Source organism: Hemitrygon akajei, chromosome 6 (genome assembly GCF_048418815.1).
Source record: "Hemitrygon akajei chromosome 6, sHemAka1.3, whole genome shotgun sequence".
Classification (NCBI taxonomy): Eukaryota; Metazoa; Chordata; class Chondrichthyes; order Myliobatiformes; family Dasyatidae; genus Hemitrygon; species Hemitrygon akajei.
Genome location: NC_133129.1, coordinates 96,671,860 through 97,203,412, shown reverse-complemented (window position 1 = coordinate 97,203,412; position 531,553 = coordinate 96,671,860). Strand labels below are relative to the sequence as shown.

Sequence of the window (531,553 nt, the reverse complement as noted above, 5' to 3'; positions counted from 1 at the left end):
ACTGAAGAGATGGCCATGGTACGTTGGTATTGGAAGGTTACTGAAGAGATGGCCATGGTACGTTGGTGTTGGAAGTTTACTGGTTAGGGTTACTGAAGAGGTGGCCATGGTTCATCGGTGTTGGAAGGTTACTGGTTAGGGTTACTGAAGAGATTGCCATGGTACGTTGGTGTTGGAAGGTTACTGGTTAGGGTTACTTAAGAGATTGCCGTGCTACATTGGTGTTGGTAGGTTATTGGTCAGGGTTACTGAAGAGATGGCCATGGTACGTTGGTGTTGGAAGGTTACTGGTTAGGGTTACTGACGAGGGCCTTGGTTTGTTGGTGTTGGAAGGTTACTGAAGAGTTGGCCATGGTACGTTGGTGTTGGAAGGTTACTGTAGTGATGGCCATGGTACGTTGGTGTAGGAAGGTTACTGAAGAGATGGCCATGGTACGTTGGTGTTGGAAGGTTACTGGTTAGGGTTACTGTAGAGATGGCCATGGTACTTTGGTGTTGGAACGTTATTGGTTAGGTTTCCTGAAGAGATGGCAATGTTACGTTGGTGTTGGAAGGTTACTGGTTAGGGTTATTGAAGAGATGGCCATGGTAAGTTGGTATTGGAAGGTTACTGAAGAGATGGCCATGGTACGTTGGTGTTGGAAGTTTACTGGTTAGGGTTACTGAAGAGGTGGCCATGGTTCATCGGTGTTGGAAGGTTACTGGTTAGGGTTACTGAAGAGATTGCCATGGTACGTTGGTGTTGGAAGGTTACTGGTTAGGGTTACTTAAGAGATTGCCGTGCTACATTGGTGTTGGTAGGTTATTGGTCAGGGTTACTGAAGAGATGGCCATGGTACGTTGGTGTTGGAAGGTTACTGGTTAGGGTTACTGACGAGGGCCTTGGTTTGTTGGTGTTGGAAGGTTACTGAAGAGTTGGCCATGGTACGTTGGTGTAGGAAGGTTACTGAAGCGATGGCCCTGGTACGTTGGTGTAGGAAGGTTACTGAAGAGATGGCCATGGTACGTTGGTGTTGGAAGGTTACTGGTTAGGGTTACTGTAGAGATGGCCATGGTACTTTGGTGTTGGAACGTTATTGGTTAGGTTTACTGAAGAGATGGCAATGTTACGTTGGTGTTGGAAGGTTACTGGTTAGGGTTATTGAAGAGATGGCCATGGTAAGTTGGTGTTGGAAGGTTACTGGTCAGGGTTACTGAAGTGATGGCCATGGTACGTTGGTGTTGGAAGGTTACTGGTCAGGGCTACAGAAGAGGTGGCCATGGTACATTGGTGTTGGAAGGTTACTGAAGAGTTGGCCATGGTACGTTGGTGTTGGAAGGTTACTGTAGTGATGGCCATGGTACGTTGGTGTTAGAAGGTTACTGAAGAGATGGCTATGGTACGTTGGTGTAGGAAGGTTACTGAAGAGATGGCCATGGTACGTTGGTGTAGGAAGGTTACTGAAGAGATGGCCATGGTACGTTGGTGTAGAAAGGTTACTGAAGAGATGACCATGGTACGATGGTGTTGGAAGGTTACTGGTTAGGGTTACTGAAGAGATGGCCATGGTAAGTTGGTGTTGGAAGGTTACTGGTTAGGGTTACTGAAGAGATGGCTATGGTACGTTGGTGTTGGATCGTTATTGGTTAGGGTTACTGAAGAGATGGCAATGTTACGTTGGTGTTGGAAGGTTACTGGTTAGGGTTACGGAAGAGATGGCCATGGTACATTGTTGTTGGAAGGTTATTGAAGAGATGGCCATGGTACGTTGGTGTTGGAAGGTTACTGGTTAGGGTTACTGTAGAGATGGCCATGGTACATTGGTGTTTGGAAGGTTACTGGTTAGGGTTACTAAAGGGATGGCCATGGTATGTTGGTGTTGGAAGGTTACTGGTTAGGGTTACTGTAGAGATGGCCATGGTACTTTGGTGTTTGGAAGGTTACTGGTTAGGGTTACTAAAGAGATGACCATGGTATGTTCGTGCTGGAAGGTTACTGGTTAGGGTTACAGAAGAGATGGTCATGCTACGTTTGTGATGGAAGGTTACTGAAGAGATGGGCACGGTACGCTGGTGTTGGAAGGTTACTGAAGAGATGGCCATGGGACGTTGGTGTTGGAAGGTTACTGAAGAGATGGCCATGGTATGTTGGTGTTGGAAGGTTACTGGTTAGGGTTACTGAAGAGATGGCCAAGGTATGTTTGTGTTGGAAGGTTACTGGTAAGGGTTCCTGAAGAGAGCCAGGGTTTGTTGGTGTTGGAAGGTTACTGGTTAGGGTTACTGAAGAGATGGCCATGGTATGTTGGTGTTGGATGGTTACTGGTTAGGGTTACTGAAGAGATGGCCATGGTACGTTGGTATTGGAAGGTTACCGGTTAGGGTTACCGAAGAGATTGCCATGGTATGTTGGTGTTGGAAGGTTACTGAAGAGATGGCCATGGTACATTGGTGTTGGAAGGTTACTGGTTAGGGTTACTGAAGAGATGGCCATGGTACGTTGGTGTTGGAACCTTACTGAAAAGATGGCCATGGTACGTTGGCTTTGGAAGGTTACTGGTTAGGCTTCTTGAAGAGATGGCCATGGTACATTGGTGTTGGAAGGTTACTGGTCAGCGTTACTGAAGAGGGCCATGGTATGTTGGTGTTGGAAGGTTACTGGTTAGGGTTACTGAAGAGATGGCCATGGTACGTTGGTGTTGGAAGGTTACTGAAGAGATGGCCATGGTACGTTGGTTTTGGAAGGTTACTGGATAGGGTTACTGAAGAGATGGCCATAGTATGTTGGTGTTGGAAGGTTACTGTTTAGGGTTACTGAAGAGATGGCCATGGTACGTTGGTGTTGGATCGTTATAGGTTAGGATTACTGAAGAGATGGCAATGTTACGTTGGTGTTGGAAGGTTACTGGTTAGGGTTACTGAAGAGATGGCCATGGTACGTTGGTGTTGGAAGGTTACTGGTTAGGGTTACTGTAGAGATGGCCATGATACTTTGGTGTTTGGAAATTTACTGGTTAGGGTAACTAAAGAGATGGCCTTGGTATGTTGGTGTTGGAAGGTTACTGGTTAGGGTTACTGTAGAGATGGCCATGGTACTTTGGTGTTTGGAAGGTTACTGGTTAGGGTAACTAAAGAGATGGCCATGGTATGTTGGTGTTGGAAGGTTACTGGTTAGGGTTACTGTAGAGATGGCCATGGTACTTTGGTGTTTGGAAGGTTACTGGTTAGGGTTACTAAAGAGATGGCCATGGTATGTTGGTGTTGGCAGGTTACTGGTTAGGGTTACAGAAGAGATGGTCATGCTACGTTTGTGATGGAAGGTTACTGAAGAGATGGCCATGGTACGTTGGTGTAGGAAGGTTACTGAAGAGATGGCCATGGTACGTTGGTGTAGGAAGGTTACTGAAGAGATGGCCATGGTACGTTGGTGTTGGAACGTTATTGGTTAGGGTTACTGAAGAGATGGCAATGTTCCGTTGGTGTTGGAAGGTTACTGATTAGGGTTATTGAAGAGATGGCCATGGTAAGTTGGTGTTGGAAGGTTACTGGTTAGGGTTACTGAAGAGATGGCCATGGTACGTTGGTGTTGGATCGTTATTGGTTAGGGTTACTGAAGAGATGGCCATGGTACGTTGGTGTTGGAAGGTTACTGGTTAGGGTTACTGTAGAGATGGCCATGGTACTTTGGTGTTTGGAAGGTTACTGGTTAGGGTTACTAAAGAGATGGCCATGGTATGTTGGTGTTGGAAAGTTATGGTTAGGGTTACTGTAGAGATGGCCATGGTACTTTGGTGTTTGGAAGGTTACTGGTTAGGGTTACTAAAGAGATGGCCATGGTATGTTGGAGTTGGAAGGTTACTGAAGAGATGGCCATGGTACGTTGGTGTTGGAAGGTTACTGGTTAGGGTTACTGAAGAGATGGCCATGGTACGTTGGTGTTGGAACTTTACTGAAGAGATGGCCATGGTACGTAGGTTTTGGAAGGTTACTGGTCAGCGTTACTGAAGAGGGCCATGGTATGTTGGTGTTGGAAGGTTACTGGTTAGGGTTACTGAAGAGATGGCCATGGTACGTTGGTGTTGGAAGGTTACTGGTTAGGGTTACTGAAGAGATGGCCATGGTCCGTTGGTGCTGGAAGGTTACTGAAGAGATGGCCATGGTACGTTAGTTTTGGAAGGTTACTGGTTAGGGTTACTGAAGAGATTGCCATGGTATGTTGGTGTTGGAAGGTTACTGGTTAGGTTTACTGAAGAGATTGCCATGGTATGTTGTTGTTGAAAGGTTACTTGTTAGGGTTACTGAAGAGATGGCCATGGTACGTTGGTGTTGGAAGGTTACTGGTTAGGGTTACTGAAGAGATGGCCATGTTACGTTGGTGTTGGAAGGTTACTGGTTAGGGTTACTGAAGAGATGGCCATAGTACATTGTTGTTGGATAGTTACTGAAGAGATGGCCATGGTACGTTGGTGTTGGAAGGTTACTGGTTAGGGTTACTGAAGAGATGGTCATGGTACGTTGGTGTTGCAATGTTACTGAAGAGATGGCTATGGTTCGTTGGTGTTGGAAGGTTACTGGTTAGAGTTACTTAAGAGATGGCCATGGTAAGTTGGTGTTGGAAGGTTACTGAAGAGATGGCCATGGTACGTTGGTGTTGGAAGGTTACTGGTTAGGGTTACTGAAGAGGGCCATGGTTCGTTGGTGTTGGAAGGTTACTGGTCAGGGTTACTGAAGAGATGGCCATGGTACGTTGGTATTGGAAGGTTACTGAAGAGATGGCCATGGTACGTTGGTGTTGGAAGTTTACTGGTTAGGGTTACTGAAGAGGTGGCCATGGTTCATCGGTGTTGGAAGGTTACTGGTTAGGGTTACTGAAGAGATTGCCATGGTACGTTGGTGTTGGAAGGTTACTGGTTAGGGTTACTTAAGAGATTGCCGTGCTACATTGGTGTTGGTAGGTTATTGGTCAGGGTTACTGAAGAGATGGCCATGGTACGTTGGTGTTGGAAGGTTACTGGTTAGGGTTACTGACGAGGGCCTTGGTTTGTTGGTGTTGGAAGGTTACTGAAGAGTTGGCCATGGTACGTTGGTGTTGGAAGGTTACTGTAGTGATGGCCATGGTACGTTGGTGTAGGAAGGTTACTGAAGCGATGGCCCTGGTACGTTGGTGTAGGAAGGTTACTGAAGAGATGGCCATGGTACGTTGGTGTTGGAAGGTTACTGGTTAGGGTTACTGTAGAGATGGCCATGGTACTGTGGTGTTGGAACGTTATTGGTTAGGTTTACTGAAGTGTTGGCAATGTTACGTTGGTGTTGGAAGGTTACTGGTTAGGGTTATTGAAGAGATGGCCATGGTAAGTTGGTGTTGGAAGGTTACTGGTTAGGGTTACTGAAGAGATGGCCATGGTACGTTGGTGTTGGATCGTTATTGGTTAGGGTTACTGAAGAGATGGCAATGTTACGTTGGTGTTGGAAGGTTACTGGTTAGGGTTTCTGAAGAGATGGCCATGGTACATTGTTGTTGGAAGGTTACTGAAGAGATGGCCATGGTACTTTGGTGTTTGGAAGGTTACTGGTTAGGGTTACTAAAGAGATGGCCATGGCATGTTGGTGTTGGAAGGTTACTGGTTAGGGTTACAGAAGAGATGGTCATGGTACCTTTGTGATGGAAGGTTACTGAAGAGATGGTCACGGTACGTTGGTGTTGGAAGGTTACTGAAGAGGTGGCCATGGTACGTTCGTGTTGGAAGGTTACTGAACAGATGGCCATGGTATGTTGGTGTTGGAAGGTTACTGGTTAGGGTTACTGAAGAGATGGCCATGGTACGTTGGTGTTGGAAGGTTACTGGTTAGGGTTACTGAAGAGTTGGCCATGGTACGTTGGTGTTGGAAGGTTACTGAAGAGATGGCCATGGTACATTGTTTTTGGAAGGTTACTGAAGAGATGGCCATGGTACGTTGGTGTTGGAAGGTTACTGAAGAGATGGCGATGGTACGTTGGTTTTGGAAGGTTACTGAAGAGATGGCCATGGTACATAGTTTTTGGAAGGTTACTGAAGAGATGGCCATGGTACGTTGGTGTTGGAAGGTTACTGAAGAGATGGCGATGGTACGTTGGTTTTGGAAGGTTACTGAAGAGATGGCCATGGCACGTTGGTGTTGGAAGGTTACTGAAGACATGGCCATGGTACGTTGGTGTTGGAAGGTTACTGAAGACATGGCCATGGTACGTTGGTGTTGGATGGTTACTGGTTAGGGTTACTGAAGAGATGGCCATGGTACGTTGGTGTTGGAAGGTTACTGGTTAGGGTTACTGAAGAGTTGGTCATGGTACATTGGTGTTGGAAGGTTACTGAAGACATGGCCATGGTACGTTGGTGTTGGAAGGTTACTGGTTAGGGTTACTGAAGAGATGGCCATGGTATGTTGGTATTGGAAGGTTTCTGGTTAGGGTTACTGAAGAGATGGCCATGGTACGTTGGTGTTGTAAGGTTATTGGTTAGGGTTACTGAAGAGATGGCAATGTTACGTTGGTGTTGCAAGGTTACTGGTTAGGGTTACTGAAGAGATGGCCATGGTACGTTGGTGTTGGAAGGTTACTGGTTAGGGTTACTGAAGCGATGGCCATGGTACGTTGGTGTTGTAAGGTTATTGGTTAGTGTTACTGAAGAGATGGCCATGGTTCGTTGGTGTTGGAAGGTTACTGAAGAGATAGCCATGGTACGTTGGTGTTGGAAGGTTACTGAAGAGATTGCCATGGTACGTTGGTGTTGGAAGGTTACTGGTTAGGGTTACTGAAGAGATGGCCATGGTACGTTGGTGTTGGAAAGTTACTGGTTAGGGTTACTGAAGAGGGCCGTGGTATGTTGGTGTTGGAAGCTTACTGGTTAGGGTTACTGAAGAAATGGCCATGGTACGTTGGTGTTGGAAGGTTACTTGTTATGGTTACTGAAGAGATGGTCATGGTACATTGGTGTTGGAAGGTTACTGGTCAGGGTTACTGAAGAGATGGCCATGGTACATTGGTGTTGGAAGGTTACTGGTTAGGGTTACTGAAGAGATGGCCATGGTACGTTGGTGTTGGAAGGTTACTGGTTAGGGTTACTGAAGAGATTGCCCATGGTACGTTGGTGTTGTAAGGTTACTGGTTAGGGTTACTGAAGAGATGGCCATGGTACGTTGGTGTTGGAAGGTTACTGGTTAGGGTTACTGAAGCGATGGCCATGGTACGTTGGTGTTGTAAGGTTATTGGTTGGTGTTACTGAAAAGATGGCCATACTTGTTTCGATGTGCATGTGATTACTAAAGCCAAGCTTTAATCTTTAAGAAGCGTATTCACCTGAAACATTGTCTATTTATCTAATGTTTATTTCCCACAGGTGCTAGAGTGACAGGGTGGAGATGTGAACCTACGAAAGGAGGTGTAAGGCACTCCTTCCCTCCGCTAGCCCTCAGGTGACCCTTGGGCAAGGTGTAGCACCTGCCTACCCCCTCCCACCCAACCCGATCAGGGTCACGTGAAGCCAATGGGAGCAGGTGGTAGATGGTCGTATGACATGTCCTGGTTATGTGACCACTGAGGCCAGGCAGACAATCTCTGAAGAGTGTTGATAATGGCTGGGGTCACCCATCTTGTAAAGTCACTGTCCAGAAGAAGACAATGGCAAACCACTTCTGTGGAAAAGTTTGCCAAGAACAATTATGGTGACATGACACATAATGAATAAACAAACGATAAATGCTGCCTGACCCGCTGAGGTCCTCCAACATTTTGTGTGTGAACCTGCCTCTGGTTCCCCACCTCTTTCCCCTTCTCCACCATCCTCTCCTATCTGATTCTTACTTCTTCACCCCTTTATCTCTCTCCCCCATCCCCTCCCAACTTCTCACAGCATCCAACTCTACCCACCCACCCCCTCACCTATCACCTGCCAGCTCTTCCCTCTACCTATCTTTCTATTCTGTCTTCCGCCTCCCTTCCTTTCCAATCCTGATGAAGGGTCTCAGCCCCAAACGTCGTGTGTCCATTCCCCTACAGATGCTGCCTGACCCGCTGAGCGTTTTGCGTGTGTTGCTCTGGATTTGCCAGCGTCTGCGGAATCTCTTGCGTGACGCCGTCGCGGGGAACTGGGAGCGGCGGGGCTAGCGAAGGGTTAAAGGAGGGCGGGTGGAGTTTCGCGCTAGTAATTGGAGTAGAGTCGTCAGTCGGGGCTGGAGCGAAGTGGTTGACGGCGGATCCTTGGTGCGTGGAATCGCCCCTGCAAATGTAGTCACCTGGGTGGAGGGCGTTTGCTGGAGGTAGGTTGACCGGAGGGTCACCAGGAGTCTGAGGGGTTAATTCCGGGGCTCAGTCGGTAACTCGATAAGTAGGGGGCTGTGCATTCACCGGTAAGGACTGGGGTGTTTCTCTGTGGGTTAACTAGAGGACGGCGGGATAAACTAGCGGTGCTGACTACAGGGTTCCATGACGTCTGTGGGATCACTTGTTGAGGACAAGTTTTGTGTTGTGAGGGTTCATTTCAGGGTAACCGGTGTTACTGAAGGGTCCCTGGTTTTACCGAGGGAGGTGTTGGTTAACCATCAACGTCTGACCTTCTGGAACGAGGGAGGGGCTGTCCCGGGAGGGTCCCTACCTGGGAAGGACTTGCCGCGACCTCGAGTGAGACATCAACTTCCGAAGCCCATTGCAAACTACCCCTCCGAACTGTTTAATCAACTCTCCCCCATCCCTCCCCTCCCCCCACGTCCACACGGACCTGTTTGTGGAAGTTCAGGTGCAGGCTGATGCTTTGCTGATACGGGCTGTTTCTCCTTGCACAGAATGGAGCCGGGTTGTTATCTTCACCTTGTGCTGGAGGGCAACGCGGGCAGGTCTGGAGGAGTGCCAGGGAGAGAGAGAGACGGAGGGAGGGGGAGATGAATGCAGTGAGTGGGGAGAGGAACAAACAAAGGAAGAGTGAGAGGGAAGATAAGTGAGTGATTTATGGAGGAGAGGGTGAAGGACAGGAAGAGACAATGAGAAGGTGGGGAGAGTTAGAAAGAGGGAGGGGTGGGAGAGGTGGAAATGGAGGGAGGGGGAAAGGAAGGCAGGGGAGGGTGAGAGGGAGGAGGCAGAAGAGGGGGAAGGGGAGGAGAGGTAAGGGGAATGGGAGAGGGGTGGAAGGGGGAGGGAGGGGGAGAGGGCAAGAAGAGAGAGGGACAGAAATAAGGGGAGAGGGAGTGAGAGGAAGAAAGAGACAGACAGACACGTGGTGCTAGAAAGTTTGTGAACCCCAATGAAAATTCTCTATTTCTGCATATAAATATGATCGAAAATGTCATGTGTCTTAAAACTAGATAAAGAGAACCCAATTAAATAAATAACACAAAAGATTATACTTGTTCATTTATTTATTGAGAAAATTGATCCAATATTACATGTCTTTGTTGGAAAAAGTACGTGAACCTCTGGGGTAATGCCTTCTACAAAAGCTATTTGGAGTCAGGTGTTCCAGTCAAAGAGATGAGATTGGAGCTCTGGGTTGTAGAGATGCCCTGCCCTTTAAAAACACACACAAAGTCAGGTTACTGATGGAGACTGCACTTCTCAAGAAAGATCTGTTTATGTGCACCATGCCTCGATCAAAACAACTTTCAGAGGACCTTAGAAGAAGAATTGTAGAGATGCATGAAACTGGAAAAGGCTACAAAAGCATTTCTAAATACCAGACTGTTCATCAGTCCACAGCAAGAGAAATTGTCTACAGATGGAGAAAATTCAGTACCGTTGCTACTCTCCCTGGGAGTGGGCATCCTGCAAAGATCACACCGAGAGCACAACGTGCAACGCTGAAGGAAGTGAAAAGGAACCCAAGGGTAACAGCAGAAGACCTACAGAAATCTCTAGAACTTGCTAAATCTGTTCATGTGTCCACTATAAGAAAAACACTGAACAAGAATGGTGTTCATGGAAGGACACCGCGAAGGAAACTATTGGTCTCCAAAATGAAAATGTTGCTGCATGCCTCAAGTTTGCAAAAGACCATCTGGATGTTCTATAATGCTTCTGAGACAATGTTCTGTGGACAGATGAGACAAAAGTTGAATTTTTCAGCAAAAATGTACACTGCTATGTTTGGAGGAAAAAGGGCACTGACTGCGCACCAACACCAAAACCACATCCCAACTGTGAAGCATGGTGGAAGGAGCATCATGGTTGGGGCTGCTTTGCTGCCTCAGGGCCTGGACAGTTTACAATCATTGAGGGAACAATGGATTCAAAATTGTTTCAAGACATTTTACAGGAGAACGTCAGGGTAGTGGTCCGTCACCTGAAGCTTAACAGAAGTTAGATAACACTCCAAGACAATGATCTGAAAGACAGGAGTAAATCAACAACAGAACTTAAAAAAAGAAAATTTGTGTTTTGGAATGGCCAAGTCAAAGTCCTGACTTTAATCCCACAGAAATATTGTGGAAGTACTTGAAGCAAGCAGTTCATACAAGGAAGCCCACCACCATCCCAGAGTTGAAGCAGTTTTGTGAGGAGGAATAGCCTGAAATATCCCAAAGTCAATGTGCAGGACTGATCAACAGTTACCAGAAATGTCTTGTTGAAGTTGTTGCTGTAGAAGGGGGTCACACCAGTTACTAGAAGCAAAGGTTCACATACTTTTTCTAACAAAGACAAGTAATATTGAATCATTTTTCTGGATAAATAAATGAACAAGTATATATTTTTTGCATTATTTACTTGGGTTCTTTTTAACTAGTTTTAGGACAGGCAAAGATCTGATCACATTTTAGGTCATATTTATGCAGAAATAGAGAAGATTCTATAGGGTTCACAAAGTTTCTAGCACCACCGTATCGAGGAGAGGGAAATGTACAGGAAGAGGAAAAATAGAGGGAGGGGAAGAATATACAGAGAGAAAGGGGTGGGGGAGGGAGAACACGGAGAGAGAGAGGTACAGGGAGAGATGAGACGTGTGAGAGGCAGAACTCCAGAATAACAGGAAGAGTGAGTGAGGGAAGGTAAAGGAGTAATTTACAGAGGAGGAAGAGAAAACGAAAATGAAAAGGTGGGGAGGAGGGAGGGAGGGTGAGGATACACAGTCACCCAAGTCTGAATGAGTTGCTGTCTCCCAGTGGCTGCACTGGGCTGGTGCTGTGTTTTTGAGTGAGGTCCGGAACACTGTCCGAGAGGGATCTGGAACAACCCTCTCTCCCTCTCTGGGGATGGGGAGAGTGTGAGGGTTTATAATTGCTGAAATGCAGGAGGTGTGGGAAGGAGGTCCAGTGGATTGGGTGATTCAGTGGGATGGGCTGGATGAAGGAATGTGGTGGGATTAACTCAGGGATCTGTATACTGTCACTCCCTCTCCTTTATTTATTTTCTCCCTCCCTCTCCCCTTATTTCTCCTCCTGGCTTTTTGTTTCGCCGTCTCTCCCTATATTTTTCATCCCTCTTATTCCCCTCGCTCTCTTTCCTTCTGTCTCTGTAATTCTCCTCTCCCCCTCTAGCTTACCTCCCTATCGCTCGGTTTGTATTTCCCTCTCACTTTCCTCTCCCCTCCCATATCTCAGCATTTCTCCCCCTCCTCTCTCCTTTCCCTATCTGTATTTTCTCTCTCTCACCATCCTTTCACTCTCCTTTCCATCTCTGTATCTCTCCCCTCCACCCATCTGTCCAAATTTCAACCCCTCTCATCGTGCTCTCTCCCCCCTCCCTGCATTGTCCTGTCGTCGTCCCCCCTCCCCCAAATAATGTGGGAATGAAATGCTTATTGTATGAAGAGCAGTTGATGGCTCTGGGCCTGTACTCACTGGAATTCAGAGGAATGAAGGGGGGAATCTCCTTGAAACCTATCAAATGTTGAAAGGCCTCAATAGAGTTGATGTGAAGAGGATGTTTCCTGTGGTGGACATGTCTAGGACCATAAGGCATAGTTCTAGAATAGAGGGAGGTCTCTTTAGAATGGAGATGAGTAGAAATTTCTTTAACCAGGTGGTGGTGAATCTGTGGAATTTGTTGCCACTGGTGGCAGTGGAGGTCAGGTCATTGGGTGTACTTAAGGCGGAGATCCATTTTTGATTACAAAGGCGTGAAAGGTTATGGGGAGAATGGGGATGAGTGGAGAATGGATCAGCCATGACAAAATGTTGCAGAAGAATTGATGGGCCAAATGGTCTAATTCTGCTCTTGTGTCTTACAGTCTCCACCTCAAATCTGCTAGAATCAGACATTTAAATCCAGGAAGAAGATGTCAATCAATGCCTCTCATGACCTTATAAAGCTCTATCCGGTCTCCACTCGGCCTCCAGAAAAAACAACTCAAGTTTGTCCAGCCTCTCCTTATAGCACATACCCTCTAATCCAGGCAGTATCCCGATCAGCCTCTTCTGCACCATCTCTAACACCCACACACAGAGCCGGTGTTCCTCGAGCAGACTGGGAGTTGTTCCAGATGATAAACAACCCAGACTGGACTGACTCTCTGCATAACTATGACCTGCCCATCTTACCTACTGGACATACACTGAGATCAGGGTTATTAGCTCCGGGATGGTGAGGTGGGAGGACTGTGGGAGGGGCTGTGAGGAAGGAGCTCCACTCTGTGGGAAGGGTGGTGAGGGAGCTCCACTCTGTAGGAAGGGTGGTGAGGGAGCTCCACTCTGTGGGAGGGGTAGTGATGAATCTCTGCACTGTGGGAGTTTCTTGCTGTTGGTGGGGCACTGTGAGAGGGGCTGTGAGGGAGTGCCACGCCGTGGGAGGGACAGTGATGAAGGAGTGCCGAGTGGCGGGATGGGTGGTGATGAGGGAGTGCTGTGCTCTGGGAGTAGTGGCGAGGACGGAGCGCCAAACTTTAGGAGGGGGAGGTGCTGTGGAAAGGTGGGAGCAAGGGAGCGTTATGCTGTCAGTGAGTGCAGAGGGAGCAACAGCATCTGCTGAATGCAAAAACCACAGCGATTGTCCTCAGGCTGTTCCTGATCACTGTTAATTCACATTAAACCAACATCGGTTTAAGCAAATCATCAGGGCTGACAGCTAATTGCTGTGCCTGAGACAACAATCTGCAAATTAAGACTGCCGACAGCCCTCGGGCACAGAAACAAACCAGATGTCCCCAGCATTCCACGTTGGCAATTCCCTCTCTCGATCTTCCCCACCCAAACCGTGCAGAACCTGGGCTGTTCAGACTGCCTTGGCCATGGTGGAGTTCAGTTCCGCCGTGACCTCATTCAGGCTGGAACAGAGCACTGGAGGATCTCAGCAGGTCGGGCAGCGTCCGTGGAAAAGAACGAACAGACAACGTTTTGGGCCGAGACCCTTCTTCAGGTCTGGTGGTGTTGGGCACCCGTTCCTTCCATTTAAACCTCACAAACACCCTTAAATCCTTCACCACATCCTGCTCTCTCAGGGGGAAGGGGGCTGGTGTGAAGGACCCTTCCTATCCCAGTCACTACCTTATACCCCTGGGTCTCCCCCGTCACATATCCTTAGCCTGCCAGCTTCCTCTAGTAACTAAAGATTTTCAGTTTCCAGATGTACCTCAAAATATACAGTGAAGTGTGTAGTCTGCGTCAAATCTAATCAACAAGGATTGTGCTGGGCAGCCTGCAAGTGTCCCCATCCTTTTAGTATGTCAGGAGCCCTAACGTAAACATTTTTGGACTGTGGGAGGAAACCGGAGCTACCGGAGAAAACGCAGGCGGTCATGGGTAGAATGTACAAACTCCTTACGGGCAGTGGTGAGAATTGAACCCCGATCGCTGGTGCTGTGAAGCGTTGCGCTAACTGCTACGCTCATGTTCAGAAACAACGTTTAAAAGACACTTGGCCGGGTACGTGGATAGCGAGGGATAAGAAAATGATGGCACAATACAGGCAAATAGGCCTAGCATGAGCCACACGCACAAAGTGGAAGATAGTGTGGCACTTTAGCACAACGCTTTACACTGCCAGTGCTTCTGCCTGTGAGGAGTTTGTACGTTCTCCCCGTGACTGTGTGGGTTTCCTCCGGGTGCTCCGGTTTCCTCCCACAGTCCAAAGATGTACCAGTTAGTAGGTTAATTGTTCATTGTAAATTGTCCCGTGATTAGGCTACGGTCAAATGCTGGGTGGTGTGTCTCGCCTACACTGTATCTCAATAAAATTAAAACCAGCAGGTCAGGCAGCATCTATGAAGGGAAATAAACAGTCAGTGGTATTGGCCAAAACCCTTTTGCTACCAGATTCTTCCTTCTTCAGCCCTTTGCCTTCCACCTATCACCTGCCAGCTTACTGCATCCCTCCCTCCCTCACCCACTCACCTCCCAGCTTCTTACTGCATCTCCCCCCTCACCCATTCACCTGCCAGCTTGTACTCCTCCTCCCCCCACCACTTCCTTATTCAGGCTCTGCCCCCTTCCTCTCCACTCCTGATGAAGGGTCTCGACCCAAAGCATTGACTGTTCATTGCCTGACCCGTTGAGTTCCTCCAGCACTTTGTGAGCGTCGAAGGCAATTTAGAGTGCACCATGCTGCCAGGGGTTGAAATTACACCCATCTTCAGGCTGGGTGAGGTTGTCTGAATTGATCTTGGCAAACGATTTAGTCTGATGGCTAGTGAACTATTCTGTGAATGTCTTCATCCTATAATCGCTCCTTAACCCAATTACTGAAAAATTAGAGGTTCCTACAGGTGGAATTTCTTCTCCATAGGGACAAGAACCTTTGAAGTTCTTTGAAAGCTGGGGAGGATTATGGGATGAAAAGGAAGGAATGTCCTGAGATCAAAAACATCCACGGTGTTATCAGTGGATCTGACAACCTGTCTTTCTGCCCTTTTAGATAGCTCTTCATGCCAAGCTGTCCTTTACGTCTGTATCTGAGATGTTATTCTGCCACCTTCCTTTCCAGTCCTGAAGTAGGATCTCCGCCCAAAACGTTGACTGTTTATTAATTTCCATAGATGCTGACTGACCTGCGGAGTTCCTCCAGTATTTTGTGTGTGTTGCTCAGGATTTCCAGTCTCTGCAGAATCTCTTGTGTTTATGCTACACTGATTTTCACAATGTCTAAATGAGAGGTGTTTTAGGAGTCATTGGAGCAGAATTAGACCATTTGGTTCATCAAATCTGCTCTGCCATTCCATCATGGCCAATTTGTTACCCCTCTCAACCCCGTACCCCTCATCCACATACCTATCTAAAACTTAAACATTGAAATCAATATTATATCCACCAATTCCACTGGTAGCTCGTTCTACACACTCACCACTCTCTGAGTGAAGTTCCCCTTAAACATTCCACCTTTCAACCTTAACCCATGACCTCTTGTAGTCTCACCCAAACTCAGTCGAAGAATAAGGCCATAAGACATAGGAGCAGTCAGGCCATTTGGCCCATTGAATCTGCTCTGTCATTCCATCATGGCTGATTTATTCTCCCCCTCAACCCCACTCTCCTATCCAAATTTCTCTTAAACGATGAAATCAAACCCACATCCCCTTCACCGTAATCTTTGACACTCTGATGAATCAAGAACCTATCAGCCTCCATTTCAAATGTACCAAATTACTTTGTCGCCACAGCTGTCTGTGGCAATGAATTCCACAGATTCACCACCCTCTTTTTTTGTTAAAACACACATATATTACTTAGCAGGTCAGCCAATTCCTAATTTCAAATCCGGAACTTGCCACTGGGGCGGACTGGATGCAACGTGTAGAGTGGTGACATGGGAGGGAGTTTTATTCTTTAACACAATGTATGTTTATATTTTGTTTGATTTTATCTTGAGATCTATCATAATGCAGCAGGTTGATACTAGTTAGTTGTTACTACCGTGGCAGACAGAAGTGAGGGTGTGTCTCTAAACTGCCTGCTGATTTGAGGCCGAGATCATTTGATCTATGGGTCTGTTCTAGGCCCCCAGCAGATCATTTCCTTCAGCCCCACACTCCTCACAACTTATCCCCCTCAAACATATATCTCAGAAACAGGCCCTTCAGCCCATCTAGCCTGTTCCGAACTGGTTAGCACCACGCTTTACCACGCAGGTGACCCAGGTTCAATTCCCGCAGCTGCCTGTGAGGAGTTTGTATGATCTCCCTGTGACTGCGTGGGTTTCCTCCAGGTGCTCCGGGTCCCACAGTTCAAAGACGTACCGGTTGGTAGGTTAGTTGGTCTTTGTAAGTTGTCCTGTGATTAGGCTAGGGTTACATCGGGTGATTACTGGGTGGTACGGTTTGAAGGGCTGGAAGGTCCTGTTCTGTGGTGTATCTCACTAAATGAATAAAGTAATCTGACCAGTTCCATCAACCCACACCTGTTCCATAGCCCTCCAAACCCATTCAAGATTCAGGATTGTTTAATGTCACTTCCAGTATAGAAGTGTAAAGAAGAATGAAATAATTGTTGTTCTGGATCCAATTCTGCACATAAAAAACACACTAAGATAAAGAACACAATTAAAAACACAATACAGATACATAAGATAGCTCATCTACATAGATTGATTAAATGTACATAAAGTGATGCTAGGTACCTATCCAAATTTCTCTTAAACGTTGAAATCAAACCCACATCCCCTTCTCTGCTGGCAGCTCATTCCACACTCGCACCTCTCTCAGCAAAGTCCCCCCAAACATTTCATCTCTCACCCTTAACCTATGACCTCGAGTTGTAGTTTCACCCAACCTCCATGGAAAAAGCCTGCTTGCATTTACCCTATCTGTACCCCTCATAACTTTGTATACCTCTATCAAATTTCCCCTCAGCCTTTTACATTCCAAGGAATAATTCCTAAACTATTCAACCTGGCAACATCCTCATAAATTCTCTCAGTACTCTCCCAGGATGCCATTCACTTTTGTTCTTCTGCCACCTATTCAAATCGAAGGGCAAATAACAGCAGGAAATAATACCCCTGGGATGTAGAAGCGCTGGGCGGGTGGGGGATGTGAGAGCATACAAACTCTACACACCCTGTCAGAGTGAACCTAGGTACCTGGTGCTGTCGTGAAGCGGCAGCCCTGCCCACTGTGCCACTATCATTCAAAAGTATATTTATTATACTTGTACTGTATGCATGCAGTATACAACACCAAAGTTCGACTTCCCGCAGACAGCCACAAAACCATGGAACCCATTCAAAGCAAACACCAAACACCTAATGCACAAAACAAAGAACAAATTGCACAAACAAGCGAATGACACACAGAATATTAAACATCAAACTGGAATAGTGCAGGAATGTTCAGTTCAGTTCAATTTAGCGCTGTGTCACACATTGACTGCAGGCCGCAGAGCCAGTCTGCCCCGATCAAAATAGCGATTTAAAAAAAGAGAGACCAGAACCCAGAAACACATCATGACGTGAACTATAGAGTCCGATCCTCAAACCGCATCGATTCAACCTTGCTCAAGACTGTAGCAGCAATGAGAGAGAGACCGTTCAAACGCAGGCCGATGGCGCTGAACACCCGCTCGCCTTAGCTCTTGTTGCTTTCTTTCATCTCAAAGTCAGGCTATTGTCATCTGCAAAAGTACACATATGCACAGGTGCAATGAATGACTTGCAGCAGCAATGCATCTGATAAGCAGCATTCACAAGAAAAAAGCAAATTAAATAAATATTATTCATAAATTTTTAAAAGAAAGAACTCAATTAGAACAAAATGAAAACAAAGTCCATTCTAGTGCAAAGTGTTGCTGTACTGAGGTGGTGATTTGGGTTGTGCCGGTTGGTTCAACAACTGAATGCTTGAAGGGCAGTAGCTGTTGCTGAAGCTGGCTTCTGTACCCCCTGCCCGATAGTGCCTGTGAGAAGATGGCATGGCCCGGATGATAGGGATCTGTGTTGATGGATGTTGCCTTCTTGATGCAGAGCCTCCTGGAGATACGACCGATAGTGGGGAGGGGTGTGCCTGTGATGTATTGGGCAGAGTCCACTACTCTCTGCTGTTACTGTGTTTCTGACCCCCACCCATCCCAGATATTCTTTCTTCTCCGTGCTCCCACTGGGCAGAAGATACAAAAGTCTGAAAACACGTACCACCATACTCAGGGATATCTTCTATCCCACTGGTATCAGACTCTTGTATGATAAGATGAACTCTTGGCCTCACTATCCACCTCGTTTTGACCTGGCCCTTTATCATTGAACTGCACTGCACTTTCTCTGGAGCTGTTACACTTAATTCTGCATTCGGTTATTGATTTACCTTGCTCTACAATACTCTGTGTAATGATTTGATCTGTATGAACAGTCTACAAGACAAGATTTTCAATGTATCTCGGGACATGCGATAATAATTAACCAGTTCCAAATTGGGAATAGTCAGACAAGACAAAAAGTTTCTAAGATGGTAACACGAGAATCTGCAGATGCTGGAATTCCGGAGTTACACACACAAAATACTGGAGGAACTCAGCAGGTCAGGCAACATCTACGGAAAGAAATAAAGAGTCAACGTTCTGGGCTGAGGCCCCTCATCAGAACCCAAATCGTCGACTCTTTATCCTTTTCTGTAGATGCTGCCTGACCTGCATTTTGTGTGAGCCACCAATACGGTGACATAATTGGAAGACAAGATGGCTTCCCCAGTGTACCAGATAAAACCCCTTGGGGGTGGGGGGGGTTTAGTTCCCTGTTGCCATGGCGCTGACCCCAGGGCCCATCTCCATTGGTAACACAGTTGCTAGGGAGAGATTAACCTCTGCAAATTAGTGGAAAGTGAGTTAATAATTTAGGGTTTAATTAGGCAGTGAGCCGTTGTGTGTGAACTCTGGGATTAAAAATCTTCTTCCACTGGGATCAACCTTAGTCACAAGAGCCGGCTGAAGACGGTCTCTGTCCAAAGGGTGTCTATGCCTTGTTAACACAGAATCTCTTTCTTTCTGATCTCTGCACTTTACCTTCCTGCAAATCATTTTTATGCATCGTGCATGTTTAAATCATCCGGGAGGGTGGAAAGACAGAACACCGGAGGACATGCTTAAGGCTGGGGGAGGGGTGGGTCAGGACAAGGAGAGAGATGAGCTCTTTTTGATGTAGAGGGTGGTGGATGTTTCGAACGGATTAGCATGGGTTCTGGTGAAAGTAGGAAGTTTAAGTAGCTTTTAGATGTACCCAGGAATATGAAGGGGATGTATCGATGCGACAAGGCCTGGATCTTAGAGTGCAGAATGACCCGATGTTTGGTCGATTTAAATGTCGGGCCGGATGGATGGAAAAGGCAAGGTGTCAGGACCAGAGGCTAGGGTCGGCCGGTTCTGTCTGGTGCTCTGCGACATTTACTCCGCTAGGTGATGAACTGAGGCTGATTTTCGCTCTCAAAGCTACTTGCTAACTTCTATTGTCTGCACGATTTGATTTTTTAAAAGTCTCTCTGCACATTGGTTATTTGTCTTTTTTTTAATAGGTTCTTTTGGGATTCTTTGTTTCGTGGCTGTTTGTAAGGAGACGAATCTCAAGGTTGTATAACGTATAAATATTTTGATAATAAATGTACTTTGAACTTTGGTGCACAGGAGGAGATTTAGTATAAGTCAGCAGCAAATAGGCACAACATTGTGGGCTGAATGGCCTGTCCCATGCAATCCGTGTTGGAGCTGGTTAACCTGTAGCAGGAGTATTGACACCAGCTACAGTCACTGCAATTAGCACAGCAGGTCGAGCAACACCAGAGACCTGGGTTTGTTGTCTGAGGTCAGTTTGTCTGCCGTGGGGTCAGTGAGTTAATTAGCTGCTGTAAATTACCCCTGAACAACACACACAAAATACTGGAGGAACTCAGCATGTCAGGCAGCATCAACGGAAATTAATAAATAGCTGACATTTCGGGTGGAGACCCAACTTCAGGACTCTGTGGGGAGGGGGGGGGTAGAATCTGAGGGTGGGTGGGTGGGGGGAATGGGGAGAACAAGATGGCGATGAGTGTGATGGTCAGCAAAGGGCAAAAGGCTGAAGGACTTGGTTTTCCTGCTGTGTGGCACCACGATTCAGTGAGAGGTGTGGGGGGGGGGGGGGTAGTCTTACGGAGAGGAGCGGAGGAGATTCGGGTGCGAGGGATCTCATCTCCAGCGTTGGCTGGGAGGAGATAGGCCCATCTTCCCGAGAGGAGAACTGACTGAAAATGCCAGAAATATACTCACCACGTTGGGCAGCGTGCGTGGTGAGAGGGAGAGAGCGAGATGGGCCGCAGAGACTCAGGTTTCTGGTTGAAGTCCCGTCATCAAACAGAGACACAAGGGGTAACTGAGGGGCAGGTTTTTACATGGAGGATGAGACTGGATGTGTGAAGAGGGTGCATGGAAAGGAAGTTGTTGAGTCATAGAGTTGAGCATTTCAGCCCATTGAGTCCATGCCACACACAGACATGCGAACACATACACATAGACATATATACACACACATGGACACACACATACATGCACAGAGACGTACAGATACACACATACACGTAGACCTACACACACAGGCACAAAGCCTGAGATCAGGATTGAAACTGGGTCCCTAACCACAGTGCCTTAGTCAATCGAGGTCTTCAAAAGGGAAATGAAGAAATGGGATGGTCCTATGGGAGTGGCTTTCATTGACTGGATGGGCTGAACGGCCCCTTTCGCGTACTAACCTCTGAGACCTTTCCCTCTCTGCTTTGATCCAGGACGAAGCTGGGGGGAAGGTAGCCAGGGAATTCCCTCAGCGGGAGGGGAGAGACAGCATGGCGCTCAGCAACCTGCCCTTCCTCGACACCCTGAGGAACTCCCCTGCCATCCTCCGCCAGAGGCTGCAGCGGGGCCGCGCACGGAGCCTGTCGCACGGGGACCCGGCCTTCACGGTGCACTACGCCGGCACGGAGCAGATCTACTCGCTGGGGCTGGAGCAGGCGTCCGAGGTTGTGCAGAGGCTGGTCGGGCCCGGACCGGGGCCTGCGGGGGCAGGCCGGGCCTGCAAGGACCACGTGCTGGTGGTCCGGCCCCGCTACCTGGAGGTGAAGGATATAGCCAGCGGGCGGCAGCTCACCAAGACCTACCTGCACGACGTCGCCTACTGCGGGCCGGACCGGGAGCAGCCCAGCGTCTTCCTCTACATCTGCAAGCACAGGAAGCAGCTGCAGTGCCGGGTGTTCCGCTGCAACCGCGAGGAGAAGGTGCGGGCCATCACCGTCTGCCTGGCGCAGGTCTTCGAGGCCGCCTTCCGCCAATGGCGGGCTGCCTGCAGCGAGGAGCCACCGCCTCTGCCGCTGCCGGCCCTCCCCCCGGACGCCCAGCCAGAACCAGGGACCGCAGCCCTGGGTGCAGGTGAGTCAGAGAGGGGCTGGTGGGGTGGGTGGTGAGGGGACCCTGCAAACGCTCAGCAGGCCGGGCAGCGCCCGTGGGGATAGGAAACAATTGCATTCTTGTGTCGGGCTGGCATTGGGAGCCCCACTATCCCATCCTCTTCCTCTCTTTCTAAACCCTCCCCTTCCCTCTACCCCTCTCTCCCTCCTATCCTATCCCCAGCTCTCCTCTCAGGAGTGAATCCTCAGCCCCCTTCCTCTCTTCAGACTTGATCTTCACAAGTAACTCGAGGGCAGGATTGTTCCATGGGAGTTCCGCACTAAAACTCTGTCTCTGACTTTGGAGGGGTGGTGTAGGTGCTCCTGTACTGTCAACAGTGTAGAGGTTGGAGGAGTAAACATCACCGACAGCCTGTCCTGGTCCATCCACATTGATGTCTCGGCCAAGGAAGTTCACCAGTGTCCCTGCTTCCTCAGGAGGCTAAAGAAATTCACCGAGTCCCATTTGACCCTCACCAATTTTTATTAGTGCACGGTTCAGTAAGTGACGGTGGGAAACAGCAGCGAGCCCAGCTCATCACGGAAGCCAGCCTCCCCTCCATGGACAGTATACGCTTCTCGCAGCCTCAGTAAACCGCCACCCACCTCACCCACTCTCTGCTGTCTCTCTCCCATCGGACAGGAGATACAAAAGCCTGAAAGCACATAGCACCAGCTCAGAGACATTGAATACGATAAGGTGAACTTGGTAATTATCTGAAACAGTGTAAACCAATAGCAACACCATCTGACCCCGTCTATGTATTGGAATTGGTTTATTATCGTCACATGTACCGAGATACAGTGAACAGTTTGTCTTGCACGCTGTTCATACAGATCAGAGCATTGCGCAGAGCACTGAGGTAGAACCAGGCACAACAATAACAGTGTAACAGCCGCTGGGGAAGGGCAGTGCAGAAAGACAGTAAGCTCCAACATCATAACGAGGTAGGTTGTTAGGTCAGGACCCACCACTTTGCACTAGGGAAATAGTTAATAGTGTTAGAAGCTGTCTCTGAGCCTGGTTTGACATACTTTAGGGTTTTTGTATCTTCCTGATGGGCAAGGAGAGAAGTGTAAATGTCTGCGATGCTTGGGGTCTTTGATTATATTGGCCGCTTTACTTCGAGAAGTGTAGATCTGCATCTATATGTATCTCCCCCCGATCTGCCCCGTCTATATGTAACTCCCCCCGATCTGCCCCGTCTATATGTAACTCCCCCCGATCTGCCCTGTCTATATGTAACTCCCCCCCATCTGTCCCGTCTATATGTAACTTGTCCTGATCTGCCGTCTATGTAACTCCCCCCCGATCTGCCCCCGTCTATATGTAACTCCCCCCGATCTGCCCCCGTCTATATGTAACTTCCCCCCATCTGTCCCGTCTATATGTAACTCCCCCAATCTGCCCCGTCTATATGTAACTCCCCCCGATCTGCCCCGTCTATATGTAACTCCCCCCGATCTGCCCCCGTCTATATGTAACTCCCCCCGATCTGCCCCCGTCTATATGTAACTTGTCCTGATCTGCCGTCTATGTAACTCCCCCCCGATCTGCCCCCGTCTATATGTAACTCCCCCCCAATCTGCCCCGTCTATATGTAACTCCCCCCAATCTGCCCCGTCTATATGTAACTCCCCCCAATCTGCCCCGTCTATATGTAAATCCCCCCCATCTGTCCCGTCTATATGTAACTCCCCCCGATCTGCCCCGTCTATATGTAACTCCCCCCAATCTGCCCCGTCTATATGTAACTCCCCCCATCTGTCCCGTCTATATGTAACTCCCCCCGATCTGCCCCCGTCTATATGTAACTCCCCCCCATCTGTCCCGTCTATATGTAACTCCCCCAATCTGCCCCGTCTATATGTAACTCCCCCCGATCTGCCCCGTCTATATGTAACTCCCCCCGATCTGCCCCCGTCTATATGTAACTCCCCCCGATCTGCCCCCGTCTATATGTAACTTGTCCTGATCTGCCGTCTATGTAACTCCCCCCCGATCTGCCCCCGTCTATATGTAACTCCCCCCCAATCTGCCCCGTCTATATGTAACTCCCCCCAATCTGCCCCGTCTATATGTAACTCCCCCCGATCTGCCCCGTCTATATGTAACTCCCCCCGATCTGCCCCCGTCTATATGTAACTGCCCCCGTCTATATGTAACTCCCCCCCAATCTGCCCCGTCTATATGTAACTCCCCCCGATCTGCCCCGTCTATATGTAACTCCCCCCATCTGTCCCGTCTATATGTAACTCCCCCCGATCTGCCCCGTCTATATGTAACTCCCCCCGATCTGCCCCGTCTATATGTAATTCCCCCCGATCTGCCCCCGTCTATATGTAACTCCCCCCGATCTGCCCCGTCTATATGTAACTCCCCCCGATCTGCCCCGTCTATATGTAACTCCCCCCGATCTGCCCCGTCTATATGTAACTCCCCCCGATCTGCCCCCGTCTATATGTAACTCCCCCCGATCTGCCCCCGTCTATATGTAACTCCCCCCGATCTGCCCCCGTCTATATGTAACTCCCCCCGATCTGCCCCCGTCTATATGTAACTCCCCCTGATCTGCCCCGTCTATATGTAACTCCCCCCGATCTGCCCCCGTCTATATGTAACTCCCCCTGATCTGCCCCGTCTATATGTAACTCGTCCTGATCTGCCGTCTATGTAACTCCCCCCCGATCTGCCCCCGTCTATATGTAACTCCCCCCGATCTGCCCCCGTCTATATGTAACTCCCCCGATCTGCCCCATCTATATGTAACTCCCCCCGATCTGCCCCGTCTATATGTAACTCCCCCGATCTGCCCCGTCTATATGTAACTCCCCCCCGATCTGCCCCCGTCTATATGTAACTCCCCCGATCTGCCCCCGTCTATATGTAACTCCCCCGATCTGCCCCCGTCTATATGTAACTCCCCCGATCTGCCCCCGTCTATATGTAACCCCCCCGATCTGCTCATCTATATGTAACTCCCCCGATCTGCCCCGTCTATATGTAACTCCCGATCAGCCCATCTATATGTAACCCCCCGATCAGCCCATCTATATGTAACTCCCCCCGATCTGCCCCCCGTCTATATGTAACTCCCGATCAGCTCCCATCTATCGATCTACACCCCAATCTGCCCCAGTCCAAATTCAACAGTGAAGTGGGAGTGAGACCACCCGTGGAAATGCTGATAACCTCTCACCCTGGCAGGGAGCCCGCAGTGCGGGGACGGTGAGGAGGACCACACGCTTGACAGCGACGAGGAGGTGGAGCAGAGGATGCACAGGGAGTTCCTGCGCAGGGCCACCTCGTTCCGCGCTCCGGAATGGCTGGACACGGGCTACGGCGACCTGGAGGAGCTGACCGCTGTCTCGCTGGTGCAGGAACTGGTTGAGGACGAGCAGCAAGAAGATTAACAATAAAGATGAACTTTATTTGTCACATGTACATCGAAACATACAGTGAAATACGAGGTTTCTGGCACCGACTAACACAGTCTGAGGATGCAAATACCGCTATGATTCCGGCACCAACGTCGCATGCTCACCGTTTTAAAACGTACGTCTGTGGGAGGAAACCCACTTGGTCATGGGGAGAACAAACTCCTTACAGTCAGTATCGGGAACTCAACCCAGACCAAAGCGTTTTGCAAACCGCTACACTATACCCCTTCCCTCAAGAACTCCACCCACCAACCTTCCCGAGAGCCCTTTTATTGTGGAAACTAACTAATGTCTCGATCGGGAGGAAATTGAGCTCGTCCACGCTGATGTCTGAGATACAGGGTTTAGCGTACTCGCAAGACGTTTTTAAGCACTGGGATTTTTAAAGCCCAGTTATCAAATAAACCTCCTGTGCTCCAATGTGTGACAGTGGCTCCTTTGAAAAATACACAACTGTCTGAGCCAATAGAACCCAGCGACTGGCACAGCCCAACCTCAGAATGCCAGGAAATTGGACCCCAGCCTGGATGTAATCCGGGTGCTTTAAGTGATCTTGCTGGGAAGGATGAGAAGGACGTGACAAGGGAATTGAGTCCCGGGGCCAACACCGCACAAACCGGCCCTTCAGCCCATACCTCCCAGGAGCCAATCTAAGCTCGTCCTATTGGCCTGCATCGCTTCAATCCTTAAATGTTTTTTAGATGTTGTAAGATTATGAAAGCTTAGCTTTATTTGTCACGTAAAATACTGCGCAAAGGTCTTAAACACATATAGCTAGTGTGCCTAAGACATTTGCACAGTATTGTAATTTTATGTATTGCTCTGTACTGCTGCCGCGAAACAAAAATCAAATTTCACAACATGTGTGAGTGATGATAAACCTGATTCTGATATGGGTCTCTATTGTGCTTTGGGAGAGGGGAATCGTGGTTGGGAAAAGGGGAGGGAGTAGGAAACACCAGAGACATTCTGTAATGATCAATAAACCAATTGTTTGGAACCAAATGACCTTGCCCAGTGTCTCAGGGCTGGGTGTGTCTGCACCCGCACCACCCCCACTATCACTCTTCCTCTGCCCCCGCCCCACACCCCTCCCTTGGCGATCCACCCTCACCATTCCCCACATCCCACCAGATTTATAAATGCTGTCTGCTGCACGTTAACAAAAGCAGTACTTCAGCACCCTGCCATTCCAAGTAGGGAGAATTCTGATCATCCTGGGTGGTGTCCGGCTGCGGGCTTTTCCAGACTGTAGGATGCTACTTGTCAGTACATTTTTTAATTCAAGAACCAAACCGTGGAGGAACTCAGTAGGTCAGGCAAAGTTTATAAAAGGAAATGGACAGTCGACATTTCAGGCTGAGACTGTTTGTCAGGACTCACTCTTTCGTTCAAATTTATGGTCACAGCGATAAATACCACGAGAATTCGCTTTCGACACCAGAAACCTGCGTTCCTCCCTCAGCGCGGTTCTCTCTTGTCAGTTCACACACAGTGCAGTACCCCCTCCTCACTGGCTCTCATACAGTGCAGTGCCCCCTCCTCACTGGCTCTCATACAGTGCAGTGCCCCCTCCTCACTGGCTCTCATACAGTGCAGTGCCCCCTCCTCACTGGCTCTCATACAGTGCAGTGCCCCCTCCTCACTGGCCCAGACACAGTGCAGTGCCCCCTCCTCACTGGCCCAGACACAGTGCAGTGCCCCCTCCTCACTGGCCCAGACACAGTGCAGTGCCCCCTCCTCACTGGCTCTCACAGTGCAGTACCCCCTCCTCACTGGCTCTCACACAGTGCAGTGCCCCCTCCTCACTGGCTCTCACAGTGCAGGGCCCCCTCACTGGCCCGCGCGCAATGCAGCCCCTCCTCACTGGCCCGCGCACAGTGCAGCCCCCTCCTCACTGGCCCACGCGCAGTGCGGTGCCCCCTCCTCACTGGCCCACGCGCAGTGCGGTATCCCCCCTCCTCACTGGCCCACACACAGTGCGGTATCCCCCCTCCTCACTGGCCCACACACAGTGCGGTACCCCCTCCTCACTGGCCCACACACAGTGCAGTACCCCCTCCTCACTGGCTCTCACACAGTGCAGTGCCCCCTCCTCACTGGCTCTCACAGTGCAGGGCCCCCTCACTGGCCCACGCGCAGTGCGGTATCCCCCCTCCTCACTGGCCCACGCGCAGTGCGGTATCCCCCCTCCTCACTGGCCCACACACAGTGCGGTACCCCCTCCTCACTGGCCCACACACAGTGTGGTGCCCCCCTCACTGGCTCACACACAGTGCAGTTCTCCCTTCTCACTGCCCCTCTCTGCTTCACTCTTACCTCCTCCTCTCCTCTATCCCTCATTCCTCTCCTCTTTCTCCCTACCTTTTCAATTTTCTTTTTCTTCCTTTACTCCTCCATAAATCACTCACTTATCCTCCTTCCCTGTCTCATTCCAGTTTGCAGCTCCCTCCAGCCCCTCTGTAACGTGCTGCCAGGACAAGCCTCGAGTAACTCATCCAATACACTGACAGTTCTGAAGGTTACCAAGCACACAGATCCCTTGTATCTATTTATTCAGTGCTTACCGTAGCACAGGAACACAACGGTGCAGTTCTTCATAACATACGTTTTCAAAACCTGACACGCTCACCGCCATACAGAATGCACTCAAGCCTCCGGAAATCCCCCATTGTGCCATGTGCTCCTTCTCCAGGGAACACCCGTGGGTGTTGCTGTGACCCTGGAAGAGAGGCAGGCCACTGGCACGGGCAGAACCGGCGACTGCCCACCGCTGTTCTCACCCTTTGACCATATTTACATTCAGAATTCAGTCTCAGGTTTAGATTTATCTGTCACATACAGTGAAATGCGTTAACATCCAACGCGACCCCGGGATGAGCTGGGGGCAGCTCTCAGGTGTCACCACACATTCTGGAACCAACGTAGCATACTCATAACGTTCGGCAGAACAGGACAAGCAGCAGAACAAACCACTCTCCCACCCACCCCACACACAGTCCGACCTCCAACCCGCATAAGAGAGGATCTCACTGAATCCTATCAAATTTCAAAATTTCCTATAGTGGGGAAGTCTAGGACGAAGGAGCACAGCCTCAGAGTTGAGGAACATCCACTTAGAACAGAGATGAGGAGGAATTCCTTTAGCCAGATGGTGGTGAATCTGTGGAATTCATCGCCACAGGCAACTGGGGTGGACAAGTCACTGGGTAGATTTAAAGTGGGGGTTGATAGGTTCTTGATTGCCACGGCATCAAAGGTTACGGGGAGAAGGCAGGAGGGAGAATAAGTCAGCCGTGATGGAATGGTGGAACAAGCTCAATGGGCTGAATGGCCTAATTCTGCTTCTATGTCTTATGGTCTAACCCTAGGACAGGCCACCTCTAGGCCTCGGTCCCGGACTCTCAGATATCGGGCCTTCAACCTACAGTCCCTGGCCCAAACCCGCAGACTCAACCTTCGGCATCTTTATCTCCACACCCTCTGAGCTTCGGACTTCAACCTTCAGCTTTTTCCTCCAGACTTCTGTGTCCAAGCTTCTGGTCCCCGAGCACCTCCCACACACGGGGATTGCCTGTGAGGAGATACTGAGTCACCTGACACCTGAGAGCGGATAGAAACATTAAATTACGAAAGGCTTAGATAAGACAGAGGCAGGAAAGCTGTTTCAACTGGTGAGACTAGAATCAGGGGACAAAGCCTCAAGATTTGGGGGAATAGACATGAGGAGAAACTGCTTTTCCTAGAAAGAAATGTACCTGTGGAATTCTTTGCCCAGATAGCAGTAGAGGCAAACTGATCAAATATTTTAAGACAAAGTGAGATAGGTTTTTGCAAAGCAGGGTAATTCAGGGTTCTGGGGAACAGGCAGGTGGGTCCACGGACAGATCAGCCATGATCTTATTGAATGGCGAAGCAGCTCGGACTGGCCATGTGGCACGGTCGTGCAGTGTTTACATAATGCTTTGTAGTGCCACCAGTTGGGGTTTAATTCCTGCTGCTATTGGAAGGGAGTTCGTATGGTAGGGTTAGTAAGTTGTGGGCAGCTATGTTGGTTGGAAACACTGGCTGCCCCAGCACATGATCAGACCGTGTCGGTTGTTGATGCCAATAACTCATTTCACTGTATGCTTCAATATACATGTGACAAATAAAGCAGGTCTTTATTTCTTATGTTCCTGCCGGAGGGCCGTTGTCCGCTCACTCGCTGCAGGGTAAGGCGCTGCCTTTCTCCTGTTCGCCTCCTGCCTCCTCTTCGCCCTCCCCTCAGCCTCTGCATCTCGAGCAGGGCCTTGACGTGAAGCCTGTTTAGAGTCTCCAGGTCCTCCAGCACTGAAAGACAGCAAACATCCTCCAATCAGCGGCAAAGAGGCCAAGGGACCATCCACTCCCAGGAGAAGAAACCACCCCCCACCCCCCACCTGAGCAATGGAAGAAACCCACCGCGCGTTGCCAACTACTGGTACGAGCGCGCAACTGCACCTGTGACGGAAACTTCAAAGTAAATTTATTATCAATGGAAGATCAAGTAGAGTATACAAAACAAAAAAACTGCAAATGCAAATGTAAGTAAATAGCAAGAACATGAGATAACAAGATGTAGTGTTGTTAAAGTGAGATCATTGGTTGTGGGGACATCTCAGGTGAGTGAAGTTACCCCCTTTGGTTCAAGAGCCTGATGGTTAAGGGGTAATAACTGTTCTTGAACCTGGTGGTGTGAGTCCTGAGGCTCTTGTACCTTCTTCCCGATGGCAGAAGTGAGAAAAGAGCATGGCCTGGGTGGTGAGGATCTTTGATGATGGGTGCTGCTTTCCCACATCAGCATTTCATGCAGATGTACGCAATGGTTGGGAGGGATACTTATAGTGCTGGCCTTTCGGCCCTCTGTGCTGTGCTAACCCTTTAAGCTACTCTAATTCCAATCTACCTCTCCTGCACAGCCCTCCATGTGCCTATCTAGGAGTCTATTAAATATCCCTGATGTATCTGCCTCTACCATCACCTCTGGCAGTGAGTTTTGCTTCCTCAGCACTCCGTGCCTAAAAACCTATCTCTGACATCCCCCCACTGTACTTTACTCCACTCACCTTGAAATGTAGCCCCCTCGTATTAACCATTTCTGCTCTGGGAAAATGTATCTGGCTGTCCACTCGAACTATGTGTATTGATAGTTAATACAAATTACACCTTTCACTGTATAATTGACGTCCACGTGGCAGGGTCATTACAAGACTGGTGACTCCAGTCATTATAAATACTCTTCAGAGATTGTCTGCCTGGTGTCAGTGGTCGCATAACCAGGACTTGTGACATCCACCAGCTGCTCAAACAACCATCCACCACCTGATCCCATGGCTTCAAATGACACTGATCGGTGGTGGGATGAGGGGTAAGCAGGTGCTACACCTTGCCCAAGGGTGACCTACAGACTAGCGGAGGGAAGGAGCACTTTACATCCATTTGATAGAGACGTATCTCTACCTCACCACAGGTGATACCTTCCCCAATGATCCCCAGATTTGAAACCCTTCCCCTTGCACCAATTCTTCAACCACCATTCATCTAAAGGGTGCCAAAAAGATTCATGATAGTGCTGGGATTAGAGGCCGCAAGTTATAAAGAGAGACAGGGAGAGATAGCTGAGTTATTTTTTTCCCTGGAGCGAAGGAGGCTGAGGGATGACCTGATAGAACTTTATAAATTAGGGCGGCACAGTAGCATAGTGATTAGCACAACACTTTACAGTACCAGTGACCCAGGTTCAATTCCCACCGATGCCTGTAAGGAGTTTGCACGGGTTTTCTCCCCCAGTCCAAAGATGTACCGGTTGGGAGGTTAATTGGTCATTGTACGTTGCTACATGGATAAAATCGGGGGATTGTTGGGTGGTACAACTCAAAGGGCCAGATGGGTCTAATCAGTGTTGTACCTCAATAAATAAACAGTAAGAATCAAGGGGGAGTAGATAATGTGGATGGTCACGGTCTTTTCCCCAGGTCAGGGGAGTGTAAAACTGGAGGGCATAGGCTTTAGGTGAGAAGGGAGAGGAGAGAGATGAAAAGAGGATCTGACTGGCACAGATGGTAGTGGATGTGTGAAATGGGTGATCAGAAGAAGTAGTTGAGGCAGATGCTATGAGACTTAAAAAATATTTGGACAGGAACGGGATAGGAAAGATTTTGAGGGATATGTGATGAGCTCATGTAGGCAGCATGGACAGCATGGATGAGATGGGCCAAAGGGTCTGGTTCAATGCTGTATCTGTGCCAAGGGGTTTCCATTGTGGTTCAAATAATTCTACAATCCCAGGGAGAAACCTGGTATATCTGTCACCAAAAGACCAAAGGCAAGTAGATTCATTGAAGCAACATTGTCACTCTCTGGGTGTCTCGGGGGGGGGGGGGGGGGGGCTATGTCAGTCGTACTATCAGCACCCACCACCACATGCACTGGGACAAGAAGGGATTTCAAAGGACTTCCCCAGACCCACCTTTGCTGTGGTACGGCTGCTCCCAATCTCCATGTATCACGAGTTTCTGTAGAAAGCTGGTCAGGGCACCTGTAGCGAGGAACCTCTCAGTCAGAGGAAGCGACTCCAAGTGGCGCAAGTCCAGGGTGAACGGGTTAGAGGGAGGAGGCCACGTGCAGAGGGACACCAGCTCGGACACTATCTCCCAGATCTGCACAGCTGAGGCAAAGACAGAGTGAGGAGGTGACAGGGAGAGGGGGATGGTGGGGCAGGAAGCGAGAGGCAAGGCGAGGGGGCGGGAGGCAGATGAGACGTGGTGTGAGACACGCTGGTGAGAGGTGAGGTACAGGGGTGAGACACGGTGATGAGGCATCGTGCTGTGACAGGACGGTCAAACAAGGTGGTGAGAGGCGAGATATGGCCGGGAGGCACCGCGAGTGAGACACAGTGGGCAGTTACCATTTCGATGCCAGCCAGCAGTGGACTCCAGCCGTAGCGGGATGTCGTTGTCAGCCCCATCGCCGGCTGCAGACCTGAGCAGGTGTGGGTGGTGAGAGCGGAGCCAGACCAACGGCTGCTGGTATGTGGTGTACCCGGTCAGCAGGAAGAGGGTGCAGTCTGGGCCCTGCAGGGGCAAACATGGAGCTGGTGGGCTTCACACAGACACCGACCATGGATCCGAGAATGGGTCACCCGGGGGGGGGGGGGGGGGGGTGACAGGGTAAACACTGTCATGGGGGGGTGAATGCACTGGGACAGAGGATGCAAACACGGGTTAAACTGGGATAGAGGTTTTAAACACACTGGGACATAGGTAAACACACTGGAATACGTGGGTGGATCACGGAGTTACTCACGGGGACGACTACCTCATGATCACAGGGCGAGGCTGGGGGGAGACCCACATCCCCCTGTCCATTTCCAGAGGTCCTGAGAGCAGAGAACAGACCGTTAAATGCAGTAGAAGGAGAGAAGGAACGGGGAGGAAGAGTGGAGAGCAGGAGAAAAACGGGTGTAAAGGAGGGCAGAGGGAGGCAGGAAGGCTCAGGGTTGGAAGGTTACCATCATTACGTTAGACCATCGCCATCGTGAGACCTGAAACCAGAGTGTGCGGCCAGTTGAGCCAATGATGCCAGCAAAGGGCCACTGTCCCTCTTCCCATGGTGCCCCTCTGCCCAGAGTACTTCTTCCCATGATGCTCCTCCACCCAGAGTACTTCTTCCCATGGTGCCTCTCTGCCTAGAGTACTTCTTCCCATGATGGCTCTCTATCCATGATGTCCCTTTGTTTACAGAGCCCTTCTTCTCATCGACCCTCTCTGCCCACAGTGCCCTTCTCATGGTGCCTCTCTACCCACAGTGCCGTGCTTCTCATGGTGCCTCACCTAGACAGGGCAATGGCTTAGCAGTGGAAGAGAAGGCGGGGGTCAAAGGAGGGACATGGTGGCCCACATGGTGGGAACAGGCAGTCATGGATCAGTGCTGGGGGTGTGGGGGTCTGTGATGCTCACAAGAGAAGTTGGCTGCAGAAATGTGACCTTCACAAACTGGGGAGGGCTGTGGATCAGTATGCCTTGACGGTGGCCACACACGTTGCCTGGGTGGGAAAAGTAGAGGGGACATGGAGAGGATGTTTTCAAGAGTTGAAGAGATTAAGACCTGAGGGCATAGCCCTCTATAACAGAGATGAGGAGGAATTTCTTTCGCCAGAGGGTGGTAGATCTGCAGAATTTGTAGATACAGACAGCTATGGAGGCCAAAACAGAGGTTGATAGGTTCTTGATTAGAAAGGGTATCAAAGGTTGGGATTGAGAAATACTTCCTCATCTCTGTTCTAGAGGGCTGTGCCTTCTGATTTCAGACTCTTTGCCATGTCCCTCCTGCCCTTCTCAGCCCGGTGATGTGTGTGGCCACTGTCAAGGCATACTCTCGATCAGATGGTGGTGTAGACTCAATGAACCAAATGGCCTAATTTCACTCCTGTGTCTTCTGGGTTTAATGGAAAGGCTGCTGTGCCTTCGTAGCTCCAGCACCAGATTGGGCACCACAGTAGCGTAGTGCTTAGCACAATGCTTGGGGCATTCTGGAGGTTGGAGTTCAATTCCAGCGCTGTCATTAAGAGGTCCGTACGTCCTCCCCACGGAGCGCGTGGACTTTCCTCCAGGTGCTCCAGTTTCCTCCCAAAATCCAAAGAAGGGTAATTGGTCCTTATAAATTGTCCCGTGATTAGTTTATCGGGTTTGTCGGGGATTACTGGGGCAGCTTGGCTTGAAGCCTGGAAGGGCCAACTCCGCCTATATCGCAAAATAAAATGAACAGATCATCCTGTAGCAGTATAGAACCGAGAGGCAGACCACACTTGTGTACAGCTCTGGTCACACCATTACAGGAAGGGTGTGGGGGCTCTGGAGAGGGCGCAGAACAGGGTCGCCTGGATGAGAGAGAGCAAGAGCTAAAAGGAGAGATTGCGCAAACTTGGTTGTTTTCTATGGAGCGGCAGAGGCCTGACAAGAGTTTAATAAAACTATGAGAGGCATCGATAGGGGCTGACAGTCAGATTCTTGTTCTCGAGTAGAAATATCAATTACTAGAGGGCACAGCTTTAAGGTGAGAGGGGGAAACTTTAAAGGGGATGTGTGGGGTAAGTATTTTATTTTACAGAGAGCTGGGTGCCCGGAATAGGCAACCCGAAGAGGTTGTGGCACCAGATACATTATGTAGGAGGTACTTGGACAGGTATGCAAACAAAATGGAGGGAGTGGACTGTATGCAGACTGATGGGATTACTTTGGATTGGTGTCATGGCTGGCAAAGATAGGGTGGGCTGAAGGGCCTGTTCATTGGTGGAATTACAATCAGATCTTTCAGAACAGTCGAACAGGCTTGAGGTACATTGCTAACCTGTTCTCCTGCTCTCTCTGGATGCTGAACCTGACCTCTCCCATTCTAAATCTCAGTTCTCCAGAGTCCACGGGGGGTGGGGGGGGGGTCATTGGTGTGAAATTTGCTCCTTCTGGTTTGGGCTGTTTTTGCCCCCCACACCCCCGTCCAGCTCATGAGATTCCCAGCATAGATGTTTGGGGGGGGGGGGGGGGGGGGGAGAAGCTGGGGAGTTGACGTTACCTCTTCTGCAACCGCAGGGGCATCAGCGGAGAGGGGTCACCTGGCGGCGTCTGTCCGAATCCATGGCTCTCGGTGGGAGAGGTGATGGGGACCCTGGCACCACGAGCTATTTTCCAGCTCTGTCACAGAGAGGGAGGACAGTTACTATGATTCACAGTAAGACAAAAATCACAGCACCAACAGCATGTCCTGAACCAATCACGTGGACACCATGGCTCACCAGCTCCTCTACTTCCTCCGGAGGCTAAAGAAATCTGGCAAGTCCCCATCGAACCTCACCAACGTTTATCGACGCACCATAGAAAGCATCCTATTTGATGCCTCACAGTTCGGGATGCCTATTGTTCTGCTTACTGCCCATTACACCACTGGTGAGTAGGGCAGCAATGAAGGTCCTCCATCTCTGGTGGTGTTCAGGGCCTCCTTTGTCGTGACTCGGGTGGAGACTCGGGAATACTGTCACACTCAGATGTAGAAGGGTTCTTCGCTGCTGGTCCTGTAACAATTTTGTTTTACCAGTCAGGATTGTTAGCCCTGAGCTGAACCCCCGATCCTGAAGGACCGGTGGACCACTCTTGGTCTGACCTCTACCCTTTGACCTGTTTGGCATGGGTGACTCTACCAAGAGTCGAAGCATAAAGCCCGGACCGCAGTCAACATAGCTCCGGGTTAATGAGGCGTACAAGCCTCCAAACCCTATGACAAGGTTGTGGTCGTTTTGGCTGAATAGCTCTGCTTGTGACCATAAAAACTGCTGAGAACTGAAGACACCGCTCAGCACATCACAGAAACAACCCTCCCCTCCATGGCCTCCATCTATACTCCTTGCTGCCTCAGTCTAGTCTTGATGGTCTGAATGTCCTCCTTCACAAGGGGAGGATGAGGACAGGATGGGCAACGTAAGGCTTGGACTGGCCGCAGTCAGCTGCTATACCCCTTGGGCTGTCCTGAGGTGGTGAGAAGGTGCTTTAGAAACCGGCTGGACTTGAGCAGCGAGGAGGATGGGAGGAGTAGGCGACCCCCATTGAAATACTTACGAGATCCTTGTTTACCACAGACAGCAGCAGTTCCTCGCGGCCACGTAGCCAAGGCTGGAAGTATCGGAAACCCTGGGGGCAGAAGAAACCAAAATAGTTGGCTAGGTGGATGCAGCCAGCCAAATTCAAATCCAGAGCATCCGGAGGAAACCCACGTGGTCGTGGGGAGGATGTACAAACTCCTCACAGACAGCCACGGGAATTAAACCCTGATCAATGATCATTGGCTCTGTAAGGCGACTGATATGCGACTGCGCTGCCTTATCCCACCATTATCAGACTCTAGGATGGACCTATCATACAATGAACCCTTGATCTCCCAAGGCAACACACACAAAGCACTGGAGGAACTCAGCAGGTCAGGCAGCATCTATGGAACTGTTTCGGGCAGACCCTTCTTCAGGACTTGATCTCCCAATCTATCTATCGAGGCCCTTACACTTTCTGTGTCAGCCTGCACTGCATTTTCTCAGTACCAGTAACAATTAATTCTGAATTCCTTTTTATCACCTCGATGAACAGTACTGTGCAAAAGTCTTAGGCACAGCTAGGGTGCTCAAGACTTTTGCACATATTTTATGACATATATGAGTGATGATAAACCTGATTCTGATCTGGGTGTCTATTGTGGACTGAGAGTGGGAAGGGGGCAGGGAGAGGGGAATCATGGTTGGGAAAACGGGAAGTGAGAGGGCAGAGGAGGGAGTACCAGAAAGGCATTCTGTAGTGATCAATAAATCAATTGTTCGGAATCAAATGATCTTGCCTGGCATCTCAGGGCTGGGTGTGTCTGCACCCACATAACCCCATCCCTGGCACACCCCTAACGTGGCGCTCCACCATCACCGTTCCCAACATACTCTGCTCCCGCCAGATTTACAAACTTGTTCTCCGCTCCACGTTAACAAACACAGTAACAAAAACAATGTCTTAGGCACCCTAGCTAAATATACAGTATGTGCCAAAGACTTTTGCTCAATACCACACTTTTGTTTATTTAGAGATACAGCACAGTAACAGGCCCGTCCAGCCCAACGGGCTCGTACTGCCCATTTACACCCATCTGACCAATTAACCTACCAACCCATACGTATTTGGGAGGAAACCAGAGCACTTGGAAGAAACCATGGGGAGAACTTACAAAGTCCTTACAGACAGTGGCGGGATTGGACCTGACAATATAACAGTGTCAGGCTAACCACTATGTTACCGTGACGCCCCAAAAGTACGGAATGATTAGTCTGGATGGCGTACAAACCAAAAGCTTTTTGCTGTATATCGGGACACGTGACAATATAAATAGTTACCAATAGGTTATCTTCATTCTTCTCAACCAGAATTGGCCTCAGCTTTATTATCACTGTCTTAAGACCATAAAACCATAAGATAGAGGAGAATTAGGCCATTTGGCTCATCAAATCTGCTCCACCATTTCTTCATGGCTTATCCATCTTCCCTCTCAACCCCAATCTCCTGCTTCCTTCCATATCCCTTTGTGCCCTGACTAATCAAGAACCTATCAACCTCCACCTTATATATCCCCTATGACTTGGCCTCCAAAGCTGCCTGTGGCAATGCATTCCACAGATTCACCACTCTCTGACTAAAGAAATTCCTCATCTCCATTCTAGATGGACGTCCCTCTATTCTGAGGCTGTGTCCTCTGGTCTTAGACTCTCCCACCACAGGAAACATCCTCTCCACATCCACTCTATCGAGGCCTTTCCCCATTCGATAGGTCTCAATGAGGTCCCCCTTCATTCTTCAGAATTCCAGTCAGTACAGCTTATATGACGTGAGCCGCGTTTTGCAACAGCAGTATTGTGCAAAGACACAAAATCACATTAAAGTACAAAATAAATAAATCGTCTAAAAGAGGAACAGTGAGGTAGTGCTCACGGGTTCTGGTCTGTTCAGAAATCGGATGACAGAGGGGAAGAAGCTGTTCCTGAATCATTGAGAGTGTGTCTTCTGGCTCCTGCACCTCCCCCACGATGGAAATATAGTAATAGAACAGCACGATACAGGCCCTTCAGCCCATAATGTTGTGCCATCCTTTTAACCTAGTCAATTTAACCCTTCCCTCCCACATAGCCTTTCACTTCAGCATGCAAGTACAATAGCGACGAGAGCACGGTAGCCCCTCTACTTCCTTAGGAGTCTGCGGAGATTTGGCATAACATTTAAAACTTTGACAAACTTCTATAGATGTGTACTGGAGAGAAAATTGACTGACTCCATACTCCTAGTATGGGAACACTAAATGCCTTTGAATATTAAATCCTTAGCAGGTAATGGATTTGGCCCAGTACATCACATACAAAGCCCTCCCAACCATTGAGCACATCTACATGAAACACTGTCATAGGAAAGCAGCATCCATCATCAAAGATTGCCACCACCCAGGCCATGCTCTTTTCTCACTGCTGCCATCAGGTTGAAGGCACAAGCGCCTCAGGACTCGCACCACCAGGTTCAAGAACAGTTATTACCCACCCCTCAACCATCAGGTTCTTCAACCAAAGGAGGATAACTATGTTTACTTGCCCCATCATTGAAATGCTCCCAAAACAAATTACCTCACTTTAAGGATTCACTATCTCATTTTCTCATTATTTATTGCCATTTAATTATATTTGCATTTGCACAGTTTGCACTCTGGTTGATCTTTCATTGATCCTGTAATAGTTACCATTCTATGGATTTGCTGAGTATGCTCACAGGAAAATGAATCTCAGCGTTGTATATGGTGACATAAATGTACTTTGATAATAAAATTTACTTCGAACTTTTATTTCCAGGTAATTCCCAGTAATGTCTGATACTTAGGAGACTCCCTTCCTGGGTCTTAAACAAGCGTAACATTAATTCTCACCCAGCTTAGCTCACTAATTACAGACCCTCTTTACCTGGAGTGATCCCAGGATCAACAAATCTCCAAGAAAGTCCTTAAGTTGCTGCACCGATCTTGTCGAGTCCTAGAGAGACAACAAAAGAGCCCAATCAGCTCTGGAGCAGAGAAGGAATGGTGAACAGGGGACACCCTAAAATCATGTACAGGCATTGGGTCAGACAATAAAAAGTAACAGGCCCTTCAGCCCACAATATCTGTGCTGAAAGGTCAGGCATGGGCTGAATCGAGATAGCAGGGCCCGGGCCTGAGAGCAAGGAATGACCCATGGTTTGGATGATTTAATCGCTGGGCAAGATTGAAAAGATCAGGGTGTTTGTAAACTTGCGTTCTGAATGCTTTTTACTTTCTTTTATTGTTTGCACCACTTGCTTTTTTTCCCTCTCTGCACATTGGGTGCTAGTGGAGCTTTATTAAATGGGTTCTATTGGGCTTCTTTGTTTTGTGGCTGCCTGTAAAGGAGATGAATCTCAAGGTTGAACTTAAATCTCTCCTGCCTGTGGATAAACCATACTCCTCCATTCCCTGCATATTCTTGTGTCTAGCCAGCAGCCTCAAACACCATTGAACAGCACAGGCCCTTCAGCCCATAATACTATGATTACCTTTTAAATTACTCTAAGATCAATCTGACCCTTCGGTCCCACCATCCCCTCAATTTTGCCCACCTAACAGTCTTTTAAATGTTTTGCAATGTATCTGCCCCATTGGTACCCCTGGCAGCAAGTTCCACACACCTACCTCATGGTCATTAATATCTGCTTCCATCACAACTCCTGGCAGCCTCTTCCAGGCCTTGCCCCTCAAGTCACCTTTTAAACTTTCCCCTTCTCACCTTAAAAGTTATTGGCTTATTATTGTCACGTGCATTGAGGTACTGTGAAAACGTCGCTTTGTAGGCTATCAATAAAGATCACCATCATCATTATGAGTCATGGTCTTTGGCCATGACTGTTCTTGGCAATTTTACAACAGAAGTGGTTTGCCTTCTTCTGGGCAGTGTCTTTATAAGACGGGTGACCCCAGCCGTTATCAACACTCTTCAGAGATTGTCTGCCTGGTGTCAGTGGTCGCATAACCAGGACTTGTGATCTGCACCAGCTGCTCATACGACCATCCACCACCTGCTCCCATGGCTTCATGTGCCCCGATCAGGGGGAGCTAAGCAGGTGCTACACCTTGCCCATGGATGACCTGCAGGCTAGCGGAGGGAAGGAGTGCCCTACACCTTCTTTGGTAGATGTATTTCCACCCCACCAACCAGCTATATGACCTCTAGAATTGAATATTTCTACTATTGGAATGTACTTGTAGTAACAAAATGGAACCTGTATTGTCCCAGAGTGCTTTGCCAACAGTGTTCGTGCAACATTATGCCGATAGAAGCCAAGACCTGACAAACTTCAGACTAGCAGATTTGATTACTGGAAGAATGCCAAGTACACTGATTAAGCAGATGTAAAGAACGTCCTTGCACTGAAGCTATATAAAGGATAAAGGAGTGACTATGTTGTCTGTTTTATCAAATCTATCACCAGCTCATGTGCTGTGCTAGTCTTCCCCTGCAGCAAGAAAAATAAATGCACTTATGATTGATACACTCAGTTAATTGTTGTTATAAGACGCAGTGCTCGATACTACCCTGGGAGAAAGCCCTCTCACAATTTCACAAACTTCTATCAAGTCCTCCCTCAGCCTCTGCCGCATTAGAGAAACCCACCCAAGTTTATCTGACCTTACTCCTAAAAGCACATACCCTCTTGATGCACCATCAATAACTCTCTGAGACGTGAGGCGAGATATAGGCTTTTATTGACTGGAAGAAAGACCACGTAACAAGCAGCAATTGACCACCATACTACATCCTGGAGACTGAGAGGCTGGGGCTCAGGCCCCAATCGCCTTTATACCGGGCTAAGTGGGAGGAGCCACAGGAGCAGTCAGCGGGGCGGCGTGTCCAGACAGGTATATGTAGTTCACCACACCTCTAATCTGGGGTCCCCTCCAATGACTGAACTGCAGTGGGAGCCAAATGCGGCTTCACCAAAGGTTTGTACAGCCACAGCACAATTTCCCAACTTCTCTACCCGAAGCCCGGCCGATGAAGCCAAGCACATCGATTACCACCACCCGCATGCTCTCTGTGGGATCTTACCATGCCCAAAGGGGCAATTACCACGGCCATTGCACTTCAACCCAATTTCATTCGCTTCCTCGGAATTTGTTACTAAATCTCCGGCGCAGAAGTGGGAGGACTTTAAAAAAATCAACATGTTAAAGCAAAAATTTTAAAAAAGACTTACCTCTGCGGTTGAGTTCATTCTAATCGCCGGCTCCCAAATCAACGCAGTAAATTAGACTGCAATCAGTTTGAAGGAGTGGAATAAATGCATCTGTCATTGCATTATTGCATTACTTTTAAACAAAGTGTGCTTTATCGGGATTTTTTTTTGTTGTCCTTATTGCAAATGGGGCATTTTCTTTCATTTAAATCTCTTTCCTTTCATATAATATTTATAAATATATTATATTTGCAAGTGATTTGACTCATGATTATACAATTTCCTTCTAATGTTTCGCACTGCACAATAGTTTTCGCCGGATGTTATTTGCAAAGAGATAATCCGCCGGGCAATAAGGAATGACGTTGCTCCTAGCAACCGAATCCCGACCGACGAGGTAACGCTGGAGAGGCGACACCCTGACTCTGTAGCGTGGCTGCCACCAAAAATTACTGACGATTGTCTGCAATATCGCCCCCTACGGGCTGGGAGGACTGCATCGAAATACTGGCAATATAAATCAAGACACACCTTTCGACCCAGTCCTGCCGATCACGATGCTGATTTAAACTGCACGTAATTTGGCAAATCGGTTAATTATTGTCACACGTAGCGAGGTACAGTGGAAGACTTGTCTTGCATACTGTTCATACAGATCAAATCGTTGCAGGCAAAATTAAAAGAGGAAGGTAGAATTAAGTATTGCAGAAAAAATGCAGTGCAGCCTGGTAAGAGTCCATCTGATTGCACCAGGGAACCGTTTAATAGTTATAACAGTAGAGTGGACTGTCCTTGAGTCTGGAGGTACTTTCAGGCTTCTGTATCTTCTGCCTGATTGGGAGGGGAAGGGGTGGGGTGCAGGGGAAGAGAAAAAAGTCTGGAGTGGCTGGGGTGTTTGGTTTTTACCAAAGCAGTGAGAAGTGTAGACAGAATCCATGGGGGGGGGGGGGGGGAGAGGCTGGTTTCTGTGATGAGCTGGACTGTGTCCACACCCCTCTGCAGTTTTTTGCAGTATCTACACATCCGTCCATTCCCTGCCTGTCTGAATGCCTCTCAAATATTGAGACTCTATCTGTTTCCATCATTGCCCCCTAGATAGATAGATACTTTATTCATCCCCATGGGGAAATTCAACTTTTTTCCAATGTCCCATACACTTGTTGTAGCAAAACTAATTACATACAATACTTAACTCAGTAAAAAATATGATATACATCTAAATCACTATCTCAAAAAGCATTAATAATAGCTTTTAAAAAGTTCTTAAGTCCTGGCGGTAGAATTGTAAAGCCTAATGGCATTGGGGAGTATTGACCTCTTCATCCTGTCTGAGGAGCATTGCATCGATAGTAACCTGTCGCTGAAACTGCTTCTCTGTCTCTGGATGGTGCTATGTAGAGGATGTTCAGAGTTATCCATAATTGACCGTAGCCTACTCAGCGCCCTTCGCTCAGCTACCGATGTTAAACTCTCCAGTACTTTGCCCACGACAGAGCCCGCCTTCCTTACCAGCTTATTAAGACGTGAGGCGTCCCTCTTCTTAATGCTTCCTCCCCAACACGCCACCACAAAGAAGAGGGCGCTCTCCACAACTGACCTATAGAACATCTTCAGCATCTCACTACAGACATTGAATGACGCCAACCTTCTTAGGAAGTACAGTCGACTCTGTGCCTTCCTGCACAAGGCATCTGTGTTGGCAGTCCAGTCTAGCTTCTCGTCTAACTGTACTCCCAGATACTTGTAGGTCTTAACCTGCTCCACACATTCTCCATTAATGATCACTGGCTCCATATGAGGCCTAGATCTCCTAAAGTCCACCACCATCTCCTACCACACACGCCGGGCTCCCTGTGTAAAGGAAATGTTCGGCATTTTGGTTTGCAAGATTTCAACAGTATTTATTTATCGAGATACAGTGTGGAATAGGCCTTTCTGGCCCTTTGAGCTATGCCGCCCTACAACCCCGGATTTAATCTGAGCCTAATCACAGGACAATTTACAATGACCAGTTAACCTACCGACCGGTCTGTCTTTGGGCTGTGGGAGGAAACTGGAGCTCCCAGAAGAAACAACGAGAGTCACGGGGAGAATGTACAGAGTCCTTACAGACAGTGGCGGGAATTGAACCCAAGTCACTGGTACTGTAAAGCATGCTAACCACTACAGTAGAACTATAGAACATTACAGCACAGAAACAGGCCTTTTGGCCCTTCTTGGCTGTGCCAAACCATTTTTCTGCCTAGTACCACTGATCTGCACCTGGGCCATATCCCTCCAAACCCCTCTCATCCACATACCTGTCCAAGTTTTTCTTAAATGTTAAAAGTGAGCCCACATTTACCACTTCATCTGGCAGCTCATTCCACATTCCCACCACTGCCTGTGTGAAGCCCCCGAATGTTCCATTTAAACTTTTCTCCCTCACCCTTAACCCATGTCCTGTTTTTTTTTTCCCTCCCCTAGCCTCAGTGAAAAAAGCCTGTTTGCATTCACTCTATCTATACCCATCATAATTTTATCACCTCTATCAAATCTCCCCTCATTCTTCTATGCTCCAGGGAATAAAGTCCTTACCTATTCAACCTTTCTCTGTAACTCAGTTTCTCAAGTCCCAGCAACATCCTTGTAAACCTTCTGTGCACTCTTTCAAACTTATTAATATCCTTCACTGTGAAGCTTGAGCATGTAGATATTAAGAAAGAGGATGTGCTGAGCTTTTGGAAAGCATCATTGGATAAGTCACCGGGAGCAGACTGGATTACCCCAGCTACTGTGGAAAGCGAGGGAGATTGCTGAATCGCTGGCAATCTCAATGGAACCTCCGGAAGAGGTTCCGGAGGATTGGAGGTTTGTGGATGTTGCTCCCTTATTTAAGAAAGGGAGTAGAGATAGCCCAAGAAATTATAGACTAGTGAGTCTTACTTCAGTGGTTGGTAAGTTGATGGAGAAGATCCTGAGAGGCAGGATTTATGAACATTTGGAGAGGCATAAGATGATTAGGAATAGTCAGCATGGCTTTGTCAAAGGCAGCCTTACGAGCCTGATTGAATTTTTTGAGGATGTGACTAAACACATTGATAAAGGTAGAGCTGTAGATGCAATGTATATGGATTTCAGTAAGGCATTTGACAAGGTACCCCATACAAGGCTTATTGAGAAAGTAAGGAGGCATGGGATCCAAGGGGACATTGCTTTGTGGATCCAGAACTGGCTTGCCCGCAGAAGGCAAAGAGTGGTTGTAGACGGGTCATATTCTGCATGGAGGTCGGTGACCAGTGGAGTGCCTCAGGGATCTGTTCTGGGACCCCTACTCTTTGTGATTTTTATAAATGACTTAGATGAGGAAGTGGAGTGATGGGCTGGTAAATTTGCTGATGACACAAAGGTTGGGGGTGTTGTGGATAGTGTGGAGGGCTGTCAGAGGTTACAGCGGGGCATTGATAGGATGCAAAACTGGTCTGTGAAGTGGCAGATGGAGTTCAACCCAGATAAGTGTGAGGTGGTTCATTTTGTTAGGTCAAATATGATGGCAGAATATGGTATTAATGGTAAGGCTCTTGGCAGTGTGGAGGATCAGAGGGATCTTGGGGTCCAAGTCCATAGGACACTCAAAGCTGCTGTGCAACTTGACTCTGTGGTTAAGAAAGCATACGGTGCATTGGCCTTCATTAATTGTGTGATTGAGTTTAGGAGCTGAGAGGTAATGTTGCAGCTAGGACCCTGGTCAGACCCTGGGACCCTGGTCAGACCCCACTTGGAGTACTGTGCTCATTTCTGATTGCCTCACTATAGCAAGGATGTGGAAACCATAGAAAGAGTGCAGAGGAGATTTACAAGGATGTTGCCTGGATTGGGGAGCATGCCTTATGAGAATAGGTTGAGTGAACTCGGCCTTTTTTCCCCAGAGCGATGGAGAATGAGAGGTGACCTGATTGAGGCGTATAAGATGATGAGGGGCATTGATCATGTGGATAGTGGAGGCTTTTTACTAGGGCTGAAATGGCTAGCATGAGAGGGCACAGTTTTAAGGTACTTGGAAATAGGTACAGAAATGTCATTTTTTAAGCAGAGAGTGATGAGTGCGTGGAATGGGCTGCCGGCGATGGTGGTGGAGGCGGATACGATAGGGTCTTTTAAGAGATTCCTGGACAGGTACAAGGAGCTCAGAAAAATAAGAGGGCTATGAGTAACCCTAGGTAATTTCTAAGGTAAGGACATGTTCGGCACAGCTTAGTGGGCCAGAGTCTGGATTGTGCTGTAGGTTTTCTGTTTCTTTGTTACACTGCTTCCACAGGTGGGCCACACCAGGTGAAGGTAGCCAGTGGGTCTCATTCCCTGGTAAGATAGGGACAAGCCTGTCCTAGCATGCGAAGTCCGCTCCAGCAGACTGGGTGGATGAGACTTACAGTGAGATCCAACAGCCAGGAAAGTGGTTCTACAATGTGACATGGAGAGGGAAGGGCACGACAAGGCACAGGAGATGTCAAGGTTATCCACTGCAACCAAGGAAGATCCGAGTTGTGACAACTGCTCGTACCACTGGACTCAGACTTCTGAGGTCCAGGGAGTGGATCTGTCCCAGTGCAATGGCTTTTCCAATTTAAAAACGCTCCCACACAGGTTTCCTGTCCTCATCAGACACGATGGACAACCAACACCTCAATGGACTTTGTAATAATCAGATCTGTATGAACAGTATGCAAGACAAGTCCTGCATCTTGGTACAGGTGACAATAATAAACCAATTCCAATACTCTCAGTCTGCCCAGTCTCTCCCTATAACTGAGGCCCTCGAGACCTTCTTTGATATGTGTCCACCAGCTGGAGAACTGGGATAAAGAGATCAAATTGAGGAGGAAAACTGCTCCTGAGGCTTGGGAATTGTTGGGAATTCTCTACCCTGAACAGTGTGGGTGTCCACTCACTGCGAGGACGTTGCGAGTTAGTTACACCATTGGTGCTCAAGGTTGACAAAGACACTTCCCCTTTAAATACCTTTGTCAGATTTATTTAATTTAAAGGTGGCAGGGAAGTGACAGAAGCCAGTGCTTGAGTTCAGCAAACAAAGACAAGTGGATTCCTTCACCGAGAACAAGCTTTTTGTAACACCACGTAGACATGAAGGGAACAAAAAGCAAAGGGAATTCCGAATGGGAAAGTGATGTAAGTCCAGTACAAGTGCAGATTCTCCGACAGGATCTTCTGTCGAAGCACCAGAGTGTCCTGAGGTGACTTCATTTCATGCATCTTGGCAAACAAGGCTGTGAAGTGGAGTCAGGCCTGGGCTCAGCCTGCACGCGCCGAGAAGAAGGGCAGCCCACGCACAAAACTGTCCAGTTTGGAGCGGAACAGCTCGCTCTGGATTGGCTCATTCAGACTGCACAGTGGGTTCTTCACCACCAACTCTACGAAGATCTACAGGAGACAGAAAATTTCAGATAGAACTGCTGGTTTACTGTTTTTCTGCATATACAAACCCCAAACCCCTTGATTACTTTTCAGCCAGTAATTCACTCCCAGCGTGACATACAGAGCAAACTCAGCAGGTCAGGCAGCATCTTTGGAGGAGAAGAACAGTGGACTTTTCAGGCCAAGGCCCTTCATCATGAATATCTGGTGTTCCACACATGTAAACCACTTCAACACCAGACTGAAACTGACTCATGACTATCTCTTGTTCTTTGTACACTGCACAAATCCCAGGATTAGATTCCATTTTGTAATTCATTCCTATATCTAAACCCCTCAATTAAATCACAGCCTTTAACTCACTCCTGGGGATCTGTAGTTTTATATATAACCCCCTACGCCCCACTGAATTCAGCCCAAAACCCAGTGGGTATTTGTCTTATACAAATGCCATGAATCCTGGGTTAGTTCCAGCCTGTAAGTTATTGAGATTATTGATTAGATTACAGTCTAATCATTCACAGGGATCTGTTATTCTATATATAAATTCCCTCTCCCTGAAATCCTTGATTTGATTCCAATCTGCAACCAACTCCTAGCTATCTATTATTCTAAAATAACCCAGTGATAAAATAGATAACCAAAGTTCCAAAGTAAATATAAGTCACCATAAGACATAGGAGAAGTAGGCCATTCAGCCCTTCAAGTCTACTCCGCCATTCAATCATGGCTGATCCAATTCTTCCAGTCACCCCCACTCCCCTGCCTTCTCCCCATACCTTTGATGCCCTGGCTAATCAAGCCTTATCTATCTTTACCTTAAGTGCACCCAATGACTTCACCTCCACAGCCACTCATTGCAACAAGTTCCACAGATTTACCACCCTCTGACTAATTTCTCCACATCTCTGTTCTAAATGGATGTTCTTCAATCTTGAAGTCGTGCCCTCTTGTCCTAGATTCCCCTATCATGGGAAATAACTTTGCCATATCTAATCTGTTCAGGTCTTTTAACATTCAGAATATTTCAATGAGATTCCCCCCTCCCCCCATACTCCTGAACTCCAGGGAATACAGCCCAAGAGCTGCCAGACTTTCCTCATACAGTAACCCTTTCATTCCTGGAATCATTCTCATGAATCTTCTCTGAACCCTCTCCAATGTCAGTATATCTCTTCTAAAATAAGGAGCCCAAAACTGCACACAATACTCCAAGTGTGGTCTCACAAGTGCCTTATACAGCCTCAACATCACATCCCTGCTCTTATATTCTATACCGCTAGAAATGAATGCCAACATTGCATTCGCCTTCTTAAACAACGACTCATCCTGGAGGTTAACCTTTAGGGTATTCTGCACAAGGACTCCCAAGACCCTTTGCATCTCTGCAGTTTGAATTTTCTCCCCATCTAAATAAAAGTCTGCCCATTATTTTTCCAGTAAAGTACATAACCATACACTTTCCAACATTGTATTTCATTTGCCCATTCCCCTAAACTATTTAAGTCTCTGAAGGCTCGGTTTCCTCAACGTTACCCGCTCCTCCACCTATCTTTGTATTACTGGCAAATTTAGCCACAAATCCATTAATCCCATAGTCCAAATCACTGACATACATCGTAAAAAGCAGTGGTCCCAACACCGACCCCTGTGGAACTCCACTGATAATCAGCAGCCAGCCAGAATAGGATCCCTTTATTCCCACTCTGCTTTCTGCTGACCAGCCAATGCTCCACCCATGCTAATAACTCCCCTGTAATTCCTGGGCTCTTATCTTGCAAAGCAGCCTCATGTGTGGCGCCTTGTCAAAGGCCTTCTGAAAATCCAAGTACACAACATCCACTGATTCTCCTTTGTCTTTCTGCTTCTAATTTCCTCAAAAAATTGCAGTAGGTTAATCAGGCAGGATTTTCCTTTCAGGAAACCATGCTGGCTTTGGCCTGTCTTGTCAGGTGCCTCCAGGTACTCCCTAACCTCATCCCTAACAATCGATTCCAACAACTCCCCAATCACTGATGTCAGGCTACAGGTCTATAGTGTCTCACGGCTGGGTGTGTCTACATCCACACCACCCACTACCCTTGGCACTGCTCTGCCACCCATCCCACACCCCTCCCATGGCACTCCACCCTCACCACTCCCAAAGTCCTTTGCTCCTGTCAGATTTACAAATTTGCTCTTTCCTCTGCGTTGACAAATACAGTACTGTGTAAAAGTCTTAGACACAGCTTTATACGTGTGCCTGAAACTTTTTGCTCAATAATATAGATAGAGTGGACGTGGAGCGGGTCTTTCCTATAGTGGGGGTGCCTAGGACCAGGGACCACAGCCTCAGAATAGAAGGAAGTCTCTTTAGAACACAGATAAGGAGGGTTTTTTTGAGCCAGAGGGTGGTGAATCTGTGGACTTTGTTGTCACAGACGGCAGAGGAAGCCAAGCTGTAATGGGTGTATTTAAGTGGAGGCTGATAGGTTCTTGATTAGAAAGGGTGTCAAAGGTTTCAGGCAGAAGGCTGAGAATAGGGATGAAAGGTATAATAAATTGGCCATGATCAAATGGCGTAACAGACTCAATGGGCCTAATTCTACTCTATGTTTTATGGCCTTGTATACTGAATAAGAGATAACTGGGAGTTACAGGGAACTTCTGGATTTGATGTAAAGCTGCAATTCGCAACTGGAAATCTGAATCAGAACCAGAATCAGGTTTAATATCACCTGCATATGTCGTGAAGATTGTTATTTTGCAACAATAATACCTTGCAGCACATAATAATAAAAATAATAACTATAAATTACAATAAGCATATATTCAATCAAATTTAAAGTGCAAAAAGAGAGCAAAAAAAATAATGAGGTAGTGTTCATGGGTTCAATGTGCATTCAGAAATCTGATGGTGGACTGAAAGAAGCTGTTGTTGAAAATTTGAATGTCTCCCTTCAGGCTCCTGTACCTCCTTGATGGTAGCAATGAGAAGAGGGCATGTCCTAGGTGATGGAGGTCCTTAATGATAGCATTTTTGAGGCATCACCTTTTGAAGGTGTCCTCGATGCTGGGGGGAGGCTAGTGGCCAGGATGGAGTTGGCAGAGTTCACAACTTCCTGTGGATTTTGCCAATCCTGTGTAGTGGCACCCCCATACCAGACAGTGATGGAAGCAATTAAGTCTCCTCAGACTCCTAAAGAATATAACTGCTGTCATGCCTTCTTTGTAGCTTCATTGATATGTTGGGCCCAGGATGATCCTTAGAGATGTTGACACCCAGGAACTTGAAATTGCTCACCCTTTCCACTTCTGATCCCTCTACGAGGACGGCGTGTATTCCCTTTTCTGAAGCATAATCAATTCTTTGGTCTTACTGATGTTCAGTGCAAGGTTGTTGCTGTGACTCCGTTCAACTAGCTGGTATATCTTGCTCCTGTACACCCTCCCATCACCATCTGAAATTCTGCCAGCTACAGTTGTATTGTCAACAAATTTATAGATGGCGTATGAGTTGTGTCTAGCCACAGAGTTGTGAGTGTAGAGCTAAGCATGCATCCTGGATGTGCACCACTGTTGACCATCAACGAGGAGGAGATGTTATTTCTGATCTACACTGACTGCAGTCTCCTGGTGAGGAAGGATCTAGTTGCAGAGGGAGGTACAGAAGCCCAGGCTTTGGAGCTTGTTGATTAGAACTGAGGGAATGATTGTGGTGGATGGTCATATGATCAGCCGGTGCATATCACAGATCCTGGTCATGTGACCACTGGCGCCAGGCAGACAATCTCTGAAGAGTGTTGATAATGGCTGGGGTCACCCGTCTTGTAAAGACACTGCCCAGAGGAAGGCAATGGCAAAACACTTCTGTAGAAAAATTTGCCAAGAACAATCATGGTCATGTACCACATCATTTGATATGGCATGTAATAATAAACAATTAACAACAGAGAACAGTATAGTACAGCTCAGGCCCTTCGTACCACAACATTGTGACAACCCTTTGACCTAATCCATGATCAATCTACTCCCAATCCCTGTGGGACACCACTGGTCACTGAACTATAGGCAGAATACAGAACATCTACTAGATCAGGACCGAGTCACTGTAGGGAACTGCTCAGATGGTCCTCCCATAATGACCGTTGAGACACAAGAGACTGCTGGAATCTAGAGACACACACACACACACACACACACACACACACACACACACACACACACACACACACACACACACACACACACACACACACACACACACACACACACACACACACACACACACACACACACAAAGTGCTGGAAATATAGTTGATTCAGATGAAGGTTCTCAGTCCGGAACACTGGCTGTCCAATACCCTCTGTAGATGTTGCCTGAGCTGCTGAGCACTCTTCGTGTATCGCCATGGGATCTTTGCCCTTTATCTGACAGTGTGGCACTCCCTTGGTGGGAATGTCAACCTAGATCAGGGTTCCCAACCATGCACTGCTACCACTGACCGAGGGGTCTGTGGAACCCTTGCTCTGGAAGGTCTACTAGACCTTCAGGAGTGGGACTTGAACAAAGACTGTTTAGAAGCAGGGGGCGATGATCGGAGACCATAGAGCATTAACCTGCAGTCCAGATGCTGGGATGAGCGAACTGGAGATTTGAAAGGACTTACCGTGCTGTATATCTGGCTGAGAACGTCCCTGATATTTCCTACACCTAGGTCAGTGTTCATGACAATCTTCAGTCCCGTTGCCGTCTCGTAGTAATGCAACTTGTACTTGCTCGTTTGGAATGACAGGAAACCATCTTTACTGATCAGTGATGTTAAAGATCTAGAATATAGAATAGCTCGGCACAGTACGAACCCTTCAGTTCATGTTGCTTAGCTAACTTTTTATCCTACCCACAACAATCTAACTCTTCCCTCCTACACAGTCCATAACATTCCAATTTACTTTCATCCACATGCCTCTGTAAGATCCCTAAATGGCTCTTAAATATCAGCCTTGGCCACCACCCCCAGCAGTGCGTTCCAGGCACGTGTTACTCTGTAAAAAACCTAGATGACAACTCATCCTTATAATTCCACCACTCACCTTAAACAGATGTTAGTCATTGCCGCCCTGGGAATAAGAAACTGGTTCTCCACTTTATCTATGCCCCTTATCATGTTGGACACCTCTATCAAGTCACTTCTCAAAGCAGAGGGAGCTTCCATCAGCCATGGGAAGTGTGTGAAGGGACAGTGTAGACGGGTCTTCACTCTGTGTCTGACTCTGGGAATGTGTGAAGAGACGGTGTAGAGGGAGCTTCAGTCTGTGCCTGACCCTAGGAGTGTGTGATGGGACGGTGTGGAGGGAGCTTCACTCTGTGTCTGACCCCGGGAATATGTGATGGGACAGTGTAGACAGATCTTCAGTCTGTGTCTGACCCTGGGAGTGTGTGATGGGACAGTGTAGAGGGAGCTTCTCTCTGTGTCTGACCCCGGGAGTGTGTGATGGGACAGTGTAGAGGGAGCTTCTCTCTGTGTCTGACCCCGGGAGTGTGTGATGGGACAGTGTGGAGGGAGCTTCAGTCTGTGCTGACCCTGGGAGTGTGTGATGGGATGGTGTGGAGGGAGCTTTTCTCTGTGTCTGACCCTGGGAGTGTGTGATGGGACGGTGTGGAGGGAGCTTCTCTCTGTGTCTGACTTTATACCTGGCCCAACAGTGAGACAGGAGATCTGTGGATGATTTGTCATTGCTGAACTCTGCCAATATTAGATGAGCCAAATGGTTTGGCCCAGAATGGAAGGAGATCAGTGAAGGATACAGATCAACAGGAGACATCTTGTTGACAAAGGACCGGATAGAGAACAGCATCCCATACATCAGCTGATATTCCTGGAAGGCACAAACATAGCCAATTAATGGAATAGGGTGGACATGCAGAGTATTCTTCCAATAATGTGTGGTCAAGGAACAAAGGACATAGCCTCTGAATACAAGGACATCCCTTTCAAACAGAGATGAGGAATTTCTTTAGCCAGAGGATAGTGAATCTGTGGAATTCATTGCCACGGGTGGCTGTGGAGACCAAGTCATTGGGTATATTTAAAGCAGAGGTTAATAGGTTCTTGATTAGTACGGGTGTCAAAGGTTATGTGGAGAATGGGATTGAGAGGGATAATATATCAGCCATGATGGAGCAGACTCAATGGGCCAAATGGCCTAATTTGCTCCTATGTTTTATGGTCTAAGTTACAGAGTCTTAAAAGCATAGATTAGCTTCATTTGTCACATGTACATCGAAATGTACAGTGCAATGCATCAGGGCTTGTTCAGAAAGGGAAGTGGTTCCACTGAAGTATCAGAGGGTTCTGTAGGGCGAGTACCAGAAGACTGTTTTCTCAGGATAGACAGATTGGAAGCAGGGCTCAGATGAATTTCTTTAGCCAGAGGGTGATGAATCTATGGAATTCATTGCCACAGGCGGCTGGGGAGGCCACATGACTGGGTGCATTAAAGATGGAGATTGATAGGTTCTTGATTAGTCAGGGCGTAAAACCTTATGGGGAGAAGGCAGCAAAACGGGGTTGAAAGATCCTATGGTCTTATGAGAGGAAATGTCTTTGGCCTTGAAGGTTGTGAGTGTCTCCATTCCAGGGACATTGAAGAACATCCAAGCCTAAAACCTGTGGATGTTGGAAACGATATGGGCCTCAGGCGGGAGAGTGGAGGAAGTGCAGAATGGCTTTCCTGCTTCCTGTGAACAGTCTTATCCTCAGCCATGGGCGAAGAGATGCTGAGGAACTTCACGATGCTCACTCTCCAGCTGTTCTGCTTGTGTCCAGTGTAAACAGAGCTGATGATGAGTACAGCTGACTAGCTGGTAGAGATTCGCTTTATAGTGGTTAGAGATTAGCTTAATTTGTCACATGTACACTAAAACACAGAAACATATGTAGTTTTGTGTCAATGACCAACACAGTATAAAGACCATGCTGGGGGCAGCCAGGAACCATTGCCACACCTCTATCATGGTTATTCTTTCTCTCCATGCCTTTGTGGCACAACAGGTGGCAACTGTGCCATTTCTTTGGCATTTGAACTGGTTGTTTTTACGAGGTTGAGTTGCTAGCTAAATGATCAACCCAGCATGGAAGGAAGGCCTGCAAGGAGCCGGCCGGTTTCGAACCCAGGACCACTCACCTCGAAGTCCAGTGCAGATGCCACTACACCACCAGCTGAGTAGCACCAACGTAGCATGCCCACAAAAAGCAGCAGGATGCAAAATCTGAAGCCAACCTGTGCGCCATTTACTGACGTTAGCAACCATCTCGGGGTTGAGGAGGTCTAGTCACCTGCTACCTTCTCCATCCCTAGAATCACTCCTCACCAATACACAACAGAAACTCGACAACCACAGGTACTCACTCCAGTGATCTACAGCCACAGGTCAAACTACGATTCTTGCGAGCGGTGGGTTCTCGGACTGGCCATGCAGCCTGGAGTTTCAATATAAGACCATATAGGAGCAAAATTAGGCCATATGGCCCATCGCACCTGCTCCACCATTTCATCATGGCTGATCCAATTTTCTTCTCAGCACCAATCCCCTTGTATCCCTTCATGCCCTGACCAATCAAGAATCTATCAACCTCTGCCTTAAATATACATAAAGACCTGGCTTCCTCAGCTGCCTTGACAAATTCCACAGATTAACCACTCTCTGCCATCTCTATTCTCAAAGGATGCCGCTCTATTCTGAGGCTGTGTCCTCTAGTCTTCAACTCTCTCACCATAAGAAACATCCTCTCCACATCCACTCAATCAACGTCTTTCACCATTCGATAGATTTCAATGAGGTCAGACCTCATTCTTCAGAATTCTAGTGAGTACAGGCCCAGAGCCATCAAACACTCTTCGTATGACAAGCCATTCAATCCTGGAATCATTTTAGATACCTCCAGGAGCAGCCTGAAAGACATGCGGCCGGTGGAGGATCCAATTCTTCGCTGGTTTAATCGACTGAAGTGTTGTGGGAGACTGAAAGATTGGGACAGCTAGTGGGGTTGGACGAAGGTCTTGGTACCGAGATCTCGCTCTCTCTCTTGATGGTGAGTGAGAGCCTGTTAGTCCTTGAGTCGGGGTTGGGAGGGAGGGTCTCAGAGAAGCGACGCAGCAGACTGAACATCGGAACAGAGAGCTGCTGGTCTCAGTGCTCGTTGTTGGTGCAGGAGCGACCTCTCTCTCTCTCTCTGTCGCTGGGGAGAGAGAGCCTATCTAAGATACCCAAGTGTTGGAATATGGACAACAAGATCAAGGTCTCGTTGGGGTTTTTGCCATTGCTTGAATAGTAAGGGGGGGCGTGGTGTTAGTGCTTCAGCTGGTGGACATGGGGAAGGGGGGGAGTTGATTCTTCTGCTGCTTGTGTGAGGGAGGGAGGGGCTTTAGGATTTTTCATATTAGTATCATCAAATTATTACTATCAAATTCACAGATGAAATGACTTTGATTGGCCTTATTTCTAGCAGTGATGAGACAGCCTGCTGAGGACAGGTTAACACCCTGACACAATGGTGCCAGGATAACCTCTCCCTCAGTGTCCTAAAAACAAGAGCGGATTGTGGATTACAGGAGGAATGGAGACAGGCTTGGCCCGATCAACATCAATGGATCTGCAGTTAAGAGGGTGAATAGTTTAATGTTCCTTGGTATACACATCACTGATGATCTCACCTGGACTGTACACACCAGCTCACCAGCACAACAGTCTCTTCCACTGAAGAAGCTCACCATGAGCCCCCAAGTCATTACGACCTTCTACCGGGGCACCATTGAGAGCATCCTGACTGGCTGTATCACCATCTGGTACAGGAACTGCAACAACCTTGATGGCTGGGCACTGCAGAGAGTGGTACAGACAGCCCAGCACATCTGTGGGTGTCACCTTCCCTCCATTGAGGACATTTACAGCAGCAGGTGTGTAAAGAAGGCCTGGAAGATTATCGGGGACACCAGTCACCCCAACCATAAACTGTTTCAGCTGCTTCCGTCTGGTAAATGGTTCTGCAGCATTAAAGTCAGAACCAACAGGCTATGGGACAGCTTCTTTCGACAAGCCATTAGACTTATAAACTCACATGTCCGTACATTTTGACAGCGTCACAATGCAAAGTTTTTTACTCCCTCACATTGTGGAATGGATGTAAGATTAAAATAAATTTATTCAATCCAATCATTTTTTGGGGTTTTATGTATGCATTCTCTGATATTAAATGGAACCACCGCAGCTTTAGAAGATCAGAGGAGATTGAATAAACCATCACGCTACCTCCAGAGGACTCCACCCATGTGTTTGGTGGAGTACGTACCGGCACAAACAACGTGCTGCAATAATTGGAGGAGCCGGCATGGTATGTAGTGCTAGCACAGCACCAGCGACCTGAGTTCAATCCTGCTGCTGTCTGAAAAGCGGTCAGTACTTTCGGCCCCTGTGCTCTGATTGCCTCCTACTTTCCAAAGATGTCCAGGTCAGTAGGTAAATTGGTCACAAGGGTGTAACAGAGAGTGTTGGCTCTTTGGGTCCAAAAGGTCTGTTTCCCTATATAAAATTAAAATTAAAACTCAGTAGATTGAGCAACTTCTGTGGGAGGAAAGAAACTGCTGGAATATGTAATTCTGTAAATCTGCTTGACTACATTCAAAAGGTAGTTAATGATTTATTGTTATTTTTGTGTTGAAGATGTTACAAGAGTGAGATTCTCTTCGACTTCCTCTGCTGAAAAGATTGAAATTAGATTAGCTTTATTTGTCACTGGGTGACAGGGTGGAGATACGTGTCTACCAAAGGAGGTGTAAGGTGCTTCTTTTCTCTGCTACCCTGCAGGTCACCCTTGGGCAAGGTGTAGCACCCACTTAGCCCCCTGATCAGGGTCATGTGAAGCCATGGGAGCAGGTGGTGGTTGGTCATTTGAGCAGCTGGTTCATATTGCAAGTCCTGGTTATGCGACCACTGATGCCAGGCAGACAATCTCTGAAGAGTATTGATAATGGCTGGGGTCACCCGTCTTGTAAAGACACTGCCCAGAAGAAGGCAATGGCAAACTATTCCTGTAGAAAAGTTTGCCAAGAACAATCGTGGTTATGGACCATGACTGTCATGTCATATAACATGACATAAGGATGATTTGTCTCGTGTACAGTCGGCCCTCCTTATCCGCGAATTCCACATGTGCGAATTCAACCAACTGCGGATCGAGAAAACACAGAAGTGCTCTTCAAGCACTTGTTCGAGCATTATTCGCCTCGCGTCTCATTCATGCGCTACTTTGTTCCTGTGAAAAAATGACTCCTAAAAAGCAATTCGGACGCTTGATCCTCCTTAGATGGAGAGATGTTGCCCCGCCCACTCATGCGCAATGGCTTAACGACATTATGGCCTGCTTGGACCTCGAAAAAATTCATTATTCAGTTCTTAATTCGGATCTAAAGTTCCATAAGGTCTGGGGACCTTTTATCGAGTACTTTCATAACCTTCCTCTTGACTAAGGTTTTTTTTCTTTTCGGTCCCTTGCTTTCAGCTCCCTTTTTTTTTCTGGTAGTAGGCATTATTATCCTCTGTTGCTAAGTGTATTCACAGTCTGGGAGTTTGACTGTCCTGACTTATACTCTCTATATTGTGTGGTGGTTGGTCTGGAGTTGTTTTTTTCTTGTGTTGTGGGGCTTGGGGAGGACACTAAGCTCACTTGTCTTTAATTTAGGTGCTTTTTTGTTAAATTCTCTTCCTTTGTAGCATATTGTTATTGTATGCTTAATTTTGCACTGTATTAATGCTCCTCATTGGGATTTGGGGTTTTTAATTTTGTAAAATGTTTTGAAAAACTAATAAAAAAAATTTTTTTTAAAGCAATTCGGTGGTCAAAGCAATTCCTCAAAGGTGCTATTAAGGTGCTATCTCTCGCCGAGAAGGTAGAAATATTAGATCTTTTGAAAAGTGGCATGTCGCTTTCCGAAGTGGGCCGTAAGGTCAGTAAGAACGAATCGAGCATTCGCACAATAAAGCAGAAAGAAGCTGAAATTCGTGGAAGTGTCAGTGCCGCCCCTACAACGGCAAAAAATGGTCTCTGGTTTGTGATAAGGTACTTGCGAAGACTGAGAAATCATTAAGTGTGTGGCTAGAGGACATGTCACAGAAGCATAACCCTGTCGATGGCCAAATTATACAAGAAAAAGCTCTTAGTCCCTATGAGCACTACTGTGATGAGGTTGACGAGAGCGAGAGAAAAGAACTTAAGGCTAGTAAGGGTTGGCTGGCTGGCTACATAAAGCGCTACAGCCTCAAGAACGTAAAGATCACGGGAGAATCGGCATCGGCTGATGCTGAGGTTGCAGCAGCGTTCCCAGAGGAGCTCCAGAATCTCATAGAAGAGAAAGGCTACCTTCCAGAGCAATTGTGATGAAACGGCCTTGAACTGGAAGAAGATGCCCAATTGTACCTACATCCATAAGAGTGCCCAGCAGGCCCCGGGGTTCAAGGCCTGGAAAGATCGCCTTACTCTGGTGCTGTGCAGCAACGCAGCCGGTCACATGATCAAGCCAGGACTTGTCTACTAAGCAAACAACCCCCGGGCCCTTAAGAACAAAAACAAAAATTGCCTACCCGTATTCTGGCAACACAACAAGAAGGCTTGGGTGACAGCGATCTTGTCCTTCAAAGAGAAGGGGCTGCCATTCAACGATCTCCTCATAATTGACAATGCTCCGGCCATCCCCAATCTCTCTGCATCGCCGACGATGTTCCTGCCTCCTAACACTACGTCACTGCTGCAGCCACTTGATCAAGGCATCATCAAGTGCATTCAGGCGACTTACATCCGCCTCACCTTTGGGAGGATTCGTGCTGTCCTTGATGTAACCCTGATTGCAGTATCATGGATTTATGGAAGAAATTCACAATTGCAGATGCAATTGTGCTTATTGCAGAGGCTGTAGACGCTGTAAAGCCCGAGACAGTGAATGCATGTTGGAACCTATTATGGAGTGAGGCAGTCAATGATTTCAGGGGCTTCCCCACTATTAATGCTGAAGTCAGGGATATCCTGAATGTTGCAAGGGAAGTTGGCGGGGAAGGCTTCTCTGACATGATCGAGAACGACGTCGAGGAACACATAGAAGAGCATAAGAGAAACCCTTACCAATGAGGAACTCGAAGATCTGCTGAAAGCCTCTACAGAAGAAGATGATGATGATGATGATGATGAAGTAGATTTAGAGGAGGCAGAGCCATTAATTTGGACGGGTGAAAAATTTGCAGCAGTTTTTCACCAGGCGCAAGTGTTAAAGGATATGATCCTCGACTATAATCCTTTGATGGAACAAAGCCTCCGTGTCACCCGAGGGATAACAACATGCCTACAACCACTGCAAGATTTGTTTGATGATGCAAAGAAAAAGAGACAGCTTCCTATAAAAATATTTCTAACTAAAGCATCTGCAATACTGAATTCTCGACGTTCAACGCTTGAAGATTCTCAGCCCTCAGCCTCCACAGTTCCTGACTTAGTATTATTCAGCCTCCTCCAAAGCGTCCTCATTCCATAAACAAGACGGTGTAACAACTACTGTACAGATATTAAAAGTTTTACTCGTTGCTTGATCATTGTTCACCTCGCGTATCGTTCGTTCGCTGCTTGTGTTGTGAGCGGGAGGAACATGCAGTCTTTTTTTCTTGTCAATAAGACAGTGTAACAACTACTTATATGGCATTTCCATTGTATTAGGTGTTACAAGTAATCTAGAGACGATTTAAAGTATATGGGAGGACGTGCGTAGGTTATATGCAAATAATACGCCTCCTTATATAACGGACTTCAGCATCCGTGAATTTTGGTATCTACAGTGTTCCTGGAACCAATTCCCCCGCGGATAAGGAGGACCGACTGTATATTGAAACACACAGTAAAATCCATCCAGTCCGAATGTGGGTGCTGGGAGCAGCCCACAAGTTTAGCCTTACCAGGTGGTGATATACTCAATCAGAATGCTCCCCATGGCACGTCTGTAGAAATTTGCCAGTGTCCTTGGTGACATTCAAGTCAAGTCAAGTCACTTTTATTGTCATTTCGACCATAACTGCTGGTACAGTACATAGTAAAAATGAGACAATGTTTTTCAGGACCATGGTGTTACATGACACAGTACAAAAACTGGACTGAACTCTGTAAAAAAAAAACACAGAGAAGGCTACACTAGACTACAGACCTACACAGGACTGCGTAAAAGTGCACAAAAACAGTGCAGGCATTACAATAAATAATAAACAGGACAATAGGGCAAGGTGTCAGTCCAGGCTCTGGGTATTGAGGAGTCTGATAGCTTGGGGGAAGAAACTGTTACATAGTCTGGTCGTGAGAGCCCGAATGCTTCGGAGCCTTTTCCCAGACGGCAGGAGGGAGAAGAGTTTGTGTGAGGGGTGCGTGGGGTCCTTCATAATGCTGTTTCCTTTGCGGATGCAGTGTGTAGTGTAAATGTCTGCAATGGCGGGAAGAGAGACCCCGATGATCTTCTCAGCTGACCTCACTATCTGCTGCAGGGTTTTGCGATCCGAGATGGTGTAATTTCCAAACCAGGCAGTGATGCAGCTGCTCAGGATGCTCTCAATACAACCCCTGTAGAATGTGATGAGGATGGGGCGTGGGAGATGGACTTTCCTCAACCTTCACAGAAAGTAGAGACGCTGCTGGGCTTCCTTTGCTATGGAGTTGGTGTTGAGGGACCAGGTGAGATTCTCCGCCAGGTGAACACCAAGAAATTTGGTGCTCTTAACAATCTCTACCGAGGAGCCGTCGATGTTCAGCGGGGAGTGGTCGCTTTGTGCCCTCCTGAAGTCAACAACCATCTCTTTTGTTTTAAAGAAATTCCAAATTTCCTCAAACTCCTAATAAAACGACTCACTTTCATAGAGTCACAGAAACAGTCCCGTCGGCTGTCTAGTTTGTGCCAGCCATTGTAAACTACCTACTCCCATCAATCTGCAGCAGGACCATAGCCTCCCCTCCCCTCCCCGCATACCTGTACCATCCATGTGCCTATCCAAACTTCTCTTAAACGTTGAAATTGAGCTCACATGCACCACTTGCGCTGGCAGCTCATTCCACACTCTCAACACCCTGAGTGAAGAAGTTTCCTCTCATGTTCTCCTTCAATTTTTCACCTTTCCACGTTAACCCAAGACTTCTAGTTGTTGTCTAACCCAAAAAAGCCTGCTTGCATTTACCCTATCTATAGACCCTCATAATTTTGTACACCTCTATTAACTCTGCCCTCAAACTTCTATATTCCAAGGAATAAAGTCCTAATGTCATCAATTTTTCCATATAACACAGGTCCTTCGGATCCAGCAACATCCTTGTAAATTTTCTCTGTACTCTTCCAATCTTATTTACATCTTTCCTGTATGTAGGTAACCAAAACTGCACACAATACTCCAAATTAGGCCTCACACATCAACATCCCATCTCCTATACTTAATACTTTGATTTATGAAGGCCAATGTGCCAAAAGCTTTATGACCCTACTTTCAATGAATTATGGACCTGTGTTTCCAGATCCCTTTGTTCTACTGCACTCCTCAGTGCCCTACCGTTCACTGTGTAAGACCTACCCTGGTTGGTCCTACCGAAACCTCGCACTTGTCTGCATTAAATTCCATCTGCCATTTTTTCGCTTATTTTTTCAGCTGGTCCGAATCCTGCTACAAGCCATTATAGTCTTCCTACACCCCAATTTTGGTGTTATCTGCAAATCTGTTTATCAGTTAATCACATTATCATCCATAGTATTGAAACAGATGACAAACAGCAACGGACCCAGCATCAATCCCTGCAGCACTCTAGTCACAGGCCTCCAATCAAAGAGGCAACCATCTACACTACTCTCTGGCTTTTTCCACAAAGCCAACATCTAATCCAATTTATTAACCCATCTTGAACCTTCTTGACCAATCTCCCATGCAGGACTTCGTCAAATGCCACTGCCTTGCTTTCATCAACTTTCTTGGTAGCTTCCTCAAAAAACATTATAAAATTGGGTCAGACATGACTTACCCCACATGAAGCCATGCTGACTATCCTTAATCAGTCCATGTCTATCCAAATACACATATATCCCTTAGAATACCTTCCAATGACTTTCTCACCGCTAATGGCAAGCTCACTGGCTGATAATTTTCTGGTTTATTTTTAAAGTATTTCTGAAACAGTGGAACAGCATTGGCTCTCCTCCAATCCTCCAGCACTTGCTTCCCACAGTATCCAAGGGAACACCTTATCAGGCCCTAGGGATTTATTATCCTAGGCATTAATATGGGAGTCCCTGTCAATATGTGGAAAGTTAAAATCACCTTCTATAATAACCTGTAAGAGTCTGCGATCTCTCTACAAATTTGTTCCTCTAAATCCCAGTGGTCTGTAATGTAGCCCCATTAAAGTAGTCATACCTTTACTATTACTCAGTTCCTATTGCTCCATCTCAACATTTTTATTCCTGACTTTGAGGCCTGAGCAACATCTGTCTCCACAACCTCTCCACTATCTGTACTGCCACGCTGGTTCCCGTATCCCTAGTCAAGGACTTCTCATGTTCTTGATATTTATTGCTTACTGATTTATTATTTTTGCTTCTTCTTTTTGTATTTACAGAGTTTGTGTGGGCACTCTGGTTGAATGCCCTAGTTGGGAGGTCATTTATTGATTCCGTTATAGTTATTCTTCTGTAGGTTTATTGAGTACATCCACAAGAAAATGAATCTCAGAGTTGTATATGGTAACATAACAAATTTACTTTGAACTTTAATAAAATATAGCAGCTATCGTGCCTTCTTTGTCATTGCATCACTATGTTGGGCCACGGATAGATCATCAGAGATGTTGACACCCAGGAACTTGAAACTGCTCACCTTTTCCCAGCTGACCCCTCAATAAGGACTGGTGTGTGTTCCCTCCATTTCCCCTTCCTTTATCCCACAAGGTAGTTATGTCTGTATCCTAAAGCTTAATTAATCTCCAACACTGTGTGAATCTGGTTTCCTCCCGCATCCCAAAGATGTACAGGTTAGGGTTGGTATGCTGCAGGCATGGCAACACACGCGGGCTGCCCCAGCATATCCTCGGACGGTGTTTGTCGCTGACACAAGACGAAGTGTTTCCTTGTAGCTTTGATGCACATACGACAGACAGATAAAGCAAATCTCTTGATGAAGGATATAGAAGAGGATCAGGATTTTTGTAGGGGGTGTGGGGAGTAAACCAACAGGTACATTAATATCACTCACTTGTTCCCTTGAGATGCCGGCGTGTTTCTTCCGATTCCATTCACTGTAGTGCAGGCAGACTCCATTCCGATCAAAGATGTACAGATTGTGAACTGTCATCTGGTGGTAGATGAGAGAGTGAAAGAGATGAGAGAGAGAGTGTGAAAGAGATAAGAGAGAGAGTGAAAGAGATTTGGTTTAATTAAAAAAAGGCTTGTGGAAACTTTCACTTCCTTTTTAGACCTTCATTGGTAATGTTTACATGGAACACTCCAACAAGAAAGCAGTACAGGTGTCCCCCGTTTTTCGAACGTTCGCTTTATGACACGTCGCTGTTACGAAAGACCTACATCAGTTACCCGTTTTCGCTAACAGAAGGTGTTTTCACTGTTACGAAAAAGGCAGCGCGAGAAAAGGCAGTCCGCGCACCGAGCAGCCAAGCTCCTCCCCCGGAACTGCATTCTAGCCTGCATTGCTTAAATACGTGCCTGTGAGCATCTGTGCTTTATGTCGATTTATTTTGTGCATCCGTTAGCAATATGAGTTCTAAGGTATCGGAAAAGCCTAAACGGGTGCATAAAGGTGTTACACAGCGTAAAACTAGACATAATTAATCGTTTCGATAGTGGTGAACAAAGTAAGGATATAGTAAGTTTGGCTAAGGGTTTGTGGACATTGACGAAGGTGATGTTGAAGAGGTTTTGGCATCCCATGACCAAGAACTGAGAGATGAAGAGCTGATGAAGAGGAAAGGATAACAATTGAAGCCGAACGCAGTAGCGAACGGCCCAAAAGTGAAGTCCTCCAGGAACTGAACGTGAAGCACTTGTGTGAGATTTTTGCTGTGATTGACAATGCTGCAATGATTGCAGAAAAGTATGACTTTAATTTTGAAAGGGTACATAGGTTTAGGGCATATTTGCAGGATGGTTTGAGTGCTTACAAAGAAGTGTATGATAGAAAAATGTGCGAGGCTAAGCAGTCAAGCGTACTGTCATTTTTCAAGCCTTCCACATCAGAAGGTGATATTTGATCTTCAACACTGAGGCAGACAGACATAGAAGATGACCTGCCTGTCCTGATGGAAACAGACAACGATGAGATGACACCCCAGTCTCCTTTACCTTCCACCACCCCAACCTCCGACGACTCAGTCTAACACACCATCATCAGTGTGCTCGCTCTCTTCTCGATTCTGGTAAGTCAAACTACACTGTACATACATTATTTCTACTTTATATAGGCTGTGTATTTTTATGTGTTATTTGGCAGCTTCATAGCTTAAAGGTTGCTGGAGAGAGTGCTTCTGCCGAGAGCGCTTGCGCCGAGTGTTTCTGCCGGGAGTGCTTTGCGCTGCGAATTTCTGCCGAGAGCGCTTGCGCCGAGTGTTTCTGCCGGGAGTGCTGCTGAGAGTGCTTGTGTGAGATTTTCGCTGTGGTGGACAGTGCTGCAATAATTGTAGAAAAGTATTCCTACATTATATAGGCTGTGTATTTATCAGATCAATCCTGCTTTTATTATGTGTACTGTTATTTTAGGTTTTATGTGTTATTTGGCATGATTTGGTAGGTTATTTTTTGGGTCTGCAAACGCTCACAAATTTTTCCCATATAAATAAATGGTAATTGCTTCTTCACTTTACGACATTCCGGCTTATGAACCATTTCATAGGAACGCTCTACCTTCGAATAGCGGGGGGAAACCTGTATCCATCATCAAAGACTCTCAACATTCAGGCCATGCTCTCTTCTCGCTGCCACCATCAGGCAGGAGGTATTGTTTGTTTCAATGTATAGTGGCATGCAAAAGTTTGGGCACCCCGGTCAAAATTTCTGTTACTGTGAATAGTTAAGTGAGTAGAAGATGAACTGATCTCCAAAAGACATAAAGTTAAAGATGAAACATTCTTTTCATCATTTGAAGCAAGTATATTATTTTTATTTTGTACGATTTTAGAGTGAAAAAAGGAAAGGAGCACCATGCAAAAGTTTGGGCACCCCAAGAGATTTGAGCTCTCAGATATCTTTTACCAAGTTCTCAGACCTTAAATGTCTTGTTAGGGCTATGGCTTATTCACAGTCATTGTTAGGAAAGACCAGGTGATGCAAATTTCAAAGCTTTACAAATACCCTGACTCCTCAACCTTGTCCCAACAATCAGCAGCCATGGGCTCCTCTAAGCAGTTGCCTAGCACTCTGAAAATTAAAATAAATGATACCCACAAAGCAGGAGAAGGCTATAAGAAGATAGCAAAGCGTTTTCAGGTAGCCGTTTCCTCAGTTTGTAATGTAATTAAGAAATGACAGTTAACAGGAACAGTGGAGGTCAAGTTGAGGTCTGGAAGATGAAGAGAACTTTCCGAGAGAACTGCTTACAGGATTGCTAGAAAGGCAAATCAAAACCCCCGGTTGACTGCAAAAGACCTTCAGGAAGATTTAGTAGACTCTGGAGTGGTGGTGCACTGTTCTACTGTGCAGTGACACCTGCACAAATATGACCTTCATGGAGAGTCATCAGAAGAAAATCTTTCCTGCATCCTCACCACAAAATTCAGCATCAGAAGTTTGCAAAGGAACATCTAAACAAGCCTGATGCATTTTGGAAACAAGTCCTGTGGACTGATGAAGTTAAAATAGAACTTTATGCCCGCAATGAGCAAAGGTATGTTTGGAGAAAAAAGGGCGCAGAATTTCATGAAAAGAACACATCTCCAACTGTTAAGCATGGAGGTGGATCGATCATGCTTTGGGCTTGTGTTGCAGCCAGTGGCACAGGGAACATTTAACTGGTAGAGGGAAGAATGAATTCAATTAAATACCAGCAAATTCTGGTAGCAAACATCACACCGTCTGTAAAAAGGCTGAAGATGAAAAGAGGATGGCTTCTATAACAGGATAGTGGTTTTAAACACACCTCAAAATCCACAATGGACTACCTCAAGAGGCGCAAGCTGAAGGTTTTTGCATGGCCCTCACAGTCCCCCGACCTAAACATCATCGAAAATCTGTGGATAGACCTCAAGAGAACAGTGCATGCAAGACGGCCCAAGAATCTCACAGAACTAGAAGCCTTTTGCAAGGAAGAATGGGTGAAAATCCCCCAAACAACAATTGAAAGACTCTTAGCTGGCTACAGAAAGCGTTTACAAGCTGTGAGACTTACCAAAGGGGGTGTTACTGACCATGCAGGGTGCCCAAACTTTTGCTTCGGGCCCTTTTCCTTTTTTGTTATTTTGAAACTTAAAAGATGGAAATAAAAAAGTAATCTTGCTTAAAATATTAAAGAAATGTGTCATCTTTAACTTTATGCCTTTTGGAAATCAGGTCATCTTTTCCTCACTTAGCTATTCATAGAAATTTTGACCAGGGGTGCCCAAACTTTTGCATGCCACTGTATATGTGATAAGTAAATCTGAGGGCAGCTCACTCACTCACTCCTTTACAACAGCAACAGCATAGCCAGCAATGTTCGCAGCCCAAAAAAACAGTAAATAAACACCCAATAGTGTCCTCGATTACCTCCAACCCTGAGACCTTTACCTTCCCCTGGTTCCAGACTCACAGCCTTGTATTGACTTCCACCACTGATGCCTATGTCTTTAAATGCCCGGGCACCCTCCCGCTCTGTGCCCCTGACCAAGAGTAGGGTCAGATGCATTCATACATCGTGAATACTGACACAGTGCCAGTGTTTTATGCAAGGGGGATCGCCAGCCCTAGGAATACATCACTGTCAACAACAAATATTGTGAAGAGGAACAATGGAAGAATCTGACAATGTCCCAAGACTGTCTCCACTGCTTCATCTATCCCCTCATTGGCTCCCTTCACCCTCTACTTCCACCGTTTACCCTCTACCCCTCAAACTATTACTCCCTTCCCCCTCATTCCCCTGTACTCTCTTCCCCATCTGCACCTCTCAATTCACTCCTCATCCTCTGCCCCTTCCCAGCTTACCCCTCCTCCCTCTTCCCCATCAGCCCCTCACACTTTACACCTTCCCCCTCCATTACTCCTCCCTGAGCATTCCATTTTCCCTATTTTCATTACCTCAACGTACTTGTGTAGGCTATGATCTGTCTGCAGGACACCCAAATCACGTGACAATATAAGCATCTACCCCCTTCCCTTCTAGTTCTGATGAAGGATGCAGTCCGAAACGTCGATTGTTTATTCCCCTCATAGATGCTGCCTGACTTGCTGAGGTCCTCCAGCAATTCATCTGGGTTTCCAACATCTTCCATTCCGTTCTCCAGCCGCCTGACACAACCCTGATCGCTACCGCAGGAAAGCAACACTATGACTACCTTGAACTTTATCTATTGCCTAGTTATGTTTTTGTATAATCTCGCATTAACAAGAAACTACCAGTCTGTTTTTACGCTTTCCCGTCTCCCACACCGTCACCTGTTAACACTCTCTACCCTCCAGCCCCAGCTTCCCTCATCCTCTCCTTACCACCCCACAACTCCCCCCCCCCCCCCCCACCAACCCTACCGCTAACCCTCTCTACCATTCACTTCTCATTCCCCACCCACCCCCGGACCCGACCAACGATCACTTCTGGTGGGATCTTGCTGTGTCGGGGAGGGGTAGGGCAGCAACTACGGCGACAACAGCGTAGGAACGTTCCTGGGACGGAGGCGGCCGACATTACCTACCCTCGCCCCTCCGGATACCCTCCCAACCCTCCCCGCCCCGGATACCCTCTCCATCCTCCCTCCGTACCTCAGTAACCCCGCTGTCGTTCCGGACTCCGGCGCAGCGCAGGACAGCCTGTGCCGGGGACCTTCCTGCGCCCACCATGTCGCTCACCCACCGCGGAACCCCCTGCAGTATGTCCTGGGTGGTGCTCCATTGCGGCAAGCAGGGGAAAGGTGCGGACTGGGAGGACAGCGAGAGATGGACAGCCTTGGTTTGGCCAGAGCGGCCGCAGGCAGTACAGCGGGCAGCCGCGGGGTTAGCAGTTGGGGTCCTACATGGCCAGCGGTCGCAGGAGACGGGATAGACGGTTGCTATGGAGAGGGAGCGGGAGCCTGAGCGGGGGATCGAAGAAGAGAGGGAGAGGTAACGGAGTGAAGGGAGTAATGGGGAAAGCTTGGAGGGTGGGGGTCAGGTGTGAGAGGTAAGGATAAGAGGGATGTGTGTGAGGGTCAGGAGCGGGAGGAAAGGATGGAGGGAGAGAGAGGGGTATGTGTGGGTTTCAGGAGCGGGAGGAAAGGATGGAAGGGAAGGGAGAAAGAGTGAGGGACTGGAAGAGAACATGAGGAAGGCCGAGGGAGGGAGATGTGTGTGGTGACGGGGGCATTAAAGTTTGGAGGGAGCAGGAGATGTCAGTGGAAGAGGGAGGAAGGGTGAGAAGGTAAGGGGGCAGGAAGGTAACGGTTCGGGAGAGATGTCGGGGGAAAGGGGTCCAGGAACGGGAGATGTCGGGGGGATATGGTTCCAGGAACAGGAGATGTCGGGTGGATAGGGTTCAAGGAACGGGAGATGTCTGCGCGGATAGAGTTTAAGGAACGGGAAATGTCAGGAGGTGGAGGGGGAGGAAGGTTCCAGGAACGGGAGATGTCCGGGGGGTGGGGGGATTGAGGGGAAGGAGTCCAGGAAAGGGAGATGTCCCAGCCTCCCGGAAGGCCACATCTGCACCAGGTGTGTCGAGCTGCCGCTCCTTAGGGACCTGGATGCAGCTCGATGACCTTTGCCTGATCAGAGAAAGTGAGGAGGTGATAGAGAGGATCTATAGGCAAGTAATCACACCGGAGCCTACCTGGGGGAAGCAACAGTCTCTGGCTCTGTGTCTCAGAAGGGTAGGGAAAGGAAGAAAGCAGCAGTAAAAGGGGATTCTATAGTTAGAGGGTTAGACAGGCGATTCTGTGGACACAGGAAATAAACGCAAATAAGGTGCCAGAGTCCGGGATGTTTCTGATTGCGTCCATGATATCCTAAAGTGGGAAGGAGAACAGCTAGAGGTCGTGGTACATATTGGTACCAATGACATAAGTAGGAAAATGGAGGAGGTCCTGAAAACAGACTACAGGGAGTTAGGAAGGAAGTTGTGAAGCAGGACCTCAAAGGTAGTAATCTCGGGATTACTGCCTACGCCAATTGATAGTGACTATAGGAGTAGAATGAGGTGGAGGATAAATGCGTGGCGGAGGGATTGGAGCGGGGGGCAGGGATTCAGATTTCTGGATCATTGGGAGCTCTTCTGGTCCAGGTGTGACCTGTACAATAAGGACGGGTTGCACTTAAATCCGAGGGGGACCAATATCCTGGTGGGGAGGTTTGCTAAAGCTATTGGGAAGAGTTTAAACTAGAATTGCTGGGGGGGGGGGGGGGGGAACCGAACTGAAGAGACAGAGGAAGAGGCGGTTGGCTCAGAAATAGAGAAAGCTTGTAGACAGTGCGAAAGGGAGGATAGGCAGGTGATAGAGAAGGGACACACTGAGACCAATGGTTTGAGATGTGTCTATTTTAATGCAAGGAGTATCATGACCAGAGCGGGTGAGTTTAGAGCGTGGATCAGTACTTGGAGCTATGATATTGTGGCCATTACAGAGACTTGGATGGTTCGGGGCAGGAATGGCTACTTAGAGTGCCAGGCTTTAGATGTTTCAGAAAGGATAAGGAGGGAGGAAAAAGAGGTGGGGGCGTGACACTGCTGATCAGAGATAGTGTCACGGCTGCAGAAAAGGAGGAAGTCATGGTGGGATTGTCTACAGAGTCTCTGTGGGTGGAAGTTAGACCACCCAATAGTAAGAGGGACATTGAGGAGCAGATAGGGAAACAGATTCTGTAAAGTTGTAATAATAACAGGGTTTTTGTGGTGGGAGATTTTAATTTCCCAAATATTGATTGGCATCTCCCTAGAGCAAGGGGTTTAGATGGGGTGGAGTTTGTTAGGTGTGTTCAGGAAGGTTTCCTGACACGATAGGTAGATAAGCCTAGAAGAGGAGAGGCTGTGCTTGATCTGGTATTGGGAAATGAACCTGGTCAGGTGTCAGGTCTCTCAGTTTGAGAGCATTTTTGAGATAGTGATCACAGTTCTATCTCCTTTACCATACCATTGGAGAGGGATAGGAATAGACAAGTTGGGAAAGCTATCAGGCTGGAACTTGGAAGCATTAATTGGGAACAGATGTTCTCAGGGAAATGTGGCAAATGCTCAGGGGATATTTGCGTGGAGTTCTGCCTAGGTACGTTCCAATGAGACGGGGAAAGGATGGTAGGGTATAGCAACTGTGCTGTACAAAGGCTGTTGAAAATCTAGTCAAGAAGAAAAGAAAAGCTTAGGAAAGATTCAAAAGACTAGGTAATGATAGAGATCTAGAAGATTATAAGCTAGCAGGAAGGAGCTTAAGAATGAAATTAGGAGAGCCAGAAAGGGCCATGAGAAGGCCTTGGCGAGGAGGATTAAGGAAAACCCCAAGGCATTCTACAAGTATGTGAAGAGCAAGAAGATTGGATGTGAGAGAATAGGACCAATCAAGTGTGACAGTGAAAAAGTGTGTATGGAACCGGAGGAGATAGCAGAGGTACTTAATGAATACTTTGCTTCAGTATTCACTAAGGAAAAGAACCTTGACAATTGTAGGGATGACTTACAGCGGACTGAAAAGCTTGAGCATATAGACATTAAGAAAGAGGATGTGCTGGAGCTTTTGGAAAGCATCAAGTTGGGGCCGGATGAGATGTACCCCAGGTGACTGTGGGAGGCGAGGGAGGAGATTGCTGAGCCTCTGGCGATGATCTTTTTGCATCATCAATGGGGACGAGAGACGTTCCGGATGATTGGAGGGTTGCAGATGTTGTTCCATTATTCAAAAAAGGGAGTAGAGATTGCCCAGTAAATTATCGACCAGTGAGCCTTACCTCAGTGGTTGGTAAGCTGATGGAAAAGATCCTGAGATGCAGGATTTATGTACATTTGAAGATGCAGAATATGGTTAGGAATATCAGCATGGCTTTGTCAAAGGCAGGTCATGCCTTACGAGCCTGTTTGAATTTTTTGAGGATGTGACTAAACACATTGATGAAGGAAGAGCAGTAGATGTAGTGTATATGGATTTCAGTAAGGCATTTGATAAGGTACCCCATGCAAGGCTTATTGAGAAAGTAAGGAGGCATGGGATCCAAGGGGACATTGCTTTGTGGATCCAGAACTGGCTTGCCCACAGAAGGGAAAGAGTGGTTGTAGGTGGGTCATATTCTGCATGGAGGTCAGTCACCAGTGGGGTGCCTCAGGGATCTGTTCTGGGACCCTTACTCTTTGTGATTTTTATAAATGACTTGGATGAAGAAGTGGATGGATGGGTTAGTAAATTTACTGATGACACAAAGGTTGGGGGTGTTGTGGATAGCGTGGAGGGCTGTCAGAGGTTAAAATGGGACATTGATAGGATGCAAAACTGGGCTGAGAGGTGGGAGATGGAGTTCAACCCAGATAAGTGTGAGGTGGTTCATTTTGGTAGGTCAAGTATGATGGCAGAATGAAGTATTAATGATAAGACTCTTGGCAGTGTGGAGGATCAGAGGGATCTTGCGGTCACTCAAAGCTGCTGCACAGGTTGACTCTGTGGTTAAGAAGGCATTGGCCTTCATCAATCGTGGGATTGAGTTTAGGAGCCGAGAGGTAATGTTGCAGCTATATAGGACCCTGGTCAGACCCCACTTGGAGTACTGTGCTCAGTTCTGGACGCCTCACTATAGGAAGGATGTAGAAACCATAGAAAGGGTGCAGAGGAGATTTACAAGGATGTTGCCTGGATTGGGGAGCATGCCTTATGAGAATCGGTTGAGTGAACTCGGCCTTGTTTCCATGGAGCGACTGAGGATGAGAGGTGACCTGATAAAGGTGTATAAGATGATGAGAGGCATGTGGATAGTCGAACGCTTTTTCCCAGGGCTGAAATGGCCAACGTGAGAGGGCACAGTTTTAAGGTGCTTGGAAGTAGGTACAGAGGAGATGTCGGGTAAGTTTTTTACGCAGAGTGGTGAGTGCATGGAATAGGCTGCCGGCAACGATGGTGGAGGTGGAATCGATAGGGTCTTTTGAGAGCTCCTGGTCAGGTACATGGAGCTTAGAAAAATAGAGGGTATGGGTAACTCGAGGTAATTTCTAAAGTAAGTATATGGTTGGCACGGCTTTGTGGGCTGAAGGCCTACATTGTGCTGTAGGTTTTCTATGTTTCTACGTCGGGGGCGATAGGAGTCCAGGAATGGGAGATGTCGGGGCAAAGGAGTCCAGGAATAGGAAGTGTTGGGGGGAGGGGACCAAGAATGGGATATGGGGGTGTAAATGGAGATTAGGGGGAGGTGAGAGGGTCAGGAGAGGGAATGGGTCTCTCATTGGAAGAGTTGTGAGGAAGGGAAGTAGAAATGGGAGTGTTGAGGTAAGGGGGAGGGAGGAGGGGATAGGAGAAATGAAAGGGAGGTAAGGAATCAGTGGTGGGGAGGGAGAAGAAATGGGAGGCTCACTGGTGGTAGTGTGGAGGGAGAGGACAGTACTTGAGGATAAGGAGGCTGTGTCAGAGAGACAGATTTGACAGGGAATGTGGGGTTATGGTAAGCGGGAAGGGTTACAGGAGGTGAGGGGTGACGATACCGTTGTGTAGGTAAAAGAGGAGGATTTGGAGGGAGTGGATTTAGATGAATTGGGGTAGTGTCAGAAGGAAGGGGAAGAGGCTTACATAACTCTGCCTCCCCCGCTCCTTCCCTCCCCCCATGAATCTATCCTTCCCCCTCACCTCACTCCAGCTCCCCTCACTTCTTTCCATTCTGCCACTCCCCCTACACACCTCAAGAACCCTCAGCAGATGAGCCTCCCATCCCTTGTCCCTTCCCACCACTCTGACCCCTTACCTTCCTCTCCTTCCCTGGGTTAGTTTGAAGGCAGTAGGGAGGTATTACTTTTGGGCTGAAGAGTGTGTGGCAGAGACCCACACAGCTCAGTACCTCTTGGGGGTGGGATTGGATGAGGTGGGGAGGGATGTTCCAATGTCACTCTGATCCCATGAATGTTAAAAGCAAACAAAGCAGCTTCCGATCTTCCCTTTGGTTCCATTGACAGGAGTGAGACAGAGATCAGTCTGTGCTGTGGAGAGGATCACGCCCGGTTTTGAGCAGACGGCACAAAGTGATGGACTGCCCCATCCTAGCCGAGGATCTGCTGAGTGACGTGGAACCCCTGTCCCTTTCTGTGCCAAGCTCTGCCCCAGTCAGCCCCAGCCCCAGCGGAGCCGCACCCTCTGTCACCCACTCCGTTACCATTGCCTCGGCCCGTTCGCTTCCTGCTAGCCCGAGCACCGTGCTTGCCTCCTCCTCGGAGGTCACCACCAGACTCTACACTTCGCTGCAGACAAACCATCAGTTTGAACTCTGGCCTGCTCCTGGAGGGGGAGAGGAGCCCTCAGGCAAGCATTCCATCAGTGGAAGCTTGACAAAGGATGCCACTCGCCCCAACTGCACCGTGGCATTGTCGAGGAGACAAACCTCAGCTTCAGCACAAGGAGAGATGGCAGAGCATGGTGGTGCATCTGTCTGCACTGACAGGCCCTGTGCCAAGATTCCTGGGTCTCGGCCCTTCATCGGACTGCAGGACGGCATCCTGGGCACCTCATTGGCACCCAAGGAGCTCATTGTCAACCAACACCCAAAGCCGACTCGCCTCACCAGGGACAAGGGCTCTGCTGGTCACTTGGCACTGCCTGACCTGGAGGAGCTGGCTGTGGAGATGACCCAGAGACTGTCCAAGAGGGCGGAGACCAGCAGTGGACCAAAGGTAAGCCTGAACCTCTCTCAACAGTGAACACAAGAGATGATTGCTGCTTTATACTGCTGCTGTGTGTCTGTTCTTGTTCATTTACACAGGCAGGTACCAGGGTATCCAGGGTATACATTGATAGGTTCTTGATTGGAAAGGGCATCAAAGGTTATGGGGAGAAGGCAGGAGAATGGGATTGACAGGGATAATAAATCAGCCATGTTGAAATGATGGAACAGACTTGATGGGCAAATGGCCAAATTCTGCTCCTAGATATGATGATCTTATCCCATGAAAATTAGCTTCTTGCTGCAGCAGCACAGTACGTTCATTTGTTTTGTGCCGTGTTGTATGAAATAGACCATGATTGTTCTTGGCAAGTTTTATCTACAGAAGTGGTTTGCCATTGCCACCTTCTGGGCAGTGTCTTTACAAGACAGGTGACCCCATCCATTATCAATACTCTTCAGAGATTGCTTGGCGTCAGTGGTCACATAACCAGGACTTATGATCTGCACCACCTGCTCCCATGGCATCATGTGACCCAGGTACTGTACTACACCTTGCCAAGGGTGACCTGAGGCTAGCGGAGGGAAGGAACGCCTTGCACTCCTTTGGTATAAGCGTCTCCACCCCGCCTCCCAACACCCCAGTATGTGACCCACAAAAGTTAACATAAACTTGTGGAAGGGGGCGGCATTGTGGTTAGTGTAAAGCTATTACAGCACCAGCTTCTCGGGTTCAGTTCAGCCACTCTCTGTAAGGAGGTTGTGGTTTCCTCTGGGTGCCTCAATTTCCTTCCACATCCAAAGACATACCGATTAGTAGGTTAATTGATCACATGGATGTAATTTGGCTTGTTGAATCAGAAATGCCTGTTACCTTGCTGTAGCTCTAAATTTAAAAAAAACTTAATTTAACATAAATTATACCGACACATGCGCAAAGTTAAGCAACAAAATAAACATAACTCCATTGCAAGTTGAGAGGAAAAGGAAAGTGTGTCAGGTTGGTTGAACAACCCGATGGCAGTGGACATGAAGCTGCTGTTGAATCTTGAGGGTGGGCTTTTGGGCTGCTGTACCTCCTGCCTGATCAGCATAGAGAGCATGGCCTGGGTGGTAGGGGTCCTGGATGATGGATATCCTCAGTGGTGGGGAGACCAGTACACTTCACAGGACTGGCTGAGTCCCACCGCTCTGAGTGCCTACTGTACTATTGCAACATAGCTGTTTACCAAGGAATCCAGGGGCAGTTCCAGTGAGCCAAGGGAATATTCACAGTAAATTTATTATCAAAGTGTGTATGCTTTGGCCTGTACTCAATCGAATTTAGAAGGGGGTAAATCTTATTGGTACCTACCGAATGTTGAATGGACTAGACAAGTTGGATGTGGAGGGGATGTTTCCGATGGTGGGGGGTGTCCAGAACTAGATGGCACAGCCTCAAAATTGAGGGGCAACCCTTTAGAACAGAGGTAAGAAGGAATTTTTTTTTAGCCAGAGGGTGGTGAATCTGTGGAGTGCTCTGCCACAGACACCTGTAGAGGACAAGACCATGGATATATTTAAAGCGAAAATTGATAGTTTCCTGATTGGTCAGGTTATCAAAGGATAAGTTGAGAGGACAGGTATATGGGGTTGAGTGGGATTGAGGATCAGCCATGTTGGAATGGCGGAGCAGACTCGATGGGCTGAATGGCCTAATTCTGCTCCTGTGTCTTATCATCTTTCTGTGTAAAAGTCTTAGGAACCCTAGTTATATATATGCTCCTAATAGACTTTTGCGGTTCTGTACGTCTATGTACAGTTGAGGGTAGTGACTGGGAAAGACTTGGGGCTGACACGATGAAAAGCGTTTATTTTATGCAGTGTCTAATCACTGTAGCTCCAGTCCAGATGAAGGGTCTTGACCTGAAACGTTGAATGTCCTTTTCCCTCCACAGACGCTTCCCAACCTGCTGAGTTCCTCCAGCAGTTTGTTTTTCTTTTGTTCTGGAAATCACTGCCTGTAGGTGCAGTGGAAACAGTATCATCAGTTCCTTCAGCGTGAGTGAAGCCAGGCACTTCAGAATGACTAGCAAGTACACAGGCATAAGTGTGGTAGCTCTTTAGAGTTGGCAGGTATTCAGCTGAATGGCCTTCCTCTGCAAAGATTCTGTGACTGGAGGTAAAAGACAGTTCAGAGTTCATGCTGGTTCATTTACTGAATGTACCTAGACCAAACCAAGATAAGAACATAAGGTATAGGAGGAGAATTAGGCCATTTGATCCATTGAGTCTGCTCTGCTATTCCATCGTTGCTGATTTATTATCCCTCTCAAACTCATTTTCCTACTTCTCACCGTAACCTTTGGCATCCTGACTAATCCAGATAGCAAGATTCCCTCTTCAAATAAAATCGTTGAAATTGCTGGATGTTTAACTACAATCTATCAGTTTTATGTTCACTTTTTACTGAGGCCAGTTTCTATTTCCAACAAAGGTTATGTTTATTTAAATTTAGGATTTACCTTGGTTGGTTTGAATGTATTCTCCTGATATTTAGTCCAGTCTATAGTTACAGTAATTGCCTTGAAAGGTGATTCCATGTATTCTAGAATGGTTCTGACAGACTGGAAGTTTCATTTGTAACCCTGTTGTTTACAAATGGAGGGAGAGAGAAAGTGGGCAGTTCTAGATCAATTAGATTCACATTGTAAGTGTTGGAGTCTGTTCTAAGGGAAATGGTAAAAGACCACTGAAAAGAATAATTGGACTGGACAAATTCAAAAGAATAACATATTTGAGAAATCCGTAAGTTTTTAAGGTTGTAACTTGTAGAATAGATGAGGGTGAAGTGGTTTACATGATGTATTTGTACTTTCAGTAAGCACTTGGTAAGATACTGCTCGAAACATTATTAAGCACAATCAGAGGGGAATCTACTGGCATGGGTTGAGGATTGGCTAACAGACATAGAACAGTCTTTCACACAGAGAGTGTTGAGTATCTGTAATAAGCTGCCAGAGGAACTTTTAGAAGTGTTTACAATGATAATTGAACTGGATTTCAGTAATCTCATTGAAACCCATTGATTGTTGAAAGGTCTCGATAAAGTAGATGTTTCCTAAGCGGAGAGGTCTAGGACCAGAGGGCGCAGCCTCAGAATAGAGCAGGAGTTCTCAACCATTTTTTGGATGCTATGGATGCCTACTATTAACTGAGGGTTTGGTGGATCCCAGGTTGGGAACCCTTGCTATAGAAGGACGTCCATTTAGAATGGAGATGAGGAGGAATTTCTTCAGCCAGAGGGTGGTGAATATGGAATTCATTGCCCCAGGTGGCTGTGGAGGTCAAGTCATCGGGTATATTTAAGATAGGGGTTGACAGATTCTTCATTAGTCAGGACACGAAGGGGTACAGGGAGAAGGCAGGAGATTGGGGTTGAGAGGGAAATAGATCAGCCATGATGAAATGGCGGAACAGACCAAATGGCCTAATTCTGCCCCTATACATTTAGACAGTGCATGAGTAGGAAAAATTCCAAGGTAAACGTGATTAACACAGGCAAACTGGACTAGCTTGGAAATGAATTGAGTCAAAGGGCTTGTTTTCATGCTATATAACTCTTTTCTGAGGGTTGAGAGGCAGTGGATAATGGGTTGTTGTTACTGAGTTTCCAGCTGTTCACAACTGATTCATGTGAGGGGATCAGAGGTTGTTGAAGGTACTTAGCTGGGTTTTGGTGTGTGGTGTGGGGAGGGGGGGGGGATACAGACTTCAGAGGGATATGGACAGGTCAAGTGAATGGGTATGTAGATAAACAGTAAAATATATGTGGAAAATGTGAGCTCATCTACCTTTAGAACGTAGGCCAATGCAGTTCAGTACGGGTCCTTCGGCCCATGGTGTTGTTTTGACCTATGTAAACCTACTCCACAGCAATCTAACCTTCCTTCCGACACAGCCCATAGCCCTCCATTTTTCTTATATCCATGTGTCTATATAAGAGTGTCTTAAATGTCCCTATTATATCAGCCTCTACAACCGTTCCTGGCAGTATATTCCAGGCACCCACCACTCTGTGTTTAAAAAAAAGTTTCCAAAAAAAGTTCACTCCCTACTTGTACATAGTTTTTTCCTTTTGCTTGTTTTTTCTTTCCACTCTTTTCTATAAGTGTATACCTCAGATAAATATTTCGTGGAGATTTGTGATATATATGATTATATCATATATATGTACAATGTCTGAAATACATCTTATGGAAATGTTTGTTTATGATGAACTTCAATAAAAAAATAAAATACAAAGAAAAAAGTTTCCTCTGAAATCTTCCCCTAAACTTTGCTCCACTCACCTTAAACAGATGTCCTCTGGTATTGGCAATTGCTGCCCTGGTGGAAAAAGCTGACTGTCTACTTTATTTATGTCTCTCATTATCTATCAAGTCATCTCTCATTCTTCTTTGCTCCAAGGAGAAAAGCACTAGTTTGCTCAACCTATTTTCTTATCCAGGCAGTAACCTGTTAAATCTCGTCACCCTTTCTATAGCTTCCAAATTCTTTCGATAATGAGGTGACCAGAGCTGACCACGGTACTCTCTGTGTGGTTTAACCAGGGTTTTATAAACCTGCAACATTACTGAACTCGGCTCCTAACTAATGAAGGTTAACACACTATATGCCTTCTTAACCACCCTGTCAACTTGGGAGGCAACTTTGAGGGCTGTGGACCTCAAGATCCCTCTGTTCATCCCCACTTCTCTGAATCCTGCCAAAGCCTTGTACTCGGCTTTCAAGTTTGATCTTTGTGTAGTAAAAAAGCAGCTTGGTGTGTTTTTTCAGTTAAAAGATTGAAAAGTGTTGGTGTACAGAGAGACTCGAGTGTTTTTGTACATAAAACACTCAATTTTAGTGTAGATTTGGCAAATAATCAGCAAGATAAACAGAGAAGATCCTCCACCCTGGCAGTGTTCAGTGCCTTTTTCATTGTGTCAGGAGCTATCATTCGTTTTCACTGCCGTCAGTCATGCAAGTCCCAGGTGGAGACTCGGGAATACCGTCACACTCAGATGTAGAAGGATTCTTCATTGCTGTTTCCGTAAAAATTTTGTTTTACCAGTCAGGGTTGTTAGCCCTGAGCTGAACCCCAGAACCCAGAGGTCCGGTGGACCACTCCTTGTCTGGCCTCAACCCTTTAACCTGTTTGGCATGAATAACCCTACCAAGAACCCAAAACATAAAGCACTAACTCCAGCCAACATAGCTCTCCGGGTCCATCAAGGCACGCAAGCCTCCAAACCATGACAAGATTGTGGTCCTCTTGGAGGTTCCTGTACTGTGATTCATCATTATTTGAGATGTAGCCCACTGCAGTGGTGTCACCTGCAGACTTGTAGATCCCAACATGGGGTCCACAGACTTCACAGTTAATGGTATTGGTGCATGGCATAAAAAAGGTTTAGAACCCCTGTTGGAGTTGGAGCTGAAAGATCAGGGATTAGGGAGATGCAAGATCAGTCACGACCTCTTGGAATAGCATAGCAAATGTGAGGAGTTGAATGGCTTATTCCTGTGTTTATTTCTTATGCTTTATATAACCACAGCATTGCTGTAAGCGTTGAACACAGTTCTATTCCCCTGATCGGCGTATATTTCTCTCTGCCTCAGGCTGGATCCAGGCACATCTCTGAGATGGAGTCGGTGCGATCCCACCTTCACAGCATGTTGAAATTCTCTCAGGATCTCACCCATAGTGAGTATCTAGCTGCTTCTCCACAACGGTAGGGGGGATAGGGAAAGGTGAGTACAGGGTAAATGTTGTGTCACACATACACACAGTAGGCTATCCATTCTGATCTTGGCCAGCTCAGTGAACCCGAGGCTAGTTCTTGTGCTGCTAACAGGTAGCGTAATGGTTAGCATAATGCTATAACAGCACCAGTGACTCAGGTTCAATTCTCAATGCTGTCCGTAAGAAGTTTATACAGTCTTCTCATGGCCGCAATGCTTATTACCGTACTGTGTCTTTAAATAAATAAAATATAGTACTGTGCAATAGTCTTAGGCACATATATATACTATAGCTAGGTTGTCTAAGACTTCAACACAGTACTGTATTTGTCAACGTGAAGCGGAGAGCGAGCTTGTAAATCTGGCGGGAGCAAAGGATGTTAGGAATGGCGGGGGGTGGAGAGCCATAGGAGGGGTGTGGGTCAGGTGGCAGAGGAGGAGTGCCAGGGTTGGGAGCGGTGCGGGTGCAGACGCACCTAGCCCTGAGACACCAGTTAAGATCACATGATTCCAAACAACTATTGATCATTACTGAATATCTCTCTGGTGCTTCCTGCTCCTTCCCTTCTCCCTTCTCCTTTTCCCAACCATGATTCCCCTCTCCCTGCCCCCTTCCCACTCTCAGTCCACAATAGAGACCCAGATCGGAATCAGGTCTATCATCACTCACATGTCATTATTTATTTTTGCGGCAGCAGTACAGTACAATACATAAAATGACTACAGACATAGGTTTTAGGTACCCTAGCTATGTATGTAGGCCTAAGACTTTTGGATAGTACTGTAAATAAATAAGATTAAAAGAAGTCTTTAAAATTGCCAAGACTAGTGATTGTGAAGAAACTATCTTTTCTGAACAGGAGCTTGGGATGAATGGCGAGGATGGAGGGAGGGGCAGGGATTGTTAATTGTTGGAAAAATTTAATGGGAAGGGAGGGGAGAAATAAAAATTTGACCCAAATGGTAGAGGTCTTGGACCTGCTGAGTGATGGAGCCAGGAACCTTCATCATAGTTAACAAGTAGTTGGAGATAGACAAGGCATGGTCCAATTCAGCAGCAACAAAGACCTGCAAGGTTTTGGATACGTGGCAAGGGAGGTGAGGCTGGATAGATCTGTTTGGCCACCATCATGCATGAGATTACAGGAAGGATATAGAGGCTTTGATTCAGAGGTTCAGTCAGGATAGAAGTGTCAAGTACAAGAGGGGATGTATTTAAGTTTTGAGGGAGAAAGTTGACAGGACAAGTTTTATTTTTACACAGGGTGGTGGATGTCTGGAACAGCTGCCAAGGGAGGTGGTGGAAACATGTATGATGGTGTTTAAAAGGCATTTATACAGGCAAATGAATGTGCAGGGAATGGACCAAGTGAAGATGAACGAGGTTAGTATAAATTGGCATTGTGGCCATAGGGTCTTTCCTGTGCTGTACTGTTCAACATTTGGCTGATTTGGTAACCCTTGAGACCAGAGAAACAGGAGGACATGGGTGAAAGCAGTTTATTTGAACTCTCTGCTTGGTAGCACCCTCAGGTCTAATCGTGTGCCTTCCCCGCAGGGAGTGATACCGTCAGTCCGGCTGACGAGCAGCGGAGAGATGACGACCCATATGAAAGTGAATGCACCAGCTCCCTGCTGAGGTGGGTGAGGGTCAGGGGTTGGCAGGCATTGTGAGTGCCCCCCTACTTTAGGTTGGGGAGGGGTTTTGGGGACCACAGAGGATCACTGCCTCTCAGCTCCAGAGACCCAGGTTTGATCCCAACCTCCTGCACTGTCTGACTCTGTGGAGTTTGCATGTTCTCCCTCTGACTGTGTGGGTCATGGAAATTGCTAGTGTGTGGGAAAAGGGTAGGATCTGGGAAGGAGCTGATGGAAGTTAGGGGCGAATGAAATGGGATCAGCGTCAATGGATGGTTGATGGGTGGCATATACGATGGCCCGAATGGCCTGTTTCATTGCTATATGATGCAAATTTCTGTATAGATGAGTGGACAGCCAGAGAGACTTTTTCCCAAGGTACACAGCCAAACACTCAAGTAATCACTTTGTCATGTTGGCTTCAATTACACTTGTACACTGGAGATGACATCTTGAAGGTGGGAATAGCTCACACAAGAGAGCATAACTTTAAGGTCTTGTCTTTACCTACCACCCCATGAGCCTCTTCATCCAACACATCATCCCCTGCAACTTTTGCCATCTCCAAAGGGATCCTACCACTAAACTTATCTTCACCTCCTCTGACTCTCTGCTTTCCAGAGGGATCACTCCCTCCGTGATTCCCTTGTCCATTTGTCCCTGTGCACTAATCTCCATCAGGCCTACACATTTACCTCCTCTCTCACCTCCATTCAGGGGCCCAAACAGTCCTTCCAGGTGAGGCAGCACTTTACCTGCAAATCTGCTGGGGTCATCTATTGTGTCCAGTGCTCCTGATGCGGCCTCTTCTACATCGATGAGACCCATCATAAATTGGAGGACTGCTTAGTCAAGCACCTCTGCTGCATCCCCCAAAAGTGTAACTTCCCAATGACCAAACATTTTAATTCTTATTTCTATTACTGTAGCGGCATGTTGGTCTATGGCCTCCTCTTGTACCAAGATGAGGCAATCCTTGGTGGAGAAGCATCACCTTATATTCTGTCTGGGTAGCCTCCAGCTTAATGGTAGGAATATTGATTTCTCCTTCCTGTAAAAAGAAAAAATTATTTTCCCTCTCACTCCCTTCTTCTTCTGTTCCCCACTCTGGCCTTTGACCTCTCCTCCCTTGCCTATCACCTCCCCCTGGATCCCCTCCTTCTTCCCTTTCTTGTGTAATCCACCCTCTTCTCCTATTAGATTCCTTCCTCTCTAGCCCTTTACCTTTCCCAACCATCTGGCTTCACCTACCACCTGGCTATCTTCTTTCCCCATCCCCGCACCTTTTTATTCTTGTCTCTTCCCCATTCCATTTCAGTCCTGAAGAAGGATCTCAGCCCAAAACCTCAACTGTTTATTCATTTACATAGAGGCCGCCTGACCTGCTGAGTTCCTCTAGCTTTTCTTTTAACTCTCTGTGTTGCTTATAATTTTATGGTAGTTGGAGGAAAATATGGGGTTGAATATCAGAGGTAAGTTTTTGTTACACAGTGTTTTGGGTGCATGAAATGCAATGCTGTGGGTGGTGGTAAAGGCAGATGCATTTAGGACAATTAAGGAAATCTTGGGTAGGCATGTGGGAGGGCAGGGTTATATTGATCCTAGAGTAGATTATAAGATCAGCACAACATTGTAGACCAAAGGGCCTCTGCCACCTGGAACTCCCATGTGTGACTCGGACTGGCCTCCAGCAGAGGGTTCCTGAACCTTTTTGATGCTTCTGCACCAGGGAGAGGGTGAGACGAGGAGGCAGCTGCCCCACTGGCTGGTGCAGCCTTGCATTTGCCCACCGAGGTTAGGAGCACTGTGTGGCAGTGAAGCCTTTTGGAAATTATAGAAGTTCTGGCAGCCAGCATGTACAGCAAGCTCTTACTGCCAGCAAAGTGATATTGACCTGATTGTTGTTGTGGCTATCCCTCAAGGTCGAGGATGATGGTCTTTGTTCTGTTGATCTATTTATGGGCTCTCAAGTGGCTTATGAGTCCAAACTTGGCTTTGAAAGTCCTTCCGCATTCAGGACAGGTAGTTCCAGATGGCAGATTGAGTTTTGGTTGTTGCTGCCTCTCTTTCCATTTTCTTTTCTTTTCTTCTAATTTTGCACATCTGTTGGCTTCAAAAGTTGCTGTTCCTTCTCGGATGATGGTCTGCCAGAGTTTCCTGTCCTTGGCATTGGTTTCCCAGTTGTTGATATCGATGTTACATTTCTTCATGTTGGCTTTTAAGACGACTTTGAATCTCTTCTGTTGTCCGCCTCTTTTACGTTTGCCTTCTTTAAGCTGGGAGTCGAAGATTTATTTCGGCAGACGTTCATCTTTCATCCGAACAACATGACCGCTCCATCTTAGTTGGTTCTTGATGACGTAGGCTTCAATGCTGCTTGTTTTTGCTTCATTTAGCATGCTGACGTTGGTTCTTCTATCATCCCAGCTGGTATTTAAGATGTTTCAAAGACAGCAATGATGGAACTTTTCAAGTGCCTTCAGATGTCGTCGATATGTTGTCCAGGTTTCTGATGCATACAGGAGTGTTGGGATCACCACTGCTTTGTACACTAACATTTTGGTGTCTGTTCAGATGTCACGATCATGGGGACGTCACTTGATGACGTAGGATCGAGACGCTGGAACCCAGCTCTCACGTAAAAAATCAGTAAATTAATGTTTAAGTGAAGAAAAGTTAGTCAATACTTTCTAAAAGTTACTTATAAACTACTCCGGATTGTTTCAAGTTATGCCTCACAAACAGAAGATGAAGAAAACTACTACCGTGAAGACAACGCAAGTTGGAACAGAATCAAGGCCCACTTCTGTCAAAGAACCGCGGACTCAGGTACATTATACCACCGGCAATACAGAACAGGAAACTGCGACAACATCGACCATTTCTAAAGAAAAAGACCAACGAGAACTGCGCAAACGTGAAGGAAGGAGCATGCGCAAACGAGAGCAACCTGAACTACAAATCCCAGTTACGATTGAAACCGAAAGTGAAAGTGAATCTGAGGTAGTTTCAGATTCTCTGGAAAAATCAGACGAAGATGGAGGTAAAAGTTTTTCTGGAAATATAGAAAAGACTTTGATGCAGATAATGCGTGAATTAGAAAAATCAAACGCATTAAAAGTAATCCCAAAAAAAGATAAATATGGAGATTATGTTTGATAAAATGACAAAAAGACAGGATAAAATGGAAAAGAGAATTATAGATTTGGAAACTACAACGGAAGACATGGTTGAAAGAATGAATAAAATGGAAGATGATATTACTGCCTGGACATCAGAAAGAAAACAATTGTTGGAAAAAATTGATAAGCTTGAACATTTTAGTAGACAAAACAATATTAAAATTGTTGGACTTAAAGAAGATATAGAAGGAGAAGACCCAATAAATTTTTTCAAAAATGGATCCCTGAAAAATTGGAAATGGAAGGAGAAACTCTAATTGAAATTGAAAGGGCTCATAGAGCCTTAAGGTCAAGACCTCAAGCTGATCAAAATCCATGATCAATTTTGATAAAATGCTTAAGATACCAAGATAAAGAAAAGATCCTGAAGGCGGCTCCCAATGTGCCAAAAAGAGAAACGGGCCATTGATGATAGCAGGGAAGGCAGTTCTTTTCTATCCTGATATAAGTTATAACCTTTTGAAGAGAAAGAAGGAATTTAACCCAGCGAAAAAAGTTTTATGGGAAAAGGGTTATAAATTTATAATGCGTCTCCCAGCAACACTGATAATTTTTTTGGAGGAGGGAAAAAGAAGATTTTTTACCGATTATCGAGATGCGGAGGAGTTCGCACAAAAATTCCCAACTATTCACTAATTACACAGAGATTTCCAAGCGTAATGGATTAAAGATGAAGACAGAGACAGTGAATGGAAGTGATGGACATTTAAGTATGAAACAGGGGAGAAAAGCAAAATTTCAGAAATACTAATTGAGAATAGTATTTTTTTCTTCTTATATATATACTTTTTTATGTTGCGGGGGGGGCTGGGGAGCTTTGGATCGATTACTGCGGGATTCACGTGTGTAATCATGGCGATTGCCATGACCCGTACAACAGAGGGGGGTAATGTTGTGTTCTTTTTATTTCACAACATTAGTAGGGGGGTATTTTGTTTTTTTCTTTATACTCTATTTTTCTTCTATCTTTCTGCCTGGATGATCGGTGAGGACACACATAGCAACATGGAGAATTTTAGAAAGATTTCCCAAGATACCACAAAAGTTGAAAGATTAGGTGTTATCATAGATTGGAGTAACATAATTAAAAATAATGACTAATTTACTGAATTTTTAAAGTTTTAATGTTAATGGGCTTAATGGACCGGTGAAAAGAAAAAGAATCTTAACATACATTAAAAAAATGAAAATAGATGTAGCTTTTTTACAAGAAACACACTTAACAGAGATAGAACATCAGAAATTAATAAGAGACTGGGTTGGAAATGTTATTGCAGCTTCATTTAATTCAAAGGCGAGAGGAGTTGCAATTTTGGTTAATAAAAATTTACCAATTAAAATACAAAACGTATTAATTGATTCGGCGGGGAGATATGTAATTATACATTGTCAAATTTTTTCAGAACTATGGACTCTTATGAATATTTATGCACCAAATGAAAATGATGTAAAATTTATACAAGAGGTCTTTCTGAATTTGGCTAACGCATATGACAAAATATTAATAGGTGGAGATTTTAACTTTTGTCTAGATCCAGTTTTAGATAGATCAACAAAGGTTGTCACAAAATCAAAAGTAGCAAAATTAACTCTATCATTGATGAAAGACTTCAATTTGATTGATATATGGAGAAGAATTAACCCAAAAGAAAGAGATTATTCATTTTATTCAAATAGACATAAAACATATTCAAGGATAGATTTTTTCCTATTATCAACGAATATTCAAGATAGAGTGAAAAATATGGAATATAGAGGGAGAATATTGTCAGATCATTCTCCTTTGATAATGACAATGATAATGATAGATAAAGAGGGATCAATTTATAGATGGAGATTTAATTCAATATTACTAAAACGTCAAGATTTTTGTGATTTTATGAAAAAGCAGATTCAGTTCTTTTTAGATACAAATTCACATTCAGTTGATAATAAATTTATATTGTGGGAAGCAATGAAGGCATATTTGAGAGGTCAGATAATAAGTTATACTTCTAAAATTAAGAAGGAATATATGATGGAAATAGATCAATTGGAAAAAGAGATTACAAAATTAGAAAAAATCTCAAAGATGTATGACAGAAGAAAAACGAAGACAACTTATTAATAAGAAGTTACAATATAGTACACTTCAGACATATCGAACAGAAAAAGCAATTATGAGAATTAAACAGAGATATTATGAACTAGGTGAAAGATCACATAAGGTCCTTGCATGGCAGTTAAAAACAGACCAGACTTCTAAAACGATAAATGCAATTCGAACAAGAGTAAATAAAATTACTTATAAACCTTTAGAAATTAATGAAACTTTCAAGAATTTTTATTCTGAATTGTATAAATCAGAATCACAAAATGATAATGTCAAGATAGAAAGGTTTTTATCACAAATAACTCTTCCAAAATTGAATACGGAAGAACAGAAGGGATTAGATATGTCTTTTACATTAAAAGAGGTCGAAGAAGCTCTAGGATCATTTCAAAGTAATAAATCTCCAGGAGAAGATGGTTTTCTGCCTGAATTTTATAAAAAGTTTAAAGATTTATTAATTCCTCCTTTTATGGAGTTAATACATCAAGCGGAAAGAATGCATAAACTTCCAGAATCTTTTTCGACAGCTATTTTAATAGTATTGCCAAAAAAAGATAGAGATCTTTTAAAGCCAACATCATATAGACCTATTTCTTTGTTAAACACTGATTATAAAATAATAGCAAAAATCTTATCTAACAGATTATCTAAATACTTACCAAAATTAATACATATGGATCAAACAGGATTTATTAAAAATAGACAATTGGCAGATAATGTAACTCGGTTATTTAGTATAATTCATTTGGCTCAAAAGAGGGAGGAAATGAGTGTGGTAGTTGCTTTAGATGCAGAAAAAGCATTTGATAGATTGGAATGGGAGTTTTTATTTAAGGTATTGGAAAAATATGGATTAGGAGTATCTTTTATAAAATGGATTAAAACCTTAAATACTAATCCCAAAGCTAAAGTAGTGACAAATGGTCAAATTTCAACACCATTTCAGTTAACAAGGTCAACTAGGCAAGGTTGTCCATTATCACCTGCTTTGTTTGTGTTGGCGATAGAACCATTAGCTGAATTAATTAGAATGGACCCAGATATTAAGGGTTTCAGAGTTAATCAGGAAGAATACAAGATTAACTTATTTGCTGATGATGTTCTGCTTTATTTAACAAACCCATTGCACTCGTTGCGTAAATTATCCTATAGATTAGAAGAATATGGGAAAATATCAGGTTACAAAATAAATTGGGATAAAAGTGAAATTTTACCTCTTACTAAAGGAGATTATAGTCAATGTCGATTAATAACTCAATTTAGATGGCCGGCAAATGGTATAAAATATTTAGGTATAAGAGTTGATAATGATATAAAGAACTTACATAAATTAAATTACTTATCATTATTGGAAAAAAATTCAAGAAGATCTTGATAAATGGATGATATTACCGATAAATACCGTAGAATAAATACCGTAAAAATGAATATATTCCCTAGACTACAATACTTATTTCAATCACTACCAATACAACTACCTCAGAAGTTTTTTCAAGAGTTAAATAAATATGTGAGGAAGTTTCTTTGGAAAGGTAAGATGTCAAGAATATCGTTGGAAAAATTGACATGGAAATTTGATCTAGGAGGGTTACAACTTCCAAATTTTAAGAATTATTATAAAGCAAATCAACTTAGATTTATTGCATCTTTTTTTGAGAAAGACAGACCGGCATGGATTAGAATAGAACTAGATAAAATAGGAGAAAATACACCAGAAGATTTTATATATAAATGGGAATCTAAATGGATATGGGAAAAGAAAGAATCTCCTATATTAAAACATCTGATTGACTTATGGAATAAGATAAATGTTGATGATGAGACAAAGAAATTTTTATTAGCAAAGAGATCTTTAATTCAAAATAGACTTATTCCTGTTACAATGGATAATAAACTTTTATATAATTGGATTCAAAAAGGGATTAGATATATAGGAGATTGTTTTGAAGGAGGTATATTAATGTCATTTGATCAATTAAAGAATAAATATAAAGTATCAAACAACACTTTTTTGTTACTTCCAATTAAGGGCTTATTTAAGAGAAAAATTAGGTCAAACAGTGTTATTGCTGAAATCTAATGAAATAGAAACTTTAATTCAAAAAGGAAAAACTAAAAAATTTATTTCTTGTATGTATAGCTTGATTCAAAAACAGGCAATTAAACAAGGAGTCCATAAGTCAAGACAAAAATGGGAAAGTGACTTGAATATTAAAATTGAAGAAACAAATTGGTCAAGATTATGTCTTGATAGTATGACAAATACAATAAATGTCCGGTTAAGATTAGTGCAATATAATTTTTTACATCAATTATATATTACACCACAAAAAATAAATAAATTAAATCCAAATTTATCTGATCAGTGTTTCCGATGTAACCAAGAAATCGGTACTTTCTTATATTCTACTTGGTCTTGTTCTAAAATTCAACCTTTTTGGACAAATTTAAGAGTTTTATTGGAACACATCGTCCACATAATCCAATATTATTTTTATTAGGCGATATTGAAGGGATAAAATCGAAACCCAAATTGAATAAATATCAGAAAGAATTCATAAAAATTGCACTGGCAGTAGCCAAAAAGGCTATTGCAGTTACTTGGAAATCGGATGCATACTTAAGTATAGATCGTTGGAAGAATGAAATTTCCAGCTGTATTCCACTTGAAAAAATTACTCATAATTTAAGAGATAAATATGAAACATTTTTGAAAATTTGGCGCCCTTATTTACAAAAGACAGGATTAAATATATAGGTGCTCTGAAGATAAAATAATTGGTTATTTGGGGAAAGAAATAAATATATATACTAAAGTTATTACGAACTCCGTGGAGTATGTGGGGATCTTCTGATATCCAGGCACTCTTTCTTTCTTTCTTTCTTTTTTTTCTGTAGGGATGTTAGGGGGAGGGGCTAAGGGGAGGGGGAAGGGTATTTTTTTTTTCTTTCTGTAATTATAGAAAAGTTTTTTTTAAAAAGATGTCATGATCATGAAAGACTGTTGTTCGGAGATGTCCAAAAGCTGTTCCAGCGCATTTAAGACGGTGTTGGATCTCGTCATTAAGGTTGACTTTGGAGGAGAGGTGACTTCCAAGATATGTAAAGTGGTCCACGTTTTCCAGGGTTATTTCGCCAAGTTGAATTGATGGTTCAATCCGATTTGTCTCAGTTGGTGACGGTTGGTAGATGATCTGAGTCTTCTTGGAATTGATGGTAAGTCCAAGTATCTGTTGTAGGTGGTTTTCTGAAAGAGCTGCAACACTGTTGTCATCTGCGTATTGGAACTCGATGAGGGAACTCGTGGATGTATTGTTTTTGGACTTGAGACGGGCAAGATTGAAAAGTCTGCCATCTGTTCTGTAGACAATTTTGATTCCTGGGGGTAGGTTGTCCTTGATAATGTGGATGATTGTCGCAGTGAAGATGGTGAACAAAGCTGGGGCAATCACGCATCCCTGTTTTACTCCTGATCTAACTTGAAAAGGCTCACAGTTACTGTTGCTGACCATGACTGTGGCAAGCATGCCTTCGTGGAGGAGTCTCAGGATTCGAATGTACTTTTCAGGGCATCGATAGGTGGATAGAACATCCCACAGGAGTTCCCTCAATACCGAGTCAAAGGCTTTGGTGAGGTTGATAAATGCCATGTACAAAGGTTGAAGTTGTTCACGACATTTTTCTTGTAGTTGTCGCATTGTGAAGATCATGTCGATTGCTCCATGTGATGGTCTAAAACCGGCTTGTGTCTCCGGAAGGATCTTCTCGGCTAAAGACTTGAGCCGGTTGTTCATGATGTGGGTGAGGATCTTTCCTGCTGTTGCTAACAGGGAAATTCCATGATAGTTTCTGTATTTGGATCGATCACCTTTCCTTTTGTAGATGGTAACAATTGTTGAGTCTTTAAAGTCTGCTGGTACGTCTTCATTTATCCAGATCTTGATGAGAAGTTGATGCAGTTGATAATGAAGCAGGTTACCTCCAATTTTGTAGACCTCGGCTGCTATTACATCGAGTCCAATGGCCTTGTTGTTTTTCGAGGTTTTGATGGCTTCCTTGACTTCTTCAAGTGTTGGTATTTTACTTAGGGAGTTGTCAATGGGCTGTTTTGGAATGTTGTTAATCACATTCCTGTCAAATGAGACGGTTTGATTTAGAAGATCTTCAAAGTGCTCCCTCCGTCTAGAATTGATGTCAGCATTGTTCTTCAGGATGGGTGAACCATCTTTGCTTTTGAGAAGGGCTTGACGATGAATGGATGGGCCAAAACTAGCTTTGTTGCGTTGAAGAAGCCTGTGGAGTGTTGTTGGATTCTGCTAGTTGTTGGATTTCCTGATCTTTCTTCCTCCACCGTTGTTTTTTCAGGTTTCCAGTGCTCTTCTGGACTGCAGCCTTGCATTCCTGATAGTGTTTCCTTTTGGTAGCCGATTGTTGGTCATTTTGTAAGGTAGTGAAAGCTTTTCTCTTTTTGTCGATGAGTTGTTGGAGTAGTTTCTCGTTATCATCGAACCAATCCTGATGTTTTATCATCTTGAACCCAATTGTTTCTTTGCAGGATGTGATGATAGCGTTCTTCAATTGTTTCCAGTGTTCTACAGATGGTGGGATTTGTTGAGGCAGTTGTTCTTGAAGATTTTGTTGGAACTTCTGTACATGGTTGATGTCTTGAGAGATGTCAACATTGAATTTCTTAATAGTGTTCTGATTTTGGTGTTTCCTTTTGGGCCGAATCTTCATTCTCATGGTGGACGAGATGAGTTGATGGTCTGTCCAGCACTCGTTGGCACCAGTAACAGCTCTTGTTATCAGTACATCTTGTTGGTCCCGAGATCGTATGATGATGTAGTCAATGAGGTGCCAGTGTTTGGAGTGTGTATGTTATCAGGAGGCTTTGTGCCTGTTTTTCTGGCCAAATAGGGTGTTTGTAATCACCAGGTTGTGTTCAGCACATTTGGTGAGAAGGAGTGTTCCATTGGCGTTGACCTTGCCAACTCCTTCCTTGCTTATTATTCCAGTCCAGAGACTATGATCTTTCCCAACTCTGGCATTGAAGTCTGTAGCCCCCCTGGTAAGCCTCAGGCTCGCACAGCTTGCTTCTGTCTAGGGGGAGCAGCCTTCGGCCCCACCAAACTGGGTAATCAGCTTGTGTAGATGCTGTGTGATGTCCCCACCACGCCAAATAACAGACAGTACACTATATGCGATTAAATGATTACACTTTGTAGATCTTATATGTACTTAATAGAGATAAAATATAAAAGGAAAAATAAAAGGCGCCAAACTTATCAAAGTTCAACCACTTCATGCACAACTGTTGGAGCTCGGTTAACAAAGTCTTCTTGCAACTATTCGATCCCCTCTGACCTCCTCAACCCGCTGCCTGGGACCAACAATGGTGGTCAACCAGATGCTCCACACAAATCTGTCCTCGTCTCCTCTCCTTGCCGAAGATCCTGGGCCTCGGACTCCCACCTGGGGTCTGTTCTGTCGCCCAGCTTACTGTATCGTGTCTCCTCTCTCTCACCTCATTGTGCCTTTTCCCCAAAGCCTGCGAAACAATAGCTTACAGACCCACAAGAAAGAATAACATCTATCCCAATTGGTTAACAAATGAATACAATTCTCATTATCAGTAATTATAACCCAACCAAGTACGAGAGAAAGCACTCTCTCACCAGTTACCATAATAAAGAAGCCTTAACAGTAACATAAAAGTAGAAACCCCTTACACACTCCACCCACCAAATTTAGTCATGTCCTCATGACTGCTAAATAACTCGCCAACCCTTCCTGCAGACAAAACCCAATCCAGGCACAACAGTGACATTGCTCCTCAAACAGTAGGCCTGGTTCCTCAGACCAGTAGTTCCTCAGGTGCTACATAAGCCAACCTATCTGGGAGTTTCCTAACCCTCCGAGACCTCCATACCCCCTCACCTAAACCCTTCAGGCTTGGACACAACTGAGGATACCTCGGGTCTGCTTGCCAACTCCTCTCTCACTCATGCCCCCACTGCAACTCGGAGGCCCCTGTCTCATGTCCAGGGCCCCGCTTCTTTCCTTCAGAGTCCTGCACTAACCCAGGCTGCCCACAACACCTGACCTAGTGGGAGAAGGGCCAAAGGTCTCTTCCTCAATCAAGGGGAAGTTAGCAAAAGGCAACAGGTACCACACATCCAGTCATCCTTCGAATCCGTATTCTTCCTCATTTCCGCAATCGGTAGCTGCTGTTTGATTTTCTCCAAACTGAAGCACTTGGCCTGGACTGCCTCTGCAGCCTCTTCAGCCTCCTGCAATCGAGACATCAGATTCTTCTCTGACTTCTCCAACTCTCACCACAGTCTCAGCAGTTCTGACTTCTGCTTCATGTTCATCTCCATCTGGAACGCAGTTACTCCACCAGCTTCTTGCACCCTGACCTGAAAAGCAGCCGTTAAAGATTGGTCAGCCTCCAGTTTAGTGTTCACTGAACTTATCTCCAGCTTTTTCTTCCTAATGACTTCTTCCAGGTCAACTTTCAGGTTTTCCACTTCATTAATTCTTTGTCGCCCGGGCTCCGGCACTCGCCTCGCATTATAGTCCCCCAAGGTGAATCCAAACCATTGGCGATCATCCACATACGCCAAAACTCCAAACACCTCCACATTCCCCCATGGTCTTCCCCATGCCCCGCGGGAAGGTTGCAAGGGCTCCAGATGTGCCCTGTGGCATCTTTTCGGACCGGAAGAATCCTAGAGGACCTATAACGGCCATCTTCTCCTTGTTGGCCTCACTCATTGGGATCTGGCAACATCCACTCCTCAGATCCAGCACCTTAAACCACTTTGCACCACTCAGACAGACCATTGCCTCTTCGGCCCTCAGGACTGTATTCTGGTCAATGACAGTGCGCCTGTTCAGAGCCCTATAACCACACACACGCTGCCTATGTCTTCCACGACTGCAGGGGCCAGTCGCCGCGACCTCTCTCTCACCGAGGTGTCTTCAGCGGTCAACTCCCCTCCCTTGTGGTATTTTGGAGTGTCCACTAGGAGGGACTCACCCTCAGATACTTCCCCCAGGCCATACCACCACTGGCTCTTGTTTAAATTGAGTACCAGCCCAATGCTGCTACACACGTCCTCACAAGCAGCTTGAAACACTGGGTGCACAGACACTGCCGCCAAACAGCTCTCACACGCCTCCTCCTGGCAGGCCCCCATGTGCCTCCTGTATGTGTTGGTCCCCTCCAGAATCAAAATGCTGCCCGTCTCGACAGTATCCGGACACATCAGCATTAACGATTCACGAACCTCAGTCACCCCCAAATTGGCCTCCAAGGACTCCAGTTTCACTGACCAATAACCGTCGTCTGGATAATCACTAGCACTGGTAACCTAAATCTCCAGTTGCCCTCAATGTTGATGAGGGTAAATGCTTCAAATACTGGTTGTAAAACGAACTGTATAGCAACTTGACCTGTGCCCCGGTGTCGAGGAGGGCTTTAGCGTAGCTACCATCTATCCGTAATGACACCCGAGTGCGTGGTCCCTCTAAGCCTTCAGGAATAGGGTCTGTTCCTTTCAGGAGTTCCTTGATACATTGCTGGGAACTTGCTCCCAGAGACCCCAAGCAGTTCCCCCACTGGGCCTCCTCTAAGTTTCCTGACACCTCTCTGATCAGCTGAACAACTGAGGGAGGGGCTGATCCCCTTGACTGAACTCCCTGGCACCGCAAACAATTTATCTGACCCTCCCTAGCCAGAGAGGATACCCTGAAAACTTCCCACCAATCTCCTGCCACAGATATGGTAAGCCCTCCAGCTATGGCATTTGACTTCCAGTCAAACCAAACGCATTTTCCCCTGCTTTCAGATAACTGGCAGCTGTCACTTCGAGGTAATTGGATCTGACAGTTCTGACAACGTCACCAGCCTGCCTACTCAAACTTCCTACCAATCCCTGTTGCTTTCCCACAGCCAAACATTGTCACTCACCAAACAACTGAGAGGTCCGCTCTGCCCATGCCTCTGCCCCTTTAGGGCTGGACATTATTCCAACAACCAGGCAGAGTCTACCATAGCTGGAACATTCCGACCTGTCTTTCCTCTCTCTTCTAACAGTATGGACAGCCTATGGTCCCACTATCATGTCGTCAGCGCTAGTCTGAACTTGAACAACGACCCCCAGGGTACCAACTGCCACCCCACCCAACACGCATGCAGTGATAACCAGCAATTCCACAGAGGCACACCAGCTTTCCGTCCCTGCAGCATGCATAATTTAAAGAGGGCGATCACACAGCTTCCACAGAATTCAATCCCGGATGAGACTCCACAATGTAGCCCCCGGTAAGCCTCAGGCTCGCTCAGCATGCTGCCGTCTAGGGGGAGCAGCCTTTAGCCCCGCCAAACTGAGTAATCAGCTTGTGTAGATGCTGTGTGATGTCCCCACCTCGCCAAATAACAGACAGTACACCATATGCCATTAAATGATTACACTTTATAGATCTTACTGGAACTATGTACTTAATAGAGATATAATATAAAAGGAAAAGTAAAAAGCGCCAAACTTATCAAAGTCCAACTACTTCATGCACTACCATTGGAGCTCAGTTAATGAAGTCTTCTTGCCACCATTCGATACCCTCAGACCTCCTCGACCCGCCACCTCGGACCAACAACGGTGGTCGACCAGACGCTCCACACAAATCTGTCCTCGTCCTCATCTCCTCTCCTCACCAAAGACCCTGGGCCTTGGACTTCCGCCCAGGGTCTGTTCCATCACCCATCTTACAGTATAGTGTCTCCTCTCTCTCACCCCATCGTGCCTTTTCCCCAAAGCCCACGAAACAATAGCTTACAGACCCACCAGAAAGAATAACATCTATCCCAATTGGTTAACAAATGAATACAATTCTCGTTATCAGTAATTATAACCCAAACAAGCTGCGAGAGAAAAGCACTTTCTCTGCAGTTAACATAACAAAGAAGCATTTTTAATTTTAACATAACAAAGAAGCCATTTTATTAGCCTTAACATTAACATAAAAGAACAAACCCTTACAAGTCTCCCAAGAGAATGATCTTGTCGTTGTTGGGAACAGAGGAAAGGACTTCGTCAAGTTGGGCGTAGAAGTTCATCTTTACTTCATCTTCACATTCCAGAGTTGGAGCATAGGCGCTGATGATGGTGGTGTGTCGGTTCTTGATGAGCTGGATTCTCAGAGTCATGAGACATCCATTGATTCCCAGTGGTTGCTCTGTCAGCTTCTGAAGTAGGCTGTTTCAGATGGCAAAACCTACTCCGTGGATCCACGGTTGTTCAGGATCAAGTCCTTTCCAGAAAAGGTGTATTGACCTTGCTTTTCCTTTAGTTGCCCTTCTCCAGCTCTGCGGATCTCACTCAGAGCAACAATGTCAAAGTTGAATTTTTGGAGTTCCCGGGCAACAAAGGCAGTTCTCCGCTCTGGTCGGTCTGAGTTTGGGTTATCCATCAGAGTTCGTATATTCCAAGTTCCAAATTTCATAGTTTCACTTCTCGATGTTTTTCGACTGCATGATGGTGATCCCTTTGGATGCGGCTTTCCAGACAGGATGGGGTAAAGCAGACTATTTTTAGGGCACCTTTTCTAGCCCCTTCCCAGTTCAGGGTGAGCAGAGTGGATCCTGAATAGAGCTGCTCAGATGTGACTACTGCTGCTGAACAACTTCCCTGCTTCTGTCCAAAAGTTGAGTGACTGAATAAAGTATTCACCACTTTTGTGTAGGTTCTTGACTAGGAGCTTTGAGCCATCAAATTGCATTCTCCCGTTGCCCTCTCCCAATCGCCAAAAGACTTGAAATGGCCCACAGAGTGAAGTCGCCTGTGCGTGTATTTGTTTAACTTGATGTTGCACTCCAAGAAGCACACGATACTTAACAAAGCAACGAACTGATTGTAGTGGGATGGAAACCACGATGATTGGAGCTGATGGATTTGTTGCAGCCTTCATCCGCTTTCACAGCTGTTGAGTTTGAAGTAACTTCATCCGCCTGTTCCACCGTTGAGGTTGTGGTTGGATTGTTCTTTGTCAGGGACCTCACCTTTGATCTTACCACCATGGGTGACCCTACCAGGAGCATAGCTCCAGACGGCAACGCTCTTGGGATCTCAAGACCACACAAGCTTCTCCACCGCAACGTGACAATCCATGGAGGAGATTGACCTGATCATCTGGATACTGGAGAGGCAGGCAAGGTGTTGAGCTCCCTGTTTTCCCCGCTGTGTCTTTAAGACATTCTCCACCCACCTGGAGTCAGTATACTCTGATGGAGTTGCTGATAGTACTGCCCTGAGTCACTGCTGTCCTCCAGAGTCAGCCTGGAATAGGACTCAAACCCATTATTTTTGTCCCAAAGGACAGTGGTGTCTGCTTAAAGTTCTCGTGAATGTCTGCGGGTGGCATAAACACGGGGAGGTACCTAGTGAGGAAAATGGCTAACAGTTGACCCAGTCATCCATGTAAGCTACTTTTCCCATGGGCTACCTGAGGAGTGGCCTTGGTGGAAGACCCAAGGGAACCACTAATATACGAAGCCTGTGAGGTCCACGTTGAAATCATAGAACTGTTTAGCATAGTGGCAAACCCTCTGGCCCACCTTGTCCATACTGACTGTGAAGTCCATTGTTGGATTAATTTGTAGAATTGTTATTTTCCTTGTATTTTAACTTTCCTATATTTTCTTATATTTTTATTTCATCACCAATATCCATGTAATTGCTCAGTGAATTTTCCAGTCATTATGGTACAGTGTTTTCTGTATTTTTAACATAGACGTGGAAGAGTGCAGCACAGGAACAGGCCCACAATGAACTAGCTGAAAAGCAAATCAAACACACCCAAACACTAATCCTTCCTACCTACACCATGTCCATATCCCTCTGTCGTCCTCACATCCGTGTGGCTATCCAAACGTCTCCTAAAAGCTGCTAATATATTTTCCTCTACCACCATACCAGGCAACGCATTCCAGGCATCCACCACTCTCTGAGTTAAAGGCATCCCCTTTGAGTCTATCCCTTCTCATCTTCAATGGATGCCCTCTGATATTATACATTTCAACCCTGGGAAACAGATACTGTTCATCCACTCTTCTCTGAATCTCATAATCTTATAAACCTCTTTCAGATCTGCCCTCAGCCTGGCTAGGCACTTCCTTTTCTAGAAACTTCTTAGTTTTCAGTGGCAGGTGTCACACCACCAGGATCTGGTTATTTGGTAGGTTAATTGTTGTAACTGGAATTTGTGTTATCTCTAGTCTGAGTATGAGATGACCTTGGCTGCTTTTTCCTTCGTCTTTTCCTTGTTCTCTCTGCTCCTTTAGCTTTGTTTTCCATTCTTGTAACATTTAATAAAATTGCTAAGCAATAACTTTTATGCCTCCTTGACTTCCAAATAGCCTTTGGATGGCAAAAGCATCAGGGTCCAGCAGTGCACATACTAATCCTAGTTGTCTAAATTATGACTGTATCTCTCCACACTTTTCCTATCCAAATGCCTTTTAAGCATTGCAATTGTTTCTGTCTTTTTAACTTAATATACCTTCTTTCTCTATCTTCCTTTGGCAGCTTATTTCAGACATTCTCTGTGTGAAAACTTACACCTCTGATCCCATTTCACCTTTATCTTCTAGTCCCTGCACTTGGAAAAAGAACTCTTTGACTATCTCTGTCCCTCAAAATTTTATGAACCTCCATAAGGTTATGTTCGGTGTCGAGGTACAGTGGGAAACTCCTTTGTAATTTACCTCTCAATCCAATCTTTGGTTCGGCTGGTTTATAGTCAGTGACCTTGACCCACCTGTTTTGCCACTGCAGTGCCAAACCGTTTCAGGAGATATCAGTGTCCCCGCCGGGACCCATGCTGGGATTGGACGAAGCTACTCTCTTTCCCCGGTATTCCCGGATGCGGCTTGGGGCAGGGCCAGTGGCTGAGTCTTCACTCTATGAGTATCAGATCCTGAAGGACACCCTTGACAAAGAGCGCACGAGGAGAAAGGTAAGGAATGGTGCCCCCTTGTACCCAAAAAGCCTGATTTCTAATTCACAGCACTTTTCACTTCAACAGCTCATCCGATCTGGCGAAACAACCCAAAACAAGTTAGGATACTGTCCACTGTGCCTCTATGGAAGTTCGTCAAAGCAGACACAAATGACATCAAACATCGACCATTTGGATGAAGGGACCAAGTGTGGTGTATCTAAGTTTGCTGATGATACTAAATTGAGTGGAAAAACAAACTGGAGAGAGTTTGCAGAGAGATATAGATAGCTTAAGTGAGTGGGCAGGGGTTTGGCAGATGGAGATCATCCACTTTTAAGGAAATATGAAAGGTCAGATTATTATTTATAGAAACATAGAAAACCTACAGCACAATACAGGCCCTTTGGCCCACAATGTTCTACCGAACATGTACTTACTTTAGAAATTACCTAGGGTTACCCATAGCCCTCTATTTTTCTAAGCTCCACGTACCTATCCAGGAGTCACTGAAAAAACCCTATTGTATCTGCCTCCACCACCGTTGCCGGTAGCCCATTTCATGCACTCACCACTCTCTGCATAAAAAACTTACCCCTGACATCTCCACTGTATCTATTCCAAGCACACTAAAACTGTGCCCTCTTGTGTTAGCCATTTACCCCTGCGGAAAAAGTCTCTGACTATCCATATGATCAATGCCTCTCATCATCTTATACACCTCTATCAGGTCACCTCTCATCCTCCGTCACTCCAAGGAGAAAAGGCCAAGTTCACTCAACCTATTCTCGTAAGGCATGCTCCCCAATCCAGGCAACATCCCTGTAAATCTCCTCTGCACCCTTTCTATGGTTTCCACATTCTTCCTGTAGTGAGGCAACCAGAACTGAGCACAGTACTCCAAGTGGGGTCTGACCAGGATCCTACATAGCTGTAATATTACCTCCTGGCTCCTAAACTCAATCCCACGGTTGATGAAGGCCAATACACTGTATGCCTTCTTAAGCACACAGTCAACCTGCGCAGCATCTTTGAGTGTGCTATGGACTCGGACCCCAAGATCACTCTGATCCTCCACACTACCAAGTTTTACCATTTATACTATATTCTGCCATCATATTTGACCTACCAAAATGAACCACCTCACACTTATCTGGGTTGAACTCCATCTGCCACTTCTCAGTCCACTTTTGCATCCTATCGATGTTCTGCTGTAACCTCTGATGTCCCTCCACACTATCCACAACACCTCCAACCTTTGTGTCATAGTAAATTTACTAACCCATCCCTCCACTTCTTCATCCAAGTCATTTATAAAAATCACAAAGAGAAAGGGTTCCAGAACAGATCCCCAAGGCACTGTGCAGAGGAACTTGGGAGTGCGCAAAAGATTTGCTTGTAGGTGCAACAAAATATCAGCAGGCAAATGGGATGTTGGCTTTCATTGCTGGAGGAATTTAATTTAAGACCGGGGAGGTTATGATGCAATTGTATTAATGAGGCCGTATCTGGAGTATTGTGTGCAGTTCTGGTCTCCTTCCTGAAGAGAGACATACTGGCTTTGGAGGCATTGTACAGAAGGTTCACTAGGCTGATTCCAGATATGAGGAGGCTAACTATGAAGAACAATTGGGGCTATACTCACTGGAGTTCGTGAGAGAGGGTATCTTATAGAAACATGTAAAATTATGAAAGGGATAAATAAGATGGGGACAGGAAAGTTGGTTTCACTGGTAGATGAGACTAGAGCTAGGGAACATAGCCTCAAGATTCAGTGGAATAGATTTAGAACAGATGAGGAGTAACTGCTTTTTCCAGAGAGTAGTGAATCTGTGGAATTCTATACCCTGGGAAGCAGTAGAGGGTACTTCATTACATATAGTTTAGATACAATTAGATTGATTTTTTTGCATAGCAGGGGAATTAAGGGTGAGGGGGAAAAGGCGGGTAGATAGAGCTGAGTCCACAGCCAGATCAGACATGGAATGGCAGAGCAGTTTCGATCTGCCAGATGGCCGACTCCTGCTCCTTTTTCTAATGTTCTTAAGACTACAGTTGCTGAAATCTGGAGTAAAAAAAGAACAAACTGCTGGAAGAACCATGTTATGTTTATTTAATTGTTTACTTTGTAGACTTATAAGTTTAGTGTAATTTATGTCTATTTAAATTTATGTGCACTTGGGTTTGTCTTGCAACATACTGCACTGTTGTGGCTACAAAAAGCTAATTTTCATTGCATTTATACCTGTGACAACAATAAATTCCTTCCCCAAACCTCTTTTTCCTCCTCTGAGACTCTGCTTAAAGCCTGGACTCCTGATATCTCCATGCACATTGATGAACGTTTGATGATGAACTGCTGGAGGAACTCAGTAGGTTAGGCAGCATCTGTGGAGGGAAATGGACTGTTGACATTTTGGGTTGAGACCCTTCATCTGGGCCACTCCTTGTGGAAACTTATCCTTCAAATCCCCTTTGAACAACTTCTCTCTCCTTTAAACCTGTGCTCTCTGCTTATGGACTGCCTTGCTCTGGAAGAAGATTCCACCTACCCTATCTGTGCTTTGATTCTAAGGACAATTGGTTCTTACTGTTCACTTCAGCCAGGTCCCTCAGTTTCTGCAACAAGTCCAGATGAAGGGTCTCAACCTGAAATCTGTCTATTTCCCTCCACAGATACTGCCTGACCCGCTGAGTTCCTCCTGCATTATTGAACTAGAGTTCAATGTGTATGGAGATATCAGGAGACCAGCCTTCATGCAGAGTCTCAAATGAGGAAAGAGAGGTTTGGGGAAGGGATTCCCAACACTTGGGACCCAGTTTGCTAAAGTCCCAACAGCCAATGGTGGCAATAAAATATCACTGTTGGTGAGCTATCTGCTGAACCTCGTCACTTCTGTTCCTGGGTGGTAGTTGTTTTTTGCTTGCTGGGGTCAGCAAGCAAGATTGTCTGGACCTTTCTAAAGCCTTGGATGCAAAGTGTAGGTTCCTGTGCCAGGAGACCTTTCGTGGGGTTTTAGGGTGTTCACTCAGATTTCTGATCAGCTATGGGTGTGGTATTGTTGATCAGAAGATCTTCCTCCATCTAAGGTTATGGGGCCCACCATGACTTTGAATTTGATCATCAGCAAGTTGGGTTGCAAACTGACAAGGGCTGGAGAGAGAGGAATTAGTTCATGATGTGATGTCACTCATGGTGACTCTCATTTGCATCAGAAATGGCTGGTGCCTTGAGTTGGGGTTGGGCAACAATGTGGAAATGTGTTTTAAGGAAGGGCTTGTCCAAGGGCTTGAATTTTTGTGAAATTCAAAGGTCAGTCTGGTGATCAGGGCAGAAGCCCAGGGTTTGCATTTGGAGGAAGTAATGTAGAACCTGTATCAGGACTTGCAGCAAAAATTGTGAGGCCAAGAAAGCTCACGGACACTACTTCCTCAGGCATGTTTCTGTTGACCCTCACCAATTTTTATTGATGCACCATACCATAGAGAGCATTCTTTCTGGATGCCTAATGACTTGGAGTGGCACCTGTTCGGCACATGATTACAAGAAACTGTAGAGAGTTATGAACATGGCTCAGCACATCACAGAAACCAGTCTCCTCTCCATAACTCTGACTACAATTCTCGCTGCCTTAGTAAAGCAGCCAATATAATCAAAGACCCCACCCACCCTGATATTCTCTCTCCTCTCTCCCATTGGGCAGAATATACAAAAATCTGAAAGCACAAACCACCAGGCTCCAGGACAGCGTCACACACAAAATGCTGGTGGAACACAGCAGGCCAGGCAGCATCTATAGGGAGAAGCGCTGTCGAAGTTTTGGGCCGAGACCCTTCATCAGGACTAACTGAAAGGAAAGATAGTAAGAGATTTGAAAGTAGGAGGGGGAGAGGAAAATACAAAATGATAGGAGAGAGGGTGGGGTGAGGCTGAGAGCCGGAAAGGTGATTGGCAAAAGGGAAACAGAACTGGAGAAGGGTGGGGATCATGGGACAGGAGGCCTAGGGAGAAAGAAAGAGGGAGGGGAGCACCAGAGGGAAATGGAGAACAGGCAGTGATGGGCAGGGGAAAAAAAGGAGGGGGGAAAAAAACTAAATATATCAGGGATGGGGTAAGAAGGGGAGGAGGGGCATTAACGGAAGTTAGAGAAGTCAATGTTCATGCCATTAGGTTGGAGGCTACCCAGCCAGTATATAAGGTGTTGTTCCTCCAACCTGAGTGTAGCTTCATCTTGACAGTAGAGGAGGCCATGGATAGACATATCAGAATGGGAATGGGATGTGGAATTAAAATGTATCTATTACATTTATAGACAGTGTCTATCCCTTTCTTGAACACACCTCTTGGATGACAGGATGGACTCTATTATCTACCTCATTATGATTGTGTACTTCATCTGCACTGCATTCTTTCAGTAGCTTTTGCACTTTATTCTATGTTGTTGTTTTAACTCACTCTAGCTCAATGCACTGTGTAACAATTTGATCTGTATGAACAGTGTGCAAGACAAGCTCTTCACCGTATCTCAGCACATGTGACAATAATAAACCAATTCCAATGCCAAACTGGAGTCTTTCTACCACAAAGGATCATAATATAAGAGTAGGGACACCTGGTTTCAATAACTTTGGCCACAGTGTGAGTCGTGAACAATGCTTGTCACCATGTTACAAGGATGAGCTGATGTAGGTGGGTGCAGAGGAAACGTGAGGAATTACCAGGGCTGGAACATAATAATTGCGTGAAGAAGCTGTCTAAGTCCAGGTTAGTTTTCCTCGCAAAGAGATTGATGGGAGATTTATTTGAGATGTATAAAACTGAATGTCTTGGCTGGAGTAGAAAGCTAGGATTCTTCTTTTCTTTCTTTTTAAATCTTTTTATTAATTTTTAAGCAAACATAAATGAAACATGAATACAGAGAGTTTGAGAGCACATAGTTAATAGTTTAAGTAAACATTCAAATATATGATAATCAACATATAATAACCTCCCAAACTCATAGTATTTATGAACAAAAGAAATTTTTTTTAAAAACCGAAAGAGAGAGAAAAACACTAACCAACATGGGCCATTGCATAATGTCAAATATATACAGTAGTGCCAATAACTCCGAACCTCCATCCAAATAATTAAGGATAATAAAAGAGAGGTTTGGGAAAAGACAATTTAACATATGAAAATGTTGAATAAATGGTCTCCAAGTTTCTTCAAATTTAACTGAAGGATCAAAGACAACACTAATAATTTTTTCTAAGCTCAAACAAGAGATAGTTTGAGAAAACCACTGAAATATAATTGGAGGATTAATTTCTTTCCAATTCAATAAAATAGATCTTCTAGCCATTAATGTAACAAATGCATCATTCGTCGAGATGAGGGGGATAAACGACTATTATCCGCCATTGGTAAACCGAAAATTGCAGTAGTAGGATGCGGTTGGAAATTGATATTCAGAACTATTGAAATAATACTGAAAATATCTTTCCAGTAATTTTGCAAACAAGGACAAGACCAAAACATATGGGTCAATGAAGCAACATCAGAATGACATCTGTCACAGGTTGGATTAACATAAGAATAAAATCGAGCAAGTTTATCCTTAGACATATGAGCTCTATGTACAACCTTAAATTGTATTAGGGCATGTTTAGCACAAATAGAAGATGAATTGACTAATAGTAAAATTTTCTCCCATTGCTCAGTGGGCATAAGACAATGAAGTTCTTTTTCCCATTCCTTCTTAATTTTTTCTGATACTTCTGGCTGTATTTTCATGAATATATTATAAATGACAGCTACTAAACCCTTCTGACAAGGATTCAGAGCTAAAATTCTTTCCGTAATGTCGGATGGACATAGTTTCGGAAAAGACTGTAACTTATTATTCAAAAAATTTCTAACTTGCAAATATCTAAAAAAATGAGTTTTAGGTAAATTATATTTATTAGATAGCTGTTCAAAGGACATAAAGCTATCATCTAAAAACAGATCACGAAAACATGTTATACCTTTTGTTTTCCATAAAACAAAAGCTTGATCCATAAAAGAGGGCTGAAAAAAAAAAGTTAGATATTATAGGGCTTGATAAGATGAACTTATTCAAACCAAAAAATTTACGAAATTGAAACCAAGGATTCTTCTTACATGGCAGAGATATTCTCAGTGCATGAGAGACTAAAACTAGACAGGCTCTGGTTTATGGTTAGAGTGGATTTGAAGGGTAAGATTTTCCACACAGAGGGTGAACAAGCTGTAGGAGGAGGTAGTGGACTTAGATACAATTGTGTTTAAAAGGTCAAACACGAGGAATTCTGCAGATGCTGGAAATTCAAACAACACACACAAAATGCCAGTGGAACACAGCAGGCCAGGCAGCATCTATAAGGAGAAGCACTGTCGATGTTTCGGGCCGAGACCCTTCATCAGGACCTCTAAAAGGTGTTTGGACAGGTACTTGGATACGAAAGGAGTAGGGTGATATGGGCTAATGCAGGCAAATGTGATGTGTTGATAGGCATCATAGTTGAAAGAACCCAGCTCTGCTGTACATTTTAACGTGGAGAGCATTCTAACTGGCTGCATCACATTCTGGTGGTGTGGGGTGGGGGCTACTGCACAGGATGAAAATAAGCTACAGAGAGTCGTAAACTTAGTCAGCTCCAGCATGGGCCTTGGTAGAATCCAGGACATTGTCAAGGAATGATCTTTCAATAAGAGGCATTCATCATTAAGGACCCCCATCACCCAGGTCATGCCTTGTTCTCATTGCTACCATCAGGAAGGAGGTACAGAAGCCTGAAGACACACACTCAGTGATTCAGGGACAGCTTCTTCCCCTCTGCCATCAGATTTCTGAATGGACATTGAACCCATGAACACCACCTCACTACTTTTTATTTCTATTTTTGCACTACTTACTTAACTACCAGTATTTTATTTATACATATTTCATGTAATTCTCATTTTCCCTATAATTATGTATTACATTGTACTGCAGTTGCAAAAGACAACAAATTTCATGACATATGCCAGTGACATTAAATCTGACTCTATTAAGTAGAGGTTTATATTTAAGGTAAGACTTTTCCCCCAGGGCAGAAATGGCTAATTACAAGGGAGCATAAGTTTGAGGTGATTGGAAGAGAGCATAAGGGGGAATGTCAGCAGGAAGTTCTTTAAATAGAGAGTTGGTGGGTGTGATCCAGGGGTGGTGGTAGAGGCAGATACATTAGGGGCATTTAAGAAACTCTTAGATAGGCACATGGATTATGGAAAAATGGAGGGCTATGTAAGAAGGAAGGTTTAGATTGGGCTGAAGGGCCTGAACTGTGCTGTATTGTTCTAAGTAATTGGTAGACAAATTAGAAGAGGGGTGAAGGAAGGTTTTTCCACCCAAGCAGAGGTGGAAATCAGGAGCTTGCTTTCCAGTAGAGAGGTGAATGCAATATTTAAAAAATCTGTGGATAAGGAAGAACCATAATCTTCAAGGCTACATATGTGGTTTTCACCTGAACGGCTGTTTTATTGGATGCCATGGATGCAGCTGGCAGAAAGATCCATATTTGTGTTGTTCCACCTTTCTGCTTGCTCAGACTTGCCCTTTCCCCCACCGCCAGCAACTCCTGCTCTGATCTTGCTGGTAAATGTGAACCTCCCCCCCCCCCCCCCCCCAGTCACATGGTTCTCTCACCCGCAGGCCGGCTGTATTTAGAAAGCCAATCTGTCCACTAATCTTCTTTACAGATCTCCAGGCTCCTCCTCTCGGTGTTTGCTGTCTGTCCAAGATCAGCTTGTGGGTCACGTTCCCTCAGATGACTGGAAGGCTTAGGTTGAGCTTGTGAAGAGAGTCACAGGGAGCTTGCTGTACAGCCCATCTTCTGACTTTTCTGTGTATCCATTCCTAGCTCTGAACTCTATTTAAAAATTCATCTTTGATGACATTTAATCTTTTTTGTTCCACACAAAACTGAGCACAAATCCCTATGCACATTGATAGGCAAATGGCCATTGCCCAACCATACAAAAGCCCCGTGCAGCTGCTGATGAATTTGTTCTGTTTAAACTGGCTTGTTTTGTCAGTCCAAAAGTGATGGCTGACCTTTTACTGACCTCTCATGTCTGAATAACAAATCCAACCTTTGAGCATTGTCACAAGAAAGCAACATCCATCATCAAGGATTCCCACCATCCAGACCATGCTCTCTTCTTGCTTCTACAATCAGGCAGGAGGTACACGAGCATTAGGTTCCACACAGCCAGGGAACTATCAAAGCTGACTGGTGGGTAGTGATGTCAAAACTGGACTTTGAGGCTAGGGGTCCTAGGTTCAAATCCAGCCGGCTTCTTGCATGCTTTCCATCTGTGCTGGGTTGAGCATCGAGCTAGCAGCTCAGCCTTGGAAAAAACAGACAAAATGTTAAAGCAACAGCAAGATTGCCACCTGACATGCCTCAAAGTGCGGAGAGGAATACCAACATGCAGGCGTCTGAATTGGTCGTCTTTAGTGCACTGTGTTGTTAGACAGCCTTTGTTATGTATAGTTGGTCATGAATTCTATTGTATTTCTTTATTTTCCTGTAAATGACTGCATGAAAAATGAACCCTCAAGGAAGTATATGGTAACGTAGATAGTTTGATAATAATTTTGATTTTGACAGAGTAGGCTGGAATCTAATCAAGGAGTTTAGATATTTATATTTAAAATAACAGGTACTGAAGGATGTTAGGAACTTGAATCTAAACGAGGGTTCATGGGGGGGGGGGGGGGTAGGATTCATATAAATAAATAAATTGGACAGCAAGACCCTACAGAGGATAGTAAAAACATACGTTAACGATCACCAGGGTCACCCCCCCCCCCCCCGACTTTTGACTTTTACTGGGGGCATTATGTAGATGTTGGTGAAGAGAATGAATTTCAGGAGGTGTACTATATACAGTGGTGCTAGAAGGTTTTTCTCTTCCTGCATAAATATGACCTAAAATGTGATCAGATGTTCACGTAAAACTAGATAAAGAGAACCCAATTAAATAAATAAATAACACCAAACACAGTATACTTGTTAATTTATTTATTGAGAAAAATGATTGAATATTACATATATTTGTTGGAATAAGTATGTGAACCTTTGCTTCTAGTAACTGGTGTGACCCCCTTGTACAGCAGTAACTTCAACCAAACATTTCTGCTTACTGTTAATCAGTCCTGCACATTGGCTAGGAGGAATTTTAACCCATTCCTCCTCACAAAACTGCTTCAACTCTGTGATGTTGGCAGGCTTCCTTACATGAACTGCTTGCTTCAGGTCCTTCCACAACACTTCTATAGAATTAAGGTCAGGATTTTGATCTGGCCATTCTAAAACAAATTTTCTTCATTTTAAACCTTCAGTTTTTGATTTATTGTCTTTCAGATCATGGTCCTGCTGCATTATACAACTTCTATTAAGCTTCAGGTGATGGACTGCTACCCTGACATTCTCCTGTAAAATGTCTTGACATAATTTTGAATTCATTGTTTCCTCAACAATTGCAAGCTGTCCAGGCCCTGAGGCGGCAAAGTAGCCCCAAACAATGATGTTCCTTCCACCATGCTTCACATTTGGGATGAGGTTTTGGTGTTGGTGCGCAGTGAGTGCCCTGTTCCCTCTAAACATAACAGTGTGCATTTCTGCCAAAAAATTCAACTTTTGTCTCATCTGTCCTCAGAATATTGTCCCAGAAGCATTGTAGAACATCCAGGTGGTGAACTCTGTTCAGTGTTTTTCTTATAGTGGACACATGAACAGAGGCTTTAGTAAGTTTTAGAGATTTCTGCTGGTGTTCTGCTGTTACCCTTCGGTTCCTTTGCACCTCTTTCAGCATTGCACGTTGTGCTCTTAGTGTGATCTTTGCAGCATACTCACTCCCAAGGAGAGTAGCAACAGTACAGAGTTTCCTCCATCTGTAGACAATTTCTCTTGCTGTGGACTGGTGAACGCTCAGGTCTTTAGAAATGCTTTTGTAGCCTTTTCCAGTTTCATGCATCTCTACAATTCTTCTAAGGTCCTCTGAAAGTTGTTTTGATCAAGGCATGGTGCACATAAGCAGATCTTTCTTGAGAAGTGCAGTCTCTGTCAGTAACCTGACTTTGTGTGTGTTTTTAAAGGGCAGGGCATCTCTACAACCCAGAGCTCCAATCTCATCTCATTGGCTGGAACACCTCCAAATAGCTTTTGTAGAAGGTATTACCCCAGAAGTTCACACATTTTTTCAACCAGTACATGTAATATTGGATGATTTTTCTCAATAAATAAATTAACAAGTGTAATGTTTTTCATGTTATTTAATTGGGTTCTCTTTATTTAGCTTTATGAATTGTGTGAAGATCTGATTACGCTTTAGATCATATTAATGCGGAACTAGAAAAAATTTTACAGGATTCACAAACTTCCTAGCACTACTGTATGTACTCTGAAACTAAATGTACTTTGAAACTGTAATGGGCCCAAAGCATTGTTGAGGATCCCTACCACCCATCCATTATCTCTTTGATCCCCGACCATTAAAAAGGAGGACAAGGACTGCCAGACTGGGTAACAGCTTCTTCCCTCAGGCTCTGAGATTAATGAATACTGGCCACCAGCAAGCTGTTTACTGTTTACCTGTGCTACACACTACATGCACTTGAATTATATTGTATTAACTTATTTATGGTAATATTTAGTTTCATGTGCTAGTTGTGATATATGTTTTGTGGGTGCACCGTGGTCTAGAGGAACATTGTATATATGTAGTCAGATGACAAACTTGAATAGCAGACCCAAGAGAGAGCTGCAGGCTAGAGCCTTACTGTGGGCTTTGGGCTTTGCAGGGCTTATAAATAACGTCTGATTTTCAGGCTGGAATCTCATATTGTACTTTTGGTAGCTTAGATTAGCCTATTTATACAATAACATACAGGGAGTGAGTTAGAGACTAGAATGTAATCGAGGTTTGAATGGTTTAGATGTGGAACAAGGGAGATCTGACAAGTTGCTTATGGTATGTGCTCCTTCATGATGCTTCTGAGAGGCTTAATGATTTAATTCTTGTCGATTTAATACAAATGAATCCTTGCTTCTTGGAAACCTTAAATCCCTTAACCTTCTGTACAGTGTTATGCAGAAAATTGTCCCCGAGATTTCCCATTGTATTAATAGGAAATTCTTCTTGTGTTTCAAACTTTGGAGACTTGGATACCACTGCCTCTCCAGTTTAAAAAAAATTTAGAGATACAACATGGAATAAGCTCTTTCAGCCTAGCAACCTCCCAACTTAACCCCAGCCTAATCATGGGACAAATTAAAATGACCAATTAACCTTGTAACCAGTATGTCTTTGGACTGTGGGAAGAAACCGAGCACCTGGAGGAAACCCATGCGCACATGGGAAGGAACATACAAATTTTCTTACAGGACACCTGAATCGAACTCTGACGCCCTGAGCCACAATAGCATTCTCCATTGTCAGTATCAATACCTTAGGTTTTCTGGAATTGTCTCTTTAAACTTCTCTGGCTCCTTAATCCTCTCTCTATCCTTGAAATGTTCCTTAAAGCTCAATGCTAAGCAGCCCGGAATGCCCTCTTCTAGCTTAAATGTTTTAATGTTGGTTTTGGTGATTGTTTTAATTGGGCTGGTATTTATATGTAACTGTTGTTACATTGGACACACAGCAGGAGGAGCAGGCGAGTTCTTCTGGTGTCCTAGCCACTATTTGAAAAGCTGAAGGTTTTTGAATATTCATACAGAAACCAGCTGTGTCCATGTGGATCACTTAGTACCTTCTTCCTCTGCTTCCCTTCTAAACCTCTCGCCCATTATAAACATGAGAAAGTCTGTAGATGCTAGAATTCCAAAGCAACACACACAAAATGCTGGAGGAACTCGGCAAGTCAGGCAACACCTATGAAAATTAATAACTAGTTGATATTTTGGGTCGAGACCCTTTTTCAGTACTGGAAAGGAAGGGGGAAGGCAACAGAATAAAATAGTGGGGACAATGGAAAGCAATGAAAGTGATAGTTGAAGCCAGGTGCTCGGAAAGGTAAAGGACTGGAGAAGAAGGAATCTGATAGGAGTGGAACATAGGTGAAAGAGAAGGAGGAGGGGACCCAGGGGGAGGTGATAGGCATGTGAGAAGAAGGAAAAGGGGAGGTGGAGGGAATTTTTTCTACTGGAAGGAGGAATCAATATGCTGTCAGGTTTGAAGCTAGCCAGCAGAATAGAATTAGAATAGAATATTTAAAAAATTTTACATCCATTCCTCAATGTGTGGGAGTAAAAATTTTTGCATTATGACTCCGTTGCAATGTACAGACTTGTGAATTTAAAAGTCTAATGGCTTGTAGAAAGAAGCAGTCCTGGCTTTAATGCTACGATAGCATTTGCCAGATGGAAGCAGCTGAAACAGTTTATAGTTGGGGTGACTGGTGTCCCCGATGATCTTCCAGGCCTCAGGCCACCTGCTGCTGTATGTTTTCAATGGAGGGAAGTTCACATTCACAGATGCGCTGGGCTGTCCGTTCCACTCTCTGCAGTGCACAGCAATCAAGGTTGGTGCAGTTTCCGTACCAGGCGGTGATGCAGCCAGTCAGCATGCTCTCAATGGTGCCCCTGTAGAAGGTCTTGAGGATTTGGGGGCCCATGCCAAACTTCTTCAGTTGCCTGAGGTGGAAGAGACATGGTTGTGCTTTTTTTGCCACAAAGTTCAGGTGTGATCATCGGTGGCGTGTATATCAAGGAACTTGAAACTATTCACCCTCTCATCTGCAGACGATGTTGTTCGGGCTGAGCCTGTCTCCATTCCTCCTGTAATCCACAATCAGCTCCTCCACCCCTGAGGATAGCCTCATCATGGCACAAGAGGAGACCATGGACCAACATGTTGGAGCGGGAATGGGAATCAGAAGTTCTGCTTGTGGTGGATGGAGCGGAAAAAGCCCAAGTCCTCTGGCTTTAGATATCTCTGTCATGGGCACTTTGTCAGTAAAAGTGATGTCAAAATTCAAAGTAAATTTATTGTTGAAGTACGAATATGTCACCAAAGACTAGCTTGAGATTCATTCTCTACAACAGAATCAATGAAATAATACAAGCAAGTAGTGTGCAAAAGAAGACAAACTGTACAAATACAAAATAAATAATACTGAGCGTGTGAGTTGTAGAGTCTGTGAATGTGAGTCTGGAGGCTGTGTTCAGTGACCAGTGTTGCAGTGAGTGAAGTTATCCACACTGGTTCAGAGCCTGATGGTTCTGGGGTAATAACTGTTCCTGAACCTGGTGGTGTGGCACCTAAGTCTCTTGTACCTCCTGTCTGATGACAGCAAAAAGAGAGCATGGCCTGGAACTTCTTGCGACAGCACTCTTGGTAAATGTGTTCAGTGGTTGTGAGGGCTTTTCCTGTTGATGGACTGGGCTGTATCACCACTTTGACTTTGCATGAATTTATACTGACTGACTCTGACCTTAGACTGGGCTGTATCACCACCTTGACTCTTACTGACCTTCTACTGACCTGGTGCTCTTGTGGATGTGTTCAGTGTTGGGGGGGGCTTTTCCTTTGATGAACTGGGCTGTATCACCACCTTGACTCTAACTGACCAGGTGCTATTTGCCAGCACTTGGTCCACTAGTCAGGTTTATTGTTATATGGCCAAGAACAGTGAGGTACAAGAACATTGAGGGCATCGGTTTGATGTGAGTGGGGAAATTTAGAGGTTAAAGATAAAGATTAGTTTTATTTGTCACGTGTACTTGGAAATATGCAGTCAAATAAATTATTTGAGTCAAACACAGTCCAAGGATGTGCTGGGAAGAGCCCACAAGTGTCACAATTCATTTAGTGCCAACGTAGCATGCCTACAACTTACTAACCCTAACCATACAGTACTGTGCAAAAATCTTAGACACCCTCAAATTTTTTTTTAAGAGGTGGTGTGTCCTCCACAGAATCCTCATCTCAACATCATCTTAAACCGCAAATGATGACTCTGAATAGCATTGCGATCCAGGGAATCTATTAATGCATTTCCCCAAGCTCTAGCTTTATTTATACAATAGAGGCACAAGAGGCTGCAGGTGCTAGAATCTGGAGTAACATGATCTGCTGGAGAAATTTCGGTCGATCAAGCAGCTTTCACAGGAGGAAAGTTAGGACCCACATTGGGAAGTTAAAGTCTCAACACAAAACACTAGTTCTTTTCCTCCCGCAGATGCTGCTCAACCCGCTGAGTTCTGCCACAAGATCATTTGTTGATTTTACAAATGGTAGCAAGCTTTCCTCTACCCATCCACACCCCTTCTGTGACTTGAAGTCCTAACCACTCTTTAAATTCCATTTATAATGTTCAGCATGCGCTGTAGTGTGTTACCTATGCTCTTACACAGAACTGACTCTTCAGACTTTGAGTCCGATCTCTTCCTGACCGAGAAACCTTGCTTCAATTCACTGAAGAAAGGTCTAGATAATTTAAGCTGGGAGAGCATATCCTATAGCAAAAACATTGTCTTTCTATTCAGAAGACAACAAACTGTGCAAATAAACTACCGGTATAAATAAATCACAAGAACATGAGATAAAGAGACCTTAAAGTGAGATCATTGGTGTGGGAGCATCTCAGTGGATGGGCAAGTGAGTACAGTTACCACCTTTTGTTCCAGAGCCTTATGGTTAAGGGGTAGTAACTGTTTTTGTTTCTTCTCTTACACTCAAATATTCCAAATGCAGCCTCACCAATGTCTTGTAAAACTGCATTACAGACAGTGGCAGGAGTTGCAAATTGTTATGATCTCTGGTGCTCCTTTCTCAGTTGCCTGCCTGTCAAGAATGTTGACACTGAGCTCTGGTTCTCTCTCTCTGCTCTCCCTCTCTCCCCCCTCCCCTCTCTCCCCCCTCTCTCACCCCCCTCTCTCCCCCCTCTCTCACCCCCCTCTCTCCCCCCTCTCTCACCCCCCTCTCTCCCCCTCTCTCCCCCTCTCTCCCCCCTCTCTCCCCCTCTCTCCCCCTCTCTCCCCCTCTCCCCCCCCTCTCCCCCCCCTCTCTCCCCCCCCTCTCCCCCCTCTCTCTCCCCCCCTCTCCCTCTCCCCCTCCCCCTCCCCTCTCCCCCCTCCCCAATTCAATCTCAGCACTGTGAGAAGCAGATTCAGATCCTGCAGAACAAGATCTTGGAACTCCAGCAGCAGTTGGCTGTGGCAGTATCAGCGGACCGCAAGAAGGATATCATGATCGAGCAGCTGGACAAGGTACAGAGACAGATCAAACCATTCCCTCCCAGCTGTCTGTATGAACTTTTGATCAGTATAATGCAGGCCCCTTGGCCCAAGAACTTTTAATCTAACCCTTTCCATCCACATGGCCCTCCATTTTTCTTTTGTCCACGTGCCTATCTTAGAGTTTCTTAAATGTCCTTAATCTACAGGCAAATATATTTATATGTGTCTGTGTGCGTGTGTGTGTGCGCTTGTATGTGTATGTATATGTGCGTGTATATATATGTGTGTGTACGTTTATTGTTTTACAACATTGAATCACTGTGGATTTAATTTGGTTTTTTTGACACTGATCCACAGAAAAAGACTCTTTCTTGTCAAAGTGAAAACAGATCTCTACAAAGTGATCTAAATTAATTACAAATATAAAACCCAAAATAAATGATTGCCCCCTTCAAGTCAATATTTAGTAATTGTACCTTTGGCAGCAATTACAGCCTTGAGTCTGTGTGGATAGCTCTCTATTAGCTTTGCACATATGGACACTGCAGTTTTTCCCCATTCTTTATAAAATTGCTCAATCTTTGTCAGATTGTGTGGGAATCATGAGCAAAAAGCCACAAATTCTCATTTGGATTAAGGTCTGGCCTCTGACTTGACCACTCCAAGGCATTAACTTTGTTGTTTTTAAACCATTTCTGTGCAGCTTTGGCTTTATGCTTGGCATCATTGTCTTGCTGGAAAACAAATCTTTTCCAAGTCCTGATTCTCTTCCAGACTGCTTCAGGTTTTTCTCCAGGATTACCGTATATTTTACGGTATTCATTTTACTCTCTACCTTCACAAGCCTTCCAGTGCCTGCTGCAGTGAAGCATCCCCACAGCATGATGCAGCCACCACCATGCTTCACGATAGGGATGGTGTGTTTTTGATGATGTGCGGTGTTTGGCTCACACCAAACATAGCATTTAGTCTGATGGTCATAAAGCTCAGTCTTGGGTTCTTGAGGCCTTAGAACCTTCTTCCAGCTGACTTCAGAGACTCCCACATGCCTTCTGGTAAACTCTAGCTAAGATCTCATGTGAGTTTTATTCAACAGTGGCTTTTTCTTTGCCGCTGTCCCCTAAAGCTGTGACTGTTGAAGCACCTGGGCAACAGTTGTATGTACAATCTCCCCTATCTCAGCCACTGAAGCTTGTAACTCCTTCAGATGTCATTAGGTCTCTAGGTGGCCTCCCTCACTAGTCCCCTTCTTGCACAGTCACTCAGTTTTTGAAGATGGCCTGCTGTAGGCAGATTTAGAGCTGTGCCATATTCTTTCCATTTCTTGATGATTGACTTAACTGTACTCCAAGGGATATTCAGTGACGTGGAAATTTTTTTGTATCCATCTCCTGACTTGGGTTTTTCAATAAACTTTTCGCGGAGTTGCTTGGAGTGTTGTTTTGTGTTCATGGTGTAGTTTCTGCCAGGATACTGACTCACCAGCAGTTGGACCTTCCAGATACAGGTGTATTTTTACTGCAATCAATTGAAACACCTTGACTGCACACAGGTCTCCAGAAACAGATCTCAATTTAAGTAATTATGTGACTTTTGAAACCAATTGGCTGCACCAGCGATGATTTGGTGTCTCATACTAAAGGTGGGTGAATACTTATGCAATCAATTACTCTGTGTTTTAGATTTGTAATTAATTTAGATCACTATGTAGAGATTGTTTTCACTTTGACATGTAAGAGTCTTTTTCTGTTGTTCATCGTCAAAAAAAGCCAAATTTAATCCACTGTGATTCAATGTTGTAATACAATAAACCATGAAATCTTCCAAAGGGGGTGAATACTTTTATCGGCACTGTATATTTGCGTGTGTGCCCTGGCTCGCACAACTTGTTCTCTAATCCAGGCAGCATCCTGGAAAATCTCCTCTGCACCGTCTCTAAAACTTCCACATAGTTCCAATAAGGAGGTGACTAAACCTGAACACAATACTCCAAATCTGGTCTAATCAAAGCTAATATTCCTTATTACCAGCTAAGCTTTCAAGAACCCCCTCCCCTCTCAAAATCCCTCTAGTCTCTAAATAATACCCTAGGATGGGCAGAGGAAACTCCAGATTTTCAATCTCCACTGTGTTTTTGTGTGCCATGTGGTAAAGCCAGTGTTTGTTTTCTACCTCAATGACAGACGCTAGCGAAGGTGGTGGAGGGCTGGAAGAAACACGATACAGAGAGATCTGAGGTCTTAAAACACCTGCAGGAGGAGCACGAGGTGTTAGAGCAGGAGCGCGGCGAGCGCCAGCAGGTAGGGCTTCTGATCCCCAGCAAGGAAACTGTTCAGAACTTGGCTGGGGCTGTCGCTTCATAGAGTCATAGAGCACTGAAGCATAAAAATAGGGAAACAAGCCCTTCAGCCCACCCAGTGGATGTTGCTCTGATTCAAGGGCCTGATTTATAGGGTAAGATTGAATAGGTTAGGACTTTATTCCCTGGAGATTTGATAGAAGTATACAAAATTATGGGTGAATGCAAACAGACTACTTTTACTGAAATTGGGTGAGACTAGAACTAGAGGTTATAGATTAAGGGTGAAATATTTTGGGGGAACTTATCTTCTCAGAGGCTGGTGAGATTGTGGAGCAAGCTTCCAGTGGAAGTTGTGGATGCAGGTTCAATTTCAACATTTCGGAGAAGTTTGCGTAAGTAAAATAATGGGAGGGGTATGGTCCGGATGCAAGTACATTGGGGCTAAGCAGAAGACCAGGTCAGCACAGCTAGATGGCTCGAGTGCTGTATAGGTTTTACAATGATCCGTTATTTTCATTGCCACCGTGACTAAGATCGAGTGTTGCTTTAAATTCCAGATTGGTTTCATTGCTTGCTGGTGAAATGGGATCCTTGGATCAACAGTCCATGCCTCTGTTTCACTGCATCTTGGCTGTTCTTTGGACCTCCTTGTGGAGGATGCTGGGCCATGTACTGTTGGCAGATGTGGTTGGTTATGGGATAGAGATTTTGGCTTCAGGGGAAGGAAAGGAAGTGTCCGGTCATTCAGGAGTGACAGGGTTTCTGCTTCCCTTTCAGGCACTGTTGAACTTTGAGCACCATTTATCTCAGGCAAACCAAGCTTTGGCGAAAGAGCTACAGGAGAAGGAACGGCTGGAAAAGGAGAGGGGTTTGTTGGTAAGGAAAGTGCTAACTCAAAGCTTGTAGACTGACAACAGTTTTAATTGTTATAGCACCATAAGCCAAAGGAGCAGAATTTGGACATTCAGCCTATTGAGTTCGTACAACTATTCAATCATGGCTGATTTATTTTTCCTCTCAACCCCATTCTCCTGCCTTCTCCCCATAACCTTTGACATCTTCACTAATAAAAACCTATCAGCCACCATTGTCATATACCCAATGGATTGCTCTGCACAGCAGTCAATGGCAGTAGTGCAATGGGGGCTGCCATCAGAACAATCTCACCTGTTCCAGCCTCTTTCTTTCTTCACCACCTCTAAATCTCCATCAACTCTTCTTTGTTTCTCACATCCACTTCCCTACTCTAACGGGTAACCAACAGCAACCAGTTAACTTGCCCACAAATCTTTGGAATGGGTTAGTTTCGGAAGGGCAGATTGAAAAGGTCAGAGTGCAGCTATATGCACTTCTGATCACAAAGGATGTGGAGGTTTTGAAGAGAGTGCACAAGAAATGATTCATCACAGACTACACACACAAAATGCTGGTGGAACGCAGCAGGCCAGGCAGCATCTATAGGGAGAAGCAATGTCGACGTTTCGGGCCGAGACCCTTTGTCAGGACATCACAGACTACGTGGGCCGAAGTGCCATTTCTGTGTTATACTTTTCTGTGACTCTGAGAGGTTTACAGGATGTTGCCAGGAATAGAGGGTACAAGCTATAAAGAGAGGTTGGATAAACTTGGGTTGTTTACTAAGGAGTGCGGAGGCTGAGGGGAGACCTGAGTAAAATTGAAAATGCAGAGATAGGGTAGATGATAGTGATATTTCTTACCCCCTAGGGTAGAAATGTCAAATGCTAGAAGACATAGCTTTAAGGTGAGAGGGGAAATACTTAAAGGAACTGTGAGGACAAGGTATTTTACACAGTAATGGGTGCTTGGTACAGGCTGTCAGAGTAGTGATGGAACTAGATATGATAGTGCCTGATCTACAATGTGATACAAAAGTACGATTTAGGAGCCCAGCCTAATTGGAAAATTCGGGTACATGCTGTATTGAGGTGGCGGGGCCCAGGCCCAAGAGTATATTGAAGCAGCAGGGCCTGGGTCTGAGAGCAAGGAATGCCCCAATGTTTTGACAATTTAATTGCCGGGACAGGGTTTTTAGGCCAGAGGCGAGGGACGGACTGGTTCTGCTCACTGCTTCATGATGTTTAGTCGGCTCTATGCTGAACTGAGGCCATAACTTTGTGTCTGTTGTCGGAGTCACTTTTGTAAGCTTCAGTTCTGAATGCTATTTGCTTACTTCTATTGCTTGCACGATTTATTTTTTCTTCTCTGCACATTGAGTGTTTGCCTGTCTTTTAATGTTTTTTGGGGGGGGTTCTTTGTTCTGTAGCTGCCTGTAAGGAGACAAATCTCAAGGTTGTATAATGTATACATACTTTGATAATAAATGTACTTTAAATTTGATAGTGGGTGTTAGACACCTGAATGTACAGGGAATGGAGGGATATGGATCATATGCAGGTAGAAGGGTATTGGTTTATTATTGTCACAAATACTGTGACAGAGTGAAAAATTAGTTTGCAATCCATCTGTACAGATAATTTCAAAACTTGAGTATTTTTAGTGAGAGGAAAGAGAAAAACAATAACAGAATGCAGAATAAAGTATGGTTACAGAGAAAGTCCAGTGCAGACAGACAAATAAGGTGCAAGGCCATGATGAGGTAGACAGGCAGGTCAAGAGTAGATCTGAAACATATAAGAAGACCATTCATGAATCTTGTAACAGTGGGATAGAAGCTGTCCTTGAGCCTGGTGGTGGGTGATTTCAAGCATTAGTAAGCTCTGCTTCATTGCAGGGGTCAGAAGTGGGAATGTTCCGAGTCAGAGGGGTCATCGATTCTGTTGGTTGCATAGCCGAGGCAGTAAGAAGTGAGGACAAAGTTCAAAGCATATTTATTATCAAAGTACATATATGTCTTCATATACAACCCTGAGATTCATTTTCTTGTGGGCATTCACACTAAATTCAAAGAAACAATAGAATCAATGAAAAACTGCACACAAGTCAGACAAACACCACTGAGCAAAAGATGACAAACTGTGCAAATACAAAAATAAACAAAATTATAATAATTAAATAAGCAATAAATATTGAGAACATGAAATGAATAGTCTTTGAAAGTGAGTCCATTGGTTGTGGGAACATTTCAGTGATGGAGCAACTGAAGTTAAGTAAAGTTACCCTCTGATTCAAGAGCCTGATGATTAAGGGGTAATAACTGTTCCTGAACCTGCTGGTAGGAGTCCTGGGGCTCCTGTACCACCTTCTTGATGACAGCAATGATAAGGGAGCATGGTCTGGGTAGTGGTAGGCTCCTTGATGATGGATGCTGCTTTCCTGTGACAGCAATCTGTGTATCTGTGCTCAGTGGTGGGAAGGACTTTACCCATGATGGACTGGGCCATATCCACTACTTTTCTGTAGGCTTTTCTGTTTAAGGGCATTCGTGTTTCCATACCAGGTTGTGGTGCAACCAGTCAATATACTCTCCATCACACATCTATAGAAGTTTATCAGAGTTTTAGATGATATGCTGAATCTAGTAGAGATGCTGCTCTGCCATCTTTCTTTGTAGTGGCACTTATCTGCTGGACCCAGGACAGATCCTCTGAAATGATAACGCCAAGGAATTTAAAGTTGCTGACCCTCTTCACCTCTATTCATCCGGATGAGGTCTGGCTTATGGACCTCAGCTTTCCTCCTTCTGTAGTCAATAATCAGCTCTGTGGTGGCCAGTGCTATCATGTTTGCTGTTGTGTGCTGGGGCAGCAGGCTGAGGTTAGCAGACACCAACAGAATCAACAAACTCATTCGTAAGGCCAGTGATGCTGTGGGGGTGGAACTGGACTCTCTGACGGTGGTGTCTGAAAAGAGGATGCTGTCCAAGTTGCATGCCATCTTGGACAATGTCTCCCATCCACTCCATAATGTACTGGTTAGACACAGGAGTACATTCAGCCAGAGACTCATTCCACTGAGATGCAACACTGAGTGTCATAGGAAGTCATTCCTGCCTGTGGCCATCAAACTTTACAGCTCCTCCCTCAGAGTGTCAGACACCCTGAGCCAATAGGCTGGTCCTGAACTTATTTCCACTTGGAATAATTAACTTATTATTATTTAATTATTTATGGTTTTATATTGCTATATTTCGACACTATTCTTGGTTGGTGCGACTGTAATGAAACCCAATTTCCCTTGGGATCAATAAAGTATGTCTGTCTGTCTTTGGTTTTGCTGTCATTGTGAGAGTTTAGTATTGAGTCTGAGCATCACATGGTCTCTCTCTGTTCCCACCACCCTGCAGGAGGACGAGGCCCAGCAGCTCCGCGAGGCTCTACAGGCAGAGCAACAGCATAGCCTGAAGCTTCAGGCTGACCGTGACCGGGCTGAGGGCAGCTGGTCGCAGGAGCGACAGCAAACCCAGACCTTGCAGGCCCAGCTGGCTGAAGAGCGTGCGACATGGAGCCAGCAGGAGCAGCAGCTACAAGAGCGGAGTGCCCAGCGCGAGGAGGAACTTCAGGAGGAGATCGAGAAGGAGAGGGTGAGGCCAAGTGTGGGGTATAAACAGTCATTATTTCAATCCTTCCATCAGGATAGAAGGTGGGGGGGGGGGGGGAGTACAAGCTCTCAGGTGAAGGGTGTGACTAGGTGAGGGGGAATCTGAGTGGATGGAGGAGGGGAGTAAAGTAAGAAGCTGAGAGCTGATAGGTGCAAGTGGTAAAGGGCTGAAGAAGAAGGAATCTGATAGGAGAGGAGAGTAGACCATGGGAGTAAGGGAAGAAGAGGCACGAGAGAAAGGTGATGGGCAGGTGTGGAGAAAGGGGTAAGAGGAGATCCAGAATGGGAATGGAAAAGGAAGGGGGAATAGGTTAACAGAAGTTAGAGAAATTGATGTTCATGCTGTCAGATTGGTGGCTACCCAGAGTAAGTATGAGGAATTGCTCCCCCAGCCTGGGGGTGGCCTCGTCGTGGAAGGAGTACAATTTGGGAGGTGGGAGGTGATTTAACTCACAGTATTAAATCCCAAAATTAAGACTGCTCTTAAAAAGCAAAGTTAGAAGTAAACTCCGTGAGGAACTCAGCGGGTCGGGCAGCATCGGGATACTCAGTGGATCAGGATAGCGCCAGTGATTTGTTGTTCCATCAGGGTAGCCTTTAACCTGATAGCATGAATATTGATTTCTCTAACTTCCTGTAGCTATTCCCTCTCCCTGCTTCTCTCATATTCCATTTACCATTCTTGTCACCATCTCGTCTGCCCATCACCTTGCTATGACCCCTTCCTCCTTCCCTTTCTCCCATGGTCCATCTCCTCTCCTATCAGATTCCTCCTTCTTCAGCCTTTACCTCTTCCACCTAGCACCTCCCAGCTTCTTGTATCATCCCCTGGTAACCCATCTCCCATTGCCTGGAATTGTACACACCAAGATGCGGGGAGAATAAAATGGGATAGGTGTAAATGGGTGGTTGATGCTCTGCATGGATTCAATGGGCTGAAGGGCCTGTTTCTGGATTATATCTCTTGACTTAATAACTATTAATATGTGCATAGCTGTGTATGGAGTTTGCATGTTCTCCCTGTGACAGCATGGATTTCCCCCAGGTGCTGCAGTTCCCTCCCACACTCTGAATACGTGCAGTCATGGTTTAATCAGTCTCTAAATTGTTCTGGGTATGTGGGTGAGGGGTAGAATCTGGGAGGAATTTGATGTCATTTCATTCTCCCATTTTGCCATCAGTGTAAATGGGTGGTTGATAGGGTCTATTGGGCTAAAGGGCCGTATCCCTCTGTGACCCTATTGCTGTTAAACAGGCCGCCACACAGCAAGAGGCTCAGCGAGGACGAGATGCACAGCTGGTACTGTCGGCTGTGCAGACCGAGATGCAGCGACTGGAGGGTGAACTGGACACAGTCAGCCGCGACAAGGAAAGCCTGCAAATGGAGCTGAGCCTAGTGAAGGTGAAGGAAATATTAAAGTGCTTTTATTTTAAAACACCAAAACCACATCTTCACCTCTCTTGAAGCTGCCTTTGTTGGTCTGTGCATTGAGTGCAAGAGTTGGGATCTCATGTTACCATAAGGTATTTGAGCAGAAACAGGCCGTTTTGCCCATTGAGTCTGTTCCGCCATTTCATCATGGCTGATCTATTTCCCTCTGACACAATCTCCTGCATTTTCCCTGTATCCCTTCATGCCCTGACTAATAAAGAATCTATCAACCTCTGCCTCAAACATACCCAATGACTTGGCCTCCACAACCATCTGTGGCAAGAAATTCCACAGGTTCGCCATTCTGGCTAAAGAAATGACTCCTCATCTCCATCTGAAATGGACGTCCCTTTAGTCTGAGGCTATTTACTTTGATCCTCGATTCTCCCACTATAGCAAACATCCTCTCCACATCCACTCTGTTGAGGCCTTTCAATATTTGATCAGCCTCAATAAGATCCTCCCCTCGTTCTTCTCAATTCCAGTGAGATCAGGCCCATAGCCATCAAACGCCCTCATTGGTTAGCCTTTCAATCCTGGAATAATTTTTGTGAACCTCCTTTGAACCCTCTCCAATGTCAGCACATCCTTTCTTAGATGAGGGACCTAAAACTGCTCTCAATATTTTAAGTGAGCAGTTCCAGTTCTGAGGGGATATCAAGTTCCAAAGGACTGTGTACAAACCGGCAGAATGTGTGGCTATGTGCATCTCTCCGCTGGCGAGGAAATATTAAGGGCCTTTTTAAATACTAAAACTGCACCTCTACTTAAAACTGCGTCTCTATTTAAGATGCCTTCATTGATCATTGAGCACAAGAATTGGGATGTCATGGTGGATCTGTGCAAGATGCTGGGGCGACTGTACTTGGAGTATCGTGTGCAGTTTTGGATTCCCAGTGATTGGAAGAAAAAGATTCACAAATATATTACCAGGTTGTGGGGGGGCTTGTTAAAAGGAGAGACTGGGTAAGGTGGGGCTTTTTACTTTGGAGTATAGGAGGCTGAGGAGTGACCTTAGAGCCGTATAAAATCATGATGGGCGTAGATAAGGTGGTAAACACACAAAATACTGGAGGAACCCAGCAGGTCAGGTAGCATCTATGGAAATGAACAAACATTTTGGGCTGAGACCCTTCTTCAGGAAAGGAAAGGTGAGGATACCAGAATGAAAAGGTGAGGTGGAAGGGAAGGAGATTAGTTAGAAGGTGATAGATGAAGCCAGGTGGGAAGGAAAGAAGGGAACCTAATAGGAGAGGAGAGTGGACCATAGGGAAGGAAAGAACCTAGGGAAGATTATAGGCAGGTGAGAAGAGGTAAGAGGCCTGAGTAGGGAATAGAAGAGGGGAGGGGAAGGATTTTTTTGTCACAGTTTTTCCTAAAGTGGTTAAGTCTAGAACCAGAGGGAACAGATTTAAGTGGATGCTGAGAAATTTAATAGGAACACCTTCTTACACACAGAGAGTGGCAGCTAAGTGCACTGATCTGTCAGAGGAAGTGGCAGACATAGGTACAATGTTTTTCAAGACATTTGTTCAGGTATCTGCATAGGAAAGGTTTGGAGGGACATGAGCCTTACTCAAATGGCTCCAGCTCAGGTAGGTGACTGAGTTGGGCTGATGGGGCCTGTTTCTGTGCTGTAGAGCTTCATGACTCTTAATCCAAATAAACTAGAGTCGGGAGGTCTTGTGTTACAAGGCAAGACTAGATGAGTTGAGGCTTTTTGGAAAGATGAGGGTGAACTGCCTGAAGTATATAAATTCATGAGGGCACAGATAAGGTGGATGGTCACTTTAATAAACCACACACCACACAGCCCCTAGACTCTTCACAAAGACTGTGCCCACAACAGTTGGGAGTGGCGTGATGGTGTGACGATATTACAGCACTAGCGACCTGGGTTCAATTCTTGCTGTCTTTAAAGAGTTTGTACATTCTCCCTATGGCTGTGTGGGTTTCCTCCAGGTGCTCCAGTTAGTAGTGTGGGTTAGTAGGTTAATTGATGACATGGGTGTAATAGGACGGAATGGCCTGTATCTCTAAATAAAATTAAATAAATATCACTCTCCAGTTTAATCCCTGTATCACTGACATACAGAAGTCTTTCAGTCTTGACTTTGAATGCCCTCAGCAACAGTTTACCAGGATGTAGAATTCCAAAGATCCACAACACTTTGGGTGAAGAAATCACTGTCATGTCAATTGGTCTGATTCTGTTACTTGGGAGACTGTACCAAGAATAACCATTATCTCAAAGTCTGTCCCTTTCAGAAGCTTGTGTATGAGATAATCTCTGATGAAAACAAACAAACAGGAATAAGTAGGCCACTCGGCTCCTCTTAACTGTTGTGCCATCCTATATGACTGTGGCAGAAAAGATCTTAAGACATGGGAGCAAAATTAGGACTTCAGCCTATTGAGTCTGCTTCGCTATTTGATCATGGGTTCTCCCTGTAACCTTTGACACCTTTAGTAATCAAGAACCTATCAACCTCCGCATGAATTCCACAGATTCACCACCCTCTGGCTAAAGAAATTCCTCTTCATCTGACTATAAACTCAGTTCCGCTTCCCCAGTAAGCTATCACCTTCACCGAGTTATTAAGAATCTATCTAGCTTTTTGTTTAAAATATTCAACAACTCTGTATCCATTACCCTTTGAGGAAGTTTTAAAAAGGTTCACAATGCTCCAAGAGTCATACAGCAAAACAGCACACTACAGGCCCTTTGGCCCAACCAGCCTGTGCTGACTGTGTTGTCCTAAGTTCCAATTTCCTGCATTCAGCCCACATCCCTCCATGTATTTACTCAAGTGCATAGTAAATTACACTATTGGACCTGCACCAACCACTTCCACTGGCAGTTCACTCCATATACTCAGCACCTTTGATCTGAAAAATGTTGCTCCTCAGAGAAGTTCACCTCATCTTTCTTAAATGGGTGACCCCTTATTTTTATACAGTGATTCCTTCAAGAGGAAACATACTCACCTCATCCACCTGATGATTCTTGATGAAGACTCAGGGGTCTCAGGGACTCGGCCTGAACCCCTCCATAGATGCTGCCTGGCCTGCTGAGTTCATCCAGCATTTTGTGTGTGCAAACCCCAGGGTCTTGTATGGTTCAGTTGTCTCTCAAAGACCACTAGTTGAAAGCCCCTGCACTCTTTACTCATTAGACAAGCCACCCATTCCAAGAGTTATTTCCATTGTTTGTGAACTCTGGTGTACTTAAAGCAGGCTCAGTAGTTGCTAATCATGAGACGATCTTCTCATCCAGAAAACAGTTTGTTGAATCAACCATACACTGACATCAAGACAAGTTTATCGTTTCTCAGTCACCATGTCCCTTCCCTCCCTCCCCCAATCCCCAACGTACTGGAAATGACCGACATGCATCTCTGTCCTGAGGCTAAGCCCTTGTGCTGAGACACTGGCCTCAGGATGAGGTCTGCCTTCAGAGGGAGAGGGGATGATGCTACTTTTCAGATTGACTATTTACAATGCTCCCAGTGGTTAGAGAGCCTGGAACTGAGGGGCAGTGTCTCAGCACAAGGGCTTGGCCTCAGGATGGAGATGGTGAGTTTGAAATTCTTTGTCCTCAAGGCCCTGAATGATAGGACTATTTGATTTCTGGGCCATAAGGGGACCTAGTAAGAGGGGGGAACTCAAGGCACAAGGTCAGGAATGCTCTTCTTAAAAATAAATTATTTAGGAATACAGCATGGTAATGGGCCCCAACAGCCCAATTACACCTATGTGACCAATTAACCCGTATGTCTTTGGAAAGTGGGGAAGCGTACATTGACATGGGGTTCAACATCCTTTCAGACAGTGGTGGAATTAAACCCGGGTCACTGGCGCTGTGATAGTGTTATTCAAACCGCTATGCTACCATGCAATCTGCCTTTTTGTAAAGTGGGGCCCAGTCCAAAGGACCAGGTGGCCCAGCTCTTCTGGCCCGTTACGTTAAATAATGAATCATCCTCCCCACAGGCTCGCTTTGAGTCACAGAGAGTCAAGAGTGAGACAGAGTTTAAGGTGGCTCTGGAGCAGCAGGTGGCTGAGCGACTGACAGCCGCACACGAAGACAGCACCCAACAGATGGCTGCCATCCGGGATCAGCACAGGTAAGCACCCAGCTTTTCCCCTTCTTCACCCACCACCCACCCTTTTCACCCTTGCCCTTCCCGTGGGAGGCTTTGAAGAGTTTTATAAGAGCATGCATGAAGGCCCCAGCATGGAGGATTATATACAGTACATGAGGAAAATGTTGTCAATAGGCAGCCGTGGAGGAGAGTTTAAGGTAAATTTATCATCAAAGTATGAATATGTCACCATATACTACCTTGAGGGTTATCTTCTTGCAGGCATTCACAGTCGAACTAAAAATATACAATATGATTTATGAAAAACTATAAGCAACAAAGACTGACTAAATGTGAGGGCAGATCATGCAAATAATAAAAATAAAAGTAAAAACATAATATTGAGAACATGAAAGTGAGCCCATAGGTTGTGAAATCAGTTCAGAGTTGAGATGAGTGAAGTTATCCATGCCAGTTCAGGAGCCTGATGGTTGTAGGGTAATAGCTTTCCTGAACCTGATGAAACAGTTTAACAGAGAGAAAGAGAGTTAATTTTTTAATGAGCTTCACTCAGAACTGGAATTGATTTATTATTGCTACACCTGTCTATCCCCCATACACCCTGTCACTGTGTTTACCCACCCCATTCTCTCTGCCCTCCCCACCTCCTTCACTTCATTCCAAGCTCTGTCTTTCTCTTCTATCAGACGTCATCATCTATAGCCCTGTGTAGTTTAGCCTTGGAGTAAAACTGGTATTGGTTTATTGTTGTTGCGTGTACTGAGATACAGTGAAAAGCTTGTCTTGTATACTGTTCATACAGATCAAATTGTTACACAGTGCACTGAGCTAGAGTGAGTTAAAACAGTAACAATGCAGAGTAAAGTGTAACAGCTACAGAGAAAGTGCAGTGCAGGTGGCCAATAAAGTGCAAGATCCTAACGGGGTATATTGTGAAGTGAAGAGTCCGTGTTACTGTATAGTGGAAGCAGGTTCATGGTTTTGGTGAGTGAAATAGAAAAGACTGACTGCAAATAAATGTATTTGTCATTTATTTACAAATGGTAAAAATTCAACCAAACATTTAAGTTCCCCCAAGTTACACAAACCACAAAACTAAATATTCAACAAACATATACTTAATGTGAGCCTTTTAAGTCTGGAGCATACCTTCTCAATGGTTCTGTGAAGTATGCTCTGCGGACACAGGAAAAGAGAGTAAGCCTCCCGCATGTGCTATTCTTAAACCCAGGATGTTTGAAGCTACACACCAGTGCTGTGGCACGCAAGGCAACCAATGGGAAGGAGCTGCTACAGATTTCAAATGGGGTGCGCAGGGCCTTTGATTATGTCAGTGAGGTGTGGGCTGCTTAGAAGAGTAGACAGATTATAGACAAATTAGGCAATGTTATAAGTAACACTGTTTTAATTGGCAGAGTTAGAACATAAAAGGAATGTGTGTGGCAGGGCGGAGGGAATAGCAATGTGTGGCTGCAAGTTTGAACCATGGAGAAGTTCAGCAGTCGCTCTTCAGCTCTGACAGTAGTCGGGTCATTCCAGAGCTCAGATATCCAGACCTTGTATTATGGGTGCAGCTGAAGCTGTCTTTAGATAATGAGAACCTCAGGGTGATGGAGCACAGGCTCCAACTAACAACTGGTAAATCAGGGGTCCCCAACCTTTTGTCCTGGTTATGTGACCACTGACGACAGGCAGACAATCTCTGAAGAGTGTTGATAATGGCTGGGGTCACCCGTCTTGCAAAGACACTGTCCAGAAGAAGGCAATGACAAATCTTTTGCCAAGAACAATTATGTTCATGAGGCCATGATTGCCCGTGCCATAAGTCGCAACACATGAAGATAATGACCCCATCTATACCTATCTTAATCTTCTGGACCTCTATTGGGTTACTCCCTCAGCTCCATATCCACCAGGAAAACAAGCTCAACCTCTTCATTTATTTGCCATCTCAATGAATCTCCTCTGCACTCTCTTCACACATCCCATCCTTCCTGTACCATGGCCACTAGAAATGCACACAATGGTTCATGTTTGACCTAACCAGTGTTTGTAAAGTTGCAAGAGTATATCCTTATATCTTCTGGTTGTTGTCACGATTAACTGGACTCTGACATACAGAGCAGCATGACCCCTCACCAAATTGTTCTAAAGTCTGAACAATGAAATGACTAGTTGGAAACAAATATTGACCAATCATTAACCTTGCATATATTCAAAGTCCTTATTTGCATAATCAATCACCAATCACACTACGATAATACAAGTGTTAATAGCCAATAGACTCTACATATTAAAGACCAATGACACATCCAAATGAACTGACCATTAGTAAATGTCACCTTAGAGAATCCTTCGTTTACATTGTTATCTTCTCTGAGCATGCTGCCCAGAGGGGGATCTATGCTCTTCAAAGACCTCTCTTCCCTGGTTTGACAGAACACTATCAGTAAGCTGTCTTTGCCTACACATCATCTTAACCCTTGCTTCATCCTGACTTCCACACATGCCCTGAATGCCATCCTATCCATTCATTTAGACACTGGTGAGAGTTGAGTGGAAGTTTTTGCCTGAACGGTGGAAGAAGTAAAAACTATATTCAAGTAATCACTGTTGTGCCATCACAAAGATGTATGACAGTGCCTGTACTTTCCTGCAGGTTTCTGTAGATACAGTATTGCATCCAAATCTTTGACAAACTTCCATAGTTGCACAGTGGAGAGTTTCCTGACTGGTTGCATTACGGCCTGGTATGGACCCAGCAATGCTTAGGAACAGAAAAGTCTATTAAAAGCAGTGGATACACCCTGATCTGTTACAGGCAAAGCCATCCCCACCATTGAGCACATTTACATGGAGCACTGTCACAGGAAAGCAGCATCCATCATCAAGGACCCCCATCATGCTCCCTTTGCACAACAACCATCAAGCAGGAAGTACAGGAGCCTTGGGTCCTGGGCCACCAGGTTCAAGAACAGTTATTACTCTATAAACATCAGACTCTTGAACTGGTGTGGATAACTTCACTAACTTCAACTCTGAACAGATTCCACAGCCCTTAGAAACAAGAGAAAATCTGTAGATGCTGGAAATTTGAGCAACACACACAAAATGCTGGAGGAACTCAGCAGGCCAGGCAGCATCTATGGAAAAAAGCACAGTTGATATTTTGGGCCAAAACCCTTTGCAAAACTGGAGGAAAAAAACTGAGGAGTGGATTTGAAAGGGGGGAGGGATGCAGTAAATTTTATTTCCATCCTGGCACTTATCCTTGCAAGCAGAACAAGTGCTACACCTGCCCCTACACCTCCTCCCTCACTACCATTCAGGGCCCCAAACAGCCCTTCGAGGTGAGGTGACACTTCACCTGTGAGTCTATTGGGGTCATATACTGTGTACGATGCTCCCAGTGTGGCCTCCTGTATATCGGTGAAACCCAATATAGATTGGGAGACCGCTTCGTCAAGCACCTACACTCCATCTGCCAGAACAAGCAGAATTTCCCAGTGGCCACTGCCCATTTTAATTCCACTTCCCATTCCCATCACGATATGTCCATCCATGGCCTCCTCCACTGCAGTGATGAGGGTGCACTTAGGTTGGGGGAACAACACCTTTTGGGTAGTCTCCAACCTGATGGCATGAACATTGATTCCTCAAACTTCCAGTAATGCCGCCCCCACCTTCACCATTTCCCATCCCCTTTCCCCTCCCTCACTTTATTTCCTCTCCTGCCCATCACCTCCCTCTGGTGCTCCTCCCTCTCTCCCTTTTCTCTTTCTTTCATGCCCATCTGTCTCTTTCACCAGTCAACTTCCTAGCTCTTTGTTTCATCCCTCCAAGTTCCACCTATCACCTGGTGTTTCTCCCCCCACCTTTCAAATCTACTACTGAGCTTTTTTTTCTCCAGTCCTGCCGAAGGGTTTCGACCGGAAACGTCAACTGTGCTTTTTTCTGTGGTTGCTGCCTGACCAGCGGAGTTCCTCCAGCATTTTGTGTGTGTTCCACAACTCTCAGACTCACTTTAAAGGACTCAACAACTCATGTTCTTAGTATAATTTTTAAAAACTATTTTCACTGGATGGTGTGGTGGAGATGCATGCTACCAAAGAAGGTGTAAGGTGCTCCTTCCCTTCACTAGATTGCAGGTCACCCTTGGGCAGCCGGTGCATATCACTAGTCCTGGTTATGCAGCCACTGACACCAGGCAGACGATCTCTGAAGTGTATTGATAATGGCCGGGGTCACCCATCTTGTGAAGTCACTGCCCAGAAGAAGGCAATGGCAAACCACTTCTGTAGAAAAAAATTGCCAAGAGCAGTCATGGTCAGGGATAGAGACCATGAACAGCCCATCATAAGACATGGCACAAGATGATAATTATTGGCACAATTTGTCTTCTTTGTACATTGGTTTGTGTATATAGTTTTTCATAAATTATATTTGTTTATTTTTTTGTAAATATTTGCAAGAAAATTAATCCCAGGGTAATATATGGTGAAATATCCAGACTTGGATAATAAATTTACTTTGAACTTTGGACTTTGCTTGGAAGAACCTGCAAGGCTACGAACATGGCAGGAAAAGCTCAATTCCACTGGATGCAACAGACTGAATCATTTCCTTCCTAATCATGTATTTTCTGTGAACCCTGACCAACCCCATATACTGGATTACAAATGACTGCTAATTGAAACAGTGGCCAAACCACAGTCACAGTTCACTGTCTCCTGAGCAGGAAGCAGATCATGGAGCTGACGACGCAGCACGAGCACGAGATGGGCAAGCAACTGGCTGAGTTCAAACTCGAGCTACAGGAGCGCGAGGAGAAACATCAGCATGTGATTGAGGGATATGAGCTAAGGTAGGGGAGATCTTACGCCTGGCCTCTGTTTCTAGCCCACTCTACTTATCACAGGATGAAATCCGTTTTAATCGTGCACTGATGCTGTCCTTGGTGATGGCACTGATTTCCCATCCACCATTGCAACATTGCTTCAAAGGGTGGTCCTAGATCTATTTCCAGACTGCGTAAAAATGGTGGTTTCCATCCCTGTGACCACTATGATCTAATTTAATTATTGATTAATTGCTCAAGTTTAAGTTCTGGGTGAATGGTTGAATTTGGGCTTCCACTCTGTCATTGGTCCTGAGATTCAATTCTGTAATTTAACTACTGTGGTCTGACACCTCTGTGGATTTTCCTGTTCATTACGCTGTGCATGGTGTTGTTGAAGCATAATCACCTGTTACCCCTTGTCCCTCTCCACTCCCCTTTCTCTCTGTATATCTGTCTTTCTCTCTGTTTGACTCTGTCTCACTCCTGCATCTCTGTCTCTCCCACTCTCCTTCCTCCCACCTCCTTCCCCCCCCCCAGCTCCCTCCCTCTCCAAACGCCTGCTCTTTCCATCTCACTCACTCTCTTATTCCCCCACCCTTGCTGCTCATACAGGTTGGCGAAGGGGCAGGAGGAGACTGGGCGACTACTCGCAGCGAAGAGAAAGCTGGAGATCCAGCGAAGTGAGATGGTGTCCAAACTGCAGACCATGATGCAGTCCCACTGGAATGAAGCACTGAAGGTGTTGATGTCCGAAAACATTCCACAGGGCCCCCAGCAGCTGCAGGTGGGTGACTTGTGGGGGTGAAGGGTGGGCGCAGGTGGCGAGAGCTTTCAGCTCGTCCACAGAGTCCCCATTTAGCACGGGTTTTCGTAGTCTTCCTGAGTTGCAGTATCATGAAGCATTCAGGGCATGGTGGTGAGGTTAGTGTGAGGATTCTCATGTGGAGGATGGAGCAGAAACCCTCATCTCTTTGACCCACCACCATCAGGGAGAGAGGTACAGGAGCATTTTGACTAGGACTGCCAGACTGGGTAGCAGTTTATTCCCTCAGGTTGTGAGACTAATGAATAAAACCAGGCCACCACCAAGGTCTTGTCACTAGGACAGCAAACTGTTTACTGTTTACACATGCTGCACACTACATGCATTTTGAATTATGTTTTATTATTTGTAGTGATATTTTGGTGTATGTGCTGCATGTGATGTATGTTTTGTGGGTCTAATGGAATGTTGTTTTGTTTGGTTGTATAAATGTACAGTCAGATGACAATAAACTTGAACTTGATCTCATGTGAGTCACTAGGGCACAGCACAATTGTCATACTGGGTAACCCTAATATGGGAACATTACAATGTGCTCTAGTGAGGAACTTGGAAGGGACTTCTTCAGCCAAAGAGCTTTGAGAATGCGAAGCTGATCCCTAGAATGAGTGTTAGTGAATATCAGGGGTACCCAACCTTTTTCATGCCATTAATCCCTACCATTAACCGAGGGGTCCATGGACACCAGGTTGGGAACCTCTGGTGAAGAGGGACTGAGGTACTTTATGGAGTACACACCGGATTAGAGCTTTCAACCCACAATGTCTGTGCCAAACACAATGCAAAACTAAAATTAAATCTCATCATCCTAATTTGGAGTATTGTATGCAATTTTGGTCACCTACCTACAGGAAAGATGTAAATAAGGTTGAAAAAGTACAGAGAAAATTTACAAGAATGTTGCTGGGTCCGGAGGACCTGAGTTATAAGGAAAGATTGACTAGGTTAGGACTTTATCCTTTGGAACATAGAAGAGTAAGTAGAGATTTGATAGAGGTATACAAAATTATGAAGGATATAGATAGAGTAACTGTGAGCAGACTCTGTGGTTGTGTGGGATGACAACTAGAGTTCATGGGTTAAGGATGGAAGTTGAAAAGTTTAAGGGGAACATGAGGGGGAAATTCTCCATTCAGAGGGACAAGACGGTGTAAAATGAGCTGCCAGCACCATTGGTGCATGTGAGCTTGATTTCAATATTTAAGAGAGGTTTAGATTGGTACATGGATGGTAGGAGTATGGAGGGCTGTGGTCCCGGTGCAGGTTGATGGGAGTAGGCAGATGGGCTGAAGAGCCTGTTTAAGTGCCATACTTTTCTATGATTCTAAAGCTGCCAGAGGAGGTGGTTAAGGGAGGTACATAAGCAATATTTAAAGACATTTGGGGAGGTACGTGGTAGGCAAGGTTTAGAGCAGGAGTTCCCACCTTGCTTAATGGTATTGGAATTTCCAAGGTTGGGAACCCCTGGAGTAAAAGGATATGGGTCAAGTGGGCACAATTGGGACTGGCTTAGATTAGTCAGTCTGGACCATAAAATGCAGGAGCAGAATTAGGCCAATTAGCCCATCAGTTCTGCTCCACCTTTTGATCATGGCCAATTTATTTTTCCCTCTCATTCACCTCATTCTCCTGCCTTCTCCCTGTAACATTTGATGCCCTGACTAATCAAGAACCTGTGAACATGCACTTTAAACATACCCAATGACTTGGCATCCACAGCTGTCCATGGCACAGGTTCACCACCCTCTGGCAAAAGAAATTCCTTCTCATCTCTGTTCTAAAAGGGAACCCTTCTTTTCTAGGAAACAACCACTCCACATCCACTTTATCTCGGCCTTTCAATATTCAGTAGGTTTCAATGAGATCTGTTGGTCCCCCCCCCCCCCCCCATCTTTCTAAACTCCAGCAAGTACAGGTCCAGAGACATCAATCACCTTTCATGCCCTAACCCTCTCATTCCTGGGATCATTCTCATAAACCTCCTCTGGACCCTTTCCAATGCCAGCACATCTTTTGTAGATGTGTGGCCCAAAACTGCTCACAATGCTCCATATGTGGCCTGACCAATGCCTCAGCATTACATCCATGCTTTTATATTGTTGAAATGAATACTAGCATTGTATTTGGCATCCTTACCACAAAGTTAACTGCACTAGGATTTCCAAATCACTTTGCACCTCCAATTTCTGAATTCACTCTCTGTTTAGAAAATAGTCTATACCTTTATTCTTTCTACCAAAAGACAAATTGGGATAGAGGGCCTGTTTCTGTGCTGTGTAAGTCTCTGATGTGTGGGGATATATTAAGGTAGGTTGTTTCCACACCTCATTATTCAGATGTCAGCTCTGTTCCAGCAATGTTCTCTTTCTCCCCTTGCAGCAGCCCACTCTGCTTTGTGACCAGGTGCCCTTCTACCGAGAGCTGAACAGGAGCTTGCCTGCCTGGGGAGGTCCGTATGGCAGACCATGTGTGGAAACCGATCTTTTGTCCTGCCCTGTACCCCCAGCTTCAGATACCGACCAACTGAAGTTCTCCTTGTGCAGCCAAAGTCCTGTGGATTCGCTCGTGCCCCACCAATCTGAGCAGCTGGTCAGGGATGTCCATGGGAGCGAAATCCATGCCCAGGTACAGATTCAGGACCACCAGGCCACAGGAAGGAGGGTGGAGGGTGGAGGACCACCTGAGACCACAGGTGCTTATGGTTCCAGTGCCTTCTTCCCTCGGGCCATCCCCCTACAGCCCATTGCTAAGCTGGTTCCCACAGCAGCCATGGACCAAACAACTGAGCCCTGCCTGCAAGGTGACAACCATGGTGGGGCTGAACACCCGTCCGTGATGATAAGCATGCAGGACCAGCAACCAGTGAAGCAGTTGCTACCCAACCCTCCCAGCGTGGAGCATCTCAGCCACCTCTTGAACTACAGCTTCCTCAGCCACAACAGCTTCCAGCCGCTCGAGCCACAGGTGGATGAGACCGTTCAAGGTAAAGAGAACCCCTGTACCCCTGTGCTTCCTCTAACCCTCTGGTCCCACACCATGGACAACTTCACTCACCACAACTCCATAAAGAGTTTCATACTCTTTTCTAACTCATGTTCTCAGTATTATTTTATTTACTTATATAGTTTGTCTTCTTTTGCACATTGGTTGTTTGTCAGTCTTTGTTTATGTATGGTTTCTCATAAATTCTATTGTATTTCTTTATTTTTTTCTATAAATGCCTGCAAGAAAATAATTTTCAAGGCAGCATATAATTATATAAAATAATTTTGATAATAAATTTACTTTGAACTTTAAGCTTGAGCTGTTCCTTCTCCAAACCCCACTCTGGGGAGGAAATGGGAGTGGATGCTACCGGGTGTCACTGCTGGAAACTGTTGCCTGATCAAAGCCTTGTCTTTTCTCCTTTCACATTACTTATTTATTGTAATTTGTAATAATTTTTATGTCTTTTACTGTGCTGCGTTGGATGGTCATATGAGCAGCTGGTATGTATCACATGAACTAGCTTTGCGACTACAATCTCTGAAGAGTATTGATAATGGCTGGGGTCACTCACCATTCTTGTAAAGACACTGTCCAGAAGAAGGCATGGCAACCCCTTTTGTAGAAACATTTGCCAAGTGCATTTCTGGTCATGGAAAGACTGTGATCGCCTACGTCATACGACATGGTACATAACTAACGAACTACTGCAGTCACAACATAACACATTTCACTATTACTGTATGTCAGTGATAATAAGCCCCAATCTGATTCTGTCACTGGCCCTGTGACCTCAACGAGACTCCACTGACAGGGGAAGAATCAGGAGGGATTCCCCCAGATATCATGTCCCTTAACCAAACTGGTTCAAAGCCTAAATTTATGCAGTTCTGGACACCCCATTGCAGTGATGATGTGGAGGTTTTGGAGAGGGTGCAGAAGGATGCTGCTTGCACCAGAGGGCATGAGCTAGAAGGAGCTAGGTTGGTTTCTTTGTGGCATCAGAGGCTAAGGATGAGTTACACAGTTTTGACAGTCAAGAGTTTCTTTCCTAGAGTGGAAATGCCAAATGCTCAAATTCAGATTCTGATTTTCATTCTTTATCATGTATGTACACGGAAACATGCAGTGAAATATGTCGTTTGCGTTAATGACCAACACAACCTGAGCATGTGCTGGGGGAAGCCCCCAGGTGTCACCAGCATTTTGTGTGACACTTCAGATTCCAACATTTGCACTCCCCTGTGCCTTAATAACCTGTTAATCTGAAGTGGGGCTGTTATTGACCAGGTAGTGAAGATTTCTTAATACCAAGGCAGGGTCACAAGCTCAGTTTGACATCTGGTGTTAGAAGTGTACAGACTGTCAGTTGGTAAGGAGACCTATTTTCCTCCTTTTCTCTTTCAGCTCTTTTTCTTACCTTTGTTTTTCTTTTTAATCTTTTTTTTCTTTTTCTCTCTTGCACTCGCACAAGTCTGTGCTCTTCCCAGCTTGCACGTCTCCTTAACTGGCACTCGTCCTGAGTTGGGAGGTTGTGGATTTGCATTTCAGTTGTTTGAAAGTGGTGGTGATCATCATCGGCGGCAGTGATTCCCAGCCTCAGCTGAGAGTACTCCACAGCCCACTGTTATGTATTGCGCGGAGGAAGAACACTAACAGAGTACTGTGGTTTAACGTTTTTACTGAGTCATGTTAGTAATGATACACGCTGAGCATCTTACATTGTGGGAGTGATGAGCCAAGCCCATCGAGACAAAAACCATGTGAACTTGAAAACCTGTGCCCAAAATAGAGTGAGGAGGCCCAGTCAGTTCACCGTACGATCGATCGGCCGCATGCACACTTACCACATTCTCACAATTGATCTGATATGGTACACCCATGCTCTCCCCGCAGCCCCGGGACCTCAGGTGGAGGAGCTGGCTGAACACCCGTTCACTGAATCCGAGGCTGGCACACGGACCCAGAGCCAGCGGCTGAGCGAGGGTGGGACGGTTCCGGACAGCAGCTTCAACTCATCAGGGGACCAGTCCCTCCAGGACCAGAGCTCACGGAGTAGTGAGCTGCAGTACTACATACAGATGGTAGGTGGACTCTGCATGTAACTCTGGGATTTGGGACGGAGAGGGGGTGACCCTTATTCAGACAGGTCAGAGTGGTGGAAACTGAGCCAATCAGTGTTCTCAACAGGGAGCTGAGAGTAATTTTACAGGATTAATGGCAGGATTCTTAACAGTGTGGAGGAACAGAGAATTTTGGGGTTCACATAGATTCCTCAAAGTTGTAGCGCAAGTGCGGTTAAGAAGGCATATGGTGTTTTGGCCTTCACTAGTCAGGGGAATTGAGTTCAAAAGCTGCAACGTAACGTTGTGGCTCTATAAAACCCGATTTCCGCTTTGGAGAGGAGAAGGATGAAAAGTGGCTTGATAGAGGTGTACAAGATGATAAAGTACATAGATCGGACAGCCAAAGACTTTTACCCAGAGCAAAAATGGGGTATAACTTTAATGTATTGGGGGAAAGTATAGGGGAATGCCAAAGGTAGTTTTTTTCCCACAGAGTGTATGTAGAATGTGCTGTGAGGGTTGGTGGTTAAGGCAGATATATCAGGGAGATTTAATAGAATCTAAGGTACATGGGTGAAAGAAAAGTGAAAGATTTTGTGGGAGGGAAGGGTTAGATTGAGCTTCGGGTATATGGTGGACCGAAGGGCCTGTGCTGTTGTACTGTTCAATGTTCTTATCTCCAACATTTGAAACAAGGATTCCAGGGAATTAGGTTGATGGATTCCTCCCATGAGCCAGCAGAGGTGATGGAATGAGTGGACTCGTGTGTAGCTCCAATTCTGTGAGCGATCAGCTAGCAAACAGGTTAACCCATTTGGTTAGTTTGTTAACCCACAAATTGTCAGTGATAAAAGAAATGAAAGGTGGGGTCTCAGAAAAACATAGGGAGGTCCCTTTAGAACAGAGATGAGGAGGAATTTCTTTAGCTGGTGTGTAATGGAACTGTGGAATTTATTACCACAGACGGCTGTGGAGGCCGTCATTGTATGTATATAGGGCAGAAATTAATAGGTTATTGATTGGTAAGGGGATTAAAGGTTAAGGGGTGAAGGCAGGAGAATGGGGTTGAGAAAAATTATCAGACGTGAGTGAATGTTGGAGCAACTCAATGGGCCAAATGGCCTAATTCTACTTAAGTCTCCTATGGTCTGAAAACTTGGTGATTGGACTTCCCGTGGAGATGTGAAATCTGACTTGAAGTTTTGCTGGGGTTGGGTGGAGGCGATACCACCAAAGAGAAATGTGGGAGTTGTGTATGGCACTATAATCTCTACCACTGTAATGTTCTGTCTTGAAGCTCTTGGACCGTTCACCTGGCAATCCCGTGGATACCAGTGGGGATGTGGAGACTCCCAACATAATGCAACATAGTGCAGAAACCCAACAGAGTAAGTTCAAGTTTACTCCTGATTCAACCATACATAAACGCCCATCAATACAGTAACAAAACAGCGTTACTCCGGGGCCAAGGTGTGTGACACAGTATCAACAGTCATTTTCAGCACAAGGCACATACTATATAGCACAGTCACGCAAAATTATATAGCTTAAATCCCAGAGTGTCATGTACTGTAGATTGATGGTACAAGGATGTAGTTGGCAAGTAGAAGCCTGCAGTAGTCGGATCATCATATGCTAGCGCAGCCACAGACAAACGCAATCCAGCTGGTCTTCCACCAAGTGAACGTTGGAGGGCAGCAATGATGGGAGGGGCCAGCATGGACCCACCATCTCTCCCACACCACTTCTGATGTTTCTCCCCTGCAGCACAAGGGCCTTGTCTGTCTATAACCGAGGCCACATAACTCTCCCTCTGTTAGTCTTGCCAATGAATCAGTGAACCAGACTTGCAATATTCTACATTACCGATGTCCAATAGGGCCTTGCAATCATAAGAAAAATGTTACTCTGTTAGACTGCACACCACCCCCAGGCACTGACCCTGACGCCTTCCTGTAGCAGGCAGCAACACAGTCCATACCACGACGGGCTCCTCCGCTGTTGGGCAACCCGCTAGTGGACCTGTAGTTCCTGATGTTCTTCATAACCGGCAGTGTCTTGCAATTGTAAAAAAAATGGTGTTGTTACGATAAGGCAACAATGAATATAGAATTGTGACAGGTTTTTATAAACAAACAAAACATTTATTAAATACTGCTCCATAAAAACACCAAAAGTAAACTAACGACTAACTTAACAGGAAGTTAACTGCTATACGGCAACTCGAACAGTTCTTAAAGCAATAAATGCGAACACAGTTCTTAAGCGATAAATGCAAAAGTCCAAATGATTTACACAGTCAATTAGGAGAGACTTTCCTGAAGTAACGAAATCCTTAACAACGTGACATTACTGCTGATCCTAGCTGAAATATGCCTTGCCTGAAGGATTTACGACGAAGTAAATGGAAACTGCTTAAAGGCACAGACCTTTCCTTGGCGAATAACCCTGCTCCAGCCCTTTCTACTCTAATAGCAGAGACTATCTCGGATGCAGGTTACTATCTCTTCCGAATGAGGATTCAGTAAGGTCAATCCTGTATTATCGATGATGACACCAACTTTACTTGATCCTTCGGGTCTCTGTACTTCCATAAATCTTCACTCTCTGACTGGACTAAACTGGCAGCGTTTGCCGGCAATAACCTTTGAGACTTAAGGCAGAAAGTAAAACTCCACTTTAAAACAAAATTGCGTCATGAGACGAATACGCAGCATAATGGAGTCACTGACGAACTGACCTGCATCACAGCAAGGCTTTCCCCTTTTATACCTGTTGAAACAGGCCATCACATGACCTCTCACTGGCAGGAAAATTACATCACTCCACCATCACAAGACCATTACATCATGGTCATGTGACAGTCACAAGATACCCATGGGGTATGTAACAATGTAAAGGCCGAACAATTTCACCTTTGGTTGGACCAGGAGTGGCCGCTGTGACCATGCATCTTTCCTCTTGTCCTTTTTGGGGTGTCCTTTGGCATCTGTGCACTTCACAGTTACTCTGCCAAACCCAGCCCGAGTGTCACACTTCACAGCAATGCACTGCCACTCAATGTGCCCCTGCTGTGTGTATGTGTGTTTTGTGAATGTATTATTAACAAATCGTACAGCACAGAGGCTGTTGTATTCTTACCTGTTTTTCCAGAGCCTTCAACCCAGGTCTCCTCTTTCCCTATCATTCTAGAGCAGGGGTTCCCAACCCTTTTTTATGCCATGCCACAGCATGGAAAAGAATTCCTAGAAATCTGGTTTTCCACAAACAATTCTGTAAACAGACATGTAGTCCTTGATCTCATTTATAAGCCAATGCGGGCAAAACTCTAGACAACGCAGAGTTCACCATGCAACCGGTCAGCAATGAGACCCCCCCGCCCCTCCCTACATCACAATTGAATTTTCATTATAACAACTAATCAACTGATTGATAAGTATATGAAACCTCTTTCTACCGGGTGTTTCTAGAGGTGCAGCTTGTTATCTTCTCACTAGCAGCCACTGGACTCAGCAATGAGAAAACCACCTTTCTCAGACTCTGTACACACATACAATTATAAAGAAAGTATATTTATGAACGTTAACTTAAGCAAACCGTTATTAAAAAAATTGTAAAAAGCAAAAGGGCCCATCATAACTAAAACAGTCAAATGTGGACAAGTTGGAGCTCAAATCTTTCAAAAATTTATGTGTCCAATGTACTCACGGCACCAACTCCTATTCACTGATCACCAGTATGATTTCCCCTCTTGGACTCCATCGAATTGTGCATTCCTGTTGGAACAAATCCTATGGCCGGTTCTTTGAGTTTTTTCTCTCCATATCTGCCACCGAAAAGACCTTGACCCACCCCACTGTCCGTCACAAAACCTCTTTGTCTGACTGTCTCGAGAACTTTCTTAAATTCCACCATCCTCATTGGATGACACTACATTCCTCAACCAAATTCCAACCCCATATCTTTAACGGCAACCCAGACACTACCAGCAGAACACACTGCTTCTACAGAAAACCATTAAATAAAATATCCTACATCTTTAACAGTAAAATCTTAACCAGGACGTTACATATAAAAAAGCCAAGCATTCAGAGAGCACACCACAAATGAACAGCGCACTGATGGTGTCTCCTCGTGGTGACGAAATGTTTGTAAATGAATTGAAAACAATTGAGATGAAAACAACTCAACCCAACCATCAACCACCCAAGCCTCACATTTTCCAAGTTATTTCCAACCCTTTTCTATTCCTGATGTGTTGGGTTTTCCTGCTTATAAATTAGCCAGGTATTTGAAAATAACAGATGAATAAATTGACAGCACTCTGCAGCCATCTATGTTTTCTAAAGGAGGATGTTTCTCATTGCCAGTGATATCCCCGTGTGTGCCAGACCACTCTGGTAACTGGGAGGTGGTCAGGCCCCAGCCTATGGGACAGCTGTCAGCCACGCAGAACACCAGACCCCCAAGCAGTGCAGTGCAGAAGGTAAAGCTTGGACCCTCGGAGTCGGTCTCTGCTCAGAAATCAGGTATGTGGCAAACCAGATCCCTTAAAAATCAGGTACTTGGAAGGGCTCTGTGCTCTGTGGGAAGGTTGTTAAAGGTGTGGGCCAGTTTCTGAGTGTCTGGAGTTAAGATGACATTTGAAGATTGAAATCGCCAAGGATGAGAGTGGAAGGCAAGCGGGTGTTCAGTGCTATCTACCTGCACGTTATATGTTCCTCTGCCCCCTCTTCCCCCTTCTCCCCCACCACTGTGTCCACTACTCTGCAGATTCTTATGTTCATACACATTCGAATAGCCAGTAAGTAAACTTGATGAATGCTAGTTTGCGAATACCAGATTTTCTGAGTTACAGAACAGGACAGACTTTAATCTGATCCCAACTATAATTCAACAATGCAGCTGTCTCCAAATTGTTAAATAGCTGCTCCGTCCTCTTCCTCTGCAGGTTTTGCCAACGGAGTGCTGTCACCTAAGGAGGTCGGGGAGCTCTCGAGACTGCTGAGCCTGTACAACAGTAACTCGGATCACCCAGCACCTTCTGTGGATGAGCTTTTCACCTATCTGAGGCATGTCCAGGCTAACAGGTTAGTCCAGTAGAGAGGGATACATGCACGCACAAAATCAATGAGGGTGTTTCTCATGTTACTGAAGCTGCAGACCTAAAAATTGCCATTCCATTACTGGGTTAGTGGCGGGATTCTCAGCAGTGTGGAGAAACAGAGGGATGTCAGGATCCACATCCATAGATCCCTCTAATTGCGATGTAAGTTGATAGGCTGGTTAGGAAGACGTATGGTGTGTTGGCCTTCATTTGCTGGGGGAAATGAGTTCAGAAACCGCCGTGTAATGTTGCAGCTCTATAAAATCCTGGTTAGATTGCATTTGGAGTATGGTGTTCTGTTCTGGTCGCCTCATTATAGGAAGGATGTGGAAGCTTTAGGGAGAGTACAGAGGAGATTCACCAGGATGCTGTCTGGATTGGAAAGCATGCTGGCTGCACCATTTCTCCCAGGGTTCATTTGTTCATTATGTGCTGTTTTGTATGACTTGGGCGATCATGGTCTTTCCATGATCATGATTGTTCTTAGCAGATTTTTCTACAGAAGTGGTTTGCCATCGCCTTCTTCTGGGCAGTGTCTTTATAAGGCAGGTGACCCCAGCAGTCTTCAGAGGCTATCTACCTGGTGTCAGTGGTTGCATAACCAGGACTTGTGATCTGCACCATCTGCTCATATGACCATCCACTACCTGCTCCCATGGTTTCCTGTGACCCTGATCAGGACTAAGCAGGTGTTATTACCTTGTTCAGGGGTGACCTGCAGACTAGCAGAGGCAAATAGCACCTTATACCTCCTTTGGTAGAGATCTATCTCCACACTGTCACTCATTTCCCCAGGATAGTAATGGCTAATATTAGAGGGCATACTTCTAAGGTGATTGGAGGAAAGTATAAGGGGATGACAGAAGTAATTTTTTTTTTAACAGAGAGTGGTGAATGTGCTGCCATGCACGGTGGTAGAGACAGAGACATTTAAGAGTCTTAGATGGGCTCATGGATGTAAAAAAAAACAATAGACGTCTGTGTGGGAGAGAAGGGTTAGTTTGATCTTGGAGTAGGTTAAGAGGTTGGTACAATGTCGGGGGCCAAAGGGCTCTGCTGTACTGTTCTTTGTTCTATCAAAATAAGAATTTGCTGTAAAGTTAGCACATTTTACAGAATTAAAGCTGATTCTGACATGTCCTGGGTGGTGGGGATTCTTAATAATTTTTATTCTCCTTAATAATTCACCCTCCTTGAAGATGCCTTGGATACTACGGAGGCTAGTGCCCATGATGGAGCTAAGTTTACAGCTCTCTGCAGCTTACTTTGATTTTGTACAGTAGCAACCCCCACCCCATACCAGACAGTGATGTAACAAGTCAGAATGCTCTCCACAGTACATTTGTAGAAGTTTTCAAGTGTTTTAGTTGACAAACCAAATCTCCTCAAACTCCTAATGAAATATTGGCACTGTCTTGCCTTCTTTATAGCTGCATTGATATGCTGGGACCAGGTTAGGTCCTCAGATATATTGACACCCAGGAACTTGAAACTGCTCACTCTCTCTACTTCGGATCCCTCTTTGAGGACTGGTTTGTGTTCCCTTGTCTTATCCTTCCTGAAGTCCATAATCAGAGCAAGGTTGTTGCTGTGAAACCACACAGCGAAGTAATATATCTTGCTCCTGTATGTCCTTTTGTCATTGTTTGAAATTCTGCCAGCAATGGTTGTATCATCAGCAAATTTATAGATGCTATTTGAACTATGCCTAGCCACACAGTCATGGGTATAGAGAGAGTAGAACTGGGGGCTAAGCAACATCCCTGTGGAGATGTTGTTTCCAATTCACACATATTGTGGTCTTCCAGTTAGGAAGTGGAGGATCCATTTGCAGAGGGAGGTACAGAGGCCTAGATTCTGTAGCTTTATAATGAGGACTGTAGGAATGATGGTGTTAAATGCTGAGCTATAGTCAACAAACAGGATTCTGACATGGGTATTTGCATTGTCCAAGTGATCCAAGGCAGAGCAATTTAGGTGTATTGGTTAATTATTGTCATGTGTACCGAGTTGCAGCAAAAATCTTTCTTTTTAAATCTTTTTATTAGTTTTCAAACAAACATGAGAAGAAAAACAGCAAATACAGAGAGCTTAGAGTACATAATTAATAAGTCTAAAATACAAATACAAACAGTTAATAACCCAAATATAATAACCTCCCAAACTTGTAGTGTGTTACAAAAAATGGAAAAATGTAAAAAAAACAATTTTAAAAAAAACTAACCTAACCGACATGGGCTATTGTATCATATCAAATGTACACAGTAGTGTCAATAACTCCACACCTTTATCCAAATAATTAGATGATAAGAAAAAAGTTCGGGAAAGGTCAGTTTAACTCGTATGAAAATGTTGAATAAATGGTCTCCAAGTTTCTTCAAATTTAACCGAAGGGTCCAAAATGACACTTCTAATTTTTTCTAAACTCAAACAAGTAATAGTTTGGGAAAGCCATTGAAATGTAGTTGGGGGATTAATTCCTTTCCAGTTCAGTAAAATAGATCTTCTAGCCATTAGTGTGGCAAATGCAATTATCTGCCGAGCTGAGGGGGATAAACAACTGTTATCCACCATTGGTAATAATAATAGGGGGGTAAAAATTGCAGTAATAGGATGAAGTTGCAAGTTAATACTCAAAAATGTTGAAATGATACCAAAAATATCTTTCCAGTATTTTTGCAAGCAAGGGCAAGACCAAAACATGTGAGTCAATGAGGCAACTTCAGAGTGACATCTGTCACAGATTGGATTAACATGAGAATAAAATCAAGCAAGTTTGTCCTTGGACATATGCGCCCTATGTACCACCTTGAATTGTATTAGGGCATGTTTGGCACAAATAGAAGAGGAGTTAACTAACTGTAAGATTTTCTCCCATTGCTCTATAGGTAAAGGACATTGAAGTTCTTTTTCCCATTCATTCTTAATTTTTATCTGACATCCCTGGTTGTGTTTTCATGATCATATTATAAATGACCCTTCTGATAGGGATTTAAACCTAGAATTTTTTCCGTAAAATCAACTAGGCATGAATTTGGAAAGGACTGTAACATATTCAAAAAATTTCTAATTCGTAAGTATCTAAAAAAAATGGGCTCTAGACAAATTATATTTATTGGACAGCTGTTCAAAGGACATAAAACAATTATCTGAAAATAAATCACGAAAACATGTTATAACTCTCATTTTCCACAGCACAAAGGCTTGGTCCATAAGAGAGGGCTGAAAAAGAAAGTTAGATATAATAGGGCTTGATAAAATGAACTTATTCAGACCAAAAAAATTACAGAATTGAAACCATATTCATAATGTATATTTAACTATAGGGTTAGTCATTTGTTTATTCATTTTAGACAGGACAAAGGGAAGCAAAGATCCTAAGATAGAGAACAATGAAAAGCCTTGTACAGATTTACACTCCAAATTTACCCATTGTGGGCTTTGTATTGCCGCCGATTCCTGTGTCCAAAATATTAAATAACGATGTTAACTGCCCAGTAGTAAAACCTTAAGTTTGGCAAAAATCTTTGGTATGCTTGGCATCAAGATGGGTCACACCATACATAATTATATTGAGGAGATATAAAAAGAAACAGAGTGCCAAATGTAGTGACACAGTTACAGGGAAAATACAGTGCAGGCAGACAGATAAAGCACAAGGGCTACGATGAAGTAGCTAGGGAGTTCATCTTTTCTTATTCAGAATCTGTTAACAGTGGGGTCAAAGCTGTCCTTGAGCCTGGTGATACATGCTCTCAATCTTCTGGCTGATGGAAGAGGGAAGAAGAGAGAATAACCGTAGTGGGAGGTGAGCATAAGATATTGGAGCAGAACTAGGCCATTTGGCCCATCAGACCACTCCTTCATTCCATTGTAGATAGCAATGGCAGAATGGGCAAGCAATTAAAATGCCATGGGGCTGGGAGTTGAAGTGAGGAACAGTGAAACTGTACAAACCATTTACTAGACTGCTGATGGGGAATTGTGCACAATCCCGATATCCTGACCTTGCTCACAGAATCGTTATGTCATATTGGGGGGTTGTTTGGTGCCTCGTCCATTCCAGCGCATTGCAGAGACTCCTAGTCGAGTCTCCCCCCCCCCCCCCCCGTAGACCCAACACTTTCTTCAGAACCCTAGAAATTCTTTTCTCTCCCTGTTGAGAGCACCTTCACCTGAAGGACTGCAGTGGTTCAAAGAAATGATTCACCATCACCCTGTCAAGGGGCAGTTAATGATAGTCAATACATGCTGGGCTTGCAGGATCTCAAGAAATGACCAGAGTTCTCAGGAATCGCACGCAAAATGCTGCAGGAGCTCAGCAGCTCAGGCAGCGTCTATGGAGGGGGAATAATCAAACAATGTTTTGGGATCAGATCCTCCATTAAGACTGGAAAAGAAGGGGGCAGAAGCCAAAATACGATTGTGGGAGAGGAGGAAGGAGATTTCTTAAGGCCTATTCCCTCTCAGCCTCTCTCATCATCCCCTCTCCCCCACCTACCCACATTCCTCCTCTGTTCTAACCTGTCACCTGCCAGCTTGTACTGCTTCCCCTGCCCCACCTTATTCTTTTCCCTCTCCAGTCCTGCTAAAGGGACTTGGCCAGAAACAGTAACTGTTTATTCCCCTCTGTAAATGTTGCCTGATCTGCTGAGTTTCTGAGCATGCTGTGTGTGTTGCTCAAGATTTTCACCATCTGCAGAATCTCTTGTGTTTATACTAAAGTGTCCTGTTCTGTAAAGCACTACTTGACTTTGTCATTTTAAACTGTCTTCCAGGTAAAAACTGCATCCTCTATCTCTTCCCACTACTCCTATTCGCCTATCTTAAACCCATTAGAAGACTGTACATCAACTTCCAGTCATCCCTTCAGACTCTGAGGAGAGCAACCCTCTTATGTTTAACCTTGTAGCTGTCATCCCTCTTGTCCCGATCTGTTCTTGTACTGCCCCTGCACCCTTTACATACTTCCCGTTGCACCGCTGCCCTTTAGGGCAGCAATGAAGGTCCTCCATTTCTGTGTGTCTGGCCACTCAGATAGTTTCATGACTGTTTTGTTTTTGTTGGTCAGGGTTATTAGTCCTGAGCTGAACCCCTGAGCCTAGAGGACCTGTGGACTACTCTTAGTCTGGCCTGTAACCTTTGACCTGTTTGGCATTGGCAATGGTGAATTTACCAAGACCCAAAGTGTAAAACCTTGACTCCAGCCAACATGTAGCTCTCTGGGTTATTGAGACACACAAGCCTCCAAAGCATGACAAGGTTGGAGGACCTGCAGTGCCTTTATCTAATCTGGTTACTAGAATTGGATGCAACACCTCACCAGTGGCCTAACCGAAGTCTTGTAACAATTTCCTGCAGCATTGTCTCTGTAACACTATATTCTGCAATTTGCTACTGCTTTTCTCTTATAGTACCTCGATGTACTGATGAGCCGAATTTATCTGTGTGGATGGCATGCAAAACCTGAGCAGGAACTTCTTCACTCAGAGAGTGGTACGAATGTGGAACCAGCTGCCAGTGGAAATAGTGGATGTGGATTTGATTTCAACTTTTAAAAGTTTGGATGGGAGGGGTAGGGATGGATATGGTTCAGGTTTGGGATGGTTGGACTAGGCAGAAAATAATTTTGGAATGGACTGGAAGGCCGAAGGACCTGTTTCTATACTGTAGTGTTCTATGACACTAAACCATACTGTACCTCAGCACATGTGACAATAATAACCAACTACCATATTCAGGCAGTATCTATGGAAACAGAAACCGTTATCATTTCAAAAAGAAAATTGCTTTATAAATTTATTTATTTATTGAGATACGACACAGAATAGGCCCTTCAAAGCTAGCCATGCCCCCAATCCCCCAGTTTAATCCTAGCCTAATCATGGGACAATTTACAATGGCCAATTAACCTACCAACCTGTAGGCCTTCGGACTGAGAGAGAACCCAGAGAAAACGTACAAACTCCTTACAGGTAGCAGCAGGAAATGAACGCGCGTTGCTGGTACCATAAAATTGTGCTAGCCACTATGCTACCGTGCTGCCCTTTTTCTCTCTTCTGATGAAATGTCCCGGACCTTAAAAGTTTACTAGTTCTCTCTCTGCAGATTTTTCCTGATCTGCTGAGTGTTTCCAGCACCTGCAGTAATTTTGATTTTTGTTCAGTGTAACTTCACTCCCTTTCTACTCTGGGCCTAGGTTTATGAATACTGTGATAGGGTCAGGAGGGCAGGGATGGTGAGTGAACGGAACAAGGTGCTGAAGACTAGTGATGGTCTGGGGGCAGGGGGACGAGGTGTAAGTAGGTAGAAACTGATGCTGTTGTGAAGGTGGTGGGACAGTTCTAGTGAACCTAGGCTCAATCCTGACCTGCATTTTGCACATCTGTGGAGTTTGCACTGTCTCCCTGTAGCTTCTAGGGTTTCCCCTGGCTCTCCCTTTTCCTCCCACATCTATGGTGTTGGTGGGCTCTAAATAGTGCCCTAGTGTGTGGCCGAGGAGTGGGGTCTGTTGGGTGGGTGAGGAGATGAGCGGGGAAGATAAATAGGGGTTAGTGTATATAGTGCTTGAAGGCTGGCACAGATTCTGTGGGTTGAATGGCCATTTTGTGTGGTGTATGTCTGAAAAGAAGGACTTCTGAAATCAGCAAAAGAGCAAATAAAACTGAGTGCTGGATATTTACGATGCAAGACTTGAATAGTTGATTTCAGTGTGGAGGCTGGAAGGCTGTTATGTAGCCAAGTCTGAGGGTAAGGTGCTCCAAAAGCAAAATCCTACAGATGCTGGAAATCAGTACTAAAAGGCCAGGTAAGGCCAGGTGATGACAATTCAGAAAGAAGGTCATCGACCTGGAAAGGAATCACACAGCATGAAAGCAGCCCTTCGGCCCAGCTGGTCCATGCTGACTACCGTGCCCGTCCATGCTAGTCCATTTTGCCCATGATTGGCTCTGTAAACCAGGGGATCCCAACTGAGGTTCAGGGACCCCTTGGTTGTTGCTGTTGTTCCTTTTCACACCTTGTGACACATGGGCAGCATTTTTGCCGTTTCCATAGCAACTTGACTGTTTTATATGAGGCTGAGTTGCTAACTCGACCCTCAGTCCAGCACAAATGGAAAGCGTGCAAGGAGCCAGCTGGATTCAGTCTTGGAACCAAAGACCGGTGTTGATGCCACTACATCAAAGGCCGGCAATGGTGAGGGTTCATGGCATAAAAAAGGTTGGGAATCCCTGCTTTAAACTTTTCCTATGTATTACCTGGCCAAGTTTTTTTTTTAACAGAACACTGATAGCAAGTGAGGACCTTGCACAGCAATGCTTTGAAGTAGTGCTGAAGGTGGAAGACAGAGATCAAAATATATATACCTTGTTCATCATTTCAAATTTAGAGTCATGGAGCATGGGGACAGGCCGTTTGGCCCCGCAGGTCCATGCTAGTTGTGATGCACAGACCAATCTACCCCATAAACCCATTAATCCCCTCTTGTACACATACTGCTCTAGATGGCTCTTAATTGGGTTGCACTTCTCTGCATTGAATGTCTGTGTGTTTCACCGGCCAGTCTGTTTCTCTGTGTACCCTCTCCCTGCCTCTTCCCCCCCCCCCCCCACCACCATGTCGCTTACACACCCTCAGATCCAGCAATGGGCGTGAGTGAACTGATTGTCCAGTTTTTGTGTTTCAGGCCTACGGTACCAGAGGGTCTAGCTTCCACTGCTCTGAGGAACCAGGATCAGAAGTTAAACCCAACAGCAAAGAAAGAGGTGAGTTCCTGAAGCTCAGGCTGTGGTAAAAGTCTGATTGTTTGGAAGTTGCAATGGTTTGATATGTGGTCAGCTCAATGGTTTGGACCATGTGCTGGGGGGGGAAGGTGCAGAATATAAACAGCATAAAGAGAGAGATTAGCTTTATTTGTCACATGTGCATCAAAACATACAGTGAATTGCATTGTTTTGCATCAATGACTAACACAGTCCAAGGATGTGCTGGGGGCAGCCCACAAGTGTTGCCTTGCTTCCAGCACAAACATAGCACCCATATAACTCGGAATGTGGGAGGAAACTGGAGCACCTAGAGGAAACCTGCATCATCATGGGGAGAATGTACGCTCTCTCGCTCTCTCACTCACACACCCCTGTGTAAAAGTCTTTGGCACATGTATTTAGGGTGCCTGAGACTTTTTCACAGTACTGTGTTTGTCAATGTGGAGCAGAGAGCAAGTTTGTAAATCTGATGGAAGCAAAGGATGTTGGGAATGACGAAGGTGGAATGTTGCAGGAAGCGTGTGGGACTGGTGACAGAGAAGGACTGCCGGATTGGGGTGCAGACACACCCAGCCCTGAGACACCAGGCAAGGTCAGTTGAGTCAAACAGTTAGTTTATTGATCATTTCAGAATGTCTCTGGTGCTTTCTGCTCCATCCCCTCTCCCTTCCCCTTTTCCCAACCATGATTCCCCTCTCCCTTCCCCCTTCCCACTCTTTGAGACCCATATCAGAGTTGGAGTTATCATCACTCACATCTGTCATGAAACTTGTTTTTTTTTTTTTGCAACAGCAACACAGTGTAATACATAAAATTACTACAGTACTGTGCAAAAGTCTTAGGCCCCCTAACTATATATAGTTAGGGAGGAAAAGGACAGTTAAAGTTTCCATTTGAAGCACTGTGTCAAGACTCATTTCCATCAGCAGGTTGTTTGTTTTTTGAGATTCCAGAGTTTGCAGCTTCTTGTGTTTAACCCTGGTATAACAGCTACAAAAGAGGTGAATGTAAACACTTAGTGTGGGCCAGTAGAGTTGCTAGACCTGTTCGATAATCACTGGTACATAGTGCAGACAGTTAGGTCAATGGAATGCTTTAGATATTTGAATGCAAAGTCATACATCACAGAAACAAATCCTGCAACACAGATATTGCTGGGAAACTCCGCAGCTAATTCAGGCACGCCAATTTGGTGTGTCACCAAAGACTCCAGCAAGATGTGCATTCTGACTGATTGTAACCCCGCCTGGTCACAAGAGTCTGCAGAGGTTTGTGCGCTCAGCCAACTCCGTCATTGGCATAGTCCTCCCCACCGTCAGGAGATGCCTTGAGAAGGCATTATCTATCACTAACAATCCTCAACATCTGAGACATCATCTCTTCTCATTGATACCATAAGGGAGGAAGTGCTGGAGCCTGAATTCCCATATTCGATATTTTCCCCTCAACTATTTCTGAATTGTCTATGAACACTACCTCACTATTCCTCTTTTGGTCTAGTTATCTATTAATTTTTTATTGCAATATATTTTTTGTTTTGTACAATACCTCAAAACAACAGATTTCATGACTAAGTCAGTGATAATAAACCTGATTTTGATTCAGTTGTGAAGGAGAATTAACAGTCAACATTTTGGGTTGAGACCCTTCATCAGATTTTCTAGTCCAGTCCTGATGAAGGGTCTTGACCCTCCATTTTGCTGCCTGACATGGTGAATTCCTCCAGCATTTTTAATGTTCCTCCAGAACTTCAGGATCTGCAGCCTCAGGTCTCTCCCCTTTTCCCAATTCATCTGTGCCATATAAAATGTCTGTTTAAGCTCGTCCCATTTGCCTCATATCTCTCTAAACTTTTCCTATCTATGTACCTGTCTGAGTACCATATAAATGTTACTAATTTACCTGCCTCAACCACATCCTCTGGTAGCTCATTCCAGATACCCACCAACCTCGGTGAAGTTGCCCGCCTGATCCCACCTCACCTGTCAGCCTACACCTATCCCCCCTCGATTTTGTTTCCCTTTCCCTTTGGGGGCTAAAACAGTGCACACTCATGACTAAATATCTCTTATAAGATTACCCCTCAGATGCAAGGAATTAAGTGCTAGTCTGTCCACCTTCTCCCTATAATCTTGTCAGCATGCTTGTAAATCTTGATGCCTTTTCCCTGGCACACCTTTATCCATTTCCTGATAGTTATTTGTGAAGGGCTCATTGATAGAGCAAGTGATTGCAGGCCGGATGTAAGAACTCAGAATTCTAAAGCTGTGGATAATTTTCTCCAGTGTTATCCTGGTGGTTGGTGTTCAATTCAGGTTCAAGTTTGTTGTCATTCAACTATACACATGTATACAACTAAACAAAACGGACTTCCGGTAAGATGGCGATTGCTTAGCTGCTCCGAACTTTTGTTCCGTTACTGTCGCTACCTTTGCACTAAATGTCTCCATTTTATAAAGCTTAGATAGGAATTATTTCGGTATCTCTTACTTGCCTGTGAATATATCTAACCTACAATGTCTAGCAAGAGTTCTAAATCCGGGAGAAAAGAAACTACGACCTCGTCGGACGTGACGATGGAGGCGCTTGCAAATCTCCAAGACGAAATCTTAAAGGAAATTAAAACCGCTTTCAAACAGTTAAAAGACAAACTGGATCGGATCAACGATAAAGTGGACAAACATGCTGAACACTTATCTCACATCGATTCGACTTCTGAAGCTTTAGAAAGTCGGGTTCGATACTTGGAGACTCTCTGTTCCAGCTTAGAGGAAAAATCTAATAAACTTCTTTCCAAAATGGTGGATCTCGAAAATCGCAGCAGACGCTGCAACATCAGAATTCTGGGATTACCAGAGGCAACTGAGAAGGGGTCAACCGTGAAGTTTTTCGCCGAGTTTCTCTGTGAGATATTTGGGAAGGATCTGCTTCCAAACCCGCCCGAGCTCGAACGGGCACACAGAGTTAACGTCCCCCCCGGAATTCTGGGCACCCATCCGCGACCAGTAATCTTGTGCTTCCATCAATACCAGGTAAAACACAGTCTGATTGTGGAGGCACGTCGCAGAGGCTCTTTTTCTTTCCAGGATACAACCATTCGCTTTGTGGAAGATTTTGCACCCCAGACCTTAAAGATGCGCGCTGAGTATAAAGGCGTAATGAAAGTGCTTTTTGATCGTGGTTTCAAACCTTCCTTTCGTAATCTTGCTGACCTAAGAATCAAGTCTAATACCAGGGAATTCAAGTGGTTCAAATCAGCGAGGGAAGCCGAAGCGTTTGTGGCAAGTCTTCCGGCTATCCAGTCATCTTAGGAATCTGATCAGACTTCCTAAAATGGTGGATAAGTACTCCTCGTAGTAAAATTACTTTCTCTGGACTCGGAATTCACTTGAATCACTCAGACATTATTCTCTGAAACTCTAAAGGCTGTTGACAATCTCTCCCGGGATTTGGTGTGTGTGTAATCTATTTTCACCTCTGTATAACTTTACCTACAGAGTTCTACAACTAAATCTAACTTGTTTTGGAGGTTTGAAGTCTTTAGTGAAGGCCTCCCTGTTTGTCGGTTCACAGTTCAACTGCTGATTTATTTTTCCTCTGTTTTAAATACTTATTTATTTTATCTTTTTCTTTTCTTCACCCCCTTTTTTTTTCCATTCTCTGAATGTTTTTTTCTCCCTTCTCAGTAAACGATTGATAAATACTCGTCTTGAATTTATAATTTTCCCCTTCCTCTTTTTTTCTTTTTCCTTCTTACCTTTTTTTTCCCCCTTTCTCTTACTTTATCCTTCTATAATATTTTGCGGGTAGGTTAGTTTTGGTTTTCTTCCGATTTTCTCTGTATTAAGTTGTATATCTCGGCAGAAGGTGTTCTAATCTGTAGTTATGTTTTCTAGTGCATAAACTAGTTACTGTTTGTTATAGCATTTATACGGAACTGCTGTCAATGACACAGATCTGGAAGTTGTATTTGGGTTAATTTTTTTGGTAGAGCTAGCTACTTGTTTTGGTAGCCGTCTAGTTTTGGGTTGTGTGGGTGGGGTGCGTTTTCCAGTTCCAACATTTCTTTATTGTTTAGGACATGTTTATATTTTGACCTTACGAATCTATATTTACATCTCTGCTCCCAGACTGCTATTGTACTGCTTGATTTTTTATATGCCTGCTGCCTTTTATGCATTAGTAATTGATAATGGCTAGTGCACTTAAATTTGTGAGCTGGAATGTAAAGGGACTGAACCACCCTGTTAAAAGGAGGAAGGTATTCTCACATATTAAACAACTCAAAGCTGACATTGCTTTCCTCCAAGAAACTCATATTCGTTGTTTTGATAACTCCCGGCTTCTGTCCAAGTGGGCGGGTCAGCATTTTCATTCATCCTTTGCCGCTAAAGCTAGGGGAGTCTCCATTCTTATTAACTCAAATATTCCTTTTGAACTCCATAATAAAATATCGGACACAAATGGCCGTTTTATTATTGTTTCTGGTAAACTATATAACACTAAAGTTGCATTAGCAAACCTGTATGCCCCCAACTTTGATGATGTTAACTTTTTTGAACGGTTTTTTTCCTCACTACCAGACTTAAACTCATACTCTCTTATATTGGGTGGTGACTTTAACTGTTGGTTGGATCCTAAACTGGACCGATCGTCCTCTGTTACCAGATCACCTACCAAATCTGCCTTAGCTATTCAGTCGTTTCTCTCTAATTTTGGTATCTCTGATATATGGCGTTTCCTCCATCCTACGGAGAGAGATTATTCCTTTTTCTCACATGTTCACCATACCTTCACTAGAATTGACTATTTCCTACTCGATAACCAACTTATCCCATTTGCCCACACTTGTGACTATCAGAGTATACTGATTTCTGACCATGCCCCAATTACCCTCTCTCTGAACTTTCCCGGTCTCCCTCAGAGGAACAAACACTGGCGGTTCGATTCAACTTTATTATCGGATGATGATTTCATAAAATTTATTAAAGACCAGATAACCTTCTATTTTAACACTAATACATCACCTGAAGTGCCATCCCAGATTGTCTGGGATGCCATGAAAGCATATTTGAGGGGTCAAATAATCTCTTACACAGCAAATCTCAATAGAAGATCCCATGCAGATCGAGCAGACCTCATTAACCAGATTAAAGATGTGGATCAATTATATGCCCAAACTAAGAACCCTGAATTATACAAGAAGCGCGTTGAACTCCAAACTAAATTTAACCTTCTGTCCACTCAACCTGTCGAACGTCAACTTCTCGAAAGCAAGAGCCGTTTTTACATTCATGGGGATAAGTCTGGTAAATTCCTAGCCAATCAGCTGAGGCATTCTAAAGCCAAACAACATATTACAAAGATCCGGAAGGAGAACGGAGACTTTACATCGGATCATTTAGAAATTAATGACGCATTTAAAAATTTTTATTCTCGGCTTTATTCCTCTGAATCCCTGAATGACAATATCTCTGTGGATCAATTTTTACAGAATCTGAATATCCCCTCACTTTCATCTGATTTCAAAGCCAAACTTAATGCGCCTATATCACTAGAAGAAATATCTTTTGCAATTTCTGCACTGTCCTCAGGGAAATCTCCTGGACCTGATGGGTTCCCTGTGGAATTTTATAAATCATTCTCCTCACTTCTTTCTCCTCAGTTACTTTCAGTATTATCTGACTCGTTTAACTACGGCAAATTGCCACCCTCTTTCAATGAGGCATCTATTATTCTTCTTTTAAAAAAGGGCAAAGACCCAACAGAGTGTTCCTCGTACAGGCCGATCTCTCTGCTCAATGTTGATGTAAAGATCTTAGCTAAAGTGTTGGCTCATAGATTAGAAACCGTTATTCCCTCCATTATCTCTGATGACCAAACAGGCTTTATTAAAAACCGTCTCCCTTTTTTTAACATTCGGCGTCTATTTAATATTTTATACTCAGTTCCAACTGGGACTCCTGAATGTGTTATCTCCCTTGATGCGGAGAAAGCATTTGATCGTATAGAGTGGAACTACCTTTTTGCAGTCTTAGAAAAATTTGACCTCGGCCAAAGTTTCATCTCTTGGATCCAATTGCTGTACCTGTGTCTACTGCTTCTGTTCTAACTAACTTTCAGAAATTCCAAGTATTCAATCTCAAACGTGGCACCCGTCAGGGATGCCCCTTAAGTCCCTTTCTCTTTGATTTGGCTATAGAACCTCTGGCGATAGCATTTCGAAAATGTCCTGAACTGACCGGGATTTGGAGAGGGGGTGTTGAGCATAAAGTCTCTCTCTATGCTGATGACCTACTATTCTTTCTCTCATATCCGTCTACATCCTTACCTCTAATGTTTTCACTTCTTGACCAGTTTAGCCAGATCTCTGGCTATAAACTCAACTTACATAAGAGTGAACTTTTCCCAATTAATAAAGAAGCACAAGAACCAATATTTCGTGATCTCCCTTTTAAAGTAGTCCATAATCAATTTACTTATCTTGGAATTACAGTCACAAGGAAGTTTAAAGATCTCTTTCGTGAAAACTTTGTCAATCTTTCATATGCTACAAAACAGAGTCTGGTACAATGGTCACCTCTATCTATGTCCTTGGTAGGTCGTATCAATGTTGTCAAAATGTATGTTCTCCCCAAATTCTTATACTTATTTCAATCTATCCCAATTTTTATTCCTAAATCTTTTTTTGATTCCTTAGACTCTATTATTTTGTCATATCTGTGGCAGAATAAGCGCTCTAGAATTAATAAAATCCACCTCCAAAAATCTAAAAAAGAGGGTGGCATGGCTTTACCTAACTTTCGCTTATATTACTGGGCAGCTAATATACGTTGTGCTGCCTTCTGGTCTTTCTTCCACGGTCAACCTGAGTGCCCTAACTGGGTGGCAATGGAGTTGAGCTCCACTAAAGAATTATCTATATCTGCACTTCTTGGCTCTGCACTCCCTAGCAGTCTGCCCAGATCAATAGCTAATCCTCTGGTTAGACACACTTTGCGTATATGGGCTCAGTTCAGGAAATGCTATGGTTTCCAGGGGTTTTCCATTTCTAGCCCTGTCGCACATAATCACCTTTTGTTACCTACCACGTTCGATTCAGCATTCCATGTTTGGTACAGGAAGGGCATTAGACATTTTGAAGATCTCTTCATTGATAACCGCTTCGCTTCTTTTCAACAGCTCTCTGTTAAGTTCAACCTGCCTAACGCTCACTTTTTCAGATATCTCCAAATCCGACACTTTACTGCTCCTTTAATTCCTAACTTTCCTGAAATGCCTGCGAAAAATGCTATGGACCTATTTCTCTCCATTAATCCACTAGGTAAAGGTTTAATTTCAATTATCCAAGATAAACTAGCAGCCTTACGACGGGCCCCTGTGGATAAAATTAAAATGGCCTGGGAGCAGGATTTAAATATCTCCTTATCCGAGGAGAGCTGGGACTCAGTTCTCAAATCGGTTAACTCAACCTCTCTTTGTGCTCGCCATTGTCTCTTACAGTTTAAGATTGTTCATAGAGCCTATATGTCTAAATCTAAACTATCTCGATTCTACCCTGGCATTAGTCCGCTCTGTGATAAATGCAAGAGGGGCGTGGCCTCTCTCATCCATATGTACTGGCTCTGTCCTAGCTTGGAGAAATTCTGGAAAGATGTCTTCACTACACTATCAGGTATTCTGAATCAGCACCTAGAACCTAACCCCTTAATTGCTCTGTTTGGTTTTTGGGGCGAGACAGATTTATGTCTGGGTCCGACCAAATGCCGAATACTATCCTTTGCCTCTCTCCTGGCGAGACGCTTGATCCTCCTTAGATGGAGAGATGTTGCCCCGCCCACTCATGCACAATGGCTTAACGACATTATGGCCTGCTTGGACCTCGAAAAAATTCATTATTCAGTTCTCAATTCGGATTTAAAGTTCCATAAGATCTGGGGGCCTTTTATCGAGTACTTTCATAACCTTCCTCTTGACTAGGGTTTTTTTTTCTTTTCGGTCCCTTGCTTTCAGCTCCCTTTTTTTTCTGGTAGTTGGCATTATTATCCTCTGTTGCTAAGTGTATTCACAGTCTGGGAGTTTGACTGTCCGGACTTATACTCTCTATATTGTGTGGTGGTTGGTCTGGAATTGTTGGTTTTTTTTCTTGTGTTGTGGGGTTTGGGGAGGACACTAAGCTCACTTGTCTTTAATTTAGGTGCTTTTTTGTTAAATTCTCTTCCTCTGTAGCATATTGTTATTGTATGCTTAACCTTGCTCTGTATTAATGCTCCTCATTGGGATTTGGGGTTTTTAATTTTGTAAAATATTTTGAAAATCTAATAAAAAAAAATTTTTTTTAAAAAACAACTAAACAAAACATTGTTCCTCTGCAACCAAGGCGCAAAACACAGTACATTTTTTTCGGTTGCTAATTTCAGCAATTTTGATCAGGGAAACCTATATTGAACTGAACTGAATAAGGCTGGACTCTCTTTTTTGTTTTATGTTCTGTGTTTCTTGCTCTTTTTTTTGCGTGTGGGAGCAGGGTATTTTATGTTTTACTTTGAACGGGTTCCAGAGTTTTCTTTGTTTCCTGACTGTGTGAAGACAAATCTCAGGGTTGTATACTGCATACATACTTTGATAATAAATGTACTTTGAACTTTGAATATAGTAATGTTCCAGCACATACAGTCACAAAATAATATTAGCACAAGTCCCTGAGTGACATGGCCTGAAAATTGACAGGTTGACATAAAGTGAGAGGTATGTGTTTATGTAAGACAGGATAAAGTTACTGACACTATTATAATAAAACAAGCAGCTGTATAAATATATGAAACAGCAGCAATAAAAGATGAAAAGTGACCAGTGCAGGATAAGAGTGTGTCAGTGAGTTGGCGAGAGGGGTGGGGAGTGGAATGCATTCAGATAGGGTGTACGTGTATGTTCAGAGATTAAAGAGCTAGTCTCAGCAACAGTGATAGATGGTCAGGCGTGAGTTTTAGGGGACAGCTGGGTGTTAAGAAGTCTTGTATGATGCATGGCTCCCGGGTTGAACACCTAATGGGTCTTTTTTTTCCTCACTTTTTTCTTGCTTTAGTAGGGGGTTTTTTTCTCTTTTTTTTGTGTCACCATAATTTTCAATCCTTAGTATTGTTTTTTTTTCTCTTTTGAGACATTGTAAGTGTTACTTACTTTGATGTACTCTTGTATTTTGGATAATAATAATAATAATAATAATAATAATAAGATTTGAAAAGAAAAAAAAGAAGTCTTGACTGCCAAGTGGAAGAAGCTGTTACCCAGTCTGACAGTTCTGGTTTTTATGCTGTGGTACCTTCAACCTAATGATAGGAGGTCACAGAGATTGTGGGAAGAATGGGAGGGATTTTTGACAATGCTAGAGGCACTGCGTTTGCAGCACTTCTAATACATGTCCTGAATGGGGACATATATCCCCATGTCCATTCCTGAATCACGTAATCCATGAAACTGTAGGGGCAGTTTTAGTGAGTTACAAAACAAAACCCCTGAGAGCACAGGGAAGGCATGTTCTCCTCCCCGCCACACGAGCTGATGAGCCCTTTAAATGAGAATCAACAAAAGCTGGAAATCTCAAATAGAGGCAGAAGATGTTGGAAACTCTCACCAACAGAAGAAAAATGACCAAAGTGAAGAAATCTCTTGTTCAGGTACTGTCAGACCATCTATCACTGTTGCTGAGATTAGCTCTTTAATCCTTTCATAAAAAAATCTTCAGTCTTCACCCAGCTGATTCCAAGCCCACTGAATGTTACCTTTTGTAAGACCACCAGGCAAATCTATAAGACCATAATACATTGGAGTAGAATTAGGCTATTCTAGCCATTGAGTCTGCTCCACAATTCCATAATGGCTGATTTATTAATCCTCGCAGCCCCAAGACCTTTGATGTCCTGACAAACCAAGAACCTATCAAACTCTGCTTTAAATATACCCAATGACTTGGCCTGTCTGTGGCAATGGATTCCATCACCTGCTGACTAAAGAAATTCCTCCTCATCTCTGTTCTAAGGAGACGTCCTATTCCGAGTCTGTGCATGCCATATCCACTCTACTTAGGCCTTTCAATATTCGGTAGGTTTCAATGAAATCCCCTCTCATTCTTCTAAGTTCCAGTGAATGCAGGTCCAGAGCCATTAAATGCACTTCATACATTAACCCTTGCATTCCAGGATCATTCTCATGAATCTTCTCTGGACCCTCTCCAATGTCAACACAGCCTTTCTGAGATGAGGGGCTCAAAACTGCACCCAATATTCTAAGTGCGGTCTGAACAATGTCTTATAGAGCCTCAGCCTCACATCCTTGCTTTTATATTCTAGAAAGAGCTACATCTTTTTTTTATATATAAATAAACACACTTTAATTTACATATTTTGCTTAGAATTCAAAACAAACACAAAATAATCTTAGTTTCAAGACAACAACTTTAGCCCAATTTCAAGATCTTTGATGAGTTCTCATAGACCATGGCTTTAGCCAGATTGTGAGTGAATACTGATGTGGATAGTCAAAAGCATTTCCGTTTTGAAGGCGGTACTTGTGGAGGGGTTACTATCTGCCTGCTGACCTCTCCTCTCCTCTCTCCTCAGAGTCTGCCAAGCCAGAAGCGCGTCACCAGCAACAGGCCGGAGAATCGCCCCAGCTCTAGTAAAGACAAGAGGAGAGGTGCGCTGCCCTCCCAGGGAGGAGGCAGCCGGGGAGCCAAGGCAGCAATCTGGAGATAGGCAAACGGACCTGCGAGGTGTTGCTATTCCCTGACACTGAACTGTGAGCGGTTGGTTGTATGGTAGGGCTGCATTGCATCTCCACACCAGCCGTAACCCTGCAAACCTGATCGGCATTGCCTCTGGCATGGTCGGAGGCGATTTGATCGGTTGTAGAGGGAGCTTGAATTAGATTCCACTCAGTCCGTGGAGAACCTAATTGTTTTTTAAACAGCAGGGGCTGAAAGTTTGAGAGGTGCTAATCTGTCCAGCATATTGGAGTTGAATTTTGAGCATTGTGTAGGTTAGGAGTGACAATCTTTGTTCACTGTGTTCACCCTCTCTTCAAAGCTTGTTCCATCTCACTGGTGACAGGTTCCATCAATTTCGCCTACCCTTTGATTCACGTCCTCATTTTAGCTCCTCAACTTTCTCATAACTGTCTGTGGAGAGTTAATATACCAATAATACCACCAGAGCATGAATCTCCTGTTTACCTCTTGACATACTGGCAGTTTGTTTTGGGCATTTATATCACTTTAATGCTTTGGGTTAAAATCTAGATTTGCTTCTGTATCATTTACTAAACAATTGGCATTTGGAGATGCCCATGACTAAATTCTTGTTCTTCTGGCCATTGTTTCTTTATCACTGATTTATTCTTTCCCCATGTCTGCGTGCTGTGTGTCTATTTTTGTGTGCATGGTCAAGAGGTAATGGCCCAAACACCCATTGTCTTAGATGGCAGGAAACTTACATTTATAGTCATATCATTTACTGAACAATCAGGTTTTGTGTGGTCAAGAGGTTATGTCCCAAACGTTAATTGCCGTAGGCAGCAGAAAGCTTGTTTGCTCCAAGTCAGTTTCCCAAAATCCTTAATTATGGTGACCCTAAAGGAACTTTCATTCCAAGAAGTGTGCAGGGCTAAAGTTTTTTGAGGAGGCATATGAATCTCCTGATAAAGATTCTGGCTGTGATACCTTATGTTTGCATGGGCATCCTGTCCATACTCACGAGAGTGAGTATTTCATTTAGTGTTCCCTTGAACATCTTACCCTGACCCTGTGCTGGACATTGTAACCCCAGTGTGCGTCCCACCTGAGTCTGACTGAATAAATCTGACCGGAATACATCGTACTGGGGGTTCACACAGTCCTCCTCTTGCTTTTGCTCACGGCCAGCAGCTTGCAGAGGTCACCCTCCATGGTTTCCATTTCATCCAGCTGAAAAGGATTTCATGTGTTCAGGGCAGTTCAAAAGAAATTTGGTTCTTTTTTATGCGAGCATGTTACCCTTGCCCCCCTTCAAGTACTTCCAGGATGATAAATCCTTTCAAACGTCCTATACTATTTAACTCTTAGCACTAATATGTACTTTCCAGAGGCTTTGTGTGACAGCTGAACTTAATCTCCTACATCGCAGGTGATTTTTGTCTGCATGCTGTCATTTGCTTCCCTATATTTGTGTGTGTGTGAGTTTGTGCGCGCGTGTGTATGTTTATTTTTGTAAATAATCTTAAGTGCCTTATTTTAATATTGATTTTTATATAATAAACTTTATAGAGCTATTTTTAAGAACATCCTTTTGCCTTGCATATTTTGTATCCCCAGTATGTGAAATAGTTCAGAGGTTCAAATTTAATGTCAGAGAAATGTATACAATATACATCCGAAGATACTTTTTCTTCACAAACATCCACGAAAACAGAGAAGTGCCCCAAAGAATGAACAACAGTTAAATGTGAGAACCCCAAAGTCCCCCCAGCTTCCCCCCCCTGCACCTAAGCGTCGGCTAGCAATGATCTCCCCTCCCCCCACCGGCAAAAAAAAGCAAGCATCAGTACCATCACTGAGCCCAAGCGTGTGCTAAGCAATAGCAAAGACACAGACAAAAGTTACCTCAAAAGCTTCTCATTTTATCCGAAATTGGACAGCCCACAGGTTCTCTCTCTCCCTAGCAAGGGTCCCCCATTTTCACAGTGAGTGGGAGACGTAACAACAATTTGCTGGTTTAAAAGTCCGTATCATCGCTTTTTTCATGCTCTTTGTCAGAAGATCGCAAAGACCTCAGGTATTCAGGCCCGCAGTGAAAGATTTTCCAGTCTCCTGCTGTGACACCAACCCTCGATCCGCCGGTCTCCAGAGCCCTGAGATCTTAGGCTTCCGAATACGATCAAGATTCTCAGACCAAACCCTTGGCATGTTGAATAGCGGCCAGTCGTGGAATCCCAAGAACGGGTCCCATTCCCACAAAGAACCGAAGCCTGCGTGTAACTCCAGGTCAGGGTCTTCAGAACAACCCTGAAAGGGAAAAATAAAGATATTAAAGATGGAAATTGAGCTGTTTCCGAAGATGCAAGCAAAAGAGTCGCCATTAGGCGCCATCATCCCTCCTCTAAGTGCAGTTTTGTGATTCTGCACTTTATCCAAAGTATTATCGAATTGTCGAGAGCATAACATTTCTTTAGAGATACAGCACAATAACAGGTCCTTTGGGGCCAATGAGTCTTCGCCCATGTGACCAATTAACCTACTAACCCTTACATCTTTGGAATGTGGGAAGAAACTGGAGAACCCAAAGGAAACCCACACAGTCACGGGGAGAGCGTACAAACTCCTTACAGACACTGGCGGAATTGAACCTGGGTTGCTGGCATTGTAGTGATTGATTGTCCATTGTATCTGGTGATGATGGATGTGATCCGCCCAAAAGGATCCATGCAGGAGAGATTAAAATGGAAAAGTGTTGCACTGGGGCAGTTCCATTCTCTCGATCTCAGAAGGCCAGTTCCAGTTCATCACAGCTGGGATCTTCCTTGGTTGCAGTCGATGACCATGACTTCTTCTGTGCCTTGTTGTGCCCTTCCCTCTCCACAGAGTGTCGCAGAACCAACCACTTCCATTGACGGACTGAACCTGGAGAGGGTGGCTGGCAGCCTCATACAAACTCCTTAAAGGTGGCAGTGGGAATTGAGTTCCAATCTTACAGTCGATACTCTAAAGGATTGTGCTAACCACTATGCTACCGTGCTGCCCCAAGGGTGATAGAATGAATGCACACTGTCCTCTTTTTTTTTTTCTCCCCCAGGGAAGGGGAACCAAAAAACAAGAGGGCTTAGGTTTAAGGTGAGAGAATAGAGATTTAAAAGGGACCTTCTTCACACACAGGGTGAAGAGTAAATGGAATAAGCTCCAAGAGGACGTAGTTGAGAAAGGTACATTAGCAACGTTTGAAAGGCATTTGAACAGGTACATGGATAAGAAACCTCCAAGAGGAGCTCAACCTTGTCGTTGGGTTTGGAGGCTTGGGTGCCTCAATGACCTGGTAAGTTATGTTGGCTGGAGTCAGGGTCTTGTGCTTTGGCTCTTGGTAGGGTCATCCATGCCAAGCAGATCAAAGGGTAGAGGCCAGACTAAGAGTGGTTCACTGATCCTCCAGGTTCGGGGGTTCAGCTCAGGGCTAACAACCCTGACTGATAAAAACAAGTTTGTTACAGAAACAGCAATGAAGAATCCTTCTACATTTATACTGTGACAATATAGGCAGACAGAGGATGGAAGGCCTTCATTGCTGTCTGAAATGCCAGCGGCATAACAGGCAGTAAGTAAATATGGATAGGAGAGGTTTAGAGTAGGGTTTCCCAATCTGAGGTCCACAGATCTCAATGGTATTTGTCCATGGCACAAAAAAGGTTGGGAAGCCCTGCTTTAGATGGATATGGAGCAAGTAGGACTAGCTTAGGTGGGCAATCTGGTCAGTACTGATGAGTTGGGCCAAAGGGCCTGTTTCTGTGCTGTAAGACTCTATGATGTGCAGGACATAATCAAAGAATTGTTATTTCCATATTATGTGGCTTCTGTGCTATTCTCAGCCCTCTTCTGGCAATGCTCTTGGAATTGAGCAGCCAGAGGAAGTGGCTGAGGCAGGCATAGTAACAACATTTAAAAAGATATTTAGAATTTAAGTACATGGATTGGAAAGATATGGGCCAGTGGGACGAACTTAGTGTGCGCCATGAACAGCATGAACGAGTTGGGCCAAAGGGCCTGTTTCGATGCTGTATTACACCATGTACATGGCCGCTTCAACTGGATGGTGTAAGGGTGGGGTGGGGAAGATGTTTCACTGTGTCCTTTTCATTGGAACAAAGGTTTAATGGAGATGCGTAAGTAAGATTACTGGAGCCCAATCATGGTAAGGAGAAAGAACCAATTTCTCTTTGGAAAACAGATGATGAGGATGAGATCACAAAGGCAGGCGAGACTCTAGCAGAAGTTCTGGGATGTGGGTTTTCACCCTGAGACCAGCAGGTGATTTGAGAGTTGCAACCCAGAGAGGTTGTGAACGCAGAACGTCTTTCCCTAATTACTCAGCAGCTCACTCAAATAATTAACGGGGCAAACTGCTGGAGGAACTCTGCAGGTCAAACAGCATCTGTCTGGGTCGGAGTGGGGGCAGAGGCAGGTGGTGGTATGTAGAATTGTCAGTGTTTTGGGTTGAAATGCTGAAACAGAGTGGCCCTGCAGGGATGTAAGCTGACAGCTGGGAATATGGAATAGTCTGTTTTTCCATATGAGGTCACTTGGTTCGTTGTGCTTCTGCCAGCTCACAGGGTAGGCCCAGGTTTTCCTGTCGTTCATTCTCCCCATATTCCCAGATTCTACCCTTTACCCACACACTATAGGGGCAACTTATAGTGGCCATTTGACCCACTATGTTGCTAGAGTGTGGGAGGGAACTGGAGCATGCAGGAAACCCATATGGTTACAGGGAGAAGGTGCAAACTCCACACACAGACAGAGGAGGGGATGGAGATGGCGAGGGCGAAGGAGAGGAGGTTTGAGATTAAACCCGGGTCTCTGGAGCTGTGAGTCTCTTCCACCCACGTATTCTGCCTTCCCAACAAAGGTGCCTCAACCTGAGCTGTGAACTGTGTAAAAAGACTCTCTTAATCGGCATGCAGTGTTGAACCAGTTTCTCGCTCATCCATCCCCCATCATTTCTGCCCGAGACGATTGCAATATCTCCTGTAAGCTGCTTAAAATCAAAATAGTGGTAAAGAAAAAGGATTAGAGTAAGACGAGAGAGAGCCAAAGCAGTGGTGATCTACACCTAACTCATCTAAGCCTGCTGTCTCTGTCTCTGTCCCTTTCTGTCTCTCCCCCTCTCTTTCCATCCTTTTCTGCCTCTTGCTCTGGTCCCTGCTACACCCTCTGGCCCCCCCCCCCCCCACAACTGAATGTCTCAACCTCTCCTCCAAACCCTTTCCTCACTTATCCTAAGACCCTAGAATTCATTAAAGGAGCACTCTCTCCACCTCCCTCTCTCGCTCGCGCGCTCTCTCTCTCTCTCTCTCTCTCTCTCTCTCTCTCTCTTTCTTTCTCCCTCCCTCTTTGTCCACTTTTTTTTTCCCTGTCAGGTTAACCTTCGGGCTGGATTTGACCAGAGACTCCTGCTGTACTCCCTGCGTTTCACAGGTGAGTTTCTTCTTGGTGATGTGAATTTGCACATGATGTTTTGTTTTGACGCAAAAACTGTGTGTAAAATTAGCCACGTCAAAGTATACAAGGAAAATCTCTTCTTCGTTCTTGTATTTCATATCACTGAGATTCTGGTGGAGATTTGTCCTACCCACAGAACCTCATAAGATTAACCATGATGTTGGTTATGGACTGTGCATGGCTCTTTACAGGAATATGAAGCACAGTTGGGCTTTGCTGTCAATGACAAGGGTGAATTTGCTCACACATGTTGTACAGCTATTTGCAAAATTGACCACAAACTATCAAATTGTGTGTAAGATGAAACTTAAACAACATAAATTTGTGCACAAAGATAAACATAGTCAATCTTTCTGCTGTGAACAATGCTAATGAATGGCTGTAAAATGAATCTAGAATTATTTATGTATTATGGCGAAAGGAATCCAGAGCTATGTTACGTATGATGGGTATTTTAATTGTCAGGGCATTGACAAGCAATTTTCAGATGTTCAAAGGTTAATTTTATTATCAAAGTATGTACGCAGAATACAACTCTGAGATTTGTCTTCTCCAGATAGCAATGAAATACGAAAAACTATGGAAGTCGTTGAAAGAAAAGAAATCAACTGCCCTCCACACAAAATAGAAAAAGAAACAAAACGTGTAAACCCCACAACCCCAACCTATCCCTCGCACAAAAACTAACAGATCACCCACACGTAAAAATTCCAACAAGAACATCAGACTCCAAATCCCCAAACCCTCCTGTAACATTGCAGTTAGAATAATGAGTTCAGTTTTAGTCACCTTGCAATAGGAATTGAGTGCAGAGGAGATTTATCTGATCCTGATGAAGGGTCATGGCCCAAAATAGCAACTGTTTATTCCTTTCCATGGATGCTGCCTCACCCTCTGAATTCTGACAGTATTGAAAGACTGAATTATAGAAAGAGGTTGAGACATTTTCATTGAAGTGTAGGAGGCAAAGGTGGTCTGATCAAGGTGTATAAAATCACATACGTAAGTGAATATGCACAGTCTTTCTCTCCAGAAGCAATAGCTTCAAGGTGCGGGTGGTGGGGGGGTGGAGAAGAGATTTAATAGGAAACAAAGGAGCAACTTTTTCACTGGAAGGTGGTCATTGGGTTGTGTTGAAGTTGTATATGGCATTGTTGAGGCCTAATTTGGAGTACTGTATGCAGTTTTGGTCACCTACCTACAAGAAAGATGTGAATGAGGTTGAAAGGCTACAGAGAAAATTTAAAAGGATGCTGCCAGGTCTGGCGGACCTGAATTAAAGGAAAAGTTAAATAAGGACGTTATTCCTTGGAACATAGAAGACTGAGAGGAGATTTGATAGAGGTGCTCAAAATTATGAGGCGTATAGATAGGGCAAATGCAAGTGGGCTTTTTTCAGTGAGGTCAGGTGAGACTACAACTAGAGGTCATGGGTTAAAGAGAACATGAAGAGGAACTTCTTCACTCAGAGGGTCGTGAGAGTGTGGAACAAGGTGCAGCACAAGTGCTGCATGCAAGCTCGATTTCAATGTTGAAGAGCAGTTTGGATAGCTACATGGATGGTAGGGGTATTGAAGGCTGTGGTCCAGGTGTAGGTCTACGGGAGGAGCCAGTTAAAATGGTTCGACGAGATGGGCCAAAGGGCCTGTTTCTGTGCTGTATTTTTCTATGGAATGAGGAAATGGTTGAGGCATGTACATTAAAACCCCTTGAATAGTACATGGACAAGAAAGGTTTAGAGGGACTTAAGTTAAATACTGGCAAATGGGACTGATTTGTATCAGCATTGTGATTGGCATGCAGTAATTGGGCTGAATGGCATGCTTTTGTGCTGTATGACTGGCTGGTCACCTACCTACTGGAAATATATCAATAAGTGCAGAAAAAATTTACAAGGATATTGCTGGGACTTGAGGACCTGAGTGATAGGAAAGGTTGGAAAGTTAGGATTTTATTCCCTGGAGCACAAGAATAAAGAGTACAGACTGGATGGGCCAAAGGGCCTGTTTCTATGCTGTAATTTTCTGTGACTCTGAAATATTAGAGAGATATAAAATTGTAAATGGGTATAGATGCTTGCAAGCTTGTTGCTTTCAAGTTGGGTGAGACTACAAATGGAAGTTATACTGTAGGTTGAAATATTTAACGGGTATCTGAAGGTGTGTAAGAGCTTCCGATGGAAGTGGTAGATTTAGTACCTCCTAGTATTTCTGTGTATAAAGTATTTCTGTGGTCTTCTACTACTGGAGCCCACCCACTTCAAGATTTAACATGTTGTGCATTCAGAGATGCTTTATTGCACACTGCTGGTCTGAGGTGTTGCACTTTGGGGGGGGGGGGGGACCAAGCAGGGTAGGTTTTACACAGTTTTACACACACTGAGGAGTGCGGAATCCACAATTCCTTGAAAATGGTGTCACAGGTAGATGGGGTCATAAAGAAAGCTTTTGACACATGGGCCTTCATAGATCGAAATACTGAGAACAGGAGTTGGGGTGTTATGTTAAAATTGTGTAAGACATTGGTGAGGCTGAATTTGGAGTATTGTGTCCAGTTTTGGTCACGTACAGGAAAGACCTGAATCAGAATCAGATTTATCATCACTGGCAAGTGTCGTGACATTTGTTAACCTAGCAGCAGTACAATGCAATACGTGATAATATAAAAAGAAAGAAAATCAATCAATTACAGTAAATATATATGAAAATTGAATAGATTAAAATAGTGTAAAAACAGAAATAATACATTTTTTTAAAAATTAGCTTCTGGGGAGCCTTGGGAATGGCAATCTCGTGCAGCACAGCACGATGAATACAATTAAATAAGATTGAAAGAGTGCAGAGTAAATTTACAAGGGATCTGAGTTATAGTGATGCAGAACATGAGGGGGAATTACTTCTCTCAGAAGGTGGTGAGAACATGGAACAAGTTGCCAATGCAAGTGGTGAATTCTTGGTCAATTTCAACATTTAAGGGAAATTTAGACAGGTACATGGATGAGAGGTGCAAGTTGATGGGACCAGGCAGATTTGGTTCGGCCTGTTTCTGTGCTGTAGTGTTCTATGACTCTATGCATGGTTAATTGGGTTACTGTCACCTTCCCGTCAGCTTGAACCAGTCTGGCTATTCTCTGACATCTCTCATTAACAAGGCATTTTCACCCACAGTACTGCCACTCACTAGATGGTTTTATGTTTTTCACACCATTCTCTTATTTAAAAAAAACAAATTCATGACATATGTGAGTGATGATAAACCTGATTCTGATATGAGTCTCTATTGAGAACCGAGAGTGAGAAGGGGGCAGGGAGAGAAAAACACCAGAGAAACATTCTGTAATGATCAGTAAAACAATTGTTTGGAATCAAATGACCTTGCCTGGGGTCTCAGGGCTGGGTGTGTCTGGACCCACACCAACACTCCGCCCCTCATCCTGGCACTCCTCTGCCTCCTGTCCCACACCCCTCCCATGGTGTTCCATCCTTGCCATTCCCAACATCCTTTGCTCCCGCCAGATTTACAAACTTGCTCTCTGCTCCACATTGACAAATAGAGTACTGGGCAAAAGATTTAGGCATCCTAGTTGTATGTATGCCCAAGAATTAGACACAGAAATGTGTGTGTGTGTATATTTTAAAAATATATACAGTATACAGTTGAAGTCAGAAGTTTACATATACCTTAGCCAAATACATTTAAATTTTGTAAGCACTGGAATATAAGAAGCAAGGGTGTAATGCTGACGCTTTATAAGGCATTGGCCAGCCCATGTTTGAAGTATTGTGAGCAGTCTTTGGCCACTGATCTATGAAAGGATGTGCTGGCATTGGAGAGGGTCCAGAGGTGGTTTATAAGAATGATCCTGGAAATGAGGGCCTTTTGATGGCTCTGGGCCTGTACATGCTGGAGTTTAGAAAAATGAGGGGGGGGGGGGTCTCAATGAAACCTACCAAATATTGAAAGGCCTAGATAGAATGGACATGTAGAGGATGTTTCAAATAGGGGAGAGTCTAGGTCTACGAGGGCACGTGGATCATCCTTGAGCACAGAGATAAGGAGCTTCTTTAGACAAAGGGTGGTGAACCTGTGGAATCCATTGCCGCAGATGGCTGTGGAGACCGTCATTGGGTATATTTAAAGCAGAGGTTGATCATTTCTTGATTAGCAAGGACATCAAAGGTTACAGAGAGAAGGCAAGAGAATGGGGTTGAGAAGGTTAATAAATCAGCCATAATAGAATGGTAGAGGACGATGGGCTGAATGCAAAGCAGCAAAATAGAACCAAGTCCACCTGTAACAAGGAACCCTTAGCCATTAACAGGACCTTCTGCAGTGTGACTGACACACAGTGGGAGGCAATGCAATATAAGCCCCCTCCATAAAGGCCAAATCAACTTTGACCCCTGACTAACTCATGACCTCCAGCTAGTTGGCTGTCAATAATAGAGAATGTATCTGACTTTCAGATATACTCATTGCATTTTATTTAAAAAATAAAAGTTTAAAACCTTTGTTTAAAAGTTATAAAACACAAAAAGGACAAAGCATGTAGAATTATTTAAAAAAATCACTTGACTACAGTTCAAGAATTTTGGACAAGATAAGTAGTTTATCTTAGCAATTTGTCTCCGTTATCGGAAGGTTGTTTTAGTAAGTTTGTGTTGATCTTGTGGGCAATGGGGGTTTCCAGTTGCCCTGGGAGTGCAGTTGGAATGTTTCTGGGAATATCCAACAGTGCCCTCAGGACTGAAATTGACTGCTCTTCAAGTCACTCTCATGGTTTTAGAAACAGAAGAGTGTCCCACCTTTGGACTAAGATCACCCTGTCACTCGTTGTTTTTCAGCACTGGTCCCAGGTTCCTGTCACCAATCGGAGTTATTAGTCAGGAAATGAGGTCCTCAATGAAGGAGTAAGGGTGCTGGTAATATCTTGGCCTCTGTTCCCCTCCATGTCTTTCCCTTGTTCCAGAATTTCCATTTCCAACTGCTCTGTTCCATTGCTACTACTCCAATGGACATGCCCTCTTCTCAATCTCAAGCAAGAGAAAATCTGCAGATGCTGGAAATCCAAGCAACACACACAAAATGTTGGAGGAACTCAACAGGCTAGGCAGCACCTATGGAAAAAAGTGTAGTTGATGTTTTGGGCCGGAACCCTTCGGCAGGAAAGGAGAAAAAAAAAAGAGTAGATTAAAAGGTGGAGGGAAGGGAGAGAGAAACACAAGGTGATAGGTGAAACTGGAGGGGGGGGGAATGAAGTAAAGAGCTGGGAGTTGATTGGAGAAAAATACAGGGCTGGAGAAGGGGGAGTCTGATAGGAGAGGACAGAAGGCTGTGGAAGAAAGAAATAGGGAGGAGCACCAACGGGCAGGCAAGGTAGCTATGAGAAGAGGGCATGTCCTGGTTGGTGGGGGTCCTTAATGATGATGCCACCTTCTTAAGGCATCTCCTTTTGAAGATGTCCTCAATGATGGGGAAGCTAGTGTCCATGATGGAGCTGGCTGAGATTACAACCGTCTACAGCATTTCCCAAACCTTCACACCAGACAGTGACACAACCAGTTGGAATGCTTTCCATCGTACATCTGTAGAAAGTTACCAAGTGTCTTTGGTAACATACCAAATCTCCTAGTTCTTAATGAAATACAGCTGCTGGTGTGCATTTATCAGTATGTTGGGCCCAGGGTAGATTTTCAGAGATATTGACACCAGGAACTTGAAACTGCTTGGTCTTTCCACGGCTGACCCCTCCAAGAGGGCTGGTGCGTGTTCCGTTGACTTTCTCTTCCTGGTCCACAATCGGTTCCTTGGTCTTAGTGATATTGAGTATAAGGTTGCAGTTACAACACCACTCAACCAGGAACCTATCTCACTGCTGTATGCTTTCTTTTGTCACCATCTGGGATTCTTTGTTTAAAAGTTGTAAAGCATAAAAATATCAAAGCACTTATAATTATAGCTACAGTTAAAGAATTTTTGGCAAGTTAAGTAGTTTATGTCAGCAATTTGTCTCCATTAATGGAAGGGTGTTGCCAGATGTTCATGTTGATCTTGTGAGCAATGGGACCTTCCATTTGTCCTGGGAGTTCAGCTGGAATTTTTCTGGGAATATTCAGTGCCTACAGGACTGAAATTGGCAGCTCTTCAAGTCACTCCTATGGTTTTCAAAATCAGTTGTGTTATCAGTGAATTTACAATGCTGTGCAAAAGTGATATATCTAGGGTATCTAAGACTTTTGCACAATATTGTCTATTATGTTGTACCAGTTACCAAATAGCACAGTACTACTGAGCTAATACAAAGCAAAGTACTCTTAATTTTGTTTCCCAACTACCTTCCTTTTTTAACCAACATACAGTACTATGCAAAAGTCTTGGGCATCTTAACTACCGTAGATTCCGGATTTTAAGCCGCTACTTTTTTCCCACATTTTGAACAGCTTTGAACTTTGCGGCCAATAATCCGGAGCGGCTAATGCATTTTTTTTTCATGCCGCCTCGTAAACATTTTGCCTCGTAACAGTAGACCAATAAAATTGATGAGTAGTTCACAGAGGTCCAATGAAATTGTACGATAAATCAAGCGCACTTTCACAATTAAATTATTGTAAATCAGTCATTTGTACTCACCCTCATCAACATGGAAAACACTCGAAGCATTGTGCTACCTACCCTCTTAGTTTAAACTATATTTGTTTTCTGTACTACATCGCGGGATGCTATGACGACACACCCGGTTTCGCGGCGTCTTGTGGGAAAATGCCGTTTGCGATGAAACGGAAAGGAGGGGGTCGAGCGGCGGAGCGGCTTTGGGTCTGAGCGAAATCTGCTTTTAAATGCCGTTTGCGATGAAACGGAAAGGAGGGGGGGAGCGGATTCCGCGAGCGGCTTTGGATCCGAGCGAAATCTGCTTTTAAATGCCGTTTGCGATGAAACGGAAAGGAGGGGGGGAGCGGATTCCGCGAGCGGCTTTGGATCCGAGCGAACTCTGCTTTTAAGTTAAAGGTATCAATAACTTTTCCTGGTAGGCTGCAGTATATATATTTTTTACCAGTCGTTAGGAGATATTGGAATGTTGTTCAGTAAAGAAGTATACGCAACGTATATTTAAAAGTAGCCGCGTACGGGCACGGTTCGAAAAAAAGCATTTGCAATATGTATTTGTTTTTGTTACCATATGGATTTAATTAAAAGTTAAAAAAATCCTCACGTGTAATATCTTTCTGTGTAAATATCTCATATTACAACGTGGGACACCTGCGGCCGAAAATCCGGTGCGGCCTAAAATCCGGTGCGGCCTTTACATTTAAAAAAATGATTTTATTTCTAAAATTAGTGCCAGCGGCTAAAAATCAGGTGCGCTCTGTAGTCCGGAATCTACGGTATATATACAGTGCCTATAAAAAGTATTCACCCCCCCCCCCCCCACCTTGGAAGTTTCAAGTTTTACTGTTTTACACATTAAATCATAGTGGATTTAATTTGGCTTTTTTGACACTGATCAACAGAAAAAAGACTCGTATCAAAATTAATTGCAATTATATAACAAAATAATTGTATATGTATTCACCCCCTTCAAGTCAGTATTTAGTAGATGCACCTTTGGCAGTAATTACAGCCTTGAGTCTGTGTGGATAGGTCTCTGCTGGCTTTGCACATCTAGGCACTGCAATTTTTCCCCATTCTTCTTTACAAAACAGCTCAACCTCTGTCAGATTGTTTGTGGATTATGAGTGAACAGCCCTTTTCAAGTCCAGTCACAAAATATCGATTGAATTGAGGTCTGGACTCTGACTTCGCCACTCCAGGATATTAACTTTGTTGTTTTTAAGCCATTCCTGTGTAGCTTTGGCTTTATGCTTGGGGTCATTTTCTTGCTGGAAAACACATCTTCTCCCAAATTGCAGTCTGTATCAGGTTTTCTTCCAGGATTTCCCTGTATTTTGCTGCATTCATTATACCTTCAACCTTCACAAGCCTTCCAGGGCCTACTGCAGTGAAGCATCCCCACAACATGATGGTTCACAGTAGGGATGGTGTGTTTTTGATGAGGTGTGGTGTTTGGCTTATGCCAAGCATAGCATTTAGCCTAATTGCCAAAAAGCTTAATTTTGGTTTCATCAGATTATAGAACTTTCTTCCAGTTGACTTCAGAGTCTCCCACATGTCTTCTGGCAAAATCTAGCTGAGATTTCATGTGAGATTTTTTTCAACAGTGGCTTTCTCTTAGCCACTCTCCTATAAAGCTGCCACTGATGAAACACCCAAGTAACAGTTGTATGCGCCGTCTCCCCCATCTCAGCCACTGAAGCTTGTAACTCCTCCAGGGTTGTCATAGATCTCTTGGTGGCCTCTCTCACTAGTCCCCTTCTTGACAGTCTCTCAATTTTTGGGGATGACCTGTTCTAGGCAGATTTAGAGCTGTGCCATATTCTTTCCATTTTTTGATTGAGTTAACTATACTCCAAGGGATATTCAGTAACTTGGAAATTTTCTTGTATCCATTTCCTGACTTGCTTGGAGTGTTCTTTTGTCTTCATGGTGTAGTTTTTGCCAAGATACTGACTCACCAGCAGTTGGACTGTCCAGATATAGGTGTATTTTTACTACAGTCAATTGAAACACAGATCTCCATTTAACTAATTATGTGACTTCTAAATCCAGTTGGCTGCACCAGTGATGATTTGGTGTGTCATATTGAAGGCAGGTGAATACTTACAGAATTAATTATTTTGTGTTTTATATTTGTAATTAATGTAGGTCACTTTGTAGAGATCTGTTTTCACTTTGACAAGAGTCTTTTTCTGTGGATCAGTGTCAAAAAAAAACAAATTAATTCCACTGTGATTCAATGTTATAAAATGTGAAAACTTCCAAGGGGGTGGTGAATACTTTTTATAGGCACTGTATGTTCCTTAAACCTTTGCACACTACTTCGGTGCTTGTGCTGTGGCTAGTCACACAGTAAAAAATGTAGAGTGGTTAGAGCAGCATGCTAAACACGCATCCTGAAAGATCCTTCAGAAAGGTGAGGCAGTGACCTGTTCTAGGCAGATTTACAGCTGTGCCATATTCTTTCCATTTCTTGATGATTGACTTCACTGTACTCTAAGGGATATTCAGTGACTTAGAAATTTTCTTGTATCCATCTCCTGACTTGGGTTTTTCAATAACCTTTTCGTGGAGTTGCTTGGAATGATCTTTTGTCTTCATTGTGTAGTTTTTGCCAGGATACTGACTCTCCAGCAGTTGGACCTTCCAGATATAGGTGTATTTTTACTACAATCAATTGAAACACTTTGACTGCACCAGCGATGATTTGGTGTTTCATACTAAAGGCGGGTGAATACTTAAGCAATCAATTACTTTGTGTTTTAGATTTGTAATTAATTTAGATCAGTATGTAGAGATTGTTTTCACTTTGACACATTAGAGTCTTCTTCTGTTGATTGGTGTTAAAAAGCCAAATTAAATCCACTGTGATTCAATGTTGTAAAACAATAAAACATGAAAACTTCCAAGAGGTGGGTGAATACTTTTTATAGGCACTGTATGTCCCTTAAACTTTTGCATACTACTGTGTAGTTGGTGCTTGTGCTGTGCCTGGTCACACAGTCAAGAATGTAGGGAGGTTAGAGCAGAATGCTGAACACACGTGCTGAGAGATCCTTCAGAAAGGTGAGGCAGTGGCCTGGTTTCTCATCGCACCCACAATACTGAGCTTCAGTGCTACTCTGTTTCACCAAACCCTTGTAATAAGGCACTCCCTCTGGGTGGCTGTCTCTCAGTACAGCCCCTCCAACAATGTAGCACACCCACAGTGTAACTGCCCTGGTTACAGTGCCCCCACCTCACTGCCCCTACTGCTGTTTTCCTTCGTTTCTCACCGCCTCTCCTGCAGCACTGTTCTCCCACCCTCCTTGCTGCAGAGTGTCACTTCGTTTTCGCTGCCGCAGTGCAGCATTCCCTCCTCACTGCCTTGCTCTCAGTGCGATGCTCCCTCCTCACTGCCCCCTCCTTCCTTATCGCTCCTTCACCGCCACTGTACACTGATCCCTCCTCGCTTCCCCTCCCAAAACGTGGCGCTCCTTCCCTCCCCCCCACCACCACCACTGTGCGGGACTCCCTCACTCAGCAAGAGCAGTAATATAAAGTGCAGACTCTGCCCCAGGGCACAGAAGGTCACTCTTTTTTTCCGCCCTCACTCAATCTCACGTCATGTCTTGCCTGAAGCCAGGACGGCAAGATCCAACTGTCAGATGACTCGTTTAGTTTCCTCACTTTGTTCTCTTCAGGTCCATCAGAAGGAGCTGCCAGGCTGCCGTCGGGATGTGAAGGAGCCGCTGAAGGGCGGGAGGATCGTTGGAGCACCGCCATGTCCCCTGGACTCACCTTCCCCCTCCTCCACCACCACCTCCTCCTCCTCCTCCTCAGGTGGTTTACTGCCAGGGGAGGGCAGCTGGCCCTCCTGCTGGTCCTCGGCCTGCCACTAGGGGCCTGGCCCGCCACCTTCAAGGTGGGCCTGCTGGGGCCCTGGGCCTGTGACCCCATCTTTTCCCGGGCTCTGCCCGAGGCAGCGGCCCAGCTGGCCACGAAGCGGGTGAACCGGGACCCCTCCTCTGGTGCTGGCTATTGGTTCGACTACATTCTGCTGGAGGAAGAATGCCAGGCCTCTCGGGCCCTGGCTGACTTCGTCCGGCTCGAGCGGCGGGCTTCTGCCTTCATCGGGCCACTCAGCCCTAGCTACTGCAGGGCAGCTGGCCTGCTAGCAGAGGCCTGGGACAAGCCCCTCTTCTCTTGGACCTGCCCTTGGTCAGGAGGAGAGGAAGAGGAGGAGGAGGGCCCCTCTGCTCCCACCACCTCTGCACGGACCCTGCCCCAGGCTGCCCGAGTGCTGTACACCGTCCTGCAGCACTTCCGCTGGGCCCGGGTGGTGGTGGTCAGCGGTGGCCAGGGCGGCTGGGCTGCTGCTGGCAGAGAGCTGGCCACCTCCCTGCGCCGCTGCGGCCTCTCGGTGCCCCTGGTCCTCACCATGGGGGCAGGAGCCCCGGGGGCGGCCAGTGTCCTGAGGCGCATCAAGGAGGTCAGCAAAGTCAGAGGTAGGCATGTGTGTTCCCAATCCAAGTCCAATGTGTGATGGGTGCTGTAGGGAGTTCTGTGAATGTCATGGCTAGCAGGCTGGTCCCAGCCTTTGGGAGGGAGGAAGAGGGGGGTTTGCATGACAGGACGAGGCGGTGTCAGGGGTGATGTGTGCAGGGAGGCCAGAGTTCTAGGAGGGCTTGAGTGCTAGAGAGAAATGGAGGCAGCTAAAGAGACAGGGAGGGGTGTAGGGGCCAGAGGGAGTTACAGAGACAGGGAGGGGTGTAGGAGCCAGAGGCAGTACAGAGACAGGGAGGGGTGTAGGGGCCAGAAGGAGTTACAGAGACCGGGAGGGGTGTAGGGGCCAGAGGGAGTTGCAGAGACAGGAAAGGGTGTAGGAGCCAGAGGCGGTACAGAGACAGGGAGGGGTGTAACGGCCAGAGGGAGTTACAGAGACCGGGAGGGGTGTAGGGGCCAGAGGGAGTTACAGAGACAGGGAGGGGTGTAGGGGCCAGAGGGAGTTACAGAGACAGGGAGGGGTGCAGGGGCCAGAAGTGAGGGCACATGGAGTTTAAAGTGTCCTCTTACATTTGAGGCCCTCAGCCAAAGCCCAGTCCATGCCAGTTGCTGGGCGAGGGGATTCTCAGTGGCACAGAGGAGGAGGAAGTGGAGGGAGAAACTCCATGGATATCCTGAGATTGACCCCATTTGTTCAGTTGAGGCCCCGTAGTGGGACCAAGACGTCTCTGGCTGTGGGATCTTGCTGAGTGCTTTCAGACTCGCTGTGACCCACGTTGGGGATGTGTTGGGGGCTGTGTGGTGCAGTGAGGTGGTGGGCTAACCCCATTCTGTGTGGGTTTCAGCGGTGATACTCTGCATGCACTCAGTGTTCCTCGGGGGCAGCGAGCAGCAACTACTGCTGGAGGAGGTGAAGCGGGAAAATATGGACGACGGTTCCTACGTCTTCCTTCCTTACGACACCCTCTACTACAGCCTTCCCTACCGCAACACCAGCCAGATGGTGCTGGCCACCAACCGCAGGCTGCGCCAGTCCTACGATGCCGTGCTCACCATCACCATGGACTCCAACGGCAAGGAATTCCCTGAGGTGCTGGGAGAGGCCGTAGAACGGGGCGAGGTCCAGCTCTCACTAGAGCCAGCGCAGGTGAGGGGTTCCTACTATTCAGCTGATGGTACCCCACCTTCACCCTCCAACTCCATCTATCCCTATCCCTCCCCTCCCCAGCACAGCCCCTTCCCTCCCCTCTGCCTCCCCGGCACAGCCCCTCCCTCTCCCCAGCACAACCCCCTCCCCTCCCCACCCTCTCCCCAACGAAGCCCTTCTTCTACAAAAAAAGACGTTGGCCTTTATAAATCAGAACATTGAGTTGACATGCTGGATCCACACACACACACTATACTGGAGGGATAGAGACAGAGTCAGAAAGAAGGAGATACAGTGAGAAGAGTTTGAGAAAGTAAGGTCGATGATGGAGAAGACAGGGAAAGTGGAGAGAGAGAGGGGCGAGGGGCAAAGGAGGGGAGGAGGGCAGGGCTTCAGGGACTTGGGTTTGATCCCTGTGGTGAAGTCTGCACACTTCCTGTGACCCACCCGTACACGGATGAGAGGGGTATAGTATGGATGAAGGTAGAAGGGACTAAGCAGAATGGTCTGTTTCAGGCTCAGTGCTCCATGACTATTCTCTACTGTCATGTTTTCTCTGGCCAGGTCTCTGTCATCATCGTCCGGCTCACTCTCCCTCCAGCCCAACCTCCTCAACTCCTCTGTCCCATCTTCTGCGTTGCCCCTATTCCCAGTGTCAATCGTTGAGCATGTCAGTCAGGGCATTGATTACATTATAGGAACTGGGTTATCTCACAATTGTCTCGGTTGTCTGAGGCCTCACCTGGAATATAAGATGTGGTTAAACTGAAAAGAGTGCAGAAGCGATTTACATGGATCTGGGATTATATGGAGATGAGTGGATCTGGGTTATATGGAGAGCATGGCCTGGTTGGGTCTTCATGCCTCGGAATGTAGGAAAATGAAGAGAGATGTTTGAGAAATAGTAAAAATATGACAAGGTGGACAGTAATCTTTTCCCCAGGGTAGGGGAGTCCAAGACTACAGGATTTAGAGCAGTGGGGGTGGGGGGAAGTGATCCGAGGGCCAACTTTTTCTCCAAGCGGGTGGTGAGTATAACAAGCCTCCAAAGGAAGTAGCTGAGGCAGGTAACAATACTGTACTGTCATTTAAGAAGCACTTTGGTAGGGTGCACGTGAGGCATAAAGGGATATTGACCAAGCACAGGGAACTGAAAATATCTGGGTGGGATAAGTTTTCAGAATGGTCTGATTGAGCCAAAGGGTCTGTATCTGTGAATTACTGCTCTATGACTCTTCTCTCCCCCTCCCCTCCCACTCTCTCTCCCCCACCTCCCTTCCCCCTTCCCCCTCCACCCCTCCCCTACCCCCCCCTCTCACCCCTCCCCTACCCCCCTCTCTCACACCTCCCCTACCCCCTCTCTCACCCCTCCCCTCCCTCTCCTCTCTCCAGCCCTCCATCCATCCCTTCTCTTCCCTTTCCCCACTCCCCCTTCCCCTTTACCCTCCCACACTCCCCCTCTCCCCTCCCTCTCCTCCTCCCCCCCTCCCCTTCCCATCTCCCCCACCCCCTCTCCCCTCCCCCTCCACCCATCCCCTCTCTCCCCTTTCCTTTCTTCCCTTTACTCACTCCCCCTTCACCCTCCCACACTCCGCACCTCCCCGTCTCTTCCCTCTCCCCCTGTCCCTCCCACCCTCTCCCCCCTCCTCTTCACCCCCCCCCCCCCACTGACTGGAGAGAGAAAGCTATTGCACTGCAGGATGCGCCCTGCTGTTTGTTCACTCCCACCTCCCTCCATTTTATATCTCCTGACCTTACCTCCGTCATCCCTGTGTAGTGGTGGAGCTGATAGACCCTGTCTCACAGTTCCAGTGAGCATCACGGAAACATAGCAATTAGCATAAGGCTTTACCGCCTCAACTGTAATATCAGTTCCTGCCACTGTCTGTAAGCAGTTTGTATCTTCTCCCCGTGACCCTGTTCGGCTGCTCTAGTTTCCTCAAGACGTACGAGTTATGGTTAGTGAGCACTGGAAACGTGATAACACTTAAGGGCTGCCCCATTGCAATCCTCACTGATTTGATTTTTTGTAATTCAAATTTTTATTATTATTTATTCTTATTTTACAAAGCAGCACAGCATATCATAGAGCACAATACAGTACAGCATATTTACACAGCCATCCCATGACAGGAAAACATATAAAACAGAAAAAACTTCTAATTTAAGTTTAAATTAAACTTAATCCCACGTGTCTTGCACTTTTCCCTCACTGTTAATTCTTCCCAACATGTGTTCATATGATGAAATCTTAACTATTTCCTCAGTCCATTCTCTCACAGTGGGACATCTGGGTTTTTTCCAGTTTGATTTGATTTGACGCTAATGATGTATTTCACTGTATGCCTCGATGTACATTTGACAAATAAAGCTAATCTTTAAAGTTCAAAAACTTCAAAATAAATTTATTATCAAAGTACATATATGTCCCCATATATAACTCTGAGATTCATTTTCTTGTGGGCATACTTAACAAATGTATAGAATAATAACTATGCCAGGATCGATGAAAGACTGCCCAACTAGGCAGGTCCAACCAGAGGGCAGAGGACAACAAACTGAAAAACAAAAGAGAAACAAAATAATAAATAAATAAGCAATAGGTATCAAAAACATGAGATAACAAGTCCTTGAGAATGACTCCATTGGTTGTGGGAACAGTTCAGCTTTGGGATTTGCTCAAGAGTCTGATGGTTGAGGGGTAGTAACTGTTTCTGAATCTAGTGGTGTGAGTCCTGAGGTTCTTGTACCTTCTTCCTGATGACAGCAGTGAGAAGAGAACACGTCATGGGTGATGGGGGCCCTTGATGATGGATGCTGCTTTCCTGTGACAGCATTTCATGTAGATGTGCTCAACAGTTGGGAGGGCTTTTACTATGATGGACTGGGCTGTCACAAGGCTCTACAAGTCTTTGCAACCTTTTGCAAGTTTAGCTATAAATCTATTCACTAATTTTCATGAAGCTATTCCTTACACGGCTGCCTGGCCTGTTTCAGAGTTAGAGTTAAATCTGTGGCCATAAATTAAACCAAAGTGTTTATATGAAATAATCGCATTACATAGAGGATAGTCACGTCTTAATCTCTCAAATCTAACAGGGCACAACTGTCAGATTAAGAGAGCAGGGATGTGGAATCCTGTGTTATTGTTTGTGCTGTTCTGGATCTCTAAGTTAAATAAATAAATAGTGCAAAAAGAGAGAAAAATGTAGTGAGGTAGTGTTCATGGGTTCAATGTCCATTCAGAAATCCGACGGCAGCGGGGAAGAAGCTGTTCCTGAATTGTTGAATTGTCTTCAGGCTCCTGCGCGTCCTCCCTGCTAGTAACAATTTGAAGAGAGCATGTCCTGGGTGATTGGGGTCTTTAATGATGGATGCCACCTTCTTTTCCTTGAAGGTGGAATGAGGATGACTTCATGAGTTTGAGAGATATAGTCACCAAAGACCCTTGCAAGAATCTACGGTGGAGAGCATTCTGACTCGTTGCATTGCTCTGGGATGTAGGATCCAGCACACGTGATTGAAAGAGACTGCAGAGGGTTGTAGAATTAACCAGCTCCATAATTAGGCACAACCCGCCTCACCAATGAGGACATCTTCAAAAGGTGGTGCCTCATGAAAGATCCTCACCATTCAGGACCTGCCCTCTTCTCATTACTACCATCAGGGAGGAGGTACAGGAGCCTGAAGACCCATACGCAGCATCTTAGGAACAGCTTCTTGTCCTTTATCAGATTTTTGAATACTCCATGAACCCATGAATATTACCTCCCTACTTTGCTCTCTTTTTGCACCTTTTAAAAAATATGTTTACCATACAAATTTATGAGGGGTATAGATAGGGTAAATGCAAGCATGTTTTATCCACTGAGGTTGGGTGGGAGGTCCTGGGTTAAGGGAGAAAGGTGAAAAGTTTAAGAGGTACATGAGGAGAAACGACTTCAGAGAGTCATGAAAATGATGCATGTAAGCTCAAATTCAACATTTGAGAGAAGTTTGGATCGGTACGTGGATGGTAGGGGTATGGAAGGCTATGGTCACAGTACAGGTCCACGGGAGTAGGCAGTTTAAATGATTCAGCATGGACTAGATGGGCTGAAGAGTCTATTTCTGTGCTGTACTTTTCTATGACTCTAACATTTTCTGTCAGCCACCTCATGTCACTTTATGGACATACAATCTGTATATAATTCTCTGATGGCTCAGCAAAAGCTGGGTTTATAAGGGAGAACAGGAGGATGAATACACGGCCCTGGTGGAGGATTTTGTCAAATGGTGCAAGCTGAATCATCTGCAACTCAACATCAGTAAGACAAAGGAGATGGTGATGGACTTTTGGAAGACAGCCTATATTGTTCCCTGTTACTATTGATGGTGAGGACATGGATGTGGTGAGGACCTATAAGTACCTAGGGGTGCATCTGGATTACAGACTTGAGTGAGGCACCAAACCAGAAGCTGTGTACAAGAAGGGCCAGAGTCGCCTCTACTTCCTGAGGAAACGGAGGTCCTTTGGAATATGCAACCTCTCCTTCACATGTTCTACCGGTCTGTTGTTGCCAGTACAATCTTCAATGCGGTGGTGTGCTGGGAAATGGCATCAACACTGGTGATGCCAACAGGCTCAATAAACTGATTAGATGGGCTGGTTCTGTTATAGGAGTCAAACTGGACACACTGGAGGCTGTGGTAGAACAAAGGACCCCACTGAAAACACTGGCAATTCTGGACAATGTTTCCCACCCTCTGCATGCCACATTGACTGAACAGAGGAGCACTTTAGTAATAAACTAAGACAACTGTGCTGCTCCAAAGAGTGCTATACAATGTCATTCATACCCTCAGCCATTAAGCTCTGTAATGAGTCAACCTATAGTCAGGGAAATGATGACACCTCTTGTTAGACTGTTTGAGGTAACTTTTGTTTTATTATTTCTTACTTCTCTTCTGACATTTGTATATCTGTACACTTGTAATGCTACTGTGACAGTGTCATTTCCTTTGCGATCAATAAAGTGTCTATCTATCCTATCTGTCTAACGTATCCCATCTGTCCCACTTTATGTATTTATATTGATTCTGGTTTTTTTGTGCTGTATTGGATCTGGAGAAACTATTATTTCATTCTCCTTTACTTTTGTACTGAAAATTACATTAAACAATCTTGAATTTTATTGTAATTTATATGTTTTACAATCTACTGCTGCAACAAAACAACACTTTTGGGACATATTTCAGTGACAATAAACCTGATTCTGAGAAACTGATAGTATTAAAGAGAAGAGGGCATGTCCTGGCTGGTGAGAGTCCTTCATGATGGACACTTCCTTCTTGAGACACCAGCTTTTGAAGGTGTCCTCGATGGTAGGGAGTTTGTGCCCGTGCCCGTGATGGAGCTGGCTGACTCTACAACTCTCTGCTGTTTTTTTTTTCAATCCTGTGCAGATGAGCCTCCATACCAGGCAATGATGCCACCAGTCAGAATACTCTCCACCATACATCTGTAGAAATTTGCTAGAGAATAATGAAGTACCAAATTCTGCCTCTGAACTGATGAGTTGTTTCTGACAGGTCTCGCCGCTCTTTGGAACCATTTACAATGCGATTCTCCTCCTGGCCAAGGCCACCGAGCTGGCCTACCACAGAGCCAGGTGGGTGACAGGGCGGACGGTGGCCTGGCACGCCGGTGAGATCGAGCTGGATGGCTTTAACCAGCAGCTGCGCACCACCAAGGACGGAGAGGTCCTGGCTGATTACGTGCTGCTCGATACAGATGGGATGGGGAGCAAACTCAAAGCCACACATTCCATCGACCTGGCGACAGGCATCCTGAAGCCACTTGTGCATCCCATCCATTTCCCATTTGGCCTGGTTCCCAACGCGGATGCCAGCTGCTGGTTTGACGCCAAGGAAGTCTGCGTTGGGGGTAAAGTCGCTTCATTTTAACCTTGTGTAATTCAACATTTTTCAGGATGCTACCTGGATCAGAGAGTATCTCTAAAAGGAATAATACAAGAGAAAAAGAGAGCTGATAGGGTGGTTAAGAAACTGTATGGTGTGTTGGCCTTTATTAGTCGGAGGATCGAGTGCAAGTGCCACGAGGTAATGTTGTAGCTCTATAAAACTCTGGCTAGACCATACTTGGAGTATTGTGTTCAGCTCAGGTCTCCTCATTTTTGAAAGCTGTGGAAGGTGCTAAAGCCAGGTACTTTAGGGACATTGTAGAGAGTTTTAGATAAGCTCATGGCTAAAAGAAAAAAAATGGAAGGATGTGGAAGCTTTAGAGAGGGCGCACAGCAGATTTTCCAGGATGCTGGCTGGACTGGGGAGCATGTCTCTGAGGAAGGTTTTCAGTGAGCTAGGACTTTTGTCTTTGGAGTGAAGGAGGATGAGGGGTGACTAGAAAGAGGTGTGTAAAAAGCATAGATTGAGTGGACAGCCAGTACCTTAGTCCCAGGGTGGCAGTGGCTAATACAAGAGGGCATCTTTGGTAATTGGAGGAAAGTATAGAGAGTGGTGGAACGTCCTGCCAGGGATGGTGGTAGAAGCAGCTACATTAAAGATATTTAAGAGACTCTTAGATAAGCACATGGAAGATAGAAAAATGGTTATATGGGAGAGAAGGGTTAGATTGACCAGCAGGTTGAAAGGGCCTGTACTGTACTCCCGAGTCTCCGGCGGTGAGAGGCAGCAGATCTACCCACATTGCCACAGTCCCTGCCTCCCACTTTCTCCCTCTCAGGTTTTCTTCATAGAAACTGAAATTGTACCCCCCCCCCCCCCCCACTACCACCCTTCAGTTCCAAAAAGGCCAACAGGGCAAGTTGTGGAAGTTAAGTACAGAAGAAGGTCAGCCTTCTGTTTGGTTTCGGCACATTCTGGGTTAAGTGGTGTCTGTAAATGGCTCTATGTTTCATTAGCTGGAGTAAATGAATGTACCTAAAAAAACGATCTTTTGTATCTCCCATCCAGGAGTGGATGCTGCCTTTGTCCTGCTGATTTTCACCCTGGTGTCTGCTGGCATTCTGGTTGTGGCAGTACTGACTTACTACCTCAGGTCTGCTCATTCAATCCCCTTCTACCTCCTATAGGTGTATTATCATTACACGTACCAAGATACAGTGAACAGCTTGTCCTGCACACTGTCCATACAGATCAGATCATTACACAGTGCATCAAGGTAGGACAATAACAATAAAGTGTAACAGCCACAGAAAAAGTGCAGTGCAGGTCAGTGATAAAGTGTAAGATCATAACAAGGTAGATTGTGAGGCCAAGAGTCTGATAACAGTGGGTTAGAAGCTGTCTTTGAGCCTGGTGGTATGTGCTTTCTGCAAATCTGCACCTCCCTTATCTTCTGTTGGAGGCATTCCTTGGGTGTTGACTCTCTCTTCTCCATTGATTCTCCCACCCCTCGCAAACATTGTAGCACAGTGTCATTTAAGCACAGAGACTGCTCATTGCACTTATGCTAACCCTAATGTGTGTCTACACTGATACCCTGAGCCTGAGCCTGCATTCTCATCATATCCATCAATGCCTTGCATAAATGTGTCTGTCTAAAGCTTATTGAGTCTATCTGATTCCACCACCAAATGCTCCAGATATCAACCTAACAATGTATTTTAAAAAATCCTTTTATTTCCCCTTCAAAACGCCTTTTTCTCACCCAAAAGTTATATTTTGTTGATTTTGTTACCCCTCCTATGGGAGAAAGATTCTGTCTGCCCCAATCTATACTCGTAATTTTATGAGCCTCTATCTGCTTACCCACTGGCCTCCTTTGCTCCAAGGAAAACAGGCCCAATTTCACCATCTCTCCCCATAAAAGAAGCTCTCTTTCCCAGGCAATGTCTGACTTCCTCTGTTCCGGCCTTCCAACCATTCCTGATTTCTGACATCCCATCATTGATGAACAGAAGCACACGGCTGGAGGTGGGAATTGAACTCGGGTCTCTGGAGCTGTGGCCAGCTGGTGGTGTAGTGGCATCAGCGCTGGCTTTTGAGTTCAAATCCAGCCAGCTCCCTTTCACACTTTCCATCCATGCTGGGTTGAGAGACGTAAAAACAAGAAAGCCTGCTAAAAAAAAACGCCGTCACAACGTCCCGATGACTCCACTTGGAGTTAAAGGCTTTCTTATTCTTCTCTGGAGGCATTTCCAATCCAGATCCATTCCAATCATCAGTGACTCCAGATCCAACGTCTGGCTGTGAAGATGGTGAAGTTCCTGAGGCCTCATCTTCCCAGATAGGCTGTTTGCTCACTTGCCTGGCATTAGGCAGACTGAACCAAGGGGAGGGCTGGCATCAAAGAAACTTCCATTGCTCAATGTACCGTTGTGTTTTACACAGGAATCATATCCAGAGGGTTCACCTCCTGAGAGGCTCTGAGAAGCTGCTTCTAAGCATGGATGATTTGGTGTTTATCAACACACAACTTAGTTGGAAGGTAAGAGAAGTCCTTAAATCATTAGCCTAACATTCAGGTGCCACCTTGATACCTTGTGACTTAAGTACAAGAGATTCTACGGATGCTGGAAATCCAGAGCAACATGCACAAAATGCTGGAGGTTCTCAGTGGTCAGGCAGCATCTATGGCAGGGAATAAACAGTCGAAGTTTCAGGCAGAGACTCACTATCAGGACTGAAAGGCCTGGGCCTGAAACATTGACTCTTCCTTCCCCTTCATCAATGCTGCCTGAGCTGCTAAGTTTCTTTGAGGTCTGTCTTTGGGCCTTCGGGCTTCTGTACCTCCTGCCCGATGGAAGCTGCACACTTATAAAGTGCAATCTGTGGTAAGCGAATCCACCAAACTTTGGGGCAGCGAGCAAAGGGTGAACTAGGCTGGGTATGAAGCCCTCACCTGGTTTCACTTATCACCTGTCAACTTGTGCTACTTCCTCTCCCCTTACCTTCTGGCTTTTGCGCCCTTCCTTTCCCTTCTTGGCCCGAAATGTCAATTATTGATTCCCCTCCATAGATGCTGGCTGACTTACTGAGTTCCTTCAGCACTTTGTGTGTGTGTGTGTGTGTGTTGCTCAAGATTTCCAGCATCTGCAGAATTTCTTGTGTCTGTGAAGCCCCACACCTCCAGGTTCAGAACAGCTATTTCGTTTCAACCACTGTTCTTGAACCAACCTGCACAAACATAATCACTACCTGAGTATAGCAAAACTACAACCACTTTGTACCACAATAGACTTTTTCTTACATTCTAATTGTGTTTATTCCTGTGTAATTTGTGTTTGATTTATTTCTTTCTTGCAAAAGTTGTGTATCTGATGCTATGTGCCTGTGCTGCTGCTCCTAGTAAGGTTTTTATTGCACCCGTGCTTATGTGGACTTGTGTAGATGACAGTAAACCACACTTTGAATTGGATTACATAATTCCCTTTGCAATGAGAGTAGAGCAGAGACTGGATGTTCTGTGGTGAGTAACTTGGCCCTGACTCCCCAGAGATGCAGGTCAGGAGTGTGATGGGATACTCTCCAACTGCCTGGGTTCCAACAACTCTTGAGAAATTTGACAATATTCAGGACAAAGCGACTGACTCGATTAGCACCCCATCCACCCCTCAAATACTTCCTCCTTCCAGCTCTTCAGCTGCAGAGACCACCATCTACAAAATGCATTACGTTTCCTCACCCAGGCTCCTCTCTTCTCCCACTGGGAGAGACGAGGGCAAGGGACCAACACTGCCCACAGGTTCCCTCTCCAGTACCCATATCATCCCGACTGGAAAATATCTCACTGTTGCACCACCATCACTGGTTCAAAATCCCTGACAGCACTGTGGGAGAACCTACACCAGGCAGCATGTCATGGAGGTGGCTCAGCCCCCCCCCCCCCCAAGGGGCAGTTAGAGGTGGGGAATAAATGTTGGCCTTGCCAATGATGCAGAAACCATCTTGACCTAACTATATCAATGGGTGAGGGAGTTAAATCACTTATGGACACTGTTGCTGTCTGCTCCTAGAGACTCAATGGGGAGACCGAGGTGAGCGTCAGTGGCAAAAGCATCTCTGACTTCAAAGGTACAAAAACTCCAAAAGACTCCATTTCCGGTAAAAGTGTGATGATGCTCACAGCCGAGAACACGAACGTGGCCATTTATGAGGTGAGACTCTAGCTTTCCATTGCTGGGAGACAGTGGTGTTTTATAACTAGAACCATCCTTCTCTGGTGTCCATTCATTCCCCGAGGATTAGCCCTCCTCCACTACCCTGGTGAGCTATGCCAATTGGGACTGTTTGTCTTCAGCAGAGTCCGACCTGAGACAGGTTTTTAAAGTAATGAGGGCATTCTTCAGTAAGATACAGGAGCTGAATAGGTTATTGGTCATTCCCTTTCTCAACCCCATTTCATAGTATTGGTTAGCATAGAACAGGCCCTTCAGCTCACATTGCCATCGTCATCATCATCATCATGTGGCATGTCGTATGACGTGAGTGAACGTGGTTGTTCTTAAATTTTTCTACAGAAGTGGTTTGCCATTGCCTTCTCCTGGGCATTGTCTTTGCAAGATGGGTGACCCCAGCCGTTAATAATACTGTTCAGAGATTGTCTGCCTGGTGTCAGTGGTCACATAACCAGGATTTGTGATCTGCACTGGCTGCTCATACGACCATCCCATTACCTGCTCCCATGGCTTCACGTGACCCTAATGGAGGGTGGGGGTTATTAAGCAGGTTCTACACCTTGCCCAAGGGTGACCTGCAGGCTAGCAGAGGGATGGAGTACCTTACACCTCCTTTGGCAGAGATGTATCTCCAACCCACCACCCTTCAATTTGTTTATTACTTGTTTATTGAGCTACAGCGCGGATTAGGCCCTTCGAGTCACGCTACCAAGCAACCCTTGATTTAACCCTAGCCTAATCACAGAACAATTTACAGTGATCAACTAACCTATTAATCAGAGAGTATTTCAACTGTGGGAGGAAACCGGAGCACCTGGAACAAACCCACGCAGTCATGGGGAGAACATACACACTCCTTACAGGCAGCAGTGGGAATTGAACCTGGGTCGCTGGCACTATAAATTGTTGTGCTAACCACTACACTACCAAGACACACTCAATGTTGTACTGACCTTTATAAATCAACTCCACAATCAAAACCCTTCTCTCCTACACTGCCCATAGCCCTCTACTTTTCTATCTCTGGCATGTCTCTAATATGTCAGCCTCTGCCACCCTGGCAATGTGTTCCATGTACCCACCCTCTCTACCTCTGACGTACCTGCTAAATGTTCCTTCAATCATCTTAAAGAATGTTTTCTGGTGTTAGCTGGGAGAAAGGTGCCAGCTGATCACTCTATGCATGTACACCTCTATAAGTCACCTCTCAACCTCTTTCACTCCAAAGAGAAACCTTTCCTCTTAAGACATGCTCTCTAATCCAGGCAACATTCTGGTAAATATCCTCTGCACCCTCTCTAAAGCTTCCAATCCTTCCTGTAATGAATGAGGCAACCAGGACTGAACGCTATTCTGGTGGACCCTGTCTTAGTAACTGTGAAATATTCTCTTTAGTTAATTATCATTGTGGGATGTTTATTGCTAATTTAGATTAGATTAACTTTGCTTGTCTCATGTTGAAACATTGATACATACAGTGAAGTGCATCATTTTGCATCAGCAACCAGCACAGTCTGACGATTGTGCTGGGAGCAGTCCACAAGTTTACATAGCATGCCCACAACTTGCTTACCCTAACCTATACATCTTTTAAAATGTGGGAAGAAACCGGAGCATCTGGAAGAAAGTTATGGGGAGAAGTTATAAACTCCTTATAGACAGTGGCAGGATTTGAACCCAGATCTACTGATCACTGGCATTGTAAAGCACTACACTAGCCGCTGCACTACTGTGAAATGGTTTATTGTTGTCACGTTCACTAAGATACATTGGAAATCTTGGTTTGCGTGCCATCCAGACAGATTATTCCACACACCAGCACATTGAGGTGGTGAAATGGGTAACAGATGCAGAGTGCAGTGTTCTGGTTACGGAGGGAGTCCACTGCAGGGAGACAAATAACTGTTTATTGACCTGTGGGATTTGCTTGCTGTTAACAAAACTCTTTGGTAATTAAACCACTGGACTGTATCTGGCTACTTCAGAGTCGACCGCGTCTTTGGAGGTTTGGGAGTCACATATAAACCCAAATCAGCACATTCAACTCAGCAGATCAGATAGCAGCTATGGAAATAAATAAATAGTTGATGTTTTGGGCCAAGGCCTATCTTCAGGACTGAAAAGGAAAGGGAAAGATGCAAGTATAAAAAAGTGGGGGTAGGAGAAGGAGCATAGCTAGAAGGTGATAGGTGAAGTTAAATGGGTAGGAAAGGGCTGGAGAGGAAGGAATCTGATAGGACAGGAAAATGGACCATAGGAGAAAGGGAAGGAGGAGAGGACTGGGGGGGAGGGGGGATGATAGGCAGTCAAGAAGTCAGAGGTCAGAGTGGAGAATAAGCCACAATTAAACCCAAAGTGGGTACAGAGACATGTCTCTTTCCTGGAAGGTACGCATGTTTCTTTCTGCAACAGTCCAGTGGGTTCCAGGTCTTTGCTACAGAGACAGGTGTTTTATTTAAAATGTAATGCTCTGGTTAAGATTTCTACTGCTATGCTTTAGGTATTTTTATTTTTATCAGTTTTCTGCAAAAGCAGTGTTTCGTACTAGTAAGAGTGTTTTGACTTTGGCTAAAGGTACAGCTGTCCAACTTAGGAATGTTGTGTCAGCCAATCAGGATTGCCTTGGTACATGCTTTAACTTTCTGCCTGGTGGGATGCAGTGGAAGGTTTGAGAGAGCTGGGCAGGATCAGATTTCTGAAGGACAGTAAGCTGGTTTGGGGTCTTTTGGTGGGAGCTGTGTAGTGGGGTACAAAGGAAGATGCCACAGAATGCCGACCGAAGGAGAGACCCCGTTGTAAGAAGGCCTTTGTGCATATGAATGGTTCTGAGGAGGAAGTGCCAATACTCCTAAGTTAGCCAGTTCACTCGAGATGGTCTTCCAGTGAAGTTCGAACTGCAGCCAATGTCTTTCAGCGTGAGTAAAATGATACACCCAACTACTCCGGGAATGAGCTCCAACGTTTATCTGCACGTCAGACTGATTTAACTGGAATGGACCCTTTTGTTTTTCTGTTAGCTGTTTGTTAAAGTTGAACTATTGGTAAATATACTTCCTTAGTCATTGGTGAGCAATAACTGTGCATTAGGGTATACTTAGTCAACCATCCCTACATTCAATGTTCTTCCCTGCAACATCCCAACGTTCCTGTTTGGTTGAAACCCAAATCCTACCAACCCTAGACATATACTGTTTATGAAAGGTGCCTTCTCACTGCTGAGTCACATGGCTGTTAATAGAATTAGCTAATGAGGCAAGTTTGTATACAAGCCCAGTGAGAGGTTGCACAAAGTTTACTAAAATTCTTGAATACAAATCCGTCAAACCCCTATTTTATGTTCATTCATCCTTGCCTCTAGATATTGGTCCGACGTTAACCAGTGTTCAATGCCACAACTCAGCACCGCAGCACACAACACTGCTGCATGTGTATCACGGCCTGCAGCATTGCAACACACAACAGTGCAGCATGCAGCCCCCCACCAGCCCCAGCACACTGCGCCACAGTCACCAATAAATTGCACCTTCAGCTCCAGAAACTGGAGAAATTTCTCCCACAGATGACAGGCCGAGTGTGTCACAATAATCTCCCCATTTTCTGACCTCACATAACCTTCTCAATGTTCCTTTCCAAATCCTGAATCTCATTAAGAAGCATCTGGATTTGAATCGCCAAGCCATAGTGAGCTGCAGACCAAGTGCTGGTAAATTGGATTAGTGGAGATGGGGACTGAGTGGTAAACCTAAGCTTGTTGGGTGGAAAGGACTTTTTTTAATACTGTATGACTAAGGCTCTTTATATTTGCTGACCCTGGATCTTCATTGTACTCTTTGTACAGTACTGCTCTGTTGGGCTGAAGGGTCTTTTTTATACTGTACAACTAAGGTTCTCTGTAACTCCTGACTGCACTCTTTGCACTGCACTGTTGTTTTTGTCCATCTCTGTATTTATTGTTGGTCCCCAGCGGACTCTCAGCTCTAACTTGAGGCTCCAAGTAGGTGTTTGTATGTGACAGTGGCCACACGCTGGTACACTGCTTTGTCAGGCAGGTTAAACCAGGTGAGGGTAGTCAGCAGGCCTCATACCTTGGTCTTTCCTGGCCAAGCATGTGAATCGGCTCCGGCCGACTGGGCAGATGAGATCTACAATGAGATCCAACGGCCAGGTGGCGACGCTCTGTGGAGAGCAAAGCACTGAGGATGTCACGGTCATCCCTTGCAAACAGGGACAACCCAGGTTTGAACTGCTTGTTCGTACACAGAACACAGAATTCTGAGGTCAAGGGAGTGGAACTGTCCACTTCTAATAACTCTCCCACGCAGGTTTCCTGTCCTCGTTGGACACAACAGACAGCCACCATGTACACTGTTTAATCTGAGTCTCACCTGAGCAAGCACAGAATTAACTCGCAATAGTGCGTGTGACAATCTGAACGAGCAAAGTATCACCTCGCACCCTAGTGCGTGAGTGTGGAGTTTGCATGTGCCCCCCGTGACCATATGGGATTCCCCCCCACCCCGTCCACCAAGGCCCCAGCTTCCTCTTGCATCCCAACGACATGCTAGGTTGGATAATTGATAATAGGAATACATGGAGAGTTGGTGGACTTGACTGTGAGAGATGAGAGATGAGAGCTTGAAATCTGGTATGGACTTTGGTATCTGGATTAAAAACTTTCTAGCTACACATATAGTGATGACGGGCATGAATCCGGGACATGGGGAGAAACTGGAGCGCCCAGCGGAATCAGTCCCATGTGGTCACAGAACCTATGTGCACACACGCAGAAAGAGAGGCATAGTCACACACTCACAGAGACACGCACATACGCGCACACACACAGACACTCACTCACTCACTCACTCACTCACACATACATACACACAGACAGACACACAGACATTGACACACACACACACTGGCACGCACTCACAGACATGCGCACACACACACGAAGGCACACGCACACACTCACAGACACAGACAGACACGCACACAGGCGCACGCACACACACAGACACACACACTGACACACCCTGGCAGACACAGACAGGCACACACACAGTCGCTTATAGACAAGCAATGCCAGAAGTTGGGATGAAACCAGGGTCTCTGGAGCCCGAGAGCTGAAAAAGCAGACTTCCCCAGAGCAGGAGCTGACGTTCATATTGATGAGTGAACAAGAAGGTAACTCGCAGGGTACAGCATGAACTAATTGGGCTGAGTGACAGTCTGCTGTGCATCTAATGATCGGTTTATCCTGCTGTATGTTTCCTATAGGGGGACTGGGTTTGGCTGAAGAGGATTACAGAAGGGTCCTTTGTCGAAGTCCGATCAGCAACGAAGATTGTTTTCTCCAAGGTGTGTTCCTACAGTCTGCAGGTTATCAGGAGGAGGGTAGGGCTTGTGGATTTATTTACAATGGGTTATTTCTGAGATCAGCAAAACTAGTTCATAGTGGGCTCAGTTCATCTGCATCTCTCCACCTCCTGTTCCCCGTACCCTTCCCCTCCCCCTCGCATCCAAAATCACCTCATTCACCTTCCATCCATCACTTTATCTGTCCCACTGTCTCCAACTTCTGATTATCCTCTCCCCTCTACCCCTCCTGACAGATGACTTGATGATAGAGGTATATAAGATGGAGTGGATAGCCGGAGAGCCAGACTTTTTCCCAGTTCAAAGTATATGTCACTATATACAACCCTGAGATTCATTTTCTTGTGGGCATACTCAATAAATCTATAACCATAACAGAATCAGTGAACGACCCCACCAACAAGGCAAACAACCAGTGTGCAAAAGACAACAAACTGTAAAAACAAAAAGAAAGAAAAAATAAATAATAATAAATAAATAAGCAATAAATGTCAAGAATGTAAGATGAAGAGTCTTTGAAAGTGAGCCCATAGGTTGTGAGAACATTTCAACGATAGAGTGAGTGAAGTTAACCCCTTTGGTTCAAGAGCCTAATGGTGGAGGGGTAATAACTGTTCCTGAACAATAGACAATAAGTGCAGGAGTAGGCCACACGGCCCTTCAAGCAGCACCGCCATTCAATGTGATCATGGCTGATCATCCACAATCAGTACCCCGTTCCTGCCCTCTCCCCATATCCCTTGACCCCGCTATCTATAAGAGCTCTATCTAACTCTCTCTTGAAAGCATCCAGAGAATTGGCCTCCACTGCCTTCTGAGGCAGAGCATTCCACAGATAAACCTGGTGGTGTGAGTCCTGAGGCTCCGGTACCTCCTTCCTGATGACAGCAGCAAGAAGAGAGCATGACATGGGTGGTGGGGTCCTTGAGGGTAAGGGTTAGATTGATCTCAGAGCAAATTAAAAGGTCAGCACAATATTGTGGGCTGAAAGGCCTGTGCTGTGCTGTAATGTTGCATTTCCTTTATCTCTGCAGCTCCAGCAGATGAGACACGAGAACGTGAATCCGTTCCTCAGCCTCTTTGTCGACAGCAGTATCCTTGCGATTGTCACGGAGCACTGCTCCAGGGGGAGCCTGGAGGATCTCATCACAAATGGGGATCTGAAACTTGATTGGATGTTCAAATCATCCCTCCTGCTTGACTTGGTCAAGGTAACCCTCCTCATTTCTTGCCCATTCCTCCTCCCTGTCCCCACCTCTCAGCCATTGCACTGTGCTGTGAGAAAACCCTCTTCACCGTCCCCTGAAAATCTGAGGGAAAAAAAATCAAAAAATGCTGGAACTCAGTGTGGTGGAGGCAGTTCAGATGTGGCTTCAAAGAGTATTGGCTAAAGATGTAGTGGAGAAAATTTGCAAGGGGACTGAGACCTGGGTGATGGTTTCCGGTTGGCTTGGGGGAGAGCCAGCTGACATACAATGGGCTGAATAAAGTTTGCAAGAATAACCCTGGGAATGAAAAGCTTAAGTATGAGGGGCTTTTGATATTTCTAAGCCTGTACTTGATAGTTTATTTTATTCATTGAGATACAGTCCTTCAGGCCCTTCGAGCCATGCTGCCAGCAATCACCTGATTTAATCTGAGCCTGATTACTGGACAATTTACAATTAACCCATCAACCGGTACGGCTTTGGACTGTGGGAGTGAAAACTCATGCGGTCATGGGGAGAATGTACAAAACTCCCTACAGGCAGCAGTGGAAAATGAACCTGGGTTGCCTGTACAATAAAGTGTTGTGCTAATCACTAAACTACCATGCCCAGAAGATGAAGTGGGGGTTGGGGGGGCAGTGGAATGATATCTCTTCGAAACCAAATAAATACCGAAAGGCCTGGGGAAAAGTCTAGGACCAGAGGGCACAGCCTCAGAGCAGAAGCATATCCCTTAAATTACTTTAGTCAGAGAGTGGTTGATTAGTGGAATTCCTTGCCACAGACAGCTGTGGAGGCCTAGTGATTGGGTGTATTTAAGGTAGACACTGATAGGTGGACACAGAGAATCTGCAGATGCTGGAAATCTTGAGCAACACACACAAAATGCTGATTTCCTCCAGTATTTTGAGAATTTGAGAACAACTTGATTGGTTGAGGTTAGAGGTTAAGGGTTACAGGGAGCAGATGAAAGAATCAGCCAAAATCGAATAGCGGAGCAGAGTTGATAGGCTGAATGGCTTAATTCTGCTCCTAGGTTCCAGCCACGTACCAACTTTTTGACCCAGAATTGTGTGCAGCATGTTGGAGGTTTACAAAGGCGCCTTCTCTCCACAGGGCATGAAATTCCTTCACCATCGAAACCTGATTCACGGGAGACTGAAGTCCCGGAACTGTGTAGTGGACGGCAGGTTTGTGCTGAAGATCACGGACTACGGCTACAACGAGCTGCTGGAAGTGCAGAAGGTCACTTGGCTGATGCCTAGCCCAGTGGGTAAGATGCTTTCAATTTCATTCAGACATGTCCACAAGAATCAGCCATTCCCAACTCCATCTGTACACTAGAAAGCAGCTGAGGTAATCAAACCCCTCCAACCTCAACATCTCTATACTTCGTAAACATAGCACTAGTAGTAGGCAGCCGCCGATCCCAGGGGACCATGGGTTTGTGCCTCTGGTGGACTCTGCCTTCTCCAAGGGACAAGCCCGGGCAGGAAGATTTGAAGAACCAGCTGTTGCCCATGTAGCATGTTCCCCCTCTCCACGTCACTAATGTAGTCCAAGGGAAGGGCAAGCGCCGATACAGCTTGGCATCAGTCATTGCAGAGATTGACAGAGTGAAGTTGTAAACAACATCAAGGCCGCAAGACAGTGGAAGTTTAATATCAGAGTTTTCCTTCTCCCAGGCGGACTGCCATCCAAGGTTGACACAACCCCATGTGCCCAAAGCAACTGAATTTGAGGGGCCAGTGGTCCACCTTTGCCCCTTCACTTGCCACACCTGAAGTCCAAGAGTTGAACTTGGTTGTCAGAGGCTGAGAGCCACACGCCATTTGGAGCACTTTATAGATGGTGGGAGCTTATCCCCGTTAGCACACCCGGTTATTTGTTCTGGCTTTTAGTGTCTTGCACCTTTTGCTGGATGGCAGCAGGTCAAACAGGGAGTGGCCGGGGTGTGTGGTGTCTCTGGTTATGATGACTGCTTTCCTCCTGAGTCTGTTAGAATAGATGGTGTTGACGGTTCCGGTGACATCATCGTCAAGAATGGCAGCTTAAGTCACTAGCTCCTCCGGAAAAGCGCATATTAAGCCCTGTTATTCCATCAAATATAATATTTTTCAAAAAATATTTGAACTGAAAAGAGGGGCAAGAATGGGGAAAAGGAACGGAAATAAAAAAAGCGACACTGCGGAGCCTGTGTCCGAGAGGAGTGCAGCGAGTGGCTCTCGTACCCGACCGCATGCGAGCGAGGCGACTACTGGGCCTCATTCAGGCGAAGCGGCGAATATTTTCGAAATCCTGAAAGAAATGATGGAAGTCCAGAAAGAAATAAAGCAGCAGCTCCGGGATATTAAGGCAGAGCTCGCCAGTGTTAATCAAAAAATTGCGGTGGCAGAGACTTGAATCGAGAAGGTGGAAGATCGCGTTCAAAATGTGGAACGGATACTGAGTAAGACAATAAAAATATTACATCACCAAGAAGATAAATTGCTTGACCTGGAGGGAAGATCACGGTGGAAAAATATCAGAATCTACAACGTTCCCGAAGGAGCGGAGGGCTCGTCTATGACGGAGTTTGTCGAAAAGCTACTGCGGGATGCGCTGGATCTTCCCTCGGTTATGGAGCTGGAAGTCGAGAGGACGCACTGCGCGCTGGTTCCGAAACCTACCCAGGACAGAAAGCCACGCTCTATAATAATTAAATTCCTTCGGTACAGCACCAAGACGCAGATTCTACAAAGGGCCTGGGGTAAGAAGAGAGTGTTTATCAACGATAAATTAATATATTTCGACCAAGATTACCCCCCCCCCCCCCCCCCCCCGCGGTCCTGCAGAAATGCAAAGAATACTCTGAAGTAAAGTGAGTACTAAAGCAAAATAAGATTAGATTTCAAACTCCGTACCCTGCTAAACTTCGAGTGTTTTATGACAACGGGACACGGTTGTACCAGACGGTGGAAGAGGCGACTACAGACATGAAGGCCAGAGGTTTGCCCGTCAGTGTCACCAAAATGAGGGAAAGCCTGACTGAGGAACTTTCCCGCTCCGCTTGGGAAATAGTGCGAGAATCGAGAAGGCTGGAGACTGGAGGAGGCCAAGAGAAATATATCAGGAAGAGACCGGGAGTTTCCCAAAGGCAGTCCTCACCCCCTTCAGAAAAGCCCCTTAGCTAACCTTTAAAATGTTGAGAAGCTAAATGAAAGCAAAAGTACATGGTGATATACCTATCTCGAGAAATACTTATTATAATGTGGATTTTATATTAGTTAGTTGTTATTCTTTATTCGCTCACTTACTCCTTTTTCCCCACCAAAATGAGAATATATATATATATACACGTATGTAATGTGTGTGTGTAGGTATATGTGTGTGTGTGTGTGTGTATACATATATATATATATAGGAGGAGTACACAGGGAAATCTTTTCTGTGTAATGGATTTGTTCACTGACTTTCATGAATACTGCAATGGGGGTCCTCAATTCACAAGTAGGAAGGGTTAACCCCCACAGCTAGACATATCCTCTAGCTCAACGCAGGGTCATCTACTAGTGACCTCAGCCTTGGAATCACACGTTCATTGCCATTTTTGTTATTATCTGCGTTTCTTGGTTTGTATTTGTTCAGGGAGTAGATCGATTAAGTTTTATTCTAATTTCAATGATACATTGACAAATAAATACAGATGGCTAAGGACAAGGTAAAATTCATTTATTTTAATGTCAATGGGCTATTAAATCCAATCAAACGTAAGAGAATTTTATCCAATTTGGAACAATTTGATTCATACTGGGGAAAATGGTTTAACTAAATAATACCTCATAGGCCTGACTTTATTCTCACAAATCAATGAATCTGTTGTAAAAACAAAATTTCACTCCCTACTTGTACATAGTTCTTCCTTTTTGCTTGTTTTTTCTCTCCACTCTCTTCCATAAGTGTGTACCTCAGATAAATACTTTGTGGAGATTTGTGATATATATGATTATATGATATATAGGTACAATGTCTGAAATACATCTTATGGAACTGTTTGTTTGATGATGAACTTCAATAAAAAAATAAATTACGAAAAAAAAGGAATAGATCCAGTCCTGGGATCTCCATCTGACCTTAGGAACTGAATGTACAACTATAAAACATCTAACTGTACAACACAGTGGAGGCACTTCAGCCCATAATATTGCGCTAATCTTTTAACCTACTCTAAGATCAATCTAACCCTTCCCTCCCACCTATCAAAGCATCTTAAATATCCTTAATGTACCTGCCTCTACCACAACCTTTGTATAGCGGCGATCCATGCACCCAGCATTCGTGATCATGGTCTATCCATGACCTTGATTGTTCTTGGCAAATTTTTCTACAGAAGTGGTTTGCCATTGCCGCCTTCTGGGCAGTGAGGAGTAACCACAACCATTATCAATACTCTTCAGAGATTGTCTGCCTGGCGTCAGTGGTTGCAAGACCAGGGCCATCTATCACCTGCTCCCATAGCTTCAGGTGAGGTGGTGGGGGAAGCTAAGCAGGCACTACACCTTGCCCAAGGGTGGACCTGCAAGCTAGTAGACAGAAGGATCACCTCACACCTCCTTTGGTAGAGACACATCTCCAACCCGCCACCCTATGCACCCACCACTGTGTGACATCCCCCCCTATAGTTTCCTCCAATCACCTTATAAAAAATCACAGAGGTGAGAGTGATAGCCCTCGACATCAAGGCAGCATTTGACTGAGTGTGGCATCAAGATGCCCTAGCTGAAGTGGAGTCAATAGGAATTAGGGGGATAACCCTCCGCTGGTTGGAATCATACCTGACACAAAGGAAGATGGTTGTGGTGGTTGGAGGTCATCCTCAGAACATCACTGCAGGAGTTCCTCAGGGAAGTGTCCTAGGACCGACCATCTTCAGCTGCTTCATCAACGACCTTCCTTCCATCATAAGGTCCTAAGTGGGGATGTTCACAGATGACTGCACAATGTTCTGCACCATTCGTGACTCCTCAGATAGTGAAGCAGTTCATATCCAAACGCAACAGAACCTGGACAATATCCAGACATGGGCTGACAGGTGGCAAGTAATATTTGAGCTACACAAATGCCAGGCAATAACGATCTCCAACAAGAGAGGCTCTAACCATTGTCCATTGACATTCAGTGGCATCACCATCACTGAATTCCCTACTATCAACATCCTGGGGGTTACCATTGACAGGAAACTGAACTCGTCTAGCCATATAAACACCGTAGCTACCAGAGCAAGTCAAAGGCTAGGAATCCTGTGGTGTGTAGCACACCTCCTGACTCCCCAAAGTCTGTCCACCATCTACAAGGCTCAGGTCAGGAGTGTAATGGAATACTCACCACTAACATGGATTAGTGCAGCTCCAGCAACAGTCAAGAAGTTTCACACCATCCAATACAAGGCAGGCCATTTGATTGGTTCCCCTTCCACAAGCATCCAATCACGCTAGCATCGACGGACAGTTTCAGCAGTGTGTACTATCTACAAGATACACTGCAACAACGCACCAAAGTTCCTAAGGCAGCTCCTTCCAGACCCACGTCCACTACCATCCAGAAGGACGAGAACAGCAGATACCTGGGAAAACCACCACTTGGAGATCCCCCTCCAAGTCATTCACCATCCTGACTCGGAAACATATCGCTCTTCCTTCATTGCTGCTAGGTCAAAATCATGGAATTCCCTCCGACAGCACTGTGGGTGTACCTACACCTCAGACTGCAGCGGTTCAAGAAGGCAGCTCACCACCACCTTCTCAAGGGCAATTAGGGATGGGCAATACATACTGGCTTAGCTGGCAATGCCCACATCCCATAAATGAATTATTTTATAAAAATTGCTCCTCATATTAAGCCTTTCCACCCTGGGAAAAAGTCTCTGGCTGCCCAATTGATCAGAGGCTCTTATCATCTTGCACACCTCTATCAAGTCACCTCTCATCCTCCTGCTCTCCAAAGAGAGAAGCCTAGCTCACGCAAGCTTTACTCATCCTGCATTCCGTGTTTATTTTCTTGGTGCAACCACAATGTTCTTAAGTTTGAAATGATGTGTCTGGATAACACTCAAGCAGAAGTTTTCCCCACTGTATGGCAACACTAAACTGGATCTCACCCTCTCCCCTCTTTCCCTCTCAACCCCCCCACCTCCCCCTTTCCCCCACCAACCCCTCCTGCCTCCCCATTCCTCCCTCTCCTCCCCTCTCCTTCCACCTCCCTCTCTCCTCTACCCCTATACCTTTCCCTCCTCCCCCTCTTCCTTCCCTCTCCTGTCTCCCCTCACCCATTCTATCCTCTTCTCCCTATCTCCCTCAGATCGGCTCTGGACAGCACCGGAACTTCTCCGAGACCCCAGTCTGGAGAAAAGGGGGACATTCCGGGGGGATGTCTACAGCTTCTCCATCATCATGCAGGAACTGATCATTCGGGGACCTCCGTTCTCCATGCTGGACCTCAGCCCCGCCGGTAAGGCCAACAGGGGAGTCGGGCGGGGGGAATATACCACCACACCTGGACCCTCCTTCCTCGGGAATCGCTCAGAAACCATTCACCACCTTTCCAAAGCTGGGACTTCCCAAACCTCGCTCCGGATTTAATCTGCAACTCTCCATGACAGGCATCCCAATTAGTACACATAAAGACCCCACAAGCAGCTGTGAGAGTGACTTCTTCCAGTGCAAATGACCCAAAGCATTGACTATCTACTTCTCCCTCCAGAAATGCAGAGTATCTCCACCATTTTGGGTGTTGCTTCAGATCCCAGAGTCTATTGAATCTTGAAATCCTCACTCCAGCATCCAGATTCCTACCAAATATTGAAAGGCCTAGATAGAGTGGATATGGAGAGGATGATTCCTATAGTGGGAGAATCCAGGAGCAGAGGGCACTTGTAATGTGTGCCTAAAACTGCACACAGTATGTTAGAAAGGATGTGCTGGCATTGGAATTGGAAAAGGTCCAGAGGAGGTTCACAAGAATAATACTAGATGTGAAAGGGTCAACATATGAGGACTACGCTCTCTGGAGTTTAGAAGAATGAATGAGAATCTCATCGAAATCTACCAAGTACTGAAAGTCCTCGATGGAGGACAAGATGGAACAAAGTCAACATGAAGGGAAAATCTTGCCTGACAAACCTGATGGATAGATGTAGGGGATGCAATGGATGTTGTGTATTTGGATTTTCAGAAGGCCTCTGACAAGGGGCCACACATGAGACTGCTTACCAAGTTAAGAGCCCATGGTATTACAGGAAATTTTCTGGCATGGTTAGAGTATTGGCTGATTGGTAGGAGGCAGCGAGTGGGAATAAAAGGATCCTTTTCTGGTTGGCTGTCAGTGACTAGTGGTGTTCCACAGGGGGCAATGTTGGGACCGCTTCTTTATATGCTGTATATCAATAATTTAGATGATGGCTTTGTTGCCAAGTTTGCAGATGATACCAAATTGGTGGAGGGACAGGTAGTGTTGAGGAAGCAGATAGGCTGCAGAGGGACTTAGGAGAATGGGCAAGAAAGTGGCGAATGAAACACAATGTTGGAAAATGCAGCATCATGCACTTTGGTAGAAGAAATAAATACGTAGACGACTTTCTAAATGGGGGAGAAAATCCAAAAATCTGAGATGGGAAGGGAAGTTAACTTGCAGGTTGAGTTGGTGTGACGAAGGAAAATGCAATGTTAGCATTCATTTCAAGAGGTTTAGAATACAAGAGCAGGGATGTGATGCTGAGGCTTTATAAAATACTGATGAGGGCTCATCTTGAATATTGTGAACAGTTTTGGCTCCTCATCTAAGATGTGCTGGCATTGAAGAAGGTTCAGAGAAGGTCCACAAGGATGATTCCAGGAATGAAAGGGATATCAAATGAGGAACATTTGATGGCTCTGGGCCTGTACTTGCTAGAATTTAGAAGGATGAGGGGGGATCTCATTGAAACCTTTCAAATGTTAAAAGGCTTAGACAGAGTAGATGTGGAAAGGATGTTCCCCATCTTCTCATGCTGACTTATTCCCCCTTTCCTCTCTGCACTCTCCCTCTCGCTCTGCCCCTAATGATATTTCAATGGTCAATGCCTGTTCTAAGGTTAGGTCTCTTTTGGCCAGTAGCCTTTTTGAGTGCTTTGACTATGCATGGCACAGCCAAGCCTGTCCCTTAATGCATAGGAAGTCCATCTCTAAAGTCACAGTTCTGGGAAAGTTTGCGCAGTTCTGCAATGTATTTAGAAAGGCTTTCATCTTTTGATTGTTTCCTTTCATAAAATCTTAATCTCTCAGCTATTACTAGTGGTTTAGGGCTCAAGTGATTTTGTAAAATTGTAACAATTTTGTCAAATGTCTTGTTTGCTGGCTTTTCAGGGTTACTAGATTGCCTAAGAGACTGTACATCTTGGCCCATTAAGCTAAGAAGCGTGCATATTTGCTTTTGCTCCTCCACGTTATTCACTTTACAGTTCAATTCAACTCTCTCGATATACGACTCCCAGCCTTCATTAGTGCTATCAGATTCATCAAGTTTCCCGACTGAAGACATCGCCAAGTCCTTGCGTGCTTGTTGGTGTCTGTGACAGCCTTCTTATGCAGTTTAACTTTTGTCCTTTGTCCCATAACTGTCAGTGCAGTTTCTGATATCCTTTGACATTCAGGATCGTATTCATCACCAATTTGTTGTGTCTGTGCACAATGAAAATACACACGTGGGGGTGGGTGGCTTTTACTGGTGTATTCACATTGCAGTGAGAGAGAGAGAGTAATGCACATATCTAAACAACTGCGTGTGCGCAGACAACAGATCAAAGGTGGGGGGCCATTGATCTAAAAGAAATAGATCCATACATTACAAGAAATAACACCTACTCCTCTCTGACAGTCAACATAGGCACATCTCAAGGATGTGTATGTGCATAGCTCTAGTCACACTTTGCTTTGACATAGCAACTGTGTGGTTAGGCACAGATGAAACCCATCTACAAATTTGCCAAAGACACAACTATTGTCAGCAGAATCTCAGATGGTGATGAGGGGATGTACAGGAGTGGGTTAGATCAGCTGGTTGAGTGATGTTGCAGCAACAACCTTGCACAATGTCAGTAAGACCAATGAACTGATTGTGAACTTCAGAAAGAGAAAGACAAGGGAACACATTCCAGTCCTCATTGATGGATCAGAAGCAAGATGGCGGCACGACACAGCACACAGCGGCCACTCCAGGAATGAATATCTGTTATCTGTAAGTAGGAGCCATGTACAATCCTGATTTGATGGAGATGGACATGTGAAGCACGGAGGAACACATCTGGTGAAACTTTTGAAATGCCTGTTTCACTGCCGCTGCTACTGTGCGATCGGAGAAATCTCCGGGAGGAAGGCCCCGAATCTTCGGCTTTGCCTGTTGCTTGGCGGCCGGTGCCGGGGTCGAAGTGCTCGGTGTCGGAGGGCTGGTCGGAGGCTCGAAGTTTTCGGACGGACTCGGCAAGCTGTGGTGCTGGAGGTTCATGGCAGGAAGAGTTTTTCCTCCTCCTACCGTCTGCGTGAGATGATGGGCTGTCGGGACTTTGAGACTTTCTTTTAAATTGTGCCATGGACTGCTCTTTATCAGATTACGATATTGCTTTGTACTGTTGAAACTATGTGTTATAATTATGTGGTCTTTGTCAGTTAGTCTTTTATCAATTATGGTATTGTCTGCACTGTTGAAACTATATGTTAACTATAACTATATGTAACTATGTGGTTTTGTGTAGGTTTTGTAGCTTTAGGTTTGTCTTGATGGGTTTGTAGTTCCTTTCCGGGGAATGTGCTAAGACAGTAGCGTGATATTGATACGCAGCAGCCTCTCCAGACTCTGGATTGGGGATTACCAAATGTTATGTGGTTTTTCTTGTGTGGTCTGTTTTGTGCTTTTTCGTGATATCATTCCGGAGAACGTTGTCTCATTTTTTAACTGCATTGCATTTGTAGTTTATAAATGACAATAAACTGAATCTGAAGTGGAAAGGCTGAGCAGTTTCAAGTTCCTGGGAATCAACATCTCAGAGGATCTATCCTGGGCCCAGATATTGATACAAATGCGAAGAAGGAATGTCAGATATTATATTACATTAGGAGTTTGAGAATATTTGACTCTCACAAATGTACGGTGGAGAGCATTCTGACTGTTTGCATTACTATCTGGTACGGCGTCAATGCACAGATCACAAGAGGCTGCAGAGGGTTGTAGATTCAGCCACCTCCATCACAGGCACAACCCTCCCCACCATCGAGCTCATCTTCAAGAGGTGATGTCTCAAGAAGGGAACATCTATCACTAAGAAACCTCACCTCACCATCCAGAACATACCCTCTTTCCATTACTACCATCAGGGAGAAGTTATAGGACCCTCTATGTTTTAGGAACAGCTTGTCCGCAGCAGATGTCAGTGATAGTAAGCCTGATTCTGATTCTGAATCGAATGAAAACCAACCAGCCAAACAAAGCATTGTTGCTCTGGAGCCAAAGTGCAAAACGAATATACAGTCACACACAGCACGTATCATCACACTTGCATGCATTCAATCCATATCTCTCTGAATTGTTAGCTGATATACATCTTCTGATTTCCCTTGAAGAAACATATTTTTGCAGGTTTTTAAATTGCACAATATGTCTTCTTTTGCAGATTGATTGTTTGTCAGTCTTTGTTTAGAATAGTGGTCACCAACCTTTTTAAGCCCAAAATCTCCTACCTCGGCTGTAGTGAAAGGCGAGATTGACCTATTAAAATTGATAAGTTACGCACATGCGCACAGCAGCAGAGAGGGCCGGAAGTAAAACCCCGCAACCCGGAAGTAGAAACACGAGGGGACACCACCCTTTTTTTTAGCACCATGGACCCATTTAATATTGACAATATTCTTGCGGACCGGCCGACCGGGGGGGAGGGGGGTGGTGTTTAACACAACCGGAATACAGCAAACCTTGAAGCAGGTTCCTTATGTCCAATTTATTCCTCAATTTAGTTTACGTGGCTTTCAGCACTTGCTTCTGTCCCGCTTGCTCACATTTTTTCCGTTCAAAAAAGTCGACCAATTTGTCTTTAAGTGCAGGGTGCATGGACTCAAGGTGCCAAAGCAGTTTTGAGGGCTTCATTGCCTCATTAGACAGCCTCCCACCCGCCCGCTGCCAACCAAACGAGGAGTGTGACAGGATTGATGCACCATCAATAACTCTGACACGTGGGTTAAGGTAGGCTTTTATTGGCTGGAAGAAAGTACAAGCAGCAAGTGACCATCACACGACATCCTGGAGACTGAGGGAGGAGCAATGCCTCCAATCGCCTTTATACCGGGGTCCGTGGGAGGAGCCACAGGAGCAGTCAGCGGGGGGGCGTGTCCAGACAGGCATATGTAGTTCATCACAAGGATGCATGCCCATCCCCCCTTGTAGGATCTATCGACCGACAAAAGTTTGGCTGGAGGGATGTCTTCAGTAGATCGCAGTGAGTTAGCTGCTCTGCTACTGATGAAACCTAGAGCCCGAATTAGGTCATCTGCGAATATTTTAGCACCAGGTTCCAGGCCAGCAGCAACGGTACTTCCCACCAACCACGCGAGGCAAACCAGTGATCCCTGGCGCAAGGGCATCACTGCGTTTAGGCGACTGATGACCTCGCGTGGGTCAAGTTCAACAGTGGGCGTGACAAGAAATGAGGAAAGGTGCAGCTGACACATATAGTTTCATATTGACAAATCATATCATTTCCTTGTGGCCCAGTGATTGGGGACCACTGAAGTACACTACTGACTAAATCGTTTAAAAACAGCTCAGATTGTACTTCCAACTTGAGGCCTTTTATGTGTGCTAATTTTATTTGAATTACACAAAATACTTTTGTCAAACTTTCAAAATAAATCAAACAAGGAAACACAGTAACTATCATATCAAACAGGCCAGAGTTGTCTTTCTTTAAGAATATAACAATACTTCACACCTTTAATTGTAAGTTTCATTATTTTATTTTTTTCAACATGAAAAATAAATGAATAAAAATTGACTGTGGCACTCAGTGTGATGATTGGGGCTGAATACTTTCTGCCAGTTCCCTGAAATTTGGCTCATAACAACAGACAGCCAGTCTGAGACAGTCTGTGAGGTGTCTGTCAGGAAGACAGCTACAGTACTTAGATTTAATAATTTTCATCTGTGAGAATGCGATTTCACACAGATAAGTTGACCCGGAGTAGGCACTGACTTTTAGTGCACCTGTGGTGAGATGAGGAAACTTCTCCCTGCTGACAAGCCCCCAAAAGTCACCGTCCCTTCATCTTGCTTTAAGCTCAATGTCATTTTGCAAATCAATTATTTCCATTTCCATATCACTTGGCACACCAAATACTTGCTGGAATTTGGCTGCTATCTGTTCTATATCGATCGGCAGAAATGGGTTTGAAATAAATGCTGCAACACTTCCTTTAAGAATCTGCACAGTGATGGTGCTTTTGCTGTGCAAATGTTTCCCGAACCACACACAGTACTTCCTCTGACAAAGGAGGATTTGCCCTGGAATCAGGGTGCCAGCATCCCCTGGCGATTGATTTCCATCTTGTTGCAGACATCGTGAAGAAGGTGCAGAAGCCTCCCCCTCTGTGTCGGCCCTCCGTCTCAGTGGATCAGGCCCCTGTGGAGTGCATCCAGATCATGAGGCAGTGCTGGAGCGAGCAGCCAGACAGGAGACCGACCTTCGAGCAAATCTTTGACCAGGTCAGATTCAGATTCATTTCAAAACGTACAATGAAATTTCTCATTCTGCTGGGCGCATCCTGCAAGTGTCGCCCAGGACAGGCGTCTTTGTCCTCCTGCCTGCAGTGCTCCACCCTTATTCCTTGTCTTCCTCTGGGAGCTCATCATTAGATCTATCCCTCAGAGTCATAGAATGGTGCAGCACAGAATCCGGCCCCTCAGTCCACCTCAAGGCTGAGAGTGTGCTTATCGACTCTAATCCCATTTGACCCATGTCTCTCTCCACCTCTCCTATCGAAGCACCATTTCAAATGCCTTATAAATGTGAACACAAGAGATTCTGCAGACGCTGGAAAGTTGGAACAAAGCACACAAAATGCTGGAGGAACTCAGCAGGTCAGGCCACATCTATAATAAACAGTCCACGTTTCAGGTCAAGACCCTTCATCGGGACTGGAAAGGAAGGGGGAAGATGTCAGAATAAGAAAGTGGGGCGGGGGAGTGTGGGAAGAGGACAACCTAGAAGATGATAAGTGAAGCCAGTTGAGTGGGAGTGGAGGGATGGAGTTAGAAGCTGGGAGGTGATAGGGGAAGGGCTGAAGAGAAAGGATTTTGATAGGAGAGGAGAGTGGAGCATAGGAGAAAGAGAAGGAGTAAGGGCACTGGGGGGAGGGGTTGATAGGCAGGTGAGGAGAGGAGGTAAGAGGCTACAGTGAGGAATTGAAGCTGGGATGGGGGGGGGGGGGGGGGGGGGGGGGGAATGGATTACCAGAAGGGAAAATCGAACTTCATGCCATCAGGTTGGAGGCTACCTAGACAGAAAATGAGGTGTTCCTCCTCCAACCAGAGAGTGGCCTCATCATGGCAGAAGAGTAAGCCATGGACCGACATGTCAGAATGGGAATAGTGATAGGAAGTAAAGTGGCTGGCTACCAGGAAATTTCACTGTTTGCATAGTTGTATTTGCCTCTACCACCACCCCTGGTGATTATGTCTATACACATGAAACTGCAGACACTGGAAATCTGGAACAACACACACAAAGGAGGTGGACGAACTCAGCAGGTCAGGCAGCATCTGTGGAAGGAAGTGGAAAGTTGCCATTTCAGGCCAAGGCCCTTAAATCCGGAATCCAGTCCAGATAAAAGGTTTCGACCTAAAATGTCACAAAAGCTGATGACACAAAAGTAGGGATGTTGTGAATAGTCTGGAGGGTTGTCAGAGGTTATGTGTGATATCGATAGGATGCAGAACTGGGCTGAGAAGTGGTAGATGGAGTTCAAACCAGATAAGTGTGAAGTGATTCATCTTGGTAGGTCAAATTTGAAAACATAATATAATATTAATTGTAAGACTCTTGGCAGTGTGGAAGATCAGCAAAATCTTGGGGTACATGTCTGTAGGACACTCAAAGCTGCTGCGTAAGTTGACAGTGTTGTTAAGAAGGCTTATGGTGTGTTGACCTTCATCAACTGTGGGATTGAGTTCAAGAGCCGTGAGGTAACATTACAGCTGTATAAGACCTTGGTCAGACCCCACTTGGAGAACTGTGTTCAGTTCTGGTCACCTCATTGCAGGAAGGATATGGATGCTATAGAGTGCAGAGGAGATTTACAAGGATGTGGCCTGAATTAGAGGGCATACGTTATGAGAATAGGTTGAGTGAACTTGGTCTTTTCTCCTTGGAACAGCAGAGGATGAGGAGTGACTTGATAGAGGTGTATAAGATGCTGAGTGGCATTGATCATGTGATCCAGAGGCTTGTTCCCTGGGCTGAAATGGCTAACAAGAAGGGGCATAGTTTTAAGGTGCTTAGAAGTAGGTACAGAGAAGATGTCAGATATACGTTTTTTACACAGAGAGTGGTGGGTGTGTGGAATGTGCTGCCAACGATGGAGGTAGAGACAGATATAATAAGGTCTTTTAAGAGTCTCTTAGATAGATGCATGGAGCTTAGAAAAATAGAGGGCTTTCGGTAGGGAAATTTTAGGCAGTTTCTAGAGTAAGTTACATGGTCAGCACAACATTGTGGGCCGAAGGGCCTGGAATGTGCTGTTGATTTCTGTGTTTCTATGTTAACTGCCTATTTCCCTCCACAGATGCTGCCTGACTTGCTGAGGTCCTCCAACACTTTGTGTGTTCATTTATACAGACTCTAATGACAGCAGTAAATTTGATCTTGATTCCCATAACAAATAGGTTTTCAGTAACTGAACTTCCACACCCTCTGTCACTGAAGAATATATGCCCCTCAGATCACTCTAGCCTCTCACCTTGAACTTGTGTCCTCTCGTTCAAATCTCCCCATCTCTCCCAGAGAGATTCTGACTACACATCCCATCCAGTCTCCTCATATCCAGCCTCATGTCTGCAATTTTCCAAACAATTACCTGCCTTTAAGTACTTCGAATGATCCATCCTTCACCACCAAAATTCTAGAGGTTCACCACCCTCTGTGAGAAGAAATCCGGACTTGGTATTGGTTTATTATGGTCATATATATCTAGAAACAGTCTTACATACTGTACGTACAGATCAGATTAATGATCCTGGGAGTGAAAGGGTTAACTTGTGAGGGTATTCGTTGGCTCAAGGCCCATACTCACCAGAGTTCAGAAGAATGAAGGGTGAATCTCACTGAAACCTATCCAATACTGAAAGGTTTAAATAGAGAGGATGTGGAGAGGATGTTTCTTTTAGAAACATAGAAAACCTACAACACAAGACAGGCCCTTCGGCCCACAATGCTGTGCCAAACATGTACTTTAAAAATTATCTCAGGTTACCCATAGTCCTCAATTTTTCTGAGCTCCATGTACCTATCCAGGAGCCTCTTAAAAAACCCTATCGTATCCGCCTCCGCCGCCATCACCAGCAGCCCGTTCCGTGTACTCACCACTTTCTGCGTTTAAAAAAAAACTTATCCCTGACATCTCCTCTGTACCTACTTGCAAGCACCTTAAAACTGTGCCCTCTCATGCTAGCCATTTCAGCCCTGGGAAAAAGCCTCTGACTATCCACACAATCAATGCCTCTCATTATCTTGTACGCCTCTATCGGGTCACCTCTCATCCTACGTCGCTCCAAGGAGAAAAGGCCGAATTCACTCAACCTATTCTCATAAGGCATGCTCCCCAATCCAGGCAACATCCTTGTAAATCTCCTCTACATCCTTTCTATGGTTTCCACGTCTTCCCTATAGTGAGGTGCCAGAACTGAACACAGTACTCCAAGTGGGGTCTGACCAGGGTCCTATAGAGCTGTAACATTACCTCTCAGCTCCTAAACTCAATCCCCCGATTGATGAAGGCCAATACACCAAATGCCAGTCAACCTGTGCAGCAGCTTTGAGTATCCTATGGACTCGGACCCCAAGATCCCTCTGATCCTCCACACTGCCAAGGGTCTTGCCGTTAATACTATATTCTGTCATCATAATTGACCTACCAAAATGAGCCACTTCACACTTATCTGGGTTGAACTCCATCTGCCACTTCTCAGCCCAGTTTTGCATCCTATCAATGTCCTGCTGTAATAGTGCAGGAGTCTAGGACCAGAGGGCACAGCCTCAGAATACAAGGACACCCCATTAGAATAGGGGTGAGGAGGAATTTCTTTAACCAGAGTGCGCTGAATCTGTGGGATTCATTGTGACAGGCAACAATGAAGTTATGCATTGTAACAATGAGGCAAGTTATGGTGCATACAGTATTTAAAGCAGAGATTGGTTTGTATTAGTAAAGGCATCAAAGATTATGAGGAGAAGGTAGGAGAATGGGGTTCAGAGGGCTAATGAATCAACCATGATGAAACGTAAGCAGACTCGATGAACCAACTGGCCTAACTTTGATCCTGTGTCTCAGTGCATTGAGGAAGAACAAGTTAAAACAATAAAAGTGCAGAATTAAGTGTAACAGTTACTGAGAAAGTGCAGTGCAGGTAGACATTAGGGACAAGGTAGATTGTGAGGTCAAGAGTCCATTTTATTACATTAGGAGGCTGTTCAATAGTCTGATAACAGCAGGGTAGAAATTGTTCTCGAGCCTGGTGGTATGTGATCTTAGGCTTTTGTATCTTCTGCCTGATGGGAGAGGGGAAAAGAGAGAATGTCCGAGGTGGGTGGGGGCTTTGATTCTGCTGGCATCTTGACCAAAATAAGCATGGAGTGTGGGCAGAGTTCATGGAAGGGAAGTTTGCTCACATGCAGAGCAGTTGCCATTACCAAACCATGGTGCATCCAGACAGGATGCATTTTGTGGTGCATCTATAAAAAATCAGTAAGGGCCATAATTCTCCAGCCACTTGAGGAACTGAATTTCTATGCATTTTGGTTTGAAATTATTACCTCTTGCTTTGATGGAAATCATCTTTTTAAATCAGTGGTTTCCAAACTTTTTTATGTCACAGACCAATACCATAGCGCAAAGGGTCCGTGGACACCAGATTGGGAAAACCTGATATAAATTCTCTAAACAATGGAGAAGGTTCAGACTCTGAGCTACATGGCAAAGAAGGCATTTATTCCCTTAATTGGCCGAGGCATTGAGTATGAGGCAGGAAATCATGTTGTAGTTGGAGTTTTATGAGCAATTCCTGCCACCCAATTACAGAAAGAACACAGATTTTCGATAGGATGAAAAAGGAGGTTCATCAGGATGCTGACAGGAGTAGAAGGCATGAGTTATAAGAAGAGTTTGGATAAACTGGTTTATTTTCTCTGGGGTTTTGTAGGCTGAAGAAATTCTGATTAAAGTTTATAAAGTTTTAAGAGACCCTCCAAGAGGACCACAACCTTATTGCAGGGTTGGAGGCTTGTGTGCCTCAATGACCTGGAGAGCTGCATTGGCTGGAGTCAGGGCTTTATGCTTTGGCTCTTGGTAGGGTCACCCATGCCAAACAGGTCAAAGGGTAGAGGCCCGACCAAGAGTGGATCACTGGTCCTCCAAGTTCAGTATTCAGCTCAGGGCGAACAACCCTGACTATATGGAAACAGCTGTGAAGAACCCTGTGGCCGTGTGCAACAGAATTCCTAAGTCTGTAAGGACCTGCATGACTGACAGTAGTGAAAACTGAGAGAAAGTTACTGACACAGTGAAGGAAGCCCTGAACACTGATAGCAATGGAGGACCTTCATCGTTGCCCTAAACACCAGCAGGGTAAGAGGCAGAGATAGGAAGATGGTCATTATCTTTTTCAGTAATGACAAATACCAGAGGGTATGTACGTAAGGCAAGAAGAGGAAAGATTAAAGGAGATGTGAAGGGCATTTTTTTTACATTGGGAAAGCTAGGTGCCTGGAATGGGCTGCCAGATACGATGGTGGGTTATGAGGGCGTATGAATGTGCAGAGAATGAGGAACATGAACCGTTTACAGACAGAGGAGGTTTAGTTTGATTTGGCATAGTGTTCAAGGTGGAGATGATGGACTGATGGACCTTTTCCTGTGCTGTACACTTCTCTGTTCACTTTTGGATATTAGATCGATCGAGGGATGTAGAGCGGAGGTAGGAGATCAGTCCTGAGGACCATGTCACCTTACTTGCCTCTGTTACTTTATCTACAATGAGACTGAAGGAGGGCATTTGGGCCTTTTGGACAATGATCCCACCAGTCTCACTCCCCCATCGTTTTCCTGTGCCCCTCTTTCTCTCTCTCCTTGCGTATCTGTGTGTGTCTCTCCCTTTCCCCTTCTCTCCTACCTCACCTCTTCTACCCCACCTCTCCTACCCCACCTCTCCTACCCCACCTCTCCTACCTCACCTCTCCTACCCTGCCTCTCCTACCCTCCCCCTCCTAACCCCCACCCCCTCCGCCCTCTCTCTTCGCGCCCTCTCGCTTTGCCCCCCCACTTTCTTCACTCCCCTCCCTCCTCTCTCCCCATCTTCCCATTTTTGCCCTTCTCTCCCCACAGTTCAAGAACATCAACAAGGGTAAGAAGACCAACATCATCGACTCCATGCTCCGGATGCTGGAGCAATATTCCAGCAACCTGGAGGACCTGATCCGCGAGCGGACCGAGGAGCTTGAGATCGAGAAGCAGAAGACCGACAGGCTCCTGACGCAGATGTTGCCAGCGTGAGTCTCTGCCCTCCCCTGGTGTCCTCACTGACCCTCCACAGTGAGCTCTTAGCCCCTTTGGTACCTGAGGTTCCTGATGGGCCTCTGAGCCAGCAGGCAAAGCCCTCTGACCCTCTCATAGTGTTGGCGGCACGCTTCAGGGCTGACCCCTCTGGTGGTTTGGTGAAAAGCTTCTCGCTGTACGTCGGAACATGTGACAATGATCAATATCAGATCGATTCAGATTTGGTTATTGGTCACATGCTTTGAAACATTCGGTGAAATGCATTGTTGGCGTTAACATTCTGGTGCCAACACAACAAGCTTGTGATGTTCAGCAGAACAACACAAGCAACAATAATATTGAAATCCTGATGGGTCTCTGAGCCAGCGGGCCCTCTCCTGGTGTTGGCACCTCACTTCGTGGCTGGCACCTCTGTCCACAATGTTCATCAGATCGTCCCATGCCAAGCTTTCACTGGACCTTAGCACAATGGACAGTAATGAGCCAATAAATTAATTTTCTCTTCTTAAAGGAATCTGAAGCCAGGATCAGAACAAGGGTGACCTGTATAAGATTGAAGAGCATAGATAGGACAGATGGTCAGTATCTTTTTCCCCCAGGGTAGGGACACCATTGGGTTGTAGAGTGGAGATGTGTCTCTACTAAGGGAGGTGTAAGGCACTCCTTCCCTCCACTAGCCTGCAGGTCACCCTTGGGCAAGGTGTAGCACCTGCTTAGATTCCCCCACCCACTGATCAGGGTCACATGAAGCCCTGGGAGCAGGTGGTGGATGGTCGTACGAGCAGCCAGTGCAGATCACAAGTCCTGGTTATGTGACCACTGACAGCAGGCAGACAATCTCTTAAGTGTATTGATAATGGCTGGGGTCACCCGTCTTGTAAAGACACTGCCCAGAAGGCAGCAATGGCAAATCAATCACTTCTTGGAAAGGTTTGCCAAGAACAATCATGGTCAGGGAGAGACTGTGATGGCCTGCATCATTCCCCAGGGTAAGGGTACCATAAGCACTAATCTCTGCTGTCAGAGATTCTTATGAACTGTTTGCCCTGAGGGGCTTTGGGGGTTGACTCAATGAGTCTTTGGAAGATGATATGGGGAAATTTGTACAGTGGAAAACCCACAGGAAGATAGAGCCAACATGAGATCTGCCATGATCCATTTGAATGGGGAGGCAAAATGGCTGTTTCCTGTTCCTTGGTTAGATCTTGCAAAGTCAAACTTCATTTACCCAGTTCCATCCGACCCATCGCCCCTCCTTTGCTTTGGTCTCAGTTACACCAAACAGCCAGTGGACATGTCAGCCTCTAGCCACCCTCATCCACATTCTTTTGAGCTGGGACCGAGATTAGCTTTATTTGTCACATTTACATTGAAACATCAAAACACGTGGTGAAATGCACTGTTTTGTGCCAATGACACAGTCCCCGCAAGTGTTGTCATGATTCCATCACCAACAAAGTATGCCTACAGCTTACTAACCCTAACCCATACGTCTTCGGAATATGGGAGGGAACCGGAGCACCCAGGGGAAATCCTAACCATCATGAGGAGAACGTACACGCTCCTTATAGGTGGGATTTGAACCCCAATCATTGTCACTGTAGAGCATTACTCCAACCGCTATTCTACTGTGGTGCCTATACACTACCTCGCCGTCCATACCATGATGGGACTGTTGTGCACCAATGCTGATGGCTGGTTCTTCTCTCTCCCACCCCCACCCCCCAGCTCTGTGGCCCAGGCACTGAAGACAGGAGACCCTGTGGAGCCAGAACACTTTGAACAGGTCACTATCTACTTCAGCGACATCGTTGGCTTCACCACCATCTCTGCCATGAGTGATCCCATTGAGGTCGTAGACCTGCTGAACGATCTGTACACTCTGTTCGATGCCATCATTGGCTCTCATGATGTCTACAAGGTAACCACTTCTCAACAGGGAAGGGTCCGCAGAGACTTGGATTTGGGTGGGATAATATTTTGTTCCCTTAGCTGATGGAGTCGTGTAAGGCTGAGGAACAATAACTCAGTTTCTCACTGCAAAAGTACAGCCTGAACACAAAACATTACAGTACAGGAAAAGACCTTTCAGCACACACACTCTGTGCCAGTCACTAAACCTCACATGTTCTCTATCCTTTCATTCCCAGCTTGCTCATTAGCTGTCTAAATGCTTCTCAACAGAGAGTTACCAGAATGCTGCCTGGGTTAAAGAATGAGTCTTATCAGGAAAGATTGAGCAAACTAGGGCAAAGGAGGATGAGCAGCTAAAAGACAATTCCGGGAGAGGTTGGAGACAACATTGGATGCTTATCAACTCTGGCAGGGTCTGCAGGATATTACTCCCTACAAAGCAAAACCCAACATCATGAATGGCAGTGATTTTTCACTACCACACAAGCTCAATGCCTTTTATACTCGCTTTGAAAGGGAGAATAAAACCACAGCTATGTGGATCCCTGCAGCATTCGATGACCCTGTGATGTCTATCTTGGGGGCCAACATCAGACTGTCTTTTAAGAGGATGAACCCTCACAAGGCAGCAGGGCCTGATGGAGTACCTGTGCCAGCCAGCTGGTGGGGGTATTCAAAAATATTTTCAACCTCTTGTTGCTACAGTCGGATGTTCCCATCTGCTTCAAAGAACAACAGTTATACCAGTACCCAAGAGGAGCAGAGTGAGCTGCCTTAACGACTGTCATCCAGTAACACTCACATCAACAGTGATGAAATGCTTTGAGAGGTTGGTCATGGGTAGAATCTACACCTGTCTCAGTAAGGGCCTGGACCCACCGCAATTCGTCTATTGCCACAGTGTCTACGGCAGACATGATCTCAATGGCTCTCCACACAACCTTGGATCACCTGGTCATTACAAATACCCATGTCAGGATACAGTTTATTGACAACACTCAGCATTTAACACCATCACTCCTACAGTCCTGATCGAAAAGCTCCAGAACATGGGACTCTGTTACCTCCCTCTGCAACTGAATCCTCAACTTCCTAACCCGAGGACAACAATCTGTGTGAATTGGAAATAACATCTCCACCTCACTGACAATTAACTACAGGGATGTGTGCTTGGCCACTGCTCTACTCTCTACACCCATGACTGTGTGGCTAGGCATAGCTCAAACAGCACCTATAAACTCGCTGATGATACAACCATTGTTGGCAGAATTTCAGTTGGAGACGAAGGACATACAGGAACGTGAACTACCAGTTAGTTGAGTGTTGTCATAGCAACAACCTTGCTTGCAACTGTGGTGAACTACATATACCTGTCTGGACATGCCCCCCCCCCGCTGACTGCTCCTGTGGCTCCTCCCACAGACCCCGGTATAAAGGCGATTGGAGGCACAGCCCCTTCCTCAGTCTCCAGGATGTTGTGTGGTGGTCACTTGCTGCTTGTTCTTTCTTCCAGCCAATAGAAAGCCTATATCTCGCCTCACGTCTTCGAGAGTTATTGATGGTGCATCAGCAACACCACAGAGTTGAGTGTGGACATCAGGAAGGGTAAGACAAGGGAACACAAACCAATCCTCATAGAGGGATCAGAAGTGGAGAGAGTGAGCAGTTTCAAGTTCCTGTGTGTACCTGAGTACCTAACCCAGATGCAGCTATAAACAAGGCAAGACAGTGACCATATTTCATTAGGACTTTGAGGAGATTTGGTTTGTCACCTAAAACACTCAAACTTATACAGATGTACTGTGGTGAGCATTCTGACTGGCTGCATCACTGTCAGGTGGGGGGTGGGGCTACTGCACAAGATTGAAGTAAGTTGCAAAAAATTGTAAAATTAGTCAGCTCCATCATGGGTACCAGCCTCTGTAGTATACAAGACATCTTCAATGAACAGTGCCTTAGGAAGATGGTGTCCATCATTAAGGATCCTTGCCTTCCAGGACATCCCTTTTCTTCATTGTTACCATCAGGAAGGAGGTACAGAAGCCTGAAGGCACACGCTCAGTGATTCAGGGACAGCTTCTTTCCCTCTGCCATCCGATTTCTGAATGGTCATTGAACCCATGATCACTACCTCACTACTTTTTTATTTCTATTTTTGCACTACTTATTTTAACTATTTAATCAATATATATTTAATGTAACTCAGTTTTTTTCCTCTATATTTATGTCATGTATTGATAAATACTGCTGCCGTAAAGTTAACAAATTTCACAACATATACTGGCGATATTAAACCTGATTCTGGTTGGTTAACGGTGTACAAGTGGAGAGCCAGAGACTTTTTCCCAGGGTGAAAATGGCTAATGTGAAGGGTGGGGCATAATTTTATGGTGATTGGAGGGAAGTATAAGGGTGATATCAGAGGTATTTTTTATGCAGAGTGGAGGGTGTGTGGAATGTGCTGTTGGGAGTGGTGGTAGAGGCAGATACATTAGGGAGATTTAAGTAACTCTTAGATAGGTGAACATATCAGAATAGAAATAAAACACTAATTAATTCTTGTGGAACATCCCATACTAACGGTGTAGGACTTCTTATGGATGAAAACATGGCAAAAAGTGTTTTAGGACATTGGGCAATATCAGAAAGAGTGCTCCTTGTTAGATTCAGAGGACAATCACTTGATTTTGCAATTATACATGTATATGCACCAACAACAGATGGAACAAATGAGGATATAGATAAATTCTATGAAGAGCTTGAACAGGCAAAGAATGGATGCAAATCTCAGGATATTGTTATTGTCATGGGAGATCTAAATGCTGAAGTAGAACAAGGTGCTGATGGAAATACCATAGGAAAATTTGGACTGGGGAAAGAAATGAAAGAGGTGAGAAATGGATAGAATGGGGCAAGATGAATAATCAGGTCATTATGAATACCTACTTTAAAAACCATCCAAGACGCTTGTGGACCTGGAAAAGTCCAGGTGATAACACCAGAAATCAAATTGACTTTATTACTGTAAACCAAAGATTTAGAAACTCAATGACTCAATGCAAAACTTATCCAGGTACAGAGTGTAATAGTGACCATAACCCAGTTATATGTCATGTAAAAGTAAAACTTAAACTAAAGAAGCAAAAACCTGAACAATCCCTTGACTACTCACAACTAATTAAAGAAGAAAACTTAAGACAAAAATTTACAATTGAAGTGAGGAATAGATTTCAAAGTCTAGAAATAGAATCTGTTGAAGATGATAGCAATCATGTAGAAATGAGGTTTAACTCTCTGAAGGATGCCTTGGTAGAATCAGCAAAGACAGTGATTCCTCAAAAAGAAAAAAAAGCACAAAGAATAAATGGATGACAGATGAAATCTAAAATCTAATGGAAGAAAGGAGATGGAAGAAAGCAAATCCTAAAGAATATAAGTCCTTAGATAAAAAAGTTAAAAGCTTATGTCAAAAAGCCAAAGAAGAATGGTTAAACCAGGAATGTGAGCAACTAGAAAGAATCCCTATTACTGATCCAAAAAGGTTACATCAACAAATCCAGAATATCACTGGTAAAACGCTCCTCTGTTCCTCTGGCGGATGTTTGAAAGCAAAGGATGGTACCATTATCATGGAAAAAAATAAGATTATAAACAGGTGGACTGAGTATATTCAGAATTGTTTGAAGACAATCGAGGCAAAAACCCAGGAATTAAGAAGAACATTGAAGGTCCAAGTATTTTAAAATCTGAAGTTTGTAATGCAGTAAATAAGATGAAGAAAGGAAAGGCAGCAGGTCCTGATGAATTAGTAATAGAACAAATTATCGCCCTTGAAGATTATGGAATTGAAAAAGTTACTGATTTAATCAATGACATTTATGAGACTGGAATAATACCAGAAGAGATGAAAAAAATCAGTATTTATTACTCTTCCTGAGAAACCTGGAGCAATAGAATGTGAATTACATAGGACCATAAGCTTAATGAGTCATATCACCAAGATACTTCTAAGAATTTTGATGACAAGAGCTAAAGGTAAGATACAAGCTGAAATAGGTAAAGAACAATGTGGTTTTGTGAAAGACAAAGGTACAAGAAACACAATATTGATAAGGATACTATCAGAACAAGTTATTCAATTGCAAAAAAATTTGTTTGTTTGTTTTATCGACTACACAAAAGCATTTGATGAAGGGAAGCACAATAAGTTATTTGAAATATTACGGGAAATTCAAGATCAAGATTCGAAAGACCTCCGCCTAATCAGAAATCTGTACTGAGAATAAGCTGCCGCTGTAAGAATAGATGCAGAAGTGAATCAGTTTACAAAAATCAAGAGAGGCATTAGATAAGGGTGTGTTTTCTCCCCTGATTTGTTTAATGTATACAGTGAAACAATACTACAAAAAATAAGAGACATTTGGGAATCAAAGTTGGCGGTGAAAACATCAATCATTTCAGATATGCGGATGACACTGTGTTAATTGCAAGTACGGAGGAAGAACTACAAAACTTAATTGATATAGTTGTTGAAGAAAGATATTGATATCGTTGTTGAACCCATTTTTGCACTATCAGTTGCAAAGAGACAGAATGTATGGTGATATCCAAAAAGAAGGAGAATCCTATCTGCAGGCTGAGAATAAATGGGAAAGACATAAAACAAGTACAAAACGTTTGCTACTTAGGAAGCTGGGTGATATCAGATGGCAGGTGCGACATGGACATCAAAAGAAGAAATAGGGATGGCAAAAGACACCTTTATGAGAATGAAGAGTGTACTGACCAACACTAAACTAGGCATGACAACCTTCCCCAGAGTACTGAAATGTTATGTTTGTCCAGTTATGCTATATGGCTCAGAATATTGGACAATATCTAGTAACATGAGGAAATGAACTGAAGCAGTAGAGATGTGGTTTTTGAGGAGGATGCAAAGAATATCATGGACGAAACAAATATCTAATGAGGATGTCATGAATAGAGCAAGCACAAAAGAGAAATAATGTATAAGATCACGAAAAGGCAACGTGACTTCATTGGACATGTGATTAGGAAAGAGGAGTTAGAATGCACGGTAATTATGGGAAAGATTGAAGGGAAGAAAGCAAGAGGAAGGCAAAGACAAATGATGATGGAGACAGCAGCCAGAGAACTGGAAATGAATACCAATGAATTGATCCATTTGACCCAAAACAGGAGTGTGTGGGCCATGGCAGTCAGAGCTCAAACTGGGCATGGCACCTGATGATGAGACAGGTGTAAAGATGATAGATGGGCTATGTAGGAGGGAAGGGTTAGATTAAAAGGTTGGCACAAGATTGTGGGTTAAAAGGTCTGCTCTGTTGTTGTACTCTTCTACTGAGGCCATTGGTTGGGATCAACCATGAATGTTGTGTCCCAGCTGTCTACATGATACACAAGCTAGGGCAGTACAATATGGAGAGCAAACTGTTGCCCATGTAGGAGGCTCATCTGATGAATCCAAAGGAGCAGCAGAGGCCGATACAGTTTGCACTAGCAGCGCCGTAGAAGTTACCAGACAGCGTTAAGCTCAATGTAGGACTGCCTCAGGGACTCCAGCTGTGGATTTTTCCCTCGGGGTTTACTCCCAAAGCCTTCCCAACATATAGCTACAAGGCAGCAGAGGTTTAAGATCAGAGTTTCCCTTCTAGATGAGCTGCCAACCATGGCAGAGAAGCCCCATCTGCCCGAAGCGGCTGGTTTTAAGGTGCCAGTAAATCATGCTTTTGCCCTTTCTCTTGTCAGTAGAAACGGTTCCACTGGGCTTAGTAGCCAAGTCATGTGCGAAGGCAGGAGCTGGACTTGTTTGTCAGAGACTATTTGAGGTGCACGCCATTGGGAGCATTTAATAGTTAGAGGGAGCTTATCCCCACTACAACCCCCGGCTTTGACAGCCTTAAGGAACCTGTACTGTTCCACGTTCTGTGTTAAACATTGCTATTGTATCGGCTTTCGCCTGGGTATTGATAGTAGATGATCAGCCATGATCACAGAATGGCGGTGCAGGTTTGAAGGGCCGAATGGTTTACTTCTGCACCTATTGTCTATTGTCTATTGTAAACTGTGCACGTCTTCAATAAATTTTTGGTTTTAGCTAAAGAAAGCCCATCTGGAAACCCAGTGTTTGTATCATTTGCCAACAATAACTCCATGCTGCAACACCTTGTTGAGAGGAGGGGAAGGAGTACAAGCTGGCAGGTGAGACCAAATAATGGGAGGGGGGTAGAAGTGAGAAGCTGGGATGCAATAGGTGGAAAAAGTAAAGGCCTGAAGAATCTGATGGAAGAGGAGAGTGGACCATGGAAAAAAGAGGAGTGAGAGGGAAGGAGAATGATGAATGGAAAAGAGAGAAGGATGAGGGAGAAATTACTGTAAGACTAATCTTTAAACATGGGTGGTGGAGTGCCGATGTGTCTTTACCAAAGGAGGTGTAAGGCACTCCTTCCCTCTGCTAGCCTGCAGGTCACCCTTAGGCAAGGTGTAGCATCTGCTTAGACCCCCGATCATGGTCACATAAAGCCACGGAAGCAAGTGGTGGATATGGTCATATGAGCAGCCGGTCCATATCACAAGTCCTGGTTATGTGACCACTGACACCAGGCAGAGAATCTGTGAAGAGTATTGATAATGGCTGGGGTCACCTGTTTTGGAAAGACACTGCCCAGAAGAAGGCAATGGCAGACCACTTCTGTAGAAAGATTTGACAAGAACAATGGTGGTTATGGGACCATGATCTCCCACGTCATATGACATGGTACATAATGATGATGATGAATCTTCAAATGGAGGGGGGTGGTTGGACACAGGTTGAGGAAGGAAATGTTTCTGAAGGAAATGTTCTGTCAGAGGACAGACTTGGGTTTAGTCCATCTGCTTCTATTATTTACCCTTCATGGAGATTTTGATGTGCTTGATAGCTGAGATTTCAAACTACACTCATTAAAACTGAATGCAAACACATTGCAAACCTTGACCTGCGAGCACGTAGAGATTTGCTCAGAGTGGGTGCTTCAGAGAACAGAGGACACAGATTCAAAGTTCTGAGTAAGAGTGAGAGTTGTGAGAGTGGAGTTAATGGAGTTTGTCTGGCTTTCCAAAGAGGAATGGAGAGGGTGGGTTATGGGTCAGGAGGGTCCTAGGGTTTCTTAGATAGGCAGAAACTTGGGGTGAATGGTCTTTTGCCCACAACCGTGCTGTCTATATGGCAGAGAAAGCCGCAACACAGTGGGTAGAACTGTTGCCCCCAGCTCCGAGACCAGGGTTCAATCCCAATCTCTGCCTCTGTGTGTATGTGTAGTTTCCACCTTCTCCCTGTGACCGAGTGGGATTCCCTGGATGCTCCAGTTCTCTCTTTCTCACCCCCTCCCAAATCCCAATGAAGTGTAGGGTTGATTGTAAATTGTCACCCCTCGTGTGGGTGGGGTGGGGGGAGAGTTCAGGGGAAAATAAAATGGGATTAGTGTAAATGGGTAGATGATGGTCAGCATAGATTAAGTGGGCCAAATGGCCTGTTTCCCTGCTGTGCTTAGCCACTGGATTTATCTAGTCTTTGCTTTGTAGGAGTCTATAGTCCTCCAGGAACTTCAACACAACAAGAGGACTCAAAGCGGGGAATGCCAAGAGGAGATTGGAGATTTTGTGGGGCTGCCGGTATGGTTGAAATGGGCAGAGTGGCCTCCAGCAGTGTGATATCTCTATCTCTCTCTCTCTCTCTCTGATTCCGTCCCCCCCCGACCCCAACTCTGCAGGTGGAGACAATAGGAGATGCCTACATGGTGGCATCTGGCCTGCCCACGCGTAACGAGAACAGGCATGCAGCTGAGATCTCCAACATGTCCCTGGACATCCTCAGCAGCATCGGCACATTCAAGATGAGGCACATGCCAGACGTCCCCGTGCGGATCCGGATCGGACTGCACTCAGGTACCTCCTTCCTCCCTCCTAAACCAACTCCTTGGTCCCTGGCTGCCCCATCTTCCCAACCACCACTCTGATGTTGATAGAACCCTCCTCCCTCTCGCCTACATACATTCTTCAAGATTCAACATTGCTTAACATCATTTGCTGTACACAAGTGTGAAAGAGAATGAAAGAATGGTTACTCCGACTCCGATGCAGCAGAACAAAGGATAAAGAACACAGTATTAATAATAAAAAACACAATAAATATAAATACACATAAACTGATTGTAAGTCCATAAAGTGATGCTAGGATCAGGAGAGTCTGTGTACGTAAGGTGACTGACAGGAAATGATAAAGTAGTGGTGGTGGGGGGGTGTGGAGAGTGGGTTAGTGGGTGGAGGTGTTGATCAGCCTCACTGCTTGAGGAAAGTGACTGGTTTTGAGTCTGGTAGTCCTGGCGTGGATGCTATGTAGCCTCCACCCTGATGAAAATGGGACAAACAGTCCATGAGCAGGGTGGGTAGGATCCTCACAATGTTACTGGACCCCTTCTAGCACCTTTCTGTGTCTGTGTCCTTGAGGGCAGCAGGTAAGCTGGTGCCGATGTCGTGTTGGGCAGTTTTGACTACTTGTTGTGGGGTCTTCCTGCCCACCACAGTGCAGTTTCCATACCAGCTTGTTAGGATGCTTTCTACTTGATGCACCATCAATAATTCTCTGAGACGTGAGGTGAGATATCAGCTTTTATTGACTGGAAGAAAGAACAAGCAGCAATTGACCACCATGCTACATCCTGGAGACTGAGGACAGGGCTCAGGCCCCAATCGCCTTTATACCGGGGTCTGTGGGAGGAGCCACAGGAGCAGTCAGCGGGGGGGGGGGGGGGGGAGCGTGTCCAGACAGGTATATGTAGTTCACCATAGCTATAAAATGAAATGAGTGTCGATGAGCCAAATCCAGCTCTCTTCAGCGTCCTCAGAAAGTAGAGGTGTTGCTGACTTCTCCTGACCGTGTAGGATGTGCACTCCCGGGAGTTTGAAACTGCTTGCAGTTTCCATGCTGTGCTGTCGCTGTAAAGAGGTGTGAGTTCTCCTGGAGTCGATAACCATCTCCTTTGTCTCGTTGACATTGAGGAAGAGGTTATTTACCTGGCACCAGGCCTCAAGCTCTTCCACCTCCCCAGCACTGTCGTGTAGTCGGTGAACTTGACAACATAATTCCTTGGGCGTGAGCAGACTGTACAGCAATGGGGCATCTGGTCTTGTGCATTTGGGATGCCGGCTGGACCATCTCAAGATCAGAGTTGAAGGAATTCTGGGATTTATGTCTGAGGGGTGACCTGAATGGGGTTGATAAAGTTACGAGAGGCATGTATGAGTCAAAACAATATGTCTTGTTTAAGGTGAGAGTACGTAGTTTAAAAGGGACCTGAGAGGACAGCTCTGCCATAGGAGGTGGTGGAAGCAGATTCAGCCACTGAGACAGATAGTTAAATAGCAGAGGGATATGGTCCTCTTGTGGGCAAAAGGGGGTTGGGTGTAGATGGTCATGGATGCGATGGGCCAGAGAGCCTGTTTCTGTACGAGTCTCTAAATGGACAAACAAGCTGGATGAACTCAGCAGGTCGGGCAGCATCCTTTGACTGATCATTTCAATGGATGCTGCCCTACCTGCTGAGTTCATCCAGCTTGTTTGTACGTGTTGATTTGACCACGGCATCTGCAGTGTACTTTGTGTCTCTAAATGTGACTGGATGGGTGGGGAGTGGGCCTGAGGGGACTGCTGAGTGGGGAGCAGTACAGCTTTGATGGGGCGAAATGCCACTGGTAAGCCACAGAACACTGCCCTGAATGGTCATTTCTCGCTGCAGGTCCCTGCGTGGCTGGAGTGGTGGGTCTGACCATGCCTCGTTACTGCCTGTTCGGAGACACCGTCAACACCGCGTCCCGCATGGAGTCCACTGGACTGCGTAAGTCACTGCTCTCCCACATCTGTGCTCCTCATGGAAGTCCCTGACCACTGGGAGATTGAGAGTTTGAAATCTCTTCCTCCCCACCGCCCCCCCCCCATGTTGCTTGTTGAAACAAAGGACGTCTCAAACCAGTGGTGATAAACACGAGGAATTCTGCACCAGACCACTTCGCCAAGCACCCATGCTCTGTCTGCTTCAAAATCTCCCAGTGGCCACCCATCTATTTCTACTTCCCATTCCGATTCTCATTCCTCTACTGCCAAGAAGAGGCCAAACTCGAGTTGGAGGAGAAACTTCGCATTTCCATCCGGGAAGCCTCAACCTGATGACATGAACATCGATTTCAACTTACCTCCCCCCCTTCTCTCTTCTTCCTTTCCCCATTCTGGCTCCCCTCTCACCTACCCATCACCTCCCTCTGGTTCCCCTCCTCCTTCCCTTCCTCCATGGTCAATTCGCCTCTCCTATCAGATTCCTCCTTCGGCCTTTACCTCTTCTACCCATCACCTCCCAGCTTCTCACTTTATCAAACCCTCGCCCACCCACCTACCTTCCCCCTCACATGGTCTTATCCATCGCCAGTTTTCCCTCCCCTCCCCACTTTTTTATACTAGCTTCTGGCTCCTTCCTTTCCAGTCCTGTTGAAGTGCTCTGGTCTGAAATGCCGACTGTTTATTCCCTTCCATAGATGAAACATAGAAACATAGAAAACCTACAGCACAATACAGGCCCTTCGGCCCACAAAGTTGTGCCAAACATGCCCCTACCTTAGAAATTACTAGCCCTCTATTTTACTAAGCTCCATGTACTTATCTAAAAGTTTCTTAAAAGACCCTATCGTATCCGCCTCCATCACCTTTGCTGGCAGCCCATTCCACTCACTCACCACTCTCTGAGTAAAGAACTTACCCCTGACATCTCCTCTGTACCTACTCCCCAGCACCTTAAACCTGTGTCCTCTTGGGGCAACCATTTCGGCCCTGGAAAAAAGCCTCTGACTATCCACACGATCAATGCCTCTCATCATCTTATACACCTCTTTCAGATCACCTCTCATCCTTTGTCAGATGGGGTCAGTTGTGCTGTGAGGATTACATTCCTTGACTTCTCTAGTGCCTTTAACACCATCCAGCCCAAGATCTTAAGGCACAAACTAACGGAGATGGGAGTAGACTCTCACATGGTGGATTGGATAGTGGACTACTTGACAGATAGACCTCAGTATGTGCAGTTGGGAGACTGTAGGTCTGACACGGTGGTCAGCAGCACAGGAGCGCCGCAGGGAACCGTACTGTCTCCGGTCCTGTTCACCCTGTACACATCAAACTTCCAATATAACTCGGAGTCCTGCCATGTGCAGAAGTTCGCTGATGACACGGCCATAGTGGGGTGTGTCAGGAATGGACAGGAGGAGGAGTATAGGAAACTGATACAGGACTTTGTGATATGGTGCAACTCAAACTACCTGCGTCTCAATATCACCAAGACCAAGGAGATGGTGGTGGACTTTAGGAGATCTAGGCCTCATATGGAGCCAGTGATCATTAATGGAGAATGTGTGGAGCAGGTTAAGACCTACAAGTATCTGGGAGTACAGTTAGACGAGAAGCTAGACTGGACTGCCAACACAGATGCCTTGTGCAGGAAGGCACAGAGTCGACTGTACTTCCTTAGAAGGTTGGCGTCATTCAATGTCTGTAGTGAGATGCTGAAGATGTTCTATAGGTCAGTTGTGGAGAGCGCCCTCTTCTTAGTGGTGGCATGTTGGGGATGAAGCATTAAGAAGAGGGACGCCTCACGTCTTAATAAGCTGGTAAGGAAGGCGGGCTCTGTCGTGGGCAAAGTACTGGAGAGTTTAACATCGGTAGCTGAGCGAAGGGCGCTGAGTAGGCTACGGTCAATTATGGATAACTCTGAACATCCTCTACATAGCACCATCCAGAGACAGAGAAGCAGTTTCAGCGACAGGTTACTATCGATGCAATGCTCCTCAGACAGGATGAAAAGGTCAATACTCCCCAATGCCATTAGGCTTTACAATTCTACCGCCAGGACTTAAGAACTTTTTAAAAAGCTATTATTAATGCTTTTTGAGATAGTGATTTAGATGCATATCATATTTTTTACTGAGTTAAGTATTGTATATAATTAGCTTTGCTACAACAAGTGTATGGGACATTGGAAAAAAGTTGAATTTCCCCATGGGGATGAATAAAGTATCTATCTATCTATCTATCTATCTATCTATCTATCTATCTTGTCGCTCCAAGGAGAAAAGGCCGAGTTCACTCAACCTGTTTTCATAAGACATGCTCCGCAATCCAGACAACATCCTTGAAAAACTCCTCTGCACCCTTTCTATGGCTTCCACATCCTTCCTGTAGTGAGGCAACCAGAACTGAGCACAGTACTCCAAGTGGGATCTGACCAGGGCCCTATATAGCTATAACATTACCGCTCAGCTCCTAAATTCAATTCCACAATTGATGAAGGCCAATACACCGTACGCCTTCTTAACCACAGAGTCAACTTGCACAGCTGCTTTGAGCATTCTATGGACTCGGACCCCAAGACCCCAATATGCTGTCTGACCTGCTGACTTCCCCTAGCATTTTGTGTGCATTGCTCAAAATTCAGTGATAGCTTATACAACCCATTCACGATTTCACCAGTCACCACAGATTAAACCCTGGTAATGGCAGGGGTCTGTAGTTGACATTGACATTATAAGGCATTGGTTAGACTACATTAGGAGTACTGTGAGCAGGTTTGAGCCTCTAAGAAAGGATATGCTGGCTTTGGAGTGGCTCCAGAGGTTCACGAAAATGATCCTGGGAGTGAAAGGGTTAGCATATGAGTGATTGATGGCCCTGGGCCCGTGCTTATTAGTTTAGAAGAATGAGGGGTATCTCAAAATCTATCAAATATTGAAAGGCCTAGTGAGAGTGGACGTGGAGAATGGGGGAGTCTAGGACCAGAGGGCTCAGACTCAGAACACAAGGATGACCCTTTAATACAGAGAAAGAGAGGAATTTCTTTAGCCCGAGTGTGGTGAATCTGTGGAATTCATTGCCGCAGGCGGCTCTGGAGGGCAGACCATTGGGTATACTTAAAGCGAAGGTTGATGAGTTTTTGATTAGTCAGTGCATCAAAGACTACAGAGAGAAGGCGGAAGAACGGGGTTGAACGAGATAGTAAATTGGCTGTGATCTACGGCTGGAGCAGACTCGATGGCCTAATGGCCCAATTTTGCTCCTGCGCCTCACGATCTTGTGCGTGTGGAAGAGACTAACAGAGAGAGCAAAAGGCCCAGGGAGAGCAGCCACCAGCTGGTCCCACTGAGTGGAAAAATGAGTCTGGTGTGTCTCCGGGGGAGTTTGTGGAGGGATAAGTATAGTTCACAAGTTTCCAGGGGAAGAGATCCTCTGCACTTCATTGAGATGCACTGTGGGAGGCGCAGTGGGACAGTTGGGTCTCAAGAGGGACCTGTATCTGGGAGCTCGTGCTAGAAAAATACAAACCATTCTGATACCTCGATTGGATCTCAAACTCCCAGGAATCTGTTGTCCTATATATAAACACCCTGAACCCCTGGATTGGATCCCATTCTGTTTCTCACTCTCAGGGATCTGTTATTATTTATATAAACCTCCCGAACCCCTGGATTAGATCTCAGCAGGCAACTCACTCCTGGGGATCTGTTAATCTATATATAAACACCCTGAGTCTCTAGATTAGATCTCGGCCTGTAACCCACTCCCAGGGGTCTGTTATTCCCAAACGTTTGGACAGGATTCCACCCTGTACATACTCTCAGGTGTCTGTTATTACACGACTATGTCTACTTTATGAAGTTTTTTCCATTTGCAGCCTACAGAATCCACTTAAGTCAGAATACAGTCAGAATTCTGAGAAGTTTGAACCTTGGCTACAAAATAGATCTGAGGGGGAAAACGGAGTTAAAGGTACGTATTCTGACACAATCCAGCAGGATCACTCACACTTACTCTGACAGACATTCCCAAACCCCCCACCTCAAAGGACAAGGGTAGGGGGCAGGGGAACACCGCCACCAGCAGTTCCCTACCAGGCAGACTCCCTTTGCCAGTAACATGGTGTAAGTGAAGGAAATTGAAATAACTGAGTCTAAACAATAAACAGTTCAATTTTCCAGCAGGATTGTTTGACTGATGGCAGGTGGCCCTGAGGTAAAAGATATAGAATGGGTAGAGGGGCCGAGTAGCCTTCTATTTAGAGCGATATAGGCCCTTTGGCCCGACTCATCCATTCCTTCCTGAGCTAGTCACATTTGTCCGTATTCCTCCAAACCTTTCCTCTCTGTGTACCTGCCTGTGATCTGGGCACCTGAACAAGCCTGTACCAACCTCCAGTCAGGCACTCTAAGCAGGTTCCAGAGAGAAGTAACATAAGCAGTGAGTGTGACTCTCACTGTCCAGGCCTAGCTCTGGGCTCGGTACTGCCAGCTGAGCAGCAGAAGGTACAGAAGCCTGAAGACCCACATCTCGGAGTTCTTCAACACCACCATCAGGTTCCTGAACTGACCTGAAAAACCTTAACACTGCCTCAGACTAGATTCTCTCTCTCTCTCTCTCAGTTTGCACTGGTGTTGTGCTGTGTATTTTATTGTGTTTGTACTGTACTGTGGAAAGCTAATCCTCACAGCCTTGATGTGTGACGGAATATATCAATAAAATTAAACGATCTGCAGATACTTCCAGGCAATGGTCAGAACTCACTATCTGTGTGTGTTATGTCAAAAGAGAGACAGTGAGACAGACAAGAGAGAGAGAGACAGACAGACAGACAGTCAAAGTGAGAGAGATCCATGATTTCATGTTGGCACGGACACTTGGGCCGAGGGGACTCTTTCTGTGCTGTATGACTCAGTGACTCCAGGATGGATGTAGATGGAGCTGTCAGACAGAGGGTAACGAGGACTCTGTACTTTGTAGCTGGAGTGTCAGAGGGAGGAAGTGAATAAGGGCAGATCACAAAACCTAGTTTGGAGGAGGTGCGGTGAGGCAGGGGAGTTCTGCTGCTGCTATTCATACCCAGTATGACTTTGAACCTGACAGTGGACTAACTGTGTTTCTCTTCCAAGGGAAAAGGGATAGAAGACACCTTCTGGCTCGTAGGACGTGAGGGATTCAACAAGCCACTCCCGACACCTCCCGACCTCCTGCCTGGGTATGGAACCAGACAGCTTCTGGGTGCAGGAATTGCCTGGCGATAAGCCATCACGGGCGAGATGGGCCAAATGTTCTCCTCCTCTTGCCGCGATTCTGCAGCAGAACAGCTCGCAGCTGTTTTCATGTGTATGGGGCGAATACAGACACAGGAATGTAGGAGACACCAGTAGACCCTGGGACAGTTCCCAATATCCTGGTTTGGGGTGAAGTACACCCCCACACCCATAAGAAATCATACATTTTACCCAGATCATAGATGCCGCCTAATTTTGTAGGATATTACATAGCAAGATCCCACTAACAGGGTACCCATAGACATTTCCAAGTGATTATGTGATCTCCCACACTTCCCCCATTCTACCTGATCCACCACGCTCACCCAGAAGGGTGACCGATTTTGTCTCCATATTCTTTCCAAATAACACGACGCTCCCACAGTGAGGTGCCCCCTCCAATATGAGACACAATGCTCTCTCTCCATTGCCCCACCTGCGGGATTCACTACAATGCTGGCGTTGCTCAGTGTGGCTCCTGTTGTGCTGCCAGACTTCACTCTCCCCAACAGCATGAGAGTGAACCCCTTACACCCCTCTGGTGCGACCCTCACACAGTGTAAACACCCCGCAGAGTGACAGCGGGACAGAGAGACTCCGGTGCGACCCTCACACAGTGTAAACACCCCGCAGAGTGACAGCGGGACAGAGAGAGTCCGGTGCGACCCTCACACAGTGTAAACACCCCGCAGAGTGACAGCGGGACAGAGAGACTCCGGTGTGACCCTAGCATAGTGTAAACGCCCCGCAGAGTGACAGCGGGACAGAGAGACTCTGGTGCGACCCTCACACAGTGTAAACGCCCCGCAGAGTGACAGCGGGACAGAGAGAGTCCGGTGCGACCCTCACACAGTGTAAACACCCCGCAGAGTGACAGCGGGACAGAGAGAGTCCGGTGCGACCCTCACACAGTGTAAACGCCCCGCAGAGTGACAGCGGGACAGAGAGACTCCGGTGCCCCTCACACAGTGTAAACACCCCGCAGAGTGACAGCGGCACAGAGAAAGTCCGGTGCCCCTCACACAGTGTAAACACCCCGCAGAGTGACAGCGGGACAGAGAGAGTCCGGTGCGCCCCTCACACAGTGTAAACACCCCGCAGAGTGACAGCGGGACAGAGAGAGTCCGGTGCCCCTCACACAGTGTAAACACCCCGCAGAGTGACAGCGGGACAGAGAGACTCCGGTGCCCCTCACACAGTGTAAACACCCCGCAGAGTGACAGCGGCACAGAGAGAGTCCGGTGCGCCCCTCACACAGTGTAAACACCCCGCAGAGTGACAGCGGGACAGAGAGAGTCCGGTGCGACCCTCACACAGTGTAAACACCCCGCAGAGTGACAGCGGGACAGAGAGAGTCCGGTGCGCCCCTCACACAGTGTAAACACCCCGCAGAGTGACAGCGGCACAGAGAGACTCCGGTGCCCCTCACACAGTGTAAACACCCCGCAGAGTGACAGCGGCACAGAGAGAGTCCGGTGCCCCTCACACAGTGTAAACACCCCGCAGAGTGACAGCGGGACAGAGAGAGTCCGGTGCCCCTCACACAGTGTAAACACCCCGCAGAGTGACAGCGGGACAGAGAGACTCCGGTGCCCCTCACACAGTGTAAACACCCCGCAGAGTGACAGCGGGACAGAGAGACTCCGGTGCCCCTCACACAGTGTAAACACCCCGCAGAGTGACAGCGGGACAGAGAGACTCCGGTGCCCCTCACACAGTGTAAACACCCCGCAGAGTGACAGCGGGACAGAGAGAGTCCGGTGCGACCCTCACACAGTGTAAACGCCCCGCAGAGTGACAGCGGGACAGAGAGACTCCGGTGCCCCTCACACAGTGTAAACACCCCGCAGAGTGACAGCGGGACAGAGAGAGTCCGGTGCGACCCTCACACAGTGTAAACACCCCGCAGAGTGACAGCGGGACAGAGAGAGTCCGATGCCCCCCTCACACAGTGTAAACACCCCGCAGAGTGACAGCGGGACAGAGAGACTCCGGTGCCCCTCACACAGTGTAAACACCCCGCAGAGTGACAGCGGGACAGAGAGAGTCCGGTGCCCCTCACACAGTGTAAACACCCCGCAGAGTGACAGCGGGACAGAGAGACTCCGGTGCCCCTCACACAGTGTAAACACCCCGCAGAGTGACAGCGGGACAGAGAGAGTCCGATGCCCCTCACACAGTGTAAACACCCCGCAGAGTGACAGCGGGACAGAGAGAGTCCGATGCCCCTCACACAGTGTAAACACCCCGCAGAGTAACAGCGGGACAGAGAGACTCCGGTGCCCCGCACACAGTGTAAACACCCCGCAGAGTGACAGCGGGACAGAGAGAGTCCGGTGCGACCCTCACACAGTGTAAACACCCCGCAGAGTGACAGCGGGACAGAGAGACTCCGGTGCCCCTCACACAGTGTAAACACCCCGCAGAGTGACAGCGGGACAGAGAGAGTCCGATGCCCCTCACACAGTGTAAACACCCCGCAGAGTGACAGCGGGACAGAGAGAGTCCGATGCCCCTCACACAGTGTAAACACCCCGCAGAGTAACAGCGGGACAGAGAGAGTCCGGTGCCCCTCACACAGTGTAAACACCCCGCAGAGTGACAGCGGCACAGAGAGACTCCGGTGCGACCCTCACACAGTGTAAACACCCCGCAGAGTGACAGCGGGACAGAGAGACTCCGGTGCCCCTCACACAGTGTAAACGCCCCGCAGAGTGACAGCGGGACAGAGAGAGTCCGGTGCGACCCTCACACAGTGTAAACACCCCGCAGAGTGACAGCGGGACAGAGAGAGTCCGGTGCGACCCTCACACAGTGTAAACACCCCGCAGCGGGACAGAGAGAGTCCGGTGCGACCCTCACACAGTGTAAACACCCCGCAGCGGGACAGAGACAGTCCGGTGCGACCCTCACACAGTGTAAACACCTCGCAGAGTGACAGCGGGACAGAGAGAGTCCGGTGCGACCCTCACACAGTGTAAACACCCCGCAGAGTGACAGCGGGACAGAGAGACTCCGGTGCCCCTCACACAGTGTAAACACCCCGCAGAGTGACAGCGGCACAGAGAGACTCCGGTGCCCCTCACACAGTGTAAACACCCCGCAGAGTGACAGCTGGACAGAGAGACTCCGGTGTGACCATCGCACAGTGTAAACACCCCGCAGCGGGACAGAGAGAGTCCGGTGCGACCCTCACACAGTGTAAACACCCCGCAGAGTGACAGCGGGACAGAGAGAGTCCGGTGCGACCCTCACACAGTGTAAACGCCCCGCAGAGTGACAGCGGGACAGAGAGAGTCCGGTGCGACCCTCACACAGTGTAAACGCCCCGCAGAGTGACAGCGGGACAGAGAGAGTCCGGTGCGACCCTCACACAGTGTAAACGCCCCGCAGAGTGACAGCGGGACAGAGAGAGTCCGGAGCAACCCTCACACAGTGTAAACATCTCGCAGATTGACAGCGGGACAGAGAGAGTCCGATGCCCCTCACACAGTGTAAACACCCCGCAGAGTGACAGCGGGACAGAGAGAGTCCGATGCCCCCCTCACACAGTGTAAACACCCCGCAGAGTGACAGCGGGACAGAGAGAGTCCGGTGCGACCCTCGCACAGTGTAAACACCCCGCAGAGTGAAAGTTCTACAGTCGGAGACTGAAACTGTTCACCTCCAACCCCCCAACCTTGCCGTCCTCCCCACCCCGCTGTCGGTGTTCGAGTATAACGGGTGTAATTATTCTTCCCCCAGCGCCAGCAACCATGGACTGAACCTGGATGAGGTCCCCCCAGAGAGGAGGCAGAAGCTGCTGAAGGCCAGGAATATGATATAGGCAAGTGTCGCCATTATAACTCGGCAAAGCCTTTATCCAGTGGTGAAGTAGAAATTTTGATGAGCTCCCTTTCACGTCACATTTTTATATAGTGGATTCGGCCCAGTACATCACCGGTAAAGCCCTCCAACCACTGCATGAAACACTGTGGTAGGAAAGCAGCATCCATCATCAGAGATCCCCACCACCCAGGCCATGTTCTCTTGTATATACAAGAGCCTCAGGACTCGCACCACCAGGTTCAGGAACAGTTACTACCCCTCAACCATCAGGCTCTTGAACAAAAGGGGGTAACTACACTCATCTATTGAGATGTTCCCACAACCATTGATCTCACTTTAAAGACTTGTTATCTCACTTTCTCATGTTCTCATTATTTATTGACATTTATTTATATTTGCATTTGCACAGTTTCATGTCTTCGGCACTCTGTTATAGTTGATATAATTGATCCTGTTGTAGTTACTATTCTATAGATTTGCTGAGTACTCCGGCAGGAAAATGAATCTCAGGGTTGTATGTGGTGACATATACTCTGATAATGAATTTTACTTTGAACTTTATGGTTCGACCAGCAGCATAGAGCTGTAAACCCTTTCAGCCTCAACAGTGTTGATGCAGAAATCCCATGACCCATTCTCTGATCTCTGAGATGGAGAATTTTAAATTTCACAGACAGGGAGACTCCTAAGATCATTCTCGAACTCTAAACAGACCTGGACTCTTGAAATGTGGCATTGCCAATTCCTGCACTCTGTTCTTCAGACCTCCTCGTTCTCACGGGGCCATCTCCTCATACTGTGATTCGATCCAGTACAGGAGAAGATGGGCTAAATGGCTCCCGCCAGCGAAGCAGAGGTTTCAGCTTGGAACATAGTCCAGTAGAGTACAGAAACAGGCCCTTAGGCTGACAATGTTGTGTCGAACTACTTAAACACCTACCCAAACTAATCCCTTCAGTTTACACAATCAGCAACATTTAAAAGCCATCTAAACCCGTACATGCCTGGGAGAGGTTTAGATGTCTGTGGGTCGAAGGAGACTGGCTCGCTGGGCAACACAGTTGCCATGACAAGACGAGTTAGAGCAATGGGCCTGTTTCTGTGCGGTAGGATTCCAGGAATGTCCATGTCTTTTCATTCTCTGCTCATCCATTTATCTGTCTGAGACCCATTAAAAGCCTCCATTGTATCTGCCTCCACTACCACCCCCGGCAACGCATTCCAGGCACCACCACTCCTCTGTGTAAAAGGGAACTTATCTCTCACATCTCCTTTAAACTTTACCCCACTCACCTTGAATGCATACCCTCTAATATTAGGCATTTCAACTCTGGGGGAGAAGAGACACTATCTGTCTATCTAAGCCTCTCATAATCCTCTGCTGCTCCTGAGAAAACAACCCAAGTTTGTCCAGCCTTTCCTACCCACTAATCCAGACAGCACCCTGATGAACCTTTTCTCAGAGCCTCACATCCTTCAATAAATGACATCATCAGATGTTGTCTCGCTAGTTTTACGGAACTGTTCAAAAGTCTTTGGCACAGACAGTATATATAGCTGGAGTGCCCGAGACTTTTGCACAGAACTGTAGTAATTTACTGTATTACACTGTACTGCTGCCACAAGAAAAACAGGTTTCATGACATACGTGAGTGATGATAAACCAGATTCTGATCTGGGTCTCTGTTGTGGACTGAGAGTGTGAAGGGGGCAGGGAAAGGGGAATCATGGTTGGGAAAAGGGGAGGGGAGAGGGGAGGGAAGGTGCACAAAATGTGGAAGGAACTCAGCAGGCCAAGTACAGAGGACATGTCAGAGGTAGGTTTTTTACGCAGAGAGTGGTGAGGGCGTGGAATGAGCTGCCAGTAAAGGTGGTGGAGGCGGATACAATAGGGTCTTTTAAGAGTCTTTTGGATAAGTACATGAAGCTTAGAAAAATAGAAAGGCCATAGGTAAGCCTAGTAATTTCTAAGATATGGACATGTTCGGCACAACTTTGTGGGCCGAAGGGCCCGGATTGTGCTGTAGGTTGTCTATGTTTCTATGTATGTTTCTAATTATCTTGGGGTCCATGTCCATGGATCTCTAAAAGTTGCACTACAAGTTGACAGGGTGGTTAAGAAGGTGTATGGTGTGACGGCCTTCGTTAGTCAAGGGATTGAGCTCAGGAGCCATGAGGTAATGTTGCAGCTGTATAAAATCCTAGTTAGATCACACTTGGAATATTGTCCCGAACAAGGGTCTCGGCCCAAAACATCGACTGTCTGTTCATTTCCATGGACCTGCTGAGTTCCTCCAGCATTTTGTGCGTGTTGCTTTGGATTTCCAGCATCTGCAGGTCCTCTGCAAGACCAGAATGGTGATCCATGTGTACAGCCAAATGAGATAGGGGGGATCTTAAATGGATTTTTTATCTTTATTTACCTGGGAGATGGACACAGAATCTATAGAAGTGAGCAGCAGCGAGGTCATGCACCCTATGCACATTACAGAGGAGGAAGTGTTTGCTGTCCTGAGGTAAATTTGGGTGGATGAATCCCCAGAGCCTGACAAGGTGTTTCTTCGGACCCTGTGGGAGGCAAGTGCAGAAATTGCAGGGGCCATAGCAGAGATATTTAAATCATCCTTAATGGCAGGTGAGGTATCAAGTCAAGACAAGTCAATTTTATTGTCATTTTGACCATAACTGCTGGTACAGTACATAGTAAAAATGAGACAACGTTCCTCCAGGACCATGGTGTTACATGACACAATACAAAAACTAGACTGAACTACATAAAAAAACAACACGACTACAGACCTACACAGGACTGCATAAATTGCACAAAACTGTGCAGGCATTACAATAAATAATAAACAGGACAATAGGGCAGTAAGGTGTCAGTCCAGACTCTGGGTATTGAGGAGTCTGATAGCTTGGGGGAAGAACCTGTTACATAATCTGGTCGTGAGAGCCCGAATGCTTCGGTACCTTTTCCCAGACGGCAGGAGGGAGAAGAGTTTGTATGAGGGGTGCGTGGGGTCCTTCATAATGCTGTTTCCTTTGGGGATGCAGCGTGTAGTGTAAATGTCCGTGATGGCAGGAAGAGAGACCTTGATGATCTTCTCAGCTGACCTCACTATCCGCCGCAGGATCTTGCGATCCGAGATGGTACAATTTCTGAACCAGGCAGTGATGCAGTTGCTCAGGACGTTCTCAATGCAACCCCTGTAGAATGTAATGAGGATGGGGGGTGGGAGATGGACTTTCCTCAGCAAAAAGTAGAGACACTGCTGGGCTTTCTTTGCTATGGAGCAGGTGTTGACAGACCAGGTGAGATTCTCTGCCAGGTGAACACCAAGAAATTTGGTTCTCTTGACGATCTCTACTGAGGAGCCGTCAATGTTCAGCGGGGAGTGGTCGCTCCGTGCCCTCCTGAAGTCAACAACCATCTCTTCTGTTTTGTTCACATTAAGAGACAGGTTGTTGGCTCTGCACCAGTCCGTTAGCCGCTGCAGCTCGTCTCTGTAAGCTGTCTCGTCGTTCTTGCTGATGAGACTCACCACGGTCGTGTCATCGGCGAACTTGATGATGTGGTTTGAGCTGTGTGTTGCAGCACAGTCATGGGTCAGCAGAGTGAACAGCAGTGGACTGAGCACGCAGCCCTGGGGAGCTCCCGTGCTCAGTGTGATGATGTTGGAGATGCTGCTCCTGATCCGGACTGACAGAGGTCTCCCAGTCAGGAAGTCTAGGATCCAGTTGCAGAGGGAGGTGTTCAGGCCCAGTAGGCTCAGCTTTCCAATCAGTTTCTGAGGGATGATTGTGTTGAATGCTGAACTGAAGTCTATGAACAGCATTCGAGCGTATGTGTCTTTTTTGTTCAGGTGGGTTAGGGCCAGGTGGAGGGTGGTGGCAATGGCATCGTCTGTTGAGCGGTTGGGACGGTACGCAAACTGCAGGGTCCTCAGCAGCACACACACCTCCGCGGTCATCCATGGCTTCTGGTTAGTGTGTATAGTGATGGTCTTGGGCAGAGTAACATCATCAATGCACTTGCTGATGTAGCTGGTCACTAATGCTATGTACTCCTCTAAGTTGGTAGGGTCGCCATCAGTTGCAGCCTCCCTGAACATGTGCCAGTCAGTGTTCTCAAAGCAGTCTTGAAGAGCAGAGATGGCTCCTGCTGGTCAGGTTTTCACCTGCTTCTGAACTGGTCTGTATGCTGGGATTAGCATAACAGAAATGTGGTCTGAGTAGCCGAGGTGGGGGCGGGGCTCTGCCCGGTACGCGTCGGGGATGTTTGGGTAAACCAGGTCCAATGCGTTCTCCCCCTTGTTGCAAAGGATTGGGGAATAGCTAATGTTGTTCTGCTGTTTAAGAATGGCTGTAAAAGTATACCAGGTGGGGAACCCGACATCAGGACAGGGGAGGTTATTGTAAGATTTTCTAAGGGACCAGATATATGAGTATTTGGATAAATATGGATTGATTAAGAATGGTCATTATGGCTTCATGTGTGGGAGGTCATGTCTAACCAATCTTGCAGAGTTTTTCAAGGAAGTTACTGGGAAAGTTGATGTAGGAAAAGCAGTGGATGTTGCCTACATGGACGTTAGTAAGATATTTGACAAAGTCCCACATGGGAGGTTGATCAAGAAGGTTCAGTCGCTCAGTACTCAAGATGAGATAGTAAATTGGAGTAGATATTGGCTTTGTGGGAGAAGCCAGAGGGTGGTAGTAGATGGTTGCCTCTCTGACTGGAGGCCTGTGGCTAGCGTTGTGCCGCAGGGATTGGTGTTGGGTCCATTGTTGCTTGTCATCTATATCAATGATCTGGATGATAATATGGTAAACTGGGTCACACATTTGTGGATGACAACAAGATTGAGGGTGTAGTGGACAGTGAGGAAGACTATCATGGCTTACAGTGGGATCTGACCAAATTGAAAAATGGGCTGAAAAATGGTAGATGGAATTTAATGCAGACAAGTGCAAGGTGTTGTACTTCAGTGGGACCAACCAGAGTGGATCTTACACAGTGAAAGGTAGGGCACTGAGGAATACGGTAGAACAAAGCGATCTGGGAATATAGGTCAATAATTCATTGAAAGTGGCATCACGGGTAGATAGCATCGTAAAGAAAGCCTTTCACACTCTGGCCTTTGTAAATCCGTGCACATGTCCTGTTAAAGTTGTATAAAACATTGGTGAGGCCTAATTTGGAGTTCTGTGCAGTTTTGGTCACCTACCTATAGGAAAGATGTAAATAAAGTTGAAAGAATACTGAGAAAATTTACAAGGACGTTGCCGGGACTGGAGGACCTGAGTTATTTGAAAAGACTGAATAGGTTAGAACTTTATTCCTCGGACCATAAAAGATTGAGGGGAGATTTGACAGAGGTATATAAAATTATGAGGGGTATAAATGGGGTAAATGCAAGCAGGCTTTTTCCTCTTGGGTAGAGTGGGACTACAATTAGAGGTCATGGGCTTACGGGTGAATGATGAGAAGTTTAAGGGGAACATGAGGGGAAACCTCTTCACTCAGAAGATCATGAGAGGAATGAACTGCATGCAAATTAGATTTCAAAGTTTAAGAGAAGTTTGGATAGGTAAATGGATAGTAGGGATATGGAGGGTTATGGTGCAGTCAATGGGAGTAGGCAGTTTACTTAGTTTTGGGATGGACTAGATGGGCTGAAGGGCTGTTCCTTTGCTGTACTTTCTATGACTATGCAGAATTTCTTGTGTTTGAGTCCTGGAATATTATCTTCAGTTCTGGTCACCTCATAGGAGAGATATAGAAGCTTTAGAGAGGGTGCAGAGGAGATTTACCAGGATGCTGCCTGAATTAGAGGGCATGTCTTATGAGGAAAGGTTGAGCAAACTAGGGTTTTTCTTGTTGGAGTGAAGAAGAATGAGAGGTGACTTGATAGAGATGTATAATGTGATGAGAGGCATAGATCATGTGGATAGCCAGAGACCTTCTCCCAGGACATAAATGGCTGATAAGAGGGGGCATAATGTTAAGGAGATTGGAGGAAAATTTGGGGGGGGGGTGATATCAGAGGGAGGTTCATTACACAGAGAGTGGCATGTCTGTGGAACACACTGCTAGGGGTGGTGGTAGAGGTAGGTAGGTTTATTAGGGACATTTAAGAAACTTAGACCAGCACATAGAGGATAGAAACTGGAGGGCTATGTAGGAGGGAAGGCTTGGAGTTCTGTAGGTTAAAAGGTTGGTAGAATTATCACGGGCTGAATGGTCTGTATTGTGCTGTTATGTTCTATGCTAATACCATCTCTTCTTCCACAAGCATCCCCAGACATCGTGACTATGACAGTGGAAGGGAAGAGACAATGGCCAGTGGTTGGGGCAAGCCCTTCTCTCGATCATCACCACTCTGCTGGACACCCTCCCCCCCGCCTTCCCTCAGTCCTAACTTTACCACCCCCCCCACCCCAACCTACCAGTCGTGGGATTTAGCTCCTCTCCCAATCCAACGACTACTGATCTGAGCAGCCTACATTCTGGCACACGCAGTCCTGGCTCAGGAGGGGTGGGCGTGGATTGTTCCTGTTGCACAGGAGACAAACCGCCCTATAAACTTTGTACATAAACAGTATATATAGTGGATTTCACATATTCCTGTGAAATCTGTAAATGTGGACTTCAAAGAGGCTGAAATACTGTGCAGTGGTTGAATTTTCTGTATTGTTGTTGAATTTTATAAAGTTAAAAAGGCTCTATGAATAAAGAAAATTCTGTGAAATTGTTTATTCACTTCCTCCAACAACTGCTCATGGTTTGTAGTCCTTCACAGGGTCAAGGAGAGGGATAAACGAGGCGGCAGATGCTGGAATCCAAAGGGAAACACACAAAATGCTGCGTCTATTGAATTGGATAAACAGTCGATGTTTCAGGCCGAAGCCCTTCTTTGGGACTGGAAGGGCAGGTGGAAGCTGCCAGAACAAGAAGTTGCGGGGAGGGGGAGGAGGAGGAATACAATCTGGCAGGTGAGAGGTGAGACCAAGTGACGGGGAAGGTGACTGGGTGGAGTAGGGGGAGGTTGCTAGGACTTGATAGGTGGAAGGGGTAAAGGAGTCTGACAAGAGAGGACAGTGGATCATGGTTGAGAGGAACCAGAGGGAGATGATATGCAGGTGAGGAGAAGAGAAGGGGATAAGAGGGAGCACTGTTCCCTCTAAGCTGCGGAGGTGTGTAGCCACACGGTAACAGAAATGCTGCCGTGCACAGAGCCTTCATTGCCACGCAGCTGAGAAAGGGAAAACTGCCAAAGGGTCTTGGCCTGAAACGTCAATTGTACTCTTTTCCATAGATGCTGACTGGCTGCTGAATTCTCCAGCATTTTGTGAGTGTTGCTTGTATTTCCAGCATCTGCAGATTTTCTCTTGTTTGTGATTGCAAAAATCAAATTCAATTATTTCCCCAATTGTACATTCAGGCCATTTTTGTTTTAACTATCATTTCTGTTATTCCATGGTAACATATCACTTTCATTCTAAATGATCAAAAATATAACACAAAATATAAAAATACTCCAATGAATTATCATCTTCTGTAATCAGCAATACTATGCTTCCAAGCAGTTTCACTGCGTGCTTATGGCCGTGTCTCCATGCAACTTAAACATTTCACTCACACAAGCCACGTGGGTGAAAACAGGCTTTCTTTTCACTGTTTCAAACAAACATATAACTCAAAGAATTATACAGAACTTCAGAGAAAAATATTTAAAAGTTTTTCTGAGAACACTAATGTGCCAATGCACTTAAAATTCCAATTATTTTCCTGAAGAAGGGAGATGAAGAATGAAACACACAGGCTGTACTGTTTAATCCTCAATAACTTTATTATTTGTATGTTTTTAAAGTAAAGTTTTTAAAGTCCTTTTTTCTCAACATGAAATGATATTTACATTAAATAAATTATTTTAAGTCTTTTAAAAATATTGAACAGTTATTTATAATTAAATTGAACAGATTTCAACCTTGTCGCATAATCACTTGGATAATAGGTTTTCTCACAATGAGTTAAAAAGAATGGCAAGATTTTGACCCTGTTGGAATTGCAAATGCAACCAGTTCTGAATTTGGAAAAGAGAATGTTGTATGCCTGACAAAAAATACTCGGGTACTGATACGATGAAGGAGTTGCCTCTAAAATAACGTAGCAATATTGTGCTTTCAAATTGTCGTTTCTGAGAAACTTTCGACGGGGTCAATGAAGGAGTTCGCTGATACGTTGAACTACTTGCTTAGAAATGAAGAACCTGAAGAACTGTCAATTCTTGTTAATGTTATTGGAACGTTTCAAGCTTCTAGTGCTCACTTGGAAATGTAGATTCAGTCTTATGAATTTGATCAAATGTAAATCCAGAAGCAGACTAGAACCCTAACCCTCACCCTAACCCTGACCCTAACCGAGAGTGATGTAGGAGTGAAGTTTCAGACTGATCTTGGAGTAGGTTAAAAAGTCAACATAATAATGTGGACTGAAGGGCCTCCGTCGGTCAGAGTCGACCATGGATATTGTGTCCTAGCTGTCTAGATACGCAAGCCTGGGCAATACAACATGGAGAGCAAGCTGTTGCCCTTGTAGCAAGCTCCCCTCTCTGCGCAACTGAGGCACCCAAAGGAACGGCAGAGACCGATACAGTTTGGTAGCAGCAGCATCACAGGAGTCAATATTGAACTCAGCGTAGGACTGCCTTAGGGACTCCAGCCCTGGATTTTTCCCTCGGGGTTTACTCCCGAAGCCGACCCCGTGAGTGGGCAGCCAAGGGTGAGATCAGCGTTTTCCTTCTCCTAGATGAGCTGCCAACCATGGCTGATGAGCCCAATCTGTCCAAAGCAACTGGTTTTAAGGCACCAGTAACCTGCCTTTGTCCCTTTTCCTGTCAGTAGAAACAGTTCTGCTGGGCTTAGTTGCCAAGCCAGGAGGCCAGTGTCTGGACTTGTTTGTCAGGGGCTATTTGAGTCACACACCATTGGGAGCATTTAATAGATAGTGGGAGCTTGTCCCCATTACCACCCTCAGATATAACAACCTTAAGGAACAGTGTACAGTTTAGAAGCCCCTACGAGGGAGAGAGCAAAGGTGCCCTACCCTTTGGAACAAGGGCAGGGCAAATAAGGGAGCTCCCATGGGGAGAGCTCCCTCAGTACAGTCACCATGGCTGTGTTAGTTTTAACTTAGTTATGGAGAAGACCATAACATACAAGAGCAGAATTAGGCCATTTGGCCTATTTCATCATGCCTGATTTATTTTCCACCCAACCTCATTCCTCTGCCTTCTCCCCATAACCTTTGACACCCTTATTAATCAAGAACCTGTTAACTGCTGTTTTAAATACACCCAAAGACTTGGCCTCCACAGCCACCTGTGGCAATGAATTCTGAAGATTCACCACCCTCCAGCTAAAGAAATTCCTCCTCATCTCTGCTCTAAAGGGACACCCTTCTATTCTGAGGCTGTGCCCACTGGTCCTAAACTCCCCCACTGTAGGAAACCTCCTCTCCACACTCACTCCATCTGTGCCCTCTGGTCCTAAACTCCCCCACTATAGGAAACCTCCTCTCCACACTCACTCCATCTGTGCCCTCTGGTCCTAAACTCCCCCACTATAGGAAACCTCCTCTCCACACTCACTCCATCTAGGCTTTTCATTGTTCAATCAGTTTCGAAGAGATCCCAACTTGTTCTTCTAAAATCCAGTGAGTACAGGCCTGGAGCCTTCAAACGCTCCTCATATGTTAACCCTTTCATTTCCCAGATCATTCACACAAACCTCCTCTGGATCCTTTCCAGTTCCAACACACCTTTCCTTAGATAAGGGGTGCAATTTGTTCACAATACTCCAAGTGCAGACTGGCCCATACCTTGTAAAGCCTCAGCAAAGTAGAGATTTGGTCCATGGATTCAGTTTCGAAATCAAGGAAAGGCAAATGCTAATGGTATTAGACAATAGTTGATTGGAGTAGACTGTGGACAAAGGGGTGTCTGTCAAAGTGAGATATTATACAAAAAGGGAAATACGAGAGGTTTAAGGTCAGAGAGTTCCTATTACAGTGGAAGCCAAGGCAGCAGGTAGGCAAGTTTTATGAAGAAGTAACCAAGAAGGTTGATAAGGGGGGATTGGTAGATGTGGTCTGTAAAGACTTCAGTAAGACCATGGTGAGGTGAATGGGATCTGGGGTGATGTTTATGAGTTTCTCAGATACATTCTGTGGTCACTTTATTAGGTACCTTCTATACCCAATAAAGGGGCCACTGAGTGTGTGTTTGTGCCTTCTGCTGCTGTAGCCCATCCACTTCAGGGTTCAACGTGTTCTGCACTCCACTGTTGTAACGTGTGGTTATTTCAGTTACTGTCGCCTTCCTGTCCCTTGAACCAGTCTGGCCATTCTCCTCTGACCTCTCTCATTAACAAGGTGTTTTCACCCACAGAACTGCTGCTCACTGGGTATTTTTTTGTTTTTCACACCATTCTCTGTAAACTCTAGAGATTGTTGTGCATGAAAATCCCAGGAGATCAGCAGTTTCTGAGATACTCAAACCACCCCATCTGGCACCAACAAGCATTCCACGGTTAGTCAGTCAGATCACATTTCTTCCCCATTCTGATGTTTGGTCTGAACAACAACTGACCCTCTTGACCACATCTACATGCTTTTATGCATCGAGTTGCTGTCACATGATTGACTGATTGGATATTTGCGCTAATGAGTAGGTGTACCTAATAAAATGGCCACTCGGTATAGGCATGTGAAGGTGCAGAGAATGGAGGGATATGGACATTGTTTAGGTGGAAGGGATTTAGTTTAGTTTGATATAGAGTTGCACAGCTCAGAAATAGGCCATTTGGCCCAGCTTCCCCATGCTGACCATCTGAGCTAGACCCATTTGCTGTGTCCCTCTAACCCTTTCCCGTCCATGTAACTGTCCGAGCCTTTCAGATGCTGTTATTGTACCTGTCTCAGCCAGTTGCTCTGGCAGCTCGTTCTTGAAACTCACTGCGCTATGGGTGAAAAAGTTGCCCATCAGGTCCCTGTTAAATGTCTCCCATCTCACCTAAAACCTGTGCTGTCTTGTTCTTGATTCCCCAAGCCTGGGAGAAAGCCCACGTGCGCACACCCTGTCTACACCTATTTCAATCTCTATCATGTTATCATACATCCCTGTAAGGCCACCCCTCATCCTCCTACTACTTACTGTCTGTTACCTCACTGGTGTTTAGGGGCAGCAATGAAGGTCCTCCCCCTCTGTTGGTGTTCAGGGCTTCCTTCATCGTGACCGTAGTTTTCTCTCGGTTTTCACTACTGTCAGTCATGGAAGTCCTGGGTGGAGACTCAGGAATAACATCACACTCAGATGTAGAAGGATTCTTCATTGCTGTTTCTGTTTGTTCGACCAGTCAGGGTTGTAAGTCCTAAGCTGAACCCCCATACAGGTACCTGGATGACCAGTGCATCACTCTTAGTCTGATCTCTACCCTTTCACCTGGTTGGCATGGGTGGCCCTACCAAGAGCCAAAACATAAAGCCTTGACTCCAGCCAACACGGCTCTCCGGGCCATTGAGGCACACACAACTCCAAACCACAACAAGGTTGTAGTTCTCAGTCTCCTACACTCCAATAAAAAAAGTCCTAACCTGGGTGGCAGGTGGAGATATGTCTCTTCCAAAGGAGGTGTGAGGTGCTCCTTCCCTCTGCTCGCCTGCAGCTCACCCTTGGGTGAGGTGTAGTAGCTACTTAACAACCTCCCCCCCCCAACCAATCAGGGTCACATGATGCCGTGGGAGCAGGTGGTGAATGGTCGTACGAGCAGCCGGTGCAGATCACAAGTCCTGGTTATGCGACCACTGACACCAGGCAGACAATCTCTGAAGAGTATTGATCATGGCTGGGGTCACCCGTCTTGTAAAGACATTGGCCAGAAGAAGGCAATGGCAAACCACTTCTGTAAAAAAATTTGCCAAGGACAGTCATGGTCAAAGATCATAATTGCCCACATCACATGACACAGAACATAATGATGATGATGATAATGAAGACAAACCTACTTGACCTCTCTCCATTCCTCAGTCCTTTGAGTTTTGACAGATCTCCTCTGCACTCATTTCTGCTTAATGTCACCTATCCTTGGTATAGAGACCAAAACTGATCACAATATTCCAAATGCAGTCTTCCCAATGTCTTGTTGAACTGCAACGTAATGTTTCTTCTACAGAATGTTAATTTAAAATGCTGCCTGGCCTGCTGAGTTCCTCCGGCATTTTGTGTGTTGCTACGAAATTAACTGATTGTGTCAGAGTGAGGGCCAGTTCTTGTACTGTAGAGTTCCATGATCTTTGTACTTTCACAGTTGCTTTTACTTAAACATGTACTGGCATGCAAAACCTTTACCTTTGTGTCCTGGTATGAAAACAGCTTTTGAACCATGCTGATGAGGCTCAGAATGAGTCTTGCCTACCGTATAATGCTTACAGTGTCCCCACCCCACCCCGCCACCACCATTCCCTGTACATGACGCATCCAGCTAAACACTCCCTGCCCACCACTGTCAGAACTTCGCCATGGACGGTCCCTGGCCCGGCTGCAAAAGGAGGAGGGTTGGGCATGAGACTAGCAACCCTGTCCCAGAGCTACAGAAATACATCTGATACCTGCAGGATCTCTGGAGTTTAATCTATCGGAGGATCTCTCCTGGGATCAGCACAATAGTGCCATCACAAAGAAGGCATAACAGTGCCTCTAATTTCTTAGAAGTTTACGTAGATTCGGCACGTCACCAAAAACTGACAAACAGGGTGAATCAAACTGTACATGAGGGCCTGGTCTGGAAACACCAGTGCCCAGGAATGGAAAAGGAGTGGATATAGCCCAGCCCATCACAAGAAAAGCCCTCCCCACCACTGAGCATCTTTACATGGAGAGCTGCCACAAGCAGCATCCATCATCCAGGCCATGCTCCCTTCTCACTAGTGCCATCGGGCCATCGGGCAGCTCCTGCACAGTTAGTTCAGACGCCTGAACCAGTGTGGATAACTTCACTCATCTCAACACTGAACTGGGTCTGCAACCTATAGACTCACTTTCAAGGACTCGACAACTCATGTTCTCAGTGTTATTTGCAGTTTGTCTTCTTTTACACATCAATCTTTTAATCAGTCTTTGTTTATCTATATTTAATTATTTAATGCCTGTCATGCCACTAGTGTTTAGGACAGCAGTGAGTGTCCTCCATCTCTGTCTGTCCTCGGCCATCTTCTCTATTGTGCCCCAGGTGTAGCTCAAGGTCCTCATTTCTGACTCTGTGCTACGGTGCCAAGTTGCCTTTGGTCTCCTGTGCTTCCTCCACCCTTCAGGGGCCCAGTGAAGTGTTGTCTTGTTGATGGAGTTGCCTCCCTTCTCATCACGATCCCACTCCATCTCCAACGTTCCCTCATGATGATTGTGGCCATGTCCTCTTGGTGACATTGAAGGAGTAGGGCATGGTTAGAGATCTTCCTCGGCCAGAAAATGGGGAGGATCTTCTGGAGGCTCACAGTGCAGAATGACAACAGCTTAGCAAGGTCATTCTCCATTAGGCACCAGCATTCTGACCTGTACAAAATTGTGGACAGAACACAATTCTGGTACAGATTCACCTTGGTGTGGACGCTGTATGTGGTTATTCATGCAGAGTTTTTCATAAAATTCTATTCTATTTCTTTTTTCCTGTCAGTGCTCACAGGAAAATGAGTGTCAGGGTACTTTCTGGCAGCATGCTAACTGTCCACTGTGCACTGTTGTTTAGGCCCTCCATCTTTGTCCCATCACACCCAGATGTAGAAGGATCCTTCATTGCTGTTTCCATAACTATTTTATTTTTGACCAGTCAGGGTTGTTAGCCCTGAGCTGAACCCCCGAACCTGGAGGACTGGTGGATCACTCTTAGTCTGACCTCTACCCTTTGACCTGTTTGGCATGGGTGACCCTTCCAAGAGCCAAAGCATAAAGCCCAGACAACACGGCCCTCCGGGTCATTGAGGCTCACAAGCCTTCAAAACTAATGATCCTCTTGGAGTTGTATGGCAGCATTTACTGCAGGCCCTTTGGCCCATCTAACCCATGCCAAACTGTTATTCTGGCTTGCCCCACCGACCCGCAGCTGTGATACTCAGCCAATGGATGTACTTCGATCATTGATCAGACACCTGACAGCTTGAACAACTCACACTGTTTTATTTTTTTTGGTTTCCAGCAACTGAAGATATTAGTATTTCATGAACAGCTTTGATCATCCAGATCCTTCCATGTCTCTCGGGCCAGTTCCCAGTCCACAGAAACCAGGGCGACTCCTTCAACAGGAAGGCCCAGACTTCCTTCCCAACATTCAGAATGACCCGCAGGGTGTCTGGGGCTCCTCCGAGACGTGCCGCCCAGCAACCCCCGATTGAACCCGAGCCTAATCCACAATGACCCATTAACCCACCAACCGGTACGTCTTCGGACTACGGGTGGAAACTGGAGGGTCCACAGGAAACCTACACAGTCACAAGGAGAAGTGGGACAGACAGACAGCCTCTCCAATGATGTACAGGGTTCTCCTGGGTCAGGGTCTGCAGAACCAGGGGCCCCAGGTTCAGAACAGATCGGCCTTCCTGGACAAAGACGAGCTTCCCCGAGGGGGTGGCAAACCTTTGAAATACTCTCCCCAAGAAGCTGTTTCACTGAGTGTTTTCGGGGTGGAGATTGATGGTTTTGTTGGTAAATGTGAGGTCATTCACTTTGGAAGGAAAAATGAAAGAGCAGATTATGATTTAAGTGGTAAAAGATTGCAGCGTGCTGCTGTGCAGAGGGACTTGGGAGTGCTTGTGCATGAATCACAAAAGGTTGGTTTGCAGGTACAGCAGGCTATCGAGAAGGCAAATGGGATGTTGGCCTTCATTGCTATTGGGATTGAATTTAAGAGCAGGGAGGTTATGTTACAACTGTACAGGGTACTGGTGAGGCTGCACCTGGAGTACTGTGTGCAGTTCTGGTCTCCTTACTTGAGGAAGGATATACTGGCTTTGGAGGAGATGCAGAGGAGGTTCACAAGGTTGATTCAAGAGATGATGGGGTTAGACTATGAGGAGAGATTGAGTCGCCTGGGACTGTACTCACTGGAATTCAGAAGAATGTGAGGAGATTTTGTAGAGACGTATAAAATTATGAAAGGGATAGATAAGATAGAGGCAGGAGAGCTGTTTCCCCTGATAGGTGAGACTAGAACTGGGGGAGTAGATTTAGGACAGAGATGAGGAGGAACTGCTTTTCCCAAAGAGTGGTGAATCTGTGGAATTCTCTGCCCAATGAAGCAGTGGAGGCTACCTGAGTAAATATATTTAAGATGATTTAGAGTAATTAAAGGTTCTGGGGAGAAGGCAGGTTGGTGGAGATGAGCCCATGGCCAGATTGATCATGATCTTATTGAATGGTGGAGCAGGCTCGACGGGCCAAATGGCCGACACCTGCTCCTATTCTTTGTGTTCTTATCCTTTTCTTTGGATGTTTACTTGTGTGTCGACACTGGGGTAGGTAGATTCGAGCCTCTGGAACCCCCCTCCCGGCCTTGCCTCACTGCGGTGGAACGAGTGAAGGAGTGATCAACATGAAGCTGCGGTCTTGACAGGCGATGGGAGAGGTCAACCACCACCAGCTCTGGACGGAGAACAGTGGTAAGGAGTAGGTAGACAGCTCATCATACACTCCCCCAGCCCCAAGGAAACGGGGTAAGGTGCGAGAAATGGGGGGGAGAAAGCGGGGGCTGTGCATGAAAAGTGCAATGCATAGCAAGACACTAAACTACGCGTCGCTCATTCTGCGCCTTCTCCCCACTGTCGTCGCGGGCACCAGGCCACTCTGGCACGTGGATGAGAGGAGGGACTTCAGGGGCCCATCACACCAAGGGTATGATTTCCGGACTGACAGAAACATCCTTTTGGTGTCCTGAGAGAGAACAAAGGGGAAAGTTATGTAGGATAACATTTTTACACATTAAAAGAGTTCTGGGAAACGTGTCGATTTTTTACAGGGGGTCCCGAGGAGTGTGTCAGTATTTACAGGGGGTCCCGAGGAGTGTGTCAGTATTTACGGGGGGTCCCGGGGAGTGTGTCAGTATTTACGGGGGGTCCCGGGTAGTGTGTCTGTATTTAAGGGGGGTCCCGGGGAGTGTGTCAGTATTTACGGGGGGTCCCGGTGAGTGTGTCAGTATTTACAGGGGGTCCCAGGGAACGTATTGGTACTTATGGGGGTCCCAGGAAGTGTACCAGTTTTTTGCAGGGGTTCCCTGGGGAGTGTGTCAGTATTTATAGTGTGTCTCAGGGAGTGTGTCAGTATTTACAGGGGCACTAGGGAGGGTGTCAGTATTTACAGGGGTTCTCGGGGAGTGTGTCAGTATTTACAGGGGTTCCCGGGAAGTGTGTCAGTATTTACAGGGGTCCCGGGGAGTGTGTCAGTATTTACAGGGGTTCCCGGGGAGTGTGTCAGTATTTACAGGGGGCCCTAGGGAGGGTGTCAGTATTTACAGGGGTTCCCTGGGGAGTGTGTCAGTATTTATAGTGTGTCTCAGGGAGGGTGTCAGTATTTACAGGGGCACTAGGGAGGGTGTCAGTATTTACAGGGGTTCTCGGGGAGTGTGTCAGTATTTACAGGGGTTCCCGGGAAGTGTGTCAGTATTTACAGGGGTCCCGGGGAGTGTGTCAGTATTTACAGGGATTCCCGGGGAGTGTGTCAGTATTTACAGGGGGCCCTAGGGAGGGTGTCAGTGTTTAGAGGGGTTCCCTGGGGAGTGTGTCAGTATTTATAGTGTGTCTCAGGGAGGGTGTCAGTATGTACAGGGGTTCCCTGGGGAGTGTGTCAGTATTTACAGGGGTTCCCCGGGGAGTGTGTCAGTATTTACAGGGGTTCCCTGGGGAGTGTGTCAGTATTTACAGGGGTTCCCAGGGGAGTGTGTCAGTATATACAGGGGTTCCCCGGGGAGTGTGTCAGTATATACAGGGGTTCCCCGGGGAGTGAGTCAGTATTTATAGTGTGACTAAGGGAGTGTGTCAGTATTTACAGGGGGCCCTAGGGAGTGTGTCAGTATTTACAGGGGTTCCCAGGGGAGTGTGTCAGTATATACAGGGGTTCCCCGGGAAGTGTGTCAGTATTTACAGGGGTTCCCCGGGGAGTGTGTCAGTATTTACAGGGATTCCCTGGGGAGTGTGTCAGTATTTACAGGGGTTCCCTGGGGAGGGTGTCAGTATTTACAGGGGTTCCCAGGGGAGTGTGTCAGTATTTACAGGGGTCTCGGGGAGTGTGTCAGTATTTACAGGGTTCTCGGGGAGTGTGTCAGTATTTACAGTGGGGTCCTGGGGAGTGTGTCAGTATTTACAGGGGGGTCCCGGGGAGTGTGTCAGTATTTACAGGGGTTCCCAGGGAGTGTGTCAGTATTTACAGGGGGTCCCAGGGAGTGTGTCAGTATTTACAGGAGTTCCCTGGGGAGCGTGACAGTATTTATAGTGTGTCTCAGGGAGTGTGTCAGTATTTACAGGGGTTCCCTGGGGAGTGTGTCAGTATTTATAGTGTGTCTCAGGGAGTGTGTCAGTATTTACAGGGGTTCCCGGGGAGTGTGTCAGTATTTATAGTGTGTCTCAGGGAGTGTGTCAGTATTTACAGGGGATCCCTGGGGAGCGTGTCAGTATTTATAGTGTGTCTCAGGGAGTGTGTCAGTATTTACAGGGGCCCTAGGGAGGGTGTCAGTATTTACAGGGGTTCCCTGGGGAGTGTGTCAGTATTTATAGTGTGTCTCAGCGAGTGTGTCAGTATTTACAGGGGCCCTAGGGAGGGTGTCAGTATTTACAGGGGTTCTCGGTGAGTGTGTCAGTATTTACAGGGGTTCCCGGGAAGTGTGTCAGTATTTACAGGGGTTCCCGGGGAGTGTGTCAGTATTTACAGGGGTTCCCGGGGAGTGTGTCAGTATTTACAGGGGTCCCGGGAAGTGTGTCAGTATTTACAGGGGGTCCCGGGAAGTGTGTCAGTATTTACAGGGGTTCCCAGGGAGTGTGTCAGTATTTATAGTGTGTCTCAGGGAGTGTGTCAGTATTTACAGGGGGCCCTAGGGAGGGTGTCAGTATTTACAGGGGTTCCCTGGGGAGGGTGTCAGTATTTATAGTGTGTCTCAGGGAGGATGTCAGGATTTACAGGGGATCCCTGGGGAGCGTGTCAGTATTTATAGTGTGTCTCAGGGAGTGTGTCAGTATTTACAGGGGCCCTAGGGAGTGTGTCAGTATTTACAGGGGTTCCCTGGGGAGCGTGTCAGTATTTATAGTGTGTCTCAGGGAGGGTGTCAGTATTTACAGGGGTTCCCTGGGGAGTGTGTCAGTATTTACAGGGGTTCCCAGGGGAGTGTGTCAGTATTTACAGGGGTCTCGGGGAGTGTGTCAGTATTTACAGGGGTCCCAGGGAGTGGGTCGTTATTTACAGGGGGTCCCGAGGAGTGTGTCAGTATTTACAGGGGTTCCCCGGGGAGTGTGTCAGTATTTACAGGGGTTCCCTGGGGAGTGTGTCAGTATTTACAGGGGATCCCCGGGGAGTGTGTCAGTATTTACAGGGGTTCCCTGGGGAGTGTGTCAGTATTTATAGTGTGTCTAAGGGAGGGTGTCAGTATTTACAGGGGGACCTAGGGAGAGTGTCAGTATTTACAGGGGTTCCCAGGGGAGTGTGTCAGTATTTACAGGGGTTCCCTGGGGAGGGTGTCAGTATTTACAGGGGGCCCTAGGGAGGGTGTCAGTATTTACAGGGTGCCCCAGGGAGTGTGTCAGTATTTACAGGGAGCCCTAGGGAGGGTGTCAGTATTTACAGGGTGTCCCGGGGGTGTGTGTCAGTATTTACAGGGGGTCCCAGGGAGTGTGTCAGTATTTACAGGGGGCCCTAGGGAGAGTGTCAGTATTTACAGGGGTTCCCTGGGGAGTGTGTCAGTATTTATAGTGTGTCTCAGGGAGGGTGTCAGTATTTACAGGGGTTCCCTGGGGAGTGTGTCAGTATTTACAGGGGTTCCCCGGGGAGTGTGTCAGTATTTACAGGGGTTCCCTGGGGAGTGTGTCAGTATTTACAGGGGTTCCCAGAGGAGTGTGTCAGTATTTACAGGGGTTCCCCGGGGAGTGTGTCAGTATTTACAGAGGTTCCCTGGGGAGTGTGTCAGTATATACAGGGGTTCCCCGGGGAGTGTGTCAGTATTTACAGGGGTTCCCTGGGGAGTGTGTCAGTATATACAGGGGTTCCCCGGGGAGTGTGTCAGTATTTACAGGGGTTCCCTGGGGAGGGTGTCAGTATTTACAGGGGTTCCCAGGGGAGTGTGTCAGTATTTACAGGGGTCTCGGGGAGTGTGTCAGTATTTACAGGGGTCCCAGGGAGTGTGTCGGTATTTACAGGGGGTCCCGAGGAGTGTGTTGGTATTTACAGGGGGTCCCGAGGAGTGTGTCAGTATTTACAGGGGTTCCCAGGGAGTGTGTCAGTATTTACAGGGGTTCCCAGGGAGTGTGTCAGTATTTATAGTGTGTCTCAGGGAGTGTGTCAGTATTTACAGGAGTTCCCTGGGGAGCGTGACAGTATTTATAGTGTGTCTCAGGGAGGGTGTCAGTATTTACAGGGGTTCCCTGGGGAGTGTGTCAGTATTTATAGTGTGTCTCAGGGAGTGTGTCAGTATTTACAGGGGTTCCCGGGGAGTGTGTCAGTATTTATAGTGTGTCTCAGGGAGTGTGTCAGTATTTACAGGGGATCCCTGGGGAGCGTGTCAGTATTTATAGTGTGTCTCAGGGAGTGTGTCAGTATTTACAGGGGATCCCTGGGGAGCGTGTCAGTATTTATAGTGTGTCTCAGGGAGTGTGTCAGTATTTACAGGGGCCCTAGGGAGGGTGTCAGTATTTACAGGGGTTCCCAGGGAGTGTGTCAGTATTTATAGTGTGTCTCAGCGAGTGTGTCAGTATTTACAGGGGCCCTAGGGAGGGTGTCAGTATTTACAGGGGTTCCCAGGGGAGTGTGTCAGTATTTACAGGGGTCTCGGGGAGTGTGTCAGTATTTACAGGGGTCCCAGGGAGTGTGTCGGTATTTACAGGGGGTCCCGAGGAGTGTGTCAGTATTTACAGGGGTTCCCGGGGAGTGTGTCAGTATTTACAGGGGTCCCGAGAAGTGTGTCAGTATTTACAGGGGTTCCCAGGGAGTGTGTCAGTATTTATAGTGTGTCTCAGGGAGTGTGTCAGTATTTACAGGGGGCCCTAGGGAGGGTGTCAGTATTTACAGGGGATCCCTGGGGAGGGTGTCAGTATTTATAGTGTGTCTCAGGGAGGGTGTCAGTATTTACAGGGGTTCCCCGGGGAGTGTGTCAGTATTTACAGGGGTTCCCTGGGGAGTGTGTCAGTATTTACAGGGGTTCCCGGGGAGTGTGTCAGTATTTATAGTGTGTCTCAGGGAGTGTGTCAGTATTTACAGGGGATCCCTGGGGAGCGTGTCAGTATTTATAGTGTGTCTCAGGGAGTGTGTCAGTATTTACAGGGGCCCTAGGGAGGGTGTCAGTATTTACAGGGGTTCCCAGGGAGTGTGTCAGTATTTATAGTGTGTCTCAGCGAGTGTGTCAGTATTTACAGGGGTTCCCCGGGGAGTGTGTCAGTATTTACAGGGGTTCCCAGGGGAGTGTGTCAGTATTTACAGGGGTCTCGGGGAGTGTGTCAGTATTTACAGGGGTCCCAGGGAGTGTGTCGGTATTTACAGGGGGTCCCGAGGAGTGTGTCGGTATTTACAGGGGTTCCCCGGGGAGGGTGTCAGTATTTACAGGGGTTCCCTGGGGAGGGTGTCAGTATTTACAGGGGTCTCGGGGAGTGTGTCAGTATTTACAGTGGTGTCCTGGGGAGTGTGTCAGTATTTACAGGGGGGTCCCGGGGAGTGTGTCAGTATTTACAGGGGTTCCCAGGGAGTGTGTCAGTATTTACAGGGGGTCCCAGGGAGTGTGTCAGTATTTATAGTGTGTCTAAGGGAGGGTGTCAGTATTTACAGGGGGCCCTAGGGAGAGTGTCAGTATTTACAGGGGTTCCCAGGGGAGGGTGTCAGTATTTACAGGGGTTCCCTGGGGAGGGTGTCAGTATTTACAGGGGGCCCTAGGGAGGGTGTCAGTATTTACAGGGTGTCCCGGGGAGTGTGTTAGTATTTACAGGGGGTCCCAGGGAGTGTGTCAGTATTTACAGGGAGCCCTAGGGAGGGTGTCAGTATTTACAGGGTGTCCCGGGGGTGTGTGTCAGTATTTACAGGGGGTCCCAGGGAGTGTGTCAGTATTTACAGGGGGCCCTAGGGAGGGTGTCAGTATTTACAGGGTGTCCCGGGGGAGGGTGTCAGTATTTACAGGGGTTCCCGGGGAGTGTGTCAGTATTTATAGTGTGTCTCAGGGAGTGTGTCAGTATTTACAGGGGCCCTAGGGAGTCTGTCATTATTTACAGGGGTCCCGGGAAGTGTGTCAGTATTTACAGGGGTTCCCGGGAAGTGTGTCAGTATTTACAGGGGTCCCGGGGAGTGTGTCAGTATTTACAGGGGTTCCCGGGGAGTGTGTCAGTATTTACAGGGGGGTCCCGGGGAGTGTGTCAGTATTTACAGGGGTCCCGAGAAGTGTGTCAGTATTTACAGGGGTTCCCAGGGAGTGTGTCAGTATTTATAGTGTGTCTCAGGGAGTGTGTCAGTATTTACAGGGGGCCCTAGGGAGGGTGTCAGTATTTACAGGGGTTCCCTGGGGAGGGTGTCAGTATTTACAGGGGTTCCCTGGGGAGGGTGTCAGTATTTATAGTGTGTCTCAGGGAGGGTGTCAGTATTTACAGGGGTTCCCCGGGGAGTGTGTCAGTATTTACAGGGGGCCCTAGCGAGTGTGTCAGTATTTACAGGGGTTCCCTGGGGAGTGTGTCAGTATTTATAGTGTGTCTCAGGGAGGGTGTCAGTATTTACAGGGGTTCCCCGGGGAGTGTGTCGGTATTTACAGGGGTCTCGGGGAGTGTGTCAGTATTTACAGTGGGGTCCTGGGGAGTGTGTCAGTATTTACAGGGGTTCCCTGGGGAGTGTGTCAGTATTTACAGGGGTTCCCAGGGAGTGTGTCAGTATTTACAGGGGTTCCCAGGGAGTGTGTCAGTATTTATAGTGTGTCTCAGGGAGTGTGTCAGTATTTACAGGAGTTCCCTGGGGAGCGTGACAGTATTTATAGTGTGTCTCAGGGAGGGTGTCAGTATTTACAGGGGTTCCCTGGGGAGTGTGTCAGTATTTATAGTGTGTCTCAGGGAGTGTGTCAGTATTTACAGGGGTTCCCGGGGAGTGTGTCAGTATTTATAGTGTGTCTCAGGGAGTGTGTCAGTATTTACAGGGGATCCCTGGGGAGCGTGTCAGTATTTATAGTGTGTCTCAGGGAGTGTGTCAGTATTTACAGGGGATCCCTGGGGAGCGTGTCAGTATTTATAGTGTGTCTCAGGGAGTGTGTCAGTATTTACAGGGGCCCTAGGGAGGGTGTCAGTATTTACAGGGGTTCCCAGGGAGTGTGTCAGTATTTATAGTGTGTCTCAGCGAGTGTGTCAGTATTTACAGGGGCCCTAGGGAGGGTGTCAGTATTTACAGGGGTTCCCAGGGGAGTGTGTCAGTATTTACAGGGGTCTCGGGGAGTGTGTCAGTATTTACAGGGGTCCCAGGGAGTGTGTCGGTATTTTCAGGGGGTCCCGAGGAGTGTGTCAGTATTTACAGGGGTTCCCGGGGAGTGTGTCAGTATTTACAGGGGTCCCGAGAAGTGTGTCAGTATTTACAGGGGTTCCCAGGGAGTGTGTCAGTATTTATAGTGTGTCTCAGGGAGTGTGTCAGTATTTACAGGGGGCCCTAGGGAGGGTGTCAGTATTTACAGGGGATCCCTGGGGAGGGTGTCAGTATTTATAGTGTGTCTCAGGGAGGGTGTCAGTATTTACAGGGGTTCCCCGGGGAGTGTGTCAGTATTTACAGGGGTTCCCTGGGGAGTGTGTCAGTATTTACAGGGGTTCCCGGGGAGTGTGTCAGTATTTATAGTGTGTCTCAGGGAGTGTGTCAGTATTTACAGGGGATCCCTGGGGAGCGTGTCAGTATTTATAGTGTGTCTCAGGGAGTGTGTCAGTATTTACAGGGGCCCTAGGGAGGGTGTCAGTATTTACAGGGGTTCCCAGGGAGTGTGTCAGTATTTATAGTGTGTCTCAGCGAGTGTGTCAGTATTTACAGGGGTTCCCCGGGGAGTGTGTCAGTATTTACAGGGGTTCCCAGGGGAGTGTGTCAGTATTTACAGGGGTCTCGGGGAGTGTGTCAGTATTTACAGGGGTCCCAGGGAGTGTGTCGGTATTTACAGGGGGTCCCGAGGAGTGTGTCGGTATTTACAGGGGTTCCCCGGGGAGGGTGTCAGTATTTACAGGGGTTCCCTGGGGAGGGTGTCAGTATTTACAGGGGTCTCGGGGAGTGTGTCAGTATTTACAGTGGTGTCCTGGGGAGTGTGTCAGTATTTACAGGGGGGTCCCGGGGAGTGTGTCAGTATTTACAGGGGTTCCCAGGGAGTGTGTCAGTATTTACAGGGGGTCCCAGGGAGTGTGTCAGTATTTATAGTGTGTCTAAGGGAGGGTGTCAGTATTTACAGGGGGCCCTAGGGAGAGTGTCAGTATTTACAGGGGTTCCCAGGGGAGGGTGTCAGTATTTACAGGGGTTCCCTGGGGAGGGTGTCAGTATTTACAGGGGGCCCTAGGGAGGGTGTCAGTATTTACAGGGTGTCCCGGGGAGTGTGTTAGTATTTACAGGGGGTCCCAGGGAGTGTGTCAGTATTTACAGGGAGCCCTAGGGAGGGTGTCAGTATTTACAGGGTGTCCCGGGGGTGTGTGTCAGTATTTACAGGGGGTCCCAGGGAGTGTGTCAGTATTTACAGGGGGCCCTAGGGAGGGTGTCAGTATTTACAGGGTGTCCCGGGGGAGGGTGTCAGTATTTACAGGGGTTCCCGGGGAGTGTGTCAGTATTTATAGTGTGTCTCAGGGAGTGTGTCAGTATTTACAGGGGCCCTAGGGAGTCTGTCATTATTTACAGGGGTCCCGGGAAGTGTGTCAGTATTTACAGGGGTTCCCGGGAAGTGTGTCAGTATTTACAGGGGTCCCGGGGAGTGTGTCAGTATTTACAGGGGTTCCCGGGGAGTGTGTCAGTATTTACAGGGGGGTCCCGGGGAGTGTGTCAGTATTTACAGGGGTCCCGAGAAGTGTGTCAGTATTTACAGGGGTTCCCAGGGAGTGTGTCAGTATTTATAGTGTGTCTCAGGGAGTGTGTCAGTATTTACAGGGGGCCCTAGGGAGGGTGTCAGTATTTACAGGGGTTCCCTGGGGAGGGTGTCAGTATTTACAGGGGTTCCCTGGGGAGGGTGTCAGTATTTATAGTGTGTCTCAGGGAGGGTGTCAGTATTTACAGGGGTTCCCCGGGGAGTGTGTCAGTATTTACAGGGGGCCCTAGCGAGTGTGTCAGTATTTACAGGGGTTCCCTGGGGAGTGTGTCAGTATTTATAGTGTGTCTCAGGGAGGGTGTCAGTATTTACAGGGGTTCCCCGGGGAGTGTGTCGGTATTTACAGGGGTCTCGGGGAGTGTGTCAGTATTTACAGTGGGGTCCTGGGGAGTGTGTCAGTATTTACAGGGGTTCCCTGGGGAGTGTGTCAGTATTTACAGGGGTCTCGGGGAGTGTGTCAGTATTTACAATGGGGTCCTGGGGAGTGTGTCAGTATTTTCAGGGGGTCCCGGGGAGTGTGTCAGTATTTACAGGGGTTCCCGGGGAGTGTGTCAGTATTTACAGGGGTCCCGGGAAGTGTGTCAGTATTTACAGGGGTTCCCGGGAAGTGTGTCAGTATTTACAGGGGTTCCCAGGGAGTGTGTCAGTATTTACAGTGTGTCTCAGGGAGTGTGTCAGTATTTACAGGGGCCCTAGGGAGGGTGTCAGTATTTACAGGGGTTCTCGGGGAGTGTGTCAGTATTTACAGGGGCTCCCGGGAAGTGTGTCAGTATTTACAGGGGTCCCGGGGAGTGTGTCAGTATTTACAGGGGTTCCCGGGGAGTGTGTCAGTATTTACAGGGGTTCCCGGGGAGTGTGTCAGTATTTACAGGGGTCCCGGGAAGTGTGTCAGTATTTACAGGGGTTCCCGGGAAGTGTGTCAGTATTTACAGGGGTTCCCAGGGAGTGTGTCAGTATTTACAGTGTGTCTCAGGGAGTGTGTCAGTATTTACAGGGGGCCCTGGGGAGCGTGTCAGTATTTATAGTGTGTCTCAGGGAGTGTGTCAGTATTTACAGGGGCCCTAGGGAGGGTGTCAGTATTTACAGGGGTTCCCAGGGAGTGTGTCAGTATTTATAGTGTGTCTCAGCGAGTGTGTCAGTATTTACAGGGGTTCCCCGGGGAGTGTGTCAGTATTTACAGGGGTTCCCAGGGGAGTGTGTCAGTATTTACAGGGGTCTCGGGGAGTGTGTCAGTATTTACAGGGGTCCCAGGGAGTGTGTCGGTATTTACAGGGGGTCCCGAGGAGTGTGTCGGTATTTACAGGGGTTCCCCGGGGAGTGTGTCAGTATTTACAGGGGTTCCCCGGGGAGGGTGTCAGTATTTACAGGGGTTCCCTGGGGAGGGTGTCAGTATTTACAGGGGTTCCCAGGGGAGTGTGTCAGTATTTACAGGGGTCTCGGGGAGTGTGTCAGTATTTACAGTGGTGTCCTGGGGAGTGTGTCAGTATTTACAGGGGGTCCCGGGGAGTGTGTCAGTATTTACAGGGGTTCCCAGGGAGTGTGTCAGTATTTACAGGGGGTCCCAGGGAGTGTGTCAGTATTTATAGTGTGTCTAAGGGAGGGTGTCAGTATTTACAGGGGGCCCTAGGGAGAGTGTCAGTATTTACAGGGGTTCCCAGGGGAGGGTGTCAGTATTTACAGGGGTTCCCTGGGGAGGGTGTCAGTATTTACAGGGGGCCCTAGGGAGGGTGTCAGTATTTACAGGGTGTCCCGGGGAGTGTGTTAGTATTTACAGGGGGTCCCAGGGAGTGTGTCAGTATTTACAGGGGGTCCCAGGGAGTGTGTCAGTATTTACAGGGGGCCCTAGGGAGGGTGTCAGTATTTACAGGGTGTCCCGGGGGAGGGTGTCAGTATTTACAGGGGTTCCCGGGGAGTGTGTCAGTATTTATAGTGTGTCTCAGGGAGTGTGTCAGTATTTACAGGGGCCCTAGGGAGGGTGTCAGTATTTACAGGGGTTCCCAGGGAGTGTGTCAGTATTTATAGTGTGTCTCAGCGAGTGTGTCAGTATTTACAGGGGTTCCCCGGGGAGTGTGTCAGTATTTACAGGGGTTCCCAGGGGAGTGTGTCAGTATTTACAGGGGTCTCGGGGAGTGTGTCAGTATTTACAGGGGTCCCAGGGAGTGTGTCGGTATTTACAGGGGGTCCCGAGGAGTGTGTCGGTATTTACAGGGGTTCCCCGGGGAGGGTGTCAGTATTTACAGGGGTTCCCTGGGGAGGGTGTCAGTATTTACAGGGGTCTCGGGGAGTGTGTCAGTATTTACAGTGGTGTCCTGGGGAGTGTGTCAGTATTTACAGGGGGGTCCCGGGGAGTGTGTCAGTATTTACAGGGGTTCCCAGGGAGTGTGTCAGTATTTACAGGGGGTCCCAGGGAGTGTGTCAGTATTTATAGTGTGTCTAAGGGAGGGTGTCAGTATTTACAGGGGGCCCTAGGGAGAGTGTCAGTATTTACAGGGGTTCCCAGGGGAGGGTGTCAGTATTTACAGGGGTTCCCTGGGGAGGGTGTCAGTATTTACAGGGGGCCCTAGGGAGGGTGTCAGTATTTACAGGGTGTCCCGGGGAGTGTGTTAGTATTTACAGGGGGTCCCAGGGAGTGTGTCAGTATTTACAGGGAGCCCTAGGGAGGGTGTCAGTATTTACAGGGTGTCCCGGGGGTGTGTGTCAGTATTTACAGGGGGTCCCAGGGAGTGTGTCAGTATTTACAGGGGGCCCTAGGGAGGGTGTCAGTATTTACAGGGTGTCCCGGGGGAGGGTGTCAGTATTTACAGGGGTTCCCGGGGAGTGTGTCAGTATTTATAGTGTGTCTCAGGGAGTGTGTCAGTATTTACAGGGGCCCTAGGGAGTCTGTCATTATTTACAGGGGTCCCGGGAAGTGTGTCAGTATTTACAGGGGTTCCCGGGAAGTGTGTCAGTATTTACAGGGGTCCCGGGGAGTGTGTCAGTATTTACAGGGGTTCCCGGGGAGTGTGTCAGTATTTACAGGGGGGTCCCGGGGAGTGTGTCAGTATTTACAGGGGTCCCGAGAAGTGTGTCAGTATTTACAGGGGTTCCCAGGGAGTGTGTCAGTATTTATAGTGTGTCTCAGGGAGTGTGTCAGTATTTACAGGGGGCCCTAGGGAGGGTGTCAGTATTTACAGGGGTTCCCTGGGGAGGGTGTCAGTATTTACAGGGGTTCCCTGGGGAGGGTGTCAGTATTTATAGTGTGTCTCAGGGAGGGTGTCAGTATTTACAGGGGTTCCCCGGGGAGTGTGTCAGTATTTACAGGGGGCCCTAGCGAGTGTGTCAGTATTTACAGGGGTTCCCTGGGGAGTGTGTCAGTATTTATAGTGTGTCTCAGGGAGGGTGTCAGTATTTACAGGGGTTCCCCGGGGAGTGTGTCGGTATTTACAGGGGTCTCGGGGAGTGTGTCAGTATTTACAGTGGGGTCCTGGGGAGTGTGTCAGTATTTACAGGGGTTCCCTGGGGAGTGTGTCAGTATTTACAGGGGTCTCGGGGAGTGTGTCAGTATTTACAATGGGGTCCTGGGGAGTGTGTCAGTATTTTCAGGGGGTCCCGGGGAGTGTGTCAGTATTTACAGGGGTTCCCGGGGAGTGTGTCAGTATTTACAGGGGTCCCGGGAAGTGTGTCAGTATTTACAGGGGTTCCCGGGAAGTGTGTCAGTATTTACAGGGGTTCCCAGGGAGTGTGTCAGTATTTACAGTGTGTCTCAGGGAGTGTGTCAGTATTTACAGGGGCCCTAGGGAGGGTGTCAGTATTTACAGGGGTTCTCGGGGAGTGTGTCAGTATTTACAGGGGCTCCCGGGAAGTGTGTCAGTATTTACAGGGGTCCCGGGGAGTGTGTCAGTATTTACAGGGGTTCCCGGGGAGTGTGTCAGTATTTACAGGGGTTCCCGGGGAGTGTGTCAGTATTTACAGGGGTCCCGGGAAGTGTGTCAGTATTTACAGGGGTTCCCGGGAAGTGTGTCAGTATTTACAGGGGTTCCCAGGGAGTGTGTCAGTATTTACAGTGTGTCTCAGGGAGTGTGTCAGTATTTACAGGGGGCCCTGGGGAGCGTGTCAGTATTTATAGTGTGTCTCAGGGAGTGTGTCAGTATTTACAGGGGCCCTAGGGAGGGTGTCAGTATTTACAGGGGTTCCCAGGGAGTGTGTCAGTATTTATAGTGTGTCTCAGCGAGTGTGTCAGTATTTACAGGGGTTCCCCGGGGAGTGTGTCAGTATTTACAGGGGTTCCCAGGGGAGTGTGTCAGTATTTACAGGGGTCTCGGGGAGTGTGTCAGTATTTACAGGGGTCCCAGGGAGTGTGTCGGTATTTACAGGGGGTCCCGAGGAGTGTGTCGGTATTTACAGGGGTTCCCCGGGGAGTGTGTCAGTATTTACAGGGGTTCCCCGGGGAGGGTGTCAGTATTTACAGGGGTTCCCTGGGGAGGGTGTCAGTATTTACAGGGGTTCCCAGGGGAGTGTGTCAGTATTTACAGGGGTCTCGGGGAGTGTGTCAGTATTTACAGTGGTGTCCTGGGGAGTGTGTCAGTATTTACAGGGGGTCCCGGGGAGTGTGTCAGTATTTACAGGGGTTCCCAGGGAGTGTGTCAGTATTTACAGGGGGTCCCAGGGAGTGTGTCAGTATTTATAGTGTGTCTAAGGGAGGGTGTCAGTATTTACAGGGGGCCCTAGGGAGAGTGTCAGTATTTACAGGGGTTCCCAGGGGAGGGTGTCAGTATTTACAGGGGTTCCCTGGGGAGGGTGTCAGTATTTACAGGGGGCCCTAGGGAGGGTGTCAGTATTTACAGGGTGTCCCGGGGAGTGTGTTAGTATTTACAGGGGGTCCCAGGGAGTGTGTCAGTATTTACAGGGGGTCCCAGGGAGTGTGTCAGTATTTACAGGGGGCCCTAGGGAGGGTGTCAGTATTTACAGGGTGTCCTGGGGGAGGGTGTCAGTATTTACAGGGGTTCCCGGGGAGTGTGTCAGTATTTATAGTGTTTCTCAGGGAGTGTGTCAGTATTTACAGGGGCCCTAGGGAGTCTGTCATTATTTACAGGGGTCCCGGGAAGTGTGTCAGTATTTACAGGGGTTCCCGGGAAGTGTGTCAGTATTTACAGGGGTCCCGGGGAGTGTGTCAGTATTTACAGGGGTTCCCGGGGAGTGTGTCAGTATTTACAGGGGTTCCCGGGAAGTGTGTCAGTATTTACAGGGGTCCCGAGAAGTGTGTCAGTATTTACAGGGGTTCCCAGGGAGTGTGTCAGTATTTATAGTGTGTCTCAGGGAGTGTGTCAGTATTTACAGGGGGCCCTAGGGAGGGTGTCAGTATTTACAGGGGTTCACTGGGGAGGGTGTCAGTATTTATAGTGTGTCTCAGGGAGGGTGTCAGTATTTACAGGGGTTCCCCGGGGAGTGTGTCAGTATTTACAGGGGGCCCTAGCGAGTGTGTCAGTATTTACAGGGGTTCCCTGGGGAGTGTGTCAGTATTTATAGTGTGTCTCAGGGAGGGTGTCAGTATTTACAGGGGTTCCCCGGGGAGTGTGTCGGTATTTACAGGGGTCTCGGGGAGTGTGTCAGTATTTACAGTGGGGTCCTGGGGAGTGTGTCAGTATTTACAGGGGTTCCCTGGGGAGTGTGTCAGTATTTACAGGGGTCTCGGGGAGTGTGTCAGTATTTACAATGGGGTCCTGGGGAGTGTGTCAGTATTTTCAGTGGGTCCCGGTGAGTGTGTCAGTATTTATAATGTGTCTCAGCGAGTGTGTCAGTATTTACAGGGGTCCCGGGGAGTGTGTCAGTATTTACAGGGGTTCCCGGGGAGTGTGTCAGTATTTACAGGGGTTCCCGGGGAGTGTGTCAGTATTTACATAGGTCTCGGGGAGTGTGTCAGTATTTACAGTGGGGTCCTGGGGAGTGTGTCAGTATTTACAGGGGGGTCCCGGGGAGTGTGTCAGTATTTACAGGGGTTCCCGGGGAGTGTGTCAGTATTTACAGGGGTCCGGGGAAGTGTGTCAGTATTTACAGGGGTTCCCGGGAAGTGTGTCAGTATTTACAGGGGTTCCCAGGGAGTGTGTCAGTATTTATAGTGTGTCTCAGGGAGGGTGTCAGTATTTACAGGGGTTCCCCGGGGAGTGTGTCAGTATTTACAGTGGTTCCCAGGGGAGTGTGTCAGTATTTACAGGGGTCTCGGGGAGTGTGTCAGTATTTACAGGGGTCCCAGGGAGTGTGTCGGTATTTACAGGGGGTCCCGAGGAGTGTGTCGGTATTTACAGGGGGTCCCGAGGAGTGTGTCAGTATTTACAGGGGTTCCCCGGGGAGTGTGTCAGTATTTACAGGGGTTCCCTGGGGAGGGTGTCAGTATTTACAGGGGTTCCCAGGGGAGTGTGTCAGTATTTACAGGGGTCTCGGGGAGTGTGTCAGTATTTACAGTGGGGTCCTGGGGAGTGTGTCAGTATTTACAGGGGGGTCCCGGGGAGTGTGTCAGTATTTACAGGGGTTCCCAGGGAGTGTGTCAGTATTTACAGGGGGTCCCAGTGAGTGTGTCAGTATTTATAGTGTGTCTAAGGGAGGGTGTCAGTATTTACAGGGGGCCCTAGGGAGAGTGTCAGTATTTACAGGGGTTCCCAGGGGAGTGTGTCAGTATTTACAGGGGTTCCCTGGGGAGGGTGTCAGTATTTACAGGGGGCCCTAGGGAGGGTGTCAGTATTTACAGGGTGTCCCGGGGAGTGTGTTAGTATTTACAGGGGGTCCCAGGGAGTGTGTCAGTATTTACAGGGAGCCCTAGGGAGGGTGTCAGTATTTACAGGGTGTCCCGGGGGTGTGTGTCAGTATTTACAGGGGGTCCCAGGGAGTGTGTCAGTATTTACAGGGGGCCCTAGGGAGGGTGTCAGTATTTACAGGGTGTCCCGGGGGAGGGTGTCAGTATTTACAGGGGTTCCCGGGGAGTGTGTCAGTATTTATAGTGTGTCTCAGGGAGTGTGTCAGTATTTACAGGGGATCCCTGGGGAGCGTGTCAGTATTTATAGTGTGTCTCAGGGAGTGTGTCAGTATTTACAGGGGCCCTAGGGAGTGTGTCAGTATTTACAGGGGTTCCCTGGGGAGTGTGTCAGTATTTATAGTGTGTCTCAGGGAGGGTGTCAGTATTTACAGGGGTTCCCCGGGGAGTGTGTCGGTATTTACAGGGGTCTCGGGGAGTGTGTCAGTATTTACAGTGGGGTCCTGGGGAGTGTGTCAGTATTTACAGGGGTTCCCTGGGGAGTGTGTCAGTATTCACAGGGGTCTCGGGGAGTGTGTCAGTATTTACAATGGGGTCCTGGGGAGTGTGTCAGTATTTTCAGGGGGTCCCGGGGAGTGTGTCAGTATTTATAATGTGTCTCAGCGAGTGTGTCAGTATTTACAGGGGCCCTAGGGAGGGTGTCAGTATTTACAGGGGTTCTCGGGGAGTGTGTCAGTATTTACAGGGGTTCCCGGGAAGTGTGTCAGTATTTACAGGGGTCCCGGGGAGTGTGTCAGTATTTACAGGGGTTCCCGGGGAGTGTGTCAGTATTTACAGGGGTTCCCGGGGAGTGTGTCAGTATTTACAGGGGTCCCGGGAAGTGTGTCAGTATTTACAGGGGTTCCCGGGAAGTGTGTCAGTATTTACAGGGGTTCCCAGGGAGTGTGTCAGTATTTATAGTGTGTCTCAGGGAGTGTGTCAGTATTTACAGGGGGCCCTAGGGAGGGTGTCGGTATTTACAGGGGTCTCGGGGAGTGTGTCAGTATTTACAGTGGGGTCCTGGGGAGTGTGTCAGTATTTACAGGGGTTCCCTGGGGAGTGTGTCAGTATTTACAGGGGTCTCGGGGAGTGTGTCAGTATTTACAATGGGGTCCTGGGGAGTGTGTCAGTATTTTCAGTGGGTCCCGGTGAGTGTGTCAGTATTTATAATGTGTCTCAGCGAGTGTGTCAGTATTTACAGGGGCCCTAGGGAGGGTGTCAGTATTTACAGGGGTTCTCGGGGAGTGTGTCAGTATTTACAGGGGCTCCCGGGAAGTGTGTCAGTATTTACAGGGGTCCCGGGGAGTGTGTCAGTATTTACAGGGGTTCCCGGGGAGTGTGTCAGTATTTACAGGGGTTCCCGGGGAGTGTGTCAGTATTTACATAGGTCTCGGGGAGTGTGTCAGTATTTACAGTGGGGTCCTGGGGAGTGTGTCAGTATTTACAGGGGGGTCCCGGGGAGTGTGTCAGTATTTACAGGGGTTCCCGGGGAGTGTGTCAGTATTTACAGGGGTCCGGGGAAGTGTGTCAGTATTTACAGGGGTTCCCGGGAAGTGTGTCAGTATTTACAGGGGTTCCCAGGGAGTGTGTCAGTATTTATAGTGTGTCTCAGGGAGGGTGTCAGTATTTACAGGGGTTCCCCGGGGAGTGTGTCAGTATTTACAGGGGTTCCCAGGGGAGTGTGTCAGTATTTACAGGGGTCTCGGGGAGTGTGTCAGTATTTACAGGGGTCCCAGGGAGTGTGTCGGTATTTACAGGGGGTCCCGAGGAGTGTGTCGGTATTTACAGGGGGTCCCGAGGAGTGTGTCAGTATTTACAGGGGTTCCCCGGGGAGTGTGTCAGTATTTACAGGGGTTCCCTGGGGAGGGTGTCAGTATTTACAGGGGTTCCCAGGGGAGTGTGTCAGTATTTACAGGGGTCTCGGGGAGTGTGTCAGTATTTACAGTGGGGTCCTGGGGAGTGTGTCAGTATTTACAGGGGGGTCCCGGGGAGTGTGTCAGTATTTACAGGGGTTCCCAGGGAGTGTGTCAGTATTTACAGGGGGTCCCAGTGAGTGTGTCAGTATTTATAGTGTGTCTAAGGGAGGGTGTCAGTATTTACAGGGGGCCCTAGGGAGAGTGTCAGTATTTACAGGGGTTCCCAGGGGAGTGTGTCAGTATTTACAGGGGTTCCCTGGGGAGGGTGTCAGTATTTACAGGGGGTCCCAGGGAGTGTGTCAGTATTTACAGGGAGCCCTAGGGAGGGTGTCAGTATTTACAGGGTGTCCCGGGGGTGTGTGTCAGTATTTACAGGGGGTCCCAGGGAGTGTGTCAGTATTTACAGGGGGCCCTAGGGAGGGTGTCAGTATTTACAGGGTGTCCCGGGGGAGGGTGTCAGTATTTACAGGGGTTCCCGGGGAGTGTGTCAGTATTTATAGTGTGTCTCAGGGAGTGTGTCAGTATTTACAGGGGATCCCTGGGGAGCGTGTCAGTATTTATAGTGTGTCTCAGGGAGTGTGTCAGTATTTACAGGGGCCCTAGGGAGTGTGTCAGTATTTACAGGGGTTCCCTGGGGAGTGTGTCAGTATTTATAGTGTGTCTCAGGGAGGGTGTCAGTATTTACAGGGGTTCCCCGGGGAGTGTGTCGGTATTTACAGGGGTCTCGGGGAGTGTGTCAGTATTTACAGTGGGGTCCTGGGGAGTGTGTCAGTATTTACAGGGGTTCCCTGGGGAGTGTGTCAGTATTCACAGGGGTCTCGGGGAGTGTGTCAGTATTTACAATGGGGTCCTGGGGAGTGTGTCAGTATTTTCAGGGGGTCCCGGGGAGTGTGTCAGTATTTATAATGTGTCTCAGCGAGTGTGTCAGTATTTACAGGGGCCCTAGGGAGGGTGTCAGTATTTACAGGGGTTCTCGGGGAGTGTGTCAGTATTTACAGGGGTTCCCGGGAAGTGTGTCAGTATTTACAGGGGTCCCGGGGAGTGTGTCAGTATTTACAGGGGTTCCCGGGGAGTGTGTCAGTATTTACAGGGGTTCCCGGGGAGTGTGTCAGTATTTACAGGGGTCCCGGGAAGTGTGTCAGTATTTACAGGGGTTCCCGGGAAGTGTGTCAGTATTTACAGGGGTTCCCAGGGAGTGTGTCAGTATTTATAGTGTGTCTCAGGGAGTGTGTCAGTATTTACAGGGGGCCCTAGGGAGGGTGTCAGTATTTACAGGGGTTCCCTGGGGAGGGTGTCAGTATTTATAGTGTGTCTCAGGGAGGGTGTCAGTATTTACAGGGGTTCCCAGGGGAGTGTGTCAGTATTTACAGGGGTCTCGGGGAGTGTGTCAGTATTTACAGGGGTCCCAGGGAGTGTGTCGGTATTTACAGGGGGTCCCGAGGAGTGTGTCGGTATTTACAGGGGGTCCCGAGGAGTGTGTCAGTATTTACAGGGGTTCCCCGGGGAGTGTGTCAGTATTTACAGGGGTTCCCTGGGGAGGGTTTCAGTATTTACAGGGGTTCCCAGGGGAGTGTGTCAGTATTTACATAGGTCTCGGGGAGTGTGTCAGTATTTACAGTGGGGTCCTGGGGAGTATGTCAGTATTTACAGGGGGGTCCCGGGGAGTGTGTCAGTATTTACAGGGGTTCCCAGGGAGTGTGTCAGTATTTACAGGGGGTCCCAGTGAGTGTGTCAGTATTTATAGTGTGACTAAGGGAGGGTGTCAGTATTTACAGGGGGCCCTAGGGAGAGTGTCAGTATTTACAGGGGTTCCCAGGGGAGTGTGTCAGTATTTGCAGGGGTTCCCTGGGGAGGGTGTCAGTATTTACAGGGGGTCCTAGGGAGGGTGTCAGTATTTACAGGGTGTCCCGGGGAGTGTGTTAGTATTTACAGGGGGTCCCAGGGAGTGTGTCAGTATTTACAGGGAGCCCTAGGGAGGGTGTCAGTATTTACAGGGTGTCCCGGGGGTGTGTGTCAGTATTTACAGGGGGTCCCAGGGAGTGTGTCAGTATTTACAGGGGGCCCTAGGGAGGGTGTCAGTATTTACAGGGTGTCCCCGGGGAGGGTGTCAGTATTTACAGGGGTTCCCGGGGAGTGTGTCAGTATTTATAGTGTGTCTCAGGGAGTGTGTCAGTATTTACAGGGGATCCCTGGGGAGCGTGTCAGTATTTATAGTGTGTCTCAGGGAGTGTGTCAGTATTTACAGGGGCCCTAGGGAGTGTGTCAGTATTTACAGGGGTTCCCGGGAAGTATGTCATTATTTACAGGGGTCCCGGGAAGTGTGTCAGTATTTACAGGGGTTCCCAGGGAGTGTGTCAGTATTTATAGTGTGTCTCAGGGAGTGTGTCAGTATTTACAGGGGGCCCTAGGGAGGGTGTCAGTATTTACAGGGGTTCCCTGGGGAGGGTGTCAGTATTTATAGTGTGTCTCAGGGAGGGTGTCAGTATTTACAGGGGTTCCCCGGGGAGAGTGTCAGTATTTACAGGGGGCCCTAGGGAGTGTGTCAGTATTTACAGGGGTTCCCTGGGGAGTGTGTCAGTATTTATAGTGTGTCTCAGGGAGGGTGTCAGTATTTACAGGGGTTCCCCGGGGAGTGTGTCAGTATTTACAGGGGTTCCCGGGGAGTGTGTCAGTATTTACAGGGGTTCCCGGGGAGTGTGTCAGTATCTACAGGGGTCCCGGGAAGTGTGTCAGTATTTACAGGGGTTCCCGGGAAGTGTGTCAGTATTTACAGGGGTTCCCAGGGAGTGTGTCAGTATTTATAGTGTGTCTCAGGGAGTGTGTCAGTATTTACAGGGGGCCCTAGGGAGGGTGTCAGTATTTACAGGGGTTCCCTGGGGAGGGTGTCAGTATTTATAGTGTGTCTCAGGGAGGGTGTCAGTATTTACAGGGGTTCCCCGGGGAGTGTGTCAGTATTTACAGGGGTTCCCAGGGGAGTGTGTCAGTATTTACAGGGGTCTCGGGGAGTGTGTCAGTATTTACAGGGGTCCCAGGGAGTGTGTCGGTATTTACAGGGGGTCCCGAGGAGTGTGTCGGTATTTACAGGGGGTCCCGAGGAGTGTGTCAGTATTTACAGGGGTTCCCCGGGGAGTGTGTCAGTATTTACAGGGGTTCCCTGGGGAGTGTGTCAGTATTTACAGGGGTTCCCTGGGGAGGGTGTCAGTATTTACAGGGGTTCCCAGGGGAGGGTGTCAGTATTTACAGGGGTCTCGGGGAGTGTGTCAGTATTTACAGGGGTTCCCCGGGGAGTGTGTCAGTATTTTCAGGGGTTCCCTGGGGAGGGTGTCAGTATTTACAGGGGTTCCCAGGGGAGTGTGTCAGTATTTACAGGGGTCTCGGGGAGTGTGTCAGTATTTACAGTTGTGTCCTGGGGAGTGTGTCAGTATTTACAGGGGGGTCCCGGGGAGTGTGTCAGTATTTACAGGGGTTCCCAGGGAGTGTGTCAGTATTTACAGGGGGTCCCAGTGAGTGTGTCAGTATTTATAGTGTGTCTAAGGGAGGGTGTCAGTATTTACAGGGGGCCCTAGGGAGGGTGTCAGTATTTACAGGGTGTCCCGGGGAGTGTGTTAGTATTTACAGGGGGTCCCAGGGAGTGTGTCATTATTTACAGGGAGCCCTAGGGAGGTTGTCAGTATTTACAGGGTGTCCCGGGGGAGGGTGTCAGTATTTACAGGGGGTCCCAGGGAGTGTGTCATTATTTACAGGGGGCCCTAGGGAGGTTGTCAGTATTTACAGGGTGTCCCGGGGGAGGGTGTCAGTATTTACAGGGGTTCCCGGGGAGTGTGTCAGTATTTATAGTGTGTCTCAGGGAGTGTGTCAGTATTTACAGGGGATCCCTGGGGAGCGTGTCAGTATTTATAGTGTGTCTCAGGGAGTGTGTCAGTATTTACAGGGGCCCTAGGGAGTGTATCAGTATTTACAGAGGTTCCCGGGAAGTGTGTCATTATTTACAGGGGTCCCGGGAAGTGTGTCAGTATTTACAGGGGTTCCCGGGAAGTGTGTCAGTATTTACAGGGGTCCCGGGGAGTTTGTCAGTATTTACAGGGGTTCCCGGGGAGTGTGTCAGTATTTACAGGGGTTCCCGGGAAGTGTGTCAGTATTTACAGGGGTCCCGAGAAGTGTGTCAGTATTTACAGGGGTCCCGGGGAGTGTGTCAGTATTTACAGGGGTTCCCGGGAAGTGTGTCAGTATTTACAGGGGTTCCCAGGGAGTGTGTCAGTATTTATAGTGTGTCTCAGGGAGTGTGTCAGTATTTACAGGGGGCCCTAGGGAGGGTGTCAGTATTTACAGGGGTTCCCTGGGGAGGGTGTCATTATTTATAGTGTGTCTCAGGGAGGGTGTCAGTATTTACAGGGGTTCCCCGGGGAGGGTGTCAGTATTTACAGGGTGTCCCGGGGAGTGTGTCAGTATTTACAGGGGGTCCCAGGGAATGTGTCAGTATTTACAGGGGGCCCTAGGGAGGGTGTCAGTATTTACAGGGTGTCCCGGGGGTGTGTGTCAGTATTTACAGGGGGTCCCAGGGAGTGTGTCAGTATTTACAGGGGGCCCTAGGGAGGGTGTCAGTATTTACAGGGTGTCCCGGGGGAGGGTGTCAGTATTTACAGGGGGCCCTAGGGAGGGTGTCAGTATTTACAGGGGGTCCCAGGGAGTGTGTCAGTATTTACAGGGGTTCCCCGGGGAGTGTGTCAGTATTTACAGGGGTTCCCTGGGGAGTGTGTCAGTATTTACAGGGGTTCCCTGGGGAGTGTGTCAGTATTTACAAGGGTTCCCCGGGGGTGCCTCTTTAAGTGACAGACTTCATCAAAACTGGAAATAGATTCACGGACATTGCTAGGACTTGGCAGAGAGAGTATTGACCAGCTGCGACTTCACTCTTTGCAGCATAGGGAACTGAGGGAATTGATGACCTTGTAGACATTATTATACCACGAGGGGCTGAGAAAGGGCAAATGCACACAGTCTTTATCCCAGGGAAAGGGAACAGGGGCACATCTTAGCTGAAAGGGAAGAGATTAGAAAAGTTGTTCTGAGAGTGCTGACTACATAGAACAAGCTGCTGGGCGAAGTGGTTGAGGCTGTTGAAACTCCCCAGGGCCCCCCGTTACACACCCAACCTCACCAGCTTCCTGGGTTCAGACGCTGCAATTCTCCAGAGTCTGGACAGCTGGCTTGACCTCTTTAGGGATTCAGCCCTGCTCCACTAACTAGCGGCCACGTTTAGGCGCTCGGATTTTAATATTTAAAGAGCTCCTGAACTGAGTGCTCAATCATCAGCTCAACTGTGATTTCCGTCTTATTGGGACCCTTGTCTTGCGTCTAGTCAAGAACGCTGTTCTCGTCTCAGTGTCTCGATTCTAGTCTCGGACACTCGGCTCCTTACCGTCCTCACCTTGGCCTCTCGCCACGGCAGAAGGCGCACCAACAGCATTTAGACGATAGCAGAACAGTGAATCTTCAGAGGGATATGGGCCGATCCAGGGCATATTGGGCCAGGCTGGGTGGATTATTGGTTGGAATGGTCCAGATGGGCCGATGGACCTGGGTAGGAATGTGGAGCAAACGTGAGCTAAAGGGACAGCCTCAAATGAACACAGCGCATGAGTTGGGCTGAGGAGCTTGTTTCTGTGCTGTCTGACTGTCTAATTCTCTCCTCCCAGGGCACCGTCGAGGCTGAAATTGAGGGGGGGGGGGTGCGTTTTGAGGATCAGGTGGTATGATCGGGAAAGGCAGAGGTCAATGGGCCAAATGCCCCTCCCTGGTGCCTTGTGCTCTGACGGGATGTGTGCAGGAGACTTGCCTTTCCTCCGACAGAGTAAGTAGACGAGGAGGACCGTGGTCACCACGCCAATGGTCAGCACGATCATCAATGCAACCTTGTCCCAGATCCGACTGGAAGTTGGCTCCTGGTCTCCCAACTCCTCTCCTCGTAAGTGCGAGTGGTACTGCGCTCCTCTCCCTGACGTGTTCCACCCGTGACCAGAGCCCTCTGTACCATGCGGTACAGCCATGGTGAGGTCCAGGCGTCCTGTAACTGAGGACAGGCAGACACTCATCAAACCGGCTCCTCAGCCTCCTATTCCTCCCCTCTGTCCATCAATTATGCCATTCGGCCCATTGAGTCTGCTCTGCCATTCCATCATTCATTCTCCTCTCAACCCCATTCTCCTGCCTTCTCCCTGTAAACTTAGACACCCTGATGGATCAACAACCCATCAACCTCCACTTTAAATATTCCCAACAACTTGGCCTCCACAGTCGTCTGTGGCAACAAATTCCACAGGTTCCTCACCTTCTGTCCTAAATGAACACCCTTCTATTCTGAGGCTGTTCCCTCTGCTCCAAGACTCCCCCACTATCGGAAACCTCCTCTCCAAATCCACTCTATTTAGGCCTTTCAATATTCAATGGGTTTCAAAAATGAGACCCCCTCTCATTTTTCTAAATTCCAGTGAGCCCAGGCCCAGAGCCTTCAAACAGTTCTCATATGTTAACCCTTTCATTCCTGGGGTCATTCTCGTGAATCTCCTCTGAACCCTCTCCAATGCCAACACATCCTCTCTGAGATTAAGGGCCCGAAACAGCTCACAGTACTCCAAGTGCGGTCTGGCTAATGCATCATGAGGCCTCAGCATTGCATCCTCTATATTCTAGTCCTCTTAGAATGAACCCAGGCCACTCCAGGTGACAGTGAGACCCAATTTTATGTCTTTCATTGATAAACACCCTCCTCACCACTGCTCTCAACAAGTGCTGCTCTCATCCTGTTCACCTACTGCACCTTTACTATGTCTTAAGAGACTGTCAAAGATTTGTACAGGCTATTCAGCTAAAGGTCTCTAGACGTGGTCTCAAATGACCCCTCTGCTCAACTACAGACACGCTCCCCCACAAAAACCCTCCCCAACAGACATGCTCAGGTTCTGATCCACACCTGTTTCTGGTAGGACTGCAGGCCTTCTTTTCTCCTCCTCAGCTGGTCCATTTCTTGAGTTTCTGTTGGGAGGGCCAGTGATGGAAGGATATGTGGAATGGGTGGCCATGTTGGGAAGGTCAGCGGTAGGAAGATTAATTGGCTGTTTGGTCATGTTGGGAAGGTCGGTGGGAGAAGGGTGCGTGGAATGGATGGCCATGTTGGGAAGGTCAGTGGGAGAAGGATGCGTGGAATGGATGGCCATGTTGGGAATGTCAGTGGTAGGAAGATGAATTGGCTGTTTGGTCATGTTGGGAAAGTCAGTGGGAGAAGGGTGTGTGGAATGGATGGCCATGTTGGGAATGTCAGTGGTAGGAAGATGAATTGGCTGTTTGGTCATGTTGGGAAGGTCAGTGGGAGAAGGATGCGTGGAATGGATGGCCATGTTGGGAATGTCAGTGGTAGGAAGATGAATTGGCTGTTTGGCCATGTTGGGAAGGTCAGTGGGAGAAGGATGCGTGGAATGGATGGCCATGTTGGGAATGTCAGTGGTAGGAAGATGAATTGGCTGTTTGGCCATGTTGGGAAGGTCAATGGTAGGAAGATGAATTGGCTGTTTGGTCATGTTGGGAAAGTCAGTGGGAGAAGGGTGTGTGGAATGGATAGACATGTTGGGAAGGTCGGTGAGAGAAGGGTGCGTGGAATGGATGGCCATGTTGGGAAGGTCAGTGGTAGGAAGATGAATTGACTGTTTGGTCATGTTGGGAAAGTCAGTGAGAGGCAGGTGCGTGGAATTGATGGCCATGTTGGGAATGTCAGTGGTAGGAAGATGAATTGGCTGTTTGGCCATGTTGGGAAAGTCAGTGGGAGAAGGGTGCGTGGAATGGATGGACATGTTGGGAAGGTCAGTGGTAGGAAGATGAATTGACTGTTTGGCCATGTTGGGAAGGTCAGTGAGAGGAGGGTGCATGGAATGGAAGACCACATTGACAGTATCAGCGGTGGAAGGATATGTGGAATCGGTGGTGGAAGGATGTGTAGAATGAATTGCAATGTTGGGAGGGTCAGTGATGGAATCATGTGTGGAATGGCTGGCTGTGTTGGGAAGTTCATTGGTGAAAAGATCCATTGCATGAACAGCCATGTTGGGAAGGTCAGTGGAAGGATCTGTGGTATTGATGGCCATGTTGGATCTGTGGTATTGATGACCATGTTGACCAATGATGGAAGGATCTGCGTAAAGGACAGCCATGTTGGTATGGTCAGTGGAGGAAGGATTAGGAGAATGGATGGTCGTAGTGGTGGTAGTTCCGCTGCTCCCATGGTTCCTTTCAGTTGACCTTGAGATTTTAAGAGTTGGTGAATCCACTCTCCTGCTAACTGAAGGATTCTTCGGTTTTTTCTTGCATTTCACTGTAACATTTTGGCACAAATGTCAACCCTGTGTGCTGTGCAGCAGATCAATCCATATTGCACAAAGTGACCCCACACCTCATTACCCCTCCCATCCCATGTTCACATACCCCAGGGCACAAGCTGGAGAACCACTCAATGGTACAGTCTGTATCTCCTGAGAGATCACCCCCTGCTCCCTCTCATCCGCCTCTCAAGAGAGGGAGAATGGAAGAGAGCGCGAGGGGGACTCAGAAGCAGATTCTGATCCTGAAGAGGGAGGTTCCTGACCAAGGTCCTCGGCCCAAAACGTCCACTGCCTGACCTGCTGTACTCCTCCAGCACTCTGTGTGTGTTGTTCTGGATTTCTAGCATCTGCAGAATCCCATGTGTTTAAGAGAGTGAGAGAAAGAATTGAAAAAGAAAGAGGCAAAGACGGAGAGATGGAGAGAGAGAGAGGTTGAGTGCATGAAAGACAGAGAGAAACAGAGAGTGAGAATCTTTTGTTTGCATGCCATCCAGACACAAGAACATCGAGGCAGTTAGAAGGAAGACTGAAGGAGAAACTAGTGCTGTTTGTACCTGCAGAGAAGGTGCACTGCAGGCAGACAGATACGGTGTAAAGGCCACAGTGAGGTAGGCTGGGAGATGAAGAGTTCATCTTTTCTCTTTGTGATGTTCATTCATGGGTCTGATAACAGCGGGGTAGAAGCTGTCCTTGAGCCTGGTGGCATGTCTCAGGAAGGAGGCACATTGGGCACCACGGTAGCGTAACAGTTAGTGCAACGCTAACGCAGTTTGGGCGTTCCCAAGCTCGGAATTCAATTCCAACGCCAGTCTGCAAAGAGTCTCTGTATGTCCTCCATATGGAATGGGAGGGCTTTCTCCAGTTCCTTCCCACAGTCCAAAGACGTACTGGGTAGCTCAATTGGTCATTGTCAACTGTCCCGTGATTAGGTTAGGGTTAATTGGTGTTGTCAGTGGTTGCTGGGGTAGCATGGCTTGAAGGGGCAGAAGGGGCTACTCCATGCTGTATTGCTAAATTAAAATGACCACATGCTTTCAGGCTTTAGGATCTTATGCCGAACTGGAGGAAGAGGGTGAGGGACTCTCATTACGCCGGCAGTTTTACAGAGGCGGTGGGAAGCGTGGAAGGGAAGTGAGACTGCGTGACGGACTCGGCTCACTGCAAATAGGAAGCTCGGAGGGCAGAGTAGCCTCAGATCTGTGCCACGTGCGTGCAAAGTCAGTGAACCCACCGCCTCCGTTTTCCAGTAAACCCTCTCCCTTTACAGACACGCACCCACGGAGGGAGGGAGGGAGGTACTTGCCTTTTCTATCGATAAACTGTCGAAGCTGCTTCACCCAGTTCTTCTGAGGATCAGCACAGACTAGTCTCAAGGACTTGGTAACAAATCTGGAACAGATTCAAGGAATTGAGAAGCGGGGGGAAAAAAGAGACTAGAGAGTCTTCAAGGCAAGGGTTAGTTAGTTCCTGGCACAGACACGTTGAGTGGACAAAGCCAAGAGTGGCAAAGACGAAGGTGACTGCTGGAAGCTACTGTTACCCAACCCAGATGTACAGAGCTTAAATCTGTGCACAGTGATCCTGGTGTGGTCTAGCTCAGGAATATGGAGATTGGAACTGTGCACGGTGCTCCAGTGTGGTCTGACCCAGGGATATGGAGATGGGAACTGTGCACGGTGCTCCAGTGTGGTCTGACCCAGGGATATGGAGATGGGAACTGTGCACGGTGCTCCAGTGTGGTCTGACCCAGGGATATGGAGATGGGAACTGTGCACGGTGCTCCAGTGTGGTCTGACCCAGGGATATGGAGATGGGAACTGTGCACGGTGCTCCAGTGTGGTTTGACCCAGGGATATGGAGATGGGAACTGTGCATGGTGCTCCAGTGTGGTCTGACATAGGCCAGAGCACTCAGAATAGTAGGGAGGTTATATTGTGGTTGTACAAGGCATTGGTGGGACCTCACTTGGAGTATTGTGTTGTACATTTTTGGTCACTCTGTTACAGGAAAGACATAATTAAACTAGAAGAGTGCAGAGAAGATTTGTGAGGACTTGAGTGACTGAATTATGGTAGAAAACTTGGGAAGCTTGGGACTTTATTTCTTGGAGCTGATGGGTGGTGGGGTGGAGATACATCTCCACCAAAGGTGACGTGAAGTGTTCCTTCCCTCTGCAAGCTTGCAGGTCACCCTTGGGCGAGGTGTAACGCCTGCATAGACCCTCCCCCCCCAACCCCAATCTGGGTCACGTGAAGCCACGGGAGCGGGTGGTGGAGGGTCGTACGAGCAGCCGGTGCAGATCACAAGTCCTAGTTATGTGACCACTGACACCAGGCAGACAATCTCTGAAGAGTATTGATAATGGCCGGGGTCAGCAGTCTTGTAAAGACACTGACCAGAAGAAGGCAATGACAAACCACTTCTGTAGAAAGGTTTGCCAAGAACAGTCTTGTTCATGGAAATACCGTGATCGCGCACATCATAGGACATGGCTGGGGAGGAAACGGAGGGGCGACCTCACCGAGGCATTTAAGATCAGGAGGGGCACAAACCGGGTGAGTATGTTCAGCCCGCTTCCAATTTGCAGGGGTCAAAAACTAGAAGGAATAAGTTTAAGATGAGAGGGGCAACCTTTTCACCCAGAGAGTGGTGCGTATATGGCAAAGGAAGTGGTTGAGGCAGGTACATTAACCATGTTTAGCCATAGGTCATGGATAGAAAAGGGTTAGAACGGGGTTGCCACAGACCCCTTCCACCAACCGAGGTCCAGGTCCATGGGAACTCGTGGTTTAGGCTGCACAGGGATACGATGCAAGTACGGGCAAAGTGACCCCGGACACTCCCTGGACCTGATACGCATGACTATTTGGGGTGATACTCACAGTACTGCCCCGTCTTTCTTAAAGCATCTCTCTGTTAAGGTATAACTCTTAAACTGGCAGAAGAATGCCTTGGGGATCTCTTTGTTGTATTCAGAACAGCAGGAGGAAATACGATTCGAGGCCCTGTCACCCACGATTTCTGAAAGACAAAAGTCCAAAAGAAAATGTGTCAATGCAGTCCATTTGTCTGCACACAATTCTATGATTAGCCTTCCCCCTCTCACCACTGGACCTCATTCTGGAGTGACTGGGGTGGGGGGGGGGGGGGGAATCTCCCTTCTTCCCTTTCAGTCTGTGTAGGTCTGTAAAGTCAAGTCAAGTCACTTTTATTGTCATTTCAACCGTAACTGCTGGTACAGTGCATAGTAAAAATGAGACAACGTTTTTCAGGACCATGGTGTTACATGACACAATACAAAAACTAGACTGAACTACGTAAAAAAACAACACAGAGAAAAAAGAACAACAACTACACTGGACTACAGACCTACCCAGGACTGCATAAAGTGCACAAAACAGTACAGGCATTACAATAAATAATACACAAGACAGTAAGTTGGTGTCAGTCCAGGCTCTGGGTATTGAGGAGTCTGATAGCTTGGGGGAAGAAACTGTTACATAGTCTGGTCGTGAGAGCCCGAATGCTTCGGTGCCTTTCCCAGACAGCAGGAGGGAGAAGAGATTGTACGAGGGGTGCGTGGGGTCCTTCATAATGCTATTTGCTTCGTGGATGCAGCGTGTAGTGTAAATGTCCATGATAGCGGGAAGAGATGATTTTTTCAGCTGACCTCACTATCCGATGCAGGGTCTTGCGATCTAATATGGTGCGATTTCCGAACCAGGCAGTGATGCAGCTGCTCAGGATGCTCTCAATACAACCCCTGTAGAATGTGATGAGGATGGGGGGTGGGAGATGGACTTTCCTCCGCCTTCGCAGAAAGTAGAGATGCTGCTGGGCTTTCTTTGCTGTGGAGCTGGTGTTGAGGGACCAGGTGAGATTCTTCGCCAGGTGAACACCAAGAAACTTGGTGCTCTTAATGATCTCTACCGAGGAGCCGTCAATGTTCAGCTTTCGTCCCATGGAGGCTCACAGCATGCAAACAGGCCATTCGGCCCAAGCAATCCATGGAAACCAAGATGCCCATCTAAACTAATCCCATTTGGCCCCTATCCCTCAAAACCAGGGGTTCCCAACTTTCTTAATCGCATGGACCAATATTATTAACTGAGATATCTGGGGACCCTAGGCTGGGATCCCCCATGCTAAACCCTTCCTTATCCATGTACCTGTCCAATGTTAACGTACCTGCCTCAGCCATTTGCCTGTATGCCCCCTTTCCTATCCCTCTACTTGTGCAAGTACTTTTTAAATTTTGCTAAGGAATCTGCCTCAACCACTTCCTCTGTTCCACATACTCACCGCCCTCTGGTTCTTATTAATCTTCTCACCTCTCAACTGAAACCTCTGCCCTTTAGGTTGTTCAAGGATTGTGTAGGAGGAGAGGTTTATATTGATCTAAGAGCAGGTTAAAAATAAAGTCAGATGAAGGGCCTGTAATGTTCTAATTCTATATTCTAAACGCAGGGGTTCCCAACCTTTTTTATGCCATGGACACCTACAGAGGGGCCATTGACACCAGTTCTAAGGTGATAATGTTATGCCCGCAGCCCCCTCCTTTGTGAGAATGGCAAGATCACTATTGGGTTGGGTCAGGGGACCCAGGAAATGAGAGAGAGACGTGCAGAATGCCTCGTTCCCCGGCGATGTAAAGTCACGAGACATGGCCATTGTCTCTTGGAGACACATTTGTGGATTGAGACCCTATGCTACGTGAGAGCCCTCGGGCAAAGTGGGCTGGGTGAAGGGGAGAGATTGCATCATCCCCCAACCTGATTGACATCTACGACCCTGCAAGTCAGGATAAAAGAGGGGCTGTAGGAACGGCCCCTCAGACACACCAGAAGAAACGCTAGTGATCCCGGAATAGCGGGAAGCCATTTGAAGGAAGCCACGTGCATTCAGTTCCATTGCCTGGGACTGGTGGCTGGTACCACGGAAACGGCTGTGAACTAACAACGGGGAGCAACTCCCCCGACTCAACGGATTGGCCGCATAAAAGACCCGAGCAAGTTTAAAACCGTCTCTCTTAAACCCAAAGAGCTGCAGCTTGAATGAACTGAGTGACTTTTATTTTTCCATCGGACAATACAGTATCCCCTAGACAATGATAGAGCTATTTCTTATTGATTATTATTATACCCGCGCTTTTAGATTGAGTATTGATGACGTATATTATCTGAATGTTTGTATTAATCTTATTTTTGTGCCCCTTTATCAATAGACTTTTAAAAATAGTACCATCAGACTTCAACAGACCGCTCTATCTTTGCTGGTAAGTGACCCAGTTACGGGGTACGTAACAATAAGCATTCACCCTGTCCGTGCCCCCTCATGATTTTATGTACATCTATATGGTCACCCCTCAGCCTCCTTGCAACAAGCTCTTTGTGCTTGTGCAGAGAGCCAGAGAGCGTTGGCTCTGAGGGTTTTGGAGCACCTGAATTGGTCACTTCCAAGAGGACCACAACCTTCTCGTGGTTTGGAGGCTTGTGTGCCTCAATGACCCAGAGAGCGATGTTGGCTGGAGTCAGGGCTTTATGCTTTGGCTCTTGGTAGGGTCACCCATGCCAAACAGGTCAAAGGGTAGAGGTGGTCCACCAGTGCTCCAGGTTTGGGGGTTCAGCTCAGGGCTAACAACCCTGACTGGTAAAACAAAACTGTTATGGCAACAACAATGAAGGATCCTTCTGCATCCGAGTGTGATGGTATTCCCGAGTCTCCATCCGGGACTTCCAAGGCCGACAATAGTGAAAACCGAGGGGAAGCTACTGACGTGATGAAGGAAGCCCTGAACACCGCTGGAGATGGAGGACCTTCGCTGCTGCCCCAAACGCCAGCAGTGTAACAGGCAAAAGAGAGAATAGGTTCATTGTTGTTAAATAACAGTCATTAATCATTTAGAAACATAGAAACATCAACACAATACAGGCCCTTCGGCCCACAAAGCTATCCCAACCTTAGAAATTACCTCGAGTTGCCCACAGCCCTCTATTTTTCTGAGCACAATGTACCTGTTCAGGAGTCTCTTAAAAGACCCTATCATATCCGCCTCCACCACCGTTGCCGGCAGCCCATTCTACGCGCTCACCACTCTGCGTAAAAAACTTACTCCTGATATCTCCTCTGTACCTACTTTGAAGTATCTTGAACCTGTGCCTTCTTGTGCTAGCCATTTCAGCCCTAGGGAAAAGCCTCTGACTATCCACACGATCAATGCCTCTCATTATCTTGTACACCTCTATCAGGTCACCTCTCATCCTCTGTCACTCCAAGGAGAAAAGGCTGAGTTCACTCAACGTATTCTCATAAGGCATGCTCCCCAATCCAGGCAACATCCTTGTAAATCTCCTCTGCACCCTTTCTATGGTTTCTACATCCTTCCTATAGTGAAGCAACCAGAATTGAGCACAGTACTCCAAGTGGGGTCTGACCAGGATCCTATATAGCTGCAACATTACCTCTCGGTTCCTAAACTCAATCCCACGATTGATGAAGGCCGGTGCACAGTACGCCCTCTTAACCACAGAGTCAACCTGCGTAGCAGCTTTAAGTGTCTGATGGACTCGGACCCCAAGATCCCTCTGATCCTCCACACTGCCAAGAGTCTTACCATTAATACTATATTCTGCCATCATATTTGACCGACCAGAATTAACCACCTCACACTTATCTGGGTTAATCTCTATCTGCCACTTCTCAGTCCAGTTTTGCATCCTATCAATGTCCCATTTTAACCTCTGACAGCCCTCCACACTGTCCACAACACCCCCAACCTTTGTGTCATCAGCAAACTTACTAACCCATCCCTCCACTTCCTCATCCAGGTCATTTATAAAAATCACGAAGAGTAGGGGTCCCAGAACAGATCCCTGAGTCACACTACTGGTCACCGACCTCCATGCAGAATATGACCCATCTACAACCACTCTTTGCCTTCTGTGGGCAAGCCAGTTCTGGATCAGGCTTGTAAGGCACAACCTGCTTTTCACTAGGCCATGCTGACTATTCCTGATGAAGGGTCTCGGCCCAAAACGTCGACAGCGTTTCTCCTTATAGATGCTGCCTGGCCTGCTGCGTTCCACCAGCATTTTGTGTGTGTTGCTTGAATTTCCAGCATCTGCAGATTTCCTTGTGTTTGCTGACTATTCCTAATCATATTTAGAGTTCCTTTGTGTTGTTCTCACTCTTTGTACTGTGATCTCTCAGAGATCACCTGTCACTCGGGGTCCCGGTGGGTTTAAAAGGATAGCAGGGAACGGGGTCCCGGTGGGTTTAAAGGGAGAGCGGGGAACGGGGTCCCGGTGGGTTTAAAGGGAGAGCGGGGAACGGGGTCCCGGTGGGTTTAAAGGGAGAGCGGGGAACGAGGTCCCGGTGGGTTTCAAGGGAGAGTGGGAAACGGGGTCTCTGTGGGTTTCAAGGGAGAGTGGGAAACGGGGGTCCCGGTGGGTTTAAAGGGAGAGTGGGGAATGGGGTCCCGGTGGGTTTAAAGGGAGAGTGAGAAACGGGGTCTCGGTGGGGTTAAAGGGAGAGTGGGGAATGGGGTTGAAATGATGTTTGGATAACCATTTGACCATAAGATATAGAGTAGATTTAGGCCATTTGGCCCATCGAGTCTGCTCTGCCATTTCATTATGGCTGATCCAATCTTTCTTTCACTCCCATCTCCTATTTCCCCCCCATATCCCTTCATGCCCAGAGCAATCAAAAATCTATCAACGTCTGCCTTAAATGTACATAAATACTTGGCTTCCTCAGCTGCCTGTTGCAAGGAATTGCAGAGTCACAACTCTCAGCTGAAGAAATTCTTCCTCATTTCCGTTCTAAAAGAACGTCCCTCTATTCTGAGGCTGTGTCCTCTGGTCAGACTCTCCCATCATAGGAAACATTCTCTCCACATCCACTCTATCAAGGCCTTTCACCATTTGATGGGTTTCAGTGAGGTCACCCCTCATTCTTCTGAATTCGAGTGAAGACAGGCCCAGAGCCGTCATCACTCTGCACGTGACAAGCCGTTCAATCCTGGAATTGGGTCATTCGGATCCTGTCTGGGGAGGCAGGACCTGTTCAAAAGTGACAGGTTGCACCCAACCCAAGGGGGACCAATATTCTCGTGGGCAGGTTTGTTAGAGCTGTTGGTGAGGGTTTAAACTAATTTGGCAGGGGGGGAAAGGAACCAGAATGAAGGGACTTAGGAAAGGGCAGATGGTAAATAAGCAAAGATAGCGTGCAGTCAGACTGTCGGAAGGGCAGGCATGAGATAGGACATAATTGCAGCCAGCAGGGTGAGTATCAGTATATTAGAGATGCAGAATCACAAAGGGTAGCAAATAAAGTATTCAAAGTATTATATCTCAGCACTTGGAGTGTAAGAAATAAGATGAGTGATCTTGTTGCACTATTACAGATTGTCAGGCATGATGTGGCCATCACTGCATCATGGCTGAAGGATGGTTGTAGTGGGCACTGAATGTCCATGGTTACACATTATATTGGGGGGATAGGAAGGTAGGCTGAGGGGGTGGTGTGGCTCTGCTGGTAAAGAATGGCATCAAATCAGTAGAAAAATATGACAATGTTGGAAGATGTGGGAATCCTTGTGGGTTGAGTTAAGAAACTGCAAGGGTAAAAGGACCCTGATGGCAGTTATACACAGGCCTCCCAATAATAGCTGGGATGTGGATCACAGATTACAACAGGAAATAGAAATGGCAAGTCAAAAGGGCAATATTATGGTAGTCATGGAAGATTTTAACATGCACGTCGATTGGGAAAATCAGGTTGAAAATGGATCTCAAGGGAGTGAGTTTGTTGAATGCCTACGAGTTGGCTTTTTAGAGCAGTTTGTTGTTGAGCCTACTAGGGGATTGGGCGTTGAGTAATGAACCGGAGGCGATTAGGGAGATTAAAGTTAAAAAAAACCCTTAGGAGGCAGTAATCACAATATGATTGAGTTCAACTTGAAACCTGATAGGGAGAAAGTCTGATGTAGCAGTATTTCAATGGAGTAAAGGAAATTACAGTGGTATGAGAGAGGAGTTGGCCAAAGTAAACTGGAAGGAGATACTGACAGGGATGTCAGCAGAGCAGCAATCACTTCAGTTTCCGGGAAAAATGGGGAAGGTGCAGGATAGATGTATTCCAAAATCAAAGAAATACTCAAATGGCAAAATGGTGCAACCATGGCTGACAAGGACAAGCAAAAGAAATGGCATACAACAAATGAAGAATTAGTGGAAAGACAGAGGATTGGGAAGCTTTTAAAAACCTATAGACAGCAACTAAAAGAACCATTAAGAGGGAAAAGATGAAATATGAAAGCAAGCTCGCAAACAATATCAAAGTGGAGAGTAAAAGCTTTTTCCTTGTATGCAAAAAAATAAAAGAGATGAGAATGGATATAGGACTGGTAGAAAATGAGGCCAGAGAAATAACAGGCAACAAGGAGATGGCTGACAAACTAAATGAGTATTTTGCATCAGTCTTCACTGTGGAAGACACTAGCAGTGTGCCAGATGTTGTAGTGTGTGAGGGAAGAGAAGTGCGTGCAGATACTGTTACAAGGGAGAAGGTGCACAAAAAGCTGAAAGACCTAAAGGTACATAAGTCACCCGGACCAGAGGAACTGCACCCTAGGGTTCTAAAAGAGGTAGCAGTAGAGATTGTGGAGGCATTAAAATGATCTTTCAAAAATCATTGGACTCTGGCATGGTGCAAATTGAAAATGTCACTCCACTCTTTAAGAAGGGAGAAAGCCAGCAGAAAGGAAAGTATAGAGCAGTTAGCCAGAACTCAGTGGTTGGGAAGATGCTGGAATCAATTGTTAGGGATGAGGTTATGGAGTAGTTGGTGACACAAGACAAATTAGGACAAAGGCAGCATGGTTTCCTTCAGGGAATATCTTGCCTGACAAACCTGTGGAATTATTTGAGGAGATTTCATGTAGGATAGATAAAGGGGATGTAGTGGATGTTGTATATTTGGACTTTCAGGAGGCTTTTGACAAGGTGCCATACATGAGGCTACAAGTTATGAGCTCATGGTATTACAGGAAAGTTACTAACATGGTTAGAGCATTGGTTGATGGTAGGAGGCAGCGAGTGGGAATAAAAGGATCCTTTTCTGGTTGGCTGCCAGTGACTAGTGGTACTCCACAGGGCTTGGTGTTGGGGCCATTTCTTTTATGCTGTATATAAATGATTTAGATGATGGAATAGGTGGTTTTGTTGCCAAGTTTGAAGATGATACGAAGATTGGTGGAGAGGCAGATAGTGCTGAGGAAATAGGTAGGATGCAGAAGGACTAAGACAGATTAGGAGAATGGGCAAGAAAGTGACAGATGAAATATAATGTTGGAAAATGCAAGGTCATGCACTTTGGTAGTAGAAATAAATGTGCAGTCTATTTTCTAAATGCGGAGAAAATCCAAAAATTTGTGCAGAACACCCTAAAGTTTAACTTGTAGATTGAGTCGGTGGTGGGGAAAGCAAGTGGCATGTTAGCATTCATTTCAAGAGTAAGGATGTGATGCTGAGGCTTTATAAGGCACTGGTGAGGTCTCACCTTGAGTATTGTGAATATTTTGGACTCTTCATCTGAGAAAAGATGTGCTGGCATTGGAGAGGGTTCACAAGGATGATTCCAGGAATGAGTTATCGTACGAGGAATGTTTGATAGCTCTGGGACTGTGCTTGCTGGAATTTGGAAGGATGAGGGAGGATCTCATTGAAAAGTCTGCAGAGTAGATGTGGAAAGGATGTTTCCCATGATGGGGGAGTCTAGGACTCAGGATAGAAGGGTGTCCATTTAAAACAGAGATGTGGAGAAATTTCTTTAGGCAGACGGTGGTAAATTTGTGGAATTTATTACCGCAGGCAGCTGTGGAGGCCAGGTCGTTGGTTGTATATGAGGCAGAGATTGATAGGTTCTTGGTTGAACATGGCATCAAAGGTTACGTGGAGAGGGCCGGGATTGGGGCTGAGGAGGGGAAAAAAAGAATCAGCCATGATTGAATGGCGGAGCAGACTCGATGGGCCAAATAGCCTATTTCTGCTCCTATGTCTTATGAAATTATCTTATTGAACCTCCTTTAAACCTTCTCCATCTTCAGCACATCCTTTCTCAGATAAGGGGTCCAAAGCTACTCACAATACTCCAAGTGAGGCCTCACCAGAGCTTTACAAAGTCTCATCACATCCTTGCCTTCATGTAGTCGTCCTCTTGAAATGAATCCTAACATTGCATTTGGCTTCATCACCACAGACTCAACCTGCAAATGAACCTTTAGGGAATCCTGCAAAAGAACTCCCAAGTCCCTTTGCACCTCAGTGCTTTGTATTTTCTGTCCATTTAGAAAATAGTACATTTCTTCTACCAAAGTGCATGACCATATACTTCCTGACACTGTATTCCATCTGCCATTTCTTTGCCCATTCTCCTAACCTATCTAAGTGCTTCTGTAGCCTCTCTAATTCCTGAAAACTACCTGCCCCTCCACCCATCTTCTTATCGTTTGCAAACTGCAACAAACTCATCAATTCCATCATCCAAATCATTGTCATATAATGTAAATATAATCAGTGCCAACACAGATCCCTGTGGAACACCACTAGTCACTGGCAGCCACACAGAAAAGGCTCACTTTATTCCCACTCCACCTCCTGCCAATCAGCCACTGCTTTATCAATGCTAGAATCTTCCCTGTAATACCATGGGCTCATAGCTTGTGAAGCAGCCTCATGTGTGGCACCTTATCGAAGGCCTTCTGAAAATCCAAATGCACAACATCAATCGATTCTCCTTTGTCTATCCTGCTTGTTATTTCTTCAAAGAATTTCAACAGATTTTCAGGCAAGATTTCCCTTGAAGAAACTTTGCTGACTACAGCCTATTTTATCATGTGCCTCCAAGTACCCTGAGACCTCATCTACAATAGTCGACTCAAAAATCTTCCCATCCACTGTGATCAGACTAACTGGCTTTCTTCTGCCTCTCTCCCTTCTTGAAGAGTGGAGTGACATTTGCAATTTTCCAGTCTTCCGGAACCATTCCAGAATTTAGTGATTCTTGAAAGATCATTACTAATGCCTCCACGATCTCTTCAGCCATCTTTTTCAGAACTCAGGGGAGACACCATCTAATCCAGATGACTGATCTACCTTCAGACCTCTCAGTTTCCAAAGAGCCTGCTCTGTAGTTATGGTAACTTCACACACTTCATGCCCCTGACACCTGGAACTTATTCAGTTCTTCTGCCATTTCATTGTTCCCTGCCTACTACCTTTCCAGCATTGTTTTCCACTGATATTCACTCTCACCTCTCTTTTACACTTTATATATCTGAAAAAGTTTTTGGTATCCTCTTTAATATTATTGGCTAGCTGACTTTCATATTCTTAACCTTGTTAATGACTTTTTAGTTGCCTTCTGTTGGATTTTAAAAACTTCCCAATCCTCTAACTTCCCACTCATTTTTGCTCTATTATATGCCCTCTCTTTGGCTTTGGGTTTTCTTGTTAGCCAGGGTTGTGTCACCTTTCCTTTAAAATGTTTCTCCCTCTTTGGGAGATATATATCCTGTGCCTTCCAAATTGCTTCCAGAAATTCCAGCTGTTGCTGCTCTGCCCTCATCCCTGCCCGTGTTACTTACCAGTCAGTGCTGGCCGACATTTCCCTCATGTCTCTGTAATTTCCTTTACTCTACTCATACCTCCGACTTTAGCTTCTTCTCAGATTTCAGGGTGAATTCACTTTCCCCTGAGGGTTCTTAAGCACTCTAATCAATTCTGGTTCATTGCACAACACCCAACCCAGAATAGCTAATCCTCAAGTGGGCCCAACCATGAGTTGCTCTGAAATCCTATCTCTTAGAAATTCCCCCTCCTGTATTCCAGCACCAACCCAGTTTTCCCAATCTACCTGCAAACTGAAGTCCCCCATGACCATTGTAACATTGGTCTTTTGGCATGTATTTTCCATCTCCTGTTGTAATTTGTAGACCAAACTCTTACTACTGTTTGGGGTCTGTATACAATTCCCATCAGGTCTTTTTACCCTTGCAGTTCCTTAGCTCTATCCACAATGATTCAACACCTTCTGACCCTATCTATCTAATGATTTGATTTCAGTTTTTACCAACAGAGCAATGCTGTCCCCTTTATTTGCTTGCCTGTCCTTTTGATATAACGTGTACCCTTGGACATTAAGCTCCCATCTATAATCTTTCAGACATGATTCAGTGATGCTGACAACACCATTCCTGCCAATCTGTAGCTGTGCTGCAAATTCATCTACTTTAATTCCATACACTGCGCACATTCAACACCCTCCATCCTGTATTCACTCTTTTTGATTTTGTAGCACCTTGTTTAACCTTGTGATTCCTAATTTTGTCTGAGGTCTTACCAACATCTGTCTCCACAATCTGTTCTGGCACTCTGGTTCCCATCACCCTGCAAGTCCAGTTTAAACCCCACCGTGCAGTATTAAGAAACCTTCCTGCTAGGATATTACTCCCCCTCCAGTTCAGGTACAAACTGTCCCATCTGCACAGGTCCCACCTTCCCTGGAAGAGAGCCCAGTGATCCAAAAATTTTGTACCCTCCCTCCCACATCAACTCCTTAGCCACATATTCTGTATAATCTTCATAGTTCTGACCACACTAGCATGGGGGCACGGGTAGCAATCCTGAGGTCACAACCCTGGAGATCCTGCCCTTGTAACTTAGCACGTAACTTCCTATGCAGAACCTCGTCACTCATCCTCCCCATGTCATTGGCACGTGGACCGTGACTTCTGGCTGTTCACCCTCCCGCTTAATAACGCCGAGGACTCGATCTGAGATCACCTGGATCCACCAGGGAGGCATCATACCGTCCGAGAATTTCGTTCTTGCCCACGGAACCTCCTGTTCTTTCCCCTAACTAAGGAATCCCCCATCATCACAATGTGCCCCTTCTCCCCTCTTCTGAGTCACAGAGGTAGCCTCTGTGCCAGAGACCCGACCACTATGACTTTCCTCTGTTAGGTCAGCCCCCGAAAGCATCCAATGGTACACCGCTGCTGAGGGGGATGGTCACCGGGTTCTCAACCCCTTTCCCCTTCCTGACTGTCACCCAGTTTCCTGTGTCCTGCACCTCGGGTGTAACTACCTCTCTATATGCCCTGTCTATCACCCTTCAGCCTCCCGAATGATCCGGAGTTCATCCAGTTCCAGCTCCAACTCCGTAACGCGGTGTGTTAGAAGCTGCAGCTGGATGCACTCCTCGCATTGGTGGTCGTCAGGGATGTTGGAGGTCGTTCTGAATTCCCACATGCCGCAAGAGGGGCATTCCACTACCCAGCCCGAAACCGGGTCTCGGTGACCCAAATGTCGAACCATCAGGATTTCATAACTCCCAAGAAACTTAAGAGAAACTTAAAGTATGTTTTTCTTTGCTTCATTTATCTGATACGGTCCCTCAGAATTTCCCAGCCTTCCTTCCTGTTCAACAAGTCTGATGCAAAGACGCAGGCTACTGAAACACTCAACGAACGAGTATGTTGCGCCGCCGACTCAAGACCGCATGAGCATCTGTCCAGCTGTGGACACAGGGCGACATCTGTCCTAAAACCTCGTCCCGACCCCGGGCGACCTCCTCCACCGCCGCCTGTCCCCAGCTTCTGGAGACTGTGTGGGCTCGGAGAGAGGGGAGTTAATCCCAGTTTGCGAGCCTGTCACAGAGAGTAATTTGTTGTTTGGGTTATCTCTGTTCCAACTAAAATCCCTGGGGAGACTTCTCAGAAAAAAAAATCAAATTCAGATTTAACGAAGCAAATAGCCAAGAGAAATTTAAGGCCATATGTATCTGGCCAAAAAGTTAACCAGGGAGGTATAACCCATTGTAGCCTATCTTTGCTCTGCACACTCTGTCAAAGTTAATTTATCATCAAAGTACGAGATTCGTTTCTTGCTGACATTCACAGTAGAAGAGAGAATTGCAATCCAGTCAATGATGTGTAGTGGTTAACACAACGCTTTACAGTACAGGCAAATTCCCGGCGCTACCTGTACGTTCTCCCTGTGACCGCGCGCGTTTCCTCCCACAGTCCGAAGATGTACCCGTTGGTAGGTGGATTGGTCATTGTAAATTGTCCCGTGACTCGGCGGGGGTTAAATCACGGGTTGCTGGGCATGGTCTGTTCTGTGCTCTATCTCGAGAAATATTGTGTGTTTTTTTTAAACAACGCACAATTGCATACTGACAAGACCATAAGACATAAGAGCAGAATTAGGCCATTTGGCCCATCGAGTCTGTTCCGCCATTCATTCATAGCTGTTCCTTTTCTCCATCTCTTCCTCAATCCCACTCCCCGACCTTCTCTCCGTAACCTTTGATGCCGTGTCCAATCAAGAACCTATCAATCTCTGCCTTAAATATACCCAATGACCCGGCCTCCACGGCTGCCTGTGGCAACAAATTCCACAAATTCATCACTCTTTGGTTAAAGAAATTTCTCCCACATCTCTGTTTTGAAAGGGCACCCCTCTATCCTGAGGCTGTGCCCTCTTGTCCTAAACCCTCCCACCATGGGAAACATCCTTTCCACATCTACTCTGTCTAAGCCTTTCAACATTCGAAAGGTTTCAAGACTAACCACCAACATGCAAAAAAAAGAACTGTATGGAATGCGAAAAGGAAAATGAAATGCTCCTCAGACAGGATGAAGAGGTCAATACTCCCCAATGCCATTAGGCTTTACAATTCTACCGCCAGGACTTAAGAACTTTTTAAAAGCTATTATTAATGCATTTTGAGATAGTGATTTAGATGCATATCATATTTTTTTACTGAGTTAAGTATTGTATGTAATTAGTTTTGCTACAACAAGTGTATGGGACATTGGAAAAAAGTTGAATTTCCCCATGGGGATGAATAAAGTATCTATCTATCTATCTATTTATCTATCTATCTATCTATCTAACGCTGAACGTGAGCTGTGGAACCTTAGCGAGTCTGTCGCTTGTGGAATCAGTTCTGTGTTGGAGTGAGTGAAGTTATCCACGCTGATTCAGGAGTTGATGGTTGTAGGGTAATAATTGTTCCTGAACCTGGCGGTGTGGGAGCTGAGGCTACTGACCTCCTGCCCGACATCTCTTCTCACGTACAGGATGTTGGGAATCTCCCTCTTCTTTCCAGTTGTTCCTGCAAATTATCCCGCTGTAATACCCAGCCAGGTCGCCGCCGAAAGTTACTCACTCGGTTGTTCCGACGGGGCAGCCGGGTCCTGCCTCCCTCCCCGTGTAACCCCTCACAGACCCCCGCCCCCGCCAACACCAATTATACACACAAACCCACACACACCTGAATTCCTCCACTACGCGCCGTGTAGTATGATGTGGTCGATCACGGTCTTTGACCGTCATTGTCCTTGGCAATTTTTTCTACAGAAGTGGTTTGCCATTGCCTTCTTCTGGGCAGTGTGTGTCTTTACAAGACGGGTGACCCCAGCCATTATCAATACTCTTCAGAGATTGTCTGCCTGGTGTCAGTGGTCGCATAACCAGGAATTGTGATCGGCACCTGTTGCTCATGTGACCATCCACCTCCTGATACTGTGGATTCACGTGACCCTGATCGGGGGTCGAAGCAGGTGCTACACTTCCCCCATGGGTGACCTGAAGGCTAGCGGATGGAAGGAGCACCTTACACCTCGTTTGGTAGAGACGCATCTCCAGCCACTCAACTCCCCCACACGGGCTCCCTCACTCACACTCACTCACTCACACCTCCACCAGAGCCGGAGGGCACTCACCGACTGCGATGGCCAGAAGGTGCAGAGCGACGGCTGTCCGCAATTGCAGGCCACACCTGCCCATTCCCCCGGTCAGCTCCTCTCAAACACACTGAAAAGTTTCACGACTCCCCAAGTAAAGTCGTTCGGCAGAGAGCGCGGGGAAATCGCAACAAGGCCTTATATCATCGAATGGATAAGGAAGTATTACGCTGCTCCATTAGAATGCGGGACTTTCTCAGCGATACCGACTTCTTAAAGGGGAATGTACAGTCCCGGTCGGCTGTACCCATCCACAGATGCTGCCTGACCCGCTGAGCTCCTCGGGCATAATGTGTGGGTTACAGAACTCAGACTAGCCGAGAGTGGAGATCACATGCCCTCAGCCCGCAGACCGTGAGAACCTTGCGTTGCATTTTTGGGATATGGACGCGTGTGGTTCTGGCTAAAAATCTTGCCTCTCTTTACCATAAGGACACGTCTCCGTGTCTTTAAGATACAGGCAACGCCGCATATTCCATCTGGGTAGCTTCCAACCTGATGGCTTGAACACTGATTTCTCCAGCTTCTGGGCATTCCTGCTCATCCCTCTTCTCTCATTTCCCACTCCTCATTCTGGTTCCCCTCTCACCCCTTCGCTCCTCCTCTCCTGCCCCATCACCCCTGTCTTTCCCCTCCTTCCCTTTCCATGTTCTCCAATCAAATCCCTTCTGCTACAGCCACCACCCTTCCTCGATTCCCCACTCTGACCTTTTGCCTCCACTCACCTGCCTACCACCTCCTCCTTCCCCTTCTCCTCTGGTCCACTCTCCTCCCCTACCAATTCCTTTTTCTCCAGCCCTTGACTTTTCCCACCCACCCGGTTTCACCCAGCTGAGGTGGGCAGAGAGGCGAGAGAAGCTCAAGGTGGTAGGTGAGGGAAGGGATGAAGTCAAGAGCTGGGGAGTTGATTGGGGAAAGAGACAGGAGGCCATGGAAGAAAGAAAAAGGGGGAGGAGCACCAGAGGGATGGGTGGACAAGGTGAGAGAGGGAAAGGTGGGTGGGGAATGATGAAGGAGAGAGAGGTGGGGGCATTACTGGAAGTTCAAGAAATTGGTATATTCTGCCTGGGTAGACTCCAACCTGATGGCCTGAACATTGATTTCTCGAACTTCTGGTAATGTCCCCAACCCTCCTCACCATTTCTCATCCCCTTTCCCCTCTCTCACCTCATCTCCTTGCATGCCCGTCACCTTCCTCTGGTGCTCTTCCCCCTTTATCCTTCTTCCATGGCCTCCCAGCTCTTTACCTCATCCCTCCCCCGCCAGGTTTCACCTCTCACCTTATGTTTCTCTCTCCTCTCCCCCCGCCTTTAAAATCTACTCCTCAGCTTTTTTTCTCCAGTCCAGATGAAAGGTCAACCGAACTCTTTTCCTGGATGCTGCCTGTGTTGCCTGGATTTCCAGCCGCTGCAGATTTTGTCCTGTTTGTGATTGGCTTCACCGATTACCTGCCAGACAACCTCTTTCCCCTCTCTACACCTTGTTATTCTGTTATCTTCCCCCTTCCTTCTCAGCCCTGAAGAAGAGTCTCCGTGGGAAACGTCGACTGTTTATTCATTTCCACAGATGCTGCCTAACCCACTGAGTTCCTCCAACATTTTGTTTGTGTTGCTTTGGACTTCCAGCATCTGCAGAACTTCTTATATTTATGAACCCTTTGCCTCTTCTGCCTCTCACCTCCTAGATTCTCAATTCATTCCTCCCTCCTCCACTCACCCAATTTGCCCCCTCGGCTGGTATCACCTATCACTGCCAGATTTCACTCCTTCCTATCCCGCCACCACCTTCATCTTCCAGCTTCTTTCCCTTTCCTTTCCAGTCCTGATGAAGGGTCTCTGCCCAAAATCCCACCTGTTTATTCCACTCCAGGGATGCTGTCTGATCTGCTGAGTTCCTCCACCATTCTATGCGTGTTTCTTTAAAGTGGGACTTGGACCTGGGAGATGTGCAATGAAGGGTTGAACATCGGAGAAAATTGACCTTCCCCCTCTATGGCACTTTCCCAGACTCCAGGAATAGAACTATAACTGACAGGGCAGGATATGGCTAATACGTTCCAATCATGCCAGAAAAAAGTCCAGGAGATGGAATGTTATGCAGAATTTGTGGAAGATGTTGGTAGGGCCAATTTGGAGTATTCTATGATGTTTTGATCACCTACCCACAGGAAAGATGTAAATAAGATTGAAAGAGGACGGAGAAAATGTCCAAGAATGTTGCCGGGTCTGGAGGACCTGAGTGATAAGATTGAATAGGTCCGGACTGTATTCTCTGGAAACGTAGAAGATGGAGGGGAGATTTGATAGAGGTATGGAAAATTATGAGGGGTCTAAACAGGGTAAATGCTAGCAGGCTTTTCCCATGGAGGTTGGGTAGCACAACAACTAGAGGTCATGGGTTAAGGGTGAAAGGTGAGAAGTTTAAGGGGGAGCATGAGGGGGAACTTCTTCACTCAGGGGGTGGTGAGAGTGTGGAATGAACTGCCAGGGCAAGTAGTGGATGCAATTTCAATGTTTAATGGAAGTTTGGATAGGTTCATGCCTAGGAGGGATATGGAGGGATATGGTCCTGACACAGATAAAATGGTTTGGTGTGGACTAGATGGGCTGAAAGGCCTGTTTATGTGCTGTAGTTTTCTATAACTCCATGATAAACCTGATTCTGATATGGGTTTCTTTTGTAGACTGTAAGTGGGACAGGGATAACGAGAGAGGAATCATGTTAGGAAAAGGGGAAGGGAGAGGGGATTGAGCAGGAAGCACCAGAGAAACATAGAAAACCTACAGATCAATACAGGCCCTTTGGCTCACAAAGCTATGCCGAACATATCCCTATCTTAGAACTACCTAGGCTTTACCCATAGCCTTCTATTTTTCTAAACTCCATGTAGCCATTCAGGCGTCTCTTAAAAGACCCTATCGTTTCCGCCTCCACCACCGTTGCCAGCAGCCCATTCCACACACTCACCACTCTCTGAGTAAAAAACGTAATCCTGATATCTCCTCTGTACCTACTTCCAAGCACCTTAAAACTGTGTCCTCTCATGCCAGCCATTTCAGCCCTGGGAAAAATCCTCTGACTATCCGCACGATCGATGCCTCTCATTATCTTGTACACCTCTATCAGGTCACCTCTCATCCTCCATCACTCCAAGGAGAAAAGGCCGAGTTCACTCAACCTACTCTCATAAGGCATGCTCCCCAATCCAGGCAACATCCTTGTAAATCTCCTCTGCACCCTTTCTATGGTTTCCACATCCTTCCTGTAGTGAGGCAACCAGAACTGAGCACAGTACTCCAAGTGGGGTCTGACCAGGATCTTATATAGCTGCAACATTACCTCTCGGCTCCTAAACTCAATCACACAATTAATGAAGGCCAATGCACCATATGCCTTCTTAACCACAGAGTCAACCTGCATAGCAGCTTTGAGTGTCCTATGGACTCAGACCCCAAGATCCCTCTGATCCTCCACACTGCCAAGAGTCTTACCATTAATACTATATTCTGCCATCATATTTGACCTACAAAATGAACCACCTCACACTTATCCGGGTTGAACTTCTCAGCCCAGTTTTTCATCCTATCAATGTCCCGTTGTAACCTCTGACAGCCCTCCACACTATCCACAACACCTCCAACCTTTGTGTCATCAGCAAACTTACTAACCCATCACTCCACTTCCTCATCCAGGTCATTTATAAAAATCACAAAGAGTAAGGGTCCCAGAACTGATTCCTGAGGCACTCCACTGGTCACCGACCTCCATGCAGAATATGACCCATCTACAACCACTCTTTGCCTTCTGTGGGCAAGCCAGTTCTGGATCCACAAAGCAAGGTCTCCTTGGATCCCATGCCTCCTTACTTTCTCAATAAGCCCTGCATGGTGTACTTTGTCAAATGCCTTCCTGAAATCCATATACACTACATCTACAGCTCTTCCTTCACCAATGTGTTTAGTCACATCCCCAAAAAATTCAATCAGGCTCGTAAGGCACGACCTGCCCTTGACAAAGCCATGCTGACTATTCCTAATCATGTACCTCTCCAAATGTTCATAAATCCTGCCTCTCAGAATCTTCTCCATCAACTTACCAACCACTGAGGTAAGACTCACTGGTCTATAATTTCCTGGGCTGTCCGTACTCCCTTTCTTGAATAAGGGGAACAACATCCGCAACCCTCCAATCCTCCAGAACCTCTCCCATCCTCATTGGTGATGCAAAGATCATCGCCAGAGGCTCAGCAATCTCCTCCCTCACCTCCCACAGTAGCCTGGGGTACATCCCATCCGGTCCTGGCGACTTATCCAACTTGATGCCTTCCAAAAGCTCCAGCACATCCTCTTCTTTAATATCTACATGCTGAAGCTTTTCAGTCCGCTGCAAGTTATCCCTACAATCGCCAAGATCCTTTTCCACAGTGAATACTGAAGCAAAGTATTCATTAAGTACCTCCTCTATTTCCTCTAGTTCCATACACACTTTTCCAGTCACACTTGATTTGTCCTATTTTCTCATTCCTTATCCTCTTGCTCTTCACACACTTGTAGAATGCCTTAGGGTTTTCCTTAATCCTGTCCACCAAAGCCTTCTCATGGCCCCTTCTGGCTCTCCTAATTTCATTCTTAAACTCCTTCCTGTTAGCCTTATAATCTTCTAGATCTCTATCATTACCTAGCTTTTTGACCCTTTTGTAAGCTTTTCTTTTCTTCTTGACTAGAATTACAACAGCCTTTGTACACTACCCTACCATCCTTTCCGTGTCTCATTGGAACGTACCTATTCAGAACCCCACACAAATATCCCCTGAACATTTGCCACATTTCTTCTGTACATTTCCCTGAGAACATCTGTTCCCAATTTATGCTTCTAAGTTCCTGCCTGATAGCCTCATATTTCCCCTTACTCCAATTAAACGTTTCTCCAACTTGTCTGTTCCTATCCCTCTCCAATGCTATGGTATTCTGTAATGATCTATAACCCAATTGTTTGGAATCAAATGACCTTGCCTGGTATCTCAGGACTGGGTGTGTCAACATCCTCACCACCCCCACTCTGGCACACCTCCTCTGCTACTAGTTCCACAGCCCACCCACGGCGCTCCACCCTCACCGTTTCCAACATCCTTTGCTCTCACCAGATTTACAATCTCGCTCTCCGCTGACAAATACAGCACTGTGCAAAAGACTTCATCACCCAAGCTAGATGAATGTGCCTAAGACTTTTGCACAGTATTGTATGAGCAGCATTTGATTGCTCTTGGCCTGTTCTTGCTGGAGTTTAGAAGTATGAGGAGGGTCCTACTGAATACTGAAGGGCTTAGTACAGTGAACATGGAGAGGATGTTTCCAATAGTGGGGGAGTCTAGGGCAAGAGGGCACATCCTCAGGATAGAGGGACGTCCATTTAGAACGGAGATGAAGAGGAATTTGTTTAGCCAGAGAGTGGTGAGTCTGTAATTTCAATGTTGTTAATATATCAACCTCAATCACTTCCTCTGCCAGCTTATACCACAGCCTCACTACCCTCTAGGTGGAGAATTTGACCAGCAATTGCCTTTCAAATCTTTCCCTTCTCACCTTAAAACAATGCCCTCTAGGTCTTGGTTTTCCAATCACCTTATCTATGATCTTAGATGCCTCTGGAAAGTCTCCTATGGTCGAAGGAATAAAATCTTACCCTGACAACACAGCTTAGAGACAAGGTTCAAGAATGACATTTGTTTCTTGTACAATTGGCCCAGCCCCAGACACTACCTCAGTATAGTAACACAATCGCCACTTTGATTTCCTTGCATTAAAATTGGCTTTTTGTTCAAAGTAAATTTATTATCAAAGTACATATATGTCACCATATACAATCCTGAGATTCGTTTTCTTGCGGGCATACTCAATAAATCCATAATAGAATAATAACCATAATAGAATCAATGGGAGGCCACCCAATTTGGGCATCAACCAGAGCGCAGAAGACAATAAACTGTGCAAATACAGAAATAAGAAGCAATAATAATAAATAAATACTGAGAACGTGAGATGAAGAGTCCTTGAAAGTGAGTCCATAGGTTGTAGGAGCATTTCAATGATGGGTCAAGTGAAGCTGAGAAAAGTTATTCCCTCTGGTTCAAGAGCCTGAAGGTTGAGGGGTAATGACTGTTCCTGAACCTGGTGGTGTGTGTCTTGAGGCTCCTGTACCTTCGACCTGATGACAGCAGCGAGAAGAGAGCATGTCCTGGGTGATGGGGTCCCTGATGATGGGTGCTGCTTCTCTGGGAGCGTTTCCTGTAGATGTGCTCAAGTATTTCTCCTTGTAAGAACTGTGTGTAATTTTTTGTTTTAATTTATGTTTTTTCTTGTGAATGGAGCTCATGTGATACTATGTGGCTGTGATTCACCGCGCCTATGCGTACATAGTCTTGTGCAGAAGCCTTAGGTCCCACACCACCAGCTTCAGGACCAGTGACTACCCTACAACCACCCAGCTCCTGAACTGGTGTGGATAACTTCATCCACCACTGAGCAGAGATCTTGAGATCCAAGTCCATGGCTAAACGGGTCGAGAAGGTGGTTAAGAAGGCTTATGGAATGCTTGCTTTTATTAGTCAAGGCATTGAGTTCAAAAGACAGGAGGTTATGTTGCAATTTTATCAAACTGTGGTTAGACCACAACTGGAGTATAGTTCTGGTTGCCCCACTATAGGGGATGTTGAGGCTTTGGAGAGGGTGCAGAAGTGGTCGCTGCCTGGTTTAGAGGGTGTGTGCTACCTTGGGAGGCTTGTTTCCTTGGGTTGTTTTCTCTGGAGCGTCAGAGGCTGAGGGAGATCTGATAGAGGTTTACAAGATTAGGAGAGGTGTAGATAGAGTGGACTGTTTCTCAGGGTTGAAAAGTCTAATAGCGGAGGGCATGCACTGAAGGTGAGAGGGTACTTTTGCACAGTACTGTATTTGTTAACGTGCAGGGGACAGCGAGTAGTAAAGGAATGGTGAGGGGGGAGGGCTGGAGGAGTGTTGCGCAGAGAAGGAGTGCCAGTGGTGAGTGCAGACAGACCCACAGCCCTGAGACACGATTTGATTCCAAGCCATTGGTTTATTGATCATTACAGAATGTCTCTCTGGTGCTTCCCACTCCCTCCCCTCTCCCTTCCGCTTTTCCCAACTATGATTCCCCTCCCCCTGCCCCCTTCCCACTCTCAGTCCACAATAGACACCCAGATCAGAATCAGGTTTATCAGCGCTCACGTATGTCATGAAATGCGTTTTTTTTGTGTGGCCACAGTCCAACACAATACAGTAAACTACTACAGCTCTGTGCAAAAGTCTTAGGCACCCTGGCTATGGATAGGTGCCTAAGACTTTCGCACAGTTCTTTTTATGTCCATCAGATCAAAGGTACAGGTGCCTCAGGACTCGCACCACCAGATTCAAGATCAACCATCGGGCTCTTGAACAAACTGCACTCACTTGTCCCATCATTGAAATGTTTCCACAATAAATGATCTCACTTTAAGGACTCGTTATCTCCTTATCTCACATTCTGGTTACTGATTGTTATCTATTTATTTTTGCATTTGCACAGTTTCTGCACTCTGGTTGAACTTTCATTGATCCTGTTATAGTTACTACTCAATAGATTTGCTGAGTATGCCCACAAGAAAATGAATCTCAGGGTTGTATGTGGTGACATCTATGTGCTTTAATAATAACATTTACTTTGAACTTTTTATGTATAGTTTTTGTAACTTATATTGTATTTATTGTCCTATAAATGCCTGCAAGAAGATTAATCTCAGGGTAGTATTTGATAACTTTGATAATAAGTTTACTTTGGACTTTCCACTTTGAAGAAACCTGACTTGATTGCCATGAATGGAACAACAGGAACAAGACTTTCACCAAGGCACAGCTAGAGGAAGCTGGTGACTGACTGGGTATAGCACTGGGAGTGGGTGTATCCGTGTCTTTGGTCTCCTCTGGGAACTCAGTCTGAAGGAAGGGCTGCTCCCTCAGTGGGGCATTCAGTCAGATGAGAGTATCAGCTAACAAGCCCCACCCCACCCCCAGGCCAGGCAGCATCTAAATGAATAAACATCAACATTTTGGGTCGAGACCCTTCTTCAAGACTGAGAAGGAAGGGGGAAATGCCAGAATGTTCCGTTAGTCAGAACTACCCCCTCAGCAGCCAGAGATTGAAAGGTGATTGAGTTTTATCTTCAATGTGCACAGATACCCAGGGAATACGATCAATCACTGAGAGGCATTGATCGTGTGGATAGTTAGAGGCTTTTTCCCAGGGCTGAAATGGCTGCCACAAGAGGGGACAGTTTTAAGGTGCTTGGAAGTAGGTACAGAGGAGATGTCAGAGGCAAGTCTTTTACTCAGAGAGTGGTGAGTGCGTGGAATGGGCTGCCAGCAACGGTGGTGGAGGCGGATACGATAGGGTCTTTTAAGAGACTTAATGGAGACATGGAGCTTAGTGAAATAGAGGGCTATGGGTAACCCTAGTAATTTCTAAGGTAAGGACATGTTCGGCACAGCTTTGTGGGCCGAAGGGCCTGTATTGTGCCGCAGGCTTTCTATGTTTCTATGTAATACCTTCCCATGTCCTTGGGTTGACCAACCCCGGAAATAGAATCAGGTTTATTATCACTGACATGAAGCTCGCTGATCTTTGGCAGAAGTAAAGTGCAAAGATATCAAATTACTATAAATTACAAAACAAGTAAACAGTACAAAGGAAAAGGTATCTGATGGCAGAGGGGAAGAAGCTGTTCCTAAAACATTGAGTGTGTGTCTTGAGGCTCCTGTACCCCATTCCTTATGGCAGCAATTGTAAGAGGGCATGTCCTAGGTGGTGAGGGTCTTTTATTGATAAAGCCTTCATATTTTATTTATGGTTTTATCCATTTATTGAGATACAGGTGGAACCGTCCCTTCTGGGCCTTCAAGTCTCACCACGCTACAACCCCCAATTTAATCCTCGCCTAACCATGGGAGAATTTACATTGACCAATTAACCTACCAACTGGTACATCTTTGTAGTATGGGAGAACGCGGTCACGGGAGAATGTCAAAACTCCTTACAGGCAACGGTGGGAATTGAACCCAGGTCGCCTGTACTGCAAAGTGTTCACTCCGCTACTGTGCCGCCCACTCGATGCACCACAGTTTAGAGATGTCCTCGGTGGCAGGGCAGGTTGGGCCCGCCATGGAACTGGCTGAGCCCTCTGCAGCCTCTTTCGATCTTGAACATTGGCTCCTCCACTCCGGTCGGTGATGCGACCAGTCAGAATACTTTCCACTGTACATCTGTAGAGGTTTATATGACTCTTGGGTGAGGTAAACAAATCTCTTCAAACTCAACCACTGTTGTACTAAATTATGCCACTGTTGGCAGAATCTCAGATGGCAACGAGGAGGTGTACAGGAGGGAGATAGATCGGCTGGTTGAGTGGTGTTGCAGAAACAATCTTATCTAAGGTGGAGATAGCTAATTAATTCAAAGAGTGAAGAAGTAAAGATTGCCACAGAGGGTGGAAAGGATTACACGTGATCTTGTTGAGTGCTGGCATAGTCTTGAGGGGCCGAGCGACGGAGTGTAGCCGACGGGCGCTAGGACTCAGCGGAGTCCTCTGTTCCAGCCTCTCGGTGACGGTAACTATATGCCCCGCCCCCAGCAGGTGGTTGTCGTCACTTCCGGTCGGATTGCCGGCTAGAGGAGATGTCTTGCTGGCGGTGTTGGCTGCTCCTGGGAGCGGCGGGAGGTGGTAGCCATGGCAACGGGACTTTCGGTCCGGGGTGGGGGGATATCGGGTAGTGAGGGAGGGGTGGAGAGAGAAGGGAGGGGTGGGGAGAGAGGAGGAGGGAAGGGGTGGGGATGTGGGAGAGGGTGAAGGAGAGAGAAGAGGGTATGGAGGGGGAAAGAGGAGGGTGTGGGAGGAGGATAGAAGGGAGTGTTGGAGGAGGAAAGAGGGAGGGGAGAGAAGAGAGGGTGGGGTAAGGGAGAATCAAAGGGGTGGGTGGGAGAGAGGGAGAGGAGGATAGGGTGAGAGGGAGAAGGGAGGGGACGTAGATAGGGCAGGAGGGAGAGATGAAGGGTGAATGAGTACAGGGGCACGGAATCCATAGCTCTGAATGATCACTACTTTATTGACAACCATCCACTGCGCAGTCTCCCCCTCATCCCCCGTTCCCTCGCCGCGTGTTTGGGCTGATGACCTTGGGATTAGATCCCTCTATCCCACCTTCCCAATGGGGGGAGAAGGTTCAGTCCGATGATTCCAAGGATCTTGACCAAAGTTTTCCTTCTGTCTGTTCCCAGTGTTGGTGGATGAGATGATGTCGACTGACCAAGCCGCTTCTCCAGGTAACACTGACACGGGAGATTCTGCAGATGCTGGAAATCTCGAACAACACACAAAAAAGCGCCAGAGGAACTCAGTGAGTCAGGCAACATCGGTGGAGGGAAACAGTCGATGTTTGGGTCTGAGGTCCTTCGTCAATCCAGGTGGAGGGTCTTGACCTGAAACATTGACTGTTTATTCCTCTGCCTAGATGCTGCCTGGCCTGCTGAGTTCTGCCAGCATTTTGTGTGTGATTTCGCAGGTAACTACTAGCCCACTGATTTCACTCTGTCCCACTATTACTTCCTCCCTGCCCTCTTCTCACCCCACCTTCTTCGCATCTGCCCCCTACCCCTTGCCCTCCGCCCTGTCCCTGGCTTGCCTCTGCCCAGCTCTCTTGATTCCCTGCACCGCGAGCTTGTTACTCCCATTTCCCAGTCAGATTTTGTTGCCCCTCCCACTCCTCCTTACTGCAAGCCCCTCCCTCTATCCCTTGCATCTAGTCTTGTACCTCCCCAGAGCTAGACCTGACCCCCCTTCCTGAGCAGAGGCAGCCTTAGCGTTGGAGCACAGTACAGGTCCTTCGGCTGATGATGTTGTACCAACCTTTAAACCTACTCCAACATCAATCTGACTCTGCCCTCCTACATTTCCCTTCATCCATGTGCCTATCTTAGAGTCTATAATTGACTCCAGGTGCCTACCACTGTTTGTGTAATAAAGCCTACCTCTGACATCGCCCCTACGCTTTCCTCAAATCACCTTAAATTTATGCCCCCTGACATCGGCCATTTCTGCCCTGGGGAAAAGTTTCTGGCTACTCACTTGTATCATCTGCTGCACCTCTATCAAGTCATCTCTCATCCTCCACCCCAAAGAGGAAAGCTGTATCTTGCTCAACTAAGACATGCTCGCTAATCCAGCCAGCATCCTGGTAAATTTCCTCTGCACCCTCCACGTCCGTCCTGTAATAAGGCAACCAGAACTGAACACAATCCTCAGCATGGCCTAACCCCGGTTTTACAGAGCTGCAACATTACCTCATAGCTGTTGAATTCAGAATGAAGGCCAACACACCGCACCCCTTCTTATCCACCCTATCAAGTGGAGCAGCAACTTGTGAGGGATCCATGGATGTGGACCCCGAGTTCCCTCTGTTCCTCCACACTGCTAAGAATCCTGCCATTAGCCAGCACTCTGCCGTCATGCTCGACCTTCCAAAGTGAATCACTTCACGGCCTCACCTCTCCCCTTCCAGGGTCATCTGCCATTCCAATGCCCCAGAGGAACACCACCCTGGAGCCTGGATATCTGCCCGGAACAGCAGAGACCCTCGGCGAGAACATAGAGATGGATATCATTGTGGCCGCTGTCTTTATTGGGTTGGTGATGTTACTCATGGCAGCAGCTATTTACCTGACCTGGAAGAGGAGAGGTGAGAAATGCTCTGGGGGCTGCCTCCCAGGACCAGAGAGCTGGGTTTGTGTGTGTGCACGCGTGCATGCAGAGTTTGTACAATCTTCTTGAGACCCCGTGGGTTTTCCCTGGGTTCTCCGGTTCACTCCACACGTACCAGCGACGTGGGGGGGTGGGGGGGGGGGGGTGCTCGTTGTGTGCATGAAAGGTTGGAATCGTGGAGGGGTGGGGAAGTTGACAGAAGTGTGTGGGGAGAATAAAATGGGGCTAATGTGGACTTTATGGGCCGAAGGGTCTTTCCCACCGGATCGCTCATCCCTGCCGGCTTTTTCTCTCTGGCCTGTGCTTCGTGCGGCCCCTGACTGGATTCTGACTCTCACCTTGCCTTCTGCTTCCAGGCCAGGAGCAACGCAACTGGGAGGAGCAGGTTGCCAAGGAGAGCCTGGCCCAGGGCACAGAGAAGCAGCCCCGCTGACGGCCGCAATGGGGGCCGCAGATAGCTCCCCCTTCTCCACCAACACTCACCCGACGCCTGCATCTACTGGGCACGATCTACTCCCCCTTTAGGTTGGAGCATGGGGAGAGGACACTTCCTCCGGCCCAGAGACACCGAGGCAACTTGAACACGGTCCGCGGCAGCCCCGAGCATGTTTGGTTAGCCAGAGGTCTCCGCTTCCGCTCGTGTGCCGCGAGGGTGTGGGTGTTTGCGACCTATTGGAGAATAAAGTTAGTGGAACTGGATCCGGGTCCTCTGCTTTTTCATTTACCCTGACGTGAAACTGTCCTTTGTCATCTATATCAATGGAAAACTACAGGGCGACTACAGTTGGACAGTGGAGAAGAGCATCAAAAATTATGAGATCTTGTTCAGCTGAGTAAGTGAGCCAAGGAATGGCAAATGTAGTTTAATTCCAATGAGTGTGAGGTGTTTCATTCACACTGTTACTAGGATTACTCCTTACTGATAATGAAGAGAGGCACAGAGAGAATCTGTATTTATCAGCAAGTCATCTTTATTATCTCAACTAAAAAGCACGTGAGTTCACGAGATAACTACCTGTGTGCACCCCACTAGAATTCCCCAACCCTCCATGTACAGTCAATGAAGAGAAAATGTTTACCCAGGAAAGGAGTGTATACTGGCCAGACGTTCCTCGCCCGATCCAATCTCCACCTGTCCACAGAGTCCTCCACACCTGCACGCGGTGGTTGGTCTCTGGACAGTTGCATTTGAAGCTCCATCTTCCCTTGTCAGTTCAAATTATACATCTCCATTCTGTTGGCTCAAGGTCAGCTTCTTATTGGCTCTGTTCCAGAGCTGCAACCAGTGTTGCTGTATGCTGTCTGTCCTCAGCCTCGCACCTTTGCTCCTTTCAACTCTTGACTGGTTCAAACCAAACATTGGGCCCCTTCCTGCAAGCTTGCCGCTTTCCATAATAAATAGCTACTTATCTGAAAACGTTCTGAGGTTAGCAGGTCATCAGCTGAAACTCCTCCTACCCACCGTCAGTGGCTCTGATTCAGTTATCCCAGAGCAGGAATCAGATCATTAAATAGTTCACAAAATGGTTGGGGGGGGGGGGGTGGTTGCAAGGACACTCAAAAAATGGCTACCTCCATCTCCTCCAAGCTCATGGCAAGAGCACTGTCTGCTAATTCATCCATTTCACTGATATGTAGTTCTTTCTGACTAACAGCAGGACACTGAGGACTGTTGTAGAACGAATGTATCTGGGAATATTTATTTAGGGATACGGCATAGTAACGGGCATTTCTAGCCCAATTGCACCCATGTGAACAATTAACCTAGTAACCCGTGGGTCTTTGGAATGTGGGAGGAAAGAGGAGCACCCAGAGGAAACCCACACAGTCACGGGGAAAACATACAGATTCCTTACAGCAAGAGAATTGAACCCAGGTCACTAGCACTGTAATAGTGTTATGTTACCTCTACGCTCCAATGTCGCTCGGTTACCTTGCAGTACAAGTACACAGTCGGGCTGAACAGGTGTGTTACTGTACTTGGAGCCCCTCTGTTCAGCTCTGATCAGGTTCAGACTTGTATGTCACATGCATAAAACACAGTGAAATGCATCGTTTGCATTAACCACCAACACGAAGTAAGGGGCAATCTACAAGTGCCAGCAAACATTCCAGTGCCAACGCAGCATGCCCACAATGCTCAGCAGCACAGCACAAGCAGTAGCAGCCATTTCCACACACTCACACTCTGACTCGAGGATTCCCTGACTTGCGGGCATACCAAAGGATGTGGAGGGTGCAAGAGAGGCTGACATTTGCTACTGCCGCAGGAAGGAGTCTGTGTGTGACTCCTGCTTTCCCTCTAAATACCAGAGGGCATGCATTGGTGAGAGGGGTAGGTTCAGAGGGATGTGGGTAAGTTCTTTACTGAGAGTCATGGGTGCCTGGTATGGTGGAAGAGGCAAATGCATGAAAGGTTTGAACAGGAGCAAGGATGTAAGGGAGGGATTTGAATATTGTGTAGGCAGGAGGGAACAATGTTTGGGTGCTTTTGGATTTTTAGCTGGTTCAGCCCAATACTGTGGGCCAAATGGCCAAAGAGCTCGTTCCTGCTCCGTACCGTTCGGTGTTTATGTCGTGTGTACAGGAACAGTGAACACCTGCAGCACCATGAGCACAGAGTGTCAGAGGAGCAGCACTCAACGAAACCATAGCAATACAGATCAGATTGGGGCTGGATTATAATGTTGGCCTACTGTTAAAGAGGTGGATAGTGGCGTGGTGCAGACTTGATGGGCTGTTCCCACAATCTCCCACCCGCCTCTCCCTCCCCCTCACTCACTCACCCACCCCTCACTCATTCACCACTCTCCCCTCCCCACCCTCTCTCCTCTCCCTCTCCCCCTCCCCCTCCTTTCTCTCCCACTCCCTCCACCCCTCCCTTTCTGCTCCCTCCCTCACAACCCCCCCTCCTCACCCCCTGCAGCTCACATCACAGAACACTGCATATCATGACGATGATGCCCATCTCCCATCAAGTTCAATCCCAAACCAAGCATGTCAGCGTGTGTGGGTGAGGGGTCAAATCTGGGGTGAATCAGTGGTCATGGTTACAAGAAATAGTAGTGTTTTGCCACTGACTCCAGCACAGGGAAATAAAGAACAGATTTGTTCAATTACTTGGCAAACTGATTCTGCAGATGCAGGATCTATGTTGCAGGATCGCCCTGCAACACACACAGAATGATAGAATCTGGAAGAACTCCACAAGACAGCATCATCTATGGAAGGGAATAAACAGTCAATGATAATCTTTGGGGGCATCAGCTACAAAAGGGACACCTGCAGGCAGCATCTGTCAAGGGAAATCAATGTTTACTGCTTGTTCTCCTCCTTGATGATGCCTGACACTCCAGCAATTTGTGTAAATGTGTCATTCTATGTAATTAATCACAAACAAGAAAAAAATCCAAGCAACACACACAAAATGCTGAAAGAACTCATGAGTCCTGATGAAGGGTCTCGGCCCAAAACTTCGACTGTACTCTTTTCCATTAATTCTGCAGGGCCTGCTGAATTCCTCCAGCATTTTGTGTGTGTTGCTCTATTTAATTACTGTACTTGAATTTAAATTGCCTGGCAAAGTTTCAAATATGCAACTTGGGATTTATGGTCCAGAGCTTTTAATCTGTGCACTGTTGTAAAGTTAAAGCTGCTTCCAATGTCCCCAAGTCCGTACATTGCCTGTCCTCACCTCTGTTGCAGCAGAGAGGAAGGACTTGCCCTCTAAGAACAGAGAAAAGTACAGACAGAATCAGGCCCTATGGACCAGCATGTCTGTGCTGACTGCGATGCCAATGGAAATCACACACGCGGTGGCCACTTTATTAGGGTCAGGAGTTCCCAATGTGGTCTTCTGCAGCCCTCTTCAACATTCGACGTGTTGTGCATTCGGAGATGCTTCTCTGCACACCAGTGTTGTAACGGGTGGTTATCTGACTTACTGTCGCCTTCCTGTCAGCCTGAACCAGTCCGGCCATTCCCCTCTCACCTCTCTCATTTTCCCCACAGAACTGCCGCCCTCTGGATTTTTGCAGCATTCTCTCTAAACTCTGGAAATTATTATTTTTGAAAATCCCAGGAGATCAGCAGTTTGTGAGGTTCTCAGCCACCCCATCGGCCCCAACAATCATTCCACGGTCAAAGTCACTTAGATCTGACAGAGGCTGACAGATTCTTGATAAGACCGGTCCTGAAAGATTACAGAGAAAGGCAGGAGAATGGGGTAGAGAGGAAAATGGGTCAGACATGATCAAATAGCAGAGCAGACTTGATGAGCCGAATGGCCTAATTCTGCTCCAAGGTCTTCTGATCTTGTGAGCACATTTCTTCCCCATTCTGATGTTCAGTCTGAACAACAACTGAACCTCTTGACCATGTCTGCATGCTTTTATGCATTGAGTTGCTGCCACATGATGGGCTGATTAGATATTTGCACTAACGACCAGGTCTGTAGGTGTACCTAATGAAGTGGCCACTGAAGCACCATTATCATATCTGCCTCCACCACCACCCCCGGCAGACCATTCCAGGCTTTCTAGCTCCACTGAGATCCATTTTCCTGCGGGCACACTCACCAAACCCATGGAATAGTAGCTATAACTGGATCAATGAAAGATCAACCAGAGTGCAGAAGATGACAAAGTGCAAATGCAAATATACCGGTAAGTAAATAGCAATAAATAACGAGAACATGAGATAAAGCGACCTTAAAGTGAGGTTACTGGTTGTGGGAACATTTCAATGACGGGGCAAGTTCAAGAGCCTGATGGTTGAGGGGTAGTAACTGTTCTGGAGTCTGGTGGTGTCAGTCCTGAGGCTCTTGTACCTTCTTCCTGATGGCAGCAGCGAACAGATCGTGTCCTGGATGGATGCTGCTTTCCTGCAACAACGTTTCGTGTAGATGTGCTTGATGGTTGGGACGCATTTGGTAGCATCTTTCGTTCAAGGGCTTTGGTGTTTCCATACCAGCCTGATGCAGCTAGTTGATATATATACTCTCTGCCACACATCCATAGTAAGATAAGTCTGTGGTTTATATATCCGTTCAGAAGGTGGCAGTAATGCACCTTAAGGCTGGTTGACAAGTGCATGAAAAATATTTGCCAAGAACTTGGTTACAAGGAATATTAGTGTGTTGGCACTGATGCCAGCACGGGGAAACAAACAACAGATTTATTCATTTGCTTGCCTGAAAGATTCTGCAGATCTTGTGCAACCTGATAGAGGCGAGAGGAACTCAACGACGGGAAGCATCTATGGAAGGGAATGAACAGTCGATGTTTCGGGCTGAGACCCTTCATCAAGACCAGAAATGAAGAGATCTGAAGCCAGAATAAGGTGGGCAAGAGGAATGAGAACAGCTATGAGGTGTCTCTATAGTAGCTAATATTCCCATCCTGTGAAAAAACTATGTGCCCTTTCATCACTCTATAAGCCTCTATCCGGTCTCTCCTCAGACACTCCAGAAAAATCATCTTCTAGCTCATGCCCTCTAATCAGAGTAATGTTCTGGTGAACCTCTTCTGTACCATCTCCGAACCTTATCTTTTTATAACGGGGCGGACAGAACTCCACACAATACTCCAAATGTCACCTAATCAAAGTTTTATACAGTTCCTTAGTGTCTGCCTGACTGAACACTGCGGCTGACTAACATCAGAATCAGGTTTACTATCATGAAATTTGTTAACTTAGTAGCAGCAGATCAATGCAATGTTAGATTAGATCAGATTCAACTTTATTGTCGTTGTGCCGAGTACAGAAACAAAGCCAAATCAAATGCATCTAACCAGAAATGCAAAGAATAGTGTTATTTACAAAATAACTACGAATAAAAAGTAAGTGCTACAGCACACAAATATGAAAGTACTGAGACAGTACAATATGGGTGCAATACTGCTTAGCGCTGTGATGTGAGGTTCAGCAGGGTCACAGCCTCAGGGAAGAAGCTCTTCCTGTTCCTGCTGCTGGGGGAGCGGAGGCTCCTGTAGCGCCTACCGGATGGGAGGAGAGTAAAAGGTCCATGGTTAGGGTGTGATGCATCCTTGATAATGCTTTTCGCTGTGCAATCGTAGGTGAAAAGGGAGTACAGAAGAGGGCTCAGCACACATTCTTGAGGCACAGCAGTATTCAGGGTGAGGGTGGAGGAGGAGAGGTTGTCTAACTTAACAGAAAGTCCAAGGTCCAATTGCAGAGGGATGAGCTGATAACAAGCTGGCAAAGTTTGGCGATCAGCTTGGAGGGGGTCACAGTATTGAATGCCGAACTAAAGTCAATGAACAACATTCTGACGTATGAGTTGGGGTTGTCCAGGTGGGTCAGGGCAGAGTGAAGTGCCGTGGAGATGGCGTTTCGCCCTGCTCAGGCAGCGTTTATGATAAATGTTCTCAATGGTGGGCAATCGGGTGCCGATAATCCGCTGGGCAGTTTTCACCACATGCTGGAGTGCTTTGCGGTCCAATACGGGACAATTGCCATACCACACTGAGATGCAGATTGGGGTCTGTTAGTCAGAAAGTCCAAGGTCCAATTGCAGAGGGATGAGCTGATACCAAGCTGGCAAAGTTCGGCGATCAGCTTGAAGGGGGTCACAGTATTGAATGCCGAACTAAAGTCAATGAACAGCATTCTGATGTAAGAGTTGGGGCTGTCCAGGTGGGTCAGGGCAGAGTGAAATGCCGTGGAGATGGCATCCTCTGTTGACCTGTTGGTGCGACAGGCAAATTGATGGGGGTCCAGGGTAGTGGGCAGACAGGATTTCAGATGTGATAGAACCAGTCTCTCAAAGCACTTTGCAATGATGGGGGTGAGCGCAACTGGGCGGAAGTCATTCAGGCCGGTGGCAGTGGAATGCTTCGGCACTGGCACGATGATGGCGATCTTGAAGCTTGTGGGGACAATTGTCTGGGCCAGGGACAGATTGAAAATGTCCGTGAAGACCCTGGCCAACTGCCCTCCACAGACTCTGAGCACACGGCCAGGTATTCCATCCGGACTAGCTGCCTTCCGTACATTCACCCAGCTCAGAGTGAAGACCCCGGCCAACTGCCCTGCACAGACTCTGAGCACACGGCCAGGTATTCCGTCTGGACCAGCTGCCTTCCGTACATTCACCCTGCTCACGGTGGCGCCGGCATCGGGGTTGGAAAGTGAGAGAGGCAGTTCACCAGGTGGGAGATCCGCTTTGAGGGTGACCTCCTTGTTCCCTCGGGCAAAGCGAGCGTAGAAGTAATTGAGTTTATCGGGGAGGGAAGCAGAGCTGGAAGTCTCTGGAAGAGGTGGTTTGAAGTCTGTAATGACCTGTATGTCATGCCACATGCGCCGGGGGTCCGAGGAGTTGCAATGCTCCTTGATTCTCTGTTTGTATGTGTGTTTAGCCTGAGAGATTCCCCCCCCCCCTCAGGTTGTCCCTGGCTGAGCTGTAAGCCTCCCGGTCTCCAGACCTGAAGGCCGAATCTCTGGCTTTGAGTAGGAGGCGAATCTCTCTGATCATCCATGGTTTCCGGTTGGGGAAAACTTCTATTTGTGTTTGTGATGTCACTCTAACAACACACTTGTTGATGTGCTCAAGGACAGAGTTGGTTTATAAATCATTGTTAATCTGAGAGTCTGTAGTGACATTGGCAGAAAACACTCTCCAGTCTGTGTGCTGGAATTGGTGTTGAAGAGAAGAGTCAGTGCCCTCCAGCCAGATCTTAACTGTCTTCATTGTGGTTTCACACAGCTATACTGAGCGGAAACAATGAAAGATGGTCAGACTGTCCCAGGTGGGGGAGGGTAGTGGCTTTGTAAGCATCAGCCACTTTTGTGTAGACATGATCTAAGGTTTTATTTCCCCTTGTGGTGCATGGTACATTTTGGTAAAATCTTGGAAGCAGGATACAATCATTAAAGTCCCCAGCGACAATAAAGACTCGTCTGGATGCGACGTCTGCAGGCTTGCTAATAGTGGCACTGGGGGCTTTCATCTCTATTTTAGCATTAGCATCCGGTGGAACATAAACCGCGACAGCAATGATGCATGTAAACTCTCGTGGTTGATAAAAAGGTCTGCACTTAATAATCAGGTATTCCAGATCAGCAGAGCAGTAAGTGTCAGCAGTGGTAGAGTTAGTGTACCATGATCGATTCACGTAGATGCATAAAACACCTCCCCTACTTTCACCTGTCGCTGTTGCAGCTCTGTCAGCCCTGAAGACCGGGCGCCCCTCCCATTCCACCGCGTTGTTTGTCCCGATACGTCGACAGCGCTTCTCCCTATAGATGCTGCCTGGCCTGCTGTGTTCCAACAGCATTTTGTGTGTGTTGTTTGAATTTCCAGCATTCAGTTTCACACACAAATTCCCACACAGAACTGCCGCCCTCTGGATTTTTGCAGCATTCTCTGTAAACTCTGGAAATTATTATTTTTGAAAATCCCAGGAGATCAGCAGTTTGTGAGGTTCTCAGCCACCCCATCGGCCCCAACAATCATTCCACGGTCAAAGTCACTTAGATCTGACAGAGGCTGACAGATTCTTGATAAGACCGGTCCTGAAAGATTACAGAGAAAGGCAGGAGAATGGGGTAGAGAGGAAAATGGGTCAGACATGATCAAATAGCAGAGCAGACTTGATGAACCGAATGGCCTAATTCTGCTCCAAGGTCTTCTGATCTTGTGAGCACATTTCTTCCCCATTCTGATGTTCAGTCTGAACAACAACTGAACCTCTTGACCACGTCTGCATGCTTTTATACACCAGTTGCTGCCACATGATTGGCTGATTAGATATTTGCACTAACGACCAGGTCTGTAGGTGTACCTAATGAAGTGGCCACTGAAGCACCATTATCATATCTGCCTCCACCACCAACCCCGGCAGACCATTCCAGGCACCCACCACTCTGCTTAAAGTGTTTTTTTTAAACTTAAAAACAGGCAGGAGATTCTGATGCATAAAGACAAGAACGGCCAGATTGGAAAACAGCTTCTTCCATCAGGCTGTTAGGCTTCAGAACTAGCTGCTGCACCGCAATCGAAGTGTCACCAGATAATCTCCTCTGTACCCTACAATATTGAATTCACTTTGTTTATTTCTGCATAATTCTTACATCCCCAAGTTATTATGTGTTATATATGTGTTAGGTGCACTGCTGATTTGGAGAAACACTATCTCACTTGATGGTATACATGTATATAGTTAGATGACAATACAATTGACTTCATCTTGAAGCTCTGCCCATGAGTACTTGAGAACCCAAGAAGAGACTCCATGAATGAGATGAGGTGAGAGCACATAGACTTCTTTATAATATCCAGAGAGAAGTGGGAATGGACGCAGAGACGGGCAGTTGATTTTAAAGGTATCATGCAATTTAATATTAACAATATTTTACAGAAATATTATTACTTGAAATATAGTGTAGTTCCTTAAGAATACATGTCTTTTTCATTAGAATTAGCCTAAAATAAGTACATAGGATTTAGGTATCCTGACCCACACTCCAGTTCAGAAAGTGGCAGTAATGCATCTTAACCCTGTTTGCCAACCACTATAAAACTGCAGAAGAGGAAGAAGTAGTTTTAATATTGTTATTTAAATATATTTTTTTCTCAGCTCAAGCTGGTAAAATCTGAGGTACAGGCCACTCATTTCTCAATCGCTAGGAACTTTCAGACTATTCCAATGGTGTTTATCACTTCTGGAGATTCACATAGATATTGCTGTGTAGTCTGAATTGTTTAATGCCATTGTGTAGTGACTCTGGAATGATACCAATTGTAGATTTTACTATGGGGATGATGTATACTCTATTCATGTTCCATCGTCTTTCAATTTCCTCTTTTAATTCTGTGTATTTCTGGTGTTTTTCATTTAATTTCTGTAAGTTATACATGTTTGGAATGGCTATATCTATTAAGTAAGTTGTCCTTGCTTGTTTATCTTGTATTATTATATCCTGTATTATATTATGTATTGTCTTATCTGTAATAACATCGGTCATAATACAGTTCGTGGAATTCTGACCCTACAAGTGGATCCGGCTTGTGTTTATAGTAAAGTATGATTTATTTTAATGAGTCACTGGCTAAATTTTTCTTCTGCAGTGATAATTTATTCATTTTTCTGGGCTCAGCATTCATTTAGGTTTAGTGATGCGTGGAGTGCTGCATCCTGTTTTCCTTAGAACATAGAAAATCTACAGCACAATACAAGCCCTCTGGCCCACAAAGCTGTGCTGAACATGTTCCTACCTTAGAAATTACTAGGCTAAATTACTACAGCCCTCTATTTTACTAAGCTCCATGTACCTATCCAGAAGTCTCTTAAAAGACCTTGTTGTATCCACCTCCGCCACCGTGATGAGATTTTTAGTGCCTGTTATTTAGTGCAGAAACTCAAAAAGGCCAAGTGGTGTTATCACAGCCGTTACGGGAATGTCCTCGGAGCATACAGGCACCTGGTGATAGCCCCTAACTAGAGTGACTTTGGAAGAGATTAACTTTCTAGCTAAGTGTGCTGAAAAGTCTTGGATGTGTGTTGGGGGGTAACGATCAGGGGTGGTGGCCTCGTTAAGGCATCGGTAATCACCATTTGGGTGACAACCACCATCGGACTTGGGGACTACATGGAGGGATGAAGTCTGGGGCTATTCAACCAGCGTCCATTTGAGTCTTTCCACATTGGCAAACTCAGCCTTCATGGCTGCCAGCTTTTCAGGGTCCAGTCTGCCCACCCAGGCATGGGCTGGTGGGCCATTTATGGGAATGTGGTGCTCAACCCCGTGTTTTGTGATTGTAGTGGAGAATTTGAGTCTGGTGAGGTCTGGGAATTCGCCCACCGGTCGAGTCAACTCACAGGGGATGGTGTGTGCCCTTGACAGAGTCATTGTTGGGAACTTACAGGGTACCGGGGCAACGATCCAAAGTCCTTGATCACCACAAGCTGGCAGTTCTTAACATTCAACAATGGTCCTTGGGCACACAGGAGATCTGCATCGAGCAGAGGCCTAGCCACTGTATCCAGGATGAAGTCCCATGTGTAACGTCACCCACTGAAGCAGCGTGTCACTCGTATCCTGTAGGTAACTGGAACCTGCTTCCAGCGAGGTTTCGTCGCTCTTTGCCCTCTCATCAATGGGAGCACCTTCACTTGAGCGCCCGAGTCCCACGGGAAGCGTCGGTCTGAAAGGGTGTCCGTAATGAACAGTCGACGACCCTGGCAGCTGGAACCCACGGTGTTCACCCTCTGATATCCTGATGCGCTGGCACTGTCGAACCTGCAAAGCGCTCAGCGCTTCCTAGCGTTCCTGCCAAAGCCAGAGCGGTAAAAACACTGGCCCAGCGTCGTCTGTTTCGCAGCCACTTGTGTCCTTCTGTTCTTGCTGACCGGGCTTATTGAGGTAGAGGAAGGAGGAGGAATGCTGCATTGCTGCCCGGCTGAGTGTAGGCCTTCAGCCACTTTAGCAAGCTCCCTATAGTCCGTCGCGGGTACATCAGCGAGGGCTGCGTGAACTGGACCGGACATCTGCTGCAAGAAGTGCTCTTTAAAAATAAAACAAGGAATAACTGTTCGACGCACTCAGACTCCGATGGTCCAAAAGTCCGTGAAAGATGAGTTTTCAGCGATGGGTATTGATCGTGTTCGGGCGGGTGTTCGAGCAGACTCACCACTCTCACAGCTGGGCGATTTGCTGAGTGACACGACCACTTAGAAATACTTGGTGTGCTCAGCGGTGATTTCTCGCACCTCTTCTCCCCTCATTAGGGGGAGAGAGAGCCTGTGGTATGTCAAATTCCGGGTGAACGAGTAGTCTTTGGGGTACTGCAAGTTTTTTTTTCTGATACTTTGCTGCACGCTTGAGTGCTCGGTGGGGAGAGCCAATGTTGTTTACTGGTGGGGGGGGGGGTTTGTCGCTTTCTGTTCCTTGTACGTGGGAGGGGAGGCTGGGGGGGTGCTTTTGGGGTTTTAATGTTTAACTGTCATTCATTCTTTGGGCACTTCTCTGTATTTTGTGGATGTTTGCAAAGAAAAAGAATTTCAGGATGTATATTGTATACATTTCTCTGACATTACCTATAGAATTAATGTGGTCTGTGGGCAGCCGTGGCATTCTCTGCGGTCTGTGCCTTACGTTGCTCGTGGCCACCTGTTGGTGTGTGTATACTGAGACTGCGGACTGTGTAGGTGCCAAGCCATATCCTGGGTGGGGGCTGGCTCACCACAGGAAGCTCTGCCAGAGACTCACCACCCGATCAGCGGCTTACCGTGCCCGCTGCCATCTGGTGCCTTGCAGTCTTGCAAACTGCCAGAGCGTGCAAGGGGGCCATTCCCTCTGGTGTGTCGGTACTGGAACATTCTCCACAAATCCCTTTCCTTTGGTCTCTTGCAGTCATAGAGCATTACAGCACAGAATCTGGCCCTTCAGCCCATTTTGTCAATGCTGGCTTGATCTTCTGCTTTGTCCCATTTACCTGCACCCAGGCCAGAGCTCTGCAAACACCTCTTATCTACAGTGTGTACCTGTCCACACCTTTCTCACACACAGGAGCATCCCTTTAGAGCACAGATGAGAAGGAGCTTCTTGAAGCACAATCTGTGGAATTCATTGCCTCCGACGGCTGTGCAGGCCAGGTCACTGGGGAGCTTAGGAGGAGGATGGTGCCTAACGACAACTCCTTTGCTTACATCTTCCGAACCAGCTCTATTTCTATCCTTAATATCTTTTTTCTTTCCTTTTCAGGGTTCTTTTGAAGGCCCTAACCTGGAGTTACACGCTAACTTCTGCTCTTTGCGGGAATTGGACCCACTCTTGGGGCTTCACGACTGACGGCTTTTCGATCTGCCAAGGACGCGGCCTGGAAGATGAGCGTGCCTTCAGGGTGCCAGATTTTCATGGCTCTGGAGGCGGGCGGATTTGAGGTTGGCCGCCAGCACAGGAAACTGGTGTGTCGTGGGAGCAAATGGAAGATCGAAAGCAGTGAGCTGGCTTTGTGCCCAGAGACCCGAGATCTTTGGGCACAGAGCTTGGAAAAAGGGACCCGACAGACTTTTAACACCATAAATTGGCCAGTTGTTTATTAAGCCTCCCCTCTCGCTGTGAAATAGGAACACCTCTTTTTCCTTTATTAGGGAGAGAGAGAGCCTCTGTAATGTCAAATGACTGGGTGAACGAGTAGTCCTTGGGGTACTGCAAGTCTGTGTCTTTTCTGATGCTTTGCAGCAAGTCACATCGATCGGAGGGGGGTGCTGATGCTTTCTTGCTGTTGGGGGGGGATCGTTGCTTTGCTGCTGCTTGTGCGTGGGAAGGGGGAGCCGGGGGGGCTTTGGGGTTCTGACATTTAACTGTCATTCTTTGGGGCGCGCCGCTGTTTCTGTGGATGGTTGCACAGAAAAAGAATTTCAGGATGTAAGTTGAAGACATTTCTCCGACATCAAATGAAACATTTGAAGCCTTTGATATTTAAAGTGAAAGTTGGTGGGTTCCTGATTGGTCAGGGCTTCAAAGGTTACGGGGAGAAAGCAGGAGAATGGGGTTGAGAGGGATAATAAATCAGCCATGATGGAATGGTGGAGCAGACTCAACAGGCCAAATGGCCTGTTTCTACCCCCGTGTCTTATGTTTAAGTGTTGAACCCGCGTCTACCACTTCCACTGGCGGCTCGCTCTACATCGGCACCACCCTCTGAGTGAGGGAGCTCCCCCTCAGGTCACCCTTAAACATCTTACCTTTCAACCTAAACCTCTGGTTCTCGTTTCACCCAACCTGAGGGGAAGGAGCCTGCCTACGTCCCTCATAATTTTGTTTATTTGTGTGATATTTGCTTATTTTGTTTTTATATGGAGAATGATCTGTATATGGAACCAGCTGCCAAGGGAAGTGTTTGATAAACACACAAGTGATTCTGCAGATGCTGGAAATCCAGAACAACACACACAAAATGCTGGAGGAGCCCCAAAGTCTTTGACATCCACAAGCCGACAGTTCTTAAGACCGACTAACAGTCCTTGGGCACACAGGAAATCTGCACCGAGCAGAGGTCTAGCCACTTCATCCAGGACAAAGTCCCATGAGTAACGACGCCCACTGAAGCAGAGAGTCACCCGTCGTGTCCCGTAAATCTGGATCCTGCTACCAGGGAAATGAGTAAACAGTTGATGTTTCGGGCTGAGACTCTTCTTCAGGATGCAAAAGGAAGGGAAAAGAAACTAGGATAAGTTGGGGGCAGGGGAAGGATAGCTAGACGGTGATGGGTGGAAAAAGCCTAGGGCTGGAGAGGAAGGAATCTGATAGGAGAGGAGAGTGGACTGGGGGAGGTGAGGAGAAGAGGTAAGAGGCCAGAGTGGGGGTAAAAAGAAGAGGGAAGGGGAATTGGGAAAAATAAACAGAAGTTGGAGAAATCGATGTTCAAAGCACCTGGTTGGAGGCTACCCAGATGGAATACAAGGCGGTGTTCCTCCGTCCTGAGGGTGGCCTCATCGTGGCGGTAGAGGAGGCCACGGACTGTCATGTCAGAATACAAACGGGAATTGAAAAGACTGGCCGCCGGGAGATTCTGCTCTTTGCGGATGGAGCCGAGGTGCTTGACAAAGTGGTAAACGTCGGGTCTCAGCAACGTAGAGGGGAGCCGCACCGGATACAGGTTCACAGCTGAAGTTTTGCCTCAGCTGGGAGGACTGAATGGAGGTGAACGGGCAGGTGTAGCAGTTCTGCCTCTGACAGGGATACGCGCCAGGAGGGATGAATGGGCAGGGGAGCCCCTGCAGAAGGTGGGGAGCGGGCTGGGAGAGTAAAGGTCTGTTTGGTGGAAGGATCCGATTGACAGTGGCAGAGGTTACGGAAGCGATGTGTTGGATGCAGAGGGTCACTGGCTGGCCGGGCAGACAGAGGAATCCAATCCCTGCTATGGTGGCGGGAAGACGGGCTGAGCGCGGATGTCCAGGAAATGGAGGAGTTGTGACTCAATGGCGGAGAAAGGGGGAACCCGTTCTTTGAAGGAGGAAGACATGTCCAATTTCCCGGAAAGGAAAGCCTCATCCTAGGGACAGATGTGGTGAAGGTGAAGGAACTGAGAAAAGGGAATAGCATTTTTACGGGAGATAGGATGGGAAGAGGTATTGTCGAGGGAATCGGTGGGTTTATAAAAGGTGTCGGTAGACGGTTTGTCTCCAGTGATGGAGACAGAGAGATCGAGAAAGGGGAGAGAGGTGTCAGAAGGGGATCAAGTGGATTTAAAAGCAGGGTGGAAGTTGGAGGCAAAGTTGATGAGCTCGGCATGGGTGCAGGGAGCGGCACCAGAGCAGTCGTCGGTGTAGCAGAGAGAGCTGGGGAGCATCACCGGGGAAGGCTTGGAACATGGACTGCTTCCTCCACGTTGGTGAGTTATCCTAATGAAGGGTCTTGGCCCGAAATGTCGACTGTATATTCCTTTGCTTTCGAGTTCCTCCAGCATTAGACACACACACACGCATTCACACCGGATATCGGGATCGAAGCTCATCTCAAGCTGCACCAACGTGCCCCCACTCATATCCCTCCAGTGACATGAATGCTGCCGTGGTTTCTCGATTAATCTTCACACGTTAATTGATTACTGTTGTATTTTTAATATTTGAGTAATTTTGTAGAAATGTTGATTAAGCATTCTTGCTCGTTGAAATAATGCACAACAGGCTATATGAAAATACGTGAATTGCGTATGTCACGACGCTACTACGTGTTATGTTAGCTCCTCACTTAAAGTAAATACGAAGTTAGGCTCGTATTTCATACTCCCGTGTCTTCATTTGAATTAGTTTAATGTCTTAAAGTTACAAAACATGACAATGGTGACGAGGTATTTTTAAAACAAACCCGAGACAGCTACCGACCTACTAAAGACCAGAGAGATGTTCTAGTAAGTAAAGGTGCAGTGAGGAACGAAGGGTTAAACACAGCCCGGAAGGTGCAGAGATAGTCAAGTTTTTAAAAAAGGCAAAAAATAGAAGAATTCTGGGTTCATAAACAATGAGTACCAGGTGATAATAATAATTTAAAAAATCAGAAACAGAAAGATTGACTGATTTGATTGCTCAGTGATTAACTGGCACATGTAAACTGAGCTAATTGAACAGTATTTTCAAGCAAATGAAATAGTCAATGAGAAATTTTGCTGAGTTCATTACCATTTGATTTGAAGTTTGTGCTCTAATCAAACCAGAAGAAATTAACTTTGCTGATATCATGAACATGATGCAGGAACATTTAGAACTAAAACCATTGTTGATTGCAGAATGCATAAGGTTTCATATGCAAAATCAAAAGGGGAGTCCATTTCAGCGTACGTGGCTGAATTGAAGAGATTGTCTGAACATTGTCAGTTCTGTAATGTGCTTACTGATGCACCGAGAGATCATTTAGTTTGTTGAATCATACAAGAAAGCATTCCAAAATGGCTCCTAACTGAAGTACAACTTACATTTAAAAGAGCAGTTGAAATTGTATCAATAGAAACAGCAGACAGACACAACTGAGTTGCTGTCAGGAATGAAACTCCAATGTCTGAACAGAAGCCAGCCTGGCCAAACAAGTTCCGTTACCATTGTGACGGGCTCACATTCACCAGACCAATGAGATTTAAAGGTGAAACTTGCAGAAATGCAACAGTAGGAGACGTACAAGGAGCATGTCAGGCAGATAAAAGTAAATGGACTGCATGGGGAAGAGAAAAAGATAAAAAAGTCAAGATGCAGTTTCAAGAAGAGCACTAATCTGCATGCTGTTGATGAAAAATCTGATAATGAGAATGATGCAGGACTAGGTAGCCTTTCAGATTTACAAAGTGAAAACTAACAATAGGCAAGCAATATGGCTGACACTAAGAAGTAATCAGCAAATTGATAAAAATGGAATTGGACACTGGCTCAGCTGTTTCAGTCATTCCACAAAATGAACTTGATCGGCATTTCAAAAATACTAAACTGAAGCCTGCAGATACCCAACTACGAACTTACACTGGAGAAACGGTAACGCCTGTGAAATACAACCAACAAGCCACATTGGGCTTGTCTGCGCTAAAAGCAGGAGGGCCAACATTGTGGGTCTGTGACTGGCTGAGAAAACTACAACTTGATTGGAGATCCACCCACCTCCGTGCCACATCCTCTGCAATAGAGTCGACTGAAAGTGAATTAAGAAAGGTACTGGATGATGCCACTTCTGTCCCCATCCTGTACCCCATGAACCGTACCCCAACAGTGTGCAAACGGGTTCTGGTGTCTACCTCTGTTTACATTGGACCAAAGAAGCTCTATGCTGCTTGGAGGAGGTGTGAAAGTGACAGAAACACTAAACTGACTACAACGATTTTCGTAGGCAACGTATCTGAGAAATGCTTCTGATATGTTTTAGGTAGTTACTTGTAAATGTGGCATAGTTTTAAGCTGGAAGAGATTTCAAGGAGCTCCAGGAAAGTTGCAAGCATTTGGCTCTTGTGAGTATAAAGAGCCAGAACCAGTTATTGCATGAACTTCAAGTGGAGACAAAAAGCTGCTCGTAAAAGTAACTGCAAAGATCAAAGCCCAGCTGGATGAATGGAAGGCCAAAAAGAAAGGAGCCAATGGACATTTGAGAGCAGATGGTTTGTCAGATGATGTTGTGAGTGAGGAAGCCAAGAGGAGAGATCAGATTGTAAAGGGAGCAATCGAAGGAATAGTAAGGGAACACTCCAGTGAACTAAATGTACCTTCCCAACATCAAGATGCACAAACTAGGAAGAAGAAAAAGGAAGGAGAGGAAAGGTGTCCACAGCTGTCAGAACCAGCCACAGAGTCAACTCCTACAACCACCATGGAGGAGGCCCCAGAACCTGAGATTGTTTCACAGCCCCAAGTCTCACCTGCCAAACAGAGTGACCCCCCGTCAGGAAAGACATCCTCCCAGAAGAGTAAGAAAGCCTCCTCAGTGATTAGATCTTTAGGCCTGAATAGATGTCTGTATATAGCAGTTGTATTATATAACGTACTGAGTATGTAGCTGAGATGCATTCTCTATTGAGTTAAATTTATAATGAAGCAGGGAGAAGTGTTATATATTTAATCTGTCAGTAATATTTGAGTAATCTGGTAAAAATGTCAATTAAGCATTCTTGTTCATGTAAATAACTCACTACGGGTTTAAGCGAAACTGCATCATGACCCTATCATGTGATACCCATGCGCTTCACTTACAATACACACCAAATTAGACTCACATTTCAGACTCTCAATGTCTTCCTTTGAATTAGTTTAATTATGTGAAATTGCAAAACAATAACAATTGCTAAACACAAAGTCTAGCTTCTCAAAAACAAGGATGCAACACACAGGGAAGATTATTAATTTACATAAATTATTCTAAGCTAGTCAATAATTGTGAATTTCCAAAATAAAGCAGCATTTTGGAAGATCCCATCTATGGAACAATTACTTCCAGCTATCGCCAAAGCAGCCATTGAGGTAGTAAGGAGTGAGGCAGTGGTATTTCGTGGCTCGAAGCTTCACTAAGGGTCCAAGCCTGTTTCTCTGTCTATCTCTCTCCCCGTCTATCTATCCCTGATACAGGGCTCAGTGCCAAGCTGTTGTCTTGGAGAAGTGGCCTCTGCTAATCCGACAGAGAAAACAAACATCCTCCTCTTGTGACTGCCTGCAGACACAGATACATTTAGCCGGCCACTCCATTCTGCAACAATGTCTTGACTGGCCCAAGATTGGCTTCAACGTCAGATCCCTCCCTCCATCTTTCCCGCCTCAATTCCCTCCAGGTGCATTAAAAGTATAGATGAGAGAGGTCCCCAGTGTTTAATCACTTCTGGTGAATTCTCTCTAAATCCCTGCCCAGACTCATGCCCTGGCTTTGTGGTGGAGCAGAGATTTTCCTCCCACTCGCTCCCAGGATTGTTTGACTCTGGTTTTGGTGACTAAATAAGCTCAGAGAGAGAGAGAGAGTGGAGACGGAGCAGTGGCAGAGTTCGACTGGGAGAGGAGTTAACTTAATGGAAGGTGGCGTCCACTTTGGGGAGATGGCTCTGAAACCTCAGATGCCCTCCTGCCACCTTCCTGCTTTCTTCATAGTCCGCGGGAGTGTCCTTGCATGTGGACCGTGATATCCCAGGAGGGATAATATATTGACAGGGGACAGGTGGGGCACAAGAGTGCTAATTCTGCCTGTGTGGTACACAGAGGAATGCAAAATGACACAGCCAAGTTCTTTCTTAGATAAATGCACTCGGCCACCCTCACCGCATCCAAGCGAGAAATATTGTGGTAGGCACCTAAAATCGTCAGGTTGATGGTCAGCTCGAACACATAGAAAGAATTCAGTCAATCTTCCTTCTCCAGGACGCAGCCATCCCAATCCTCCTCATACGATGTCGTCGCTGTTGCTGGTCACCCTGGAGTAGTGGACCATTTGGATCTGGGCGGCTAAACGTGGGTGTAAAGAGAACAGTTAGAAGGTCCAAGGGTTTCAGAGGGATCCAAGAACCAAAACTGCCGAGTGAAACCTGAACACTTTCACGACCAGTCCACTGGGAATCCATCACTTCCACCCTGCCTGCCACCCACTGCCACGCTGGGCAGAAAAGCCCACCATCACCGCAAGACCTGCAAGTCTGTCGGGGTTGTCTACTGTATCCTGTGCAGCCTCCGCTACGTAGGTGGGACCCGATGTAGATTGTTGGGGGGGGGGAGCCTCTGCACTGAGTACATTTACCCTGTCTGCCACGAAAGCTGGGCTCTCCCAGAGGTCACTCACTTTGATTCGATTGATTAATCAGTCCATATCATGATGAGGCCAAATTCAGGCTGGGGTAGCAACACCTCATATTTTGTTTGGGTAGCCTCCAGCCTGATGGCATGAGCAGCAGTTTGTCAAACTTTTGGTAATCACTCACCCACCCCCTCCCTCTCTTTTTCCATTCTCTATTCTGGTTCTCCTTTACCCCTTCTCTTCTGCTCACCTGCCCTGCTCCTCCCTCTCATGCCCCTTTCTCCTCCTCCTTCAGCCCTTCATCTTTTCCACCTATCACCTTCGAGCTTCTTACTTCATTCCCCCTCCACCCCCCCCCCCACCTGGTCTCACCTATCGCCTGCCAGCTTGTGCTCCTCCCAGGTCCCCCCCTTATTCTGTTCATCCTCCCCTTTCCTCCTCAGTCCTGATGAAGAGCCTTGGCCCGAAACGTTGACTGTTTATTCATTTCCATAGATGCTGCCTGACCTGCTGAGTCCCTCCAGCATTTTGTGTGCATTTCTCTGGACTTCCAGCATCTCTCGTGTTTATAGACGTAAATGTACCTGAGCCTTTTATAAGCAGTCTGTAGAGAGTGCTGCTGTGTCAGAGGTACCCCCCTACCCACTGAGGCCTCTTTGCCCTATGGGAGTCAAAAACCCACAAGAGCTGAAGATATTGGAGTGAAACTAGGCCATTATAGGAAGAGCAAACACGAGGAAATCTGCAGATGCTGGAAATTCAAACAACACACACAAAATGCTGGGGGAACACAGCAGGCCAGGCAGCATCTATAAGGAGAAGCACTGTCGACGTTTCGGGCCAAGACCCTTCGTCAGGACTTGGGTCTCGGCCCGAAACGTCGACAGTGCTTCTCCTTATAGATGCTGCCTGGCCTATTATAGGAAGGATGTGGAAGCTTTAGAGAGAGTGTAGAGGAGATTCACCAGGATGCAGCCTGGATTAGAGAGCATGTCTTATGAAGGTAGGTTGAGTGAGCTGGGGTTTTCCTCTTTGAAGTGGAGGAGGAGGAGGAGTGACAACTTGATAGAGGTGTACAAGATGACCAGAGGCACAGATCAAGTGGACAGCCAGAGACTTTTCCCCAGAGTGGAAATGGCTCACATGAGGGGGCAGAATTTTAAGGTGACTGGAGGGTAGCATGGGGGGGGGGGGGGGGAGGGTAGATGTTAAAAGTAGATCCTGTACACAGAGTGATGAGTGTGTGGAACGACGGTGGAGGCAGATGCTTGAAACCCCTAGATGGACACATGTAGGTGAAAGGGGTCAGATTGATTACAGAGTAGGTTGAAAAGTCGGCACAACATCGTGCAAGGCCTGTGCTGGACTGTAACATGCTAATACAAATAATACTCAGGTTGTTAATGCAAATGATGCATTTCACTGTACATTCTGATTAATCGAAATCTGAATCCCTCTCCCATCGTGTCCAAGGACAGCTTCTGTGGTTACAAAACGATCAAATGAACCTCTTGTACAGTAGGATGGACCCTTGACCTCACAATTTACCTTGCACCTAACTGTCCACCAGCACTGCCCTTCTCAGTAACGGTAACACTTCATTCTGTTATTGCTCCCCCTTTGGGCTGCCTCAGTGCACTGTGGCAATGAATAATCTATATGGGCGACATGCAGAGTTAGTTTCTCACTGCAGCTCGGTTCATCGACACTCACGCCAGTTCACCTACCTTGCAGTGTCCTTGTCTGCCTGCTGTTCGTGTGGGCAAACACACCGAGGATGGTCAGGAAGACCAGGAGTGCCAGCAATCCCAGGAACACGAACAAAGGCGATTTGCTCCTGCCCGTCTCTCCTGAGCCTCCGTGTCGCTTCTTGGAAGATCCCCAGTTGGGGTGGACTCTGAGATCAACCTCTCCTTCGTCTGGTCTCAGACCGCTGCCTCCCCTCGTTGGCCCTGTGGAAACACCGGCAGGTGCAGACCCTGTGAAAGTGGCCGGGATCTCGCTCCGTGGGCGGGGCCCTGACTCGGTCGCTCACCGGGGAGGGAGTGGGTGCCGGGAGTTGGAGAGGGGTGGTGACCGACGAATGAGGGACGAATGGAGAGGCAGGGGACGGGGAAGTTTGTGAATTGAGAGCAGGCCACCTGGGTATTTGTAGCAGAGAGTCATGGTAGTGTAATGCTTTACAATGCCAGTGACTGGGGTTCAACTCCTCCTGCTCTCTGTAGGGTGTTTGTACTGCGCACTCTCCCCATGACTGCCAGGTTCCCTCCGGGTGCTCTGGTTTCCTCCCACATTCCAAAGACCTACTAGTTGGGTTAGTAAGTTGTGGCAACTACATTGGCGCCGGACGTATGGCAACACTTGCAGGCTGCCCCCAGTGCATCCTTGGACTCTGCTGGTTGTTTGGGCAAACAACATATTTCACTGTATGTTTTGATCTACACGTGACAAATAAAGCTAATCTTTCCAAATCTCTTTAAGCGTTCCAGAAGAGATGTGTGGGAAATGAGGGTGGGAGGTGCAGAGCTCTTTTAAAGGACCTCAGTGACTGTAGCAGATCTGGGTAGAGTGGATGTCATCAGTGGCAGACTCTAGGATCCATAATACCATGAGATTGAATAAGTTAGGACTGAGTTCTTTAGAATACAGAAGATTGAGAGGAGATTTGATAGAGGTATACAAAATTATGAGGGGTATAGATAGGGTAAATGTAACAGGCTTTTTCCACTGAGGCTGGGTGGATCTACAGCCAGACGTCATGGGTTAAGGATGAAAGGTGAAAAGTTTAAGGGAAGCATGAGGGGCAACTTCTTCACTCAAAAGGTTGTGACAGTGCGGAACAAGCAGCCAGTATAAGTGGACCATGCGAGCTCGATTTCAACGTTTAAGAGAAGTTTGGATAGGTACATGGATGGGAGGGGAATGAAGGGCTATGGTCCCAGTGCACGTCAATGGGTGTAGGCAGTTTAAATGGCTTTGGCATGGACTAGATGGACTGAAGGGCCTTTTTCTGTGCTGTACTTCTTTATGACTTTAAGACATAGGAGCAGAATTAGGCCATTTGGCCCATTGACTCTGCTCCACCATTTCATCATGGCTGATCCATTTTCTCTCTCAGCTCCAATCTCTTGCCTTCTCCCGGTATCCTTTCATGCCCTGACTAATCAAGAACCTATCAGCCTTCGCCTTAAATATACCCAGTGACTTGGCAAAGAATTCCACAGATTCTCCATTCTCTGGCTAAAGAAATTCATCGGATAACGGTCTGAGGGCAACAGCCTCAAAATAGAGGGATGTCCCTTTCGAACACAGATGAGGAGGAATTTCTTCAGTCAGAGAGAGGTGAATCTGTGGAATTTATTGCCACAGACGGCTGTGGAGGCATCATTAAGACTGATGGGTTTTTGGTTGGCAAGGGGGTTAAGGGTTACAGAGAGAAGGGAAGAGAATGGGTTTAGAATATAATCAGCCATTATCAAATGGGAGAGCAGACTAGATGTGCGGAATGGCCTAATTCCATTCCTGTCTTTTTTATGGCCTGATATACTGGTTTTATGACACAACGCTCCCCATAACTTACACAGGGCTGTTTAATTCACTTTAAAAAATTATCATTCCCTATTTCTAAAAGTCCCGATAATCCGGCATCCAAATTGTTCAGAAATCTTTAAGGTCTGGCATCTCTTCTGGTTGCTTGTCATTCCTCCTAGGAGGTCTGGAGTGCAAGTAGGAAATGAAAGGAAGGGGTAGGGTGGGAGCCGGGATTGGGATCTGGGACACAGGGCACAGAACGTGGGTAGGTTTGAAACCTGGTAAAGGGTCAGGAGATTTCAGCAGGTTGGGCAGCACCTATGGAGGGGAATTAACAGTTGACATTCTAGGCCAAGACCTCAATTGAAATTAAGGGTCTCAGCCCAAACCTCTCCATAGATGCTGCCCGACCTGCTGAGTCCCTCCAGCATATTGTATGTGCATGTGTTGCTCAAGATTTCCAGCATCTGCAGTAACTCTCGTGTTTATGGCCTGGAGAACCATATGTATCCCACTCTCTAGACTCACCAGATCCACTGGAAAAAAATTGTAAAGAAGAGAGTGAAATATGTAGTGGGAATAACTTTGGATAGTTGGGAAAATTGAGACACAGTGGACTGCAGGAAGCTGCAGTCTGGAGTGACAATTGATTTGCTGGAGGAACAGTGGGTTGAGCAGCATCTGTGGAGAGAATATTTGCCGATCTGGTGCCAGCAGTCCCAAGGCTGCCGGATTGTCAAGAATTTCGACCAGAGATGATTCCAAACACAAGAGTTTCTGCGGTTGAAACCCTGAGCAACACACACACACACACACACACACACACACACACACACACACACACACACACACACACACACACACACACACACACACACACACACACACACACACACACACACACACACACACACACACACACACACAAAATGCTGGAGGAAGTCAGCAACCAGCACACACAAAATGTCTGACTTGCTGACTTCCACAAGATGTTATTCCTTGGGATTTACTCAGGGGGCATAAGGGCGATTGTTTCCAGTTCTCTGCCCGGGGAATGGGATCCTTACCAGGACTGGAAATGTGCACAGTGCTCCCACCTCCGTCCTCCTTGCTCCCATCCTGAGGGGTTTCTGCGGTGGAGGTGCCAGTGTCCCTTGCCCCACTGCTTTCTGTTGGTTCTTGCCCAATTGGGACATCGCCGTGAGCCACCGGCTGGTCCTGGTGCATGGGTTGGAGCGGCCGCTCTTCCATTTGTTCCTGAGACCCGGCATACTGCGTGGTTGGCGGATCCAAGGTCGGCACTCCCTCCTCTTTGTGGGGTCCAGTTGGCTTTGACTGTGGGAAGGGTGGTCTGGGGTCTTGTTCCTTCAGTCCAGGGAAGGGTTTGGCCGATGGACTACTGGTTGGTGTTCCCTCTTCTTCATAGAGCCTGGTTGACTGAGGGATGGATAAGGTTGATGAGGAGCCATTGCTGTGGTCTTGCCCCTCCATAGTAGGGAATGGTGTGGTGGTCAGACTGGAGATGGTCCTCCCTTCCTCTTCCACTGGATCAGTTCCTGCTGCTTTGGGTAGCGTTGGGCTGCCAGCCTGAGGCATCTTCTGTGTTATCTTTGCGATACCTATGACACCAAAAGGCAAGGTCAATAATCCCTCGTATCTCCGATCTGTTCATTTTCTAAATTAAGAAGTTAAATGCTCTTCTACACACTACTGTTGTAACACCTGGTCATTTGAGTGGCGACAGAGTGCAGGAGAAGAATTAGGCTATTCAGCCCATCGAGGTGCCAGATAAATGGTTGAATCAAGTAGTAAATTCCTAAATTAAAGAAGACTTGCCCTCGGACCAGCATGTAGCTGCCATCACAAAGAAGGCAAAACAGCACCTCTACTTTCTAAGAAGTTTGCATAGATTGAACATATCAGTTACACAATGGATTGCATCCTAACTGGTTGCATCACGGCTAGTATAGAAACTCCAATACCCAGGAATGGAAAAGGGGTGGACACAGCCCGGTCCATCACAGGAAAAGCCTTCCCCACCACTGAGCACATCTACAAGAGGCACTGCCACAGGAAAGCAGCATCCTTCATCAATGACCCCCATCATCCAGGCCACGCTTGCTTCTCCCTATTACCATCAGGCAGGAGGTATAGGAGCTTTAGGACCAGGTTCAGAAACAGTTATCACCCTACAATAACCGGGCTCCTGAACCAGCATGGATAACTTCACTCACCTCAACACCGAATAGACTCTGTGCCTTGTTTGGTTCATATCCCCCAAAACCTTTCCTGTCCACTTATCTGTCCAAGTGCCTTCTTAAATGTTGTTCATCTACTTGATTCAACCATTTATCTGGTACCTCGATGGGCTGAATAGCCTAATTCTTCTCCTGCACTCTGTCGCCACTCAAATGACCAGGTGTTACAACAGTGGTGTGCAGAAGAGCATCTCTGAATGCACAACACGTCGAAGCTTGAAGTGGATGGGCTATAACGGCATAAGATCAGGAACATACACTCAGTGGCCACTTTATTAGGTACAGGAGGTTTGTAATAAAGTGGCCACTAAGTGTATATCCTACGGTCTTTAATCTGTAGATCCAGTAAGAACCCTTCCCAAAGGCCAAGAGTGCAAGCTGAAACAATTAGATGTTTTTTAAAGACTAGTTGTTTAAATTCTACTTATTAACTGGTTAAAATTGATCGCTACCAAGTTGGAATTTAAACTGGATTTGTTGATTGTTAGTTTGGACATCTGGGGTGCTATTTCAAATCACAGATGCTGAACCTTCAAAATGTCCTTCAAATCTAAATCCCAGAACTCCCTCCGCAATTTAAGTTCCTTGGTATCAGAGGATCTGTCCTGGGATGAGAATGTAAGTGCCATCACAAAGAAGGCATCTGCTGTCTTACAAGTTTAAGTAGATTTGGCGTGTCACCAAAAGCTTTGATAAACTTCTATAAACCCATCATCAGGGACCCCCACCACCCAGTACATGCTCTCTTCTCACTGCTGCTATCAGGAAGAAGGTACAGGAGCCTCAGGACTCGCACCACCAGGTTCAGGAACAGTTACTACCCCTCAACCAACAGGCTCTTGAACCAGAGGGGATAACTTTACTTGCCCATCATTGAACTGTTCTCACAACCTATAGGCTCACTTTCAAGGACTCTTCATCTCCGGTTCTCAATATTTATTGCTTATATATTTATTACTATTATTTCTTTCTTTTTGTATTTACAAAGTTTGTTGACTTTTGCATGCTGTTGATCGCCCAAGTTGTTACGGTCTTTTACTGATTCTGTTATGGTTAATGGATTTATTGAGTATGCCCCAAAGAAAATGAATCTCAAGTTGTATATGGTGACTTTGATACTAAACTTACTTTGAATTTTGGGGAGTACCCTGACTAGATACATCAAGACCTGGAACAGAAAAGCCTACAGAAGGTGATGGCTATAGCCCAGGAATGAGCCCCTGAACACCACCTTCACCCATGGGACCACAATGAGTGCCAAAGACATTTCATCCCACCTGACCTTCTTCTAAAGGGGCAGTTAAAGCTTGTTGTAGAGCCGAGAAACAGGCCCAAAGGGGCAGCGAGTCCATGCTGACCATCATCACATTGATTTGCTGGAGGAACACTGGGTCAAGCAGCATCTGTGGGGGAGAATATTTGCTGATCTGGTGCCAGCAGTTCAAAGGCTGCCGGACTGTCAGAATTTCGACCAGAGATTATTCCAAACACAAGAGTTTCTACAGTTGAAACCCTGAGCCACACACACACACACACACACACACACACACACACACACACACACACACACACACACACACACACACACACACACACACACACACACACACACACACACACACACACACACACACACACACACACACACACACACACACACACACACACACAATGCTGGAGGAAGTCAGCAACCAGCACACTCAAAATGTCTGACTTGCTGATTTCCACAAGATGTTATTCCTTGGGATTTACTCAGGGAGCATAAGGGCGATTGTTTCCAGTTCTCTGCACGGGAAATGGGATCCTTACCAGGACTGGATATGTGTGCACTGCCTCCACTTCCGCCCTCCTTGCTCCCATCCTGAGGGGTTTCTGCGGTGGAGGTGCCAGTGTTCCTTGCCCCGCTGCTTTCTGTTGGTTCTTGCCCAGTTGGGACATCGCCGTGAGCCACCGGCTGGTCCTGGAGCATGGGTTGGAGTGACAGCTCTTCCATTTGTTCCTGAGACCCGGCATACTGCGTGGTTGGCGGATCCAAGGTCGGCACTCCCTCCTCTTTGTGGGGTCCAGGTGGCTTTGACTGTGGGAAGGGTGGTCTGGGGTCTTGTTCCTTCAGTCCAGGGAAGGGTTTGGCCGATGGACTACTGGTTGGTGTTCCCTCTTCTTCATAGAGCCTGGTTGACTGAGGGATGTATAAGGTTGATGAGGAGCCATTGCTGTGGTCTTGCCCCTCCACAGTAGGGAGTGGTGTGGTGGTCAGACTGGAGATGGTCCTCCCTTCCTCTTCCACTGGATCAGTTCCTGCTGCTTTGGGTAGCGTTGGGCTGCCAGCCTGAGGCATCTTCTGTGTTATCTTTGCGATACCTATGACACCGAAAGGCAAGGTCAATAATCCCTCGTATCTCCGATCTGTTCATTTTTTAAATTAAAAAATTAAATTCCTTGGTATTATCATATCAGAGGACTTGCCCTCAGACCAGCATGTAGCTGCCATCACAAAGAAGGCAAAACAGCATCTCTACTTTCTAAGAAGTTTGCATAGATTGAACATATCAGTTACACAATGGATTGCATCCTAACTGGTTGCATCACGGCTGAGTATAGAAACTCCAATACCCAGGAATGGAAAAGGGGTGGACACAGCCCGGTCCGTCACAGGAAAAGCCTTCCCCACCACTGAGCACATCTACAAGAGGCACTGCCACAGGAAAGCAGCATCCTTCATCAATGACCCCCATCATCCAGGCCACGCTTGCTTCTCCCTATTACCATCAGGCAGGAGGTATAGGAGCTTTAGGACCAGGTTCAGAAACAGTTATCACCCTACAATAACCGGGCTCCTGAACCAGCATGGATAACTTCACTCACCTCAACACCGAATAGACTCTGTGCCTTGTTTGGTTCATATCCCCCAAAACCTTTCCTGTCCACTTATCTGTCCAAGTGCCTTCTTAAATGTTGTTCATCTACTTGATTCAACCATTTATCTGGTACCTCGATGGGCTGAATAGCCTAATTCTTCTCCTGCACTCTGTCGCCACTCAAATGACCAGGTGTTACAACAGTGGTGTGCAGAAGAGCATCTCTGAATGCACAACACGTCGAAGCTTGAAGTGGATGGGCTATAACGGCATAAGATCAGGAACATACACTCAGTGGCCACTTTATTAGGTACAGGAGGTTTGTAATAAAGTGGCCACTAAGTGTATATCCTACGGTCTTTAATCTGTAGATCCAGTAAGAACCCTTCCCAAAGGCCAAGAGTGCAAGCTGAAACAATTAGATGTTTTTTAAAGACTAGTTGTTTAAATTCTACTTATTAACTGGTTAAAATTGATCGCTACCAAGTTGGAATTTAAACTGGATTTGTTGATTGTTAGTTTGGACATCTGGGGTGCTATTTCAAATCACAGATGCTGAACCTTCAAAATGTCCTTCAAATCTAAATCCCAGAACTCCCTCCGCAATTTAAGTTCCTTGGTATCAGAGGATCTGTCCTGGGATGAGAATGTAAGTGCCATCACAAAGAAGGCATCTGCTGTCTTACAAGTTTAAGTAGATTTGGCGTGTCACCAAAAGCTTTGATAAACTTCTATAAACCCATCATCAGGGACCCCCACCACCCAGTACATGCTCTCTTCTCACTGCTGCTATCAGGAAGAAGGTACAGGAGCCTCAGGACTCGCACCACCAGGTTCAGGAACAGTTACTACCCCTCAACCAACAGGCTCTTGAACCAGAGGGGATAACTTTACTTGCCCATCATTGAACTGTTCTCACAACCTATAGGCTCACTTTCAAGGACTCTTCATCTCCGGTTCTCAATATTTATTGCTTATATATTTATTACTATTATTTCTTTCTTTTTGTATTTACAAAGTTTGTTGACTTTTGCACGCTGTTGATCGCCCAAGTTGTTACGGTCTTTTACTGATTCTGTTATGGTTAATGGATTTATTGAGTATGCCCCAAAGAAAATGAATCTCAAGTTGTATATGGTGACTTTGATACTAAACTTACTTTGAATTTTGGGGAGTACCCTGACTAGATACATCAAGACCTGGAACAGAAAAGCCTACAGAAGGTGATGGCTATAGCCCAGGAATGAGCCCCTGAACACCACCTTCACCCATGGGACCACAATGAGTGCCAAAGGCATTTCATCCCACCTGACCTTCTTCTAAAGGGGCAGTTAAAGCTTGTTGTAGAGCCGAGAAACAGGCCCAAAGGGGCAGCGAGTCCATGCTGACCATCATCACATTGATTTGCTGGAGGAACACTGGGTCAAGCAGCATCTGTGGGGGAGAATATTTGCTGATCTGGTGCCAGCAGTTCAAAGGCTGCCGGACTGTCAGAATTTCGACCAGAGATTATTCCAAACACAAGAGTTTCTACAGTTGAAACCCTGAGCCACACACACACACACACACACACACACACACACACACACACACACACACACACACACACACACACACACACACACACACACACACACACACACACACACACACAATGCTGGAGGAAGTCAGCAACCAGCACACTCAAAATGTCTGACTTGCTGATTTCCACAAGATGTTATTCCTTGGGATTTACTCAGGGAGCATAAGGGCGATTGTTTCCAGTTCTCTGCACGGGAAATGGGATCCTTACCAGGACTGGATATGTGTGCACTGCCTCCACTTCCGCCCTCCTTGCTCCCATCCTGAGGGGTTTCTGCGGTGGAGGTGCCAGTGTTCCTTGCCCCGCTGCTTTCTGTTGGTTCTTGCCCAGTTGGGACATCGCCGTGAGCCACCGGCTGGTCCTGGAGCATGGGTTGGAGTGACAGCTCTTCCATTTGTTCCTGAGACCCGGCATACTGCGTGGTTGGCGGATCCAAGGTCGGCACTCCCTCCTCTTTGTGGGGTCCAGGTGGCTTTGACTGTGGGAAGGGTGGTCTGGGGTCTTGTTCCTTCAGTCCAGGGAAGGGTTTGGCCGATGGACTACTGGTTGGTGTTCCCTCTTCTTCATAGAGCCTGGTTGACTGAGGGATGTATAAGGTTGATGAGGAGCCATTGCTGTGGTCTTGCCCCTCCACAGTAGGGAGTGGTGTGGTGGTCAGACTGGAGATGGTCCTCCCTTCCTCTTCCACTGGATCAGTTCCTGCTGCTTTGGGTAGCGTTGGGCTGCCAGCCTGAGGCATCTTCTGTGTTATCTTTGCGATACCTATGACACCGAAAGGCAAGGTCAATAATCCCTCGTATCTCCGATCTGTTCATTTTTTAAATTAAAAAATTAAATTCCTTGGTATTATCATATCAGAGGACTTGCCCTCAGACCAGCATGTAGCTGCCATCACAAAGAAGGCAAAACAGCATCTCTACTTTCTAAGAAGTTTGCATAGATTGAACATATCAGTTACACAATGGATTGCATCCTAACTGGTTGCATCACGGCTGAGTATAGAAACTCCAATACCCAGGAATGGAAAAGGGGTGGACACAGCCCGGTCCGTCACAGGAAAAGCCTTCCCCACCACTGAGCACATCTACAAGAGGCACTGCCACAGGAAAGCAGCATCCTTCATCAATGACCCCCATCATCCAGGCCACGCTTGCTTCTCCCTATTACCATCAGGCAGGAGGTATAGGAGCTTTAGGACCAGGTTCAGAAACAGTTATCACCCTACAATAACCGGGCTCCTGAACCAGCATGGATAACTTCACTCACCTCAACACCGAATAGACTCTGTGCCTTGTTTGGTTCATATCCCCCAAAACCTTTCCTGTCCACTTATCTGTCCAAGTGCCTTCTTAAATGTTGTTCATCTACTTGATTCAACCATTTATCTGGTACCTCGATGGGCTGAATAGCCTAATTCTTCTCCTGCACTCTGTCGCCACTCAAATGACCAGGTGTTACAACAGTGGTGTGCAGAAGAGCATCTCTGAATGCACAACACGTCGAAGCTTGAAGTGGATGGGCTATAACAGCATAAGATCAGGAACATACACTCAGTGGCCACTTTATTAGGTACAGGAGGTTTGTAATAAAGTGGCCACTAAGTGTATATCCTACGGTCTTTAATCTGTAGATCCAGTAAGAACCCTTCCCAAAGGCCAAGAGTGCAAGCTGAAACAATTAGATGTTTTTTAAAGACTAGTTGTTTAAATTCTACTTATTAACTGGTTAAAATTGATCGCTACCAAGTTGGAATTTAAACTGGATTTGTTGATTGTTAGTTTGGACATCTGGGGTGCTATTTCAAATCACAGATGCTGAACCCTCAAAATGTCCTTCAAATCTAAATCCCAGAACTCCCTCCGCAATTTAAGTTCCTTGGTATCAGAGGATCTGTCCTGGGATGAGAATGTAAGTGCCATCACAAAGAAGGCATCTGCTGTCTTACAAGTTTAAGTAGATTTGGCGTGTCACCAAAAGCTTTGATAAACTTCTATAAACCCATCATCAGGGCCCCCACCACCCAGTACATGCTCTCTTCTCACTGCTGCTATCAGGAAGAAGGTACAGGAGCCTCAGGACTCGCACCACCAGGTTCAGGAACAGTTACTACCCCTCAACCAACAGGCTCTTGAACCAGAGGGGATAACTTTACTTGCCCCATCACTGAACTGTTCCCACAACCTATAGGCTCACTTTCAAGGACTCTTCATCTCCGGTTCTCAATATTTATTGCTTATATATTTATTACTATTATTTCTTTCTTTTTGTATTTACAAAGTTTGTTGACTTTTGCACGCTGTTGATCGCCCAAGTTGGTACAGTCCTTCACTGATTCTGTTATGTTTAATGGATTTATTGAGTATGCCCCAAAGAAAATGAATCTCAAGTTGTATATGGTGACTTTGATACTAAACATACTTTGAATTTTGGGGAGTACCCTGACTAGATACATCAAGACCTGGAACAGAAAAGCTTACAGTAGGTGATGGCTACAGCCCAGGAATGAGCCCCTGAACACCACCTTCACCCATGGGACCACAGCGGGTTCCAAAGGCATTTCATCCCACCTGACCTTCTTCTAAAGGGGCAGTTAAAGCTTGTTGAAGAGCCGAGAAACAGGCCCAAAGGGGCAGCGAGTCCATGCTGACCATCATCACATGGTGTGCGGGGAGAAACTCCGACAACGCCAGAGGTCGGAATTGAACCCAGGCCTCTACTCACTGCACCACAGTGATGGCCTGGGAATGTAAAATAAAGTTTAGCCCTTAGTAGCCGGCACTTGTGGGAGACTTCCCACACCTCATCACTGTGGGACTGAAGCCCTCACCTCTGGATTGTGAATCAACATACTCCTTCATCAGCCGGGCCTTCTGCGGATTCACACAGAACTTCTGCCCCCTCTTCGTCGTGAACCTGTGACGAGAAACAGCAGATCAGCAGGTAGGACACTGTAGGCCAGAGCAATACAGTGACAGACCCGTCCCCACCGGTACCGTACCCCGGTGTCATACAGTGACAGACCCATCCCCACCGGTACCGCACCCCGGTGTTATACAGTGACAGACCCATCCCCACTGGTACAGTTCCCAGTGTTATACAGTGATAGACCCATCCCCACCGGTACTGTACCCCAGTGTTATACAGTGATAGACCCATCCCCACCGGTACTGTACCCCAGTGTTATACAGTGACAAACACATCCCCACCGGTACTGTACCCCGGTGTTATACAGTGACAGACCCATCCCCACCGGTACTGTACCCCAGTGTTATACAGTGACAGACCCATCCCCACCGGTACCGTACCCTGGTGTTATACAGTGACAGACCCTTCTCCACCGGTACCGTACCCCGGTGTTATACAGTGACAGACCCATCCCCACTGGTACCGTACCCCAGTGTTATACAGTGACAGACCCATCCCCACTGGTACCGTACCCCGGTGTCATACAGTGACAGACCCATCCCCATGGTACTGTACCCCAGTGTTATACAGTGACAGACCCATCCCCACCGGTACCGTACCCTGGTGTTATACAGTGACAGACCCTTCTCCACCGGTACCGTACCCTGGTGTCATACAGTGACAGACCCATCCCCATGGTACTGTACCCCAGTGTCATACAGTGACAGACCCATCCCCATGGTACTGTCCCCCAGTGTTATACAGTGACAGACCCAACCCATAGGTGGGTTGCTGGGCAGTGGGGCCTGTTTTGTGCTGTATCTCTAAATAATGTGAACTGCTCGTTACTTACTCCACGTATTCTGGTTGGCTTCCAATGCTTGGAATCGTCTGGTAACTCTGCAACGAGCGGTACATCTTTTTGGGGAAGGCATCTTTCAGGATCCTGTCACACTGCTGGACCCCCACCTGCCCTGACAGCCGATTACCTAGAACTGAAGATCAAACACCCACATTAGCAGTTAATTGGAATCTGGTTTCATGATCTCCTCAATCACAGGCTGAGTGTCAGCAGACTGAGCTTAGAAAATGTGTTACTTCCTGCAACACCTCTGCAACGTTTTCTTCAATATCTGCAAAACCTGCAGAACTCTGCAACTCTTTTAAAAAAAAACATACATTTAATCGTAAATAGTACTGAAGGACAGCGGGATCAGGGACCAGTTCCATAGTTCACTGAAAGTGGGCAAGGTGTTGATGAAGTTGTATGGCATGTTCACCTCCAGTGGTAGAGGAGTTCAGTACAAAAACATAGAAACATAGAAACCCTACAGCACAATACAAGCCCTGCGGCCCACAAAGCTGTGCCAAACATGTCCTTACCTTAGAACTACCTAGGCTTACCCATAGCCCTCTATTTTTCTAAGCTCCATGTAGCCATCCAGGAGTCTCTTAAAAGACCCAATCATTTCCACCTGCACCACTGTTGCCGGTAGCCCATTCCACACACACACCACTCTCTGTGTAAAAAAGTTAATCCGGACATCTCCTCTGAACCTACTTCCAAGCACCTTAAAATTATGCTCTCTCGTGGTAGCCATTTCAGCCCTGGGAAAAAGCCTCTGACTATCCACACAATTAATGCCTCTCATTATCTTGAACACCTCTATCAGGTCACCTCTCATCCTCCATTGCTCCAAGGAGAAAAGGCCGAGTTTACTCAACCTTTTCCCATAAGGCATGTTCTCCGATCCAGGCAACATCCTTGTAAATCTCCTCTCACCCTTCCTATGGTTTTCATGTCCTTCCTGTAGTGAAGCAACCAGGATTGAGCACAGTACTCCAAGTGGGGTCTGACCAGGGTCCTATATAGCTGCAACATTACCTCTCAGCTCTTAAACCCAATCCTAAGATTGGTGAAGGCCAATCCACCATATGCCTTCTTAACCACAGAGTCAACCTGCGTAGCAGCTTTGAATGTCCTATGGATTCAGACCCCAAGATCCCTCTGATCCTCCACACTGCCAAGAGTTTTACCATTAATGCTATATCCTGCTATCATATTTGACCTACCAAAATGAACCACCTCACACTTATCTGAGTTAAACTCCATCTGCCACTTCTCAGCCCAGTTTTGCATCCTATCAATGTTCTGTTTTAACCTGTGACAGCCCTCCACACTATCCACAATACCCCCAACCTTTGTGTCATCTGCAAATTGACTAACCCATCCCTCCACTTCCTCATCCAGGTCATTTATAAAAGTCACAAAGAGTAGGGGTCCCAAAACAGATCCCTGAGGCACACCACCAATCACCAACCTCCATGCAGAATATGACCTGTCTACAACCACTCTTTGCCTTCTGTGGGCAAGCCAGTTCTGGATATACAATGTCCCCTTGGATCCCTTGCCTCCTTACTTTCTCAATAAGCCTTGCATGGTGTACCTTATCAAATGCTTTGCTAAAATCCATATACACTACAGTATAGAGTGAGGAAGTCATGTCAAGAATAAGGAAGGACCCACACCACCAGGTTCAGGATCATCCTTCACCCATCAGGCTCCTGAAGCAGTGTGAATAACTTCACTCACCTCAGCACTGACTAAGTTTACAATTCTCTGCAGCTTACTTCGATCCTGTGCCGCATCCCCCAGGCCCAGCACTCCCCCACACCAGACAGTGATGCAGCCAGTTAAAATGCTCTCCACAGTATATCTGCGAGTGTTTTTGGTGACAAACCAAATCTCTTGAAACTCCTAATGAAATATAACTGCTGTCATGCCTTCTTTGTAGTTGCATCGATATATTGGATCCAGGTTAAGTTCTCAGGAACACCCAAGAATTTGAAATTGCTTACTCTCTCCACTTCTGATCCCTCTAGGAGGACTGGTGTGTGTTCCCTCGTCTTACCCTTCCTGAAGTCCACAATCAGCTCTTTGGTCTTACTGATGTTGAGTGTAAGGTTGTTGCTGCGACACCACTCCAGGAGCTGGTATATCTCGGTCCTGTACGCCCCCTTTTTCTCCTTATGGGGCACCATTGGGAAAGTGACTCATACGTACAGTTCTGAATCATACCATCAAATGTTATTGCTGTAATTCAATTTTTGTATTTACTCAGATTGTCTTCTTTTGCACATTGGTAGTTTATCGGTCTTTGTGTGTAGTTCTTCATTGATTCTGTTGTATTTCTTTGTTCTACTGTGAACACCTGCAAGAGGATGAATCTCAGGGATGTATAATGGTGATACATATGTACTTTGATAATGAATTTACTTCGAACTTGAATGTTGTTGCAGCTGTATAAAACGTTAGTCAGACTGCAGTTGGAGTATTGTGTGTAGTTCTGGCCACCCGGTTGAATTAGGGTGTAGAATTGTTACGTTTGCATGTATTTTTATATAATCGCTGAGCAGCTAATTGTTCATTGAATTTTACAGCAATTACAGAATAGTTGCTTCTGTATTTTTCTAGAAGTTTCTTAGTTTGCAGTAGCAGGTCTCACACCACTTGAATGTGGTGATAGGTTGTCACTGGCATTTGTGTTACATCTTACCTGGGTATGTGGGTGGTGGAGTGGAGATACGTCTCTACCAAAGGAGGTGTAAGGAGCTCCTTACACAAGTGCATATCCGGTGCACATCACAAGTCCTGGTTATGCAACCACTGGCACCAGGCAGACAATCTCTGAAGAGTATTGATAATGGCTAGGGTAACCCATCTTGTAAAGACACTGCTCAGAAGAAAGCAATGGCAAACCATTTCTGTAGAAAACTTTGCCAAGAACAATCATGGTCACAGAAAATCTTCCCCTTCAGATCCCCTGTAATCCTTGACCAACACACACTAAAAACTGGAGGAACTCAGCAAATCAGACAGCATCTATGGAAATGAATAAACAGTCAATAATTTGGGCTGATGCCCTTCATCCCCTCTCACATTAAATCTGTGCCTTTTGGTTTTAGATTGCCTAACTCCAGGACTGTGATTATCTACCTACAGTGAGCACATCTACATGAAATGCTGTTGTAAGAAAGCAGCATCCATTATCAGAGACCATCACCACCCATGGCGAACTCTCTTCTCACTGCTGCCATCAGGTAGAAGACACAGGAGCCTCAGGACTCATAGCACCAGGTTCAAGAACAGTTACTACCCCTCATACATCAGTCTTTAAACCAAAGGGGATAACTACACTCACTTGCCCCATCATTGAAATGTTCCCACAACCAATGACCTCATTTTAAGGATTCACTATCCCATATTCTCATTATTTATTGCTATTTATTTATATTTGCATTTGAACAGTTTGTTGTCTTCTGCACTCTGGTTGATCTTTCATTGATCCTGTTACAGTTACTATTCTATAGATTTGCTGAGTATGCTCACAGGAAAATGAATCTCAGGGTAGCGACATATATGAACCTTGATAATAAAATTTACTTTGTACTTTGAACTAGCTTGGCAGCTGATAATGTTACGGACTTCCAACATGTCATTCCTCGGCCTCCTACACTTCTGGAAAAAGCAGAAGTGTCTGATCTGTCCAGATAATTCAAGCCCTCCAGTCCCAGGGATATCTTCCCAAGTCTTGGCTTCAGATATCCCATAATAGGTTTGAAGTGTTTCCTGAGTTACTACAACCCCCTAACACACCCAGCACCCCATCCACGCCCCACCATTTCCAATACCCAAGAAAGGAAAAGCCAACAAAAATTAGTGGATACAGCCCAGTAAACCTCAGGAGAAGCTCTCCGCACCATGGAGCACATCCACAAAGAAGCAGCATCCATCATCAAATACCCCCACCATCCAGACCATGATCTTTTCTCACTCCTGCCTGTGGGAAGGAGGTACCAGAGCCTTGGGTCCCACTGTGTTGAACTGATTCCATAACCTATAGACTCACTTTCAAGGACTCATGTTCTACAATCCCTGCTCTCAATATTACGTATTTACTTTATTATTTTCAGTTTTTCTTTGTATTTGTACAATTTGTCTTCTTTTGCACATTGGTTGTCTGTCAGTCCTGGTGAGAAGATTTTCATGATTGAACTTACAAGAGTGCAACTTAGAAATAGGCCATTCAGCCCACAATGTTGTGCTGAACCAGCTAAAAAGCACATCATAAACACTCAAACACTAATCCCTCCTACCTACACAATCCCTCCATCTTCCTCACATCCATGTGCTTATCCAAACATCACTGAAAAGCCTCTAATATATTTGCATCCACCACATACCAGGCAGCACATTCCTGGCATCCACCACTCTCTGAGTAAAAATACCCCTCACATCCCCCTTGAACCTACCCCCTCTCACTTTCATTGCATGCCCTCAGGTATTAGACATTTCAACCATGGGAAACAGGTACTCCCTGTTTACTCTATCTAACTCCCTCTCTATCTAACTGCCTCTCTACTCTATCTGACTTCCTGTCTACTCTATCTGACTCTATCTGCTCTATCTAACTCTCTGTTTACTCTCTTGTGTTTCTTTGTAATTACTCTGAATACCCACAGGAAAATGAATCTCAGGTTTGTCTTTGGTGACCACAGAACTGGTGATTAAAGCTTAAATTCTGTTACCAAATATTAACAGGTGCAGAATGGTTGGGGAATCTCACTCGATTTTACAGGAGAACTTTATGGGTGGGAGCTAAAGGAGAATAAACTAATAAGTGGCAGATGGTATACAGTGCTGGGAAGTGTATGATCTCACACTTTGATAGAAGGAACAAGGACATAGACAGGAGCAAGTTCAAAATCAGAGGTACAAAGGGACTTGTAGTTAAGTCTGCAAGTTAACTCAACCAGACTTAACCTGCAGGTTGAGTTTGAGGAAGACCAATGAAATGTTAGCATTCATTTTGAGAAGATAAAGCAAAGATGTAATGGTAAGCACAAAAGATTCTGCAGATGCTGGAAATCCAGAACAACACACACAGAATAATGGAGGAACTCTACAGGTCAGGCAGCATCTATGGAGAGGAATAAAAAGACAACATTTTGAGCCGAGGCCCTTCATCAGGGGCATGGGTCTCAGAAAGACCAATATGTCTTTCTAGAATATAAAAGCAAGGCTGTAGTGTGGAGGCTTTATAAGGCATTGGGCAGACTGCATTTGGAGCATTGTGAATAGTTTTAGACCCCTTATCAAAGAAAGGATGTACTGGCATTGGAGAGAGTCTGAGGTTTACAAAAATGTACTCGCTGGTGTTTGGAAGAATAAGGGAGGATCTTATTGAAACCTACCAAATATCAATAGGCCTAGATAGAGTGGATGTGGAGGATAATTTTAATAGATGGATAGTCTAGGACTGGAGGGCACAGTCTCAGAATAGAAGGAGATGAGGAGGAATTTCTTTAGCCAGAGGTTGGTGAAGCTGTGGAATTCATTGCCACAAATGGCTGTGGAGGCCAAGTCTATGGCTATATTTAAAGTGCAAGTTAATAGGTTCTTGATTAGTAAGAGCTTCAAATTTTACAAGGAGGAGATAGGAGAATGGGTTTGAGAGGGAAAATAAATCAGCCATGATCAAGTGGCAGAGCATATTTGATGGGCTGAATAGCCTAATTCTGTTCCTATGTCTTTTAGACGTATCTCCAGAGGTGGGAACATCACTGGGTCAGGGATCTCGGAGGGTTGTAGAGGGTGCAGGCTAAAGGCTTAGGTGGCAACATGGAGGGATTATAGACATTCGAATAAGAGGACATTTCGGCTCATCAATTCCATACTACCATCTAATCCTGATTGATCTCAACTCTTCCCCACCTTTTGTGACCTTTCGTGCCTCCTCCACAAGTCATGAATCAATTTCAGTCCATCTTAAAAACATCCACAGAGGAGAGTTCCAGCCTCTGAGGGAGGGTAAGATTCACTTACCTGTCACCTGGCAGGTAAGCAGAAGGCAGGCCAGCAGGGTCCAGGGGAGTGGCTCCATTGCAGAGAGATGCTGTGCCAGGACACAGAGAGAGACCCTCGACTCGGAGCAATGGGGACTTCGGGCACAGGGTGGGTAGAGTTCTCACACAGTGGAAGGGAGGAGAGAGAGAAAGAGGAGGTAAAAGAGAGGAGGAAGAAAGTGGATGGGGAGAGTGAAGGAGAGGAGGTGGAGAGATAAAGAGGAAGAATGAGAGACAAGGGAGCAGAGAACGAACGGGAAAAAGAGAGAGGGAGAGAGATGGGGAAGAGGAAGAGAAATTGTTCAGAAACAGAGTCCTGATAGGGAGAGAGCGAGGGAGAGAGAGAGAGAGAGAGAGAGAGAGAGAGAGAGAGAGATTCCCCAAACACGGAGCCCTGAAGCAGCGAGATTTCGGAGAGTGACCGAGTGAACCGACACACTGAGAACACAGGAGCAGAGAGACTCCCAGGGTCTGGAGGGAGAGTTCCCCCGGTGAGATTCACGGAGAGAGAGGGGGAGAGGATGCTCTCAGTCTGGGAAGCAGGCACAGGCAGTCGGTGAACCGCCGAGGTGGTGAAGTGGTCGCCAAACCGTCGATCCACGAGTCGGGTGAACACGGAGAGGACTCTGAGCGAAGAGTGACTGAGGCAGATCTTCACCTTCCGCTTTACCCATATCTTCCAGCCAGAGTTTGCAGTTACATCAGAACGGGGGATTTCCGTACTTGTATTTGTCAATGTTTCACAGAAACGAAAGGGGCACGGGCTGGGAGGGAAATACCTAATCAGAACCGAACGCTTATTGGTGCTAAGATCCCAGAGGGAAGGAACCACACCCTACTGTGGTGCGGACTTGGAAAGGTGAGCACAAACTCCAGCTAACTCCCTCTCTATCGGAATGACATTGAGGAGGGGGCGTGCTTTCATGGGAAAATGGCGACGTGGGAGCGGAGAGTGCTCTCTGTAACATTCGGTGAGATCTACACCCACCCCCCAACCCCTCTGTAACATTCGGTGAGATCTACACCCACCCCCCAACCCCGACACATACACACAGAAACCTATCACTGCCATCTCAGACAAACTTCCCACCCTGTGCCGACACTCCGTCATTTGAGATCTGTCAGCTGATAATTGGTATCCTTGGGATCTTGCTACGAACTCACTGGTTGCAGGCATTTTACAGAAAAACACGCCACGGATGCCCACACGGGATGTGAACATCAGGGGAATGCCGGGGATTTGGTCCCCCTTAGTTCTGAGCCCACTCTCCAAAGTTCAGTTTTATTGAATTGACTTCGTTTCTGACGTCCTTCACATGCACGAGGAGTACAAAAAAATCCTTACGGTATGTCTCCGTCTAAATGTGCAATGTGCAATCATAGTAACACATAGGGCCAAACGATACAAGGCCAAAACACAATACGTTTATCACATACAGCTCACAAAATAAATTAACACAATAACTTTAACAGAAAATTTCAAACCAGTGAGTTGACATAAAGAGCATAAAACAGTAAATTGACATAAAGAGCATATACAATATATATGCAGTATAATGTACAATATATACAGTATAACGTTGCTACCTTTTTAATGGACGGCAAGGTAGTGTAGCGGTTAGGATAATGCTTTACCAGACCAGCGACCTGGGTTCGATTCCCTTCCCCAGAAGGAGTTTTACGTTTTCCCTGTGACCAAGTGGGATCGGTTGGTAGATTCCATGATTGGGCTAGGATTAAATCAGGGCTGAAGGGCCTACTCTGCTCTGTATCTCCATCTAAGGTCCTGTGTCCTAGTGGCTTTGGGACATCCAGGGATGTTCTCCATGGACCTGTCCTTCACACCCACTCAAAGGTTTCCATCTTGGACCCTTCCCCTTCCCGAGATCGGGCCTGAGCTTCGGATTAAGGTGGCGTTGCTTTGTGTCCTGGTACCTGTTGACACCACCTTCCTCTTTCTGGAGAACTTACGAAAGTGAAGCACCCACAGGCTGTTCTGCCCCCTCGAAACTGTCCCGTCACTCGGCAAGGTCAGGGATGACCTGCCCACCTCAGCCCCACCCTCCTGAACACACCTCAACATCCACATATCCACCAGTCCTGGACACCTGGTAGGGCACTGAGGAGTGTGGTAGAACAAAGAGATCTGGGAACACATCCGTTATCCCTTGAAAGTTGTGTCACACATACAGTGGGTAGGGTCTTAAAGAGAGCTTTTGGCATACTCATTATCACTATTTGTGCCATGTTGTATGACTTGGGCGATCTTGTTCTTGGCATATTTCTGTAGAAGTGGTTTGCCATTGCCTTCTTCTGGGCAGTGTCTTTACAAGACAAATAACCTCAACCATGATCAATACTCTTCAGAGACTGTCTCTCTGGTGTCAGTGGTCACATAACCAGGAATTGTGATCTGCACCGGCTACTCATACGACCATTCACCACCTGCTCCCATGGTTTCAGGTGACCCTGATTGGGGGGCTAAGCAGGTGCTACACCTTGCCCAAGGGTGACCTGAAGGCTAGCGGAGGGAAGGAGCACCTCACACCTCCTTTGGTAGAGACGTATCTTCACACCGACACCCACTTCATAAATCAAAGTATTGAGTACAAGAGTTGGGATGTTATGTTGAAGTTGTATAAGACATTGGTGAAGTCAAATTTGGTGTATTGTGTACAGTTCTGGTCACCGGCCTACAGGAAAGATAAAATAATGCTTGAAAGAAAATCTCCTCCAAGGACCCTGTCTACATTTCTCGCTGCCTTGGTAGAGCGTCCAACAGAATCACAGACTCCACCCACCCTGGACTGAGTCTCTTCTCCCCTCTCCCTTTGCACAGGAGAGACCAAAGCCTGAAAGCACGTACCACCAGGCTCAAGGACAGCTTCTTCCCCACTGTTATAGAACTATTTAATATTTAATAGTTTTATATTGCCCTAGCAGAATAAACTGGACTTTCGACCTCACAATCCACCTTGTTATGATTTACACTTTATTATTTACTGCACTGCACTCTCTCTGTAGCTGTTAGACTTTATTCTGCATTGTTACTGTTTTACCTTGTCCTGTCTCAACGCACTGTGTAATGATCTGATCTGTATACAGTATGTAAAACAAGTTTTTCACTGTATCTCGGTACATCAGACAATAATAAACCATTATCAATACCAATACCAAGATATTCTCCATTCTAATAAAAATTCTAACTGTAATAATATCTCATTCTTTAAGATCCCACTACCTATTAAATGCTCCCAATGGCGTGAGACTCAAATGGCCTCTGACAACCAACTCCAGCTCCTGATTTTCATGTCTGGATTAGCTACTAAGCCCGGCGGAACCATTTCTACTGACTGGAGAAGGGGCAAAGGTGGGCTACTGGTGCCATAAAGCTGGTCACTTCAGGTAGATGGGGTTCATCAGCCGTGGTTGGCAGGCCATTTTGGAGAAGGAAAACTCTGATCTCAACCCTCTGCTGCTGTTGGGCAGTATCCTCTCATGGGAAGGTCTCAGGAGTAAACCTTGAGGGAAAAGTGTCGGAGCTGAAGTCCCTAAGGCAGTCAATGTTGAGTTCACTGTTGACTGGCAATGCTGCTGGTGCCAAACTGTTGTTTCTTTAGGTTCATCAAATGCGTGGAGAGGGTAAGATTTCTACAGGGGCAACAGCTTACTCTCCATAATGTACTGCCCTGACTTGCGTATCTAGACAGCTAAGACATAGCATCCACGGTTGGCCATGACTGATAGAGGCCTCAGCAACAAAATTAATATCAATGCCAAAATTAATACCAAGATATATTCTATTCTAGTTCTAATAATCATTCCATTTGTAAGAAAATCTAATTCCAATATTGGATTCTATTTTCCTTGGTGTAAAGAACCATATAGATTTCAACTTTTAGTGATTGGTCTACACAGACTCTTGGGGTCCGTCGGAACCCCCAACTCCTCTCGTTTCCTAGCTTTGGCCGGGTCCTACCTGTGATCCAGGAACTGCAGATGCAGAGAACGAGCAGGGAAGGCACCATCCTTGTGGGATTGCGAGCGCAGAGAGCCATGGAGGAACATCCACTGACAGTCTCCGTGCGTGATCTTCTTCAACCGCTCGGTGTACTTTCCACCTTATGAGTCACCACCTTCCTGTCTGACCTCGATCTGGCTGTAAGCTCACCACATCCCACTGCAGAGCAGCAGAAGCCACACAACACAGAGCAAAAAAGCTAGAGGCACGCAGTTTCCCTCATGACCTGCAATACCACCAGGCCCTTCGGCCCAACATCTCCATGTCAGCCACGGATGGGATTGGTATCTTGGCTTATTGTTGTAACATGTACCAAGGTACAGTGGGAAAACTTTGTTTTAAAGTTACTGTCACATGCTCAACCCCACGTAGGCACCACGCAACTGGAAATATACTTTCAGCAGCATCACAGACACAGAAGATCAGATAAGCAGTTTACAAGAAAATGAAAGCTGAGCATAAATCAAACACAATTTCAGAATCAAAATCAGATTTAATGTCATCAGCATATGTCGTGAAATGTGTTAACTTTGAGTGAGCAGTGTGATGCAATACATGATAATAGACAGAGGAAAAAACCTATGATTTACAGTAAGTCATTAAGTATATATATTGTGACGCTCTCAGTGGGGGGGGGGGGGGGAAGGCGTGTTCGACAGCCCGCCCGCCCCTGCATTTCTAATGACCAGCACTGTTTGTTGTTCTTGTGTTAAAATGTTTTGTGGGAAGTGGGGGATTCCAGTCCATTTATTGTTACATTTTACTTTGTAGTTTGGGTTATGTAGTTATTCACTTGTGGGCATGTGGATCACCCGACTGTAACCGGGGTGTGTGATGTTCACCTCGCCCGTCTGTATGAGACCGGTTGAGTTTTCACTCTGAGTCATACCATCTAGTCTGTTTTTTTGTGTTTACCACAATAAAACTGTTGTTGAGTTTAATGAGCTTCCTCGTCTGTCATCATGGACCAAATGCTTTCCACAACATATTAAATAGTTTAAATAAATAAGTAGTGCAAAAACAGAAGTAAAAAAGTAGTGAGGTAATGTTCATGGGTTCAATGTCTATCCAGAAATTGGATAGCAGAGGGGAAGAAGCTGTTCCTGAATCATTGAGTGTGTGCCTTCAGACTTCTGTACCTCCTTCCTGATGGTCGCAATGAGAACAAGGCATGACCTGGGTGATGGGGGTACTTAATAATGGATGCTGCCTTTTTGAGGCTCCTTGAATTTGTCCTGGATACTACAGAGGCTCGTCCTCATGATGGAGCTGACTAAGTTTACAACTCTCTGCAACTTCCTTCGATCCTGTGCAGAAATCCTCCCCCCCCCCCCATGCCTCCTACCCCCATACCAGACAGTAATACAGCCAGTTGGAATCCTCTCCATGGTAGAAATTTCCAAGTGTTTTTGATGACACACCAAATCTCCTTAAACTCCTAATGAAATATTGGCACTGTCTTGTCTTCTTTATAGCTGCATCGATATGTTGGGTCCAGGTTAGGTCCTCAGAGATAATGACACCCAGGAACTTGAAATTGCTCACCCTCTCCACTTCTGACCTCTTGATAAGCACTAGTGTGTGTTCCCACATCTTACCCTTCCTGAAGTCCACAATCAGCTCTTTGGTCTTACTGATGTTGAGTGCAAAGTTGTTTCTGTGACACCACTCAACTAGCTGATATATCTCACTTCTGTACACCCCCTCGAAAGAAAAGAACAAAAAGTGTCATTTTTTCATATGTATGGGAGGGAGGTTGAGAATCTGACTGAATGATGCCACAACAGCAACCTCTCAATCAATGTCAGCATGATCGAGGAGCTGATTATTGACTTCCGGAGGGGGAAACCAGAGGCCCAGGAGCCAGTCCTCATCTGCCACAGTGCAATAGCAGCACTGTGCATGACATAAAAATAAAGTGGTGACTTCATGGACCATTCCCAAATCTGATGGCAGACGGGACAAAGCTGTTCCTAAAATTTTAGTGTGCGTCTTCAGGCTCTTGTACCTCCTCCCCAATGGTAGTAACAAGTTGCACAAAACCATGACTCTCTACACTAATGACTGTGTGGCTAATGGCATCTAAAAGTTCATCGATAATGCAACTATTATGGGCAGAACCTCTGATGGTGACAAGGAGGCATATAGGAGCGAGACAGATCAAAGTGAAATTTATAATCAGAGCACATACATGTCACCACACAAATCCCTGAGATTCTTTCTTTATCTACAGGCATACTTAGCGAATCGGTAAAACAGTAACTGTAAACAGGATCTGTAAACTGTGCAAATGCAGATAATAAATAAATAGCAATAAATAATGAGCAAGTAGTTAACAGGATAAAAGAGTCCTTAAATGAGTGTAGTTACCCCCTTTTGTTCAGGGGCCTGATGCTTGAGGGGTAGTAACTTCTCCTGAACCTGGTGGTCCAAGTCCTGAGGCTCTTGTACCTTCTACCTGCTGGCAGCAATGGGTTGTGAGGATCTTTGATAGGAACGCTGCTTTTTTACGGCAACGTTTCATGTAGATGTGCCCGATGGTTGAGTGGTGTCACAATAACAGCCTTGCACTCAATGTCAAGATATTGATTGTGGACTTTAGAAAGGAGAAGTCAAGACAACACACACTAGTCCTCTTTGAGGGGTGAGCAGTTTCAAGTTCCAGGGTGTCAACATCACTCAAGATCTATCCTAGGCCCTACGTATTGATACAATTACGGAGAAGGAACAATAGAGGCTATATTTCATCTGGAGTTTGAGGAGATTTGGTTTGTCACCAAAGACTAACAAATTTCTACAGATGTACCACAGAGAGCATTCTGACTGGTTACACCACCGTCTGGTATGGAGGGAACTTTGCACAGGATCGAATAAAGCTGCAGAAGATCATAAACTCAGCCAGCTCCATAATGGGCACCAGTCTCCCCACCACTGAAGAGGGCAATCATCATTAAGGACCCCCATCATCCAGGACATACCTTTCTTTAAATTACTTATTGAGATACAGCTCGCAATAGGCCCGTTTGGCCTTTAAGCCACACTGCCCAACAACCCCCGATTTAACTCTAGCCTAATCACGGGACAATTTACAATGACCAATTAACCTACCAAGCATTAAATCTTTGGACTGTGGGAGGAAACCAGAGCACCCGGAGGGAACCCACGTGGCCAAGGGGAGAACATACAAACAGTGGTGGAATAGAACACGGGTTGCTACCACCACCCCCCCATGCTGTTTTAACTGCCCCCATCAGGGAGGAAGTACAGAAGTCTGAAAGACCCACACTCAACATTTCAGGAACAGCTTGTTCCACTCTGCCATCAGATTGCTGAATGATCCGTGAACCCATGGACAGTATCGCTATGTTTTGTAACTTCAAAATATTAAGTTAATCGAAAGGAAGACATCGGGAGTCCAGGAATACAGGTGTACTTCGAGTTTAAATGAGGCACACGTGTATCAGGTGACTGTGGTTGTGACTGTGAACGAAGTCACTGGAGAGACACTGAAGCTGGTGGGTATTTGTTTTGTATCTGTATTTGTACCTGTCTTTGTTCAACACAACAAGCAGGTATCACTCTACGAAGAAGAGGCATCCCTGACCCAGTATTACACAGCATTTTACATGCTGAAGATCAAAAGGTAACAGCAGGACAATTCAGGACATGGGCGATCACGGTCTTTCCATGAACATGATTGTTCTTGGCAAATTTTTCCACAGAAGTGGCTTTCCATTGCCTTCTTCTGGGCAGTGTCTTTACAAGACGGGTGACCCCAGCCATTACCAATACTCTGTAGAGATTGTCTGCCTGGTGTCAGTGGTCACATAACCAGGACTTGTGATCTGCACCGGCTGCTCATACAACCATCCACCACCCTGATCGGGGGGCGGGGAGGGGCTAAGCAGGTGCCCAAGGTGACCTGCAGTGAAGGAGCACCCTACACCTCCTTTGGTAGAGATGTATCTCCATTCTATCACCCGTCTATCTGTACTATCATCCTATTCCTGACCTGACTAGCCCGTGGTATGGAGAGTGATCCAGAATTGGAGTTGCTGCTCTTTAGCCTCTTCCCTAATTCTCTACTCTCACTACACAGGACCTCTTCCCCCCTTTCTCCCTCTGACGTTGGTGCCAATGTGCCCCATGACCTCTGACTGCTCATCCTCCCTCTTGATAATCTTCAGCAGCCACTCTGAGACATCTGCACCCCACCAGTCCAATTCATCTAGTCATCTAAAACCCTTCTGGTTGTACCTGCTCGTCTCCCTCCCCAGTCTGAACGTAGAACAGTCCAGCACAGGAACAGGCCCTACAGCCCTCAATGCTAGTCCATAACACGATTCCAAATTAAACTAAGTCCCTCTGCCTGCATGTGATATGTATCTTTCCATTCCCTGCATATTCAAGTTTCGTTCTAACAGCTCTTCTTGATTAGTCAGGGGATGAAAGGTACAGGAAGAAAGCAGGAGATTGGGGTTAAGAGTGAAATGGATCAGCCTTGGTGAAATGGCACAGCAGACTCAATGGGCTTGTAAACACAAAGTATACTGCAGATGCTGGGGTCAAAGCAACACGCACAAACAAGCTGGATGAACTCAGCAGGTTGTTTTTACATGTTCCTTTGAATGTACCCCTCTCACCCTGAGTGTAAACCCTTTAGGGTTAGATATTTTCACCAACGGTCAGCACTTCTCAAAGTCTTATAAACTTTTAGTAGGTAGAGTAGCTGCTCCTTATTCCAAAGACCCAGGTTCTATCCTAACCTCCTCGTGTGTGTGTGTGTGTGTGTGTGTGTGTGTGTGTGTGTGTGTGTGTGTGTGTGTGTGTGTGTGTGTGTGTGTGTGTGTGTGTGTGTGTGTGTGTGAGAGAGAGAGAGAGAGAGAGAGACAGTGTGGAGATTGCACATTCTCTCTGTGACTGTGTGGCTGCTGTTCCTTCCCACATCCGGTAGACGTGTGTGGTCACTGAGTTAGTCTGCCACATTTTTACGAGTATCAAAACTCCAGTATTAAGGTTCAAGGTACATTTATTGTCAAAGTGTGTAGGCAGTATACAACCCTGAGATTCATCTTCCTACAGACAGCCATACAACAAAGTAAATACTGGAAGCCGTTCAACCCCCACCACGCACAAAACAACAGCCATTGTAAAGGACCCCACCATGAGGGACATGACTCTTCTCACTGCTACCATCAGGGAGGAGATTCAGGAGACCCACACTCATCGATTCAGGAGCAGCTTCTTCCCCTCCACCATCCGATTTCTAACCAGTCCATGAACGTACCACCTCATTTTTATACCTTGCACTGTGCTGCTACTGTACTGAGCCAGACAGGAGGCCGTCTACACTGCCCAGTCCATCACCAGCACCAGCCGACATGGCATCAAGGCCATAGATACTGAAAGGTGCTGTAGGAAAAGGGCAGCAATATCATGAAAGATCCCACCCACCCTGCTCATGGACTGTTTTATCCAAGCAGTAAGGCTGATCGACACCTCCACCCACTAACCGACATCCACATTTGGCAGGAGAGCGGGACCAAGGAGCTTCCAGTGGAGATTCGGCAAAGTGAGGAACGTCTTCAAATCAACGAGCAACGAGTGAGGATCAAGCCAGGACAGTGTCCACACCACGGTGAATCGATGCCAGAGCTGTGTTCTGTCCACACCGCGGTGAATCGATACCAGAGCTGTGTTCTCTCCACACCACGGTGAATCGATACCAGAGCTGTGTTCTCTCCACACCACGGTGAATCGATACCAGAGCTGTTTTCTGTCCACACAACGGTGAATTGATACCAGAGCTGTGTTCTGTCCACACCACGGTGACTCAATACCAGAGCTGTGTTCTGTCCACACTCCTGTATGGGTCAGAATGACAGAAAATAACCTTGCCACGCTGTCGTCAATTCATTTCATGAGCCTCTGGAAGTTCCGCCGTATTTTCTGGCCAAGAAAGATCTCCCAGCACACCGTACTCCTTCAGTGTCACCAAGAGGACATGGCCGCAATCATCGTGAGGAAACGTTGGAGATGGATTGGGCACGTGATGAGAAGAGAGGCTAACTGCGTCCTTGGGACAGCCCTTCATTGGACCCCTGAATGGTGGAGGAAACATGGGAGGCCAAAGACAACAGCGCCATGCTGTAGAGGTAGAAATGAGGATCTTGAACCACAGCTGGGGCACAATATAGAAGATGGCCAAGGACAGACAGAGATGGAGAACAGTCATTGCTGTCCTAAACACCAGTGGCATAACAGGCAGTAATTTAACCACATCTGTACCTCCACCACTTTATCATTTCCTGTTCGAGTCACTTATGTACAGACTCCTGAGCCTCGTGTCACTTTGTGTACGTACAATCAGTCTGTGTAGGTATATCAGCTATCTTATGTATTTCTATATTCATTCTGTTTTTGTTTATTATTGTGTTCTTTATCTTACAATGTTGTTTTGCCACCTTGGACACCAGAGTGACAATTATTTTGTTCTCCTTGTGTACAGTAAATGAGAATAAACGATCTTGAACGTTCCCAAATCTTAAAGACAGCACATTTCACACCTGTCAGTGATAACAAACCTGACTCTTGCGGTGAGAATGGACTAACAGAGAGAAATCTCGAATGTGAGCTAGTAACAGCACAGTGTGCTGAATGTTTATATCATGACACGTATCCCCATATTTAACCTCCAGGCAAAATCTTCGGAATTTCCAAAGGGAAAAACCCTGGAAAAGTTCAGAGGAGAATTTAACTGTATTGTCAAGAAAAGAAAGCACTTTCAAATCACAGCACCTTTTATAGTGGCATGGCTGTGTGATAGAGATTGCATAGAGTTAAAGCTCTGGGCTTTCCAGCAGTGAGTTGTCGGGCCATTCAAAGAACTTTCAGTAGCTTTATTTTAGGAACTGGAAAGTGCACTGATGTATGTTTATGTGCAAAGTCCAGGGGGAGAGAGCTGGAATGAGTCAGCAGTTCAGAATCTGGAAACGTTGAAAAGGAAATGTAAGTCATTATATTAATGTCCAGTGCACAGTGGGAATCCTGACTGTGTGTGAGAGAGAGGGGGGAAGTCTGCATGCTCACCCTGTGACCTGTGCATGTTTCCCCCGGGTACTCAGGTTCTGTCCCACAACCCAATGATGTGCAGGGTCAGTGGATTAACTGACTGCCATAAGAGTCAGTGGGTGGGTGAGGGGTAGAATCTGGGAGGAGTCAATGGGAATGTGAGATTCATGCAGAAATGGGCAACTGACATTCAGCACAAACTTGATGGGCCGAAGGGCCTGTTTCTGTGCGGTATCACATATGACACTGAGGTTCCTACCCACCCAGGTTGATGGGCGCAATGGTAGTGTGGCAGTTAGCGTAATGTTATTACAGGGCCTGTTACCCGTGTTCAATTCCTGCCGCTGCCTGTACTGAGTTTGTACGTTTTTGCTGTGAACTCGTGTTTCCTCTGATTACTGAGGTTTCCTCCTACATTCCAACGATGTAAGGGTGAGTCGGTTAATGGGTGTAATTGGGCGGTGTCAGCTCATTGGGTCAGAGTGGCTTGTTAACGTGCTGTACCTCTATGTAAAATAAATCTCAGGTCTCTAACTTGTAACTCTGTCCCTTCAGTGAAGAAACTTCCACTGGTGAAAAGATCTGCCCTTTTGTGAGCCCTCAGGTACTTCTCACCCCCTTGTTCTTCTGAGCCACAGTGACTAAGGATCTGGCTTCCCCGGGCAGATGTGAGATCTCTGGAATGGCATCAGAGGACTTAGCTTCCATTATTCCTGTGTTCTACTGTGAATGCCTGCAAGAAAATTATGACAAGGTACAGTCTATGATGAGGTTCTGTATACGCACTTTGATGATAAAACTACTTTGAACTTTGATTGGGTAACTTCATTCACCTCAACTCTGAATGGATTCCACAACCTCTGATCCCATTTTCAAAGACTATACAATCCATGTTCTCAGCATTACTTATATCTATCTATTTAGTTATCTGTCTATCTACTTAACTCTTTGTTTATTTTATGCAGTTTGTCTTCTTTTGTACATTAGTTCTTTGTCATTTTCTGTTTGTGCTAATGTTTTTCTCTGCATTCCCATGAATGCCGGCAAGGAAATGAACCTCGAGCAAGTCTATGGTGATAAACAGCCAGTGGCCACTTTATTAGGCACCTCCCGTACAACAGCCTCCACCATCAAGTGGCCCCACCACCCAGGCCAGGCTCTCTTCTCACTGCTGCCCTCAAGGAGAAGGCACAGGAGCCTCAGGAACACATTACCCCAGAACCATCAGGCTCTGAACTAGTGTGGTTAACTTCACTTACCACAACTCTACACGGATTCCACCACCTACAGTCTCATTTCCAAGGAGTTTACATCTCATAAACACACGAACTTATGCAGATCCTGGAAATCCAGACCAACACACACAAAATGCTGGAGGAACTCAGCAGATCAGGCAGCATCTGTGGAAAGGAATAAACAGTTCTTCAGGACAGGAAAGGAAGGGGGAAGATGCCAGAATAACAAGATGGGGGCAGTTCCTTCTAATTTGTGAAGACCAGTGCGCGCAAAAATCTTGTGCTGTGCAATTTTTGCCCAGTGACAACATGTGTGCACTGAATAATTTCTTCAACAAATAAGCTAGTTCTAAAATCTGCAGACAAATTATTGGAAACTCCACGTTGTCAACACCATCCGCATCAGACGGGAAAAGGAAATGTGATTGCGATACGTGTTAACGGGGTAGAGGATGATGAACTTTTGTGTGCAGTTTAACTTCCTTTGTGCACTAGTAGCATCTTCCCCCTTCCTATGTGTGTTGCTGCACGTGCACACCGTAAAGGGAGCATCGATGGGGAGGGGAAGGAGGATAGCTAGAAGGTGATCAGTGAAGCCAGGCGGGTGGGAATGGTAAAGGGCTGGAGAAGGAGGCACCTGATAGGAGAGGAGAGTGGACCAGAGGAGAAAGGGAAGGAGGAGGGAATCCAGGGGGAGGTGATAGGTAGGTGAGAAGAGGTAAGAGGCCAGAGTGGAGAATAGAAGAGGGGAGGGGGAGAGATTTTTTTACCAGAAGGAGAAATCGATGTTCATGCCAGCAGGTTGGAAGCTACCAAGACAGAATATAAAGTGTTGCTCCCCCACCCTAAGTGTGGCTTCATCAGGGCAAGAGGAAGCCATGGGCCAACAACTCTATAACTCATATTCTCAATATTATTCATTTACTATGCATTATTTTTTATTATTTTGTTGGCACATTTGCCTTCTTTTGTACATTGATTGTTTCTCCACTTTATTTGTGTAGTTTTTCATTGTCTATTGTATTTCTTTGTTCTACTTGTGTATGCCCACAAGAACATGAATCTTAGGGTTATATATGGTGACATATACATACTTTGATAATAAATCTACTTTAAACGTCAAACTTTGACTGTTTAAAAAGGAACTTAAATCCCACCAGGGAGTTGGGATAAATCTGGGGATTAACCTTGAACAAGCCGGTACTCCATGGCCTTACCCGGACAGGACGGACTGCAATCAACACGATCGTTTATGCACTCTATTTTTTTTAACAAAATCCTTTATTACAAATATCGGTGCTATACAATATATACAAAACAGTGGCAAACACAATTACTAAACTAGAAATAGACAATAGACATTACACCAAAATGTTACCATCTCTATCCACAATGGCATTTACACCCCGCGGAGCCCAACGGTCTCAAAACTCCTCTAAGGTCGCTGTGGACTGCATGTGTTCTTTTTCAATATTTACCCTGGCACGAACATACCCTCTAAACATTGCCAGGCAGTCTGCCCGGTGAGATCCTCCCGCCACCCTTTTCCAAGACCCTCGGATGGCGGATTTCGTCAGCCCCTCTATAGGGGTCAATGAAAAGAAGGGAGGTGTAAGTGGAGCAGGCCCGTGTTAGAATGGTCAGGCTTTGGCTCAGCAGGCTCGGGCAAGAACAGGCAGAGGTTTGAACTTAAGATTAAGAAGTCAGAGGCATAATAATTAGGCAGGGTGGTAGTTCAGGCAGCAGAATGCTCCTCCTGTGAGATGAGTGATTGCAGAGTACCTGACATTCTTCCTATCACTACATCTGCAGAGTATTCACCCAATTTCAGATAGTGCAGGCTTCAGATAGTGGATGGGTGACTACCAGGGAAAAGTAAGGGGAGTAAGTGGTCAATGCAAGGTTCCTCTGTGGCCTTTCCCCTCAGCAATAGGTACATCACTTTGGATACTGCTGAGTGAATGACCTACCAGCACCCAACAGCAATAGCCAGGCCAGTGTCACTGTGGCTGGTTCTGAGGCTCAGAAGGGAAGGGTAAAATCAGGCTGAGCAATAATGATAGAAGACTCCATAGTTAGAGGACTGGAAAGCTCCACAAGAGAATCCAGAGTGGTGTGTTGCCTCCCAGGTGCTAGGGGCCGGGGTATCTCAGAGATTCTTGAGGGAAGGGAGTAGCCAGAGGTTGTGGTGCACATTGGCACCAGTGACAGAGGGAGAAAGGGGGAAGAGGTCCTGCGTAGTGAGTGTAGAGAATTAGGGAAGAGGCTGAAGGGCAGCAGTCTCGGGATCACTGTCTGTACCACAGGCTAGTCAGGGCAGGAATGGGATGATGGTACAGATGGATGGGTGGTCAGCACATACTACCAGGCCGTGAGGAAACGATATGAGTCAGCAACACCTTCCCTCATTCCCGGTCATGCCAGGTCGTTACCCGCCTAACCGCAGCGACACTCTCGCGCCAGGATCACCGGTCGGCCTCGGGCAACCGGCGCCTCGCGCGGCCGGCGGGAAGCGCCGTTGGTACCGGCCCGGAGCGCGGACGGATGGCGCCGCCTCTAAACCTGTTCACCACACCGAATGCTCGTGGGGAACCCGGTGCTAAAATATTCGCAGACGACCTAATTCGGGCTCAGGGTTTCGGAAGTAGCAGAGCAGCTACCTCGCTGCGATGGACTGAAAGTCATCCCTCGGCCGATAGATCCTACAAGCGGGGCGGGCGGGCGCCCTGCCGCTCTCCCCGCTCGGTCGGTCACTCGCTCCGGACTGCGATCGCTGCGGCCCCGGTACGGGGACCTCCGGCCCTGACCTCGTCCTCTCACCCCACCCACGACCAGCCGCACCTGGCCAAGGCAGCGGGCGGGTGGCTGGAGCTCGGGCCCGGAGGCTGTCTAATGAGGCAATGAAGCCTCAGAACTGCTTCGGTACCTTGAGTCCAAGCGCCCTGCACTTAAAGACAAACCCGTTGAATATTTTGGAGCGAAAAAAAAACATGAGCAAGCAGGACAGAATCATACAACAGCTCCCATGCCTTGACATGAGGGGTGAGGGCGCTGGGCAGGGGCTACAACTCGCCCAAGGGTGACCTACAGGCTGGTGAAGGGAAGGAGCACCTCACCTCCTTTGGTAGAGATGTAGCTCCGCCCCGCTACTGGTTGAGGGGTATGGATAGGATAGGTGCAGATAGGCCTTTCTCCCTCATATTGGGTGAGAGTAGAAATAGAGGGCAGAGGTTTCAGGTGAAAGCTGAAATGTTTAAGGGGAATCTGAGGGGGATCTTCTTCACTGATACGAGCGGGGAATGAGCTGCCAGCAGAAGTGGAAGATGCAAGTTTAATTATAAGAATTAGGAGCAATTTGGATAGGTGCCTGGATGGGAGGGGTATGGAGGCTGCAGGGAGATGGGGGGGGGGAAGGTAAAACCAGTCTAGCATGGTGCAGATGGGCCAAAGGGCCTGTTTCTAGGGGAAACCCATGTAGTCCGAATGTGCTGCAACACTTGTGGGCTGTCCCCACCCCGGGCGCTTCCCTGCGTTGTGCTAACACAAACAACGTGCCTTTCAGTGTACACGTGAGAAATAAGTACAAATCTGAACCTGTCACAGGGAGGGTGTGCAAATTTCACACACACATTCGTGTAGTGGTTAGCGCGGTCCTATTACAACTCAGAGTTCAATGCCAGTGACCGCTGTACGTCATCCCCATGGAACGCGTGGGTTTCCCCCAGGCCCTCCGGTTTCCTTCCGCACTCCAAAGACGTACTGGGTAGGTTAATTGGCCATTGTCAACAGTCCAGTGGTTAGTTTGGGTTAAATCGGCTTTGTCAGGGCTTGTCAGTAAACAAGTAAACAGACACAGAGCGCCAGAGGTCAGGATCGAACACATGTCTCTGGCAGCTCTCTCCTTGTCAGGGCTGAAGGTCCCGCCGTGAGAATATCACATAGTGCAGATGTGTGAGGGCTGTTGGCCAACCACGGCAGGCCAAACTCCGTGCTGGATCAAAAATCACATTGGACAGGAAATCGAGTTGGAAGCATTCTATCAAATCCAGAGATTAACTTCATCTAATGTTACTGGAATATAAAGCACAAAGGCTCTTGGTTTGATGAATCTCTGGATCCCCAGTGTTTGGACCTGTCAATTCAACCCTTGAAAACACCAAACTGGAGTTTGTTCATTCATGTGTTGTGTCATAAGGCGTGGGTGACCATGGTCTTCATGATCATGTTTGGTCTTGGCAAATTTTCGAACAGAAATGCTTTCCCTTCTTCTGGACAGTGTCTTTACAAGACGGGTGACCCCAGCCAACACTCTTCAGGGATTGTCTGCCTGCTGTCAGTGGTCGCATAACCAGGACTTGTGGTGAGCACCAGCCACTCATACGACCATCCACTACCTGTTCCTATGGCTTCACATTACCCTGAATGGGGGGGGAAGAGAGGGTGTTGTGCTACACCTTGCCCAAGGGTGACCTGCAGGCTAGCAGAGGGAACAAGTTCCTCACCCCTCCTTTGGTAGAGACACATCTCCAGCCTGCCGCTGCATTCAATTCCAGTCGCCTCACTACAGGAAGGATGTGGAGGCTTTGGAGAGGGTGCAGAAGAGGTTCATGAGCTGTAAGGAGAGGCTGGACAAACTAGGGCTGTTTTCTCTGGAGTGGCAACAGCCAAGAGGCCAGCACCGTAGCATAGCAGTTTACATAACACTATTAGAGTGCCAGTGATCTAGGTTCAATTCCCACTGCGGTCTGTGAGGAATCTGTACGTTCTCCCCATGACCACAAGCAGTTCCTCCAGGAGCTCCAGCTTCCTCACAATTTCCAAAGACATACAGGTTAGTAGATTAAATGGTCACAAGGGTGTAACTAGGGATGGGGACATATTTATCTCTTGATAAAAATAAATAAGATCCCCCAGTATCTCTCTCCCAGGGTCAAAATGTCTAATAGAGGGCAAAGTTCAAAGTAAAGTTATTTTCAAAGTACATCTATGTCACCATATACAATCCTGAGATCCATTTTCATCCAGGCATACTCAATCTATAGAATAGTAACTATAACAAACAATTAAGACCATCCAACTAGGAAGCTCAACCAGAGAGCAGAAGACTACAAACTGTGCAAATGCATAAAGAAATAAATAATAATAATAAAAAATAAGCAATAAATATCGAGAAAATGACACGTAGAGTCCTTGAAAGTGAGTCCATTGGTTGTGGGAACATTTCAATGATGGGGCAGGTGAAGTTGAGTGAAGTTATCCCCTTTGGTTCAAGTGTAGTTGAGTTATCTTCTTTGGTTGAAAAGCCTGAATGTTGAGGGGTAATAACTGTTCCTGAAGCAGGTTGTGTCAGCCCTGAGGCTTCCGGACCTTCTCAATATTATGTATGTTGTTTTTTTTCTGTTTATATTTGCAAGTTTGTTGTCTTCTGTCCTTTGGATGAACACCCTAGTTGGGCGGTGTTTGATCGATTCTGTTGTGGCTGTTATTCTATAGATTTGTTAGGCACACCTGCAAGAAAATGAATCTCAGGGCTGTATATGGTGACATATGTGTACATTGATGATAAAATTTACTTTGAACTTCAATCAAGTGATTGGGGGAGGGAGGTGGAATTCTGACCTTTACCAGAGCTCAGAATCAGACAGTCTCTGTAGAAATGGCTTCCTCGTATTCCCCCGGGATTGAGAAGTCACTGCCAGCCTCAGAACAGAAGGTGTCTGTGTGTGATTTCTTCTGGGGTGGAATTGGAGTTACACGAGTTACCTCATGGACCACACAAAGTGAGGGTAGGGTCAAAGTGCCCCTTCTCGAAGGAGGAGAGATACTGTGTTTAAAGTGCCCCGTCCTTGATCAAAATGAGGGACCGTGTACAAAGTGCCCTTTCCAAGATAAACAGTGTGAGTCAGCACAAGGGACTACAAAGTTTGTGGGGGTGGGCTGGGCACCAGAAGAGCCCGTATTCAGTGGGACAGGGAAACAAAAGAAAATTTGAAAGGAAGTACACCCACACTGTAAAGTCATTCAAAAATAATCATTTAATGACAAAATATTGCACAACATTTACAGATTTAAACAACTGCAGAGCTCCAGGCCTGCAGATGATCTACAGTCTAGTTTCCCCCCAGTGGCATTACAGAGCACGAACTGACCAAGATGACCTTTGACTCCAGACCCATTACCTGTATTTGCCCCATATCCCTCCACCCTCTGGCTGAAGTTACACTTTGGGCTTCTTTCAAATCTCTCCCCTCTCACCTTCAGCCTGTGCCCTCCAGTATTCCATTTCTTTCCTATTGGAAATGTCACATTCACCCGATCTCTGCCCCTCAAGTTCCTGCTGAGTCTTACTCACCTCCCACCTTAAAATCTCCCCCTCATCTCAGAGTATCCAGGAGCTTGTGTCCACAATGAGACCTCCTCCACACAGCAGAAACCCCATTCAGACGACGTGATCGCTTTGTGTTCAGTCCACAGGAGCAACCCTCAGCGTCCTTTTTGACTACGGGTGGGAGGACCGCACTGCGGAAGGGGGCGGTGAGGGGAGTGTGCCACACTGCTGGAGGGTTAGTAAGGAGGGGATGCAACTCGTTACAGTGGTAGTACCAAGACAGGGCTGCGCCGTGTAGAAGACGCAGGACCGAGGGAGGCCGCTCTGCTGAGTAGGGAGGGCTGGCGCAGGTCACAGGGACGGGGATGAAGACGGGCAGCAGCAAAGAAGGACTGAGACGACGTACACTTTGTGCCAAGTCTCACGCCGGCTGAGACAACCTTGGTACCCCCATCTCATCGCTGCTCATCTGCGTGGGATAGTAGTTGAAGCCTGTGGAGAGGGAACAGGAATAGTTTTAGTATGGCGCCCACTCTCCCACTGATTATCAATATCTATTCTGAGAATACCAGCATTTGTCACACGTCCCCAACTGTCCCGTGAGAAGGTGTGGAGTGGGTGGCCTGCTCGACCCACTGCCGTCCTCCTGGTAAAGGCTGGGGAGGGTGGTCTCGAATTTGGATCCAGTGAGGCGGAGGATTGGTGAGATATTATACGGTAGGGACAGTATGGGATCTGGAGGGTGGGGGTCCCCTGTGTGTGGTGATATTCCCCCCACCCCCTCTGGGAGGTGCTCTCAGAGTAGTGAGGAACCATGGTGCGTTTTTAGACATTACAGCCACTGTTCTTATTTATTTCTTTTTTTGTATTTGCACAGTTTGTTGTCTTTTGCACGCTGGTTAAACGCCCAAGTTGGTGCGATCTTGCATTAGTTCTGTTATGGCTATTACTCTATTATGGATTCATTGAGTATGCCTGCAAGAAAATGAATCTCAATTTGATCTAATTGAAAGCGATGGAGCGAATGTGGAGAGGATGCCTCCTACAGTGAGGGAGTACAATATCCATGAACACAGCCTCAGAATAGAGGGACATCCATTTAGAATCGAGCTGAGGAGGAATCTTCAGCCAGAGGGTGGGGAATCTGTGGAATTTGTTGCCACAGGAAGTTTTGGAGACCAAGTTATTGGGCATAGATTGAAGATTGAAGCTATTTTCATGACATTTGCCTGCAGATAGAACTTCCCTTGCAAGGAAAATAATAAATATGTCCAAAATCTGATCTACTCTGAAGTGGTTGGAGGTTGTTTCTGTACAAGACCTAGCTGAAGGGTACTCGACATCAGGCAGCAATGGGGCCAAATGGGTCAGGTCAGTGGGAATGGGCAGACTGGCCTCCACCTTCGGCTTTGGGTAGAGAGAGAACTGTTCGCAACTTTGATGCAGATAGAGTGAAGAAGTTGAGGCTGAGGAGTCTCGTTACCCATGCAATTGGCCCGGTGCAAGGCTGGATTGCTCTGGGTGCTGAGCTGATTGGGAGAAATTGAGAGCGGCTTTGGGCTGAGCAGTGAAATCTGCGCCCGGAATGAGTCTCTGGGTGGTATGTTCTTGGCCCAGAGCCTTTTGCTGCAGCAGTGCCCGGGTCCTCGAGCGAGTAATGATGTGCTGTTTGGACAATTTAGACCAGAGACGGCCAACCTGTGGTGCATGCGGCAAAAGTAGCGCACTGGATAATTAGAAGTGGCGCATTGCACCACAGTGATGATAATAAAAAAGTAAGCCTACTCATGCAGAAATATTAACCAAAAACCGAATTGTAGAAAAAAAACTATAACAGGAATTCAAGTAGCTTAGAGCTAGAAATGGGTTTTACTGAGAATAAATATAAGACTTAGCAATTAGTTTTTAGCAATTTTATTATTTCGTGCACATCTTTTGGCGAATGTTATCTCCTTTCACATTAATCTGTTTTCAATTTTAAAAAATGTTCAATGAGTCAAACTAGGAAAGAAAGACACGAAATGCTGGCAGAACTCAGCAGGCCAGACGGCATCTATGGGAGGAGGTAATAATGATGTTTTGGGCCGAAACCCTTCATCAGGTTTGCCGATGACATGATCTTGATGGGTCTCATCAGCAAGAATAATGATTCAGCATACAGAGACGAGGTGTAGTGGCTAACGGACTGGTGCAGAGCCAACAACCTGTCTCTGAATATGAACGAAATAAAAGATATGGTTGTTGACTTCAGGAGGGCACGAAGCAACCACTCCCCACTAAACATCGACGGCTCCTCGGTAGAGATCGTTAACAGGTCTCCTGAACAGGCCCGAAACGTCGTCATTACCTCCTCTCATAGATGCTGTCTGGCCTGCTGAGTTCTGCCAGCATTTCGTGTTTTTTTATTTATTTCCAGCATCTGCAGATTCACTCGTGTTGCCTAGGAAAGAAAGACTTTTGTTCTGCAGTCGATCCATAACTGTTCGATACACGTTTGGTGCTTGTATGATCCTGGCGCCAGGCGTCTGCACCAGCGGTGCGTCGCAGGTTTTTGCCAGTCAGTTTACAATTGACACTCGTTCGCAACAGACTTGTGCTTTTTTCGTCCTTTGTGAACATTTGTAGTTTTGTACTCTTTTGAAAATTAAGCCTTGTTTTTACATTCAGTTACCCATCACAGTGCAAAAGAAAATGACCAAAAGAAAAGCAGAAAGGGATAGTAAGCGTGAATTCAATGAACAGTGGGAAAATTAGTTCTTATTTATAGCGGGTCCATCAGGAAAACTGTTGTGCATTGTTTGTGAAACGACTTTCTCACATAATAGAAGACATGATCTTAATAGACACTACAAAACACAACATCAGACTGAAATAGAAGGAAAACTGAAGCTAGTGCTTGGGACTGAATTACGGAAAGAATATGTGATTAAGGAAAAGGAAGAAAGCAAAAGAAGACAAAATATATTTGTTAAAAGTCTCAATAAGGTAAGTAATGTTTATCTTGTTTTATATTAAATCAATATCTCATGTAAAAATGCTAACTATGTCTATATTAACATTTTTACAAGAATTGAATGGGGGTACAAGAGTTGTATGGCGCATCTGAAGTCGTGTGTGAAAAAATACGCGCATGGATTGTAAAAGGTTGGCCACCCTTGATTTAGATGGACAGGGTATTGGGATTGGAGGTGAGAGCAGATTTCACTCGCTCTCCTACAAGGTTCACTCCTCTCTCCATGGTACCGAGGCCATGGGACTGCTGCCATACTCTGTGCCCGTTAATACGATGGACTGATACCAGACATCCTACCCTGCAAAAACTCATTTCAGGGAGGTAGCACCACCACCCCCGACCCCTGCAACCCATATTCCCCCCACCCCGGTCGACCTCCAAGGGTGTGTGTATACAGGACATTTAAATTATGAAAGAACACAATTTATTTGATCACATATTGAAACTATACACACACACACACTTTATTGAGCAGTCTCAATGCTAATAGCTAAATGCTAGTAACAACACTCATCATTTTTGACCTCTGTTAGGCAGGAGTACACTTTTGTGTAGTCTGGGGTGAAGTACGTTTTTTTTTTTGGAACACTCTGCCATGGCACTACAGGACACTAAATTGAACTGATGGACAATGAAAGAGGGAGAGGTTGACTGTAAAGCCCACCCACAGAGAAAAATGATGGGTTTACTTAGCACAAAGAGAGACCAATTGGTTCTCTCTCTCTCTCAAAAAAAAATCGATTTCCAGGATATTGTATATAATTTGTGGGCATCAAGGAGCCGCTATCAATATGTGGGAGACTCCCGGAATTCCCGGGAGAGGTGGGATGTCTGTGATACCCAGGCTTTGGGCCTACTCCAGGGTTTGGAGCTAAGGACTCATTTTGGGTTGAAATGTTGTTGTTTGCTTCTAAAGTCAAGTCAAGTCACTTTTTATTGTCACTTCGACCGTAACTGCTGGTACAGTACACAGTAAAAACGAGATGACATTTTTCAGGACCATGGTGTTACATGAAACAGTACAAAAACTAGACTAAACTACGTAAAATTCAACACAGAAAAAAACTACACTGGACTACAGACCTACCCAGGACTGCATAAAGTGCACAAAACAGTGCAGGCATTACAATAAACAAGACAATAGGGCAGTAAGTTGGTGTCAGTCCAGGCTCTGCATATTGAGGCTGATGGCTTGGGGGAAGAAACTGTTACATAGTTTGGTCATGAGAGCCCGAATGCTTCGGTGCCTTTTCCCTGACAGCAGGAGGGAGAAGAGTTTGTGTGAGGGGTGCGTGGGGTCCTTCATAATGCTGTTTGCTTTGCGGATGCAGCATGTAGTGTAAATGTTCGTAATGGTGGGAAGAGAGACCCAATGATCTCAGCTGACCTCACTATCCACTGCAGGGTCTTGCGATCTGAGATGATGCAATTTCCAAACCAGGCAGTGATGCAGCTGCTCAGGATGCTCTCAATACAACCCCTGTAGAATGTGATGAGGATGGGGGGTGGGAGATGGACTTTCCTCAGACTTCGCAGAAAGTAGAGATGCTGCTGGGCTTTCTTTGCTATGGAGCTGGTGTTGAGGAACCAGGTGAGATTCTCCGCCAGGTGAACACCAAGAAATTTGATGCTCTTAACGATCTCTACCGAGGAGCCGTCAATGTTTAGTGGGGAGTGGTTGCTTCGTGCCCTCCTGAAGTCAACAACCATCTCTTTTGTTTTGTTCACATTCAGAAACAGGTTGTTGGCTCTCCACCAGTCCTTTAGCCGCTGCAGCTCGTTTCTGTATGCTAACTTGTCGTTCTTGCAGATGAGACCCATCAAGATCGTGTCATCGGCAAACCTGATGATGTGGTTCGAGTACAGTCATGGGTTTACGTAATTTATGTTCTCCCCCCACCATCCCGCTCAACCCCCATATTGTGTGTTAGTCTTTATTTTATTTATCTATAATTGGGTTCTTTCGGGTTTTTTGCTTTGTGACTGCCTGTAAGTAAACAAATCTCGTTATATAATTAATACATTCTTTGATAATAAATGTACTTTGAATATAAAGTTGCCCCTCACCTTTGGATGTGGACTTCTTACAGCATTTGTAGATGGCAAAGGACAGGAGAGAGAGGAAGATGATGACGACGAAGATGAGGATGACGTGCATCATCTCAGCAGAAAATGCCCTTTTCTCCAAACATCCCTCCTCAGAATGGTTGCATCCTGTGAATGGAAGGTAGGCACAGGGGTAAATCATAAACACAAGAGATTCTGCAGAGGCTAGATGTCCAGAGCAACCGGCACAAAACGCTGGAGAAACTCAGCACCTACAGAAATCAATGAGCAGTTGATGTTCTGGGCTCAGATCCTTCATCAGGACTGGAAGGAGAGGGGGAAGAAGAGGTGGAAAAGGTAAAGGGCTGGAGCGGAAGGAATCTGACAGGAGAGGAGAGTGGACCATGGCAGAAAGGGAAGCAGGAGGGAGGTGATATGCAGGTGAGGAGAAGAGAAGAGGCAAGAGGTGAACTGGAGTGGGGAATGGAAGAGGGAGTGGGGAAATTGAGCAGGGAAATTTAACGAAATCGACGTTCGTGCCTTTTGGCTGGAGGCTACCCAGACAGAATACGAGGTGCTCCTCCAGCCCGAGGGAGACCTCATTGTAGCAGTAGAGGAGGCTGTGGACCGAGATGTCGGAATGGGAATGGGGATCGGAATTAAAATGGTTGGCATGCAAGGATAACACCTGCCAATTCTTTGGCGTTTTTATCTTTTTTTAAACGAGGCCAAGTTGCTAGCTCTACGCTCAACCCAGCACGGATGGAAAGCGTGCAAGGAGCCGGCTGGATTTGAACTCGGGACAAACTTGCCTTGAAGCCCGCTGCAGATGCCACTATCAATGATTTAGTTTAGTTCCTCGTGTTTGTCTCTGCTCCCTCTACCTAGTGTTTGGTTTATAATCTCAGGGATCAGGATTCCTCTGGCAGGCCCACCCCTAACCTCCCCCTCTCCCCTTGGGAAGGGAGGCTGAGCCACTGCTGTATTTCCAGTGAGGGTTCTCCTGCACCGCTGCCAGGGAGGGGACTCCGGGATTTGGGCCAGTGACGGTGACAGAAAGTGTGAGAAAGGGAAGAAGGAATGAAGCAAGAGAGGCAGGAGGAAGAGATCAGGATAGACAGAAATAAGGAGAATGGGGCAAAATTAGAGAAAGAAATAGAAAGAAAAAGGCAGGAATGGAGTGAGAGACACAGAGAAACACTCTATTTATTTATTGAGATAGAGGGCTGGAAGGGCCTATTCTGCACTTCAAGCTGTTCTGCCCAGCAGACCCCAATTTAATCCGAGTTTAATCACTGGAGAATACACAGTGACCAACCAGTACGTCCTTGGATCGTGGGAGGAAACCGGAGCACCCGGAGGAAACCCATGCGATCACAGGAAGAACATACAATCTCCTTGTATGCTGCAGCGGGAATTCAACCCAGGTCACAGGTACGTTAAAGTGTTGTGCTAAGCAGTACATTAACGTTCCGCTCCTCCCCCCTCCCTCTTATTCTGTCACTTTCTCTCTCTTCCCTCTCTCTCCCCACTCTTCCCCAACTCGGTCACTCTACTCTCTCTCTCCCCCCATTTTCTCTCTCTAACTCCCCCCCACCCTTTATCTTCCTTTTCTCTTTCTCCCCCTCTCTACCATCCCCACCTCCCTAACTCAAATCTCTGAATTGGAAAGCCATGCCAAGTGATTGTGTGAGGCGCTGAGGAGGAAACACCGTGGGGGGGGGGGGGGTGAGTGGGGGTTGGTGACCGCGTCGTGGGATGGGCGGCGAGGGAGGATAAGAAGTGTCCAGATTGGAATACTGACCGGAGGCGAGGGAGGGAGATGTGAGCGGCACGGAGCTGCGGGCATGTGGAAACCCCTCAGACGTCTCCACCACCGGCAGTTTCACGGCTGGGGTTTGGTCAGAGGTCGCAGTCACTGGCTGACGATCCAGCAGGGTCCATGTCGGAGTTTCTGTACTGCCTGTACAGGGGGTTCATAAAACAGAGATAGAGAATTAGGCCATTTGGTCCATCGAGTCTGTTCTACCATCTCCCGTTAACCCCCTTACCAATCAGGGACATATCAATCTCTGCTTTAAATGCATTTGACGCCCATAGCCCACTCCCCCCCCCCACCCCATGGCAACGAATTTCACTGATTCACTAGTTTAAAACAATTCCTCATCATTGTTCAGAGTGCTGAAGACACGAAGGGTGATGACAATGTCGCCATTGGTTGCACTGGGATATGGACAGGACGGGCTGGGAATTGGCAGATGGAGTTGAAACTGGAAAAGGATGAAGTGATTCACTGTAGAAGGTCAAACCTGCAGTCTGGCCACTACTCAACAACCTACAAACTCACTTTCAAGGACTTCCTACCACTCGTGTTCTCAGTATCATTTTCATTTGCAGGTTGTCTTTTTTTTTAAAAAAGACATTACTTCCAAAATTACTTGTTTGGTCAGAGAAGTCCCTTTGGCCCATCCACTCCATGCTGAAACCATTAAACTGCCTACTCCCATGGACCTGTACCAGGACTCCAGCCTTCCATGTACCTATTCAAACTTCTCTTAAATATTGAAATCGAGCTTGCATGCACCACTTCCACTGGCAGCTCGTTCCACACTCTCACCACCCTCTGAGTGAAATTTCTCCTCATGTTCTCCTTAATCTTTTCACCTTACACCCTTGACCTCTATTTCTAGTCCCACTGACCTCAGTGGAAAAAGCCTGCTTGCATTTACTTTATCTATACCCCTCATAATTTTGTATACCTCTACCAAATCTCTCAGTCTTTTATGTTCCAAGGAATATGGTGGCTGGAGTAAGGGCCTTATGCTTTAGCTCTTGTGGGGTTAAAGGGTAGAAGCCAGATAAAGGCCGGTCCTGCAGGTTCGGGGGTTCAGCTCAGGGCTAACAACCCTGACTGGTAAAACAAAATTGTTAGCGGCAACAGAGAATCTTTCTACGTGATCCCGTGACCATGATTGCTCTTGGCAATTTTTTTAAAAAGAGAACCGGTTTGCCATTGACGTCTGGGCAGTGTCTTTACAAGAGGGGTGATCCCAACCATTATCAGTACTCTTCAGAGATTGTCTGTCTGGTGTTAATGGTCACATAACCAGGACTTGTGATCTGCACCGGCTGCTCGTACGACCATCCACCACCTGCTCCCATGGCTTCATGTGACCCTGATCCGGGTGGGTGGGCTAAGCGGGTGCTACACCTTGCCTAAGGGTGACCTGCAGGCTAGTGGAAGGAAGGAGCACCTCACACCTGCTTTGGTAGAGACATAACTCCACCCAAGCCATGGTCTCTTCTCACTGCTGCCATCAGGAAGAAGGTACAGGAGCCTCAGGACTCGCACCACCAGGTTCAGGAACAGTTACTACCCCTCAACCAACAGGCTCTTGAACCAGAGTGGGTAACTTCACTTGCCCCATCACTGAACTGTTCCCACAACTTTCAAGGACTCTTCATCTCTGGTTCTCAATATTTATTGCTTATTTATTTATTACTGTAATTTCTTTCTTTTTGTATTTGCAAAGTTTGTTGACTTTTGCACGCTGTTGATCGCCCAAGTTGTTACGGTCTTTTACTGATTCTGTTATGTTTAATGGATTTATTGAGTATGCCCACAAGAAAATAAATCTCAAGTTGTATATGGTGACTTTGATACTAAACATACTTTGAATTTTTGGGAGTACCCTGACTAGATACATCAAGACCTGGAACAGAAAAGCCTACAGAAGGTGATGGCTACAGCCCAGGAATGAGCCCCTGAACACCACCTTCACCAATGGGACCACAATGAGTGCCAAAGGCATTTCATCCCACCTGACCTTCTTCTAAAGGGGTAGTTAAAGCTTGTTGAAGAGCCGAGAATCAGGCCCAAAGGGTCAGCGAGTCCATGCTGACCATCATCACATGGTGTGCGGGGAGAAACTCCGACAACGCCAGAGGTCGGAATTGAACCCAGGCCTCTACTCACTGCACCACAGTGATGGCCTGGGAATGTAAAATAAAGTTTAGCCCTTAGTAGCCGGCACTTGTGGGAGACTTCCCACACCACATCACTGTGGGACTGAAGCCCTCACCTCTGGATTGTGAATCAACATACTCCTTCATCAGCCGGGCCTTCAGTGGATCCACACAGTACTTTTGCCCCCTCTTCATCGTGAACCTGTGACGAGAAACAGCAGATCAGCAGGTAGGACACTGTAGGCCAGAGCAATACAGTGACAGACCTGTCCCCACCGGTACCGCACCCCGGTGTTATACAGTGACAGACCCATCCCCACCGGTACTGTACCCTGGTGTTATACAGTGACAGACCCATCCCCACCGGTACCGTACCCCAGTGTTATACAGTGACAGACCCATCCCCACTGGTACCGTACCCTGGTGTCATACAGTGACAGACCCATCCCCACCGGTACCGTACCCCAGTGTTATACAGTGACAGACCCATCCCCACCGGTACCATACCCTGGTGTTATACAGTGACAGACCCATCCCCATGGTACCGTACCCCGGTGTCATACAGTGACAGACCCATCCCCACCGGTACCGCACCCCGGTGTTATACAGTGACAGACCCATCCCCATGGTACCGTACCCCAGTGTTATACAGTGACAGACCCATCCCCAAGGTACCGTACCCCAATGTTATACAGTGACAGACCCATCCCCACCGGTACCGTACCCCGGTGTCATACAGTGACAGACCCATCCCCACCGGTACCGTACCCCGGTGTCATACAGTGACAGACCCATCCCCACCGGTACCGCACCCCGGTGTTATACAGTGACAGACCCATCCCCATGGTACCGTACCCCAGTGTTATACAGTGACAGACCCATCCCCACCGGTACCGCACCCCGGTGTTATACAGTGACAGACCCGTCCCCATGGTAGCGTACCCCGGTGTCATACAGTGACAGACCCATCCCCACCGGTACCGTACCCCGGTGTCATACAGTGACAGACCCATCCCCACCGGTACCGTACCCCGGTGTCATACAGTGACAGACCCATCCCCACCAGTACCATACCCCGGTGTCATACAGTGACAGACCCATCCCCACCGGTACCGTACCCCAGTGTTACACAGTGACAGACCCATCCCCACCGGTACCGTACCCCGGTGTTATACAGTGACAGACCCATCCCCAAGGTACCGTACCCCAATGTTATACAGTGACAGACCCATCCCCACCGGTACCGTACCCCGGTGTTATACAGTGACAGACACCTCCCCACTGGTACCGTACCCCGGTGTTATACAGTGACAGACCCATCCCCACTGGTACCGTACCCCGGTACTAAACAGTAACAGACCCATCCCCACTGGTACTGTACCCCAGTGTTATACAGTGACAGACACATCCCCAAGGTACCGTACCCCAATGTTATACAGTGACAGACCCATCCCCACCGGTACCGTACCCCGGTGTCATACAGTGACAGACCCATCCCCACCGGTACCGCACCCCGGTGTTATACAGTGACAGACCCATCCCCATGGTACCGTACCCCAGTGTTATACAGAGACAGACCCATCCCCACCGGTACCGCACCCCGGTGTTATACAGTGACAGACCCATCCCCACCGGTACCGTACCCCAATGTTATACAGTGACAGACCCGTCCCCACCGGTACCGTACCCCGGTGTTATACAGTGACAGACCCATCCCCACCGGTACCGCACCCCGGTGTTATATAGTGACAGACCCGTCCCCACCGGTACCGTACCCCAGTGTTATACAGTGACAGACACCTCCCCACCGGTACCGTACCCCAGTGTTATACAGTGACAGACCCATCCCCACTGGTACCGTACCCCAGTGTTATACAGTGACAGACCCATCCCCACTGGTACCGTACCCCGCTGTTATACAGTGACAGACCCATCCCCACTGGTACTGTACCCCAGTGTTATACAGTGACAGACCCATCCCCATGGTACCGTACCCCAGTGTTATACAGTGACAGACCCATCCCCACCGGTACCGTACCCTGGTATTATACAGTGACAGACCCGTCCCCACCGGTACCGTACCCTGGTATTATACAGTGACAGACCCATCCCCACCGGTACCGCACACCAGTGTTATACAGTGACAGACCCATCCCCACCGGTACCGTACCCCAGTGTTATACAGTGACAGACCCATCCCCACCGGTACCGTACCCTGGTATTATACAGTGACAGACCCGTCCCCACCGGTACCGTACCCCGGTATTATACAGTGACAGACCCATCCCCACCGGTACCGCACCCCAGTGTTATACAGTGACAGGCCCATCCCCACCGGTACCGTACCCCGGTGTTATACAGTGACAGGCCCATCCCCACAGGTACCGTACCCCGGTGTTATACAGTGACAGACACATCCCCACCGGTACCGCACCCCAGTGTTATACAGTGACAGACACATCCCCACCGGTACCGTACCCCGGTGTTATACAGTGACAGACCCATCCCCACCGGTACCGCACCCCAGTGTTATACAGTGACAGACCCATCCCCACCGGTACCGTACCCCGGTGTTATACAGTGACAGACCCGTCCCCACCGGTACCGCACCCGTGTTATACAGTGACAGACCCATCCCCACCGGTACCGTACCCCGGTGTTATACAGTGACAGACCCGTCCCCACCGGTACCGCACCCCAGTGTTATACAGTGACAGACCCATCCCCACCGGTACCGTACCCCGGTGTTATACAGTGACAGACCCGTCCCCACCGGTACCGCACCCCAGTGTTATACAGTGACAGACCCATCCCCACCGGTACCGCACCCCAGTGTTATACAGTGACAGACCCATCCCCACCGGTACCGTACCCCGGTGTTATAAGGTGACAGACCCATCCCCACCGGTACCGTACCCCGGTGTTATACAGTGACAGACCCATCCCCACCGGTACCGTACCCCGGTGTTATACAGTGACAGACCCATCCCCATGGTACCGTACCCCAGTTTTATACAGTGACAGACCCATCCCCACCGGTACCGTACCCCGGTGTTATACAGTGACAGACCCATCCCCATGGTACCGTACCCCAGTGTTATACAGTGACAGACCCATCCCCACCGGTACCGTACCCCAGTGTTATACAGTGACAGACCCATCCCCATGGTACTGTACCCCGGTGTTATACAGTGACAGACCCATCCCCACCGGTACCGTACCCCAGTGTTATACAGTGACAGACCCATCCCCACCGGTACCGTACCCCAGTGTTATACAGTGACAGACCCATCCCCTCCGGTACCGTACCCCAGTGTTATACAGTGACAGACCCATCCCCACCGGTACCGCACCACCCCGGTGTTATACAGTGACAGACCCATCCCCATGGTACCGTACCCCAGTGTCATACAGTGACAGACCCATCCCCACCGGTACCGTACCCCAGTGTTATACAGTGACAGACCCATCCCCACCGGTACCGCACCCCGGTGTCATACAGTGACAGACCCATCCCCACCGGTACCGTACCCCGGTGTTATACAGTGACAGACCCATCCCCACCGGTACCGTACCCCAGTGTCATACAGTGACAGACCCATCCCCACCGGTACCGTACCCAAGTGTCATACAGTGACAGACCCATCCTCACCGGTACCGTACCCCAGTGTTATACAGTGACAGACCCATCCCCACCGGTACCGTAACCCGGTGTCATACAGTGACAGACCCGTCCCCACCGGTACCGCACCACCCCGGTGTTATACAGTGACAGACCCATCCCCACCGGTACCGTACCCCGGTGTTATACAGTGACAGACCCATCCCCACCGGTACCGTACCCCGGTGTCATACAGTGACAGACCCGTCCCCACCGGTACCCGCACCACCCCGGTGTTATACAGTGACAGACCCATCCCCACCGGTACCGTACCCCAGTGTTATACAATGACAGACCCATCCACACCGGTACCGTACCCCGGTGTTATACAGTGACAGACCCATCCCCACCGGTACCGTACCCCGGGGTTATACAGTGACAGAGCCATCCCCACCGGTACCGTACCCCGGTGTCATACAATGACAGACCCATCCCCACCGGTACCGTACCCCAGTGTTATACAGTGACAGACCCATCCCCACTGGTACCGTACCCCGGTGTTATACAGTGACAGACCCATCCCCACCGGTACCGTACCCCGGTGTTATACAGTGACAGAGCCATCCCCACCAGTACCGTACCCCGGTGTCATACAGTGACAGACCCATCCCCACCGGTACCGTACCCCAGTGTTATACAGTGACAGACCCATCCCCAAGGTACCGTACCCCGGTGTTATACAGTGACAGACCCATCCCCACCGGTACCGTACCCCAGTGTTACACAGTGACAGACCCATCCCCACCGGTACCGTACCCCGGTGTTATACAGTGACAGACCCGTCCCCACCGGTACCGTACCCCGGTGTCATACAGTGACAGACCCATCCCCATAGTACCATACCCCGGTGTTATACAGTGACAGACCCATCCCCACGGGTACCGTACCCCGGTGTCATACAGTGACAGACCCATCCCCACCGGTACTGCACCCCAGTGTTATACAGTGACAGACCCATCCCCACCGGTACCGTACCCCGGTGTTATACAGTGACAGACCCATCCCCACCGGTACTGTACCCCTGTGTTACACAGTGACAGACCCATCCCCACCGGTACTGTACCCCGGTGTTATACAGTGACAGACCCATCCCCACCGGTACCGTACCCCAGTGTTATACAGTGACAGACCCATCCCCACCGGTACCGTACCCTGGTGTCATACAGTGACAGACCCATCCCCACCGGTACCGTACCCCGGTGTTATACAGTGACAGACCCATCCCCACTGGTACCGTACCCCAGTGTTATACAGTGACAGACCCATCCCCACCGATACCGTACCCCGGTGTTATACAGTGACAGACCCATCCCCACCGGTACCGCACCCCAGTGTTATACAGTGACAGACCCATCCCCACCGGTACCATACCCCGGTGTTATACAGTGACAGACCCATCCCCACCGGTACCGCACCCCAGTGTTATACAGTGACAGACCCATCCCCACTGGTACCGTACCCCAGTGTTATACAGTGACAGACCCATCCCCACCGGTACCGTACCCCGGTGTCATACAGTGACAGACCCATCCCCACCGGTACCGCACCCCAGTGTTATACAGTGACAGACCCATCCCCACCGATACCGTACCCTGGTGTTATACAGTGACAGACCCATCCCCACCGGTACCGCACCACCCCGGTGTTATACAGTGACAGACCCATCCCCACCGGTACCGTACCCCGGTGTTATACAGTGACAGGCCCATCCCCACCGGTACCGTACCCCGGTGTTATACAGTGACAGACCCATCCCCACCGGTACCGCACCCCAGTGTTATACAGTGACAGACCCATCCCCACCGGTACCGTACCCCGGTGTTATACAGTGACAGACCCATCCCCACCGGTACCGCACCCCAGTGTTATACAGTGACAGACCCATCCCCACCGGTACCGTACCCCGGTGTTATACAGTGACAGACCCGTCCCCACCGGTACCGCACCCGTGTTATACAGTGACAGACCCATCCCCACCGGTACCGTACCCCGGTGTTATACAGTGACAGACCCGTCCCCACCGGTACCGCACCCCAGTGTTATACAGTGACAGACCCATCCCCACCGGTACCGTACCCCGGTGTTATACAGTGACAGACCCGTCCCCACCGGTACCGCACCCCAGTGTTATACAGTGACAGACCCATCCCCACCGGTACCGTACCCCGGTGTTATACAGTGACAGACCCATCCCCACCGGTACCGCACCCCAGTGTTATACAGTGACAGACCCATCCCCACCGGTACCATACCCCGGTGTTATACAGTGACAAACCCATCCCCACCGGTACCGTACCCCGGTGTTATACAGTGACAGACCCATCCCCACCGGTACCGTACCCCGGTGTTATACAGTGACAGACCCATCCCCATGGTACTGTACCCCAGTGTTATACAGTGACAGACCCATCCACACCGGTACCGTACCCCGGTGTTATACAGTGACAGACTCATCCCCATGGTACTGTACCCCGGTGTTATACAGTGACAGACCCATCCCCACCGGTACCGTATCCCAGTGTTATACAGTGACAGACCCATCCCCACCGGTACCGCACCACCCCGGTGTTATACAGTGACAGACCCATCCCCACCGGTACCGTACCCCAGTGTTATACAGTGACAGACCAATCCCCACCGGTACCGCACCACCCCGGTGTTATACAGTGACAGACCCATCCCCATGGTACCGTACCCCAGTGTCATACAGTGACAGACCCATCCCCACCGGTACCGCACCCCGGTGTCATACAGTGACAGACCCATCCCCACCGGTACCGTACCCTGGTGTTATACAGTGACAGACCCATCCCCACCGGTACCGTACCCCTGTGTCATACAGTGACAGACCCATCCCCACCGGTACCGTACCCCGGTGTCATACAGTGACAGACCCATCCCCACCGGTACCGCACCACCCCGGTGTTATACAGTGACACACCCATCCCCACCGGTACCGTACCCCGGTGTTATACAGTGACAGACCCATCCCCACCGGTACCGTACCCCGGTGTCATACAGTGACAGACCCATCCCCACCGGTACCGCACCACCCCGGTGTTATACAGTGACAGACCCATCCCCACCGGTACCGTACCCCAGTGTTATACAATGACAGACCCATCCACACCGGTACCGTACCCCGGTGTTATACAGTGACAGACCCATCCCCACCGGTACCGTACCCCGGTGTTATACAGTGACAGACCCATCCCCACCGGTACCGTACCCCGGTGTCATACAGTGACAGACCCATCCCCACCGGTACCGTACCCCAGTGTTATACAGTGACAGACCCTCCCCAAGGTACCGTACCCCGGTGTTATACAGTGACAGACCCATCCCCACCGGTACCGTACCCCGGTGTTACACAGTGACAGACCCATCCCCACCGGTACCGTACCCCGGTGTTATACAGTGACAGACCCGTCCCCACCGGTACCGTACCCCGGTGTCATACAGTGACAGACCCATCCCCATAGTACCATACCCCGGTGTTATACAGTGACAGACCCATCCCCACCGGTACCGTACCCCGGTGTCATACAGTGACAGACCCATCCCCACCGGTACCGTACCCCAGTGTTATACAGTGACAGACCCATCCCCACCGGTACCGTACCCCGGTATTATACAGTGACAGACCCGTCCCCACCGGTACCGTACCCCGGTGTTATACAGTGACAGACCCGTCCCCACCGGTACCGCACCCCAGTGTTATACAGTGACAGACCCATCCCCACCGGTACCGTACCCCGGTGTTATACAGTGACAGACCCATCCCCACCGGTACCGCACCCCAGTGTTATACAGTGACAGACCCATCCCCACCGGTACCGTACCCCGGTGTTATACAGTGACAGACCCATCCCCACCGGTACCGTACCCCGGTGTTATACAGTGACAGACCCATCCCCATGGTACCGTACCCCAGTATTATACAGTGACAGACCCATCCCCACCGGTACCGTACCCCGGTGTTATACAGTGACAGACCCATCCCCATGGTACCGTACCCCAGTGTTATACAGTGACAGACCCATCCCCATGGTACTGTACCCCGGTGTTATACAGTGACACACCCATCCCCACCGGTACCGTACCCCAGTGTTATACAGTGACAGACCCATCCCCACTGGTACCCGCACCACCCCGGTGTTATACAGTGACAGACCCATCCCCACCGGTACCGTACCCCAGTGTTATACAGTGACAGACCCATCCCCTCCGGTACCGTACCCCAGTGTTATACAGTGACAGACCCATCCCCACCGGTACCGCACCACCCCGGTGTTATACAGTGACAGACCCATCCCCATGGTACCGTACCCCAGTGTCATACAGTGACAGACCCATCCCCACCGGTACCGTACCCCAGTGTTATACAGTGACAGACCCATCCCCACCGGTACCGCACCCCGGTGTCATACAGTGACAGACCCATCCCCACCGGTACCGTACCCCGGTGTTATACAGTGACAGACCCATCCCCACCGGTACCGTACCCCAGTGTCATACAGTGACAGACCCATCCCCACCGGTACCGTACCCCAGTGTCATCCAGTGACAGACCCATCCTCACCGGTACCGTACCCCAGTGTTATACAGTGACAGACCCATCCCCACCGGTACCGTACCCCGGTGTCATACAGTGACAGACCCGTCCCCACCGGTACCGCACCACCCCGGTGTTATACAGTGACAGACCCATCCCCACCGGTACCGTACCCCGGTGTTATACAGTGACAGACCCATCCCCACCGGTACCGTACCCCGGTGTCATACAGTGACAGACCCGTCCCCACCGGTACCGCACCACCCCGGTGTTATACAGTGACAGACCCATCCCCACCGGTACCGTTCCCCAGTGTTATACAATGACAGACCCATCCACACCGGTACCGTACCCCGGTGTTATACAGTGACAGACCCATCCCCACCGGTACCGTACCCCGGTGTTATACAGTGACAGAGCCATCCCCACCGGTACCGTACCCCGGTGTCATACAGTGACAGACCCATCCCCACCGGTACCGTACCCCGGTGTTATACAGTGACAGACCCATCCCCACCGGTACCGTACCCCAGTGTTATACAATGACAGACCCATCCACACCGGTACCGTACCCCGGTGTTATACAGTGACAGACCCATCCCCACCGGTACCGTACCCCGGTGTTATACAGTGACAGAGCCATCCCCACCGGTACCGTACCCCGGTGTCATACAGTGACAGACCCATCCCCACCGGTACCGTACCCCAGTGTTATACAGTGACAGACCCATCCCCAAGGTACCGTACCCCGGTGTTATACAGTGCCAGACCCATCCCCACCGGTACCGTACCCCAGTGTTACACAGTGACAGACCCATCCCCACCGGTACCGTACCCCGGTGTTATACAGTGACAGACCCGTCCCCACCGGTACCGTACCCCGGTGTCATACAGTGACAGACCCATCCCCATAGTACCATACCCCGGTGTTATACAGTGACAGACCCATCCCCACCGGTACCGTACCCCGGTGTCATACAGTGACAGACCCATCCCCACCGGTACTGCACCCCAGTGTTATACAGTGACAGACCCATCCCCACCGGTACCGTATCCCGGTGTTATACAGTGACAGACCCATCCCCACCGGTACCGTACCCGTGTTATACAGTGACAGACCCATCCCCACCGGTACTGTATCCTGGTGTTCTACAGTGACAGACCCATCCCCACCGGTACCGTACCCCGGTGTTCTACAGTGACAGACCCGTCCCCACCGGTACTGTACCCCGGTGTCATACAGTGACAGACCCATCCCCACCGGTACCGTACCCCGGTGTCATACAGTGACAGACCCATCCCCACCGGTACTGTACCGCTGTGTTACACAGTGACAGACCCATCCCCACTGGTACTGTACCCCGGTGTTATACAGTGACAGACCCATCCCCACCGGTACCGTACCCCGGTGTTATACAGTGACAGACCCATCCCCACCGGTACCGTACCCCGGTGTCATACAGTGACAGACCCATCCCCACCGGTACCGTACCCCGGTGTTATACAGTGACAGACCCATCCCCACTGGTACCGTACCCCGGTGTCATACAGTGACAGACCCATCCCCACCAGTACCGCACCCCAGTGTTATACAGTGACAGACCCATCCCCACCGGTACCGTACCCTGGTGTTATACAGTGACAGACCCATCCCCACCGGTACCCGCACCACCCCGGTGTTATACAGTGACAGACCCATTCCCACCGGTACCGTACCCCGGTGTTATACAGTGACAGGCCCATCCCCACCGGTACCGTACCCCGGTGTTATACAGTGACAGACCCATCCCCACCGGTACCCGCACCCCAGTGTTATACAGTGACAGACCCATCCCCACCGGTACCATACCCCGGTGTTATACAGTGACAGACCCGTCCCCACCGGTACCGCACCCCAGTGTTATACAGTGACAGACCCATCCCCACCGGTACCGTACCCCGGTGTTATACAGTGACAGACCCGTCCCCACCGGTACCGCACCCGTGTTATACAGTGACAGACCCATCCCCACCGGTACCGTACCCCGGTGTTATACAGTGACAGACCCATCCCCACCGGTACCGCACCCCAGTGTCATACAGTGACAGACCCATCCCCACCGGTACCGTACCCCAGTGTTATACAGTGACAGACCCATCCCCACCGGTACCGTACCCCAGTGTTATACAATGACAGACCCATCCACACCGGTACCGTACCCCGGTGTTATACAGTGACAGACCCATCCCCACCGGTACCGTACCCCGGTGTTATACAGTGACAGAGCCATCCCCACCGGTACCGTACCCCGGTGTCATACAGTGACAGACCCATCCCCACCGGTACCGTACCCCAGTGTTATACAGTGACAGACCCATCCCCAAGGTACCGTACCCCGGTGTTATACAGTGACAGACCCATCCCCACCGGTACCGTACCCCAGTGTTACACAGTGACAGACCCATCCCCACCGGTACCGTACCCCGGTGTTATACAGTGACAGACCCGTCCCCACCGGTACCGTACCCCGGTGTCATACAGTGACAGACCCATCCCCATAGTACCATACCCCGGTGTTATACAGTGACAGACCCATCCCCACCGGTACCGTACCCCGGTGTCATACAGTGACAGACCCATCCCCACCGGTACTGCACCCCAGTGTTATACAGTGACAGACCCATCCCCACCGGTACCGTACCCCGGTGTTATACAGTGACAGACCCATCCCCACCGGTACTGTACCGCTGTGTTACACAGTGACAGACCCATCCCCACTGGTACTGTACCCCGGTGTTATACAGTGACAGACCCATCCCCACCGGTACCGCACCCCAGTGTTCTACAGTGACAGACCCATCCCCACCGGTACCGTACCCTGGTGTTATACAGTGACAGACCCATCCCCACCGGTACCGCACCACCCCGGTGTTATACAGTGACAGACCCATCCCCACTGGTACCGTACCCCGGTGTCATACAGTGACAGACCCATCCCCCATCCCCACCGGTACTGCACCCCAGTGTTATACAGTGACAGACCCATCCCCACCGGTACCGTACCCTGGTGTTATACAGTGACAGACCCATCCCCACCGGTACCCGCACCACCCCGGTGTTATACAGTGACAGACCCATTCCCACCGGTACCGTACCCCGGTGTTATACAGTGACAGGCCCATCCCCACCGGTACCGTACCCCGGTGTTATACAGTGACAGACCCATCCCCACCGGTACCGCACCCCAGTGTTATACAGTGACAGACCCATCCCCACCGGTACCATACCCCGGTGTTATACAGTGACAGACCCGTCCCCACCGGTACCGCACCCCAGTGTTATACAGTGACAGACCCATCCCCACCGGTACCGTACCCCGGTGTTATACAGTGACAGACCCGTCCCCACCGGTACCGCACCCGTGTTATACAGTGACAGACCCATCCCCACCGGTACCGTACCCCGGTGTTATACAGTGACAGACCCGTCCCCACCGGTACCGCACCCCAGTGTTATACAGTGACAGACCCATCCCCACCGGTACCGTACCCCGGTGTTATACAGTGACAGACCCGTCCCCACCGGTACCGCACCCCAGTGTTATACAGTGACAGACCCATCCCCACCGGTACCGTACCCCGGTGTTATACAGTGACAGACCCATCCCCACCGGTACCCGCACCCCAGTGTCATACAGTGACAGACCCATCCCCACCGGTACCGTACCCCAGTGTTATACAGTGACAGACACATCCCCACCGGTACCGTACCCCAGTGTTATACAATGACAGACCCATCCACACCGGTACCGTACCCCGGTGTTATACAGTGACAGACCCATCCCCACCGGTACCGTACCCCGGTGTTATACAGTGACAGAGCCATCCCCACCGGTACCGTACCCCGGTGTCATACAGTGACAGACCCATCCCCACCGGTACCGTACCCCAGTGTTATACAGTGACAGACCCATCCCCAAGGTACCGTACCCCGGTGTTATACAGTGACAGACCCATCCCCACCGGTACCGTACCCCAGTGTTACACAGTGACAGACCCATCCCCACCGGTACCGTACCCCGGTGTTATACAGTGACAGACCCGTCCCCACCGGTACCGTACCCCGGTGTCATACAGTGACAGACCCATCCCCATAGTACCATACCCCGGTGTTATACAGTGACAGACCCATCCCCACCGGTACCGTACCCCGGTGTCATACAGTGACAGACCCATCCCCACCGGTACCGTACCCCGGTGTTATACAGTGACAGACCCATCCCCACCGGTACTGTACCGCTGTGTTACACAGTGACAGACCCATCCCCACTGGTACTGTACCCCGGTGTTATACAGTGACAGACCCATCCCCACCGGTACCGCACCCCAGTGTTCTACAGTGACAGACCCATCCCCACCGGTACCGTACCCTGGTGTTATACAGTGACAGACCCATCCCCACCGGTACCGCACCACCCCGGTGTTATACAGTGACAGACCCATCCCCACCGGTACCGTACCCCGGTGTTATACAGTGACAGACCCATCCCCACCGGTACCGCACCCCAGTGTTATACAGTGACAGACCCATCCCCACCGGTACCGTACCCCGGTGTTATACAGTGACAGACCCATCCCCACCGGTACCGCACCCCAGTGTTATACAGTGACAGACCCATCCCCACCGGTACTGTACCCCGGTGTTATACAGTGACAGACCCGTCCCCACCGGTACCGCACCCGTGTTATACAGTGACAGACCCATCCCCACCGGTACCGTACCCAGGTGTTATACAGTGACAGACCCGTCCCCACCGGTACCGCACCCCAGTGTTATACAGTGACAGACCCATCCCCACCGGTACCGTACCCCGGTGTTATACAGTGACAGACCCGTCCCCACCGGTACCGCACCCCAGTGTTATACAGTGACAGACCCATCCCCACCGGTACCGTACCCCGGTGTTATACAGTGACAGACCCATCCCCACCGGTACCCGCACCCCAGTGTTATACAGTGACAGACCCATCCCCACCGGTACCATACCCCGGTGTTATACAGTGACAGACCCATCCCCACCGGTACCGTACCCCGGTGTTCTACAGTGACAGACCCATCCCCATGGTACTGTACCCCAGTGTTATACAGTGACAGACCCATCCCCACCGGTACCGTACCCCGGTGTTATACAGTGACAGACCCATCCCCACCGGTACCCGCACCCCAGTGTTATACAGTGACAGACCCATCCCCACCGGTACCGTACCCCGGTGTTATACAGTGACAGACCCATCCCCACCGGTACCGTACCCCGGTGTTATACAGTGACAGACCCATCCCCATGGTACCGTACCCCAGTGTTATACAGTGACAGACCCATCCCCACCTGTACCGTACCCCGGTGTTATACAGTGACAGACCCATCCCCATGGTACCGTACCCCAGTGTTATACAGTGACAGACCCATCCCCACCGGTACCGTACCCCAGTGTTATACAGTGACAGACCCATCCCCATGGTACTGTACCCCGGTGTTATACAGTGACAGACCCATCCCCACCGGTACCGTACCCCAGTGTTATACAGTGACAGACCCATCCCCACCGGTACCGCACCACCCCGGTGTTATACAGTGACAGACCCATCCCCACCGGTACCGTACCCCAGTGTTATACAGTGACAGACCCATCCCCTCCGGTACCGTACCCCAGTGTTATACAGTGACAGACCCATCCCCACCGGTACCCGCACCACCCCGGTGTTATACAGTGACAGACCCATCCCCATGGTACCGTACCCCAGTGTCATACAGTGACAGACCCATCCCCACCGGTACCGTACCCCAGTGTTATACAGTGACAGACCCATCCCCACCGGTACCGCACCCCGGTGTCATACAGTGACAGACCCATCCCCACCGGTACCGTACCCCAGTGTTATACAGTGACAGACCCATCCCCACCGGTACCGTACCCCGGTGTTATACAGTGACAGACCCATCCCCATGGTACCGTACCCCAGTGTTATACAGTGACAGACCCATCCCCACCGGTACCGTACCCCGGTGTCATACAGTGACAGACCCGTCCCCACCGGTACCCGCACCACCCCGGTGTTATACAGTGACAGACCCATCCCCACCGGTACCGTACCCCGGTGTTATACAGTGACAGACCCATCCCCACCGGTACCGTACCCCGGTGTCATACAGTGACAGACCCGTCCCCACCGGTACCGCACCACCCCGGTGTTATACAGTGACAGACCCATCCCCACCGGTACCGTACCCCAGTGTTATACAATGACAGACCCATCCACACCGGTACCGTACCCCGGTGTTATACAGTGACAGACCCATTCCCACCGGTACCGTACCCCGGTGTTATACAGTGACAGAGCCATCCACACCGGTACCGTACCCCGGTGTTATACAGTGACAGACCCATCCCCACCGGTACCGTACCCCGGTGTTATACAGTGACAGAGCCATCCCCACCGGTACCGTACCCCGGTGTCATACAGTGACAGACCCATCCCCACCGGTACCGTACCCCAGTGTTATACAGTGACAGACCCATCCCCACCGGTACCGTACCCCAGTGTTATACAATGACAGACCCATCCACACCGGTACCGTACCCCGGTGTTATACAGTGACAGACCCATCCCCACCGGTACCGTACCCCGGTGTTATACAGTGACAGAGCCATCCCCACCGGTACCGTACCCCGGTGTCATACAGTGACAGACCCTTCCCCACCGGTACCGTACCCCAGTGTTATACAGTGACAGACCCATCCCCAAGGTACCGTACCCCGGTGTTATACAGTGACAGACCCATCCCCACCGGTACCGTACCCCAGTGTTACACAGTGACAGACCCATCCCCACCGGTACCGTACCCCGGTGTTATACAGTGACAGACCCGTCCCCACCGGTACCGTACCCCGGTGTCATACAGTGACAGACCCATCCCCATAGTACCATACCCCGGTGTTATACAGTGACAGACCCATCCCCACCGGTACCGTACCCCGGTGTCATACAGTGACAGACCCATCCCCACCGGTACTGCACCCCAGCGTTATACAGTGACAGACCCATCCCCACCGGTACCGTACCCCGGTGTTATACAGTGACAGACCCATCCCCACCGGTACTGTACCGCTGTGTTACACAGTGACAGACCCATCCCCACTGGTACTGTACCCCGGTGTTATACAGTGACAGACCCATCCCCACCGGTACCGTACCCCAGTGTTATACAGTGACAGACCCATCCCCACCGGTACCGTACCCCGGTGTCATACAGTGACAGACCCATCCCCACCGGTACCGTACCCCGGTGTTATACAGTGACAGACCCATCCCCACTGGTACCGTACCCCGGTGTCATACAGTGACAGACCCATCCCCACCGGTACCGCACCCCAGTGTTATACAGTGACAGACCCATCCCCACCGGTACCGTACCCTGGTGTTATACAGTGACAGACCCATCCCCACCGGTACCGCACCACCCCGGTGTTATACAGTGACAGACCCATCCCCACCGGTACCGTACCCCGGTGTTATACAGTGACAGGCCCATCCCCACTGGTACCGTACCCCGGTGTTATACAGTGACAGACCCATCCCCACCGGTACCGCACCCCAGTGTTATACAGTGACAGACCCATCCCCACCGGTACCGTACCCCGGTGTTATACAGTGACAGACCCATCCCCACCGGTACCGCACCCCAGTGTTATACAGTGACAGACCCATCCCCACCGGTACCGTACCCCGGTGTTATACAGTGACAGACCCATCCCCACCGGTACCGCACCCCAGTGTTATACAGTGACAGACCCATCCCCACCGGTACCATACCCCGGTGTTATACAGTGACAGACCCATCCCCACCGGTACCGTACCCCGGTGTTATACAGTGACAGACCCATCCCCATGGTACTGTACCCCAGTGTTATACAGTGACAGACCCATCCCCACCGGTACCGTACCCCGGTGTTATACAGTGACAGACCCATCCCCATGGTACTGTACCCCGGTGTTATACAGTGACAGACCCATCCCCACCGGTACCGTACCCCAGTGTTATACAGTGACAGACCCATCCCCACCGGTACCGCACCACCCCGGTGTTATACAGTGACAGACCCATCCCCACCGGTACCGTACCCCAGTGTTATACAGTGACAGACCCATCCCCACCGGTACCGTACCCCAGTGTTATACAGTGACAGACCCATCCCCACCGGTACCCGCACCACCCCGGTGTTATACAGTGACAGACCCATCCCCATGGTACTGTACCCCGGTGTTATACAGTGACAGACCCATCCCCACCGGTACCGTACCCCAGTGTTATACAGTGACAGACCCATCCCCACCGGTACCGCACCACCCCGGTGTTATACAGTGACAGACCCATCCCCACCGGTACCGTACCCCAGTGTTATACAGTGACAGACCCATCCCCTCCGGTACCGTACCCCAGTGTTATACAGTGACAGACCCATCCCCACCGGTACCGCACCACCCCGGTGTTATACAGTGACAGACCCATCCCCATGGTACCGTACCCCAGTGTCATACAGTGACAGACCCATCCCCACCGGTACCGTACCCCAGTGTTATACAGTGACAGACCCATCCCCACCGGTACCGCACCCCGGTGTTATACAGTGACAGACCCATCCCCACCGGTACCGTACCCCAGTGTCATACAGTGACAGACCCATCCCCACCGGTACCGTACCCCAGTGTCATACAGTGACAGACCCATCCTCACCGGTACCGTACCCCAGTGTTATACAGTGACAGACCCATCCCCACCGGTACCGTACCCCGGTGTCATACAGTGACAGACCCGTCCCCACCGGTACCGCACCACCCCGGTGTTATACAGTGACAGACCCATCCCCACCGGTACCGTACCCCGGTGTTATACAGTGACAGACCCATCCCCACCGGTACCGTACCCAGGTGTCATACAGTGACAGACCCGTCCCCACCGGTACCGCACCACCCCGGTGTTATACAGTGACAGACCCATCCCCACCGGTACCGTACCCCAGTGTTATACAATGACAGACCCATCCACACCGGTACCGTACCCCGGTGTTATACAGTGACAGACCCATCCCCACCGGTACCGTACCCCGGTGTTATACAGTGACAGAGCCATCCCCACCGGTACCGTACCCCGGTGTCATACAGTGACAGACCCATCCCCACCGGTACCGTACCCCAGTGTTATACAGTGACAGACCCATCCCCACCGGTACCGTACCCCGGTGTTATACAGTGACAGACCCGTCCCCACCGGTACCGTACCCCGGTGTCATACAGTGACAGACCCATCCCCATAGTACCATACCCCGGTGTTATACAGTGACAGACCCATCCCCACCGGTACCGTACCCCGGTGTCATACAGTGACAGACCCATCCCCACCGGTACTGCACCCCAGCGTTATACAGTGACAGATCCATCCCCACCGGTACCGTACCCCGGTGTTATACAGTGACAGACCCATCCCCACCGGTACTGTACCGCTGTGTTACACAGTGACAGACCCATCCCCACTGGTACTGTACCCCGGTGTTATACAGTGACAGACCCATCCCCACCGGTACCGTACCCCAGTGTTATACAGTGACAGACCCATCCCCACCGGTACCGTACCCCGGTGTCATACAGTGACAGACCCATCCCCACCGGTACCGTACCCCGGTGTTATACAGTGACAGACCCATCCCCACTGGTACCGTACCCCGGTGTCATACAGTGACAGACCCATCCCCACCGGTACCGCACCCCAGTGTTATACAGTGACAGACCCAGCCCCACCGGTACCGTACCCTGGTGTTATACAGTTACAGACCCATCCCCACCGGTACCCGCACCACCCCGGTGTTATACAGTGACAGACCCGTCCCCACCGGTACCGTACCCCGGTGTCATACAGTGACAGACCCATCCCCATAGTACCATACCCCGGTGTTATACAGTGACAGACCCATCCCCACCGGTACTGCACCCCAGCGTTATACAGTGACAGACCCATCCCCACCGGTACCGTACCCCGGTGTTATACAGTGACAGACCCATCCCCACCGGTACTGTACCGCTGTGTTACACAGTGACAGACCCATCCCCACTGGTACTGTACCCCGGTGTTATACAGTGACAGACCCATCCCCACTGGTACCGTACCCCGGTGTCATACAGTGACAGACCCATCCCCACCGGTACCGCACCCCAGTGTTATACAGTGACAGACCCATCCCCACCGGTACCGTACCCTGGTGTTATACAGTGACAGACCCATCCCCACCGGTACCGCACCACCCCGGTGTTATACAGTGACAGACCCATCCCCACCGGTACCGTACCCCGGTGTTATACAGTGACAGGCCCATCCCCACTGGTACCGTACCCCGGTGTTATACAGTGACAGACCCATCCCCACCGGTACCGCACCCCAGTGTTATACAGTGACAGACCCATCCCCACCGGTACCGTACCCCGGTGTTATACAGTGACAGACCCATCCCCACCGGTACCGCACCCCAGTGTTATACAGTGACAGACCCATCCCCACCGGTACCGTACCCCGGTGTTATACAGTGACAGACCCGTCCCCACCGGTACCGCACCCCAGTGTTATACAGTGACAGACCCATCCCCACCGGTACTGTACCCCGGTGTTATACAGTGACAGACCCGTCCCCACCGGTACCCGCACCCGTGTTATACAGTGACAGACCCATCCCCACCGGTACCGTACCCAGGTGTTATACAGTGACAGACCCGTCCCCACCGGTACCGCACCCCAGTGTTATACAGTGACAGACCCATCCCCACCGGTACCGTACCCCGGTGTTATACAGTGACAGACCCGTCCCCACCGGTACCGCACCCCAGTGTTATACAGTGACAGACCCATCCCCACCGGTACCGTACCCCGGTGTTATACAGTGACAGACCCATCCCCACCGGTACCCGCACCCCAGTGTTATACAGTGACAGACCCATCCCCACCGGTAGCATACCCCGGTGTTATACAGTGACAGACCCATCCCCACCGGTACCGTACCCCGGTGTTATACAGTGACAGACCCATCCCCATGGTACTGTACCCCAGTGTTATACAGTGACAGACCCATCCCCACCGGTACCGTACCCCGGTGTTATACAGTGACAGACCCATCCCCACCGGTACCGCACCCCAGTGTTATACAGTGACAGACCCATCCCCACCGGTACCGTACCCCGGTGTTATACAGTGACAGACCCATCCCCACCGGTACCGTACCCCGGTGTTATACAGTGACAGACCCATCCCCATGGTACCGTACCCCAGTGTTATACAGTGACAGACCCATCCCCACCTGTACCGTACCCCGGTGTTATACAGTGACAGACCCATCCCCATGGTACCGTACCCCAGTGTTATACAGTGACAGACCCATCCCCACCGGTACCGTACCCCAGTGTTATACAGTGACAGACCCATCCCCATGGTACTGTACCCCGGTGTTATACAGTGACAGACCCATCCCCACCGGTACCGTACCCCAGTGTTATACAGTGACAGACCCATCCCCACCGGTACCCGCACCACCCCGGTGTTATACAGTGACAGACCCATCCCCACCGGTACCGTACCCCAGTGTTATACAGTGACAGACCCATCCCCTCCGGTACCGTACCCCAGTGTTATACAGTGACAGACCCATCCCCACCGGTACCCGCACCACCCCGGTGTTATACAGTGACAGACCCATCCCCATGGTACCGTACCCCAGTGTCATACAGTGACAGACCCATCCCCACCGGTACCGTACCCCAGTGTTATACAGTGACAGACCCATCCCGACCGGTACCGCACCCCGGTGTCATACAGTGACAGACCCATCCCCACCGGTACCGTACCCCAGTGTTATACAGTGACAGACCCATCCCCACCGGTACCGTACCCCAGTGTCATACAGTGACAGACCCATCCCCACCGGTACCGTACCCCAGTGTCATACAGTGACAGACCCATCCTCACCGGTACCGTACCCCAGTGGTATACAGTGACAGACCCATCCCCACCGGTACCGTACCCCGGTGTCATACAGTGACAGACCCGTCCCCACCGGTACCGCACCACCCCGGTGTTATACAGTGACAGACCCATCCCCACCGGTACCGTACCCCGGTGTTATACAGTGACAGACCCATCCCCACCAGTACCGTACCCCGGTGTCATACAGTGACAGACCCGTCCCCACCGGTACCCGCACCACCCCGGTGTTATACAGTGACAGACCCATCCCCACCGGTACCGTACCCCAGTGTTATACAATGACAGACCCATCCACACCGGTACCGTACCCCGGTGTTATACAGTGACAGACCCATTCCCACCGGTACCGTACCCCGGTGTTATACAGTGACAGAGCCATCCACACCGGTACCGTACCCCGGTGTTATACAGTGACAGACCCATCCCCACCGGTACCGTACCCCGGTGTTATACAGTGACAGAGCCATCCCCACCGGTACCGTACCCCAGTGTTATACAATGACAGACCCATCCACACCGGTACCGTACCCCGGTGTTATACAGTGACAGACCCATCCCCACCGGTACCGTACCCCGGTGTTATACAGTGACAGAGCCATCCCCACCGGTACCGTACCCCGGTGTCATACAGTGACAGACCCTTCCCCACCGGTACCGTACCCCAGTGTTATACAGTGACAGACCCATCCCCAAGGTACCGTACCCCGGTGTTATACAGTGACAGACCCATCCCCACCGGTACCGTACCCCAGTGTTACACAGTGACAGACCCATCCCCACCGGTACCGTACCCCGGTGTTATACAGTGACAGACCCGTCCCCACCGGTACCGTACCCCGGTGTCATACAGTGACAGACCCATCCCCATAGTACCATACCCCGGTGTTATACAGTGACAGACCCATCCCCACCGGTACCGTACCCCGGTGTCATACAGTGACAGACCCATCCCCACCGGTACTGCACCCCAGCGTTATACAGTGACAGACCCATCCCCACCGGTACCGTACCCCGGTGTTATACAGTGACAGACCCATCCCCACCGGTACTGTACCGCTGTGTTACACAGTGACAGACCCATCCCCACTGGTACTGTACCCCGGTGTTATACAGTGACAGACCCATCCCCACCGGTACCGTACCCCAGTGTTATACAGTGACAGACCCATCCCCACCGGTACCGTACCCCGGTGTCATACAGTGACAGACCCATCCCCACCGGTACCGTACCCCGGTGTTATACAGTGACAGACCCATCCCCACTGGTACCGTACCCCGGTGTCATACAGTGACAGACCCATCCCCACCGGTACCGCACCCCAGTGTTATACAGTGACAGACCCATCCCCACCGGTACCGTACCCCGGTGTTATACAGTGACAGACCCATCCCCACCGGTACCGCACCACCCCGGTGTTATACAGTGACAGACCCATCCCCACCGGTACCGTACCCCGGTGTTATACAGTGACAGGCCCATCCCCACTGGTACCGTACCCCGGTGTTATACAGTGACAGACCCATCCCCACCGGTACCGCACCCCAGTGTTATACAGTGACAGACCCATCCCCACCGGTACCGTACCCCGGTGTTATACAGTGACAGACCCATCCCCACCGGTACCGCACCCCAGTGTTATACAGTGACAGACCCATCCCCACCGGTACCGTACCCCGGTGTTATACAGTGACAGACCCGTCCCCACCGGTACCGCACCCGTGTTATACAGTGACAGACCCATCCCCACCGGTACCGTACCCCGGTGTTATACAGTGACAGACCCGTCCCCACCGGTACCGCACCCCAGTGTTATACAGTGACAGACCCATCCCCACCGGTACCGTACCCCGGTGTTATACAGTGACAGACCCGTCCCCACCGGTACCGCACCCCAGTGTTATACAGTGACAGACCCATCCCCACCGGTACCGTACCCCGGTGTTATACAGTGACAGACCCATCCCCACCGGTACCGCACCCCAGTGTTATACAGTGACAGACCCATCCCCACCGGTACCATACCCCGGTGTTATACAGTGACAGACCCATCCCCACCGGTACCGTACCCCGGTGTTATACAGTGACAGACCCATCCCCATGGTACTGTACCCCAGTGTTATACAGTGACAGACCCATCCCCACCGGTACCGTACCCCGGTGTTATACAGTGACAGACCCATCCCCATGGTACTGTACCCCGGTGTTATACAGTGACAGACCCATCCCCACCGGTACCGTACCCCAGTGTTATACAGTGACAGACCCATCCCCACCGGTACCGCACCACCCCGGTGTTATACAGTGACAGACCCATCCCCACCGGTACCGTACCCCAGTGTTATACAGTGACAGACCCATCCCCACCGGTACCGTACCCCAGTGTTATACAGTGACAGACCCATCCCCACCGGTACCGCACCACCCCGGTGTTATACAGTGACAGACCCATCCCCATGGTACTGTACCCCGGTGTTATACAGTGACAGACCCATCCCCACCGGTACCGTACCCCAGTGTTATACAGTGACAGACCCATCCCCACCGGTACCCGCACCACCCCGGTGTTATACAGTGACAGACCCATCCCCACCGGTACCGCACCCCGGTGTCATACAGTGACAGACCCATCCCCACCGGTACCGTACCCCTGTGTTATACAGTGACAGACCCATCCCCACCGGTACCGTACCCCAGTGTCATACAGTGACAGACCCATCCCCACCGGTACCGTACCCCAGTGTCATACAGTGACAGACCCATCCTCACCGGTACCGTACCCCAGTGTTATACAGTGACAGACCCATCCCCACCGGTACCGTACCCCGGTGTCATACAGTGACAGACCCGTCCCCACCGGTACCGCACCACCCCGGTGTTATACAGTGACAGACCCATCCCCACCGGTACCGTACCCCGGTGTTATACAGTGACAGACCCATCCCCACCGGTACCGTACCCAGGTGTCATACAGTGACAGACCCGTCCCCACCGGTACCGCACCACCCCGGTGTTATACAGTGACAGACCCATCCCCACCGGTACCGTACCCCAGTGTTATACAATGACAGACCCATCCACACCGGTACCGTACCCCGGTGTTATACAGTGACAGACCCATCCCCACCGGTACCGTACCCCGGTGTTATACAGTGACAGAGCCATCCCCACCGGTACCGTACCCCGGTGTCATACAGTGACAGACCCATCCCCACCGGTACCGTACCCCAGTGTTATACAGTGACAGACCCATCCCCACCGGTACCGTACCCCAGTGTTATACAATGACAGACCCATCCACACCGGTACCGTACCCCGGTGTTATACAGTGACAGACCCATCCCCACCGGTACCGTACCCCGGTGTTATACAGTGACAGAGCCATCCCCACCGGTACCGTACCCCGGTGTCATACAGTGACAGACCCTTCCCCACCGGTACCGTACCCCGGTGTTATACAGTGACAGACCCATCCCCAAGGTACCGTACCCCGGTGTTATACAGTGACAGACTCATCCCCACCGGTACCGTACCCCAGTGTTACACAGTGACAGACCCATCCCCACCGGTACCGTACCCCGGTGTTATACAGTGACAGACCCGTCCCCACCGGTACCGTACCCCGGTGTCATACAGTGACAGACCCATCCCCATAGTACCATACCCCGGTGTTATACAGTGACAGACCCATCCCCACCGGTACCGTACCCCGGTGTCATACAGTGACAGACCCATCCCCACCGGTACTGCACCCCAGCGTTATACAGTGACAGACCCATCCCCACCGGTACCATACCCCGGTGTTATACAGTGACAGACCCATCCCCACCGGTACTGTACCGCTGTGTTACACAGTGACAGACCCATCCCCACTGGTACTGTACCCCGGTGTTATACAGTGACAGACCCATCCCCACCGGTACCGTACCCCAGTGTTATACAGTGACAGACCCATCCCCACCGGTACCGTACCCCGGTGTCATACAGTGACAGACCCATCCCCACCGGTACCGTACCCCGGTGTTATACAGTGACAGACCCATCCCCACTGGTACCGTACCCCGGTGTCGTACAGTGACAGACCCATCCCCACCGGTACCGCACCCCAGTGTTATACAGTGACAGACCCATCCCCACCGGTACCGTACCCTGGTGTTATACAGTTACAGACCCATCCCCACCGGTACCGCACCACCCCGGTGTTATACAGTGACAGACCCGTCCCCACCGGTACCGTACCCCGGTGTCATACAGTGACAGACCCATCCCCATAGTACCATACCCCGGTGTTATACAGTGACAGACCCATCCCCACCGGTACTGCACCCCAGCGTTATACAGTGACAGACCCATCCCCACCGGTACCGTACCCCGGTGTTATACAGTGACAGACCCATCCCCACCGGTACTGTACCGCTGTGTTACACAGTGACAGACCCATCCCCACTGGTACTGTACCCCGGTGTTATACAGTGACAGACCCATCCCCACTGGTACCGTACCCCGGTGTCATACAGTGACAGACCCATCCCCACCGGTACCGCACCCCAGTGTTATACAGTGACAGACCCATCCCCACCGGTACCGTACCCTGGTGTTATACAGTGACAGACCCATCCCCACCGGTACCGCACCACCCCGGTGTTATACAGTGACAGACCCATCCCCACCGGTACCGTACCCCGGTGTTATACAGTGACAGGCCCATCCCCACTGGTACCGTACCCCGGTGTTATACAGTGACAGACCCATCCCCACCGGTACTGCACCCCAGTGTTATACAGTGACAGACCCATCCCCACCGGTACCGTACCCCGGTGTTATACAGTGACAGACCCATCCCCACCGGTACCGCACCCCAGTGTTATACAGTGACAGACCCATCCCCACCGGTACCGTACCCCGGTGTTATACAGTGACAGACCCGTTCCCACCGGTACCCGCACCCCAGTGTTATACAGTGACAGACCCATCCCCACCGGTACCGTACCCCGGTGTTATACAGTGACAGACCCGTCCCCACCGGTACCGCACCCCAGTGTTATACAGTGACAGACCCATCCCCACCGGTACCGTACCCCGGTGTTATACAGTGACAGACCCATCCCCACCGGTACCGCACCCCAGTGTTATACAGTGACAGACCCATCCCCACCGGTACCATACCCCGGTGTTATACAGTGACAGACCCATCCCCACCGGTACCGTACCCCGGTGTTATACAGTGACAGACCCATCCCCATGGTACTGTACCCCAGTGTTATACAGTGACAGACCCATCCCCACCGGTACCGTACCCCGGTGTTATACAGTGACAGACCCATCCCCATGGTACTGTACCCCGGTGTTATACAGTGACAGACCCATCCCCACCGGTACCGTACCCCAGTGTTATACAGTGACAGACCCATCCCCACCGGTACCGCACCACCCCGGTGTTATACAGTGACAGACCCATCCCCACCGGTACCGTACCCCAGTGTTATACAGTGACAGACCCATCCCCACCGGTACCGTACCCCAGTGTTATACAGTGACAGACCCATCCCCACCGGTACCCGCACCACCCCGGTGTTATACAGTGACAGACCCATCCCCATGGTACTGTACCCCGGTGTTATACAGTGACAGACCCATCCCCACCGGTACCGTACCCCAGTGTTATACAGTGACAGACCCATCCCCACCGGTACCGCACCACCCCGGTGTTATACAGTGACAGACCCATCCCCACCGGTACCGCACCCCGGTGTCATACAGTGACAGACCCATCCCCACCGGTACCGTACCCCTGTGTTATACAGTGACAGACCCATCCCCACCGGTACCGTACCCCAGTGTCATACAGTGACAGACCCATCCCCACCGGTACCGTACCCCAGTGTCATACAGTGACAGACCCATCCTCACCGGTACCGTACCCCAGTGTTATACAGTGACAGACCCATCCCCACCGGTACCGTACCCCGGTGTCATACAGTGACAGACCCGTCCCCACCGGTACCGCACCACCCCGGTGTTATACAGTGACAGACCCATCCCCACCGGTACCGTACCCCGGTGTTATACAGTGACAGACCCATCCCCACCGGTACCGTACCCAGGTGTCATACAGTGACAGACCCGTCCCCACCGGTACCGCACCACCCCGGTGTTATACAGTGACAGACCCATCCCCACCGGTACCGTACCCCAGTGTTATACAATGACAGACCCATCCACACCGGTACCGTACCCCGGTGTTATACAGTGACAGACCCATCCCCACCGGTACCGTACCCCGGTGTTATACAGTGACAGAGCCATCCCCACCGGTACCGTACCCCGGTGTCATACAGTGACAGACCCATCCCCACCGGTACCGTACCCCAGTGTTATACAGTGACAGACCCATCCCCACCGGTACCGTACCCCAGTGTTATACAATGACAGACCCATCCACACCGGTACCGTACCCCGGTGTTATACAGTGACAGACCCATCCCCACCGGTACCGTACCCCGGTGTTATACAGTGACAGAGCCATCCCCACCGGTACCGTACCCCGGTGTCATACAGTGACAGACCCTTCCCCACCGGTACCGTACCCCGGTGTTATACAGTGACAGACCCATCCCCAAGGTACCGTACCCCGGTGTTATACAGTGACAGACTCATCCCCACCGGTACCGTACCCCAGTGTTACACAGTGACAGACCCATCCCCACCGGTACCGTACCCCGGTGTTATACAGTGACAGACCCGTCCCCACCGGTACCGTACCCCGGTGTCATACAGTGACAGACCCATCCCCATAGTACCATACCCCGGTGTTATACAGTGACAGACCCATCCCCACCGGTACCGTACCCCGGTGTCATACAGTGACAGACCCATCCCCACCGGTACTGCACCCCAGCGTTATACAGTGACAGACCCATCCCCACCGGTACCATACCCCGGTGTTATACAGTGACAGACCCATCCCCACCGGTACTGTACCGCTGTGTTACACAGTGACAGACCCATCCCCACTGGTACTGTACCCCGGTGTTATACAGTGACAGACCCATCCCCACCGGTACCGTACCCCAGTGTTATACAGTGACAGACCCATCCCCACCGGTACCGTACCCCGGTGTCATACAGTGACAGACCCATCCCCACCGGTACCGTACCCCGGTGTTATACAGTGACAGACCCATCCCCACTGGTACCGTACCCCGGTGTCGTACAGTGACAGACCCATCCCCACCGGTACCGCACCCCAGTGTTATACAGTGACAGACCCATCCCCACCGGTACCGTACCCTGGTGTTATACAGTTACAGACCCATCCCCACCGGTACCGCACCACCCCGGTGTTATACAGTGACAGACCCGTCCCCACCGGTACCGTACCCCGGTGTCATACAGTGACAGACCCATCCCCATAGTACCATACCCCGGTGTTATACAGTGACAGACCCATCCCCACCGGTACTGCACCCCAGCGTTATACAGTGACAGACCCATCCCCACCGGTACCGTACCCCGGTGTTATACAGTGACAGACCCATCCCCACCGGTACTGTACCGCTGTGTTACACAGTGACAGACCCATCCCCACTGGTACTGTACCCCGGTGTTATACAGTGACAGACCCATCCCCACTGGTACCGTACCCCGGTGTCATACAGTGACAGACCCATCCCCACCGGTACCGCACCCCAGTGTTATACAGTGACAGACCCATCCCCACCGGTACCGTACCCTGGTGTTATACAGTGACAGACCCATCCCCACCGGTACCCGCACCACCCCGGTGTTATACAGTGACAGACCCATCCCCACCGGTACCGTACCCCGGTGTTATACAGTGACAGGCCCATCCCCACTGGTACCGTACCCCGGTGTTATACAGTGACAGACCCATCCCCACCGGTACTGCACCCCAGTGTTATACAGTGACAGACCCATCCCCACCGGTACCGTACCCCGGTGTTATACAGTGACAGACCCATCCCCACCGGTACCGCACCCCAGTGTTATACAGTGACAGACCCATCCCCACCGGTACCGTACCCCGGTGTTATACAGTGACAGACCCGTTCCCACCGGTACCGCACCCGTGTTATACAGTGACAGACCCATCCCCACCGGTACCGTACCCCGGTGTTATACAGTGACAGACCCGTCCCCACCGGTACCGCACCCCAGTGTTATACAGTGACAGACCCATCCCCACCGGTACCATACCCCGGTGTTATACAGTGACAGACCCATCCCCACCGGTACCGTACCCCGGTGTTATACAGTGACAGACCCATCCCCATGGTACTGTACCCCAGTGTTATACAGTGACAGACCCATCCCCACCGGTACCGTACCCCGGTGTTATACAGTGACAGACCCATCCCCATGGTACTGTACCCCGGTGTTATTCAGTGACAGACCCATCCCCACCGGTACCGTACCCCAGTGTTATACAGTGACAGACCCATCCCCACCGGTACCGCACCACCCCGGTGTTATACAGTGACAGACCCATCCCCACCGGTACCGTACCCCAGTGTTATACAGTGACAGACCCATCCCCACCGGTACCGCACCACCCCGGTGTTATACAGTGACAGACCCATCCCCATGGTACCGTACCCCAGTGTCATACAGTGACAGACCCATCCCCACCGGTACCGCACCCCGGTGTCATACAGTGACAGACCCATCCCCACCGGTACCGTACCCTGGTGTTATACAGTGACAGACCCATCCCCACCGGTACCGTACCCCAGTGTCATACAGTGACAGACCCATCCCCACCGGTACCGTACCCCGGTGTCATACAGTGACAGACCCATCCCCACCGGTACCGCACCACCCCGGTGTTATACAGTGACACACCCATCCCCACCGGTACCGTACCCCGGTGTTATACAGTGACAGACCCATCCCCACCGGTACCGTACCCCGGTGTCATACAGTGACAGACCCGTCCCCACCGGTACCGCACCACCCCAGTGTTATACAGTGACAGACCCATCCCCACCGGTACCGTACCCCAGTGTTATACAATGACAGACCCATCCACACCGGTACCGTACCCCGGTGTTATACAGTGACAGACCCATCCCCACCGGTACCGTACCCCGGTGTGATACAGTGACAGAGCCATCCCCACCGGTACCGTACCCCGGTGTCATACAGTGACAGACCCATCCCCACCGGTACCGTACCCCAGTGTTATACAGTGACAGACCCATCCCCAAGGTACCGTACCCCGGTGTTATACAGTGACAGACCCATCCCCACCGGTACCGTACCCCGGTGTTACACAGTGACAGACCCATCCCCACCGGTACCGTACCCCGGTGTTATACAGTGACAGACCCGTCCCCACTGGTACCGTACCCCGGTGTCATACAGTGACAGACCCATCCCCATAGTACCATACCCCGGTGTTATACAGTGACAGACCCATCCCCACCGGTACCGTACCCCGGTGTCATACAGTGACAGACCCATCCCCACCGGTACCGTACCCCGGTGTTATACAGTGACAGACCCATCCCCACCGGTACTGTACCCCTGTGTTACACAGTGACAGACCCATCCCCACCGGTACTGTACCCCGGTGTTATACAGTGACAGACCCATCCCCACCGGTACCGTACCCCAGTGTTATACAGTGACAGACCCATCCCCACCGGTACCGTACCCCGGTGTCATACAGTGACAGACACATCCCCACCGGTACCGTACCCCGGTGTTATACAGTGACAGACCCATCCCCACTGGTACCGTACCCCGGTGTCATACAGTGACAGACCCATCCCCACCGGTACCGCACCCCAGTGTTATACAGTGACAGACCCATCCCCACCGGTACCGTACCCTGGTGTTATACAGTGACAGACCCATCCCCACCGGTACCGCACCACCCCGGTGTTATACAGTGACAGACCTGTCCCCACCGGTACCATACCCCAGTGTTATACAGTGACAGACCCGTCCCCACTGGTACTGTACCCTGGTGTTATACAGTGACCCATCCCCACCGGTACCGTACCCCAGTGTTATACAGTGACAGACCCGTCCCCACCAGTACCGTACCCCAGTGTTATACAGTGACAGACCCATCCCCACCGGTACTGTACCCGGTGTCATACAGTGACAGACCCATCCCCACTGGTTCTGTGCCCTGGTGTTGTACAGTGACAGACCCGTCCCCACCGGTTCTCTGCCCTGGTGTTGTACAGCCTTATATCCTGTATTTACACAAAGATAGCATATCGGTTAGTGTGACACTATTACATCTCGGGCTGTCTGAGTTCAGGTCCAGCGCCGTCTTTAAAAAGTTTGTACATTCTCCCTGTGACTGTGGGGATTTCCTCCGGGAGCTCCAAAGTCCAAAAGCATACTGGTTAGTAGGTTATTTGGTCTTTGTTAATTGTCTCGTGGTTAGACTAGTGTTAAGTAGGTGGGTTGCTGGGCAGTGGGGCCTGTTTTGTGCTGTATCTCTAAATAATGTGAACTGCTCGTTACTTACTCCACGTATTCTGGTTGGCTTCCAATGCTTGGAATCGTCTGGTAACTCTGCAACAAGCGGTACATCTTTTTGGGGAAGGCATCTTTCAGGATCCTGTCACACTGCTGGACCCCCACCTGCCCTGACAGCCGATTACCTAGAACTGAAGATCAAACTCCCACATTAGCAGTTAATTGGAATCTGGTTTCATGATCTCCTCAATCACAGGCTGAGTGTCAGCAGACAGCTTGGAAAATGTGTTACTTCCTGCAACACCTCTGCAACGTTTTCTTCAATATCTGCAAAACCTGTAGAACTCTGCAACTGTTTTAAAAAAAACATACATTTAATCGTAAATAGTACTGAAGGACAGCGGGACCAGGGACCAGTTCCATAGTTCACTGACAGTGGGCAAGGTGTTGATGAAGATGTATGGCATGTTCACCTTCAGTGGTAGAGGAGTTCAGTATAAAAACATAGAAACATAGAAATCCGACAGCACAATACAAGCCCTGCAGCCCACAAAGCTGTGCCGAACATGTCCCTACCTTAGAACTACCTAGGCTTACCCATAGCCCTCTATTTTTTTAAGCTCCATGTAGCCATCCTGGAGTCTCTTAAAAGAACCTGTCATTTACACCTCCACAGCCATCGCTGGCAGCCCATTCCACGCACTCACCACTCTCTGCGTAAAAAAACTTACCTCTGACATCTCTGTACCTACTTTCAAGCACCTTAAAACTATGCCCTCTCGTGCCAGCCATGTCAGCCCTGGGAAAAATCCTCTGACTATCCACACGATCAATGCCTCTCATTATCTTGAACACCTCTATCAGGTCACCTCTCATCCTCTGTCACTCCAAGGAGAAAAGGCTGAGTTCACTCAACCTATTCTCATAAGGCATGCTCCCCGATCCAGGCAACATCCTTGTAAATCTCCTCTGCACCCTTTCTATAGTTTTCATGTCCTTCCTGTAATGAGTTGACCAGATTTGAGCCCAGTACTCCAAGTGGGGTCTGAGCAGGGTCCTATGTAGCTGCAACATTACCTCTCGGCTCCTAAACTCAATCCATGATTGATGAAGGGCAATGCACAGTACGCCTTCTTAACCACAGAGTCAACCTGCGTAGCATATTTGAGTGTCCTATGGACTTGGACCCTAAGATCCCTCTGATCCTCCACACTGCCAAGAGTCTTACCATTAATATTATATTCTGCCATCATATTTGACCGACCAAAATTAACCACCTTACACTTATCTGGGTTAAACGCTATCTGCCACTTCTCAGCCCAGTTTTGCATCCTATCAATGTCCCATTGTAACCTCTGACAGCACTCCACACTATCCACAATACATCCAACCTTTGTGTCATCAACAAATTTACTAACCCATCCCTCCACTTCCTCATCCAGGACATTTATAAAAATCACAAAGAGAAGGGGTCCCAAAACAGATCCCTGAGGCACACCACCAATCACCAACCTCCATGCAGAATATGACCTGCCTACAACCACTCTTTGCCTTCTGTGGGCAAGCCAGTTCTGGATATACAATGTCCCCTTGGATCCCTTGCCTCCTTACTTTCTCAATAAGCCTTGCATGGGGTACCTTATCAAATGCTTTGCTAAAATCCATATACACTACAGTATAGAGTGAGGAAGTCATGTCAAGAATAAGGAAGGACCCACACCACCAGGTTCAGGATCATCCTTCACCCATCAGGCTCCTGAAGCAGTGTGAATAACTTCACTCACCTCAGCACTGACTAAGTTTACAATTCTCTGCAGCTTACTTCGATCCTGTGCCGCATCCCCCAGGCCCAGCACTCCCCCACACCAGACAGTGATGCAGCCAGTTAAAATGCTCTCCACAGTATATCTGCGAGTGTTTTTGGTGACAAACCAAATCTCTTGAAACTCCTAATGAAATATAACTGCTGTCATGCCTTCTTTGTAGCTGCATCGATATATTGGATCCAGGTTAAGTTCTCAGGAACACCCAAGAACTTGAAATTGCTCACTCTCTCCACTTCTGATCCCTCTAGGAGGACTGGTGTGTGTTCCCTCGTCTTACCCTTCCTGAAGTCCACAATCAGCTCTTTGGTCTTACTGATGTTGAGTGTAAGGTTGTTGCTGCGACACCACTCCAGGAGCTGGTATATCTCGGTCCTGTATGCCCCCTTTTTCTCCTTATGGGGCACCATTGGGAAAGTGACTCATACGTACAGTTCTGAATCATACCATCAAATGTTATTGCTGTAATTCAATTTTTGTATTTAGTCAGATTGTCTTCTTTTACACATTGGTAGTTTATCGGTCTTTGTGTGTAGTTCTTCATTGATTCTGTTGTATTTCTTTGTTCTACTGTGAACACCTGCAAGAGGATGAATCTCAGGGATGTATAATGGTGATACATATGTACTTTGATAATGAATTTACTTCGAACTTGAATGTTGTTGCAGCTGTATAAAACGTTAGTCAGACTGCAGTTGGAGTATTGTGTGTAGTTCTGGCCACCCGGTTGAATTAGGGTGTAGAATTGTTACGTTTGCATGTATTTTTATATAATCGCTGAGCAGCTAATTGTTCATTGAATTTTACAGCAATTACAGAATAGTTGCTTCTGTATTTTTCTAGAAGTTTCTTAGTTTGCAGTAGCAGGTCTCACACCACTTGAATGTGGTGATAGGTTGTCACTGGCATTTGTGTTACATCTTACCTGGGTATGTGGGTGGTGGAGTGGAGATACGTCTCTACCAAAGGAGGTGTAAGGAGCTCCTTACACAAGTGCATATCCGGTGCACATCACAAGTCCTGGTTATGCAACCACTGGCACCAGGCAGACAATCTCTGAAGAGTATTGATAATGGCTAGGGTAACCCATCTTGTAAAGACACTGCTCAGAAGAAAGCAATGGCAAACCATTTCTGTAGAAAACTTTGCCAAGAACAGTCATGGTCACAGAAAATCTTCCCCTTCAGATCCCCTGTAATCCTTGACCAACACACACTAAAAACTGGAGGAACTCAGCAAATCAGGCAGCATCTATGGAAATGAATAAACAGTCAATAATTTGGGCTGATGCCCTTCATCCCCTCTCACATTAAATCTGTGCCTTTTGGTTTTAGATTGCCTAACTCCAGGACTGTGATTATCTACCTACAGTGAGCACATCTACATGAAATGCTGTTGTAAGAAAGCAGCATCCATTATCAGAGACCATCACCACCCATGGCGAACTCTCTTCTCACTGCTGCCATCAGGTAGAAGACACAGGAGCCTCAGGACTCATAGCACCAGGTTCAAGAACAGTTACTACCCCTCATACATCAGTCTTTAAACCAAAGGGGATAACTACACTCACTTGCCCCATCATTGAAATGTTCCCACAACCAATGACCTCATTTTAAGGATTCACTATCCCATATTCTCATTATTTATTGCTATTTATTTATATTTGCATTTGAACAGTTTGTTGTCTTCTGCACTCTGGTTGATCTTTCATTGATCCTGTTACAGTTACTATTCTATAGATTTGCTGAGTATGCTCACAGGAAAATGAATCTCAGGGTAGCGACATATATGAACCTTGATAATAAAATTTACTTTGTACTTTGAACTAGCTTGGCAGCTGATAATGTTACGGACTTCCAACGCGTCATTCCTCGGCCTCCTACACTTCTGGAAAAAGCAGAAGTGTCTGATCTGTCCAGATAATTCAAGCCCTCCAGTCCCAGGGATATCTTCCCAAGTCTTGGCTTCAGATATCCCATAATAGGTTTGAAGTGTTTCCTGAGTTACTACAACCCCCTAACACACCCAGCACCCCATCCACGCCCCACCATTTCCAATACCCAAGAAAGGAAAAGCCAACAAAAATTTGTGGATACAGCCCAGTAAACCTCAGGAGAAGCTCTCCCCACCATGGAGCACATCCACAAAGAAGCAGCATCCATCATCAAATACCCCCACCATCCAGACCATGATCTTTTCTCGCTCCTGCCTGTGGGAAGGAGGTACCGGAGCCTTGGATCCCACTGTGTTGAACTGATTCCATAACCTATAGACTCACTTTCAAGGACTCATGTTCTACAATCCCTGCTCTCAATATTACGTATTTACTTTTATTATTTTCAGTTTTTCTTTGTATTTGTACAATTTGTCTTCTTTTGCACATTGGTTGTCTGTCAGTCCTGGTGAGAAGATTTTCATGATTGAACTTACAAGAGTGCAACTTAGAAATAGGCCATTCAGCCCACAATGTTATGCTGAACCAGCTAAAAAGCACATCATAAACACTCAAACACTAATCCCTCCTACCTACACAATCCCTCCATCTTCCTCACATCCATGTGCTTATCCAAACATCACTGAAAAGCCTCTAATATATTTGCATCCACCACATACCAGGCAGCACATTCCTGGCATCCACCACTCTCTGAGTAAAAATACCCCTCACATCCCCCTTGAACCTACCCCCTCTCACTTTCATTGCATGCCCTCTGGTATTAGACATTTCAACCATGGGAAACAGGTACTCCCTGTTTACTCTATCTAACTGCCTCTCTACTCTATCTGACTTCCTGTCTACTCTATCTGACTCTATCTGCTCTATCTAACTCTCTGTTTACTCTCTTGTGTTTCTTTGTAATTACTCTGAATACCCACAGGAAAATGAATCTCAGGTTTGTCTTTGGTGACCACAGAACTGGTGATTAAAGCTTAAATTCTGTTACCAAATATTAACAGGTGCAGAATGGTTGGGGAATCTCACTCGATTTTACAGGAGAACTTTATGGGTGGGAGCTAAAGGAGAATAAACTAATAAGTGGCAGATGGTATACAGTGCTGGGAAGTGTATGATCTCACACTTTGATAGAAGGAACAAGGACATAGACAGGAGCAAGTTCAAAATCAGAGGTACAAAGGGACTTGTAGTTAAGTCTGCAAGTTAACTCAACCAGACTTAACCTGCAGGTTGAGTTTGAGGAAGACCAATGAAATGTTAGCATTCATTTTGAGAAGATAAAGCAAAGATGTAATGGTAAACACAAAAGATTCTGCAGATGCTGGAAATCCAGAACAACACACACAGAATAATGGGGGAGCTCTACAGGTCGGGCAGCATCTATGGAGAGGAATAAAAAGTCAACATTTTGAGCCGAGGCCCTTCATCAGGGGCATGGGTCTCAGAAAGACCAATATGTCTTTCTAGAATATAAAAGCAAGGCTGTAGTGTGGAGGCTTTATAAGGCATTGGGCAGACTGCATTTGGAGCATTGTGAATAGTTTTAGACCCCTTATCAAAGAAAGGATGTACTGGCATTGGAGAGAGTCCGAGGTTTACAAAAATGTACTCACTGGAGTTTGGAAGAATGAGGGAGGATCTTATTGAAACCTACCAAATATCAATAGGCCTAGATAGAGTGGATGTGGAGGATAATTTTAATAGATGGATAGTCTAGGACTGGAGGGCACAGTCTCAGAATAGGAGATGAGGAGGAATTTCTTTAGCCAGAGGTTGGTGAAGCTGTGGAATTCATTGCCACAAATGGCTGTGGAGGCCAAGTCTATGGCTATATTTAAAGTGCAAGTTAATAGGTTTTTGATTAGTAAGAGCTTCAAATTTTAGGAGGAGATAGGAGAATGGGTTTGAGAGGGAAAATAAATCAGCCATGATCAAGTGGCAGAGCATATTTGATGGGCTGATTGGCCTAATTCTGTTCCTATGTCTTTTAGACGTATCTCCAGAGGTGGGATCTCGGAGGGTTGTAGAGGGTGCAGGCTAAAGGCTTAGGTGGGAACATGGAGGGATTATAGACATTCGAATAAGAGGACATTTCGGCTCATCAATTCCATACTACCATCTAATCCTGATTGATCTCAACTCTTCCCCACCTTTTGTGACCTTTCGTGCCTCCTCCACAAGTCATGAATCAATTTCAGTCCATCTTAAAAACATCCACTGAGGAGAGTTCCAGCCTCTGTGGGAGGGTAAGATTCACTTACCTGTCACCTGGCAGGTAAGCAGAAGGCAGGCCAGCAGGGTCCAGGGGAGTGGCTCCATTGCAGAGAGATGCTGTGCCAGGACACAGAGGGACACCCTCGACTCAGAGCAATGGGGACTTCGGGCACAGGGTGGGTAGAGTTCTCACACAGTGGAAGGGAGGAGAGAGAGAAAGAGGAGGTAAAAGAGAGGAGGAAGAAAGTGGATGGGGAGAGTGAAGGAGAGGAGGTGGAGAGATAAAGAGGAAGAATGAGAGACAAGGGAGCAGAGAACGAACGGGAAAAAGAGAGAGGTAGGGGAAGAGAGAGGGAGAGAGATGGGGAAGAGGAAGAGAAAATGTTCAGACAGAGTCCTGATAGGGAGTGAGAGAGAGAGAGATTCCCCAAACACGGAGCCCTGAAGCAGAGAGATTTCGGAGAGTGACCGAGTGAACCGACACACTGAGAACACAGGAGCAGAGAGACTCCCAGGGTCTGGAGGGAGAGTTCCCCCGGAGAGATTCACGAAGAGAGAGGGGGGAGAGGAAGCTCTCAGTCTGGGAAGCAGGCACAGGCAGTCGGTGAACCGCCGAGGTGGTGAAGTGGTCGCCAAACCGTCGATCCACGCAGTCGGGTGAACACGGAGTGGACGCACGGACTCTGAGCGAAGAGTGACTGAGGCAGATCTTCACCTTCCGCCTTACCCATATCTTCCAGCCAGAGTTTGCAGTTACATCAGAACGGGGAATTTACTTACCTGTATTTGTCAATGTTTCACAGAAACGAAAGGGGCACGGGCTGGGAGGGAAATACCTAATCAGAACCGAACGCTTATTGGTGCTAAGATCCCAGAGGGAAGGAACCACACCCTACTGTGGTGCGGACTTGGAAAGGTGAGCACAAACTCCAGCTAACTCCCTCTCTATCGGAATGACATTGAGGAGGGGGCGTGCTTTCATGGGAAAATGGCGACGTGGGAGCGGAGAGTGCTCTCTGTAACATTCGGTGAGATCTACACCCACCCCCCAACCCCGACACATACACACAGAAACCTATCACTGCCATCTCAGACAAACTTCCCACCCTGTGCCGACACTCCGTCATTTGAGATCTGTCAGCTGATAATTGGTATCCTTGGGATCTTGCTACGAACTCACTGGCTGCAGGCATTTTACAGGAAAACACGCCACGGATGCCCACACGGGATGTGAACATCAGGGGAATGCCGGGGATTTGGTCCCCCTTAGTTCTGAGCCCACTCTCCAAAGTTCAGTTTTATTGAATTGACTTCGTTTCTGACGTCCTTCACATGCACGAGGAGTACAAAAAAATCCTTACGGTATGTCTCCGTCTAAATGTGCAATGTGCAATCATAGTAACACATAGGGCCAAACGATACAAGGCCAAAACACAATACGTTTATCACATACAGCTCACAAAATAAATTAACACAATAACTTTAACAGAAAATTTCAAACCAGTGAGTTGACATAAAGAGCATAAAACAGTAAATTGACATAAAGAGCATATACAATATATATGCAGTATAATGTACAATATATACAGTATAACGTTGCTACCTTTTTAATGGACGGCAAGGTAGTGTAGCGGTTAGGATAATGCTTTACCAGACCAGCGACCTGGGTTCGATTCCCTTCCCCAGAAGGAGTTTTACGTTTTCCCTGTGACCAAGTGGGATCGGTTGGTAGATTCCATGATTGGGCTAGGATTAAATCAGGGCTGAAGGGCCTACTCTGCTCTGTATCTCCATCTAAGGTCCTGTGTCCTAGTGGCTTTGGGACATCCAGGGATGTTCTCCATGGACCTGTCCTTCACACCCACTCAAAGGTTTCCATCTTGGACCCTTCCCCTTCCCGAGATCGGGCCTGAGCTTCGGATTAAGGTGGCGTTGCTTTGTGTCCTGGTACCTGTTGACACCACCTTCCTCTTTCTGGAGAACTTACGAAAGTGAAGCACCCACAGGCTGTTCTGCCCCCTCGAAACTGTCCCGTCACTCGGCAAGGTCAGGGATGACCTGCCCACCTCAGCCCCACCCTCCTGAACACACCTCAACATCCACATATCCACCAGTCCTGGACACCTGGTAGGGCACTGAGGAGTGTGGTAGAACAAAGAGATCTGGGAACACATCCGTTATCCCTTGAAAGTTGTGTCACACATACAGTGGGTAGGATCTTAAAGAGAGCTTTTGGCATACTCATTATCACCATTTGTGCCATGTTGTATGACTTGGGCGATCTTGTTCTTGGCATATTTCTGTAGAAGTGGTTTGCCATTGCCTTCTTCTGGGCAGTGTCTTTACAAGACAAATAACCTCAACCATGATCAATACTCTTCAGAGACTGTCTCTCTGGTGTCAGTGGTCACATAACCAGGAATTGTGATCTGCACCGGCTACTCATACGACCATTCACCACCTGCTCCCATGGTTTCAGGTGACCCTGATTGGGGGGCTAAGCAGGTGCTACACCTTGCCCAAGGGTGACCTGAAGGCTAGCGGAGGGAAGGAGCACCTCACACCTCCTTTGGTAGAGACGTATCTTCACACCGACACCCACTTCATAAATCAAAGTATTGAGTACAAGAGTTGGGATGTTATGTTGAAGTTGTATAAGACATTGGTGAGGTCAAATTTGGTGTATTGTGTACAGTTCTGGTCACCGGCCTACAGGAAAGATAAAATAATGCTTGAAAGAAAATCTCCTCCAAGGACCCTGTCTACATTTCTCGCTGCCTTGGTAGAGCGTCCAACAGAATCACAGACTCCACCCACCCTGGACTGAGTCTCTTCTCCCCTCTCCCTTTGCACAGGAGAGACCAAAGCCCGAAAGCACGTACCACCAGGCTCAAGGACAGCTTCTTCCCCACTGTTATAGAACTATTTAATATTTAATAGTTTTATATTGCCCTAGCAGAATAAACTGGACTTTCGACCTCACAATCCACCTTGTTATGATTTACACTTTATTATTTACTGCACTGCACTCTCTCTGTAGCTGTTAGACTTTATTCTGCATTGTTACTGTTTTACCTTGTCCTGTCTCAATGCACTGTGTAATGATCTGATCTGTATACAGTATGTAAGACAAGTTTTTCACTGTATCTCGGTACATCAGACAATAATAAACCATTATCAATACCAATACCAAGATATTCTCCATTCTAATAAAAATTCTAACTGTAATAATATCTCATTCTTTAAGATCCCACTACCTATGAAATGCTCCCAATGGCGTGAGACTCAAATGGCCTCTGACAACCAACTCCAGCTCCTGACTTTCATGTCTGGATTAGCTACTAAGCCCGGCGGAACCATTTCTACTGACTGGAGAAGGGGCAAAGGTGGGCTACTGGTGCCATAAAGCTGGTCGCTTCAGGTAGATGGGGTTCATCAGCCGTGGTTGGCAGGCCATTTTGGAGAAGGAAAACTCTGATCTCAACCCTCTGCTGCTGTTGGGCAGTATCCTCTCATGGGAAGGTCTCAGGAGTAAACCTTGAGGGAAAAGTGTCAGAGCTGAAGTCCCTAAGGCAGTCAATGTTGAGTTCACAGTTGACTGGCAATGCTGCTGGTGCCAAACTGTTGTTTCTTTAGGTTCGTCAAATGCGTGGAGAGGGTAAGATTTCTACAGGGGCAACAGCTTACTCTCCATAATGTACTGCCCTGACTTGCGTATCTAGACAGCTAAGACATAGCATCCACGGATGGCCATGACTGATAGAGGCCTCAGCAACAAAATTAATATCAATGCCAAAATTAATACCAAGATATATTCTATTCTAGTTCTAATAATAATTCTATTTGTAATAATATCTAATTCCAATATTGGATTCTAATTTCCTTGGTGTAAAGAACCATTTAGATTTCAATTTTAGTGTGTGTCTTCAGGCTCTTGTACCTCCTCTCCAATGGTAGTTGCACAAAACCATGACTCTCTACACTCATGACTGTGTGGCTAACGGCATCCAAAAGTTCATCGATAATGCAACTGTTATGGGCGGAATCTCTGATGGTGACAAGGAGGCGTGTAGTAGCAAGACAGATCAAAGTGAAATTTATAACCAAAGCACATACATGTCACCACACAAATCCCTGAGATTCTTTCTTTATCTACAGGCATATTTAGCGAATCGGTAAAACAGTAACTGTAAACAGGATCTGTAAACTGTGCAAATGCAGATAATAAATAAATAGCAATAAATAATGAGCATGTATTAACAGAATAAAAGAGTCCTTAAATGAGTGTAGTTACCCCCTTTTGTTCAGGGGCCTGATGCTTGAGGGGTAGTAACTTCTCCTGAACCTGGTGGTCCAAGTCCTGAGGCTCTTGTACCTTCTACCTGCTGGCAGCAATGGGTTGTGAGGATCTTTGATAGGAACGCTGCTTTTTTACGGCAACGTTTCATGTAGATGTGCCCGATGGTTGAGTGGTGTCACAATAACAGCCTTGCACTAAATGTCAAGATATTGATTGTGGACTTTAGAAAGGAGAAGTCAAGACAACACACACTAGTCCTCTTTGAGGGGTGAGCAGTTTCAAGTTCCAGGGTGTCAACATCACTCAAGATCTATCCTAGGCCCTACGTATTGATACAATTACGGAGAAGGAACAATAGAGGCTATATTTCATCTGGAGTTTGAGGAGATTTGGTTTGTCACCAAAGACTAACAAATTTCTACAGATGTACCATGGAGAGCATTCTGACTGGTTACACCACCGTCTGGTATGGAGGGAACTTTGCACAGGATCGAATAAAGCTGCAGAAGATCATAAACTCAGCCAGCTCCATAATGGGCACCAGTCTCCCCACCACTGAAGAGGGCAATCATCATTAAGGACCCCCATCATCCAGGACATACCTTTCTTTAAATTACTTATTGAGATACAGCTCGCAATAGGCCCGTTTGGCCTTTAAGCCACACTGCCCAACAACCCCCGATTTAACCTTAGCCTAATCACGGGACAATTTACAATGACCAATTAACCTACCAAGCATTAAGTCTTTGGACTGTGGGAGGAAACCGGAGCACCCGGAGGGAACCCACGTGGCCAAGGGGAGAACATACAAACAGCGGCGGGAATAGAACACGGGTTGCTACCACCACCCCCCCCCCATGCTGTTTTAACTGCCCCCATCAGGGAGGAAGTACAGGAGCCTGAAAGACCCACACTCAACATTTCAGGAACAGCTTGTTCCACTCTGCCATCAGATTGCTGAATGATCCGTGAACCCATGGACAGTATCGCTATGTTTTGTAACTTCAAAATATTAAGTTAATCGAAAGGAAGACATCGGGAGTCCAGGAATACAGGTGTACTTCGAGTTTAAATGAGGCACACGTGTATCAGGTGACTGTGGTTGTGACTGTGAACGAAGTCACTGGAGAGACACTGAAGCTGGTGGGTATTTGTTTTGTATCTGTATTTGTACCTGTCTTTGTTCAACACAACAAGCAGGTATCACTCTACGAAGAAGAGGCATCCCTGACCCAGTATTACACAGCATTTTACATGCTGAAGATCAAAAGGTAACAGCAGGACAATTCAGGACATGGGCGATCACGGTCTTTCCATGAACATGATTGTTCTTGGCAAATTTTTCCACAGAAGTGGCTTTCCATTGCCTTCTTCTGGACAGTGTCTTTACAAGATAGGTGACCCCAGCCATTACCAATACTCTGTAGAGATTGTCTGCCTGGTGTCAGTGGTCACATAACCAGGACTTGTGATCTGCACCGGCTGCTCATACAACCATCCACCACCCTGATCGGGGGGCGGGGAGGGGCTAAGCAGGTGCCCAAGGTGACCTGCAGTGAAGGAGCACCCTACACCTTCTTTGGTAGAGACATATCTCCATTCTATCACCCATCTATCTGTACTATCATCCTATTCCTGACCTGACTAGCCCGTGGTACGGAGAGTGATCCAGAATTGTAGTTGCTGCTCTTTAGCCTCTTCCCTAATTCTCTACTCTCACTACACAGGACCTCTTCCCCCCTTTCTCCCTCTGACGTTGGTGCCAATGTGCCCCATGACCTCTGACTGCTCATCCTCCCTCTTGATAATCTTCAGCAGCCACTCTGAGACATCTGCACCCCACCAGTCCAATTCATTTAGTCATCTAAAACCCTTCTGGTTGTACCTGCCCGTCTCCCTCCCCAGTCTGAACGTAGAACAGTCCAGCACAGGAACAGGCCCTACAGCCCTCAATGCTAGTCCATAACACGATTCCAAATTAAACTAAGTCCCTCTGCCTGCATGTGATACGTATCTTTCCATTCCCTGCATATTCAAGTTTCGTTCTAACAGCTCTTCTTGATTAGTCAGGGGATGAAAAGTTATAGGGAAAAGGCAGGAGATTGGGGTTAAGAGGGAAATGGATCAGCCTTGGTGAAATGGCAGAGCAGACTCAATGGGCTGAATGGACTAATTCTGAATTTAAACCCAGTATCAAAACTCCAGTATTAAGGTTCAAGGTACATTTATTGTCAAAGTCTGTAGGCAGTATACAACCCTGAGATTCATCTTCCTACAGACAGCCATACAACAGAGTAAATACTGGAAGCCGTTCAACCCCCACCACGCACAAAACAACAGCCATTGTAAAGGACCCCACCATGAGGGACATGACTCTTCTCACTGCTACCATCAGGGAGGAGATTCAGGAGACCCAAACTCATCGATTCAGGAGCAGCTTCTTCCCCTCCACCATCCGATTTCTAACCAGTCCATGAACGTACCACCTCATTTTTATACCTTGCACTGTGCTGCTACTGTACTGAGCCAGACAGGAGGCCGTCTACACTGCCCAGTCCATCACCAGCACCAGCCGACATGCTATCAAGGCCATAGATACTGAAAGGTGCTGTAGGAAAAGGGCAGCAATATCATGAAAGATCCCACCCACCCTGCTCATGGACTGTTAGTCCCAGTCCCATCGGGGAGGAGGCTACATAGCATCAACGCCACGATCACATGACTCAAAAAAAATCATTTTATCCAAGCTGTAAGGCTGATCGACACCTCCACCCACTAACCGACATCCACATTTGGCAGGAGAGCGGGACCAAGGAGCTTCCGGTGGAGATTCGGCAAAGTGAGGAACGTCTTCAAATCAACGAGCAACGAGTGAGGATCAAGCCAGGACAGTGTCCACACCATGGTGACTCGATATCAGAGCTGTGTTCTGTCCACACCACGGTGACTTGATACCAGAGCTGTGTTCCGTCCACACCACGGTGAATCGATACCAGAGCTGTGTTCCGTCCACACCACGGTGACTTGATACCAGAGCTGTGTTCTCTCCACACCACGGTGAATCGATACCAGAGCTGTGTTCCGTCCACACCACGGTGACTTGATACCAGAGCTGTGTTCTCTCCACACCACGGTGAATCGATACCAGAGCTGTGTTCTGTCCACACCACGGTGAATCGATACCAGAGCTGTGTTCCGTCCACACCACGGTGACTTGATACCAGAGCTGTGTTCTCTCCACACCACGGTGAATCGATACCAGAGCTGTGTTCTGTCCACACCACGGTGAATCGATACCAGAGCTGTGTTCCGTCCACACCAACACCACGGTGACTCGATACCAGAGCTGTGTTCCGTCCACACCACGGTGACTCGATACCAGAGCTGTGTTCTCTCCACACCACGGTGACTCGATACCAGAGCTGTGTTCTCTCCACACCACGGTGACTCGATACCAGAGCTGTGTTCCGTCCACACCACGGTGAATCGATACCAGAGCTGTGTTCTCTCCACACCACGGTGAATCGATACCAGAGCTGTGTTCTGTCCACACCACGGTGACTCGATACCAGAGCTGTGTTCTCTGCACACCGCGGTGAATTGATACCAGAGCTGTGTTCTCTCCACACCACAGTGAATCGATACCAGAGCTGTGTTCTGGTCACACACCACGGTGACTCGATACCAGAGCTGTGTTCCGTCCACACCACGGTGAATCGATACCAGAGCTGTGTTCCGTCCACACCACGGTGAATCGATACCAGAGCTGTGTTCTCTCCACACCACGGTGACTCGATACCAGGGCTGTGTTCTCTCCACACCACAGTGAATCGATACCAGAGCTGTGTTCCGTCCACACCACGGTGACTCGATACCAGAGCTGTGTTCTCTCCACACCACGGTGAATCGATACCAGAGCTGTGTTCTGTCCACACCACGGTGACTCGATACCAGAGCTGTGTTCCGTCCACACCACGGTGAATCGATACCAGAGCTGTGTTCTGTCCACACCACGGTGACTCGATACCAGAGCTGTGTTCCGTCCACACCACGGTGAATCGATACCAGAGCTGTGTTCTGTCCACTCTGGGTCAGAGTGGCTTGTTAACGTGCTGAACCTCTGCGTAAAATAAATCTCACGTCTCTAACTTGTAACTCTGTCCCTTCAGTGAAGAAACTTCCACTGGTGAAAAGGATCTGCCCTTTTGTGAGCCCTCAGGTACTTCTCACCCCCTCGTTCTTCTGAGCCACAGTGACTAAGGATCTGGCTTCCCCGGGCAGATGTGAGATCTCTGGAATGGCATCAGAGGACTTAGCTTCCATTATTCCTGTGTTCTACTATGAATGCCTGCAAGAAAATTATGACAAGGTACAGTCTATGATGAGGTTCTGTATACGCACTTTGATGATAAAACTACTTTGAACTTTGATTGGGTAACTTCATTCACCTCAACTCTGAACGGATTCCACAACCTCTGATCCCATTTTCAAAGACTATACAATCCATGTTCTCAGCATTACTTATATCTATCTATTTAGTTATCTGTCTATCTACTTAACTCTTTGTTTATTTTGCGCAGTTTGTCTTCTTTTGTACATTAGTTCTTTGTCATTTTCTGTTTGTGCTAATGTTTTTCTCTGCATTCCCATGAATGCCGGCAAGGAAATGAACCTCGAGCAAGTCTATGGTGATAAACAGCCAGTGGCCACTTTATTAGGCACCTCCCGTACAACGGCCTCCACCATCAAGTGGCCCCACCACCCAGGCCAGGCTCTCTTCTCACTGCTGCCCTCAAGGAGAAGGCACAGGAGCCTCAGGAACACATTACCCCAGAACCATCAGGCTCTGAACTAGTGTGGATAACTTCACTTACCACAACTCTACACGGATTCCACCACCTACAGTCTCATTTCCAAGGAGTTTACATCTCATAAACACACGAACTTATGCAGGTCCTGCAAATCCAGTCCAACACGCACAAAATGCTGGAGGAACTCAGCAGAGCATGTTTTACCAGGCCGCGAGGAAGGCTGTACCTTCCCTCATTCCCTGTCACGCCACTGGTAAATACACACCAGGACATTATCCACACCAGGTCGTTATCCACACGGTCATCACCCTGGAGTAGCCAGAGGTTGTGGTGCACATTGGCACCAGTGACAGAGGGAGAAAGGGGGAAGAGGTCCTGCGTAGTGAGTGTAGAGAATTAGGGAAGAGGCTGAAGGGCAGCAGTCTCGGGATCACTGTCTGTACCACAGGCTAGTCAGGGCAGGAATGGGATGATGGTACAGATGGATGGGTGGTCAGCACATACTACCGGGCCGTGAGGAAACGATATGAGTCAGCAACACCTTCCCTCATTCCCGGTCACGCCACTGGTGAATACACACCAGGTCGTTACCCGCCTAACCGCAGCGACACCCTCGCGCCAGGATCACCGGTCGGCCTCGGGCAACCGGCGCCTCGCGCGGCCGGCGGGAAGCACCGTTGGTACCAGCCCGGAGCGCGGACGGATGGCGCCGACTCTAAACCTGTTCACCACACCGAATGCTCGTGGGGAACCCGGTGCTAAAATATTCGCAGATGACCTAATTCGGGCTCAGGGTTTCGGAAGTAGCAGAGCAGCTACCTCGCTGCGATGGACTGAAAGTCATCCCTCGGCCGATAGATCCTACAAGCGAGGCGGGCAGGCGGGCGCCCTGCCGCTCTCCCCGCTCGGTCGGTCACTCGCTCCGGACTGCGATCGCTGCGGCCCCGGTACGGGGACCTCCGGCCCTGACCTCGTCCTCTCACCCCACCCACGACCAGCCACACCTGGCCAAGGCAGCGGGCGGGAGGCTGGAGCTCGGGCCCGGAGGCTGTCTAATGAGGCAATGAAGCCTCAGAACTGCTTCGGTACCTTGAGTCCAAGCGCCCTGCACTTAAAGACAAACCTGTTGAATATTTTGGAGCGAAAAAAAAAAACATGAGCAAGCAGGACAGAATCATACAACAGCTCCCATGCCTTGACATAGCTGGGCAGGGGCTACATATAACAATTACAGCATGGAAACAGGTCATCTCGGCCCTTTTAGTCCATGCCGAACGCTTAATCTCACCTAGTCACACCTACCTGCACTCAGCCCATTACACTCCATTCCTTTCCTGTCCATATACCTATCCAATTTTTTTTAAATGACAAAATCGAACCTGCCTCTACCACTTCTACTGGAAGCTTGTTCCTCACAGCTACCACTCTCTGAGTAAAGAATTTCCCCTTCATGTTGTTACGAATGTGCCACAACTCTGAGGGGCCGAAGGGTACAAAGTCGCCCCCTCCTTTTTGAGAATCGAAAGATCGCTATTAATCCTGAGACCCAGGAAATGAGAGAGAGACGTTTGGAATGTGTCCTGGCCTCAGCGAAACAAAGCCACTGATAACGGCCATTGTCTCTTGGAGACGGAATTGTGTATTGAGTACTGTACTATTCATTGAATCCCCTCAGGGGACAACCAGAGTGGGCTGGTTGAGGGATTGCATCATCCCAACCTGATTGACATCTGAGACCCCGTGAGTAAGGATAAAAGAGGGCCTGGGGAACAACCCCTTTAGGCGCACCAGGAGAAACGCTAGAAATCCCGTGACAGCGTTTAATAGCGACAGCTGGTGGGGGGCTCGTGTGCGTCCTTCCCTTGCCTGGGATTGATGGCCTCACCACGGAAGAACGGCTTTAGCTAAAGGAGAGGCCACAAGTGAACGGCCACACCAACAGGACTCCCAACAGATCGAAATCATAAAAGGAAAGCCGGCAAGTTTCTCAAAATCCCTCTCTCTCTCCAACAAAGGCTGCAGCCTGCATGAACGAGTGACTTTAATATTTCCATCGGACAATACATTATCCCCTAGACAATGATAGAGTTTATTTCTTATTGATTATTATTATACCTGCGCTTTTAGATTTAGTATTGACGACGTATATTATCTGTATGTTTGCATTGATATTATTTTTGTGTATTTTTACTAATAAATTCTGTTAAAAATCGTATCATCAGGCTTCAAAGGACCTCTCTATCTTTGCTGGTAAGTGACCCAGTTATGGGGTTCGTAACAATGTAAACCCTAAACTTCTGCCCCTTAACTCTCAACTCATGTCCTCTTGTTTGAATCTCCTCTTCTCTCAATGGAAAAAGCCATCCACGTCAACTCTATCTATCCCCCTCATTATTTTAAATACCTCTATCAAGTCCCCACCAAGTCTCTTATCAAATACACCATTCTATATATGCCAGAGGTCAGGATCGAACACGTCTCTGGCAGCTCTCTGCTATCAGGGCTGAAGGTCCCTCGCCCAAGGATGACCTGCAGGCTGGTGAAGGGAAGGAGCACCTCACACCTCCTTTGGTAGAGATGTAGCTCCGCCCCGCTACTGGTTGAGGGGTATAGATAGGATAGGTGCAGATAGGCTTTTCTCCCTCATATTGGGTGAGAGTAGAAATAGAGGGCAGAGGTTTCAGGTGAAAGCTGAAACGTTTAAGGGGAATCTGAGGGGGATCTTCTTCACTGATACGAGCGGGGAATGAGCTGCCAGCAGAAGTGGAAGATGCAAGTTTAATTGTAAGAATTAGGAGCAATTTGGATAGGTGCCTGGATGGGAGGGGTATGGAGGCTGCAGGGAGATGGGGGGGGGAGGTAAAACCAGTCTAGCATGGTGCAGAATGGCCAAAGGGCCTGTTTCTAGGGGAAACCCATGTAGTCCGAATGTGCTGCAACACTTGTGGGCTGTCCCCACCCCGGGCGCTTCCCTGCGTTGTGCTAACACAAACAACGTGCCTTTCAGTGTACACGTGAGAAATAAGTACAAATCTGAACCTGTCACAGGGAGGGTGTGCAAATTTCACACACACATTAGTGTAGTGGTTAGCGCGGTCCTATTACAGCTCAGAGTTCAGAGTTCAATGCCAGTGATCGCTGTACGTCATCCCCATGGAACGCGTGGGTTTCCCCCAGGCCCTCCGGTTTCCTTCCGCACTCCAAAGACGTACTGGGTAGGTTAATTGGCCATTGTCAACAGTCCTGTGGTTAGTTTGGGTTAAATCGGCTTTGTCAGGGCTTGTCAGTAAACAAGTAAACAGACACAGAGCGCCAGAGGTCAGGATCGAACACATGTCTCTGGCAGCTCTCTCCTTGTCAGGGCTGAAGGTCCCGCCGTGAGAATATCACATAGTGCAGATGTGTGAGGGCTGTTGGCCAACCACGGCAGGCCAAACTCCGTGCTGGATCAAAAATCACATTGGACAGGAAATCGAGTTGGAAGCATTCTATCAAATCCAGAGATTAACTTCATCTAATGTTACTGGAATATAAAGCACAAAGGCTCTCGGTTTGATGAATCTCTGGATCCCCAGTGTTTGGACCTGTCAATTCAACCCTTGAAAACACCAAACTGGAGTTTGTTCATTCATGTGCTATGTCATAAGGCGTGGGTGACCATGGTCTTCATGATCATGTTTGGTCTTGGCAAATTTTCGAACAGAAATGCTTTCCCTTCTTCTGGACAGTGTCTTTACAAGTGGAATTCTGACCTTTACCAGAGCTCAGAATCAGACAGTCTCTGTAGAAATGGCTTCCTCGTATTCCCCCGGGATTGAGAAGTCACTGCCAGCCTCAGAACAGAAGGTGTCTGTGTGTGATTTCTTCTGGGGTGGAATTGGAGTTACACGAGTTACCTCATGGACCACACAAAGTGAGGGTAGGGTCAAAGTGCCCCTTCTCGAAGGAGGAGAGATACTGTGTTTAAAGTGCCCCGTCCTTGATCAAAATGAGGGACCGTGTACAAAGTGCCCTTTCCAAGATAAACAGTGTGAGTCAGCACAAGGGACTACAAAGTTTGTGGGGGTGGGCTGGGCACCAGAAGAGCCCGTATTCAGTGGGACAGGGAAACAAAAGAAAATTTGAAAGGAAGTACACCCACACTGTAAAGTCATTCAAAAATAATCATTTAATGACAAAATATTGCACAACATTTACAGATTTAAACAACTGCAGAGCTCCAGGCCTGCAGATGATCTACAGTCCAGTCTCCCCCCAGTGGCATTACAGAGCACGAACTGACCAAGATGACCTTTGACTCCAGACCCATTACCTGTATTTGCCCCATATCCCTCCACCCTCTGGCTGAAGTTACACTTTGGGCTTCTTTCAAATCTCTCCCCTCTCACCTTCAGCCTGTGCCCTCCAGTATTCCTATTGGAAATGTCACATTCACCCGATCTCTGCCCCTCAAGTTCCTGCTGAGTCTTACTCACCTCCCACCTTAAAATCTCCCCCTCATCTCAGAGTATCCAGGAGCTTGTGTCCACAATGAGACCTCCTCCACACAGCAGAAAACTCATACAGACCACGTGATCGCTTTGTGTTCAGTCCACAGGAACGACCCTCAGTGCCCTTTTTGACTCTCCCTTTAATTCCCACTCCCATCTGTCACTCCGTGTCTCCCTGCTCTGTTAGTGATGGTCAATAACAAACTGAAGGAACGACACCTCGTTTGTCCAAACACATTGTAAACTTCAGGAGTCCATGTTGAATTGTAAAATTGTAGACAACTGTCCTCATTTATTTACCCCTCCCTGTGTTCAATCCGATCCCACTCTGTCAGTATCAAACTATACACACGTTCACATGTAACAAGCCGTTACGTGCCATTACTAAGAAATTCCCTCTGTTCTACCTGATTCCCTACCCAAATCGGCTTATTTATGGACCGTTTATTCCTCTTCATAGATGAGTTCCTCCAGCATTTTGTTCGAGTCACTTCTCTCCCCCCTGCCTTTCTCGTTTACCTTTCCTCTCTTTGTTTGTCTCTCCCTCTCCCAGCCTTTTTTTTGCCCTTCCTCTCCCTTGCTGTCTTTCTCTTCGTCTTTCCCCTCTCTCTTCCCCTCTCCCTTTTCCTCACAAGGAAAGGTCCCTTATCAGAAATGTTGACTGTTTTATTTCTCTCTCTCTACACAGAAAGGGAAAGTTTCTGCTCAATCTGCTGAGTAATTTCAAAACTTCCTTTTATTTTGTTTCAAGCAATCAAAAACTTGGCAGGGCCCAAAGTGATGGCTGACTGCCCTGAAGGATGGAGGTCGAGGATCTGAGTTCCTCTCCAGGGATCAGAGCTTGATTGCACAACAGTAGATTGGTGAGGCCGTGAGGAAGCGCTGGGGGTCAGGCGGTGAGGAGGCAGCATGCATAACAGGAGGGGTGTTGAGGGAGCTCTGCACTGTGGGGGGTTCAATGAGGAGGGAGCATCGTGCTGTGGGAGGTGTCATATGCAGGGAGCGACACACTGTGGGAGAGAGTATTGTGCTGAGGAAAGGACTTCAAGAAGGCAGCAGCTCACTGTGGGTAAGGCAGTGAGGAGGGAGTGCTGTGCCTCGAGAGGGACAATGAGGGAGCTCCATGCCTTGGGAAGGCCAGAGAGGAGGGAGCGCTATGCCATGGGAGGGAAGATGAGGAAGTAATGCTGAATTGGGGTACAGGCGGTGAGGGAAGGGTGGTCCTCACTATGGGTGGGAGGACCGCACTGTGGAAGGGGACGGCGAGGGGAATGTGCCTCACTGCTGGAGGGTTAGTGAGGAGGGAACGCAACTCGTTACAGTGGTAGTACCAAGACAGGGCTGCGCCGTGTAGAAGACGCAGGACCGAGGGAGGCCACTCTGCTGAGTAGGGAGGGCTGGCGCAGGTCACAGGGACGGGGATGAAGACGGGCAGCAGCAAAGAAGGACTGAGACGACGTACACTTTGTGCCAAGTCTCACGCCGGCTGAGACAACCTTGGTACCCCCATCTCATCGCTGCTCGTCTGCGTGGGATAGTAGTTGAAGCCTGTGGAGAGGGAACGGGAATAGTTTTAGTATGGCGCCCACTCTCCCACTGATTATCAATATCTATTCTGAGAATACCAGCATTTATCACACGTCCCCAACTGTCCCGTGAGAAGGTGTGGAGTGGGTGGCCTGCTCGACCCACTGCCGTCCTCCTGGTAAAGGCTGGGGAGGGTGGTCTCGAATTTGGACCCAGTGAGGCGGAGGATTGGTGAGATATTATACGGTAGGGACAGTATGGGATCTGGAGGGTGGGGGTCCCCTGTATGTGGTGATATTCCCCCCACCCCCTCGGGGAAGGGCTCTCAGAGTAGTGAGGAACCATGGTGCGTTTTTAGACATTACAGCCACTGTTCTTATTTATTTATTTTTTAGTATTTGCACAGTTTGTTGTCTTTTGCACGCTGGTTGAACACCCAAGTTGGTGCGATCTTGCATTAATTATGTTATGGCTATTACTCTATTATGGATTCATTGAGTATGCCCGCAAGAAAATGAATCTCAATTTGATCTAATTGAAAGCGATGGAGCGAATGTGGAGAGGATGCTTCCTACAGTGAGGGAGTACAATACCCATGAACACAGCCTCAGAATAGAGGGACATCCGTTTAGAATCGAGCTGAGGAGGAATCTTCAGCCAGAGGGTGGGGAATCTGTGGAATTTGTTGCCACAGGAAGTTTTGGAGACCAAGTTATTGGGCATAGATTGAAGATTGAAGCTATTTTCATGACATTTGCCTGCAGATAGAACTTCCCTTGCAAGGAAAATAATAAATATGTCCAAAATCTGATCTACTCTGAATTGGTTGGAGGTTGTTTCTGTACAAGAACTAGCTGAAGGGTACTCGACATCAGGCAGCAATGGGGCCAAATGGGTCAGGTCAGTGGGAATGGGCAGACTGGCCTCCACCTTCGGCTTTGGGTAGAGAGAGAACTGTTCGCAACTTTGATGCAGATAGAGTGAAGAAGTTGAGGCTGAGGAGTCTCATTACCCATGCAATTGGCCCGGTGCAAGGCTGGATTGCTCTGGGTGCTGAGCTGATTGGGAGAAATTGAGAGCGGCTTTGGGCTGAGCAGTGAAATCTGCGCCCGGAATGAGTCTCTGGGTGGTATGTTCTTGGCCCAGAGCCTTTTGCTGCAGCAGTGCCCGGGTCCTCGAGCGAGTAATGATGTGCTGTTTGGACAATTTAGACCAGAGATGGCCAACCTGTGGTGCATGCGGCAAAAGTAGCGCACTGGATAATTAGAAGCTGCGCATTGCACCACAGTGATGATAATAAAAAAGTAAGCCTACTCATGCAAAAAGTATTAACCAAAAACCGAATTGTAGAAAAAAAATCTAAAACAGGAATTCAAGTAGCTTAGAGCTAGAAATGGGTTTTACTGAGAATAAATCTAAGACTTAGCAATTAGTTTTTAGCAATTTTATTATTTCGTGCACATCTTTTGGCGAATGTTATCTCCTTTCACATTAATCTGTTTTCAATTTTAAAAAATGTTCAATGAGTCAAACTAGGAAAGAAAGACACGAAATGCTGGCAGAACTCAGCAGGCCAGACGGCATCTATGGGAGGAGGTAATAATGATGTTTTGGGCCGAAACCCTTCATCAGGTTTGCCGATGACATGATCTTGATGGGTCTCATCAGCAAGAATAATGATTCAGCATACAGAGACTAGGTGTAGCGGCTAACGGACTGGTGCAGAGCCAACAACCTGTCTCTGAATATGAACGAAATAAAAGATATGGTTGTTGACTTCAGGAGGGCACGAAGCAACCACTCCCCACTAAACATCGACGGCTCCTCGGTAGAGATCGTTAACAGGTCTCCTGAACAGGCCCGAAACGTCATCATTACCTCCTCTCATAGATGCTGTCTGGCCTGCTGAGTTCTGCCAGCATTTCGTGTTCTGCAAAAACTCATTTCAGGGAGGTAGCACCACCACCCCCCGACCCCCGCAACCCATATTTCCCCCACCCCAGTCGACTTCAAAGGGTGTGTCTCCAGGACATTTGATTCTGAAAGAACACAATTTATTTGATCACATATTGAAACCACACACACACACACACACACACACACACACACACACACACACACACACACACACACACACACACACACACACACACACACACACACACACACACACACACACACACACACACACACACACACACACACACACACACACACACACACACACACCCTTATTGAGCAGTCTCAATGCTGATGCAAATGGCAACACTCATCATTTTTGACCCCTGTTAGGCAGGGGTACACTTTAGTGTAGTCTGGGGTGAAGTACGTTTTACATTCTCTTGTTTTGGAACACTCTGCCATGGCGCTGCAGGACACTAAACTGAACTGATGGACAATGAAAGGCAGAGAGAGGTCGACTAAAGCCCGCACACAGAGAAAACTGATAGGTTTATTTAGCACAAAGAGAGACCAATTGGTTCTCTCTCTCTCTCACTCAAAAAAAAATCAATTTCCATGATGTTGTATATAATTTGTGGGCGTCAGGAAGCCGCTATCAATATGTGGGAGACTCCTGGAATTCCTGGGAGAGGTGGGATGTCTGTGATACCCAGGCTTTGGGCCTACTCCAGGGTTTGGAGCTAAGGACATATTTTGGGTTGAAATGTTGTTGTTTGCTTCTGATGTTTACATGATTTGTTTTCTCCCCCACCATCCTGGCCACCCCCCCCCCCCCCATATCGTGTGTTGGTCTTTATTTTATTTATCTATAATTCTGTTCTTTCGGGTTTCTTGCTTTGTGACTGCCTGTAAGTAAAGAAGTCTCAAGCTTATATAATTAATACATTCTTTGATAATAATAAATGTACTTTGAATAAAAAGTTGCCCCTCACCTTTGGATGTAGACTTCTTACAGCCTTTATAGATGGCAAAGGCCAAGAGAGAGAGGACGATGATGATGGAGATGAGGATCATGATAACCATCTTTTGGTTCAGTTGTCCCATGTGTCTCTCAGGAATCTCTGGTGAAATCACAGTAGAAAATGCCCTTTTCTCCAAACATCCCTCCTCAGGATGGTCGCATCCTGTGAATGGAAGGTAGGCACAGGGGTAAATCATAAACACAAGAGATTCTGCAGAGGCTAGATGTCCAGAGCAACCGGCACAAAACGCTGGAGAAACTCAGCACCTACAGAAATCAATGAGCAGTTGATGTTGTGGGTTCAGCTCCTTCATCAGGACTGGAAGGAGAGGGGGAAGAAGAGGTGGAAAAGGTAAAGGGCTGGAGCGGAAGGAATCTGACAGGAGAGGAGAGTGGACCATGGCAGAAAGGGAAGCAGGAGGGAGGTGATATGCAGGTGAGGAGAAGAGAAGAGGCAAGAGGTGAACTGGAGTGGGGAATGGAAGAGGGAGTGGGGAAATTGAGCAGGGAAATTTAACGAAATCGACGTTCGTGCCTTTTGGCTGGCGGCTACCCAGACAGAATACGAGGTGCTCCTCCAGCCCGAGGGAGACCTCATTGTAGCAGTAGAGGAGGCTGTGGACCGAGATGTCGGAATGGGAATGGGGATCGGAATTAAAATGGTTGGCATGCAAGGATAACACCTGCCAATTCTTTGGCGTTTTTATCTTTTTTTAAACGAGGCCAAGTTGCTAGCTCTACACTCAACCCAGCACGGATGGAAAGCGTGCAAGGAGCCGGCTGGATTTGAACTCGGGACAAACTTGCCTTGAAGCCCGCTGCAGATGCCACTATCAATGATTTAGTTTAGTTCCTCGTGTTTGTCTCTGCTCCCTCTACCTAGTGTTTGGTTTATAATCTCAGGGATCAGGACACCTCTGGCAGGCCCACCCCTAACCTCCCCCTCTCCCCTTGGGAAGGGAGGCTGAGCCACTGCTGTATTTCCAGTGAGGGTTCTCCTGCACCGCTGCCAGGGAGGGGACTCCGGGATTTGGGCCAGTGACGGTGACAGAAAGTGTGAGAAAGGGAAGAAGGAATGAAGCAAGAGAGGCAGGAGGAAGAGATCAGGATAGACAGAAATAAGGAGAATGGGGCAAAATTAGAGAAAGAAATAGAAAGAAAAAGGCAGGAATGGAGTGAGAGACACAGAGAAACACTCTATTTATTTATTGAGATAGAGGGCTGGAAGGGCCTATTCTGCACTTCAAGCTGTGCTGCCCAGCAGACCCCAATTTAATCCGAGTTTAATCACTGGAGAATACACAGTGACCAACCAGTACGTCCTTGGATCGTGGGAGGAAACCGGAGCACCCGGAGGAAACCCATGCGATCACAGGAAGAACATACAATCTCCTTGTATGCTGCAGCGGGAATTCAACCCAGGTCACAGGTACGTTAAAGTGTTGTGCTAAGCAGTACATTAACGTTACGCTCCTCCCACCTCCCTCTTATTCTGTCACTTTCTCTCTCTTCCCTCTCTCTCCCCACTCTTCCCCAACTCGGTCACTCTACTCTCTCTCTCCCCCCATTTTCTCTCTCTAACTCCCCCCCACCCTTTATCTTCCTTTTCTCTTTCTCCCCCTCTCTACCATCCCCACCTCCCTAACTCAAATCTCTGAATTGGAAAGCCATGCCAAGTGATTGTGTGAGGCGCTGAGGAGCAAGCACCGTGGGGGGGGAGATGGGCGGCGAGGGAGGATAAGAAGTCTCCAGAATGGAATACTGACCGGAGGCGAGGGAGGGAGATGTGAGCGGCACGGAGCTACTGTAGTGCGGAATCTCGGATCCGGAGTTCTGTCCTGTCTTTCCCAAAGATTGGGTGGATCCAGGGAATACTGGGGAGATCCCCTCAGACGTCTCCACCACTGGTGTTGGCAGTTTCACGGCTGGGGTTTGGTCAGAGGTCGCAGTCACTGGCTGACGATCCAGCAGGGTCCATGTCGGAGTTTCTGTACTGCCTGTACAGGGGGTTCATAAAACAGAGATTGAGAATTAGACCATTTGGTCCATCGAGTCTGTTCTACCATCTCCCGTTAACCCCCTTACCAATCAGGGACATATCAATCTCTGCTTTAAATGCATTTGACGCCCATAGCCCACTCCCCCCCCCCCACCCCATGGCAACGAATTTCACTGATTCACTAGTTTAAAACAATTCCTCATCATTGTTCAGAGTGCTGAAGACACGAAGGGTGATGACAATGTCGCCATCGGTTGCACTGGGATATGGACAGGACGGGCTGGGAATTGGCAGATGGAGTTGAAACTGGAAAAGGATGAAGTGATTCACTGTAGAAGGTCAAACCTGCAGTCTGGCCACTACTCAACAACCTACAAACTCACTTTCAAGGACTTCCTACCACTCGTGTTCTCAGTATCATTTTCATTTGCAGTTTGTCTTTTTTTTAAAAAAAGACATTACTTCCAAAATTACTTGTTTGGTCAGAGAAGTCCCTTTGGTCCATCCACTCCATGCTGAAACCATTAAACTGCCTACTCCCATGGACCTGTACCAGGACTCCAGCTTTCCATGTACCTATTCAAACTTCTCTTAAATATTGAAATCGAGCTTGCATGAACCACTTCCACTGGCAGCTCGTTCCACACTCTCACCACCCTCCGAGTGAAATTTCTCCTCATGTTCTCCTTAAACATTTCACCTTACACCCTTAACTCTTGACCTCTATTTCTAGTCCCACTGACCTCAGTGGAAAAAGCCTGCTTGCATTTACTCTATCTATACCCCTCATAATTTTGTATACCAAATCTCATCTCAGTCTTTTATGTTCCAAGGAATAAGGTGGCTGGAGTAAGGGCCTTATGCTTTGGCTCTTGTGGGGTTAAAGGGTAGAGGCCAGATAAAGGCCAGTCCTCCAGATTCAGGGGTTCAGCTCAGCGCTAACAACCCTGACTGGTAAAACAAAATTGTTACCAGCAACAGAGAATCTTTCTACATGATCCCATGATAATGATTGCTCTTAGCAATTTTTTTTTTAAAAGAGAAGTGGTTTGCCATTGACCTCTGGGCAGTGTCTATAAAGACGGGTGATCCCAACCATTATCAACACTCTTCAGAGATTGTCTGCCTGGCGTCAGTGGTCGCATAACCAGGACTTGTGATCTACACCGGCTGCTCATACGACCATCCACCACCTGCTCCCATGAATTCATGTGACCCTGATCCGGGAGGGTGAGCTAAGCGGGTGCTACACCTTGCCCAAGGTTCACCCGCAGGTCAGAGGAGGGAAAGGAGTGCCTCACACCTCATTTGGTAGAGACGTATCGCCATCCCGCCACCCTAACAAGCAGGCCTTTGAAACGTGGCAGGAAACTAGAGCATTCCGAACAAACACGCGATAACAGTGAGAACATAGAAACTCCCTGGGCACAGTGGTGGGCATCGAACCAGAACGTAACCGCGGCCTCCACACAGCACCAGGCCTTACCCAGTGTTGTCTCGGTAGGGCGACTGGAATCCCAGTCAGCTGTGGAGTGCAGGGATCTCGGATGTGCCTCCGTGGTTGTGTGCTTGTTGCCGAGTTGTTTCTCTGCTGTCGGAAGACTGGCACTTTTCTGAGCTGCAGGAGACAAATTGGGTCAGCCTGACACTACCTCGCCCACAGTCCAGTGCTTTTCTCACCACCCCTCCCGCAGAGCGACACTCCCTCCTCACCGCCCCTCCCGCAGAGCGACACTCCCTACCTCAGCGTGCACATTAGCATCTTTGGCCATCCCACACATCTCATACATGGAGGGAATGTGGCTCCCCGTCACTGACTGGTGCGGTGGAGCACGGCACAGAAAAGATACACGAACCATTCCCGATTCCCATCCAGTAACTAGTGGGCTGATTCAGTTATCTGCACTGGGACTCAGAGCGCACAAAAAGACTCTGTCAACTCTAAATATACCCAATGACTTGGCTTCCACATTCCTCTGGCTAAGGAAACTGCTCTTCATCTCCATTCTAAATGGATGTCCTTCCATTCGAGGCTGTACCATCTGGCCCTAAACTCCCCCGGTATTGGAAACATTATCTCCATGTCCACTCTATCTAGGCCTTTCAATATTTGGTAGGTTTCAATAAGGCCAAAAGACATAGGAGCAGATTTAGGCCATTCAGCCCACGCATGCTACCAAACTCCAGCAACAATCTGATAACCATTTCACTTCCCTTTTTACGCTTTGGAGTATTACCATTAACTGAGGGGTCTACGGACCCCAGGTTGGGAACACCTGCTCAAGAAGGAAGGAAAACAATGGTCACATTCAGGAACTATTCACAGGGCAGTGGTAAAGGTGGAGCTCTACCAGCGGCTGGGATGTCCTCGATGGGCCGAAAGGCTTCTGTCTGCGCTGTAATGCTATGATTACCTTTATCGATATAATCCTTAAGGTCCTTCACCCAGAGACGATCAAGGTTCAGGCAGATGTTTCCTAGTTTCTTATGGACGACGCTGTGGACAGAACAGGTGAAGTTTAGCACTGGGGACAGGGGTCAAAATGGTACAGCCCTTGCTCAGTTTTCCCATCCGCAACCAGGGCAAAGGGTCTATTGACCCACCGGAGTGGTCAGGTGGGCACTGCCAGCCACCCCAATGGAATACGGTCTTCTTTTAAACAGAGGGCAGGGCTGTGTGTAGCTCCCTCTACATTGTCCCATCATACAGTCCCGGGGTCAGTCACAGAGTGAAGCTCACTCCACACTGTCCCATCACACAGTCCCGGGGTCAGACACAGAGTGAAGCTCCCTCTACACTGTCCCATCACACACTCCCAGGGTCAGTCACAGAGTGAAGCTCACTCCACACTGTCCCATCACACACTCCCAGGGTCAGTCACAGAGTGAAGCTCACTCCACACTGTCCCATCACACAGTCCCGGGGTCAGACACAGAATGAAGCTCCCTATACACCATCCCATCACACACTCCCAGGGTCAGACACAGAGTGAAGCTCACTCCACACTGTCCCATCACACAGTCCCAGGGTCAGACACAGAGTGAAGCTCACTCCACACTGTCCCATCACACAGTCCCAGGGTCAGACACAGAGTGAAGCTCCCTCCACACTGTCCCATCACACAGTCCCAGGGTCAGACACAGAGTGAAGCTCACTCCACACTGTCCCATCACACAGTCCCAGGGTCAGACACAGAGTGAAGCTCACTCCACACCGTCCCATCACACACTCCCGGGGTCAGACACAGAGTGAAGCTCCCTCTACACTGTCCCATCACACAGTCCCAGGGTCAGACACAGAGTGAAGCTCCCTCTACACTGTCCCATCATACAGTCCCAGGGTCAGTCACAGAGTGAAGCTCATTCCACACTGTTCCATCACACAGTCCCGGGGTCAGACACAGAGTGAAGCTCACTCCACACTGTCCCATCACACACTCCCAGGGTCAGACACAGAGTGAAGCTCCCTCTACACTGTCCCATCACACAGTCCCAGGGTCAGACACAGAGTGAAGCTCACTCCACACCAGGAGATTGCAACCTGGGGTCCATGGACCCCTTAATTAATGGTAGGGATCCATTACATAAAAATAGTTGGGAATCTCTTTCACACTGACCCATCACACACCCTCAGAGTTATTCACAGCGTGAAGCTCCCTCTACACCAGGGTTTCTCAACCAGGGTATTCACTGAGAGGTTGTGATTAAAGAAAGTAAACAATGTCTTTTAAAACTTCGCATGATGGTAGTGCTCACAGTAATGGACAGTGTGTTCCGTAGCAACCTCAGCCCAGTATGACAGTGTGCAGTTGGACCCTGTTTATTTGATCGAGTTCAGAAGGCAGGACGGTAGGCTGATAATTAGTGAGGGCTGTATTGTACGTAGGGGAGGACGGTAGGCTGATAATTGGTGAGGGCTGTATTGTACGTAGGGGAGGACGGTAGGCTGATAATTAGTGAGGGCTGTATTGTACGTGGGGAGGACGCTAGGCTGATAATTGGTGAGGGCTGTATTGTACATAAGGGAGGACGGTAGGCTGATAATTAGTGAGGGCTGTATTTCACGTAGGGGAGGACGGTAGGCTGATAATTGGTGAGGGCTGTATTGTACGTAGGGGAGGACGGTAGGCTGATAATTAGTGAGGGCTGTATTGTACGTAGGGGAGGACGGTAGGCTGATAATTGGTGAGGGCTGTATTGTACGTAGGGGAGGACGGTAGGCTGATAATTGGTGAGGGCTGTATTGTACGTAAGGGAGGACGGTAGGCTGATAATTAGTGAGGGCTGTATTGTACGTAGGGGAGGACGGTAGGCTGATAATTGGTGAGGGCTGTATTGTACGTAGGGGAGGACGGTAGGCTGATAATTAGTGAGGGCTGTATTTCACGTAGGGGAGGACGGTAGGCTGATAATTAGTGAGGGCTGTATTTCACGTAGGGGAGGACGGTAGGCTGATAATTGGTGAGGGCTGTATTGTACGTAGGGGAGGACGGTAGGCTGATAATTGGTGAGGGCTGTATTGTACGTAGGGGAGGACGGTAGGCTGATAATTAGTGAGGGCTGTATTTCACGTAGGGGAGGACGGTAGGCTGATAATTAGTGAGGGCTGTATTTCACGTAGGGGAGGACGGTAGGCTGATAATTAGTGAGGGCTGTATTTCACGTAGGGGAGGACGGTAGGCTGATAATTGGTGAGGGCTGTATTGTACGTAGGGGAGGACGGTAGGCTGATAATTAGTGAGGGCTGTATTGTACGTAGGGGAGGACGGTAGGCTGATAATTGGTGAGGGCTGTATTGTACGTAGGGGAGGACGGTAGGCTGATAATTAGTGAGGTCTGTATTGTTCGTAGGGGAGGACGGTAGGCTGATAATTAGTGAGGGCTGTATTTCACGTAGGGGAGGACGGTAGGCTGATAATTAGTGAGGGCTGTATTTCACGTAGGGGAGGACGGTAGGCTGATAATTAGTGAGGGCTGTATTTCACGTAGGGGAGGACGGTAGGCTGATAATTAGTGAGGGCTGTATTGTACGTAGGGGAGGACGGTAGGCTGATAATTAGTGAGGGCTGTATTGTACGTAGGGGAGGACGGTAGGCTGATAATTGGTGAGGGCTGTATTGTACATAGGGGAGGACGGTAGGCTGATAATTAGTGAGGGCTGTATTTCACGTAGGGGAGGACGGTAGGCTGATAATTAGTGAGGGCTGTATTGTACGTAGGGGAGGACGGTAGGCTGATAATTAGTGAGGGCTGTATTTCACGTAGGGGAGGACGGTAGGCTGATAATTAGTGAGGGCTGTATTTCACGTAGGGGAGGACGGTAGGCTGATAATTAGTGAGGGCTGTATTTCACGTAGGGGAGGACGGTAGGCTGATAATTAGTGAGGGCTGTATTTCACGTAGGGGAGGACGGTAGGCTGATAATTAGTGAGGGCTGTATTTCACGTAGGGGAGGACGGTAGGCTGATAATTAGTGAGGGCTGTATTGTACGTAGGGGAGGACGGTAGGCTGATAATTAGTGAGGGCTGTATTTCACGTAGGGGAGGACGGTAGGCTGATAATTAGTGAGGGCTGTATTTCACGTAGGGGAGGACGGTAGGCTGATAATTAGTGAGGGCTGTATTTCACGTAGGGGAGGACGGTAGGCTGATAATTAGTGAGGGCTGTATTGTACGTAGGGGAGGACGGTAGGCTGATAATTAGTGAGGGCTGTATTGTACGTAGGGGAGGATGCTAGGCTGATAATTGGTGAGGGCTGTATTGTACGTAGGGGAGGACGGTAGGCTGATAATTAGTGAGGGCTGTATTTCACGTAGGGGAGGACGGTAGGCTGATAATTGGTGAGGGCTGTATTGTACGTAAGGGAGGACGGTAGGCTGATAATTAGTGAGGGCTGTATTTCACGTAGGGGAGGACGGTAGGCTGATAATTGGTGAGGGCTGTATTGTACGTAGGGGAGGACGGTAGGCTGAAGAGGAATGTGAAGTGCATTTTCCAAGCATTGAATGGACTCGCCTAATTTGGGCTGTGATGTTCCTGTGCAAAATACATGGGGAATTTTATTAACCCTTGTGTTTTGCAGACATGTCTGACAGTCCAATATGGTTATTTTTGAATAGGACATGTGAGATATGAAGGGGAGGATTCTAGGCCCATAGACAATTCAGATAAGGTTAACGATGAACAATTACAGAATTCTGAGTCATTCCACTGCACTACTGCAACAACAGACACAAAAAAGTCCGTCTTTACAATGAAAGTTACTTATCAAGGCATTTTGCATCGACTGGTGAGCCAAGTTGTCCTGTTCCATTGTGCCTAGTCTGCAGCAATGGCTCCAGCAGAATTGAAAAGACACTTAAATACAAATCACAGCCATATGACATGCAAAAGTGCTGATTACTTTAACGGTTATTAGAGTCTCAAAACAAACAGCTTCTGGAAATAAAGTCACAGTCAATAAAAAAAAGTAGAACTTGTTACCCAGAAAAGGAGAAGTCACACAATTCGTGAGAACCTAATGGTGCCAGCATGTAAATTTATAGCGGATAAAATGCTAGGACAAGATGCAGTATGAGAAATTGAAAAGGTTTCATTCTCAAACATTATGATAAGCTGACGTATTGATGACATGTCACATGATGCTGAAGAGTTTTTGTGTGATAATCTGAAAAACAGCTTCTCTGTCCAGATTGATGAATCAGAGTTCACCAATAAAGGTCATCTTGTGGCATTTGTAAGATGTGTAAATGATGGTGAAATTCAAGGATACTTTTTTTCTAATGTGAAGAGCTGTCCAAAACAAGCAAAGGCCAAGATATATTTAATGTTTTGTCTTCATATCTGGAAACAAAAGTTCTGTCTTGGAGGGACAGTGTTGGCATCTGTACTGATGGCGTCCCATCAATGATTGACTCCATGAGAGGTTTCGTCTCTTGTAAAAATGAAAATCCTGACATTGTCACAACACACTTTCTTCACAGAGAGGTGTTGATCTCAAAAACTCTTAGAGATGGATTGAAAAAAGTTACTACAAAAATGGTTAACTTTATTAAACAAAGATCAGTTCACTCAAGAATGTTTAATAAACTGTGAATACCCTGACAAAGGCACACCAGTCTCCTGATACATGCAGAAATCCAGTGGCTAAGCAGAGGAAGAGTTCTCAACAGGGTGTTTGAGCTGAAAGGTGAATTGCAGGAGTACTTTCAAGAAAATTTTTGCTGAGTGCTTTGAAGATGACGAATGGCTGCAGAGACCAGCCAACTTAGCAGATATTTTTCATCATATGAACCAGTTGAACAAGTCTCTTCAAGGCCCTACAAAAGATGTCTTGACCTCAAGAGACAAGATTCTTGGATGTAAACGGAAACTCAGTCTTTGGAAAAGTCATATTGCGAAAGGAAATCTTGAAATGTTTCTACTGCTGCTTGGGCTTGAGATTGAGGAAGGATATCAGAAAGTCTCGAGTCTTATTGAAATCCCCCTGGAAGAACAAAATTGAACAATACTCTCCCTTCCTTTCACCACGAGACTGGGTGAGGGAACATTCTCTAAATCTTCCGCTCAGCCTTTGAATGAAGAAAAAGAACTGTGATCGTGCACTCAAGATAAGATTTACTGACTTGCCCTGGACAAGTTCTGGATTTCAGTGACAGAAGAGTATCCTACCATTCATTGAAAAGCAATGAACATTTTACTGCAGTTTTCAATTTCTTACACGTGAGCAAACTTTTTCTTGTTTAAGAGCAAGGATAGAAAATGTTTCATTTCAATGGAATGGGAAATCTGTGAACTTGTGCAGCAAAAAACAAGCACAGATTTCACATGCTAGGCCTATATTTGAGCCTGACTGTGTCACTTAGTAAGAAAATATTTTTTCAAACTCTTGTATAAATTTGTGTCTTAGGTTATATTTTTATTCATATTGCTTTGGCTTATGGTTTTTAGTAACTTTACTACTCAATAAACTTCCATATTGTAAATAAGTTTAATTAAAATAAATTTACAACCTTTATTTAAAGTAAATCTACCAAGCCTACCTTTAGAAAAATTAAATCCCATTTTGGCTTAAGCCAGATATTCAGCAGAAATTTATTATGTTTGCTTTGTGAGTTTTTAATGTTTATGAAAGGGAAAGAAAGAAAGGTAAGCTAAGCTTAACTACCTGTTTTTCTCCAAGAAATGTTGGCTAAAAGTTCATTCTCTATTCAAAAGACAGCTCAGCCATAGCAGCGGCGGTTTTCCCTATTAGCATGCTGAGCTCTGGATCGAGAGACAGGTTGCTGGAGACTGTCGATCCTAGGCAGGTGAATTCATCTACCTCTTTCAGGGTGTGGTCACCGATACTGATGTTGGGGCCTTCGCGGACGAATTGGACAACCTACGCCCGCCAAGAGCACCGCCTCAACAGCTTCTACCTACGGTGCTTGTGTGGGATCCTGGGCAATTCCCAGAAAGACCGCGTGCCAAACAAGGACATCCTGGACCAGGCCAGCATGCCAAGCACGTATGTCCTTCTCACACAGTGATGACTGCGCTGGCTTGGCCATGTCCGTCGCATGCAGGGTGGCCGCATCCCCAAGGACATCCTGTACGGAGACCTCGCCGCAGGATCCCGGCCCATAGGGAGCTCACTGCTTCGTTACAGGGACGTTTGTAAACGTGACCTGAAGTCTGCTGATAAGAGACAGTTGCACCTGGCGACAGGCTGTACGTCCAGGCATTACCAATGCAGAGGAAAAACAAACTCGACTGTGGTCGGACAGAAGAGAGAGAAGGAAAGCAGAGTGACTTTCCAGCCACAGCCATCAGCCTTCGTGTGAAGCAGCTGTACCAAGGACTGCCGCTCAAGAACCAGCTTATTCAACCACAGCCGACGCTGTTCCACACCCAACCGGGCCCATCCATTGTCCGTTAGACAGACGGAGCCATTAATTATTAATTAATTCAAAAGAGCATTGACAATATTTTTTGGATTAATATACCTAAAACTTATTGATCAAGTGAATGTACCGTGTGCTCTAGGTATAATATTATTATTAATTCTAATAATAATAATAATGAACCCAGGGGCTCCCCAAGACCGGAAAGTTATTTCAAAGGTTCCTCCAGGGCATTAAAGGTTGAGAAAGGCTGCTGTACACATGCTCTCGGGCTGGGACGATACAGGTTCAAGGGCACTGGTTAACCAGACCAAGGATTCATACAGATGTGTGGCGAGGGATTTGATACAACCCACACTAATGGGAAACAGGCAAGACATACTCACAGAAAGGCTGACTGACGGTTATTGCAGTGTCTCATGGTCCTGTAATTTGGTAAAAATTGTCCATAATCACTGTTCTTCCACCTCACGGCAAGGAATTTGTTGCAGCATGTTTCATCAACCTCCGATTTAAAAGCCATGGCTGTGGATACATAGATCTGGTCTGGTGACTGAGGCAGGAATCTGGAGATCCCCTCCTGGACAGGGGTCCCCTTTTGTCACAGTCTCATCTAACCCAGAGTTTCCGAGTGGGCACCAACCCTTGTGAGTTCCTGCACTGAACTGGCATACTCTGATTTTAACTGTAGCCCCCACCTTCCCCTACACCCCTCCCTGTCTCTGTAACCCCTCCATCCCCTACACCCCTCCCTGTCTCTGTAACCCCCTCCATCCCCTACACCCCTCCCTGTCTCTGTAACCCCCTCCATCCCCTACACCCCTCCCTGTCTCTGTCACCCCCTCCATCCCCTACACCCCTCCCTGTCTCTGTAACCCCCTCCAGTATTTACACCCCTCCCTGTCTCTGTAACCCCTCCATCCCCTACACCCCTCCCTGTCTCTGTAACCCCCTCCATCCCCTACACCCCTCCCTGTCTCTGTAACCCCTCCATCCCCTACACCCCTCCCTGTCTCTGTAACCCCCTCCATCCCCTACAACCCTCCCTGTCTCTGTCACCCCCTCCATCCCCTACACCCCTCCCTGTCTCTGTAACCCCCTCCGGTATTTACACCCCTCCCTGTCTCTGTAACCCCTCCATCCCCTACACCCCTCCCTGTCTCTGTAACCCCCTCCATCCCCTACACCCCTCCCTGTCTCTGTAACCCCCTCCGGTATTTACACCCCTCCCTGTCTCTGTAACCCCTCCATCCCCTACACCCCTCCCTGTCTCTGTAACCCCCTCCATCCCCTACACCCCTCCCTGTCTCTGTAACCCCCTCCGGTATTTACACCCCTCCCTGTCTCTGTAACCCCTCCATCCCCTACACCCCTCCCTGTCTCTGTAACCCCTCCATCCCCTACACCCCTCCCTGTCTCTGTAACCCCCTCCATCCCCTACACCCCTCCCTGTCTCTGTAACCCCCTACAACCCTCCCCCTTCCCGTAAATATTCTGCTTTCGACTCGGACACCCTCCGGCGTCTGGTTGACAGGAACAAGTTAACTTTAAACTCTGTCTCTCACCCGACCACGATAACAGCGATCCCAGGAGGAAGGCGGACAGGTAGAAGTTGTCCCTCTGAGGTGCCATATCCTTCGAGGCGGGCTCGGCAGCGCGGAGCAGCAACCACTGACCACCCGGCGCAGCCGGACGGAGACTGGGCTGTATCCCCGTTCGGGGTTTCCCCAGAAGAGGAGGAACTTCGATTGGCCAATGGGAGCTCACGGCTGGGGCAGAGGTAATCTGGTCGGAAAGTGGGCAGGAGCAGAATGAGGCGAAAAAGAGGGGCAACTAGAGTGGCGAGAGGGACAGAAGGAGGAGTCAATGGCCACAGTCAGGGACAACAGGAGAACAATAAAAAGGCAACAAGAGTGTCATTAAGGGGAGTGAGGCAATAGGAGGGTAACTAGAGGGCAATTGGGAGAGACAAAAGAGGAGGAATCAGAGGGGCAACACAAAGGGAAACAGGTGAGGCAATAGTAGGGGGAAACACAGATGATACAGGAGGTACAACAGGTCTGACAAAAGAGATGTTACCACTGGAGAGGTAACTGCAGTGAGAGGAGGGGCAATTGAGCAAGAGGGAAACAGGAAAAGTAACAGTTGGGGCAGGAGGAAGGGACAGGAGTAACAGGGATGTGGAGAAGTAGGCAGCTAGAGGGGTGTGTGGTATAGGAAGTCTTGTGTGGTCACTGTGGAAGGGGGGTGGGAAGAGGGAATGTAAGTGCAGAGGGGTAGAGCTAAATGGAGGGTAGTGGGGCAATTGACTACAGAACCACAGGTGTTAGTGGTTAGTGCCACACTTACAGCTCAGAGTTCAATTCATTTTCTTGCGGGCACACTCAATAAATCTATAGATTAATAATCATAACAGAATCAATGAAAGACCACCCAACTTGGGTGCTCATCCAGAGAGCAAGAACAGAAAACAGTGAGTTATGGTGAGAAGATATTAAAAGTGGATTCTGTCGGGATCAGTTTTGGGGCTGCTGCTGTTTATAATTTATATAAATGATTTGGATAAGCACATAACAAATAAACTAGTAAAGTTTGCCGATGGCACAAAATTAGGGGGACGAGCTGATAACATTCAGGCAGCTGAATCAATACAGTTTGCTCTAAATAAAATTCAGATGTTGGCAGATAAATAGCAAATGAAATTTAATATATATAAATGTAAAGTATTACATATAGGAGGTAGAAATATTAGATATAAATATGCAGTGGGGGTATTGAGTTAGCAAGTGCATGAGAAGGATTTCAGCATTCAGGAAGACTCATCGCTATCACCACCTAGACCATGCAGAGAAGCGATTAGGAAGGCTAATAGAATATTGGGCTATATAATGCAATCAGTGGAGTTCAAGTCTAGAGACATTCTCCTTAAGCTGCATAATGTGCTTATGAGACCACACCTTGAATACTGTGTACAATTTTGGTCTTCATATTGTGTGAGAGAGGTGAAGGCACTGGAGAGAGTCCAGCACATTCCAGGTCTGCAGGGTATGAGCTATGAAGAAAGATTGGGAAAGAATTACATCTTTTTAACCTAAGTAGATGTAGAATGAGGAGACATGATAGAGGTGTTCAAAATCATTAAGGGTATAAGTACGGTGGATGCCAGCTGCTACTTCACAATTAATCCATCATCAAGGACACGGGGTTATAGGTGGAGACTGGTTAAAGGGAGATTTCAGACTAACATCAGGAAGCATTTCTTTACACAGCAAGTTGTGGACACTTGGAACAAACTACCAGGTTGTGTAGTGGAGAGAAGTACCTTAGGGACTTTCAAATCTAAATGATAGTTATTTCAACACCATGTGAATAGGAATTTAGCAAGCTTTGTTGGGCTGAATGGCCTGTTCTCTTCAAAAAAACTTTCTAGTGTTCAAATATTCTAAAAACTGTGCAAACACAAAACTAAATGAATATATAAGCAATGAATATACGTTGTATTTTCATGTTCTCCCCATGACCACGCGGGTTTTCTGTGGGTGCTCCGGATTCCTCCCACATTCCAAAGACGTACTGTTCGGTAGGTGAATTGGTCTTTGAAAATTATCCAGTGCTAAGGTTAAACTAGGGTTAAACCTTTGGATTTTGCTGGGTGATGCAGCTCGAAGCACTGGAGGGCCTGTTCTGAGCTGTAATTAATTAATCAATCAATCAATAAATAAATAACCAATACATATGGAGATCATGAGATGAAGAGTCCCTGAAAGTGAGTCCATAGGTTGTGGGAACATTTCAGTGATGGGGCAAGTGATGTTATCCCCTTTGGTTCAGAGCCTGATGGTTGAGGGGTACTAACTGGAATCAAATGGTGTGAGTCCTGAGGCTGTTTTACTTTCTTCCTGACGAAGGGTCTCGGCCCGAAACGTTGACTGCGCATTTCAACTGATGCTGCCCGACCCGCTGAGTTCATCCAGCTTTTGTACGTGTTGATTTGACTAAACACAGCATCTGCAGTGTACTTTGTGTTTACTTTCTTCCTGATGGCAGCAGTGAGAAGAGAGCACGTTCTGGGTGGTGGGGGTCACTGACGATGGATGCTGCTTTCTGTGACAATGCTCCATGTAGACGTGCTCAATGGTGAGGAGGGCTTTGCCCAGGATGGACTGGGCTGTATCCATTACTGTTTTAGGATTTTCTGTTCAAGGGGATTGGTGTTCCATACCTTGCTGTGATGCAGTCAGGTGCAAAAGGTGCATTTCACTGTATGTTTTAATGTCCCGTACATGTGAGAAATAAAGCCAATATTTACCTTTACAAAGCTAATCTTTATATTTATCTCTTCACATGGTTTCCTGAATGTAGAGTCAGAGGCAGGCAGGGTGCTACAGAAGGTTCTTGGCCTGCTGGCCTCCTTCAGTCAGATTAATAAGTACAGGAGTTGGGTTGATAGGTTGTGGTTGTACAAGATGTTAATAAGACCACATTTGGACTCAAGTCAGTTCCATCATGGGCACTATCCTATGTAGTGTTCAGAACATCTTCAAGGAGCGATGCCTCAAAAAGGCGGCATCCATCATTAAGAACCCCCATCACCCAGGACATGCCCTCTTCTCATCGTTACCATCAGGGAGGAGGTGCAGCAGCTTGAAGACACACACTCAGTGATTCAGGAACAGCTTCTTCCCCTCTGCCATCCGATTTCTGAATGGACATTGAACCCATAAACACCACCTCACTACTTATTGAAATAAACTTTTAATATATATTTACTGTAATTCACAGTTATTGTTACTATGTTTGCAATGTACTGCTGCTGCATAGCAACACATTTCCTGACACATGCCAGTGAGATCAAATCTGATTCTAACAATGAATATTGTGTACAGTTTTCCTCTGTTCTAGGGAAGACATTATTAAGGTGGAAAGAGTGCAGCGGAGATTTACGAGAATGTTGCAAAGCCTCAAGGGCCTGAGTTATAGGGAGAGGTCAGGCAGGCTAGGAATTTATTCCTTGGAGTGTAGGAGTGGCAATCTTATAGAGGGGTAACAAATCCTGAGGGGCAAAGAAAGGGTGAATGCACTCATGAGCTCGATGGCACAGGTTTAATGTGAGGGGGGATTCAGATTAATTTACTTATCAGATGTATATTGTAACGTACAGTGAAATGTGTCATTTGCATTAACGGCCAATACAGCCAAGGATGTGCCGGGGGCAGCCCACCAGATTTAAAACTTTAATTTGGAAAGGCAGCTGAGGGTCAACGTTTCGTTTCTCGCCCGCAGAGTGGTGAGTGTGTGGACCGATCTGCCAGAGGAAGTGGCTGAGGTGGGCACTTTAACAACGTTTAAAAGACACTCGGGCAGGAAAGGTTTAGATGGATTTGGTCTAAGTGTGGACAAATGGGACCAGACTGGCAGGTGCCATGAGCGAATTGGGCTGCAAGGGCCTGTGTTCGTGTTGTGTGACTGTATGACTCTTTTACTTGTATAATACCCTGGTTTAAGACCATGCTTGATTTATTAATACAGTTATGCTGTTGGGAATTTTTGGGTTCTCCTCAAAATGCAAAGCTATATATATTATACAAAAGACTATTTCATTTAGGCTTGTTGAATTCGCCAATAGAACATTTTGGCTATTAGGATGCTGCCAGAGGAAAAAAAATGGGAAGGGGCAGCCTTTTTCCAGATAGATAGAGAGAGAGAAGGAAAAAGAAAGAAAAGGGTTTTCAGGAGAGAAGGACAGTAAATATCGCGGAAGAACTCGGTGAAGCGCCCACAGAACCCATTTGGAAGCTCAGATACCGATGTCAGAAACTATACGGACTATATAGCCTCACAGGGCATGTGCAGGTAAATTACAGTTGGTCTGCTAGCGCACACCATTGGAGAAAGTTCGCTGCCTTTTTCCTTGGAATTTGCGTGGAAATGGTTTTGCTTGGCCTGGTCTTTCAGGCAGAACCATGTCGGTACTATGAGTGAACGAAGTTACTACACGGGAATGAGCTCCAATGACCTTATATAGTATTATTGTGTTGGCTATAGTTTAAAATATTGTGTCAATCCATTTTCGATCGAAGTTTATATTGGCGTGAGTTAAATTGTTGCTCCTGGCGAACGGTAAATTTGCAAGGGTGTGTCAGTATTCATAAAAGTAATTCTCTTAATTTCCCTTGATAGAAACATTCAAACTTTTACGTTTTGTATTTACCCGAATCATATCCATCCCATGTACTGCTGTGTTCACAGTTACAGATAACTTATTTCAAGCCTACGGTGAGAGGGTTGCAGTTTTTAAACATGATTCACAAAGCATTGCATAACAGGAGTGGTTCTCCCTCTCCCTCTCCCTCTCCCTCTCCCTCTCCCTCTCTCTCTCTCTCTCATACCTTAACTCCCCCACTCCCGCTCGATTTTCTCCCGTCGGTCTCGAGGGATCATCCTTTCCTGAAAAATCCCGTGTGCTTTCCCGCTGTCTGACCGGGATCTTCCCGCTTTTCCTACAACAAGCTGTCGATTATTGCAATTCTTAATGACTTTCTCTGATGTTGGAGGGAGATTTCACCGGCCTCGTGAGTCAACGTCCGGTCATTAAAATTCCGGTTCTAATTTTGAATGTCCTGTTTAAAAAACCCCATGGGATAACAGGAGTGAGAAGAAGCCAGAGCATTCGGGATATATGGGAATGGGTAATTGATTTTTTTACTGACACGTGCCGAGTTGGCAGTGAAAAGCTAGTCTTGCATTGTGTTGGACATGATGAGTCCTCAGGAAGGGTCTCGGCCCAAAACCACTCTATAGATGCTCCCTGACCTGCTGAGTTCCTACAGCGCTTTGTGGGAGTTGATAAATATGGACCCCATTCAGACCGATGGGATTTGTTTAAATTGGGTTCACGTTCAGCACATACATTGTGGGGCATAGGGCTTTTCCTGTGCAGTACGGTCTGTGTGGGATGTCCAGGGAGGGGTAATACCTCTGGTGAGGGGGCCTGTCGTGTCAATCCTGGGGCAGCTCGCTCACCTTCGCTCCCCACTCGGCTCTAACCTGTGGCTCTAAGTAGCTGTCTGTATGTGACAGCGGTCACACCCATGTACATCGCTTCGACAGGTGGGCCAAACCTGGTGAGGGTAGCCAGTAGGCCTCATACCCCGGTGAGAAAGGGGACATGCCTGGGAACTCAGCCCCAGTGGACTGGGTGAATGAGATCTACTGTGAGATCCAACAGCCAGGAAGATGGTACTGCAACGCTACGTGGAGAGTGAAGGGTGTGACGAGGTACGTGGTCATTCCCTACAACCAAGGAAGACCCCAGTTTGTGACGCTTGTTCATACCACTGGGCCCAGACTTCTGAGCTCAAGAGTGGAATGGCTTTTCCACTTTTAAACTCTCCTGCACGGGTTTCTTCTTGTCAGACATGATGGATAAATGGCTGTTGTTCTGTATTCTGATAAAGCATACGCATTATTAATAAAACACAGAGGAGCATTTTTACTGTGTCTTTGTGGGCAGATTCAGTCAATCACAAAGTTATTCAGAGGAAGGACACTTTGTGACAAGTATCTGTCTCAAGGCAAAACTTTATGACTACCGGTTCTGTCTTCAGCTCCTTCATCAATCCACTTCCTTTTATTTAAAGGTCAGAAGTGGAGCATGTTAGCTGAAGCTTGTACGATGTTCAGTTCCATTCAGAGTGAGGCAGCCCACGCCTGCTCATAGCGAGACCCAGATACATGCACTGGCACTGGCTGGCAAGTGACAATGACACAGGGTAGTTAGACTATTGCTTACACCACACTTGGAAGATTGTGTTCAGATCTGGTGGCCTCAATGCGAGGAAGTTTGTGGAAGCTTTAGACCTGCCTGGATGCTGAGGACATGCTTGGATTGGAGAGCATGTCTTATGAAAATAGGTTGAGTGAGCTAGGGCTGACTGAAGGAGGATGAGGGGTAATGATAGAGGTGTACAAGATTATGAGAGGACAGCCAACCATTTCTCCCCCAGGGATGAAATAGCTAATGCAAGGGTGCATCATTTTAAAATAGAGGAAAGTATAGAGGGGAACGTCAGAGGTGTGTGGAATGCCCTGCCGGGGTAGTAGCAGAGGCAGATACAATTAGGGGCACTTCAGAAACTTTTAGATAGCCACATCATAATCACTATGTGCCGTGTCGTATGACATGGGTGATCGTGGTCTTTCCATGACCTTGATTGTTCTTGGCAAACTTTTCTACAGAAGTGGTTTGGCATTGTCACCTTCAGGACAGTGTCTTTACAGGATGGATGACCCCACCCATTATCAATACATCTTCAGAGATTGTCTGCCTGCCGTTGGTGGCCGGATAACCAGGAATTGTGATATGCACTGGCTGCTCACATGGCCATCTAACCTGCTAGATTGGAACATGCAAAACAGAAAAATGGAGGGTTACGTAGGAGGAAAGGGTTAGATTGGTTGTAGAGTGGGTTAAAATGTCGGCACAACTCCGAGGGCTGAAAGACCTGTACTGTGTTCTATACTGTATAGTCCAGGCAGAGTCATCATCCCAAAGGGAATCAAGTCAAGTTTATTGTCATTTAACTATATACATGTATATAATGTATATGGAGATGAGACAATGTTTCTGTGAACAAGGGAATAGAGCACAGCAGTACACATAACTTATGAAAGTAAGGATAAAATCTACAGATGAATCGCGCATAAATGACAAAGTGAAGTGTAGAAATTAAATATCGTAAGGTATGGAGCAGATTAACCAGTGCCATTTTGAATGCAGAACAGCAGGGAGTACAGAACCCTAATGGTCTTGGGGAACAAGCTGTTTTTCATCCTGACCACAACCCACCCCACACCAATGACCCCTTCTCCCATCTTCAGTCCTCCTCTTCCTGGACACTCCACTCTGCTCTGGACCTTTTCATTGCCAACTGCCGATGGGACACTAACTGTCTAGATTTCAGCAATCTTCTCTCCAATTCCAACCTCACTCCTTCCGAACATTCTGCTCTTCACTCCCTCCACACCAATCCTAACCTCATCATCAAACCCTCAGATGGGGGAGGGGGTGCCATAGTAGTGTGGCAGACTGACCTCTACCTTGCTGAGGCCCAGTGACAACTGCCTGACACTTCCTGTTACTTACCCCTCATAAAGGACCCCATTAAGGAGCACCAGGCCATGGTCTCCCACACCATCACCAACCTTATTAACTCTGGGGATCTCCCATCCACTGCCACCAGCCTCATAGTTCCCACACCCCGCACCTCCCATTTCTACCTCCTACCCAAGATCCCCAAACCTGCTTGTCCAGGTAGACCCATTGTTTCAGCTTGTTCCTGCCCCAATAAACTCATAACTCAGTTTTATCCACCCTGGTTCAGTCCCTTCCTACCTACATCAGTGACATGTCACACGTTCTTGATCTTTTCAATGATTTCAGGTTTCCTGGCCCCCATCGTCTTATTTTGACTATGGATGTCCAGACCTTATACACCTCCATCCCCCACCAGGAAGGCCTCAAAGCTCTCTGTTTCTTTCTGGACACCAAAACCAACCCTGTTCCCCTCCAGCACCACTTACCTCCGTCTAGCAGAAATTGTCCTCACTCTAAATAATTTCTCCTTGGCTCCTCCCGCTTCCTTTGAACAAAAGTTGTAGCCACACGTGGGTCCCAGCTATGCTTGCCTGTTTGTCTGCTATGTGGAACAGTCTATGTTCCAAACCTACAGTGGTGACCGTCCTGCACTTTCCCTACGCTACATCATTAACTGCACTGCTCCTGTGCTGAACTCATCGACTTCATCCACTTTGCCTCCAACTTCCACCCTGCCCTCAAATTCACTTGGTCCATTTCCGACACCTCCCTCCCCTTTCTCGACCTCACTGTGTCTATCTCCAGAGACAGCTTATCCACTGATGTCTATTACAAATCCACAGACTTTCACAGCCACCTGGACTCTTCCCATCCTGTTACTTGTAAAAAATGCCATCCCCTTCTCTAAATTCCTCCGTCTCTACCACATCTGGGGTCAGGATGAGGCTTTTCATTCTAGAACGAAGGTGGTATCCTCCTTTTTCAAAGAAAGAGGCTTCCCTTCCTCCACCATCAACACTGCCCTCAACCATGCATTTTCCATTTCACACACATCTGCATCTGCTCTTACCCCATCCTCCCACCACCCTACCAGGGATAGGGTTCTTCCTGTCCTTACCTACCACCCAACCAGCCTCTGTGTCCTCTGCCATCTCCAATGGGATCCCAACACCAAGCACATCTCCCCCCCCACCCCACCACTTTCTGCTTACCACAGGATTGCTCCTTGCATGACTCCCTCCTGGCATTTATCCTTACGAGTGGAACAAGTGCTACACATGCCCCCTACACGTCCTCCCTCACTACCATTCAGGGCCCTAAACAGTCCTTCCAGGTGAGGCAACACTTCACCTGTGAGTCTGTTGGAGTTGTGTACTGTATCTGGTGCTCCTGGTGTGGCCTCTTGTGTATATCGGTGAGACCCAACGTAGGTCGGGAGACTACTTCACCAAGCACCTACACAGCCTGCCAAAGAAAGTGGGATCTTCCACTTCCCATTCCATTCCAATAGGTCCATCCATGGCCTCCTCCACTGTCGTGATAAGTCCATATTTAATTTGGAGGAACAACACCTTATATTCCATTTCGGTAGCCTCCAACTTGATAGAAAGAACATCGATTCCTCAAACTTCTGGTAATGCTCCCTCACCCCCCTTCACCATTTCTCATACCTTTTCCCCATTTCACCTTGTCTCCTTGCCCACCCATCGCTTCCCTCTGGTGCTCCTTCCCCCCCCCCCTTTATCTTTCTTTCATGGCCTTCTGTCTCTTTCAGCGATCAACTACCTAGCTCTTTACTTCATTCCTCCCCCTTCAGGTTTCACCTGTCACCTTATCTTTCTCTCTCCCCTCCACCCACCTATTCCTTTGAAATCCAGTCCTGATGAAGGGTTTCAATAGACAATAGGTGCAGAAGTAGACCATTCGGCCCTTCGAGCCTGCACCACCATTCTGAGATCATGGCCGATCATCTACTATCAATACCCGGTTCCTGCCTTGTCCCCATATCCCTTGATTCCCCTATCCATAAGATACCTATCTAGCTCCTTCTTGAAAGCATCCAGAGAATTGGCCTCCACTGCCTTCTGAGGCAGTGCATTCCACACCCCCACAACTCTCTGGGAGAAGAAGTTTTTCCTTAACTCTGTCCTAAATGACCTACCCCTTATTCTTAAACCATACCCTCTGGTACTGGACTCTCCCAGCATCTGGAACATATTTCCTGCCTCTATCTTGTCCAATCCCTTAATAATCTTATATGTTGCAATCAGATCCCCTCTCAATCTCCTTAATTCCAGCGTGTACAAGCCCAGTCTCTCTAACCTCTCTGTGTAAGACAGTCCAGACATCCCAGGAATTAACCTCGTGAATCTACGCTACACTTCCTCTTCAACCAGGATGTCCTTCCTTAACCCTGGAGACCAAAACTGTACACAATACTCCAGGTGTGGTGTCACCAGGGCTCTGTACAAATGCAAGAGGATTTCCTTGCTCTTGTACTCAATTCCCTTTGTAATAAAGGCCAACATTCCATTAGCCTTCTTCACTGCCTGCTGCACTTGCTCATTCACCTTCAGTGACTGATGAACAAGGACTCCTAGATCTCTTTGTATTTCTCCCTTACCTAACTCTACACCGTTCAGATAATAATCTGCCTTCCTGTTCTTACACCTAAAGTAGATAACCTCACACTTATTCACATTAAACGTCATCTGCCAAGTATCTGCCCACTCACCCAGCCTATCCAAGTCACCCTGAATTCTCCTAACATCCTCATCACATGTCACACTGCCACCCAGCTTAGTATTATCAGCAAACTTACTGATGTTATTCTCAATGCCTTCATCTAAATCGTTGATGTAAATCGTAAACAGCTGTGGTCCTAATACCGAGCCCTGTGGCACCCCACTAGTCACCACCTGCCATTCCGAGAAACACCCATTCACCGTTACCCTTTGCCTTCTATCTGCCAACCAGTTTTCTATCCATGTCAGTATCTTCCCCCCAATGCCATGAGCTCTGATTTTACCCACCAATCTCCTATGTGGGACCTTATCAAATGCCTTCTGAAAATCGAGGTACACTACATCCACTGGATCTCCCTTGTCTAACTTCCTGGTTACATCCTCGAAAAACTCCAATAGATTAGTCAAGCATGATTTACCCTTGGTAAATCCATGCTGGCTCGGCCCAATCCTATCACTGCTATCTAGATATGCCACTATTTCATCTTTAATAATGGACTCTAGCATCTTCCCCACTACTGATGTTAGGCTGACAGGACGATAGTTCTCTGTTTTCTCCCTCCCTCCTTTCTTAAAAAGTGGGATAACATTAGCCACTCTTCAATCCTCAGGAACTGATCCTGAATCTAAGGAACATTGGAAAATGATTACCAATGCATCCGCAATTTCCAGGGCCACCTCCTTTAGTACCCTAGGATGCAGACCATCTGGACCTGGGGATTTGTCAGCCTTCAGTCCCATCAGTCTACTCATCACTGTTTCCTTCCTAGTGTCAATCTGTTTCATTTCCTCTGTTACCCTATGTCCTTGGCCCATCCATACATCTGGGAGATTGCTTGTGTCTTCCCTAGTGAAGACAGATCTAAAGTACTTATTAAATTCTTCTGCCATTTCTCTGTTTCCCATAACAATTTCACCCAATTCATTCTTCAAGGGCCCAACATTGTTCTTAACTATCTTCTTTCTCTTCACATACCTAAAAAAAGCTTTTGCTATCCTCCTTTATATTCCTGGCTAGCTTGCGTTCGTACCTCATTTTTTCTCCCCGTATTGCCTTTTTAGTTAAGTTCTGTTGTTCCTTAAAAATTTCCCAATCATCTGTCTTCCCACTCACCTTAGCTCTGTCATACTTTTTTTTTAATGCTATGCAATCTCTGACTTCCTTTGTCAACCACTGTGGCCTCTTTCCCCCCTTTGAATCCTTCCTTCTCCGGGGGATGAACTGATTTTGCACCTTGTGTATTATTCCCAAGAATACCTGCCATTGCTGTTCCACTGTCTTTTCTGCTAGGATATCCGTCCATTTATCTTTGGCCAGCTCCTCCCTCATGGCTCCATAGTCTCCTTTGTTCAACTGCAACACTGACACCTCCGATCTGCCCTTATCCTTCTCAAATTGCAGATAAAAACTTATCATATTATGGTCACTACCTCCTAATGGCTCCTTTACTTCAAGATCACTTATCAAATCATGTTCACTACACAGCACTAAATCCAGAATAGCCTTGTCCCTGGTCGGCTCTCGTACAAGCTGTTCCAAGAATGCATCCCGTAGGCACTCTACAAACTCCCTATCCTGTGGTCCAGCACCAACCTGATTCTCCCAGTTCACCTGCATGTTGAAATCCCCCATAACTACTGTGACATTACCTTTGCCACATGCCAATGTTAACTCCCTATTCAACTTGCACCCAATATCCATGCTACTGTTTGGGGGCCTGTAGACAACACCCATTAGGGTCCTTTTGCCCTTACTGTTCCTCAGTTCTATCCACACAGACTCTACTTCTCCTGATCCTATGTCCCCCTTTGCAAAGGACTGAATCTCATTCCTCACCAACAGGGCAACCCCACCCCCTCTGCCCACATTTCTGTCCCTACGATAGCACGTATACCCTTGTACATTCATTTCCCAGGTCTGATCTCCCTGCAGCCATGTCTCCGTTATCCCAACAACATCATAGTTACCCATTCGCACCTGAGCTTCAAGCTCATTTGCCTTATTTCTGACACTTCGTGCATTCAGATATAGAATTTTTAGCCCATTTCTCCTCTCCCTGTTTAAATCGCTGCCTATTGTGCTTAACCCAGCTCCCCGAACTCCCATCGGGCTATACGCCCCCTTGAATTTTGTTGTCCTTCCTAAATTTACTTATTCTTTCTGCACATTTAACTCCATGTTCCATCAGACCATTCCTCTGTACATGTGTCCTCCTTATCACTTGTTCTGCTCACCTTCCTCTACTACACACTTAATATTCCGGAACCGTGTAATCCCCACCTGTCCTTTATTCTTCATCTCGCTATCCTCTCTCGCATTCTGGATCCCTGCCCCCTGCAAATTTAGTTTAAACCCCCCCCCCCCCCCCGAGCAGCACTAGCAAACTTTCCTGCAAGAATGTTAGTACCCGCTCCAGTTTAGGTGTATACCGTCCCGTCGGAACAGATCCCACCTTCCCTGGAACAAAGCCCAATTATCTAAGAACCTGAAGCCCTCCTTCCTGCACCATCCTCTCAGCCACGTATTAATCTGTATAATCCTTCTGTTCCTTGCCTCACTCGCACGTGGCACAGGTAGCAATCCTGAGATTGTTACCCTGGAGGTACTGCCCTTCGGTCCAAAACGTCGACTGTACTCTTTCCCATAGATGCTGCCTGGCCTGCTGAGGTCCTCCAGCAGTTTGTGTGTTGTTCTCATCCTGACTCTTCCTTGTCATTGTACATCGGCGTCTCTTGTCTGATAGAAAGTCAAGGAGGATACTATTGGTGGGATAGGTGGGATTCCTGTGTTCGCACTGCTCCTGATAACTGTCCCTGCTGAATGGTAGGGAGATCCACTTGGTCCATTCTCACTTGGTCATTCTCACAGTCCTTTGTAGGGACTTCAGGTCCGATGCTTGACTGTTCTCATACCAGATGGGGATACAGCTTGTCAGCATGCTGTCAGTGGTGCTCCTGTAAAATGCAGTTGAGAAGGAGGTGGGGGAGGTGGAACCCTCGCTTGCCTCAATCTCCTCAGGAAGTGGAGGCACCGTTGTGCCGCCTTGCTTAGGTGATATTGAGGTCCAGGTGAGGTCATCCGTGACGTGAACTCCCAGGAACTTTGTGTACCGAATTCTCTCTCTCTATGGAGGAGCCATGTATTCGCAGAGCGACATGGTTCATCTGCGCCTTCCTGAAGTCAACAATGATTTCCTTAGTCCTTCACCCATCTTTGACGGTCAATCATCCTTAGTCCATCTTTTTCTACTCTCACTACACAGGACCTCTTCCCCCCTTTCTCCCTCTGACATTGGTGCCAATGTGCCCCATGACCTCTGACTGCTCATCCTCCCTCTTGATAATCTTCAGCAGCCACTCTGAGACATCTGCACCCCACCAGTCCAATTCATCTAGTCATCTAAAACCCTTCTGGTTGTACCTGCCCGTCTCCCTCCCCAGTCTGAACGTAGAACAGTCCAGCACAGGAACAGGCCCTACAGCCCTCAATGCTAGTCCATAACACGATTCCAAATTAAACTAAGTCCCTCTGCCTGCATGTGATACGTATCTTTCCATTCCCTGCATATTCAAGTTTCGTTCTAACAGCTCTTCTTGATTAGTCAGGGGATGAAAGGTACAGGAAGAAAGCAGGAGACTAGGGTTAAGAGTGAAATGGATCAGCCTTGGTGAAATGGCAGAGCAGACTCAATGGGCTTGTAAATACAAAGTAAACTGCAGATGCTGGGGTCAAAGCAACACGCACAACACGCTGGAGGAACTCAGCAGGTCGGGCAGCATCCGTGGAAATGAACAGTCAATGTTTCGGGCTGAGACCCTTCATCAGGACTGAAGAGGGAGGGGACAGGAGCCCTATAAAGAAGGTGGGGGGAGGGTGGGAAGGAGAAGGCTGGTAGGTGCCAGGTGAAAAACCAGTAAGGGGAAAGATCAAGGGATGGGGAGGGGATAGGCAGAAAGGTGAAAGAACTATGGGTAGTAGAAGAAGGCAGAACCATGAGAAAGATGACAGGCAGCTGGAGGAGGAGGCAGAGTGCAAGTGGGATGGGGGAAGGGAGGGGGAGGGAAATACCGGAAGTTGGAGAATTCAATGTTCATGCCAAGGGGCTGGAGACTACCCAGATGGTACATGAGCTGTTGCTCCTCCAACCTGAGTTTGGCCTCATCATGGCAGTAGAGGAGCCATGTATGGACATATCCGAATGGGAATGTGAAGCAGTTGAAATGGGTGGCAACTGGGAGATCCTGTCTGTTGTGGTGGACGGAGTTGAGGTGCACGACGAAGCAGTTCCCCCAGACTGCGTCAGGTCTCACCGATGTAGAGGAGATCGCACTGGATACAATAGATGACCCCAACAAGTGAAGTGTTGCCTCACCTGAAAGGACTGTTTGGAGCCCTGAATGGTGGTAAGAGATGAGGTGTAGGGACAGGTGTAGCACTTCCGCTTGCAGGGATAAATGGCAGTTGGGAGATCCGTGGGGAATCACGGAGGGAACAATCCCTGCGGAAAGCGGAGGGGGTAGAGAGGGAAAGATGCGCTTAGTGGTGGGGTCGTGTTGAAGGTGGCGGAAGTTGCGGAGGATAATGTGCTGGATCCGGAGGCTGGTGGGGTGGTAGGTGAGGGCAAGGGGAACACGGTCCCTGCTGTGGTGACGGGAGGATGGGGTGAGGGCCGAAGTGCGGGGAATGGAGGAGATGCGGGTGAGGGCATCATTGATGACGGCAGAAGGGAAACCACAATCCCTAAAGAAAGAGGACATTTGAGATATCCTGGAACAGAAAGACTCATCCTGGGAGCAGATGGGGCGGAAATGGAGGAACTGGGAATAGTAAATGGCATTTTTGCATGTGGCAGGGTGGGAAGAGGTATAGTCGAGGTGGTTATGAGAGTCAGTGGGTTTATAGAAGATGTCAGTGGACAGTCTGTGTCCAGAGATGGATACCGAGAGATCGAGAAAGGGGAGAGAAGTGTCCGAGATGGACCAAGTGAATTTGAGGTCAGGGTGGAACTTAGAGACAAAGTCAATGAAATTGACGAGTTCAACATGGGTGCAGGAAGCAGAACCAATGTAGTCATCAATGTAGCGAAGGAAAGGTTGGGGAGCACTACCAGTATAGATTTGGAGCATAGACTGTTCCGCATAACCAACGAAGAGGCAGGCATAGCTATGCCTGTAGCTACACCCTTGGTCTGAAGAAAGAGGGAAGAGCCAAAAGAGAAGTTATTAAGTGTGAGTACCAGTTCCGCCAACCAGAGGAGACTCAATGGGCTGAATGGACTAATTATGCTCGAATGGTCTTATGATCACAATTGTGTTATTCATAGATGCTGTCTGGCCTGCTGAGTTCCTCCAGCATTTTGTGTGTGTGTGTGTCTGTCTGTGTGTGAGTGTGTGTGTGAGAGAGAGAGCCAGTGTGGAGAATGCACATTCTCTCTGCGACTGTGTGGCTGCTGTTCTTTCCCACATCCGGTAGACGTGTGCAGTCACTGAGTTAGTCTGCCACATTTTTATGAGTATCAAAACTCCAGTATTAAGGTCCAAGGTACATTTATTGTCAAAGTGTGTAGGCAGTATACAACCCTGAGATTCATCTTCCTACAGACAGCCATACAACAAAGTAAATACTGGAAGCCGTTCAACCCCCACCACGCACAAAACAACAGCCATTGTAAAGGACCCCACCATGAGGGACATGACTCTTCTCACTGCTACCATCAGGGAGGAGATTCAGGAGACCCACACTCATCGATTCAGGAGCAGCTTCTTCCCCTCCACCATCCGATTTCTAACCAGTCCATGAACGTACCACCTCATTTTTATACCTTGCACTGTGCTGCTACTGTACTGAGCCAGACAGGAGGCCGTCTACACTGCCCAGTCCATCACCAGCACCAGCCGACATGCCATCAAGGCCATAGATACTGAAAGGTGCTGTAGGAAAAGGGCAGCAATATCATGAAAGATCCCACCCACCCTGCTCATGGACTGTTTTATCCAAGCAGTAAGGCTGATCGACACCTCCACCCACTAACCGACATCCACATTTGGCAGGAGAGCGGGACCAAGGAGCTTCCAGTGGAGATTCGGCAAAGTGAGGAACGTCTTCAAATCAACGAGCAACGAGTGAGGATCAATCCAGGACAGTGTCCACACCATGGTGACTCGATACCAGAACTGTGTTCTCTCCACACCACGGTGAATCGATACCAGAGCTGTGTTCTCTCCACACCACAGTGACTCGATACCAGAGCTGTGTTCTCTCCACACCGCGGTGACTCGATACCAGAGCTGTTTTCTGTCCACACCACGGTGACTCGATACCAGAGCTGTGTTCTGTCCACACCACGGTGAATCGATACCAGAGCTGTTTTCTGTCCACACCACGGTGACTCAATACCAGAGCTGTGTTCCGTTCACACCACGGTGACTCGATACCAGAGCTGTGTTCTCTCCACACCGCGGTGACTCGATACCAGGGCTGTTTTCTGTCCACACCACGGTGACTCGATACCAGAGCTGTGTTCTGTCCACACCACGGTGAATCGATACCAGAGCTGTGTTCTCTCCACACCGCGGTGACTCGATACCAGAGCTGTGTTCTGTCCACACCACGGTGAATCGATACCAGAGCTGTGTTCTGTCCACACACGGTGAATTGATACCAGAGCTGTGTTCTCTCCACACCACGGTGACTCGATACCAGAGCTGTGTTCTCTCCACACCACGGTGACTTGATACCAGAGCTGTGTTCTCTCCACACCGCGGTGACTCGATACCAGGGCTGTTTTCTGTCCACACCACGGTGACTCGATACCAGAGCTGTGTTCCGACCACACCACGGTGACTCGATACCAGAGCTGTGTTCTGTCCACACCACGGTGACTCGATACCAGAGCTGTGTTCTGTCCACACCACGGTGAATTGATACCAGAGCTGTGTTCTCTCCACACCACGGTGAATGGATACCAGAGCTGTGTTCCGTCCACACCACGGTGAATCGATACCAGAGCTGTGTTCCGTCCACACCACAGTGAATCGATACCAGAGCTGTGTTCTGTCCACACCACAGTGAATCGATACCAGAGCTGTGTTCTCTCCACACCGCGGTGACTCGATACCAGAGCTGTGTTCTGTCCACACCACGGTGAATCGATACCAGAGCTGTGTTCTCTCCACACCGCGGTGACTCGATACTAGAGCTGTGATCTGTCCACACCACGGTGAATTGATACCAGAGCTGTGTTCTCTCCACACCACGGTGACTCGATACCAGAGCTGTGTTCCGTCCACACCGCGGTGACTCGATACCAGAGCTGTGTTCTGTCCACACCACGGTGACTCGATACCAGAGCTGTGTTCTGTCCACACCGCGGTGAATGGATACCAGAGCTGTGTTCTCTCCACACCACGGTGACTCGATACCAGAGCTGTGTTCTGTCCACACCACGGTGAATCGATACCAGAGCTGTTTTCTGTCCACACCACGGTGACTCAATACCAGAGCTGTGTTCCGTTCACACCACGGTGACTCGATACCAGAGCTGTGTTCTCTCCACACCGCGGTGACTCGATACCAGGGCTGTTTTCTGTCCACACCACGGTGACTCGATACCAGAGCTGTGTTCTGTCCACACCACGGTGAATCGATACCAGAGCTGTGTTCTCTCCACACCGCGGTGACTCGATACCAGAGCTGTGTTCTGTCCACACCACGGTGAATCGATACCAGAGCTGTGTTCTGTCCACACACGGTGAATTGATACCAGAGCTGTGTTCTCTCCACACCACGGTGACTCGATACCAGAGCTGTGTTCTCTCCACACCACGGTGACTTGATACCAGAGCTGTGTTCTCTCCACACCGCGGTGACTCGATACCAGGGCTGTTTTCTGTCCACACCACGGTGACTCGATACCAGAGCTGTGTTCCGACCACACCACGGTGACTCGATACCAGAGCTGTGTTCTGTCCACACCACGGTGACTCGATACCAGAGCTGTGTTCTGTCCACACCACGGTGAATTGATACCAGAGCTGTGTTCTCTCCACACCACGGTGAATGGATACCAGAGCTGTGTTCCGTCCACACCACGGTGAATCGATACCAGAGCTGTGTTCCGTCCACACCACAGTGAATCGATACCAGAGCTGTGTTCTGTCCACACCACAGTGAATCGATACCAGAGCTGTGTTCTCTCCACACCGCGGTGACTCGATACCAGAGCTGTGTTCTGTCCACACCACGGTGAATCGATACCAGAGCTGTGTTCTCTCCACACCGCGGTGACTCGATACTAGAGCTGTGATCTGTCCACACCACGGTGAATTGATACCAGAGCTGTGTTCTCTCCACACCACGGTGACTCGATACCAGAGCTGTGTTCCGTCCACACCGCGGTGACTCGATACCAGAGCTGTGTTCTGTCCACACCACGGTGACTCGATACCAGAGCTGTGTTCTGTCCACACCGCGGTGAATGGATACCAGAGCTGTGTTCTCTCCACACCACGGTGAATGGATACCAGAGCTGTGTTCTGTCCACACCACGGTGAATCGATACCAGAGCTGTGTTCCGTCCACACCACAGTGAATCGATACCAGAGCTGTGTTCTGTCCACACCACGGTGAATCGATACCAGAGCTGTGTTCTCTCCACACCGCGGTGACTTGATACCAGGGCTGTTTTCTGTCCACACCGCGGTGAATCGATACCAGGGCTGTGTTCTGTCCACACCGCGGTGAATTGATACCAGAGCTGTGTTCTCTCCACACCGCGGTGACTCGATACCAGGGCTGTTTTCTGTCCACACCACGGTGAATCGATACCAGGGCTGTGTTCTGTCTACACCGCGGTGAATCGATACCAGGGCTGTGTTCTGTCCACACCGCGGTGACTCGATACCAGAGCTGTGTTCCGTCCACACCACGGTGAATCGATACCAGAGCTGTGTTCTGTCCACACTCCTGTATGGGTCAGAATGACAGAAAATAACCTTGCCACGCTGTCGTCAATTCATTTCGTGAGCCTCTGGAAGGTCCGCTGTATTTTCTGGCCAAGAAAGATCTCCAACCACACCATATTCCTTCAGTGTCACCAAGAGGACATGGCCGCAATCATCGTGAAGAAACGTTGGAGATGGATTGGGCACGTGATGAGAAGAGAGGCTAACTGTGTCCTTGGGACAGCCCTTCATTGGACCCCTGAATGGTGGAGGAAACATGGGAGGCCAAAGACAACAGCGCCATGCTGTAGAGGTAGAAATGAGGATCTTGAACCACAGCTGGGGCACAATATAGAAGATGGCCAAGGACAGACAGAGATGGAGAACAGTCATTGCTGTCCTAAACACCAGTGGCATAACAGGCAGTAATTTAACCACATCTGTACCTCCACCACTTTATCATTTCCTGTTCGAGTCTCTTACTAGACTCCTGAGCCTAGTGTCACTTTGTGTATGTACAATCAGTCTGTGTAGATATATCAGCTATCTTATGTATTTCTATATTCATTCTGTTTTTGTTTATTATTGTGTTCTTTATCTTACAATGTTGTTTTGCCACCTTGGACACCGGAGTAACAATTATTTTGTTCTCCTTGTGTACAGGAAATGAGAATAAACAATCTTGAATGTTCCTAAATCTTAAAGACAGCACATTTCACACCTGTCAGTGATAACAAACCTGACTCTTGCAGTGTGAGTGGATTAACGGGGAGAACTCTCGAATGTGAGCTAGCAACAGCACAGTGTGCTGAATGTTTATATCATGACACATATCCCCATATTTAACCTCCAGGCAAAATCTCCGGAATTTCCAAAGGGAAAAACCCTGGAAAAGTTCAGAGGAGAATTTAACTGTATTGTCAAGAAATGAAAGCACTTTCAAATCACAGCACCTTTTATAGTGGCATGGCTGTGTGATGGAGATTGCAAAGAGTTAAAGCTCTGGGCTTTCCAGCAGTGACTTGTTGGACCATTCAAAGAACTTTCAGTAGCTTTATTTTAGGAACTGGAAAGGGCACAGATGTACCTAGGGTTAGGGTTAGGGTGCAAAGTCCAGGGGGAGAGAGCTGGATTGAGTCAGTGGTTCGGAATCTGGGAACGTTGAAAAGGAAATGTAAGGCATTATGTTAATGTCCAGTGCACAGTGGGAATCCTGACACTGTGTGTGTGTGAGAGAGAGGGGGGAAGTCTGTATGCTCACCCTGTGACCTATGTATGTTTCCCCTGGGTACTCAGGTTCTGTCCCACAACCCAATGATGTGCGGGGTCAGTGGATTAACCGACTGCCGTATCACATATGACACAGCGGTTCCTACCCGCCCAGGTTGATGGGCAGGCAGTGTGGCAGTTAGCGTAATGTTATTACAGGGCCTGTGACCTGTCTACAATTTCTACCGCTGTCTGTAATGCTATTACAGGGCCTGTGACCTGTGTTCAACTCCCACCACTGTTTGTAATGCTATTACAGGGCCTGTGACCTGTGTTCAACTTCCACCGCTGTTTGTAATGCTATTACAGGGCCAATAACCTGTGTTCAATTCCTGCCGCTGTTTGTAAGGAGTTTGTACGTTTTTCCTGTGAACTCGTGTTTCCTCTGATTACTGAGGTTTCCTCCTACATTCCAACGATGTAAGGGTGAGTTGGTTAATGGGTGTAATTGGGCGGTGTCAGCTCATTGGGTCAGAGTGGCTTGTTAACGTGCTGTACCTCTGCGTAAAATACCTCTGCCTCAGGTCTCTAACTTGTAACTCTGTCCCTTCAGTGAAGAAACTTCCACTGGTGAAAAGATCTGCCTTTTTGTGAGCTCTCAGGCACTTCTCACCCCCTCGTTTTTGAGAAGCTGTAATCATCATGATCATTTACGTTTCCAATAACATTTATTGGAAACATAACAAACGCCACCTGTTTCCAAGACCCTCGGATGGCGGATTTCGTCAGCCCCTCTATAGGGGTCAATGAAAAGAAGGGAGGTGTAAGTGGAGCAGGCCCGTGTTAGAATGGTCAGGCTTTGGCTCAGCAGGCTCGGGCAAGAACAGGCAGAGGTTTGAACTTAAGATTAAGAAGTCAGAGGCATAATAATTAGGCAGGGTGGTAGTTCAGGCAGCAGAATGCTCCTCCTGTGAGATGAGTGATTGCAGAGTACCTGACATTCTTCCTATCACTACATCTGCAGAGTATTCACCCAATTTCAGATAGTACAGGCTTCAGATAGTGGATGGGTGACTACCAGGGAAAAGTAAGGGGAGTAAGTGGTCAATGCAAGGTTCCTCTGTGGCCTTTCCCCTCAGCAATAGGTACATCACTTTGGATACTGCTGAGTGAATGACCTACCAGCACCCAACAGCAATAGCCAGGCCAGTGTCACTGTGGCTGGTTCTGAGGCTCAGAAGGGAAGGGTAAAATCAGGCTGAGCAATAATGATAGAAGACTCCATAGTTAGAGGACTGGAAAGCTCCACAAGAGAATCCAGAGTGGTGTGTTGCCTCCCAGGTGCTAGGGGCCGGGGTATCTCAGAGATTCTTGAGGGAAGGGAGTAGCCAGAGGTTGTGGTGCACATTGGCACCAGTGACAGAGGGAGAAAGAGGGAAGAGGTCCTGCGTAGTGAGTGTAGAGAATTAGGGAAGAGGCTGAAGGGCAGGAACTGAAAGGCAGCAGTCTCGGGATCACTGTCTGTACCACAGGCTAGTCAGGGCAGGAATGGGATGATGGTACAGATGGATGGGTGGTCAGCACATACTACCGGGCCGTGAGGAAACGATATGAGTCAGCAACACCTTCCCTCATTCCCGGTCACGCCAGGTCGTTACCCGCCTAACCGCAGCGACACCCTCGCGCCAGGATCACCGGTCGGCCTCGGGCAACCGGCGCCTCGCGCGGCCGGCGGGAAGCGCCGTTGGTACCGGCCCGGAGCGCGGACGGATGGCGCCGACTCTAAACCTGTTCACCACACCGAATGCTCGTGGGGAGCCCGGTGCTAAAATATTCGCAGACGACCTAATTCGGGCTCAGGGTTTCGGAAGTAGCAGAGCAGCTACCTCGCTGCGATGGACTGAAAGTCATCCCTCGGCCGATAGATCCTACAAGCGGGGCGGGCGGGCGCCCTGCCGCTCTCCCCGCTCGGTCGGTCACTCGCTCCGGACTGCGATCGCTGCGGCCCCGGTACGGGGACCTCCGGCCCTGACCTCGTCCTCTCACCCCAGCCGCACCTGGCCAAGGCAGCGGGCGGGTGGCTGGAGCTCGGGCCCGGAGGCTGTCTAATGAGGCAATGAAGCCTCAGAACTGCTTCGGTACCTTGAGTCCAAGCGCCCTGCACTTAAAGACAAACCCGATGAATATTTTGGAGCGAAAAAAAACATGAGCAAGCAGGACAGAATCATACAACAGCTCCCATGCCTTGACATGGGGGGTGAGGGCGCTGGGCAGGGGCTACAACTCGCCCAAGGGTGACCTACAGGCTGGTGAAGGGAAGGAGCACCTCACACCTCCTTTGGTAGAGATGTAGCTCCGCCCCGCTACTGGTTGAGGGGTATGGATAGGATAGGTGCAGATAGGCTTTTCTCCCTCATATTGGGTGAGAGTAGAAATAGAGGGCAGAGGTTTCAGGTGAAAGCTGAAACGTTTAAGGGGAATCTGAGGGGGATCTTCTTCACTGATACGAGTGGGGAATGAGCTGCCAGCGGAAGTGGAAGATGCAAGTTTAATTGTAAGAATTAGGAGCAATTTGGATAGGTGCCTGGATGGGAGAGGTATGGAGGCTGCAGGGAGATGGGGGGGAGGTAAAACCAGTCTAGCATGGTGCAGATGGGCCAAAGGGCCTGTTTCTAGGGGAAACCCATGTAGTCCGAATGTGCTGCAACACTTGTGGGCTGTCCCCACCCCGGGCGCTTCCCTGCGTTGTGCTAACACAAACAACGTGTCTTTCAGTGTACACATGAGAAATAAGTACAAATCTGAACCTGTCACAGGGAGGGTGTGCAAACTTCACACACACATTCGTGTAGTGGTTAGTGCGGTCCTATTACAGCTCAGAGTTCAGAGTTCAATGCCAGTGATCGCTGTACGTCATCCCCATGGAACGCGTGGGTTTCCCCCAGGCCCTCCGGTTTCCTTCCGCACTCCAAAGACGTACTGGGTAGGTTAATTGGCCATTGTCAACAGTCCTGTGGTTAGTTTGGGTTAAATCGGCTTTGTCAGGGCTTGTCAGTAAACAAGTAAACAGACACAGAGCGCCAGAGGTCAGGATCGAACACTTGTCTCTGGCAGCTCTCTCCTTGTCAGGGCTGAAGGTCCCGCCGTGAGAATATCACATAGTGCAGATGTGTGAGGGCTGTTGGCCAACCACGGCAGGCCAAACTCCGTGCTGGATCAAAAATCACATTGGACAGGAAATCGAGTTGGAAGCATTCTATCAAATCCAGAGATTAACTTCATCTAATGTTACTGGAATATAAAGCACAAAGGCTCTCGGTTTGATGAATCTCTAGATCCCCAGTGTTTGGACCTGTCAATTCAACCCTTGAAAACACCAAACTGGAGTTTGTTCATTCATGTGCTATGTCATAAGGCGTGGGTGACCATGGTCTTCATGATCATGTTTGGTCTTGGCAAATTTTCGAACAGAAATGCTTTCCCTTCTTCTGGACAGTGTCTTTACAAGATGGGTGACCCCAGCCAACACTCTTCAGGGATTGTCTGCCTGCTGTCAGTGGTCGCATAACCAGGACTTGTGGTGAGCACCAGCCACTCATACGACCATCCACTACCTGTTCCTATGGCTTCACATTACCCTGAATGGGGGGGGGGGGGGAAGAGAGGGTGTTGTGCTACACCTTGCCCAAGGGTGACCTGCAGGCTAGCAGAGGGAACAAGTGCCTCACCCCTCCTTTGGTAGAGACACATCTCCAGCCTGCTGCTGCATTCAATTCCAGTCGCCTCACTACAGGAAGGATGTGGAGGCTTTGGAGAGGGTGCAGAAGAGGTTCATGAGCTGTAAGGAGAGGCTGGACAAACTAGGGCTGTTTTCTCTGGAGTGGCAACAGCCGAGAGGCCAGCACCGTAGCATAGCAGTTTACATAACACTATTAGAGTGCCAGTGATCTAGGTTCAATTCCCACTGCGGCCTGTGAGGAATCTGTACGTTCTCCCCGTGACCACAAGCAGTTCCTCCAGGAGCTCCAGCTTCCTCACAATTTCCAAAGACGTACAGGTTAGTAGATTAAATGGTCACAAGGGTGTAACTAGGGATGGGGACATATTTATCACTTGATAAAAATAAATAAGATCCCCCAGTATCTCTCTCCCAGGGTCAAAATGTCTAATAGAGGGCAAAGTTCAAAGTAAAGTTATTTTCAAAGTACATCTATGTCACCATATACAATCCTGAGATCCATTTTCATCCAGGCATACTCAATCTATAGAATAGTAACTATAACAAACAATTAAGACCATCCAACTAGGAAGCTCAACCAGAGAGCAGAAGACTACAAACTGTGCAAATGCATAAAGAAATAAATAATAATAATAAAAAATAAGCAATAAATATCGAGAAAATGACACGTAGAGTCCTTGAAAGTGAGTCCATTGGTTGTGGGAACATTTCAATGATGGGGCAGGTGAAGTTGAGTGAAGTTATCCCCTTTGGTTCAAGTGTAGTTGAGTTATCTTCTTTGGTTGAAAAGCCTGAATGTTGAGAGGTACTAACTGTTCCTGAAGCAAGTTGTGTCAGCCCTGAGGCTTCTGGACCTTCTCAATATTATGTATGTTGTTTTTTTTTTCTGTTTATATTTGCAAGTTTGTTGTCTTCTGTCCTTTGGATGAACACCCTAGTTGGGCGGTGTTTGATTGATTCTGTTGTGGCTGTTATTCTATAGATTTGTCAGGTACACCTGCAAGAAAATGAATCTCAGGGCTGTATATGGTGACATATGTGTACATTGATGATAAAATTTACTTTGAACTTCAATCAAGTGATTGGGGGAGGGAGGTGGAATTCTGACCTTTACCAGAGCTCAGAATCAGACAGTCTCTGTAGAAATGGCTTCCTCGTATTCCCCCGGGATTGAGAAGTCACTGCCAGCCTCAGAACAGAAGGTGTCTGTGTATGATTTCTTCTGGGGTGGAATTGGAGTTACACGAGTTACCTCATGGACCACACAAAGTGAGGGTAGGGTCAAAGTGCCCCTTCTCGAAGGAGGAGAGATACTGTGTTTAAAGTGCCCCGTCCTTGATCAAAATGAGGGACCGTGTACAAAGTGCCCTTTCCAAGATAAACAGTGTGAGTCAGCACAAGGGACTACAAAGTTTGTGGGGGTGGGCTGGGCACCAGAAGAGCCCGTATTCAGTGGGACAGGGAAACAAAAGGAAATTTGAAAGGAAGTACACCCACACTGTAAAGTCATTCAAAAATAATCATTTAATGACAAAATATTGCACAACATTTACAGATTTAAACAACTGCAGAGCTCCAGGCCTGCAGATGATCTACAGTCTAGTCTCCCCCCAGTGGCATTACAGAGCACAAACTGGCCCAACTTACGTATGCCGACCAAGATGTCCTTTGACTTCAGACCCATTACCTGTATTTGGCCCATATCCCTCCACCCTCTGGCTGAAGTTACACTTTGGGCTTCTTTCAAATCTCTCCCCTCTCACCTTCAGCCTGTGCCCTCCAGTATTCCATTTCTTTCCTATTGGAAATGTCACATTCACCCGATCTCTGCCCCTCAAGTTCCTGCTGAGTCTTACTCACCTCTCACCTTAAAATCTCCCCCTCATCTCAGAGTATCCAGGGGCTGGTGTCCACACTGTGACCTCCTCCACACAGCAGAAACCCCATACAGACCACGTGATCGCTTTGCGTTTAGTCCACAGGAACGACCCTCAGTGCCCTTTTTGACTCTCCCTTTAATAACCACTCCCACCTGTCACTCCGTGTCTCCCTGCTCTGTTAGTGATGGTCAATAACAAACTGAAGGAACGACACCTCGTTTGTCCAAACACATTGTAGACTTCAGGAGTCCATGTTGAATCGTAAAATTGTAGACAACTGTCCTCATTTATTTACCCCTCCCTGTGTTCAATCCGATCCCACTCTGTCAGTATCAAACTATACACACGTTCACATGTAACAAGCCGTTACGTGCCATTACTAAGAAATTCCCTCTGTTCTACCCGATTTCCTACCCAAATCGGCTTATTTATGGACTGTTTATTCCTCTTCATAAATGAGTTCCTCCAGCATTTTGTGCATTTTGTTGGAGTCACTTCTCTCCTCCCTGCCTTTCTCGTTTACCTTTCCTCTCTTTGTTTGTCTCTCCCTCTCCCAGCCTTTTTTTTGCCCTTCCTCTCCCTTGCTGTCTTTCTCTTCGTCTTTCCCCTCTCTCTTCCCCTCTCCCTTTTCCTCACAAGGAAAGGTCCCTTATCAGAAATGTTGACTGTTTTATTCTCTCTCTCTCTACACAGAAAGGGAAAGGTTCTGCTCAATCTGCTGAGTAATTTCAAAACTTCCTTTTATTTTGTTTCAAGCAATCAAAAACTTGGCAGGGCCCAAAGTGATGGCTGACTGCCCTGAAGGATGGAGGTCGAGGATCTGAGTTCCTCTCCAGGGATCGGAGCTTGATTGCACAACAGTAGATTGGTGAGGCCGTGAGGAAGCGCTGGGGGTCAGGCGGTGAGGAGGCAGCATGCATAACAGGAGGGGTGTTGAGGGAGCTCTGCACTGTGGGGGGTTCAATGAGGAGGGAGCATCGTGCTGTGGGAGGTGTCATATGCAGGGAGCGACACACTGTGGGAGAGAGTATTGTGCTGAGGAAAGGACTTCAAGAAGGCAGCAGCTCACTGTGGGTAAGGCAGTGAGGAGGGAGTGCTGTGCCTCGAGAGGGACAATGAGGGAGCTCCATGCCTTGGGAAGGCCAGAGAGGAGGGAGCGCTATGCCATGGGAGGGAAGATGAGGAAGTAATGCTGAATTGGGGTACAGGCGGTGAGGGAAGGGTGGTCCTCACTATGGGTGGGAGGACCGCACTGTGGAAGGGGGCGGTGAGGGGAGTGTGCCTCACTGCTGGAGGGTTAGTGAGGAGGGAACGCAACTCGTTACAGTGGTAGTACCAAGACAGGGCTGCGCCATGTAGAAGACGCAGGACCGAGGGAGGCCACTCTGCTGAGTAGGGAGGGCTGGCGCAGGTCACAGGGACGGGGATGAAGGCGGGCAGCAGCGAACAAGGACTGAGACGGCGTACACTTTGTGCCAAGTCTCACGCCGGCTGAGACAACCTTGGTACCCCCATCTCATCGCTGCTCGTCTGCGTGGGATAGTAGTTGAAGCCTGTGGAGAGGGAACGGGAATAGTTTTAGTATGGCGCCCACTCTCCCACTGATTATCAATATCTATTCTGAGAATACCAGCATTTGTCACACGTCCCCAACTGTCCCGTGAGAAGGTGTGGAGTGGGTGGCCTGCTCGACCCACTGCCGTCCTCCTGGTAAAGGCTGGGGAGGGTGGTCTCGAATTTGGACCCAGTGAGGCGGAGGATTGGTGAGATATTATACGGTAGGGACAGTATGGGATCTGGAGGGTGGGGGTCCCCTGTGTGTGGTGATATTCCCCCCACCCCCTCGGGGAAGGGCTCTCAGAGTAGTGAGGAACCATGGTGCGTTTTTAGACATTACAGCCACTGTTCTTATTTATTTATTATTTAGTATTTGCACAGTTTGTTGTCTTTTGCACACTGGTTAAACGCCCAAGTTGGTGCGATCTTGCATTAGTTCTGTTATGGCTATTACTCTATTATGGATTCATTGAGTATGCCCGCAAGAAAATGAATCTCAATTTGATCTAATTGAAAGCGATGGAGCGAATGTGGAGAGGATGCCTCTTACAGTGAGGAAGTACAATACCCATGAACACAGCCTCAGAATAGAGGGACATCCATTTAGAATCGAGCTCAGGAGGAATCTTTAGCCAGAGAGTGGGGTATCTGTGGAATTTGTAGCCACAGGAAGTTTTGGAGACCAAGTTATTGGGCATATTTAAGGCAGAGGTTGATAGAATATTGAGGCAAAGGGGGATGATGGATCAGCCATGATGAAATGGCAGAGCAGACTCAATGGGCCAAATTGCTTAATTCTGTTCCTATATCTTATGGTTTTGTGGTATGTGGTGACATATGGATTTTGATAATACATTTACTTTGAACTTGTTTTAATTGTGTTATTTCTCAATAGAACAGTCTTATGACAGGAAGAATGTGCGCTTTATGGAAGGGGATGTTTTGACAACAGAGGTAAACAGGATACAGCTTTTAAAGAATGAATGTCAAAACAAGATGATGGAGGAATGTTATGGAAAGGAGCCCCCCAATTCTGTAAAAAGTATGAGTGTTTCGTTTGAGACACAAAATTGAAGCTATTTTCATGACATTTGCCTGCAGATAGAACTTCCTTTGCAAAGAAAATAAGAAATGTGTCCAAAATCTGATCTACTCTTAAGTGGTTGGAGGGTGTTTCTGTACATTACAAGACCTAGCTGAAGGGTACTCGTCATCAGGCAGCAATGGGGCCAAATGGGTCAGGTCAGTGGGAATGGGCAGACTGGCCTCCACCTTCGGCTTTGGGTAGAGAGAGAACTGTTCGCAACTTTGATGCATATAGAGTGAAGAAGTTGAGGCTGAGGAGTCTCGTTACCCATGCAATTGGCCCGGTGCAAGGCTGGATTGCTCTGGGTGCTGAGCTGATTGGGAGAAATTGAGAGCGGCTTTGGGCTGAGCAGTGAAATCTGCGCCCGGAATGAGTCTCTGGGTGGTATGTTCTTGGCCCAGAGCCTTTTGCTGCAGCAGTGCCCGGGTCCTCGAGCGAGGAATGATGTGCTGTTTGGACAATTTAGACCAGAGATGGCCAACCTGTGGTGCATGCGGCAAAAGTAGCGCACTGGATAATTAGAAGCGGCGCATTGCACCACAATGATGATAATAAAAAAGTAAGCCTACTCATGCAGAAATATTAACCAAAAACCAATTTGTAGAAAAAAAATCTAAAACAGGAATTCAAGTAGCTTAGAGCTAGAAATGGGTTTTACTGAGAATAAATCTAAAACTTAGCAATTTTATTATTTCGTGCACATCTTTTGGTGAATGTTTTCTTCTTTCATATTAATCTCTTTTCAATTTTAAAAAATGTTCAATGAGTCAAACTAGGAAAGAAAGACTTTTGTTCTGCAGTCGATCCATAACTGTTCGATACACGTTTGGTGCTTGTATGATCCTGGCGCCAGGCGTCTGCACCAGCGGTGCGTCGCAGGTTTTTGCCAGTCAGTTTACAATTGACACTCGTTCGCAACAGACTTGTGCTTTGTTCGTCCTTTGTGAACATTTGTAGTTTTGTACTCTTTTGAAAATTAAGCCTTGTTTTTACATTCAGTTACCCATCACAGTGCAAAAGAAAATGAGCAAAAGATCAGAAAGTGATAGTAAGTGTGAATTCAATGAACAGTGGGAAAATGAGTTCTTATTTATAACAGGAAAACTGTTGTGCAATGTTTGTGAAACGACTTTCTCACATAATAGAAGACATGATCTTAATAGACACTACAAAACACAACATCAGACTGAAATAGAAGGAAAACTGAAGCTAGTGCGTGGGTCTGAGTTACGGAAAGAATATGTGATTAAGAAAAAGGGAGAAATCAAAAGAAGACAAAATATATTTGTTAAAAGTCTCAATAAGGTAAGTAATGTTTATCTTGTTTTATATTAAATCAATATATTGTAGCAATGTACTACATACAGAGCTAGAAACAACGACACGCAGTCGGTAAGTCGTTTCAAGACTAGTTTATTCAAACTTCGCGGCACTGGCTTTTAATCCCTAGCTCCCGCCCTCTCCGGGCGGAAATGACATCAGAGGTGCATTACCAAAGCCTCTCCCCGCGCACGGGCTATTTGTGAGTCGGTTCACCTGCGCAGAAAGTGGGTCGCCACAATATCATGTAAAATGCTAAATATGTCTATATTAACATATTTTTATAAGAATTGAATGGTGCATCTGAAGTCATGCACAAAAAAATTGGCGCATGGATTGTAAAAGGTTGGCCACCCCTGATTTAGATGGACAGGGTATTGGGATTGGAGGTGAGAGCAGATTTCACTCGCTCTCCCGCAGGGTTCACTCCTCTCTCCATGGTACCGAGGCCATGGGACTGCTGCCATACTCTGTGTCCGATAACAGGATGAACTGATATACCAGACATCCCACCCTGCAAAAACTCATTTCAGGGAGGTAGCACCACCACCCCCCCGACCCCTGCAACCCATATTTCCCCCCACCCCGGTTGACTTCAAAGGGTGTGTCTCCAGGACATTTGATTCTGAAAGAACACAATTTATTTGATCACATATTGAAACCACACACACACACACACACACACACACACACACACACACACACACACACACACACACACACACACACACACACACACACACACACACACACACACACACACACACACACACACACACACACACACACACACACACACACACACACACACCCCCTTATTGAGCAGTCTCAATGCTGATGCAAATGGCAACACTCATCATTTTTGACCCCTGTTAGGCAGGGGTACACTTTAGCATAGTCTGGGGTGAAGTACGTTTTACATTCTCTTGTTTTGGAACACTCTGCAAACGTGCTGCAGGGCACTAAACTGAACTGATGGACAATGAAAGGCAGAGAGAGGTCGACTAAAGCCCGCACACAGAGAAAACTGATAGGTTTATTTAGCACAAAGAGAGACCAATTGGTTCTCTCTCTCTCACTCAAAAAAAAATCAATTTCCATGATGTTGTATATAATTTGTGGGCGTCAGGAAGCCGCTATCAATATGTGGGAGACTCCTGGAATTCCCGGGAGAGGTGGGATGTCTGTGATACCCAGGCTTTGGGCCTACTCCAGGGTTTGGAGCTAAGGACATATTTTGGGTTGAAATGTTGTTGTTTGCTTCTGAAGTTTACATGATTTGTTTTCTCCCCCACCATCCTGGCCACCCCCCCCCCCCCCCCATATCGTGTGTTGGTCTTTATTTTATTTATCTATAATTCTGTTCTTTCGGGTTTCTTGCTTTGTGACTGCCTGTAAGTAAAGAAGTCTCAAGCTTATATAATTAATACATTCTTTGATAATAATAAATGTACTTTGAATAAAAAGTTGCCCCTCACCTTTGGATGTAGACTTCTTACAGCCTTTATAGATGGCAAAGGCCAAGAGAGAGAGGACGATGATGATGGAGATGAGGATCATGATAACCATCTTTTGGTTCAGTTGTCCCATGTGTCTCTCAGGAATCTCTGGTGAAATCACAGTAGAAAATGCCCTTTTCTCCAAACATCCCTCCTCAGGATGGTCGCATCCTGTGAATGGAAGGTAGGCACAGGGGTAAATCATAAACACAAGAGATTCTGCAGAGGCTAGATGTCCAGAGCAACCGGCACAAAACGCTGGAGGAACTCAGCACCTACAGAAATCAATAAGCAGTTGATGTTGTGGGCTCAGATCCTTCATCAGGACTGGAAGGAGAGGGGGAAGAAGAGGTGGAAAAGGTAAAGGGCTGGAGCGGAAGGAATCTGACAGGAGAGGAGAGTGGACCATGGCAGAAAGGGAAGCAGGAGGGAGGTGATATGCAGGTGAGGAGAAGAGAAGAGGCAAGAGGTGAACTGGAGTGGGGAATGGAAGAGGGAGTGGGGAAATTGAGCAGGGAAATTTAACGAAATCGACGTTCGTGCCTTTTGGCTGGAGGCTACCCAGACAGAATACGAGGTGCTCCTCCAGCCCGAGGGAGACCTCATTGTAGCAGTAGAGGAGGCTGTGGACCGAGATGTCGGAATGGGAATGGGAATCCGAATTAAAATGGTTGGCATGCAAGGATAATACCTACCATTTCTTTGGCGTTTTTATCTTTTTTTAAACGAGGCCAAGTTGCTAGCTCTACGCTCAACCCAGCACGGATGGAAAGCGTGCAAGGAGCCGGCTGGATTTGAACTCGGGACAAACTTACCTTGAAGCCCGCTGCAGATGCCACTATCAATGATTTAGTTTAGTTCCTCGTGTTTGTCTCTGCTCCCTCTACCTAGTGTTTGGTTTATAATCTCAGGGATTAGGATTCCTCTGGCAGGCCCACCCCTAACCTCCCCCTCTCCCCTTGGGAAGGGAGGCTGAGCCACTGCTGTATTTCCAGTGAGGGTTCTCCTGCACCGCTGCCAGGGAGGGGACTCCGGGATTTGGGCCAGTGACGGTGACAGAAAGTGTGAGAAAGGGAAGAAGGAATGAAGCAAGAGAGGCAGGAGGAAGAGATCAGGATAGACAGAAATAAGGAGAATGGGGCAAAATTAGAGAAAGAAATAGAAAGAAAAAGGCAGGAATGGAGTGAGAGACACAGAGAAACACTCTATTTATTTATTGAGATAGAGGGCTGGAAGGGCCTATTTTGCACTTAAAGCTGTGCTGCACAGCAGACCCCAATTTAATCCGAGTTTAATCACTGGAGAATACACAGTGACCAACCAGGACGTCCTTGGATCGTGGGAGGAAACCGGAGCACCCGGAGGAAACCCATGCGATCACAGGAAGAACATACAATCTCCTTGTATGCTGCAGCGGGAATTCAACCCAGGTCACAGGTACGTTAAAGTGTTGTGCTAAGCAGTACATTAACGTTACGCTCCACCCCACCTCCCTCTTATTCTGTCACTTTCTCTCTCTTCCCTCTCTCTCCCCACTCTTCCCCAACTCGGTCACTCTACTCTCTCTCTCCCCCCATTTTCTCTCTCTAACTCCCCCCCACACTTTCTCTTCTTTTTCTCTTTCTCCCCCTCTCTACCACCCACACCTCCCTAACTCAAATCTCTGAATTGAAAAGCCATGCCAAGTGATTGCGCGAGGCGCTGAGGAGCAAGCACCGTGGGGGGGGGGAGATGGGCGACGAGGGAGGATAAGAAGTCTCCAGAATGGAATACTGACCGGAGGCGAGGGAGGGAGATGTGAGCGGCACAGAGCTACTGTAGTGCGGAATCTCGGATCCGGAGTTCTGTCCTGTCTTTCCCAAAGATTGGGTGGATCCAGGGAATACTGGGGAGATCCCCTCAGACGTCTCCACCACTGCTGTTGGCAGTTTCACGGCTGGGGTTTGGTCAGAGGTCGCAGTCACTGGCTGACGATCCAGCAGGGTCCATGTCGGAGTTTCTGTACTGCCTGTACAGGGGGTTCATAAAACAGAGATTGAGAATTAGGCCATTTGGTCCATCGAGTCTGTTCTACCATCTCCCATTAACCCCCTTACCAATCAGGGACATATCAATCTCTGCTTTAAATGCATTTGACGCCCATAGCCCACTCCCCCCCCCACCCCATGGCAACGAATTTCACTGATTCACTAGTTTAAAACAATTCCTCATCATTGTTCAGAGTGCTGAAGACACGAAGGGTGATGACAATGTCGCCATCGGTTGCACTGGGATATGGACAGGACGGGCTGGGAATTGGCAGATGGAGTTGAAACTGGAAAAGGATGAAGTGATTCACTGTAGAAGGTCAAACCTGCAGTCTGGCCACTACTCAACAACCTACAAACTCACTTTCAAGGACTTCCTACCACTCGTGTTCTCAGTATCATTTTCATTTGCAGTTTGTCTTTTTTTTAAAAAAAGACATTACTTCCAAAATTAATTGTTTGGTCAGAGAAGTCCCTTTGGCCCATCCACTCCATGCTGAAACCATTAAACTGCCTACTCCCATGGACCTGTACCAGGACTCCAGCCTTCCATGTACCTATTCAAACTTCTCTTAAATATTGAAATCGAGCTTGCATGCACCACTTCCACTGGCAGCTCGTTCCACACTCTCACTACCCCCCGAGTGAAATTTCTCCTCATGTTCTCCTTAAACATTTCACCTTACACCCTTAACTCTTGACCTCTATTTCTAGTCCCACTGACCTCAGTGGAAAAAGCCTGCTTGCATTTACTCTATCTATACCCCTCATAATTTTGTATACCAAATCTCATCTCAGTCTTTTATGTTCCAAGGAATAAGGTGGCTGGAGTAAGGGCCTTATGCTTTGGCTCTTGTGGGGTTAAAGGGTAGAGGCCAGATAAAGGCCAGTCCTCCAGGTTCGGGGGTTCAGCTCAGCGCTAACAACCCTGACTGGTAAAACAAAATTGTTACCAGCAACAGAGAATCTTTCTACATGATCCCATGATAATGATTGCTCTTAGCAATTTTTTTTTTTAAAAAGAGAAGTGGTTTGCCATTGACCTCTGGGCAGTGTCTATAAAGACGGGTGATCCCAACCATTATCAACACTCTTCAGAGATTGTCTGCCTGGCGTCAGTGGTCGCATAACCAGGACTTGTGATCTACACCGGCTGCTCATACGACCATCCACCACCTGCTCCCATGGATTCATGTGACCCTGATCCAGGAGGGTGAGCTAAGCGGGTGCTACACCTTGCCCAAGGTTCACCCGCAGGTCAGAGGAGGGAAAGGAGTGCCTCACACCTCATTTGGTAGAGACGTATCGCCATCCCGCCACCCTAACAAGCAGGCCTTTGAAACGTGGCAGGAAACTAGAGCATTCCGAACAAACACGCGATAACAGTGAGAACATAGAAACTCCCTGGGCACAGTGGTGGGCATCGAACCAGAACGTAACCGCGGCCTCCACACAGCACCAGGCCTTACCCAGTGTTGTCTCGGTAGGGCGACTGGAATCCCAGTCAGCTGTGGAGTGCAGGGATCTCGGATGTGCCTCCGTGGTTGTGTGCTTGTTGCCGAGTTGTTTCTCTGCTGTCGGAAGACTGGCACTTTTCTGAGCTGCAGGAGACAAATTGGGTCAGCCTGACACTACCTCGCCCACAGTCCAGTGCTTTTCTCACCACCCCTCCCGCAGAGCGACACTCCCTCCTCACCGCCCCTCCCGCAGAGCGACACTCCCTACCTCAGCGTGCACATTAGCATCTTTGGCCATCCCACACATCTCATACATGGAGGGAATGTGGCTCCCCGTCACTGACTGGTGCGGTGGAGCACGGCACAGAAAAGATACATGAACCATTCCCGATTCCCATCCAGTAACTAGTGGGCTGATTCAGTTATCTGCACTGGGACTCAGAGCGCACAAAAAGACTCTGTCGACTCTAAATATACCCAATGACTTGGCTTCCACATTCCTCTGGCTAAGGAAACTGCTCTTCATCTCCATTCTAAATGGATGTCCTTCCATTCGAGGCTGTACCATCTGGCCCTAAACTCCCCCGGTATTGGAAACATTATCTCCATGTCCACTCTATCTAGGCCTTTCAATATTTGGTAGGTTTCAATAAGGCCAAAAGACATAGGAGCAGATTTAGGCCATTCAGCCCACGCATGCTACCAAACTCCAGCAACAATCTGATAACCATTTCACTCCCCTTTTTACGCTTTGGAGTATTACCATTAACTGAGGGGTCTACGGACCCCAGGTTGGGAACACCTGCTCAAGAAGGAAGGAAAACAATGGTCACATTCAGGAACTATTCACAGGGCAATGGTAAAGGTGGAGCTCTACCAGCGGCTGGAATGTCCTCGATGGGCCGAAAGGCTTCTGTCTGCGCTGTAATGCTATGATTACCTTTATCGATATAATCCTTAAGGTCCTTCACCCAGAGACGATCAAGGTTCAGGCAGATGTTTCCTAGTTTCTTATGGACGACGCTGTGGACAGAACAGGTGAAGTTTAGCACTGGGGACAGGGGTCAAAATGGTACAGCCCTTGCTCAGTTTTCCCATCCGCAACCAGGGCAAAGGGTCTATTGACCCACCGGAGTGGTCAGGTGGGCACTGCCAGTCACCCCAATGGAATACGGTCTTCTTTTAAACAGAGGGCAGGGCTGTGTGTAGCTCCCTCTACATTGTCCCATCATACAGTCCCGGGGTCAGTCACAGAGTGAAGCTCACTCCACACTGTCCCATCACACAGTCCCGGGGTCAGACACAGAGTGAAGCTCACTCCACACTGTCCCATCACACAGTCCCAGGGTCAGACACAGAGTGAAGCTCCCTCTACACTGTCCCATCACACAGTCCCAGGGTCAGACACAGAGTGAAGCTCACTCCACACTGTCCCATCACACAGTCCCAGGGTCAGACACAGAGTGAAGCTCCCTCTACACTGTCCCATCATACAGTCCCGGGGTCAGGCACAGAGTGAAGCTCCCTCTACACTGTCCCATCACACACTCCCGGGGTCAGACACAGAGTGAAGCTCACTCCACACTGTCCCATCACACAGTCCCAGGGTCAGACACAGAGTGAAGCTCACTCCACACCAGGAGATTGCAACCTGTGGTCCATGGACCCCTTAATTAATGGTAGGGATCCATTACATAAAAATAGTTGGGAATCTCTTTCACACTGACCCATCACACACCCTCAGAGTTATTCACAGCGTGAAGCTCCCTCTACACCAGGGTTTCTCAACCAGGGTATTCACTGAGAGGTTGTGATTAAAGAAAGTAAACAATGTTTTTTTTAAACTTTACATGATGGTAGTGCTCACAGTGGTGGACAGTGTGCCCCGTAGCAACCTCAGCCCAGTATGACAGTGTGCAGTTGGACCCTGTTTATTTGATCGAGTTCAGAAGGCAAGACGGTAGGCTGATAACTGGTGAGGGCTGTATTGTACGTAGGGGAGGACGGTAGGCTGATAATTGGTGAGGGCTGTATTGTACGTAAGGGAGGATGGTAGGCTGATAATTAGTGAGGGCTGTATTTCACGTAGGGGAGGATGGTAGGCTGATAATTAGTGAGGGCTGTATTTCACGTAGGGGAGGACGGTAGGCTGATAATTGGTGAGGGCTGTATCGTACGTAGGGGAGGACGGTAGGCTGATAATTAGTGAGGGCTGTATTTCACGTAGGGGAGGACGGTAGGCTGATAATTAGTGAGGGCTGTATTGTACGTAAGGGAGGACGGTAGGCTGATAATTGGTGAGGGCTGTATTTCACGTAGGGGAGGACGGTAGGCTGATAATTGGTGAGGGCTGTATTTCACGTAGGGGAGGACGGTAGGCTGATAATTAGTGAGGGCTGTATTTCACGTAGGGGAGGACGGTAGGCTGATAATTAGTGAGGGCTGTATTGTACGTAGTGGAGGACGGTAGGCTGATAATTAGTGAGGGCTGTATTGTACGTAGGGGAGGACGGTAGGCTGATAATTGGTAAGGGCTGTATTGTACGTAGTGGAGGACGGTAGGCTGATAATTAGTGAGGGCTGTATTGTATGTAGTGGAGGACGGTAGGTGGATAATTGGTGAGGGCTGTATTTCACGTAGGGGAGGACGGTAGGCTGATAATTAGTGAGGGCTGTATTGTACGTAGGGGAGGACGGTAGGCTGAAGAGGAATGTGAAGTGCATTTTCCAAGCATTGAATGGACTCGCCTAATTTGGGCTGTGATGTTCCTGTGCAAAATACATGGGGAATTTTATTAACCCTTGTGTTTTGCAGACATGTCTGACAGTCCAATATGGTTATTTTTGAATAGGACATGTGAGATATGAAGGGGAGGATTCTAGGCCCATAGACAATTCCGATAAGGTTAATGATGAACAATTACAGAATTCTGAGTCATTCCACTGCACTACTGCAACAACAGACACAAAAAAGTCCGTCTTTACAATGAAAGTTACTTATCAAGGCATTTTGCATCGACTGGTGAGCCAAGTTGTCCTGTTCCATTGTGCCTAGTCTGTAGCAAACAACTTACAGATGCAGCAATGGCTCCAGCAGAATTGAAAAGACACTTAAATACAAATCACAGCCATATGACATGCAAAAGTGCTGATTACTTTAACGGTTATTAGAGTCTCAAATAAACAGCTTCTGGAAATAAAGTCACAGTCAATAAAAAAAAGTAGAACTTATTACCCAGAAAAGGAGAAGTCACACAATTCGTGAGAACCTAATGGTGCCAGCATGTAAATTTATAGCGGATAAAATGCTAGGACAAGATGCAGTATGAGAAATTGAAAAGGTTTCATTCTCAAACATTATGATAAGCTGACATATTGATGACATGTCACATGATGCTGAAGAGTTTTTGTGTGATAATCTGAAAAACAGCTTCTCTGTCCAGATTGATGAATCAGAGTTCACCAATAAAGGTCATCTTGTGGCATTTGTAAGATGTGTAAATGATGGTGAAATTCAAGGATACTTTTTTTCTAATGTGAAGAGCTGTCCAAAACAAGCAAAGGCCAAGATATATTTAATGTTTTGTCTTCATATCTGGAAACAAAAGTTCTGTCTTGGAGGGACTGTGTTGGCATCTGTACTGATGGCGTCCCATCAATGATTGACTCCATGAGAGGTTTCGTCTCTCTTGTAAAAATGAAAATCCTGACATTGTCACAACACACTTTCTTCACAGAGAGGTGTTGATCTCAAAAACTCTTAGAGATGGATTGAAAAAAGTTACTACAAAAATGGTTAACTTTATTAAACAAAGATCAGTTCACTCAAGAATGTTTAAAAAACTGTGAATACCCTGACAAAGGCACACCAGTCTCCTGATACATGCAGAAATCCAGTGGCTAAGCAGAGGAAGAGTTCTCAACAGGGTGTTTGAGCTGAAAGGTGAATTGCAGAAGTACTTTCAAGAAAATTTTTGCTGAGTGCTTTGAAGATGACGAATGGCTGCAGAGACCAGCCAACTTAGCAGATATTTTTCATCATATGAACCAGTTGAACAAGTCTCTTCAAGGCCCTACAAAAGATGTCTTGACCTCAAGAGACAAGATTCTTGGATGTAAACGGAAACTCAGTCTTTGGAAAAGTCATATTGCGAAAGGAAATCTTGAAATGTTTCTACTGCTGCTTGGGCTTGAGATTGAGGAAGGATATCAGAAAGTCTCGAGTCTTATTGAAATCCCCCTGGAAGAACAAAATTGAACAATACTCTCCCTTCCTTTCACCACGAGACTGGGTGAGGGAACATTCTCTAAATCTTCCGCTCAGCCTTTGAATGAAGAAAAAGAACTGTGATCGTGCACTCAAGATAAGATTTACTGACTTGCCCTGGACAAGTTCTGGATTTCAGTGACAGAAGAGTATCCTACCATTCATTGAAAAGCAATGAACATTTTACTGCAGTTTTCAATTTCTTACACGTGAGCAAACTTTTTCTTGTTTAAGAGCAAGGATAGAAAATGTTTCATTTCAATGGAATGGGAAATCTGTGAACTTGTGCAGCAAAAAACAAGCACAGATTTCACATGCTAGGCCTATATTTGAGCCTGACTGTGTCACTTAGTAAGAAAATATTTTTTCAAACTCTTGTATAAATTTGTGTCTTAGGTTATATTTTTATTCATATTGCTTTGGCTTATGGTTTTTAGTAACTTTACTACTCAATAAACTTCCATATTGTAAATAAGTTTAATTAAAATAAATTTACAACCTTTATTTAAAGTAAATCTACCAAGCCTACCTTTAGAAAAATTAAATCCCATTTTGGCTTAAGCCAGATATTCAGCAGAAATTTATTATGTTTGCTTTGTGAGTTTTTAATGTTTATGAAAGGGAAAGAAAGAAAGGTAAGCTAAGCTTAACTACCTGTTTTTCTCCAAGAAATGTTGGCTAAAAGTTCATTCTCTATTCAAAAGACAGCTCAGCCATAGCAGCGGCGGTTTTCCCTATTAGCATGCTGAGCTCTGGATCGAGAGACAGGTTGCTGGAGACTGTCGATCCTAGGCAGGTGAATTCATCTACCTCTTTCAGGGTGTGGTCGCCGATACTGATGTTGGGGCCTTCGCGGACGAATTGGACAACCTACACCCGCCAAGAGCACCGCCTCAACAGCTTCTACCTACGGTGCTTGTGTGGGTTCCTGGGCAATTCCCAGAAAGACCGCGTGCCAAACAAGGACATCCTGGACCAGGCCAGCATGCCAAGCACGTATGTCCTTCTCACACAGTGATGACTGCGCTGGCTTGGCCATGTCCGTCGCATGCAGGGTGGCCGCATCCCCAAGGACATCCTGTACGGAGACCTTGCCGCAGGATCCCGGCCCATAGGGAGCTCACTGCTTCGTTACAGGGACGTTTGTAAACGTGACCTGAAGTCTGCTGATAAGAGACAGTTGCACCTGGCGACAGGCTGTACGTCCAGGCATTACCAATGCAGAGGAAAAACGAACTCGACTGTGGTCGGACAGAAGAGAGAGAAGGAAAGCTGAGTGACTATCCAGCCACAGCCATCAGCCTTCGTGTGAAGCAGCTGTGCCAAGGACTGCCGCTCAAGAACCAGCTTATTCAACCACAGCCGACGCTGTTCCACACCCAACCGGGCCCATCCATTGTCCGTTAGACAGACGGAGCCATTAATTATTAATTAATTCAAAAGAGCATTGACAATATTTTTTGGATTAATATACCTAAAACTTATTGATCAAGTGAATGTACCTTGTGCTCTAGGTATAATATTATTATTAATTCTAATAATAATAATAATGAACCCAGGGGCTCCCCAAGACCGGAAAGTTATTTCAAAGGTTCCTCCAGGGCATTAAAGGTTGAGAAAGGCTGCTGTACACATGCTCTCGGGCTGGGACGATACAGGTTCAAGGGCACTGGTTAACCAGACCAAGGATTCATACAGATGCGTGGCGAGGGATTTGATACAACCCACACTAATGAGAAACAGGCAAGACATACTCACAGAAAGGCTGACTGACGGTTATTGCAGTGTCTCACGGTCCTGTAATTTGGTAAAAATTGTCCATAATCACTGTTCTTCCACCTCACGGCAAGGAATTTGTTGCAGCATGTTTCATCAACCTCCGATTTAAAAGCCATGGCTGTGGATACATAGATCTGGTCTGGTGACTGAGGCAGGAATCTGGAGATCCCCTCCTGGACAGGGGTCCCCTTTTGTCACAGTCTCATCTAACCCAGAGTTTCCGAGTGGGCACCAACCCTTGTGAGTTCCTGCACTGAACTGGCATACTCTGATTTTAACTGTAACCCCCACCTTCCCCTACACCCCTCCCTGTCTCTGTAACCCCTCCATCCCCTACACCCCTCCCTGTCTCTGTAACCCCCTCCATCCCCTACACCCCTCCCTGTCTCTGTCACCCCCTCCATACCCTACACCCCTCCCTGTCTCTGTAACCCCCTCCAGTATTTACACCCCTCCCTGTCTCTGTAACCCCTCCATCCCCTACACCCCTCCCTGTCTCTGTAACCCCCTCCATCCCCTACACCCCTCCCTGTCTCTGTAACCCCCTCCATCCTCTACACCCCTCCCTGTCTCTGTCACCCCCTCCATCCCCTACACCCCTCCCTGTCTCTGTAACCCCCTCCGGTATTTACACCCCTCCCTGTCTCTGTAACCCCTCCATCCCCTACACCCCTCCCTGTCTCTGTAACCCCCTCCATCCCCTACACCCCTCCCTGTCTCTGTAACCCCCTCCGGTATTTACACCCCTCCCTGTCTCTGTGACCCCTTCCAGCCCCTACACCCCTCCCTGTCTCTGTAACCCCTCCAGCCCCTACTCCCCTCCCTGTCTCTGTGACCCCTTCCAGCCCCTACACCCCTCCCTGTCTCTGTAACCCCCTACAACCCTCCCCCTTCCCGTAAATATTCTGCTTTCGACTCGGACACCCTCCGGCGTCTGGTTGACAGGAACAAGTTAACTTTAAACTCTGTCTCTCACCCGACCACGATAACAGCGATCCCAGGAGGAAGGCGGACAGGTAGAAGTTGTCCCTCTGAGGTGCCATATCCTTCGAGGCGGGCTCGGCAGCGTGGAGCAGCAACCACTGACCACCCGGCGCAGCCGGACGGAGACTGGGCTGTATCCCCGTTCGGGGTTTCCCCAGAAGAGGAGGAACTTCGATTGGCCAATGGGAGCTCACGGCTGGGGCAGAGGTAATCTGGTCGGAAAGTGGGCAGGAGCAGAATGAGGCGAAAAAGAGGGGCAACTAGAGTGGCGAGAGGGACAGAAGGAGGAGTCAATGGCCACAGTCAGGGACAACAGGAGAACAATAAAAAGGCAACAAGAGTGTCATTAAGGGGAGTGAGGCAATAGGAGGGTAACTAGAGGGCAATTGGGAGAGACAAAAGAGGAGGAATCAGAGGGGCAACACAAAGGGAAACAGGTGAGGCAATAGTAGGGGGAAACACAGATGATACAGGAGGTACAACAGGTCTGACAAAAGAGATGTTACCACTGGAGAGGTAACTGCAGTGAGAGGAGGGGCAATTGAGCAAGAGGGAAACAGGAAAAGTAACAGTTGGGGCAGGAGGAAGGGACAGGAGTAACAGGGATGTGGAGAAGTAGGCAGCTAGAGGGGTGTGTGGTATAGGAAGTCTTGTGTGGTCACTGTGGAAGGGGGGTGGGAAGAGGGAATGTAAGTGCAGAGGGGTAGAGCTAAATGGAGGGTAGTGGGGCAATTGACTACAGAACCACAGGTGTTAGTGGTTAGTGCCACACTTACAGCTCAGAGTTCAATTCATTTTCTTGCGGGCACACTCAATAAATCTATAGATTAATAATCATAACAGAATCAATGAAAGACCACCCAACTTGGGTGCTCATCCAGAGAGCAAGAACAGAAAACAGTGAGTTATGGTGAGAAGATATTAAAAGTGGGTTCTGTCGGGATCAGTTTTGGGGCTGCTGCTGTTTATAATTTATATAAATGATTTGGATAAGCACATAACAAATAAACTAGAAAAGTTTGCCAATGGCACAAAATTAGGGGGACGAGCTGATAACATTCAGGCAGCTGAATCAATACAGTTTGCTCTAAATAAAATTCAGATGTTGGCAGATAAATAGCAAATGAAATTTAATATATATAAATGTAAAGTATTACATATAGGAGGTAGAAATATTAGATATAAATATGCAGTGGGGGTATTGAGTTAGCAAGTGCATGAGAAGGATTTCAGCATTCAGGAAGACTCATCGCTATCACCACCTAGACCATGCAGAGAAGCGATTAGGAAGGCTAATAGAATATTGGGCTATATAATGCAATCAGTGGAGTTCAAGTCTAGAGACATTCTCCTTAAGCTGCATAATGTGCTTATGAGGCCACACCTTGAATACTGTGTACAATTTTGGTCTTCATATTGTGTGAGAGAGGTGAAGGCACTGGAGAGAGTCTAGCACATCCCAGGTCTGCAGGGTATGAGCTATGAAGAAAGATTGGGAAAGAATTACATCTTTTTAACCTAAGTAGATGTAGAATGAGGAGACATGATAGAGGTGTTCAAAATCATTAAGGGTATAAGTACGGTGGATGCCAGCTGCTACTTCACAATTAATCCATCATCAAGGACACGGGGTTATAGGTGGAGACTGGTTAAAGGGAGATTTCAGACTAACATCAGGAAGCATTTCTTTACACAGCAAGTTGTGGACACTTGGAACAAACTACCAGGTTGTGTAGTGGAGAGTAGTACCTTAGGGACTTTCAAATCTAAATGATAGTTATTTCAACACCATGTGAATAGGAATTTAGCAAGCTTTGTTGTGCTGAATGGCCTGTCTCTTCAAAAAAACTTTCTAGAGTTCAAATATTCTAAAAACTGTGCAAACACAAAACTAAATGAATATATAAGCAATGAATATACGTTGTATTTTCACGTTCTCCCCATGACCACGTGGGTTTTCTGTGGGTGCTCCGGATTCCTCCCACATTCCAAAGACGTACTGTTCGGTAGGTGAATTGGTCTTTGAAAATTATCCAGTGCTAAGGTTAAACTAGGGTTAAACCTTTGGATTTTGTTGGGTGGTGCAGCTCGAAGCACTGGAGGGCCTGTTCTGAGCTGTAATTAATTAATCAATCAATAAATAAATAACCAATACATATGGAGATCATGAGATGAAGAGTCCCTGAAAGTGAGTCCATAGGTTGTGGGAACATTTCAGTGATGGGGCAAGTGATGTTATCCCCTTTGGTTCAGAGCCTGATGGTTGAGGGGTACTAACTGGAATCAAATGGTGTGAGTCCTGAGGCTGTTTTACTTTCTTCCTGACGAAGGGTCTCGGCCCGAAACGTTGACTGCGCATTTCAACTGATGCTGCCCGACCCGCTGAGTTCATCCAGCTTTTGTACGTGTTGATTTGACTAAACACAGCATCTGCAGTGTACTTTGTGTTTACTTTCTTCCTGATGGCAGCAGTGAGAAGAGAGCACGTTCTGGGTGGTGGGGGTCACTGACGATGGATGCTGCTTTCTGTGACAATGCTCCATGTAGACGTGCTCAATGGTGAGGAGGGCTTTGCCCAGGATGGACTGGGCTGTATCCATTACTGTTTTAGGATTTTCTGTTCAAGGGGATTGGTGTTCCATACCTTGCTGTGATGCAGTCAGGTGCAAAAGGTGCATTTCACTGTATGTTTTAATGTCCCGTACATGTGAGAAATAAAGCCAATATTTACCTTTACAAAGCTAATCTTTATATTTATCTCTTCACATGGTTTCCTGAATGTAGAGTCAGAGGCAGGCAGGGTGCTACAGAAGGTTCTTGGCCTGCTGGCCTCCTTCAGTCAGATTAATAAGTACAGGAGTTGGATTGATAGGTTGTGGTTGTACAAGATGTTAATAAGGCCACATTTGGACTCAAGTCAGTTCCATCATGGGCACTATCCTATGTAGTGTTCAGAACATCTTCAAGGAGCGATGCCTCAAAAAGGCGGCATCCATCATTAAGAACCCCCATCACCCAGGACATGCCCTCTTCTCATCGTTACCATCAGGGAGGAGGTGCAGCAGCTTGAAGACACACACTCAGTGATTCAGGAACAGCTTCTTCCCCTCTGCCATCCGATTTCTGAATGGACATTGAACCCATAAACACCACCTCACTACTTATTGAAATAAACTTTTAATATATATTTACTGTAATTCACAGTTATTGTTACTATGTTTGCAATGTACTGCTGCTGCATAGCAACACATTTCCTGACACATGCCAGTGAGATCAAATCTGATTCTAACAATGAATATTGTGTACAGTTTTCCTCTGTTCTAGGGAAGACATTATTAAGGTGGAAAGAGTGCAGCGGAGATTTACGAGAATGTTGCAAAGCCTCAAGGGCCTGAGTTATAGGGAGAGGTCAGGCAGGCTAGGAATTTATTCCTTGGAGTGTAGGAGTGGCAATCTTATAGAGGGGTAACAAATCCTGAGGGGCAAAGAAAGGGTGAATGCACTCATGAGCTCGATGGCACAGGTTTAATGTGAGGGGGGATTCAGATTAATTTGCTTATCAGATGTATATTGTAACGTACAGTGAAATGTGTCATTTGCATTAACGGCCAATACAGCCAAGGATGTGCCGGGGGCAGCCCACCAGATTTAAAACTTTAATTTGGAAAGGCAGCTGAGGGTCAACGTTTCGTTTCTCGCCCGCAGAGTGGTGAGTGTGTGGACCGATCTGCCAGAGGAAGTGGCTGAGGTGGGCACTTTAACAACGTTTAAAAGACACTCGGGCAGGAAAGGTTTAGATGGATTTGGTCTAAGTGTGGACAAATGGGACCAGACTGGCAGGTGCCATGAGCGAATTGGGCTGCAAGGGCCTGTGTTCGTGTTGTGTGACTGTATGACTCTTTTACTTGTATAATACCCTGGTTTAAGACCATGCTTGATTTATTAATACAGTTATGCTGTTGGGAATTTTTGGGTTCTCCTCAAAATGCAAAGCTATATATATTATACAAAAGACTATTTCATTTAGGCTTGTTGAATTCGCCAATAGAACATTTTGGCTATTAGGATGCTGCCAGAGGAAAAAAAATGGGAAGGGGCAGCCTTTTTCCAGATAGATAGAGAGAGAGAAGGAAAAAGAAAGAAAAGGGTTTTCAGGAGAGAAGGACAGTAAATATCGCGGAAGAACTCGGTGAAGCGCCCACAGAACCCATTTGGAAGCTCAGATACCGATGTCAGAAACTATACGGACTATATAGCCTCACAGGGCATGTGCAGGTAAATTACAGTTGGTCTGCTAGCGCACACCATTGGAGAAAGTTCGCTGCCTTTTTCCTTGGAATTTGCGTGGAAATGGTTTTGCTTGGCCTGGTCTTTCAGGCAGAACCATGTCGGTACTATGAGTGAACGAAGTTACTACACGGGAATGAGCTCCAATGACCTTATATAGTATTATTGTGTTGGCTATAGTTTAAAATATTGTGTCAATCCATTTTCGATCGAAGTTTATATTGGCGTGAGTTAAATTGTTGCTCCTGGCGAACGGTAAATTTGCAAGGGTGTGTCAGTATTCATAAAAGTAATTCTCTTAATTTCCCTTGATAGAAACATTCAAACTTTTACGTTTTGTATTTACCCGAATCATATCCATCCCATGTACTGCTGTGTTCACAGTTACAGATAACTTATTTCAAGCCTACGGTGAGAGGGTTGCAGTTTTTAAACATGATTCACAAAGCATTGCATAACAGGAGTGGTTCTCCCTCTCCCTCTCCCTCTCCCTCTCCCTCTCCCTCTCCCTCTCCCTCTCCCTCTCCCTCTCCCTCTCCCTCTCCCTCTCTCTCTCTCTCTCTCTCTCTCATACCTTAACTCCCCCACTCCCGCTCGATTTTCTCCCGTCGGTCTCGAGGGATCATCCTTTCCTGAAAAATCCCGTGTGCTTTCCCGCTGTCTGACCGGGATCTTCCCGCTTTCCCTACAACAAGCTGTCGATTATTGCAATTCTTAATGACTTTCTCTGATGTTGGAGGGAGATTTCACCGGCCTCGTGAGTCAACGTCCGGTCATTAAAATTCCGGTTCTAATTTTGAATGTCCTGTTTAAAAAACCCCATGGGATAAAAGGAGTGAGAAGAAGCCAGAGCATTCGGGATATATGGGAATGGGTAATTGATTTTTTTACTGACACGTGCCGAGTTGGCAGTGAAAAGCTAGTCTTGCATTGTGTTGGACATGATGAATCCTCAGGAAGGGTCTCGGCCCAAAACCACTCTATAGATGCTCCCTGACCTGCTGAGTTCCTACAGCGCTTTGTGGGAGTTGATAAATATGGACCCCATTCAGACCGATGGGATTTGTTTAAATTGGGTTCACGTTCAGCACATACATTGTGGGGCATAGGGCTTTTCCTGTGCAGTACGGTCTGTGTGGGATGTCCAGGGAGGGGTAATACCTCTGGTGAGGGGGCCTGTCATGTCAATCCTGGGGCAGCTCGCTCACCTTCGCTCCCCACTCGGCTCTAACCTGTGGCTCTAAGTAGCTGTCTGTATGTGACAGCGGTCACACCCATGTACATCGCTTCGACAGGTGGGCCAAACCTGGTGAGGGTAGCCAGTAGGCCTCATACCCCGGTGAGAAAGGGGACATGCCTGGGAACTCAGCCCCAGTGGACTGGGTGAATGAGATCTACTGTGAGATCCAACAGCCAGGAAGATGGTACTGCAACGCTACGTGGAGAGTGAAGGGTGTGACGAGGTACGTGGTCATTCCCTACAACCAAGGAAGACCCCAGTTTGTGACGCTTGTTCATACCACTGGGCCCAGACTTCTGAGCTCAAGAGTGGAATGGCTTTTCCACTTTTAAACTCTCCTGCACGGGTTTCTTCTTGTCAGACATGATGGATAAATGGCTGTTGTTCTGTATTCTGATAAAGCATACGCATTATTAATAAAACACAGAGGAGCATTTTTACTGTGTCTTTGTGGGCAGATTCAGTCAATCACAAAGTTATTCAGAGGAAGGACACTTTGTGACAAGTATCTGTCTCAAGGCAAAACTTTATGACTACCGGTTCTGTCTTCAGCTCCTTCATCAATCCACTTCCTTTTATTTAAAGGTCAGAAGTGGAGCATGTTAACTGAAGCTTGTATGATGTTCAGTTCCATTCAGAGTGAGGCAGCCCACGCCTGCTCATAGCGAGACCCAGATACATGCACTGGCACTGGCTGGCAAGTGACAATGACACAGGGTAGTTAGACTATTGCTTACACCACACTTGGAAGATTGTGTTCAGATCTGGTGGCCTCAATGCGAGGAAGTTTGTGGAAGCTTTAGACCTGCCTGGATGCTGAGGACATGCTTGGATTGGAGAGCATGTCTTATGAAAATAGGTTGAGTGAGCTAGGGCTGACTGAAGGAGGATGAGGGGTAATGATAGAGGTGTACAAGATTATGAGAGGACAGCCAACCATTTCTCCCCCAGGGATGAAATAGCTAATGCAAGGGTGCATCATTTTAAAATAGAGGAAAGTATAGAGGGGAACGTCAGAGGTGTGTGGAATGCCCTGCCGGGGTAGTAGCAGAGGCAGATACAATTAGGGGCACTTCAGAAACTTTTAGATAGCCACATCATAATCACTATGTGCCGTGTCGTATGACATGGGCGATCGTGGTCTTTCCATGACCTTGATTGTTCTTGGCAAACTTTTCTACAGAAGTGGTTTGGCATTGTCACCTTCAGGACAGTGTCTTTACAGGATGGATGACCCCACCCATTATCAATACATCTTCAGAGATTGTCTGCCTGCCGTTGGTGGCCGGATAACCAGGAATTGTGATATGCACTGGCTGCTCACATGGCCATCTAACCTGCTAGATTGGAACATGCAAAACAGAAAAATGGAGGGTTACGTAGGAGGAAAGGGTTAGATTGGTTGTAGAGTGGGTTAAAATGTCGGCACAACTCCGAGGGCTGAAAGACCTGTACTGTGTTCTATACTGTATAGTCCAGGCAGAGTCATCATCCCAAAGGGAATCAAGTCAAGTTTATTGTCATTTAACTATATACATGTATATAATGTATATGGAGATGAGACAATGTTTCTGTGAACAAGGGTATAGAGCACAGCAGTACACATAACTTATGAAAGTAAAAATAAAATCTACAGATGAATCGTGCATAAATGACAAAGTGAAGTGTAGAAATTAAATATCGTAAGGTATGGAGCAGATTAACCAGTGCCATTTTGAATGCAGAACAGCAGGGAGTACAGAACCCTAATGGTCTTGGGGAACAAGCTGTTTTTCATCCTGACCACAACCCACCCCACACCAATGACCCCTTCTCCCATCTTCAGTCCTCCTCTTCCTGGACACTCCACTCTGCTCTGGACCTTTTCATTGCCAACTGCCGATGGGACACTAACTGTCTAGATTTCAGCAATCTTCTCTCCAATTCCAACCTCACTCCTTCTGAACATTCTGCTCTTCACTCCCTCCACACCAATCCTAACCTCATCATCAAACCCTCAGATGGGGAGGGGGTTGCCATAGTAGTGTGGCAGACTGACCTCTACCCTGCTGAGGCCCAGTGACAACTGCCTGACACTTCCTGTTCCTGACCCCTCATAAAGGACCCCATTAAGGAGCACCAGGCCATGGTCTCCCACACCATCACCAACCTTATTAACTCTGGGGATCTCCCATCCACTGCCACCAGCCTCATAGTTCCCACACCCAGCACCTCCCATTTCTACCTCCTACCCAAGATCCCCAAACCTGCTTGTCCAGGTAGACCCATTGTTTCAGCTTGTTCCTGCCCCAATAAACTCATAACTCAGTTTTATCCACCCTGGTTCAGTCCCTTCCTACCTACATCCGTGACATGTCACACATTCTTGATCTTTTCAATGATTTCAGGTTTCCTGGCCCCCATCGTCTTATTTTGACTATGGATGTCCAGACCTTATACACTTCCATCCCCCATCAGGAAGGCCTCAAAGCTCTGTTTCTTTCTGGACACCAAAACTAACCCTGTTCCCCTCCAGCACCACTTACCTCCGTCTAGCAGAAATTGTCCTCACTCTAAATAATTTCTCCTTGGCTCCTCCCGCTTCCTTCGAACAAAAGTTGTAGCCACACGTGGGTCCCAGCTATGCTTGCCTGTTTGTCTGCTATGTGGAACAGTCTATGTTCCAAACCTACAGTGGTGACCGTCCTGCACTTTCCCTACGCTACATCGTTAACTGCACTGCTCCCTGCACTCATCGACTTCATCCACTTTGCCTCCAACTTCCACCCTGCCCTCAAATTTACGTGGTCCATTTCCAACGCCTCCCTCCCCTTTCTTGATCTCACTGTGTCTATCTCCAGAGACAACTTATCCATTGTCTATTATAAACTCGTAGACTTTCACAGCCACCTGGACTCTTCCCATCCTGTTACTTGTAAAAAATGCCATCCCCTTCTCTAAATTCCTCCGTCTCTACCACATCTGGGGTCAGGATGAGGCTTTTCATTCTAGAACGAAGGTGGTATCCTCCTTTTTCAAAGAAAGAGGCTTCCCTTCCTCCACCATCAACACTGCCCTCAACCGTGCATTTTCCATTTCACACACATCTGCACCTGCTCTTACCCCATCCTCCCACCACCCTACCAGGGATAGGGTTCTTCCTGTCCTTACCTACCACCCAACCAGCCTCTGTGTCCTCTGCCATCTCCAATGGGATCCCAACACCAAGCACATCTCCCCCCCCCCCCCACCACTTTCTGCTTACCACAGGATTGCTCCTTGCGTGACTCCCTCCTGGCATTTATCCTTACGAGTGGAACAAGTGCTACACATGCCCCCTACACGTCCTCCCTCACTACCATTCAGGGCCCTAAACAGTCCTTCCAGGTGAGGCAACACTTCACCTGTGAGTCTGTTGGAGTTGTGTACTGTATCTGGTGCTCCTGGTGTGGCCTCTTGTGTATATCGGTGAGACCCAACGTAGGTCGGGAGACTACTTCACCAAGCACCTACACTGCCTGCCAAAGAAAGTGGGATCTTCCACTTCCCATTCCATTCCAATAGGTCCATCCATGGCCTCCTCCACTGTCGTGATAAGTCCATATTTAATTTGGAGGAACAACACCTTATATTCCATTTCGGTAGCCTCCAACTTGATAGAAAGAACATCGATTCCTCAAACTTCTGGTAATGCTCCCTCACCCCCCTTCACCATTTCTCATACCTTTTCCCCATTTCACCTTGTCTCCTTGCCCACCCATCGCTTCCTTCTGGTGCTCCTTCCCCCCCCCCCCCTTTTTCTTTCTTTCATGGCCTTCTGTCTCTTTCAGCGATCAACTACCTAGCTCTTTACTTCATTCCTCCCCCTTCAGGTTTCACCTATCACCTTATCTTTCTCTCTCCCCTCCACCCACCTATTCCTTTGAAATCCAGTCCTGATGAAGGGTTTCAATAGACAATAGGTGCAGAAGTAGACTATTCGGCCCTTCGAGCCTGCACCACCATTCTGAGATCATGGCCGATCATCTACTATCAATACCCGGTTCCTGCCTTGTCCCCATATCCCTTGATTCCCCTATCCATAAGATACCTATCTAGCTCCTTCTTGAAAGCATCCAGAGAATTGGCCTCCACTGCCTTCTGAGGCAGTGCATTCCACACCCCCACAACTCTCTGGGAGAAGAAGTTTTTCCTTAACTCTGTCCTAAATGACCTACCCCTTATTCTTAGACCATACCCTCTGGTACTGGACTCTCCCAGCATCTGGAACATATTTCCTGCCTCTATCTTGTCCAATCCCTTAATAATCTTATATGTTGCAATCAGATCCCCTCTCAATCTCCTTAATTCCAGCATGTACAAGCCCAGTCTCTCTAACCTCTCTGTGTAAGACAGTCCAGACATCCCAGGAATTAACCTCGTGAATCTACGCTACACTTCCTCTACAGCCAGGATGTCCTTCCTTAACCCTGGAGACCAAAACTGTACACAATACTCCAGGTGTGGTCTCACCAGGGCCCTGTACAAATGCAAAAGGATTTCCTTGCTCTTGTACTCAATTCCCTTTGTAATAAAGGCCAACATTCCATTAGCCTTCTTCACTGCCTGCTGCACTTGCTCATTCACCTTCAGTGACTGATGAACAAGGACTCCTAGATCTCTTTGTATTTCTCCCTTACCTAACTCTACACCGTTCAGATAATAATCTGCCTTCCTGTTCTTACTCCTAAAGTAGATAACCTCACACTTATTCACATTAAACGTCATCTGCCAAGTATCTGCCCACTCACCCAGCCTATCCAAGTCACCCTGAATTCTCCTAACATCCTCATCACATGTCACACTGCCACCCAGCTTAGTATTATCAGCAAACTTACTGATGTTATTCTCAATGCCTTCATCTAAATCGTTGATGTAAATCGTAAACAGCTGTGGTCCCAATACCGAGCCCTGTGGCACCCCACTAGTCACCACCTGCCATTCCGAGAAACACCCATTCACCGTTACCCTTTGCCTTCTATCTGCCAACCAGTTTTCTATCCATGTCAGTATCTTCCCCCCAATGCCATGAGCTCTGATTTTACCCACCAATCTCCTATGTGGGACCTTATCAAATGCCTTCTGAAAATCGAGGTACACTACATCCACTGGATCTCCCTTGTCTAACTTCCTGGTTACATCCTCGAAAAACTCCAATAGATTAGTCAAGCATGATTTGCCCTTGGTAAATCCATGCTGGCTCGGCCCAATCCTATCACTGCTATCTAGATATGCCACTATTTCATCTTTAATAATGGACTCTAGCATCTTCCCCACTACTGATGTTAGGCTGACAGGACGATAGTTCTCTGTTTTCTCCCTCCCTCCTTTCTTAAAAAGTGGGATAACATTAGCCATTCTTCAATCCTCAGGAACTGATCCTGAATCTAAGGAACATTGGAAAATGATTACCAATGCATCCGCAATTTCCAGAGCCACCGCCTTTAGTACCCTAGGATGCAGACCATCTGGACCTGGGGATTTGTCAGCCTTCAGTCCCATCAGTCTACTCATCTCTGTTTCCTTCCTAGTGTCAATCTGTTTCATTTCCTCTGTTACCCTATGTCCTTGGCCCATCCATACATCTGGGAGATTGCTTGTGTCTTGCCTAGTGAAGACAGATCTAAAGTACTTATTAAATTCTTCTGCCATTTCTCTGTTTCCCATAACAATTTCACCCAATTCATTCTTCAAGGGCCCAACATTGTTCTTAACTATCTTCTTTCTCTTCACATACCTAAAAAAAGCTTTTGCTATCTTCCTTTATATTCCTGGCTAGCTTGCGTTCGTACCTCATTTTTTCTCCCCGTATTGCCTTTTTAGTTAAGTTCTGTTGTTCCTTAAAAATTTCCCAATCATCTGTCTTCCCACTCACCTTAGCTCTGTCATACTTTTTTTTTAATGCTATGCAATCTCTGACTTCCTTTGTCAACCACTGTGGCCTCTTTCCCCCCTTTGAATCCTTCCTTCTCCGGGGGATGAACTGATTTTGCACCTTGTGTATTATTCCCAAGAATACCTGCCATTGCTGTTCCACTGTCTTTTCTGCTAGGATATCCATCCATTTATCTTTGGCCAGCTCCTCCCTCATGGCTCCATAGTCTCCTTTGTTCAACTACAACACTGACACCTCCAATCTGCCCTTATCCTTCTCAAATTGCAGATAAAAACTTATCATATTATGGTCACTACCTCCTAATGGCTCCTTTACTTCAAGATCACTTATCAAATCATGTTCACTACACAGCACTAAATCCAGAATAGCCTTGTCCCTGGTCGGCTCTCGTACAAGCTGTTCCAAGAATGCATCCCGTAGGCACTCTACAAACTCCCTATCCTGGGGTCCAGCACCAAGCTGATTCTCCCAGTTCACCTGCATGTTGAAATCCCCCATAACTACTGTGACATTACCTTTGCCACATGCCAATGTTAACTCCCTATTCAACTTGCACCCAATATCCATGCTACTGTTTGGGGGCCTGTAGACAACACCCATTAGGGTCCTTTTGCCCTTACTGTTCCTCAGTTCTATCCACACAGGCTCTACTTCTCCTGACCCTATGTCCCCCCCTTGCAAAGGACTGAATCTCATTCCTCACCAACAGGGCAACCCCACCCCCTCTGCCCACATTTCTGTCCCTACGATAGCACGTATACCCTTGTACCTTCATTTCCCAGGTCTGATCTCCCTGCAGCCATGTCTCCGTTATCCCAACAACATCATAGTTACCCATTCGCACCTGAGCTTCAAGCTCATTCGCCTTATTTCTGACACTTCGTGCATTCAGATATAGAATTTTTAGCCCATTTCTCCTCTCCCTGTTTAAATCGCTGCCTATTGTGCTTAACCCAGCTCCCCGAACTCCCATCGGGCTATACGCCCCCTTGAATTTTGTTGTCCTTCCTAAATTTACTTATTCTTTCTGCACATTTAACTCCATGTTCCATCAGACCATCCCTCTGTACATGTGTCCTCCTTATCACTTGTTCTGCTCACCTTTCTCTGCTACACACTTAATATTCCGGAACCGTGTAGTCCCCACCTGTCCTTTATTCTTCATCTCGCTATCCTCTCTCACATTCTGGATCCCTGCCCCCTGCAAATTTAGTTTAAACCCCCCCCCGAGCAGCACTAGCAAACTTTCCTGCAAGAATGTTAGTACCCGCTCCAGTTTAGGTGTATACCGTCCCGTCGGAACAGATCCCACCTTCCCTGGAACAAAGCCCAATTATCTAAGAACCTGAAGCCCTCCTTCCTGCACCATCCTCTCAGCCACGTATTAATCTGTATAATCCTTCTGTTCCTTGCCTCACTCACACGTGGCACAGGTAGCAATCCTGAGATTGTTACCCTGGAGGTACTACCCTTCGGTCCGAAACGTCGACTGTACTCTTTCCCATAGATGCTGCCTGGCCTGCTGAGGTCCTCCAGCAGTTTGTGTGTTGTTCTCATCCTGACTCTTCCTTGTCATTGTACATCGGCGTCTCTTGTCTGATAGAAAGTCAAGGAGGATACTATTGGTGGGATAGGTGGGATTCCTGTGTTCGCACTGCTCCTGATAACTGTCCCTGCTGAATGGTAGGGAGATCCACTTGGTCCATTCTCACTTGGTCATTCTCACAGTCCTTTGTAGGGACTTCAGGTCCGATGCTTGACTGTTCTCATACCAGATGGGGATACAGCTTGTCAGCATGCTGTCAGTGGTGCTCCTGTAAAATGCAGTTGAGAAGGAGGTGGGAGAGGTGGAACCCTCGCTTGCCTCAATCTCCTCAGGAAGTGGAGGCACCGTTGTGCCGCCTTGCTTAGGTGATATTGAGGTGAGGTCATCCGTGACGTGAACTCCCAGAAACTTTGTGTACCGAATTCTCTCTCTCTATGGAGGAGCCATGTATTCGCAGAGCGACATGGTTCATCTGCGCCTTCCTGAAGTCAACAATGATTTCCTTAGTCCTTCACCCATCTTTGACGGTCAATCATCCTTAGTCCATCTTTTTCTACTCTCACTACACAGGACCTCTTCCCCCCTTTCTCCCTCTGACGTTGGTGCCAATGTGCCCCATGACCTCTGACTGCTCATCCTCCCTCTTGATAATCTTCAGCAGCCACTCTGAGACATCTGCACCCCACCAGTCCAATTCATCTAGTCATCTAAAACCCTTCTGGTTGTACCTGCCCGTCTCCCTCCCCAGTCTGAACGTAGAACAGTCCAGCACAGGAACAGGCCCTACAGCCCTCAATGCTAGTCCATAACACGATTCCAAATTAAACTAAGTCCCTCTGCCTGCATGTGATACGTATCTTTCCATTCCCTGCATATTCAAGTTTCGTTCTAACAGCTCTTCTTGATTAGTCAGGGGATGAAAGGTACAGGAAGAAAGCAGGAGACTGGGGTTAAGAGTGAAATGGATCAGCCTTGGTGAAATGGCAGAGCAGACTCAATGGGCTTGTAAATACAAAGTAAACTGCAGATGCTGGGGTCAAAGCAACACGCACAACACGCTGGAGGAACTCAGCAGGTCGGGCAGCATCCGTGGAAATGAACAGTCAATGTTTCGGGCTGAGACCCTTCATCAGGACTGAAGAGGGAGGGGACAGGAGCCCTATAAAGAAGGTGGGGGGAGGGTGGGAAGGAGAAGGCTGGTAGGTGCCAGGTGAAAAACCAGTAAGGGGAAAGATCAAGGGATGGGGAGGGGATAGGCAGAAAGGTGAAAGAACTATGGGTAGTAGAAGAAGGCAGAACCATGAGAAAGATGACAGGCAGCTGGAGGAGGAGGCAGAGTGCAAGTGGGATGGGGGAAGGGAGGGGGAGGGAAATACCGGAAGTTGGAGAATTCAATGTTCATGCCAAGGGGCTGGAGACTACCCAGATGGTACATGAGCTGTTGCTCCTCCAACCTGAGTTTGGCCTCATCATGGCAGTAGAGGAGCCATGTATGGACATATCCGAATGGGAATGTGAAGCAGTTGAAATGGGTGGCAACTGGGAGATCCTGTCTGTTGTGGTGGACGGAGTTGAGGTGCACGACGAAGCAGTTCCCCCAGATTGCGTCAGGTCTCACCGATGTAGAGGAGATCGCACTGGATACAATAGATGACCCCAACAAGTGAAGTGTTGCCTCACCTGAAAGGACTGTTTGGAGCCCTGAATGGTGGTAAGAGATGAGGTGTAGGGACAGGTGTAGCACTTCCGCTTGCAGGGATAAATGGCAGTTGGGAGATCCGTGGGGAATCACGGAGGGAACAATCCCTGCGGAAAGCGGAGGGGGTAGAGAGGGAAAGATGCGCTTAGTGGTGGGGTCGTGTTGAAGGTGGCGGAAGTTGCGGAGGATAATGTGCTGGATCCGGAGGCTGGTGGGGTGGTAGGTGAGGGCAAGGGGAACACGGTCCCTGCTGTGGTGACGGGAGGATGGGGTGAGGGCCGAAGTGCGGGGAATGGAGGAGATGCGGGTGAGGGCATCATTGATGACGGCAGAAGGGAAACCACAATCCCTAAAGAAAGAGGACATTTGAGATATCCTGGAACAGAAAGACTCATCCTGGGAGCAGATGGGGCGGAAATGGAGGAACTGGGAATAGTAAATGGCATTTTTGCATGTGGCAGGGTGGGAAGAGGTATAGTCGAGGTGGTTATGAGAGTCAGTGGGTTTATAGAAGATGTCAGTGGACAGTCTGTGTCCAGAGATGGATACCGAGAGATCGAGAAAGGGGAGAGAAGTGTCCGAGATGGACCAAGTGAATTTGAGGTCAGGGTGGAACTTAGAGACAAAGTCAATGAAATTGACGAGTTCAACATGGGTGCAGGAAGCAGAACCAATGTAGTCATCAATGTAGCGAAGGAAAGGTTGGGGAGCACTACCAGTATAGATTTGGAGCATAGACTGTTCCGCATAACCAACGAAGAGGCAGGCATAGCTATGCCTGTAGCTACACCCTTGGTCTGAAGAAAGAGGGAAGAGCCAAAAGAGAAGTTATTAAGTGTGAGTACCAGTTCCGCCAACCAGAGGAGACTCAATGGGCTGAATGGACTAATTATGCTCGAATGGTCTTATGATCACAATTGTGTTATTCATAGATGCTGTCTGGCCTGCTGAGTTCCTCCAGCATTTTGTGTGTGTGTGTGTCTGTCTGTGTGTGAGTGTGTGTGTGAGAGAGAGAGCCAGTGTGAAGAATGCACATTCTCTCTGCGACTGTGTGGCTGCTGTTCTTTCCCACATCCGGTAGACGTGTGCAGTCACTGAGTTAGTCTGCCACATTTTTATGAGTATCAAAACTCCAGTATTAAGGTCCAAGGTACATTTATTGTCAAAGTGTGTAGGCAGTATACAACCCTGAGATTCATCTTCCTACAGACAGCCATACAACAAAGTAAATACTGGAAGCCGTTCAACCCCCACCACGCACAAAACAACAGCCATTGTAAAGGACCCCACCATGAGGGACATGACTCTTCTCACTGCTACCATCAGGGAGGAGATTCAGGAGACCCACACTCATCGATTCAGGAGCAGCTTCTTCCCCTCCACCATCCGATTTCTAACCAGTCCATGAACGTACCACCTCATTTTTATACCTTGCACTGTGCTGCTACTGTACTGAGCCAGACAGGAGGCCGTCTACGCTGCCCAGTCCATCACCAGCACCAGCCGACATGCCATCAAGGCCATAGAAACTGAAAGGTGCTGTAGGAAAAGGGCAGCAATATCATGAAAGATCCCACCCACCCTGCTCATGGACTGTTTTATCCAAGCAGTAAGGCTGATCGACACCTCCACCCTCTAACCGACATCCACATTTGGCAGGAGAGCGGGACCAAGGAGCTTCCAGTGGAGATTCGGCAAAGTGAGGAACGTCTTCAAATCAACGAGCAACGAGTGAGGATCAATCCAGGACAGTGTCCACACCATGGTGACTCGATACCAGAACTGTGTTCTCTCCACACCACGGTGAATCGATACCAGAGCTGTGTTCTCTCCACACCACGGTGACTCGATACCAGAGCTGTGTTCTCTCCACACCGCGGTGACTCGATACCAGAGCTGTTTTCTGTCCACACCACGGTGACTCGATACCAGAGCTGTGTTCTGTCCACACCACGGTGAATCGATACCAGAGCTGTTTTCTGTCCACACCACGGTGACTCGATACCAGAGCTGTGTTCCGTCCACACCACGGTGACTCGATACCAGAGCTGTGTTCTCTCCACACCGCGGTGACTCGATACCAGGGCTGTTTTCTGTCCACACCACGGTGACTCGATACCAGAGCTGTGTTCCGTCCACACCACGGTGACTCGATACCAGAGCTGTGTTCTCTCCACACCGCGGTGACTCGATACCAGGGCTGTTTTCTGTCCACACCACGGTGACTCGATACCAGAGCTGTGTTCTGTCCACACCACGGTGAATCGATACCAGAGCTGTGTTCTCTCCACACCGCGGTGACTCGATACCAGAGCTGTGTTCTGTCCACACCACGGTGAATCGATACCAGAGCTGTGTTCTGTCCACACACGGTGAATTGATACCAGAGCTGTGTTCTCTCCACACCACGGTGACTCGATACCAGAGCTGTGTTCTCTCCACACCACGGTGACTTGATACCAGAGCTGTGTTCTCTCCACACCGCGGTGACTCGATACCAGGGCTGTTTTCTGTCCACACCACGGTGACTCGATACCAGAGCTGTGTTCCGACCACACCACGGTGACTCGATACCAGAGCTGTGTTCTGTCCACACCACGGTAACTCGATACCAGAGCTGTGTTCTGTCCACACCACGGTGAATTGATACCAGAGCTGTGTTCTCTCCACACCGCGGTGACTCGATACCAGGGCTGTGTTCTGTCCACACCACGGTGAATCGATACCAGGGCTGTGTTCTGTCTACACCGCGGTGAATCGATACCAGGGCTGTGTTCTGTCCACACCGCGGTGACTCGATACCAGAGCTGTGTTCCATCCACACCACGGTGAATCGATACCAGAGCTGTGTTCTGTCCACACTCCTGTATGGGTCAGAATGACAGAAAATAACCTTGCCACGCTGTCGTCAATTCATTTCGTGAGCCTCTGGAAGGTCCGCTGTATTTTCTGGCCAAGAAAGATCTCCAACCACACCATATTCCTTCAGTGTCACCAAGAGGACATGGCCGCAATCATCGTGAAGAAACGTTGGAGATGGATTGGGCACGTGATGAGAAGAGAGGCTAACTGTGTCCTTGGGACAGCCCTTCATTGGACCCCTGAATGGTGGAGGAAACATGGGAGGCCAAAGACAACAGCGCCATGCTGTAGAGGTAGAAATGAGGATCTTGAACCACAGCTGGGGCACAATATAGAAGATGGCCAAGGACAGACAGAGATGGAGAACAGTCATTGCTGTCCTAAACACCAGTGGCATAACAGGCAGTAATTTAACCACATCTGTACCTCCACCACTTTATCATTTCCTGTTCGAGTCTCTTACTAGACTCCTGAGCCTAGTGTCACTTTGTGTATGTACAATCAGTCTGTGTAGATATATCAGCTATCTTATGTATTTCTATATTCATTCTGTTTTTGTTTATTATTGTGTTCTTTATCTTACAATGTTGTTTTGCCACCTTGGACACCGGAGTAACAATTATTTTGTTCTCCTTGTGTACAGGAAATGAGAATAAACAATCTTGAATGTTCCTAAATCTTAAAGACAGCACATTTCACACCTGTCAGTGATAACAAACCTGACTCTTGCAGTGTGAGTGGATTAACGGGGAGAACTCTCGAATGTGAGCTAGCAACAGCACAGTGTGCTGAATGTTTATATCATGACACATATCCCCATATTTAACCTCCAGGCAAAATCTCCGGAATTTCCAAAGGGAAAAACCCTGGAAAAGTTCAGAGGAGAATTTAACTGTATTGTCAAGAAATGAAAGCACTTTCAAATCACAGCACCTTTTATAGTGGCATGGCTGTGTGATGGAGATTGCAAAGAGTTAAAGCTCTGGGCTTTCCAGCAGTGACTTGTTGGACCATTCAAAGAACTTTCAGTAGCTTTATTTTAGGAACTGAAAAGGGCACAGATGTACCTAGGGTTAGGGTTAGGGTGCAAAGTCCAGGGGGAGAGAGCTGGATTGAGTCAGTGGTTCGGAATCTGGGAACGTTGAAAAGGAAATGTAAGGCATTATGTTAATGTCCAGTGCACAGTGGGAATCCTGACACTGTGTGTGTGTGAGAGAGAGGGGGGAAGTCTGTATGCTCACCCTGTGACCTATGTATGTTTCCCCTGGGTACTCAGGTTCTGTCCCACAACCCAATGATGTGCGGGGTCAGTGGATTAACCGACTGCCGTATCACATATGACACAGCGGTTCCTACCCGCCCAGGTTGATGGGCAGGCAGTGTGGCAGTTAGCGTAATGTTATTACAGGGCCTGTGACCTGTCTACAATTTCTACCGCTGTCTGTAATGCTATTACAGGGCCTGTGACCTGTGTTCAACTCCCACCACTGTTTGTAATGCTATTACAGGGCCTGTGACCTGTGTTCAACTCCCACCGCTGTTTGTAATGCTATTACAGAGCCAATAACCTGTGTTCAATTCCTGCCGCTGTTTGTAAGGAGTTTGTACGTTTTTCCTGTGAACTCGTGTTTCCTCTGATTACTGAGGTTTCCTCCTACATTCCAACGATGTAAGGGTGAGTTGGTTAATGGGTGTAATTGGGCGGTGTCAGCTCATTGGGTCAGAGTGGCTTGTTAACGTGCTGTACCTCTGCGTAAAATACCTCTGCCTCAGGTCTCTAACTTGTAACTCTGTCCCTTCAGTGAAGAAACTTCCACTGGTGAAAAGATCTGCCTTTTTGTGAGCTCTCAGGCACTTCTCACCCCCTCGTTTTTGAGAAGCTGTAATCATCATGATCATTTACGTTTCCAATAACATTTATTGGAAACATAACAAACGCCACCCGTTTCCAAGACCCTCGGATGGCGGATTTCGTCAGCCCCTCTATAGGGGTCAATGAAAAGAAGGGAGGTGTAAGTGGAGCAGGCCCGTGTTAGAATGGTCAGGCTTTGGCTCAGCAGGCTCGGGCAAGAACAGGCAGAGGTTTGAACTTAAGATTAAGAAGTCAGAGGCATAATAATTAGGCAGGGTGGTAGTTCAGGCAGCAGAATGCTCCTCCTGTGAGATGAGTGATTGCAGAGTACCTGACATTCTTCCTATCACTACATCTGCAGAGTATTCACCCAATTTCAGATAGTACAGGCTTCAGATAGTGGATGGGTGACTACCAGGGAAAAGTAAGGGGAGTAAGTGGTCAATGCAAGGTTCCTCTGTGGCCTTTCCCCTCAGCAATAGGTACATCACTTTGGATACTGCTGAGTGAATGACCTACCAGCACCCAACAGCAATAGCCAGGCCAGTGTCACTGTGGCTGGTTCTGAGGCTCAGAAGGGAAGGGTAAAATCAGGCTGAGCAATAATGATAGAAGACTCCATAGTTAGAGGACTGGAAAGCTCCACAAGAGAATCCAGAGTGGTGTGTTGCCTCCCAGGTGCTAGGGGCCGGGGTATCTCAGAGATTCTTGAGGGAAGGGAGTAGCCAGAGGTTGTGGTGTACATTGGCACCAGTGACAGAGGGAGAAAGGGGGAAGAGGTCCTGCGTAGTGAGTGTAGAGAATTAGGGAAGAGGCTGAAGGGCAGCAGTCTCGGGATCACTGTCTGTACCACAGGCTAGTCAGGGCAGGAATGGGATGATGGTACAGATGGATGGGTGGTCAGCACATACTACCGGGCCGTGAGGAAACGATATGAGTCAGCAACACCTTCCCTCATTCCCGGTCACGCCAGGTCGTTACCCGCCTAACCGCAGCGACACCTTCGCGCCAGGATCACCGGTCGGCCTCGGGCAACCGGCGCCTCGCGCGACCGGCGGGAAGCGCCGTTGGTACCGGCCCGGAGCGCGGACGGATGGCGCCGACTCTAAACCTGTTCACCACACCGGATGCTCGTGGGGAACCTGGTGCTAAAATATTCGCAGACGACCTAATTCGGGCTCAGGGTTTCGGAAGTAGCAGAGCAGCTACCTCGCTGCGATGGACTGAAAGTCATCCCTCGGCCGATAGATCCTACAAGCGGGGCGGGCGGGCGCCCTGCCGCTCTCCCCGCTCGGTCGGTCGCTCGCTCCGGACTGCGATCGCTGCGGCCCCGGTACGGGGACCTCCGGCCCTGACCTCGTCCTCTCACCCCAGCCGCACCTGGCCAAGGCAGCGGGCGGGTGGCTGGAGCTCGGGCCCGGAGGCTGTCTAATGAGGCAATGAAGCCTCAGAACTGCTTCGGTACCTTGAGTCCAAGCGCCCTGCACTTAAAGACAAACCCGATGAATATTTTGGAGCGAAAAAAAAACATGAGCAAGCAGGACAGAATCATACAACAGCTCCCATGCCTTGACATGGGGGGTGAGGGCGCTGGGCAGGGGCTACAACTCGCCCAAGGGTGACCTACAGGCTGGTGAAGGGAAGGAGCACCTCACACCTCCTTTGGTAGAGATGTAGCTCCGCCCCGCTACTGGTTGAGGGGTATAGATAGGATAGGTGCAGATAGGCTTTTCTCCCTCATATTGGGTGAGAGTAGAAATAGAGGGCAGAGGTTTCAGGTGAAAGCTGAAACGTTTAAGGGGAATCTGAGGGGGATCTTCTTCACTGATACGAGTGGGGAATGAGCTGCCAGCGGAAGTGGAAGATGCAAGTTTAATTGTAAGAATTAGGAGCAATTTGGATAGGTGCCTGGATGGGAGAGGTATGGAGGCTGCAGGGAGATGGGGGGGGAGGTAAAACCAGTCTAGCATGGTGCAGATGGGCCAAAGGGCCTGTTTCTAGGGGAAACCCATGTAGTCCGAATGTGCTGCAACACTTGTGGGCTGTCCCCACCCCGGGCGCTTCCCTGCGTTGTGCTAACACAAACAACGTGTCTTTCAGTGTACACATGAGAAATAAGTACAAATCTGAACCTGTCACAGGGAGGGTGTGCAAATTTCACACACACATTCGTGTAGTGGTTAGTGCGGTCCTATTACAGCTCAGAGTTCAGAGTTCAATGCCAGTGATCGCTGTACGTCATCCCCATGGAACGCGTGGGTTTCCCCCAGGCCCTCCGGTTTCCTTCCGCACTCCAAAGACGTACTGGGTAGGTTAATTGGCCATTGTCAACAGTCCAGTGGTTAGTTTGGGTTAAATCGGCTTTGTCAGGGCTTGTCAGTAAACAAGTAAACAGACACAGAGCGCCAGAGGTCAGGATCGAACACATGTCTCTGGCAGCTCTCTCCTTGTCAGGGCTGAAGGTCCCGCCGTGAGAATATCACATAGTGCAGATGTGTGAGGGCTGTTGGCCAACCACGGCAGGCCAAACTCCGTGCTGGATCAAAAATCACATTGGACAGGAAATCGAGTTGGAAGCATTCTATCAAATCCAGAGATTAACTTCATCTAATGTTACTGGAATATAAAGCACAAAGGCTCTCGGTTTGATGAATCTCTGGATCCCCAGTGTTTGGACCTGTCAATTCAACCCTTGAAAACACCAAACTGGAGTTTGTTCATTCATGTGCTATGTCATAAGGCGTGGGTGACCATGGTCTTCATGATCATGTTTGGTCTTGGCAAATTTTCGAACAGAAATGCTTTCCCTTCTTCTGGACAGTGTCTTTACAAGATGGGTGACCCCAGCCAACACTCTTCAGGGATTGTCTGCCTGCTGTCAGTGGTCGCATAACCAGGACTTGTGGTGAGCACCAGCCACTCATACGACCATCCACTACCTGTTCCTATGGCTTCACATTACCCTGAATGGGGGGGGGGGGGGGAGAGAGGGTGTTGTGCTACACCTTGCCCAAGGGTGACCTGCAGGCTAGCAGAGGGAACAAGTGCCTCACCCCTCCTTTGGTAGAGACACATCTCCAGCCTGCTGCTGCATTCAATTCCAGTCGCCTCACTACAGGAAGGATGTGGAGGCTTTGGAGAGGGTGCAGAAGAGGTTCATGAGCTGTAAGGAGAGGCTGGACAAACTAGGGCTGTTTTCTCTGGAGTGGCAACAGCCGAGAGGCCAGCACCGTAGCATAGCAGTTTACATAACACTATTAGAGTGCCAGTGATCTAGGTTCAATTCCCACTGCGGCCTGTGAGGAATCTGTACGTTCTCCCCGTGACCACAAGCAGTTCCTCCAGGAGCTCCAGCTTCCTCACAATTTCCAAAGACGTACAGGTTAGTAGATTAAATGGTCACAAGGGTGTAACTAGGGATGGGGACATATTTATCTCTTGATAAAAATAAATAAGATCCCCCAGTATCTCTCTCCCAGGGTCAAAATGTCTAATAGAGGGCAAAGTTCAAAGTAAAGTTATTTTCAAAGTACATCTATGTCACCATATACAATCCTGAGATCCATTTTCATCCAGGCATACTCAATCTATAGAATAGTAACTATAACAAACAATTAAGACCATCCAACTAGGAAGCTCAACCAGAGAGCAGAAGACTACAAACTGTGCAAATGCATAAAGAAATAAATAATAATAATAAAAAATAAGCAATAAATATCGAGAAAATGACACGTAGAGTCCTTGAAAGTGAGTCCATTGGTTGTGGGAACATTTCAATGATGGGGCAGGTGAAGTTGAGTGAAGTTATCCCCTTTGGTTCAAGTGTAGTTGAGTTATCTTCTTTGGTTGAAAAGCCTGAATGTTGAGAGGTACTAACTGTTCCTGAAGCAGGTTGTGTCAGCCCTGAGACTTCTGGACCTTCTCAATATTATGTATGTTGTTTTTTTTTTCTGTTTATATTTGCAAGTTTGTTGTCTTCTGTCCTTTGGATGAACACCCTAGTTGGGCGGTGTTTGATTGATTCTGTTGTGGCTGTTATTCTATAGATTTGTCAGGTACACCTGCAAGAAAATGAATCTCAGGGCTGTATATGGTGACATATGTGTACATTGATGATAAAATTTACTTTGAACTTCAATCAAGTGATTGGGGGAGGGAGGTGGAATTCTGACCTTTACCAGAGCTCAGAATCAGACAGTCTCTGTAGAAATGGCTTCCTCGTATTCCCCCGGGATTGAGAAGTCACTGCCAGCCTCAGAACAGAAGGTGTCTGTGTATGATTTCTTCTGGGGTGGAATTGGAGTTACACGAGTTACCTCATGGACCACACAAAGTGAGGGTAGGGTCAAAGTGCCCCTTCTCGAAGGAGGAGAGATACTGTGTTTAAAGTGCCCCGTCCTTGATCAAAACGAGGGACCGTGTACAAAGTGCCCTTTCCAAGATAAACAGTGTGAGTCAGCACAAGGGACTACAAAGTTTGTGGGGGTGGGCTGGGCACCAGAAGAGCCCGTATTCAGTGGGACAGGGAAACAAAAGGAAATTTGAAAGGAAGTACACCCACACTGTAAAGTCATTCAAAAATAATCATTTAATGACAAAATATTGCACAACATTTACAGATTTAAACAACTGCAGAGCTCCAGGCCTGCAGATGATCTACAGTCTAGTCTCCCCCCAGTGGCATTACAGAGCACAAACTGGCCCAACTTACGTATGCCGACCAAGATGACCTTTGACTTCAGACCCATTACCTGTATTTGGCCCATATCCCTCCACCCTCTGGCTGAAGTTACACTTTGGGCTTCTTTCAAATCTCTCCCCTCTCACCTTCAGCCTGTGCCCTCCAGTATTCCATTTCTTTCCTATTGGAAATGTCACATTCACCCGATCTCTGCCCCTCAAGTTCCTGCTGAGTCTTACTCACCTCTCACCTTAAAATCTCCCCCTCATCTCAGAGTATCCAGGGGCTGGTGTCCACACTGTGACCTCCTCCACACAGCAGAAACCCCATACAGACCACGTGATCGCTTTGCGTTTAGTCCACAGGAACGACCCTCAGTGCCCTTTTTGACTCTCCCTTTAATAACCACTCCCACCTGTCACTCCGTGTCTCCCTGCTCTGTTAGTGATGGTCAATAACAAACTGAAGGAACGACACCTCGTTTGTCCAAACACATTGTAGACTTCAGGAGTCCATGTTGAATCGTAAAATTGTAGACAACTGTCCTCATTTATTTACCCCTCCCTGTGTTCAATCCGATCCCACTCTGTCAGTATCAAACTATACACACGTTCACATGTAACAAGCCGTTACGTGCCATTACTAAGAAATTCCCTCTGTTCTACCCGATTTCCTACCCAAATCGGCTTATTTATGGACTGTTTATTCCTCTTCATAAATGAGTTCCTCCAGCATTTTGTGCATTTTGTTGGAGTCACTTCTCTCCTCCCTGCCTTTCTCGTTTACCTTTCCTCTCTTTGTTTGTCTCTCCCTCTCCCAGCCTTTTTTTTGCCCTTCCTCTCCCTTGGTGTCTTTCTCTTCGTCTTTCCCCTCTCTCTTCCCCTCTCCCTTTTCCTCACAAGGAAAGGTCCCTTATCAGAAATGTTGACTGTTTTATTCTCTCTCTCTCTACACAGAAAGGGAAAGGTTCTGCTCAATCTGCTGAGTAATTTCAAAACTTCCTTTTATTTTGTTTCAAGCAATCAAAAACTTGGCAGGGCCCAAAGTGATGGCTGACTGCCCTGAAGGATGGAGGTCGAGGATCTGAGTTCCTCTCCAGGGATCGGAGCTTGATTGCACAACAGTAGATTGGTGAGGCCGTGAGGAAGCGCTGGGGGTCAGGCGGTGAGGAGGCAGCATGCATAACAGGAGGGGTGTTGAGGGAGCTCTGCACTGTGGGGGGTTCAATGAGGAGGGAGCATCGTGCTGTGGGAGGTGTCATATGCAGGGAGCGACACACTGTGGGAGAGAGTATTGTGCTGAGGAAAGGACTTCAAGAAGGCAGCAGCTCACTGTGGGTAAGGCAGTGAGGAGGGAGTGCTGTGCCTCGAGAGGGACAATGAGGGAGCTCCATGCCTTGGGAAGGCCAGAGAGGAGGGAGCGCTATGCCATGGGAGGGAAGATGAGGAAGTAATGCTGAATTGGGGTACAGGCGGTGAGGGAAGGGTGGTCCTCACTATGGGTGGGAGGACCGCACTGCGGAAGGGGGCGGTGAGGGGAGTGTGCCTCACTGCTGGAGGGTTAGTGAGGAGGGAACGCAACTCGTTACAGTGGTAGTATCAAGACAGGGCTGCGCCATGTAGAAGACGCAGGACCGAGGGAGGCCACTCTGCTGAGTAGGGAGGGCTGGCGCAGGTCACAGGGACGGGGATGAAGGCGGGCAGCAGCGAACAAGGACTGAGACGGCGTACACTTTGTGCCAAGTCTCACGCCGGCTGAGACAACCTTGGTACCCCCATCTCATCGCTGCTCGTCTGCGTGGGATAGTAGTTGAAGCCTGTGGAGAGGGAATGGGAATAGTTTTAGTATGGCGCCCACTCTCCCACTGATTATCAATATCTATTCTGAGAATACCAGCATTTGTCACACGTCCCCAACTGTCCCGTGAGAAGGTGTGGAGTGGGTGGCCTGCTCGACCCACTGCCGTCCTCCTGGTAAAGGCTGGGGAGGGTGGTCTCGAATTTGGACCCAGTGAGGCGGAGGATTGGTGAGATATTATATGGTAGGGACAGTATGGGATCTGGAGGGTGGGGGTCCCCTGTGTGTGGTGATATTCCCCCCACCCCCTCGGGGAAGGGCTCTCAGAGTAGTGAGGAACCATGGTGCGTTTTTAGACATTACAGCCACTGTTCTTATTTATTTATTATTTAGTATTTGCACAGTTTGTTGTCTTTTGCACACTGGTTAAACGCCCAAGTTGGTGCGATCTTGCATTAGTTCTGTTATGGCTATTACTCTATTATGGATTCATTGAGTATGCCCGCAAGAAAATGAATCTCAATTTGATCTAATTGAAAGCGATGGAGCGAATGTGGAGAGGATGCCTCTTACAGTGAGGAAGTACAATACCCATGAACACAGCCTCAGAATAGAGGGACATCCATTTAGAATCGAGCTCAGGAGGAATCTTTAGCCAGAGAGTGGGGTATCTGTGGAATTTGTAGCCACAGGAAGTTTTGGAGACCAAGTTATTGGGCATATTTAAGGCAGAGGTTGATAGAATATTGAGGCAAAGGGGGATGATGGATCAGCCATGATGAAATGGCAGAGCAGACTCAATGGGCCAAATTGCTTAATTCTGTTCCTATATCTTATGGTTTTGTGGTATGTGGTGACATATGGATTTTGATAATACATTTACTTTGAACTTGTTTTAATTGTGTTATTTCTCAATAGAACAGTCTTATGACAGGAAGAATGTGCGCTTTATGGAAGGGGATGTTTTGACAACAGAGGTAAACAGGATACAGCTTTTAAAGAATGAATGTCAAAACAAGATGATGGAGGAATGTTATGGAAAGGAGCCCCCCAATTCTGTAAAAAGTATGAGTGTTTCGTTTGAGACACAAAATTGAAGCTATTTTCATGACATTTGCCTGCAGATAGAACTTCCTTTGCAAAGAAAATAAGAAACGTGTCCAAAATCTGATCTACTCTTAAGTGGTTGGAGGGTGTTTCTGTACATTACAAGACCTAGCTGAAGGGTACTCGTCATCAGGCAGCAATGGGGCCAAATGGGTCAGGTCAGTGGGAATGGGCAGACTGGCCTCCACCTTCGGCTTTGGGTAGAGAGAGAACTGTTCGCAACTTTGATGCATATAGAGTGAAGAAGTTGAGGCTGAGGAGTCTCGTTACCCATGCAATTGGCCCGGTGCAAGGCTGGATTGCTCTGGGTGCTGAGCTGATTGGGAGAAATTGAGAGCGGCTTTGGGCTGAGCAGTGAAATCTGCGCCCGGAATGAGTCTCTGGGTGGTATGTTCTTGGCCCAGAGCCTTTTGCTGCAGCAGTGCCCGGGTCCTCGAGCGAGGAATGATGTGCTGTTTGGACAATTTAGACCAGAGATGGCCAACCTGTGGTGCATGCGGCAAAAGTAGCGCACTGGATAATTAGAAGTGGCGCATTGCAGCACAGTGATGATAATAAAAAAGTAAGCCTACTCATGCAGAAATATTAACCAAAAACCAATTTGTAGAAAAAAAATCTAAAACAGGAATTCAAGTAGCTTAGAGCTAGAAATGGGTTTTACTGAGAATAAATCTAAAACTTAGCAATTTTATTATTTCGTGCACATCTTTTGGTGAATGTTTTCTTCTTTCATATTAATCTCTTTTCAATTTTAAAAAATGTTCAATGAGTCAAACTAGGAAAGAAAGACTTTTGTTCTGCAGTCGATCCATAACTGTTCGATACACGTTTGGTGCTTGTATGATCCTGGCGCCAGGCGTCTGCACCAGCGGTGCGTCGCAGGTTTTTGCCAGTCAGTTTACAATTGACACTCGTTCGCAACAGACTTGTGCTTTGTTCGTCCTTTGTGAACATTTGTAGTTTTGTACTCTTTTGAAAATTAAGCCTTGTTTTTACATTCAGTTACCCATCACAGTGCAAAAGAAAATGAGCAAAAGATCAGAAAGTGATAGTAAGTGTGAATTCAATGAACAGTGGGAAAATGAGTTCTTATTTATAACAGGAAAACTGTTGTGCAATGTTTGTGAAACGACTTTCTCACATAATAGAAGACATGATCTTAATAGACACTACAAAACACAACATCAGACTGAAATAGAAGGAAAACTGAAGCTAGTGCGTGGGTCTGAGTTACGGAAAGAATATGTGATTAAGAAAAAGGGAGAAATCAAAAGAAGACAAAATATATTTGTTAAAAGTCTCAATAAGGTAAGTAATGTTTATCTTGTTTTATATTAAATCAATATATTGTAGCAATGTACTACATACAGAGCTAGAAACAACGACACGCAGTCGGTAAGTCGTTTCAAGACTAGTTTATTCAAACTTCGCGGCACTGGCTTTTAATCCCTAGCTCCCGCCCTCTCCGGGCGGAAATGACATCAGAGGTGCATTACCAAAGCCTCTCCCCGCGCACGGGCTATTTGTGAGTCGGTTCACCTGCGCAGAAAGTGGGTCGCCACAATATCATGTAAAATGCTAAATATGTCTATATTAACATATTTTTATAAGAATTGAATGGTGCATCTGAAGTCATGCACAAAAAAATTGGCGCATGGATTGTAAAAGGTTGGCCACCCCTGATTTAGATGGACAGGGTATTGGGATTGGAGGTGAGAGCAGATTTCACTCGCTCTCCCGCAGGGTTCACTCCTCTCTCCATGGTACCGAGGCCATGGGACTGCTGCCATACTCTGTGCCCGATAACAGGATGAACTGATATACCAGACATCCCACCCTGCAAAAACTCATTTCAGGGAGGTAGCACCACCACCCCCCGACCCCTGCAACCCATATTTCCCCCCACCCCGGTCGACTTCAAAGGGTGTGTCTCCAGGACATTTGATTCTGAAAGAACACAATTTATTTGATCACAGATTGAAACCACACACACACACACACACACACACACACACACACACACACACACACACACACACACACACACACACACACACACACACACACACACACACACACACACACACACACACACACACACACACACACCCTTATTGAGCAGTCTCAATGCTGATGCAAATGGCAACACTCATCATTTTTGACCCCTGTTAGGCAGGGGTACACTTTAGCATAGTCTGGGGTGAAGTAGGTTTTACATTCTCTTGTTTTGGAACACTCTGCAAACGTGCTGCAGGGCACTAAACTGAACTGATGGACAATGAAAGGCAGAGAGAGGTCGACTAAAGCCCGCACACAGAGAAAACTGATAGGTTTATTTAGCACAAAGAGAGACCAATTGGTTCTCTCTCTCTCACTCAAAAAAAAATCAATTTCCATGATGTTGTATATAATTTGTGGGCGTCAGGAAGCCGCTATCAATATGTGGGAGACTCCTGGAATTCCCGGGAGAGGTGGGATGTCTGTGATACCCAGGCTTTGGGCCTACTCCAGGGTTTGGAGCTAAGGACATATTTTGGGTTGAAATGTTGTTGTTTGCTTCTGAAGTTTACATGATTTGTTTTCTCCCCCCCATATCGTGTGTTGGTCTTTATTTTATTTATCTATAATTCTGTTCTTTCGGGTTTCTTGCTTTGTGACTGCCTGTAAGTAAAGAAGTCTCAAGCTTATATAATTAATACATTCTTTGATAATAATAAATGTACTTTGAATAAAAAGTTGCCCCTCACCTTTGGATGTAGACTTCTTACAGCCTTTATAGATGGCAAAGGCCAAGAGAGAGAGGACGATGATGATGGAGATGAGGATCATGATAACCATCTTTTGGTTCAGTTGTCCCATGTGTCTCTCAGGAATCTCTGGTGAAATCACAGTAGAAAATGCCCTTTTCTCCAAACATCCCTCCTCAGAATGGTCGCATCCTGTGAATGGAAGGTAGGCACAGGGGTAAATCATAAACACAAGAGATTCTGCAGAGGCTAGATGTCCAGAGCAACCGGCACAAAACGCTGGAGGAACTCAGCACCTACAGAAATCAATAAGCAGTTGATGTTGTGGGCTCAGATCCTTCATCAGGACTGGAAGGAGAGGGGGAAGAAGAGGTGGAAAAGGTAAAGGGCTGGAGCGGAAGGAATCTGACAGGAGAGGAGAGTGGACCATGGCAGAAAGGGAAGCAGGAGGGAGGTGATATGCAGGTGAGGAGAAGAGAAGAGGCAAGAGGTGAACTGGAGTGGGGAATGGAAGAGGGAGTGGGGAAATTGAGCAGAAGTTAACGAAATCGACGTTCGTGCCTTTTGGCTGGAGGCTACCCAGACAGAATACGAGGTGCTCCTCCAGCCCGAGGGAGACCTCATTGTAGCAGTAGAGGAGGCTGTGGACCGAGATGTTGGAATGGGAATGGGAATCCGAATTAAAATGGTTGGCATGCAAGGATAATACCTGCCATTTCTTTGGCGTTTTTATCTTTTTTTAAACGAGGCCAAGTTGCTAGCTCTACGCTCAACCCAGCACGGATGGAAAGCGTGCAAGGAGCCAGCTGGATTTGAACTCGGGACAAACTTACCTTGAAGCCCGCTGCAGATGCCACTATCAATGATTTAGTTTAGTTCCTCGTGTTTGTCTCTGCTCCCTCTACCTAGTGTTTGGTTTATAATCTCAGGGATTAGGATTCCTCTGGCAGGCCCACCCCTAACCTCCCCCTCTCCCCTTGGGAAGGGAGGCTGAGCCACTGCTGTATTTCCAGTGAGGGTTCTCCTGCACCGCTGCCAGGGAGGGGACTCCGGGATTTGGGCCAGTGACGGTGACAGAAAGTGTGAGAAAGGGAAGAAGGAATGAAGCAAGAGAGGCAGGAGGAAGAGATCAGGATAGACAGAAATAAGGAGAATGGGGCAAAATTAGAGAAAGAAATAGAAAGAAAAAGGCAGGAATGGAGTGAGAGACACAGAGAAACACTCTATTTATTTATTGAGATAGAGGGCTGGAAGGGCCTATTTTGCACTTAAAGCTGTGCTGCACAGCAGACCCCAATTTAATCCGAGTTTAATCACTGGAGAATACACAGTGACCAACCAGTACGTCCTTGGATCGTGGGAGGAAACCGGAGCACCCGGAGGAAACCCATGCGATCACAGGAAGAACATACAATCTCCTTGTATGCTGCAGCGGGAATTCAACCCAGGTCACAGGTACGTTAAAGTGTTGTGCTAAGCAGTACATTAACGTTACGCTCCACCCCACCTCCTTCTTATTCTGTCACTTTCTCTCTCTTCCCTCTCTCTCCCCACTCTTCCCCAACTCGGTCACTCTACTCTCTCTCTCCCCCCATTTTCTCTCTCTAACTCCCCCCCACACTTTCTCTTCTTTTTCTCTTTCTCCCCCTCTCTACCACCCACACCTCCCTAACTCAAATCTCTGAATTGAAAAGCCATGCCAAGTGATTGCGTGAGGCGCTGAGGAGCAAGCACCGTGGGGGGGGGAGATGGGCGACGAGGGAGGATAAGAAGTCTCCAGAATGGAATACTGACCGGAGGCGAGGGAGGGAGATGTGAGCGGCACGGAGCTACTGTAGTGCGGAATCTCGGATCCGGAGTTCTGTCCTGTCTTTCCCAAAGATTGGGTGGATCCAGGGAATACTGGGGAGATCCCCTCAGACGTCTCCACCACTGGTGTTGGCAGTTTCACGGCTGGGGTTTGGTCAGAGGTCGCAGTCACTGGCTGACGATCCAGCAGGGTCCATGTCGGAGTTTCTGTACTGCCTGTACAGGGGGTTCATAAAACAGAGATTGAGAATTAGGCCATTTGGTCCATCGAGTCTGTTCTACCATCTCCCATTAACCCCCTTACCAATCAGGGACATATCAATCTCTGCTTTAAATGCATTTGACGCCCATAGCCCACTCCCCCCCCCACCCCATGGCAACGAATTTCACTGATTCACTAGTTTAAAACAATTCCTCATCATTGTTCAGAGTGCTGAAGACACGAAGGGTGATGACAATGTCGCCATCGTTTGCACTGGGATATGGACAGGACGGGCTGGGAATTGGCAGATGGAGTTGAAACTGGAAAAGGATGAAGTGATTCACTGTAGAAGGTCAAACCTGCAGTCTGGCCACTACTCAACAACCTACAAACTCACTTTCAAGGACTTCCTACCACTCGTGTTCTCAGTATCATTTTCATTTGCAGTTTGTCTTTTTTTTAAAAAAAGACATTACTTCCAAAATTAATTGTTTGGTCAGAGAAGTCCCTTTGGCCCATCCACTCCATGCTGAAACCATTAAACTGCCTACTCCCATGGACCTGTACCAGGACTCCAGCCTTCCATGTACCTATTCAAACTTCTCTTAAATATTGAAATCGAGCTTGCATGCACCACTTCCACTGGCAGCTCGTTCCACACTCTCACTACCCCCCGAGTGAAATTTCTCCTCATGTTCTCCTTAAACATTTCACCTTACACCCTTAACTCTTGACCTCTATTTCTAGTCCCACTGACCTCAGTGGAAAAAGCCTGCTTGCATTTACTCTATCTATACCCCTCATAATTTTGTATACCAAATCTCATCTCAGTCTTTTATGTTCCAAGGAATAAGGTGGCTGGAGTAAGGGCCTTATGCTTTGGCTCTTGTGGGGTTAAAGGGTAGAGGCCAGATAAAGGCCAGTCCTCCAGGTTCGGGGGTTCAGCTCAGCGCTAACAACCCTGACTGGTAAAACAAAATTGTTACCAGCAACAGAGAATCTTTCTACATGATCCCATGATAATGATTGCTCTTAGCAATTTTTTTTTTTAAAAGAGAAGTGGTTTGCCATTGACCTCTGGGCAGTGTCTATAAAGACGGGTGATCCCAACCATTATCAACACTCTTCAGAGATTGTCTGCCTGGCGTCAGTGGTCGCATAACCAGGACTTGTGATCTACACCGGCTGCTCATACGACCATCCACCACCTGCTCCCATGGATTCATGTGACCCTGATCCAGGAGGGTGAGCTAAGCGGGTGCTACACCTTGCCCAAGGTTCACCCGCAGGTCAGAGGAGGGAAAGGAGTGCCTCACACCTCATTTGGTAGAGACGTATCGCCATCCCGCCACCCTAACAAGCAGGCCTTTGAAACGTGGCAGGAAACTAGAGCATTCCGAACAAACACGCGATAACAGTGAGAACATAGAAACTCCCTGGGCACAGTGGTGGGCATCGAACCAGAACGTAACCGCAGCCTCCACACAGCACCAGGCCTTACCCAGTGTTGTCTCGGTAGGGCGACTGGAATCCCAGTCAGCTGTGGAGTGCAGGGATCTCGGATGTGCCTCCGTGGTTGTGTGCTTGTTGCCGAGTTGTTTCTCTGCTGTCGGAAGACTGGCACTTTTCTGAGCTGCAGGAGACAAATTGGGTCAGCCTGACACTACCTCGCCCACAGTCCAGTGCTTTTCTCACCACCCCTCCCGCAGAGCGACACTCCCTCCTCACCGCCCCTCCCGCAGAGCGACACTCCCTACCTCAGCGTGCACATTAGCATCTTTGGCCATCCCACACATCTCATACATGGAGGGAATGTGGCTCCCCGTCACTGACTGGTGCGGTGGAGCACGGCACAGAAAAGATACACGAACCATTCCCGATTCCCATCCAGTAACTAGTGGGCTGATTCAGTTATCTGCACTGGGACTCAGAGTGCACAAAAAGACTCTGTCGACTCTAAATATACCCAATGACTTGGCTTCCACATTCCTCTGGCTAAGGAAACTGCTCTTCATCTCCATTCTAAATGGATGTCCTTCCATTCGAGGCTGTACCATCTGGCCCTAAACTCCCCCGGTATTGGAAACATTATCTCCATGTCCACTCTATCTAGGCCTTTCAATATTTGGTAGGTTTCAATAAGGCCAAAAGACATAGGAGCAGATTTAGGCCATTCAGCCCACGCATGCTACCAAACTCCAGCAACAATCTGATAACCATTTCACTCCCCTTTTTACGCTTTGGAGTATTACCATTAACTGAGGGGTCTACGGACCCCAGGTTGGGAACCCCTGCTCAAGAAGGAAGGAAAACAATGGTCACATTCAGGAACTATTCACAGGGCAGTGGTAAAGGTGGAGCTCTACCAGCGGCTGGAATGTCCTCGATGGGCCGAAAGGCTTCTGTCTGCGCTGTAATGCTATGATTACCTTTATCGATATAATCCTTAAGGTCCTTCACCCAGAGACGATCAAGGTTCAGGCAGATGTTTCCTAGTTTCTTATGGACGACGCTGTGGACAGAACAGGTGAAGTTTAGCACTGGGGACAGGGGTCAAAATGGTACAGCCCTTGCTCAGTTTTCCCATCCGCAACCAGGGCAAAGGGTCTATTGACCCACTGGAGTGGTCAGGTGGGCACTGCCAGCCACCCCAATGGAATACGGTCTTCTTTTAAACAGAGGGCAGGGCTGTGTGTAGCTCCCTCTACATTGTCCCATCATACAGTCCCGGGGTCAGTCACAGAGTGAAGCTCACTCCACACTGTCCCATCACACAGTCCCGGGGTCAGACACAGAGTGAAGCTCACTCCACACTGTCCCATCACACAGTCCCAGGGTCAGACACAGAGTGAAGCTCCCTCTACACTGTCCCATCACACAGTCCCAGGGTCAGACACAGAGTGAAGCTCACTCCACACTGTCCCATCACACAGTCCCAGGGTCAGACACAGAGTGAAGCTCCCTCTACACTGTCCCATCATACAGTCCCGGGGTCAGGCACAGAGTGAAGCTCCCTCTACACTGTCCCATCACACACTCCCGGGGTCAGACACAGAGTGAAGCTCACTCCACACTGTCCCATCACACAGTCCCAGGGTCAGACACAGAGTGAAGCTCACTCCACACCAGGAGATTGCAACCTGTGGTCCATGGACCCCTTAATTAATGGTAGGGATCCATTACATAAAAATAGTTGGGAATCTCTTTCACACTGACCCATCACACACCCTCAGAGTTATTCACAGCGTGAAGCTCCCTCTACACCAGGGTTTCTCAACCAGGGTATTCACTGAGAGGTTGTGATTAAAGAAAGTAAACAATGTTTTTTTTAAACTTTGCATGATGGTAGTGCTCACAGTGGTGGACAGTGTGCCCCGTAGCAACCTCAGCCCAGTATGACAGTGTGCAGTTGGACCCTGTTTATTTGATCGAGTTCAGAAGGCAAGACGGTAGGCTGATAACTGGTGAGGGCTGTATTGTACGTAGGGGAGGACGGTAGGCTGATAATTAGTGAGGGCTGTATTTCACGTAGGGGAGGACGGTAGGCTGATAATTGGTGAGGGCTGTATTTCACGTAGGGGAGGACGGTAGGCTGATAATTAGTGAGGGCTGTATTGTACGTAGGGGAGGACGGTAGGCTGATAATTGGTGAGGGCTGTATTTCACGTAGGGGAGGACGGTAGGCTGATAATTGGTGAGGGCTGTATTTCACGTAGGGGAGGACGGTAGGCTGATAATTAGTGAGGGCTGTATTGTACGTAGGGGAGGACGGTAGGCTGATAATTAGTGAGGGCTGTATTTCACGTAGGGGAGGACGGTAGGCTGATAATTGGTGAGGGCTGTATTGTACGTAAGGGAGGATGGTAGGCTGATAATTAGTGAGGGCTGTATTTCACGTAGGGGAGGATGGTAGGCTGATAATTAGTGAGGGCTGTATTGTACGTAGGGGAGGACGGTAGGCTGATAATTGGTGAGGGCTGTATCGTACGTAGGGGAGGACGGTAGGCTGATAATTAGTGAGGGCTGTATTTCACGTAGGGGAGGACGGTAGGCTGATAATTAGTGAGGGCTGTATTGTACGTAAGGGAGGACGGTAGGCTGATAATTGGTGAGGGCTGTATTTCACGTAGGGGAGGACGGTAGGCTGATAATTGGTGAGGGCTGTATTTCACGTAGGGGAGGACGGTAGGCTGATAATTAGTGAGGGCTGTATTTCACGTAGGGGAGAACGGTAGGCTGATAATTAGTGAGGGCTGTATTGTACGTAGTGTGAGGACGGTAGGCTGATAATTAGTGAGGGCTGTATTGTACGTAGGGGAGGACGGTAGGCTGATAATTGGTAAGGGCTGTATTGTACGTAGTGGAGGACGGTAGGCTGATAATTAGTGAGGGCTGTATTGTACGTAGGGGAGGACGGTAGGCTGATAATTAGTGAGGGCTGTATTTCACGTAGTGGAGGACGGTAGGCTGATAATTAGTGAGGGCTGTATTGTACGTAGGGGAGGACGGTAGGCTGAAGAGGAATGTGAAGTGCATTTTCCAAGCATTGAATGGACTCGCCTAATTTGGGCTGTGATGTTCCTGTGCAAAATACATGGGGAATTTTATTAACCCTTGTGTTTTGCAGACATGTCTGACAGTCCAATATGGTTATTTTTGAATAGGACATGTGAGATATGAAGGGGAGGATTCTAGGCCCATAGACAATTCCGATAAGGTTAATGATGAACAATTACAGAATTCTGAGTCATTCCACTGCACTACTGCAACAACAGACACAAAAAAGTCCGTCTTTACAATGAAAGTTACTTATCAAGGCATTTTGCATCGACTGGTGAGCCAAGTTGTCCTGTTCCATTGTGCCTAGTCTGCAGCAATGGCTCCAGCAGAATTGAAAAGACACTTAAATACAAATCACAGCCATATGACATGCAAAAGTGCTGATTACTTTAACGGTTATTAGAGTCTCAAAACAAACAGCTTCTGGAAATAAAGTCACAGTCAATAAAAAAAAGTAGAACTTATTACCCAGAAAAGGAGAAGTCACACAATTCGTGAGAACCTAATGGTGCCAGCATGTAAATTTATAGCGGATAAAATGCTAGGACAAGATGCAGTATGAGAAATTGAAAAGGTTTCATTCTCAAACATTATGATAAGCTGACGTATTGATGACATGTCACATGATGCTGAAGAGTTTTTGTGTGATAATCTGAAAAACAGCTTCTCTGTCCAGATTGATGAATCAGAGTTCACCAATAAAGGTCATCTTGTGGCATTTGTAAGATGTGTAAATGATGGTGAAATTCAAGGATACTTTTTTTCTAATGTGAAGAGCTGTCCAAAACAAGCAAAGGCCAAGATATATTTAATGTTTTGTCTTCATATCTGGAAACAAAAGTTCTGTCTTGGAGGGACTGTGTTGGCATCTGTACTGATGGCGTCCCATCAATGATTGACTCCATGAGAGGTTTCGTCTCTCTTGTAAAAATGAAAATCCTGACATTGTCACAACACACTTTCTTCACAGAGAGGTGTTGATCTCAAAAACTCTTAGAGATGGATTGAAAAAAGTTACTACAAAAATGGTTAACTTTATTAAACAAAGATCAGTTCACTCAAGAATGTTTAAAAAACTGTGAATACCCTGACAAAGGCACACCAGTCTCCTGATACATGCAGAAATCCAGTGGCTAAGCAGAGGAAGAGTTCTCAACAGGGTGTTTGAGCTGAAAGGTGAATTGCAGAAGTACTTTCAAGAAAATTTTTGCTGAGTGCTTTGAAGATGACGAATGGCTGCAGAGACCAGCCAACTTAGCAGATATTTTTCATCATATGAACCAGTTGAACAAGTCTCTTCAAGGCCCTACAAAAGATGTCTTGACCTCTAGAGACAAGATTCTTGGATGTAAACGGAAACTCAGTCTTTGGAAAAGTCATATTGCGAAAGGAAATCTTGAAATGTTTCTACTGCTGCTTGGGCTTGAGATTGAGGAAGGATATCAGAAAGTCTCGAGTCTTATTGAAATCCCCCTGGAAGAACAAAATTGAACAATACTCTCCCTTCCTTTCACCACGAGACTGGGTGAGGGAACATTCTCTAAATCTTCCGCTCAGCCTTTGAATGAAGAAAAAGAACTGTGATCGTGCACTCAAGATAAGATTTACTGACTTGCCCTGGACAAGTTCTGGATTTCAGTGACAGAAGAGTATCCTACCATTCATTGAAAAGCAATGAACATTTTACTGCAGTTTTCAATTTCTTACACGTGAGCAAACTTTTTCTTGTTTAAGAGCAAGGATAGAAAATGTTTCATTTCAATGGAATGGGAAATCTGTGAACTTGTGCAGCAAAAAACAAGCACAGATTTCACATGCTAGGCCTATATTTGAGCCTGACTGTGTCACTTAGTAAGAAAATATTTTTTCAAACTCTTGTATAAATTTGTGTCTTAGGTTATATTTTTATTCATATTGCTTTGGCTTATGGTTTTTAGTAACTTTACTACTCAATAAACTTCCATATTGTAAATAAGTTTAATTAAAATAAATTTACAACCTTTATTTAAAGTAAATCTACCAAGCCTACCTTTAGAAAAATTAAATCCCATTTTGGCTTAAGCCAGATATTCAGCAGAAATTTATTATGTTTGCTTTGTGAGTTTTTAATGTTTATGAAAGGGAAAGAAAGAAAGGTAAGCTAAGCTTAACTACCTGTTTTTCTCCAAGAAATGTTGGCTAAAAGTTCATTCTCTATTCAAAAGACAGCTCAGCCATAGCAGCGGCGGTTTTCCCTATTAGCATGCTGAGCTCTGGATCGAGAGACAGGTTGCTGGAGACTGTCGATCCTAGGCAGGTGAATTCATCTACCTCTTTCAGGGTGTGGTCGCCGATACTGATGTTGGGGCCTTCGCGGACGAATTGGACAACCTACACCCGCCAAGAGCACCGCCTCAACAGCTTCTACCTACGGTGCTTGTGTGGGATCCTGGGCAATTCCCAGAAAGACCGCGTGCCAAACAAGGACATCCTGGACCAGGCCAGCATGCCAAGCACGTATGTCCTTCTCACACAGTGATGACTGCGCTGGCTTGGCCATGTCCGTCGCATGCAGGGTGGCCGCATCCCCAAGGACATCCTGTACGGAGACCTTGCCACAGGATCCCGGCCCATAAGGAGCTCACTGCTTCGTTACAGGGACGTTTGTAAACGTGACCTGAAGTCTGCTGATAAGAGACAGTTGCACCTGGCGACAGGCTGTACGTCCAGGCATTACCAATGCAGAGGAAAAACGAACTCGACTGTGGTCGGACAGAAGAGAGAGAAGGAAAGCTGAGTGACTATCCAGCCACAGCCATCAGCCTTCGTGTGAAGCAGCTGTGCCAAGGACTGCCGCTCAAGAACCAGCTTATTCAACCACAGCCGACGCTGTTCCACACCCAACCGGGCCCATCCATTGTCCGTTAGACAGACGGAGCCATTAATTATTAATTAATTCAAAAGAGCATTGACAATATTTTTTGGATTAATATACCTAAAACTTATTGATCAAGTGAATGTACCGTGTGCTCTAGGTATAATATTATTATTAATTCTAATAATAATAATAATGAACCCAGGGGCTCCCCAAGACCGGAAAGTTATTTCAAAGGTTCCTCCAGGGCATTACAGGTTGAGAAAGGCTGCTGTACACATGCTCTCGGGCTGGGACGATACAGGTTCAAGGGCACTGGTTAACCAGACCAAGGATTCATACAGATGCGTGGCGAGGGATTTGATACAACCCACACTAATGAGAAACAGGCAAGACATACTCACAGAAAGGCTGACTGACGGTTATTGCAGTGTCTCACGGTCCTGTAATTTGGTAAAAATTGTCCATAATCACTGTTCTTCCACCTCACGGCAAGGAATTTGTTGCAGCATGTTTCATCAACCTCCGATTTAAAAGCCATGGCTGTGGATACATAGATCTGGTCTGGTGACTGAGGCAGGAATCTGGAGATCCCCTCCTGGACAGGGGTCCCCTTTTGTCACAGTCTCATCTAACCCAGAGTTTCCGAGTGGGCACCAACCCTTGTGAGTTCCTGCACTGAACTGGCATACTCTGATTTTAACTGTAACCCCCACCTTCCCCTACACTCCTCCCTGTCTCTGTAACCCCTCCATCCCCTACACCCCTCCCTGTCTCTGTAACCCCCTCCATCCCCTACACCCCTCCCTGTCTCTGTAACCCCCTCCATCCCCTACACCCCTCCCTGTCTCTGTCACCCCCTCCATCCCCTACACCCCTCCCTGTCTCTGTAACCCCCTCCAGTATTTACACCCCTCCCTGTCTCTGTAACCCCTCCATCCCCTACACCCCTCCCTGTCTCTGTAACCCCCTCCATCCCCTACACCCCTCCCTGTCTCTGTAACCCCTCCATCCCCTACACCCCTCCCTGTCTCTGTAACCCCCTCCATCCCCTACACCCCTCCCTGTCTCTGTCACCCCCTCCATCCCCTACACCCCTCCCTGTCTCTGTAACCCCTCCATCCCCTACACCCCTCCCTGTCTCTGTAACCCCCTCCATCCCCTACACCCCTCCCTGTCTCTGTAACCCCCTCCGGTATTTACACCCCTCCCTGTCTCTGTGACCCCTTCCAGCCCCTACACCCCTCCCTGTCTCTGTAACCCCTCCAGCCCCTACTCCCCTCCCTGTCTCTGTGACCCCCCCCCCATCCCCTACACCCCTCCCTGTCTCTGTGACCCCTTCCAGCCCCTACACCCCTCCCTGTCTCTGTAACCCCCTACAACCCTCCCCCTTCCCGTAAATATTCTGCTTTCGACTCGGACACCCTCCGGCGTCTGGTTGACAGGAACAAGTTAACTTTAAACTCTGTCTCTCACCCGACCACGATAACAGCGATCCCAGGAGGAAGGCGGACAGGTAGAAGTTGTCCCTCTGAGGTGCCATATCCTTCGAGGCGGGCTCGGCAGCGCGGAGCAGCAACCACTGACCACCCGGCGCAGCCGGACGGAGACTGGGCTGTATCCCCGTTCGGGGTTTCCCCAGAAGAGGAGGAACTTCGATTGGCCAATGGGAGCTCACGGCTGGGGCAGAGGTAATCTGGTCGGAAAGTGGGCAGGAGCAGAATGAGGCGAAAAAGAGGGGCAACTAGAGTGGCGAGAGGGACAGAAGGAGGAGTCAATGGCCACAGTCAGGGACAACAGGAGAACAATAAAAAGGCAACAAGAGTGTCATTAAGGGGAGTGAGGCAATAGGAGGGTAACTAGAGGGCAATTGGGAGAGACAAAAGAGGAGGAATCAGAGGGGCAACACAAAGGGAAACAGGTGAGGCAATAGTAGGGGGAAACACAGATGATACAGGAGGTACAACAGGTCTGACAAGCAGGGGTAACAAAAGAGATGTTACCACTGGAGAGGTAACTGCAGTGAGAGGAGGGGCAATTGAGCAAGAGGGAAACAGGAAAAGTAACAGTTGGGGCAGGAGGAAGGGACAGGAGTAACAGGGATGTGGAGAAGTAGGCAGCTAGAGGGGTGTGTGGTATAGGAAGTCTTGTGTGGTCACTGTGGAAGGGGGGTGGGAAGAGGGAATGTAAGTGCAGAGGGGTAGAGCTAAATGGAGGGTAGTGGGGCAATTGACTACAGAACCACAGGTGTTAGTGGTTAGTGCCACACTTACAGCTCAGAGTTCAATTCATTTTCTTGCGGGCACACTCAATAAATCTATAGATTAATAATCATAACAGAATCAATGAAAGACCACCCAACTTGGGTGCTCATCCAGAGAGCAAGAACAGCAAACAGTGAGTTATGGTGAGAAGATATTAAAAGTGGGTTCTGTCGGGATCAGTTTTGGGGCTGCTGCTGTTTATAATTTATATAAATGATTTGGATAAGCACATAACAAATAAACTAGTAAAGTTTGCCAATGGCACAAAATTAGGGGGACGAGCTGATAACATTCAGGCAGCTGAATCAATACAGTTTGCTCTAAATAAAATTCAGATGTTGGCAGATAAATAGCAAATGAAATTTAATATATATAAATGTAATGTATTACATATAGGAGGTAGAAATATTAGATATAAATATGCAGTGGGGGTATTGAGTTAGCAAGTGCATGAGAAGGATTTCAGCATTCAGGAAGACTCATCGCTATCACCACCTAGACCATGCAGAGAAGCGATTAGGAAGGCTAATAGAATATTGGGCTATATAATGCAATCAGTGGAGTTCAAGTCTAGAGACATTCTCCTTAAGCTGCATAATGTGCTTATGAGGCCACACCTTGAATACTGTGTACAATTTTGGTCTTCATATTGTGTGAGAGAGGTGAAGGCACTGGAGAGAGTCTAGCACATCCCAGGTCTGCAGGGTATGAGCTATGAAGAAAGATTGGGAAAGAATTACATCTTTTTAACCTAAGTAGATGTAGAATGAGGAGACATGATAGAGGTGTTCAAAATCATTAAGGGTATAAGTACGGTGGATGCCAGCTGCTACTTCACAATTAATCCATCATCAAGGACACGGGGTTATAGGTGGAGACTGGTTAAAGGGAGATTTCAGACTAACATCAGGAAGCATTTCTTTACACAGCAAGTTGTGGACACTTGGAACAAACTACCAGGTTGTGTAGTGGAGAGTAGTACCTTAGGGACTTTCAAATCTAAATGATAGTTATTTCAACACCATGTGAATAGGAATTTAGCAAGCTTTGTTGTGCTGAATGGCCTGTCTCTTCAAAAAAACTTTCTAGAGTTCAAATATTCTAAAAACTGTGCAAACACAAAACTAAATGAATATATAAGCAATGAATATACGTTGTATTTTCACGTTCTCCCCATGACCACGTGGGTTTTCTGTGGGTGCTCCGGATTCCTCCCACATTCCAAAGACGTACTGTTCGGTAGGTGAATTGGTCTTTGAAAATTATCCAGTGCTAAGGTTAAACTAGGGTTAAACCTTTGGATTTTGTTGGGTGGTGCAGCTCGAAGCACTGGAGGGCCTGTTCTGAGCTGTAATTAATTAATCAATCAATAAATAAATAACCAATACATATGGAGATCATGAGATGAAGAGTCCCTGAAAGTGAGTCCATAGGTTGTGGGAACATTTCAGTGATGGGGCAAGTGATGTTATCCCCTTTGGTTCAGAGCCTGATGGTTGAGGGGTACTAACTGGAATCAAATGGTGTGAGTCCTGAGGCTGTTTTACTTTCTTCCTGACGAAGGGTCTCGGCCCGAAACGTTGACTGCGCATTTCAACTGATGCTGCCCGACCCGCTGAGTTCATCCAGCTTTTGTACGTGTTGATTTGACTAAACACAGCATCTGCAGTGTACTTTGTGTTTACTTTCTTCCTGATGGCAGCAGTGAGAAGAGAGCACGTTCTGGGTGGTGGGGGTCACTGACGATGGATGCTGCTTTCTGTGACAATGCTCCATGTAGACGTGCTCAATGGTGAGGAGGGCTTTGCCCAGGATGGACTGGGCTGTATCCATTACTGTTTTAGGATTTTCTGTTCAAGGGGATTGGTGTTCCATACCTTGCTGTGATGCAGTCAGGTGCAAAAGGTGCATTTCACTGTATGTTTTGATGTCCCGTACATGTGAGAAATAAAGCCAATATTTACCTTTACAAAGCTAATCTTTATATTTATCTCTTCACATGGTTTCCTGAATGTAGAGTCAGAGGCAGGCAGGGTGCTACAGAAGGTTCTTGGCCTGCTGGCCTCCTTCAGTCAGATTAATAAGTACAGGAGTTGGGTTGATAGGTTGTGGTTGTACAAGATGTTAATAAGACCACATTTGGACTCAAGTCAGTTCCATCATGGGCACTATCCTATGTAGTGTTCAGAACATCTTCAAGGAGCGATGCCTCAAAAAGGCGGCATCCATCATTAAGAACCCCCATCACCCAGGACATGCCCTCTTCTCATCGTTACCATCAGGGAGGAGGTGCAGCAGCTTGAAGACACACACTCAGTGATTCAGGAACAGCTTCTTCCCCTCTGCCATCCGATTTCTGAATGGACATTGAACCCATAAACACCACCTCACTACTTATTGAAATAAACTTTTAATATATATTTACTGTAATTCACAGTTATTGTTACTATGTTTGCAATGTACTGCTGCTGCATAGCAACACATTTCCTGACACATGCCAGTGAGATCAAATCTGATTCTAACAATGAATATTGTGTACAGTTTTCCTCTGTTCTAGGGAAGACATTATTAAGGTGGAAAGAGTGCAGCGGAGATTTACGAGAATGTTGCAAAGCCTCAAGGGCCTGAGTTATAGGGAGAGGTCAGGCAGGCTAGGAATTTATTCCTTGGAGTGTAGGAGTGGCAATCTTATAGAGGGGTAACAAATCCTGAGGGGCAAAGAAAGGGTGAATGCACTCATGAGCTCGATGGCACAGGTTTAATGTGAGGGGGGATTCAGATTAATTTGCTTATCAGATGTATATTGTAACGTACAGTGAAATGTGTCATTTGCATTAACGGCCAATACAGCCAAGGATGTGCCGGGGGCAGCCCACCAGATTTAAAACTTTAATTTGGAAAGGCAGCTGAGGGTCAACGTTTCGTTTCTCGCCCGCAGAGTGGTGAGTGTGTGGACCGATCTGCCAGAGGAAGTGGCTGAGGTGGGCACTTTAACAACGTTTAAAAGACACTCGGGCAGGAAAGGTTTAGATGGATTTGGTCTAAGTGTGGACAAATGGGACCAGACTGGCAGGTGCCATGAGCGAATTGGGCTGCAAGGGCCTGTGTTCGTGTTGTGTGACTGTATGACTCTTTTACTTGTATAATACCCTGGTTTAAGACCATGCTTGATTTATTAATACAGTTATGCTGTTGGGAATTTTTGGGTTCTCCTCAAAATGCAAAGCTATATATATTATACAAAAGACTATTTCATTTAGGCTTGTTGAATTCGCCAATAGAACATTTTGGCTATTAGGATGCTGCCAGAGGAAAAAAAATGGGAAGGGGCAGCCTTTTTCCAGATAGATAGAGAGAGAGAAGGAAAAAGAAAGAAAAGGGTTTTCAGGAGAGAAGGACAGTAAATATCGCGGAAGAACTCGGTGAAGCGCCCACAGAACCCATTTGGAAGCTCAGATACCGATGTCAGAAACTATACGGACTATATAGCCTCACAGGGCATGTGCAGGTAAATTACAGTTGGTCTGCTAGCGCACACCATTGGAGAAAGTTCGCTGCCTTTTTCCTTGGAATTTGCGTGGAAATGGTTTTGCTTGGCCTGGTCTTTCAGGCAGAACCATGTCGGTACTATGAGTGAACGAAGTTACTACACGGGAATGAGCTCCAATGACCTTATATAGTATTATTGTGTTGGCTATAGTTTAAAATATTGTGTCAATCCATTTTCGATCGAAGTTTATATTGGCGTGAGTTAAATTGTTGCTCCTGACGAACGGTAAATTTGCAAGGGTGTGTCAGTATTCATAAAAGTAATTCTCTTAATTTCCCTTGATAGAAACATTCAAACTTTTACGTTTTGTATTTACCCGAATCATATCCATCCCATGTACTGCTGTGTTCACAGTTACAGATAACTTATTTCAAGCCTACGGTGAGAGGGTTGCAGTTTTTAAACATGATTCACAAAGCATTGCATAACAGGAGTGGTTCGTTCGTTCGTTCGTTCCCTCTCCCTCTCCCTCTCCCTCTCCCTCTCCCTCTCCCTCTCCCTCTCCCTCTCCCTCTCCCTCTCCATATTATACCTTAACTCCCCCACTCCCGCTCGATTTTCTCCCGTCGGTCTCGAGGGATCATCCTTTCCTGAAAAATCCCGTGTGCTTTCCCGCTGTCTGACCGGGATCTTCCCGCTTTCCCTACAACAAGCTGTCGATTATTGCAATTCTTAATGACTTTCTCTGATGTTGGAGGGAGATTTCACCGGCCTCGTGAGTCAACGTCCGGTCATTAAAATTCCGGTTCTAATTTTGAATGTCCTGTTTAAAAAACCCCATGGGATAACAGGAGTGAGAAGAAGCCAGAGCATTCGGGATATATGGGAATGGGTAATTGATTTTTTTACTGACATGTGCCGAGTTGGCAGTGAAAAGCTAGTCTTGCATTGTGTTGGACATGATGAGTCCTCAGGAAGGGTCTCGGCCCAAAACCACTCTATAGATGCTCCCTGACCTGCTGAGTTCCTACAGCGCTTTGTGGGAGTTGATAAATATGGACCCCATTCAGACCGATGGGATTTGTTTAAATTGGGTTCACGTTCAGCACATACATTGTGGGGCATAGGGCTTTTCCTGTGCAGTACCGTCTGTGTGGGATGTCCAGGGAGGGGTAATACCTCTGGTGAGGGGGCCTGTCGTGTCAATCCTGGGGCAGCTCGCTCACCTTCGCTCCCCACTCGGCTCTAACCTGTGGCTCTAAGTAGCTGTCTGTATGTGACAGCGGTCACACCCATGTACATCGCTTCGACAGGTGGGCCAAACCTGGTGAGGGTAGCCAGTAGGCCTCATACCCCGGTGAGAAAGGGGACATGCCTGGGAACTCAGCCCCAGTGGACTGGGTGAATGAGATCTACTGTGAGATCCAACAGCCAGGAAGATGGTACTGCAACGCTACGTGGAGAGTGAAGGGTGTGACGAGGTACGTGGTCATTCCCTACAACCAAGGAAGACCCCAGTTTGTGACGCTTGTTCATACCACTGGGCCCAGACTTCTGAGCTCAAGAGTGGAATGGCTTTTCCACTTTTAAACTCTCCTGCACGGGTTTCTTCTTGTCAGACATGATGGATAAATGGCTGTTGTTCTGTATTCTGATAAAGCATACGCATTATTAATAAAACACAGAGGAGCATTTTTACTGTGTCTTTGTGGGCAGATTCAGTCAATCACAAAGTTATTCAGAGGAAGGACACTTTGTGACAAGTATCTGTCTCAAGGCAAAACTTTATGACTACCGGTTCTGTCTTCAGCTCCTTCATCAATCCACTTCCTTTTATTTAAAGGTCAGAAGTGGAGCATGTTAGCTGAAGCTTGTACGATGTTCAGTTCCATTCAGAGTGAGGCAGCCCACGCCTGCTCATAGCGAGACCCAGATACATGCACTGGCACTGGCTGGCAAGTGACAATGACACAGGGTAGTTAGACTATTGCTTACACCACACTTGGAAGATTGTGTTCAGATCTGGTGGCCTCAATGCGAGAAAGTTTGTGGAAGCTTTAGACCTGCCTGGATGCTGAGGACATGCTTGGATTGGAGAGCATGTCTTATGAAAATAGGTTGAGTGAGCTAGGGCTGACTGAAGGAGGATGAGGGGTAATGATAGAGGTGTACAAGATTATGAGAGGACAGCCAACCATTTCTCCCCCAGGGATGAAATAGCTAATGCAAGGGTGCATCATTTTAAAATAGAGGAAAGTATAGAGGGGAACGTCAGAGGTGTGTGGAATGCCCTGCCGGGGTAGTAGCAGAGGCAGATACAATTAGGGGCACTTCAGAAACTTTTAGATAGCCACATCATAATCACTATGTGCCGTGTCGTATGACATGGGCGATCGTGGTCTTTCCATGACCTTGATTGTTCTTGGCAAACTTTTCTACAGAAGTGGTTTGGCATTGTCACCTTCAGGACAGTGTCTTTACAGGATGGATGACCCCACCCATTATCAATACATCTTCAGAGATTGTCTGCCTGCCGTTGGTGGCCGGATAACCAGGAATTGTGATATGCACTGGCTGCTCACATGGCCATCTAACCTGCTAGATTGGAACATGCAAAACAGAAAAATTGAGGGTTACGTTGGAGGAAAGGGTTAGATTGGTTGTAGAGTGGGTTAAAATGTCGGCACAACTCCGAGGGCTGAAAGACCTGTACTGTGTTCTATACTGTATAGTCCAGGCAGAGTCATCATCCCAAAGGGAATCAAGTCAAGTTTATTGTCATTTAACTATATACATGTATATAATGTATATGGAGATGAGACAATGTTTCTGTGAACAAGGGTATAGAGCACAGCAGTACACATAACTTATGAAAGTAAGGATAAAATCTACAGATGAATCGCGCATAAATGACAAAGTGAAGTGTAGAAATTAAATATCGTAAGGTATGGAGCAGATTAACCAGTGCCATTTTGAATGCAGAACAGCAGGGAGTACAGAACCCTAATGGTCTTGGGGAACAAGCTGTTTTTCATCCTGACCACAACCCACCCCACACCAATGACCCCTTCTCCCATCTTCAGTCCTCCTCTTCCTGGACACTCCACTCTGCTCTGGACCTTTTCATTGCCAACTGCCGATGGGACATTAACTGTCTAGATTTCAGCAATCTTCTCTCCAATTCCAACCTCACTCCTTCCGAACATTCTGCTCTTCACTCCCTCCACACCAATCCCAGTGACAACTGCCTGACACTTCCTGTTCCTGACCCCTCATAAAGGACCCCATTAAGGAGCACCAGGCCATGGTCTCCCACACCATCACCAACCTTATTAACTCTGGGGATCTCCCATCCACTGCCACCAGCCTCATAGTTCCCACACCCCGCACCTCCCATTTCTACCTCCTACCCAAGATCCCCAAACCTGCTTGTCCAGGTAGACCCATTGTTTCAGCTTGTTCCTGCCCCAGTAAACTCATAACTCGGTTTTATCCACCCTGGTTCAGTCCCTTCTTACCTACTTCTGTGACATGTCAGACGCTCCTCAATCTCCTCAGGAAGTGGAGGCGCCGCTATGCCGCCTTACTCCGAGAGGTGATATTGAGGTCCAGGTGAGGTCACCTGTGACGTGAACTCCCAGGAACTTTGTGTACCGAATTCTCTCTCTCTATGGAGGAGCCATGTATTCGCAGAGCGACATGGTTCATCTGCGCCTTCCTGAAGTCAACAATGATTTCCTTAGTCCTTCACCCATCATTGACACAGTCAAAGTCAAAGGTTATTGTCACGTAAGCAAGTGCAGGTATGCACGGGTGCTTTGGAGAACTGAATTGCAGCAGCATTTCAGGCACAGAGCATCAGGTAAGCAACATTCACAAGGAAAATATAAATCAAGTACTATTTAATATTTTCTACAGAAATACAACTACAATAAAAGTCTTTCGCAAAGTAATCAAATCAGTAATGGTGTTCCAGTACTGAGGTAGAGAATAAGGCTTGTTCAGGAACTGAATAGCTGAAGGGAAGTAGCTGTCCCTGAACCTGGTGTTGTGAGACTTCAGGCTTCTGTACCTTCTTCCTGGTGGTAGTTTGGAGGCGATGACATGGCCCAGATGGAGGGGATCTTTTCAGAACCTAGAACAATACAGTGCAGGAACAGGCCCTTCGGCCCACAGAGTCTCTGCTGAGCATGATGCAAAATTTAAGTATTTCCTGCCTGTATGGAATCCAGCTCCTTCCATCCCTAGCAGCCCATTCCAGGTACTTCCTGCTTGTTTTGTAAAAGACTTGCCCCACCGCCAGAGAAGGAGGACCTTCATTGCTGTCCTAAACACTAGCAGCATTGGAAGCAAAAACAGACAATGGTGCAATCAGTCAGGTTACTTTCAGCAGTAAAAGCTTGTTAGCGAGTTCAGAGACAAGCCAAACCTCTTTAATCTCCTCAGAAAGTAAAGATGTTGGCATGCGTTTGCGATTGTATCTGCGTGCTGAGCCAAAGCTGGTGACTCTCCCCAGTAAAGGCTGATGCATGTTCACCCTCCCTCCCCTTCCTGAAATCAACAATCATATCTTTAGTTTCGCTGAAGTTGAGTGAGAGTTTGTTGTTGTGACTCCACTCAGCCAGGTGACCTATCTCGCCCCTGTACACCGCCTCTCGCCAGCTGTGATTCATCCAACAAAAGTGAAGTCCTCAGAGTTCAATGGTGTTGAATTCACTGATCTCCTGTAGGGAGTGACTCACCTCCTAGCACCTCGAGGCCATTCTTCCATCAACAAGGCACTAGCCAGGAGTGTGACACAGTTGTTTTCACTTGCCTGAGTAAGTAACAACTTTTGAGAAGATCGATACTATCCACGACAAATCGGACGCCTCGATTGGCAGCACATCCACCTGGGGTGCGCTTTCCATCCCTCCACCACAGTGGCTGCAGCGTGCACTGGTCTACAAAATCCTTGCCCAGACTACTCTGAGAGACCCTCCCAAACTCCCCCCTCTCCCCTCAGGAGCCACAAGAGCTGGGCATACAGGGAGCACCATCACCTGCGGGTTTCCCTCCGCTGTCCCAGATAGGAATGGAATTCCTCCTCACTGCCCCTCCCGCAGTGCGGCGTTCCCTCCTTAATCTCCGTCCCACAGGGCAGATTACCTTTTCACCCTCCCTCAGCATGGCGTTCCTTCCTCACCCCAGTTGCCCTCCCTCTCTCCCTCCCTCCGAGCATCGTGCCCCACTTGCCCTCCTCCCTCAGAGCCTGTGGCTTGCCCTCCACACACTCCCCCCACCCCCACATTCCAGAAGATCGGTAGCAGGTCAGGGAGAAGGGACTTGTCCCATCTCCACAAGGGTCAAGGAGGAATGGGCAATAAATGCTGGCCTTTGCCACAAACCCAAAAGACAAAATGAAAATAAAGATGTCCGGTCTCAAAATAGCAGATGACATTTTCCTGTGTTTGATATTTGATCGGATGTTCGATGACAACATCTTCCTGTTCCTCTGTGAATTTTTATCATTTTCAGAACAATTAGTCATTTGGAAATTCCAAAAGAATAATAGCAAGCAATTTGAAATCTGAGTCAATTATGTATTTCGTCAAATTTCAACAGATTATGTTGAAGTGCTTCCAACTTCATCTGGGCCCAGAGAGGGTTGGGGCTGTAGGACAGTGACAGAGCCCGGGGGGAGTAGCCACTGTGTTGGGGGGCACCACAGGAGGGGCAGTGAGGAGGGAATGCCTCGCTGGGGTGAGGAGGGAGCGGTCAGTGAAGAGCAGCCCTGCGCCGTGCGGGAAGAGTGAGTGCTGAGACGTGGAGGGAACACTGTTGAGGGGGTGCGAGTAGGAGCAGTGGGCTGGTGGGGGAGGGGGGTGGCAGTGAGGAGGCATGCAACGCCATGGGAAAGGGGCTAATTCTGTCTACCTGATGACCTGGTTATTGCAAATTCCAGCAGTCTGCAGCAGAAGGTCACTCAGGCCTGGCATTTTGTGTGTGCCTTAAACTTGCTGTTGCAGGAAGAGAGAGAGGAAAAACAGAGGGGGTGGGAGAGAGGTAGAAGGGGAAAGAGAGCAGGAGAGATGGGAGAGAAAGTGAAAAGTTGGGGGAGAGAGGAAAACGGAGCAAATAACAGAATGGGAGAGGGTGAGGAGAGGAAGAGGGACGGTAGAGTAGTCAGTGGGAGAGATATGGACCCAGACCAAAAATGACAAGTGTAGACTGTCCAAACTCTTGATAACCACCACC

The 531,553-nt window shown here is 47.4% G+C and overlaps 11 protein-coding genes across 23 annotated transcripts; 3 read left to right on the top strand and 8 right to left on the bottom strand.

Moving 5' to 3' along the window:
* Nucleotides 1-8,136: 8,136 nt before the first annotated feature.
* On the top strand, nt 8,137-25,594 carry LOC140729328 (low density lipoprotein receptor adapter protein 1). 4 transcript variants are annotated; one of them, XM_073048963.1, is made up of 4 exons: nt 8,137-8,271; nt 19,362-19,414; nt 20,607-21,243; nt 24,469-25,594. In XM_073048963.1, exons 3-4 carry the CDS (start codon nt 20,664-20,666, stop codon nt 24,672-24,674), a joined length of 786 nt encoding a protein of 261 aa, XP_072905064.1. In that variant the 5' UTR covers nt 8,137-8,271; nt 19,362-19,414; nt 20,607-20,663; the 3' UTR covers nt 24,675-25,594. The 4 variants fall into 4 exon arrangements, with proteins under 4 accessions (XP_072905064.1, XP_072905066.1, XP_072905065.1 ...); XM_073048964.1 differs by lacking the exon at nt 8,137-8,271 and adding an exon at nt 8,278-8,361; XM_073048962.1 differs by lacking the exon at nt 8,137-8,271 and adding an exon at nt 12,602-19,245.
* Nucleotides 25,595-27,239: 1,645 nt separating this feature from the next.
* On the bottom strand, nt 27,240-41,167 carry LOC140729329 (uncharacterized). Of its 5 annotated transcripts, none has more exons than XM_073048971.1 (8): nt 40,544-41,166; nt 38,239-38,307; nt 35,330-35,401; nt 34,293-34,411; nt 32,028-32,100; nt 31,630-31,795; nt 31,192-31,260; nt 27,240-29,033 (listed from the first exon to the last, which is right to left on the bottom strand). In XM_073048971.1, the coding sequence occupies exons 1-8, from the start codon at nt 40,559-40,561 to the stop codon at nt 28,834-28,836; spliced, it is 786 nt and encodes a 261-aa protein (XP_072905072.1). In that variant the 5' UTR covers nt 40,562-41,166; the 3' UTR covers nt 27,240-28,833. The 5 variants fall into 5 exon arrangements, with proteins under 5 accessions (XP_072905072.1, XP_072905070.1, XP_072905069.1 ...); XM_073048969.1 differs by having other exon boundaries at nt 31,192-31,389; nt 32,040-32,100; nt 40,544-41,156; XM_073048968.1 differs by having other exon boundaries at nt 31,192-31,389; nt 40,544-41,146.
* A 4,350-nt stretch (nt 41,168-45,517) lies between these two features.
* Nucleotides 45,518-67,118, bottom strand: trappc1 (trafficking protein particle complex subunit 1). Its single transcript, XM_073048960.1, has 5 exons — nt 66,932-67,118; nt 62,226-62,324; nt 51,723-51,793; nt 50,584-50,722; nt 45,518-45,940 (listed from the first exon to the last, which is right to left on the bottom strand). Exons 1-5 carry the CDS (start codon nt 67,007-67,009, stop codon nt 45,812-45,814), a joined length of 516 nt encoding a protein of 171 aa, XP_072905061.1. The 5' UTR covers nt 67,010-67,118; the 3' UTR covers nt 45,518-45,811.
* Nucleotides 67,119-67,196: 78 nt separating this feature from the next.
* Nucleotides 67,197-161,135, top strand: cntrob (centrobin, centrosomal BRCA2 interacting protein). 5 transcript variants are annotated; one of them, XM_073048956.1, is made up of 21 exons: nt 67,197-67,270; nt 72,273-72,983; nt 78,617-78,701; nt 80,298-80,379; nt 97,489-97,669; nt 112,799-112,915; nt 115,069-115,185; nt 115,965-116,063; nt 119,452-119,688; nt 120,961-121,107; nt 125,131-125,264; nt 129,982-130,107; nt 130,696-130,867; nt 133,286-133,889; nt 135,788-135,975; nt 137,255-137,345; nt 140,328-140,486; nt 140,909-141,047; nt 148,752-148,830; nt 149,345-149,422; nt 159,450-161,135. In XM_073048956.1, exons 2-21 carry the CDS (start codon nt 72,342-72,344, stop codon nt 159,582-159,584), a joined length of 3,612 nt encoding a protein of 1,203 aa, XP_072905057.1. In that variant the 5' UTR covers nt 67,197-67,270; nt 72,273-72,341; the 3' UTR covers nt 159,585-161,135. The 5 variants fall into 5 exon arrangements, with proteins under 5 accessions (XP_072905057.1, XP_072905055.1, XP_072905060.1 ...); XM_073048954.1 differs by having other exon boundaries at nt 130,621-130,867; XM_073048959.1 differs by lacking the exon at nt 159,450-161,135 and adding an exon at nt 151,355-151,409 and having other exon boundaries at nt 130,621-130,867.
* Nucleotides 161,136-164,678: 3,543 nt separating this feature from the next.
* LOC140729327 (retinal guanylyl cyclase 2-like) lies at nt 164,679-241,327 on the top strand. Its single transcript, XM_073048961.1, has 20 exons — nt 164,679-165,043; nt 175,363-176,166; nt 177,010-177,311; nt 182,883-183,237; nt 184,284-184,368; nt 185,664-185,760; nt 187,289-187,429; nt 192,731-192,811; nt 193,864-194,040; nt 195,154-195,310; nt 200,374-200,523; nt 206,648-206,796; nt 212,688-212,851; nt 214,587-214,779; nt 222,545-222,719; nt 224,570-224,668; nt 228,542-228,636; nt 229,794-229,879; nt 233,679-233,760; nt 240,059-241,327. The coding sequence occupies exons 2-19, from the start codon at nt 175,443-175,445 to the stop codon at nt 233,758-233,760; spliced, it is 3,312 nt and encodes a 1,103-aa protein (XP_072905062.1). The 5' UTR covers nt 164,679-165,043; nt 175,363-175,442; the 3' UTR covers nt 240,059-241,327.
* Nucleotides 241,328-247,978: 6,651 nt separating this feature from the next.
* Nucleotides 247,979-292,199, bottom strand: LOC140729324 (uncharacterized). The gene is made up of 6 exons (XM_073048953.1): nt 291,906-292,199; nt 277,993-278,131; nt 276,414-276,499; nt 273,712-275,103; nt 272,578-272,811; nt 247,979-249,742 (listed from the first exon to the last, which is right to left on the bottom strand). Exons 1-6 carry the CDS (start codon nt 291,967-291,969, stop codon nt 249,693-249,695), a joined length of 1,965 nt encoding a protein of 654 aa, XP_072905054.1. The 5' UTR covers nt 291,970-292,199; the 3' UTR covers nt 247,979-249,692.
* A 29,756-nt stretch (nt 292,200-321,955) lies between these two features.
* Nucleotides 321,956-347,568, bottom strand: LOC140729323 (uncharacterized). 2 transcript variants are annotated; one of them, XM_073048951.1, is made up of 8 exons: nt 347,455-347,568; nt 337,423-337,564; nt 336,493-336,578; nt 333,876-334,427; nt 331,035-331,586; nt 328,035-328,586; nt 325,164-325,388; nt 321,956-323,150 (listed from the first exon to the last, which is right to left on the bottom strand). In XM_073048951.1, the coding sequence occupies exons 1-8, from the start codon at nt 347,531-347,533 to the stop codon at nt 323,089-323,091; spliced, it is 2,250 nt and encodes a 749-aa protein (XP_072905052.1). In that variant the 5' UTR covers nt 347,534-347,568; the 3' UTR covers nt 321,956-323,088. The 2 variants fall into 2 exon arrangements, with proteins under 2 accessions (XP_072905052.1, XP_072905053.1); XM_073048952.1 differs by lacking the exon at nt 347,455-347,568 and adding an exon at nt 343,456-344,125.
* A 14,289-nt stretch (nt 347,569-361,857) lies between these two features.
* Nucleotides 361,858-408,927, bottom strand: LOC140729322 (uncharacterized). Its single transcript, XM_073048950.1, has 6 exons — nt 407,928-408,927; nt 401,939-402,080; nt 371,272-371,357; nt 368,994-369,152; nt 367,211-367,357; nt 361,858-362,622 (listed from the first exon to the last, which is right to left on the bottom strand). Exons 1-6 carry the CDS (start codon nt 407,983-407,985, stop codon nt 362,552-362,554), a joined length of 663 nt encoding a protein of 220 aa, XP_072905051.1. The 5' UTR covers nt 407,986-408,927; the 3' UTR covers nt 361,858-362,551.
* A 13,272-nt stretch (nt 408,928-422,199) lies between these two features.
* LOC140729321 (uncharacterized) lies at nt 422,200-438,754 on the bottom strand. Its single transcript, XM_073048948.1, has 7 exons — nt 438,382-438,754; nt 437,203-437,341; nt 430,345-430,427; nt 429,417-429,548; nt 427,698-427,928; nt 425,903-426,094; nt 422,200-423,029 (listed from the first exon to the last, which is right to left on the bottom strand). Exons 1-7 carry the CDS (start codon nt 438,446-438,448, stop codon nt 422,959-422,961), a joined length of 915 nt encoding a protein of 304 aa, XP_072905049.1. The 5' UTR covers nt 438,449-438,754; the 3' UTR covers nt 422,200-422,958.
* A 26,397-nt stretch (nt 438,755-465,151) lies between these two features.
* On the bottom strand, nt 465,152-480,553 carry LOC140729320 (uncharacterized). The gene is made up of 7 exons (XM_073048947.1): nt 480,398-480,553; nt 479,401-479,539; nt 474,316-474,398; nt 473,388-473,519; nt 471,669-471,899; nt 469,871-470,062; nt 465,152-465,981 (listed from the first exon to the last, which is right to left on the bottom strand). The coding sequence occupies exons 1-7, from the start codon at nt 480,462-480,464 to the stop codon at nt 465,911-465,913; spliced, it is 915 nt and encodes a 304-aa protein (XP_072905048.1). The 5' UTR covers nt 480,465-480,553; the 3' UTR covers nt 465,152-465,910.
* Nucleotides 480,554-505,472: 24,919 nt separating this feature from the next.
* On the bottom strand, nt 505,473-529,847 carry LOC140729815 (uncharacterized). Its single transcript, XM_073050027.1, has 8 exons — nt 529,746-529,847; nt 521,039-521,258; nt 519,967-520,105; nt 514,578-514,660; nt 513,650-513,781; nt 511,932-512,162; nt 510,138-510,329; nt 505,473-506,302 (listed from the first exon to the last, which is right to left on the bottom strand). Exons 1-8 carry the CDS (start codon nt 529,845-529,847, stop codon nt 506,232-506,234), a joined length of 1,170 nt encoding a protein of 389 aa, XP_072906128.1. The 3' UTR covers nt 505,473-506,231.
* Nucleotides 529,848-531,553: the final 1,706 nt, after the last annotated feature.

What these genes read in the sequence shown, in the direction of transcription:
- LOC140729327 (XM_073048961.1), top strand. Translation starts at nt 175,443, where the DNA reads ATGTCCCCTGGACTCACCTTCCCCCTCCTCCACCACCACCTCCTCCTC. An exon ending in GCTGGACCTCAGCCCCGCCG is followed by an intron (nt 200,524 to 206,647) that starts GTAAGGCCAACA and finishes ATCTTGTTGCAG; the next exon opens with ACATCGTGAAGAAGGTGCAG. An exon ending in CTGACGCAGATGTTGCCAGC is followed by an intron (nt 212,852 to 214,586) that starts GTGAGTCTCTGC and finishes CCCACCCCCCAG; the next exon opens with CTCTGTGGCCCAGGCACTGA.
- LOC140729323 (XM_073048951.1), bottom strand. Translation starts at nt 347,533, where the DNA reads ATGGCTCTCTGCGCTCGCAATCCCACAAGGATGGTGCCTTCCCTGCTC. An exon ending in TGCACACATATCCAGTCCTG is followed by an intron (nt 331,587 to 333,875) that starts GTAAGGATCCCA and finishes TCGGTGTCATAG; the next exon opens with GTATCGCAAAGATAACACAG. An exon ending in TGCACACATATCCAGTCCTG is followed by an intron (nt 328,587 to 331,034) that starts GTAAGGATCCCA and finishes TTGGTGTCATAG; the next exon opens with GTATCGCAAAGATAACACAG.
- trappc1 (XM_073048960.1), bottom strand. Translation starts at nt 67,009, where the DNA reads ATGGTGGGCGCAGGAAGGTCCCCGGCACAGGCTGTCCTGCGCTGCGCC. An exon ending in ACGACAGCGGGGTTACTGAG is followed by an intron (nt 62,325 to 66,931) that starts GTACGGAGGGAG and finishes ATCTACCACCAG; the next exon opens with ATGACAGTTCACAATCTGTA. An exon ending in CCGGCATCTCAAGGGAACAA is followed by an intron (nt 51,794 to 62,225) that starts GTGAGTGATATT and finishes TGTGCCTTCCAG; the next exon opens with GAATATCAGCTGATGTATGG.
- LOC140729329 (XM_073048968.1), bottom strand. An exon ending in CCCCTGCGGTTGCAGAAGAG is followed by an intron (nt 32,101 to 34,292) that starts GTAACGTCAACT and finishes CTCTGCTCTCAG; the next exon opens with GACCTCTGGAAATGGACAGG. An exon ending in GCAGCCGTACCACAGCAAAG is followed by an intron (nt 29,034 to 31,191) that starts GTGGGTCTGGGG and finishes GCTGTCTTTCAG; the next exon opens with TGCTGGAGGACCTGGAGACT.
- LOC140729320 (XM_073048947.1), bottom strand. Translation starts at nt 480,464, where the DNA reads ATGGCACCTCAGAGGGACAACTTCTACCTGTCCGCCTTCCTCCTGGGA. An exon ending in ATCGCTGTTATCGTGGTCGG is followed by an intron (nt 479,540 to 480,397) that starts GTGAGAGACAGA and finishes ATGTATCCACAG; the next exon opens with CCATGGCTTTTAAATCGGAG. An exon ending in CCCTACCGAGACAACACTGG is followed by an intron (nt 471,900 to 473,387) that starts GTAAGGCCTGGT and finishes CCCCCTGTACAG; the next exon opens with GCAGTACAGAAACTCCGACA.
- LOC140729321 (XM_073048948.1), bottom strand. Translation starts at nt 438,448, where the DNA reads ATGGCACCTCAGAGGGACAACTTCTACCTGTCCGCCTTCCTCCTGGGA. An exon ending in ATCGCTGTTATCGTGGTCGG is followed by an intron (nt 437,342 to 438,381) that starts GTGAGAGACAGA and finishes ATGTATCCACAG; the next exon opens with CCATGGCTTTTAAATCGGAG. An exon ending in TAAGAAGTCTACATCCAAAG is followed by an intron (nt 423,030 to 425,902) that starts GTGAGGGGCAAC and finishes CCCTCTCCACAG; the next exon opens with GCTTCAACTACTATCCCACG.
- LOC140729324 (XM_073048953.1), bottom strand. Translation starts at nt 291,969, where the DNA reads ATGGGCAGGTGTGGCCTGCAATTGCGGACAGCCGTCGCTCTGCACCTT. An exon ending in AAGAAAGACGGGGCAGTACT is followed by an intron (nt 276,500 to 277,992) that starts GTGAGTATCACC and finishes AATCTGTTCCAG; the next exon opens with ATTTGTTACCAAGTCCTTGA. An exon ending in CTTACTCTGTCGGAGGAAAG is followed by an intron (nt 249,743 to 272,577) that starts GCAAGTCTCCTG and finishes GTTCTCTCTCAG; the next exon opens with GACACCAAAAGGATGTTTCT.
- cntrob (XM_073048954.1), top strand. Translation starts at nt 72,342, where the DNA reads ATGGACTGCCCCATCCTAGCCGAGGATCTGCTGAGTGACGTGGAACCC. An exon ending in ATTGAGGGATATGAGCTAAG is followed by an intron (nt 130,108 to 130,620) that starts GTAGGGGAGATC and finishes CCCCCCCCCCAG; the next exon opens with CTCCCTCCCTCTCCAAACGC. An exon ending in AGGGCCCCCAGCAGCTGCAG is followed by an intron (nt 130,868 to 133,285) that starts GTGGGTGACTTG and finishes CTCCCCTTGCAG; the next exon opens with CAGCCCACTCTGCTTTGTGA.
- LOC140729815 (XM_073050027.1), bottom strand. Translation starts at nt 529,847, where the DNA reads ATGCATCAGCCTTTACTGGGGAGAGTCACCAGCTTTGGCTCAGCACGC. An exon ending in CCCTACCGAGACAACACTGG is followed by an intron (nt 512,163 to 513,649) that starts GTAAGGCCTGGT and finishes CCCCCTGTACAG; the next exon opens with GCAGTACAGAAACTCCGACA. An exon ending in TAAGAAGTCTACATCCAAAG is followed by an intron (nt 506,303 to 510,137) that starts GTGAGGGGCAAC and finishes CCCTCTCCACAG; the next exon opens with GCTTCAACTACTATCCCACG.
- LOC140729328 (XM_073048962.1), top strand. Translation starts at nt 19,095, where the DNA reads ATGCGACAAGGCCTGGATCTTAGAGTGCAGAATGACCCGATGTTTGGT. An exon ending in TGCGACATTTACTCCGCTAG is followed by an intron (nt 19,246 to 19,361) that starts GTGATGAACTGA and finishes TTTTTTTAATAG; the next exon opens with GTTCTTTTGGGATTCTTTGT. An exon ending in GACCGCAGCCCTGGGTGCAG is followed by an intron (nt 21,244 to 24,468) that starts GTGAGTCAGAGA and finishes TCACCCTGGCAG; the next exon opens with GGAGCCCGCAGTGCGGGGAC.
- LOC140729322 (XM_073048950.1), bottom strand. Translation starts at nt 407,985, where the DNA reads ATGGAGCCACTCCCCTGGACCCTGCTGGCCTGCCTTCTGCTTACCTGC. An exon ending in GCTTACCTGCCAGGTGACAG is followed by an intron (nt 402,081 to 407,927) that starts GTAAGTGAATCT and finishes TTTGATCTTCAG; the next exon opens with TTCTAGGTAATCGGCTGTCA. An exon ending in TGTTGATTCACAATCCAGAG is followed by an intron (nt 369,153 to 371,271) that starts GTGAGGGCTTCA and finishes CCCCCTGTACAG; the next exon opens with GCAGTACAGAAACTCCGACA.